This window comes from Aquarana catesbeiana, linkage group LG01, assembly GCF_042186555.1.
Source record: "Aquarana catesbeiana isolate 2022-GZ linkage group LG01, ASM4218655v1, whole genome shotgun sequence".
Taxonomy (NCBI): Eukaryota; Metazoa; Chordata; class Amphibia; order Anura; family Ranidae; genus Aquarana; species Aquarana catesbeiana.
Window position 1 is genome coordinate 322,217,898 of NC_133324.1, and position 542,013 is coordinate 322,759,910.

A 542,013-nucleotide genomic window follows, 5' to 3' on the forward strand; every position below is an offset into this window, starting at 1 on the left:
CTATGGACAATCTCAAGTTTCCAGGTAGAAAGAACAGTATATGTAATATAAAACTGCAGGCAGGGCACTGGACAAAGCATTAGGGACAAAAGGGATGTGAAATGATTTGATAAAGTAATGTAATCTGTAAGATTACAGTGTACTGTATGTGTTTTGTTTTCTACACTTTTTGAATTTGCCGCCGGGCTCCGTCCCATGCGTCATGATGCTCGCAGGGAACAGAGCCCGGCACACAGTACATAGAGCAGAGGACACAGCCCGCGGACACAGCGGAAGGACATCGCAGGATTCTGAGGACAAGGTAAGTAACTTTTCCAGGATCCTGCGATGCAATCCCGAGTGTGGCTTGGGGTTACCACCTTTGGTAATGAAAATTTACCCCAAGCCACACTCGAGAATACTGCTAGGGAGGTTATTAGAAGCTGATCTAGCTATTGCCTTCTGTTGAACCAGGGGGGGCTACACACAAATCAAAATTTGTCCGTCCCTGCTGAACCGGACAATTTTCAATCCGCGTGTACCCAGTTTAAGAGGCAAGGACAAATAGTGTGTTATTCTCAGCATTACTAAGTGAAAATAATGGGAATAAATATGAAACAAAAGAAAACTAAAGCAGCAAGCACATCTAAGAACTGGTAAGCTGCTATGTATAGCATTTTTTGGGTTAAGATATGTATTAACTGAACCTTATATCAAAAGTCAAGTTCTCATTATCCTTTAGACCCTCCACCCATGTAAAATAAATCCAGAATCAAATATTTAAAGGATCACACATCAGGAAAAATGTGAAAAATGTAGCCTACTGTCATGCAATCATACCTAGGTACCTAGTGATGTCATGGTAATTTCTTCAACAAGATCCCGAGGATCCCAGATCTTGCAAGAAGATTCCCCTGCACAGCGCTGTGACTTTTTTAAATGTTTCATTGAGTGTTTTCACAAGTCGGAGCTCCAAAAGGCATTTTGATGCATGGCTCACTTTAATAACAGAAAAATAGACAACTGCTTCTAACACATAGGTACTCTAACTAGCACCATGCTGTTTGGTTACTTCATAATTTAAATATCCAAGAATAGACAGATGATCTATTTTGCTGTTAATGTAGTAGTTAATTTTTTCCTTACAAAATATATGTTAGAAAATATCACTTGTATAGCGTATATTTGTTTTAAACAAAATATGATTGCATTGTTTTTGTAATTCTTTTACATTACATTTTACATTCATTTAACTGACTTAAGCCATTCCACCCATGCAAAATTGTCTTTACTTCAACAAGGATAAAAAACCCCTTCTTTTAACTATATTACCCCGGATAGCAAACTCCTTTCTAAATGCTTTTATACGTCATCTATTTTCCCAGTGCAGTGTGATTTGTTTCAGGAACGGAAGTTCAGGGCATGATTTGAATTACACTTGGATCTCTGCCGTCAGTGGTATTTTCAGGCCTTACCCTGCCACCTTCAGGATATTGAGAAAGGAAGTAAAGACATTTCATGTTGGCTGAGAGCAGAGGCCATCCTGCTGAGTTTTATTGTAGCTAGAAGTTCATGCCCCTGATTTATTAAGATTGCCAGTACAGCATTTCATTTATTTATTTAAAAAGAAGTTATTTGCTTCTTTAAAGAGACTGTGTCTCACACATACTTACATGTAATGATCTCAGGTCCCCGTCCCAGAACTATGCCGACACAAATTCACTGAACTGTAAAAGCAGGTGATTTTAATAAAACTTTTACAATGATCTCCTGAAATTGTAAACCTGGATATGTTTTGTTTTTTTTTAATCCTGAGAATTGTTTACATAAAATAAATATCAGTATCTCATAGCTATTCTTTATTCATCATTTAGTGCTGGTTCACACGGGAATTGCACAGGAATGCGTTTCTGTGATTCAGTCCAATGCAATTTTCAAAGGGCTAAAATTACAATGGATTGTATCAAAATTAGTGCATGCACTAAGTTTTATAAACTAACTTCAACCGGATCCCATGGCACTGTGGTACCATGCGATTTAGTTCAGGCAAATGCCCTGCATTTGCAATCTGTGTTTGCAGTGTCATTAGGAATCTGGAAACATGTGGTGCTGGAAACATGCAGATTTCCTTCACTGTGTTCCGATGTGACGGGGGAACTTAATAATAATTACCCATACTAACATTTTACTTTTAAGATAGATAACTATATTGATATATGTAGCAGTGATTCAAAATATGTCAAATATTATATATTCAAATGGTTGGGACCCTGCCTAAAGCTGGTGTATCCCTAGTCTTAATTTTGTGTTTTCAGCTAGACTGTAGCCAGCCTGAGCTTTGTTTAGGTTATGTAGATTATTTAGGTTTCTTGAGTTATGATTAAATTTATTATGCCCTGGCCAACTACTGAAGGGTTTATTTTTTTTATATTTATTTATTTCAGGTACTTATATAGCGCCATCAATTTACGCAGCGCTTTACATATACATTGTACATTCACATCAGTCCCTACCCTCAAGGAGCTTACAATCTAAGGTCCCTAACTCACATTCATACATACTAGGGACAATTTAGACAGGATCCCATTAACCTACCAGCATGTCTTTGGAAGGAAACCGGAGTACCCGGAGGAAACCCACGCAGGCACAGGGAGAACATGCAAACTCCAGGCAGGTAATGTCGTGGTTGGGATTCGAACCAGCGACCCTTCTTACTGCTAGGCGAAAGTGCTACCCAGTACACCACTGTGCCGCCCATATGTAAGTTATGTGGGCTGATAAAGAGGATAAATTCTTGAGTTGGCCTACTACTAGAGCCTTTGCATCCTAGGCTTTACTCGGAGAGGGTGTGAGTGCATAGGTCCCTCTTTCCCAGGCTTGCTGCCTGGGGAGGGGGTAACTGCTGAGAGGTCCATTGCCTCTCAGGCCCTCTGCCTGGGGCAGGTAGCTGAAGCTAAAGAAAAAATCTCTTCAGATAGTTATCAGATAGGTCCAAAATTGGCCTGTGAGAGAGGTCTGAGGAGTTGTAACCTGGTCTGTAGCAGAAGCCAAAGATACTTAAAAGTAGTTGCCCATCTGGTCCTAATGAGTTCTACATCAGGCTTTGGCAGAGGCATACAGACTTCTACATTAGTCTATCACAGGGGTATAAAGATACTAAAAGAGGAGCAAATGAAATGTTTGCTGCTGCTTTGGGGTTGCCTGTACCCCTCACCCTATCTCCCTGGACAACTAAGCTAATACATTTTGCAAAAGGGGACCTTGAAGTTAGTACAACTGTCGCTACAAGAGGGTCAGTGAGTTCTTAGTTGCACCTACAGGGCAGGTCACTAGTAGGAAAGCAGGAAAGCCCATTAGGACCAGCAGCTCCTTCGGAGTCATTGCTATACATATTAGACAACATTCACTTCTGCTTTGCCTCTTACAGTTATACTTATGTGATCAGTAAACAATACAGTAGATTCAACGAGTGATGTACTATATATCTATTTTTTACCTTAAAGAAGACCTAAAGTTAAAAATTCCACAGGTCCCTCCTTACTGGTGCCATAATAATGACACTGTGAGTCCCTAGTTACTTCTATCCTGAAGTAGGGTCCAAGAATAGCCTCTTCCCCACTGCCAGTTCAGCCTCTTGGCCAAGGGTGGTTTCTGTGTGAATCAGAGGTACCGATTGGCTGTTCAGTGCCAATTGAGATAAATCTACTAAAGAGTAATGTAACAATAAGTAAAATGAAACAAACCTGCGTTCACTTTAAATATCCAATAATGGGCAGGAGCAACTTCTTCCTATGATTGAATGTTTGTGCTCGATTACTTAATTGTGGTTAACCTCACTTTACAGTTGGTGCTGATTTTATGATAGAAAACAATGCATGTGTAACTGTTCACTTACAGTGTAGGTTTAAAGTGATCATGCAGGGGCAGAAATATGGAAGCTGCCATTGTTGAGTTTTGTTTTTAAAGGTGAAGACTTCAAGCCTGTCATCTGAATCCTGATTTTACTATCTCGTTTGTCACTTGAAACAAACATGCATGTATTCAAGTCTAGAAAGTATGAACGCCTATCCTGCATGCTTGTTCCAGGTAGTAAGGAAAGACAAATTGACAGCCATGGAGTGTGCACCTTTTACAACCAGCAGTGGAAATTAGCTATGGAAGATCCCATATATCTCCTCTCTCACAAATTCCCTTTAAAATATGCCTATTTATGCATTGCCTGATCTCTTATGGTTACATTCACTAAATTCTTGTTCCAATTTATTTTCCCACAGTTTGGCACACTATACAACATTTGTACCGAAAGCAGTTAGCCACAATTATTTGTCTCAAGAGACAAACACGCTAATATATTACAATACATTCTGCAAGGAATCCTATATTTTGCACTCAGATGCACCTGGACAGAATCAGAATGTCAGTGTGAATTATTTGAAAAGATTTGCAACGATGTGGAGAAGCTGACCATAGAACAAGAACATTTGGGAGTTATAATTTAGTACAGCTATTACATGAACACAATTTACTTGGGTAAGCAAAATGAATCTACGTTTTTGAAAATAACTATGAAACTCTATAGGTTTGGTTGTTCTCTTTATTACTTTATAAAGAGCTGACAATTTACTGTACAGTTCTTTTCTGTATAACTTCTAACTTTTTTTTCAAAGACAAGCCAACTTATCTGTAGATCCACAATTTTTCAAAAATTTTTATTTTTGAATGCTGCCTAAAAGAGATCATTCTGAAAAGCTACCAGGTTAGCAATCTTGCCTTGCAGCTTTGTGTCAAGGGATCAGTTACCACTAGGACCCCAGGAGCATGGAGTTTGTTTGTTATTCCCATGTTTGTGTAGATTTGCTCTACTTTCTCTCCAAAAAAATACTTTCAGGGCAGCAGTCACATGAAAAACTTGCCCTGGTTTCTCTAGGGACATGCACTCACGATTTCATGAGCCCTAGAAAGTGCTGTGTGTATTGGCACTATATAAATACAGGACATAAAAATAAATGACATAAACAATTAAGTATTCGTTTTCATATTTTTGACCTATAGGGGTTGATTTACTAAAACCGGAAAGTGCAAAATCTGGTGCAGTTCTGCATAGAAACCAATCAGCTTCCAGGTTTTTTGTCGAAGGCTAATTAAAGAAGATGAAGTTAAAAGCTGATTGGCTACTATGCACAGCTGTACCAGATTTTGCACGCTCTAGTTTTAGTAAATCAACCCCATAATGGCAATAAAACTTAGGAGATTATTCAATAAAATTCCTTATAAGCTGATTGCCATCTTGAAACGAACACAGGCTTGCTGGACCAGAATAGGCTTCCTAAATGCATCTAAACATTAAAAACCCACGCATTAATGCACACAGCTTATTCACTAAACTACTCAATCTCATTCCAAAAAGAACAGTCTCTATTCCTTTAGTAAATCAATCTTACTGTCCGCAGAGGTTGTAAAATTGTAATTTTTTTTTTCAAAGTATTTGCATCTTCCCAAAACAGGTCAATCTTCTTTTTCTGTGCTCATAATGTACCTATAATTTTTTACGCGTAATGTTTTTTATGCCCTATATTTAATCGAGAACTGATTCACACTTCTACACTTGTGTTTTCATGCAACTTAAAATGTACCCAAAGCACAGGGATAGTTTGGTGTATTTTCAATGGCTTTGCATATGCATTTTTATGCAGTACATTTTTTAAAACGTCTGTTTTCTGCCCTGTTGATGTGGTTTTATAAAACATATGACCCAAAGGGGTGAATAGTACTGTACATAAAATTAATGTAAATATACTATACATGTTTAACCACTATAGTTCCTCTTTTACCTCTACTAAACCAAAAATAAATATCACAGTGCATCTATGGGGCTATTGGTCTGCAAAACATTTTTTGTCTTTATTAGAAATAATAGCTATATGATTTTAGAGTGAAAAAAAAAAATCTTTGCTAGTTTTGCTGAGCAAGAGTTATTTTATTTTCTATGTATTTAAAAAAAAGCATATAAGGAAACATTAAGTATAATAAATGAAAAAAAAAAACACAACTTCTAGTGAGTTTTAACCAGAGGAAGAAACAAAAATGGTAATGTCATAGATACAATCAAATATTATGCTGCTACTCATTCTATTTATTAAAATACTAAAAATTTGTTCCTTGTACAAAGTCATTTACAGATGGAATGAAGATATGTTTTAAGATTGTAGGCATTTTTTTCTTAACACAGCACCGTAAAAAAAATGAAACAAAGAAATAAATTTTAGGGTGTACAATATATATATATATATATATATATATATATATATATATATATATACACACCTGATGTCTGCAGAAGGTCAATAATTAACATTATAAGCAGGTCTTTTTAAGTGGAGAGTCTGCTTGAGCCCAAAGATGCTGCATGTGCTGCTTATGTTGTTCTATACGCAAAGTACATATTTTGCCTAACTCCTGTACTTTAATGATGATGATGACAGTCATGATGATTATGATGATGATTATTATTATTACTGTCATTATTATTACATATGTTGCCGTTTCAAGAAGTGTATGCACACTTTCAGGCTATAATAAATGTGAATGAAAAAAAATGAATAATCACCTGTGTTACTTGTTCTGATGCATTATAGAACAGGTCTTTTTTAACAGGAAAATAAAACTGCAACAGACACAATTCAAGCCAGAGTGTGTATAATGTGGTTCTGCTGAGTTAAATGCACATAAAAACATGCTAAATATGCAACCATGCTTAAGGAAGGGCATCCCAAACTGTACTGATCAGAGCCAGATTTACTATTGGGTGCAGTGGACATGTGCCTATAGGCAGCAAAGGCAAGCATATGGCTTTTTATCTACATAATTATCTGTCACATTTTTTTTTTCATGATTACTAGAAATATGTTAATCTCATACAAGTCTTGCCATAATGTTAAGAACCAGACTAGGAACAGTAAAACAAAGAAATTTTATGCAACAGAATTGATCCTAACAGCAGAGTGTTGATTCGGGCACCAAAGGTTAAGTGCTTACAGGCTCCAATGATGGAAATCAAGCCTTGGAATGGAACTTGTATGCAGTTTCAAGCACACAACAGTGAATAGATAACTGCAGCATGAACACACAACATTGTTCACCCATAAAATTGCTCCTTTTACTTCCTTCCTCTATAGTGTGTACCTGTCTCAATTAAGAGCACCAAGTGTATTTTCTGTCTGTTATTTCATTCTTTTGCTATAAGCACAAGTCACTTCTGACAAGTTTTCCTGACACCAACAGAAATTAAGTGACAGGGGAGGGAAGGACAGGGGAGGGACCCTCAGCACACAGCCTGTGATTGACAGCCTTATCTCTGTTCCTGTGTGCTTTGTAAAGGGAGGGCTTCCCCTTCCATCTAATCAGCTCTCAGAGCTTCCTTACTGAGCTCTGCAGTGTGTTATTTCAGATCTCCGCTCAGTGTTTTCTGAAAGTTCAGACAAGCTTTATAAATTCTGGACTTTTAGTGGATGTAGAGAAGAGAATATTGCAAATAAACAGGTACAGCTTAGGTGGATTTGCTTTATCTCTGTGTATCACCTGAGGCCAGTCACTTCACTGTGTATATGTTAGTTTTCTGAAAGTTCAGACAAGCTTTATAAATTCTGGACTTTTAGTGGATGTAGAGAAGAGAATATTGCAAATAAAAGTTACAACTTAGGAGGATTTGCTTTATCTCTGTGTATCACCTGAGGCCAGTCACTTCACTGTGTATATGTTAGGGCTTATAATCAATTTAAGTTAAAAGTATGACAAGCTTTCATTAAACTATAATCCGGCCATGAAGATCCTTGTTCAGGCATCTTTTTTTTAAAGGGTGACACCTCTTTGCACCTGACGCTCGGTTGTCACCCAATTGTGCTTTTGCCATTTTAAGCTTCCAATGGAGGTTACAGGTAGCAGTTTCAACACACATTATGCAGGTATGGTTCACTGTCATTATCAGGAAACCCATCACGAGAAATGCCATGAAGATATCACTGGCAAACATGCATTTACTGTAGCCAGCATGTAACATTAGAATGAAGTAGAACTTTCAAACCCTAAACCAAACTTTATTCACTTCATTGCAAAAGTCAGTCAACAGTTGCCTATGCACTTTCTATTCAATTCTGTGCAAGGGACAAGAGCCAGACCACACAGTGAAGATTGATCTGCATTTAAGGTAAGTATGTTAAAAAATGCTAGGGAATGGGGCCCTTGAGAACGATAAAATGGACCTTAATAAAATAAATAAAGCTATCCTTAAGTTTCTCACAGTTTTTTTTTTTGTCAAGGTATATACTTAATTGCCTGTAATCCTTATTAGTATAACAAGTGAGGCTGTAAGAACACACATATTTGCATAGAGTTTACCTTATCTTGGCTCATAACAACTTTTTGGCACTTTCATTTCCAGAAAATGCTAGAATTGATGTGGGCTGCAGCTTGGAAGGGATTAAATGTTCCTCACGTTTGGGGGCCTGAAAGTACAAGAAGCACCCCTGTTCATTAGCATAGGCCCAGGGCAAACAAAGATGAACGTTAGGACTGAAAAAAAGGCTGACATATTTGCCAAAAACTGTCACTGTGCCCCAAGGGACAAGATGTCAGCAAAGGATTAAGTGAGTGGGACGAGTTATTAACACATAGAGGTGTTCAAAGGATTATAATTTTAATAACTCCACAGGAAACTTGTGTTTATCATGTTCTGCCAAGCATGCAAATGCTTGATACCTAGTTACCAGGTGTAACACAAGACAGGCAGTTATGTAGAAAAGCATTATTAAAATGTAAGAGCTCCCTGTACTTATAGGGACCCCAGAAATGTAATTTAGCACCCCTTACATGTTGGGGACTGTTTTAGAAACAAAACTGGTTGCATCCAGAGAAGCTTTACAAAAACACTGAAGCTCTTAAGTATTGATGGTCATATGGAAAAGTCTATTCTCCATATTCTATCTCAGCAGATTTAAACTTAAGCCTTTTTTCTTACCTACCTCTGAGACTTCATAGAACTTGTTAAGTGAAAAGGTTTTATTTTTCTATTGTGAACTGAACTAAGGAACAAGATGCCATTTTCATTAAAGAAACATTCATGAAATGTGGGCACCAAATAACTGGAGGGATGAAATTGAGCACACCTTCTGACCTTGACTGTTGTACAATGTGTGCCATGGGAATCACTTGGTTAATATCAAACAGCCACATCCAGAAACACTTCCAAGATCTCGGACTGCCATGGCCACCTCACGTCCCCCCTGTCCCTGATCTGCTTCCCACCCAAGTTACACATCAAACCACAGGCCATGGCATTTACTAGGTGTCTTACGTCTACCTCCCCAGAACAAACAGGCTCTGCAGAGCTGCTGATAGGTCTAACAACTGTCAACAGCTGCCTAATGGATACTCATGTCCAACAGAAGGGAGGGGGGCAGTGCGAGGGGAGCCCTGTTTTAATAAGCTAATAGGCCAGTAAAAGAGAACACACACAGAGGTAGTCTGGGGAGTCAGCTTTATTTTCACAGACAGGTTTTTTATGGGACCCAAGAGGGTTTCATTTGGGGTTAGGAGAGTGTGTGGACATTTGACTCTAGAAAGAAAACAAATTGTCACAAATTGTCAAGGAATTGCAGGGTCCTCTGGTCAAGGGGTAACATGCCAGGAGCAATTCTTTCCTTTATAAGGAGGTCCTTCCATTACTTACTTGGAATCTTTCATTATTGTGTCACGTACCATTAAAACTTCAATAACGTAATGTTACATCAGATAAAGTGCCTAATGCATTCTTTTGAAAAGTTTAATTTGTGTGGCATCCCCCCTTTGTGGGTATAATTAACTTTTTCCTGTCTTTCCAATTATTCTAGATGGACAAATTACCAATGTAATGGAACATAGATGTTTAGGAGTACTTGCTAGCTGTTTCAGCAAACAGTAATTTCAAGAAGAGTTCTGCAAACGGTTTTATTTAAAAAGACTAAATAGCAAGATATAATAATTTATGGCTAGTTACAAACAATCAGCAGTGTATGCTTGCTCCTTAGTTCTCAAACCATGAAACAAGAAACCTGGTTACTGCAGTATGTGAAGGAATAGTGAACTGTGCATTGTGTTTTTGGATGAGCCTGATAATATTACATTCATGTCAATTATGTAAAAAAGAGAACCATTCCCCTTTCCTAAGGCAATGTGCAAATGTTCTGTTTGCTGATATAAGAATGACAGACCTGATTTAATCGATAAAAAAAGTCTTGCTTAGGTGATGTTCTACATACATCCTTTAAGCTAAAGTGCTTCCTGGTGCTGTTTTTCGAATAATTCAATAAAAAGATTTCTTTCTATAATATCAATAGAGCTTACAAAGAATGCACAAGATACTCTACATAGATATATTAATTGCTGCATAAACATTATAGAAAACCGAATACACTGACTAACAATAAAACTCATGACTGTGATGGATCTGATAAGTGTAGCTCGAAAAACACTTTACATACTTTTACATACTTTTATCACACCATACTCCAAGGTGACCCACTGGGTTTAAGAATAGTACAAGAATCCCCATCGTGCCTTTAGACGTAGCGGTGATAATCCGCCTTCACAGCACTCACAGAGAGGAGCTGGCTGGTTGAACGTGTCAGGTGCCAAAAATATTTTCCGCATTTGTTTGGGCATCATCCATTTCTACGTACATCACTGGTCTATAAGCAGATATCAGAGTACAGCTGGAAAATAGGACAACAACTGAATGTTCCTTATACACACATATTTCAGGATATGTGAATCTGTTATGGAAATGAAAGGCTGTCAAAAAATACTAAACCCAACAACTGTGGATATCAGATGATCATGTAAGGGCTGTAAGTCACACTGTCTTCAGTACCTTAATGTACTCTCACAAGAGCAGATTATCTAGCAGACTAGATTGTTTTAGGTTCATTCTACAAATAACTGGCCATAAAAAGGGTTACATCAACATCTGCAGCTTAATAATATCAATCTTGATAATAAAAGGATATAATGGAAAAAGTGAACATACTATGATCACAATTACTAGTGCATGCCAGTACCATATGAGGGTTGACTTACTAAGGGCAAATAGACTGTGCACTTTGCAAGAGCAGTTGCTCCGGAACTTAGTAAATGAGGGGGAGCTCTGCTGACTTCCATCATCCAATCATGTGCAAGCAAAAATGCTGTTTTTTTTCCTTTGCATGTGATTAGATATTCTTTTAAATGTGAAGCTATACTTCATTTACTGAGCTTTGGAGCAACTGCACTTGCAAAATGCACAGTCTATTTGCCTTTAGAAAATCAACCCCACGGTGGTCTCCGTTTGCATTCTATACTTTTTCCCCTTTGTCTTTTTTCATATAATACACACATTTTTGGTGCTAGGACATGTTAATTTATAAAATTTGGATTTATATATTTAAAGTTATCAAATTGCAAACAAATATTGGTAACCAGTTGTTTTTTTCTGCAGCCAAATGCTTCTAATGCAACAGGACACTTAAAGAACATGTCATTATAAAAGAGAATTGCGTGTTGTTTCTTGCAACACTCCTGAGCCATGTTATTATATTCATATATCCACACACCCTATAACTTCTTACTGCCATATATAGTTATTGGTATTTAGATGCTATTACAACAGTACTACAGGGTCATTTGATGTAAGCCTTTTAACCATTGGCCAATCAATGAGATCAATGAATCTTTGCTCAGCCTCTGTGTGTTCAATATTTAATAATACTGTAATCTATACAGTGCTATAAGGCTTTTAATGTGCCTTAATATAAATCAGTTGTACTGGGGGCCCCATTGACCCTTATGTGCTACCTTTTCACAAAGCCTTTGAGCTGGGTAAAAAGTATGATTGATTTTCCCTGTGGAGGAAAAGGGTCGAGGGCAACATGAGAGAACGTACATGATCAGTGTTACAGTGAACAATTAATTAGCCAATTGGCTAGTGCTGCATAGGCAGCTATGTTAGTGGCTATCAGATTTGTCACAGCAAAGTTTTTTTTTAAAAAAAATACGTTTAAAAAATAACAGCAGAAATCAAAATAAATATTCCTATTGCAGATGTGTAATCTCTAAAAATATCTTAAGTTTAACACTGGGCATACAGTAAAAAACAAAAACAAAAAAAGTCTTTACCTCTCCACTAGCTTCTGGGAAAGCTATAGTTTTTATTTTTATTTGAAAATATTAAGACCCCCAATTTCATACCTGTAGCTAAAAGTATGGGCCAGGCTGCCTCCCCAGGGTACCTGTGGCAGAACCCACATCACTTCCTTGTAAAATGGATGCTGCCCTTTGGCTACCATTAAGAGGTCCTCACGGGGCTCTTTACTCTTACAGCACCATCATGATGACAATGTGAAGGGCAGCAGCATGGAACACGGCCAACAATCACTATTCTCCATTGCCGAAAAAGATACCAGGGGATGCAGTAAGTAAAAAGCCGCATTAGAAACCCTTTTAAATAAAAACTACAGAATGACTTGGGGCAGGTGGACTGGGAAACAGTTACATATATTTTCCACACCCAGACTTTAAAAATGAAGTACTATTTATGCCTTTGGGGGATAGTTTGAAGGACACAGAGACAGACACTCTTTCATTGGAAAATGGCAATTGATGGATTTTTGATACCTTTGTGAGTGCTATAATTTAAGTGAGCTAAAGCAGTTTTAATAAACATAATTAATTACACGGGATAACAAAGATTTTGGGTGCATCTTATACATTTTTGGAAGCTAATCATAAAAAATAACCTGTAATTTAGTTTATCATGTAAATAATCTTGAACTGTTGGGGCAGAGGGTGATGGATAGGAAGTAAATTTAGGTGTTATCTGTATGCAGGTGGTTTTAGTAACCCAAATGAGACAGTGGTAGCATAGACAGACAAAAGTAGAGGGATTGACACTATAATTGGCTAGTCAGGCAGAGAGGGATGGGCATGGAATAGAATAAGACATAAAGACTGGTCTAAAAGGCATGAAGAAAACCACATAGCTCCCAACTGTCCCTGGTTTCGAGGGACTGTCCATTATTTGGAACAAAGTCCATCTGTAACTCTTTCCCCCTCATTTTGGTCTGATCTATATAGTTGTATATAAAATGCACAATTTATCTTTCAAAAAGTGTTTCCCAGTGCTAAACCTTTCATTCAATTTCTAAATTGCTGAATTTGTACATTTCTAAAACAAATATAAAGGAATCGTAGTGGTAAAAAAGCACTTGTGGGTTTAACTAATCTTTTTTTTTTTTTTTTTTGTATATTTCTCCTTTAAGGGGGCTTACATAATTTTGCTAATAGGTGTACCCTGTTCTCATCTCAAAAGGTTGGTAGGTATGAAACCATAAGCTGATAGTATCCTGAATGGGAAGAAAGTAAAGAATATGCACTAGTACAATGTGGTTAACAATGTGAAATGTGAGAAATCAAAAAAATTGTGATTGGACTTAAGAAAATTAGAAAAGAAAGATAAGAACATTTACAAAGAGTTATATTTTAGTTAAAATCACATTTAAAAAATCTCCAAAAAGATTTATTATGATCCTAGAGACAAAAGACCCACATAAAGTTGTTTATACTACTCAATTAATGTATCAGCCCCAAAGGATTAACCAAGAGATTAGAGGTTGACACGTTTCACTTTAATTGCTTCCTCAGGACCTTGTATTCTTGGACATGGGGATGAGCAGTACATTGCTCTCAGAGTGTAGAAAATGGCTGAGGACAGTGGTGGATAACGACAACCCCCCAGGTGGTCAAAGGCCCAGCCACAGGATACAAATCTGAATATTTTATTAACTTTGCAACCACCCCTGAATAAACCAGACACAGATGTATATGGATAGACCTAGCAAGGGAAGATCGCCATCTCCAGTGTATTCCTATGGTGTAGTCCCATCTGGGATGTAGTATTCAACACCAACCAAACTTATATCATTGAATGTCCAACTTCTGTAAGTATTAGGTTATTCAAACATTGTTATCAATACTGTGCATAGGTACGAGGGATCCAGTGGACTCAACTTATGTAACAATAGAGCTGACATGATCTCTCAGAGGTTTCCTCCTGGGTCCTGGATGGTAAAATTCAGAGGTCTTTAGATAGCTTATACTCTGATATTCAATTTTTTTTTTTTTAGATAAGAGAAGAGTTGGGAGCTCAGAAAGTGGATTAGTTCAATAAATCCAAAGAAAGTTCTGTGGGATGAGATATCTGATTGCACTTTGACCCTTATGATACATGAAGTGAAGATCCATTATTAAATTAACTTACCTGTAAGTGTATGATAAAGAAATATAGAAAGCAGATTAAAAGAAGCACCAGTATATAGAAGGGGCAATATGTAGTATGTCAGACTTAAAAAAGACAACTACTTTGCTATAGACATGGCATTTGTACAAGTTAATACCATACAGAAGAAGAAAAAGGGCTAAGAAAGGATACGCTCAGTGTAGGTAGTATGGCTTCATATTTGAGGTTGGATACACACCAGAAGGGCATGTTTTAATGCGTGTTGCATTATGGATTTCATTAAAATTTAATTGAAGGTCAAAAAACAGGTCCACACCCCCAAGCTGCAGCAAATAAGCATTTTCTTTACAATGCACTGCTTTGCCCTATGCATTACACTATTGAAAATAAAGTATTTTTATTTGTACATTTATTTTGCTTATTCAGAAAATGCTGCAAAATGCATGAGAATGTGTTTGGTCTGAACAGAGACTCAAGGTTGAGTGGGAAAAAAAAGGTTGAACAGTTCCATCAGTGTACAGCTTATCATGCAGCTGGGGAGAATAGGGAGCCAAATGAAATCTGAGGGAAGTCAAAGGTTAGTTAATTAGATACCAATAAAACTAGATGTAGGTGAACTGACAAATGTGGTAGGACAGAAAATAAGCATACTACTAAAAAAAACCTATGTAGGATAAACAGGATGAAGTTAAGTCAGATGAGTTCCCTATGAACAGACAAAAATAAAGCAGTAGTTCCTTTTTTCCCAGGTTTTTACTATTCAATTTTTTTTCCAAATCCAACTTTTACCATTTTACCTTCCTTCTTCCCAAGTGGATCTCATTCATAGTATCGTTGGTGCCAAACCTGGATTCATACTGTTCCCTGTGCGGTGCAGAGTAGATGTAAATGTGCTCATAGAGTTTCTCTTTCAGAACACACCGGGGTTGATTTACTAAATGCAAATAGACAATGCCCTTCGCAAAGTGCAGTTGTACCCTGCAAGTGCAGTTACTTCAGAACTTAGTAAATGATGTAAAGCTTCACTTTGCAAAAAACATCCAATCACATGCAAGGAAAATAAAAAAACAGCACTTTTTCTTGTACATGATTGGATAATGGAAGTCAGCAGAGCTTCTGCTCATTTACTAAGCTCTGGAGCAACTGCCTTGCAGAGTGCAACTGCACTTTGCAAAGTGCACAGCCTATTTGCCTTTAGTAAATCAACCCAACTGAATCACAATGCATAGATGTAAACCAGCCACTTTGGAAATAATGGGATTTCTACTTGAAATGCATTTTCATGCAGTAAAATGCGTGGGTTTTGCTGTAGGAAAACGGGCAAGTGTGAACTGACCATTAAGATGGTTTGGCAACTGAGGAATTGAGTCAGAGCAACAGACTGAGCCCACTTACAGTGCCTTGAAAAAGTATTCACACCCCTTGAAATTTTCCACATTTTCTCATGTTACAACCAAAAACGTAAATTTATTTTATTGGGATTTTATGTGATAGACCAACACAAAGTGGCACATAATTGTGAAGTGGGAGGAAAATGATAAATGGTTTTCCAAATGTTTTACAAATAAATATGTGAAATATGTGGAGTACATTTGTATTCAGCCCCCCTGAGTCTATACTTTGTAGAACTACCTTTCACTGCAATTACAGCTGCAAGTCTTTTTGGGGATGTCTCTACCAGCTTTGCACATCTAGAGAGTGACATTTTTGCCCATTCTACTTGAGCAAAATATGAATATTTATTCGCTTTTCTAACACAGCTGGGTGAACTGCGAGCGCCAAGCATGGCGCTCGCTGTTTACCTTTTTTGACGCCTATTAGAGCCTATGGCTCTAATCAGGTGCTTCAAAAACACTCCCCGCCGCTGTAATTCAGGCGCCCGGCGCCCGAACAGGGGCCGGGCGCCTTAATAGGGGGTGGCAGCGACGGCCTGCAGTCCCTGCAGAGATTCTTGCAGCTCTGCAGGGACAGGCCCAGTGGTGGTTCTTACCATGCCAGCTGGAGCCAGGAACGGTTGTGGGCGATAATGGCTCAAACCTCCTGTCCGCCCTTAGACAGGGAAAGTTGACACATGTGCCATGCCTGGCACATGTCCTCAATTTGGTGGTGCAGCTTTCCTAAATACGTACCCAGGGTTGCAAGATGTGCTAAAGTTGGCCAGAAGAGTCTGTAGCCATTTCATGCGGTCATACACAGCCAGTGCTCGGTTGGCTGAAATTCAGGGAAATCCACCTGCACAGTAAATGTTGTTTTGAGTCTTTTGTTGGTCAAGAGAGGAGCGTTGGAGAAGTGATGCTTTTCAGAATTTTTTTAGTCCTCGCCGCCCAGGGCTGTCAGCTTCCACATCCCATCGGCAGTGTCTGCATCACATGGTGGACGATTACCTCAGGGCCAAAACAGAGATGGAGAGCTTTCCAGCTGATGATCCACTGACTTACTGGGTCATGAGAATACACCACTGGCCAGAATTTGCCCAGTATGCTATTGAGTTCTTGGGCTGCCCTGCATCCAGTGCGCTTTCAGAACAGGCATTCAGTGCTGCAGGAGGTTTCGTTACTGATCATAGAATGCGTCTGTCCAAAGACTCTGTGGACTGTTTGACTTTTATAAAAATGCATCATTCCTGGATTACCAGTTATGAAGCCCCCGAAGCCGATGTCACTGATTAAGTCTTTTTGGGATGTGGAATCTCTGCAGGACTTCGAGGCTGCCTAGCTTTGAGGGTGTTCAATCATTTCATCTGGAAGAATGTTTTTGGTATAGGTTTCATAGGCACAATTAACACCCAAAGGCCAATTTTTCAGCACCTGTTTGACAGGTGCATATCATTGCAATTTTTTTTGCCTTCATCAAGAGAACCTCTATAGGGTTACGGTGGGAAGGCGCCATTGCCACCCAAAGACCAATTTTTCTGCACCTGTTTGACAGGTGCAAATCATTGCAATTTTTTACAGCAAGGCCAATTCTTGCTTTAATCAAGAGTACCTCAATAGGGTGTCCGTGGGAAGGCGCCACCAACATGCAAAGACCAATTTTTACGCACACATTACTTCTATACAAAGTCAAAGTGACACCAGAATGTATCCAAAAAATCTCTAATCTTGGTCCAAGTGCACTACATTGTGGACTCATCGTACACACTGGCTCCCCAGCTGTTGCTCAGCAAAATAAAGGCAGCTTGCATGGAAAATGTTATTTTTTTTTTTGGCTTTATAAATGCAATTATTGCTGCAGAAGATTCTAGACATATACAGATACAGGTACAGATCTGCCACTTTACAGGTAGACTAAGGGGACCCCCCAGCCACTATATTGGAAGGACTTTTCCATTTTTAGGCTTTCACTTTAAAAATAAAAAATCACTGCTCATTTAAAAATGAAGTTTTTCACAATTTTTTTTTTTATTGATACATGTCCCCCAGGGCAGGACCCGGACCCCTATAACCATTGTATGCCCAATTACTTGCATATAAGCCTTCAAAATGGGAACTTTTGATTTTTGACATTTGGGTCCCATTGAATTTAATGGGGTTAGTTATTCGTGTCCGAACTTTCGCGGTGTTCGGACGTTCTGGTGCGAACAGAACAGGGGTCCATTTGGCCCATCCCTAGTTGTTATTACTGCAATGGAACTTCTCTTTGAATGTATTAAAGACCATATCATAAAATGTCAAGATGAAATTGAGCCAACTTCAGAGGGCAAGTGTACCTCATTATTTGCTCCCTTATCAGTACTAGGATCAGTAGTGGCTTCTTTGAGTGCGTAGTATCTTTGGATAGTAAGTTTCTGTATATACTTATTGAGATCTATAAACAGCTTAAATAAGTTTGGTGTACTGGAAGGAGCAAAATTCAGACCTTTCCTAAGGAGATCTAGTTCTGTATCTGAAAAGACAGAGCTGGAAAGATTGTAGATTTTAGTAGAGTGGGTGGTTTCTAGAGTCTGTCTCTTTATACAACTCTTTCCTCCTCCCATCCCTCGTCTTGTTTCTCCTCTCTTCCTTGTTTTCTTTATTAGTGGGGTGAGAGGCGGAGGGCTCAAACCTCAATGTCCATTGCAAGACCCCTCCGTCTTTGCAACCTTTTTCTCTAAAAAAGTAAGGGGAGGTGTAATATCAGATATAGCGTCACAATTGGTATCCAACTCTGAATTATCGAGAGCCGTAAAGGGATTAGTTGTCTGTATTGTACTAAGTGTCCCTAGATCAATGTCTAGGTTAGTGACTCCTTTTCAAATAGATGTATTAGAGGTATCAGCTATAGGAGAGGGTGGAGTATGTACAGGGCGATCTGATGGATCTGTACATGATCCCTTTGTAGACAATGGGCTTTCCACGTCTTTATTTCTACTTTTAGGGCCTTTCATTTGTGAGGGGTTTTCAGATCTGGATCCTTTTGATAGATTATTGTTATTACTGCTTTTATTGTTCTTATTATGTAATGACAAGGGTAAAGTGGTTTTATTATTCTTAGTGGAATATTGTTGATGAGAGTTGCTGTTACGCTCATATTGCCGCTTGTTATAGGATGGTTGTTGAGTGGCTCTAGAAGGTGTATGACCAGTGTGACAGTAGGAGATGCTGTCACGGTAAAATTGGTAGTTTGGGTGACACAGGGTGTGCACATTTGCTTGGTGCAAGACTGCAGAGCATAGATGTGGACTGGAGAAAACTCTTTTCACAACTTTCTCCAGGTTTTGGTATTCCGTCATGGGGCTCTGTAGATTCCACAGTGTCTTGGGTGGGACAAGATCTCCAACCCTGTGTCCAGATTTTGTAGATGACCAGCAGGGTATGTGCTCAGGTGAGCACAGTCATTATAATGAGTTTATGGGAATACCTCAGTTGGAGATTGCTCCACACCAAGAGACAGGAGGTTTCCAGGAGTCAGAGGGGCTGCAGGAGGCAGCCAGAACATGTGTGACTGCAAGAGGCAATGAAACGGCCTGAGGGCTAAGGCCAGAGCGGAGCTGTGGGCGCTAAAGTAAAGCCGTCCACACTGAAGGATCCAGTGGTCTGTATGACCAGGATAAAGTACTGCTACAGAGAGCCAGAGGGGCCAGCATTTTCCGTTGTGTGTATTTGCTGGAGAAGAACCCCTGCGTGGGAAACCCTTATGTTATGGACTTTTATTTGCCTTTTTAATAAAAATGGGCTACTATGCCCTAAAATTTAGTTCCTGACTGGTTTGAATCACTGGCAAAAGCATCTACTACGAGAGCTAAACAACCCCCAACTTTACACCAGCCACACCCCTTTTATTCTGGCCGCCTCTATTTCTTCCTTTATATTTGAAATTATTCTTGGGCCTATGTTTCTTTGATTGAATGTGTGCACTATAACTATCCTATTTGTGGATCGGGAATATGTTTGAAATTGTGTTGTGCTGGTATTATTGTTTGGGGTGTAATGTGTGTGCTTATTTGTACTGGAGTGGTTTTCGTGGCCTATCTTGTGCATAGAGTTATTGCCGGTTCTAACTTTTTTCCAGTTGAACTCCCGGTCATTAAGGTAGTCCAAATGGTCAAATTTGCCTGACTTCTTACTAACAAGATTTGCTTCATAGTCCATCGTTTGCTCGTTCACTTTCTGATCCCAACTATCAAATGTAGTAATATCTGTGAATATGGATAAATCTTCTTGTAAATTACCTATGTCTGCTCGAATGGCAGAGAGATTGCGCTCTCTTTGGGTAATGATATATTGTAACCACAATTGGTTACACTCGCGCAGACATTTGATCCAATTCTCTTCGAGATCTTTATTAAGAAATGAGCATAGCTTGGTAATTCTTAGACCTCTTGGTACTCTTTTAAATTCTAGATATTTTTGCAGTAGCAGGATATCCCACCACCACACCATCTCTTTTTCTAATAGTCCTTTAAATTTATAAAATTATGATACCATTCTGTCCTCTCTTTCTGAAGTCTGTATTCTAGTTTCAATCGCTATAACATTAGATTCAAAAGAACCTATACTGGTGGTGAAACCTTTTGCCAGTGAGGATCTTCTGAGATGTCTCTCTTCTATGGATATCACCATTGTCACTTATAAACAGCTAGGGTATGAACAATAGCTCTTCCGAAATCTACACACTCTGCAGTTGGAGTCCCCAACAACAATTCTTGATAGCAGCAAATACTCTTGCGAATGAGCATGATGTCCAGGTTATCTAATGTTCAAGGATAATTCCTCAGGCCTTGTTGCCCTCCAGAATAGGGGTATCCTAGCAATCAAGAGAGGGAATAGAGAAAAAGGGCACACCAGCCTTGTGCATTATCCTTTAGTAAATTTATTTGTAAAAACAGATTAAAAACTACTCACAAACATGTAAAGATAATTTGTTCTGTAAAAGCCTCCAAATTGTGGCAGTCAATCTAGGTACGACAGTTTCGAGATGTGAACGATAGGAATTCAGGACCACTGCTGGCACAGGAACACTTATCTAACAGTCTCTGCTTCTGATCTGGATGAAAATACAGTATTGCAGTAATGCAGCTCCTGTATGTGGATGTGTGGTGTCAGCTCCTTTCTCTCTCCACTTCCTCCACCTGGGGTTTTTCAAAGCCAGTCTTCAAGAGACAGGAAATGCTAATATATAATTATATATAACACTATGATATTAGCAGCTAACTCTAGAAGATAGCAAAACCCTACAGAGGTTTTTTTTCCTCATTTGGAATAGTGGACAGAAACAGGTACATCATTATTTTATAACCCTTGGCAGGGCTGGGACTAGGGTGAGGGGGATAGGGGGGGGGGCAGCTGCCCTGGCACATCCTTTTTAATTGGGTGGAAGGGCGTTGTGTGGCTGCCCTGCCTTTCTTTATATGTACACTACAACAGAGGAATCAGCTGCTGCTCTGTATCATGGAGCTCGCATTGGGCTCATTACCACCATGTTCAAGTCTGGTGTGAGTGCTGCCTGTGTACTATACTATGCTTGGCTCCAGCTCCACTCTGTGTCTCAGCTGTGACATGTGGAAACAAGAGCTGGGACTTGGAAGACCACCTTTACAAGTAGGGACTGTGTGTACAAGTGAAGAAGGGGGGTGTACGAGTAAAAACAAGGGGCTGTTTGTGTATAGATGTGTGTGGGGGAGCTGCATATATACAGGTATGGGGGCACTGTGTGTGTACAGGTGTGTAGGTGGGGGGGCTGCATGTGTATAGGTGTGTGTGTGGGAGCACTGTGTCTATACAGGTGTACAGGGGGGGCTGCATGTTTACAGGTGTGTAGGAGTGCTGCACATAAAAAAGGTGTGGGGTCTGAGTGTGTACAGGTGTGTGGTGCTGCAAGTGTACAGGTGTGGAGTGGGTTGCAGATATACATGGTGGGCTGCACCTATACAGGTGTTGGGGTGTGGTGTAGTTTTAGGTGTTGGGGGCTCAGTGTGTAAAGGTGTAGGGGTATATGTGTTGCACAGGTATGGGAAGGCTGCATGTATACAGGCAGGGCCGCTGATAGGGCAGTACAACCAGCCTTGTTGTACCGAGCCTGACCAGCAGGGGGGGCCCAGCAGCTTTGTAATTTCTAGCTAAAAAAACAAATTAGCTAAATAACTTTATTAACATGCACCTACAAGGTATTAGCAAGGTATATAGTACCTTCCTGGGCCCCATCAGGTTAACAGAGGCACCCAACAGCATGTTACACTGACAAAGCCTGACCATGAGCACACAATGAGATGCTACTTTACACGTGTGTTCGGGGGGAAGGATCTGTAAAAACACACAGCCAAGCCATTTTCACCACCCCAAAACCACTCCCCTTTGAGAATCTTTCATCCAAGCTTTGCAATCAGGTCCGCCTGTCAGTTTTTCATGCAAACCTAAATGAAAGCTCCATGTAGGTCTACAGGATTCCAGATATGAATTGACTTGTGTGCATTTAGATCCGCCTACCTCCATATCCATTCAGGTAAAAAAAAAAAATGGAAAAGAACATCCTTTTCTATTTTTTCAGACCTAAATGTGACAGATAAGAGGTAGCCTGATGTAAATGGACACAAGTTTGTGGTGTATGCAGACACAAACTGAACGGGCACAGATGTCAAAACACTGACATCTCTCCCATTAAGATCCAGTTATGATTGGTGGAGTGCTGTAAAGCTTCCCGGTGGTATAGCTAAGGTGGGTTCAGACTACGGTCCGAACACGCCTGAGCTCATCCCAGCTAATTAGTTGTTGTCAAAAAAGTTCTAAAATAAGACATCTCTGCTCAGAGGCATAACTAAAACCTTCAGGGCCCAGGCAGTCACGTGCGAAGCTAATGAGCTCACATTTCCTGCGGAGCACACATGAGAGGGGAGGGGGGAGAAGGGGGAGCAGATCAGCTATGTCCTCTCTTATCCTGTGCGAGAGAGGACGGACGGAGGGGAAGATAGAATTGTCAATGCCGGCTCTGTGCTGCTATTCCACAAGAGACGCGCTCTCCGCTCAGAGCCCTGTGAATTGCAACCCCACTAGGGCCCCCCTATGGTGACGGAATGCCAGGGCCCCATCACAAGTGCGACTGTTGTGACCCTGGTAATTCCACCACCAGCAACAGGTCTGAGTATACCAAGCACAATTTGCAAAAATCATTGCAATCAGTGGCGGAATTACCAGGGTCGCAACAGTCACGCTTGCGATGGGGCTCTGGCATTCCGTCACTGTAGGGGGGCCCCAGCGGGGTTGCTATTCGTACGGCTCTGAGCAGAGAATGTGTCTCTCATGGAACAGCAGCACAAGTCTGTTTACATGTGCTGATTAGCTGATCACATGGTAAAGGGCAGCTGTGATTGCACTGGATGCATGTTCCAGGGGACATGCGGGAAGCAGGGTTCTGGGAGGATGTCCATGGACACCCTCCCAAAATTGGAAGCTCGGGGCTCAGATGGAAGGGGGGCAGGGGGGCCATCACGGCTTCTTGCACCGGGCCCTGAAGGTTCTAGTTACGCCTCTGCCTGTTACTGTTTGTTGCATTATGTTCACCTAAATTCCTGTGAATTAGGTACACATGCACCCCATTTATTTCTTCCTTTTTGTATGTTAAATTGTAGGGGCTGCCTGCTACAGTCACATGATTCGTCGCATTGTGGTAATAAGAGAAAAACTGCTGGGAAATGCAGGTAGCCAATCACATATGAAAGAAATGACATTTCTAGGGGCAGTCACTTCACATACAATGCCAGGGTTACACAAGAATGCAACATATTAATTTTGGTATACTTTGGAATCATACCTGGCTGCAGGTTATTATGAAAAGGTTATACTTTATAGCTTTGGGTTTCCATTTCCCTCTTTTTGGAAATTAGCACATGCATATGTTTCATGTAGGGATGTAGGTGCCATATGACTTATCAGTTCAGTTATCAGATCATTCATTTTCATTCTTTTTTTTTTTCTTATGCCGTGTACACACGGGTGGACTTTTCGACCGGACTGGTCCGATGGGATGAATCCGTCGGACAATCCGACCATGTGTGGGCTTCATCGGTCCTGCAGCGGACTTTTTCGGTTGAAAATCAGACGGACTTTAGATTTGGAGCATGTTTCAAATCTTTCCGATGGACTCGAGTCCGGTTGAAAAATCCGCTCCTCTGTATGCTAGTCCGACGGACGAAAACTAACGCTAGGGCAGCTATTGGCTACTGGCTATAAACTTCCTTATTTTAGCTTGTCGTACGCCATCACGTACGAATCCGTCGGACTTTGGTGTGATCATGTGTAGGCAAGTCCGTTCGTTCGAAAGTCCGTCGGAAGTCTGTCGAAAGTTTGTCGGAAAGACCATCGGACCTTTGATGTCGAAAAGTCTGCCCGTGTGTACACGGCATTAGGAGCTCAAAATGGCTTGTTTGGCAACTTTATATATTTCTTCAAATTTCTAACTAAAGTAAAGTTACTCTTTAAGTTTATAACTGTTCTGTTTAACCAGTTAATAAAGTAAAAGCCTCTCCTCTCACAAAATGCTTGGATCTCAATTCCTATATACAGTATATATGCTGTGTTGTTTTTCTGTTAATTATCTCAACTTTACATGCTATAAAGAAGGGGATAATGGCATTGCTAGTTCTGTTCTTCTGTTAAAATAATCTAGCTGCTCACTTGTAATGTTTAATAACTATTTTTGGCAGTCTAGTGAAGAGGTAAAGGGATACCAATAAATCTTCAACATTATTGCGTTAAATATAATGCTGTGAAAATGTTTCACTTGTTTCTCCTTGAAGGCATCCCCACTTTTAATCACTATGTAGTAAATCAAGGTTGAAGTAAAGCAAGATTAAACAGTCTCTTTAAACAGAAAGAGGAGAAAGTTTGCTTATTGACTAAAATGAAGAAGATGATATAGAAAATATTTTTGAAGGAAGCAGAAAGAAATAAGCTTAGCTGGTACAAAGGGATAAAGAGTTATGGAACTTAATAAATTCAGTTACTTGTGAACACAGTCCTCTGCTTTTCTTTATGTAATATGATAAACATAAAGACATTTTTTCATTCTCTAAAATTTATAGACAGTAGTATACATAGCCAGGTAATTCTGACATGATAGAGTAAATCAACCCCACAGTGTTTCTCAGTCCCTCTCTGTTGCCACTCTTCTCCCTTTCTGTTGGTCCACCACAAGATCTTGTTCTTGGGACCCATCTATTTTCCATCTACACCCATGTTCTTGACCAGCTGATAAGCTCATCTGACTTTTGATTTCAGTTCCAACATCTATGCAGAAGATATGCATCTTTCATCTCCCAACATCTATGCAGAAGATATGCATCTTTCATCTCCCAACATCTATGCAGAAGATATGTATCTTTCATCTCCCAACATCTTTGTAGAACATGTGTATCTTTCATCTCCCAGTCTCACTTCCCTACTGTTTGGTGTTCCAGACTAGAAATCAGTTGAGTAATACAGAATTTGTTCTATCTGCAATTCTTGTGATTTAGGCCCCTTTAACGTGGGCGTTCCCATCACTGCATCTCTATGGAAAAATGGATGATCATCTATTTAGATCCGTTTACATTTGCTTCTGTCAACAGCCGTTTTTTGGAAGGGATCCAAGCCCTATCTTTCTTCTTTTACAAAAAACAACAGGTGAAAAACGTATGACAAACAAATAGTGAAACAAATGGAACACCCATTTGAAACTTCAAGCCCCCCTGCCCATTTAGGAATTGTGCAAAATGAGTTATTAACCCAATCAACATTTTGGGTTGTCCTCAGAACAGTATTAAAGGGGAAATATTCCAATAGGGACACAAATTCTGGTGAAAAGCAGTGATTCCCTCACTTTGAAGGGATTTCTTCTCACTTCCTGTTTTGGCTATGGGGAAAGAAGTGAAGAGAAATATCTCTAATGGAACACAAATTAAAAAAAATAAAACTGACAGGGGCTATAACTCTCCCTTACATGCTTTTGAAGCTTTTGTCAACCAATGGGCTAAAAAGGTATTATATTTGGTTTACACGTGTATTTTCTTCACTTAAAAAGAAAAAGTAGTTTGGAAATGGATTGCCCCAATTGTAAGATATTTGGAATCTCAGCCCTGTGTTTGGAGATGAACTATTGGTTCCATGCTGGGCCGCCGACAGGGGGGTACCACCAGACCTCCTGAAAAAGGCCTGGGCAGCAGGGGGAATGGTGCAGCAGGACAGTTACAGAAAGATGCACTGTGTCTGTGCCTCTCCCTCCAGCAGCTGAAAGCTGCTTTCTCCCCCTCTCCTTGCCGCCGGCTTTCAGCAGCTGAGGGAGAGACACAGACTAGGGATGCACCGTTATATCATCCGCCGAAAATTATCGGCCGAATTCAGGGTTAGAAAAAAAGTTGTCGATAATGGCTGCCGAGAAACACGCAAGATTTTACCACATTTGCTGTGTGCTTTTCATAGGTCACGTGACTCAAAAACCGCATCAAATACACAACGTGCATTTTTTATGCGTTTTTGCCACGTTTACAATGCATTTCATTGGGGAGGTGCGTTTTTGGTGCAGTTTTTTTTTTAACTGACCAAATATGCACCATAAATGCAGGAAGCAGGATTTCTAACACCGCACTGGAAGCGCAATGAACCAGTGTGAAGACACACATAGAATATAAAGCGATGCATTTTTCTTGCACTTTTTTTAACGCAAAAGAGCTTCAAACACTGCTCAGTGTGAAAGCAGCCTATCAGCCAAAAAGGTGCCGATAATGGGCAAAAATATATTCATATTCATTTAAATTCATCATCGTTTGGTGCACCAATAACACAGACACAGTGCATCGTTCTATAATTGTCCCACTACACCGATCCCCCACCCCCACCCCCCATGAGCTTTTAATTCCCCCTGTGTGTCCGCCCCTCCCCCCCCCCCATCAGCGCTGCTGGCTTCCCACTCCCGTCAACTGCTGCTGGTACACAGGGGGGCAAAGAATGGGGAAATGGTCTAACTGTAAAACTGCTTTCGTTTATGAATAGACAGGAGCCTCTGTGTCCTGTCCATTCACCTTCAGTGCAACTGAGGCTACAGAGAAAGTAATTTAAGAATCTGTGACCTCAATTCCTTTCTCTGTCTCAAATGAGAGATGACAGGGGTCTGTTTAGACCCCTGATAATTCACCCAAGCCCCCCTACCCCCCAACAGCATTGTGAAAAAAAAAATTATTTTTTTTAAAAGAATAATTTTTTTAAAAGAATAATTTTAAAAATGTAAAAAATAGCAAACTGTAAAAAAATGTTTTAATTAAAAAAAAATAAAATAATACAAATTTAAGGGCTCATTCACATGGCTTCTCTTGCCCATACAGTATGAATGAGTGGTTTGTTTGTGCGGTTGAAGCCACCTGTTACTGTTATGAGGATGCAGTGGCTGTATGAACACAGCCGCAGGTCCTAATTTGATAAGTGTGTAGGTGCGGGTGAGTGGCCTTGAATGCACACTATCTGTGTTTGGGGCCATACACCTGCATCCACACGCCTGTCAGATTAGGACCTATGGCTTTGTTCGAATAGCTGCTGCTTCCCCATAGGATAACATAGCCTGTCTGCACACAACAATAGCCACATTTAACCACTTCAATAGCGGGCACTTTTACCCCCTGCCTGCCCAGGCCAATTTTCAGCTTTCCGCTCTGTCACACATTGAATGACAATTGAGCAGTCACGCAACACTGTACTCATAAGAAAATTTTATAATTTTTTCACACAAATAGAGCTTTTTTTGTGGTATTTAATCATCACTGTTTTTTTTTATTTTTTGCTAAATAAAATTTTGCAAATAAATAACCTTTCTACATTTCATACATTTTTTTAACACACTGTGACCAGAGCAATACAGTGTTACCATAGTATCACTGTACTACTCTGGTGAAATTATCAGGATTTTTTTTTCCTTTTTTCTTCTTTTACACATTATGATAAATGATTCATTGGTAAAGAAACCGGTTTTACTGAATGAAACTGATTCGTTCAGTGTCTTTTGTTGTGATTAGCTGTGATTGGCCAAAGCTAATCACATGGTACAGATGGGTTGTGATTGCCCCTGTCTGTACCATATGACCACTGTGACCAATCACAGCTAGCAACATAATTGTATACAATGGATGGCATGAAAGGAAGGCATCCATTGTTTTCAATTGTGATGTGATCTGCTGTGATTGGTCACAGCAATCACATGATACTGGCAGAGGGCTGGAATAGTAATCAGTCATCGGCTGTGTCCAGGATGTAACACACATTCATTTTAGATCCTGAATCACTTTTTACAATTGAAAGTACCCAATTATGAGAGCTGACAGGCTGTTTTAGATCTAACATACAATCACAGACAACTTTATTAGGTACACCTTGCAAGTACTGGGTTGGACCCCCTTTTGCCTTCAGAACTACCTTAATTCTTGTGGCATAGATTCAACAAAGTGTTGGAAACATTCCTCAGAGATTTTGGTCCATATTGACATGATAGCTTTATGCAGTTGCTGCAGATTTATCAGCTGCACATCCATGATGCAAATCTCCCATTCCACCAAATCCCAAAGGTGCTCTATTGGATTAAGATCTGATGACTGTGGAGGTCATTGGAGTACAATGACCTTATTGTCATGTTCAAGAAACCAGTGGTGAGATGATTTGATCTTTGTGACATGGTACATTATCCTGCTGGAAGTTGCCATCAGAAGATGGGTACACTGTAGTCATAAAGGGATGGACATGGTCAGCAACAATACTCAGGTAGGCTGTGGCATTTAAACCATGCTCAATTGGTACTAAGGGGCCCAAAATGTGCCAAGAAAATATCCCCCACACCATTACACCACCACCACTCTGAACCGTTGATACAAGGCAGGATGGATCCATGCTTTCATGTTTTTTATGCCAAATTCTGACCCTACCATCTGAATGTAGCAGCTGAAATCAAGACTCATCAGACCAAGCAACGTTTTTCCAATCTTCTACTGTCCAATTTTGGTGAGTCTGTCCCAATTGTAACCTCAGTTTCCTCTTAGTGGCTCCCAGTGTGGTCTTCTGCTACTGTAGCCCATCTGCTTCAAGGTTCAATGTGTTGTGCATTCAGAGATGGTATTCTGGATACCTTGGTTGTAACGAGTGGGTATTTAACTTAATGTTGCCTTTCTATTATCTCGAACCAGCCTGCCCATTCTCCTCTAACATCAACAAGGCATTTTCATCCACACAACTGCTGGATATTTTCTCTTTTCAGACCATTCTCTGTAAACCCTAGAGATGGTTGTGTGTGAAAATTCCAGTAGATCAGCAGTTTTTGAAATACTCAGACCAGCCTGTCTGGCACCAACAACCACGTTCAAAGTAACTTAAATCTCCTTTCTGCCCCCATTCTGATGCTCAGTTTGAAGTTCAGCAAGTCATCTACGCTATGTCTAGATGCCTAAATGCATTGAGTTGCTGCCATGTGATTGGCTGATTAGCAATTTGTGTTACCAAGCAATTGAACAGGTGGACCTAATAAAGTGGCCGGTGAGTATATATTGGTAAGGGGGATAAGGGTGATGGTAGATTACCTAATGAGTACATGAGCTACTAAATGATCTTTTATTTTGTTTGTTCACACATTAATGTAGTAGTCTTTCTGATTTCATTACATTTTGAACAGCCAATATGATTGATATGCACTCCAATTGTCATGATCCATTGCTTGATCCTGAGGCAAATTATGTTTATTGCTCTCTTACTAAAATGTATGATGGGGCATCCTCCCACAGATTAGAACCTACGTGTATGGAGATGTCTTTGAGAATACGTTCATAACATATCGGTCGTTTGTTGACAAGACATAAAATTAAATTACCTGGTATCCTATACTGTTCATTAAAACAAATACATAGCAATATAGCAACAAGCTGCACTAGTTAATGGATATCCAAAGTGTGGCGAGATAACGTGATTGTATCACTCACCTTCTTGTGACAAAGGTGCCATCTCCTGTCACTACAGTAACTGATAGACACACTGGCGCCCGCTCATCTACACTTCATTTTTCTATGGAAACTGCAATTCCCTAGTAAAGGCATATCTCCTTTCCACACTGCTGTGAATTATTGGCTTGATAAGGGAAATATGGGAGGGGGATTCCTTTATGACTTTGGCTGAAAGCAGGGTTCAGAGTAATAGATAAGTTATCTATAAAATAGGGGGGGGTCATATCCTCTTATCTGCTCTCTTCCCTGTTTCATTCCACCTACATCCCATAACCACAGCCTACATAAACACATAAAAGTAAGAGTTTACTCAGAGTTTTATGGCGCTACACAGACAATTACTTTGGTGCCGGGACGGATAGGTGCGAAGGGACACAGGTCAGGGTGGGAAGGTGTGCGTTTAGTGTTTTATTATCCTGTTTTTGTAACACCTGGGGAGCGGGTGTGGGTGACTCCCTGGGGATAAAGGGCCTTTTCCTTCACACACTTCTGATAATGTTCAAGGAAACCTAGATGAACTTAACCCCTTACTATACTATTACATGTTTTGTCTGTCATTGATAGCGTTGACTTATAAAATATTGAATCCTAACTTCCCTAAGAAATATGGCAAAGCTACATTATATTGTTATTAAATCAAACAGAAATACTTTATGTATAGGACATTTTTCCAGCAGAAGCACTATAGCTTTCAGAAAGTTATCAGATCACAACGTTCTTCATATTATTGTACTCAGAATGCACACTTTTTTTACAGTATATACCAAGTACATGTCTTATCAAGCTTGGACAACTGTAGTAAAGGGTTACTTCCATGTGGTCTTGAATCAAGCTAAGCTAACCCATAAAAAGCATTGTTTTTTTATATCCTATGAAGTGTTAGGCCTCTTTCACACCAGCGCCTCCACTAAGCGTAATCCACTTGTTCAGCAGGAGATCCCCGCTGAGCATGCGGATGACAGGTCCGTGTCCGCTCCGCTATGCAGGGTGGACACAGTCCTGCTCTCCTCTATGAGGCAATCAGATGGAAACGGACCGCCTGTCCATTTCCACCTGATGCCATCCGATCCCCTGGACGGATGGGTAACAAGACCACCACCCATCTGGTTTTGGCGGACAGGATCAAATGGTGACAGATGTCAGTGGACATCCGCTGCTCCATAGAAGAATCTGGAGGGTCCAATCAGTTCCACCTGAAAAACTATACACTTGGGCTGAATGAGAAAAATCCTATAGATTCCTCTATCCATGCGAAACAGTGTAGATAGTGGAATATCCTTTGCTGACTACTGCATTCGGCACTTAAAACCAATGGCTGCATGAATAAATGAACAGAGGCACTCCCCCCCCTGACTCATTTGATTTTTCAATCAGTAATTGTCAAGTTGTGGTGCCGACAGGGCCACCCATGGCTTGAATTTTGAGTGATTTAGGAGAAATTGGCTGAAATTCGAGTGGTGAATGGCAGGCTCTAGTGCAAGACTCACCAGACATAAAGACCATTGGTGTGGGTGGTTAAGCCAAAATACAATCTAATACCGTACCCTAATTATTTTTGGTCATTTTGGGAAGCAAGTTAAAATATGTGTTTAAATTGCATACCATTCCACCTGCTTAAAGAATGGCCTAGGCTGGTTTACAAGCATTGTGCATCCACAATTGATCTTCCTGTTTTCGTACTTCGGTATGTTGCTGTTAGATTTGGATAAAGTTGGAAAGAGATAAAACCCCTTTCAAGTTTTTATTGCTGTCTGTGTTCAACTGGGGAGATTCATCCTACCTTTTTTTTATAGTGACTTTGTCACCAAAACCTAAACTGAGGAAAAATCCAAAATTTTGAGCTGGCACAGAACCAGAAGCAATGGGAATACTTGTTCTGGTGACAACAGTCTAAAGCCTCATACACATGATCGGATTTTCCGACGGGAATTGTGTGATGACAGGCTGTTGGCGGAAAATCCAAACATTTGTACGCTCCATCAGACAATGGTTGTCGGATTTTCCATGGACAAATGTTGGGTGGCAGGCTTTAAAATTTTCCGAGCGTATGTACACAAGTCCGTCAGACAAAAGTCCAAAGTACAAGCACGCATGCTCGGTAGCAAGGACGAGCCAGAAGTGGTCTGTATTGTAAACTAGCTTTCGTAATGGAGAATTAACATTCAGGACGTGGTAAATTATGAAATCTCAAAATGCAGCGCACATTCTCTTCTTTAATGGGATAATAATGAAGCTGCTTTGCTGGTAATACTGATGGAGTTATGGCAAACACATTTTCAAAGACTTTTTTTTCTAGTGATATCAAGAATAATATTATTATGCTTGTTATTTTTTTTTTTTTTGGTGCAAGTTACCACAACACCATTATCCCGTAGTTTTTAAGATACAACTATGTTGGTGTCCCTTGTTAATTTTACATTGTATTTTTTTAAATGTACCTGCCTACTCCCAAACTTTCATTTGAAGTAAAACACATAGCCAAATATTATTCTCCACAATTTTTTTATTGTGCCTTAAAAAAAGAAAACAAATAAAATTAGGCATGCTATCTGCCAATAGAACTTAACCAAAAAGTATATTCTGTGCATCTAAAAATATAGAAAATATAACAAAACAAATCATTATTATTCAACCAAAAAATAAAATAAAAGCCTCATGCATGTGTTTTGCTTCTTAATATAGGGGGTCATCAATGCCAAGAGTTGGTGAAAGCAGGGGTCTGTCATCCGGAGATAATTCCAAAAATCATCTGGATTTTTCTCCTGGAGCTCCCGCAGCAAAGGCATATGACATAATTAGTCACAATTAATAAAGCAACCAATTTTTGGTCCAAGAAATCCTCCTCCTTCTGTTCCTGGACTGGACTTGGGTCAAAGCAATAACTCCAAGGCCAATAATAAATAACACATTATCTCCTTCGATTCCGCAACATGGCTGGGTGACGAACGGCCATTCAGAAACAAACAGAAAAGCACGAAATGAAAAGCGTGAACCAAAAAGGGCAAACTGAAAAGCGCGAATCAACACTCACCAAACTTCTACTAACACGAAATTAGCAGAAGGAGCCCAAAGGGTGGCTCATGACAATTGAACTTCCTCTTTATCGGCTCATAGTACGTCTAGTACGTCACTACGTTCGTGTTTGTTGGATGACAATTGTGTACCGTTTGTATGAAAGACAAAATCCAGGCACACGCCCTTTGGATAAAAGTCCGGGGCTTTGAGGAAAATCCGATCGTGTGTACGAGGCTTAAGAGGGCACCTCCCTCACTTAAGAGGGAAACAAGGGGATACAGAAGCTAAAAAAAAAATTGCCAGGAGTTTAATTCTTAGTTTTGAATATATAAAGTAAGCACACCACATAGCCAAATTGCTTTAGCAATACGTTTGTATTGGGCAAGGCATATACAGTACATACAATTATACAACTGGTACAGATAACCAAGTATGTCATCTAACATTCTAAAATCAAGCATAATACAACAAAGATATTCGCTCCACGGTTGAATCATAGCAAAAAACGCATGCATATGGGTGCAATGAGCTATACTTAAAATGTATAAGAGCTGATGTTTAGAAATACATAGAGGAATTCAGTACCCTTGATAGTGTAATGAAAAGGAAAGCTGAGCCAGACCCTGGTGAAAAGAGAGAGGAGGGGGGAAACCAATGTTTCCAGTATGTTAAAACCCCCTTTCTCAAGAACCACCAACCTAATATACCACTGGAGCACATGTCCCTTATATTCGATGGCTGCTATTGTCAGCTTAATCCCCCAGCTGGCCGTATGTGAGATCACTTCCGGTTCCTCATGTGAGATAGGAACCTTAGATTGTAAGCTATTTAGATCAGGAACTGATGTGAATGTACATACAATATGTAAAGCACTGCGTAGAATTGTTGGCACCATATAAATACCTGTAATAATACATAAATAATTATAATTTGTTGTAAACATTTATTACAGTGCATTTAAAAAAAATAAAACAGTAAATTGCAGAAGGAAAATTTGTGGCTGCACATCATAAACATAAGCCATCTAGCTGTCAAGAAGTCCATAAAACGTAATTGTTAAATAGTTAAGAGATTTCCCTTCACTTCTTGTTCTCTAGACAGTATAGGAAGTGAGAAGGAATCTCTACAAAATGAGGAGATTCCACTGCTACTGGACGATTAAGGGGTCGTTTCATCAGTGAAGACGTAACTTCAATAATTTTGTATCCACATTCATCTGAAACAGCTGCAAAAAAAAACTGTAGACAGTTTTTTAGGCACCGTTTTATCACCTCCCCCTAAAAGCGCTTGTCAGGTTTGGTGAAAATTATTTATTTTGAAAAAAATCGCCTGCGTATCTAAATGGCTGAAATAACAGTCATATAAAATATAGCATATTTCCAAGCAGATGGACAAAAAGTGCCTGAAGGTGCTTGCACAGTCTAGTAATATAAAATAAAGTGGAGGCTCTTCATGCTTGGTTTATGTTTTTAGTCTTCAGAGGGAATTTCCCTACCTCGAAGGCAGCTGTTGTTCCTTGTTATTATGTACTGATGTCTTTCTAGGTTTGAGAAAACACTGGAATGGTCTTTGTTCTTCACATTACTTTTGTAGTTCACTTTCAGTGTTAAACACAACATAAAGAAACAATCCCGATTTATATCAGACAGCTGCTGTCTTAATCGGAATAGACAAATATCCCTGAATATGGGCAAAACAGTGTGGATTGATATGTATGATTTACATACACACATGTTCATTAGAGCATGTTTATTGTTCAGGCTTAGAATACCGGAATAGGAGTCTGTTGAGATTACAAGTAGATGGAATCAACACGTTGTACCATTTAGACAAAAGCAAAAAAGGCCAACAGACATCTGGCTATTATTTGATATCAATACGCTTTAAAAAATATGCTCCATCTCAGTTTTATCATATGCATGGGTAATGCATGCTCCATTATTCTTTGCTTAGCTTTTGCTTTGTTAAATGAGAAATAGGGGTTTAAACGCTAAGAAAGAACCTGTGTCAACAGGAGTTGGGCTTGTGACAATGGCATCAATTTCAGACACTTATGAGGCATTCATTGGCAGGGGCATATGACCTGCAATTGACCTACTTCAGACCTGCATTTGGTCTGCTTCAAGCATGTTTGGGAATGAAAAACCTGCTTGAAGTGAACAAAAGCCTGTCCACCTAGGCTCGAAAATTGCAGTAGTAAAGCCCAGAAAAGTAGCAACAGTCCAGGGTAAAATAGCTATTATGTGTGCAGTCAATTTTCACACACTCTTTCCAACAAGATCCCCCAGAAATGCTGGGTAGCCTGAACCAAACGAGATGATGCTCCAACATGATGCAAAAGTGTCTTCTTGCTGGATTTGGGCTACTCGGCATTCCTGAGAAACTCACTAGAAGGATGGTGACGTCACCCTTGGCTAGGCAGCATAGATGGAAGACAGGGGTAAGGTTTATTTAAATACCTTTTTCCCCTACAGTTTTTATTTCTTTAGTTAGTTGCAGTGTTTTTAGCCCTGCCATTCCACGTGCTTCCAGGTGGAGGAGGGTACTGAGGGCAGCATAACAATAGTTAATGTGAATAGTAAACCTTTGCGCTGCTTTTTTTTTTTTCACTGAAAACAAAAATGAATTCTCCTGATCAGCTACTCACACCTTATAACACTCCCATATGTGTTTTAACCTCCCTGGCGGTATGATTATTTCGGATTTTAGGTGCTGAAAGCGGTACCATTATTTTGCATGGAAATTTGGCGTTTTATATTGTAGGTCTGTAAATCTTAACAATAACACACTTAAATCTGTCCAAACCAGAGTCTAGTAGATATCCCGGGTATGATAAAGTTTGAAACACAAAAACATAAATTATATTATAATAAATAAAAATAATTAATTAAAAAAAATTTTAAAAAATAGTAATAAAATAAATTTCCCCACAATTCACTATCGCTCAATTCTGCAAGTGTTCTAATTTACTATCGCTGTTTTCTAGCTGGTCTAAAGCCACTTTTGACGTAAAGGGACACTTTTTGGTTGCTATGGACAATCTCCAGTTTCCAGGCAGAAAGAACAGTGTATATAATATAAAACTGCATGCAGGGCATGGGCCAGAGCACTGGGGACAAAAGGGATGTGAAATCATTTCATACAGTACTGTAATCTGTAAGATTACAGTACTGTATGTGTTATGATTTTGACAGTTTTTTGAATTTGCCGCCAGGCTCCGCCCCCCGTGCGTCGCGCCGCTCGCAGGGAATGGAGCCTGGCACGGAGAGGCTTCGGAGGAGGACGGAGCCCTCGGACACTGCGGGGGACATCGCAGGATCCCGGGGACAAGGTAAGTAACGCCGCCCCAGGATCCTGCAATGCGATCCCGAGTGTGGCTCGGGGTTACCGCTAATGGTACTGAATTTTAACCCCGAGCCACACTCGGGAATACCGCCAGGGAGGCTACAAACCCAAATAAAAAAGTAAAATGGGGTAGCGCCATACATTAAATGTCATTAGTGTCACAACAATCATAAGTAAAACATAAATCATGCATAACAAATCCCAAGTGCATCTGTCTTTATGCCTTTTTTTTTTTTTTTGTACCACACAATGCAGTAGATTTCTAAAACCAGTGCACTCAGAATCTCATGCAGCTGTGCATGATAGCCAATCAGTTTGTAACCTCAGTTTGTTCAATTAGGCCTCATTCACACGAGGCGGACTCCGTTACTACAGAGCCCGCCTCAGTCCGCCGGCTCAGCGGGAGATCTCTCAGTTGATCTCCGATGAGCCGACGGATGACAGGTCCCTCTCTGCTCACTGAGCGGGGAGGGGCTTGTCAGGCGCCGCTGCCGCCTATGGAGGGATCGGATGAAAACGGACAGCATGTCCGTTTTCGTCAGATCTCACCCGATCCGATCCGCCAGCGACAGATCTGGACGTAGGGCCATCCGTCTGCTTTTAGCGGATCAGACGGGGTCGGATGTCAGTGGACATGTCTCCGCTGACATCCGTCGCTCCATAGGCTAACATGGAGCCCCCGTTCAGGTCCGCCGTCAAAACTGACAGGCGGACCTGAACGGTCCGATCGTGTGAACGGGGCCTTAGGCTGGGTTCACACTAGTGCAAACTGGATGTGGGTTTCTCCGCACAGCAGGAGATTGTGACTGGCTTTCTATGGAGCCGGTTCTCATATCTCCGCAGCGGCTCTGGTGTGATTTGCACAGGAGCCCTGTGTGTCTTTTGGTCTGTTTCAGGCCTGAATTCAGCCAAACATTCATGCTGAAATTGGACCTGAAATGGTGAACGAGGACGCACCAGACTCCTACTGTGAGCTGCTGCATGCTCATATGTGAACTCAGCCTTAAGCTTTGGCAATAAAACCTGGAAGATGATTGGTTTCTATGCAGAAGTAAGCTTAATGTTGCACTCTCAAGTATTAGTAAATAAAGTCTAATGTGCTTTTATACTCTTATGCCCCGTACACCTGATCGGATTTTCCGACAACAAAACCATGGATTTTTGCTTGAAGGATGTTGGCTCAAACTTGTCTTGCATACACACGGTCACACAAATGTTGGCCAAAAAATTCCGAACGTGAGAACGTGGTGACGTACAACACGTATGACGAGCCAAGAAAAAGAAAGTTTGATAGCCAGTGTGGCTCCTTCTGCTTGATTCAGAGCATGCGTGAACTTGTGTACACACGATCGGACTTTCCAACAACAAGTTTTGTTGGCGGAAAATTTGAGAACCTGCTATCAAACATTTGTTGGTGGAAATTCCGACATTCCGAAATGTTCAATGAAGCATACACACGGTCGGACTTTCCGACAACAAGCTCACATCGAACATTTCCCGTTGGAAAATCCGACCGTGTGTACGCGGCATTACAAAGCGTGTTCACTCTTCCACTCCTCCACCTTCAGTGCTCCACCAACACCAGTTGTGTGCTCACCTGATATACACAATATATACAGTATTGTGACACCTGCCTTTACACACACATGAACTTTATTGGCATCCCACTCTTAGTCCGTAGGGTTCAATATTGGGTTGCCCCACCTGTTGCATCTATAACAGCTTCAACTTCTCTGGAAAGGCTGTTCACAAGGTTTAGGAGTGTATCTATGGGAATGTTTGACCATTCTTCCAGAAGCGCATTTGTGAGGTCGGGCACTGATGTTGGACAAGAAGGCCTGGCTTTCAGTCCCCGCTCTAATTCATCCCAATGGTGTTCTATCGGGTTGAGGTCAGGACTCTGTGCAGACCAGTCAAGTTCCTCCACCCCAAACTCGCTCATCCATGTCTTTATGGACCTTGTTTGTGCACTGGTGCGCAGTCGTGTTGGAACAGGAAGGGGCCATCCCCAAACTTTGGAGCATGAAATTGTTCAAAATGTCTTGGCATGCTGACACCTTAAGAGTTCCTTTTACTGGAACTAAGGGGCCAAGCCCAACCCCTGAAAAATAACCCCACACCATAATCCCCCTTCACCAAATGATTTGGACCAGTGCACAAAGCAAGCTCCACAAAGACATGGATGAGCGAGTTTGGGGTAATGGCAGAGCATGTGGTGTAGTTGTTGACTTTCTCTGTACCCTTATCTCATTTGTAACCTTCAGTTCTGAAACTTTTCAATGCTTAGGTGTGGAGGCTGCATTAGTTTTCTATTTTTGATCTAAGAACATTTGCTGCAAGTACATTAAAAAAATGTTGTTCTTGCAAGAAGTGCAGTGTCCCTGTCATTTCCTGTGTACTAAATAGAAATCTCCAACAAAGTTTTTAGCTTGTAGGTAGGGTGCAGCGGCAATAATTGAGAGAATCAGATGCAAGAAAAACTTGTATTGAAGTAATGCAGCAATATTTTACAACAAACCCAGTGGGAAAACTGCCCAGCCGGGTACGCTCACCATTCCCAGCAACGTGAAGCGAAAAAATTTCAGCCGAACTGACAGCATCTGTTAAGAAAATAGAATGCGATCTGGCCGTCTCATGCCCCAGCGGGAGGATGTTCAGAGGAGTTGGGACCCTGCGCTTTTTTCCTCCCTCAGAAAACTTTCCCTACTGCAATTACTATCCCTTACAGATGGGTACCTTTCCCTAAGCTATTCACTCTCATAAACCGTGCCAAACCTGGGAGCCAAGGCTTTAAATAGGCTCTGCCTGACCCAATATGACTGCCAGAGTCACATGGGGAGGCAGCATCCAATCGGATAGTTCTCCAGTGACCCAGGAAACCATAGAGGAACTATGTTCATCTTGACTTCCTCTCCAGCTGCAAGGCCACTGTGAGTGAGCGCCACCTGCAGAAGAGAAAGTAGACTGCACCTGCCTACCAGCTTTCCAAGCTATCATCTGGTAACCACACAACCCCAGCTCTCTAAAGTTGAAGGGAGGGGTGGTGTTTTTATTCAAGAACAGGAGAGCAGTCCACGGTGACAGCACTGCTCCTCCATAGATTTAGTATGGTGAGCAAATGTTGTCACCCTAGGACAAGAAGTGTGTTACTGGCAGGATGAGTATTTGAAAAAAAAAAAAAACCCGTAAAATACGAATGCAGCCTCCACATCAAAGGACTAGTAAGCTGCGATATATACAGTATTTTTTTTTTTTTTTTTTATGGTTTGGATATGATTTGAGTTCTTTCCTGGGAAATACCAAACAGCTGTGCTATTGGTTTGCTGCATGTCCTGTATAAGTGTAGGTATGTCATTGCCTGATTTAGTGTTTGTATTGCTGTCCCTACCTCTTAGCATTTAGTCCAGTCCTTCATATAGACAGATGCAAAAGCACACCTGCGTGTGAAGAAACAGTATTCTAGCATTGTAACCAAGGACTTCATGTTGACCTTTTTTATCTTTATGAGCTGTGAATTTATCTTCCTGCTCTTCTTTACAATGTGTGGGAGCGGGGATGTCAGGGAAGAGTTGAGAAGAAAAAAAAGATAAGATATTAATGAAATGATGAACTTACACACCTTAGACATTGATAAGTATTCCCCACCCTCTCACCCATCCCAAGAGCTGGCGCCCTTATGAGTAAAAACATACAATAGCAAACAGCGCAATATTTCCCTCTGACCTCATGGTGGAGCCCAGGCAGATTACACTGTGGATTTTCACAAGATCATAAATTAATTCTCTGGCCCAACATTTGCCTGCCAGGGATGGGAGCTAATAAATCTTTAACAGCAGAGGTGTTGTAAAGCCTCGTGCTACAAGTAGCTGACATTAGAGGGAAAGATTGGTGGAATCATTGATTCCAATTCATGGAGAACAGAGACTTAGAGAATATTATTTACAGCACTGCAGCACTCATGAATGCTGTGATCACTAATTGATAAAAAAATATGATTGTCTTTATACTTTTAGTTGACTTACTGTATATCCAAAAACATATTTTTATAACTTTATTGCTTTAGTAAGTATGCATCGTTTGTGGCCTGCAGAGCAATTATACTGTGGGCATAGGGCAAGAACCCATCAGCCCACAGTAATCCATTTCTAAAAGAGCTCCAGCTTAATACTTGGTCTCGCTAAATCTGGGATGCTTTTTTTTTTAACTGCAGGAATGTGATTTGATGCATAATCAGTTTTTAAACATCATTTCAAATGTGAATTCAGTGTGAACACTGTGTTTGTAGATGCCACAGAGATAATTACTGGTTCAGCACTATAAATAAATGTATGCAATGTTGTGCTGGTCTAGTCCCTGATCTGCCAGTGCGTTGCCTGTTACAGTTCAAGGTGGCAAACACATTTCAACCTGAATGTAAAATCTACTTTAAGTTCATTATGAGCATAAGCTACTGATTTGAAATTAAAGTGTTTGTAAAGGCACAAGGTTTTTTTACCGTCTAAAAAACCTTCTGTGTGCAGCTCCCCCCCAGCCCCCCTAATACTTACCTGAGCCCCCTCTCGATCCAGCGATGTCCACAAGAGCCTTGGCACTCCGGGGACTCACATTCCTGATTGGCTTTTGGCAGCAGCAGGAGCCAATGCTGCCAATCACAGCCAGTGAGCCAATCAGGAGGGGTTGGAGCCGATCCACGGCTCTGTGTGTGAATGGACAAACAGAGCCCCAGCTCGGGAGCTCACCTGCTTGGGTGCCCTCACAGCAAGCTGCTTGCTTTGGGGGCACCCGGCAGGAGGGAGGGGCCAGGAGCGTCGACATAGGACTCGAGAAGAGGAGGTTCCAGGCTGCTCTGTGCAAAACCATTGCATAGAGCAGGTAAGTATAACATGTTTGTTATTTGAAAAAAAGAAAAACAAGATAATATCGCTTTAATTGAATATCTTGGTTGTGTAGTCTTTGTGAAGCATAGCCATTTGTAATTTGAGTAAATAGTTGGATCAGGAGGACTAAGCTCAGCACGGACCATTCAGTAATTTTACAAGTCTGCATGAATATATTCCTAAAATGTTACAATCTACAGCACCATTATATGTCTGTAAAAACCTGTACCCATTTTCATAAAAAGCAGGTCTTTCAGTCTAGTGATTTTGCTTAGGCCCCATGAACACTGGACATGTAGCCCCAATGTATAGGGCTCTGGTGTTTAGCTGCAGGCAAAGGGCACAAGTGCACAATTCATCCACACTGCTGGTGGATGTTGCACGTAGTGGTACAAGTGTTTAGGGCAGTATGTGCCTTTGAATGAAAATGTAAGGTACCACTAGGTGCATCACCCAGCCCCATACAGCTGCAAGCTTCAGCAGCTTTCAGCCTCTCAGAATTTGACAGGCTGCTGGTAGAAGGGCTGAATAGTGCATGTGTACTCTCCACCTGCAGCTGAATGACAAAACCCCATCATGACATCATACACAGCTCTTTCTCTCACTCCCATGAGAGTTTGCCAGGAAGGGAGGGGGGAAGAGTCATAAGAGGGCCAATAAGAGCTGCAGAGCCGGAGGTGTGCCTCTGTGTATCTGTGTAAATCCCGGAAGTGAACAGGCACCAGCTTCAGCTGCCCACGGTTAAAATCATTGCAGCCAGACTCAGTGGAAGGAGATTTCGGCAGCATATTTGGCAAGTACAGTATATATAAAATAATATGAAAAGTGGTTGGATGGAAGCTTCAGAATGGCAAAGATGTTTTTACTACAAATGATGTGAGCAGACTTCAGTTCCTCTTTAATTCACTTGTAGTATTTACATATAATAGCCAGGTACAGGTTTCGGGGTATAGTAATACCTTCCCTCAGAACAACCTGCACAGAGCATGGGATATTCTGTGTGGTTCCCCTGTACACTTACAGAAAGTTAAGCCTGGTACACACTAGTACCAATACTAACCATGTGATGTTAGTACAGTGATCTCCCCTGCTGCGCTATTGTGTTCTGACAGGGATCCAGTGCTGTGCACATCTGCGCCTCTTCTCTCCCCTCATTTCCGGGTCTCGCTGGCTTTGCTGGGGCACCGGGAGCCACTGGCTCCCCGTGCTGTCAATCAAAGCCAGTGACAAGGGAGCATGGGGTGGGGCTGAGCCCTGGTGTCTTTGTCAATGGACGCAGCAGCAGGGCTCAGGAGCGAGCATGCACGAGTGCCCCCATAGTAAGCAGCTTCCTGTCGGGGTACCGGACAGAGAGGTGGGGCCAGGAGTGCCAGCGGAGGTTCACGGCTACTCTGTGCAATGGAATGTATAGACATGTTTGTTATTTTTTTTATAATTACCTTTACTAATGCTATTAGTTGACCAGGTTTATGACAAGTTTACTATCTGATCATTTTTCTTCATCTTGCCTAGTATTTTAACATGAGTGTTGTTTTTATCATAGCAACATTGAATTCTACCTTCTCTTCAAATCAAAATAATAAATAGTTTTTACTATAGAGGCAACAATGATCATTTGTATGGAAATTTCCATACAGGAAAGGCACAGAGCAAAGGTGTCTTGTTGCTTCATATCTACTTGTTTAGTAAATCATAAGTATATATATTATTACCACACCTTCAGAGAGAGCTGATTATAATCTAACATGTGGAAAGCCAGGAGAGATGGAGTCCGAAGAGAGGCTTGATTTCTTCTTGTTTTTCTAGGTGTAATGGTGAAACATTTGCCAAGGCAAAGTGATGGATGACGACAAACCTATATTATATTATTATATTACTATATTAGATATCCAACGTAAGCAAAATGTGCGTAATAATTAATATGTGTCACAATTATAAAATATGTAATTGTTACCTTCTGTTTACCTCCCCAGCCACTTGCGAAAAAAACCTTCACCTTGTGATATTTACAGACTCCTTGCTTGATCACACGTTAGGTACTATCTTCACCATCATTAGAGTATACCACCTCATTAAGTGCTCTCTGATGACATCCTGCACAATATATCAACCCCCTGGTACCACACCTGGGTCAAGAGGGCTGCATGTGGCCACTTGTCCCTAAGGCCTCAATAGCTAGATGTCAGTGTTTATGCAGGGCCAGTGGAAAAAAAAAAAAACATTTCACTGGATTCCACAATTTAAATGGTTTAGGTATTTTTTTTCCTTTAAAACTTGCTGTGCTATTCATTTCTTTTTCTATTTTTAAGTACATAATTTTTTTCTGGGCTTTTATGATTAAGCAGAAATACAAGCAAACAAAAAAGAAACAGCTCATTAGCAGATAAAATATAAACAACGCTGCAGTATTGTCTGAAATCCTCACCTTTAAAGGAGAAGTAGGGCCAAAGCACTTCATTCTGCACTCCTGTGACTCGCATTCTGCTGGCTGATATCACTCAGCCGGTCCAGACTCTGGAGAGATCCTAATTTTAATGCCGGGATCCACGCAGATGTCTGGACAGGCAGCTGGCTCAGCCTCTCAGTGTGCTATTGAGAGCCTGAGCCAGCCGCTTCCACCCCCTGCAAAGCCCAGTGATTGCGAGAGGGGCAGAGCAGAGAGCTGGTGACTGACAGTATTGAAGACCGAGAACCGAATGATCGCTTGGGTATTGGTCTTAGAGGCAGTGAGAGGACAGATCCTGCATCCACCTAGGTGAGTATAAATGTGTATTTTTTTAAATTCCCATACTTACTCTATTAATCTGAAGCTGTCATACATGGTACATTTTTCCACAACTAGATGGCTCCAGTCTTCCTGGTTAAATGACAGGCAGCATTATTCCACCCACTTCCTCTTAGCCTAGGCAAGTGAATTTCCTATGAGGCCACAAAACCACAGATATTATATTGAATATTAGCGTCGTCATAGGCGAAAAGGTGGCACCCTTTTAAATATTACTTTGCAACTCATATGATCTGAACGTTAAACTTCACTGAGAAGGGTTGGTTGGGACTGGAGCAGGGCATGTCACGTCTTCCGTTGCAAACTTTTCCTTGTCAGACCTCGACGAACAGCACTGTCTGAACACTTTGCCATTACAGCATGTTGTCAATCTCCTGTTCTCTGATAAGTAAACCAACCAAGGCTATGTTCTTTCTTTTTGAAGAAGTGGGAACAAGACTTAGGCAAGACCCCGACAAGTAAACAGAGAGACCATATTCTTTACTTTGCATGCTGCACTGACTAACTCCCAACTTTAGAACTTTAGAACTTTAGAATGAGGGACACTTTAGGGAAAGTGACATGTGGCTTTCAGCCCGCCATGGCAAAGATGTGGGTGTGGTGAAATTACGGTAGCCAGGAGGGAACAACTTTTCTCAGCACCATGGGCATTGCTTGGATTTAAAAAAATTAAGACATCTTTGGGTACCCCAGGGGGAAAAGGAATGCAGTGCACACATAACACAGTAGCAAATTCTGGGTGTGGCCAAATTGTTAACAGTTTTAAGGGGCATGGTTAAACAAAACCTAGGCTGCCTTGTACCTATATGCAGAAGAAAATGAACATCAGTGCACTGAGGTCAGTATCAGATAAAATACACTTTATTAAAACAAGCAGCACACTTATATTAAGGCTTACATCAATCAGCATGGATAGGGGACATCTGAGACCAAGCAGCTGCAGTCAGTGTTGAGCCGTGGACACCGCTGTGGAAGCAAAGACCAGGGATGACAGAGGACCAGCCAGCCAGGGATGTAGATGGTAGCTATGCCATTCTCAGTCACACACTTGGATGAAAGCTGTCAAACTGCTTGGATGATGTCGGTAGAACAGGCATGCGTGATGCATTTCCAGGAACTCCGCCCTCTTTTTCAAAGGCATGGACAAGGAAGAAAGGTGATAGGTTTATAAAGCCAAAATGGCAGGAGGGGGAGGAGAATGGGAGGCATAGGAACAGGAAAAAGCCAAGCCACTGCATTAAACCAAAGGGGTGGGGAGGGGAGAAGAATGGGAGGGGGGAGAGAGAGAAAAAAAAAAGGAACAGAGCCAAGCCGCTGCATCCTCAGCTTACAGACTGCCAGCAACATATGAAAAACAACAAAAGTATCAACAAATATTTGTTAGAAAAATAAATTTAAAAAATGCACAATTGTTCCACTGGGGACAAAGAGAAAGAAAAGAGAATATATAACAGGTAATAGCAAATGTAAAGGGAAAATAAACTAAATTACTGTACTATAAATACATGGATTGGATAGTACACCAAATAAAAAATATTTAAAAAAAAAAACTGGAATATATATATACATGCTGTGCAAAAGATACTACCATTAATGTTGCTAGAAGATAAAGAAATGTATATACAAAATATATATATATATATATATATATATATATATATATATATATATATATATACTGTATTTATCGGCGTATAACACACACTTTTTTCCCTTGGAAATAGGGGGCAAATCACGGGTGCGTGTTATATGCCGACAGCGTACCTCAGAGGGGAAGGAGGGGGACGAACAGTGCCGGAATTCATGAGCCGTCATCTCCTGTTTACTCGGCTCTAACTCGGCTCTCACTCAGCTCCCACGTCACACACTCCGCCACTGGCATTTACCAGTGTTCTGTCTATCACAGGAGCTGGTCCAATGCTGATGGCGGAGGTGGGACTGTGTGTGTGAGAGCCGACTGTGAGCCGAGTGAGAGCCGCGTAAACAGGAGATGACTGCTTGGTAATTTCCTGCACTGTCCAGGCTGCATCGATGGTGAGGCTGCAGATATTGGGGCTAAAAAGGGGCATTGATCAGGCTGCATTGATGAGATGTGCTGCAGATGGATGGGCATTGATCAGGCTGCATTGATGAGATGGGCTGCAGATGGGCATTGATCAGGCTGCATTGATAAGATGGGCTGCATATGGGTATTGATCAGGCTGCATTGATGAGATGGGCTGCACATGGGCATTGATCAGGCTGCATTGATGAGATGTGCTACAGATGGGCATTAATCAGGCTGCATTGATGAGATTTGCTGCAGATGGATTGGCATTAATCAGGCTGCATTGATGAGATTTGCTGCAGATGGATGGGCATTGATCAGGCTGCATCGATGAGATGTGCTGCAGATGGATGGGCATTGATCAGGCTGCATTGAGGCTGCAGATGGGCATTGTTCAGGCTGCATTAATGGGAGATGAGGAAGCTGCAGATGGGCACTAAACAGGCTGAATTGATGGGCATTGACCCTTATTTTGATTCAATGTTGTTAATTTAAAAAACACGTTTTTTTATAATATTAATCTGGGGTGATTTGCTTCCCTAGGTCAAGAAAAGCAGTGCCACATCCAATAATACATATGTATATAAGAAAAGAGATTCCCCTAGGTGGACTTTAATGGTACTGGCTAACAAATATTTGGGTAATAAGTATGTGTAGCAGAGTATAGAGAGTAAAAAGATTTTTTATTTCAACATACCATAGATTAAAAACATAATGTATCATACATACAACGAAGCATATTACAGAATCAATAAATTTTAGTGTTGTTATCAAACAATAGCTTATACGAGGGCTCTTTTTCATACCCAACGCGTTTCGGAATAAACAGTGTTGACTGCATCAACACACGCTGGATGCTGGGATGCATGGCTGGCATATTTGAAACTTGACACAAACAGGGGTTCCCTCTCCTTTTGCCTCAGTATATTGCTCTGGCCTGCACGCATCCGGGAGGGACGGGGGTAGGTGAGATACCATGCCCCACTAAATGGGACTACTACCAAGTAATTCCACTTAATGTTAACTATGATGTTCCAATGATAACAACTACACCAGCAATAATGCCCAATGCTTCTCCAATTTTGGAGTTTTAAAGTAATTCAACGAACCATATTATAAATGAATTGCTCTTTTCTGCTACATCCCTGAAGAAGGACAAAAACAGTTTATTCCGTTGGTAGTGAAAAAGAGTCCTCGTATAATCTATTGTTTGATAACAACACTAAAATTTATTGATTCTGTAATATGCTTCATTGTATGTATGATACATTATGTTTTTAATCTATGGTATGTTGAAATAAAAAATCTTTTTACTCTCTATACTCTGCTACACATACTTATTACCCAAATATTTGTTAGCAAGTGCCGTTAAAGTCCACCTAGGGGAATCTCTTTTCTTATATACATAGTTTTTTATAATATGGTATATAATAATAATATATAAATGCACATATATAGGAAAGAAAAATTGCATAAACCAGCAGAACTAGCAGAGACATTAAAAAATGAAATAAAATAAACAGGTATTTATGCAGAAAATTTATGCAGGAAATTTCATAATAAAAGACACTTAAAGTGATTATCAGAGATAACAAATATACAGTATCTCACAAAAGTGAGTACTCCCCTCACATTTTTGTAAATATTTTATTATATCTTTTCATGTGACAACACTGAAGAAATTATACTTTGCTACAATGTAAAGTAGTGAGTGTACAGCTTATATAACAGTGTAAATTTGCTGTCCCCTCAAAATAACTCAACACACAGCGATTCATTTCTAAACTGCTGGCAACAAAAGTGAGTACACCCCTGAGTGAAAATGTTCAAAATGGACTCAATTAGCCATTTTCCCTCCCCAGTGTCATGTGACTTGTTAGTGATACAAGTTGTTGGTGTTATCACTCTCACTCTCTCATACTGGTCACTGGAAGTTCAACATGGCACCTCATGGCAAAAGACTCTCTGAGGATCTGAAAAAAAGAATTGTTGCTCTACATAAAGATGGCCTAGGCTATAAGAAGATTGCCAAGGTCCTGAAACTGAGCTGCAGCACGGTGGCCAAGACCATATAGCGGTTTAACAGGAGTTCCACTCAGAACAGGCCTCGCCATGGTCGACCAAAGAAGTTGAGTGCATGTGCTCAGTGTCATATCCAGAGGTTGTCTTTGGGAAATAGACGTATGAGTGCTGCCAGCATTGCTGCAGAGGTTGAAGGGGTGAGGAGTCAGCCTGTCAATGCTCAGACCATACGCCACACACTGCATCAAATTGGTTTGCATGGCTGTTGACCCAAAAGGAAGCCTCTTCTAAAGATGATGCACAAGAAAGCCCACAAACAGTTTGCTGAAGACAAGCAGACTAAAGACATGGATTACTGGAACCATGTCCTGTGGTCTGATGAAACCAAAATAAACATATTTGGTTTAGATGGTGTCAAGCATGCGTGGCGGCAAGCAGGTGAGGAGTACAAAGACAAGTGTGTCTTGCCTACATTTAAGCATGGTGGTGGGAGTGTCTTGGTCTGGGGGTGCATGAGTGCTGCCGGCACTGTGGAGCTACAGTTCACTGAGGTAACCATGAATGCCGAAATGTACTGTGACATACTGAAGCAGAGCATGATACCCTCCCTTTGAAGACTGGGCCGCAGGGCAGGATTCCAACATAACAACCCCAAACACACCTCCAAGATGACCACTGCCTTGCTAAAGAAGCTGAGGGTAAAGGTGATGGACTGGCCAAGCATGTCTCCAGACCTAAACCCTATTGAGCATCTGTGAGGCATCCTCAAACGGAAGGTGGAGGAGCGCAAGGTCTCTAACATCCACTAGCTCTGTGATGTCATCATGGAGAAGTGGAAGAGGACTCCCGTGGCAACCTGTGAAGCTCTGGAACTCCATGCCCAAGAGGGTTAAGGCAGTGCTGGAAAATAATGGTGGCCACACAAAATATTGACTCTTTGGGCCCAATTTGGACATTTTCACTTAGAGATGTACTCACTTTTGTTGCCAGCGGTTTAGACATTAATGGCTGTGTGTTGAGTTATTTTGAGGGGCAGCAAATTTACACTGTTATACAAGCTGTATACTCACTACTTTACATTGTAGCTGAAGTAAATGGTGCAATGAATATTATTGTACCTATGTATTAACTTGTCTATTCCCGTAGTTAGCTAGTCTATTAAAACTCTGATCACATGTTACTGTTGATATCACAATGATATAAGGTTATCTATGAAACCAAGCACACGGCTTAATAACAAAGTCTTATTTATTTCCCAAGAAAATAGGAATATGCTAACACAAAATACTAAATAGATATTACAAACATATACCAACAAAACACATCATGTCAGAATATCAAAGATACTTATCACAAGGCTCTCCACGAGGCTTTGTATCTTCAGGCTCAAAATGGTGGAGAGCCATGTGGCAGCCATCCGGCTTGAACCAACAGCAAAAAAAGGGATGAATTCCTTCCTGTGTGCCCTTAAATACCCATTCATTCAGACCCATTCGTAACCACCCCCACTAGCCTCCTGTACAATGAGGTATTGCCAAGAGGTAGTCCTTTTAATATCCTCTCTGGGTGCCTGTAGATCATCAATCATCCTGGAAGCCATAGCTTTCTTTGAAGATTGCGTTTTAGTAACAGCCAGTCCGGAGCCAAGAGCTGAGAAACGACATTCCAGACTGCCCCCAGGAAAGCAAATGCTTGGTTGTATCAACCAGAAAGAAACTCTTTTCAAGTATCAGCCTGGCTGATCTTTGGGAAAAGGATATATGTAGCGGTTTTATGACAGATCCAATTCAAACTTTGGATAATACCAAGACACTGTTACCCATAAACGCAGTAACATTGACAGAGAAACTCCAGAAATATGACATTAGACCATGTTGCTATCCAACAGTAGCATAATAGCTGTGTGTTGAGTTCTTTTGAGGGGGCAGCAAATTTACACTGTTATACAAGCTGTACACTCACTACTTTACATGTATCAAAGTGTCATTTCTTCAGTGTTGTCACATGAAAAGATATAATAAATTATTTACAAAAATGTGAGGGGTGTACTCACTTTTGTGAGATACTGTGTATAAGGACAGAGAAGGAACAAGGTGATCACTGAAGAATAGTATGCACCTAAAGTTCCTCATTTATAGACCTCCTGGTAACAGAATATTGAGATAAATCCAAAAGGTTCTTCTGCGGTAGAGGATTTGAAACCTCTCCACCGTACAGTCACAGGGGGGAGTTCGCTCTACAGCCTAAACCCGGAGGCCACTGGTGGAGCAAATTATGAATATATATAAAATGACGGGGAACACTATGATCAGTGCTGCTTTCCTCAATGAGTCTCCTGTGTTTGCTGAAGCATACCCGGACTCTGTAAATTGTCCTGCCTATGTAGAACAGACCACAGGGACATGAGAGGCAGTAGACTACAAAATCAGTGGAACAGGTGAAGAAGGAACTGATAGAAAAAGTTTTACCCTTGTTATCAGTGAAACTCTTTTTGAGGTGGTTGACAAATTTACACATTTTGGGAAAAAACGGCCCCAACTTGGGGTCCTTCAAAAGTATTCCTCAATGTTGAGCAATGACCTTCTATATCTGTTTGAAATGGGAGTGAAACTGAGTTATGAATTTACCATCAGACGCGGAGGTAGTCTTTATTTTTTCCACCCTGGTATGAGTAGTCTCACGTTTTGATAGATTGTTCAACTAAGGTGGGGTCAAAACCTTTTTCCAGAAATCTTTCTTTGAGTATGTGCCCCTGGGAAAAATAATCACCTAAATTCTCCATTAAGGATGTTGTTGACCCACCTCAGGTGTGGCAACTACGGGAATGCAGGTAGGAGTTGCCCAAGATGGGTTTGAAATGTGTCTTGGAGATTGCCATTGGTATGGCCTAGTTTCGAGAAAGACCAATTATGCTGGATCACATACATGAGAGAAGGACAGGCCGATGGTAATGTGATTGCAATACTGGACAATGGGTTCAACCTAGGAGGGAGTGCTGTCCCAAATGATGATGATATTGTCAATGTATTATACATAAAGGACGATACGGGTGGCAAACAGATTGTTCCTCCAGATACGTGACTCCTCCCAACTATCAAGGGTGAGATTGGCGTAACAGAGAGCAAATGACGCTCCCATCACCGTGTCCCATATCTGAAGAAAAAAATCACCATGGAAAGAGAAATTTTGTTCCAAACAATAGTGAGTATCCTCCAAGATGAACAAGGCCTTTGCAGTACTCCTTGGTGAGGAACAAACTGAGGGCTGTGAGGCCAAGTTCATGCGCAATAGAAGTATATAAGGATTGGACATCGGGGACAACCAAATGTAAGAGGGTTCCCAACATTAATAATTACTGAAGATGTCCAATAACTGTAGAGTCCTTAACGTAAGAAGGCAATGACTGCACGATGGACTGTAAAACGCAATCAATGCATTGAGAGAGCCCACTGGTGACACTCTCCATACTAGCTACAACTGGCCTGCCAGGTGGATCGGTGGAACTTTTGTGCACTTTTGGTAGGTGGTAAAAATGGGGGTGCCTGAAAAATTCCCTATACATAAACATGTATTTGCCTTTATTAATAACTTTGTCTAGAAGGGCTGAATCTAGTAGGGATTTACTGTAAGCTCCATCTGAAAAACAGGTAATGGATCACATAAAAGCCTAAAGTAAGTGAAATAGTTAGTAAGTAACCAAAATTCTTCATCAAGGTAAGCTGATTTATCCTGAAGGGTGATACTGCCCCCTTTATCGGCCTGTCTATGATGAGTTCAGAGTACAGAGAGCTTTTTTCTGAGGCCCAGAAAAATTATGAGTAATGGCACTGGAGGAGTGTGCAGCCGAACATAATTTCCTTGTACCTATAAAATATGCCTTGACGGCTGTGCCACAAGCAAAGTCTTCTAGACACATAGATAAAAGCAAACATTTATTATATTGCAGCTTATTAATTCCTAGATGTGATGGCTGTATTAGTTTTCTTTTTTAGGCTTTCTTCTAGTTTCACTTGGTGATCCAGCCAGCAAGTCTGTTGTTTTTCAACACCACAAACTTTCCAGCAGAGTGTTTTAGTTTACATGGATGAAACAAACCAGTTAACACTGGCAGGGGTGATTAAAATGAACAACTTGTATTTATTCATGCAAAACCTTTATCCCAAAAACTGTTTCCTGTAACTGTTTATAACGTGTGAGCTAGAGTTTTGCTATAATTTGTTAGCGTAACTAAATCCACTAATACATTTGACACTACCCTCCCCCACAGACTGACAATGCTGCTGTCTGATGTGCCTCCTGTTCTCATTCACCCAGAGGTGAGTCTCACTAATACAGGAGGAAAGTTGACCTGTCATTAAGGGGGCACACGGGCGCCGCCCCCCCTATCCTTGTGTCCGGCCCCCATTCTACATACAGGAATTCCAGACCATAGATTCCAATGGTGGGGGTGTGTTTTTTTTCAAGCACCTGATTAGAGCCAGAGGCTCTAATAGGCTTTAAAAAAGAGTGGGCTTGGGGCGCAGAGCACTGCGCTCCGAGCCCACCTAGTTGTGTGACAACAGCCAATGAGTATTCGCTATTCTCACAGTAATCTTTCTTCCGGCCAATCAGGAAGTGGGTTATTTGACCCATTTCCCGATTGGCCAAAACGCCAGCTGATCCCATCGGATGCCTAGGAGGAGGGAGGAGGAGGAGCGAGGAGAGCGGAGAGCATGGATGGAGGAGAAGACCGACCAACCCACCAGCCGCCACTGGCTCTTGTCATGTGAATTAGCTGTTTTTCTGTACTCCTTAGGAATTCAGAGATTTGTAAATTAGAATATTCGGAAATTCATAAATTAGAAAACTCAGAAATTTGAAAATTCTAAAAATTCGAAGATTCAGAAATTCAGAAATTCAAAAATTCATGAATTTGTGCATTCAGAAATTCGTAAATCCGAAAATTCAAAATTAAGAAAAGAAAATCTAAAAATTAGAAAGAACGAAAATCCAAAAATTCGAAGTAATAACTAACTAACTAACTAATAATAACTAACCATTAAATTAAAGGTATTGGAATTTCCTTTCAAATTTGTCTGTTAACGAACAAATCGAATATGAATTTATCTGAAGTTACGAATTATCCGAAATAAAGAATGCTACATCTAAAGAAATGAAACAATACGTTTTTATTATTATTATTATTGTTATTTATTATTATTAATTTGTTACTTTCAATTCATTTAGATATGGCATTCATTATTACAGATAATTCATTACTCCGGATAAATTTGTATTTGTTACATTCACTAACAGCCCAATTTGAAAGGAAATTACAATACCTATAATTTAATAGTTAGTAATAGTTAAGTTATTATTAATTATTATTTCAGATTTTTGGGTTTTTGAATTTTCTGATTTTTGTTCTTATTTTCGGATTTTCGTTCTTTTGAATTTTTGGATTTTCATTCTTATTTTTGGATTTTTGAATTTCGAATTTTCGAATTTCCCATTTTTGAATTTTTGAATTTCCAAATTTTCGAATTTCCGAATTTCAGAAATTTCACATTTTCGAATTTCCGAATTTTAGAATTTCCGAATATTCGGAAAAATTCAGAAATTCAAAAATTCAGAAATCCAGATATTTCCGATTAACTTAAATTTGTCTAAATTCGTTAAAAAACTAATTTGGAACTAAACAAATTGCACATGTCTACTCCTGGACAGACGGCACTTCTGGAGATGAAGAGTTACAGTATCTCACAAAAGTGAGTACACCCCTCACATTTTTGTAAATATTTTAATATATCTTTTCATGTGATAACACTGAAGAAATTACACTTTGATACATGTAAAGTAGTGATAGTACAGCTTGTATAACAGTGTAAATTTGCTGTCCCCTCAAAAGAACTCAACACACAGCCATTAATGTCTAAACCGCTGGCAACAAAAGTGAGTACACCCCTAAGTGAAAATGTCCAAATTGGGCCCAAAGTGTCAATATTTTGTGTGGCCACCATTATTATCCAGCACTGCCTTAAGCCTCTTGGTACAAAAAAGCGCCACTGCCCCCATCGATAACTGACCATCGCAGTAAGTAGCATTGGGGGGCGACATAAGGTATAAACAGGGCCAAGGATAAATCCAAGGGAAAAAGACCAAGCTTACTTACCGACCAGCTCGCAGACAACCAAATCAACCTGTCTAAAAGTATGTGTTAAAAGCAGGGGTTTAGTCTGTACACATTTGCAAATGCATGCGTAAGCCACAGAGCCTCTCCACAGCACCCTGGTATCTGTGGTCCCTAACACTAACTTATAAGTGTCTCCACAGTGGAAGCACGTGCATTCTGATGGATAGGTGAGAGCAGGTGGACTGAAGGGGAGCCACCCCTTCTTAAAGCTACAGGAGCACACTGAGCACCCAGCATGTAGCTCAATGGCTGCGAAGGTGTCAATTCATTGCCTGACCAATATACAGTGATACAAAAAAAGCGCCATTACCCCATCTATAACTGGGCATCGCAGTAAGCAGCAGGTGGGGGGGACATAAGGTATAAACAGGGCCAAGGATAAATCCAAGGGTATAACTGTATATTGGTCAGGCAACGCACTGACACCTTCGGAGCCATTGAGCTACATGCTGGGTGCTCAGTGTGCTCCTGTACCTTTAAGAAGGGGTGGGTTTTCCCTTCAGTCCACCTGCCTTTTCCTATCCATCAGAATGCACGTTCTTCCACTGTGGAGACACTTATAAGTTAGTGTTAGGGACCACAGATGCCGTGGCGAGGCTTTGTGGCTTACGCATGCATTTGCAAATGAAAGAGAAATTATGTGTGTAATTTATGCTCCTAGAATGCCTGATGCTGCTCCCTGCATGTTGGGCCTCTGTATGTGGCCAGGCTGTGTAAAAATCTCACACGTGATATCGCCGTACTCAGGAGGAGTAGTAGAATGTATTTTGGGGTGTAATTTGTGGTATGCATATGCTGTGTGTGAGAAATAACCTGCTAATATGACAATTTTGTGGAAAAAAATCTTGATTTTGCAAACAATTGTGGGAAAAAATTACAACTTCAAAAAACTCACCATGCCTTTTACTAAACACCTTGGAATGTCTACTTTCCAAAAAGGGGTCATTTGGGGGATATTTGTACTTTCCTGGCTTGTTAGGGTCTCAAGAAATGAGATAGACCGTCAGTACTTCAGGTGTGATCAATTTTCAGAGATTGGCACCATAGCTTGTGGACGCTATAACTTTCACACAGACCAAATAATATACACCGATTTGGGTTATTTTTTACCAACTATATGTAGCAGTATACATTTTGGCCAAATGTATAAAGAAAAATTACTAATTTGCAAAATTTTATAACAGAAACAAAGAAAAATGCATTTTTTTTACAGAATTTTCGGTCTTTTTTCTTTTATAGCACAAAAAATAAAAACCCCAGCGGTGGGTCTGGAGCCAGAAGGAATCTCAGCCAAGAAAGTCTTTAACAGGAACACAGGAGAGCATGTCTAGAGATGTGACCAAGGCGAAAGCAGAGATCATTTGGGCTGCACGGCTTAAGTAGGCAGAACGGACGAGCAGGATATCATCAACAGGTGAGTCACTGTGGAGAGAAAGGAGCTGGCAATTAGCTGACAGCTGAGTGGCCAACTTTGAGAAGGAAGGGCTGAGCCCAGCCCTGACAAATAGGTGGTCATGAAATTAGATGTGTAATTTCTGCCCCTAGAATGCACAGAGGTGTTCCTTTGATTCTGGGCCCCTCTATGTGGCTAGGCTGTGAAAAAATCTCACACATGTGTTATCCCCATACTCTGGAGGAGTAGCAGAATGTGTTTTGAGGTGTAAGTCTAAGTATGCCTATGCTGTGTGTTAGAAATGTCTTATACATTGACAATTTTGTTTCATTTTCTTTCAGCATTTCACAAAAACTTGTGGCAAAAAAAATACATATTCTAAAAACTCATTATACCTCTTAGAAAATACCTTGGGGTATTTGCTTTGCTTTTTTAGCAGAATGTGTTTGGGGGTGTAATTGTAAGTATGCCTGTGCTGCGTTTGAGATATAACTTGTTAAAATTACAATTTTGTGAAAAGAAAAACAAACGTTATTTACTTTCATCATTTTCCAAAGAATTGTGGAAAATGTACAACTTCAAAAAACTCACTAGGCCTCTTACTAAATACCTTGGACTGTCTACTTTCCAAAAAGGGTTTGGGGGGTATTTCAACTGTCCTGGCATCTTAGGGCTTCAAAAATTTAGATAGGCAGTCAGTACATTTGATTAATGGATTGGATTGACTAATTTTCATATATACAGTATATCATAGTTTGTAGACTATAACTTTCACACAGACTAAATAACACACTGATTTGAGTTATTTATGACCAAAGAAATGTAGCAAAATAGTGTGCCAGGCTTCTAGTGTTGGGACAGTGGTGTATGCCCTTTATAAAAAATACTTTTAAACAAAGATACAAAGAAGCATCAGTGGTTACAAGAGTATGGGCTTATACAAGCTTTCATTTGTATGTCAGGCTGTACCCAGGCACAGGAAAATGCTGGGAAATGTATGCTCAGTAAGTAGAAAAAAAATACCTTCAACTCTGCTTAAACCCTAAGGCTGCTGTGACCTCAAATTTGCTTTACTGTAACAAAATAAATCCTGGAAAGTATGGTTTTATCAGGTTGTTGGGGTGCGCCAGTCAAGCTCCAGTGCCCTGGTCAAGCCTTGCTTATATTTTTACAGGGTCAGATACAGACAACAATACAGTCAGCCTCCATAGGGGTTTACTTAGAGGTATATGAAGCTGTACATCATGAATCCCAGGATAAAAATGAGAAGCACGTAGTCCACTGACTTTAAATACATTAAACCTTATACTTTAAATTTTTTAAACATCTTTAATACCAAATAGCACTGCATTGGGCAGAATAGTTTAAAGAACATGAATCTGTTTAACTGCTTTTCTTTTATTACTACTATTGTATTATTTAGCGTTAGGATGATACCTCCTGTACAAATGATACGTGCAGTTGACTAGAATTACATGACCGAATAAATCCTGCACTGAGCACACTTACATGAACATAAAATGACTTGTCTCTAATGGATTAAAATAGCATGATTTTTTTTTTTTTTTTTAATAATTCTATTTTCTATATGTATTTTGAAATATGGATTGGACTTTTAGCCTGTGCTGGAAAGCCTCTTGTATTAGGATTTTATTAGGGTGGAAAGACAACAAAACCATATGTGTAGGAGATAAAATCAGGACAAGGCAGACATCTAGTCCTCATATCTAAAGCTTCCAGTTAGGGGCCAGTCCCTCTGTCTCCTACTCTCCTTCTCCACTGTTTATGAGCTGATCAATGCTTCAGGCATGGAAGAAAGTGAACTGGAGAGGGGGGCGAGGCACACCAGACATCAGGATGTCAGGCACTAGAAGCTGCTAATCTGTGGTCAGGCAGGCACTCACTAGTAGGGTAACCATCTGATAGGATCAATAACAGCAGCTTAATATTTCAACACCACTATTAACCATGTCCTTCCAAAGGCCATTCTAAAGCTGCATGCAACTTCAGTTTGTTGTCTCTCCGACAACTCGAAGGGTTATAATCTTTAGGGCAACAAAAGACCTTCTAGGCCATTAAAGATTTGTATTTTAGTAGCAGAAACGGAAGGCACATAAATGCCACTAGTCGGATCATTTCTGTCTGCTAGTAAACCTCAGACTGTATTTTAGATTCATGTTTTATCCTCTTTTTTTTCTATTTAAAAAGCTCCATGTGTCTGTATTTTTACAGCGATCAGATAATGAGAAGCACTTCCTATCACATGCATTTATAAAGAGGGAAATGCAAAAGTAATGCATATGTCTTATAAGCCATACCTGGGGGGTTATTTTATAATTGTCATTTTTAGTAGCACCAATCAATAATTTGCTTTTATATATTTTAAAAACAGAAAATTGCTGTCAATTAAAAAATGAAAAAAATCATTCACTTCATGATCTCAACCATCGCTGTGTGCACCATTGTAACAGTATCCGACAGGCAGCTGGACAGAGACTAAAATTATTAAAGAAGACCATAAAGAGATATCGCTACCTTGCCCATGTAGGGCAAAGTGACAATGTCTCTAGAATGGGCATTCATGAACCCCTAATGCTTACCTTACTTGCACTGCCTTGCAGCTCCTTGCTCCTTCGCAACCCTGCCCTTTTGAAGTATGGAGTAGCATGACCTGCTCCCCAAAACTTTGGATCCAGACACTTATGTCACTGCTCCCCCAGGTTGCCAACACAGCTGAATTTAGTGCCAGCTTCAGAGTAGAAAAGAGCTGTGAGGGAACACAGGTAAGAACGGTGTACGTGGGTCGAAAGATGTTCGTTTCAGAAACACTGTTACTTTGCCCTGCATGTACAAGGTGGCAGTGTCTCTTTAGCTAGCGGCCGAATAGAGGGTTGATGCGCCCATGTAGCACCGTTGTCGAAGCACTTTGCAAGCGCTTTGGCAGCAGTGCCTATTTATTTCAATGGGCAGGAGCGGTGGAGGAGCGGTGTCCTTTTTTCCCACAAATAGAGCTTTCTTTTGGTGATATATGATCACCACTGCGTTTTTTTGTTTTTTGGACTGTAAAGAAAAAAAGGCTAACAATTTTGAAAAGAAAAACAATATTTTTTACTTTCTGCTATAAAACCCTACCCAATAAAAAAGAGAAAAAAATCAAATGTCTTCATCAATTTAGGCCAATATGTATTCTGCTATGTATTTTCGGTACAGAAAAATCCCAAAAAGTGTATATTGATTGGTTTGCGCAAAAGTTACAGCAGCTACAAACTATGTGACATTCAGACATTAATTGACACTTTTGACACTTTTTGGGGACCAGTGACACTAATACAGTGCACAGTGCTAAAAATATGCACTGTCACTGTACTAATGATACTGGCTGAGAAAGGGTTTAAACATCAGGGGCAATCAAATGGTTAACTGTGTGCCTAGCCAGTGTTTTACTATATATTTTTCGGTTTGCGCAAAAGTTATAGCCTCTACAAACTATGGCATATTTGTATTTATTTTTTTACTAGTAATGGTGGCGATCAGCGATTTATAGCGGGACTGTGACATTGCGGCAGACATTCAGACATTGACACTTTTGACACTTTTTAGGGACCAGTGACACTAATACAGTGATCAGTGCTAAAAAATATGCACTGTCACTGTACTAATGACAATGGCTGGGAAGGGGTTAAACATCAGGGGCAATCAAAGGGTTAACTGTGTACCTAGCCAGTGTTTTACTGTACTGTGGGAGGTGCTTTTACTAGGCGAAGGAATGGAATTTATTCCCTATTGTGCCTTTTCCTCATGATCCACGTGTGCCGGCATCGAGTTTGCAGTACCCGCCAATCGGCTCCCGATGTGTGTAATCGTCCCCTACCCATAAATGTCAAATCACGTATACATATATATATATGCACACACACACATATATATGTATATATATATATATATGTATATATATATATATATATATATATATATATATATATATATATATATATATATATATATATATGTGATCTGGCGCACAGGTGCCGCTCTGTAGCAGTAAAACTGGGGCAGACCTAAACTGGTTAAACAAACACTTCACTTTTGCTTACAATTATTGTTTTTCCACTTTCTGGTTCAGTGTGTGGCACTTGTGATGCAGTTGTTCATGGTAGCTAATCGGCTTCTAACTTCAGCTTGTTCAATTAAGCTTTGACAAAAAAGCTTGGAAGCTGATTGCTTTCTATGCAGAGCTGCACCAGATTTTGCACTCTTCAATTTTAGTAAATCAGCCCCATAATGATTTGTGATCGAGCTAGGTATGAGCAATTGCAAACAAGCAATCTAATTTTAAAAAATGTATCTAATCAATACAAACTGTTTTATTCCGTATTTTGTGATCGACTTCAAATATTGATCGAAAATACAAAAAACACAGTTTTTAAATTTAAATGATCTATCAAAACTGTTCATTTAACTCTGGGGTGTCCAAACTACGGCCCTCCAACTGTTGCTGATATGAACTACAAACAATTTTCTAATAATATAAGCGTATATTTGTTCAATTGATCAAAGCAACCAATAACATTCCTAATGGTTGATTGTCTTGGCAGAGTCCAAATTAATCGAGAGCTCACTAAATCAATAGAAAAGAGGGTCTCTTGCTTGTGATTTTTAAGAAGTTCAATCGCTTTAGTCATATTGAGCGAATATATTGATCAAATCAATATGTGAGTGGCTACCATTAGACTATTTTGTAGGTTCCTTATTTCTAAAACTGAAAGTAGAATTCCAGCATATCACTAATTATGTTTAAAATTTTCCCTCCCCCCTCCTGCTTCCTATCCTACCTAACCAGTGTAAAAAAGATGTGTAAACCTATCTATTTTAGTACATTCTGGTCCGGTCACGTGATCCACAGCTCCATCTCCCCTGTGTCAGTGAGCAGCAGCTGCAGGGGAGGGGAGTGAGCACCGATAACATCTGGGACATAGGAGCCTATAAGTGACATGATGGCTCCCTCCTCTCCCCTGCAGCTGCTGCTCACTGACACAGGGGATGACGCAACTGGAGCAGACTAAAAATAGGAAAGTATACCCATCTATTTTACACAGGTTAGGCAGGATAGGTAGCAGGAGGGGAGAGGGACCATTTTTAGGAATAGTTAAAATGTTACTACATTCGCTATATATGGTCTTCCACGGTGCACAGTACATGGAAATGCAATTATTTTAATAAATATGAACTGCTAAATACCTTTTCTCAGCAGTAATGCCCCGTACACACGAGCGGACATTCCGCCAGCAAAAGTCCGATGTGAGCTTTTGGTTGGAAATTGCGACCCTGTGTATGCTCCATCGGACTTTTGCTGGCGGAATTTCCGCCAGCAAAAGATTGAGGGCAGGTTCTCTATTTTTCCATCGGAAAAAGTTCCTATCGGAAATTTCGTTCGTCTGTATGCAATTCCGACGCGCAAAAAAACACGCATGCTCGGAAACAATTTGATGCATGCTCGGAAGCATTGAACTACATTGAACTACATTTTCTCGGCTCTCAGAGAACTTTTGTGTGACCGTGTGTATGCAAGCCAAGCTTGAGCGGAATTCCGTCAGAAAAACCATCCAAGATTTTTCCAACGGAAATTCCGTTCATGTGTACGGGGCATTAGAGCAGTTTTGTGACTTTTCAGTGTCTGGTTAAAGCTTATAGGAGTTTTCATTTTCCCCTGATTGTCCTACAAGACTGTAGGACTCCTGACCCTCTGTCTGGACAGTGCTGATTGGCCCTGTGCTGATCACATGCACCCTCCCAAGAAAAAAAAAAAAACTTTCTAGCAATACATACCAAACTGAGCATGTGCAGCTTGTCCCCTAATGCTCTGTTCTATCAGGAAATGGACTGGAGTCAGTAGAAGAAGGAGGAGGACCAGAGAGACAGGATTACACAGCCTTTATAAACAATGCAGAGGATTAACCCCTTAGGTTCCACAGTGAGTATAACAAGCATACTTTACTGCATATACAGACTTTTGTGGGTTTTATGATGGAATTCCACTTTAAACTTTATTTATTTACTTTTATATTTTACAAAGAATATATTTTGTTTTAAATATCTAGGGAGCGAAATATTCCACTTATAGTTGTATGTACCTTATGGGGCATGCTGTACTGTATCTACTGAACATGCTATAAGTCCATAGTGGTACAGGTAAATTATATTTATAGTGAAAGTTAGGAAGAACAGATACAGTTAAAGTGAGAAAGCTAGGTAGTCAGAACAGCGCTTACAAAATGAAGATATCAGGACTAAATCGCAGCGAAGTGATGTTATTATGATATCTTTATTCAGAAGAAAAGTAATGAGTTGTTCCTCAAGGAAAAGCAATAGCAGCAGGATATCCTCTATGAAAACCTTCTATATTTGTACAGTTTTCTGTGTGCCTCACATGATGGCCTGCTTGAGTCGGATATTCTCACGTCTCTGTGTCCTATCTATGTCTTCCCTTTCTGTGCCCTTCCTGACCTATATTGTTTTACTGACCTCTCCAGAATTGTTAAACTATTTATCATATTAAAGAAGGTGACATCAGGTAGGAAGTGCTTAGGTTATATCATTTATCTCATGTGGCCGTGTCATTTTATAGTTGCTCTCTACATGTGGCAAAAAAGTAAACCCTGGAATTAAAAAAAATAATAAAGACTAAAGCTGACCACACACTAGTAGAATTTGTCAATTATTTTTCATTGTAAGAACATTCTTTCAATTTGCTAATTGTTAGTGGCATAGCTCCCAACTGTCCCTGATTTCGAGGAACTGTCTCTGATTTCGAGGAACTGTCTCTGATTTGGAGCAATGTCCCTCTGTCCCTCATTCCTCCACATTTGTCCCTCATTTTGACCTGATCTATATAGTTGTATATAAAATGCACTTTTTATCTTTCAAAAAGTGTTTCCCAGTGCTAAACCTTTTATCCAATGTCTAAATTGCTGCATTTGTACATTTTAAAAGCCAATATAAAGCAATAGAACTTTTTTTTGGTTAATTCTCCTTTAAGGGGGTGTGGCAGGGGGGGCGTGTCCTATGCCTACATACATTTGTTAGTAGATGTCCCTCATTCCCATATCAAAATGTTGGGAGGTATGGTTAGTGGAGAAAAAACGATGTTCGTTTTCAACCACAGTAATGAGAAATTTAGGAGTATGATCAAAACATTTTCTCAAATAAATTTCTGACATGGTATGTAGTTTCCTTTAGAAAAGTCTATTTATTACAAACTCTAATGCTAAAAGTAAACGGAAGCACTTTCAAACCATATTTGTCAAGTCATCAAATGTTCTGATAACTTTTGCACGAATGTTTGTGAATATTCATACAAGCGTTCATTCGAAAATCTACTAGTGTACGGCGAGCGTATGTTGCAGTATGACAGGTACATGAGAAGCGCAGTAGCAGCGCAAAATACAAGGATGGTTTAGGACAAAAAATTGTGGTGAAGCATTCCTGCTACCTTCAGATCAGACCATCTGGTTTATATACCTCTCTATAGCCACTGATTTCACATATATGTACTGTATGTAAAAAATGATGGCGTCTTTATTCATTAAATTTAATCGCTCTGTCTGTGCATGTGTAACAGGATAGAAATTAGAGCATATAGCACAGTGGTCATCAACCCTGTCCTCAGGACCCATTAACAGGCCAGGTTTTCTGTATTACCTTGGGGAGGCGCAGACTAGAATACTGCAATCACTGAGCAGCAAATGATATCACATGTGATGTATTTCAGTTATCTTGCAAACCTGGCCTGTTAGTGGGCCCTGAGGACAGGGTTGATGACCACTGATATAGCAGGTAGTTCATTATAGCTCAAAAGTAAGCAGACACAGGTTATAAAGCATCTCAAGGTGTATTTTATCACACTCTGGCAAGGCTGTTGTTGGAGTAAAAATCAGCTTAGGAAATTCTTACATGGAAAAAGTAAGATACACAGTAGTGAAATTACTAAAAGCGGAGTTTCACTAATTTTCAAAAGTTATGCTTTTTGTAATGCCCACTCATAGTGCTTATACAATTGGATAGTAAAACTGTTTAATGTTATGTGAAAGTACCTAGGTGAGTGACGTAATTAGGCTGACCCACTGACTCCTGGGATATCTGCATCATCGATCCCAGGAGTCTCCAGGCAGCCTAAGCTTCTAAATATCGCATTATTCCCTGCTCAGAAATGACGCAATTGGGAGGAGTTAGGCACCATTTTCTAAGAAGAGCATTGTGGGAGTATCTACTGTTGATTGATCCCTGCAAAAGTAAAGCATAATGGGCTACTATGCATTGCATAGTAGCCCATTATGTGTCACTTACCTGAAACCGAAGCCTGCGATGTCATCACTGTCCCCACTAGCAGGGAGCATCCATCTTCACCCCCTCTTCCTTCCGGGGCCACGAACTCCGGCTCTGTGACTGGCCGGAGTCGTGTGATGCGCAGGAGCCGCCAGTCACGGCATGACTACTATTAGAAACGGCGCGATGTGCCCTTTCTAAAGTGCGCATGCGCCGTAGACATCGGAGCATGCGCCACAGTCATCAGTACACTGCTTTTTTGTAAATATCTCCTGAACCATGGAGGTTTAGGAGATATTTCCCGCACCTACAGGTAAGCCTTAATATAGGCTTACCTGTAGGTAAAAGTGGTTGTACAACCACTTTAACAGGTTACCAAAACAACAGGGCTGGAACTTCCACTGATGCTGCCATTGCTATGGCAACCTGTTATCAACAAAGTGCACCACACGGTGTCACTACTGCACAGGCGTGAGATTGGGAGGTACATGCCGGATAGCTGCATCTTACCCCTGAAATAGAGAGGATTGGGCCTCAGATACCCATATCTTCAATGGCCGCTGCCTGGAAGCTGGGAGGAGTTATTAAATCAAACATTTGGCAAGTAAAAAACATTTGGACAGGTATAGAAATATCCTAATTAGATCCTGCTGGGCTGGAGCTCGTCTTTAAAAAATAAAAATATATGCAGTACATCTCTGCAGTACATGCACATTTTCCCATGCTTCATCTTATCAAAGACCCTGCAAGTACAGGGAAAGACCTGTTGATATGCCACAAATGTATTCAGTTCCTAATTCCTGTTGTGGGCTGGTAACACATGCCTTTACTGAAATCATAACAAGTAGGTTTAACGCACATAGATGTTTTGAGGTTTAAAAATATGTCTAGCATTATACCCCAGTGTTTTTCCATGCCTGGAGGGCCACAGGTGGCATGTACAGCTGACCATAGAAAAAGAATGGCTGTACACAACTATACTCAATGCTTTTGTGTGTCAGTGTAAACACACGCATGCGCATATGACGTATTCCCCTGAAATTACTATATTCAGGAATATGTCATATACATGTGTTTACTCTGCCTAGCTAGCTTTTGATAAATTACTGAATCCCTCCCCCTCTCCTTATCTCCCCAACATAGGGTCTAAAGCTGACCATACATGTATAGATTCCTTTCATTCAGCCTGCAGACTAAATGAAAGATATCTAACAGGTTCCTTCATCCATGTATGTGTATGGACAAATCTCCTTCTGCCGGTCTTCTGCCGAAAACTCCAACCCGCCAAAATCTCCAACCACATCACATCTGGTGACTCTCCAGCAGCAATAATTGGACATTTCGACAAGTTGCCTGTCTGCACAGAACACAAGGCAGCGAATACACTATGGTACACGATATAATAAATGCACAGTGTTAGTCCGCCTGCTAGTAAACAACAACATGGCCGCCTCTAAGGCGGCGACACCTTTTTTCCTCCTTACACGGTGTTCTGTCAAAACAGCCAAGTCGTAGTGTACCGGAGTGTATATGCTGCCAGTGTTCTGTGAAAACAGCCAACTTGTCCAACTTTCCAATTATTGCTGCTAGAGAGTCACCAGAAGTGCCGTAGTTTTTGCCAGAACGCTGGTCATTGTATTCTGACAGCCAGCACTACCTGAACAGTGCCTGCATCTAATTGGATGTTTGTCTGACAATTTTCCACTCGTCTCCTTCAATATTTCAATTGAAGGATATTCGGTGCAGTGATACAGACAGGGTCACCCACTGTTCGAATTTCGGCCAGTTCATTAGGAACCAGCCAAAATTCACTCAGTGTATTGCCCGCTTAATTGTTCCAACACTTGGAACTTAGAGGGCCAATTAGACCCCTTGAGATAACACATAAAGTATGTACAAGATAGGGGACTGCTATGAATTTTTGTCCGAATCGACAGGTGTTTTCCACTTATTAAACAGATGTAACAAAATGCTTTCAATTTAACATACCCAACAGACAAAAAAAAAAAAAGTTCACGTACCATTTACAATGAAGGCTCCTAATTCTTAAAGTGATTCTAAAGTCAAACTGATTTTTACTTTAATGCTTTCCCTATATAAGGCAAAAAGTGCCACACTAAACATTCCCCCCCTCTATCCTTAAAAACTTACCTGCCTCCTCTCATGGCTCCAGCGATGTCTTGGCTACAGCTCCGTTACTTTCACTTCCTGATTTCACAGAAGACACTGAGGTCGGCTTACTGGTGCTGTGTTTGTCTATAGACACGCAAAGTGCAGCTCGGGAGTGTACCCGCATGGCTGTTCCCATAGCACACAGCTTGCTAAGTAGGCACCCAGAGGAGAAAGAAGTAGACATGGCCAGAGGGGGACTTCCAGAAGAGGAGGTGAGGGACCACTCTGTGCAATATCATTCTACAGACAAGGTAAATATACCCTCTTTCTTGTTTTAGTTAAAAGAAAATACCCTTTTATTTTATCACTTTAAGCTTTTTTTTACTTTCTCGTGTATTAGTGCAAAATAAGCTTACATATCCCAGTTTAGTTAAAGGCTTCTTATAGCGCTACAAAGCAGGCATGTGCATACCCCCTACTTATACTATAGTATTGTAAGGAGCTTGCCCACCCCCCTCTCATTCACCTCCTGATCTTATTTTCCAGTAGGCCTGACTATTATGGTGATGGACCAGTGGGAACATATGGGCAGCAGGTTCAAGTGAATTCAACACTACCAGGAAGTGTTAAAGTCTGCATGTTACAGCTCCCCATTATTTGAGGCATCCAAGACAGTGAAGAGGGTATCCAAAGTTACCAACATGCTACTGACAGGTTTATCTAAAAACGTTTTAGATTTTTTATGGCTATGGTATTGTAAAAAATGTTTTTGACGTATAGTATGCATACATATAATTCATGTTTACTCAATGTCAAAATATATATATATATATATATATATATATATATATACAGTATATACAGTGCTTTGAAAAGTATTCATACCCCTTGAAATTTTCCACATTTTGTCATGTTACAACCAAAAATGTACATGTATTTTATTAGGATATTATGTGATAGACACAAAGTGGCACATAATTGTGAAGTGGAAGGAAAATGATAAATGGTTTTCAACATTTTTTACAAATAAATATGTGAAAAGTATGGTGTGCATTTGTATTCAGCCCCCCCGAGTCAATACTTTGTAGAACCACCTTTCACTGCAATTACAGCTGCAAGTCTTTTTGGGGATGTCTCTACCAGCTTTGCACATCTAGAGAGTGACATTTTTACCCATTCTTCTTTGCAAAATAGCTCAAGCTCTGTCAGATTGAAGGAGAGCATCTGTGAACAGAAATGTTTAAGTCTAGCCACAGATTCTCAATTGGATTTAGTTCTGGACTTTGACTGGGCCATTCTTTTTTTTTCCTCACAGATGTGTTGGGCCATTCTAACACATGAATATGCTTTGATCTAAACCAGTGGTCTCCAAACTGTGACCCTTTGCTTGCCTTTATCCGGCCCTTGGAGTACTATTCCTCCCGCTGACATAAACAAGGGGGCATAATTCCTCCCACTGACACCAACAATGGGGTACTATTCCTCCCATGACACCAATAATGGAACACTATTCCTCCCACTGACACCAGTGATGGGGTACTATTCCTCCCACTAACACCAATGATGGGATACTATTCCTCTCACTGACATGAATGATGGTATACTATTCCTCCCACGGACACCAATGATTGGGTACTATTCCTCTCCAGGACACCAATGATGGGGTACTATTCCTCTCACTGACACCAATGATGGGGTACTATTCCTCTTACTGGCACCAATGATGGGGTACTATTTCTCTCACAGACTCCAACAATAGGACACTATTCCTCCCACTGACACCAGCGATGGAACACTATTCCTCCCACTGACACCAACAATGGGGCACTATTCCTGCCACTGACACCAATGATGGGGTACTATTCCTCTCACAGACACCAATGATGGCATACTATTTCTCTCACAGACACCAATGATGGGGCACTATTCCTCTCACGGATACCAATGATGGGGCACTATTCCTCTCAATGACATCAATATTGGGGCATTGTTACTGACGCCAGGACATTTTTTAGTCCCACTGGCCACAGTCCAGCCCCTCTAAAGTCTGAGGGATAATAAACTGGCCTTTTGTTTAGAAAGCTTGGAGACCCCTGATCTAAACCATTCTATTGTAGCTCTGGCTGTATGTTTAGGGTTGTTGTCCTGCTGGAAGGTGAACCTTCGCCCCAGTCTCAAGTCTTTTGCAGACTCTAAACAGGTTTTCTTCTAAGATTGCCCTGTATTTGGCTCTATCCATCTTCTCATCAACTCTGACCAGCTTCCCTGTCCCTGCTGTAGAAAAGCATCCCCACAACATGATGTCACCACTATGTTTCACCATGGAGATGGTGTGTTCAGGGCGATGTGCAGTGTTAGTTTTCCACCACACATTGCTTTTTGCTTTTAGGCCAAAAAATTCAACTTTGGTCTCGTCTGATCAGAGCACCTTCTTCCATGTGTTTGCTGTGTTCCCCACATGGCTTCTTGCAAACTAGAAACTGTACTTTTTATGGCTTTCTTTCAACAATGGCTTTCTTCTTGCCACTCTTCCATAAAGGCCAGATTTGTGGAATGCACTACTAATAGTTGTCCTGTGGACAGATTCTCTCACCTGAGGTGTGGATCTCTACAACTCCTCCAGAGTTACCATGGATCTCTCTCTGATTAATGCTCTCCTTGCCCGGCCTGTCAGTTTAGGTGGATGGCCATGTCTTGGTAGGTTTGAAGTTGTGCCATACAGTGCTCCGTGAGATGTTCAAAGCTTGGGATGTTTTTTTATAACCTAACCCTGCTGTAAACTCCTCCACAACTTTATCTCGGACCTGTCTTGGGTGTTCCTTTGCCTTCATGATGCTGTTTGTTCACTAAGGTTCTCTATCAAACCTCTGAGGGCTTCACAGAACAGCTGTATTTATACTGGGACTGTTACTTTTCGTGTTCGATTAATCGATTTTTTTTATCGATTAATCGACTAATTTCGATTAATTATAATGCACATACAGATCCAACTACTTTTAGCTGATCTCCTTGCATTGCAACTCTGCATTAGTCAGTGGTAAATGTGGTATACACTATATACAATCACCCGACACTAGTTAGTTTCCACAATCCATGACTTAACTTCATAGTTCACACAAATACAAAAAGACCACCAGCAAAAAGACCACCAGCAAAGAGACTGCCCAGTAAGGAGACTGCCTAGCAAAAATACCACCAGTAAAGAGAATGCCCAGTAAAGAGACTGCCCAGCAAAGAGACTGACCTGTAAAGAGACTGCCCAGCAAAAATACCATTACCAGTAAAGAGACTACCCAGCAAAGAGTGCCACTGGCCAGCAAAGAGATCACCCAAAACAGTCAGGAGACCACCCAGCCAAGTTCACTACAGCACAACCCCATTCAGTAGCATTTTTTTTACACACAGACCAGATTACATGACATGGGGCTAGGGAGGAGGGAGAGGAGGAGGACCACCTGGCAGGCTACCTACCACTATCTACGATCTGATACCATCTGAGTCCCACACACAGCACCAAACTGATCTCCCGGACAGCACTGAGGGGCGGGGCAGAGCCGCGGAGTACAGTTCACTCCGCTTTCCGCTCTCACAAGCTCCGTTTGATCCCTTGGGGCAGTGCGAAGCAGAAGACATAGGAGGTGGAGGAGGAGCCGGGACTATACAGATACAGGGGAGTGACGTCACCTGATCGCCGACGGAACTCCCTGAAGACCCAGGAGCCGGCGGAGAGGTGAGTACCGATCAAAAGAATTTTGATCGCTCAAAAAAATTAACGATTAATCGAGGAATTAATCGTTAATTTCCACAGCCCTAATTTATACTGAGATTAAATTACACACAGGTGGATTCTATTTACTAATTTTGTGACCTTTGAAGGCAATTGGTTCCACTAGATTTAAGTTAGAGGTATCAGAGTAAAGGGGGCTGAATACAAATGCATGCCACACTTTTCACATATTTATACTTATTGTAAAAAAAAAAATTTGAAAACCATTTATCATTTTCCTTCCACTTCACAATTATGTGCCCCTTTGTGTTGGTCTATCACATAAAATCCCAATATAATAGATTTACGAATTTGGTTGTAACATGACAAAATGTGGAAAATTTTAAGGGGTATGAATACTTTTTCAGGGCACCGTGTGTGTATGTGTGTGTGTGTGTGTGTGTGTGTGTGTGTGTGTGTGTATGTGTATATATATATATATATATATATATATATATATATATATATATAAACACAATTATGGTGCTTTTTACACTATGATAACTTTTTACATTTTTACTTTCAGTGTTATAACACAAATCTATCCAATTTTATACAGAATATTATTTAGGTCATTGGATACTTTTGGCTGATAGCAGTGAACAGGTTAAAGACACCCGGTGCTCTTCATCTGTGTAGTTAGAAGTGGTTGCAAGCTCCCTGCAATGTTCCTCCACCAATCCAGAAGCTCTTGCTCTTCCTGTTCTGATTAGTGAAAGCACTGGGGCATTCAGCCAGCAAACCAATATAGTCCCTAGCCTAAATTTATCCACAATGCGAGCGTCTCCGCTGCAACCCCCCAAAGACCCATAGAACAATAAGGAAAGCGATCCTTCACAAATTCAGAGAACAATAAAGGACTCTTTCAAGTGTCGGAGAATATTTTTAGCGGCCGCGCCCAGTCCTGTAACACCTAGAGTCTATTAAGAAGGCATAATACCAGGAAGCTGGTCCTAAAGTGTCCCTTCCTGTGTGGAGACAGGCCGAGAGCGTTGGAGTCAGCGCCTGGCCCGTGGAGGGGGGCGGAAGACAACTAAAGTGGCCTTTGGCCAGCCTGTGTTTTATTTGTGTAGAAAGGATGTGATATTGCCTGCGTTTAGCATGTCCAAATTTCCTGAAGCGCCTGTCAATTATTGAGAGGAGGGAGGCAGGCTTTGCTGCACTCCATCGCCTTAACTACATCTAAGCTGATAAAGCCAGAAAAGCTTTTAGAAAACTATGATAAAAATAACATCTTTTGTTCCTTTCAGCTTGTTATTTCATTTTTTTTTTTTGTTATAGAAGCTACGGGGTTACCGTGACCTTTTTAACAGATGTTACAATAGCGTGCAAGCTACTAAGATCACATATACATATATTTTTTTCCTAGCCTGACTAGTGTGGGCTAAGGAATGATGGAAAGCAACAGAAAGAGCATAAAAAATGACAAAAAAATGACATGACACACAGCTATCTTGTTACAAATTAGCAGTCATGGCAATTGCATTAGTACTTGTACTATTTCCTTACTTTACTTCTATCCATCCACTATGACAAAGGTTCTGCTTTGTTCTTCAGTCCAGTTTTGCTTAAGGAAATAAAGCCCACATGTGAATTGTATACATTCAAGGATTTTAGCAAAGGTAATTGTTCCTTTCCTTCTGTAGACATTGATGTCACCCAGCACACATAAAATAATAGATGTCTACATTTGGTGATAAACAGCTTGTCCAACCCCTGCTAGCCCTCTAATCTCTTTTTAAAGTGACCCTATGATTGCAGGGTCCCTTTTACCCAATAACTCACCTGTAAGGCAGGCCATAAATTATGCAATTTTCTTTCCTTCCACCATGGGTTGAGGGATAGAAAATTGCTCGATTCCCTCATCAACACAGTTAGTGTTGATGGGGGAATCCCTCCCGCAGCGCTATTGTTCCCCACTGGCAGAATACAATGATCACTGCTGCCAGCTATAGCCACCAGCCAGCGGCGTAACTAGAACCTTCAGGGCCCCGCTGCAAGAAACCATGATGGGCCCCCCTGTCCCCCTTCCATCTGAGCCCCGGGCTTCCAATTTTGGGAGGGTGTCCATGGACATCCTCCCAGAACCCTACTTCTCGCATGCCCCCTGGGACATGCATCCAGCACAATCACAGCGGCCCTTTACCATGTGATCAGCTAATCACATGTAAACAGACTTGCCGGTTATCCGCAGCCCTTTCCTCCCACGCTGTGTCTGTGTGAGGAAAGGACTGCCGTTAACTGTCAAGAATGTCAGTAAATTGTTTACACTGATAATCAGTGCCCCAATCATCAGTGCCATCTATCAGTGCTCATCAATGCCACCTATTAGTGCCCATCAATGCTGCCTATTAGTGCTCATCAATGCCGCCTATCAGTGCCCATCAATTTCACCTACAAGTGTTACCTATCAGTGCTCATTAATGCCGCCTATTACTGCCCATCAATTCTGCCTATCAGCACCACCTATAAATGCTCATTAATGCTGCCTAACAGAGTCCATCAGTGCCACCTATCAGTACTCTTCAATGCTGCCAATCAGTGCCATCTATCAGTGCTCATCAATACTGCCTGAGTTCTGCCTATCAGTGTTCCTCAGTACCCATCAGTGCCTCCTATCAGTGCTCATCAGTGCCTCCTATCAGTGCCCATAAATGCCTCCTATCATTGCCCATCAGTGCCTCCTATCAGTGTCCACCCGTGCCTCCTATCAGTGTCCATCAGTGCCTTCTATCAGTGCTCATCAGTGCCTTCTATCAGTGTCCATCAGTACCTTCTATCAGTGTCCATCAGTACCTTCTATCAGTGCTCATCAGTACCTTCTATCAGTGTCCATCAGTACCTTCTATCAGTGCTCATCAGTACCTTCTATCAGTGCTCATCAGTACCTTCTATCAGTGTCCATTAGTGCCTTCTATCAGTGTCCATCAGTACCTTCTATCAGTGTCCATCAGTGCCTTCTATCAGTGTCCATCAGTGCCTTTTATCAGTGTCCATCAGTACCTTCTATCAGTGCTCATCAGTACCTTCTATCAGTGTCCATCAGTACCTTCTATCAGTGTCCATCAGTACCTTCTATCAGTGTCCATCAGTACCTTCTATCAGTGCTCATCAGTACCTTCTATCCATGCTCATCAGTACCTTCTATCAGTGTCCATCAGTGCCTTCTATCAGTATCCATCAGTGCCTTCAATCAGTGCTCATCAGTACCTTCTATCAGTGTCCATCAGTACCTTCTATCAGTGCTCATCAGTACCTTCTATCAGTGTCCATCAGTACCTTCTATCAGTGCTCATCAGTACCCTCTATCAGTGTCCATCAGTGCCTTCTATCAGTGTCCATCAGTGCCTTCTATCAGTGTCCATCAGTACCTTCTATCATTGCGCATCAGTACCCTCTATCAGTGTCCATCAGTGCCTTCTATCAGTGTCCATCAGTACCTTCTATCAGAGTCCATCAGTACCTTCTATCAGTGTCCATCAGTACCTTCTATCAGTGTCCATCAGTACCTATTATCAGTGTCCATCAGTACCTTCTAACAGTGTCCATCAGTACCTTCTATCAGTGTCCATCAGTGCCTTCTATCAGTGCTCATCAGTACCTTCTATTGGTGCTCATCAGTACCTTCTATAAGTGCTCATCAGTACCTTCTATCAGTGCTCATCAGTACCTTCTATCAGTGTCCATCAGTGCCCTCTATCAGTGTCCATCAGTGCCTTCTATCAGTGCTCATCAGTACCTTCTATCAGTACTCATCAGTACCTTCTATAAGTGCTCATCAGTACCCTCTATCAGTGCTCATCATTGCCTTCTATCAGTGACCATCAGTGCCATCTGCCTTCTCAGGACAGCACTGCTCTAAGCGAAAAGTGTGTCTCTCATGGAACAGCAGCACAGAGCCGGCATTAAGAGTTCTATCTCCCCCTCCATCCGTGCTCTCTCGCATGGGATGAGAGAGAACACAGCTGATCTTCTCCCCCTTCTCCCCTTCTGAATCGGGGCGGGTGCCCCCATAGAAAGCTGCTGGCTGAGGGGGCACTCAATAGGAGGGAGGGGCCAGTAGCAGCAAAGAGGGACCCGAGAAGAGGAGGATCCGGCTGCTTTGTGCAAATCCACTGCAACAGCACAGGTAAGTATAATCTGTTTGTTATTATATTTTTATTTTTTTAAATAAGACTTTACAATCACTTTAATGTTTGCACACATTTGCAAATATATGCGTTAACTGCAGGGCCACTTTAGTGTACTGCAGTCCTCTATCAATTTGGAGCATCTTCAAAGTTGAAGCACATAGGAAAAAATGGATAGATTAAGAGCAGGTATTCCCGGAAGGAGCCCATCCCTCTTTACAGGTATAGGAATGCACTGGACATCAAGTAATAGCATAATGGCAGTGAAGGTATCAAGCGCACCCCCTCACCAATTCACCAACAGTGCAAACAAATGGCAACCACCCCAAAGTATAACTGGCCTTTACAGCAAGGAGCACATGGAAGGGCACATGCATGTCAAAAACAACAAAGAAAATTCCCAGCTTACTTAACAGCCAGCCTGCAACAAACTGACTTGCCCTGCCTAAGGCTGCATTCACACTACAGCGTTTTGAATCACGGGCAGATTTACCGCAGATCTGCCCGTGATTTGACAACGCCGAGGTGTGAATGACAAAACGCAGGACTCGCATTCAAGATGCCATTCATTTGAATGACACCTCAAATCGCAGTGTGGGTCTGCCGCGATTGTCGCGCAATAAAACATGCTGAAATCGCAGGACGCATGTCGCCCAAAAATAGTTCAGGAGCTACTTTGGGGCGACATGCGTCCAGTGATGCGGGATGCCACGATTGCAGCACGTTTTATCGCGCGACACTCGCGGCAGACCCGCACCACGATTTGACGTGTCATTCAAATGTATGGCATCTCAAATGCGAGTCCCACGTTTTGTCAGTCACACCTCGGCGCTGTCAAATCGTGGGCAGATCCACGGCAAATCTGCCCACGATTCAAAACGCTGTAGTGTGAATGCAGCCCAACAGTTCACGTTCAAACCAAGGGTTTAGCTTGCACACATTTGTAATATGCGTAAGCTGCAGAACCAGTCCACGGCACCCCAGTGTACTGCAGTCCTAACTATAAATTTTGAGAGTCTCCAAAGTTGCAGCACATAGAGTGTATAATAATGGATAGATTAAGAGAACATATGCCTTGAGGGAGCCCACCCTTCCTTAAAGGTATAGGGATGCACTGGACACGCAGCAAGAGCACAATGGCAACAAAGGCATCCAGTGTGTCCCCTCAAAATGGCAACCACCCCAACCTATAACTGGCCTTTACAGTAAGGAGCACATGGGTATACCTGCAAAAATGCCCCAGAACGCATTAAAAACGCGCATGCAGAAACGCATCCGGACTGCACTTCCGTGGTGTGAACCAGCCCTTAATGAACACATAGCTGCATTAAAGTGTGCCGTTCATATCTGCCTAAAGTTATGCTTTAAATACTTTCTTTTTAGAAAACAAGCATGCGAAAAGTTAGGCGAAAGTGAAGCCAGAAGACCCAATGTACATGATTGTTCCTTGACAGCCAGACTAGCAGATGAGCAATGGCGGCCAAGTTTTTTCTCTCAACATCTTTCAAAAAACTACACGCCTTTGGTCTCCGTGACTGTACACTTCGCTGGTTCTCTTCCTACTTATCCAACCGCTCCTTTAGCGTTTCTTATAACTCTACTTCCTCCTCTCCTCTTCCTTTCTCTGTTGGGGTCCCCCAGGGTTCTGTTCTTGGACCTCTCCTATTTTCAATCTACACCGCCTCCCTGGGTCAACTGATAGCCTCCCATGGCTTCCAATACCACCTCTACGCTGATGAAATCTATTACTCTACTCCTCAGCTCACTCCCTCTGTCTCCTCACGTATCACTAATTTCCTCTCAGATATATCAGTCTGGATGTCACACCACTTCCTCAAACTCAATCTATCCAAAACCGAACTTATAATTTTTCCTCCCCCATATGCCCCTCCCCCTGATCTCTCTGTCAAAATCGATGGCACAACTATAAGCCCATCCCCACATGCCAAGGTTCTAGGTGTAGTCCTAGACTCTGAACTCTCCTTCAAGGAACACATTCAATCACTGTCCAAATCCTGCCACCTCAACCTCAACAAAATCTCCAAAATACGCCGCCTTTCTAACCAATGACACAACAAAGCTCTTAATTCACTCGCTTGTCATCTCTCGCCTCGACTACTGCAACTCCCTTCTCATTGGCTTGCCTCTACATAGTCTATCACCTCTTCAATCTATCATGAATGCCGCTTCCAGACTCATCCACCTTACCAATCGCTCTGTGTCTGCCACTCCTCTCTGTCAATCCCTCCACTGGCTTCCGCTCGGCCAAAGAATTAAATTCAAAATTCTAACAACAACATACAAAGCCATCCACAATATCGCCCCCAGCTACATCAGTAGCTTAGTCTCTAAATACCAACCTACTCGTTCTCTTCGTTCCTCTCAAGACCTCCTGCTCTCTAACTCCCTCGTCACCTCCTCCCATGCTCGCCTCCAGGACTTTTCCAAAGCCTCTCCAATCCTATGGAATGCCTTACCCCAATCTGTCCCCTTATCTCCTCTATTAGCTTTTAGACGATCCCTGAAAACCCTTCTCTTCAGAGAAGCCTACCCTACGCACACCTAACAACTGTATTTTCATTTTTTCCATCAGCTCATCCCCCACAGTTATTACCTTTTGTTTCCACTTGACCCTCCCTTCTAGATTGTAAGCTCTAATGAGCAGGGTCCTCTGATCCCTCCTGTATGGATTTGTATTGTAAGTGTACTGTCTGCCCTCATGTTGTAAAGCGCTGCGCAAATTGTTGGCGCTATATAAATCCTGTATAATAATAATATAATAATAATAATAAAGAAGAGCTCTTGCTTATACTTTTTTTGTTGTTTCTGTTGGAATGGCAGAACTGTTAAAGTATTAACTAAACCCAAACTTACTCTGTAACTATAACACTTTAAAGCAGAATTCCAGATATGGATAATTTATACATAGTTCCATTGATCCAGCTTGGACCAGTGTAGCTATGTATATACCATACCTGGCCGAAGCTCCTGGAAGCTAGAAATCTCAAACGTAGACTCTGCTACCCCAATGATCTGCACTTGCTTTTGGGTCTCACACTGAATGGCTGCCCTGCTGCATTCTGAACACAGGAGATTGGCTGTTCGGCAAGGGCAACATACAGAGAATGCTTTCCATTTTCTGAATGAATGCAATGTGTACTCTGATTGGACAAGATGGAGAGGCAAAGTGGTGATATCACTGTAGGACAAATTCCTGGAGTAGCGGTGTCGACTTCAGTGATTTCCAGCTTCCAGAGCAATCAGTCAGCATGGTATATACAAAGTGATTGATTTACTAAAACTAGAGAGTTCAAAATCTGGTGCAGCTCTGAATAGAAACCAATCAGCTTCCAGTTTTTTTCATCAAAGCTTAATTGAACAAGCTTGAAGTTAGGAACTGATTGGCCACCATGTACAGCTGCACCAGATTTTGCACTCACCTGTTTTAGTAAATCAACCCCCCAGCTACATTGGTTTAAGCTAGACCAATGTAACGTTGTACAAAATATCTATACCAGGAATTCTTCTTTAACAATTTTTGCCAATTTATAAAGCTTACAAGGCTACTTTTGTGCATTTATTTCTGACCACATCACCCCTCCATCATTGCAGGCTAGCGGGCGTGCGCGCCTGCCACGTGCCACGGGGGGGTGCCCATGGGTCCCGTGGACTCAATGTCTACCCGTGATCATGGCACGGAGAGGCAGAACAGGGAGATGCCTATGTAATCAATTCGCTTTTTTATATATTTTTGGGGGATATTTATTACAGCAAAAAGTAAAAAATATTGTTTTTTTTTCAAACTTGTCCGTCTTTTTTTGTTTATAGCGCAAAAAAATAAAAACCGCAGAGGTGAACAAATACCACCAAAACAAAAATGCTCTAGTTGTGGGGAAAAAAGGACGTCAATTTTGTTTGGGTGCAACGTCGCACAACCGCACAATTGTCAGTTGAAGAGACGCAGTGCTGTATCGCAAAAAAATGCTCTGGTCATTAAGGGGGTAAATTCTTCCGGGGCTGAAGTGATTAAAGTAGATGTAAACTCTAAGTAAATTACATCTACAATATATTGCTCATGCACTACATATTGCAAACAATTGCCATTTTTGTAATAGAATACATGTTTTAGCCGTTTTTGTCCTATCTTTTGTTCTTTTTTTGTCCAATAAGTGCCGTTGATGACCTGCAGTTTCTTTGCAGCCACTTTGTGTCTACGTTCACACTGTAGCGATGGTTGCATAGAGTCATTTGTGTTGCACTGCTACTGGGAGTCGACATCAAAGGCTAATGCAATGCAGGTGTCAAGGCAGAAGCTCAAATGGGAGACAGGGACAGAGCGTTGTCACTCTCTTACAGGAAGTGGCAGAACAAGGACATTCACAGCAGAATCACAAGGTAATATTTTAATGACAGCTGCAAATCTAAAATGATTAAAAACGACTTTTGAAATGACAATAACATGTTAAAGATTATATGATATTTTAGTGATTGGATTTACAAACACTTTAATAATTGGTTCTGTGTGCCCACCCTGTTTTAAAGCCATAGGAAGTCCATACCTCCCAACTTTTTGAGATGGGAATGAGGGACACCTATCAGCAAAAGTATGTAGGCATAGGACACACCCCTTGCCTCTCCCCCTTAAAGGAGAATTGAATAAAAAAACAAGATTGGTTAAACCCACAAGTGCTTTTTTTACCACTACTATTCCTTTATATTGGCTTCTGAAATTTACAAATGCAGCAATTTAGAAATCAGATGAAAGGTTTAGTGCTGGAAAACAGTTTTTGATAGATAAAAAGTGCATTTTATATGTATTAAATAGATCAGACCAAAATGAGGGACAAATGAGAAGGAATGAGGGACAGAGGGACATTGCTCCAAATCAGGGACAGTCCCTCGAAATCAGGGAAAGTTGGAAGCTATGGAAGTCATAGGAAGTCATAGGAAGTCATGGTTAGACATGGTTAGCCATACTGTGCTTGTGCCATTGTGTCATTGACAGCTGTGACATGCTGAGGAGAAGGTGTGCCACGCACAGCAACTACTTCTTTTATAAGGGTGTGAGTGTTGGAGACAAGGAGACCCCATGTACTCTACAAACCTGATTTTTCTATAAGAACCGAATTTACAGTACTTCCTTTCAGTCATCTCATATAAAAGTTTGGAACAGGTTTTTGGATCGTGGAAGTAAAATCAGTTCTTAGTAAGAATATGTTTGCACAGCAGGCTATTTTTAACAAATGCACTTTTTTTCTCTGAAATTGCATTAGGGTTATGTATGTGTGTTATTCTTTAATGTGTTGTAAAGAATGTTTATCAGTACTTCAATAGACTGTTAAGCCTAGTACACAGGATCAAAAAATCATTTAAGAAAAAAAAAAAACAATTTTGAAGCGATCGTACGATAATCTGATCATTCGTACACAACTTTCGAGGATCAGATCATGACAGTTCATCTGAAATTATCCAAAGGGACAAACACAAACATTTTTCTCATACGATACCAAATTGTACGATTTTCATTTACTTAGTACTGTTTTCGTCCAAAAATACAATACAATATGTAGCACCCTGGTGTTTAGGCAGGGTTACTAATAAATTTCGTTTATCAGGTATTAATGACTGATTGATTCTCCTCTAGTTCTGGAATTGCTGCACCTTTTCTCTTCTGTCACTTGGCGGCACTGTGCTGGTGACAATAGAATGACAGGGGGCTTAGCAAAGCCAGAGTATGAATGGATGGGGTGTCTCAGCCAATTGGCAGGGGTTTCTTTAGTGCCTTGGCCTGCTGGGAGAGCCTATTTATTTGGGTGGAGTCAGGTGATCGGGGTTCTGTGCAAACTGGATGGCTGTCTGGGTGGATGTGTGTTATGACACCCTGGGTTGCTAGGCCAAGCCAAAGGCCTATCCCGGGACACCTTGCTGCTAGGCTGCCTGAGGCCTATCCATGAGCAAGAGAAGCAGCATAGGGTCGGGACTGCAGGATTGGAGTCCAACTGAGTTGTGAAGGTTCAGCTGGATAGGGAACAAGTTGGAAGTAGAGGGGAAGCTTTCGCCACTAAGGGACCATCCATCTTGTTACCGGAGACTACAGTAAGTAAGCTGTAGCCAGTACCCGAGCAGTCTTCTCACCAGACGGGGACGTTGAAGAAGTGGGAAGGTTTCAGCAGGTGCCAAGCCAGGGACCCAGCAGAACAGCCGGGGTGATGCTTGAGGAGCATCAAGTGCCAAGCTAGGGACCCAGCAGGATAGTGGGGGTGATGCTTGCGGAGTATACAGCGTGCTAGCTTTGGAAGAGCTCAGGAGATTCAGTGGCGATTGGATCTGGAAGTCTAGTGAAAGACTGGGAGCTCAGTGTGTAAAAGTCTACAGTGAGAGACTGTAGTGTAAGAGAAGAACTATTCTGTGTTGCTAATAGTTAAATACAACTACCGTTAGTGACTGTTACAAGATTTGTTGCCATAGGAGACAGCGGTCCTATCTATACAGAAGTGGTATCCGGCTGGAGACCTTCCCCTGTATAGCTGTCTAACTATAGAAGTCTCGGAGTCTGCCAATTATCATTGTATCTACTCAAGGGTGTCCTGGCCCTAACCCTCCCTCACCATTCTGTTAAGAGACAATAAATCTCTTTTGTATTCAAAAAGTGTCTGGCGCCGATCACTCCATCTCGCATCACACCCACCATGCCTTGTAACCCACTCTACAAAGACAGATGTCAGCTATCCCTTACTCTAGAGGTCACCATTAGGCCTTTGGAGATCCGAGACCTTGCTACAAATACAATACATCACTTCCAAAGTTGTATTTTGTCGTAGGAGAATTTTCATAAGTTGAGTAACCTCTTCATTTTTTATATGGAGACTAGCATGCAAAAAAAAAAAAAACGGACGATCATTCGTCCAATAATCTCATCGTGTGTACTAGGCTTTAGAGTGATGAAAATGATAGGTCACTAAATGCCAGCATTACAAAATCATGTCACCATAGCCATGTTCAGTTCTCAGCTCAGTGACCAGTGTGCAAAAGCATCCTTTACCTGATCATCTCTGTACAGCCAGCAGATAGACTATGGCTGTTTTGTCCATATAAAGCACAAAAACTAGCAGAAAAAAAAATGAGATTTTGGTCCATATTGACATGATAGCATCATGCAGTTGCTGCAGATTTGTCGGTTGCATGTTCATGAGGTGCTCTATTGGATTGAGATCTGGTGACTGTGGAGGCCATTGGAGTACAGTGACCTCAATGTCATGTTCAAGAAACCCGTCTGTGATGATTTGAGCTTTGTGACACGGTGCATTATCCTGCTGGAAGTAGCCATCAGAAGATGGGACACTGTAGTCATAAAGGGATGGACATGGTCAGTAACAATACTCAGGTAGGCTGTGGCATTTAAACAATGCTCAATTGGTACTAAGGGGTCCAAAGTGTGCCAAGAAAATATCCCCACACCATTACACCATCACCACCAGCCAGAACCGTTGATACAAGGCAGGATGGATCCATGCTTTCATGTAATTTACGTCAAATTCTGACCCTACCATCTGAATGTCTCAGCTGAAATCAAGACTCATCAGACCAGGCAACATTTTTCCAATCTTCTATTGTCCAATTTTGGTGACCCTGTGCAAATTGTAGCCTCAGTTTCCTGTTCTTAGCTGACAGGAGTGGCACCCGGTGTGGGTCTGCACTGTAGCCCATCTGCTTTAAGGTTTGATGTGCTGTGCATTCAGAGATGGTATTCTGCATACCTTGGTGGTAACGAGAGGTTATTTGAGTTACTGTTGCCTTTCTGTCATCTCAAACCAGTCTGCCAATTCTCTTCTGACCTCTGACATCAACATTTTAGTTCACACAACTGCTGCTCACTGGATATTTTCTCTTTTTCGAACCATTCCCTGTAAACCCTAGAGATGGTTGTGTGTGAAAATCCCAGTAGGTCAGCGGTTTTTGTAATACTCAGACCAGCCCGTCTGGCACCAACAACCATGTCACGTTCAAAGTCACTTAAATACCCCTTCTTCCCCATTCTGATGCTGAGTTTGAACTTCAGCAAGTCATCTTCACTACGTCTAGATGCCTAAATGCACAGAGTTTCTGCCGTGTGATTGGCTAATTAACAATTTGTGTTACCAAGCAATTGAACAGGTGTACCTAATAAAGTGGCCGGTGAGTGTATGTATAAAGGGCCTGCCAACCACTGGTGACCACATCTCTTACAGTATGATGTGCTATGAGATGCGGTTTGTTCCAAAACCTTGTGACCAAAAGTGGAATTTTTGCCTAGTCTACCAAATACAGAGGGGACAACTTTTCTTGTTACGCCCCAATAACCATGCATTTTCTATATTTCGTTTCTATTTCATTTGATGACGAAAAAGAAAAAAATAGCTAGATGCTGTTAGTAAGTTTCCCCCTACAAACACTGATGATTTCTACAGAACTTGGATTCTGGAGCCATTTCCAATTATTGACACAGTTTGTTTCTAAATTGAAAAAAAAATATTAGTAGGTTAATTAGCTTTCATCCTAATTGGCCTGTGTGCTTCTGTATGTATGTTTCTGTTTGATTGTGATATGGGGATAGACAGACTGTAGGGCTACTCACAGACTGTCCAAAAGGTATAAGATTAAGCTACGCTATCACGTCTATAGCACCCTTAAACCGGCCATAGATAGAGCGATTTTCTTTCCTGCAACCACAGGTTGTGTACGGGTTGTTTTCTCCCAGCTGGGGGCGGGGAAGCCGTCCCTGCCAGGAGAACACATTGACTACTGCTAGCAGCTATTATAGCCAATAGCAATAATCATATGTAAAATCGGACAGGCTGGTTGTACCCAAGTTGATTGATCGATCAACTTGGGTACATTCAGCCTGCCCATACATGGTTCGAATCTTGACCAGTCCCCGATAAACCGGCCAAGATTCTAACCATCCATGACCAGCTTTAGACAGCCCTGGTTGACCATTCTGCAAACTGGACTCTAACCATGCACGATCTGCAATCCATGAGTAGCTGTGCACAGATCATTACAAGCAGTCTATTAGTCCATGCCTGAGGGTGGTCACAATCAACCCCCCCTCTAAGGCATATGGGCAGCCTAAACTCCTTTAGGGCTCTTCCACATGGGTGGCAGTGCTTACTGCCCTCTGAAAAGTGATCCATGGTGGAGCGGGTATTCATGAGGCTATCCTACCGCCTCCTGACTGTCTGCTTTTTTTTATTTCCTTTTTTTTTTTTTTTTTTTTAAAAAGCTAAGTGGAATTTTATATTCAAATACTGCACCGCAACCACAAGTCAACCAGAGTGGTACAAAGGTACAAAGATGCTACAAAATAAACAAATTCTACAAGCTTATTGTATATTGTTTCTTAACCATTATTATACTATGTAGAAAAGATATGTGTGAAAAATGTTGAAGGATACTTTTAACTGCTTGCCGACCAGCCGCCGCAGTTATACTGCGGCAGGTTGGCTTGGCTGTGCAAATCGCCGTTGGTGTACGTCAGGCTTGTACATGGCAATCTGTGGCCAGCGGGGGGACCCATTGGCCAGCGGGGGAGCCAATCAGCGGGTCCGGCGGATTCGATGTCCGCCGGCCGTCTGCGATCGTTCCCCGCAGAGACAGAACAGGGATCTGCCATAGTAAACAAGGCAGATCTCCGTTCTGTCAGGGAATCACACACAGATCCTGTCATTCTGCTATGCAGGAAGACGGATTTGTGTGTTGTCCCAGGCAGCCCATCCCTCCACACAGTTAGAAATACACTGAGAGATCACAGTTAACCCCTTTATCGCCCCTGATGTTAACCCTTTCCCTGCCAGTGCCATTAGTACAATGACTGCATATTTTTAGCACTGATCACTGTAATGTGACTTTTTCCCAAAAAAGTGTCAAAAATGTCAGTTAGGTGTCCGATCTGTCCACAGTCCCGCTAAAAATCACTGATCACCGCCATTACTAGTAAAAAATAAATAAAAATGCCATAAATCTATCCCCTATCTTGTAGACGCTATAACTTTTGCGCAAGCCGATCAATACACGCTTATTGAGCTTTTTTTTTTTTTTTTACCGAAAATATGAAGCAGAATACAAATTGGCCTAAATTGATGAAGAAATTAGATTTAAAAAATATATATATATTGGGTATGTTTTACAGCAGAAAATAAAAAATATAGTTTATTTTAAAACTTAATAAACAAAAAAGTGCAGCGCTATATATAAATGTTACATAGGAAAACATATAATTGAGAACCCACCAAGTGACATCATATCAATCAATCAATGCATAAATAAAATCAATCAAGCAAAAAGACAAAAACTTTTGTTCACAAATGCATGTGAAAAAAAAATATAATATAAAACAATATATGTGATAGTCCAAAAACGTATTATAGTCCATCAACAGAGAAGGAAAAAACCCTCATCCAGGGGAGGTGTGATGAAAAATAGATGATCCACCAAGGAGTGTGTAAATAAGGTCTGCTTACCAAACAGCGATGACCGCTATTACAGCAGTCTCGCCCAGCATAGGGATTATGGTCTCCCAAAACCACAGGTGCAGAGCGGGACCAGTGACTTTAACACTCGACCATGACCGGAAATAGAAAGCAGAACACATCCATAGCGCAATAACGTATGATAAAAGATTTTTAATAGGATAAAATAGTTGCACTTACAATTTAGCAGAAACAATATGGCATAAGAGGTATCAAACACAGCAGCGGTGTCTCTGTGTGCCGCAGTTCACTTCCTGTGCTGCAAAGCCCGTCTAAGAACGCGATGACGTCACCGTCGTAGGCTCCTCCCTACGCGTTTCGTCACGAATGGACGTCGTCTGGGGATTGGCCCAATCCCCAGACGACGTCCATTCGTGACGAAACGCGTAGGGAGGAGCCTACGACGGTGACGTCATCGCGTTCTTAGACGGGCTTTGCAGCACAGGAAGTGAACCGCGGCACACAGAGACACCGCTGCTGTGTTTGATACCTCTTATGCCATATTGTTTCTGCTAAATTGTAAGTGCAACTATTTTATCCTATTAAAAATCTTTTATCATACGTTATTGCGCTATGGATGTGTTCTGCTTTCTATTTCCGGTCATGGTCGAGTGTTAAAGTCACTGGTCCCGCTCTGCACCTGTGGTTTTGGGAGACCATAATCCCTATGCTGGGCGAGACTGCTGTAATAGCGGTCATCGCTGTTTGGTAAGCAGACCTTATTTACACACTCCTTGGTGGATCATCTATTTTTCATCACACCTCCCCTGGATGAGGGTTTTTTCCTTCTCTGTTGATGGACTATAATACGTTTTTGGACTATCACATATATTGTTTTATATTATATTTTTTTTTCACATGCATTTGTGAACAAAAGTTTTTGTCTTTTTGCTTGATTGATTTTATTTATGCATTGATTGATTGATATGATGTCACTTGGTGGGTTCTCAATTATATGTTTTCCTATGTAACATTTATATATAGCGCTGCACTTTTTTGTTTATTATATTTTAGGAGTCAGATACGGGACTTTTGTAGGTGCTGGCAGCTTTTTTCTCTTTTTCACAACTGTCTGTTTATAATTTTAGATCTGAGCGCAGCTTTGACTCTATCTTGGGTTTTTATTTTATTTTAAAACTTGTTGGCTTTTTTTATAGCGCAAAAAAAAAAAAAAAACTCAGAGGTGATCAAATGCAACCAAAAGAAAGCTCTATTTGTGGGAAAAAAAAGGGTACAAAGTCGCTCGACCACGCAATTGTCAGCTAAAGTAACGCAGCGCCATATCACAAAAAAAAAACAGCCTGGTCATTAAGGGGGATATCCTTCTGGGGCTGAAGTAGTTAAAATAAGTAGTTAAAGTAGTTTCTATGGAGTTTGCTTTTTGTAAAAGTTCTCCTTGTGCCTTTTTCTAAAACTATGAACGGGAGCTATTATGTTTCCCCCTATAAATAAAAACGGCAAAGTGCTGTTCCTGAAAACCTTTGTTATCACATGCTGTACTTGACAAATGTGACATGAGAACCACATTTTTTTATTTCCTCTCTGGCTTCTGCTACCAGGTAAAAACATGTTAGCCTGCACCTTGGGAGAGAAGGAAAATGACCGCATAGCAAGCTATTGTTACTGCAGAGTGCGTGGGCCCTAGGAATAGCTCCACTGGGACACTCAAACTGAGGGAGAAGAAGTTTTGTGCGTCATCCAGACCAGATACACAAACCAAGCACAATTACCGTGACCTTTTCACTATTGTTATTCGAGGGACACTTGTGGAATTAATTGGAATTAATTTGAACAGCAGGCATTTATCCTCAGCCTCTTCTTGTTGTTTTAGTTGTAGAAGGAAAATATATATCTACATCACAAAAATGTGCAAAATAAAAAAACTGAAGCATGCAGATTAGCATGTACCATAAAACTCTGAATTTTATATAGAAATATTTTGTGTCCTCTACAATAATAGCTTAAAGTATGGGTTTAAAAAAAAAAAACTGAGCAATCACATGTCTGCTGATCACTCAGTTGTCTGTCAGTCACCGCTCTCCGCTCTGCTCCTTCAGTACTTACTGGAGCACTGAGCTAGGGACAGGCAGAGCCAGCTGTCAATCAGGCAGCTGGGTGAATCCCGACAATATTGACTAGATCCTTCCAGAGCCTGGAGCAGCTCTGCTCCATCAGCTTATATTGGGCAATTGCCCACTATAATCTGATTCTGGGTCACAGGGGAATGAAAGCAAAGCCAGCTATATAGATGGATCGAATCTCAGCTGGTTCTGCAGGGACCAGACCAAGCACCAGCCTGTCAGATTTCTTTTACATCTGATTACTGTCGGTGACTATAGCTACTAGTCATCATCATTGTGCTCTGCCAGCCAGGAAGGCTCCCCACCAGTAGAACACAATAGTGCTGCAGGAGGGGTTCCCCCATCAACACTGACTGACTGTGTTGATAGGGGAATCAAGTGATTTTCTTTCCTTCTACACATAGTGGATGGAAAGAAAATTGCATAATCTGTGAGCAGCTTTAGTGCACTCCTCTGACCAAAAAGAGAAGTACAGTATGGCCAAGAAAGTTTTGGCCATACTTCTCTTTTAAAGCTGGACTCCAGACACACTGCTTAATACACAGTGAAATGACATATATGGGAGCTGTTTTACCAGCCATATTTTGACCTAGCAGTCCTGAGATTTACACAGCCCTGACAGACAGCATAGACAAGTCAGTGATTTTACCTTCTCTGCTATAGTTAAAGCAGAATTAAGCTCTGCTGTATATATATATATATATATATATATATATATATATATATATATATATATATATATATATATATATTTTTTTTTTTTTTTTTTTTTTTTTTTTTTAATGGGCCCTCCGGAGGTTTATGCCAAAATGTGCTAGTATGCACCATATATTAGCACATTATTGCAGGCTTTTCTATCAAAGGATGCCATTGAGCGCTGCACTGCCAGTACTAAAGCTGGTCACAGGCACTTCTATCTTTTCCCAGTCTTCCCTTCGTGCTTGCTTTGTCTGGCAACCTGAATGGGTAGGCCATGCCTGCGCATGGGATTCACCTCATCACGGCACATGGTATTACCATAAATGTACACCGAGCTGCGCATGTGCAGCTCAGTGTACGTTACCACTCATAGGTATGGAGAAGCATTTGAGACAGAAGAGATGCCCAGCAGTCTCCAGCACTGTGCCGATACGTGAAACCGATAGCCCAGTTCTGAAGATTAACGTGATTGTAAAGTACTATATATATATATATATATATATATATATATATATAGCGCTCCTGGCTCCTCCTTTTCTCCATGTGCCACAATAGGAAACCACTTCCTATTGTGGCACACCTATGAACTCAATCCTAAGCCGTGCTGCCTGAGTCCATAGACACAGACAGCGTGGCTCGGCCCCACCTCCACTCCCTCATCACAGGATTTTACAGCAATGGGAGCCAATGCGCAGGAATTACTCATCCCAGCACACACACAGCTCAATTTACGTGCTGCAGAAGACTGCAAGCAGGCAGACAGATTTTTTTTTTTTTTCAGAAAATACACTACATATCTCTTCTGCGATAATAGTCTGCCTGCTTGCAATCTGTTGTAAAATGCCTTCAGTTCCACTTTAACCAATTAGATGATGCTATCATGCAGCTATAGGCATGCATCATGAAGCCATGGGCACCATTAACCTTTTTCCTTTAGATACAGTAGATGCCCAAACTGGTCACAGTTCCTGAACATGGGTCACCTTTGGACTTTTGGCTAACTCCAGGCCTAATGCCGCGCACACAGGACCGGACTTTCCGGCATACTTGGTCTGGTGGACAAGAGTCCGCCGGACAATCCGATCGTGTGTGGGCTCCAGCGGACTTTTTTTTCTCAAAAGTTTGACGGACTTAGATTTGAAACATGTTTCAAATCTGTCCGACGGACTCGAGTCCGGTCAAAAAGTCTGCTCGTCTGTATGCTAGTCTGACGGACAAAAAACGACGCTAGGGCAGCTATTGGCTACTGGCTATGAACTTCCTTATTTTAGTCCGGTCGTACGTCATCACGTACGAATCCATCGGACTTTGGTTGATCGTGTGTAGGCAAGTCCGTTCCTTTGGAGAGTCCGTCGAAAAGTCCGCCGGACAAAGTCTGCCGTAAAGTCCGGTCGTGTGTACGCGGCATATGGAACACCTGGGTGGATTCAGTGACTTTCCTGATTTGTCTTGTTATCTCTGCATTTTAGACTAGCATTTCTCAATTTTTTTTTTTAGTCATGGCACCTTTTTTTAAAGTATATTAAATCTCAAAGCATCCCAGGTGAATTGTTTTCTCGGGACCAATTGGGTGTAAATTTGGTGGTAAATAACGGATATCCCATGGGTTTTTGTTTTTTTTGTTTTTTGTTATATCAAAGGAAAACTGCCCAAATAGTAACGAAATATGAGTTGTTTTTTTTTTTTCATTTTTACTTGTATATTTTTATGCTATTACCTTGACCCACCACAATAACCTAAAATAGATTTTCCTACTCCTGATGTGCATGAGTATACCACATACTGTATGAGTGCAATATTTACTGTGTATCCATAGTAGGACCAAGAGACAATGTGCATGTTGCTATTTAGTGTCACTTGCACTGACACTGAAAACCAACACTATACAATTAACCTAGTTCAAGACCTGATCTAACTATTTTAACTTTATTTTTTTTCAACAGATCGGTCAACATGCTGGAGGTGCATAATTGAGCGTTCACAGCACAAACACATTACACATATGCTACCCCACAGAATATGCACCACCATGCAAGCAATAGCACCCCTTACTAACCCAGATTACGCCCCAGGGTGTGGAAGCACTTAGTTTGAGAAAGGCTGCTGTGGACATAACTGAAAAAAGTTGCCAGTTAAAAGGTGAAAAAAACAATGGTCAATTGTAAAGGCAATTTTTTTTTAAATTAAAATAAAAATATGTTATACTTACCTGCTCTGTGCAATGTATTGCACGGAGTGGTCCCTTACCTCCACTTCTGGGGTCCCCTGCCAGGACTGTCTGCTCCTTCTTCTTCTAGAACCGCCATAGCAAGATAGCAAGCCTGGTGCTAAGGGGGCAACCATGCAGATGCGGTCTCGAGCCTATGGCTTTTGCTTCAGCCTGTGTCTCCTGTGAGTTTTTTACCTTAGTGGAGAGTTTTTTACCTTAATGCAGAGAACGCATTAAAGTAAAAAAAGTTGTTAAGAGCCTTTTTTTAAAGGAAAGAAAAAAATATGGTAACCAATAGCGACTTCATGGTCTTTCATATTCTGGCTGCTCTGAACTGATAGTCTATAGTAGATGGCGCAAAGGATGAGTGATAGTTGAGTCCATGAGCCAAAGCAAGTGGAGTAGTAGAAGCAATAATAATCATGGGGTGCAAAGAAAGTAACACTCCGAAGGCAGATTCTAGAATATGAAGGAATCTCTGCAACAGTCAAAAACAGAGCGCCACTCTAATGCCGCGTACACACGATCGCACATTCCGACAACAAAATCCATGTTTTTTTTTCCGAAGGATGTTGGCTCAAACTTGTCTTGCAGACACACGGTCACATAAATCTTGTTGGAAATTCCGAACGTCAAGAACGCCGTGACGTACAACACGTACGATGAGCTGAGAAAAATAAAGTTCAATAGCCAGTGCGGCTCTTCTGCTTGATTCCGAGCATGCGTGGAATTTTGTGCGTCGGAATTGTGTACACACGATCGGAATTTCCGACAACAGATTTTGTTCTCAAATTTCCAGATCTCAAATTTTGTTTGTCGGAAATTCCGACGGAAAATGTCCGATGGAGCCTACATACGGTCAGAATTTCCGACAACAAGCTCCCATCGAACATTTCCCGTTGGAAAAACCGACCGTGTGTACGCGGCATTAGTGCAGCATGTCACATTACCAACAAGTTTATTGAACACAAATGGCAACTTACATTCAAATGAAAAGATAAGCGCTTGGCAGACTTGCTGAGGGTGCCACGGGAGGCACCAGGCTCCCGGGAACAGAGCGGTTTCTGGTGGTCCCTCACCTGAGTGAACTAACGGACTTTCAGGACTCCACACATCTTTATGTGCTGTGATAATCCCTGAATCCCAGCGGGTCTGACAAGCTCTTATCTTTTCCTTTGAATGTAAGTTGTCAGTTGGCTTGTTGGTTTATGTGGCATGCTGCACTTAAGGTGGCGCTCTGTGTTTGTTTTTGCTCTGAACTGATAAATGCTGAAATATGATTGGTTACTATGGGTTACTACACTTTGAACATAGATATTATTCTTTAAGCTGTCTTAAAAAAATGCATTTGTAAGCCTGTTAAGGAACAAGAGACTTTATACACTCTTCATAAATGAATGTCCTAAGTACAGCTACCTGAACTGCACTGTACTTCTGATATTATAGAAGAAATATGAGGATCTGAATGGCTGAGATGTGGGTTCCTATAGGTAATAGATTAGGTATATTGCAGAATTTTTAATGGCTTCATTCATTGTTGTAGTCAGTGGCAAAGAAGAGGTTAACAAGCTCTGCTCATTCCTCCTGAGTCCTTTGTGGGATACCACAGTGATCTAACAGACCCCACGACAAGCTGTCTCCTCGTTCTTCTCCCTTGTGACATACAGAAGCCAGCAGTAAGTAGAGGACATGATAGGGAATTAAGGAGCGCAATCCTACATTCATGAAAGACGCGTGTCTCCATCTTTCTACCTAACACTGTCAATAGCATCCCTCTACACACACACACACATGTGAACCACAGCCAGGCCGACGGCAGGAGCACAATTAGCATCCCTGTGGCGCCAATTGTGGGTCAATAGTGTATATATTATGGAAGAAGCCTGTGTCCCTGGGAAACCTTCGCACTCAATTAGGTTAAGTGGCGGATCTTTGTTGCGGTTTTGTTGTACGGTTGTCGCAATTAGAGCAAGTAACCCAGAATTCCCTAAGAGCCAAGCTTAACTGTGCTGCATCCTCTGCTGAGATCATTACACTTTAGTGTCCCAAGGGGCTGCCTGAAAGAGTTAAATGGTGAGCAATGAATGCTTTTCCCCCACTGGCACCCATAAGCATATTGCAGTCCCTCTCTACTGATTCATCTGTTGTCTTCCTTGCTAAATACGAAATGAGAAATTGAAATGTATTTCATTTTAACAATTATAAACACTTTGCAATATTTAAACAGCTTGCAACTTGCATGTGCTTGTGTAAGGTCTATACACCTAACCAGCAAAGGAACACGTGGGCTAAAAAAGATAGACAGTGTGCATTCAGATCCGCTCATATGCATCGGTATGCTTGTCAAACTGGCATGAGCAGCCGCTACATCCCCATAGACCGGAATTGGGTGCCTGCACACAGCACAAGCCATTTTATTTTTTACAGGTACCTACAGTGGGGACGGAAAGTATTCAGACCCCCTAAAATTTTTCACTCTTTGTTATATTGCAGCCATTTGCTAAAATCATTTAAGTTCAAGAAAAGCTGAAATATCACATGGTCCTAAGTATTCAGACCCTTTGCTGTGACACTCTTATATTTAACAACAAAACAAATGAGAATCATGAGGTCAAAGGAACTGCCTGAAGAGCTCAGAGACAGAATTGTGCCAAGGCACAGATCTGGCCAAGGTTACAAAAAAATTCTGCTGCACTTAAGGTTCCTAAGAGCACAGTGGCCTCCATAATCCTTAAATGGAAGACGTTTGGGACAACCAGAACCCTTCCTGGAGCTGTCCGTCCGGCCAGACTGAGCTATCGTGGGGACAAAAGCCTTGGTGAGAGAGGTAAAGAAGAACCCAAAGATCACTGTGGCTGAGCTCCAGAGATGCATTCGGGAGATGGGAGAAAGTTGTAGAAAGTCAACCATCACTGCAGCCCTCCACCAGTCGGGGCTTTATGGCAGAGTGGCCTGACGGAAGCCTCTCCTCAGTGCAAGACACATGAAAGCCCACATGGAGTTTGCTAAAAAAACACCTGAAGGACTCCAAGATGGTGAGAAATAAGATTCTCTGGTCTGATGAGACCAAGATAGAACTTTTTGGCCTTAATTCTAAGCGGTATGTGTGGAGAAAAGCAGGCACTGCTCATCACCTGTCCAATACAGTCCCAACAGTGAAGCATGGTGGTGGCAGCATCATGCTGTGGGGGTGTTTTTCAGCTGCAGGGACAGGACGACTGGTTGCAATTGAGGGAAAGATGAATGCAGCCAAGTATAGGGATATCCTGGACGAAAACCTTCTCCAGAGTGCTCAGCACCTCAGACTGGGCCGAAGGTTTACCTTCCAACAAGACAATGACCCTAAGCACACAGCTAAAATAATGAAGGAGTGGCTTCACACCAACTCTGTGACTGTTCCTGAATGGCCCAGCCAAAGCCCTGACTTAAACCCAATTGAGCATCTCTGGAGAGACCTAAAAATGGCTGTCCACCAACGTTTACCATCCAACCTGACAGAACTGGAGAGGATCTGCAAGGAGGAATGGCAGAGGATCCCCAAATCCAGGTGTGAAAAACTTGTTGCATCTTTACCAAAAAGACTCATGGCTACATTAGATCAAAAGGGTGCTTCTAATAAATACTGAGAAAAGGGTCTGAATACTTAGGACCATGTGATATTTCAGTTTTTCTTTTTTAATAAATCTGCAAAAATGTCAACAATTCTGTGTTTTTCTGTCAATGTGGGGTGCTGTGTGTACATTAATGAGGAAAAAAAATGAACTTAAATGATTTTAGCAAATGGCTGCAATATAACAAAGAGTGAAAAATTTAAGGGGGTCTGAATACTTTCCGTCCCCACTGTATATAGCACTGTACATTCACATCAGTCCCTGCCCTCAAGGAGCTTACAATCTAAGGTTCTTAACTGACATTCATATACTAGGGCCAATTTACCTACCAGCATGTCTTTGTAGTGTGGGAGGAAACTGGAGTACCCGAAGGAAACACGCGCAGGCACAGGGAGAACATATAAACTCCAGGCAGGGAATGCTGTGGTTGGGAATCAAACTGACAACCCTAGTGTTGCTAGGCAAAAGTGCTAACCACTTAACCACCATGCCGCCAACAGCCATAGAAACGCATCAGGCCTCAGCACCCATGTGAACAAGACATAACTTCAGTTTAAAGTAAAGACAAAAACATGTAACTAAATATTGATTTGAATGGAGAAGCTGTGTGAGCATGAAAAGATTATTGTCTGAATATCCTAAACTGAGACATCTTTTCTGGATGTGTCACTATAATGCCGCATACACACAAGCGGACTTTTCAGCATCAAAGGTCCGACAGTCTTTCCGACGGACTTTCAACGGAGTTACAACGGACTTTCAGACAACCAGACTTGCCCACACACGAACGGACTAAAGTCAGTTGGTTTGAACGTGCTGACATACGAAGGGACTGGAATAAGGAAGTTCGTAGTTCGTTTTTGTCCGTCGAACTAGCATACAGACAAACAGATTTTTCGACCGGACTCGAGTCCGTCCGAAAGATTTGAAACATGTTCCAAATCTAAAGTCCATCTGATTTTCGACAGAAAAAGTCCGCTGAAGGTCCGATGAAGCCCACACACGGTAGGATTGTCCGATGGATTTGTTCCATCGGACCAGTCCGGTCGAAAAGTCCGCCCGTGTGTACACGGCTTAAGTGTGCTTTAGGCCCTTTCACACTGATCTGGTATTCATACTATGTTTATCATTATCACCTTTTAGCAATCAATTTATACACTTCTTTGCCAAAGAATGGATATGTCATTCTGTGTCTCTTCCCCCCTTCTCGGTCCATCAGTGCACTGTATTTTAATAGTCTATTATATTTCTTTCATTGTTGTATATTGATATTTATTTATATATGCCTTCCATCAATGTAGGATTGCTTATTTCCATATAGATCTTTCTTTTAAAATATTTCTATGTATTTGGTTTCTAATTTCCTATCAGTATTGAGATCTGCTTCCCTTTTATATTTGTTTTGGTAAACTAATTTATCATAGTTACATAGTAGGTGAGGTTGAAAAAAGACACAAGTCCATCAAGTCCAACCTATGTGTGTGATTATGTGTCAGTATTACATTGTATATCCCTGTATGTTGCGGTCATTCAGGTGATTATCTAATAGTTTCTTGAAGCTATCAATGCTCCCCGCTGAGACCACCGCCTGTGGAAGGGAATTCCACATCCTTGCCGCTCTTACAGTAAAGAACCCTCTACGTAGTTTAAGGTTAAACCTCTCTTCTTCTAATTGTAATGAGTGGCCACAAGTCTTATTAAACACTCTTCTGCGAAAAAGTTTTATCCCTATTGTGGGGTCACCAGTACAGTATTTGTAAATTGAAATCATATCCCCTCTCAAGCGTCTCTTCTCCAGAGAGAATAAGTTCAGTGCTCGCAACCTTTCCTCATAACTAAGATCCTCCAGACCCTTTATTAGCTTTGTTGCCCTTCTTTGTATTCGCTCCATTTCCAGTACATCCTTCCTGAGGACTGGTGCCCAGAACTGGACAGCATACTCCAGGTGCGGCCGGACCAGAGCCTTATAGAGTGGGAGAATTATCGTTTTATCTCTGGCGTTGATCCCTCTTTTAATGCATGCCAATATTCTGTTTGCTTTGTTAGCAGCAGCTTGGCATTGCAGGCCATTGCTGAGCCTATCATCTACTAGGACCCCCAGGTCCTTTTCCATCCTAGATTCCCCCAGAGGTTCTCCCCCCAGTGTATAGATTGCATTCATATTTTTGCCACCCAAATGCATTATTTTACATTTTTCTACATTGAACCTCATTTGCCATGTAGTCGCCCACCCCATTAATTTGTTCAGGTCTTTTTGCAAGGTTTCCACATCCTGCAGATAAGTTATTGCCCTGCTTAGCTTAGTATTGTCTGCAAATACAGAGATTGAACTGTTTATTCAATCCTCCAGATCGTTTATAAACAAATTAAATAGGATTGGTCCCAGCACAGAACCCTGGGGAACCCCACTACCCACCCCTGACCATTCTGAGTACTCCCCATTTATCACCACCCTCTGAACTCGCCCTTGTAGCCAGTTTTCAATTCATGTACTCACCCTATGGTCCATGCCAACAAACCTTATTTTGTACAGTAAACGTTTATGGGGAACTGTGTCAAATGCTTTTGCAAAATCCAGATACACCACGTCTACGGGCCTTCCTTTATCTAGATGGCAACTCACCTCCTCACAGAAGGTTAATAGATTGGTTTGGCAAGAACGATTCTTCATGAATCCATGCTGATTACTGCTGATGATACCGTTCTTATTACTAAAATCTTGTATATAGTCCCTTATCATCCCCTCCAAGAGTTTACATACTATTGATGTTAGGCTAACTGGTCTGTAATTCCCAGGGATGCATTTTGGGCCCTTTTTAAATATTGGTGCTACATTGGCTTTTCTCCAATCAGCTGGTACCATTCCAGTCAGTAGACTATTTGTAAAAATTAGGAACAACAGTCTGGCAATCACTTGACTGAGTTCCCTAAGTACCCTCGGATGCAAGCCATCTGGTCCCGGTGATTAATTAATGTTAAGTTTCTCAAGTCTAATTTTAATTCTGTCCTCTGTTAACCATGGAGGTGCTTCCTGTGTTGTGTCATGAGGATAAACACTGCAGTTTTGGTTACTGAAGCCCCCCGATTCACTCGTGAAGACTGAGGAGAAGAATAAATTCAATACCTTCGCCATCTCCCCATCCTTTGTAACCAGATGTCCTTCCTCATTCTCTATGGGGCCAATATGGTCTGTCCTCCCTTTTTTACTGTTTACATACTTAAAGAATTTCTTGGGATTTTTTTTGCTCTCCTCCGCTATGTGTCTTTCATGTTCTATCTTAGCCGTCCTAATTGCACCCTTACATTTCTTGTTGCATTCTTTATAAAGTCTGAATGCTGAGAATGATCCCTCAACCTTGTATTTTTTGAAGGCCTTCTCCTTTGCTTTTATATGCATTTTTACATTGGAGTTAAGCCATCCAGGATTTTTGTTCGCTCTTTTAAATGTATTACCCAATGGGATACATTGGCTAATGCCCTTATTTAATATGCTCTTAAAGCAAACCCATCTCTCCTCCGTATTCTTTGTTCCTAATATTTTATCCCAATTTATGCCTTTTAGCAAGGTTTGTAGTTTAGGGAAGTTGGCTCTTTTGAAATTCAGTGTCTTTGTGTTCCCTTTATGTTTCCTATTTGTGTGATTTATACTGAAACTAATTGACCTGTGATCGCTGTTACCTAAATTGCCCCGTATTTCCACATCCGTGATCAGGTCTGTATTGTTGGTAATCAGTAGATCCAGTAATGTTTTATTTCTAGTTGGTGCCTCTACCATCTGACCCATAAAATTGTCCTGCAAGACATTAAGGAACTGGCGAGCCTTAAATGAATGCGCGGTTCCCTCCGCCCAGTCTATGTCTGGATAATTGAAATCCCCCATTATGATAACACTTACCACCCCTGCTGCTAATCCAATTTGTGATAGGAGATCTGTCTCCACTTCCTCCCTCAGGTTAGGGGGCCTATAGCATACTCCCAGTATTATTTTCCCCTTAGCTTCATCCCTTTGGAGCTCTACCCATAAGGATTCCACCTCCTTTCTAGCTCCCTCGGTGATGTCATCTCTCACATTCGCTTGTACATTATTCTTGATACATAGGCATACCCCTCCCCCTTTTTTACCCTCTCTATCCTTGCAGTATAGGGTATACCCTTGAATGTTTGCCAGCCAATCATGAGAGCTGTTGAACCAGGTCTCTGAAATTCCCACAAAATCCAAATCCTCCTCGTACAACAGTATCTCTAGTTCACCCATCTTGTCCGCCATGCTCCTGGCATTGGCACATGCCACATAGCTTAGACCGGTCGCATATTGTCCTCATATTGGGTGTTTCGAGATTGCAACTAGGACTTGCTACTATACTCACCTTGTGTTTTTGTGCTTTGGTTAACCTACCACTAATGCCCCCAATACTACCCTCTGGAATATCATCCGTGCTGGCTATCTCTGTCTCTGGACCCTCCCCCCCATCACCTAGTTTAAAAACCCCTCTAACTTTTTGGCCATCTTCATTCCCAGCAGATCTGCACCCTCCTCATTTAGGTGCAGTCCGTCCCTTCTATAGTACCGGTTACCGACTGAGAAGTTGGCCCAGTCCTCCAGGAACCCAAACCCTTCCTTACTACACCAGCTCTTCAGCCACTTGTTTACTTCCCTAATCTCCCTCTGCCTTTCTGGTGTGGCTCAATGTACCTTGGAGGTCCTGTTCCTCAATTTAGCTCCTAAGTCCCTAAAATCATTCTTTAGGACACTCCATCTGCCTCTGACTTTGTCATTGGTGCCAACGTGCACCATGACAGCCGGGTCTTCCCCAGCCCCTCCCAGTAATCTGTCCACAAGATCCGTGATGTGCCGAACCCGAGTGCCGGTAGACAACATACTGTTGGGCGCTTCAGGTCTTGGTTACAGATTGCCCTCTCTGTCCTTCTAAGAATTGAGTCCCCTACCACCAGAATCTGTCTTTCCTTTCCCTTTGCTGCCCCCCCACTCTCACTGGAGGAGTTCTTCCCCCGGCAGCTAGGAGAGTCCCTCAGCCCCAGCAGTGCTGGTCCCTGACTGGTTTCACCAATGTCACTCCATGGAGCGTACTTATGTACTCATCTGGCCCCCTCCCCTTGATGTGCTATACAGTGCTGGCCACATATCTCGGTAGTATTGCTTGATAAAGGAGTGCGGCTGCCACAACATCCGCAGCGCGCATGCTCAGAAACGTGTCACTCTCATTGCTCCACGGCACTAAGCTATCTGCGCACCAAGCCTCACTTTGGGATCGTTCACAATACGGCCGTGCTTTCCATCAGCGGTGGCCAGCGGGGATTCCTGTGCAATGCAGTACAGACATCCTAACCTGCAAAAACTCATTTCAGGGAGGTGACGCTTCCCGCCGGCACCAACCCCCCACCCCAAAAAAAAATTCAGCCTTACCAGTGCCAATTAAATGCAGCCTTACCATTGCCCATGAAATTCAGCCTTACCAGTGCCCATGAAATGCAGCCTTACCAGTGCCCATGAAATGCAGCCTTACCAGGGCCCATGAAATGCAGTCCGATCACACAGCTGCTGGGGCTGGGCTGCTGGTCCTGGGGTCTGGCTGCTGGGGCCTTGGGTCTGGCTGCTGGGGTCTGGCTGCTAGGGTTTGGCTGCTGGGGCCAAGGTTCTGGCTGCTGGAGCTGGTCTGCTGGTCCTGGGGTCTGGCTGCTGGGCCCTGGGGCCTGGCTGCTGGGGCCTGGGGTCTGGCTGCTCGGGCCAAAGGTCCAGCTGCTTGGGAGACAAAATCCTCCGCTAAGAATGTTAGGCTATTTTCACACTGAGGCACTTTACAGGTGCTATAGCGCTAAAAATACCGCCTGCAAAGGGCCTTTAAAGCACCTCTCCGGTCACTCCAGTGTGAAAGCCCGACGGCTTTCACACTGGAGCGGTGCCCTGGCAGGTCGTTAAAAAAAGTGCTGCAAGCAGCATCTTTGAAACACTTTTGGAACGGTGAATACATCGCTCCTAAAGCGCCCCTGCCCATTGAAATCAATTGATATTAGGGTGTTTAAATGGTGGACAGAGAAAGATCTGTATAGTATTGGTCATTTTTTTTCCCCATCGTGGCCCTTACACCCTATCCCATTGTTGCTCAGTCCTAGAGATGTCCCCATCGGAGAGGTTCCGTTTTTTTCAAATAGTTAACTTTTTGCATTCCATTTGACTCTCTGGGGATCCTCCCTCATTGACAGCTGATCAGTGAACAATGGTGCACTAGAGACCAGGGTACCAGAAGTGCCATTTCTATGGTGTACATGTTGCTGCTCACCCAGGCTCAGAAACAACTGTACATGCTGGCTTGAGAGAATTGTGAGGTAGAATTGGAATCTTGGTCATTTACACTTCAGGTCTCATATAAGGGTATTCTGAATGTCTCCTTGATAGAGGCCAGTCTTAAAGTTTTGACCAGATGGTAGTTGGTCCCCACTCTCCTGGTCAGAATGTATAATACGGCCCCCCCAGAGTGTTTTCGAGATTGCAAGTTGCAAGGTTCTATGCTTCATATATATAGTGGGAATATCCCAACCTTAGTAATTTCTGGAACAGAGTGTTTTTGATGCTTCGAAAACTGATGGGGTTGTCTATTGAACAACAGCCCAGTCTGGCGCTGCTTAATGACTTGCTGTCCGGGTGGCCCTGCCCACTGAAACGCCTGGTTTACTGTGTTCTGCTTGCAGCTAAGATCACTATAGCAGGAGCATGGAAGGCCCTCCTTAGTGTCCTTTATGCCGCGTACACACGATCGGAATTTCCGACAACAAAATCCTGGATTTTTCCGAAGGATGTTGGCTCAAACTTGTCTTGCATACACACAGTCACACAAATGTTGTCGGAAATTCCGAACGTCAAGAGCGCGGTGACGTACAAGACATACAAGACGTACGACGAGCCGAGTAACAGAAAGTTCAAAAGCCAGTGCGGCTCCTTCTGCTTGATTGTGAGCATGCGTGAGCTTTTGTGCGATGGACTTGTGTACACACGATCGGCTTTTAAATTTAAGAACCTGCTCTCAAACATTTGTGGCTGGAAATTCCGACAGCAAATGTTCAATGGAGCATACACACGGCATTAGACAGCTGAAATATAACATTTCATGGATTATGATTCATGAAAAGGTTGCTAGTATTGTTATTGACCAGCAGAACTTTTTTGAACGGACTTGGGAACCTTGGGCAATGTATCTACTAATACCCTTACACACAGGTGTGTGCAGCCTATTGCATTAGGGTGTGAACCCCTAAGCTCAAACACACATTGCTGTGTGTGTATGTATATGTATATATATTTATATATATGTATGTAGGTGTATATATATATATATATATATATATATATATATATATATATATACACACACACACACACACACACACACACACACAGTGTCTTTTGAAAAAGTATTCACACCCCTTTAAATTTTCCACATTTTGTCATGTTACAAATAAAAACGTAAATATATTTTATTGGGATTTTATGTGATAGACCAACACAAAGTAATACATAATTGTGAAGTGGAAGGAAAATGATAACATTTTTTACAAGTAAATATGTGAAAAGTGTGGGGTGCATTTGTATTCAGCCCCCCTGAGTCAATACTTTGTAGAACCACCTTTAGCTGCAAGTCTTTTTGGGTAGGTCTCTACCAGCTTTGCACATCTACAGAGTGACATTTTTGCCCATTCTTCATTGCAAAATATCTCAAGCTCTGTGAGATTGGATGGAGAGTGTCTGTAAACAGCAATTTTCAAGTCTTGCCACAGATTATGAATATGCTTTGATCTAAACCATTCCATTGTAGCTCTGGCTGTATGTTTAGGGTCATTATCCTGTTGGAAGGTGAACCTCCACCCCAGTCTCAAGTATTTTGCAGACTCTAACAGGTTTTCTTCTAAGATTGCCCGGTATTTGGCTCCAGACATCTTCCCATCAACTCTGACCAGCTTCCTTGTCCCCGCCGAAGAAAAGCATCCCTACAACATGATGCTGCCACCACCATGTTTCACGGTGGGGATGGTGTGTTCAAGGTGATGTGCAGTGTTAGTTTTCCACCACACACGGCATTTTGCTTTTAGGCCAAAAAGTTAAATTTTAGTCTGACCAGAGCACCTTCTTCCACATGTTTGCTGTGTCCCCCACATGGCTTCCCACAAACTGCAAACGGGACTTCTTATGGCTTTCTTTCAGCAATGGCTTTCTTCTTGCCAATCTTCCATAAAGCCCAGTTTGTGGAGTGCACGACTAATAGTTGTCCTGTGGACAGATTCTCCCACCTGAGCTGTGGATCTCTGCAGCTCCTCCAGAGTTACCATGGGCCTCTTGGCTGCTTCTCTGATTAATGCTCTCCTTGCCCAGCCTGTCAGTTTAGGTGGACGGCCATGTCTTTGTAGGTTTGTAGTTGTGCCATACTCTTTCCATTTTCAGATGATAGATTGAACAGTGCTCCATGAGATGTTCAAAGCTTGGGATATTTTTATATAAATTAACCCTACTTTAAACTTCTCCACAACTTTATCCCTGACCTGTCTGGTGTGTTCCTTGGCCTTCATGATGCCGTTTGTTCACTAAGGTTTTCTAACAAACCTCTGAGGGCTTCAGAGAACAGCTGTATGAATACTTTTTCAAGGCACTGTATATATATATATATATATAGAGAGAGAGAGAGAGAGCGAGAGAGAGATAGAGAGAGAGAGAGAGAGATCTACACACACACAGACACAAAACACTTTTATAAATAAAAGTAAACAAACATGGATGGTGTCAGTAGGGCAGTGGACAGTGTCAGTAGAGCAGTGGACGTGTCAGTAGGACAGTGGATGGTGTCAGTCAGTCGAACAGTGGACAGTGTCAGTAGTGCAGTGGACTTTGGGAAAATCTGCACTGCACAGGCTGATTAGGGTGTGCCCAGGCACACCCGACACACCCCCTGCGCACACCTATTCCCTTATCTCTGTTCGCCGGTGCGGGAAGGTCCCCAGGCTCCTCTCCTCTTTCTCCATCTCCCTCTCTAGCCTAGACCCCCTTTCATTTTCAGGCTACTCCCTTTCCCTTTGACCTCTTTTTTCCTTTCCTTGCTTTTTTTTCTCTTTTACTTTTTGTGACATTTACCTGTGATTATGGTTTGCAAGTTTTATAATTTCACTTTGGTGAAACTCATGGCGCATATTGAGTTTTTTTATGCAAAACAATATCTGCAAGTTGATATCTTTTTCAATATATTTCCTGGTGATGCAAGCTATTTTGCCATCACATTGTATACCCCTTTCTATTTCCGAAGTAAGGTGTCCAAATATGGATTCTTATCACGTGTTGGATGTTTTGTTTTTTTGCTCTGAATGCCTATGCTTTATGTCATGTTGTATGGCACTGTAATGTCACCTTGCTGATATTTCTGCTTTGACTTAAGATAAATAAAAAACCTTTTGAATATAAAAAGTTTGTGGCAAGTCCAATTTTTAGGAGTTTTTGGTGTGGTTTTTTTTAAGCAACACACATTAATGCAGAACATGTGTATCATGTGGTAATGCCAAAGCTTAAGGAAAAATTTATATGGGCCCTAAAATGGTAGCGGGGGTAATGTAAATAATTGTGTTAGGAAAGAAGACACCCCTTTTATTAGTGGTTTCATTAGGCAAGAGACTACCATGCCTTAAAGCCAGTCCTGACTTTATGTAAGCATTTGCAAAAGTATATAGGGGAGCACATGTTATTAAATAACATTTTAGTTGGAGGATTTGAAGGACATTCTTCTAAAAAAAATGGTGCATAAGTTTTGCTCTTGTGCTTCAAACAAAATGTCTACATGACATTGTCAGACTATGCTTGCAATATATGATATAGTTTTACATCTTCTCTTAGATACTGTGAAGGCAATCCAGTTCATATTCATTGATGTTAATTTACTTAAATGGAAGTCCATTGATTGCACAGTGATTTTCTCTTCTTTTCTATTGCCATCCTTCACAATTCTGTGTTCCCTGCTGCTGCTGAGAGGATAATGTTGTCTCCTGCAGGCTGGCAGCTTCCCCTATGTGTTCCCTAAATTGTCCTGACAGAATCCCTCAGAGCCTGCACACATAAGGGGTAATGTGACCCTACTGCCTGCCAGCTGACCCTGAGAATGTGGCTGCAGACCCGGCCCTTGGGTACACAAGTCCCCAATTAATCAGTGTCAGCATTAGCGCTAACCTGATTTCTGGGCATCAGCGACATGAGGTCAAAGCTAGAGGCAGCCAGTGTGTGGATAAAGAGAGATAGAACTGCGGAGCTGATAGAAAGCCATCCAGAGAGAAAGTAAAAGAAAGTGTGAGAAAATTATAGCATTTCATTAAACATGTGTGGTCACAAAGCAACTGGAAAACAATGTGTGGAGGCACTGTGTGAAAGAGCAGCTGCAGTATGGGCTTGGTACAGGCAACTAAATAGGGCACAAATACAAACCGAGAGCCAGGGAGATGGAAGAGTACTGACAAAAATATTCTGTCCAATGAGGATATAAAGAACATCCAAGAAAGGAAGTAAAGGCAAACTGAGCAGTATGTTTTCATAGTATATAATGCAATCCAAAAGTGATTAAAGAGCACTCTATTTATTAAGGCAAGCCTGTCCCTGTAGCAGAACTTTAAAACCAATGCATATCTGTAAAGGACATACCATTTTCCCTGCTGTTCACACTCCTCATCCTCAGTTTTATTGCTGAGAAATTTTCTGCTAAAGTCTGAACACAAATCGACACTTCCAGGAGTGTCAATCTCCTAGGTCCCCTGCAGCTCTCATTGGTTTTTCCCTCTGACCACCATCTCTTTCATGTACCTATTATTTTCAGTTGTGAAACTCTGTGTGGGATTTTAGAAACACTGAAGGAAAGTGACTACTGCCTAGTATCCACAGCACTGCAGTGGACACCTTTAACAGTTTGCCACAACTTGTTCTTTATGGCACCTCCTTATGCACAGTCCTTTGTGAGGATGTAATGACATAAGCAGTGTAAGCTATGTCTGTATGTCATATAGCACCTACTCATCAACAGCATGCTTTCCTGCCAGAGCAAGCTGCCTGAGTAAAAGATCACTTCCTTTTCCAGTCTTCGTTTGCCTTTCTTCTGCCTGCAACCATCTGCTAGAAACATGCTATGATAATGATGTCTTTGGCTTGTTCAAAAACAGAGGGTTACATTTGTCAGCTGGAGGGATCTGTTACAGTATATGTGGAACATGAAAAATATGGCTGTAGGGGGCATAGTATTTATGTCTGTGGGAAAGTGGGATGGAGACACACTATAATAATAACATAATATATATATATGAAGTGTGTCATTATATTTATGTATACTCGATGCAATGGAATATATAGCTCCTGGGTATATCATGGTATACACTAGATTGCCAAAACTATTGGGGTGCCTTCCTTTACACGCACATGAACTTTAATGACATCCTAGTCTTAGTCCGTAGGGTTCAATATTGAGTTGGCCCACCCTTTGCAGCTATACCAGCTTCAACTCTTCTGGGAAGGCTGTCCACAAGGTTTAGGAGTGTGCCTATGGGAATGTTTGACCATTCTTCCAGAAGTGCATTTGTGAGGTCAGGCACTGATGTTGGACAAGTAGGCCTGGCTCACATTCTCCGCTCTAAATTATCCCAAAGGTGTTCTGTCGGGTTGGGATCGGGACTCTGTGCAGGCCAGTCAAGTTCCTCTACCCCAAACTCACTCATCCATGTCTTTATGGACCTTGCTTTGTGCACTGGTGCGCAGTCATGCTGGAACATGAAGGGGGCCATCCCACAACTGTTCCTACAAAATTGGGAGCATGAAATTGTCCAAAATGTATTGGTATGCTGACGCCTTGAGTTCTCTTCACTGGAACTATGGGGCCAAGCCCAACCCCTGAAACAAAACCCCACACCATAATCCCCCATCCACCAAATGATTTGGAGGAGTGGCCCAATACTTTTGGCAATATAGTGTGGATGAGCAGTTTGGGGTGGCCTGAACAGAGTCCTGACCTCAAACCGATCGAACACCTTTGGGATGAATTTGAGCTGAAACTGCGAGCCAGGCCTTCTAGTCCAACATCAGTGCCTGACCTCACAAATGCGCTTCTAGAGGATTGGTCAAACATTCCCATAGATACACTCCTACACCTTGTGGACAGCCTTCCCAGAAGAGTTGAAGCTGTTATAGCTGCAAAGGGTAGGCCAACTTAATATTGAACCTTACGGACTAAGACTGGGATGCCATTAAAGATCATGTGCGTGCAAAGGCAGGTGTCCCAATACTTTTGGCAATATAGTGCATATAGTATGGTTTCTAAGGGCACAGAATATATCATCAAAGGTGGCAATATTTAACTAGTTGTTCTCAGATCTGTGAGTATAATATTTATCTAATCCCATCCCACTTCATAGAAGTAAAATCTGCTGTTACATAGAAACCTGCACTGACAGACATATATCCACCATTGAAGCATAACCAAGAAGCTTGCACTAAATGGCCATATTCTTCTATATCGGTTTCTTTTTTTACTCCATATTTAAACCATGAGATAATATACAGCAGACATTTGCAAATGCGCTGGGGTTATCGTGCAGTTTTCTTTACTAGAGCACATTCTTGGGATTATCAGTCCAGATTGAGTTTTTGAAAGGGCAAAGTTCCTTGGAGTAGAGTATTGGGATCCTAAGCACCAAGTTTCTGCTCCCCAGTTTTTCGGATTTGTAGCATTGGACAATATACAATTTCACAGAAGTGAAACCTGAGGTCCCACACTAATGACATACTGGGATCACAAATTAGGAAAGTTAGACACCGATGTTCTGAAACTTGGTCCGTGAGAGATTGGACCTTAGCTCTGTCCAATATTTTTAATCATGAAACCAAAATATTCACGTTAGCTTCTGCATTACAAAAAGTTTTATTATGAGGCAGTAACCTATTATTCTACAGGACTATGGTGGCAGAAGGTCCTGTACTTACTATGGCATTGACCTTGCTGTGAAAAAAACAGAACCTTGAAAATTACACTCAGGTTAAGAACTGTAATGTGCACTGTGCTTGCAATCAAAGTAGAGATAATATTGTTCTGTGGTGACTCGTGGTCACTGTCTGCAAAGTGAAGATCCGAAAAGATGTGTGGCGATTGTCATAAATGATGTATTATGCTCAGCAGATAGTTATTCTACAGTAGTGTTCTGTTATTTACCTATTCCTTTACAATTTCTTGGTACACTGCAACAAATCTAATAAAAAGCAAATGATTAAATTTCAGCTCAAACTTCCCCTTTACTCTACATAGGTCCTTATCACAGCCATTGGGGGGGGTGTTGCTTCAAATTCATCTATTTCCACCTTTCCCTTATTAGCTTAGACAGACAAGGCGAGAAAACAGCAGCATCATCGAAACCACATTTAAAACACAGCTCCCCCCCTCCACCAACAATGGAATCAATTCAGCCACTGCTACTACAGACTGCTTGGCTACTGTATCTTATTTCTACAGTAAGGGAGGGAGGTTAGAGGGAGACCATGGTGGGGGCTGTTCCCAAGACACTGTCACTGCCACATTGACTTTCTCTTTTCTGCTTCTATCCCCAGTTTGAAGAAATCCAGCTGTCATTGAGTTTTATTTTTCTTCTCTGAGATCAGGTGTATAGACACGGCTGATGAAGGCTTAATTCAGTTATTTAGTAACCTGTTTTTATATGTATTACAGTATTTTTAAATTTAATTACAATTTACCTAGAAAACATTGGAAACCAAATAGCATAATACTAGCATAGAAATAGAAATAGAAAAAAAAGAGTGCAAAAAAAGACCACATCTATTGAAGGATCTAAAACAACCATTCTCAGCCAGGGTTCTATGAAACCCTAGGGTTCCTTGAAGGGCTACTAAAGGTTCCTTGAGAAAAGAGCAGTTTCTGCCTTTTAGATAAGTAATCATTGACAACAACAATCTTTTTAGCTATCTGTAATTCTTCCCAATGATCATAAGTGTAAAGCCGGTCATAGACAGTTCGAATTTTGGGTACATTCAGTCTGCCCATACAGTTGTGTTCAAAATAATAGCAGCCCAACATCACTAACCAGATTAATCACTATTTCTGGTATAAATTATATTTCTTTAATCATATGATTTTTATTTAATTTTTTTCATTGTACAACAAAAACACATCACAAACAAAAAAAACAAAACAAAAAACAAAACAAAAACATATTTACGCTCACCAGACTTTTCAAACATTGCTCAGATCCCTCCATCACTTCAGAACCGCTAATCACCCTTCGTCTTGACAGAATTATCAGCATTATAACTTACCGGAGTATTCCGTTTAAATTATTATGATTTTATTTCAGGTACTTATATAGCGCTGTCAATTTACGCAGTGCTTTACATATACATTATACACTCACATCAGTCCCTACCCTCAAGGAGCTTACAATCTAAGGTATAACAATATATATTTACATATGCAATTATCCTCAACAAATATTCTATCTCGTTAATTTTTCTCATTATCATTAATATGCTCAACTGACTGCTCAGACATAAATTACAGTATCTCACAAAAGTGAGTACACCCCTCACATTTTTGTAAATATTTTTTTCTATCTTTTCATGTGACAACACTGAAGAAATTACACTTTGCTACAATGTAAAGTAGTGAGTGTACAGCTTGTATAACAGTGTAAATTTGCTGTCCCCTCAAAATAACTCAACACACAGCCATTAATGTCTAAACTTCTGGCAACAAAAGTGAGTACACCCCTAAGTGAAAATGTCCAAATTGGGCCCAATTAGCCATTTTCCCTCCCCTCTGTCATGTGACTCATTCGTGTTACAAGGTCTTGGGTGTGAATGGACAGGTGTGTTAAATTTGGTGTTATTGCTCTCACTCTCTCATACTGGTCACAGGAAGTTCAACATGGCACCTCATGGGCAAAGAACTCTCTGAGGATCTGAAAAAAAAAAAACGTTGCTCTACATAAAGATGGCCTAGGCTATAAGAAGATTGTCAAGACCCTGAAACTGAGCTGCAGCACAGTGGCCAAGATCATACAGCAGTTTAAAAGGACAGGTTCCACTCAGAACAGGCCTCGCCATGGTAGACCAAAGAAGTTGAGTGCACATGCTCAGCGTCATATCCAGCGCTTGTGTTTGGGAAATAGACGTATGAGTGCTGCCAGCATTGCTGCAAAGGTTAAAGGGGTGGGGTCAGCATGTCATTGCTCAGACCATACACTGCACACTGCATCAAATTGGTCTGCATAGCTGTCATCCCAGAAGAAAGTCTCTTCTAAAGATGATGCACAAAAAAGCCTGCAAAACAGTTTGCTGAAGACAAGCAGACTAAGGACATGGATTACTGGAACCATGTCCTGTGGTCTGATGAGACCAAGATAAACTTAATTGGTTCAGATGGTGTCAAGCGTGTGTGGCGGCAACCAGGTGAGGAGTACAAAGACATGTGTGTCTTGCCTACAACCAAGCATGGTGGTGGGAGTGTCATGGTCTGGGGCTACATTAGTGCTGCCGGCACTGGGGAGCTACAGTTCATTGAGGGAACCATGAATACCAACATGTACTGTGACATACTGAAGCAGAGCATGTTCCCCTCCCTTCGGAGACTGGGCCACAGGGCAGTGTTCCAACATGATAAGGACCCCAAACACACCTCCAAGACAACCACTGCCTTGCTAAAGAAGCTGAGGTTATTGGTGATGGACTGGCCAAGCATGTCTCTAGACCTAAACCCTATTGAGCATCTGTGGGGCATCCTCAAACGGAAGGTGGAGGAGTGCAAGGTCTCTAACATCCACCAGCTCCGTGATGTCGTCATGGAGGAGTGGAAGAGGACTCCAGTGGCAACCTGTGAAGCTCTGGTGAACTCCATGACCAAGAGGGTTAAGGCAGTGCTGGAAAATAGTGGTGATCACACAAAATATTGACACTTGGGCCCAATTTGGACATTTTCACTTAGGGGTGTACTCACTTTTGTTACCAGCGGTTTAGACATTAATGGCTGTGTGTTGAGTTATTTTGAGGGGACAGCAAATTTACACTGTTATACAAGCTGTACACTCACCACTTTACATTGTAGCAAAGTGTAATTTCTTCAGTGTTGTCACATGAAAAGATATAGTAAAATATCAACAAAAATGTGAGGGGTGTACTCACTTTTGTGAGATACTGTATATTTCTACATGGCGAATAATTTACTAGTAGGTGTAGTAGAGTAATAGAAAACCAAAAGACCCAACAGTCATGACATGCATGCTGCTGATTCTGTGTAATTTAATAATTAATTGAATTAATTGAATCATTAATTGAAAGGGGCGTGTTCAAAATAATAGCAGTGTAGAGTTCAATTAGTGAGGTCATTCAGTCTGTGAAAAAACAGGTGTCAAACAGGTGGCCCTTATTTAAGGATGAAGGAGGCAAATGTTGTACATACTGGGTATAGTGCATTTCTCTCTGAAAATCTGAGTAAGATGGGTCGTCCCAGACATTGTTCAGAAGGACAACGTACTTTGATTAAAAAGTTGATTGGAGACGGGAAAACATATAAACAAGTGCAGAAACTGATAGGCTACTCAGCTAAAATGATCTCAAATGTATTAAAATGGCAACCAAAACCAGAAAGACGTGGAAGAAAACGAAAAGCTACCATTCAAACAGATCAAACAATAGCTGATATGTGTAATAAGTCCGCGCTTTGGAGTAAAAGGGTTTGCAGCCTCCCCTAATTAGTTCCTAATGGGACTATTTAGATATTAAATATAGTAAATGGGGAGATGGCGCTACCCAATGTGTATCTGATAGTAGCTAACTAAACTGTGAAGTGACCGAGGATATTACTATCCCAGTGTGTCTACCAAACTATAAATAGTTCCATAAATGTGCATAGAGATAATAATACTAAGTAGTATATTGCTTGGCATACAGTGTCTAAACTGTGACAGTATGCCCCTCAAGGCAGGCACCCTTGGTGTGTGATAATATGTTCCATACAGGGGCAGGATCCCATTAAGAACAGGTATCACCAGCAGTGCAAACTCAATATATATATATATATATATACAGTACCAGGGCTAATGTTCAAGGTAGGGTGTTTGTGAAGTGACAGCAACACCTAAAACACCTATATAATAAAAACCTATATAATAAAAAAACTTATACCATACAAAAGCAACATGTGACCACACTATGAAAAAGGTATATCAGAACCGTATGTGCAAGGAACTCCTTAAGATCATATACCAGTATATATATATGTGTCAGGACTACATGTGCAAATTTATATATGTGACAGAACTCTGTGAAAAAAAACCAAATGATCAAAAGTAATAAGCTCAATGAAGGATCATAGTCTTTGTGCAGTCCAAGCATTAAAACAAATGATAAGTGAGTGTATCAATGGTGACTTCTGTGTTCATCAGAGAAAGATTGGTGACTCCAGGTGCTCCCCCCAATGTAATCCCCACTCACCAGAAGCAGTCACCCCTGCAGGGGTAGTGGGCATAGAGTGGGTGTCTGGAGTAGATGTTCCTTTGGGTGTCCTGGTTGCCTACGGTTGTCCGTGGGTGTATCCCAATAGCTCGATTTGGGGTTTCCAGCTGGCTTTTTTCAGAGATGGGCTCCTCCGTGCCTCATCACCATACCAATGTATTTTCCTCCATTTAAGAAAAGAAGAAACAGGGGACTTCCATAGTGAAGTAAGTTCGGGTTTATTTAAAGACGTTGCATACAGATGATAGCAGCTAACCCAGTAAAGCCCGGCTGTTCAAAAGCGAAACCAGGAAGCCAAAAGACGGCGTGCGTCCCAGCTTGCGTTCCAACCACGGCTTCCGGGTGTGACGTGTGAGCGTGACTCCGCCTTACGCGTTTCGTCATCAGACGTTATCAAAGGTCTTTGATAACGTCTGATGACGAAACGCGTAAGGCGGAGTCACGCTCACACGTCACACCCGGAAGCCGTGGTTGGAACGCAAGCTGGGACGCACGCCGTCTTTTGGCTTCCTGGTTTCGCTTTTGAACAGCCGGGCTTTACTGGGTTAGCTGCTATCATCTGTATGCAACGTCTTTAAATAAACCCGAATTTACTTCACTATGGAAGTCCCCTGTTTCTTCTTTTCTTAAATGGAGGAAAATACATTGGTATGGTGATGAGGCACGGAGGAGCCCATCTCTGAAAAAAGCCAGCTGGAAACCCCAAATCGAGATATTGGGATACACCCACGGACAACCGTAGGCAACCAGGACACCCAAAGGAACATCTACTCCAGACACCCACTCTATGCCCACTACCCCTGCAGGGGTGACTGCTTCTGGTGAGTGGGGATTACATTGGGGGGAGCACCTGGAGTCACCAATCTTTCTCTGATGAACACAGAAGTCACCATTGATACACTCACTTATCAATTGTTTTAATGCTTGGACTGCACAAAGACTATGATCCTTCATTGAGCTTATTACTTTTGATCATTTGTTTTTTTTTCACAGAGTTCTGTCACATATATAAATTTGCACATGTAGTCCTGACACATATATATATACTGGTATATGATCTTAAGGAGTTCCTTGCACATACGGTTCTGATATACCTTTTTCATAGTGTGGTCACATGTTGCTTTTGTATGGTATAAGTTTTTTTATTATATAGGTTTTTATTATATAGGTGTTTTAGGTGTTGCTGTCACTTCACAAACACCCTACCTTGAACATTAGCCCTGGTACTGTATATATATATATATTGAGTTTGCACTGCTGGTGATACCTGTTCTTAATGGGATCCTGCCCCTGTATGGAACATATTATCACACACCAAGGGTGCCTGCCTTGAGGGGCATACTGTCACAGTTTAGACACTGTATGCCAAGCAATATACTACTTAGTATTATTATCTCTATGCACATTTATGGAACTATTTATAGTTTGGTAGACACACTGGGATAGTAATATCCTCGGTCACTTCACAGTTTAGTTAGCTACTATCAGATACACATTGAGTAGCGCCATCTCCCCATTTACTATATTTAATATACAAAGAATAGCTGAAATGGCAAAGACTCAGCCAATAATCAGCCCCATGGTGATCAGAAAAAGTCTAAAGTTACCTGTGAGTACTGTAACAATTAGAAAACGTCTATGTGAAGCCAAGCTATCAGCAAGAAGCCCCCAGAAAGTCCCATTGTTGAAACGACATGTGCTGAAGAGGTTACAATTTGCCAAAGAACACATTGACTGGCCTAAAGAGAAATGGCACAACATTATGTGGACTGATGAAAGCAGATTGTTCTTTATGGGTCTAGGGGGCCGCAGACAGTTTCTCAGATGACCCCCAAACACTGAATTCAAGCCGCAGTACACTGTGATGACAGTGAAGCATGGTGGCGCAAGCCTCATGATAAGGGGATGTTTTTCATACTATGGTGTTGGGCCTATTTATCTCATACCAGGGATCATGGATCAGTTTGAATACATCAAAATAGTTGAAGAGGTCATGTTGCCTTATATGCTGAAGAGGAAATGCCCTTGAAATTGGTGTTTCAACAAGACAACAACCCCAAACACACCAGGAAGCGAGCAGCATCTTGGTTCCAGGCCAACAAGATTAACGTTATGGAGTGGCCAGCCCAGTCCCCGGACATTAATCCAATAGATAATTTGTGAGATGACATTAAAAAAAAGCTGTTTCTGAGGTAAAACCAAATAATGCAGAGCAGTTGTGGAATGTAGCGCAATCGTCCTGGGCTGGAATACCTGTTCACGGGTTCCAGAAGTTGGTTGACTCCATGCAACACAGATGTGAAGCAGTTCTCAGAAGCAGTGGTTATACAACTAAATATTAGTTCAGTGTTTTACAGGAAAGCTAAATCTTCAAGCATTTTTCAGTTTATACAGTAAAAAGAAAAATACAGACACTGCTATTTGTTTGTAAAAAGAAAAATACAGACACTGCTATTTTTTGGAGCCTAATATTCTTTTTTCTTCACTTTCTGTAAAGTAATAACAAATTTGAAACATTTTTCTTCATGTTTTGATTTGGAATAGACTGTGCAGTGTTCCCAATAAATTTGATTGTAGAGAACTAAAAGGTAATATTTTTTAACACAATTGTACATGATTGGAACCATCAATCAGACTGAATGTACCCTAGTTGATCAATTGATTCCCCATCAACACTATCTGTGGCCAGCTTAAGGAACATTCTTCCCAATGACCATCACAGTAAAGTATAGTGAGCTATAGATATGGAAATTATTACCAGAGGTTCCCTGAGACCGTGAAGTATTTCAAGGGTTCCTCCATTTTGAAAAGGTTGAGAAAAGCTGGCCTAAAATATGGACTGTCATTACCATTAAGATAAGATTCTGCACAGAAAATTAAACTATATGTTTGTAGAAAATTGTTCATCAATGATGACACATCTAAGATAATTTGCATTCTAGATACTTTTGCAAGTAAGGTCCAAAGTTCTTCTATCAAACCTTGCATGTTCTTTAAAATTTTACTAGGAATGTCTGCTGTTTCAGGATTATTTAACAAGCCCCACCTATTCTTTCTTTTTATTCTTGCTTTTTCGGTCGGGAAAAGTTCCTATCCGAAAATACGATCGTCTGTGGCAATTCCGAAAAATCCCTACGCATGCTTGGAACCAATATCACACAAAAATACAATATATTGTCATTGCCTACCTTTACACGCACATGAACTTGTGAACTAATGGCATCCCAGTCTTAGTCCGTAGGGTTCAATATTGAGTTGGCCCACCCTTTGCAGCTATAACAGCTTCAACTCTTCTGGGAAGGATGTCCACAAGGTTTAGGAGTGTGTCTATGGGAATGTTTGACCATTCTTCCAGAAGTGAATTTGTGAGGTCAGGCACTGATGTGGACAAGAAGGCCTGGCTCACAGTCTCCGCTCTAATTCATTCCTAAAGTGTTCTATCAGGTTGAGGTCAGGACTCTGTGCAGGCCAGTTAAGTTCCTCCACCCCAAACTCACTCATCTGTGTCTTTATGGACCTTACTTTGTGCACTGGTCCAAATCATTTGGTGGAGGGGGGATTATGCTGTAGGGTTGTTTTTCAGGAGTTGGGCTTGGCCCCTGAGTTCCAGTGAAGGGAACTCTTGAGGTGTCAGCATACCAAGACATTTTGGACAATTTCATGCTCCCAACTTTGTGGGAACAGTTTGGGGATGGCCCCTTCCTGTTCCAACATGACTGCGCATCAGTGCACAAAGCAAAGTGTGAGCCAGGCCTTCTCGTCCAACCTCAGTGCCTGACCTCACATATGCTTCTGGAAGAATGGTCAAACATTCCTAAACCTTGTGGACAGCCTTTCCAGAAGAGTTAAAGCTGTTGTAACTGCAAAGGGTGGGCCAACTCATTATTGAACCCTACGGACTGAGACTGGGATGCCATTAAAGTTTATGTGCGTGTAAAGGCAGGCGTCCCAATATTTTTGATAATATAGTCTATCTTCTCACCTTGTTTTCAGTGAGACATTCGCCAGCATAAAGCCCACTTTAAATGAGATTTAAATTCTAAATAGACTGGCTTCAGTTTTCTAAAGCATATCATATGTTTTATTATATTTTTTAAAAAAACATACTTGATTTTACCTTTTTTAGCCTGGGTTCACATTATAGCGATGCGGGAACCAGTGCGATTCCAGCGCCAGTTCCCGCAGGCAGTTCACACTGCCCTCTATGAACCGCTGCAGGTGTCAATACAATGTTAATGACACCGCCAGATCTGTTCACGGATCGCAGTGTAAACTGTGGCTTCGGAAAGGAATCAGATTGCATGGGTGTGAACACCCATGCTATCCGATTCTACTGCGGGGAAAAAAAAGTCCCTGCACCTTTTTTATGCGTATCCAATGCGAGTTCAGCCATACAACTGTATGGCTGAACTCGCATTGCACAGACATCGCATGTGAACAGCACAGCAGTGCGGATGCGAATCACATGCAATGTCTGTGTTCACTATAGTGTGAACCAAGGCTTAACCTTAGTTGCATTTCAGTACCGCTGACCTCCTGCAGCCTCTTTGCAGCGACATCCTGTCTACATACTCTCCAGTAATGGCTGCATGACATTTGTCAGGGCTGGGTTCCTGATGGTGACAACAGTGAACCATGCCTGAACCATGTGTTGAAAAGGCTCCTTGAAACCGATTTTAAAATTTTCATCTACTTTAAACAACACCAGGGCTAAGACTGTAAAAAAAAAAAAAAAAAAATCCATTCTCATTGTTTATATTTATTTAATGCTTACCAAAAATGTGCTAATAATTTAATTGTTTCTTCAATGCCTAATGCCTCAGAAAAGCCTTGCTTTTAAAGTAAAATGTCATGCCTGAACAACAATAGGGGTGTTAATAACTAAGATTATTTCTTTATATTTGAGATGTAATGCATTTTATATTGGAGATGAGTCACCTCCACTCTGGGACTTGTGAAGCATGTTAGTCTTTTCCTGGGCGCCATCCCATAGACTGATCATACAAAGCTGTCAATCATGGGCATGAAATATTCACACACCATTCCCAGGCAGAGAGATAAGGACAGAGAAGGGGAAGACACACACACACATTGGACAGAGACAGTGGTTATGTCTCCACCACTAAACGGGAGGAAGGAATAAGCTACTTGTTTTTCTTGAGCTAAAGCAATGGTCTGCAAGTGTCAGACAATAGGCTTCAGAGAGTCTAGAACACTTCTAAAGGCTCCAGTAAAAGATGACTACACAGTAATTTGCATAGCATATAAGGAGAAACAATCACAAAATGTCTTTTAACAAAGCTGGCTTAAGTTCAAGAGAATATATCTATATGGAGAGTGTGTATTTAATGGAATATGTTAAGTAAACGTGTGCTGATTCTTGTAGTGTTTAATGGTTTTATTATGTCCTATATCTGAGTTTACTACTAAAGCTATTGTGTTAGTTTCTTTTCAACAATGCTTTACAGTTTCAAGAAAAAGCATTGCATTATGTATCAAAGAGTAATTGCCCTGACCTATGTCTAGAAGATATATACTAGAACTTACGCTTACAAGGCTTTATAGCCGCTCATGTAAAAGTGCTTAAGGCTGGCCATACACTGATCAAAATTCAGTAATTATAGCCTGTTATTATACCTAGTCTATTGCACAGTGGTACCACATCCCAATATTGAAATATAACACACAAAAAAAGGACAGCCAAAGGGGATACAGGACTTTAAGGTACCAGATAGTAAAAGGAACTTTTTATTGATATTTTACCTTAAAAAGCTCTATAAGCTAAATACATATTAAAGAAACATACAAAAGTTTTCCATAAAAACATACATGGGTAGTGCTGTCCACATAATGGAAACCATATTCGTTTGAACCATCAAAGCATGTGACAGGACCTCAACGAGTTTTAACTTGTAAGACTTCCTCAGGGGGGGTTTCTTGTTCTCTATGATGATTTTCTGCAACAAATATACACATCAGTATATCTCATATCACAATAGTGTACAAAGCGTGTAAAAATTATCTTCAGAAAAGCATACAATCAAGCATAAATATCACTTACATCCAATATACAACATACATAACTTTGAATGTCTCCAAAGGAGTTCTCCTTCAAAAGGTCCACAATAAGCACAAGGGATAAAGACCTTCAGGGAAGATAGAGTGTATCTGATGGAGATTGAGAAGTTTGCAATAAAAGTGGGGCATAGGCAAAGATTAAACAAAAACAACAAAAAACATTGTATTAAAAAATATAGACGTATTACCTGAAAAACAGCTCCGGAGGCCATACAAAGAAAAAGTAGTGCCATATAAGGCTGCTTGATTAGGTATAGGTCCCCAGTCTAATAGATCCACAAACATAGATAACTTCCCTAAATCAATAAATGAAATATAAACTTAGAATGAAAAGCCCAATTCACATATTCCATACAAAATATATGCGATAAAGTAGAAAGCAAAAGCAGCCATATGGGACCCACCAGTCTTACCTAGCGTGTAAAGCATAGGGTATATTCAAGGATTCACCAAATCAGACCAACTTTGAAAGGCACCCCACACTGACCCAACAGCAATAAACAAAAAAAATCAGAATGATAGGGCAAGGATCCTTATAAATGTGGGCAGCTGAAGGTCACATGTGGGCCAATGTTCAAAGGTGAAAGGAGGGGGGGGGGTGGGCAAATTAAGCAATTGTAGATATCCACCTGGAGGTCCTAAAGAAAACATGTCTCCTCATCATCCCCCATGCACTATACTGACGTCACTTGTGGAAGTCTTGGGCGAGCATCTGTGGGGGATGATGAGGAGACATGTTCTCCTGTGTTCTCCAGTGTTTGATAACACCTAATTTATATTTGTTGCATATACTCATTTGCATAGTATAACCTAAAAAAAAAAAAAACTTCAAAATTGCAGCTTACCTTTTTTAGATGCTCTATTCTGGACCCTCCATCAAGGGAAAAAAAATAGGTAGTTCTCTGTTTATGAGGGGGCTGTGTTTGCCATAGATACTGCAGCCTTGTCTTTACTGTGCAGGCAGATCTTCATTATCAATTCTAATGATTTGAAAACAAATTTCAAACAAAGGGTTAAAGGTGTAGAGGCTTATTGCATTGTCTATAATTGAGGACAGACATGGGAAAGGTTCATGCTAACATTGTTCAAAAAACCTTGCAGTCAGCCATTACACATCCTCCCAAGAAGCAAGGTAGGAAATATGTTTTCATTTTTTTAGACATGCTATGTGAATAGAAACACATAGCAAATATATAATGGGATTTTCTCAAATTTGACTGAAAAAGTGTAAACACATTTAAAAACATGCTGCAAGTACAGAAAAATACCTGATGATCTGCTAGAAATCTAGTGTGCTCCTAACTGCCTGTTTGAGCTAACAACACTGCACCATTTTTTTGTAGTAAATGCCTACCTATGCTGTCAGCCATGCCTGCTAGACTAAAGAACTCCATGTATTCCCTCCCCTTCTCTTTCCCATGACACATGCATACGTTGATTTCTTTACCAGTAAAACAGTGCTGTTTCATGGACTTTCAAGGGCTTGCCCACACACTGAGTGTAGGGAAAGGGTTCTTGGGGGATGTAGTTCTAGAAGTATGCCTATGTCAACAGGAATTTACTTTCTAGAAGATGCCCCTGTAAGATCAATATAAAGCTAGTCATAGATGGTCAGACTATGGCCAGCCACGAGATGGCTGGAGGAATCCACCCCCCTAGGATACTGTATTCTGAGAGCGAGACCTGCTTCTATTAGAATACAGTGATCAGTGGCTGCAGCTCAATGATCAAATGATCTATCTCTGTAGAGCAGGGACCAAGGCCGGCACTGCAGCTAGGCAAACTAGGCAGCCGCCTAGGGAGCAGTCACAGCCACTGGTTCCCCTTGCTGTCCAGATTTTTCGCCACCGGCACAGAAGGGGCAGTCGGCCGCATTTGTGCTGACTTCAGCCCTGTCACAGTAATCTGTCCTCTTCCTCTCCTCACACAGCTTTACTTCCACTAGGGCCGCTGCCGCTGCTGTGCCAGTGTGCACTGGGAGTCTGGTGCTGTCCGCTTACTCTCCCACCCACGGGCTCTACTGTGACAGTGTCAGATCGCTTCACCACACCACAAGTGCTGCATGCTGCCCTGTGGCCACACTGACAGGCCTGACTGGCACCTGCCCACTGTGGAAGAGGTGCAGGAAATAAGAGCCGGATCGGGCTCAACTGAATCAACTCAGGGAGACCACATACAGGACACACACCAAGCGGGCACCTTAACCCGTAAACTGCTGGGGGGGGGCAGGGTTCCTGCACTACTGTCACTGCACTCTGAACTGATTTACTATCCCAAGGGCTTTCCATTCTAATGTCACCCTACAATAGGAGGAGCCCATAGACTGGAGGTAGCAGTCTTTCTATGGAGGCATCCCTAGACTAGAGATAGAAGTCTTTCTATAGAGGGGCCCCCAGCCCCTGAACTAGATGTGGAAGTCTCCTTTTGGAGGGGTCCCTGGACTGGAGGTAGCAGTCTCTCTATGGAGATCCTTCATAGAGAGACTGCTACCTTCAGTCCAGGGGCCCCTTCATAGAGAGATTACTAACTCCAGTCCAGGGGCCCCTCCATAGAGAGATTGCAACCTCCAGTCCTGGGGCCCCTCCATAGAGAGATTTCAACCTCCAGTCCAGGGGCCCCTCCATAGAGAGATTGCAACCTCCAGTCCTGGGGCCCCGCCATAGAGAGATTTCAACCTCCAGTCCAGGGGCCCCTACATAGAGAGATTCCCACATTAACCTCTAGCAACCAATCAGTGAACGGCAGTGATGTTCAGTAACCTCTAGCAACCAATGAGTGAGCGGTATTGATATGCTGTAACCTCTAGAAACCAATCAACAAGCAGAAATGATCTGCTGTAACCTCTAGCAAGTAGTCAGGGAGCAGTAATGATGCTGTATGAATGCTGTAAACTGTGACAACCAATCGCAATTGCTGCCTAATCTGCTGCAATAAAGTGATTTTGAGTCTAGCTGCTATTTATTGTATGTCCCAGAGCAGGTGAAGAGCGCAATTTCATATGAGGGGAGGTGGGGCAAGAAAATGGGACTATTGGAGCTTTATAAGTGGATCCTGGAGGCGGGCTCTGAATATTGTGGCACTACAGCACCAAACATTCTCAGTTCAAATATATTCAAAATTACAAAGATGATTTAAAAATAAATATATAAAAATATAAATATATGAGTTTGAATGTATTTGAACATGCTTGGAAGTTTTTGGGGTTTTTTTAGGGGGTGGGGTGCAAGTAGCTAGTCTTGCCTAGCGTGCAAAGTAGTCTAGCACCAGTCCTGGCAGGGATGGCCACACACTGATCAAAATTCAGTTGGTCCTTGCTGAACCGGCCATATTTTGATCAGTGTATAGCCAGCTTTAGCCTGGTGATGACATCACCATCAGTAATAAAAATCTATTACTTGCTGCAAGGTTAAAGAAAAAGCAATGCTGGGATATGCTGTAGAGGGGGAGAGGAAAGTTTTGGGGTAGACTTGGGTTATGCCTGGGCATACACTTTAAATCAAGGTCGCAACTCTCAGGTTACTGTGAATTTTGATCACTATATGTGTTATAAAACAAATGTAGTGATTTAAATGTCTATAAAGCCCAGCCCTAAGTTTAGAAGCAGATAAATGTTTTTATGTCTGGATGACGTTGATGCTATAGTAAGATGGAAAAAAAAACAATAAAATCAAACTCTTGTACAAGTCCACAAGTGGAATAACATGTTCATGCTGAGAAATAAAAGTACAGGTCCTTCAGGTAGAGTCGTGGAAGGGTGTGAGAGAAAAGCAGATGTGGAGTGCGTTGCAAAGCCCTCAGCCTGCTACTGATTACCTCCTTATGCAAAAGGTGTAAGGGAGTTAATGAGTCTCTGCACTTAATGATTCATGTGGACTTGTCAAGAAGAAACATGAAAGCAAAGTAACAGGAAAAAGGGGGAGAGGCAGCCACAGATCTCAAAAAGCTTTCATATAATGCTGCTTTTTATTTTCATTCGACTCAAAATGAACACATTCATATTCTGTTCAAGTATGTGTACTACTCTTAATAAATATTGACTTCCAGGTGATCGACAGCTTCATTACAAATGTCCTAGCACTCTTACATGATAATAAGATCTCTGGCACATTTGATGTCATGCCAGGTGTGGTTTTTGTCTCTGGTTATATAAAGGATGGGTCTCATTCACTTTAGTGAAGTCAAAACAAGAATTAGTTTATTACCCATGGCATTGGCAATATAGGAAGAAAAGTGAGAGGGATTAGAATATCCATAAAACATGGATGGTCTGAAACGAATCTCAGACGAATCTCTATCTTTTTTCTCTATGAAAGTCTCTTTCTGTACCTTCTGAACACAGACTGGCTGGCTATACTGGCTTGACACATTAGAGAGCTTTGGGTCTTTAAAGGAGAAGTATAGCCAAAGCTTTATCTCCTAGTTCATTCTGCATTCCTGTGATCCCTTTTCAGTAGTTTTTGAGGCATTTTTTTGTCTCCTATTACACATCCACTTTCTCTTCTCTTTCTAGTTACCTTGCTCTTTTCCTACCATGGGTCCTGCTAAAAATAAAAACCTTAGGAGTTAGGGGTCCCTTGTGTTGCTTAGTAAATTAGTAAAAAAAATGTCTGTTCCTCCTTATGTCCTGTCCTGTTCTTCTGATTTATTTCCAAACATAAGGCCTCTCTGAAATTATACCACTTCAGTGGTCAATCCCACTCTTGAAGATCCCATTATCTTTCCGGTGCAAGACATCAGGCATCATCATTCCAACATTCTAGTGCCTCACCTTCTAAACATCATGACAGACCTTTTAACTATTCATTTTGGGCTTATGGACAACACACTCAAGACATTATGTCCATGAACACACAAGCAGAAGGATTCTGACAGAGCCAAATGTTCCCGCATGTTTGCAATGTTTTTTTTTTACAAATCATCCACACTCCAAAGCTCTAACAGGAGGATTGTATTGAGGCTCCCAAAAGGATCCTCATGTATTAAGAGCGTCTTAATAATATTTTTCCATATTTCCATTAAAACATGGAATAAAAGGCTTACAAATGACAAAGGATTGGCACAAAGTCCAATCTGCACAATTGGCTCAAAGTATCTTTTTCTGAGAAAGTGTGATGCTCATTCTTTGGACCCACCTTCCTTTGAAGAGACTTATATAATAAAATGTGCTCACTGTGTCACCATAATCATAGTCATGTTGACATTTAAAGGATTGTCATGGACTTAAAAAGAATACACCTGTTCCATATTGCTTGAAGACTGTAGGTAGACTCTGCCTGGACTAGCATCTGAAATATGCATAAATAGGAAATCATTACAGCTCTAGAATAGCTTAAACTCAGGTAATTTTTAAAATTAAAAAATTAAAAATATCCAAATCCAAGTGATAAAAACTGTGCAAGACTTTATTTACTAATAACTTTTTTTGTGTGAATGCGTATGGGGAGGAGGTTTCTGGTTGCTTCTTTATTGTTAAACTTAGCTTCCAGATTCAGATAAGCCTCCCACCTGCAGACCATCACAACCTCTTGGGTCAAGGTTGTGGGGAAGAGTCCTTTGAAATTTTCCACACGGAGACAGGGCTTTTTGCCAGGGGTGTAACTCCTAGGAAGGTATACCCCCTATTTCCTAGCCTGCCAGGATAAAGGTCTGGTATGGATTTTGGGGGGAACCCATATTTTCTTTTTTTTTTTTTGTGCACAGTTTCTCCTAAAATTACTTCAAGAGCCAAAAGGTCTGGGGGGGTATTTTTTTGTGTGAGGTCCCCCTTGACATTCATATGAGACCCTACACAAGGATAAGGGACTGATATATATTTTTAGGGGGCATCCTACACCTTTTTTATGTGTGGTTGTCTCCCCTTAACATCTATATCAGACCCTCATCTAGGATAAGGATCAGCTATAGACAAAGGGAATATCAGGCCATTTGCTTACACACAAAAGTAAGCAGCTGAAGCTGTCATTTGCCAGAAATGTAAACTTCATTTAGTTTTGTTTTGCTATAGCACAAGGAATCTTGTTCTTTTAATGTTGACCATAAAGCATTAATAAAATAGTTGCTCTCTGCCAAATGGAATTTTAAAATATGTTTTGCTTTGATACATGTCCCCCGGGCAGTGCCCAGCCCCATGGCATTTGTTTGACAATCCTTTTACTATTAGCCTAGAAAATGGCCATGACTGTTTTTTTTACATTCAGCCCTTGTTGATTTTAATTGGGATTGGATTCTGCAACCGAACCTTAGTCATGTTCTGTGAACCTGCCTCAAACACCGCCCCAGGTACGTTGGGCTCATCCCTAGTTAAAATTAATTATGCATTTTCTGGACTCTTGTATGTAACCAAATAGCACCTGCCCAGTCAGGTCTTTTTTATTTATTTATTTTTTAAATAAATAAATGATTAAGTACGATATATGGCACTAATAGCAGCCCCAAATGCCAGTGTAGTTAATTTTGTAAACCACAACTTTTCAGCAATGCTGCCATTAAATTAGAATCTTAAGGCACATTCTGAAAAAGCAAAAAAACTGTGCAAAAAGTATTGATTATGGGCACTCAACCTATGGCACTCCAGTTGTTGCAGAACTACAAGTCCCAAAAGGCTGTCAGCAAGGCTGACAGTAAAAAGCATGACTCCCAAAAGCAGAGGCATGATGGGAATTGTAGTTTCACAACAGATGGAGGGCCACAGGTTAAACACCCATGGTATAGATGATTTGATCATCTTTTACAATAGCAACTACTCCACATTGAGTCACAGACAGATTAAGGCAGAATAGGATCCTAGTAAAGGTAACTGTTTTTGCCTTCCACGCTTTTGATTGACAATGATAAAAATCGTAGTAAGAATAGGGAAGCCACCCAATCTGCATGTCAGTACCGGTATAGCTCTATCAGGACTATATCATGAAGGTTATAGCTGTGCCCCCTGAACCTCCCCTGTGCCTTGATCCAGTTCTGATTGACCTCAAAGACCACAGTTTCCTTTTCTCCGAATTATCCCTTTGTCTGCTCATCACTTTGGATGTGCTAAATTATATTCCATTGGCCTAATCCAGCCTGCCTGAATTTGATCATAGGAAAATCAATAGCCAAAAATCCATGTTAAAGGGGTTGTAAACCCTCATGGTTTTTCCCCTTAAAGCATTCTATGCACCACATCCCAAACGTGCTCTATTGGATTGAGATCTAGTGACTGCGGAGGCCATTGGAGTACATAGAACTCATTGTCATGTTCAAGAATACAGTTTGAGATAATTTGAGCTTTGTGACACGGTGCATTATCCTGCTGGAAGTAGCCATCAGAAGATGGGTACACTGTAGTCGTAAAGGGATGGACATGGTCAGCAACAAAACTCAGGTAGGTCGTGGCATTTAAACAATGCTCAATTTATACTAAGGGGCCCAAAATGTGCCAAGAAAATATCCCCCACACCATTACACCATCACTAGCCTGAACCGTTGATACAAGGCAGGATGGATCCATGCTTTCATGTTGTTTACGCCAAATTCTGACCCTACCATCTGTCACCGCTGAAATCAAGACTCATCAGACCAGGCAACGTTTTTCCAATCTTCTATTTCCAATTTTGGTGAGTCTGTGCGAATTGTAGCCTTAGTTTTGTGTTCTTAGCTGACAGGAGTGGCACCCGGTGTGGTCTTCTGCTGCTGTAACCCATCTGCTTCAAGGTTCGATGTGTTGTACGGTCAGAGATGGTATTCTGCATACCTTGGTTGTAACGAGAGGTTATTTGAGTTACTGCTGCCTTTCTATCATCTCAAACCAGTCTACCCATTCTCCTCTGACATCAACAATGCATTTTCGTCCACACAACTGCCGCTCACTGTATATTTTCTCTTTTTCGGACCATTCTCTGTAAACCCCAGAGATGGTTGTGTGTGAAAATCCCTGTAGATCAACAGTTTTTTAAATACTTAGACCAGCTCATCTGGCACCAACAACCATGCCACGTTCAAAATCACCTAAATCCCCTTTCTTCCCCATTCTGATTGCTTGGTCTTCACCACATCTAGATGCCTAAATGCATTGAGTTGCTGCCATATGATTGGCTGATTAGCAATTTGTGTTACCAAGCAATTGAACAGGTGTGCCTAATAAAATGCCAGATGCCACTGAATGTGGGCATTTGCCCACTTAAGTTGGTTACGGCGACAAACTGCAGTCAGTTCGATGAGGACAACGATCATGCAGATGAGCTTCCCTGAGACGGTTTCTGACAGTTTGTGCAGAATTTCTCTGGTTATGCAAACCAATTGTTGCAGCAGCTGTCCGGGTGGCTGGTCTCAGACGAACTTGGAGGTGAAGATGCTGGATGTGGAGGTCCTGGGCTGGTGTGGTTACACGTCATCTGAGGTTGTGAGGCCGGTTGGATGTACTGCCAAATTGTCTGAAACACCTTTGGAGATGGCTTATGGTAGAGAAATGACAACAACAAAAAAAGAGAGGAAGCTGGTACATTTGTAGCATTGGGGACAATATCAGAGTCCTACTTGTGCCCAATAAGCAGCTATATGGATGAGCACACCAGGAGAGATGTGAATATAAATGCAAACAGTCAATAGCAACCATAAAAAAGTGCTAGTCGGGACAGTCTTGTGTGGACAAATAACCAGGCAAAAATCAATAAGATAAACCATATATTGATTTATTGATACCATATGATGAATTAAAAAACTGTTAAAAATCTCCTTGCATGAATAGATGACAATCAACTTGCTCACTGCTGTAGTGGTACCTTATGGCATCAGCCAGAGATGGACAGGTTTGTTGAAGAATTCCTGCAGTGGCGAAACCCTCATGCACCCCTACGAAATCCACAAAAACGGGGAGTGGGAGGGTGAACCCAACTCGTGTAGGGACCAGGAGACGATGTGGAGCCTCGACCGAGTCCCCAGTGGTGAACGCCAATGAACGGCAGCACGGCTAGCCAGTCGTAGGTGGAGGAGGGGCCGGGAGGCAACCGGAAAAACCTCCAATAGAAACCAGTGAGCGAAGGACTCCCAGGTGTGACGTCATTGATAAGGACGATGCTATAAAGCCCTGAAAGTTTTATATGGTTTTATATGGTTAATTGAGTTCTATAAAGTTATAAAGTTTCCATGAATGGAAACTAAAGTTGTACTGGTGACATATGCAGACAGCATTTAAATATAAAATTCAATGAGGACACAGACAGCAATAAAAGTTGACTAGGATTCTAACTCTTCCCTACTCTATCCAAAAAATGTTTTGGCTGGAATTGGGCTTTAAACTGGTGTACTTATTCTTGAAGATTTATATAAAAAGCTGGAAGGTCACAGCTAAACACTTTTATAGCTTCCATTATAAAAAACGAAATAGTGTAAAAATATAAATTTCAGAGTGTAAATAAAAAAGAGAAGTACTATGCTTATTTTTTTATATAGGAAAATTATTCACTATATGGTAATGTCCAGTAAAGGAATATTTGGGTAATGGTGTTTAGACATCGTATAAAAATAAAGTCACTTATTCCACCTATGCTTCTGTCAGTCCAACTACTCAGGCCACTAACGCTGGGGGTATTTGGTAAGTTGCATGGCTTAACTGAGCTTGTTTTCATTTCTAAAGTTAATCTTACCATTGCATGGAAAAGAGAGAAGTTTATTTACATAGAAACTTTTCAAGTTACATCATTCCATATGTGTCAGTTAACATTGTTCATGTGGCCAAATGACAGAACTATAGAACCCTTTTTAATATTACTAAAAAATTAGAAAAACTCAGATAAGCCCTTTGGAATAGGCCACTGAAATGTAATAGCATTTGTCAGGCAGTACATAGATTAGTTAGTATGTTTTGCTGTTTTACCAAAAAAGGTTGTTATTCATCAGTTACACAGTTGGAATGCAAATCAACCCAATAGAATATTTCCATTAGAAAGCTCTATTTGGTTTCACACATATTATAAGCTGAGCTTCTATATACTGTATACTGTATATCTCTGTAGATTTTGTATCTAAGATTACTGAAAATTGATTGATACATATGAAATATTGCATATAATTATTTAACTGTTTCCCGCACGGCCTATATACAAATGACGGCTGAGCAGGAACTCTCCCATTTAAGGTGGACATCATATAACGTCCTCCCAGTCACGCACCTCGTGCCCACCCTAGAGGCCATGCTGCTGTGCGATCTCTCACCTAACTACCATATTTGGTGAAGAAGAACAAATACTCCTTTGAATATCTTTGTAGCCTCATTTGAAATACCCTTTATGTATCTTCAGGGGTTGATTTACCATGCACATCTGCACTAGATTTTGTAAATCTGGTGCAGATGTGCATGGTAGCCAATCAGCTTCTAACTTGTTCAATTAACCACTTGCTGCCCTGCTCCTGCAGATATACTGTGGTGGGGCAGCACAGGGCAGGCTCAGTCACATATATATACATATATATATATATATATACTGTACATGACTGGTTAGGAGGTTTCCGGGTTAGGAGCATGCAGTGTGCCCACCCGAGTGCGCAGCGTGCTCCTTCTGTGGACACAGTGGATAACTGTTACCGGTATCGTATCTGGTAACCAGGTATCATGTGATTGCCATCTTTGGTCATAGCGATAACATGATAACAATGTAAACAACTTTCCATTCATGAACAGCTTGCAGAAGTATGGGATTTTTTTGTTATCCTATAATCATGCTAAGTAAGTATGATTATAGGATAAAAAAAAAATCCCATCGGACCGTATCGGACCGATGCTGCATCTGTCCCCCGCTGCCTCTGCACTGAGAACCGAGCCACCGAGCATCGCCAATGGCTCAGTTCTCTCACCCCCCTAAATGAAGAGCTGCTGACTGTCAGTCAGCAGCTCTCCTGCTTTGCTCCTCCATGCTCATTGGAGCGCTGAGCTGTGGAGGGGCAGGGAGCAGACGTCTCAGCCTCTCAGTGGCTCGTTGACAGGCTGAAATGCCTATCAGTCCAGGCACCTGGCGGATCCAGACTTCCGAAGTCGAGATGACGTGGTGCCTGGACTAATCTTGGTAACGTCAGCAGAGAGCGGACTTCAGACCGCTCTCTGCTGAAAACAGGTCACAGGAGTGCAAAACGGATTGCACTCCTGTGACCCATAAGAGAAGCCCAGCCGAATGAGCTCGAACTGGACTTCACCTTTAATGTTATGATCTGTGATTGGCCCAAAGCAATCAATTGGTACCCAGAAAAAAAAGTTTAAAATATTGAATTTTACCAGTCAGTATCCCTGATCACTGGCACACCAGTTATATGATGACACTGTACTGCACTGGTGACAGCATGCTTAAAAAAAAAAAACATTTTGGAAAAAAATGTATTTCATTTTGGCATTTTCCAAAAAACTTTGACAAAAGATTACAAATTCAAAAAACTGGCCATGCCTCTTACTAAATGCTTCCGACTATCTACTTTCGAAAAAGGGGTCATTTGGGAGGTATATGTACTGTCCTGGCATTTTGGGGGCCCAAGAAATGAGGTAGACTGTCAGTACATCAGGACTGATAAATTTTCAAATATATATACCATAGTTTGTAGACACTATAACTTTCACACCCACCATTTATACACTTATTGGAATTTTGTTTTACCAAAGACATGTGGCAGAATACATTTTGGCCTAAATTTATGAAGAAATTTGGTTTTATTAAATATGTTTCATAACAGAATTAGAAAATATATATTTTTTGTATTTTTTTGTTTAAATTGCAAGAAATAAAAAAACCTAGTGGTGATCAAATACCACCAATAGAAATGTAATTTACACACTGTGTTGCATAACCACGCAATTGCCAGTTAAAACAGTGCAGTGCTGAAAAGCAAAAAATGCTCCGGTCATAAAGGGGGTAAGAACTCAAGTGGTTAAGCTTTGGAACCTGGAAGCTGATTGCTTTCTACGCAGAGCTGCACCAGATTTTGCACTCTCCAATTTTAGTAAATCAACCCAGGGCCAGGACAAGGGATGGGCAGGAGGGGTGGCTACCCTGGGCACTGTGCTATCATGTGAGGTGGGGGGGGCACTGCAAGGAGATTGGGGGGAGGGGATTTGTGTTAGAAGGGGAGATTTGAGGGGCGGCAGGGGGTAAGAATTGTTCTAGGAGTGGGAATTTTGGGGGGATGTGTTGATTTGGGGGGATTTGTGTTGGGAGGGGGTATGATGGTGGTAGAAGCAGGGAATTGGAGGGTTTGTGCTATAAGAGGTGATAAGGTAGAGAGGGAGGGAAGTTTTTGTTTGTTTTATTGTGGGGAGGGGAGAGTTGTGCTAGTAGGGATTATTGAGGGTATTTGTGCTAGGAGGGGAAATTGGGGGGGGGATTTGTACTAGGAGGGGGGATTTGGAGTGCGGGAAAAGGATGTGTACTCTGAGGGGAAATTTGAGGGGTAGAGGATTATTGCAAGGAGGGGTGATTTTATTTTTGGGGGGGTGGCACCTGTGCTGGGGGGATTTGGGGGATGGGGAGCAAAGATTTGTTCTGGCAGTGTGGATTTTCGCAGGGGGGGGATTTGTACTAGGAGGAGGCGAAATTTATGCTTAGGGGGTAGGCATGCAGATTAGAGCTCAGTTTTTTTGGGGGGGAGGTCAAATTTTTGCTGAAATATAATGCTCATACATCTTGGGGGGGTGCAGTTTGGCATGTTCGCCCTGGGCTCTAGATGACCTTATCCCGGCACTGAACCAACTCCACTGTTTTTCTTAGGTATCAGAGTCATGTCTTCTAGAGCAGTGGTTCACAACCTCAATTCTCAAGTACCCCCGACAGGCCATGTTTGCAGGTTTTTCTTTATCTTGCACAAGTGCTTTAAATCATGTCAATGGCTTGGTATTTTGGACAGCTATTTTATCTAAAAGAAATTCCCAAAACATGGCCTGTTGAAGGTACTTGAGGACTGAGGTTGAGAACCACTGCTCTAGAGGAATTGTCAAACAACAATCAGAGTTTTGAATTGGTTTGTGTCCACAAGCAACATGACAAACTTTTTGGCAAGCTGAAAGTCTATGCTTGTTTCTTCTAATTCTCCTCTTTATGTGTTATGATTGTTTAATAATAGTTTGTAGAGGTGCCTACAGATCTGAGATGGCAAATATCTGATCTAGCTGTTTTCAGCTAGATCTAGATGACCACTGTTGTTTTCCTTTTGATAAGCCAGTGCTGAAGGTGTTTGCAATGCACTTCTGCACCCTCTTTGCAGACTAAACACACATTGCCTGAGATAACCAATATAGAGCATTTTTGTACATAGTTTAGGCGAGTTTAGGAGAATTTTATGTTTATTTCTGCCAGAAGGCTCCAATCAGAAATGCGAACCAGAAGTGTTTTTTTTCCTGCCTCTAAATGCTGAGCTCAAAATACGTCTGTAATCGTCCTAATGTGCATGGACACATAGGATAACATTGAGCTGCTTCTACAGGCAGAACACAAACCTCCTGTAGAAGCAACGATTTTTAAACCAGTGTGTATGGAGCATAATGCTTAGATTATTAAATATTATTATTAATCTAATATTCTATTAATCTGAATAGTAATCTGTATTGGATCACTTTTCAGAGGGTGTGGTGGTGGGGAAGCATTATATCGCCTCCTTACTGCCTGTTTTTACCCATAAAACCTGGACCTCTGTTCCATAACTGCCTGTGTTGCACATAGTTGTGGGACTATTGTGGTATGGATCCATTCACTTGAATGGGTCGCGTTTAGCAGGTGGTACTACCTGCTGAACACATCAGAGGGGATCATTTTTGCTGCACATGTGTGTACCCCCATATGGCTGCCTTTGATGCTTGAGGGTGCAGTTGGGGGGCTGTAAAATGCGACTCAACTGCCTGTTTATACCACCCCTCAACCACAAGTGTAAACTAGACCAAAATGTGGATGCCTGAAGAGAAACACAACTGGATAAAAATAGATCCCTAGACTTATCTATAAAACTTGAGGGTTTCATCATTTTAGGTATATGGAAACAGAAGATTACTAAACAAAACAATGTAAAATTGAGTACTGGAAAGTCCCCCATAAGTAAACAAGCTAGACATTCACACTGTGACAATTTTGACTTATCATTCCTCCAGCACTCAAGAATTTTTTATTTATTTATTTTTTTCTGCTAGACAAAAAAAAATTTGTGTTTGCATGGCAAATCTAAAAAAATTCAATACATGTACATTTTCCCACATTTTATCTCTTTATAAACACTACAAGTAGAGAAAAATACCTGTTGATTTTACCTAGGCTGAAATCCCTTTCATTCGGATTGCATGCCTTTAGAAGTATTGTGTAAAGCCGCGTACACACGAGCAGAATGTCCGACAGAAAAAGTCAGATGGAACCTTTTCATTGTCTATTCCGATCGTGTGTAGGCCTCATCGGACTTTTTTTTTTCGAAAATTCTGATGGACCTAGTAATGCAGCATGTTCTAAATATTGGTCATTATGGAATTTATTTGTATATTCAGAAGAAGGGAAGAGTTTGTTGGGGATACGGTAGGGGAATGTGCTCAATCTGTCTATGAAGTTCACAATAATATGGAGGTTCCTGTCCCCCCACTGGGAGAGAGGATTAGGGAGGGGTGGGTTAGAGAGGGGGTAGAAGGGTACTTTGTAGTTTTTTTTTTGGTTTTGGGGTGGGGGACACTTGGGGAAATATAAAATTAAAGGGAGGAATCTGCTCTATTATGCCGTTTAAGGTATGAAGATAAGGATAACAAAAGACAGAGAGCTTTTGGAAGTGAAGATATATGAGTGCATAAAGTTTAATATGCATATTTAGGAAGGCATGGGTAGAGAAATGTAACTACTATATTTAATGGGAGAACTGATAAGAAAGGAATTACCGTATTTATCGGCGTATAACACGCACCGTCGTATACCACGCACCCCAATTTAGGAGGGAATTTTAAGGAAAAAAAAACTTTTAGGAGGGAAGTTGAAGGGAAAAAAACTTACATTTAAATGCCCATCATTGCAGCCTTCTCAGTGCAGCCTTGCCCCAGTGCAGCCATGTCAGTGCAGCCTTGTCAGTGCAGCCATGTCAGTGCAGCCATGTCAGTGCAGCCTTGTCAGTGCAGCCTTCCCCAGTGCAGCCTTGTCAGTGCAGCCTTCCCCAGTGCAGCCTTCCCCAGTGCAGCCTTCCCCAGTGCAGCCTTCCCCAGTGCAGCCTTGTCAGTGCAGCCTTCCCCAGTGCAGCCTTGCCCCAGTGCAGCCTTCGATCAACGGTCCCTGCTCCCTGTGCTTCAAAATCGCCGACCGCGATTTGAAAATGGCGCCGCCGGCGCCGAAATACACAGAGCCGGTCCTCGGCTCTTTCCGGCGGCTCTCGTTTACTTTCGGCTCCACTCGTAGTCCCGAGCGGAGCTATCCGAGTAGGTTCGGATAGCTCCGCTCGGGACTACGAGTGGAGCCGAAAGTAAACGAGAGCCGCCGGAAAGAGCCGAGGACCGGCTCTGTGTATTTCGGCGCCGGCGGCGCCATTTTCAAATCGCGGTCGGCGATTTTGTAATTTTGACAGCTCAGGATCGCAGGGTATCGGCGTATAACACGCACCTGCGACTTTCCCCTGATTTTAAGGGGAAAAAAGTGCGTGTTATACGCCGATAAATACGGTATGTATTTATGTTATTGACAGTTTGTAATGTTCCTCCTTTGGGTATAAATAAAGAATATTTAAAAAAAAGAAATGCAACATGTTCTAAATATTTCCAACTGAACCAATGGAGAAAACTGATCGTCTGTATGCTGTTCCGACGGACCAAAAACGCCGCATGCTCTGAAGCAAGTACGAGCTGGAAGCTATTGGCTACTGGCTATTGAACTTCTTTTTTCTAGTCCCGTCGCACGTGCTGTATGTCACCGCGTTCGGGACGGTCGGACTTTGGTCGGACTTTGGTTTGACCGTGTGTAGGCAAGACCGCTTGAATGGAATTCCGTCAGAGTTCCGTCGGAGAAACCTTCGGAGTTTATTCCGACGGCAAAACCGATCGTGTGTACGCGGCATAACAGATGGTTCTTATGTCAGGAATGTTTGTACTGTCTTTTTGGAAATGCAAAAATAAAGATTTTACAAAAAAAGAAAGAAAAGGTAAATAATGCTGCTATCACATCTACCAACTGGTAAGCTACATTATATTACATTTTTGTTCTTGAATTTAGATATACTTTAACTTTTGAGGTTCTCTTTGAAAAAAGCCATTTCAACCATCCTGTCAACAAGTGTCCTGTAAATGTATACAATAAGTCAGACTTCAGGGAAGCCTAAACCAATATAGAGAAAAACAATCAATAGAGATATCCCCATCAAAGCTGGCCCTACACAAGGTTTGACAACCCCCATCTGCTGCAAGGACCTTCCACCATAGCAGAAAAAGAAGAAGAAGATCATGTCTCTGCACCAGCAGATTATATTCACTGGTAATATTTTGCTAACTGGCATCTCAGTTAAGCGTTTAGATTACTTATACAAGTATCTTAATTAACAAATGAAGACAACATTATAACCAGTGCCTTGTTACAGAAGCTAAATCCCTTTGAAAGTCAAAATACTAATAGATTTTTACAATGTATACGTAAATAGTTTCGATTCCCCCCAAGAAGCTTTCCCCAGAACAAATCTATCTCTGCTTTTCTATGTAAACTATGCAATACACAATCGTGAACACTTGCCGTTTAATTGATTTGATTAGAGTAATACATTTAGCAGATAAAATCTTATAATGACATTTACAAACATTTATTATTTATTACTAAGTGCTGATGGTAATTATATGCTATATATTAGATTGCGCATTAAATCTGTATAATAGGTGTTTAGCTTTGTCAAGGTTACTAACATCTGCTCGTGTTTCTTACTCTTTACTACTGTAGGTGTATACGCCAATGATCAATATGTATGTATGTATGTATGTAGCTATGTATGTGCCATGAACTTTTTCTGATTGCAAAAATCTAAAGGTAATCCCTCAGAATTAGTATTCCTCTTGTTATAAATGCTTTCCTTGGCAATGATAGCCATACCCGTCTCTTGGCCTTAGGGACACTTTACTATCCTGAGTCTTCTTACATCTTTTTGTACTGTGTAATCTGTGACCACACTGTTAGTGTTTCTTTTGGCAGGGTTACTACTTCACTTTCTTCTTTCCTCATTTGAAGCCAGCCACTCAGAGAATTACAGAGGTTGTGCATATTCACATCATCAGCTCTCTAAAAATGAGGATAGGATCAAATCAAAAAGGTTTAGAGAGCTGAACCATAGGCTACACAACACGGGAGGACTAAGAACTTTGGGCCTGGAGGGTAAGCACATGCTGCTAGCTGTTTCATGATTAGAAGTTCTGCAGACTGAATAAAAATGGCTATACACTAATGCCCCATACACACAGTCGGATTTTCCGACGGAAAATGTTTAATGGGAGCTTTTTGTCGGAAATTCCGACCCTATGTAGGCTCCATCGGACATTTTCCATCGGAATTTCCGTCACACAAAATTTGAGATCTGGATCTCAAATTTTTCCGACAACAAAATCCGTTGTTGGAAATTCCGATCGTGTGTACATAATCCTGACGCACAAAGTTCCACGCATGTTCGGAATCAAGCAGAAGAGCCGCACTGGCTATTGAACTTCATTTTTCTCGGCTCATTGTACGTGTTGTACGTCACCGCGTTCTTGATGTTCGGAATTTACGACAAGCTTTGTATGACCGTGTGTATGCAAGACAAGTTTGAGCCAACATCCGTCGGAAAAAATTCATGGATTTTGATGTCGGAATGTCCGATCAATGTGCGATCGTGTACACGGCATAATAGATTTAATTCATTCAGACAAAATAATTAAACATATTCCTATATCTAAGTTAAGTACTGTGGATGAATGAATCCTCCACCAAGGCTTTTGTATTATGACAGTTGATTGGCTGCAGTCACTGTTTGGCTGAGAATTATCCACCCAGCTCCTTCGATTTTTGGATCAAAGTATGTTGGGCGGAAGGTGTCGACAAGGCTACCCACTGCTCTAATTTCAGTCAGTTCATCAGAAAACAGCTCAAATTCAAGCAGTGTATGGCCAACTTCAGTATACTGTGCAAAGTGTGCCATGGTGCTGCACTGACTGGTAGGTATGGGGAAAGATGGTCGATCCTAAAGGAAATGACTTATTGTAACACATGTACATAAAGCTTCCTTTGTGGATCTCAGCATTTATTCCCATAACATCTCAGAGCTGCAGGTGAAGTTGATGCTGAAAACGTCCTATTGCCAGATGCTGAGATTGCAAGTCATTTGCTTCAGGTCTCACTCTGATTAAAGTGTTACTAAACCCACAACAGTAAAATCAGTCTGTATATGTAGTAAAGCATGCTTGTTATACTCACTGTGGAAACTAAGGGGTTAATCCTCTGCATTGTGTAGAAAGGCTGCCCGATCCTGTCTTCTCTGATTCTCCCCTTCTTCCCCTCTAACCAATCCATCTCCTGATCACTCTGTACAAGCTCAGTTTGGTGTGTACTGCTAGAGAGTTTTTTTTTTCTGGGGAAGGTGCATGTGATCAGCACAGGGCCAACCAGCACTGTCCAGGCAGAGAGTCAGGGGTCCTGCAGCCTCATAGGATAGTCAGAGTAGAATGAAAACTCCTCCTACAAGCTTTAACCCGACAACAATAGAAGTCATAAGACTGCTATATACTGCTGATGAGAAAAGGTATTCAGCAGTTTATATTTACTAAAATAATTGCATTTCCATGTTCTGTGTACTGTGGGAGACCAGATATAGTGAATGCAGGGTCCTGGGTTTAGTAACACTTCAAGGTCTAATTATTACAATATTTACACTTAGCTCTATCAGCTTAATAAATCATATTGGTACTGGCCTGGAGGACAAATGACCCCCCCCCCCCCAGTCCAGTCCCCTTCTACTGCACGAGTTCAATGTTAGGAGAAAAGCTAAAGTGTATCTGTTTTCAATTAAAATGATATAAGCAAGGTATATCCACAGGCACTTTTTGTCCTAGGGTGACAATGGTTCAGCAGCAGCATTGTCACCCTTTCCTGCACCCTCCCGAGTTGGACTCAAAGCAGGCATACCAATGCACAGTGCACTGTCACATTCTGTTGTAGACATCACAGTAAAACTGTGACATCCAGCTGCTGCCGCAGCATGCACATGTCCACAGGAAGTTCATACAAAGAGTCTACAGGATGTGCACAGTGTAGGCAAAGGAAATATCAACAAAGTAAGGTGAAAATAGTATTCTAAAAATTAATGCAATCTTATTTTACTTACAGTTTTCTACAAAGCAAAGAATTCTTTTGTGACCATTTAGTCTTACTTTACCATGTGATTAAGATATATTCACAAATCTAATATTACAAAGGAACCACTTTTTTTCTCTCACAACCCCCTCCTCAGTAGCACTTACTCACCTTTCCTTCATTTGTTGCTCTGTTCAGCGGCTGAAAGCAAGCTCCAAGTTCTTCTTGTCAAAGCTTACACAGGGCTGAGGATTATCTCCCTTCCCTCATAACTATGACACAAGGGGGAGATTTACTAAAACACATCAAATCTGATGAATCTGTGCATAGAAACCAATCAGCTTCTAATTTCAGGTTGTTCAATTAAAGTGGATGAAACAAATCTCTCTATATACATTTTATTTGTATATCTGCTGTCTTCAGCTTTATATACTGTTTACTAAGTGAACATCGTGTTTTCTTCCTGTTTCAGCTGTGGGTGTGGATTCTTGGCATACATTGTGTGACAGGTGATTGGAGGAAAGGCACACACCCCCATTCCACATAGGCTGAGGAAGGAAGTAATGTGCAGAGCTGTGCTGTGAATAGGTCCGCTCTCTGCTAATCTATTTATAGCACTCACCCTGACACAAATTTTCAGCTGCTTTTATCTCTCGTCTCGGAGAACTTGTCAGTAGATATCATGCTGACGGAGCAGCAGAAACACACAGAACTCAGGTCTTTGGGGAGAGATAAGTAAACACTACAGATAGATGTGCCCAGGTCAAATTTCATGAATCGGGTTTACATCTGTTTTGACAATAAAACCTAGAAGCTGATAGGTTACTATGCAGAGCTACACCAGATTCTGTGTGCACCAGTTTTAGTAAATACCCCCCCCCCCCATGTTTGCTTTATAACTTTATTGGGTGCTCCATGAGCATAATCTCGGTGCACCTAACTTTCAAATAATGACAACAGCTCCATTTTGGAGTTCTCCAACCTCAACCTGTATAGCACAATGTAGTATACATTTACTGATGAAAGGTACATGTATGGTATGTGTCCATGCACATCAGGTGGTCCGTTGTAGTGCATTTAATGCACATTCCTTAACAAGCTTTATGCCATGCATTAAGATGTTTTACACTAGGGCAGCTCATTTATTTACTGGAATGCAGTGGTGTGAATTGGTCATTCTTTGTATAGGCACTCCCTGATTCAGGGGTTAAGTCTCATGGATGACTGTGCTGTACATTTAAGAGTTACTTTTAATTTTATACATGTTATAGAATATAACAAGATTTTGTTACCATTAATCTATATTGCCCAAATATTCCACAAATATGGCTTATCCTTAAAATAACAGGAGAACTGAATAAGCATTAAATCCTGTAGTGCAGACCATTGTTTGTCTACTAAGTTTAAATGTCAATTAGGGTAGAACCCCAGGCAAACCTTTTATTTTAAATGTGCTATATACTTCCAATGCTATCGTATATCCACCCTTCCTTTCCCCTTGTCCATTCACAGAATGCCCTGTATTTTGTGGTCCAGTTTTAAATTACAAGACCGTTTGTAAATGGACAAGGGGAGAGGAGAGGTGGCTAAACAACAGTAACGTTTCTGTGTATGAGCCACAGCTGTCATAGTTGCAAGGCTGGAAACATAGCAAGAGTTATACCAGCATTGATGAAAGTGTAAATAGAAAAGAAAGATGATGAAGAAAAAATGGCCGCAGTCCTGGAGGGAGCATATACTTCATGAGAGTTAACTATTTGTTACACAGCGCATTAACAAAATGCCCGGAGTTATGATTTAGGTTAGTTGAACAGCTGGAGCCATTCAAGTGACAAATATACATGTAATGTATGGTACAAATGCTTTCCGTGGTTATAGACCAAAAATCCTTTAAAATAGCAAGGCTAATCTTACAAAGTACTGGCATCTTCTACAAATGAGATTTTTTAGTCTCACTGTAGTGCATTAAGCTGAATGCAGTCCTCCAGCTTTCCTAATTACATGATGTATGGCAACTGAAATGACAGATTCGTTTTTGTCAAAGGCAAACTCATCCTGTTGTTGATCGCAAATTCTTCCCATCGAAAAAGGTTAGAAGTTCACGTTGAACGCTTAGTGCTATAGACATGTGACCACATGAACATGGGGATATGCCACAGAGAAGCACATGGCAAAGATGTTGCATTAACTCAGCCCTGTATATAGCAACAACTCAGGACTTGTAATTATGGTATTGCACCTGAACAGTGTGTATGTTCTTCACCATCCCTGCCCTTAGCCTGCGCCTCCCAAAATACTCAATATTTGTGGCAATGTTGATAATTATATCATTAGTGCAATATCTTTCATCATCTATAATTATTTATTAGATTTATGACCCTCTTTTAACACACAGTGATTATATCTTAGGAATTGGGTCCAAAAAAGTAGCTTCCCAAGGTATTTGGAGACAGTAAGTCTTATGCTTCAACCACTGACAAGGTGGTGCTGAGGTCATGCAAAGTCCTCAACTCTGTTCCCAAACTTTCCATTAAAGGCAGGGAGGCAAAGATAGAAAACTATACATTAATATGGCAAGATTTACTTCCAAGGTATCAATCTCGAGCATTATGGTCAAGTTATGTACAATTTACCAGCTGAAGCAGAGGGTGTGTTCAGAATCCCCTGGATACAGTGACATATTTCAGTTGCAAAAACACATTTAAAAATGGGTTGATCAAGAAGAATTACTCTACTTGCCCTCTAGTTGCCATTTATTAAGGGAGAGTAAATTTAGTTCCAGTAGCCGTCCCTCATAATTAAGGTCCTTAACCCTTATTAACTTAACCACCCATCTTTGCACACTTTCTAATTCCAGATAGCATTCAAGGTGAGTCCTACTAGTGCTTTGCATATAGTAAAAAGCTCATCCATGTCTTTATGGACCTTGCTTTGTGCACTGGTGCGCAGTCATGTTGGAACAGGAAGGGGCCATCCCCAAACTGTTCCTACAAAGTTGGGAGCATGAAATTGTCCTAAATGTCTTGGTATGCTGACACCTCAAGAGTTTCCTTGACTGGAGCTAAGGGGCCAAGCCCAACCCCTGAAAAACAACCCCACACCATAATCCCCCCTCCAACAAATGATTTGGACCAGTGCACAAAGCAAGGTCCATAATGACCTGGATGAGCAAGTTTGAGGTGGAGTAGCTTGACTGGCCTGCACAAAGTCCTGACCTAAAGCGATAGAACACCTTTGGGGTGAATTAGAGCGGACACTGTGAGCCAGGCCTTCCCGTCCAACATCAGTGCCTGACCTCACAAATGCGCTTCTGGAAGAATGGTCAAACATTCCCATAGACACACTCCTAAACCTTGTGGACAGCCTTCCCAGAAGAGTTGAAACTGTAATAGCTGCAAAGGGTGGGCCAACTTAATATTGAACCCTACGGACTAAGATTGGGATGCCATTAAAGTTCATGTGTTTGCAAAGGCAGGCGTCCCAATACTTTTGACAATATAGTATATATATGTATATTCCTCTTCATATGATTGACAGTATTAACCGGTTCCCGACCGGCGCACGCTGATGTACGTCGGCAGAATGGCACGGCTGGGCAAATGGGCGTACCTGTACGTCCATTTGAATTGCCCGCCGGCGGCGCGCGTGCGCGCCGGCCGGGAGCTCCGTGAGTCGGGTCGCGGGTCCTGCGGACTCAATCGCTGCGGGGATACCCGCGATCGCCTCACGGAGAGGACGAACGGGGAGATGCCGTTGTAAACAGCATCTCCCCGTTCTGCCTAGTGACAAGTGTCACTCGATCTCTGCTCCCTGTCATCGGAGCAGAGATCAGTGACGTCACACATACAGCCCATCCCCCTACAGTTAGTAATCACTCCCTAGGACACACTTAACCCCTCCCCGCCCCCTAGTGGTTAACCCCTTCACTGCCAGTGCCATTTACACAGTAATCAGTGCATTTTTAATTGCACTGATCGCTGTATAAATGACAATGGTCCCAAAAATGTGTCAAAAATGTCCGACATGTCCGCCATAAAGTCGCAGTCACAATAAAAATCGCTGATCGCCGCCATTACTAGTAAAAAAAAATTATTAATAAAAATGCCATAAAACTATCCCCTATTTAGTAAACGCTATAACGTTTGCGCAAACCAATTATTAAAAGCTTATTGCGATTTTTTTTTTACCAAAAATATATAGAAGAATACGATCGGCCTAAACTGAGGAAAAAAAATGTTTTTTTAGATATTTTTGGGGGATATTTATTATAGCAAAATGTAAAAAATAATGCGTTTTTTTCAAAATTGTCGCTCTTATTTTGTTTATAGCGCAAAAAATAAAAATCGCAAAGGTGATCAAATACCACCAAAAGAAAGCTCTATTTGTGGGAAAAAAAGGACGTCAATTTTGTTTGGGAGCCACGTCGCGCGACCGCGCAATTGTCAGTTAAAACGACGCAGTGCCGAATCGCAAAAAACGCTCTGGTCAGGAAGGGGGTAAAATCTTCCGGGGCTGAAGTGGTTAAGCGAACACTATATCATTTTACTACACATTGCCTTTACCAAATCCTTATATACAAAAAAGTATATTCTCAGCCTAAAGTGACATTAAAGGTTAGTTTTTTTGAAAAAAAAAAATAACAAACATGTCATACTTACCTTCACTGTGCAGCTCGTTTTGCACAGAGTGGCCCCGAACATCCTCTTCTGGGGTCCCCTGGCGGCTCTCGCGGCTCCTCCCCGCCTCAGATAACCCCCTGGGAGAAGCACTCACCCGGGGGGTTACCTTGCGGGCGCGCTCCCGAGTCCAGCTTTCGCCGTCCATAGAGGCCGAATGCAGGACTCGACCCCGCCCCTCGGCGCCCGCGTCATTGGATTTGATTGACAGCAGTGGGAGCCAATGCCTGTGCTGCTATCAATCTATCCAATCAAGAGCTGAGAACTCAGAGCAGAGAGACAGCGCGTCCCCATGGGTCAAGTTCTAGGGCTCAGGTAAGTAAAACGGGAGGGCTGGGGGGCGGTCGCTGCCAGAAGTTTTTTCACCATAATGCACAGGATGCATTATGGTGAAAAAACACGAGGGTTTACAACCCTTTTAAGAATCTGCAGACTGACATTATGTGCTTTTATTTAGTTTATGATGTGCCAGGATACCAAGATCCTTCTCCATCATGGACACACACAGTTTAAACCCATTTTACGTTCCCCCCACAATAACAGGTAATTGTTGTGTTCATATTTTTAAATTCAACATTAGTCACATTGAACCTCATTTTTTTTGCAGCTGTGCACATCCAGTGTGTGAAAGTCAAATCTTAGGTTGTAGAAATTTCCACAAACAGAAAGTGAGTAATCCCAAAATAAAAAAACAAAATAAAAAAAGTAAAAAAAACACGTGTGGTAAATATAACGTAACTGTAATTAAATCATAACGCACTTGTAACTAAAAAACATTCATATTTGCTTGTAACTAAAAAAAAAAGAAGAATGCCATGGTAATGAAAATATTGCATGCATTACACTTCTGTGAATTAGGCCTATCAACTTCTAATCATTTGTCGTATATGGTTACTTACACATCTTATAGACAGTAGATCTATATGGTGATAATTACCTGTGGTCATCATAAGGCTAACATGAGTGGCATTGACTGACATATATTTGGATATCCAATGCTAGAACTCCAATAAGGTCGTCATGTTGGTGCAGAACTGGTCTTACAGAGAATGCTTGAAGCAGTGGCCTTTAAACTACAGCCTGAGGGCCAGATGCTGCACTTTTCTTGCCTATATCCAGCCCTAGTCTTCCCACTGACACCAACGATGAGGCAACTATCCTTCCACTGACACCAACAGTGGGGAATAATTTCTCCCACTTACACCAACAATAGGTTACTGTTCCTTCCACTGACACCAATAATGGGGCATACTTTCTCCCATTGACGAAAAGATTGGGCACTATAATTCCCTCTGATACCAATGATGGGGCACTATTCTTCCCACTGACATCAACGATGGGGCACTATTCCGTCCACTGACACCAAAGTTAGTCACTATTCCTCCTCCTACTGACTACAGTTGTTATATAATTTTTTTGCTCTCACTGACCATTGATTACTTTCATTGATGCTGGAGAATTTTCCTACTGACCACAGTCTGGCCCCCTAAAGTCTGAAGGACAGTGAGCTGGCCATTTGCATAGAATGTTTGGAGATTCCTGCTCTAAAGGATGTATGAAAACAGCATTATGGTGTCTACAAACCAATGCTGAATTCTCCATATAAATGTATGGGAAATACAAGAATGTACCTAATACAGATAAACCAGTAAGTCCAGCCCACACGCAAGTCTTGGTTGTTATAAGGATTCTAAGTATATCTAAGTGATTCTTCCACTAGGGTCACAGGCAACAATAAAATACAGCAAATGATTAAGCCCTTCCTTGCTCTATTTGTAATGGAACAAAAAAAACGTAGATGGACTTCTCCTTTAAAGCTTTTAGCTGAGTGTATTTCTGCAAGTTTTCTGGACTAAAGATTATGGCATCCTAAATATTGAGGAGCACTCTATTTTTAGGGTTCATATACCAATTAAAGAGAGGAAAATATAATATAGTTTTAAAAAACATATTACATGCTAACACCATAGGTCACTTTTTTTATCAAACATAACAGAGTTGCCCATGTACAATAAAAAAAAATATAGCTTGAGCTTTAAAAGGTACCAAATATTGTAGTAGCTCTTATGAGTCTATGGGCTATCAGGGAACCTTAAAAATTGTGTGTGTTCCCCATTGGGATTTTTTTATCATCTGTTGGTGTTTTCTATTTTTATAATGCTACACACATAAGGCTGGCATCACACAAAAGCCTTTAATGGTAGTAATTTTGTTAACTGATGCCATATAAATGCCCTTACTGGTGTAGTGCTCCCTTCTTATAGTCTTTAGGAAATAATCTCACCCATCAGATTAGAGGCTATGTGGTACCTAAATGTACATATAATTATTTTGTTTGAAGACTATATAAAATAAAGTAGTTGCATTGTCCTGACACCAGTAAACATGTTAGTTGCCCAAATCACTTACAGTACATGAAGTACACAAAAATATAATGAAGGTAGACATTTTGTGGCAGGAATGATGGGCAGTGATGGATACAGTGTACAGATTCCTGTGCTGAAAAATGTTCTGGGTTCAGATTTAGTGCCAAACATTGCTTCCTATATATGATCATGACTTCTTGCTCTAGCCTTTCTCAGCTCAGAACTAGGTGGAGACTTTTGTTATCACTGAATGTTCTTCCTGGGGTCATTTCCACATCTCTGTTCTTCTGTCTGCCATGTCCCATCACCATTCTATTCAAGTCAGCAGGATGCACTCTTATGCCAGTGGTGCCAATCCTAAAATTAGTTTAATTTAATCAATGCTGAGCATGTGTGACTCTTGATTCTCATGGTGTCTCTAATGAACCTTCTTCTCCTCTGGGTCCCATGTTCAGCTTAAAGCTGACCTTCACTCAGACGTGAAAGTACTGCTCATCCTCCTCACCACGCCTGCTACAACTTCCTCAGTTCTCGCCAAGGCGAAAATGACATCACTCTTCCCACCCCCCTTTCCGCCAACAGCGTCCTGGAATATGTTATACATCTCAGGAGACTGCATTTAACCGTGCAATTCCCTACCTGCGTAGTAGGGAAGCAGTTGTGTTTCCTCAAGAAGTCACTGCTGACTACCAAATCCAAGACAGCAGTGACAGGGACTCACAGGAGGTAGAAGAAACAAACAATGCTGGACTCCAGGAACTAATAAGTACAGTGTTTGTAGCTGCAGACTTTCAATTTACTTAATAAAGGTGAAGTTCCTCTTTTAAGTAAACCATTCAGGGATCGTTTAATTACCCCCCTCTTTAGTAGTAGATACTTTTCCTTCACTCTTCCACAGCTCTATTTGACCCTAGGAGCAGAAGGAAAAACCCAGTCCTTCCAGGTATGGAGGATCATGTGACTCCATGTGACAGCAGTGGACCAATCAGTGCTGTTACACAGGACATCCAAAGACCTGTGTAAGCTATAATTCCAAGGACTTCTAGCTTACACTGGGCTTTCCTTTCACTCCTGCTGACAGATGAGTCCAAAACTAGTAAAGTAAAGTAAGTGTTGTTTTGCTTTCAATGGGTAATACACATGTTCCCTTCAAGGTTACAAAATTCTCTGGAATAAATATTGGCCTTATGATCCCTTTCCTATTACTAACACTGCCAACATGCCCCCTTTTTACCGGCCAGGTGGGGACGCTTGTTTAGCTGTACAGGGTGCAGAGCAGTGTTTCCTTCCCCATAAGATTACAGTGACACAAGGCAGTGATATTCCTTTTTGAAATTAAATAATGAGCAGGAATAATGTGCAATGAGCAGGAATTTATTGTGGGGCCCCCAGAGATATGCGCAAATACCAACTAGGATATATGCACATCGGTATTTTTCACACTGTACTCAGCTGTTTTCTTTATCTTTTCTCTTTAGGGTTCTTCATAAATCCATTACATTTATATTTTTTTATCATTAGAAATATTTTGCCCATTATGTTTGTGAATACTTTCCCCCAGCTATCAACAGGCATTAATGTTTAATTAATGAACACAGTGATGTTTTATAAAAAGGGATATTGGAGAAACAGATGAGCAGTCTATATTGCTTTATATTGCTGTGACAAATTAGGTCTTCTTTACTTTCCCTATGAAAAAGAAAGTTCTGTGAAATCCTCAAAGTGAAACAATATGAGAGAGCCATTAAAATTGGGTGAATGGAGATGTGCTACACCGCACTCCTATCTGCATTTAAACCACAAGTGCTGTCATTTGTTTCTCAATAGCAACAGGTACATAAAAGCATCATATTTGCATTAAGTGTTTTGTCCTTGGTATAAAAAAAAAAATTATAAATGAGAGCTCTATAAAGCCATAAAGTGTGTATGTGTACTTTTGTTTGACAATGGACTTGTGTAGAAATGTTCTAAGATGCATAAAATGAAGTGTGCTTTGTTATAAAATGAGAGGGTATCGCCATCTGGTGGACAATTGTGGTATGACAGTTTGGTGTCCAGAGTTGTTCACTTTTTGGTTGATATATTAGAATGTCATTTAGAAGACAGTTTGTTCAATAAGCACTTAGGTGGACCAGCAAAAGCAACATTTTGATTATGTGAACATAATAGATAATTTTATAAATATGTGGTTTCTGGAATTTGCTATACCTTGACGTGGTTCTAAAGTTCAAAATTTTTCACCTTAATGCATTCCCTGCAGTAAGGTAACAAAAAGTGCCACTACTACTTTATCCAACAGGCTGGCTGTACAGAATTCAATTAAGAGATCAACTTCTGTACAACCAGCCTGCCCATAAATGGATCGAAATTCCGTCCGGTCTCTGCTGAACTGGCTACATTTTAATCCATCTATGGCTGGCTTAAGTTTGCAAAGGCATAAGGTGCACACAAAATGAACTTATTTTTGTGGCTATTGAGAAATAGATTTAAATATTTTTTTTTTGTACGCAAACCTCAGCTTTAAAAATAAAATCTGCAATGGCAGCTTCTATATTTCTGTGCTGACAAGTTCCCTTTAATATCCTTTATACTGTGTACAGCCATGCTTCCACCTTTCATTTCCACCAAAAGCAAACACATTACAAAGCGATTCCGAGCAAAAACCGAAATCATGTTACTAGCGCAGTCCAGCAAACACCACAACTGTGCTAAATTAAGTGTTTAATCTATTTCGCCCTAGAATGCCTCATAGGCTCCCTGGGAGGTATAGTATGTGGAGCCTGTGCTATGTAGTTTGCTCTATCATTAATTACATTCACATTCAGGTTTAAATCTGATTGGTGGTTGTAGAAACAATGTAGTTACTTCCGATTGGCTAATAGCAATGTGACAGTCTTCCACAGAACGAAATTTGACATTACATGTCAGCAATCAAGGGGCCTTTAATCAAATTTGCCTAACCTTTGCATCAGAAAATTGATTTGAGAGAATAAAATGGAAAAATTAGAAAATGTGGCACTGCTGTCACAATGAGCACAGACAAGTGACAGTGGAAATTAAAGGTCACAGCCCATGTGCAGGCTACCTGTTAACTACCTCTGGTCTAGTGATATAAAACGTTACAATACCTCATTGGGAGTGGTAACAAGCCTTATTTAAGATTAAACAAATTACCAATAAAAAAAAGACTTGTATATGCTCTTGGGCAATGCTCATTTTTATGTCTGTTTATGTTTATTTTATGTTGTCTGCATTGGAATTGACAATAGGTTAAGAAAATAAGCACAGCACACGTGTGCAGGAACACCCTTCAGTAATGTAACACAATGATACAGTGACATTCTCCCCTTACCCATACATTCATTTATTACCTGTATGGCAGGGATATGCAATTAGCGGACCTCCAGCTGTTGCAGAACTACAAGTCCCATGAGGCATAGCAAGACTCTGACAGCCACAAGCATGACACCCACAGGCAGAAGCATGATGGGAGTTGTAGTTTTGTAACAGCTGGAGGTCCGCTAATTGCATATCCCCGCGTGTATGGAATATGGAATGCTGGGTACACACAGGTCAAAATTAGTCCAGTTATGCAGGGACCAGCTGAATTTCAATCTGTGTGTGGCCCACCATGTTCAAAAGAAGTTGATAGGTAGATCAACTTCTGTAGAACAGGACTGCTGGAAAACCTTTGTTCGATCAGCTGGCTGCAGCACTGATCAGTGTATTCAGGCAGCAGAGGTATTTTGCTGTCATCATACAATAGTACAGCGGACGGGATTCCTTCATTCACCTAACTTCTGTGGATGGGGGAATCATTTTTTTTTATTATTCAGTCTGCGTGATAGATTCTGTTCACACATATGCAGGTGTGACGGTGCGAATGCACTTTTGAGTGTTTAGGTGCGTTGTGTTTGGGGGGGGGGTATCCCATTCATTTCAAAGCACTGCCCTATACACCCTGTTCCAAATTATTATGCAAATTCTATTTCAGTGTTACAAAGATTAAATATTTTGTTTTTCAGGTTAACTCATGGATGGCATTGTGTCTCAGGGCTCTTTTGATCACTGAAAAAAATCTCGGACACCTGTGATAATTAGATTGCCAGGTGAGCCCAATTAAAGGAAAAACTACTAAAGGAGGGTGTTCCACATTATTAAGCACCATTTTCGAGCAAAATGGGGAAGAAAAAGGATCTCTCTCCTGCCGAAAAGAGTGAAATAGTTCAATGCCTTGGACAAGGTATGAAAACATTAGATATTTCACGAAAACTTAAGCGTGATCATCGTACTATTAAGAGATTTGTGGCTGATTCACAGCACAGACGGGTTTTGTGCAGATAAAGACACATTGAGGAAGATTTCTGCCAGATCCATGCATCGGATCAAGAGAGTAGCTGCTAAAACACCATTACATAGCAGCAGACAGATACTTTTTTTTATGTAATCTTTATTTTAGATACTTTTTCATAGAATAACATTCAAATAAAATAAAATAAGAACGAAGCAAGACATAGAGAACTTAGATTCTGCATTACATAGCATTCTGCTCGTGTGTCTTCATATCTTACAAAATTAACAGGTCCAATTGGCCATCCAACATAGAGAGATTAGGAGATAGACGTATCAATTTTATAAATATGCAAACATATGAGTCATATCACTGTGGATTCGTAGCAAACAGATATTTGAAGCTGCTGGTGCCTCTGGAGTCCCACAGACATCAAGATGTAGAGTCCTCCAGAGTCTTGCAACTGTGCATAAACCTTCCATTCGGCCACCACTAACCAATGCTCACAAGCAGAAACAGCTGCATTGGGCAGAAAAATACATTAAGACTAATTTTCAAACAGTCCTGTTCACTGATGAGTGCTGTGCAACCCTGGATGGTCAAGATGGATGGAGTAGTGGGTGGTTGGTGGACAGCCACCCTGTTCCAACAAGGCTGTGACCTCAGCAAGGCGGTGGTGGAGTCATGTTTTGGGCCGGAATCATGAAAAGAGAGCTGGTTGGCCCCTTTAGGGTCCCCGAAGGTGTAAAGATGACCTCTGCAAAGTATGTGGAGTTCCTGACTGACCACTTCCTTCCCTGGTACAGAAGGAAGAACTATGCTTTCCGTAATAAAATCATCTTCATGCATGACAATGCACCATCTCATGCTGCAAAGAATACCCCATCAATGGCTGCTATGGGGATAAAAGTAGAGAAAGTCATGGTGTGGCCTCCATCCTCCCCTGACCTCCATCCTATTGAGAACCTTTGGAGCATCCTCAAGCAAAAGATCTATGAGGGTGGGAGGCAGTTTACATCCAAACAGCAGCTCTGGGAAGCTATTCTGACATCTTGCAAACAAATTCAAGCAGAAACTGTGCAAAAACTCACAAATCAGGGGTCCTATGTTAAAATGTAACGTGACCTGTTTAAAAAGTTAAAATGTTGTTCAAAGTTTGATTGAAATAGCTTTTGATTTCAGTAAATATGCTGCAAACACAACAAATGACAATTTTCAGTTCTTTACAACCTATAAAGTGTTTTGAAACTAATGCCCCGTACACACGGTCGGATTTTTCTTGTTGTCGGAAATTCCGACCGTGTGTAGGCTCCATCACACATTTTCCATCGGATTTTCTGACACACAAACTTTGAGAGCAGGCTATCAAATTTTCTGACCACAAAATCCGTTGTCAGAATTACTGAACGTGTGTACACAAATCCGACGCACAAAGTGCCACGCATGCTCAGAATAAATAAAGAGATGAAAGCTATTGGCCACTGCCCCGTTTATAGTCCTGACGTACGTGTTTTACGTCACCGCGTTCAGAATGATCGGATTTTCCGACAACTTTGTGTGACCGTGTGTATGCAAGACAAGTTTGAGCCAACATCCGTCTGAAAAAAATCCTAGGATTTTGTTGTCGGAATGTCCGATCAATGTCCGACCGTGTGTACGGGGCATTACTGTGCGTAATAATTTGGAACAGTGCATTGTAAGCTTTTTATTTTGAAAAAAAAACTGTTATCATTAGGAAGTTTGTTCAATAAAATTTGAATTGTACTCTTAATAGTTGATAACATGAGAATTATGCTGACTGTTGTTTACATCAATTATTTAGGTAAATGAGAAAAATATCATTGGCATAATAATTTGGAACAGGGTGTAAAGAACAATCACACCAAAAAGTGTGGGCACTCTTTTTAAAATCTCATTGCACAACAATGCATGGCAATAGGTTACCATGCATTGTGGCGCAATTTAGAGCACATACCTGCTCTGGCTGGGGCGTTAGGGGTGCCATTTGTTAGCACAGCGCACCTACCTGAACAAAGTGTGTTTTCGTGCATTGTGGAAACGCATGCAATATCGTATAGAGAGTATGAAGCTCTATGCCTAAAGATGGGCTTTTAAGAAAAAAATATATTTTCCAGCTTTCACTCTTGCACCTTTTTCAAAACTTGGTTTTCTTGCTTAACTTTTAAAAGTCATACTGTAGGGAAAGTATAATGTTTTTTGATCGGTTTCATTTCTTGTTAGACAGTCTCCAAACTGATAAAGTGTTTTTTAAACATTTGAAAAAAATGACAAGGGAGGATGGATCCATACTTTCATGTTTTTTATGCCAAATTCTGACCCTACCATCTGAATGTTGCAGCAGAAATTGAGACTCATTAGACCAGGCAACGTCTTTCCAATCTTCTCTTGTGCGATTTTGGTGAGCCTGTGCGAATTGTAGCCTCAATTTCCTGTTCTTAGCTGACAGGAGTGGCACCCGGTGTGGTCTTCTGCTGCTGTAGTCCATTTTCTTCAAGATTCAATGTGTTGTGCATTCAGAGATGTTATTCTGCATACCTTGGTTGTAACAAGTGGTTATTTGAGTTACTGTTGCCATTCTACCATCTCAAACCAGTCTGCCCATTCTCCTCTGACCTCTGACATCAACAAGGCATTTTTATCTACACAACTGCCGCTCACTGGATATTTTCTCTTTTTCGGACCATTCTTTGTAAATCCTAAAGATGGTTGTGCGTGAAAATCCCAGTAGATCAGCAGTTTTTTAAATACTCAGACCAGCCCATCTGGCACCAACAACCATGCCATGTTCAAAGTCAATTAAATCAGGTAAATTGAATAATATTGATTATCTTGTTACAATGTCATCTAAAAGTGGGTGGGATATATTAGGCGGGCAGAAAAAATGGTCAAGCATAGGAATTTGCATGACTTTGACAAGGGCCAAACTGTAATGGTTAGACGACTGGGTCAGAGCATCTCCAAAACTGCAGCTCATGTGGGATGTTCCTGGTCTGCAGTGGTCGGCACCTACCAAATGTGGTCCAAAGAAGGAAAACCTGTGAACTGGCGGCCAAGGCTCATTGATATGCTAAACCTGGTCCATGTAGTGGGATCCAATAGAAGAGTTACTGCACCTCAAATTGCTGAAAAGGTTAATACTGGTTCCAATAGAAAGGTGTCAGAAGATACAGTGCATCACAGTTTTTTGTGTATGGGGCCACGTAGCTGCAGACTGGTCAGGGTGCCCATGCTGACCCGTGCCCACAGCCAAAAGAGCCTACAGTGGCCACTTGAGCATCGGAACTGGACCATGGAGCAATGGAAGATGGTGGCCTGGTCTGATGAATTCAATATTGGTTTGGGGAACACAACAAGTTTGAGGTGTTGGCTTGGCCTCCAAACTCTCCTGATCCTAATTCAATCAAGCATCTGTGGGATGTGTTGGAAAAACAAGTCTGAGGCCTCATTTTGCAACGTATACCACAGTATACCTTCAGAGGTTTAGTGAAGTCCATGCCTCAACAGGTTAAGGTGGGTGGCCATAATATTATGGCTGATCAGTGTATAGATAGATAACATACAATAACTTACAAATCCTGCTAAATCTGAAAGATAAAACTCTATTGAGTTAATAAATAAAGCTTTGTGTGTGAATGAGGTTTTGGAGCTTGTTCACATAGGTACTGTGTAATGTACAGCGTAAATCATTGGTTTGTTTATGTGACTGGAGCCACCTGGAGCTGTGTGCAGGCAGCCTACTGGATGTTATGCTACAGGAATGCAGCTGCTGCATGAGCACAGCCACAGGTCCTAATTTGACAGTCATGTGGCTGCAGGTTTATGGCCTCCAACACAGACAGCGTTTCAGGAGCAAACTGTGTTCATTCAAGAAAGGAAAGGACTGATTAAAATCACATAATTATGGCCCCCCCCCCCCCACACACACACACACACACACACACACACACACACACACACACACACACTCCTCCCCAGGAGGGGGCAGCACACAGGGGGATCAGAGCAGTGGAAAGGGGGAGATGATCGAAGGGCTGGGGAAGGGGGTCCAAATACTGGGACTGATCCCTCTGTAGCAGTTGGAAACCAGTGGGAGGGATAAAAGGAGACACCAGCTGTGGACAGTGGGAGCCACAAGGGAATTGGTTTCAGCCATAAGGCAGTACAGCTGGTCTTCCTGCTCATCAGGTACCCAGGCCCCCTTGTTGAACTGATGGGGTCCTGGCCTCATACAAGAGGGCTGGCTGTACTGCCTTATGGGCAGCCCTGGTCCTCTTACACAGCTGCCTATCACTGAAACCTCAGATCCACTGATAAGAGTCATTGCTCTGGCTCAATCCCTTTTGTTTGAGCATTTCAGCTTCAGCTATTGATTGAAAAGGAGAATAAAGCTTTACCCACTGGCTCCAAAAGAGAGCCCAGTAATAAAATGTAATATAAGAGAAGAAATATTTTTACATTTGTAATTTTTTGAGTCCTGCCCATAACAACGAAAGATAACAATCCTCTTAGATTGTAAGCTCTAATGAGCAGGGCCCTCTGATTCCTCTTGTACTAAATTGTATTGTAACTGCAATGTCTTCCTCTGATTTGTAAAGCGCTGAGCAAACTGTTGACGCTAATAATAATAATAAGAAACAACAAACTAAGGCGGTCATAGACTTTCAGAAGTTCAGCAGGAACCGGCTGTGATTTGAACCATGTATGGGCAGGCTGAGTTTACCAAGTTGCTTGATCGATCAACTTGGGTACAACCAGCCTGCTGGATTTTACATGCGATCATCACTAGCGGCTGGTACAGCCGCTAACCATATTCACTGTCTTCTCTCAGCCAGGACGGCTTCCCCCACTGGAAGAATAAAAAAGGGAGGGATTTCCCTGTCAGCTGCTGCCACAACCGAGGTATCCATCTTTTGAGCCGGAGGTCCTGTTTATGATAATGGTGGTTTTTGTGGCGGATTCGCCACAAGATCACTGTTATCGGCAGCTCCCCCTCCTCCCACCACTGTCCTGCGCCCTACACCGCTTACCGGAGCCGTCTGCAGCGGCGGAGCGATTGGGACCTGTCCGTGGCTGGGTATGGAGACAAGTGAGGGGAAGATGGCCCCCACCCATCTCCATACTATAGCAGGGCGGAAGCGATGTCAAAACGTCACTTCTGCCCATACGTCTTAAAGAGCCATTTTTCTGTTGTCATTTTTTCAAATTTTTTTTTTTGCATTTAAGTCCAAGTATGAGATCTGAGGACTTTTTCACCCCAGATCTCATATTTAAGAGGACCTGTCATGCTTTTTTTCTATTACAAGGGATGGTTACATTCCTTGTAATAGGAATAAAAGTGACCCAATTTTTTTTTTTTATAAACAGTAAAAAAATAAATAAAATCAAGTCAAATAAATAAGAAAAATGTTTTTTTTTAAAGCGCCCGTCCTGATGAGCTCGAGCACAGAAGCGAATGCATACGTGAGTAGCGCCCTTCATATGAAAACAGTGGTCAAACCACACATGAGGTATCACCGCAATCGTTAAAGCGAGAGCAATAATTCTAGCCATAGACCTCCTCTGTGACTTAAACATGCAACCTGTAGAATTTTTTAAATGTCGCTTATGGAGATTTTTAAGGGTAAAAATTTGACGCCATTCCTCGAGTGGGCGCAATTTTGAAGCATGACATGTTGGGTATCAATTTACTCGGCGTAACATTATCTTTCACGATATAAAAAAAAAATGGGTTAACTTTACTGTTGTCTTATTTTTTTATTCAATAAAAGTGTTTTTTTCCAAAAAAAGTGTGCTTGTAAGACCGCTTCGCAAATACGGTGTGACAAAAAATATTGCAATGACCGCCATTTTATTCTGTAGGGTGTTAGAAAAAAAATGTATAATGTTTGGGGGTTCAAAGTAATTTTCTAGCAAAAAAACTTGTTTTTAACTTGTAAACACAGAGTCTGAAAAAGAGGCCTGGTCTTTAAGTGGTTAAAACCGTGCTATATATACAAATATATCACACGCAAACTGTAAAGAGAAATAAAGTCCAAAATATCAAAACAAATGGTATCAATTTTTTTAAGGTATTTTCAGTTAGTTTGTATAATAGAAGAGCTGCATTAATCAGTTGTTTTAGTTTTGAGCGGGTCGGTGGAAAGGACCACTTCCAGGTTAACATGATCATTTTTTTTGCATAACAGTACAGTATTCTCAACGGTTTTTAAGCATGGGAGCTAACCGGAAGGTCCTCTACCAACCCCAACAGACACACTTTAGGGCACACAACATTTGGGAGACCCAGGGTTAATTCAAGGAGGCTACATATTTGTGAACAAAACAGTTGTATCTGTGGGCCCAACCACAAAGCATGGTAGAAGTTTGCATTCTGGCCACACTTCTGAAAGTATGGGGGGGTCTGTCTAATTTTAAGCTTATACAAACGTTGGAGTGGATAGTATATCTGGGGGTACAGTTGTATAACTATAATTGTAGCATAGACTGTGCACTTTGCAAGGGCATTTGCTCCAGAGCTTAGTAAATGAGGTCACTAGAAGAAGAGAGGAAAGATCAGAGGAAAGATCCCTGGTGCCGCACATCCACGGAGTCCTATGGTGGTAAGAGAGAGACAACCTCAGCCTGGGCTCCTACCAGGCCATGCCCCCAACGTGTTTCACTCTGCCCCCCGAAGCTTAGCCATGGCTAAGCTCCGGGGGGCGGAGTGAAACACGTTGGGAGCATGCCTGGCAGAGGCCCAGGCTGAGGTTGTCTCTCTCTTACCACCATAGGACTCCATGGATGTGCGGCACCAGGGATCTTTCCTCTCTTCTTCTAGTGACTACAACAGCTGGGACAAGCTCCATCCCTTGCTGGCATGCCTGCAGTAGTTGCAGCATCACCCACAATACTCCCCATAGTGATCGAGCCTGAGTGGCACACTAAACATACCGTGGGACACAGTTAGTAAATGAAGTGAAGCTTCACTTTGAAAAGAATACCCAATCACATGCATGGAAAAAACTGTATTTTTGGTTGCACGGATGATGGAAGTCTGAGGAACTTCCCCTCATTTAGAAAGGTCAGGAACAAATGCCATTGCAAAGTGCACAGTCTACTCAAATAAATTTGCTTCCTCCACCATAAATTGGACAAGAACGTACCATCAACATATGACCCTTCAACTAAACAGAAATCAATCTTCAGTATAATATTAATAAAAACCAAAAGTAAGTACACTCACATGCAAATAAAACACACAGCGCTATCATAAAATCGTTTTTAGAATAAACTCTGTATTCCTAGTGCCACGGCTCAAACTCATCTCTCTCACGAGGCAAAACCTTGTATCCTCCAGTGTTTTCTCCCCACCTCGTAAAAAAACTGGAGAAGAAAAATACGTACAAAACCACTAAACACTAAATAAATGTACATTTGAAGTGCACTTTCAACACAGGTCAGCAGATTCCCATTAACTTCAATTTTGCAGTGTGGATCAGGCTGCGTTTGACCTTCTTTGCTTTGTGTTATGTTTCTATGGATGCACTAGGCCCATTAAGATGCGTTTGCATTGCCGACAAAACCAGTCAAAGGCTGCCTTTTTCTGTGTTTTGCGTTCAAACGCATGTGCTTGTGTAGTACTTTGTACAATTGCAATAGGTAGGATTTGACAACAACGGCCGTCAACACAAAGCCCTATGTCTGATTTTTAAAAAAAATGTATTTTCTTTATATTTCATGAATGCTGCAGCCCCTGTTGAGATACCTATAGGTAAATATTGACAATATAGGCAAAAAGGGGAGAAGGAAACAATGAAAGCTGTTCCTTTAACCACTTAAAGCTCTATTAAACCTGAAAGCAAACTATTATTATATTGCAGCTAATCAATTTATAGATGTGATGACTGCATTCATTTTCTTTTCCAAGCATTCTTTCTTCTATTTTCATCTGATCCAGCCAGCGAGTCTGTTGTTTTTCAATTGCTTAAGCTCTTCAGCAGAATGAATCGGTTTACATGGATGAGACAAACCATTTAACAGGGGTGCTTAAAATTATTACCTTTTATTTATTCATGTAAAACCTTTATCCCAAAGGGGGAAAAAAAAGTTTGCTGTAACTGATTATAATGTGTGAGCTGGAACTTAGCTTCCATTTGTTAGTAGTGCCCCCTGTGCTCCTTACAGGAGGTTTGTTGCTGGCCAGATCACCAGGTGAAAACAGAGGGAAATAAGAAAAGAGAACTGATGCAGCCGCCACATCTCATAATTGGTAAGCTGCAATAGAATACATTTTTGGTTTTGTCATAGCTCCCAACTGTCCCTGATTTTGAGGGACTGTTCCTGATTTGGAAGAAAGTCCCTCTGTCCCTCTTTCCTCCTCATTTGTCCCTCATTTTGGTCTGATCTATATAGTTGTGTATAAAATGCACTGTTTATCTTTCTAAAAGTGTTTCCCAGAGCTAAACCTTTCATCCTATTTCTAAATTGCTGCAATTGTAAATTATAAAAGCCAGTATAAAGAAATAGAAGTGGTGAAAAAATGCACTTGTGGGCTTAACCTCTTCCCGTTCGCGCTATAGCCGAAAGACGGCTACAGCGCAGACCTACTTTGCCGGTAGGGTGCGCGCGGCACACTCTGTGATCAGCGAGTCAATGAGACTCGGCTGATCACAGATCGGAGCAAGGGGTCGATCCCGACCCTTTACCACGTGATCAGCTGTCAGCCAATGACAGCTGATCATGTGATGTAAACAGAGCCGGTAATCGGCAATTTTTTCTCCTCGCGCTAGCAGCGTGAGGAGAAAAAAAAAGCCGATCGCCGGCGGCTGTGAGAGGGACATCGGTCCTGATCGTGGAGAGCCTCTGCAGAGGCTTCTGTGCCACCTACCAGTGCACATCCAGTGCCACCTACCAGTGCCCACAGTACCACCTATCAGTGCCCACAGTGTCACTTATCAGTGTCCACAGTGCCACCTATAAATGTCACCAATCAGTGCCTCATCACCAGTGCTGCCTATTAATACCACCTACCAGTGCCCATCAGTGCCACCTACCGGTGCCCATCAGTGCCACCTACCAGTGTCCATCAGTGCCACCTACCAGTGCCCATCAGTGCCACCTACCAGTGCCCACAGTACCACCTATCAGTGCCCACAGTGTCACTTATCAATGTCCACAGTGCCACCTATAAATGTCACCAATCAGTGCCTCATCACCAGTGCTGCCCATCAATACCACCTACCAGTGCCCATCAGTGCCACCTACCGGTGCCCATCAGTGCCACCTACCAGTGTCCATCAGTGCCACCTACCAGTGCCCATCAGTGCCACCTATCAGTGCCCATCAGTGACATCTATCTGTACCTATCAGTGCCACTCATTAGTGCCACCCATCAATGCCACCCATCAGGGCCCATCAGTGCCGTCTTATCAGTGCCCATCAATGCCGTCTCATCAGTGCCTATCAGTGTCGCCTTATCTGTGCCTATCAGTGCAGCCCATCAGTGCCCATCAGTGCAGCCTCATCAGCGAATATCAATGAAGGAGAAAAATTACCCCGTTTAATACATTTTATAACAAACTATGAAAAATGTTTTTTTTTTTTTTTTTTTTTTTGTTTTTTAATTTCTGTCTTTTTTTGTTCGTTTAGCAAAAAATAAAAACCCAAGTGGTGATTAAATACCACCAAAAGAAAGCTCCATTTGTGTGAAAAAAATGATAAAAATGTCATTTGAGTACAGTGTTGTATGACCACGCAATTGTCATTCAAAGTGTGACAGCGCTAAAAGCTAAAAATTGGTCTGGGCAGGAAGGGGGTTTAAGTGCCCAGTAAGCAAGTGGTTAACCAATCGTTTGTTTTTGTACAATTCTCCTTTAAGAGGGCGCGGCAGGGGGTGTGTCCTATGCTACACATTTTTGCTAATAGGTGTCCCTCATTCCTATCTCAAAAAGTTGGGAGGTATGGTTTTGGGTTTAGAGTGTTACTAAACCAAGAACCCTACATTCACAATATTTGATCTCCCACAGTACACAGAACATGGAAATGCAATAATTTTAGTAAATATAAACTGCTAACTACCATTTTTCATCAGCAGAGCGGTCTTGTGACTTCTATCAGTGTCTGGTAAAAGCTTGTAGGAGGAGTTTTCATTCTGCTCTGACTGTTGTGGGTTTATTAACACTTTTTTTTATGTAATCTTTTTTTGAAAATGTTTGCATTATACAACATACAAAAGACATAAAACAAAACACACAAAGAGGAGTAAAAACGTACAGTAAGAATCCTTGTTGGTGTTGTATGCATTACTCAATTTAACTGGTTAGAGAACAAAGGGGAGAGGTGAGAGAGGGGGCAATGGAACATCATGCGTCAACTATGTCATATGAACACTAACATCAATGAATCGCCCCTGTCGCCCCCTCTACATGATGCTAATGATGACTCAGACCCCCAAACATGGATAAGAAACTGGAAGTAACCAAAAATATTTAAAAAAAAATAAATAAAATTGAAAAATACCAAACAGAACAAAATAAACGAAACATATTAACCACTTACGGACCGCCCGCCGTTGTTATACGGCGGCTGTTTGAAGGAGGATATCGTTGTTATGGCAGAAGCGATCCGGTGCCCTCCGCCGCTCACCGGAGCCGTCGGCAGCGGCGGAGGCGATCGCGCCCTGTCGGTAGCTGGGTATGGAGACGAGTGAGGGGAAGATGGCCCCCACCCTCTCTTCATATAATTGCTGGGCGGAAGCAACGTCAAAACGTCACTTCCGCCCACAGCTCTTAACCCCCCTGGCGGTTTTCCCGGTGTGGCTCGGGGTTAAAATTCAGTCCCATTAGCGGTAACACCGAGCCACACTCGGGATCGCATTGCAGGATCCTGGTGCGGCGTTACTTACCTTGTCCCCGGGATCCTGCGATGTCCCCCGCTGTGTCTGCGGGCTCCGTCCTCTGCCCGAAGCCTCTCCGTGCCAGGCTCCGTTCCCTGCGAGCGTCGCGACGCACGGGGGCGGAGCCTGGCGGCAAATTCATAAAACTGTAAAACTGTACGTCAAAAATGGTTTTAGACCAGCTAGAAAACTGCGATAGTAAATTAGAACACTTGCAGAATTGAGCGATAGTGAATCGTGGGGAAATTTATTTTATTATTATTTTATTTTTATTTTTTTTTTTTAACAACAAGGTTGGTCTTTATTGAATAAGGCATCATTGTACAGTTAACATTCATAGTCAAGCTCTCGTGTATAATACAGAATGCAAGGAATAAAATACAAAAGAATCCTTTGTAGAGCAACGTGAATTGCTGGGTTAGATATAGGAAGGAAAACAGTACTAAACATTACAGATATCTCTGATATAGTCATCTATTAGCATATAATCTATGTTGCTAGGTCTAATCAGCTGCCTATTTGGTGGGGGGGGGCCGTACATTTTACAATGTTAATACCTTATAGTCTGTCTACATGTCCTACTAAAACACACCATGGGGCACTAGAACTGTTCGGTCCAGGGCAGCCATATTCGATCAAACTTCCGCGGACATCCTCTATTGATGTAGGTCATTTTATAAAGAGGCAGCACCGCATTAACAGCGGAGTCCCACGCCTCCACCTTGGGGGAGGATGGTGATGCCCATTTTTTTAGAATTTCCTTCTTGGCGTAAAACAGCAGTAAGGAGATTAGTATTTTTGTATACCTAGGTCTCTGGTCATCATCATGGATGCACAAGAGGGCCAGCTCGGGGGATGTCTGCAGCGTTAACTGTAGGCGGATATTAATGCTTTCAAAAACGTCTGCCCAGAACTTCACAATAAGAGGACATGTCCAGAACATATGTAAATATGTGCTGTCCGGAGATTGACATCTATTACAGTTTGGTGATCTATTGGGATAGATCTGGTGCAGTCTCTGTGGGGTGTAATATACCCGGTGTAGGAATTTGGTGTGTATCAACCTGTCTCTAGATGAAATTAATAACTTGGATCCCTCTTCAAAGCATTCTTCCCAAGTCTCCCTATCCAAACTGGGAATATCTGTCTGCCATTTGGTCCACAGTGAGTGCATCTTAGGTGAGTCAGTTTCAATCAGAGCGAGGTACAGAGTGGAAAGGGTCTTTCCAAGGGTTTCATGAGCCAATGTTTCCTCAATAGGGTCTGGTTTGAGATGTATAGGCGTGGGGAATTGGGCTCTAGCTGCATGCCGCAGCTGATAATATCTGAATATCATATTACCAGGGAGCCCAAATTTCACAACTAAGTCTTGAAATGAAAGCAATGTCCCTGAGTGTATAACATCACTGAGGACCTTAACTCCCATTCTGGCCCATAACTGTGGATCAGGTATGGATCTAAAGTGATGGAGGGATGGGTTCCCCCAAAGTGGTGTAAAGGGGGAGTATTGACATGGGCGCATAAACCTCCTTCTAGCCACTGCCCATACCTTCAGGGTCGTCCTGGTGGGTCCTGGGAGCAGAGGGTAGGCTGAGGAGCCTCTATAGGCTAGATTCCCTAGCTCCTTAAAGGAGCCTATGATAGCCGCCTCTAGACATGTGGCGGCGTTAGATCTGGATTGTTCAAACCACCATCGCATGGTAACTAGCACCGCTGCCCAGTAATATATCAAAAGGTTTGGTAATGCGAGGCCCCCGCAATGGACCGGGAGTTGTAGAGTTGACCTAGCTAATCTGGGGGAAGATCCCTTCCATAGGAATGACCCAATGTATCCATCCAGGTCTTTAAACAGTGAGTTGGGGAGCCACACTGGGCAGTTCCTAAATACATAATTAAATTTGGGCAGGTAAAGCATTTTAATTATATTGATGCGTCCTAGTAGATTGAGTGGTAATTCCCTCCATTTGATGCAGTGTTCCTTAAGTTTAGTGATAATGGGCTGGACGTTAAGGCGACGGAAGGCCTGGATATCCCTGGACACCACTATCCCCAGGTACTTAAATTCCTCCACCCACACTAATGGAGTCAATGGAATCTCGTCCCGGGCCTTAGGATCTACAGGGAAAATGACCGATTTGGACCAGTTTATTTGGATTCCGGAGAATCCCCCATATTTATTAAAAATCTCCAGTGCCGCCTGTAATGAGGGACCAGCGTCGTTGAGGTACAGCAGTGCATCATCTGCATATAGTGAGATTTTCTCCTCCAGAGGGCCTACCCTAAACCCCTTCACAGCCTCCGATTCGCGGATCAGTACAGCTAGCGGCTCGAGAGCCAGGGCAAAGAGGCTGGGTGATAGCGGGCATCCCTGCCTCGTGCCCCTCTGGAGGAGAAAATAGTCAGAGAGGGTGTCATTAACTCGAATCCTGGCCCTGGGGGAGTTATATAGTAGACCAATCCAGTTTAAAAATTTTGGGCCAAATCCAAATCTTTTTAATACCTCCCATAGAAAGCCCCACTCCACGGAGTCGAAGGCTTTCTCCGCGTCCAGGGAAGCAATGACTCTAGTGCCTACGTTGTCATGTGCTGTGTCAAGATTAACAAAAAGCCTTCGTATATTAATATCGGTGCCCTTCCCCGGCATGAACCCCGTCTGGTCTTGGTGAATTAGGTCTTCAATCACCGTGGCTAATCTAAGAGCCAGAATTTTGGCCAATAATTTAGCGTCCGCGTTAATGAGAGATATGGGCCTAAAGGAAGCGCATTCCTCAGGGTCCCTACCGGGTTTTGGCACCAATACCACTACTGCCTCCGACATAGACTCTGGAAGTGAACCCAGGTCATAAAACTTTGATAGGAGAGAGGTCAATCTGGGGGCCAGCAGCTCCTGCTGTTGTGAATAGAACTCTATGGGGATACCGTCTGGGCCAGGTGCTTTTCCTGCCTGCATGCAACTCATGGCCTTTTGAACCTCCTCTAGGGTTATGTCCTTATCAAGAGCTTCCCTCTGGTCTAAGTCCAATTCGGGCAGCGGTATGAGGTCCAAAAAATCAGAGAGGTCGGTTGTTGTATAATTTACCCTAGTGGCGTATAATTGCTGATAGAATTTTAAAAATCTATTACTAATTTCCCCAGGGGTGGTCAGTAAAGCGCCATCTGCGTCCCTCAGTCTACCCACATGTGTCGCTGCAAACTGTCCCTTTGCCAACCAGGCCAGAAGTCGGCCATTCTTGTCTCCATATTCAAAAACTCTTTGGGCACAGGCTAGCATGGACTTTTTAGTAAGGTCTACTCTCAGTAATGCCAACTCCCTGAGGGAGTGCTGCCAAGTTATATAATTAGCAGAGTTTGGGGTGGCAACATACGCTTGTTCCGTTTCTCGGGCCTGTGTTTCCAACTGCCCAAGAGACTGCACCATCATCCTTTTTTTATTTGCAATTTTCCTAATATATTGACCTCTCAACCACGCCTTAAATGTGTCCCACAGTATGAGTGGTCCAGATGAGTCAGCATTGGTCAACCAAAAGGTACACAGCTCCTCTGGTATCTCCTCCTGGATCTCTGGGTCCATTATCCAATATTTGGACAATCTCCACAATCTCAGGCCCCCAGGAGGGGCCGCCCGGACCGTGACTAATAGTGGAGCATGGTCCGAGATGCCCCGCGAGAGAATTTCCGCAGACACCGTCTCTCCAAGCATCTCTGTCGAGGCAAAGGCCATATCTATACGCGACAGCGTCCGGAAAGTGGTGGATAGACAAGTAAATTGAGTATCTGAGGGGTGGAAATGGCGCCAGAGATCCGTCATATGAAAAGAGGATGCCCAGTGGGACAGGCCTCCACCAGTGGAGGAAGATGGTCTGAGTCTATCCAAAGCATCTGACATTACCTGATTAAAGTCGCCCACCACCAGCACTCTACTAACATCATATTGGATAACAGTGTGCATCAGTGTGTGAAGCAGGGTAATATCAGCAGGAGGAGGCAGGTATACCCCTACTATTATGTATGGGGAACCAGCTATTAATGCATGTATGAGGACATACCTGCCCCCTGGATCAGTCTTAACATCCACCAATTGAAAGGATAGGGATCTGTGTATTAAGACACTCACCCCTCTGGCGTAGTTGGAATAAGAGGCGTGGTAATGGGCAGAGACCCAGGCTCTTTTTAACCCCATCACTCTGGCTCCTATCAAGTGGGTTTCCTGTAGGATACATATTTTGGGGCCATACTGCCTTATATACTTATGTACCAGAGACCTCTTAATTGCTGAGTTAAGGCCCCTAACATTCCAGGACAACACTGTAAAATCAGCCATATTTTTTGTGTACCCAGAAATGAAGGATATCTGAGTGTTGCGACCTGCAGGGCCCATCCGAGGGAGCGCAGCCGCCCATCCCCCACTCGAGCCCAGGGTACGCAGCACCACCAGGGGGCGGGGACTCCACCCCTCCGGACCACCACACAGGAAGTCCAACACTGAGAGCACCATGACCAACCAAGCACATCTGAAACCATATATTAAACATAACATATAACTTGATGATGACAACGGTCATCCAACCCCCCCCCCCCACCCCGTGTACCCTCCAACTTCAAGGGACACATATTCCCAAACAAACTATGAGTCCCAATATCAAGAATTTGGTATCGGGGAGCGTGTACCCGATTAGAGCATACCAAAAAAAATAGAAAAATGACAACAAAAACAATAAAAGAAAAAAGGAAAGAACGGGAAAAAGAAAAAAAGGGGGGATGTAAAATGAAAAATCCTCACTATAGTGAGTTGCTGGAGAGCTGACACATGCGATGAACACTGAATGTTCCAGAGCGGCATCAAAGTTATGGTGAGGCACATGTGTCGAGTTACTGTATGGGGTCTTCCTTTAAGGGGATATCTCAGGAGAAAGCATGGACACCATTAACAGCTTATGAGGGGCCTTAGAAATACAGGGTTCACTAGGCCTGAAGCTCTGTACTTGCACACAGAAGCATCAGATGGAACTACGACCGGATATCGTCAGTACCTCTTTGTGCAGGAGTTCCAACAATGCTTGTTGCAAAAAGGTAGTCAGCAGAAGGGGGAATAAACTGAATTGCAAAGGGAGATTCAGTCCCTCACACCCGAAGGTTTAGGGAGGCAGGGTTTCAAGCCAGGCATTAGCATCTTTGGGGCTGGTGAAGATCCGTATCGCCTCTCCATCCACTACACGGAGCTTAGCGGGAAATAGGATACTGTATCGGATCGCCTTGGCTCTGAGAGCTGCTTTCACCGCATCAAAGGAACGACGCTGCCTCTGTGTCTCCATCGTGTAATCCGGGAACAGCATTAACCTCACATTGCGGTAGGGGATGTCACCTGCTGCTCGTGCCGCTCTCAGAAGCTCATCTCTATCTCTGTAGTTAAGCAGACGTAGAATTAGCGTGCGTGGGGGTGTCCCTTCTGGTCCGGGTCTCGGCGGGACTCGGTGTGCTCGTTCCACCGTGAAGAACGGGGACAGGTGTGCTGCAGGGAGAACCGATCGCAGCAGATCTTCAGTGAAGGCAGTGGGATTGCGTCCCTCAGCCCCTTCAGGGAGCCCAACAATCCGAAGATTGTTTCTCCTGCTGCGATTTTCGGCGTCCTCTGCCCGATACTCCAGCGCCTTCACTTTGTTTTGCAGTGTTCTAATGGAGGCCGCATGGTCAGTCACTACGTCCTCCGTATCTCCGACCCTCCGCTCCACTTCTGTAATCCTAGTGCGGATTTTATCCAGATCTTGCCTCAGCAGCCCTACGTCCAGCTGTACCGCCTCTATTTTAGTTGTAAGGGTCGTCTGACATAGGGAAATAGCTGCCATCACCTCAGGGATGCCCGGTGGAGCATTCTCCTCGCACTCCGTCTGTGACGCCATGTTGTTAAGGCGCGCTGGTATAGGCCGCAGGTCTGGAGCCGGAGTCCTTTCCGCCGCTATGTCAAGAGGGAATTTAAGTTTTTTGCCCCGATTCGGGCCCCCGGGTGTTCTTGAAGGCATACAGAGGCTGTCAGGCCAATTACAGTGTGTCTATCTCAGTTACGGATCTATGGACGGATTTTTCTCCAGCAGAGCTCAGTGAGGCACGTCTGCTCAGTCCAGCATCCCGGCCACGCCCCTTATTTTTATTTTTTTAATTATTTATTTTTATTTATTATATTATAATTTATGTTTTTGTGTCTCAAACTTTATCATACCCGGGATATCTACTAGACTCTTGTTTGGACAGATTTAAGTGTGTTATTGTTAAGAATTACAGACCTACAATATAAAACGCCAAATTTCCATGCAAAATAATTGTACCGTTTTCAGCACCTAAAATCCGAAAGAATCATACCGCCAGGGAGGTTAAAGGGCCATTTTTTTTTTTTTAATTTTTAAATTACATTTTTTTTTTAAATTGCATTTTAGTGTAAATATGAGATCTGAGGTCTTTTTGACTCCAGATCTCATATTTAAGAGGTCCGTCATGCTTTATTCTATTACAAGGGATGTTTACATTCCTTGTAATAGGAATAAAAGTGACATTTTTTTTTTTTTTTAAACAATGTAAAAATAAAAAATAAACGGTAAAATAAATAATAATTCAAAAAATGTTTACACACGCCCCGTGCCGACGAGCTCGCGCGCAGAAGCGAGCGCATACGCGAGTAGCGCCCACATATGAAAATGGTGTTCAAACCACCCATGTGAGGTATTGCCACGATTGGTAGAGTGAGAGCAATAATTCTAGCAGTAGACTTCCTCTGTAACTTAAAACATGCAACCTGTAGAATTTTTTAAACGTCGCCTATGGAGATTTTTAAGGGTAAAAGTTTGTCACCATTCCACGAGCGGGCGCAATTTTGAAGCGTGACATGTTGGGTATCAATTTACTCTGCGTAACATTATCTTTCACAATATAGAAAAATATTGGGCTAACTTTACTGTTGTCTTATTTTTTTATTCAAAAAAGTGTATATTTTCCAAAAAAAGTGCGCTCGTAAGACCGCTGCGCAAATACAGTGTGACAGAAAGTATTGCAACAACCTCCATTTTATTCTCTAGGGTGTTAGAAAAAAAATTATAATGTTTGGGGTTTCTAAGTAAATTTCTAGCAAAAAAAAATGTTTTTAACTTGTAAACAACAAATCTCAGAAAGAGGCTCGGTCCTTAATTGGTTAAGGTGTCATTCCATGCTGGTCTGTTTCATTTAGGGATCGGGAGCCCCTACAATCCCAGCCCCATCAACAGGAGGGGCTGCCGCATGCGGGGACCCCTGAGAGCCCGGTATGACTTTACTTGTATAGTGCATCCAAGTGGCCCATATAGTATAAAACTTATCATAGCATTCTTTACATTTTGCCATCCATTCCTCTGCAGCCATGATGTTATTTACTAAAGTAATCGATTCAGTAGGTGTAGGAATTTGTGGTCTCTTCCAGTATATCGGAATTAACCTTCTGGCCACGTTGAGTAAATGAGGTAGTACGGACGTGCGATACTGGCTGAGAGGAATGGTAGGAACATGTAGCAAGGATTCCAACGGGGAGTCAGGGAGCTCAAGGTCTAGAATGGTCTTAATCTGGGCTCGTATATCTAACCAGAAGGGCCGTAACTTAAGGCACTCCCACCAAATGTGGAGGAATGAGCCTCTGAGGTCACATTCCCTCCAGCAAGCGTCAGATACAGATGGGTATATCCTGGCAAGCTTAGAGGGAACTCTATACCACCAGGTAAGTACTTTAAAACAATTTCCTGCATTTTCGTGTCCACCGAGCTGTGTGAGACGGAAAAGTTGGTCGAAACTGAGTTTCAGTAAAGAAATGCTGAAGGTCTCACTCCCACTCCCTTATGTATCCAGGCTTCCCTCCGCTCTCCAACGATGTAGTAACTCATATAGTATAGAAATAGTGTGTGGAATAGCAGAGGTAGACATACAGAGCCGTGCAAAGGGAGATGCCGTGGTAGGAGAATGGATATCGTGGGATAGGCTACAAAGTGTTGGAGCTGTCTATAGCGCCATTCCTCCATGGGGAAAGATCAATACTGTATTTTCAATGTGGCCAATAAACCCTGGTCTTGGATAAATCTGCCACATCTCAACTCTCCGTCGGCCGACCAAGCCCTGAAAAAGGAGGGTTGTTCCCTGTGAACCAGGGGAAACCCCCCCAAGGGAGCTAGAGGGGAAATCAAAGGGGCGAGCTGTGCCTTCCCATTCAAGGCATCCCAAGTTGCCAGGACATGGGTGGCCATGGGAGAGGCAAGTGTGGAAAGTACCCTGCAGTCCCACGCGATCCATGGGGCATGTGATAAATTGCAGCCTGCTAGGAATTTGTCAAGCTGGACCCAAGTTTAGAAGTTACATTATGGTACCAAGCCAAGATGCGTTGTAGTGCTATCGCTTCATAGTATTTGTGAATAACTGGGACACCCATACCCCCTTGTTTTTAGGGCATTGTATAGTGCGGAGAGCCAAACAAGGGCTTTTCCCATTCCAAATATATTGCAAAAACAGGCTGTTCATGGTTGAAAAGAAAGGTCTGGGCAATGAAACAGGCACCATTTGCAAGTAGAACAGAATACGAGGCAACACGTTCACTTTTAAAACACTGACTCGGCCCATCCAGGAGAAGGCAGTATGGTCCCAACTCTTTAGGTCCACTCTGATAGTAGAAAGCAATGGAGCATAATTGCAGGTGTATAACTGGGAGCAGCATGTGGGTAAGTAAACTCCCAAATATTTTAGCGAAGTCTGGCACCAGGTAAAGGAAAAGGCCTGCAGCTGTGTACGCAAACACGAGGGCACATTCGGGGAAAGGATCTCTGACTTATTATCATTTATTTTAAGATTGGACTGCAGGTTAAAGTCTTTCAGTTCGGCCATGATATTAGGGAGAGAGATCAGGGGATCTGAGACATAGAACAGGACATCATCTGCATAAGCAGATAACTTATGCTCCGTCGGCCCCACCGTAAAACCTTTAATGGCACTGTTAATGCGGATCTTATTAAAGCAAAAATGAAGGGGGGACAAAGGGCACTCCTGTCACGTCCCATTGCCGATAGGGAAGGAGTCTGATAGTAGCCCATTCACTTTTACTTTGGCTGGTTTATTAACACTTTACTACTGCTTTAAAGAATAAATGAGTTACACACTCTAAAATTTCACTAAGGATTAAAGTGATATTAACTGCTTTCCTCCCACCCATAGTTTTAATGTGGGTGAGCGGCACAGGCAGGCCAGCAACATACCTGTATGTTGCAGCCTGTCTTCTGGGTTCGAGGCGCTCATGCACGTGCCCCCTGCTGACCCATGCTGTGATTGGACACAGCACGAGTGTGGCAGCAGATTTCAGCCAATGATTTTGATTGAAAGTCAGCTGATTGGCTGTATCCAATCACAGACAGAGTTCTGTGTTTACAAAAACATAGAACTCTGTGTGCAAAGGAACAGCGATCTGGCTGTTTCTTCTCCCTGCTAAAAAACAGCCAGATCAGAAAGTAAAATCAGCACACATTGCACATTGTTAGGCACACAGTTAACTCCTTGATTGCTCCCTAGAAGTTATCTCCTTCCCAGCCAGTGTCATTAATACAGTGTCAGTTTACAATATTATCACTGATCATTATATTAGTGTTACTAGCGATATCAGTGTTAGTTAGTGACCCTCCCAGATATTGTCTGCTAGCGTCAACCACCCTATCACAGTCACACTATAAGCCCCTGATCACCACCATTACATTATAGTGTCTATAGCTGCGTAAATTCCAGTATATGTACCATAGTTTGTAGACGCTATAAGTCTCACACAAACCAATGAATATACACTTATTGATATTTTGTTTTTACCACTGACATGTAGCAAAATACATTTTGGCCTAAATTTATGAAGAAATTAATTTTTTTAAATTTTTTTTTTTATTGGATATGTTTTATAACAGAAAGTAGAAACTATTAAAGTCATTTTGTTTGCTTGTATAATAAAAAATAAAACACCCAAGGGTGATTGAATGCCACCAAAAGAAAGCTCTATTTGTGTGAAAAAAATTATATAAATTTCATTTGCATACAGTGTTGCAAGGTAGTACGGTGCTGAATAGCAAAAAATTTCCTGGTCATGAACAGGGTAAAGGCTTCCGGAGGTTAGGTGATTAAACCCTGAAAAGGGGATGCATGTAGCGCTGTAGACTTTAGTACTTGCCATTTCACCTATATGTATTTCTTTCCAAGATTGTGGTTCATTTGAAATTTCCTATATGAATATCCTCTGTTGTCAGGCTCCTGTTTTCTTCTGGCTCCATCCTCCTGTTTTCTTCTGGTTCCGTCCCTTACCACACATGTGTCAAACACAAGGCCCGTAGACCGAATATGGCCTGCCAGGCTTTTTCATATGGCTCTCACACCTCCCCTGCAGCTGCAGTACCCCCTCACCTCCGCCTTCACCTTCACCTTGTATCAGCAGTTGGCAGCAGAGAGGAGGACAGAATTCCTCTGCCAGATCCTGCACTTCCCTGTGCAGCTACAGAGACGCTTATATCTACTCCCACCCCATGTCAGCAGTCAGCAACAGAGAAGAGGTCAGAATTCCTCCTACAGATCCTGCGCCTCTTTGTGCAGCTGCAGCGCCCCCTCATTTCTGCCTCCCCTGATCTCCGCAGACTCTAGCACCTGACTCCAGCCCTCCTCTGCTCCTTCTCCAGACCCTGCAATTTCTGCTTACCAGCTCTGCCCCAGCTTCTTCCCAGCAGCAGCACAAGGTAAGGGGGGTGCACTGTGATGTAAGCGAGGGTGGGAGACCTTTTGACTTCTGATGGTGGGGGGGCTCTTCAAATCTGATGTAAGAGGGGGCAGGGTGCTCTGGACATCTGCTTATAATTGTTATGAGAATTAAACAATTCTATGAGAGTTGAAAAGGAGTGTCGCACACTACTGGTATCATCCACAAGAAAGTTTATTGGAGACTGCTCAGGCAGAACACCATGGTAGAACCACGTTCTGTCTGAGCAGTCTCCAATAAGGTTCCTTGTGGATGATACCAGCGGTGTGCGACCCTCCTTTTCAGACTTGCATCATCTGCTACAGGAATGTGAGTGGGCTCCATGCAGGTCTGCACCGTTTTAGATCATTACTAAAACCAGTAATAATCAAATACAAAGGCATTTTTTTATATAATATGGAATAGATACATTTATAGTCTTACAGATACAACCAGCCCTTTGAGGGCAACCATAATGCTGATACGGTCAGTGATGATATTGGGTTTGGCACCCCTGCCTTACAGGGTTTAATGGAGTCACCTTGCATGCATATTCCTGCTGGCCAGCTGACTCCTCTGCATATATTGCTTGTGTGTACAGCAGTGCAAACCCTCTAGCCTAGAAGGGAAAGCTACTCCCCTGCCCCACCCCCCTCCTGGCTCTGAATGAGTTATTGACAGCGGCTTGGCGCCTTCTCAGTCCTATCTCAACTAATTGTAGTGAAGTGTTCACAGAGTGCTCTCCCCTCCTCAAGTGTTTCTGCAGAGATTCAAAGCAAAAAATGTACTGGCCAATGTTTCATTGCCCAGATAGGATACATTTATTAGAAAAGAACATTGAATGCTACTTTAAGGGTGTACCCCATATTATTAAGTGTAAAGTGCACTGTCAAAACTAAATGTTCATAGACTTATATGCAAATACCAAATGTGTATAAACAATTGATAAAAAATGACAAAAAAAACTTGAAACAAACCAGTGAAACAGAGTCTGAAAAAGAAGAGTCCTGAAATGAAATAAAATTTTGAGTGCAAAAAACCTCTAATAGGTAAGTTCAAAGTTATGGTTATGTTAAGAACAACCTTATTAACAAAAAATTGTGTCTATAAAAATTAGTCCATCTGTGAATCAACTGCTAGATCCAATGAAAATGTCCATCTAAACCAATACAAGAGTAATCCAAAAATACTTCATCACCATACTAAGGAATAAATAGATGGCAGCTTACCAGATCCAAAGATCCTAAGAAGACAATTTGGGCAATATCTGCGGATGAGATTGGTAATGTAGCTGGGGGCAATGTCGTGGATGGCCTTATATGTTGTGGTTAGTATTATGAATTTTATACGGTGGGGTAGGGGAAGCCAGTGGAGAGATTGGCAGAGAGGGGCAGCAGTCACAGATCAGTTAGTAAGGTGTATTAGTCTGGCAGCAGCATTCATATTAGACTGAAGGGGGGGTAGCCTGTGTAAAGGTAGGCCAGTGAGGAGGGAGTTGCAGTAGTCGAGACAGGAAATAATCAAGGAGTGAATAAGTTGTTTTGTGGTGATCTCAAAGGTAAAGTCACGGGAAGGGGATCGGGGAGGAGGAAATATTACAAGCTCAGTTTTATAAAGATTGAGCTTGAGGAAGTGGTGTGACATCAATACTGATATGTTGCTTAGTAAGTTTGTGATGCGTGAGGAGATTGAGGTGCTGAGTTGAGGAGTCGAGAGATAGAACTGGGTGTCATCGGCATAGAGGTGGTACTTGAAGCCATGGGAGGTTAACAACTGGCCTAGGGAAGAGGTATAGAGAGAGAATAGGAGGGGCCCAAGGACAGAGCCTTGGTGTACCCCAACAGAAAGAGAATGAGGAGCGGAGGAGATGGGTAGGAGGAGAACCAGGAAAGAGCAGAGTCACGGAGGCCAAGGGAGTGGAGTTTATTGAGGAGGAGTGGGTGGTCAACTGTGTCAAAGGCATCAGAAAGGTCTAAAAGTATGAGTATTGAGTAATGGCCATTGGTTTTAGCAGTTAGAAGGTCGTTGGTGAGTTTTAGTAGGGCAATTTCAGTGGAATGTTGTGGGATGAAGCCGGACTGTAGGGGATCGAGAAGGTTGTTGTCAGTGAGGTAGCAACTCATACGGTTGTGGACAAGGTGTTCAAGAAGCTTAGAGGCAAATGGGAGCAGGGAAATGGGTCTTAAGTTATTGAAACAGGTGGGGTCCAGTGAGGGTTTTCTAAGTATGGGGGTAACCAGTGCATATTTGAGCGGAGAGGGAAAGGTGCCAGAAGAGAGGGAGAGGTTGAAGATGTGGGTTAGAGAGTTTAGGATAGAGCAGGAAGGTGGTCACAGTAGTTTCAAGGGGACAGGTGGTGGGCTGGGCTGTGGAAAGGAGTTTGGCAACTTCCTCAGAGCTAACAGGATTGAAGGAGGAAAGTGTTAAGTGTGGTGTTGGACTTGGTGTGTTGGTTGGTGGAGGAAGCTGGGTGCTGGATATCTCAAGACGAAATGTGTCAATTTTGTTTTTGAAGTGATTGGCAATTTCCTGGGCAGTAAGCAAGTTGGTGGGTGGAGGCAGTGGGGGGTGGAGTAAGGAATTAAGGGTAGAAAATAGTTGATGGGGCTTGGATGAGAGGGATTTGATGAGAGTGGTGTAGTAAATTTGCTTAGCGGAGTGGAGGCAGGAGTTGTATTTGAGAAGGGCAGATGTGTAGAGAATGAAGTCTTGTAGGGATTTCGTTTTACGCCACACTCGCTCAAGAGCACTACTGTGTTTCTTGAGACTTCTGGTGTCATCTGTTCGCCAGGGTTGTAGCAGGCGAGGGCTGTTCTGCGTGTAGCGATGGGGGCAAGTGTGTCCAGGGAGGATGACAATATGTTGTTGTAGACAGAAGTGGCCAGGTCTGGGCAGGACAGGGGTGTGATTTTATCATGAAGGCAATCAGTAGCAAAATGAAGAAGGGAAAGGTCGAGGTGGTGAAGGTTCCTGCAGGTGATTGTTTGCAGGTTGGTTGTGAGGTAGGAGACAGGGAGCGTGTGAAACTGATGAGGTTCTGATCGGAGAGAGGAAAGGGGGTGTTAGAGAAGTTGCAGGGAGTGCAGAGGTAGAATATGAGGTCAAGAGTGTTGCCATTGGAGTGAGTGGTGCTACCATCTCCCCTATCTAGTTTCCTTTGCAGATGTGCAATACCATAGCTGGCCTTAGTGTAGCAAAGCACTTGAGTCTACTTTGCTCAGTGTGTATTCTCTTCAATTTAAATACATTTTTTTATTTCCTGTTGTAAATGTTCAATGGAAATATAGTAGAGACTAGTGTATAACTGCATTTAATATTATTACTAGTTCTTTGAACAGCATCCCTTTTTATCTGAAATGAAAGCTGCCCGTTAAAAACCTTATACACTCACTCCTCTCCTGAACTGAAAACCATTTTATTTCCGGTTGTATATGCTCAGTGGAAATATGGTAGAGACTGGTGCATAATTGTATTTATTATTTCTAGCTCAGACCATCATATTTCCTGCTGTCAACTAAAATAATATATATATATATATATATATATATATATATATATATATATAAGATTGCAATCTTCACTTATTGGCTGAATGTTCAAGATGAATGGTAGAAAGGCTTTATAAGCATGGTTTATTCTGCTGCCAAACACAATTTAAGAATTGCTGTTAACTTTTGCAAAAAAGATACATTCAAAAAACTAAAGCAGCAACAAGAAAGATTGGTTTGAAAAATGTTTTCTGTGTATTTGGAGAACAACTTGTTACTTGCTTTTAAAGGACCATATCTAGTGCCACTCACTTTGATACGTATACCTCAGTACAGACTTTCTTTTAGGATAAATAACTTGGTGGGAAAAGTGAGTCCTCCAACAATGGCCCTATCACTTTAAGGCTTTTGGAATGTATGGTCAACAACTAGTCGACCATCAAGCAATGTGAAATCGGCCAAAATGGTCAGAGAGTTGATGTTGATGTTGCCCCATCAACATCAAAACGTAGCAGCCTCCATACTGCTTTAGGGAATTTGTGGAGTGCTCCTAAAGACCGGGTTAGGCATGTGTTCTGGGCTCTTCTCCAAGAAAATAACCAACTTCCCAGACAGAATCTGTCATCACTCACAGATAGCGATGGTGTTGAGCATTAGAGATGTGATCACCTAAAATGAAATGGACAATCTTGAGGAACCGCAGGTGCCAGCACTAAGGCTGTTATTTATTATTACATTTAAGAGTGTGTGCTTATCTTCTTTTCTGGTTATAACTTGCTATTGGAGTAAATTATTGTTGCATTAAATAGGTTTGGTCACCTGCCATGGAAAAAAGGAGAGATGTGGCTGGAGTGAGTGTGGAACAGGTGTTAGGTGCCTGTAAGATTTTATTCTTCCTTAAAGAGTAAGTTCTCCAAGCTGTACTAACAAAATGTATATTGTTATTATTATCTTGTTTTATTGGCCAAATGTTGAGGCCACTCTTATTGTCAATTGCATTCTTGCTTTAAAAAAAAAAAAAAAGACTAATGCCCCGTACACACGGTCGGACTTTGTTCGGACATTCCGACAACAAAATCCTAGGATTTTTTCCGACGGATGTTGGCTCAAACTTGTCTGGCATACACACGGTCACACAAAGTTGTCGGAAAATCAGATCGTTCTAAACGCGGTGACGTAAAACACGTACGTCGGGACTATAAACGGGGTAGTGGCCAATAGCTTTCATCTTTTTATTTATTCTGAGCATGCGTGGCACTTTGTCCGTCGGATTTGTGTACACACGATCGGAATTTCCGACAACGGATTTTGTTGTCAGAAAATTTTATATCCTGCTCTCAAACTTTGTGTGTCGGAAAATCCGATGGAAAATGTGTGATGGAGCCTACACACGGTCGGAATTTCCGACAGCAAGGTCCTATCACACATTTTTCTTCGGAAAATCCGACCGTGTGTACGGGGCATAAGTTCACCTTTTCCAGAAGACAACCCATGCAGTCAAGAGGCCCCGGTATGTATTAAAAAACTGTGCAACTTTGTAATATATTCAATAATATTATTGTCAAACCTTCTAATGATTTTTACACCTTATTAGCAAACCAAGGCATGTGCTTGTTAACTATGAGTTTTTCAGACAGGCTTTTGAGTGGTCTCAAATGGCCTACATGTTTGACAATAATATTACTGAACATTCTACTTGGGTACCTTGACGGCATGAGGTATTTTCTGGAAAAAGTGAACTTAGCCTGTATAGTATTAGTTAGGCCATTGTGTTTTCTGGTTTTGTGGGTTTACCGTTAGAACAGCAGGAAGTGGAGTTAAAGGAGTTCTATGGACACATCATACACTTTCATTTTATAACATTAGCATTGTAATAATAATTCAAACAATAGTTATATTTGATAATCCAATATAAGCTTACTTGAAAAAATCTCCCTTCATGTTGTGAGTTCTGCCCATCTGTTGGACATCTCTTCCCATGACCTCCTGGATTCCCTGCATGCTTTGCTGCTTCTCCTGTGTTGTTTACTTTCAATTTCCAAAGACTACATATCCCATGGTACCTTGTTGCCTGCAAGCTGTGATTCCTGTACTGACTTGACCTCCTGAAACTCCTCCTTCCAGCACCTGTGTAGTTGAGAAGGCAGGCTCTGTGAATTCTGTGACGCAGCAGGGCCTATTCACGGGGCATAGTGAATACGTGACACAGAATTCAAGGAGGTAAATATATGGGGATCTTCACAAAGTATGATTACAAACATCAAGATTGTTTTATGTGTAAATTAATATATGATTTTACATTTTGACCATACAGTAAATACGCATAAAAAAGAGAAGTGAACTAAGACTGAAAAAGTCTCCTTTGTAATAAAAGATATTTCCGATTTACAGCTAGATTTTAGTTACTAGATGGTACTTTGCAGAAACTTTCCTCACTATCTTGCAGATAAAGATAAAATGTATCTTTAGCCACTTTAATATTTTAGTTTTGGACAGAGTATGAAGTTTTATGCAATACTCATGTAAACATGTGTGTTAATGTACTCTATTAGCCATCGCTGCTTCTCAGGGCCAACATGTCAGCCCTAAATTAGTCAATTATGAGCAGAACAACCGCCCTTCAAGTCACTCTTGAGTTCAGAAACCACTGCCGAGGTCATTCTGCGCATGCACTGCCAACGCAAGAATGACTCAATCAAAGCTGGCATGTACACATCAATAGTGTGTAATCAGTGACAAAGGCAAAGCTAATGAAGTGACTAATAGTGTACATTTGCGGTGTATGGTGGCAGCCAATGGAGTTCATTTGCACTGTACAAATGTAAATGTTACCACAAAGTAGCATACAAGCACAGTTTTATGCAGGATCTTACTGCCAAGGCATGTCATGAAAATGTATTTTTTTTTATTTCATTAGCATATTAATATGGGGAGGGGATCAGTGAAGGCAGCATATAGGCAGATTTAACTTTGGCTGTAACAGCTTCCATACCAGACACGTTTACCCCCTCCTGCCCAGGCCAATTTTCAACTTTCAGCACTGTTGCGCAATGACATGTGCCAGTCATGCAACACTGTACCCATATGACATTTTTATAATTTTTTCACAAAAATAGAGCTTTATTTTGGTCCTGTCTGTACCATGTGATCACTGTGACCAATCACAATAGTACACATGAATGGCATGTAACAAAGCCAATCATTGTGCACAATTGCCATGTGATCTGCTGTGATTGGCCACAGAGATCACATGGTACCAGCAGTGGGCCGCTACAGTAAACTGTCATCGCCTTGCCTGGTGGACAGTGGGTGACAGCAGCTAACAGATTGCGCAGGAGCGCAGCCCAATCCTGGGAGGATGTCATATAAGGGGTTAAAGTACTCTTTTTTTTTTTTTTTTTTTTTTTTTATTTCTATGTCCTGTTTGAAAGATTTCTTTCATTTTCTGCCACAAAAATACAACAGGAAGTAAACTTTTTCCAAAGCGAGGGAAAATATCCTCTTAGACAGATGTCACTGAAACAGGTGCCCCCACTGGTACATTTCTATTCCTGTGGCAGACAATAGCAGCTATAAAAACTTGACAGGGGCTTTAACCATTCCCTTCTCCATTAAAAACTAGAAAAAGGTCACTATTAATATACTTTGATTCTTTTTTTACACAGCCAATTTTTTTAATATAGCTATATAAAATTTGAATTGTTCATTAATCTGTTATTTTTTAACATTTATGTTCTGATTGCAGAACCTGGAATCCACCCAGGACCAAGTCAAAAATATTTCCAGGTAAGTCATGTAATAACGCAAGACCCGCTTGTTGCTTCTGATCAACAGATGGCAATATATTTCAGGCAGCATGTATGTAAAATACACTATGACAGGTGGGTTTTAGCCTTCCTATAAGAAAATATTGTGTGCCCCTCCATTTTATTCTCCCTCCTACTTCTCTCTTCCTCTCTCTCTCTTTCTCTCTCTCTCCTGTCTCATTCCCCCTTGTTATTTTCCTCAACGAAGTGCATACAGTTTATAAATCAGGCATATGTTCTCTAATAAGCCTCCATGTAATAGACTCTGATAGTTTTTAATATTTCCCTTAACTGGACCCATATGGAAATAAAGCTAGAGGGCCTTATATACTTATATTTTATGTTTTAGACATATTTTACAAGTGCCTTGCATTGGATATGCCAGTTTAATAACCCTTTGCTGTGCTAACCTAACTAGAGTGAAAGGTATGGCGCGAAAGAAATATGTTTAAATGCAAATAATATAAGGACCATCATCACAATACAGAACAAACATTATACTAATAGGTAGAGCAAGTATAAATATAATAGATCTTCACTATCTGTTTATTACATTTATTTTGCCCTTTGTTCATTCTTAATAAATGACTGTGGTCAATATAAAGTAAATTACAGCATCCACATGTGTATATAATAAAAAGACAACTTATCTCCATGTATGGCTTTAATTACATATGTACAATACATGGCTGCTGCATTTGTTTTTTACATATGTATGTTGTGCTCATTGCACGGGAATGCACCGGGAATGAGAATGTCTCTGTTGCCCAATTTCTATCAGACAGATTCCCATTTCTGCTAGAAAATACAATTGGAAAAAATGAAATTTGATAGTGACTGGTGTTTAGGGTGAATAGATAGATAGATAGATAGATAGATAGATAGATAGATAGATAGATAGATAGATAGATAGATAGATAGATAGATATGTATATAAAAGGTTATTACACAAAAAGATACCATGCATTCAAAGTATGTAAAAAAAAAAATGTAAAAAATGTAGAAATATAAAACCCATGATAAATATTCTCAATTACCAGACACATTAATATCACAATACAAATACATATTAAGCATACATACTATATTGGACTCCTACTGTGTTATGCCTGTGTGGTTGGCAGGATAAAAAATATGTTCTGTCCAGATAACCAGTTCATGCAGTCACCGTAGGACCCAAGAGCTGAGAAATATACACAGGTTTCATAGCATCAAACAGCTTTCTAGTTATCAGTTTACTTGTTCAGTAAAGTTTATTTCATATGAAACACCAAAGTCTAACAGAAGGTGAAATGTGAAGTATTATGTTTGCTCCTAGCTTCCCCTAAGGGGGTTGGCCTTGAATTCCGGCAACAAGCAGCTCTGCGAAACATCAGCATTGACAGCTATCCTTACTTGAGCTGCACCTTCACAAATGCACATAACGATCCGTGTCCAGACAGACAGGTATGCAGTTCCTACTATTTGTTATACCAAGGCATTGACCACATTGACCAATGCTTACAGATGTGTTACTTAAAAATGTATCTAAGATGGTAGGTTTCCATTGACATATCATAGAGCTGTATGATCTAGTTCTTATATCCTAATTTAGTAGTTGAAGTAAAACTAAAGGCAAAATTTTTTTTTTTTGTTGTTTGCCATTGGGGGGGATTTCACCTCACTTCCTGTACCATAGCCAAGACAGGAAGTGAGAGGAAATCCCTCCAAAGTGAGAAGATCCCTAGTTGTCACCAGAACTAGTGTGCCTATTGTAAGATGTTCTGGGGACAACCCAAAACTTGGAATTTTCTTTTACTTTCACCTTTGGTGATAACGGTAAACAGGACAGTTAGAGAGTTTGAATCTCCTTAACAGGGATACAAAAAGATATAAATACAGAACTGGTGTTCTAATCCCTCTAAACTCTTTTTAAACTAAAAAAAAAGTTCGACTTTAGTTATATTTTAAGTATTGTGACAATGTGCAGTGCCATAACAAAATACTATGAAAACTGAACATCTGGTCTGCAGAGGAAGGGGGAAACCTGACAATTGTGGAGACCAATCGCCTCCTTTTCCCTCCTTTAATCCTGCCTTGAGTGACTATATCACATATTTAGGCTGGGTTCACACTAGTGCAAATTGGATGTGGGTTTCGGAGCGGATTGCACGGGGTACTGTGCATCTTTGGCTCTGTTTCAGGTCTGAATTCAGGCAAAAATGAAGGCCGGATTCGTCCCTGATACGGAGAACCTTAAGGTTTTCATTTATTAGGCACGGTAAGCTCGTGCCTATAGTTGGCATTCTAGGAGCAGTGTCTAAAATATCTGGCACCAAGTATCATTTTGCCAGCTGGGTCATGGCCCAGATCGCCAGCACCAAGTATCGTTTTGCCAGCTGGGTCATGGCCCAGATCACCGGCACCAAGTATCGTTTTGCCAGCTGGGTCATGGCCCAGATCGCCGGCACCAAGTATCGTTTTGCCAGCTGGGTCATGGCCCAGATCGCCGGCACCAAGTATAGTTTTGCCAGCTGGGTCATGGCTCGGATCGCCGGCACTAAGGCTCGATTCACACAGGGGCAACACGATTTCAGCGCGACTTTGCAAGGCGACTTCAACGCGGCTTCAACGCGACTTCAGCGCGACTTTAAGCAAATTACAACACGACTTCAAGTCGCCTCAAGGACAGGCGACTTTGGCTGTGGCCAATCACAGGATAATCAGCTCTCTGGGAGGGAGGGGTTTGCCTGGGCAAACTAAATTTTTTCCCTGTAAAGTCGCTTCAATGTAGATGGAGATCCGACTTGGAGGCGACTTCCATTGATTTCTATTGTACAGGTCGCCTTGAAGTTGGATCGAAGTAGTACAGGGAGTACGCTCTGAAGTCGGAGCGACTTCAGTAGTGTCAATTAAGACGCTCTGATTCCCTGCAATGTAAATCTCTTCTTGGGGCGACTTGGGGCGACTTGAGGGCTTACAAGTCGGATCCCAAGTCGTCCTAGTGTGAACCGAGCCTAAGTATCATTTTGCCAGCTGGGTCATGGCCCAGATCTCTGTCACAAAGTATCATTTTGCCAGCTGGGTCATGGGCTCTCACAGTAGCTGCAATGGTGTTTATACTGAAAGAAAGAAGCCTGCATTGTGCAAAAAAAAATTATTATTTAGTTATCCTAGGTGATGATAAAGTTATTTTTTAATCAATAGGCCCGGCGCAGAATTGCAGAAATTGCTCTGGTCTAGGAAGCAGTGGAGCTGAAGTGATTAAATTCTCTAGACAAATTTTTTACATTTTGAGTGGTCAGTTTTTGTTCTGTTTGTTGTGTCATGGTAACTAAAGGAGGAAAAAAAACAGAAAAAGTTTTGACTAGCACAATAGGGGCGTAGCTTGGGTGTGGCTTGTTTATAGATTGGGCTTAGTGTGCCAGATTGTTTGTGCCTATAGGCTCCCCAGATGCACATGACCAGCTTGAGGTGTAATCCCTCTTTTCTGGCCTTGTGAAAGGACCCGCCAAGGCACAAGCAGCCAAAAGGTTCTACTTTAGGGCTGGTTCACATTAGACCACGCAGTAAAATGCATTGTATTACCATGTGGGCAGTTGTCAGGAGGAGGTCCGTCAAGGAGCAGTGTGATGCTTATTTTAGCCCATCACATCTATTACTTTTTATTTTATTTCTTTGCTTTATTTGAAGTGTACCGTAGTAACACTTTAGCCATACTTCTGCACAGCAGTCCAGTGCATGGCACTGCTGTGTGGTGACTTGCAGTGTCATCCATTGCACTACAAAAAATGCAAGCATGCTGTATTTTTCTGCACTGCACATGTCACCAGCATTGTGGTGAGAATAAGGCACATAGAAAAAAAATTATTTGCATAAACAACACTAAAAAAACTTTTTCTTTTTTATTGAAAATAACATCATTAACCATTCTTCTGTATCAGAAACACCATTGTAGTGTACATAGTAAATAGGGCAAATTATACGCCTACTTTTTTTTATAAAGTTGGACTATAGTCGAAAAATTACACATATGATACAGTCAGTCAAAAGCATCAACATAGCAGTCTATGTTTGTCTCAGCCCCCCCGTTAAGCATATTCAAATTACCTATTGATCCTGGCAGTAAGTCTGTTATTTTTCAATTTCCAATACTTACTCTGGTCAGATTGTATTTTTTTTAAAGGGTAAATTCTATTCATAATTCTTCATAGAGTAATGACAGATTTTATTTATTTAGTTAAAACCTGCATCTAAATTGCCTAGCCCATCTATCACTACCCTTTCCACAGGTTGATAATGCTGATATCCATGGGTGGCTATGTTGCTCCTCCATAGATACAGAGGTGGAGTCAAAAATTCATAAAACAAGAATTTTGCCAAAAAATCCAATATTTTGTAGAGGTGTGGCATATTTCTGAAATACATTCAGTCAATCAGAAAAACAAAATGAACATCCCTTTAAGATGGAAGCGATGCCACATAATCAGCATGTCCTGCTTGTGACCCTAGTTACATGCATAATGACTTTAAACAGGTGTATGTAAGCCTTTTGCAAGCAAAAAAAAAAAATCAAAATTCATATACTTATATGACAAAAGACATGTGATCAGCAGGTTAAACAAGGACATAATAAACAGGTTGTTGTTGTTTTGTTTGTTTTTTTGTCCTTACCCTAAGTTTTAGTTATATAATGGTGTATTTTCTTGTTGTTGTTTAAGCTTTTTAGGCAACAGGAAAAAAAAAAAAAACACAAGATGCATTTTCCCAAAATAGGTTTGACACTTTTTAAAAAAAAGTTTTCTGGTGTCTGGTGTTTGTCTTGTTTTTTCTTGTTTTTCTCTGGTATTTTGTTTTTATGTAAGGCATTTTGGACAATAGCAAAAAGGTATTCTGAACAGCGACTTGAAAATTTGATAAGAGGCAGTAACAAAAGCATGCATTTCAGTATGTAAAAAAAATAAATAAATAACTTGCATAACAAAATATGTAAAAAAAAATGCAAAAAAATACAATGAAAACATAAAAATGTAAAATGTTACTTTTGGGGCATTTATTTTTTGTAATTTTTTAATCACATCATGTGTGACCAAGATCAGACAAAAATAAATACACCAAAAAAGCAACTTTTACAAAGATATTGTGCATTTTTTCCAGAAGTTTTTGGTATATTATACTGGTTCATGTTTTAAAAATGGTGCTATTCAGACATCTGTTTGGCTTTGTCTGAACAATTCCCTAACATATAAGCTAGTGAAAGAACTTATTTTTATTTCTTTTCACACATGCTGTACATTTTATATTTAAACAATGCTGCAGGTTTTTTTTATCTATTTTTAAATTATTTTTGGCTTACATTTTTAATTTTACATTCTTTATTCACTTTTTAAATACCCAATTATAAATCAGCAGATCACTTGAACACTTGCTGATTTATGTATGGCCTGGTGATATACAATGTACAAAACCCATGTGATTGTGATTTGCAAGCATGTGGGTTTTAGATATCAACAAGCCCTTCGTGAATCAGAATGTCCCCAAGGGACCTGATTCATAGATGGATTGTGTGTATACAATGTCATGTGATCACGAATGGCTATCAGAAGGTTTTTTTTTTCACTCACAAAACCCATTCATGAATCAGCAGGTCACTTGAGGATATACTGGTCCATGAATGGGTTTTGATAAATGGTGAGATATTGGGGTTGATTTACTAAAGGCAAATAGGCTGGGCACTTTGCAAAGTTCAGTTACACTCTGCAAGTGCAGTTGCTCCAGAGCCTAGTAAATAAAGTAAATCTTCACTTTGCACATGATTGGATCATGGAAGTTAGCAGAGCTTCCGCTCATTTAATAAGCTCTGGAGCAGCCTATTTGCCTTTAGTAAATCCACCCTATTGTGTGATGTCCCACTGTTTATCATAAGTCACCTCTCATAAAAAAAATGGCATATTGCAGCAAGGGGGTTGATACGCCATTATTATGTACACAATGAACAGTCGACTTACATAACTATGGCCTATCAGGCAGTGATCAGGAAATGATAGGCAGTACATCAAAGACACCTCTCCCTTTACTAGGACATATGCCACTGATTTCTCCATAGGTCAGAGCCCAAGGGGTGTGGTTAAAGATGGAGATGAGTGCTTAGGTGTTGACATTTGATATCAGTTATATCAGTAGCAATGCTTCTTAAGTCGACCATACACGGAGTGAATTTCTTTCCTGAAATCACAGGTTGCAAGAAAGAAATTTGCTTAGTTCCCCCATCAACACAGACAGAGGTTGATTTACTGAAGGAAATACACTGTGGACTTTACAAAGTGCAGTTGTACTCTGCAAGAGCAATTGCTCCAGAGGTTAGTAAGTGAGCAAAAGCTCTGCTGATTTCCATTGTCTAATCATGTTCAAGCAAAAGTGCATTTTTTTTTTCCTTGCATGTGATTGGGTATTCTTTGCAAAGCGAAGCTTTGCCTCATTTACTAAGCTCTGGAGCAACTGCACTTGCAGAGTGCAAGTGCACTTTGTAAAGTGCACAGTCTATTTGCCTTTAGAAAATCACCACCACATTTATGGAAGAGGAATCCCTCCCGCCGAGCCATTGTATTCTTCCGACGTTGGGAAGCCAACCCTGCCGGGAGAAGACAGTGATTGTTGCTAGCAGTAATACCAGGTGCTAGCAATAATAGCATGCAAAATCCAGTAGGCTGGTTGTACACAAGTTGATCGATCAACTTGATACATTCAACCTGCCCATACATGGTTGGAACCGTCTATGCCCAGCCTTAGCCTATTCAATCTGCCCACGTGGGGAAAAAGGGACAGTGAACTTCAAAGAGCTGATCGAGTGGATTATGAAGTTACCACTATAATAAATTAATGGAAAAAGGAAAGGTTCACTTTAATAAAGTGACATATAAAATGTATCAAGCATAATACATGATATAAAATTGCTTTATTATGGCCCTCAGATTTGGCCATTATTGAAAAGGTTATTCTGGTTTCCCACAAGAGTAGGGAATTGGGATAAGGGGGCATGTTAATTCATGCCTCAGGAGGTTCAGAGAGGAATGTGATAAGAGTGGGCGTTACATCTGTGACACAAGGCGCGTTCTTGCGCTTCTGGCTGTTTGCTTTTGGGCTGACAGTCAGCTTGTTTTACGAGCTGGGAATCCCCACTATTTGAGCTGCAATCAGAGCTGTCTGTGCACCCCTGCCTTGTAGAGTTCAGATCTTCACAGTTCCTCCTCTCTGTCTGCATATAGCTGGCCTCACTGCAATGTCAGGTTCACAGCCTTATTTTTTTTCCTCTAAGAACCATCCAGCCTTGTAGTTGTTAACCAGCTCCCGAATAGTCAACGTATTGCATTTCATGAATAAATGGCAGGGCTGGGAATATGTTGGCATCATTACTGAGATTCTACTTTGGTGAGTGTTTAGGGATTAGTATGCTTAGAAGAACATTTATTTACAACCCGTTTGAGTAAAATACTAGTATTGACAGCAAGAATAGAACCTAAGATGGATGTTGGAGACGAGAATGGTGTGAGTTGAACACCAGCAGTGCAGCAAGGAAGGATCCAGGAAGGGTCTGCACACATTTTGTGCCAAGACAGTTTACACACCTCACAGGTGCATTTTGGTACTGAACAGTGCATCTAAACAAGGCCCATGTGAGTTAGCCTGAACTCTACACAGAGGTGTGTGTATGCAATGACAAAACACCATATTTATTACACTTGGCTAATATACCTTAACTACATATGAAGGTGCACATTGTAGAAAACAAGAATGTAATGAGAATTCCATCCAATATGTTGAAAAGAATAACTGTTCTCTAGAGCTGGTAAGTGCTGACAGGGACGGACAATTCTACTCACTTTTCAGATGTTTCTATCCCATTGTGAAAAATGTTTCCAACAGGTGTGCAGACATTTACAATCTGCAAGCATGGAAATGTTGGCCCAGACTACAGCGGGCCTCAGCTATAAAAACTGAAGGAAAGGAAAATGGAGGTGTTGGTTACCGCTACAGTCACACTTGATTTTATTTTCTATCCTCCACTAAAAAAAGCAAGAGCTTGATTGTGATTGTTTGGCATGGACAATTCTTCCACTGCCACAGCTTCTCAGAAGCACTAGATTTTAGGGTTTGGTAAAGATGATAATTAAAAAAAAAAGAAAAAGCAAAACCAGATAAAGGATGCTCTTGGGGTAGATATCCCATTGTCCCCGGCCCATTTCCTTCTCCATGTTCCTACTCTTCCATTTAGCCACTATAGGAAAAGTGCCCTACCACATCTCCTGAATGCAGCCAAATGACTTATCCCAATATAATTGAAACAAGCTCAGGTGCCCACCAAGGAGGAATGGTACAAGAAAGTAGATGAGTTTAGGGAGGCTGAGGAGTGGGTGGTGACGTGTAGGGACTGACATGAGCATTTTTCTAGTATCTGGGCAACTTGGCAGGAGCACATAGCTGATCCTGCTCTGGTTTTGTCCAACCTAGATGTCACCTTGCTGGAGCTAGCGGAGCCCTCGCTGAGAGTGCCCGCCTGAATAGTGTTGCCATTACCTGAACCTAGTCCTTATATTTCAGTTTAATGTTTTTCATACCCTTTCAGATGTTCCGATCAATATGGGCGATTATGATCATGATATACTTCATAGGAGCATTTTCTTAGTCCTATCTCCTGTTGAAGGTTTTAGTGCTTATTCATGTTTTACCTTCTGCACTGGATTGAAACTTTGACCTACTGTTCTGCTGTGCCAAAGAGGTCTTCACTCTGTGACGGCCTGGGTCTGGTCCCCGGTGCAACATCCTTGGGTGGAGGTTTGATGGAGGCTCCTGAGGCCCCCTACCCCGGTGGTGGTGCCAAGGGGGCCACCCTACGGTCATCTTAACGTGAGGCTTCCAAGGACTGCTAAAGCAAACACTTTGGCCTTCAGATCAAGGTTCCTGCAGGGCTAGGTCAATGTTTCCCCCTTTTGAGAAACCCCTAGATTAAACTAGGGGCAAGCTTATCTTTGACAATGTTTATCTTTTCCTTTGTTCTCCCTTTCCTTGTTCAATGCTGGTGTACTTGCCTTTGCCTTAATATGCACAAATTCCTATACTTATGGCATTGTGTATTTTGGTGTGTTTTATAAGTTTTCTATGTTCTACAAATAAAGATTATATATAAAAAAAAAAAGAAAAAAAAAGAACCCATCAATTTTAATTCCTTTACCTACATTACATGTGCTTGCCTACCAGTTACTCATACATGTGGAAAAAGGTAAAACCCATTTCTTAGATCTCTGCAACATTAAACCAATAGCAAACAATAGCAAACATTAAACCAATAGTGTAATAATAGCTATCAGGGCAATCTGAGCTATGTACACATTAATGTTATTTTAAATTCAAGTTCTGTTACTGCTTGCATATATGATTATGCAGAAGACAATACGATGTCCTTTCTGCTGCGAGCCTCACAACAATGATATGTCTGATAAGCTATGGATGTAGCCTTAAGCACACGGGCCGAATGTCGGGTGGCATCGGCCGGTTCAATAGAAACTGGCCAACATTCAGCCTATGTGTACTGGAGTCAGTCAGAGGCTTCTGCCAATGGAGCATAACCGAAAAAGGTCTGTCGATCAGGTCCCGATCAGTACTCTCAGCCAATGCCTGAGAGCGCTGACCGGAGTGTTCTGCAAGGGGGGCCGTCTCCCTGTCAGAACACAATAGAACAGCAGGGCAGATCGCATTACTAACATTGCATGGTTAGTACAGCGGCTCCTCCGGAGCTGTCAGTTTTTTTTTTCTCGTTCAGCCCTGCTGGGTTGAACAGAAAAAAACTACTAGTGTGTACTAGGCTTTACCCTGAAAACAAATTATATTGACCGCTAAGCGTGGCAAACTATATATATACAAATAGATTTTGATGTGCTGTATGCAGCAAACAAAACCTTATTGGGCTGTTTGTCAAACAAAAATCATACTGTATATACAGTATCTCACAAAAGTGAGTACACCCTTCACATTTTTGTAAGTATTTTAATATATCTTTTCATGTGACAACACTGAAAAAAATGACACTTTGCTACAATGTAAAGTAGTCAGTGTAAAGCTTGTATAACAGTGTAAATTTGCTGTGCACTCAAAATAACTCAACACACAGCCATTAATGTCTAAACCGCTGGCAACAAAAGTGAGTACACCCCTAAGTGAAAATGTCCAAATTGGGCCCAATTAGCCATTCTCCCTCCCCGGTGTCATGTGACTCGTTACTGTTACGAAGCCTTAGGTGTGAATGGGGAGCAGGTGTGTTAAATTTGGTGTTATCGCTCTCACTCTCTCATACTGGTCAATGGAAGTTCAACAAGGCACCTCATGGCAAAGAACTCTCTGAGGATCTGAAAAAAAAAAGAATTGTTGCTCTACATAAAGATGGCCTAGGCTATAAAAAGATTGCCAAGACCCTGAAACTGAGCTGATGCATGATGGTCAAGACTATACAGCGGTTTAACAGGACAGGTTCCACTCAGAACAGGCCTCGTCATGGTCGACCAAAGAAGTCGAGTGCACGTGCTCAGCATCATATCCAGAGGTTGTCTTTGGGAAATAGATGTATGAGTGCTGCCAGTATTGCTGCAGAGGTTGAAAGGGGGGGGGGGGTCAGCCTGTCAGTGCTCAGTCCATACATCGCATACTGCATCAAATTGGTCTGCATGGTTGTCATCCCAGGAGGAAGCCTCTTGTAAAAATGATGCACAAGAAAGTCCACAAACAGTTTGCTGAAAACAAGCAGACTAAGGACATGGATTACTGGAACCAAGTCCTGTGGTCTGATGAGACCAAGATAAACTTATTTGGTTCAGATGGTGTCAAGCGTGTGGGACGGCAACCAGGTGAGGATTACAAAGACAAGTGTCTTGCCTACAGTCAAGCATGGTGGTGGGAGTGTCATGGTCTGGGGCTGCATGAGTGCTGCCGGCACTGGAGAGCTACAGTTCATTGAAGGAACCATGAATGTAAAAATGTACTGTAACATACTGAAGCAGAGCATGATCCCCTCCCTTTGGAGACTGGGCTGCAGGGCAGTATTCCAACATGATAACGACTCTGAACACACCTCCAAGACGACCACTGCCTTGCTAAAGAAGTGGAGGGTAAAGGTGATGGACTGGCCAAGCATGTCTCCAGATCTAAACCCTATTGAGCATCTGTGGGGCATCCTCAAATGGAAGATGGAGGAGCACAAGGTCTCTAAGATCCACCAGCTCCGTGATGTCGTCATGGAGGAGTGGTAGAGGACTCCCGTAGCAACCTGTGAAGCTCTGGTGAACTCTATGCCCAAGAGAATTAAGGCAGTGCTGGGAAATAATGGTGGCCACACAAAATATTGACACTTTGGGCTAGGGATGAGCCAAACACCCCCCCCCGGTTCGGTTCACGACAGAACATGCGAACGGACCAAAAATTTGTGCGAACACGCGAACCCCGTTATGGGACTCGAACGTGAAAAATCAAAAGTGCTAATTTTAAAGGCTAATATGCAAGTTATTGTCATAAAAAGTGTTTGGGGACCTGGGTCCTGCCCCAGGGGAGATCAATGCAAAAAAAAAGTTTTAAAAACTGCTGTTTTTTCGGGAGCAGTGATTTTAATAATGCTTAAAGTAAAACAATAAAAGTGTAATATTCCTTTAAATATCGTGCCTGGGGGGTGTCTATAGTATGCCTGTAAAGTGGCGCATTTTTCCTGTGTTTAGAACAGTCCCTGCACAAAATTACATTTCTAAAGGAAAAAAAAGTCACTTAAAACTGCTTGCGGCTGTAATGTAATGTTGCCCCCCCAGCCCATTACACGGCCCTTTGGGTCTGGTATGGATATTAAGGGGAAGGCCGCACCCAAATAAAAAAAAAGGCGTGGGGCCCCTAGGCCCTATATACTCTGAACAGCAGTATACAGGGGTCCCCGAGTTACAAACAAGATAGTGACTGTAGGTTTGATGTTAAGTTGAATCTGTTTGTAATTTGGAACAGGTACATTTTTTAAGTGTAGCTCCAGCCCAAAAATCTATTTTAAAGCTTTTTGGATAATATAGGGCAGGGTTATCACCTCTGTAACTTTTGTTTGCTGCCTGTGCCCTGTTCAGAAGATTTCATCTCATTTTCTGTCCCAATGACAATTGGATTTTGAAAAATTTGGGTTATTAGGGAAACAAGGATTGGTGATAAAGCATCAGTGGAGACCCCTTTTTCCCATATTAACTCTTACAGGAGAGAATTTGCCTTCCTAGGGGTAGATTTCCTCTCACTTCCTGTTGTCTCCCTCTGTTTGTAAGTAGGAGTTGTTTGTAAGTCGGATGTTTGAAAATAGGGGACTGCCTGTATATACTATATGGCCTGCCCTATACACTCTGTGGAAAATTGGGCCTTAGGTGTTGGTGGTACCAGAACACTGTAAGCCCTCATAGTTACTCTTGGTGGGCACTGGAATGGGCCCTGCTGTGAATTATTATATATCAAGAATTGTAATGACATGCCCCTGTTAAACAGGGGCAGAAAAATTGGGCCTTAGGCGGTGGTGGTGGTGCTGGTGGCACAACACTGTAAAGCCTCACAGATACTTTTGTTGAGCACAGGAACAGGCCCTGCTGTGAAATATTAGATCAAAAATTGTAATTATGTGCCCTTGTTAAACAGGGGCAGAAAAATTGGGCCTTAGTTAGTGATGGTGGTGCCACAACACTGCAACCCCTCATAGATACTCTTGTTGAGCGCAGGAACGAGCCCTGCTGTTAAATATTTGATCAAAAATTGTAATTACGTGCCCCTGTTAAACGGGGGCAGAAAAATTGGGCCTTAGGTAGTGGTGGTGGTGCCCTGAACCGAAAATATTCTTAGAAGCTATCATCATGAAAATTGAGGAGGAATAGGATAGTCACTCGGCATAATAGGATAGTCACTCAGCATATGCAGTCTTCAAGGGATCCCACATCCATAGAAAAATCAATCGGTTACATCAGCATCAGGTGCTTGGTAGCTGGTGATCCAAGACTGATTCATTTTTATGAATGTGAGCCGATCAACAGAGTCTGTGGACAGGTGCACTCTGTGATTACAAAGTCTCCAGCAGCACTGAATGTGCGTTCAGAAAGAACGCTGGATGCAGGACAGGCCAGTAGCTCAATTGCATATTGAGTAAGCTCTGGCCAGTGGTCCATCCTCAAGATCCAGTAACCCAGTGGATGTTCTGGTGGAAAGGTCTCCAAGTCTGATCTTGCCCCTAGATATTCCTGCACCATAGAATTCAGACGCTGGTGATGGTTGCTGAAACCGATCAGACCTGGGCGCTGAGGACTGAAGAATTGCCTGAAGGCATCGGTCAGCCGGCTACCTTCTCCACCGCTCTTTCTGTGACTGAACGAAGCCTCAGCAACACTTTGTCCAGCACCAGGAAATTGTAACCTCCCAGGTTCTGGAAGATGTTTCATCCTCTGCTCCCTCTGCGAAGGCTGGATAAGTTCTGCAACCTTACCCTTGTAACGTGGATCAAGAAGGGTTGCCAGCCAGTAATGATCCCTCTCCTTGATACCATGAATCCTAGGGTCCTTTCGCAGGCTTTGTAGGATCAGGGAGGCTATGCAGCGTAGTTTTGCAGAGGCATTCGATCCTGAGTCCTCTGGGTCACTAAGGATCACATGATCCTCAACCAACTCCTCCCAGCCACGTACAACTCCATGGGTTTCTGGGGACTGAAAATGATCCCTTGAAGACTGCTGCTGAGTCTTATCCTCCTCCTCCTCCTACTCTTCTTCCTGTGTGATCGGTGAGCCTGCAGGAATAATAGTATCTGGATAAAGGGGGCCTTGAGAGGTAAGGAAGTCCTCATCTTCCTCCCACTGTTCTGTCTCAAGTGCCCTGTCCATTATTCCACTAAGCGTGTGCTCCAACAGGAAGACAAGAGGGACAGTTTTACTGATGCATGTACTGTGCTCACCATCTTTGTGACCTCCTCAAATGGTGACAGGACAGTGCATGCATCCTTGATCAGTAGCCACTGGTGTGGCGAAAAAAAGCCAAGCTCCCTTGACCCTGTCCTGGTGCCATACTTACACAGGTACTCGTTGAAGACCATCTGCTGCGTGTGCAGCTGCTGCAGCATGGCCAACGTTGAGTTCCACCTGGTGGGCATGTCACAGATTAGGCGGTTCTTGGGCAGGTTAAATTCATTTTGGAGGTCAGCCAGCCAAGCACTGGCATTATATGACCGGCAGAAATGACCACAGACTTTCCTGGCCTGCCTCAGGAGATCCTGTAAGCCTGGGTACCTGCTCAAGAACTGCTGCACCACCAAATTCAGGACGTGAGCCAAACAGGGAACATGGGTCAAGTGTCCCTGTCGGAGGGCGGAGAGGAGGTTGGTGCCATATAAGCACCACTGGTTCAGAGGAGAAATCCGCAGAGGAAGAGGCCATAGAGGAAGAAGAAGAGGAGGGGGTGGAGGAGAGAGCTGTGGCAGAATCACCACTAGCATTTTGGAGGCGTGGTGGCGGAACAAGCTCCAACAATACTGAACCCTGTCCTGCATTCTTCCCAGCTGCCAGCAGAGTTACCCAGTGCGCCGTGAAAGAAAGGTAACGTCCTGTCCATGCCTGCTGGACCATGAGTCAGCAGTAATATGCACCTTACTGCTGACCGCCCTGTCCAACGAGGCCAAGACATTGCCTTCCACATGCTAGTAGAGAGCCGAAATGGTGTTTGGGAACCTGCCACTGAGGTACCGCACATTCCACAAATTCACAAAAAGGGGGCAGAGTCTACCAGCTGAAAAGGCAGCAGCTGCAGTGCTAGCAATTTGGCCAGGCTTGCGGATGGCTGGGACCGAATTTCTTTCGACGGTTTAGCAACTGGGGTAGGGAAATTTGCCTGCTAAATTCAGATGGAGGTGTACTGATAGCAGATTGGCTGAAAGTACTTGGCACACCTATTGCTATACCTTCATTCCTCAGTGCAGGTTTCTGAGAGGACTGGAGGTATAGTGGGGTTGGAGAACCCAGCTGATGAGGAGCAAGGAGAGGTCCGCCTTGTTCTTTGATGTGGGTCTTTTAAGTGCTGTTGCCAACGGACTGCATGGGAGATCGTCATATGTCTGGTCAAGCATGTGGTGCCCAAGCGGCTGCTGTTTTGGCCACGCTTGATACGCTTCAGATATATGTTGCAAACAGCAATGGTGCAATCTGCTGCACACATGTCAAAAAAGGCCCACACCAAAGAACTTTTCAAAATATGTGGGGAGTCAGCAGCGCCCTGCACCTGCTTAGCTCTGTGGTGTGATGCAATAAGGTAGCTGCCCCCTGGAGGGCAACCTACCTCGTTGGAGATGTGCCTCCTCCTCCTCTCTTCTATCAGGCACCCAATTTGAGTCAGTGACCTCATCATTCCCTCCCTCCTCGCCACTGGAGCAAACTTGGCAGTATGCTGCAGCTGGGGGAACATGACTGCCAGTTTCTTGACCTTCTTGGGCACACCCTCTCTCTAGGCTGACGTTACTCCCTTCCTCAACCTGGTTACTATCATCGGAGCCTTCAAATCGCTGCGCATCCTCCTGCAGCATGTACCCGACACTATGGTTGAATATTTTGGGGGACTCCTCCGTGCATGATGGTGGGGCTAGGGAAGTAGTGACCGTTGACATGGAGCCGATGGAATAGACCGCTTTGGCAGCTGCATTGGCTGGCAAACTACTCTGAGCCTGGGTGACAGAGGATGAGGAGGATGAGGATGGCTTTGTTATCCATTCCACCAACTCTTCTGCATGTTGTGGCTCAATAACAGGGCCATCTGCAGGAAAAAAAGGACAAGCGTGCCCCACGGCCACATGCTGAGGATGCACCGTGTCCACGACCAGCACTGTTGACTGTAGACACAGAGCCTGCTTGCCCTCTTTTAGTGGCCTGTGAGCGTCTGCCTCTCCTTGGTGGCCTTCCGGACATGCTGTAAATTTTGTTTAGCAAAAAAACACTACACTGTATTGTGTACTGTGTACACCACCAGGAAAGTAGTGGCAACTGCACCAGGGGTGCACAGTACTGTGTACACCAACAGAAGTTTAATAACAACTATGGGTGCACTGTATGTATTGTGTACACCACCAGGAAAATAGTAGCAACTGCACTAGGGGTGCACGGTACTGTGTACACAAACAGAAGTATAATAACAACTATGGGTACACTGTATGTATTGTGTACACCACCAGGAAAGTAGTAGCAACTGCACTAGGGATGCACGGTACTGTGTACACCAACAGAAGTTTAATAACTATGGGTGCACTGTATGTATTGTGTACACCACCAGGAAAGTAGTAGCAACTGCACTAAGGGTGCACGGTACTGTGTACACCAACAAAAGTGTAATAACAACTACGGGTGCACTGTATGTATTATGTACACCACCAGGAAGGCAGTAGCAACTGCACTAGGGGTGCACAGTACTATGTACACCAACAGAAGTTTAATAACAACTATGGCTGCACTGTATGAATTGTGTACACCACCAGGAAAGTAGTAGCAACTGCACTATGGGTGCACGGTACTGTGTACACCAACAGAAGTGTAATAACATTTATGGGTGTACTGTATTGACCACCAGAAAAGTATGAGTAACTGCACTATGCGTGCACAGCACTGTATACTGTGTACACCACCTGTACTGCCTGTATATTAGAAACAGTACACCAGGAACGGCCTGCAGTCAGATCTAGCTGAACTGGATACAGTGGATATATATATATATATATATATATACACACACACACGAGACTATTTGTATATATATATATATATATATATATATAAAATATATATAGGAGCTAACTGAATCACCTGCCTGCCTGAAGTATTTTAGAAACAGTACACCAGGAACGGCCTGCAGTGAGATATAGCTAAACTATATGCAGTGGATATGTGGATATACATAGATACGAGACTATCTGTGTGTATATATATATATATATATATTAAATACACTGCAGCTAACTGAATCACCTGCCTGCCTGAAGTATATGAGAAACAGTACACCAGGAACGGCCTGCAGTGAGATGTAGCTAAACTGTATGCAGTGGATATATATATATATATACGAGTATACGAGACTATCTGTATATATATATATATATATATATATATATATATATATATATATATATTTATTTATTTAATACACTGCAGCTAACTGAATCACCTGCCTGCCTGAAGTATATTAGAAACAGTACACCAGGAACGGACTGCAGTCAGATCTAGCTGAACTGGATACAGTGGATATATATATATATATATACACACATACACACACACAAGACTGCCTATATAATATATATATATATATATATATATATTAAATACACTGCAGCTAACTGAATAATCTGCCTGCCTGCCTAATCTAAATGACACTCTCTCTCCGTCCACGCCAACAACACACTACACGAGGTCGACGTGCAGGTGGCCTTATATGGTGTGGGGAGTGGACTTAGTCCTCCTGAACCGCATAGAACCAGTAAAGTTTTCTCACGTACCATCTCTCAGGCTGGTAACCAGTAATGATACTTTTAGCTATCTGTAAAGAAAGGTGGGGAGGCAATATCTCTGTTGACCACCAACTGGGGCATTCTTCCAAGTGATCCCTAATGTAAACAGTACACTGCCCCCCAAAATAAGAGTTACTATATCCCCTGATTACAGTGTAAGGAGGCCCTTCTCCCAGTAACCACCAAAGTAAGGGAACCTTCTCCACTGACCATCAGTATAAAGGGCCTTTGTCCACTTAACACCAATGTAATTGGGCCACTCCACTGACCACCAATGCAAACACTGTTATGTTCACTGACTGCATTTTCTTTATTAATTTTAGTTTCATATCATGATTTTATGTTAAAATAATTGGGTTGTAGATCTGCACCAAACGGAAAAAAAAAAATCTAAGGATGCTATATTCTTTTATTTATTACTATATTTGCAACCTACTGATGATGATGATGATAATGTAACGTGTTGTAGATATACATTTTAGAAGGGGGTCCCCTGTGACTTGAAAATTATTTCAAGGTTGAGAAATAAAAATGTAGAGCCTAGTTTAATAAGCTTTTGAAATGAAAACATTTACCTCTAGTGTCAGATTGTATATAGCTGAGGTAATGTCAGCTGGAGAGTACAGACCCGCAGCACCAGATTTTTTTTCTTATTTAGATTATGTATTCAATTCTATTCATAAGGTGATTTGCATGCGTAGAGCTGGCACTCATCGAGTTGGGTGCATCTCAGCACTTAGAGTCATAGCAGACTTTATTTCCTAAAAGCGGGTGACTTATCTGCACAGCTGGGTCTCCTGGGCACTCAGGGCACACTTTGCATACTTGCAAGGACACAACATTATTAATACACAGGGAAAAACATTAAAGCAATTAACAAGTGAAGCACCCTACTAAACAATGTAAAGCTAACCTCTAAATTTATATACTGAGGATGTCAGTTTACAATATTAACCTGGACAAACTCTCACTACCTATAGTATATCAATAATTAAAACAATGTTGAAATGATAAATTATAAAGAAGTTAGCAGTCAAAACTTTAGAATAAGTCACTGTTGTTAATACATATATATGTACAGTATCTCACAAAAGTGAGTAGACCCCTCACATTTTTGTAAATATTTTATTATATCTTTTCATGTGACAGCACTGAAGAAATGATACTTTACTACAATGTATAGTAGTGAGTGTACAGCTTGTATAACAGTGTAAAGTGTAAGGTCCATAAAGACATGGATGAGCAAGTTTGGGGTGGAGGAACTTGACTGGCCTGCACAGAGTCCTGACCTCAACCTGATATAACACCATTGGGATGAATTAGAGCAGAGACTGCGAGCCAGGCCTTCTCGTCCACATCGGTGTCTGACCTCACAAATGCGCTTCTGGAAGAATAGTCAAACATTCCCATAGACACACTCCTAAACCTTGTGGACAGCCTTCCCAGAAGAGTTGAAGCTCTTATAGCTGCAAGGGGTGGGACAACGCAATGTTGAACCCTACGGACTAAGACTGGGATGTCATTAAAGTTCATGTGCGTGTAAAGGCAGGCGTCCCAATACTTTTGACAATATAGTGTATAATGAAATACTTCAACTCAGCATAATGCAGAATCAGGGGGAGCCTTGGGCTTGTCACGTAGCCTGCCACCCGATGCAGCTTGTCACTTGCCACCATTGCCTGTCACCAGATGAAGCATGTCACTTGCCACCAGATGCAGCTTGTCAGTTGTCACCATTACCTACCATTAGATGCAGCATGTCACTTAGCAGCATAGGGTGTCAGCAGATGAAGTGTGTCACTTGCCACAATTGCCTGCCACCAGATGCAATGTGTTACTGGCCACCATAGACTGTCACCAGATGACGCGTATAACTTGCCACCATTGCCTGCCCCCCAGATGCAGCTTGTCACTTGCCACCATAGGCTGTCACCAGATGAAGCGTGTCACTTGCCACCATTGTCTGCATCCATATGCGGCGTGTCACTTGCCGCCATTGCCTGCCACCAGATGAAGCGTGTCACTTGCCATCAAGTACAGTTTGTCACTACCCACCATTGCCTGCCACCATATGCAGAGTGTCACTTGCCACCATTGCCTTTCACCATATGCAGCATGTCACTTGTCACCATTGCCTTCCACAAGAAGCGGCTTTCCACGGCAGCCACCAATACATGTAACTTAACACTTTTTAAGAGTTCAAGGCCAATGGTGAGAGATGATTCTGTCATTTCTCTGCTTGGTCACTGCATCTCCCTCAGTGCAGCCTGTGTGGCCTTGCTTCAAACAGGGCATGGACCGTTACAGGTCCATGGCCCAGGGGTTGGGGACTCCTGCACTACACCATTCTATGTAAAGCTCCTTTCTGTTCTGTGTAATAGGCAACAAGCTTAGTAGAAACCTATGAACTAGTGTAATATTTTTTTTTGTTTCGTGCACAGGCAGGAACTAAAACCATGAAGACTGCTGTGCATTGGATTCAATACCTCTCAGTCTTGTCAGTGACTGTTCTGCATCTCAATGATTGTTTGTCCCTTGCAAAATGAGAAGTCTAGTGTACAATCTGAGCATATGCACTTTAAGGGCAAAATCTGGTAACGATATGACAGCCCAACACTTGTCAATATACTGACACAGAATAACAACTCCACACAAAGGATCCAAGACAGGGATGCTCAGTCATGCATAATTTTTTTTTTTGTATACCTAATTCATGGAAATTCTACCATGTGTTTCATTTGTTGCAAGTAAAAATGTACAGGAGTCTGGGTGATTTAAAGGTGGCCATAATACATGAATGTCAGCAGCAGAGAAGAATGATTTTGATAGACTACAATTATCAAAGTTGATTGGTGACTCATTTGTTGTTCTATAGAGGGTCTAGTCATAAAGTCATACAATAGCCAGATATGTTAGTACATAATCATAGTATAACTATTTTTATTTTCTCCAGTGAACTGCATGCATGGCATCACTTTCTGGACATCCAGATCTTTTAGGTCTGCCTAACACTTAGAACCAGTTAGATAAACAGTCATGGTCCATCAGTCTGGTTTTACTGCATCATGTAATTGATCTTGTGAAGAGCACTGCACTTATAGCATGCAAATTGCTGAATCTGTCCCCAAGCAATCAGGTTTCAAAAGATCTCTGAACAGTTTCTAATCACCACTGCTGATAAAGCAAATGTGCCTCATAGACAACAGTGGGAAGATGGAATCACATACTAAAGTAAAAGCAGCGATCGGATGTACAAACGTATAGCACTGATTCACCAATCATAGGTAACAAAAACTGCACATAGAACCTGCAGCTTACAGTGAACTTTCCCACTGGCATAATGCATAAACCCCCTTAATCTCTACATTCTTGTACATATTTCTAGGACAGTGCTTAGGACAGAATCAATGATGTCCTCTCACCCATAAGAGGTCATGTTTTCTAGCTCTCTAGAAAGTCACAGGTGTAAAAATTTGGTGGACTCCTTTAAATTGTGATTGATTTATTAATAGCAGTGCAAGTGACTTGTAGCCATAACCTGTTATTGGTCCTTGAGGAAAGGTTTGAGAAACATTGTTCCGGGAGAATCAAGAGTACAAATACACAAGGTTAACCTTCAGCAATGTCTATAGGAATAAAGGCCCATAGGCCTGCTGAGATGGTATAAAAATAGAAGTTAAGATAAACCAACCATGTATACCCTGCATTAGACAGCTTAAACAAAATACATCTACTTTTCCCTAATTTTAATGTTAACATGTGCTTTGCCCTAAGTGAACCCACACTACATATTTTGTTATTGCTACACATTGAGGTGGAGCGTTATCATTTTCAAGTGCTAGTTTGCTCCCGGGTGTGATTCACACGATCCCCCATACCTAGAGGTACTGAGCATCTTGGTTCCTGTCTGATCAGAGCAGCAACAGGGCAAAGAAAAGGTATGTGAGTGCTGCTGAGAATGAGGGGGGTTAAAGCAAACCCGATTCTTTCTCTAAATGAGCACATGTTTGGTTTAAAGGATAACTATACAGACCCCCCCCCCCCCCCCCCAATATCTTATATTCACCATACTACTACCAAGCCCACATGGTGTGGCCCACGAGGAAATACACACCACCACTGCAAACTCTGCCATCTGGTCCTTCGTAGCCTCTCCATAGGATGTAGGGGCCAGCTGGGAAAGTTTGCAGCACAGTGAGACTCTAACAGGATCGTGGACAGATGAATATAAGACTTTTAGAGGGTGATTAATTGATAATTACTGTATACAAAACTATAGTTATCCATTTAGCTATATTCTTGCTATAAATATCCCTCGGCAATTCCAGAATGGAGGGATATTTATTCTGTTAAGTTAACATTCTTTAGTGAAGCCTTTCGGTTTTTTCATACATTTTATCATTCCTTTTATTGGACAGAACTACTTTCTTTTTATATGGAAACTTAAACAGGAGGGGGGTGACCAAAGTGTTTTCATGGGTAGACACTGATAACCCTATTTAGTATTCTTGGAAACTGTTTTCTAAATCATATATTTTAAGCAAGTAAAAGTGAATTGTGTATTCTTCTTAGTATAGATCAGGGGTCTCCAAACTGTGGCCAATGGGCCAGATGCGGCCCTTTGCTAACCTTTATCTGTCCCTCGGGGCACCATTCCTTCCTCTGGCACCAACAATGGGGCACTATTTCTTTCACTGATTCTAATGATGGTGTACTAGTACTCCCACTAATACCAATGATGGGGCACTACTCCTCCTATTGACCACAAACCCTGAGGCCATGTTTATTATCACTGATGTTGCACTCAGGACATTTTCTTGCCACAATCTGGACCCCTAAAGTCTTACGGACAGCAAACTGGCCCTTTAAAAAGTTTGGAGACCCCTGGTACAGACGCCTGTCTACAGCCATAAAACCAGTTCTTCCAACAATCTCTCTACTTTTTTTAATCATTCTGCTATTTCAGTGATTTTAAATAGGTTGCCATGGTGCCTGAAAGGCCTGCTTTAAAATTGGGTTAAACAAGGTAAGTCTTAAGGTTGGAATGATTTCTTTCACCAGGTAGAAAATAGTCACACTATATGAGACTAGTGGTTAAGCTTGCTTCAAGAATCTATTCTCTGTGCGTTCATGGGTTTACAACAGCTCATTAGCTGCAAGGATGTTTAATTGTAAAACCAGCACTGAGAATGCAATTGGTGAGTTGAAAGGTATTTTAATATACTTTCAACGTGTCAGACGTATGAAGTTTCCTTTATTGCGGAGTTGGTGACTTTGGAAGGAACAGTTAATGGTGCCCGCTTGCTACTTACATTAGCACCCTTGTGCCTGAGGGGTGAAGGCGCACACTTGTTTACATAAAAGTAATTTCAGGACTATTACAAACTAGGGCAATAAGCAGTCAGTGCTCTTGTTAACAAGGCGAGTGGGTTAATGACCCGTTTCATTGCTAACAACTTTTCCAAACACGTTCCCCAAGTCTCAGCCCTTTTAAGTAGCCTGAAGCATCAGCCAATAACACATTTCATTACACAGAGGGTGAACACTTTGTAGACAGGAGGCGTGTGGGAGACTCGGGTGGTATAAAAGTGCACCTGCTCAGGCTGCCCTTTAACCATTTGGATGCCGCTGTCCTTTCAGAAATGTATTTGCTATCACCATTCAAAGTAGAACAGATTGCTAATAGCAGATTCTTTTGACTGATCAAAGCTTCAGTGCCTGGAGGCCTGTAACATTGGACCCTGTTCAATATATCATACAAGTGAAACAACTCATGGCTACTGAACTATAAAAGAAAATAAACCTTTCCTTCTGCTATGGATTTTCTAGATAGCATCTTTGGTTTTAGTCTGAAGTTAAGTGCTATATACCTCATTATCACAGCATCAACTAAATTCACCCTGTCAGTTAAAATTTGTTCATATACTATCTTTTGACACTAAAATAATATGGAGATTATTAGATTTTGTTGCACTTAGATGTCACAAATATTTTATAATAAGAGATGGAAAACAAATCTGTAAGCCATGATTAAAGAGGAAGTAAATTTCCATCACTAAATTGTACCTATAGGTAAACCTATGATAAGGCTTACCTATATGTAGTGTAAATATCTCCGAAATGTGCACCGTAGGAGCTAGGAGATAAACGGGAAACTAAACATGACAGACACTGTCCTCTCTCATTGTTGAACTGTTGGATTTCCTTTTATGATCACATCTGAAATACTGGCCTGCTCTCTTCCCCTTAGATACCCTGGCTGGTGACATTAGAGGCCTCTTTAAGACCTCTTAGATAATCTTTTATGTGAAGGACCAGCTCCTTTACGTGCACCTGTTGGAATGCTTCTTTTTTTGACATCCTATTATTGAAGTAAGCTTTGCTACATACCTTTGCTACCTATATGACTGTATTTGGGGATTTGTTTGATTGCAGCCTCACAGTCCTTCTTTTTTCTAGGTATCTCACACCCTATATAGGAGTTGGGTGAAATCCAGTTCCCCCCTCCACATTGTGGGCTTCCATATTGTCATTCTGGGCAGTCCTACAAACTAATTTAAAGTGAGCATTTACATGAGTCTGGTTAAACATTATACGTTTGATCATTGCTAGCCTCTATATTGATTATTTTATCTCATTTGATAGATCTGTCTTCCTTGCTGAAGACTGGGCACACTTCTGTGTGGGGTAATCCCCGTCCCCCTGTGGGCGGAGGGACGTGGGCTCTGGCATTCCCATCTGGTGGATCTTTGGCAGCAGCAAAGTTTTTCTTTCTTGGATGTTATATGATGCGGTCTTGTGTCTAATATCCCTTGCGCATACGAGTCAGTAAAAAATACACACTGTAATTAGTATGTATTTTGTCTGTGAATAATATATCTAATTGTATTCCTTTTGTTGTAGATAACTACTTATGATAATCATTTACCCCTGAAGAAGAAAGTTCTAACATGCCTATTTCAAAATGCATTGGGTGAGCTCTGTCCCCATGATCCAGTGGTTGACAGATGGTCATCTCTTATATTCATCAACAATAATTTTTCTATAACCGCATCAATCTTTTTAACCTTTGTACAGCTATCATTTTAATGTGTAATAATAAAATTTACTGTGCATTTTATACATGTAGTTGTTTATGCCCTTAATCCCACTAAGAGGTTCTGTTGTTCTAGTGTTTTCCTAGTGACAATCAGACAGGGTCTACACTGGTGGAACTCAATGCTTTTCTCATAGTTTGGCCACAATAATATCCTAAAAATGTATATATTACCCAGATCACTGTACTTACTGTACCAAGGTTTGTACCTTACCGATTCCAAATCCAAGCCACTAGAGAGAGTTAACAATTTCTTTGGAGCCAAAAAAGTACGTAGACTAAATGCTACTTTTTTTTATCAAATGAAAATTCATTTCTAGTGTACTTGACTGGTGCAGAAACTACTTTTCCAAATGCTGTAATAAGCCTAAACAAACATACAATGACATACAGTTTCACTTTTCACCTTGATAAGGAGATTACACCCCTCCGACACTAAAATTATATCCACTAATTGGGACTACCTTCAAGGTTAACCACCAAACCGGCATCCCCTCATGTAATAACCCTAAACCCCTTTATAACTACTCCAGTTATAGGTAACACAAGATTTCCCACGTGACAATCAAGATTGGACCTTTTTCCCACTACCTACCCTGGCCCTACTACAACACTTTTAGAGGGATGAAAAACAATTCACAACATCCAAGAGATGCTTCTCCTCCATCCCCCCTGTGGGACGTTTTATATACCAGACATTATTCACAAACCAACTAAGATATCAATCCATCAACCAACCAACTGATCTCTTTCCAAGAAACCCAAACTAAGGAAGACTTAATGGCCTCCCTGAACACACCATGAAGCCCAGTTTGTTAAAACATGGTTCTACTGGGGGAATACACCTGCACTCCTGATTATCACCAGGCCCTTTCCCACACTTAAAATGTTGCAGAAAAAAGCCTTGCCCCCTCTCACCCCTAAACCCTTTCCTAAGTCTTCCAACCCCTATTCCTTTCCTACCTCCCATTTTGATGTTCTTGCTCAGATTGCACAATTCTGAGATCCACAAGTTTTCTATGTGCTGGGCGGTGTAGCGGCCATTCTAAGTCAGGGATATCTCTTTCAAGCCTCTATCTTATAAACAAAGTGGGACACTTTACATTGTCATATGAAGCCTCGAACTCTTCAGTAGCAGTAAACATTGGAACCCCCAGAAGGGATCACCCAGATTTAAACCCAGATTTTCCACAACATTGCAGTAGAAGTACAAACCTGGTGCCTATAAAGAAAACTCAGTTGCCGCGCATCTAATTTAGCTTTTAAGTAGATGTGAAAGCAATCACTAAAATCGCATATGTGCTAGGACTATACTAAAGTGTACAGTATGTAAAAAATGTTTAAAAATTATTGTTTTGAAAGGCATGTGGAACCCCAATAATTGCTGTCTGTGGTCCTGGTTGCCGTTGCTATTGTCATTGTCTCTGCTACAGAAAGTAATAGGAAATCCATAATTTTAGAGTTGTCACAGAAATAGGAGGTGAGGGAAAATCTGTATACAAAGATACAATGAACAAGTGTATACACTAGTAAAATTTCTTTAACATTTTTCTTTGTAAGAACGTTTGTTAGTTTTTCTAATCATTAGTGTGGTCAAATCAACATTTGTTTTCAACCGCAGTGATGATAACATTTGCAGAAGTAAGATTGAAACTTTATCGCAAATGTACAAATTTCTAAGAGAGTATGTGGTTACAAATACAAATTACAAATTACATTCAAATGTACTGAGAATTTTTGTATGGCATTTCCTAAAAATTTTGGCACGAATTTAATTCGAAAGTTTACTGGTGTATACCCAGCTTTACTCCAGGGATGGGGATCTGAAACACTAAAGGCTGGGACTAGAGCTTTTGAGGCAAGAAGAAAAAAAAAAGCATCCAATGCAAAGTATGATGCACAAATAATAGAGATTCAGATAAAAGAGTGGAATGAAATCCGCCAACAGTCTGGAGACAGTTACAGGAAAAAATAAGCATAACAAAAAAGACCGGGATGTTCAATAATTAGAAATTTACCACAACAGGCATTCACTTTGTATAGTAGATGGAAAAACCTTTAAAAAATTGAATGGTTGCAATGATTTTCTTTGTACATATCTATAAACTTGTGACCTTTACATCTGTTTTTTTTTTTCCATCTCTTTAAAGGCTTCTCAGTACAGCAGATAGAATTTTGTGGTAGGACAGTGCCCTCTGCTGGTAATGTTCTGGCATTATTGTAAAGAGTCAAATGCCTCAAGGGTGTCAGTGGGGCCCTTAAATATATATTTTCTTCCTCCAGTCATTGATGGACAGCTTCCACTCCCATTTTGGTAATCTTTACTTCTTTGTAGTCATTTCTCTGGAAATTCCAACATGTAATAATTGTTGTACCAACTGTATACACCTTGTCTTTCTAAAAATGAATTGTAGACCTATGCATTGCCTAAAGAAACGTTTTCCCAAAAAATAAAGGCAGCTTTTGCTGTATTGTGTTCCTGCATATGCTAGCTACCTGGCTGTTATGCTACCTTTCTGGGTTCAGCTGCTAAGAAAAAATGGATATAAGGATTTACTCTCACTTCCATTCAGTAAGAATATTCCAGATCACTAACTCCTGAGAGGAGCATTACAGACAGGTATTTAACAGATCAGAAAGGGCATTTGTGTCCCTCAACTGACTTCAAGAAAATGGTTTTGCTATTTTATCACCTTTCTAGGCACTTGTTTGGAGCAGGGACAGACCTCAAGCTAATCTGTAAAACAACAAAAAAAGAAGTAACAGAAATTTTTTTACTAAATACCGTATTTATCGGCATATAACATGCGCCGGCGTATAACACGCACCCCAAGTTTAGGAGGGAATTTTAAGGAAAAAAACTTTTAGGAGGGAAGTTTAAGGAAAAAAACTTACATTTAAAATGCCCATCAATGCAGCCTTATCAGTGTCCATCTGTAGCCTTGTCCATCATTGCAGCCTTGTCAGTGTAGCCTTGTCAGTGTCCATCTGCAGCCTTGTCCGTGTCAGTGTAGCCTTGTGAGTGTCCATCTGTAGTCTTGTCCATCATTGCAGCCTTGTGAGTGTCAATCTGCAGCCTTGCCCCTGTGTCACTTGCAGAGCAGCCGCTTAAAAATGGTGCCGCCGCTCTCGGCGGCTCTCAGGGGCTTTCCGCTGCTCTTAGCCATTCTCGGCGTGTCTCGGCGGCTTTCAGCCGCTCTCGGCCACTCTCGGTGGCTTTCGGCGGCTCACACGGGACTGCGAGAGCCGCCGAAAGCCGCCGAGAATGGCTGAAATCCGCTGAAAGCGGCCAAAAGCCACCAAAAGGCTCACAATCGGTGGGGGATCGGCATATAACATGCACCCACGATTTTTCCCTGATTTTAAGGGGAAAAAAGTGTGTGTTATACGCCGATAAATACAGGTACTTAGTGTAATTTTCCTTTCCTGGCCCATCCTCACATCAGCACACAACAGGTTAACACCTCCTCTGGAGCCCCACAGGACCACTTGTTCCTAGCTAAATAAAATACAGCCCCTCCCCCAACTAAAGTGTTCGATAACCTAGCCTGCAACAGTCCACTAGGGATGGAGTCCTGTGCTGACGTGAGGTTGGGCCAGGAAAGGAAAATTAAAAATATAAGTATTTGATAACAATTTTCCGTTTTCCTGCCCCACCTCAAATCAGCACACAACGGGATATACCATAGCTGAATAAATGAAGGGGAAAGAACAAATGAAAAGAGACACTAACAAAGAAAAGCTGCTAAAGCCAAAAATAATTGATCTCTCTTGTCCCAAATTTGCTGACCACACAACTAGTTTGTAATGTTGAAGGAAGGCCACACAAGAACTTTAAGGTGGCCATCTTACATATATCTTCCAAGCAAACCTGGCATAACTGCCCCAAAGGCTTCCACTCCTCTAGTCAAATAAGCTTGCAACTGTTTCAAAGCAGAAAGGCCTACTTCCTGCATGCCAATCCAATTACTCTGGTAACCCAACGGTGGATGACTCTTGAGAACCTGATGGCTAAATGAAAAGACTGAAAGACAAAAACAGAACATTCCATAGCTCAACTCACCAGCCAGTCTGCTGACAAACCGAATTAACCTGTCCAACAGTCTGCGTTAAAAACAGGGGTTTAGTTAGCACGCATTTGCAAAAGCATGCGTAAGCTTGCAAGGCCTCTTCACGGCACCCTGTGTATGCTTGCAGTCCTAAACGCTACTGAATTTATGAGCGTCTCCACAGTGGGAGCACATGCATTCTAATGCATAGATGAGGGGCAGGTGGGCCTGGAGGCAGCCCAATCACCCTTAAAGAAAAAGGAGAACACTGGGCACCCAGCACGTAGCACAGTGGCAGCGAAGGTGCCCATTGTGTCCCCGGACCATATTTACACCAGTAACAAACAAATGGCCCCTGCCCCCACCTATAACTGGCCTTCACAGCAACAAGCACATGGAAGGGCAAACACATGAAAGACAAAAACAGAACATTCCATAGTTCAACTCACTAACCAGTCTGCTGACAAAACAAATTAACCTGTCCAACAGTCTGCGTTAAAAACAGAGGTTTAGTTAGCACACATTTGCAAGCGCATGCGTAAGCTGAAAGGTCTCTTCACGGCACCCTGTGTATGAAATGAAAAGATTGTCCACGTTCCTCTTTTGGCACACTGTTAGTAACCTGACCATGTGTAAGGAACTGAAGTCTTCCTGCTGTGCACTCAGTGACTCTTGTGTGAAAACTCTGAGGGACTACTTCCCAGTTTTGCTGGATACCACTTTAAAATTGAACTTTGCAGATAGACATAGTATCCCTATTTCTGGTACAAAAAAGTAAAGACACCAAAGGGCCCTTGCAGGAAAGTGTTGCAATCTTGAACCTCCTTCTGTCTGAAGTAGTTGCCGTCAGAAGAACTAGTTTTACCGTGAGGTACTTCAATGAAATGAAACCATTGGAGCAAAGGGTGCTCTCAGATCCAAGCCTAATGAGGCGTACACACGGTCTGACTTTTCGACCGGACTGGTCTGACGGACGCTGACGGACCAAATCAGGCAGACAATCCGATCGGGTGTGGGCTTCACCGGACCTTCAGCTGACTTTTCCAGTCGCAAATCTGACGGACTTTAGATTTGGAACAGGCTTCAAATCTTTACGTCGTAACTCCGCCGGACCCAGAAATCCGCTCGTCTGTATGCTAGTCCGACGGACAAAAACCGACGCTAGGGCAGCTATTGGCTACTGGCTATAAACTTCCTTATTTTAGTCCGGTGTACGTCATCACGTACGAATCCGTCGGACTTTGGTGTGATCGTGTGTAGGTAAGTCCGTTCATTAGAAAGTCAGTCGGAAGTCCGTCAAAAGTCAGTCGAAAGTCCGCTGGAACGTTTGTCTGACCAGTCCGGTCGAAAAGTCCACCCGTTTGCACGCGGCATAAGTCCCACAGAGGGAACAAGGATCTCCTTCACGGTCATATATAGATTTTCACCTGCAAGAAGCATCTGGTCACTGGCTTTTCCACCCATCTGCAGCCTGTGAAAGATAACGTAGAGATCTGTACCTTACATGGAGTTGTATGCCAGACCAACCTCTAGCGCTGACTGTAAAATGTCCAAGATATTGGCTAGAGCAGGGAACACAGGAGAGAAAGCTTTTGCTGAGCAAGCAAAAAAAAAAACTTCTTTCATATCCTCTCATATGTAGCATTCATGGATGATCTTCTGGTCACTAAGGTCTGAACAACCTTGGATGAGAAGCCATGCACCTCTAGCCTAGCCTATTCCATAGCCAGGCTATTAAAAGTAGTCTCATTGGAATGGGGTGCTGGCCCTGACCTTGCCATAAAAGATTTAATTTGACCAGAAATGGGTTTGGTGGTGCTGATGACATCTGGGGGAGCAGTGAAAGCCAAGGCCTTCTCAGTAGGTGGAAAAGACCTGTATGACCATGGACTTGTTCTGTCCAAATTTTCAGAAGCACCTTTACATTCAAGGACATCGGAGAGGGAAAAAGGTTAAACAGAAAATTCATGGCACTGTGAATCTATCTTGTATGATGGAGTCTTTGCATTGGTATCCTGTTGCAAATATCAGAAGCTGCGTGTTCACTGGAGTCTCCCTGAGAACTACTGCTGGAAAGCCCTGTAGGGCCAATATTGGTTTGAGGCACTCGAAAAATATTCTGCCTAACCGAACCAATAGTTGATTTTGCTTTCCTGGCAATAAGACCAAACTCAACTGGCTGTAGGTGGTTCTCTGCCCAGTGAAAAGTTTCTTTGCAAGATGTAACAGGAAAAGGCTTTTGGTGTCCCCTTGTCAGGCAATGTAGGCTACTACTGTCTTGCTGTCAATCAACTTTACTCAGGCCCCCTTGAAGAAGATCCCGAAAGGCTTGCAATGCTAGAAAAGGCTTCCTTCTATTTAAGATAATTGGGGAACCTGCACTCCACTGCGCTCCAATGGTCTTGCACCTGTTTCTTCAGATTGTGGACTTCCCAGCCCCAGAGACTGGCATCTGGCTTCAGAATCATCCCATCTTCTGGGCTGAGAGGCATGCCCCGAAAGAAGCACAGTTGCAATGTCCAATATTCTTGCTGAATTTGTATAGGCACAAAGATTTTCCGATCCATAGACAGTCCAGCTCATAGACTAAAGTAGGCAAATTAAAATGCCCTCATGTGCCACCTGGCCCAAGGTACTACCACTGCCAACAAGATCTTCAAAAGATTCCTGGGGCTGTGCCAATTCTGTAAAAGGCAGACACCTGAACTGAAAGTGATACCTGGCCACTGCAACTCACATACCTCTGGTGCTCAGCATTAATTGGTACATGGAAGCATGAGTCAGCAGGTTGATAGACACTAACTGGTCCTCCTGCTGAACTATCTCTGTGACTGTCTGCAAGGACTCCAACTTGAACCTCTTGGTGTGCATGTACACATTCAATTCCTTTAAACTGAAATAGGCCAGAAGGCTCCTGCCTTAGGTACTAGAAAAACTGGGGAGAACAGCACCCAGATAATTCTATGCTTTCGGCATCACTGGCATGATGGCCTTGTAGCAGTACAAAATCTTATACCTAATCTTGCAAACATTTTCTCTTCTGAGATCTGTGGTCAACTTTGGAATTCTCCATTGTACTCCTACCTAACTGTCTTCTGGACCCACTGATCTTTGATGATTGTTATCCAAACGCTCAAGAAGGAGGCTACAATCATCAACTTCACTGAGGCCCCCTGGCCCCAACTGGAAGAGACTGGTTGGGCGCACCTTCAAAAGACTTTCCAGCAATCTTAGCAACTTGCTCTGGACTTCATGTAAAAAGTAACTTTGAGGCACCTCCACTGTGATCTGCAAAATCTGCAGCTTACCCTATAAGATTTGGCCTCCTGCACCCTTTTGAAGTTCAATAGGCTTGAGTGAAAGATGGCGGCCTCCTCTTACTAGTCTGTGACAGTCCAGACTTTTCCTTCTGTCATTCGCTTAATTGCGTTGTTCAGCGTTTAGCCAAACAATAACCTCCCATTAAAGGAAATGTTGAAGGCTTGTGTAGAAGTTCCACCTGCTCACCGGTGGCATAGCAACAACGCTCTCATGGCAGTGACTGAGTGCGCCAGCACTTGTACTAGGTCTATCAAAGCATCCACCAAAAGTCAGTTGCCAGGTTCAAATCCTCCAGAAACTGTGCCAAATCTTTCAGTTTCCAGTCTCAACAGTTTATACATCGAAGTTAATGCTATTGTGCTAACAATGTAACATATGTAACATATTCTACTTTTGTTGACTGCACTAGAATGCGCTGCATTGGTGTGAACTAGTTAATTGGAATCCAAGTTAAACACTGTCCATGCGTTCTTTATACAGAATAAAAATGAACTGGCCTGCATCTGGTGTGAACAAGTCCACTTTCTCATCCATAGGATCTCTAAAGGTAACTGAGTTATAAAAAGGCAAAAACACTTGATGCGTTAGAGGGCAGCATCCACCCCTGGAAGTGCAGTGCATAAACATACATCAGCCATCTTATTTGGATAAGGCTTAGAGAACCTGTTATGCTCTGTACATACGATAGGATTTTCCTACAACAAAATCCATGTTTTTTTTCCGACGGATGTTGGCTCAAACTTTTCTTGCATACACACGGTCACACAGATCTTGTTGGAAATTTCCGAAAGTCAAGAACGCGGTGACGTACAACACGTACGTTGAGCCGAGAAAAATGAAGTTCAATAGCCAATGCGGCTCTTCTGCTTGATTCCGAGAATGCATGGAACTTTGTGCGTCGGAATTTTGTACACACGAGTGGAATTTACGACAACGGATTTTGATGTCAGAAAATTTGAGATCCAGATCTCAAATTTTGTGTGAAGGAAATTCCGATGGAAAATGTCCAATGGAGCCTACACGCGGTCGGAATTTCCGACAACAAGCTCCCATCGAACATTTTCAGTTGGAAAATCCTATCATGTGTACAGGGCATTACTGTAAATAGGTCTTCAAGTGAGGTCTCTGCCATCCTTCATCAATGAGCTCTTTACGCTCTTTTTGGGTGTTGCTTGTGGTGTGGATATTTGCAGCACACTTTCTGCTATAGCCACCTTAATAGGGCTTAGAATTTTGCACAACCACATCCCTGTGAGGCAACCTGTGCAATTTCATTTCTCTGCCACTGCAGACTCCATGCAAGCCCAAAATGCACCCTGAGCTGGGGCGAGGCATTTCAAATCATGCTGGCATAAACACATGTGAGCCAGTGCCACATTGGGTGCTTGGGGAGCATGAAAGCTGCCCTGTGGAGGACTCCATGGGATGCGGATTGTCCTGGTAAGGATAACATGATCGTTGGCGGTTCTTATGTTTTTTTGGAGCGTTTGCGTTCAGGGTTTCTGCTCCTAAAATAATGCAATACACTTTAATTTGCATTCCTTGAGCATTCTTTTAAAAACCATGTCCCACGTTGCCTTCTCCTACCTTTGGTAGTCTTCTGTGCCACTAACAGGTGTGGTAAGTTCATATTTGAACAAAATATATAGAAAAAATCATAATACTTCTCACCAAAAAACAGTTACACTGTCTCTTTAAGCCCATCTGCCTTCAGCCGCTCACTGCAGTAACAGGTGAGCTCAGGCAGCACTTCCAGAGGCAAACACAGTCAGAGTCTGAGACAAAACCAGTCAGACAGTCTAACCCACTGAAGTATACAGCATAGCAGGGGAGCCAGGACAGCGCATCCAGAGGCAGACCGGAGACAGTCAGAATCTGAGGCACTTCCTTTACCTGGCAGGACTGCAGAGAGAGAGAAGCCCTTTCAACTGCAGACCTCCAAGATCTTTTATACTGTTGCATGGCCACTGGTGGTTACCATCACGTGCTGCCCATCTCCCCTCCCCATTTGACATCATTCACGGCAGCTCTCAGACTGACAATAAAGCAGGGAGAGCAATGCGGCGAGCTGCATATAAAAGACAGGAAAAAACTTCAAGGGAGATGCAATGATAACATTGCAGAGCTTTTATAATGTCACACATTTAAAATGTCAATGCTGTTTCATGGGCGGATCCAGAGTCTAGTCTCGGGAGGGGCACTGCCAGAAAATATATTTTTTTGGGGTACATCTATCGGGGAAATGGCTGGTGTTGGCGCTTCAATCATCACGGCACCATGGTTGTTATGGTGTCAGGATGATTGAAGCGCATTATTACTATTATTACATTGTTATAAAAAATTAAATTGTTTAACTCACCATAATGCAGAATCAGTGGGAGCCCCGAGTGTGTCACTTGCCACGTCACCTGTCACCAGATGAAGATTGTCACTCACCACCTGCTAAGGTGGTCTGTTGTGTCCCAGAGACAGGCAGCAGAGAGATGTTGTAATCCCCATTAGTATAGAATCCCCCCTCAGTGCAGAGCCCCCATTAGTATAGAATCCCCCCTCAGTACAGAGCCCTCCATTAGTATAGAATCCCCCCTCAGTGCAGAGCCCCCCATTAGTATAGAATCCCCCCTCAGTGCAGAGCCCCCCATTGGGGGGTCTGCTCTCTGCTGTATGTCATGTATAGGAGGCGCCGCTCCAGGCTGTGTGTGTCACACACTCACACCGGCCGGCCGGTCGGCTCAGCTGAGAGTGTGACTGACGCTGACCTGACTGACGTCACTCGTTGCTAACGCCAGAGCCACCTGGCGTCTAGCAACAAGTGCAGGGAAGAGGCTCCACCCACCTCCTTCCTTCAGTGTCAGTGACTGCCGCCACCCGTACCACACGCGAGTCTCTCTCTCTCTGCGCCGCTGCTGATCGGCACATGAGAGAGAGAGAGAGACTCGGGCCGGCAGCAGGATATACAATTTCAGAGTGTTAGTGTGCTATTATTTTGGGGGGGCAATTGCCCTGTTGCCCCCCCCCCCCCCTGGATCCGCCCCTGTGCTGTTTAAGCATCATTTTGCCCGGCACACAGTTTTTAGGAGGGTTTACCATGCAACATTCAGGGTCTTCCAACTCCATGAGAGGCTGGAGATAGAGGGGTAAGTTCAGAAGGGGGGGATATAATTGCAGCGACCAAAGTACTTACCAACTACAATCAACGGGTGGCCTGGAGCTGTCTTTTATTTAGCTAGGAACAGGTGGTCCTGTGGGGCTCCAGAGCAGGTGTTAACCCATTGTGTGCTGACAAGAGGTGGGCCAGGAAATTACATTTTTTGCAACTGGGAACAGAGGAAAAATTTGATTCTAGGTGGTATTAATGCTAAAACACCATGACATAACACAAAAAATGTATGCAGAGGACAAGATAAACCCTTACAAGAAATATTAAATTTTTTGCAACTGGGAACAGAGGAAAAAATTGGTTTTGGGCAGTATTAATGCCAAAGCACTGTGACACAACACAACAATTAATGCAGATAACATAAACCCTTCCAAGAAAGGTTACATTTTTTATAATTGGGAAACGGCTGTGGAAAAAAAATAGGTTTTGGCTGTTATCAGTGCCAAAACACCATAACTCAACACAAAAATGCATGCAGAGGTCAGGATGGACACTGCCAAGAAAGTTTTTTGCTACTGGGAACAACAGAGGAAAAATTAGATTTTGGGTGGTATAAATGCCAAAACAGGTGGCATAACGCAACAATTTATGCAGTGGAAAAGATAAACCCTTCCAAGAAATGATACATTTTTGCAACTGGGAACAACAGAGGAAAAATTAGGTTTTGGGTGCTATTAATGGCAAAACACGGTGACACAACACAAAAATTCAAGCAGAGGACAAAATAAACCCTTCCAAAAAATATTTTTTATAATCGGGAAACAGGTGTGAAAAAAAAATAGGTTCTGGGTGTTATTAGTGCCAAGACACTAACTCAACACAAAAATTCAAGCAGAGGACAGAATGGCAATAAATATTTCAGATTTTACAACTGGGAAACAGCGGTGGAATATTTAGGTTTTGGGTGTTATTAGTGCCAAAACACTAACTCAACACAAAACATCATGCCGAGGACAGGATGGACCCTGCCAAAAAATGTAACTTTTTTTGCATTTGGGAGACTATTAGCGCCAAAATGCAATGACACAGCAAAAACATTCATGCAGAGGACATGATGACCCCTGCCAAGAAATATTTCATTTTCATTTTTTTCAACTAGGAAACCACTGAGGAAAAATTAGGCTTTGGGGTTTTATTTGTACCAAAACACCATACCACAACACAGTTATTTATGCAGACAACAGTGTAGCCAGTTCCTTTGGCTAGGGGAGACATTGGGGTTGATTTAATACAACCAAAGAGCTCAAAATCTGGTGCAGCTCTGCATAGAAACCAATCAGATTCCAGGTTAATTTAAATTAGGCTTAACTGAACAAGCTGCAATTAGAAGCCAATTGGCTATCATGCACAGCTGCAGCAGATTTTGCACTCTGCAGTTTTAGTAAATCAACCCCATTGCCTTTTATTCTTTCCTCCCTCTACTAAGATACTGATCTTATGCTGCACCATTCTTCTCTGGCCAGCAGGGGGAGAGCTAAAGCCAAGCAAGCCCATAGACTTCTATGCAGAGAGTTGAGAATGCTGGGAGTTGTAGTTTAAAACAGCAGCCATATAATGGCTACACTATATTGTTTACAATACAGAACCCAGTATATATTGTGCAGTAGAAGGAGTGGAGAGGGTTTTTTTTTATTAAACTGCCAGGGAAAGTTCTTGGTCTTAGACCCGAGGAAGTCAAAGGGAGAGCACCTCTGTCTGCATTATAGCCTGCCAGCTGGAGACCATACCAGCAGAGATCTGAGCCTGAGTCTGGGAGGGAGGAAATCCCAGGGCAGTGCAGCACCTCCTACATCGCAGCACTTGCACCACTGCAGCAGGGAGACAGGAGCGTCCACTCACCCTCTGCTTCCCATCGTTTATTTATGGAGAGGCTGAGGGGGCCCCCCTCTACAGCTAGAGGTCACCCCTGTATCCCGGGAAATGTTCTGAGGGCTATTCGCCCATTGTTGATACTGCTAGCAGGGACTGAGCCGCTGAGAACAGGACACAAAGTGTACCTAGTCCGTACCATACCATACTGCACCTATTCCAAACTTAGACTGCACCAATACCAACCCTATACCACATTATACCTTTACCGCAAATGAACCACATTCTACCTTGTACCTGTGACGGGATTATACCGTAAATATACTGTACTTCAATTGCATGCAGGTTAACTGGGACTGTTGTTAAGTGCAAATATGCTCTTTATCGCCGCCATAAATTGCTGTGGCAGTAACATTCCAGCACTTGATAGATTAAACTTTATTACTGCTCGCTGTTGCACTTGGTGACCTTGCTATTCTTTTATGCTGATCTGGACACCAAATGCCATCTTATGCCTAGTTTATACTTATTCACCTTAACCCATTTTTTGCCTGCCTAGTTACCAACCCTATTGGGTGACAATATATTAACCACTTTAATACAGGGCACTTTCACTCCCTACCTACCCAGCACAATTTTCAGCTTTCAGTGCTCTCACACTTTGAACGAGAATTACTCAGTCATGCAACACTGTACACAAATGAAAATATTATATATTTTTTCACACAAATAGAGCTTTCTTTTGGTGGTATTTAATCAACACTGGGGTTTTTATTTTTTCGCTTTTTTTTTTTTTTTTTTTAATGCATTTTTCTTAGTTTCTGTTAAACCATTTTGCAAATAAAAAAATTCTCTCTCATTTACATATGGCAAACTAAAAAAATTATTGTATACTACACTTATATAAAATACCTGTAGTGCACTGTAGCATCTTCTAGAAAGTTATTTTGATTCATAGATAACGAGGAAGCTACTTATTAGGATGTTACCTATGGACACTTGCCCTATGCTATTCCTCAAGCTCAGATATATTTTCTTCTTGCTAGTCATCAAAATTTACTGCAGCTAAATTAGGCCCGAAACAAAAGGCGAATGGCACCTTAGATTATTTTACAAAGATATCTCGTGGTTATGATAATACAATGTAAACATCAGCAATCATGTTCATAAGATGTTCCAGATATTACACAGTATTATAACCAAATATGCACAACCTGATCAGGTGTTTATTATAACAATCTCTATGCTGATAGGTCTGAAACAGCACAAAACTTGATAAGCCATATCAGATACTACCCATGTCATTTGCAAAGTAAATATTTAAGTAAACGTAATAAAATGAAATGTGAAAAGTTAGGCAAAACAGAATCCTAGGTCACAAATCTATTTAACCCATTGGCTTATTGAAAGGTACAATGATTTTTGTACATTTGTCTTGAAACAAGCTAGTAGTAATATCAGAGAAATGTGCCAAAAAATATGTTTGAAAGATGTAAAGTGCTGGAGCTATATTTTAATCAATCATACTGGATGATATTGCTTTGTAAAGTACAGTGATTTCACCAATTTAGCCATTTCTGAGGGACCTGCTCTTAAATACACAGCAAAGCATAATGCTTCTCAAAGGTGCTCCTTAGAACTCGCTATGACATCATCTTCATGGCTGGATGTGGTACATCTTCATTGGTACAGATGTGGCATTTAATGACAATTGTAGGCAAACCTATAGTAAAAAGAATTTGAGGGTGTGGTTTCTGCTACTGGAATTGTGCTAGAAGGTGGGATGGGGGGGTGGGGTGACAGATCAGTGTTGCCAACCTACCAGATTGAAATTTACTGACACAACACCTACAATTTTCTGGCACAGCAAAGCTTTTACTGGCATTTCCAAAAGCTACAAAATTACAGTTTTAAGTGCAAATTTCAGTATTTAGGTTACAAACAAGTAGAATATGCAATTAGAAATGTGATTAAAGTTAGAAAGGGCAAAATATACATTTCTTATTTTATTTTCCATATAGTAAGTAGCTTGGGGACAGGACTCACGAGGGCAAGAAATTAGAATGGGCGGGCACACACACACATAAAATTAACTCTCACAGTGACACTGACAGCAGTCTGCAGCAGCACATAGGGTAATGATACCTCACCGACACATCCCCTCCTGAGTCACAGTGACAGTCTCTCTCCACGCCAGGTGGTTCCATCAGTCCAAACAGCACTGACAGTCCTGCTCCCGGCTTGCCTGGTTTCCATCACACAGGTCCACACACCAGGCTCTTGCCACTCCGCTCAGCTCCCTTGCACCATGACATCACATGACTCGCCCCCCCGCCGACGCTGCCCGAACACACTGTAGCAACCACTCAGATGGCCTCGGACGGTTCCGCCACAGAGCGCCAAAGACATATTTTTTACTGGCAACCTTTTCCTGTCACTGGTATTTACTGGCAGGAGAAACGTGCCAGTTTTTTACTGGCTGCCAGTAAAAATACTGACGGTTGGCCACACTGGGTCAGATATGTGCTGGGGGGAGGAGAACTTGTGTTAGAAGCTGGGGCGGACAAGGGGATTGTATATGTGCTGGGGGGGTGCGGGAGTAGACTTGTGCTAGAAGGTGGAGTGGGGGGGTCAGATATTTGATGTGGGGGTGCTTTGGGAGTGAAGAGAGCTTGTGCTAGAAAGTGGGGTGGAAAAAGGGGTCAGATATGTGCTGGTGGGGCATTTTGGGAGAGAGGAAAACTTGTGCTTGGAGCTGAGGTGGACAAATGGAGTTGTATATGTGCTGAGGGGGGTGCTGTGGGGGGGTGGACTTGTGCTAGAAAGTGGGGTCAGATATGTGCTGGGCGAGCTTTGAGAGGGGAGAGAATTTGTGCTGGAAGGTTGGGTGGGAGAGAGGGTTGAATATGTGCCAGCGGGATACTTTGGGAGGGAGGAGAACTTGTGCTAGCAGATGGGGTGGATGAGAGGGTCGTACATTTACAGGGCGCTCTGGGAGGGAAGTGGACTTGTACGAGAAGGTGGGGTGGGGGCAGATTTGTGCTGGGGGTGCTCTGGGAGGGGAGAGGACTTGTGCTAGAAGGTAGGATTGGGGATTTCAAATTCACCCCCTCCCCCTTCTAACACAAGTCCTCTGCCCTCTCAAAGCACCCTCCCCATCCCCCAGCACATATCTTCTTATAAAAAATGGTGAAAAAAACTGCGCTAAAAACCAAGTGCGAATCAGATATTGTGAAAAGCAGCAATCCTCACAAAAACATCAATTGTAAAAAAGGCATAAGAAAAATAAGAGGTTGCGCTAGTACTAATAAAGGATAATAAATAATTTACAATGAAGAAAAATTCATATAAAGGAGAGTACTAATAAAGGATAATAAATAATTTACAATGAAAAAAAATTCATATAGTGATCATGAATAAATCAATGTGCAAAACTTAGTGATATAGAAAAAAAATCCATACAATAAAACATCAGTTAAGTGTTGTGAAAAGTCCAAATCACCAACAATATGCAAAAAGGTCCAAGTGATATAAATGGAGGTCTGTGACAACAAGGGAGGGTCCACCACCAGAAATGGAAGGGGTTGCTCCTTACCAGAAGGCCATGACCCCCCACCACAGAGGATCACAGCAAGCAGGGATCTTTAAAAGCCAAAGATGGGAACTGTCAGCGGTGTCCACCAGAGGTCATCTCATCAACAGCAACTCCAACGACCCAGGGCATAGATACCATAGAATAGAAGGGGCTCACATAGTGTAAAACCACTTACATTTATTAAAAATAAAGTAAAATACAGATGTACACTTACAGAGTGTCGATAGATAAAACAGCCTTAAGTCCGGCTCCGTGGCCAATGTTTTGCACATTGATTTATTCATGATCACTATATGAATTTTTTTTCATTGTAAATTATTTATTATCCTTTATTAGTACTCTCCTTTATACATATCTTCTTATGCCTGGCCCCTCCAAATCACTCCTCCAAGTGTACAACCTTGTTACCTGTCCCCCTCCACCCCCTTCCCAGTCACTGTGTCCATCCTCCCATGTAAGTCTCAATCCATATTAAACTCACTGCAGACCTCAGATCATTAGTGCAGCTCATGCAGAGCAGTGTCCCTCCTCCCCAGCTCCTCAACCTGTCTGTGTACATGAGAATGTGGGAGCCAAGGAGGCTGCATCAGTCCACCCTGCAGTGTTTTGTACAGGCAGCTGATGGGGAGAGATGCTGGCTGCCCTTGAGGGGCAGATTGTGAAATGTGGAAGCCCGGGCACCTCACAAGAGATGTGGGACAAGTGTCCTGGGTGCCCACACTATCACACCACACACTGTAAGGTTACTTACTGAAGCTCCAGAATTCAGCACAGATGTGCTAGGATTCAAACAAAATCTAGAGACGGTCCTGGCGAATCCAGCATGGTTGGGAGATATGGAGAACAAGACAAAAAGGTACATTTTTCAGGGTACTGCCTAAGCAGAGTTAACCTTTCTAGATGTTACCTATAAAATAGAAAAGCTTATTTTTTTAAAATTTAGGTCCACTTTAAAACCAGGCAAATAATTATCAGCAATTGCTGCGCCCATGTATCTCTAAATACAGATTTCCTTTAAAGCTTAACTCCAGCTTTCGCTACACTTCACAAACTGGCCCAAATGAACGCTGTCCCTCACCAACCTGTGAGGCCGCTGGATATGCGGTATAAACTGCATACATACTGCTACATACAGCATACCATACTGTGTTCCGGATTCGAGCCGAGACTTCCTGTCTCATACCTGGAACACACTATCTGATCGTCACTCACTCAGAGAAACCAATGTATTCTAGCATTGAATACAAAGCTTCCTTTGATTGGCTGAAACAGAGAGGCGGGATGATGTCACAACCTCTTACTCAGACAATCATAAATGTTTCCATGTGGCTTCCTCTCTAAGTATTAGGGAAATCCTATTAGGTAAATAGGGCTATGGTAATGAACATAAAGGGGGGCAGAGTAAAACACCCCCCAATATATGCAACTCCCTGAAGAACAAGCGTGAATGTATTGGGGGGTGCTGTACTCTGCCCTCCACCTCCCCCCCCCCCTCGCTTTGTATTCATTACCATGGCCTTATATACCTAATATTTCCCTGATACTTATCATAAGAGGTTTCCACCTGGCACATGCTGCACTTTTCTTGGCAGTCCTTGTCCATGTTTAATGCGTTGTGGGGTGCTCCGCCCCTTTCTCTGAATGGCCTCTGTGGGATAATAGAACACAGCCCTTTGGGATATGCTACTGCTTTCCCTTTACCTGCATTTCATTATTACTATTGCATATTCTACAGTACCTGCATTCTTACTGTTGTAATTGTATTATAGATTGACATACCCGCCTCTTCAGGGGAAGAAGGAAAATGGTGTTTCCAAAACGCGTCAGCTTACATCTTTGGACCACCTTAACTGACCAGGCCGTACATGTTTGGTGCTCCAGATATCAGCAGGGTATTTTTACCTTGGATTGTGCAACATTATGCAATATGTTTTATACAATTTTGTATCTCATATGTCCATATTGACCTTTTTTTATGTTTATAATAAAGATTGGCATTTGCCTTTTATATATTTGTACTTTTTGTTTCTGCCCTTAAAGTAGGCAATTTTTTTTTTCACATTTTGGATGAGGGTTATAACCTCTGCCAGATTTTGTGTCCAATTGTGGAGATTTACTTTTCACTTTCTGTCCCATAGCCAAACACAAAGTGAGAAGAAATACCTGCAAATTAAGGTAATTCCTTGGGGACCCCAGGTCACCAAAACTAGTGTCCTTATTGGAAGTTTTCCCACCTATTTTTTTCTCAGGCCAACCCAAAATGTATGATTTTCTTTTACTTTCACTGATAATGGTAAACAGGTCAAATAGAGCGAATCTCCTTAATCGGGGTATAGACAGCAATAAAAAATTGACAGGTGTTCTAACCCCTCTCCCCAAAACTAAAACAAAATGTTTTGCCATTAGTTATACTTTAAAGTCCCACTGGGGTTTCTGTTCATTTGTTACCTTCAGATGATTGGACACAGGCAAAGCTTTTGGACATGCTCCCTGGGTGTACCCCTATAACCCTACCCTTACTACAAGATCTGTTTTTTTAGCAAACAATGCAGAGTAAAACAGGAACAGAGGGGAGGGTGTCCTGTGTCCTGTACTGTACTCCAAAATATAGAATTTACGAAAAAGTAAAAATAATTTTACTCTTATGCCCCGTACACACGGTCGGATTTTCCGATGGAAAATGTCCGATCGGAGCGTGTTGTCGGACATTCCGACCGTGTGTGGGCTCCATCGGACATTTACCATCGGATTTTCCGACACACAAAGTTTGAGAGCAGGCGATAAAATTTTCCGACAACAAAATCCGATCGTGTCAATTCCGACCGTGTGTGGCCAGTTCCGACGCACAAAATGCCACACATACTCAGAAGAAATTCCGAGATGGAACAGCTCGGTCTGGTAAAATTAGCGTTCGCAATGGATACAGCACTTTCGTCACGGTGCAATGTAAAAAATGGTTTAATACAGCGCACTCTCTTCTTCTTTATAATGTGAGAAGAATGTAGTAGTTTTGCTGCTTATATTCACACAGACTTCTCACAAACTTCTTTATTTATTATTTATTGGGATTCCCTCGATATATTTTGATTTGTCACATCTGACCAATTTTTTTTTGGTTTGTTTTTAATTTAAAATTTTTTTTTTTTCAAGGCTGTTTTTTTTTTTTTACAATTTTGTTTGCTTTTTACGAAATAAATTTTTTGGGTGTGTTTTGTGTGTCAAGTTACCACAACACCATTGATATCTTATATTATTGAATCTCAATGAGATTGTTTGGTGTTGGTGTCCCTTGTTAATTTCACATTGTATATTTGAAATGTACCTGCCTCCTCACCAACAAACTGTTTTTTTGGAAGGAAAACACACATAGGCGAGTATAATTGAACCAAAAATGCCTTTATTAAGGGCTCACAACCAAACAAAGAGGGAGGCAATGCTGTGAAACAGCAGAAATTGTTGAAGCCTTTGACCCCCAGGGCAGACATCAATTCTTTTACTGCAAAATTGGGGGCCTGAGGAGTCCTTATCTAAGGGAGTGCAGTCTGGTCCAGAAGTCCCAGAGATCATGAAAGCAGCAGATGACATCTGTGTCCCCAGGCAGGTCATACAAGAGACGGCATCTTTTGTCAGACCAGACTGAACCCAGGTCATCACTCTCTGGTCTTCCTTCCACGCTTCCTTCCACGCTGTGGCTCTGGTGGTGGAGTTGTGGCAGCAGGAGGAAGAGGAGGAGGATGATCCAACTCAATCACGTCGGTCTTGGGTGTGATTTCGCCACTCACCCCCTTAGTTAGGATTTTATAAATAAGTTGCTCACACATGAGACGTTGACCCTCCTGCATGCACTTCAGTTTGGTGGCAGCCATGCAGGCAAAGGCCTCTTCAGGAGTGGGTAAGGCTCTGAGGGACGCAGAAGCCTCCTGAATGAGCCTGAGCGCTGAATCCTGTATGTGAGTCGCCTTCCTCGCTCTTTTGTATGAAAGGCGGAGGGGAGGAACCTGCGATTCTGTCAGGCTGCGACTGGTCCCAGGCTTCTCCTGGCTGCAACTTAGCCCTGCCTCCTCCTGGCTGAGGTCTTCCTGTGTATGAAAAAGGGACATAGTTTTACCTTTTTATTCATCAATCACACACAATTGTCACCTCATGACTGTTGCAAATTGAGTGTTAAGAAATATAACTGATGATCATTCCGAGCCCAGCATTTTTCATTCTTGTTCCAATTATTTTTGCCCACTACTGTCTATTGATATGTAAAAAAAGCTTTATTAAATCAGCAGTGATCAATAATGACATCTAGTAAAGATCATTTATTTCTTGACCAGAAATCTGTAGAAGAATGCTATACCTGGCTCAAGCTGGGCTCCTCCACTTCTTCCTGGCTGGAAGTCCCAGGTTGGACATCGGAAGCCTCAGCTGGGGTAGAAGGAAGAGTGGAAGGAAGAGTTGAGAGGGATTCCCTGACTTCAGTCTGGTCTGACAGAAATCGCAGTCTCTCATAGTACCACAGCCTGGGGACATAAACGTCATCTGCTCCAGCTCCGGATCTCTGGGAATCCGTGACCTTCTTGCGCTCCCTAAGATAAGTGCTCCTCAGGCCACCAATTTTGGTTTTTAAATGGGGGATGGTTGCCGTGGGGACCACCGGCTTCACCAACTCCAGCAGTTTCTCCAGCGCTGCCTGCCTCTTTTGTTTATTGTTGTAATGGGGATGTCTCACCTGCCACAGACAGGGCAGCTCCCTGTACTTGTCTATGAACAGGGGGAGGAAGTTGTGGTCATTGAAGCCATCCATTTTATCAACCCTAATGTCAGGCAAAACTCTCCTAATCTTGTTACAATATAGGCCTCAATCTAGAAGCAGTATAGGCCCAAGTTTAGATCTTACCTTCGTTATCACGATCAGCGCCTCCTATACTCCTTCCTCCGCTCACAGATCGTATGTACTACTCACGCGTGTTACGCTTTATACACACTGCGCATGCGTGTAACTCTGCCCGCCCCTGACATTCTTTCTAGTCTATTCCCCGCCCCTTCTCGGCGCAGTGGGGGAAGGGCACATGGCGGAGACACAACAGGTGCGTGCTAATTATAGCAACGAGGAGAAGGAGGAGGAAAGCCCGGAAGTGGAAACGTCCCGATCCAGAAGGAGACGATTTAAGGCATCCAATATGTCATTTGGGGAGATGTTGGAGATGGTGGACATCCTGAAGAGGGCCGACTATGATGGAAAGTATGGGCCTTACCCCAACCCCAATGTCAGAAAGGCCAAGATCATGGCGAAAGTGGTCAAGAGTCTGCACCGGAATTTCGGGGTACATCGATCGAAAGATCAGCTCAGGAAGCGGTGGTCGGACCTCAGATTAAGAGAACATGAGCGGTACAGAAAGATCCGGAGAGTGCTTGTAGTTGTGTAGTTGTGTAGTTGTGCTGTGTTCCTATTCTTTTTGAGTTTATTACGTTCGTGCTGCTCCATGTGCTTTTCTTAACTGTTGTACAGTTTAAAATGGCAACTTTCATGTTCATTGGCACATTATTTTTTCGTATCAAACATTTTTCTTTTCGGCCTATAAAACACCATTGTTTTGGCCATATGCATTTGCCCACATTTTTTAGGGCCTACTTGTCTGAAAATAATTTGGTTGTGTAGATGGGTTTGTTACTAGAATGAAATGCAAACTAGATTCTGTGTAAGGAGAGGACACTCAGCAGCTGGTTACACATCTGGACGCTGGGGCACTAGTGTGGGACACCAGAACACCCTTTTTATTAGGGGGCCCACACAGGTGCTCCGGTGTATACTATAGGGGTGTCTCCATCTGTGAAGCTTGTACAAAACAGGTAAAGTATTGAAGCTTGACAAAGGACACTGAAAGTTCTACATCTTGGAACTCTGCCAAAACAGACAATTGTACCCCACTTCCAAGCAATGTTTCATATTTATCGTTCTGCCATCAAATATCTGTGTGCTAAGTATACCATTTTTTTTTTTACATAGGGGAGAAAAGACTCGGACGACACTCCTCATCCGAGGAGACCAAAGACCCCCCACCTCTGGAAGAAGGGGAAATACCCCAAAGACAAGAAGAGCAGGAGGATGAAGAAGACGTGGTGGAACTAGTCACCACAACAGGTGAGTGTCTGCGACCACAGGCTCAGGTAAAAGATGGATGCCGGCATATTTATAATACATGTTTTTTTTTTTATTTCTATCTATTTAGGTGATCGTGATGTTGTGGATCCAGGGCATTTCACCTCGGAAAGTGCCCAGATCCTGATCGGGGAGATCATGGGGTGTAATGTTGCATTGGAAAACATCAAGAAAAACATCAATGATGTTATTCAAAAAAATAAGAACATCATTGATGTTTTGGGGAGAGTTTAAAACCCCTCCAAAGCCCTTTCTTTTATGGTGTGCTACAAATTTAAACATTTTTGAAGAATTGTAGAAAAGCCAAATTTTGAGGTTGCACACAGTGTGTCAACATGTGCTATCTGCCATCACGGGAGATCAATGGACGTGTTTTGGGGGTGCAACCCCTTCCTCAATAATAAAGTAGCTGAGAGAAAGGGGTTGCTCCCCCAAAACACGTCCCTTGATCCCCCGTGATGGCAGCTAGCACATGTTGACATTCGTAAATTGGTGTGCATCTTCAAAATTTGGCTTTTCCTGGGGTGACTTCACCCCATTTGAACGCAATATCAAACACAGTTCCTAAATACTCATGTCTGATATTGCCTTAAAGTTCTACCTAATGTGAACTTTGTAAGGTCAAAATTTGTGTCTTTCTTGTTGGTTTGAAACATGCCTGTTTTATCTTAAATGGACATTTCGACTTTTTCTAATGCCACCCCAAAAATTGTTATACAACAAACATGTTGGTTTGTTTTACAAATCTTTTCTAAATGCACATGTGATTGTGCAGGTATTAAAAAGATTGTTAATCAAGAATGTGTGGATAATTGTCTCAACGCTACAACACTTTTGTGGTGCTCTAATTGCTACTTTCTGTGACAATGGGTGTTATTTCATAAGGGCAAATCCACTTTGCACTACAAGTGCAGTTTCAACTGCACTTGTAGTGCAAAGTGTCTTTGCCTTTAGTAAATAACACCCAACAGTGCTTTGTATAAGGTTACACAATCACGCCATTTTCAGGACTCACCACATTTCTGTCAGGGTCAGCTAAAACAAACACAAGCAGTAAATGTCACCAAAGATTTGCTTTTTTTTTTTTATTTGATAAAGGTTTCACACATTGTCTGGCATAGTGATGGCCCCCCTACCCGCAAAGAATTCAAGGTATCTTAGCCAGACATCACGGGCACTCAGGGAGGGCAAGCCAGGACGGCCACTTTCAAGTGCCGTCAAGGTTGGTTCATTTTGAATTCCGGCTTCAGGCCCAACTGAGCCAGCATAGTTGGCAGAATGTTGCTGTAAAAAGTTATGTAGAACACAGCACGCCAGGATAATGTGATTCAGTTTGTACTCCGCCATATGTATGGGTGTAAGAAATAGTCAGAACCGGCTGGCCATGATTCCAAATGTGTTTTCCACCACTCTTCTGGCTCTAGCCAGCCGGTAATTAAAAACCCTCTGGTCCGGGGTGAGGGTCCTCATAGGGAATGGCCACATAAGATGGTCCTCCAGCGCAAAAGCTTCATCCGCAATGAAGACAAATGGGAGTTCTTCCACATTGTCTTCTGGAGGTGGCAAGTCCAAGCTGCCATTCTGGAGATGCCTGTAAAACTCCGTCTGGGCGATGACTCCACCATCGGACATCCGGCCATTCTTCCCCACGTCCACATACAGGAACTCATAATTAGCCGACACCACCGCCAACATCACAATACTATTGAACCCCTTATAATTATAAAAGTACGACCCCAAGTTGGGTGGTGGGACGATGTGAACGTGTTTCCCATCAATTGCCGCTCCGCAGTTAGGAAAGTTCCACCGCTGGGCAAAGTGGGAGGCCACAGTCTGCCATTCCTGTGGCGTGGAAGGAAACTGTTGAGGAAAACAAAAAAAAAAATTGTCTTTTTGCACATTAAAACATGGAAAGCAGATTAGACACAAACATTCTTGGCCAACATCAAGATAACATTTATTAATGGGAATTTTTAAAGACCAAAGTATAAGGTACACCTATCATATTCCCCCCCCCCCCCCTCTCCTGGGCCATTTCTAACATTATAGGGGGGGAGCTCTTGGACAGGTAACCCTCTCCACTTCATTGAGAGATGAATGCCTAAATAATGGGTATTACTTTGAACAGCCCCTCCTTAGTTACACTATTGGCAGCCCACTGGACAGGTAAGAAGTGTCATAATACAAAGATATAAATACACACTGTACACATTTGAGCACATTTGGACATTCTGCTATTACCTATCAAGATAATAATAGTATACAAAAACTAGAAACAGTACCATTTGAAAGTATTTAGGCAGGCCCTTGCACTACATGCTTTGGGTAATTCATCTATAAATCTGACCACAAAAGAGATGGGTATAGTGTGTATGGGTTTGGCAAAGTCAGCAGATAGATGATTGAGGATAGATAGAGAATTGGTATCAGCTGACTTAGCAGTTGGGGGGAGGGAGGGTTCCAAATGATTTGTGGACCCCCCAAAAAAGCCTCTGGCACTCTGCATGATTTTAAATTACAAATCACATTTCAGCACATTTTAGGGGTGTTTGGGGTAAAGCACTACTATGGAGCTGATAAAATACATTGTTAAGTGACTACATGAGGTGAATATAGGGCAGGAGACCATGCTGGGGAGGTAAGTGAAGGCAAATATGTATGAAGGACAAAAAAAATAATTACATAAAACTCCAGCATGCATGAGGACAAAGGGGACATTCACAGCATATTCCAATCATGGTAATTAGGGAATGAGGAAAGAAATACAATATATTATCAAACATTAAATACAATAAAATGTGATATTAAAGGATAAAAATCTTACCTTAATATACTCCTTCTGCAGGACCTGTATTATGGCAGAACAGGTCTCCGGGATAATGATCCCTAGAGCCTGGGGGGGAGATGCCTGTCGAGAACTTCAAGTCCTGCAGGCTTCTCCCCGTCGCCAAGTACCGCAGGGTGGCGACCAGCCTCTGCTCCACAGTGATGGCTTGCCTCATGCAGGTATCCTGCCTGCTGATATAGGGGGTCAGCAAAGCCAACAAACGGTGAAATACGGGGTCCGTCATCCGAAATCATCAGGATTATTCTCACGGATCTCACAGAGCAAAGGCATATGACAGAACTGGTCACGCTGAAGCAACCAATTCTTGGTCCATGAACTCCTCCCCACCCTGTTCATGGACTGGACTTGTGTCAAGGTCAGGACCCCAACACCAAGCCCCCGCACAACACAAACTCTACGAGGAGTACGTATACGCAACATGACTAGAAAACGGTCAGCTGCTCAGAACGAAGTAACAGAACGCACTGAAGAACAGCAAGGCCTGTGAAGAGCGACCTGAAAAACAGTAACGAACGAACAAGAACACAATGACTAATAAAAGTCACGCGTAGCTTGCTTGCACGCACTGAAAAGCAGATACAAACCCACAAGCACAAACTGAACAGCAGAAAACGATCTGAAAACCACGAGTCTGAAAAAGCGCGAATCGTCTCTCACCAAACTTCTACACGAGATTAGCAAAAGGAGCCCAAAGGGTGCCACGCTTGGTTCTGAACTGGCCTTTTCTAGTCTCGTCGTAAGTGGTTTACGTCACCGTGTTCTTGGCGATCGGAAATTCCGAAAACTTTGTGCGACCTTGTGTACGCAAAACAAGTTTGATTCAACATCCGTCAGAAAAAATCCTAGGATCAATGTCCGATCAATGTGCGACCGTGTGTACGGGGCATTAATCGTAGAGTACAGAACATAGGCTTGATATTCATAGACTGACATTCCAAAGCAATGAATCAGAGGGGTGGGCCCCAGGGCAAAAAGAACTGTGCCAACTGGCCCAACAAAACAGACAAGGGTAAAGGACCCAAGTGCTGCTGAAAAAAACCTTGCAGTCAAAAGCTGCATCCGCACAGGCCTGGACATTGATCTGGTAGAATTTGGAGGTATGAACTAAAAACCATGATATAGCCTTATAAAGCTGAGCAACAGACACTTTAATTGAGCATGTAAAAGGTACTGGAGGTACCTTACACTTACAATTGCCTTATCTATCTAGCAATAGTGGACTTGGGAGCAGGGTGTCCCTTTCGATAGCCTGTTGGCAAGACAAAAGAGTCTATTTTCTGGTTAGAGGCTATGGCTTTTAAAAACTCTATTCTAATAAATTTGTCTATTTGTAGGGTGAATGGGTATTAGAAATGTATGGTCTTGCAGAAGTCTTCACGTAATAACACTCACATAAAGGGATAGTAACATATGGTAATATTTTGATTGCTTTGATATGAGGATATTGATTCATGGCATTCTTGTATTCTTGCTGTCTTCATGTTTTATTGTATGTCTTGTAATGCATGTATAAACTTTCAATAAAAACTATTTGATAAAAAGAAATACTCTGTTAGCTCTGATCATGTCCAGACAATAACTTTTTTTTCTGGGATGCTTAGAAGCAGGGCACAAGGAAGGGAAGGACAACGTATTCGATATAATGGAAGAAAGACATCACCGTATTCAGAAAGGGGGGTCTTGCAGATAAGACCACTTTGTCCTCAAAAAATCAGGAAGGGTTCCTTACAAGAGAGCTTTGCAGGAGAGATCAGCCACAGGGAATGCCATAAGGGGTTCAAAGGGAGCATTCCACAGGTACGAGAGAAGAAAACTGAGAACCCAAGGAACCCCAGGGTGCTGTAAAGGGGGTTTGATCAGTGTAACAACTTGAAGGAAGGTTTTAATAGAATGTACAGGGCCGAAACCTATCCCTTAAAGTGAAACTAAATCATATAAAATACCTTACAGCCAAGGGAGCTGCCATGTTAGCCTATGTTTATTCCCCAGTTGCCATGGTGTTGCACATGTAAACAGCTTTGACACCTGCCATTTGATGGCCTGACAGTTTGGTTGAGAGCTAACATAAGCACTCTAGCAACTGTAACACTTATCAACTAAGGCATGCCTTGGCCTGAAGTAACTGAATTGTCTTGTGGACATTTGCTGATAGCTGCAAGAAATCGGAGTCCTTCAGAAAAAGGTCATGTAGAAAGTCTGACTTAGATGCAGGGCAGGCATAGGTGCCAAGACCTTTGTCAACACCCTGGGAGCAGAAGATAAGCCACAGGGCAGTGTGACAAACTGGTAGTGGTAGCTTGCCAAAATGAAGCACAGAAAGCGCTGATGGGATGGGGAAATGGGAAAATGGGAACATGTAGATAAGCACATTGGAGGTCTATGGATGCCATGGGGCTGATTTAGAAAGCTTTTGCGCCATGACTTGCGGTGCACGCCGATGCGCAAATGACATTTTCGTATTTACAAAGCATTTGCGCCGGTAACACATCACGATCCCCCATTTACTATTCTCTTCCCGACGCACGGGAAGAGGTGATCTGTACACCACTATAGACCTGGTGCACGGTATCTTTAACTTCAAATTTAAACAAGCTGGAAGTGCCAATAATATGGGGGTGATGTGGGGAAGTGTAGTACTAACTGTCCAAGTCACAAATATGGGCCAAAATAGAATGAGAAATTGACTCTCTCTGAACAAGCCGGCAGCACCGGCAAATACATTTAAACTGCGGGAGGTGAATTCATACACTGCGCATGCTCAAACGGCATTTGCGCTTGTTCAAACACTTTGGTTCACTGTGCCGGCAAAATATTAGTAAATGTCAGGCAACATAAAAGCATTTGCATAGGTTGAACGGGCGCACCTCTAGACTTTTTTTTTTTTTTATTTAACGCTGGTTCACCTTGTGCGGCTCTAATGAAATGTCGGTCCGGCAATACACATAAAAGTTAATTGATAAAAACAGCATTAAGAAAACAAACAAAATTCAGAAAAAAAAATGCGTGGGGTTCCCCCGAAATTCAATACCAGTCCCTTCAGGTCTGGTATGGATATTAAGGGGAACCCCACGCCAAACAAAAAAAAAATGGCGTGGGGTCCCCCTAAAAATCCATACCAGGCCCTTCAGGTCTGGTATGGATTTTAAGGGGAACCCCGTGCCAAAATTTTAAAAAAATGGCGTGGGGTCCCCCTAAAAATCCATACCAGACCCTTATCCAAGTACGCAACCTGGCAGGCCACAGGACCTGGCGCCCCGCCCTCCTGAACCGTACCAGGCCACATGCCCTCAACATTGGGAGGGTGCTTTGGGGTAGCCCCCCAAAACACCTTGTCCCCATGTTGATGAGGACAAGGGCCTCATCCCCACAACCCTTGGCCGGTGGTTGTGGGGGTCTGCAGGGGGGTGGCTTATCGGAATCTGGAAGCCCCCTTTAACAAGGGGACCCCCAGATCCCGTCCCTTCCCCTGTGTGAAATGGTAAGGGGGTACAAAAGTACTCCTACCATTTCTCAAAAAAACTGTCAAAAATGTTAAAAATGACAAGAGACAGTTTTTGACAATTCCTTTATTTAAATGCTTCTTCTTTCTTCTGTGTTCTATCTTCCTTCGGTTTCTTCCTCCATCTTCTTCTTCTGGTTCTTCTCGTTCTTCCTCCAGTGTTCTCGTCCGGCATCTTCCTCCGCGGCGTCGGCGTCTTCTTCCCTTCTTCTTCTCGGGCCGCTCTGCATCCATGATGGCATGGAGGGAGGCTCCCACTGTGTGACGCTTCTCCTCTTCTGACGGTTCTTAAATAACAAGGGGCGGGGCCACCCGGTGACCCTGCCCCCCTCTGACACATGGGGACTTGACGGGGACTTCCCTGTGGCATTCCCCGTGACGTCAGAGGGGGGCAGGGTCACCCGTTACGTAACCCTGCCCCTTTCTGACATCACGGGGAATGCCACAGGGAAGTCCCCGTGCGTCAGAGGGGGGCAGGGTCACCGGGTGGCTCCGCCCCCGTTATCTAAGAACCGTCAGAAGAGGAGAAGCGTCACACAGCGGGAGCCACCCTCCATGCACTCATGGATGCGGAGCGGCCCGAGAAGAAGAAGATAAGAAGACGCCGCGGAGGAAGATGCTGGACGAGAACACCGGAGGAAGAAGAAGATGGAGGAAGAAACTGAAGGAAGATAGAAGATAGAAGAAAGAAGATAGGAGACAGAAGATAGGAAAAGCATTTAAATAAAGGAATTGTCAAAAACTGTCTTGTCATTTTTAACATTCTTGACAGTTTTTTTGTGAAATGGTAGGGGTACCCCCTTACCATTTCACACAGGAGGGAGGGCTGGGATCTGGGGGTCCCCTTGTTAAAGGGGGCTTCCAGATTCTGATAAGCCCCCCCGCCCGCAGACCCCCACAACCACCGACCAAGGGTCCTCATCAACATGGGGACAAGCTACCCCAAAGCACCCTCCCAATGTTGAGGGCATGTGGCCTGGTACGGTTCAGGGGGGGGTGCTCTCTCGTCCCCCCTTTTTTCCTGCAGCCTGCCAGGTTGCGTGCTCAGATAAGAGTCTGGTATGGAGTTTTGGTGGGACCCCACGCCATTTTTTTTTTAATTTTGGCAGGGGGTTCCCCTTAAAATCCATACCAGACCTGAAGGGTCTGGTATAGATTTTGAGGGGGACCACACACCATTTAAAAAAAAAAATTTGGCCGGGGTTCCCCTTAATAACCATACCAGATCTGAAGGGCCTGGTATGGAATTTAGGGGGACCCCCCACGTCATTTTTTAAAAAATTTTGGTTCAGGGTCCCCTTTGGGGAAATCCCATGTCGTTATTATCAATGAACTCTTATGTGTATTGTCGGACCGGCAATTCATTAATAGCCGCAAGTAGTTTTAAATGACTTTTTTTCCTTTCAAATGTCATTTTGCTGTCAGACTGTTCTAAACACGGGAAACATGCGCCCCTTTACAGGCATACTATAGACACCCCCCCAGGTACAAAATTTAAAGGAATATTACACTTTTATTGTTTCACTTTAAGCATTATTAAAATCACTGCTCCCGAAAAAACAGCCGTTTTTAAAACTTTTTTTTGCATTGATCCATGTCCCCTGGGGCAGGACCCAGGTTCCCAAACACTTTTTATGACAATAACTTGCATATAAGCCTTTAAAATTAGCACTTTTGATTATTCATGTTCGTGTCCCATAGACTTTAACGGTGTTCGCGTGTTCGACCAATTTTTTTGCCTGTTCGCAAGTTCAGGTGTGAACCGAACAGGGGGGTGTTCAGCTCATCCCTAATTGCCGGACCGACATTTAATTATAGCCGCGAGTAGTTTTAAATAACTTTTATTCCTTAAGGGCCAGTTCACACCACATGCAGTCCAGTGCGTTTTTTTTCTGCATCAAAAACGCACGGAAAGTAGGTTATATGGTTTTCAATGGAATAGTTTACACCAGTGCTTGCAGTTCCAGTGCGTTTCCAGTTCCCAAAAAAAAAGTAGAACATGCTGCATTTTTTTATGCACTGGACTGTACTGGAATGCTGTAAAATGCATAAAAAACGCACTGGAATGCACCTAAATGCACCAAAAATGCACTGCAACACACTTGTCCTTATTTAAGTTTAAGAAAAAGAGGGGGGGGGGGAAAGCTCTGAACTGCATTAAAAATGCACCAAAAACGCACTGGAACGCATAAAAAAATGTGCATGCAGAAAGGCACCTGGAACGCATCCGAACTGCGTTTCTATGGTGTGATCTGGCCCTTAGGGCACTGGAATGGCAAGCACTGGTATGAACTATGCCATTGCAAACCATATAACCAAATTTCCATGCAGTCCAGTGCATAAAATATAAAACTGGCCCTTAAGCAATTTGGCATATTTAAAGGCATTTCTCCTTGTTTCGTTTTTGGGGTTGTCCAATTGGTGACATTGATATATGTCCCTTAGGGTGGGACCTGGGCCCCATACTAATTTTAAGGCCAATAACTAGAAGATAAGCCAGCCAAGTGGGGACTAGTAAAATTGCCAAGTCAGTTCCCTTAGACTGCAACGGTATTTGTTATATAACTATTGCACATGTTAGGCTCTTTAGTTGCCCCCCTGGACTGGGGGGTGTATTGTCCCATCTGTAATTTTGGTGCATGCTGGATGATGTGCTTAATTTTGGACAGTGGGGTGGCTTATTTTGTGCTAGCTGCATTTGGGTTGTTCTGGGCATGCTCAGGGACTTTGTTTTTTTTTTTTTGGTGGTGCTTTTTGTGTGTGAACAGCACTTGGATGTTTCTGGGCATGCTCAGAGTGTGTTTTTTGGGTTAGTAATTTAAGGACATCCTTAACAGGTGTACCAACTTTGAGGTTCTCTCTACATTGGGTGAACTTGCATTTTGTGTGTTTCATGGACTGTCCATGTGTTTGCAATTGCCTCATTAGCACACAAACCTATGTTATATAAAGCTTGCAGATAGCAATCTTTACTTTGCCCTGAAAAGAGCCAAGATTTTGTGTGTATTTTCTATTTGTATTTTGTTTGTTATGTTGTTGCAAAACAGATGTGTTTTTTATGCAATTTATTTGTTACTTTGGTTTGTTGTTTTTTTTTGGGTGGTGGTTATTTTACCATGAAATCTTTTTTATGCTGGCAATTTTTGTTGTTTTTACGTTGTTCACTTTGATTTAACTGCCTGTGCTGCCTTATTTTTAAAATTCTTTCTCAAGATGTTGTGCCTAATGTTGTTTTAATCCTTAATAGATGTCCATTTGTGGGTGCACTCCTTTTAACTCCTGTTAATTTCCACAGCAAAAGGGTCAAACCCCAAACATTCTGTTAGTGTCTCAAATTAACATACATGTGTGTATTTTGCTTTCCTTGCTTCTTTTCCAAGTCCTGTTTTTTATGTGTGTTCTTTTCATGCAACGGATTTCCCAGCTGCAGCTTACCTAGGCTGATTGGCATGTCTTAGACAAATCCCTTTTTCATTTTTTTAAGTTACTTTCCTGGTGCCTTCATGGTAGCACATGCATGGATTGTGCGTATGCTGCTATGGATAGTGACCAGGAAAGTAACATTTCAGAATGGTAAGTATTCAATTTTCTTGAGCAGTGGTTTTCAGCCTCAGTCCTCAAGTACACCCACCAGGACATGTTTAGGAAATTTTATCTTATCTAAAATAGCTGTCCAAAATACAAAGCCATTGACTTTGATTTAAAGCACCTGTGCAAGATTAAGGAAAACCTGCAAACATGGCCTGTTGGGGGGTACTTGAGGACAGGTTTGAGAAGCACTGATTTAGAGCACTGAACTAAAATCAAGCTGAAGCCAATCCTATTCTAATTGTGGACATTTGAGGGAAATCAAGATTTTTATTTTTTTTTTAAAGGTTGGGCTTTGTGTCCCTTTTCTTAAAATTGGCTTCACTTCCTGTCACATAGCCAAACAGCAAGTGAGAGTAAAACCCTAATAATATTTTTCCCTTGGGGACACACAGGTCAATCTAGTGCCCCCATTATGCAAATTGCACTCTAGCACTTTGTTGTGTACACCCCAAATTATTAAGTATTTTGGGGTTTATTAACGGCAAATCCTTTCTGCAATACAAGTGTAGTTGATGAAAATCAGAGGGGTAGCACTGGTGATTTTTATCATGTAGAGGCAAAGATGCTGTTTTTTTTCTTTTCCTTGCATGTGCCCCTCGGATCTCCAGCAACTGCACTTCTAAGTGCACTTATAGTGCAAAGTGGATTTGCATAATAATTTGGGATGTACATGGCAAAATGCTAGAGTGCAATTTCCTGAATGGGGAAACTATTTGGATTGACCTGTGTGTCCCCAAGGACATACATTGGTAGGGTTTTACCCTCACTTCCTGTTTGGCTCTGTGACAGGAAGTGAATCATTTTGAATGAGAAATTGGCAAAATTTGGGAGGTGTCTTCACCCTATCAGGGGTGTAGCCATCCCCCAAAACTTATAATCCCTCTGCAGTCTATCCCCAAACAAATATACGAAAGGATTTTAATGAGTTTAACTTTGCAAAGACACATTCCTAAGTTCAATTGTGATGCATGTTAATGGCCCATTTAGACCTTTAATAGAAAGGCATCAGTTGCCTTTGACTCTAAACATTATTTTTGGCCAGTCTTAGAAATCTGCATCTGTTTTTCTATTAACCACTTGGTGTCTGTGCTATAGCCAAAGGATGGCCACAGCGTGGACCTGAATTTCTGGGAGGCTGTCATAGGACGGGCTCCCCGTATGCTCCCTGCCGCGCGCACGCGCACTGAGACTCGGGTGATCACAGATCGAAGTAAGGGCCGATCTGTTTATTTTTTCTCCTCACGCTGACAGCATGAGGATAAAAATAAAAGCTGATCACCGGCTTAGGTGCTAGGGGCATCTGTGCCCACCAGTACCACCTTCCAGTGCCACCTATCAATGCCCACCAGTGATCCCAAGCAGTGCTGCCTATCAGTGTAACCAATCACTGTACATCAATGAAGGAGAAAAATTACCTGTTTGCTAAATTTTATATCAAAATATACAAAATTATTTATAAAAATCTGTCTTTTCTTTTGTTTGAACAAAAGAAAAAAAACACACAGGTGATCAAATACCACCAAAAGAATGCTCTATTTGTGGGAACTTTAAAAAAAACAAAAAAAATTTGGCTAAGTATGACCGCGCAATTGCCATTCAAAATGGATCAGCGCTGAAAATTGGTCAGGACAGCAGGGGGGTTTAAGTGCCCAGTAAGCAAGTGGTTAATTTCCATGCCAAATATGGATTTCTGTAATAAAGATGTGTGCCTGCTGTGTATACGGCATGTGCATAAGCAAGTCGCACACATATGAACAGTAATCATTGTAAATCATGGGGTACAACTTGTGATGCAACTTTTCAGTCCCAAGTGGCCTTAGGCTCTCTTTCCACTACTGCGAGTTGTTGTGCGACTTGACACGTGAAGTCACAGGACAAGTCAAAACACATGTATTTCAATGTTCCCCCATTCTAATTGGTGCAACTCCCAAAAAAGTTCTTGCACTACTTTGTTCCAACTTCAGTGCGACTTTTTCTCAGATGTTTTGAATTAGTCGCATGACATGGCATTAAGGCTCGGTTTCCACTATTGCAAGCCCAAAGTTGCCTGTTTTTTGCCACGAGTTTCCCGCAACTTTTTGCCAAAACTTGAAGCAATGCCCGTGTATTTTTGAGGTCTATGAACCTCAAGTCACAGCAAAGTGGAACCAAAGTAGTGCAGGGACTACTTTGAGGTTGCTGTGACTTGAAGTCGCACACATATGAACGGTACTCATTGTAAATCATGGAAGAACTTGTGATGCAACTTTTCAGTCCCTAGTGGCATGACAAGTTGCAATAGTGGAAAACAAGCCGAAAAAGCACATTGTAAATCACGCAACTTTGGGGTTGAAATAGTGGAAAGAGAGCATTAGGCTAAAGCGGTAATAGGAAGATGCACTGTAAGAATTACTTCTAATTGTAGAAAATCAAACAGCCTCTTGCACTGAATCTAATTTATGGAAGATCTAACTGATTGGCCAATGTATGGTGACCTTTAAAGATATGAAAACTTGCATTTCTGGTGGTTAAGCCTCATACACACGATGGGACTTTGTACCCCGTGGACGGAGCCCGCTCTGCTCAGCGGGGGATCGCTCCGTCCGCACACTGTGCAGGGACAGACCTGTCAGAGTGCCGCTCTCCTCTATGGGGGGTCGGATAATGACGGACCGTAGTGTCCGTTGTCATCCGATCCGCAGATGGATGGAAAAATAGGTTTTTCCTCTGTAACACTGTTTAGGATTGGAGTGGGTCGGATGTCAGCGGACATGTCCCCACTGACATCCGACCCTCCATAGAGGTCTATGGAGTGTCCGTTCAGGTCCGAGGCGGACTTGAAAGGTCTGTCCGTGTGAGGGGAGCCTTAGGCCCCTTTCACACTGGGGCGGTGCGGGCGGCAGCGGTAAAACTGCGCTATTTTTTGCGCTACTTTACCGGTGGTATTCGGCCGCTAGCGGTTTTAACCCCCACTAGCGGCCGAAAAGTGGCATTTTGCCAGCAGTATAGCCACGCTGTCCCATTGATTTCAATGGGCAGGAGCAGTTTATACACCGCTCCAAAGATGCTGCTAGCGGGACTTTTTTTTAGACCCCTTTCACACTGGGGCATTTTTAGGCGCTACGGCACTAAAAATAGTGCCTGAAAAACCCCCTAAAAAAGCGGCTCCATTCACTTCAGCTTTCACACTGGAGCGGTGCGCTGGCAGGGCGTCACAAAAAGTCCTGCCAGCAGCTTCTTTGGAGCGGTGAACTCACTGCTCCTCTCCATTAAAATCAATGGGGCAGCGCTGTGATACCGCCGGCAAAATGCCGATCCAGAGGCGTTTTGCAGGCGATTTTAACCTCTGGCAGAAGAGCGCGGAGAAGAGCTGGAGACGGGAGAAGATCCAGAGAGCGCGGAAGAGACCCCCGAAGTCGGAAGAAGACACCCGGAGCTGCCTAATAAATTACTTTAAAAACCTGTCTAGTGTGTTTTTTTTCTTGACACTTTTTTTCCCCCAGGTGAAAGGGTAGGGGTACCATGTACCCCATACTCATTCACATAAGGTGGGGGGCCGGGATCTGGGGGCCCCTGGATTCCGATAAGCCCCCCACCCGCAGACCCCGACAACCAACGGCCAGGGTTGTCGGGAAGAGGCCCTTGTCCTCATCAACATGGGGACAAGGTGCTTTGGGGTGGGGGGGGCACAGCGCATGCGGCCTGGTACAGTTTAGGAGGGGGGGGCGCTCGCTCATCCCCACCCCCTTTCCTGACCGGCCGGGCTGCGTGCTCAGATAAGGGTCTGGTATGGATTTTGGGGGAACCCCCACACCATTTTTTCGGCGTAGGGCGTTCCCCTTAAAATCCATACCAGACCGAAGGGCCTGGCATGCACCCGCAGGGGGAACCCATGCCGGTTTTTCTCACGCTGCTTTAATAGGAAGATGTATTTTTCCTATTGCAGCGAGCGCGAGATGTACCTCCCCGAGAACCAGCGCGATCCTATCGCGCTGGAAACATTCTCGCGTGCAGGTACTCCTATGTGTGCACTGGTTCACACACTGGATTAAGGATCTATCCAGCACACCAATTAAGGTCTGAACCAGCGCAGTGCATTCATCTTAGTATATGACCCCCCATGAATTCTCTTGGCAATTACTAATCTTGTGAATTCCATGTGGAATTTTGTAATTTGAAGGACTTTGAGGAGGGATTTTGAATCCAGAATAGGGCAATTACCCACATTGGGCTTTGTTACTGTGAACAGGTTTGCATAGATACCTATGAAACGGTCTAGTGGCAGTATTGGCACAACGACTCCATGGGACCAGAGGTGGTTCATGGCAGTTTGTATATCTAGCTTGGGCAGTTTTTGGTTGATTTGAAAGATGAAAGTGGTGAGTAGTGTAGGCTGTATGTTCGGCGAACACCCGAATTGTCAGGGCGTTCGACCGTTTGTTCGCCGAACAAACCCACAATGCACTGCACAGTGCATTGGAAGCCCTGATTTGCTGGAGCAATGAGGGATTTGCCCAATCAGGGCACAGAACACTGCCAGAGCCATGATTGGAGAAAGTAATGATGACTGTACCTAATTATGGCATATAGACCCACTCCACACTATAAAAGATTCCCTCCCAGAGCAGCCATTTACAGTGTAATATTGTAGTGGAGATAGATAGAACAGGGCTCTGATCATTGCTACTATCGAGCTAAGGCTTGTACACACTAAGAAAATCACCCGATTTTCTTATAGTGTGTACCCCACTTTAGTGTGCTATTGTGATTCTATTGTGTGTACAGTATTAGTGTAGTGTGAATATAGTGATAGTGCAGCATGTGTCAGTGTAGAGTGTCGGGCAGTTTTACTGCAGTATAATAGTGCGCCAGGGAACCTTTACTGCAGTATATTAAAGTTCATCAGTGCACATTTACGGCAATATTTTGAAGTGCGGCAGTGCACGTTTACTGCAGTGTACTGAAGTGCCTCAGTACAGTTTTACTGCAGCACATTGAAGTGCATCAGTACACGTTTACTGCACATTGTGGAGCTGTTATCTCCCGGCCCACTTCCCACCGCTCATCTCTCTGAGTGTTTTTTTAGCACAAGCATGGCAAAAACACCAGCTATTTGGGTACCACATGCTTGACAAGGCATTTAACCTCCCACCACTCAGCCTGTTGGCAAGAGCACCTGAAAGCCACACAAAAGGGAAGCAATTCTCCTCCTCTTCACCTTTCAGGCTTACCACCCGCTATATATCTGAAGACCTCTCAGCAGCCTCCACTGACAAAGATGATGGTATAGCGAAGGGTGTCATAGGTCCTTGCAACACATCTGCCAGCAGCAAACTGTCAGGAGAATATGGCCCCCAGCCGTCAAAACCATGTTCCTGCGCGCATGCGCGGCGGAACGGCGCATTCGCGGGTTGGCAATCCGGCGCACGCGCAATAGCGCACGCCCTACATGATCCTTGGGCTGGCCTATAAAAGGGACTCTGGCACACAGATCAATTGCTGGTTTGTCTTCAGCTTCCTGTGATATCTCTGCTTCCTGTTATTGTTGCCTGAGTACCTGTTTTGACCCGGATTGACCTCGACTACTCTGCTTATCTCCTGAACCCGTCCCCTTGGCTTATTATACGAATTTCCGCTCTTCTCCAGTGTTTGACCCTCTGCCTGTGACCCGGATTTGCCTGCTGTCTCCTGCCCTTGAACCTCTGCCTGTATCCTGGACTTTCCTTGTGTCTCTCAGTTACATTACCTCAGCCTATTGAGAATATACTGATCCTGTGTGTGTTTGACCCTCAGCCTGGTTCTGGACTTTCTCTTGTACCCGCTCCAGCAAAATCATCCACCTGCCAGTCTCTGCACAGCCTACCTCCCTCTATCAAGGACTCCACGCTAGCAGCCTTCTGTTCCCTGAGGTAGGCTGTGTCTCTTCGTGCATCCACTCCCTGTCTCATCTCCAGGGGGCGGACTGTGCTTAGTCGCAAGGGTGAACCGCTCTCGGCATTTCGGCCTCGGTAAGTACTTTCCTGATAGTACAAACCAGCCATGTCTGAGGCCGACAGAGCGCGTTCACCCCTTGAGCTCCTCTGCCAGCAAGTGTCAGCACTTACGGATGCAGTTCAAAAATTGCAAGATGGTTACACTCAGATTTATGGTCGTCTCCAACAACTCGCGGGTCTGTCTGCAGCGCCCATCTCTACTCCTGTGACCGCCAGTGGGTCCTCCTCTCAAGTGGCATCTAACCCCACAGTGATCATGGCTACCCCGGAGCCCAGGGTCCCTATACCCGAGCGATTTTCAGGGGATCGCAAGAAGTTCCGAGCCTTCAAAAATGCCTTCCCTGTACTTGGCCTTACAGCCTACAACTTTCGCCTCTGAGGTGGTAAAAGTGGGCTTTGTCTTTTCTCTTTTAACTGATGAACCACAAGCTTGGGCCCACAGCCTAATGGAACAAAGGAGCCCGGTACTAAACACAATTGATTCTTTCTTCGAAAGTATGAGGCAGCTCTATGATGATCCCCAGCGCATGGCTACAGCCGAAGCCACTTTACACAATTTATCCCAGGGATGCAGGCCCGTAGAGGACTATACAGTCGAATTTCGGAAATGGTCGGCTGACACTGGTTGGAATGAGCCGGCCCCTAAGTATCAATTCCGCCAAGGATTATCTGAAGTCCTTAAAGACGAGCTGGCCAGGATGGAGACCCCTGCTACTTTAGAGGATCTGATCCAAACTGCCACCAAGCTGGATAGGCGCATGCAAGAGTGGCGCTTGGAACGCTTTCAGGTCTCTCGTCCCAGCTGGATGCTTCCGAAACCAACTCCCATCCACCCACCTTGTACTGCCTTCCCAGCTTCCTCCACCTCTGAGGTCGAGCCCATGCAATTGGGACTGGTCCGGGCTCCTCTCACCCCAGAAGAAAGACTGCGCAGGCGTCAGGCCAACCTGTGCCTCTACTGTGGAGGGTCTGGCCATTTTCTCCGCACCTGCCCTGTGAGACCTAGTAAGTCCTACTCACCAGTTATCATGAACTATCAAAATTCTGGTTTTTCACGGACTTACGTAAATCTCTTTGTTTCCCAACAGCTAACGGAAAAAGTAATCCACCTGCCGGCCATAATTGACTCTGGAGCATGCAACTGCTTCCTGGATGCTGTACTAGCTGCTAACCTGCATATCCCTCTACTAACCAAAAAACAAAGCTTCCGGGTACACTTGGCTGATGGGTCTCTTCCCCGTTTCGGACTTATCACCCAGGAAACAAGTCCTATTCTGATCACCACGGAATCCGGTCACCAAGAGTTCCTGCACTTTGACATCATTCCATCACCTATGTTCCCTATCATATTGGGACTTCCCTGGCTACAAGCACACGAACCCCAAATCAGTTGGAAAAAGAAGGAAGTCTCTTTTTCCTCTGAATATTGCATTCAACACTGTTTTCTCCCAGCTCCAGCCTCTTGTTCCACTGTTGTACCAGTACCCGACCATCTCCAGCATGTACCTTCGGCTTACCTTGAGTATAAGTACGTCTTTGATAAACAACAGGCTAACCATCTACCACCCCATCGGTCCTACGACTGCCCTCTCGATCTCTTACCTGGCTCTGAAGTTCCGTTTGGGCGCATCTTTCCGCTATCTGAAACCGAATTAAAGGCCCTATTCTCTTCTGCACCAATCTTACGGCATCCCGATCCTCTTCTACCCTTTGTACTAGAAGTTGACACTTCTGAAACAGCCACTGGAGCCATCCTCTCTGAGACAAGGTCCCAAAGCTCTTCTGCATACAGGCCCGGCTCAAAAAACAGTAAAGCAGATGCTCTCTCTCGAATGTTCCATGAGACCACCCAAGAAACTGAAACCAGCACCATTCTATCTCCTCAGAATTTTTGTATGATCACACAGACTGATCTGTTAACTACCATTAAAACTGCATCCAGTCACTTTTCTGACCCTGAAATAACTTTTTTGCAGAAACAAGATGACCTTCTTTGGGCACGGGGGAAGATCTTTGCCCCACCAGAATCAAGACCTCTTATTCTAAAGACATGCCACGACCATAAACTGGCAGGTCATTTTAGAACGTTAAAGACTGTCAAATTAGTATCCCGTTCTTTTTGGTGGCCGGGCTGGAGACAAGATTGTAAGGACTATGTGGCTTCCTGTATTCCATGTCAGCGCAGTAAAGGGTCAAACATGAAGTCTTGGGGCTTACTAAAACCATTGCCCATTCCTGAACGTCCATGGGCAGACATTTCCATGGATTTCATCATGGATTTACTGCTCTCAGGAGGGTTCACCTCTATTTTAGTCTTCATTGATCGTCTCTCCAAGATGGCACATTTCCTGCCCATGGTGGGCACTCCTTCTGCTTTAGCTACAGCTGATGTCTTCTTCAAAGAATTTGTTAGACTTCATGGCGTTCCCATCAGTATCACCTCAGACAGAGGGGCCCAGTTCACATCCAAATTCTGGAAGGAACTTTGTAAATCTTTGTAAATAAAAATCTGCCTCCCCTCTGCATAGCACCCACAGAGCAACGGCCAGACGGAGAGGACAAACCAAACTCTGGAGCAGTATCTCTGCTGCTTTTCTGCTGACTCCCAAGATGACTGGTCCTCTCTCCTACCATATGCCGAGTTTGCATACAATAATTCTATTCATTCTGCCACTAACCAAACACCTTTCTGGTCAAATTTTGGCTTTCATCCTTCTTTTCTCCCAAATTTTCTTCCAGAAATACCCGTCCCTGCGGTGCAGGACCGTGTAAGTTCCATTCAGCTGAATTTCTGGAGGATTCAGGAAGCCATGCAGAAAGCCCAAGATGATTACAGCAAGCATTACAACAAAGGAAGAAAGGAGAATCAAGCTTTCAAGGTGGGTGAAGAAGTGTGGCTGTCAGCAGTTAACCTTAGATTCCAATCCCAGCACGGAAATTAGGACCAAAATTCATAGGGCCTTTCAAGATCAAAAGGATGATCAATCCTGTGGCTTTTGAACTGGCTTTACCCAACTCATACAAAATACACCCAGTGTTTCATGCATCTCTTCTGAAACCTAGGATCCCTAGTCCTTTTCTGGGCAGAAAAGAACCACCTCCTCCACCGGTCCTAGTGGACGGTGAGGATGAATTTGAGGTGGAAAGTATTCTGAATTGCAGAAAGAGGGGAAGACAGCTCCAGTACCTAGTTCATTGCAAGGGGTATCCCCCTGAGAATAATTCCTGGGAACCTGCTAAAAATGTGCATGCCCCACGTTTGGTTTCATCAGGAACATCCTGAATAAATGTCCACTTTGGGTGTCCAGAGGCCACCCCTCGGGGGGAACACTGTCAGGAGAATATGAGCCGTCAAAACCGTGTTCCTGCGCGCATGTGCGGCAGAACAGCGCTCTGGCAATCCGGCGCATGTGCAATAGTGCACGCCCTACGTGATCCTTGGGCTGGCCTATAAAAGGGACTCTGGCACACAGATCAATTGCTGGTTTGTCTTCAGCTTCCTGTGATATCTCTGCTTCCTGTTATTGTTGCTTGATTACCTGTTTTGACCTGGATTGACCTTGACTACTCTGCTTATCTCCTGAACCCGACCCTTGGCTTATTATATGGATTTCCGCTCTCCTCCAGTGTTTGACCCTCTGCCTGTGACCCAGATTTGCCTGCTGTCTCCTGCCCTTGAACCTCTGTCTGTATCCTGGACTTTCCTTGTGTCTCTCAGTTACATTACCTCAGCCTATTGAGAATATACTGATCCTGTGTGTGTTTGACCCTCAGCCTGGTTCTGGACTTTCTCTTGTACCCGCTCCAGCAAAATCATCCACCTGCCAGTCTGCACAGCCTACCTCCCTCTACCAAGGACTCCACGCTAGCAGCCTTCTGTTCCCTGAGGTAGCCTGTGCTTCTTCGTGCATCCATTCCCTGTCTCATCTCCAGGGGGCGGACTGCGCTTAGTCGCAAGGGTGAACCGCTCTCGGCATTTCGGCCTCGGTAAGTACTTTCCTGATACAAACCACCAGTTGTAGACTATAGCAGGCAAATTTCTCTGCCCCAGCTGCTGCAGTAAAAAAAAAGATAGTCACTGCCACCCACATGCTGGGCATCTAAATTCAAGCTTGTCAAAGCTGCTGGCTTTACAACTCTTGCCTTTTCATTTAGAAGATTAAGCCCCCTTCCGTGAATTTGCAGAATGTGCTGTACCACAATGGCAGGTTCCAAGTCACTATTTCTTTGCACATAAGGCCATTTCAGCTCTGTACCATCACGTGGAAGGCAATGTTGTGGCATCTTTGGGCAAGGCAGTCAGCAGCAAGGACCACGTTACTGCTGACACGTGGACCAGCAAGCATGGTCAGGGACAGCATTTTGTTCAAAGCACACTGGGCAACTCTGCTTGCAACTCAGAAGGATGCAGGACAGAGCTCAGTGTTGCAGCTTCTTTTGCCACCACATCTCTATACAGCTGGTGGCGAGGATGAAAGATTTGTCAGCTGCCACGTGGTGCTTCAGCTGGTCTGTCTAAGGCACATGAGCCACACCGGAGCAGATATTCTTTGAGCTCTGCAGGGGCAGGCCCAGAGAACCCCCCCCAAATAACCCCATTTTGGAAAGTAGACACCCCAAGGTATTTTCTAAGAGGCATAGTATTTTGCAGCTCTCATTTGTTTTTGAAAATGAAGAAAGAAAAGAAGAAACTTTTTTTTTCAATTTTCAAAACTGTGACAAAAAGCGAGATCTGCAAAATACTCAACATGCCTCTCAGCAAATAGCTTGGGGTGTCTACTTTCCAAAATGGGGTCATTTGGGGGGGTGGGGGTTGTGCTATCTGGGCATTTCGTGGCCTCCGAAACTGTGATAGGCAGTGAGGAGTGAAATCAACGATTTACGCCCTTAGAAAGCCTCAAGTAATTTTCCCAAAACTTGTGGCAAAATATAAAATTTTCCATGGACTCAACATGCCTCTCAGCAAATAGCTTGAAGTGTCTTCTTTCCAAAATGGGGTCATTTGGGGGGGGTTGTGCTATCTTGACATTTCATGGCCTCCAAAACTGTGATAGGTAGTGAGGAAGTGAAATCACCATTTTACGCCCTTAGAAAGCCCAAAGGAGGCGATTTGTTTTCGGGGTCCTGTACACAACTAGGCTGCCATAAAGTCTCACACATGTGGTATCCCTGTACTCGGGAGAAGTACTGAGACCCTACAGATTAAAATGGTTGGGAAAAAAACACTTTTATAAAATTTAAATGCACTAAAGCACACTATATTGCCCAAATGTTTGATGAAATAAAAAAGATGACCTTATGCGGAGTACATGGATATCAAACACGACATGCTTTAAAATTGCGCACAAACATGCAGCGGCGACAAACTACATACATTTTTTTAAAAGCCTTTAAAATCCATTACAAGTTACCACTTTAGATTTAGAAGAAGTCTACTGCTAAAATTACTGCTCTCGATCTGACCTTCGTTGTCATACCTCACATGCATGGTGCAATTGCTGTTTCCATATGACACCAGACCGACGCTTGCGTTTGCATTTGTGCGTAAGCACAGTGGGACAGGGGTGCTTTTTTTTTTTATTGAATTATTTATTTTGCTTTTTTATTTTATTTTTAAACTGTTCCTTTGATTTCTTTCTTATCATTTTTGTTGTTATCTCAGGGAATGTAAATATCTCCTATGATAGCAATAGATAGTGACAGGTACTCTTTTTTGAAAAGATTGGGGTCTATTAGACCCTAGATCTCTCCTCTGCCCTCAAAAGCATCTGACCACACCAAGATTGGTGTGATAAAATGCTTTCCCAATGGTGCTGTTTATATCCGGCGAAACCTAAGTCATGAATTGCTCGTAGCTACCGGTTTCTTAGGCCATAGAGATGATTGGAGCCGTTGTGGTCTCCAATCAGCTCTATGGTCAGCTGGCGGAACCACAGGCCGCATTCTCCAGTTCTGTGTTGAGACAGGAGAGCGCGAGAAAACCATGGAAGACAGTGGGAGGGGGGGACGTGCCCTCCCACGGGGGGGGGGGACGACGACGTTCCCTCCCACTGCATGTAAAAGCAGTCTAGAGGCTAATTAGCCACTTGGATTGCCTTTACTTGAAAGCCGACCGCTGGCTGAAAAGAATGATACCAAGATGATACCTAAACCTGCAGGAATCATTCTGGTATAACCACTCAAAGTCCAGCAATATACCAGTACGTTGGTGGTCCTTGTTGGGCATATATTGTAATGTTCTTTTTTTATGCAGCCTGTGGGCTGAACCAAAAAAGAGAGATTGATCAGTGGGTATGCCCACCATTAGAATACCACCCTTCATCCAGCCACTTCTAATGATGTGCATACATGCACCATTATTTTTTTAATTGTGTTGGTGAAATCACCTCTTACAACGCTGATTTTCGTATCGTGAGAGCAAAAGCTGTTGCTGGCAAGAACCAGTGCTGCAGCTGAATGGTGTACCTGAAAAGCAAACAATGGTAACGATAAAACATTAACTCAATAAAACAACTTGATTTTTTAACGCAATCTGTGCCTAAAAAATATATGCCGAAGCATGGGGCAATTCGCCCCTAATGTTAAGAGCAAATCGCTCCTCCACCCCTGCCCCCGTGCTTCGGCATACATGCTCTCTTTTTAAACTGTGGTGAAATCACCTCCTACAACGCTGGAGTCACGGCTTTACGTATTGTGGGAGCAAACACTGTTGCTGTCAGAATAAATAAACCCGTGCTGCAGCTGAATAGGTGTACCTGCTAAGCAAATGATGGTTAACAATAAAACAAAGTAACATTACAGTATAACAGTAAGACATACCATACCTGCAAAGCAAATACAATAAAACATAGTAAAGATAAAACATTACAGTTCTAAAATACAGTAACAATAGAGAGAGGACAATAGAGTGTGGACATAAGAGAGAGAACAAGAGAGAGAGAAGAAAAATAAAACCACAACTATTTTTGGCTTTTTTATTTTTTGTGTGTATTTATTTTTTGTGCACTTTTATATAATCTGTAAACGTTCCAGATTAGGGTCTCTCAAAATGTGATGGCCATCTCATCTTTCGAGACCCTGTGTAAGTGTGCCCTAGGACTGTGCAATGCTGTACCCTATGCTAATACTTCACTAGTGTGTGGTAGTGTTCGAAACATTCACCAATGCAGTCAGAACAGGAGGGACAATAACAGCGGTGTCATGCCTTTATCTGCGTTTTCTGCAGACACGACTTCTCTGGGGATTTCTTTGGGTAGGGGTACCAGGGAGGACATACGGAAAATGCCTCTTATGCAGCCGGCTCACTGCATTTGGATTGGGAAGTTGGGCCACAGCACCATCTGGAAACAGAAGGGCTGTGATGATCCAGTTCATCCTGAAGCTTTGTATAGCACATAAGCATTCAGCAGAGCCAATTGGAATAAATATACAGACACTTTTTTATACCAGCGCCTGGCCTTACTGGCAATTAGGTACGGCGCCAACTGGTCATTGAGGTCCACCCCTCCCATGTTAAGGTTGTATTCATGGACACAGAGGGGTTTCTCCACAACACCAGTTACTGTTGGAATTTGGACCGGCGTGTCTGCGTGAACGGAGGACAGAACAAAAACATCCTTATTATCCCTCCACTTCACAGCAAGCAAATTATTACATCTCAAACAGGCTCTCTCCCCCAGCCTAAGACGGGAATCTACAAGGCGCTGGGGTAAGCCGCGGCGATTAGTTCGCACGGCGCCACATGCGCCAATTCCATGATCAAACAAGTGATTAAAAAGTGCCACGCTTGTGTAATAATTGTCCACATACAAGTGGTACCCCTTTCCGAACAAGGGTGACACCAAGTCCCACACAATCTTACCAGCGCTCCCTATGTAGTCTGGGCAGTTCTCCAGCTCTACGTAACTATTTCTTCCCTTTGTAAACCATAAAACTATATGTATAGCCTGTTGCCCTGTCACAGAGCTTATACATCTTGACCCTATATCTGGCACACTTGCTGGGAAGATACTGTCTGAATGACAAGCGGCCAGAAAATGTAATCAGGGACTTATCAACTCAGACAATTTGATCAGGAGCAAACAAGGCTGCAAACTGCAGGTTGAAGTGGTTTACGAGGGGCCAAATTTTGTAGAGCCAATCGTATTCAGGGTCACTCCGAGGACGACAGAGTTCATTGTCATTGAAATGCATGAACCGCAAGATCTGCTCGTATCGTGTCCTGGTCATGGAGGCAGAGAACATGGGCATATGGTGAATTGGTTCAGTGGACCAATATGACTCACTTTTTTTAGTTATGCCCATGAGGAGGGATAGGCCCAGGAAGGTCTTAAATTGGGAGACCATAATAGGTCTCCAATCTATGGCAAGGGTCAACTGGGAAATACCAGCAATGAATTGACCAGCATACAAATTGCTTTGGTCCACAATAGATCTAGAGATCTTCCGTTAAAAACAGCGAATAACAATCAAGCAACGTAAAATCAACTGTTTCCACCTGAACTCCGGGTTGGCCAGTGAATGGGGGAAGTACAGGTGCTGCAGAAGTGGTGGGCTTCCAATTCGGATTGGCAAATGCAGCAGAAAGGGCACTATGGGCCGACGGGCCTGTCTTTGTCTTCTTGGTGGCTGCAGGACACTAGTTGTGCTAGCCACCTCACCAGATTGAACTGCACTTATGGGACTCGCCATGTCACCAAGTGTTACTGCAGTTCTGGATGTATGACCAGGATGTACTAGGCTGCTAGAGTTTTTGCCAGTTCACCAGAAGGATGAGTGCCACTAGTATTGGCTCTCTGCTCCATACAAGAGCCCTGCGGTTCTTGCACCTCAACAACAGCAGAACAGGGTAGGGTACGCCTGACCTTGGCAGGGACTACTCCGTCAGAGCTATTTGTCAGGGTGCTGCTGTGTAAAGGTTCGCATTCTGAGCCTGAATCTGACAGATGGGCGAGTTCCTCTTCACTCTCATCTATCATGCTCAAAAACGTGTAGGCCTCTTCACTAGTGTACCTTCGATTGGACATTTTTGGCCTCTAAATTTACTGGTACAACTAGTGAGACTCAGGAAAAAAGAGCACCCGACTGTCAGCGACTGCTTCAAATGCTACCAAAAAAACTGTTATGCCCCGTACACACGGTCGGATTTTCCGACAGAAAATGTGTTGACCTTGTTGTCGGAAAATCCGACCGTGTAGAGGCTCCATCACACGTTTTCCATTGGATTTTCTGACACACAAAGTTTGAGAGCAGGCTATAAAATTTTCCGACAAGAAAATCCGTTGTCGGAATTTCCGATCGTGTATACACAAATCCGACGCACAAAGTGCCACGCATGCTCAGAATAAAAAGATGAAAGCTATTGGCTACTGCCCCGTTTATAGTCCCGACGTACGTGATTTACGTCACCGCATTCAGAATGATTGGATTTTCCGACAACTTTGTGTGACCGTGTGTATGCAAGACAAGTTTGAGCCAACATCCGTTGGAAAAAATCCTAGGATTTTGTTGTCGGAATGTCCGATCAATGTCCGACCGTGTGGATGGGGCATTAGCGTTCGCAGGGATCAGTCCGGACTCTGCGAATGCTGCAGTTATGTGTTTAGTAAGTTTGGAAAATTAGAATCGCGCTATCCATAAAATATTGACCAAAAATCAAACTGATCTCATAAATATATGATGATAGTGAAAAAATCATAAAATATTAATGAAAATCAAAAAGTCCCCAAGAACTAAAATGTGCATAAACACCTTGATCAGTGAAACCAAAAATTAATAAGTCCGTGAGTAATTAATTGAAGAGATAATATACATCAATGTAAACAGATTATAAGTCCATAAAAAATAGGTGAATGTGTGTACGCAGCATTAGAGTGAATCTCCCTAAGAGGGACACTGGACCACAAAAAAAAAACGAGAGTGGTTTTAACTTTATTACTTAACTGCTTAAATTTCTCCCAGGAAAAAAACTACAAGATAGTCAAGTCAGAAAATGTCAGCATTTTCTTTGCGACTAAACTTTCCAGGATTAAAAGACACTAGTGAGTTTCTGTGAAACAAGTGCATTTTTCGCACCCGCATATGAGGTGGTGTACCTTGGATAAAAAATGATTATGTTTAATGTCTAGTTGATATATAACTCACATGGGCAGCATTTGTCAAATACATGCCTAAACTCCTGATAAGAGTCTGTCCTTATAGAATGTGGCAGGTTATCCATATTCAATTCCACACAGTGCATTCAAAAATATATCAACAGCAAAGAACTATTCTCATTGCATATATATTTATGAATCTTGTGTTATTATACAGGATTTATATTGTGCCAACAGTTTGGGCAGCACTTTACAAAATAATGGAAGACAGAATGATTACAATATAATTTGATAAAAGGGGAGAGGAAGGCTTTTCTTTAGTTCAGTGGTGGGCATTTACCTGCTGCAAGAATTCCCGTTTCCGATTATGCAAATATGGTCATAGTTCTTAGGTAATCCAAAAACTTCACTTGTGACGGGGTAACATGCTGTAAACACAATACTGATTCCAGCATTGGTCAAATAGTTGGCTTGCACATGCAAGCTGGATTTGTGTTGTAAACTGAGTAATGGATACAGCGCTTGTAAATCTTACTGTATATCAACTTTTTTTTAGATTGTTCAACTGTATCTTAAGGATCATGAATTTTAACGTTTCATGAAATATTAATTCAATCAATATTGATTATGGGACAAAAATAACAATATAATATAACGCCTCATCTCATCAAAGTTATCAGAGCATGCTCCAGTAGTGACATTATCACACACCCCAGGGCCTTATAATGTTTCTGGGCAGACAAGGGCTTCTGAGGGCCCTCGCTGCCTTAAAAATAGATGCTGTCAAAAGTCACACACAATTAACGCTCTATGAATGTTTCCAGATCTATAATAATTGTTATGCAAGTCGGGAAAGAAGGAGCCTGGTAAGAGCCTGAGTGCAGCTGAACTGCTATTAATCACTTACCCTTCATCACATAATGAGCTTTTAGGTCCTCACAAAAGATTAAGTACACCAATGCAAACTTATGAGAGAACTACTATCTGCACCAGCTGGGTAAGATTCAAAGTAAACTTGCGTGCACTCGTTTGGTTGCATTTTTCACTGCTGGTTGCATTACCACCTGCACATGGAATGCAACAATTTACAGAACTGTTCCCTATAGGTAAGACTTGCTCTCCAATTACTGATGGGAAGTGTTTACTGCTGGATGAAAATGCACTGTCCATTTTAGCTGGTCTGTTTGCTGAACCCATAAGCCACAGATAAAAAAATAAATAGAAACACTTACACATTTATGGCAAAATTTTGCACTTTGGAGATTTCTTTACACTGAACCTCATAGCATGTTGTTCTGCACCAACCCAACACCAATGGTAGTTTAATGTGTGCCAATTACATTGAAATCAGAAAAATTAAACATCTGTGACTGTACCCCCCTAACAGCTCTGTTGGCTCTAGGAGATGTTCTGGAATTACCAGGAGTGATCTGGTGATGGTTGCACAGTTGTACAGTAACATCACTGTGTAATATTGTAAAACAGGAGGGGTAGTGGAAGACCAACAAGGTATTCATTGGGCATTCTTTTCCATTACCTCATGCTTTTGCAATTTATGTAAACTTGCCAGAAACGTGAACAATTCAAATGAAGCATACAATGAAAAATTACATAAATAGGTCTCCTTAAAGGGTTTGTAAACCCTTGTGTTTTGTCACCTTAATGCATCCTATGCATTAAGGTGAAAAAACTTCTGGCAGTGACCAGACCCCCAGCCCCCCCGTTTTACTTACCTGAGCCCCGTATTTGCCTTGGCGGAGACGCATTGTCCCGGCCCTTGATTAGCTAGATTGATAGCAGTGCAGCCATTGGCTCCCGCTGCTGTCAATCAAATCCAATGACAGGGGCACCAGAGACGAGCCTGGCATTCATGTCTATGGACGCAAATGCTGTACTCGGGAGGGCGCCTGCAAGGTAAACCCCCGGGAGAGCACTTCTCCTAGGGGGTTAATCTGATGCGGGGAGGAGCCACAAAAGCCGCCGGGGGACACCACAAGTCGAGGATTTGAGCCACTCTGTGCAAAACGAGCTGCACAGTGGAGGTAAGTATGACATTTTTTTTTTTTTTTAACAAGCCTTTACAATCACTTCAGGTCAAAAAAATACATAGATCCCAAGGTATGGCCCAGCTAAAGGTTAATGCAAATCTTGACTTTTTCAGAAAAAGTAAAGCTGAGTTCCACGCTTTCCACCTCTATGCTTCTATTTTGGTAAACAAGGTTCCTTATCACATTACAGGACTAATGGGTAAATAGGGCATTGCAAAGCTTCACAGAAAAAGTAGAAACCTGCAAATGAACTCAACTTCCTAATTCTCATGATCTACCAATTGTTTAGACATGTAAGGTTTCACTGCAGGTAATGCATTACGTATTATATATTTTTTCATTATGTGCTCAGCTTAAACTGCTAAGGTCTGTAACAAGTATACTTTAAAAGACAATTTCTACATGATCTTCTAGAAACAACATTCATCATTCATCATCATCCATAAAAAAACAAGTCTCGGGGCTGTTATCAATAAATCAATAATTTATTCATCTAAAAAAGTGTGTAAAAGTATAGACCTTTTTGTTCACAAGGTATATATGAAGCACATTTATACTGAAGAATCTTTAACTTTTAATTTCTTGTTTTTCATTTTCCTTTTATTATCAAAGTTTTAGTTTTTTTCTGAATGTGAGGTACCAGAGGTGGGATTAAAATTTCTTTTGGAACTCCAAAAAACTTTTTCTCCATTTTTATTTTTTTTCGTCTGTTGGGGTTTTAATTTCCCATTTTTTTTTCTTACGGCTATTTATAGATATTTGTAAATGTGTATATATATATATTTATATATATTTATATATACTTTATCTATAAAATGGAAAAAACACAGCCGGTAAATGCTTTAAAAAAATTAGGTTCATTGAGAAATGTACAACTTTTACAATTTTTAAAAAGACCAATATATATTTCTATATACAAATACATTATCTTTTAGCCTTTGTCACAGATCAGATTTCTCCCGTTTACAGGTGAAAATTTTACGTAAAGTTCTTTTTATCTGTTATTTAAAAGCACTACATGTACATGAAAATTAGACTGGATGTCGGTTGATGTTTCCCAAGAGACATCCCAAACTTTTCTTCTGTCATTTTTAAATAAAATAGCAATTTCTTGCTTTTCATCTCAGTAAATCTGCCCCGACAAAACCCCATTTTCTTTAAATAGTAAATGACTGTGCATAAATCACATACATACATGTGTGTGTGTATATATATATATATATATATATATATATATATATATATATATATATATATATATATATAATCTGTACAGGATAAACGGATTTGGAAAGAGCTGCCTGTATGTTTCATGCTTTGTATTGGACTGTTTGTGATCTCAGTCACATGAATAAAAGGACTGTGAAGAGCATATAAAAACCATTTCATTGTATCAGCTTCTCTTAGTATAAGCTCTGCAATAAGCTGCTGTCATTCCCAGTAAAGTAAAGAAGCTCAGCTGCTGTCAGATGGAACTAATGTTTTGATATGTTCATAAGGACACCAATGTATAAGTGCCAATTATTTCTTTCATGCCTTGTGTGCGGATTTGGGGATCATCTAAATGGGTGTATACAATTTATGCAGGATCCTGCTGGCAGCAAGATCCTGTTTAAACAGTTGTGTATACGCATGTAGCATTTGTGAAGCGTTTACATGTGTCTACTGTACACAGACCCTATTGATGGCACTCGGGCCGACATGTAAATATCAATATTTAGCCAGCAGCATCCACCGCAAATTACACCGAATGAGTCATTGATATGGCAGCTGTGCGTTCGCAGAATAATCCCGCACAATTCTTAATGACCGAAGGCCAAGCTCATTCTGTGCATGAGCCATCACTGCATGAATAACTCTGTTGGGGTGGATGTAAACATCAATAGTGTGTAATAAGCAATGGCAATGTCACTGGCTACACATTGATGATATTTACATGTCGAACTGGAGTAGGGGTCCATGTAAGCACATAAAGGTTAGCACTAACATTTACATGCACAAAGTGTAACATATGCTCCATATGCAGGACCATGAACGCAGATTTTTCTACTTTAGGTTACTTCAGAAAAAAACTGATATAAATGCTGGAGAGAAGAACCACTTATTGACTTATTAATCTTTTGAGAAATGCAGCAGCAAGATCTGGATCTAAGTCCCCCCACCTTGCTGCGGAAGGAATTTCAGTCTTACAACCTTCATGTAAAGCTGCAAAAAATGAGAAAGAACACCTTGTAAAAGTCAGAGGAGCTTAGAACTCCAGTGCAGAGATCTCACATGCAACATCCAAAGACGTGCAAAAGCCAGTGGGTGACCAAACCTACCAGCGACTACCCAGAAGTGAAAAGCTTTGAAAGGAATGAACTTTGGATTCTATTTGGTAGTAACTTATACTCATAAAAGGCTCTAAAGCAATCCAAAATTTGCCACATAATAAAATAGCATACTTTCCCTTTCAGATAATAACACAGTGAATACAGCTCTTCATTTAAATTTCTTTTCACCAGAAACTTGGAAAAAAAAAACTGAAGTTATCTTGTACCACCAATAAATAAAACTGGCAGCAACACAAATACTGGATGGAATGAAAAAAAAAACGTTGCCCATTGTAAACATATTAAGCACAGTGAGCAAAAAAGAAAAAACTGCTAGAAAACTCTGTTGCCTTAAGCCTTCCAAGCTGCCAGTAATGGCTGCGACATCTAAACTCCAGGACTAACACAAATGTGATAACATTGAGAGAGGTTCAAGCAGTTGATAAAATAATCTCTACATTATATTGTTAAAACTGGAAAGACTTGGATGAAGAAAGGCTCCCATTTTACTTTGCAACAGCAAGGCTAATTAGAGAATCAGAAAACCCAAGTTCACCATTGGCCAACTGTTTGTACAGCAGATTGTGCACTTTTAGCCCAATTTCCACTGTAATATAACTTTTAATGGAAACAATACTGATACAAGCTTATTATATATGACGAAAGATTTGGCACTAAAAATGACTGCTTGTACTGTCTGTCATATTGCTATCTATGAACTGCTCAGACAATATACACACAGCAAATCACAGTTGTAGGAGGAACAGAATCTGGAATCTGTTTTAAGTAACAGTTTTGTTTGGTTTTGTTTTTAGAAATCCCACAGACCTGCAGCTGAATTCTGCAGCAAAATTGTGCTTTAAGAAGCTGATACAATAACTGCACAGGCAGTACAAAGTGCTATATAATTCGTGTGCACCTGAAGATACAGATTTGATAAGACTATGCCCTGTGCTATACCTGTTCAAAAACATGTACATGCTGGGCATTCACTATAGCTAGATCACAGGAAAATGCATGGTTTTCCTAACAGATGTTTGTTTTCATTTTCTATGCCGCAGTAAAACACAGCACCTAGAATTTATTAGTTTTTGGGCAATTTTCCACAGAATTAGCTTCCGTGAATGCCCATGCACACTGCTAGCAGCACAAACAATAGTTTCAGTTGCATTTCTTCACTGATGTAGTACACCAACAGGTCCTACAGCAAGCACCGAGCACAGCAATCACAGGGCATTCCAACTGCTGGCTGGAGATCTTCAGATATCCTTCTGTGTAGTCAGGATGATTGTTCAGAGAATGTCCATTACCATGTTGTACATCTGTGTGAGCACCGTGAAGTGAACAGGTAGACATGACGTCCGGTCCTGAGTGGCCGGGTTACAGGTCAGCCATGATAGGGCGTTATACTGCTCAAGAACAAACCTAAGAGAGGTAGCAATTTAACAATTGTTATTCAGTCTGTCTTATTACCAAGAAAAGTTGCAAAAATTATACTAATACACATTCAAGATATTGTTCTTAGAATAGCCAGATTTCTAGAAAGCTACATAGAAATGATCACCACATTAGAAGCATACGTTTTAACAAACATTATAATTAAAAAAAGATCAGATGTGGAGTCTACCCTTTGAAAATGGATTTAGACTGTGGGGTCAATTCACTACCGTTTACCGCATGCGATAACGTAGTAACATATGACTCATTTACACAAATTATTGCATGCAGTAAATTAAGTCAATAGGTTTCTTCACAGTAAGAGCTGTGAAAATGTGGAATAGACTCCTTCCAGAGGTGGTTCTGGCCAGCTCAGTAGATTACTTTAAGAAAGGCCTGGATTCTTTCCTAAATGTACATAATATAACTGGGTACTAACATTTATAGGTAAAGTTGGTCCAGGGAAAATCCGATTGCCTCTCTGGGATCAGGAAGGATTTTTTTTTCTCCTGCTGTAGCAAATTGGCTCATGCTTTTCTGGGGTTTTTTTCGCCTTCCTCTGGATCAACTGTGGGTGCAGGATTGGGTATATGGGATTGTATGATATTTTGTATTTTATTTATTTTTTAATGATTGAACTAGATGGACTTGTGTCTTTTTTCAACCTAACTATGTAAGTCCAATTCATTAACAAAAAACAAAAAAAAAAAACAAAAAACGATTATGCGGTATTTAAGGAAAAAAAGAGTCCAATTCACAAATGGACCAGAGAGTAAAAGAGCATGCAATAATTACTACCAGGGTATTGGTATTGCTGGTGGTATCACATGCAGGCCCCCCCCCCCCAATCTATACCTTATCCACATGCCTTCAACATGGTGGGTGGGTGCTTTGGGGAAGGGGGGTTCTGCCTTCCCCTCACCCCAAATGACTTTGTCCCTATGTTGATGGGGACAAGGGCCTCATCCCCACAAATGTGGTCGGTGGTTGTGGGGTTCTGCGGGCAGGGGGCTTGGCCTATCGGAATCTGGAAGCCCCCTTCAACCAAACCCCCACCCATACGAATGAGCAAATGTACCCCTACCCATTTACCAAAAAGTTTTTTAGAAAATTAAAAAAAAACACAATGCACCTGATGTAAATCTACAATCAATCACACTGCCCATGCACCACCAACCCGAAAAAGAAAAAAACGCTCCGCTGTCTATGAAGGCTGGCCTTTTTCCGGGTCCAGTGGTGCGGCAGGGACACCATTTTTCTCATAAAGAAATGGTCAAAAATGGTCTGTGTTTTTATTACTTCTTGACACTTTTTTGGTGAAAGTGTAGTACCCCATGCTCACTCACATGGGGGAGAGCCAAGATCTGGGGGCTGCCAGACTCCGATAAGCCCCCTGCCCGCAGACCCCCACAACCGCCGGCCACGGTTGTGGGAATGGGGCCCTTGTCCCCGTCAACATGGGGACATGGTGCTTTGGGGTGGGGGGGGCAGACCCCCCCTTCCCCAAAGCACCCACCCCCTATGTTGAGGGCATGTGGCGCACCCCTTCCCTGACCTGCCAGGCTGCATGCTTGGATAAGGTATGGATTCTGAGGGGGACCCCTAACCGTTTTTTTATTTTTATTTATTTTGGCGTGGGGTACTCCATTCCAGACCTGAAGGGCCTGGTATGCATTGGGGTTGGGAACGACCCCACGCTGTTCATTTTCATTTTAATTTTTTTTTTTTTACATTCAGCTGTCAGCGGGGAACCAGCTGACAGCTGATCAGTCATCCGTTGTTAAGTATGAGGCGGTCGACTTTCCAGTACACTCCTTAGCAAACTAGCTCAATGCAGTAAATTATTGCATTAAATAATGCAGTAATTACCGCTAAATTGAGCAAATACCGCATTCGGTACTTAACGCAAAATTCTTAAATGAATTGAAGATTTGCACAATTGGTACCGCATGTAGTATTTTTCCGAATTTTATCAGCAGGCATTTAACTCTTAGTGAATTGACCCCTGTGTCTCTTAGCATACTTAGTATGTTAAATAGCAAGGTGGAGTGACTCAAAGCAATCAGAGATAATCTTATTGGTTTACATAGCTCCGTTTCATTGCATAAGCCCACCTCTAAATGTAGGCACCTTTACTAGTAAATTGAATATTATGATATTTAAGTGTAAAATCCTTTTTGGAGTACATCACAGCAAACAGGGAGTTTCATATTGAAGACAACTTGAGTTATGCTGTTGCGCTCAGGTGAATGGACATTGGCCCAAAAATGGCAGGAACTTCCCACTTTGGCATAACCTCCCAGATTAGTTAAGCCTTATTTTATAGCAAGCAATGAGGAACAGACAAAGGAACAGACAAAGTCCAAGAAATTAATTTTACAGGTAAGTCAAAATTCTATTTTTTTTTCTTTTTTTTGGCTTACCCGCAAAATCTATTTCTTGGACTACAGTACAGGACAGAGGCAGCCTCATAGACAAATAGGTTGTAGGGCAGGTACCTGTAGGTTATTGGACACTGGCAAAAGAAAAAAAAAACCTGTAAGGACCCCTATATAACCTCTGCTGCTCCTAGCAATCATCCATTCTGTCGCAAGCAATCAACAACCACAGAGGGGAGGGTGTCCTGTACCCCAAGAAATGGCTTATACAGGAAGTCAAGAATCCCATCTTCTTATTCATACAGTACAGGGAGATCCAGAGAAGACTAGGTCTTCCAAATGCACCACCAATGAGCGGATGGTAATACTATAATACCAGCCAACCAACATAACCTCACAAAAAAAACAAAATTAAAAAAAAAAACAAAAAAAAACAAAGCAGGGCCAGACAAACTCAAAAGCCTAAACATATGAACAGAAGCACTGAATAGCCTAGGATGCACTAATGGATCTAGCCGAATGGGCCTTCACCAGAAAGGGAGCAACTCTATCTTTGGCAATGTAGGCATGAATCACAACCTACAAAAGCAAAGGAAATTCCCAGCTCAACTCGCCAGCCAGTCTTTAACCAACCGAATTGTCCCGTCTAACAGTTTGCGTTAAAAACAGGGGGGTTAGATAGCACACATTTTCAAATATATACGTAAGCAGCAGAGCCGCTTCAAGGCATCCCAATATTATCACAACCTGATTCACCTACAACCCCAATTCCAAAAAAGTTGGGATGCTGTGTAAAAGCTACATGAAAATAGAATGCAATGATTTGCAAATCTCATAAAACATTTTTTTGTCACAATAGAAAACATATGAAATGTTTAGCAAACCAAGCAAGGCGCTAACAGATATGTGTTAGTGCCTTGCTTTTCATTGGTTTGCTTTTCAGAGGGGGTTTATTCACTTAAAGGGGCAGCTTTATATTGTTTAGCATATTGTCATTTTAGGTTGGCGCCAGGGCTTACTAATATTTCTCACACTATGTGCCATTTTAAGAAAAAATACGTTCATTTTGAAATAGATGGCAGCAACGTGTCTCATGCAGGGCCATGTTTACCATGATGTAGCATCCCCTCTTTTTTTAACATTTGCTATGTTTTGTATTGTCAATAAAATATGGGTTTATGAGAATTGCAAATCATTGCATTCTGTTTTTATCTAGAGTTTACACGACATCCAAACTTTTTTGTAATTGAGGTTCTAGAAATGGTGGAACGAGATGCAGGGAGCCCCCTGCGTGATCTCTCCAGGGGCACAACAACAGAATCTGATTATCTCTGCAAGGTAGACTCTCGAACCACATCCTGAAAGTGTTTCAGAGCAAGACAAAAGGATGAAGTACTATTAAGTAAAAGGACAATACCACCTTAGACAAAAAGGATACCCTAGTTCAAAGGAAAACCTTATTGTGAACTATCAGGAAAGGCTCCTTACAAGATAAGGCAGCCAAGCTCCTGGTGGAGGTGGTGGGGAAAACCACCTTGAAAGTAAGGTCAGACAAAGAGACATCCTTAATGTACTCAGAGAGAGGAGCCTGCAGCTTTAGAAGTATCCAATTTAAGTTCCACAGAGCTACTGGAGAACATATAGGGGGAATATGGGCTATCCCCTGCATGAAGGACTTCATCAAAGTGTGATGCCAAGGGTCATTGAAAGATAACACCCCAGGCCTTAATGTTGGCCCTTGATCATACTCTAGGCCAAGCAGTCACCCAGTCATGACTAAAAAAAAAAAAAAGCCAGAATCCATCACACGGAGTACTGGTAAGTATTAATCTTCCGCTGTTCACACCAGGTGAAATAAAACTTCTAGATGCAGTGATAACATTTTCAAGTAGTACATTTTCTGGCACTTAGAGTAAGAATGAAGCCTCTGTTCCTACCTCTTTGTCTGCTCCACTATCCTCTGTGTCAGAAATCACTGCCAGAGGTGTGTCGGAAACAGGGTTTTGTGGAGAGCGAGAGCCCGTTGCCTGGAAAAGATCCTAAATGTGTCCCACAAGGGTAGCCAAAGGTGCTGAAAAAAATCCTTTTTACCAAGTCATAAGGAGTGTGGGAAGCAGGAAGGAAGAGTCAAAGGAGGGACCCAACTGAGAACACTGTCCATGTCTGACAAGCCAGATGGCATCAGTAGAGCCCCTTTAGCACCACTGGGGGCTAGGGTAACTGGGAATCCCTTTTTTACTGGCCCCTGACCCCTTCTCTTCAGTCCTCCACCATAGGGCCACGGAAACTCCTGTAAAGGGTACTTACTATGACCTGTGTGGATGCAGAGGGTGTTAAAAAGTAAGGTCCCCCTGCATCCGTACACCTGAAGTGTATCCATGTAGCTTGCCTCCCTGTACAAGCACTCTCAGACACCTGAGGTGGACAGCAGACAGGAAGTCTCCTGTACAGCTGCAGAACACAGCACTGCATGCTGTATGCAGCTGATGTTATTACAGTAAGATACAATAGTCACAGTGGATGAACGATTTAGTAATGGAAATAGTTGTCCTACACCATTTAAAGTGACTAGAAAGCTTGAGTTTGGCTTTAAAACCAGAGGCATCTCAACCCCAGACTAGAGAAGATCCAAAATGCAGCCCACAACATGCTGTTAGAGATGAAACTTGCAAGTCTCAAACCAGGCAAAAAAACAAACAAAAATGAATAAATAAATTAAAAAAAAAAAACCCTTCCATGTACAATGTACCTTCCTGGAGGTCAACCATGTTGCTTTGAGGAGTGTAGGGATTAGAGTCTGAAACACCCCTATCTCTCAGGGCTTGGGCTTCAACAACCATAGCGTCAAAGCACAGGGAGGAAGATCGGACCTTAAGACAGCTAATCTGGCCCATGTGGAAGAGCCCCACTACTTGTCTGATTTATGATGTTTGGATACCATATTCTTCTTGGATATGTAGGTGCAATAAGAATCACCAGAATGCCCTCCACGGTTAACCTGCACAATAAGTGAGAAAGAAGCTGTGGAGCAGTGGTTCTCAACCTAGGGGTCGGGACCCCCTCGGGGGTCAAATGACGATTTGCCAGGGGTCACTGAATCCTGGGCTGTCCCAGCCTTCTTGCGGCCGCCCAGCAGGGCTGTTCCTGAAGCCCGCAGCTGCCCACTCAGCCTCTTTACAGCCACCCATTCAGTTCACAGCATGGCTGGGGGCAGAGACTAGAGGTCAACTGACTGGTGAGGAGTGGGAGGGGCTGGGGGGAGAACCTATCTCCTGATTTCGGCATAGGTGTCACTGCTACGAGACACCACAAAGTTGGAGAACCAGTGAGTAACACTACCTGCGACTATAGTTGCCATTAAAAGTCCCCACTACAGTTCTTAGATCAGCAGATGACCTTGATCAAGAGCACCTAAGATGACTGATCAAAACTCCCCCCAGAACTGCCACTCATCCCAACTCCCCGCCAGCACTGCCACTCATCCCACCACCAAGAAGAGAAGGAATAAAAAGAAGAGAAGGAATAAAAATAGAGAATACATGGAAGGGAGCAGAAAAGAGGAGGAGGAGCAAAGAAAAAGGGAGAGAAAGAACAAGAAAGATGGCTAGAGAGAGGGATGGGGGAAAAAACAGGAAATTAGGATAGAGAACAATAAAAGGGAAAGAAAGGAGAACAAAGAGAAACATCCTAAATGTACCATAAGGGGATTTAATACTGTACAAGTGAAAGGGACTCGGGGAGCACTAAATGTCCGTGGGTTAGGGGCACAAATGATTTGTCTTGCCTTGGGTGCTGACAACCCACACTACGAAAATCATTTTACTGTTAGGGGTCCCCACAAATTGGGAAATTTTATCAAGGGGTCATGGCACTAGAAAGGTTGAGAACCACTGCTGTGGAGGAAAGACATTGAACAGGGAAAACTGATCCCAAGGGCATCTATCACTAATACTTGCGGAAGCACATGTACCAATTTTGCACACCAGGAATGTGCACAGTGGAGAGGGTCAGAAATTTCCAGGATGTTCACAACTTCTGTTCCCCTGATGACCACATTCCTTAAACTAAGAGGTTCTTCAGAACATCCCCCCAGCCCCAAAGGTTGGCATCAGTCATCAAGACCTTAAAAATTAATTTAAAGGAAGAATTTTCTAATATCCAGAATCTGCATGGATATCCATAATTTCATAGCCGGCATGGGAGTCAGATACATTAGAAGGTCCAATAACGCCTTACCTTTGTCTCATCCTGGCAGGGTATTGAGTTAGGCTTTATGTACACAGGGACGTTTTTACAACCTCTCCTGAACGAATTAACTTGACAGATCCCATGTAACCCATGTTTAAAATGTTTTGCTGTGTTTACATGCTGCGTTTAGAAGTGTTAAAAAAAGCCGCATTTAGAAGTGCTTGGCACTTGAAATACCTCTAAACTCAGCTTCTGAACCCAGTTTTTGCGTTCCAAAAAAAGCCTCTAAACTCAACTGCCTAGAAACTACTGTAAACGACCCTGTGTACATGTAGTGATAAGATAACATAGAAGAGAGTACAGGAGCAGTTGAAAAAAATTCCCAACTGCTCCTAAACGTCCGTTTACCAGTAGCAGTGTACATGAGGCCTTAAAGAGCTCTGGAATGGAACTTGGTACTTGGGACTACATCAAACGCAGCTGCCATCTTCCCCATGGACTGTGGACTTTTCCTCCATACCTTATTGGACATTTACATATATATCATTGCATTCCTTCCCCACCCCTTTTTTCACTTATATGCCTCATTACCTATGGGATAAATTGTGTTCAGTTCTTTGCGCATATACTTGTCTTGTTACCGGCTTTTGACCTTTCATCTGTGCCTTCTTCTTAAAGCAGTTGTGAAGTCAGGATAATAACTTGCATCCCCTTTTTTTTAAATTCTAATCCTAAATACCTTATCTCACAGCACCTATATGCAGACACAGGACATTCCTCTGCTATGTTTTCCCGATGTAAGGAATGCAGAGGGAGGGGCTGAGATAACCCTCTGACATCAGCCAGCCAGCAGAGGAATGTCATGTGACCACTATGAGATAAGGAATTTAGGATTAGCATTTTAAAAAATGAACATCTACTACTTTAGATCCTGATAAAAGAGGGTGCAAGTTACTTTTTAATAATGATTGCAAGCCACAGAGAAGAGCAGTAGGAGGGGAGGGTCGAAGAGGAGGCACTGGAACACAGCCATCAGAACTGACAGGCAGGGAGGGCATAGAGACAGCGTGATGACGGAGGCAGGTAAACTTGCCACGGTGTCAGGGTTCAGCAGCCATGATAAACCGTGGTCAGTATACAGAGGGGGAAGCCAGAACCAGGCAGAATCAGCCAGGTATTTCAAGTGATACAAAGGGCCAAATTACACAGCACAAGCATGGTGCTGTTTAGCATGCTTTAAAGGAACAGGGTATCAATTTTTTTTTTTTTTTTTAGGGTTACAAATGCTTTAAGGGTAAAGCATGCTTTTATTCATGGTCACCTTCTGGAGGAAGGCATTCAAGAATGGTGCAAACAAGCATTTGCCCTTAAAAGGCAGCCTGTTTATTTGCTTCTTGCAGAGAGGTTCCACTGACCAACATTAGAATTCTTCTTGTGTGGAAAGACATGGTGCCCATTTGGGGAGGCCGCCTTACGGAGTCTTCAATTGCATCCACCTAGAAATTCAGGGCTCTCAGAAAACTTTGGTAGAAGTAGTGCTCACTGAGAGGACAACCAGATTCAAATGCAAGATCCATACACAGGTACCCAGACTCAGTGTGCCCTTTGGAATACAGAGTTGCCAGCTCCAGCTATTTGTTTTTTTTCTCTCAGAAAATTTTCCAGAAACTGCCAAATGGCAGGATCACTGTCTACCAATTCTCAGGAACAAAGCATATGTTTTGCCCACATTTTGAAGACTAGTAAACACCCAATACATCTACCACAAGCAGCAGAACCACCTGCTGCCACTGAGAAGAATGCTTTAAAGAGGGCTTTAACTTTTTATCTGTGGGGTCTTTAAAGACTGAGAACTCATGCACTGGAACTGTAAGGGTCTTACTAGAGTAGTAACAGCCAGAGAACCCCTTTTCTTTTAACAGAATTCTTCCTTGGGGTACTGTTGATCAAAACTCTGTAGGTGAAAACACCTTTTTCAGCATGAGTTCAATCGGCATTCACAAGTTCCTGCAAGTGGGTGTGCACTGGAAAAGACTTGGGATGTTTTGGCAGCCGCCAAAAGGGGACGTGGATTACAGCAGTGGTAATTTAAGGTTAGTGTGCACCACATCTGCCAAGATGCTCACCCTGGTCTCCTTTGTCTGAGACAGCCCTGGACCAAGAGATTGCTCCATAGAGGACTTGTCTACAGGGGATTAAAATCCTCGACAGCTTCCAACTCTTCCTCATTTTGAAGATGTTTCTCGGATGCCTATTCCTTCCACAAAAGGGATGGAAAAGGAGGAAAATGCCCATGCTTGTGTCCCAGAAATTGGACCCAAAAATAGCTGCAGAAAGTTACTCCTTTGAAGAAAAGGAACCAGAGAATTGCCCTGCTGAGATGGTAGAAATACCAGATAGGCGTAGGGATTCGGAGCGAATCTGACCTCTATGCCCTGTACACACGATAGGATTTTCCGATGGAAAATGTGTGATAGGACCTTGTTGTTGGAAATTCCGACCATGTGTAGGCTCCATCACACATTTTCCATAGGAATTTCCGACACACAAAGTTTGAGAGCTTGCTATAAAATTTTCCGACAACAAAATCCGTTGTCGGAAATTCTGATCGTGTGTACACAATTCCGATGCACAAAGTGCCACGCATGCTCAGAATCAAGCAGAAGAGCAGCACTGGCTATTGAATTTCGTTTTTCTCGTCTCGTCATACGTGTTGTACGTCACCGTGTTCTTGACGTTCGGAATTTCCTACCAACTTTGTGTGACCATGTGTATGCAAGACAAGTTTGAGCCAACATTCGTCGGAAAAAATCCATGGATTTTGTTGTCGGAATGTCCGAACCATGTCCGACAGTGTGTACAGGGCATCAGTGTCCCAGATACTTCCTGTGCTCTTGGCACTTATGTGCTTGTAAAGCTGCTGCACTGTGGCAGAATAGCTGAAACTGCGGAGTTGTTTTTGCAGGCTGCCACCGCAAACATACATGTTATGGTGGCAGGGAACTGACAAAATGGCACGTGCTATGCTACGGTGGTATATCGCTCTGCCTGCAAGAAAATAGTGTAACGAGCGCCAATGGAAAGGGAACACTGCAGTAGAAAACTGCCCTCTATTCTAACATGTACAGAGGCACTCTACTGCCCTGGACCTGTAGAGTACCTTGGATGCAAGGTCACCCAATACATAGTACCTAGGAGATGGCTCCCCACAGGGTCCATCACCGATCTCCAGAAACGCAGGCCATCCCTGCTTTTGCTTTTAGGAATCCAGCTACAGTACCTCTTGGCCTGCTGCCTGTAGCAATCGATCTGGATAGAGCCCTTCTCTAACCCAGCAGGGATGTTAAGAATAGGCAAGAAATTAGGGACTAAGCCCACAGAAAAAAAATCTCCAGAAAAACACCTGTAGGCACATCCACCTAAGGCAATGCATACCAACTTTTTGAGATGGGAACGAGGGACACCTATTAGCAAAAAAAAAAAAAAAAAAAAAAAAAAAAAAAAAAGAAGGATTAGGTAAACCCAAAAGTGCTTTTTTTACTACTACTATTCCTTTATATTGGCTTTTAACATTTGCAAATGCAGCAATTTAGAAATTGAATGAAAGGTTTAGCACTGGGAACCACCTTTTGAAAAATAAAAAGTGCATTTTATATAGAACTATATAGATTAGACCAAAATGAGGGACAAATGAGGAGGAGAGAGGGACTTTATTCCAAATCAGGGAGAGTTGGGAGCTATGCAATGGCTAAAAAACTAAGCCTTATCTGAGCTGGGAGGGATTACGTCTGGGCAGGGAATTCCTGTCTTTTTTTGGCCAGTGTCCATTCACCTGAAGATGGCAGCATAGCACAAATAGTCATGTAAACAAGTGTCCTATGATGTATGATTAAATAACATACTTTCTGAAGTCATAAGGAAAAATCAAATAAAATGTTACCTTAGAACATCTGATGTTGTTTTGGAATCCAAAGGATGAGGCACACGCTGTGAAGTGCGTGCAGGAATGAGGTCATCACTCTGAGACACAGAGATGTGATGATGTAGAGAGGCCTGTAAGAATCCGACACAGCTATTAGCAAGGGCCTAGGCTGATGTTCAGTTCATTGGAAAGGCAGCAGACAGACTTTTACCTTTAAAAATAAAGGGCACTGGTTTTGAGCCTGTGGACATGATGACCAGAACCACTCGGGCAGGTTTTCAGCTTTGGCTGTTGACACATAATAACCCAATGCCAACGGTTGTTGCTTCAATTCCTCTGGCGTCTCTCTGGAGAGAAGCCTTTCACCTTGGCTCTGAAAGGAAGAAAAAAAAGTACACTACAAGTGAGCAGACTCAACCTATAAAACCTTAACCAAGAACTAGCCAATCTGCACCTTTTTAACTTCCAGTGTAAACCTAATGCAGAATCTTCAGTTGGACTAAGGCCTTGCTTATATCCACGACACCCTCTGAAGAGTTATCTGTGGTTAGATTGCTCGTCAAAGACATTATATCGTCTTTTCACCGCCTGTTTTACCCCTAAACCCTGTACCAGTATGTCACAACTGCATGCATCAACAAACAGTGGGGATACTTTTTGCAATGCCACAAAGCATTGCAACCACAGCATATGTACACCCCCCCACCGATGCCTTTGCAGCTTAAAGGCAAGTGGCTAGGGACGGTAAAAACACATTTCTACTACCCCAAAACATTTCCCCTTAGGCATAAAGGCTAACACTAGTTTTAATTTTAGTTTTAATTTCTCTCACTTAGCATGGACAGGTGGATAAGTTAGACCAGAATGTTCTTTTATTCAGACACCAAAGGGTTAGTCATCAAAAACCAATGTATTGGAGCCACCTGGGATAACTTTCCTTTGAAAAATGTATCCTGCTTGGTCCTAAATTGTTGGTTTGTGATAAATGACTCTTTGATGTTTAAAGACTTCATTATATCGGATGGTGCTATTCATTTTTTGACTTCAGCACCCAGCAAAAAAATAAAGGGGCATTGACCAGTTTGGAGTGCAACTTACACACTCCTAAGTAAATGTTCATAATAAGAATTGCTGTTGCTGTTAAAACTCTTTTTTAAATTAACTTTCTAGCCCAGCCTCTCTCATACATTTAACACAGTGGAAAATTTACTTTGGTCTCAGGGAACCCCTGCTAATTATCGGAATTTTGACTTTCCTGTAAATTCTTAATACTGAAGTACGGTACAGGACACAAGCTACTGCTACTTTCAGGTGATTGGACACTAGCAGAAGTTTTGCTGGGTACATCCCCAAGCATACTCATATAACTTTTCCCCACTCCATGAGTGCTTTTTAGTAAGAAATGCAGAGTAGCAAAGGAACAGAGGAGAGGGTAGTCTGGGTCTTGTACGGGTCTCCAAGATACAGAATTTACAGGAATGTCAAAACTCCTATTATCTTAAAAAAAGTACAGTACAGGGCACAGGCTAGATATTAATTGACCCTGGGCATTCCCAAATAATGAATCAGAGGGCTGGGCAACAAGGCAAACAGAACAGTGCCAAAAGGTCCAAAAAAAAAACAAGGGACAAAGACCCCACTCAGTTGCAGGGTGCAGTTGAAAGAACCTTGTGGCTGAATGCTGTATTCGCAAAGGCCTCTAATACTTAGAGAAAGTATGGACCGAAGACGAGGTGGCTGGCCTAACAAAGCTAAACAACTGATAATTGATGTTGGAAAGCCCAGGAAATTCCTACTGTTCTGGTTGAGTGTGCACACATAATTACACAGTCAATAAGGACCAACTAAATGAATAAGGGTGCGGCTCAGTCCCCAAAAGTGAGATCTCCTAACCAAAGAAATTGCCCGTGGAACTTTTGAAAAGCTGCAAACACCAACAATTATACATAAAAATCAAGTTTTTATTCACATACAAAAGTTAAAACCATGGATAAAATTCCATGAAGCATAACAGGACATAGTAAATGATTACATAATACTATGTATACATATCAAGGTAACCAGTTGATATCCTGACACTTAACGCATTTCGTAAAAAAAGTTCACTTTTTTCAGGAGACAACAACGCTTCATAGAGTATCCAACAAAATAACAACTGTAAAAAACCTTAAAATCTCAAGTTCTTTTATGGTAAAAAGTAATGGAGTGTATTGGCGAGACAGAATGGGACTCGTTCTATCTGGGAGCTGTAAAGTGGGCAGGAAGCCACAACGCAAGGGCCACAAGTGGAGGAGAGAGCCAAAGTATCAACCATAGGATGGAAGACTAGAAGTGACCATGAATTCCCATAATGTAATCGCATCCAACCAGGGTGTGCACAGCCACTTATTTTCTTTTTGGCATCCTATGGTTGATACTTTGGCTCTCTCCTCCATTTGTGGCCCTTGTGTTGTAGCTTCCTGCCCACTTTACAGCTCCTAGACAGAACGAGTCCCATGCTGTCTACACTCCACTGCGCTTTACGAGGAAAGAACTTGAGATTTTGACGTTTTTTACAGTCATTTTGTTGGATACCCTATGAAGCGTCATTGTTCCTGAAGAAGTGAATTTTGTTACACGAAACGTGTCAAGATACTAACTGGTTACTTTGATATGTATACATGGTATTATGTAATAATTTACTATGTCCTGTTATGCTTCATGGAATTTTATGCATGGTTTTAACTTCTGTATGTGAATAAAAATTTAATTTTTTATAAAGAATTGTTGATGTTTGGTGCAGCTTTTCAAAAGTTTCACGGGCAATTTCTTTGGTTGAGAGATTGCACATATAAGTACTAATCTTTGAAAGCATAAGCACAGACAATTACTTGTCTTATTCACTCGGCAAAGCAGGGTGTCCTTTACAACACCCTGTCGAAAGCAAGGTGTCCTTTACAACACCCTGTCGTCAGCAATACAAAGAAAGCATGTTTTTCAGATAAAGGCTGTAGCTGTCAGATAGACCCTGACAGCTCTGCCCACATCAAGACAATGGAGAGCAATTTTGTTTTGAAGCAGGGCACAAAGAAAGAAGTTTAATGTCCTCATCAAGGTAGAAGGTTGATACCACCTTAAGCCAGCCATAAATGGATCAAAATTCGGCTGGTCTACTGATTGATTTTTGTACAACCGCCCTGTTGGATTTTCTCTGCACTGCTGGCTACTGCCTCTCTGCTGTCAGAATACAATAGGGTAGGGGTAGGACGGAGCTGTCAGCAGGGAAAAAGAGGAATATACACCACACCGCACGCCATACGAGCCGCTGCTAAACGAAATACACCTGTATTAGTTTGGTGCACTGTAGCACCTGCATACTGTGAGTACCCTCCTGGAGGAACTTCTTTTACTTTAAATAAATCCCTTACTATATTACACCATGGAGCTTTCTTTTTCTCTTTTATGAATGATGTTTTACCTGTGAGGATTGGATATACATCATTGCATCCTGAGTGAACCCAGGAGTGGCCCCAATGCGTGTTTTGACACTGTTTAACTACCGTGTCACACGAATAGAGGTGAGCGCAAGCACAAGTGGGGGATCACGGGAGAGCACACCCAGCTTGTTGTGATTTGGACACTTTTCAGGAGAAGCTTGATGAACACTTAATTCATGGACATTGTTTTCTTGCACTTCTTTGTTTCAGTTTGAATCTACTGATCGTATTTTGTTTGGACACTTGATTGTCACAGGATTTGCACTTATTAATTAGGTCTATATTCATGCATGATGCACTTTCAGCATTTTATATAAGGATTGCACTTTTATGTGGATGCACTTTGTGAATTTTATATATAAGGATTGCACATTATATATATATATATATTTTTACATGTATGTTTTTATTAGCATACTAATTATGGTTTAACATTTTTGCACAATTAGTTTATATTTTATACTCAGTTTATATATATTCATATTTTTTTTCAATTCACATTTTTAGCGCGAGCATAATTGATTTTATTTATATTCAAATACACGGAATGAAACGTGGTGAAGTGTTTGCTGCTTTAAATATAGTTGTTTTACTCCTTAGAGGCATTGGTCCACTTGTGGCTCGCAAGAACCCCACCTGTTTGTTAGAATACAATAGCTCAGTGGGGAGGATTTCCCCATCCGCACAGTCGATGTGGATAGGGGAATCATGTTTTCTTTGTCATTCAAACCGCTGGCTGAACAAAAAAAATGACTAATCTGTGGGCTGCCTAAGGTAGAAGGGAGGGTCTTGGACACAAGACCCACCTTATCTTTGTGAAAATCAGGAAATGCACTTTACAAAGAGAGACACTGAGGGCTCTTTCACACGGGGCGGATCAGTGATGATCCGCCCCGTGAACGCCCGCCGATTCCGTGAACGCCCGCCGAACCCCGCTGAGCAGGAAGATGACAGGTCCATCGCTGCACACTGTGCAGCGACGGACCTGTCAGAGCGCCGCTCTCCCCTATGGGGGATCGGGTGATGACGGACCGTAGTGTCCGTCGTCACCCGATCCGATAAGTAGGGTTTTCCTCCGTTACACTGGAAAAGTAGGGTTTTCCTCCGTTACACTTTTCGGATCGGAGCGGGTCGGATGTCAGCAGACATGTCACCGCTGACATCCGACGCTCCATAGGGATACATGTATGTCCGTTTTTCATCCGAAAACGGAAGGATGAAAAATGGACATACGGACTCCCCGTGTGAAAGAGCCCTAACTCAGAAACAAATCTGACAGATAAGCGCCACCAGGAAAGCCACTTTACAGGACAGATCAGCCAAGGGGAATTCCCTAATGGGTTCAAAGGGTGGCTTCTGCACAACAAAGAGAGAACCAAATTGAGATCCCAAAAAAGCACACGGTTTCTGAAAAGACACCGGCTACTGACATACAAGTTAATAAGCCTACATTAAAATAATTCTATCTACCCACAATCTATAAAATGCATTACACTACTTAATCCATGAGCAAAACCTTCAAATTTTATTTCCAATTCCTTTTATAATGGTGCAGAGCAGCTGGATACACAGTAGGCTTGGAATTATAGCAACAGCAGTAAAATTTGAGAGCTTGGCAAGGAATAAGCAGACCAATTCAGTGTTCTTAAAACCCAGACTCACCCGACTGTGTTGGAAATGTGATCCAGCACCAATTCCCGTGGGAGAACCTGGAGAGGAGTTGGGGGGAGAATGTAGATTCCCTTGAATCAGTATTCCTAGATCATTTTCCATATCAGGCATATCCGGAAAGGCCAGGTCAAACATGTCATCTGAACAGGAGAGAGGAAAAGGTAGTTCACAACTGAGCAGTACAATAATAAACTTTACTTGTCAATATACTGGATTACTACAGTCTCAGATGTAGAGTATTACCAAACAGCTTTAAAAAAAAAAAAAAAAAAAAAAAAAAAAAGCTACATCACGCATTACACTCAGTACCACCGCTTAAACATCTACATCAACATTAAGATAGAGACATTGAGAAATAGTCTACCAGACTGTACATAGGTTAATTAAGCAATTGGGGGTCAGTATATTCAGGGCCCATCCACACTACTGCACTGTGGTGACATTCATTGTAAATAGCATCTTAAATGCACCCGCTTTGCAGTGCCCCGAAATGCACGATTGTGCATTGCAGTGTATTAGCAAAACTTACTGTGGGAGTGATTTTGGTCCATTGTGGTGCATTAAACAGCTTATCCAAATGAATAAGGTGCTTGAATATAAACACAAGCCTGATCCACTTTCTTACCTGAGCCCGATCCAGTGATGTTCACGAGGGGCTTACAGCGCCAGCAGGGGACCCCAGAAGAAGAGGATCGGGGCTGCTCTGTGCAAAACCATTGCACAGAGCAGGTAAGTATAGGCATGTTTGTTATTTTTATTTTTTTTAAATCGAGGGTTTACAAACACTCGTGTGAAACAAAGTAAATCACATGCATACATCCATTGATAATGAATGCCAAGAGTGCATTTGAATGAGAACTCAAACGTCTACATGTGCATATATGAATTAATAAACCAAAATATGTGCTTTACAGAAAAAATTGTGGTACACAGATATAGAACAACTGTTCATGTAAAGTCCCGTGAAATTATAAAAAATAAATGTTAATAAAATTGGTGATAAACATCTAAACATAATTTATAACATAAAAAGTTCATAAGATGCCAGCTGAATGTCATCAGAAAGATGCTGGGTGAAGGTTATAGTTGAATCCACCACCAAAAACAGCAGAAATGGGCTCTTACCAAAGCTCCATGATCCCCCATAACAGAGGATCTAGGAGTGCATGTATAAAAATACTGGATGACTTCAGGAAAACCAGAAAACCTCAATACCGGGCGATCCCCTCCCGACCAATCAGATCACGGTGGAACTCTGCTTTGTGGGAAGGGGTTGATTCAGCAGCTGTCTCTAAGTACTGTATAAGCAGGCAATGCATCATAATGTCACTTGCCATAAACGACAGGAGGATCTACTCTCTAGTATTCATTCTTCTAAATCTTGGTCCAGGGCCAAATAGTTAGTGGATGGGTCTTTATCCCAAGGTTTTAACAGTCCTTGTTGATTATTTTAGCAGCCCCCAGCAAACTCACGGCTCTCCAAGACAGGTGTATTCACCAACTCCTCCTCACCTGTCTTGGAGAGCCATGAGTTTCTGCACGGGTGTTTAGATGTTTATCACCAATTTTATTAACATTTATTTTTTATAATTTCACAGGACTTTACATGAACAGTCGTTCTATATCTGTGTACCACAATTTTTTCTGTAAAGCACATATTTTGGTTTATTAATTTATATATGCACATGTAGACGTTTGAGCTCTCATTCAAATGCACTCTTGGCATTCATTATCAATGGATGTATGCATGTGATTTACTTTGAGTATTTATTTTGAATATTGATATCACATTTTGTCAGCGCGATTCTGTTTTTTTCTGATTGTTTTCCTTGTATTTATGTTTACATGAGAATTGCAGCTTTTTGGGGGCCGTGCTTTGAATATAGCCCCATTTAATATTTATCTTAGCGCAATTTTTTTCCTATTTTTCACTCGTGTGAAACAAGCCTAAAGGTTGGACTTTTAGGTTTCCTTGGAATTTTGTAGTGTTTGTGCCCAATGTGTTTATAATAATGCATTTTCTTTATAAATAGGGCATATACTTTTTTCCACCATGGGAAAAAAAAAAAGAAAGATTGCTATAATTATTTCCATGGTCAATATTAAGAAGGTACCGTTGCTGAAACCATCTTCATTCGGGAAATTAGCAGGAGCAACCTGGATAGTGGCTGAAGTAGGAAATACCAAGATATGGGTGCAAGAGGCATCTTGTGGCGTGCTGAGTTGAGAAGTCTGCAGATTTAAAGCAGTACTTCGACCAAACACAGATCCCATTGTAACTGCATCTGTGGAGGAAGGAATTAACAGGCTAACCATTAGGAAAATACTATTAACTATATCATACACAGAAACATTTAGAAGTAGTAGTTTTACTTTAAAAAAATCCATAAAGCAAAGTAGATTTACATAATAGAGCTGATTAATTTTCAGAATCACCTGGCATGACGTTAAAGGACCCCTGTGGTTCCATTGCTACAAGGCAGGCACTGAGAATTGATGGCGAGTCTGCAGCAGAAATGCCACACATTCTGCATGCTTCTTTTAGCTGACGGCTAATGTTCTGTAGAGAGCATTCTCCTAGTAAAATACTCCAATCTGTAAAAAAAAAAAAAAAAAATAAGACGTTAAAAAAAAAAAAAAAAAAAAAAAAGAAGGATATATCTATCTATCTATATATTTTTTTTTACAAGAAAAATGCATGTCTTTAAATTACATACCTTTTAGCTCACCATGGCCCAGTCGTCCAAGACGCCCAATCACCACCCTCCACGGCACCGATGTCATTTGCATTATACCCACACACCACTCCCATAGCTTCTGCAGTCCAATTTTCCGTGCTGAAACTCTGCTTCTTCTAAACCTGCAGAAATACCAAAGTTGACTGTTATACTGCTGGCAAACTACATGTATGGATTAGATACTCCTGGATTGGCACAGACACTGAAACAACGTATCTTTCAATTCAGATTTCAATTAAACCAGTCACCACTGAAGGGAGCTTATGCCATATACTTCTTAAACTGACGAGTCAGTTTTTCTGCCAGGGGGGTAGATGCTGGACCAAAGACTCAGTGTTTACACACTGAGTGTTGGCGTAGCAGCGCTTTCTTTGAGTATTTCGAAGTGTGCTGCATTTCCTCTCTTGACTGGCAGCATGACATGCTCTAATTAGTGTGAACCTGTAGTTTTCAGTACTCTTCCCCATTCCTTTCAGTCGATGAAAGCAAACATCTTGACACCCCCAACACTTCAGAGGGCCAACTAATCCTCACTCTCAACAGGGTAGGGCAAATAGGTGTAGCAGGCACTTTGGGGATTAAAGTACATATACATGGGGGAAAACACAGGTTCATTTTAAACTGCATCTTTAACTGGCAATGCAATTGCTGATTATCACGGCGTACAGTGAGGGAAAAAAGTATTTGATCTCCCGCTGATTTTGTATGTTTGCCCACTGACAAAGAAATGATTGGTGTATAATTTTAATGGTAGGTTTATTTTAATAGTGAGAGACAGAAGAACAAAAATATCCAGAAAAACACACTTCAAAAAAAGTTATAAATTGATTTGCATTTTAATGAGTGAAATAAGTATTTGATCCCCAATTAATTAGCAAGATTTCTGGCTCCCAGGTGTCTTCTATACAGGTAAGGAGCTGAGATTAGGAGCACTCTCTTAGAGGGAGTGCTCCTAATCTCAGCTTGTTCACAGAAGCAATCAATCAATCTGACTCCAATCTCTCCACCATGGCCAAGACCAAAGAGGATGTCAGGGACAAGATTGTAGACCTACACAAGGCTGGAATGGGCTACAAGACCATCGCCAAGCAGCTTGGTGAGAGGGTGACAACAGTTGGTTTGATTATTCGCAAATGGAAGCAACACACAATAACCGTCAATCTCCATCGGTCTGGAGCTCCATACAAGATCTCATCACGTGGAGTTTCAATGGTCATGAGAACGGTGAGGAATCAGCCCAGAACTAAACGGGATAATCTTGTCAATGATCTCAAGATAGCTGGGACCATAGTCACCAAGAAAACAATTGGTAACACACTAAGCCGTGAAAGACTGAAATCCTGCAGCGCCCGCAAGGTCCCCCTGCTCAACAAAGCACACGTACAGGCCAGTCTGAAGTTTTCTAATGAACATCTAAATGATTCAGAGGAGAACTTGGTGAAAGTGTTGTGGTCAGATGAGACCAAAATCGAGCTCTTTGGCCTCAACTCAACTCGCCGTGTTTGGGAGGAGGAGGAATGCTGCCTATGACCCCAAGAACACCATACCACTGTCAAACATGGAGGTGTTTTTCTGCTAAGGGGACAGGACAACTTCACCGTATCAAAGGGGCGTTGGATGGGAACCTCAGACAACTTCTGTCTAGGAGAGAAAAAGGTCTGCAGTCACCCCTCTCAAGTGATGTCCTGATGCTTTTTAGATGCCTGAATACAAGGTCCTGTACATACCTGGTTTGTCTGTCATCTGCCACGCTAACAGAGGGATGTTCCAACACCTGCTGGCTATCTGGCCCTTGGTTTATCTACGAGCTTGTTGAGCTTACTATCTGGTAAGCATGTATTCTTAAAGGTGGAGGATCACTGCAAGGGGTGTCGTTTTCACTTTCCATTTCCATACACTGATCCCTATGAAGAGCTAATAGGGGACTCTTCCCATCTTTTTAGAAGATTTCCTTTCTGGTCCTGGGACTTTTTGCTTATGTTTCAATATTTTGTGCCTTTGGCACTTTTTTGACTTTTATTACTTAATATTGATTGTCTACCATTGATTTGTGTGCTATTCAATATTTGTAGGATCCATATATAATTTCACATTTAATTTTGTGTCCTTTCACATACACTCTAAACACATGTCATGAGGGTTTAGCGCAGTTTTTTCTCTGTTTTTGACGTTGAATGGGGCCATGTACCGTCAAATCTTGGGTGAGAAATTCCTTCCCTCAGCCAGGGCATTGAAAATGGATCGTGGATGGGTATTCCCAAACGTCAGCCTCGAAACCTTAATGATTTTGAGAGGATCTGCAAAGAGGAGTGGGACAAAATCCCTCCTGAGAGGTGTGCAAACTTGGTGGCCAACTACAAGCATCGTCTGACCCCTGTGATTCCCAACAAGGGTTTTGCGAAGGGGTCAAATACTTATTTCCCGCATTAAAATGCAAATCAATTTATAACTTTTTTGAAATGCCTTTTTCTGGATATTTTTGTTGTAAAACCTACCATTAAAATCATAGACTGATTTTTTTTTTTTTTTTTGTCAGTGGGCAAAAGTACAAAATCAGCAAATATGTTTTTCCCTCACTGTACCTTACAGGGTTCTATTTACACAATTTTATAATTATTTAACCTGTAAATTCAAGAAATGGAAAAAACCCAAAGTAAAAATCTGCAGTTTCTTCAACTGGTATGTATTTAGATTAGTTTGGTCAAGAATTGCGATTTCCATACAAAAGACACCTAAATAAATGAATATCCTCACCTGTTGGGCACGTGGATGTTTACAATGCAGGTATCTAATAGTTCACCTTGTAAATCAGTACAGGAAGCCAGCAGCCAGCGCTGGTCATGGGACAGGCAATATCCCACAAATAGAACATTGTACTTCTGCCCAGCTTCACCAAATGTTTCTCCAAGTTCTGTCTGCTTGTCTTTAGTAGGGGCAAGCAGAAAAGGAGGTGAGTAAAGCTGTCCAGGAAAATGTTGCTGTAAAGAAAACCAAATATTATTTACTTTAACAAATCTACCTCAATGTCACTCACTGGATATCAAAGTTAAGTAAAAAAAATTTGATTTAATATATTTGTATATATATTTTTTTTATATTCATTTACAGAAATTACACTCTTTACTCTTTTCGCCGGACTTTTAAACATTTTACTTTTTTTTTCCGTTTCCACTCCTATACCATGATTATTAATATCTACTTAAAAAGTCTAAATTTACTTAGCCATTCATGTCCAAAATACCTCAGCGTTTTTCAGTATTGCATTCAGAGCAGCAGCTGGACCAAACCCAGTTAGTGGTTTGATGGGAATTTGTGTGGCTACTGGCCGTTTGCATTGGCAGTATACAGAAAATGCTAAAGATTTTAAGTGCTGGATGTAAGAAACTGTTTCATCATGCACAGTCTGCAGTAGATAGCGACATGGGACCACCTGAAAAAACAAAACCAAAAAAAAAAACAAACAAAAAAACATTAACACACACTATATATAGATCTATATAAAAACACAGTTTATTTAGTAAAAATTATCTATGTAACAATTTTACTAAAACTGTAATTGTCAAGGTATAAGAATGAGATATTTGCATTCTGTCCAACATTGTACTTTATACCCAAACCACAAAAGGGGACATAATTTCCATTTCCAAGCTCCTTGCTGACTGGTGCTTCCAACACCTCGGGTTATTGTTTTCCGGACAAAAACCACAGTATAGCCCCACCTTGGAACCTCCCTCTCCGTGCTCCATCCAAAGATGGGCTATACTTGTAGAAACTCTGGGTGAATTATAGGCTGGTACATTCAGATGGTTTGACACTGGAAAAGCTTTTGAGGACACACCTCATGGGCAATCCCCTATAACCCTATCCCACTCCGATTCCTCAGTTTTCTAGAAAAGCAATGCAGATTAACACAGGGATAGAGGACCTGTACTGTACTCCAAGATATGGAAATTAAAGGGAAGTTAAAATATCTAAATCGCACAGTACTGGACACAGGCTTGACATTCATAGACCCTTGGATGTCCCCAAGCAATGAAATAAGGAGGGCAACAAGACACACAGTTTACCTGGCAGAACTTTAAGAAGGTATGAAAACAGGACCAGGTGGCAGCCTTACAAAGCTGGCAACAGAGGCTTGATGTCAGAATCTGAAACTGATCTGGTGAAGTAAGCATGTATTCATGAAATTAAGTGCCTCCACCTTTAGGGTACAAGCTTGAGATAAGTTTTCTTACTCACCTAGTGATGATGGATTTTGAAGTAGAGTGTCCCTTGTGAGGACTTAACGGTAGGATGTAAAGGGAGTCCGTCTTCGTGATAAAGCTACAGTCTCTAAGTATGACTCTAATGGCTCTGACTACATCCAAAAAGTGAAAAGCAATCTCATTTGGGTGTTCTAGAGTAGGAGCACAATAAAAGAAGGAAGGCTGATACTACCTTAGGAACCTTAGCCTTAAGACAACTTTGTCCTTGTGAAGAATGAGGAATGACTCCTAACAAGAGAGCAGATAACTTCCACATGTCTGACAGATGTGATAGGTATCAAGAAAATCTCCCACAGGAGAGATCAACCTAATGAAATTCCCTGAAGGGTTCAAAGGGTGGTTTCTGCAAGGCAGAGAGAACCACACTGAGGTCCTAAGAAAGCATAGGGTGCTGTGAGGATGGTTTGATCCGATAAACACCTTGAATTAAAGGTCTTTACTGGGGAAAGCAAATCCAGAGGTTTTGGAAGAGAATAGAAAAAGCTGAAACATGTCCCTTAAAATGATTGTAAAGCTTTGCGTTGTTTTCATTAAAATAATAAATGTCATACTTATCTGCTTTTTGCAATGGTTTTGCACAGAGTGGCCCAGAACCTCCTCTTCTGGGGTTCCCTGCCGCGCTCTAGGCCCCTCCTCCTTTCCAAGTGCCCCCATAGCAAGGTGTGTGTTCTGGAGCCACTTGTGCGGGCTTGATCCCTAGTCGAGCTGTGTGCGTATATAAACGCACAGTGTGGCTCAGCCCCGCCCCTGCTCCTTCCTCACTGAATTTGACTGACAGCTGCCTGTCAGTCCCTATGTGAAGAGGGCGAGGGGAGAGAACATTGCAGCCAAGCACAGCAATCCAGGAGTGAGGTAAGCACAGCAAGTCCTAAAACACTTTTTACCTTAATGCAGGGAATGAATTAAGGTAAAAAACATTTTCATTTAAGAACCACTTTAGGCATATGAAGGACATGAAAGTACACGAGACAACATACATACTTGCAGGACGCAGGATGTGCGAAGCTGTTCTGGTAAGATCTCCAACATATCTGTAAAACATCGTATGAGACCAAGCAGCCAGAAATTCCCAGTGTTTGAATCTTCATCTACTGTATATGTAAAAGGATCCACCATATATATTACAACAGTGGGGTATGAAGTTAAGACTCCAGTTGGCTCAGCCACAGTTGGAATGCCAATCTTCTCCCTTTCTGCTGCACTGAAAACATAAATGAAAATAAATAAAATATATGTATACCTGCTCTTAAAGGACACACATGGCAGGGTTTAAGGCATACATGTGTAAAAGAAACCAACATGTCTAACTTAATTCATGACCAAAAAGCAAACTGGAATGTCTGTAGCCATGCCATGTACCAGGAGCCCCTAAAATCCATACTGTTCCTTTCAGAAATGACAACTTCAGCTTGACAAGCAGAACTCTGACACACCCTGTCCACTCCTGAGCATTAATCAGTGACTCGTCACTCAAGATCCCAGGTTTTCCAGTTAGCAGCGGCCACAACCCAATGGCAGGCTAAAAGAGGCCAGGGCTGTCTGCAGCTGTAAGCATGTACCCGCATGTATCCAAACATCCAGTGATTACCTGCAGAAAGGGAAAGATGTATGATCCTGGAAGTAGACAGACTGATTATATGTCCATAACTGCAAATAACTACCGAATGTGCGAATACATTCCTACAGACATGGAAAGCCCCAGCTCCTTTCAGACACTGAGTTGTATAGGCAGAGCAGCCAGTGCTTATAGGAACACCTAGGATCCCAGCCACAGATAGCCACAGGATACTTATTGCATCATGCAGATTAAACACATGTGAATGAGGCCTAAGTGAACAATCGTGAGAACAATAAAGCAGGAAAGAGTAGTACAGAGTTCATCTTTCCCAGCTGAATGTAGTTGAAGGAAATAAAATCAAGTAATTTATGGGCTGCTTTATACAGTAGACATTGCTGTGTTGGTGGTTGGGGGCGGTAGCAGTGGAGCCAACTATCGCTCACAAGGGGGAGGGGGAGAACCTCTGGGGGAATCCAGGATGGAAAAGGTTCTGGGGTACCTAGGCTTAGCAACAGCATGCAATGCAATTCTTTACTGTTAGGGCGGTATGGATATGGAACTCCTTTCCACAACTGGTGGTGTCAGCGGGGAGTGTCAATTTAAAAAAAAAACCTCTTAAGTTGGCATCTTAGCAAGAACAACACAGGGATATGGGAAATGGTACACACACACACACTTCAGAGCTTTTTTCTGTAAATGTTCCCCCCAAAATACCCTACATTGTCTGTAACTACAGAAGTTAGTGAGAGCCTTTATTTAAAGCATGTAATCAGGCAAACCAAGTGGTTCCTGAATCTTGTCGAAAAAATTAAAATAACAGTCCACCATGGAACATAGATCATAACACAACACTGTGGCTGTAAAAGCAGATTGAGCAATCTGTTCTGCTAAAAACTGTTACACTGACTTCCTGGTGTGTTGTAGGGTTATGGGCCAAGTTCCTTAAAGCGGGGGTCCACCTATCTATCGTTTTTTTTTTTTTTTTGAGTTCATTCACAAACTTTTCTTCTCAGCATTACATACTCACATATTGTGTGTAATATGTCCGCCTGTGTCAGATTTCGTCGGAAAGAATAACTTATATTATTCACTGCAGGCGGTTTCCATCTTCATTGTGGGCATTTGAAGCCCACAAGCATTTATTTCCTGGATGTGGTGAATGCTGTGCTCCCAGCATTCACCGCTCATTCCCGCACATGCTCAGTGGCATCCTGGGAAGCCTGAGACTAGATCCCAGGAGTCTGGGAGAGGCTAGAAACACGCCTACTCCCACAGGAGGAGAACCAGGAAGTGCAAAGAAGAATAGAAAAATAAAAAGGTAATTAAGACGATTTAAAATTTTTTAAACGGCGTGTCAGCATCTAGGCAAGGAAGAGAATACATACAGATATTGTTCAAAATTTGGGTGGAACCCCGCTTTAGTAAAACTATGAGTTTGAGTGCCCATGTGCAGAAAGGTAAAAATCTAAATACAGGACAATTTTTGCTGCACATTGCAAAGGGTATTACAATCACGTACTGTGTATTTTGCTTTGCAAACATCATTCTTCTATCTTAACTTATTGGGATTTTCCTTTACAGGTGATATCATTAGATAAATTCACAAGTTTTGGCTGAGCAATAAAAAAAAAAAAAAAAAAACAACCTATGGACAGAGATAGCCGTAGATATACATACTTTTCAGGGGTTTCTAGCTGTGTGGAAGGCTGACTGGATTCTCCCTCACTGCTGGCTTGGCTTCCTGATGACCGCTCCCCAGAACTGGAGGAATTCTGGTTTGGACAGTTGTTGAATGCAGAAGCTGCTGTGCTATTTCCTACTGGCACTGAAGAGGAAGATGCCTGCTGTGCAAGAGGTGTTGTTCCCGTACCATTAGCAGTAGAATTGTCAGGTGGATTAGAAGGGCATGGAGGTGCAGCTGGGCTCTGCGTTCCTTGTGAACTAGGAGACTGGTTTTTAGGAGGTAATAGTAGACTACTGTCCAGTTGTAGTGAGGACAGATAAGGAGCTATACAAATTACACAAAAGTGAAAGTTAGCAAGCTGAATATTTTTAAATACAGTGTACATATTTGTAATTCTGATTTTAATTATTTCTACTGTAATGCCAGAACAGCTCACCTAAATGCTGCCGACAGGTTTGAGCATACATCCGCAACTGAGCATGGTTGTCTATTTCCTCCAATGGTGCATCCTCAGTAGATGTTTCAGCTCCTGAACAACCAACCTTCATAATCCCATCACACAGCACCTTACAGATTGGCCTGTGCTGTCCCAGGCGGCACATCTTTGAGAAAATAAAATAGATTAATTTTCATGCGTTAGAAAATATTATTAAGGTAGAACTTAAGCAGATCTTCTCTTCACATTTACAGGATGTCAAGCAAGGACCCTTATTAGCTGTGTTTGACTAAAAAGGTCTGCACTTTTAGCTCCAGGGAAAATACAAGTACTGTATGCTTCTCTTTCCCGTAATATTTTTATTATGAGCGTGAAGAATATTATCTCAAGACAGGCAACTTTGCTACTTCTTACCTCATATACTGCACTTAAGTCACTTAAGAAAGTTTTTGCTCCATTTAGTAGAGCTGGATTTTCAGGACACAACACTAAGTAACCAACATCTCGTTGTCCACCATAGGGTTCTAGTAGCAGACGCTCCCAGAAAGGAAGAGAGAATGGGGCAATGGTCAGGAAGTCTTTGTCATAACCGACCAAAAGGTTGGGCACTGGCAGTGGCTCTGGAGATTCTTCAGATCCTATAAACACAGAAAATGACAATGAGGGCAAAAATAACATTGAAACGGACAAAAACAGAGCAACAAATTTAAAGTGGATTTTGCATGGTCTTAACAGTTGAGGGAAGTTCATTATTGACTTACTGCTTTTGTGAATCCCCTCACTTTAATGGACAAAAAAAGTGTTGAACCATTTTAAAATTTCTTTCTAACCAAGTAAAAGGCTGTATAGACCAACACAACAATGAACCCTGATCAGCAGCTCCAAAGTCAAAAACAAAATCCCTAAAGTAGCCTAAATCCGGGTACACACGGGCCAAATGTCGGGAGACACTTGGCGGTTCCAAAAAAAAGACTGTCCGACATTCGACCTGTGTGTATGACAGTTTGTCCGACAGAAGCCAGCTTCTGTCAGACATATATGCTGGAAAACCAACAGCCGACCAACTCCTGATCAGCGCTCTCAGCAAATGGCAGAGAGCTTTGATCGGAGTGTTCTGGCGGGAGGGTCATCCCCCTGTCAGAACACAATAGCTCAGCGGGGGGAGATCACTATATTAACTTTGCATAGTTAGTATAGCAGCTCTGACCGGAGCTGATAGTTTTTCCGCTGGGTTGAACAGAAAAGAGCTAATAGTGTGTACTAGGCTTTAGTCGAGAAAGAGTAGTTGAGCAATCAATAACTTTGATATAGATATATATATATATATATATATACTGTGAATATCATAAAGCATATTGCCCACAACTGAACCAAACTAAAACATTCAAAGGACAATATGGTCTTCTCTATTTTGAGGACATGTAGTTCTTTCGTTGAATAATTATGTCTGGAAGGCTGCTGGAAAAATCTGCAATTTTTACTTAATGGAGTGGGAAAAAAGAAGAAGCTCTGATTTTTTTTTTTTTTTGTTACCACCGTCTACTCCTTTCTATTCCTATCCTGGTGGGCCCAGACCACTTATTTCTGGTCTTGCCACAGTGATCAATAATTTCCCACTGGATACAGAGACACCATTAAAGCCTGATGGAATTTTTTTTCCCCATTCTTTTAAATACTAGACATTATTATTTGTACCATAGGATCCACGTCCAGCCATTTTGTGAAACTGTTGCCATGTAAGGGGGCCCTGCACATGCTGGATATTCTCCCACGTCCGTCCTGTTCTCTTCTTTTGGATAGCATCCTGTAGAACAGGTTGAAGTGATAGCAGCGTGCGTACTACATCCTGAGAGGGAAGCATGCTCACATCAAGCACTAAGAAAGAGGACAGAAAACAATATCAGCAAAATTTTTGTGGCTTTTATCCTAAACATAAGAGTCACATTAATTGATAACTCTTTTAAATAACATGACATGTTTAGTCAGGAACATACATAGGACACAGCTTTTCAAGGTAAAAGAACAGTACATTTTAGAAGATAAAGACACCGTAAATCTATTGTTTAAAGCAGTAGAGCGCTCTTAGATTAGCTTTTCTCGACCCAATAACGTTTGAATTTTTTTTTCCTCAGAGACAGAAGCTATGATAATTATTTAATATATTAGGTAATCCTTGGTTATTAATTGAATCAATGACATGAATTAAATCACCCATGCAAGATCAAAATTCCTGAAAGCATAACTGTTAGGGACTTCTCAATGACTGGATTTGAATGACAGTGGTATAGTTCACTGAATATTTACAATTAACCAATATTGTTTTGTTTTTGTAGCTAGGAGGCTAGCAAATAAGATTAAAGTGTTTGTTATCCCAACACTTCATATTCCGGATATGTGCTTGCTGTACCATGTACTTGTATGAGAAAGTATCCTGTTCTCTTTGTATTGCTTCCTTTTCGTGAAAAACCCTGGTGTTTCTTGCTGGTCCCCTTGTTTTCCTATTAAAAACTGACCACACTAAGCAGGAGAGCACACTGTGATCAGTGCTCTAGCTATTCTGAGAACTTAGTGTACTCTCCCTGTGGCTTCTCCTTCCCTAAGCTCTTATGCAGCTGAGAAAAGAGGGAATGTGATCACTTATAAAAAACAAAAGGGAAAAACGATTTATAATGCATTTTTTATAGCTATAGAAATATACAAAAAAGTTTTTCCTTTCATTTCTATTTTAAACTGAATGGATTGTAAAGTCACTTTAAAGTTTGTTTGATTAAATAACAAACATGATATACTTACCTGCTCTGTACAATGGAGCCCTAAGTGTTACTTAAAGTAACATTAAACCCACTTGTTAAAACTTGCTGACAGGCAGGGTATTTATGAAAGAGACCCTATTGGTCTCTTCTGCCATATTGCTTCTCCTTGCCTGTCAGCGGTAATGTACACTGAGCCGCACATATGCAGCTCATTGTACATTTACAGCCCCCAATCTATGCAGCAGTGATGTGACTCTGATATGCATGCGCAGGAGTTACCTGATCATGGCCTGGTCATTCAAGTAGCCAAAGAGACGAAACCAGAAGGAAGACTGGGCAAAGATGAAAGCACCAGTTTACTACTGCTTTAAAAGGGTAACTCCAATTTGTTGAGGAAAAAAAACCCAAAACATTCCTCTCTGGGTGATCTACGTCAGCCTTTCTTAACCGGGGTGCCACGGCATCCTGGTAGAGAAAGGCATTGAGACCAAGCTCCTGCTCCTCGGCCAAACTGTATATCGGCACACCAAGAGCTTGGTCAGACAGTGAATGCAACTAGCAGTACCAGCACAGTATAGGTACAGCACCACAATTTGTAATAAAGGCTGTGTACCTCACCGACTTTTTTAACCCCCCTAAATGCAGCATCACTACACTGCAACACACACAATTGCACCGCAGCCTCATTCACCTTTATTCTATCTATGGCCACAGCATGTGTACACCCAAGCTGCTGCCTCTGCATCTAAACGGAGAGCAGCTAGGGGTGGTGAAACAGGCTCAACTGTGTGGTTTTTAACGACCCCTCAACTTCACATGTGAACGAGCCTTGGTTTACATCTGTGAGGCTGAATGTAGGGCCACCCATTACTCTCAATGGACTTCCATATCTGCAGAAACACAGGGAAAATCCTTTTGTTAAAATCCTGCTGCACCAAAAACGCACTGTTTGCGTCAATGCATGGAAGTACCATAAAGAATTAAGGACACCCCTGAATTTCTGCTAAAGAGCACCGCATTAGTCAGTCTGTGAGGAACGCACGCAAGTTTGCATGCATTCTGACACACACAGTAATGTGAACCAAGTCTTAGAGTGCCCCGAGACTGAAAATACTTTTCAAGGGCGCCCTGATTGGAAAAAGGTTGGGAAATACTGATCTGTGTACATTGTAGAGGTTTTAACAAACTTTGTAGGAGAGTCATGTCCATTTCTGTTCTACTATGTCCTTGAAACACTGATTTCTGAATGGGAGTGACTGTGTTCAATCTAATCAGCTGATGCACTTGTAGTCTTCTAATGAGGATAGTTGCAGTGTCTGCATCCCTTTAGAATGATAATAAAGTATCATTATTTTCCCTAAAATAAAAGAAGAGGTTTATACACACCTGCTCTGTGCAAGGATACTGCACAGAGCAGCCCTTCATCTTCTCCTCTGGGATCCCCCGCCAGCACAGTTTGCTCCCCTTCTCCTGAGTGTGCGCCCACATAGTAAGCTGTGTGCGTCCATAAACACACACAGCGCAGCTTGGTCACGTCCTCCAGTCCCACCTCACTAGATTTGATTGAATAGCTCCTGGTGCTGTCAATCTATCCTGAGAGAGCAGGGAGAGAGTAACACTGATGCAGATGGGCACAGTGCTGGATCGAAGGAGGACTCAGATAAGTGTTTTTTTTTTTTTTGGGGGGGGGGGGGGAGAGATGACAAACAGCTAGTAAAAGATTTATTTTTTACCATAATGCAGGAAATGCATTCAAGTGATTGTAAAGTCTTGTTTTTTTTTCTTTTAAAAATAATAAACATGTTATAGTTACCTCCTATGTGCAGTGGCTTTGCACAGGGCAGCCTGGATCCTCTTTTTCTTGGGTCCCTCTTTGCTGCTCCTGGCTCCTCCCCTCCTGTTGAGTGCCCCCACAGCAAGCAGCTTGCTATGGGGTCACCCGAGCAGAGCTGCAGCTCTGTGTGTCCATTCAGACACGGAGCTGCAGTTCAGCCCCACCCCCTCTCTCTCCCAATTGGCTAACTGACAGCCGTGTAAGCCAATGTATCTCAGCCAACCAGGAGGGAGAGTCAGGGACGGCTGAGGGACTCATGGACATCACTGGACAGAGAGGGGGCTCAGGTAAGTATTAGGGGGTGCTGGGGAGGCTACTACACAAAAGAGACTTTTAATCTTAATGCATACAATGCATTAAGATAGAAATCCGTCTGCTTTTAGAACTCCTTTAAAGTGGAAGTCCATGCTAAAACTAAAATCCCTGCATCTATAACCAACATTCTAACACTAACCTATCTGGGCCCTGTAAAGAAAAAAATAGGTATACATTCCTTTTCTGCAGGCGATCCGAACCAATCTCCAGCGGCGGAAGCTCTGATCCCACACTGAGCTGTCAGCCGTGGCTTTGCTGTGTGGGCGGGTGCAGAGGACATGTCCCACAACGGAAGCCCCATATTAAGTCTATGGTTGATCGTCTGCAGAAAAGGTATGTATATTGATTTTTTTATTTACGGGGCTAGATAGGTTAGTGTTAGAACGTCGGTGGCTATAGTGGCAGGGATTTTAGTTTTAGCATGGACTTTCACTTTAAGGTAAAAAAAAAAAGCCTTTTGATTTTAGAAACCAATTTAACCCTTAGGGAGTATGTCACCAAAAATATAATTCCTATTGCAGAGAATGCCTAAAATTATACTTAGTGCAGACTTCTGGGAAAAATAAGTGAGCCAATCACACAAGCAGAAAGACATTTCTGGGGAAGTTCTGTACACTATGTACTGAAGGCCTCCAGGTTGCCATATTGCATTGAATTTTACAGAACATTACAGCTTCTCTGGATTGAAAAGGAAAGCTGATTTTTTAATAACAATTTGTTACATTTTTTACCCGAGATTTATGTCAAATGTATTGAAGCTATTGGATTAGCATTACAGCGAGGCAACTAGCATTTTCAAAAGTCAGCAATGAAAGCCACCATATTACTCAAAGGTGAGCAGGCATCATCTCACAATAATGACAAGCAACCTATAAATATGCATGATCAGCCTTGCCAGCCTAGCAAGTGTAAAGCGTTCTTAAACCCAAAACCTTGAATGTAACATAGCAGAGCTTACCAAACAGATGTGGTGGCTGCATTGGTTATCTTTTGTTTAAGGCTTTCCTCCCTGTTTTTTCACCTGGTGATCTGGACAGTAACACACCTCCTGTATTAGGATGTCTTTATTCTTTTTGAATAAAGGTTTTAAATAAATGAGTAAAAGCTGACCATTGTAAACACCGGTCAGTGGTAAATGCTTTGTCTAAAACACAACAGACTCACTGGCTCAATTACTGGGTGAAAAAAGAAAGCAAGACTAAAAAATAAAAAAAAAACTAATGCAGCCATCATTAGCTAAGAATTGGTAAGTTGCAATATAATAAATATTTGTTTTTCAAAGGCAGAGAGTGGGCACAGGTGGATATTGCTAGTGCTGCTTATCTTGGGAGGAGAACAGATGGGATCAAGAAAGTTTTCAAATAAGAATTTTCACTAGTTCAACAAATAACATCTATATAGGTGCAATATTTACTTGGAGTCATAGTTGGATGCATAGACACTTCTAAGGCTGCATTACGTTAAAATTCCAGTAAAGCTACAGTAAATTCATGCATCAAACAAAAGTACAGGAAACTGTAGCAGTTTTGATTATAATTTATAACAGGCAACACAGTCAGGGCCCATTCACACCACATGCAGCGTATGCTTTTTTCTGCATCAAAAATGCATGGAAAGTAGGTTAAATGGGTTCCAATGGCATAGTTCACACCAGTGCAGTGAGTTCCAGTACTTTTTCGTTCCAGAAAACAAAGCACAACATGCTCCTTTTTTCCTGCACAGAACTGTACTGAAACACGGTAAAAAAGCCTCAGAAACACACCAAACCCCAGTACAGTGGGAAAAAAAAAAACAGGAAAAAAGAAAATAAAAAGCACCTAGAATGCATTAAAAATGCACCAGAACGCATAAAAAAAGAATTAAAAATAAACATGCAGAAACTAATTCTGAGCGGATCTGGAGGACGTTTTTGTGGTGTGAACGGGTACTTAACAGATGTAATTAGTTTTGAAAAATTGTATTCTTGATGGCTAAATAATGGCTTTGGGTGACATGATGTGCACGCGACTTGCTCTCCTCCCTCCCATGTGACAGCACCAATACTGAGCGACTGCCTGCTCAGGCACTCTGTGCTCTCAACAGAAGGGCAGTAGTAGGGTTGTGTCAGCACTAAAGTGGATCTGTTACTTTTCCCTGTATAAACACAGCACTGATTCACATTAACCAAATAAAGTCCTGTTTTCCCAAAACTATTATTTGAGTACATTGTTTTACTCTCATTAAAGAAGTTTCACAAAACCACAATTCTCACCATTGATGTGTGGCCAAAGATGGAAGGTAGCACTTCTAACCAAAGATTCATCAACCCGTCCCCCAGTTGGATTGTCCACATATTGTCTTCCCTGTTCCAGTGCATTTAAACACTCTGGCCAGGCATCCGAGCTGTCTACTCTTACTTTGTCATAGTTGCAGGTGGTTCCATCAAGAAGATATTCTCCTTTGTTATATGATAGGTCCCATGTTCCTCCATTGTTTGTGAAAGGTTTAGTGCACTGACTCTGGAGAAGCAACAGCAGGCCAGATGGAGGTGGTTCCTGGCTCCTCCATGCTGCTTCCTTCATATCAAACCTTCTTTCCACTGCTTGCCCAATATAGGATGATCTGCCAAAAATGTCCATCTCATCCTCTATAAAGAGGCCAGAGTGGTAGCCAAGTCGACGGTTGACAATGGCACTAAATCCACAGGTGCAGCGATACTGGTCTTCATTCGAGGAGTCCGGAATGTAGGTACCTACATCAGATCCTTTGATGTTAAGATTACAGGCACATATGCAACAGCTATCAAAATTCCTATCCTTGAAGATGTTTAGAACTGAGTCAGACAGAAGCAAAGTAACATAAAGGCTGTGGGCCTCAGGAGCTGGATGACTGCTGGCTGGGTCAACAGAACTCAAGGGCCTGGTGGTGGATGGGGTGGAAGCTGGAGAACAGAGGTCTGTACTGTCATACTTTACAGAGCCTTGTCCACTGGCCCCTCCAGCTCCTTTTGGAGTTCTAGGAGTTCTAGGTGTACGGGGAGTAGGAACAGAAAAACGTGGAGTGGCTGGAGAAGGCAAAACGCCACCAGTTCCCCCATTGCTGGCAGGAGCTGCACTGCAAGGAGCAATTGGAGTGTTGGTTTGTGGAGTATTTAGTTGCAGGTAGTCAGGATCTGTTAGACTGCCCTCGCTTGGCACATTCCTATAAAGAGAAAGTGGATACAGTTGAGCAAACAAGGCAAAAAAGTTATGCAGAAAAATAAAATGGGCAGGTTAGGAGAATATGCAACCCCCCCTTTTATTCCTTTCTTCTTGCTGTCTTTCTTTGTCTAAATCGTAGGACATGCTACTTGCTGTGTGTCAGTTGTCAAAAAAACCTGCTTGTATTTTGGAGCGCTACTGAAGTGCTACCGACTTGTGTTCCTGGTTGGGTTTTCTTTCTTTTTATTTTCTTCTTTTGCATTTAAGTTTTACCTTGGAAAATACTTAGTACGCAAGCAAGACTCTGCTTAAGAGGTATTGTAATCTCGCGTCTACATGGCTTACTACTATGGCGAGCATTTATAGTAAGGGGGTTCCCCCCATGATGGGTTGATATTTATGGTCTTGTTGACACCCTTATTACATGCTGGGATAAGCTTTGTCTCCGATGCACCTCTGTTTGTTATCATTATTACCTTTTTGCAAGATTTTCTGTCTTGCTGAAGTACGCAATAAAAACATTAAACTTTAAGAATAAAATAAAAAAAGTTTACTAATAGATGAATACATTTTTTTACTTACATATAACCATCTCTGTTGAAAGGAGCAGCTGGCGGCAAAGGAAGGTGTTGCACTTTTGGGGGAGCAGCCCAGGAAGGACGATATATGCAAGCATCTGGGATTTTCAAGGAAAGCAGGCACTGGCTGGGTAAAGATTTTAGAGGCGCAAACATAGAAGAGCCCAAGAAAGCCTGATAGGAAGGGACTTTGTACACATAAGAATAGTCCTACAGTTTAAAAAAAAAAGAAAGAAAAAAATGTAAAAACACGACTGTCCTGTGTAACCACATAAAGACATATAGTTATGTATGTAAAAAAAATACAAATGCACAGACAAAAATAGCCCACTGTATGAGCAAAAAAGACACATGCCTTAATTTCTTCTGGCTTTGGGCTGCATAGGCCTTCCTCAACTTCCATCTTGAATTCTATGTGTTGCATGGTGACAAAATTGACCATTGGACTTTCCATCATGCCAAGAGCTGTTGTAGTGTCTGAACCTACACCATCCTTGTATACCATGATGGGGGAGAATGCAGGGTGCTGCTCCAGAGATGGTGGAGTAGGAAACATCCGCTGCAGGTCAGACGCTGCTGCAAGACACACAGCCAACATTGTGATTAATTATCTGTCTCAAACATAACAGGATTGAAAGCATGCATGCGCTGTACTTCTGCCTCTTAAAATGTGAAATTAGGAAATTGCAACTTAAATCATGTACTGTAAACACGTAAAGCTAAAAGAACAAGAAAAGCTTTACAATATAGTACCGTAAACAGCTGCATGTTCTTTTTGCAGCAATGTATTTAGCATAGCCTTTCTTGTTTTAAAGTATGCATAGTTTTTTTTTTTTTTTTTGTTTTTTTAGAGAGATTAGGAAAAAAGTTAGAACCCCTGTAAAGTTTTTTTTATGAATAATATGTTTTAATTAAAAGAAGAAACATGGAATATACAAAGGTTGCTCTAGAAAAAATCATAAGCAGAATAAACTGACAACAAAATATTTGATACAGAGCGATAAAGAGGTGGAAAAGCATCTCGGTATCTTGTGTTCCACTCTTCACAAGTAAACATATGGTAACATGGAGAAAAGAAGTTAGGAATATGTAATAAAAAAAGAACATACTACAATCCAATTTTGTGTATCAATATTAAAATGAATCCAAATTACTATATCAAATTGCTTGGGAGTGTGGCAGTGAGAAAAGTAGGCCTAGCAGGTATTATGTCGCTGATATCTGGAGAATAATAAATTCAGCAGGCCCGTGTGAGTGTCCATCTTTCTGCTGCCATAATATTATCCACTGTAGCTTTCCACTCAAGTAAAGAAGGGCACCTTTCCTGTTTTCACTAGTGAGGGATAAGACACTTTGCATTTAGAAAGTGTGCCATATGTGCATGAAATGGCCTGTATGTGCAACCTTGCCAAAAGGAAAGTGCTCAGGAACATAGCTAATTTTGTTGGGTTTAGAACCACCTGAATATGAACTTGTAACAAGATTTTAGGTGCTGATAGAAGACAGGGTCCAGTTGAAAATTTTTAGTTTTCAGTCACTGGGGAGTTTGCAGTGAAACTACCCTTTCAATTCCTTTAGAACAGTGGTTCTCAACTAGAGGTCGACCGATATGGGTTTTTCTCTGGCCGATGCCGATATTTAGAAATCGAGGTGGCCGATGGCCGATATATGATGCCGATTTTTTTGGGCTGATATATTAGGCCGATTTTTTTTTTTTTTTCTTTTTCTTTTTTTTTTTCCCTTCATCATCTCATAAAATCTAATAGTTAGACCCCTTTCACACTGGGGCGTTTTTCAGGCGCTTTTGGGCTAAAAATAGCGCCTGTAAAGTGCCTGTAAAACGGCTCCCCTGCAGTCTCAGTGTGATATCCCGAGTGCTTTCACACTGAGGCGATGCGATGGCAGGATGTTAAAAAAAAAGTCCTGCAAGCAGCATCTTTGGAGCGGTGTGTATTCCGCTCCTCCACATTGAAATGAATGCGCACCGCTGCCGAAGCGCCTGCAAAGCGTTTCGGCAGCAGCGCTTCATGGGCGCATTTAACCCCTTCCTCGGCCGCTAGCTGGGTTATAAGGGCCCCGATAGCAGCCAAATAGCGCCGCTAAAATGACGGTAAAGCGCAGCTAAAACTAACAGCGTTTTACCATCAACGCCTGCCCGCTTCAGTGTGAAAGCAGCCTGAAGTAATAAGTGATACAGAAAATTTTTTACATTTAAACATTTATTAAACAAAACAAACCTCCAATCAGTTCACTTGTATGTATAATTTAGATTAAAAAAAAAATAACTATATCTTAAATATTAAATACACAAAAACAGGTAATCAAAACTTTTGGACGAAAAAAAATGGGCTAACTTTACTGCTTATTTTTTTTTATTTTTTTTTATTAGTGTATTTTTTTTTTTTAAATTGCGTTTGAAAGACCGCTGCGCAAATACCGTGTGACATAAAATATTGCAACAACCGCTATTTTATTCCCTAGGGTCTCTGCTAAAAAAAAATATATATATAATGTTTGGGGGTTCTAAGTGATTTTCTAGCAGAAAATACAGGATTTGATTTAGTCTTAAAATGGTTAAACTGAGAACTCCTCCACATGGAGTTCAACTCATTGATAAAAGAACCTGAAGAGATACAATGTATCTTCTTATCAGACTTGGCAGGCTGCCCAGAGGAGGAGAGAATCCTCTCCACAGATAACTTCAGGAAACAAATATCAGCCGATATATCGGTTGACCTCTATTCTCAACCTCAGTCCTCAAGTACCCCCAATAGGCCATGTTTTGGGAATTTCTTTTAGATAAAATAGCTGTCCAAAATACCAAGCCATTGACTCTGATTTAAAGCACTTGTGCAAGATAATGGAAACCCTGCAAACATGGCCTGTTGGGGGTACTTGAGGACTGAGGTTGAGAACCACTGCTTTAGAAAGTAAGGATCTTGGGTGGGATGAAGATCTAGCAGCAATCTACACATCAAGAAGAAAATGTTTGAAGTGTCTGCACAATTTTTGTACATTTTTTTAAATACCATATATGGGTGTGTCAATGGGTCACAAGGGAGTAAATATTTATGGGAAAAATAGGAATCACAACTAACCTGTAAATTTCATATCACAGTACAGAGAGCAGCAAAGTATTCATAGACCCTGTGTTATAGGCTCATACCAACAGCTGATTATACACTAGCAAAGCTTTTGAGGACACACCTCCTGGGTGTTGCCCCTATAACCCTACCCCACTCTGTGAATCCTCAGTTTTGTATAAAACAATGCAGAATAACAGAAAAGAGAAAGTAGAAGGGAGGGTGGCCTTTGACCTGTACAGTAGGTGACCGCGATATTGTGTCAATCTCGCCGCACTTCTCGGCGAGATTTGACACCTACGAGCCCCGTCGCAGGGGCCAGCGCCGAGATGGCTCACTCATCGCGAAAGGAAAACTTTGTTTTCCTTCCGCGATGAGTGACAGGCAGTGCTGACAGCTGTCTGGTATGAATCCTGAGGCGGGAACACCGCGCCAAATTTTAAATGAAAAAACCGGCGTGGGTTCCCCCCTCGGAGGCATACCAGGCCCTTAGGTCTGGCATGGATTGTAAGGGGAATCCCCTATGCCGAAAAATCGGCGTGGGGGTCCCCCCCAAATCCATACCAGACCCTTATCCGAGCATGCAGCCCGGCCGGCCAGGAAAGGGGGTGGGGACGAGCGAGCGCCCCCCCCCCCCCTGAGCCGTACCAGGCCGCATGCCCTCAACATGGGGGGGTGGGTGCCTTGGGGGAGGGGGGCGCCCTGCGGCCCCCCCACCCCAAAGCACCTTGTCCCCATGTTGATGAGGACAAGGGCCTCTTCCCGACAACCCTGGCCGTTGGTTGTCGGGGTCTGCGGGCGGGGGGCTTATCGGAATCCGGGAGCCCCCCTTAATAAGGGGGCCCCCAGATCCCGGCCCCCCACCCTGTGTGAATGAGTTTGGGGTACATGGTACCCCTACCCATTCACCTAGGGAAAAGTGTCAATGTAAAAAAAAACACACTACACAGGTTTTAAGAATAATTTATTAGTCAGCTCCGGGGGTCTTCTTCCGACTTCGGGGGGTCCCCTTCCGACTTCTCCCGGTGTTCGGCCTCTTCTCCCGGGCCCCACCGCTATCTTCTTCCAGCTCTATTGCCAGCGAGGGGCCCGGTCTGCTGCCGCTGTCTTGTCGCCGCTGTCTTGTCGCCGCTGTCTCGCCGCTTCTTCTCTTCTTTTCTTCTTCCCCGATGTTGACACGACGCTCTCTCCGACTCGAATGCTGTGTGCGAGCTGCGGAGCCATTTATATAGGCGGTAACCCCGCCCCCTTACGACGTCATGGTCCCAGCATGCGCAGGGACTCTGGCGTCATAAGGGGGCGTGACCCCAGAGTCCCTGCGCATGCTGGGACCATGACGTCGTAAGGGGGCGGGATTACCGCCTATATAAATGGCTCCGCAGCTCGCACACAGCATTCGAGTCGGAGAGAGCGTCGTGTCAACATCGGGGAAGAAGAAAAGAAGAGAAGAAGCGGCGACAAGACAGCGGCGACAAGACAGCGGCAGCAGACCGGGCCCCTCGCTGGCAATAGAGCTGGAAGAAGATAGCGGTGGGGCCCAGGAGAAGAGGCCGAACACCGGGAGAAGAGGCCGAACACCGGGAGAAGTCGGAAGGGGACCCCCCGAAGTCGGAAGAAGACCCCCGGAGCTGACTAATAAATTATTCTTAAAACCTGTGTAGTGTGTTTTTTTTTACATTGACACTTTTCCCTAGGTGAATGGGTAGGGGTACCATGTACCCCAAACTCATTCACACAGGGTGGGGGGCCGGGATCTGGGGGCCCCCTTATTAAGGGGGGCTCCCGGATTCCGATAAGCCCCCCGCCCGCAGACCCCGACAACCAACGGCCAGGGTTGTCGGGAAGAGGCCCTTGTCCTCATCAACATGGGGACAAGGTGCTTTGGGGTGGGGGGGCCGCAGGGCGCCCCCCTCCCCCAAGGCACCCACCCCCCCATGTTGAGGGCATGCGGCCTGGTACGGCTCAGGAGGGGGGGGGCCGCTCGCTCGTCCCCACCCCCTTTCCTGGCCGGCCGGGCTGCATGCTCGGATAAGGGTCTGGTATGGATTTGGGGGGGACCCCCACGCCGATTTTTCGGCATAGGGGGTTCCCCTTACAATCCATGCCAGACCTAAGGGCCTGGTATGCCTCCGAGGGGGGAACCCACGCCGGTTTTTTCATTTAAAATTTGGCGCGGTGTTCCCGCCTCAGGATTCATACCAGACAGCTGTCAGCACTGCCTGTCACTCATCGCGGAAGGAAAACAAAGTTTTCCTTTCCCGATGAGCGAGCCAGCGCGACATTCACAGTACCCTGTCGCCGAGAACCAGCGCGATGGTATCGCGCTGGAAACACAATCTCGCGGTCAGGTACTGTACTTTACTACCAGTACTATGGTATTTATGCAACTTTGATAACAGGCCCAATGACAAGGGTCAACAGAGCCAACTTTAGTGTGTCACTGAAGATTGGACATCCACTTAGTAGAACTTTGAAAAAGTATGAACAGAGAACCAGGTGGCATCCTTGCACATCTGGGCTACAGAGCCCTGGTACTGAAATGCAAAGGAGTCGGAATGGGCCTGTAAAAGCACAAGAGATTTGTTCTTGAATGGTAAAGGTCAAGCAATCAGATTTCTTATCCATCTCATAATGGTGGACTTGGAAGCAGGGTGTCTCTGTAGACGCTAATAGTTCTATGTCCAGGCAATGAAAAAAAATTTGGAGCAGGGCAGTAGGATGGTAGAACTATGTCCTCATTGAGGAGGAAGATAGCACCTGGGCGCAAGACAAACTTCTCGGTATGAAGTATGAGGAACAGCTTCTTACAGGAGGAGGGGGCCACCAACTCAGAGACATGTCTGATGGACGTGAGAGCAACCAAAAGGGCTACTTTACAGGAGAGGTCATCTAAGAAAATATACCTGATAGGTTCAAAGGGTGATTTTGGAGGGCAGAGAGAGAACCAAGTTGAACACAGGGTGCTGCAATAAGGGCTAAATGTGAGATACACCTTGAAGAAAAGTTTTTGCAAGGGAGATTGAAGTTAGATGTTTTTGTAAGAGAATGGAGAAGGCCGAGATCTGTCCTTTAAGGGTGCTTAAGGCCAAGCTATGGTCAAGACCTAATTGCCGGAAGGCCAGAATGTGGGGCACAGAGTTATCTCTGGGACCGAAGTGTCTGTGTTCACACCAGGCTAATGAGGATTTCTAGGTACAATATAAGTTTTTCTTGAAAGTGGCATTTCTTGCTTTCTGCAAGGTAGGAATGACAGACTAAGGCTGGCCATACGTGGATCAAAACTGGGCCAGTTCAGCAGGAACTGATTACATTTCGATTGATGTATGGCCGTTTCCATTAATGAGAAGTCAAATGTGGGGATCAGCACAGTTTTTTTTTTTTTTCTTCAGCCAGCTAGGTGAATGAAAAAAACAGTGATGCATGGCCAGTTTAAGAGACCCTCGTATCTTTTAAGACCTGGGATTCAACCACTATGCCATTAAGACCATCTATCCTATCTTGCATCAGATGTGAAGCAGGATGGAATAGATAGCCTTGAGATAGCAGACATTGCCTGTTGGGAAGAAACCAGGGGTCATCTAATAAAAGTCTGAGTATTTCAATGTACCAGGCTCTTATGGGCCAGTTTGGTTCAATGAAAATTACCATTTTTCCATCTAGCTCAATTTTTTGGAGCAGACAAGGCAGATATCTCACTAGGGGAAAGGTGTAAAGAGGTGGTTTGTTGTTGAATCTGGTGGCTAAAATATCTATATCTGGAGCTCTGTTTTTCTGACACATCCGACTGAAGATGTCTGGGTGAAGGGCCTTGATCCAAGCAGTGGCAGCTGAAATGGTCTTCTTTCCCAAGAAGTGGACAGCAGAAATCGCTGGACAGTGAGTCTCCGTCCATCTGGCTTGCTTACTTCAAGGTTGCATCACTCCTAGTTACCCCCCCGTTGGCTGATGTAGGCCACAGCCATGGCTTTGATTGATTTCTGATAGGGTGTCCTTGCATTTTTTTGTGAAAAGGTAAACTTACACTTTAAATAAAACTTTATCTTGATATGTGCAACCTAATTTTCAAAGACCATACCAATCTTGAAAAATCTGCTACATATAGCAATTCAAAGCTGCTAAATAGGTTGCTTTAAAGTGGATGTAATCCCTCACGTATACCCAGAGAAGTGAACAGCCTCACATGATACACAGAGATGAAACAAATCTCCCTATATAAGTTTTACATGTATATCTACAGTCTTCATCTGTAAATATCCTTTAGAAAGTGCTCTTAGTGTTAGAGTTTTTCTCTTCCTGGTTAGCACTGGGAGTGGATTGTTGGCATACAGCCAAGACAGCCAATTGGAGGAAAGGCGTGCACACGCCCCCTCTCCTCATAGGCAAAGGAAGAAAGGAATGTGCAGAGCTCTGCTCTAAGGCTGGCCATACATTATTCAATTTCCTTTAGATTTACTTTCAATTATGTAGTGCAAGGGCCTGCCTGATTGCATACAAACTGAAAGTGTTTAGGTTTGACCTCATATTATATGGTTTTGGTAAATCTAAAGGAAAATTGTACAAGAAAATTGTATAGTGTATGGGCAGCTTTAGATGGCAGGCTGACTGCTAATCTATAGCAACCTCCGCTGACACACACCTCTATCTCCCGTCTTGGAGAACAGGAGAGATGTCATCAGGCTGATAACAGAGGAATTGAGCAGGAGACAGCTACGGGACATAGTGCTTTGGAGAGAAATAAGAAAACACTACAGATATGTACCCAGCTAAAATTTCATGAATCAGATTTACATCCACTTTAATAGTTGGAAATGCATCACAATTACTATCACACCAAAAATTTTCCTGCACTCTCCTAAACAGCAGATAAGGTACCAACTGTGCAACTGAGAAAAAATAGCTGCAGCGTGTCCATGCTGCACAGGAAAATCATCTCATTAACAAAGTTATCTAGTATACACGGGTATTTTTTTTCAGTTCAGCCAGTAGAATAAAAGAAAGACAGATTTCTCCATCCACAAAAATGAGATGGATAAAGGTATCCCCCCTGCTGGAACATTTTATTCTGGCACTATCAGAATACACTGCTCAGCAGCTGCAGCTGTTGAATGAAAAAGTTAGACCAACTTGTCTTTTTGACAGACGGTGATTTAACAATCAACTTTTGTCCAACAGGGATGGTCACACACTGATCTAAATCAGTCCAGGCCCTGCTGAACCTAAAGAAATTTTTATGAGTTTATGGCCAGCTCAAGCAACATTTACAGATCCAGAGAGATCATTAACATGGCTTACTTATCGTTAGGATTAGAAAACAGCAAATTAAGAGATAATTCCTTATATACCCTGAATCTCCTTGAACGAGCAACATACATTACACTCATATGGTAAAACTGAGATTTATTTATAATAATTTAATCAAGTCCCATTTAGAACAAGATACACGTTGACCAGTGCAATATAGAGATAGGTAAAGTTTGCGAAACACTTACTTGGTAGATATGGGACAGTTGCTCTTCCTTCGTCTCTTCGATCTCTTCGATCTTCTGTCCCTCCTAATGGCACCTTCACTGCTCGGGTCCCTGGTGAACCAGCCTTAAAGATAATTTACAATAATGTTGGCTAGATACACTTTAAACCTATATGGATTTCATACCAATTCATTATTATCAATATGCAATAATCACTAAGTATATATGCGATATAAAGATTTGGCAAAATAAAAATAAAAAAAATAAAACAAAAACATACCAGGTCCTCATCTTCAGAATTATCAAATATGTTGTCCAGATCATTAATGGAGGGAGCCAAGTCAGTAACCTGCGTGAGGCTAGCTGCTATCCCGCGGTCCTGCCGTGGGTCTACAGTTGAAGTAAAAACGGATAGTAAATATGTATTTTACTGCCACCTATATATCACCCATTTAACTAAACACAGAAAAATCTCTAATTACAGTGATTTATGCTGAAAGGTGTCTAAATCTTACACTTCCATTAACAAAATTTTGTCCTTTTCTGCCTGCAAGCTTTGTGACAGACAACATCTTTAGTAGTTGACCTGCAAATTATCTACACTTTGTTTATAGTAACAGATAGATATATATATATATATATATATATATATATATATATATATATATATATATATATATATAAGCAAAGACATGGACAAAAAATGCAAAATAAGTGCAACTTTCATTTGTTTCATGCATAATGTATTCCGTATAATTAATACTATTCAAAATATTTCCACTAAATAGATTTTTTCTAATTTATCTCGAGTACAAGGACCCAAAATATGTGTTGATTTTGATACACCGTATGGATGATAAAGTGCATATATTTTGGATTTCTAGATTTCAGGCATTTTCCAGTACAATGTTTGTAGTCCATCCATGTTACCCCAACAATTCATATTTCTGATATATGTCTGTTGTATCATGTACTTGTGTTAAAAAGTATCTTGTTCTCTTTGTATTGCTTCCCGTGTGTGAAATACCTGGTGATCCTGCCACCACCCCAATCCGCAAGCCTGGATTTCTACTTGGGATGTAGTACAAAGGTTATCAAACTAACAGTTAAATAAACTTTCACTATTCGATTATCTTGAATCAACAAGTCAAGTAGCCCAGTTGCATTTGAAGTACCAACCTGTCTTGGATGTGGGACTAAAAATGGACATGGCATCTTTCCCATCAGGCACTGGTACAGAATGTTCTGCTGGTGATGCATCCTTCTCAAATTCCTCCTCCCCCTGAAAGAATACAGATTTGGTTGAGAAAAAAATACTTTAAAGAGGAACTTCAGTCTCCTCACATAATGTGTAATAAATAAATCTTTGTCATCCTTAAGCTTCCCTCCAACCACTTTGCATATTATTTTATATATACTGTGATTCTGTACTTGCCAAATATGCTGCAGAAATCTCCCTCTACTGAGTCTGACTGCAACCATTTTAACTGTGGGCAGCTGAAGCTGCTGCCTGTTCACTTCCTTGATTTACAGTTACACAGACACACAGAGGCCCACCTCCAGCTCTGCAGCTCTCATTAGCCCTCTTATGAATCACCCCCTCCCTTCTGGCAAACTCTCACGAGAGTGAGAGAGAGAACTGTGCATGATGTCATAGGCCTAGCCTTTTTTTCCAGACAAGAAACAGGAAGTGGGCTGTATAAGGTATTTACTGGCAGAAAAAAAAATGTTTTACTATTCAAAGTTAAAACAACAAGGGCAGAAGATTTAATAGATGGAAAGATGAAATAATTACTGAAGTTCCACTTAAAGTATTTGTAGACTGTTTTTTTAAAATAACAAACAGGTTTATATTTACCTGCTCTGTTCAATGGAAATGTACAGAGTCACCCTGAACCTCCTCTATTCAGGTCCCCCACCAGCACGCCTCCTTTCTTGGTGTGCCACAACAGGAAGCCAGTTCCAATCATGGCACAGATGCGGGCTCGATCCAGAGCCACACTGCCTGTGTCCATAGACACAGACAATGTGGCTCTACCCCACCCCGCTCCCTCTTCACAGGATTTGACTGACAGCTGTTCTCAATCAAGCGAGTGAGATCAGGGAGAAAAGAGAGAGCAGCTACAAACAGGCAGCAGCGCTGGATCGAGTGAGGGCTCAGATAAGTATAAGGGGGGGGGGGGGCATACTACTACCTAAACATTTTTTGCCTCAATGTAAGGAGTGAATTAAGTTAAAAAAAAATGAACCACTTTAAATGTAGCAGGTTCTCCAGATGAAAAATAGGATTGTTCTACTAACCATAAAATCCTTTTCTTAGCGATCATAAAGGGACACAGAAAGTTTTTAACTATTGGATTATACAGCAACCTACAGGAAGACCAGCAAAACAAACAAAAATTTGTAGTTTAGCCCTGCATAACACTATTCCAACACCAGCATGCCTAAGTTTTGCAGCAGAGAAGTTTTAAGAGCATGTTCATAAACAGAGGGGTTAGACCTGTCTCTCTCAATGGACCCCAATAAAAGGATTATTACACTGAGTTAAAAAAATCATATTTTCATTTTTGTCCAGTGAGGGACACTGGAAAACTTTTACCTTCATGAGGTCGTAAAGCAATCCAGTTTAACTGAGGGGTGGGCAATAGCAAACAAATGGTTAACAGGCCCACAAAAGGCAGATAACTGTGGACTGCCTGCAGCTCAAATAGCCGCCTGAAGGACCCTGCATCTAAAACTGGCAGCAGATGAGGCCTGATCATCCACATGGTAGAAGATAGAAAATGTGATCAATAGACAAGGTTACATCATTCAAAATCTGAAAAACTGATGTTGAAAAGCCCAAGAGGCACTCACAGATCTAAACAGAGTATGCCAGGTTGTATCCAGCCATAAATTTCTAGGGTGAGACGGTCGTCATCTTTAATATTATGTTGGCATCGATTGGTACAAGTATATAATCGAGGAGGCCCACGCTTCGCATTATTTTGGTCTTCCTGAGAATGGTAGATTGGAAATGCTGGAACCTGATCCTTGCGACTATAAGCTTGGACAACAGTCTGTCTGAGCCTCTAGGAAATAGTGGGCTGAGAAGCTGTCGCACCTTTACGGGACCATCTGGAATATCAGAGAGGGTCAGTCTTTCTCAAGTAAGCAGTGGCTGAGAGACTCAACCACAGGCCTGAAACACATATAGGCAATGAGAGGAAATCTCATTCTAATGAACTGGAGCCTGACTGAGTGACAGAAGTTGATGCAGTGATTGAGGTGAAAGACGAATACTAGCTTAGGTACAAAGAAACTTCTGGGACTTAACACCACCTTGTCCCTGTGTTAGACCAGAACGGATTCTTTACAGGATAAGGCCACCAGCTTAGACACCTACCTCAGAAAAGGTGATGGATACAAGAAACACCACCTTATCGGTAAGAGTGGAAAGTTCAATATCTATGATGGGTTCAAAGGGCGGATTTTGAAGTGGCGAGAGAGCCAAATTCATATTTCACAGCGGAATAAACAGGAGGAACTACAGTGGCTTGCGAAAGTATTCGGCCCCCTTGAACTTTTCAACCTTTTGCCACATTTCAGGCTTCAAACAAAGATATAAAATTTTAATTTTTTGTGAAGAATCACCAACAAGTGGGACACAATTGTGAAGTGGAACGAAATCTATTGGATATTTTAAACGTTTTTAACAATTAAAAAACTGAAAAGTGGTGCGTGCAAAATTATTCGGGCCCTTTACTTTCAGTGCAGCAAACTCACTCCAGAAGTTCAGCGAGGATCTCTGAATGATCCAATGTTGTCCTAAATGACTGATGGTGATAAATAGAATCCACCTGTGTAATCAAGTCTCTGTATAAATGCACCTGCTCTGTGATAGTCTCAGGGTTCTGTTGAAAGCGCAGAGAGCATCATGAAGACCAAGGAACACATCAGGCAGGTCTGTATTACTGTTGTGGAGAAGTTTAAAGCCGGATTTGGATACAAAAAGATTTCCCAAGCTTTAAACATCCCAAGGAGCACTGTGCAAGCAATCATTTTGAAATGGAAGGAGTATCAGACCACTGCAAATCTACCAAGACCTGGCTGTCCCTCTAAACTTTCAGCTCAGACAAGGAGAAGACTGATCAGAGATGCAGCCAAGAGGCCCATGATCACTCTGGATGAACTACAGAGAACTACAGCTGAGGTGGGAGAGTCTGTCCATAGGACAACAATCAGTCGTACACTGCACAAATCTGGCCTTTATGGAAGAGTGGCAAGAAGAAAGCCATTTCTCAAAGATATCCATAAAAAGTCTCGTCTAAAGTTTGCCACAAGCCACCTGGGAGACACACCAAACATGTGGAAGGTGCTCTGGTCCGATGAAACCAAAATCGAACTTTTTGGCCACAATGCAAAACGATATGTTTGGCGTAAAAGCAACACAGCTCATCACACTCAACACACCATCCCCACTGTCAAACATGGTGGTGGCAGCATCATGGTTTGGGCCTGCTTTTCTTCAGCAGGGACAGGGAAGATGGTTAAAATTGAGGGGAAGATGGATGCAGACAAATACAGGACCATTCTGGATGAAAACCTGTTGGAGTCTGCAAAAGACCTGAAACTGGGACGGAGATTTATCTTCCAACAAGACAATGATCCCAAACATACAGCAAAATCTACAAAGGAATGGTTCACAAATAAACGTATCCAGGTGTTAGAATAGCCAAGTCAAAGTCCAGACCTGAATCCAATCGAGAATCTGTGGAAAGAGCTGAAAACTGCTGTTCACAAACGCTCTCCATCCAACCTCACTGAGCTTGAGCTGTTTTGCAAGGAAGAATGGGCAAGAATTTCAGTCTCTCGATGTGCAAAACTGATAGAGACATACCCCAAGCGACTTGCAGCTGTAATCGCAGCAAAAGGTGGCTCTAGAAAGTATTAATGCAAGGGGGCCGAATAATTTTGCACGCCCCACTTTTCATTTTTTTATTAGTTAAAAAAGTTTCAAAAATCCAAAAGATTTCGTTCCACTTCACAATTGTGTCCCACTTGTTGGTGATTCTTCACAAAAAATAAAAATTTTATATCTTTATGTTTGAAGCCTAAAATGTGGCAAAAGGTTGAAAAGTTCAAGGGGGCCGAATACTTTTGCAAGCCACTGTATATGAACAAACAACTTAATCATGGCATGGCAAGTCAATACTCTCTAGATCAAGATAACAAGAGCTGAGATATGGCCTTTAATAGTGAAAGAGGCCACAAGTTGGTCCAGATCCAGCTATAGGAGAGAGGATTTGTCACATGCCAATTGTCCATGCTTAGATGTAAACAGCAGAAAAGGCAAAACCTGAAGTTCTGCCCAGGAGATAATCTGCTCTCTCTTTTGCCACAGGGAGACCTCTAGTTCCTCTATGATGCTTGATGTATGCCACTGCCATAGCATCGTCTGACTGAATCCAGATTGGATGACCCTCCAGTCAAACAGTCCAGCACTGCAGGGACAGCCAAGTCATCCACAACTACAGGACATTGATTGGTTGCAGAGATTCCTTGGACATACAAGAATCTTGTACCATCACAGCTGTCCAGGACTCCTCCATAGCCCAACAGATTGGTATCCATCGTGAGGCTTTTCCATAAGACAGGAAGGAAGGACTAGGCAAACGCCAGAGCCGGATTCCTGAGCTACCAAGCCACGGACAACCTGAACCTTGGCGCCAGAAGAGTCTATCTCTCCAGGGGCTAGGCTAGACTGACTTGTCCCAGGATGACAGAATGTTGGGTTGTAGGGGTCTGTGGGGGAACTGGGCAAATGGGACTCTCGAATGAGGCTACCATAAGCCACGGGACTTTCATGCAAATACGAAGCGTCAGGTGATACGTGGACTGAAGACTTTAACTGTAGAAAAGCGGTGTTAGCAGCTTCCCTTGGGAAGACAAACTGGCTACAGCTGTGTGTAGGACTAGAACCAGATGCACCTATAATAGATACATGATAGCACGTAAGTTAGCAAAGGAATGTAGATCTTGTAATGGGAAAAGAGGACCCTTTCTGTACGTTCACCTTCACTTTCTTTTATTTTTATATAATTCTTTTTTCCCCTCTCTATCTCCCCCACTTCCCCTTTGCCCCCTCCCCCCCTTCTGTGCCTCGCTGACTGGGGTTCCGTACATACCTTATGTATGGCCGTCTGCTCTTGTCCTCTCCTCCCCCCCCCCCCCCTTTTATTTATTTATTGGGGGTTTTGTTGTTGTTTTTGGTTCTGTTTGGATTAGGTGGGTGCGGTTTGGCTGGTTTTATATATTGTATAGAATATAACCTATTAAAAAGGGAAAAGTGATCTAAGATAGAGGAGTAAGGATGGATATATACACTTTCTCAACTATTTTTTTTTTATAGAATTGTGTGGTTTGTTATAAATGAAAAAATTTAATAAAATTGAATTATATATTTAAAAAAAAACAAACAAAAAAAAAAAACCAGATACTCCAGGTTAAGAAATCAGTTCCAGTGCCAATTACTGAACATTTATGATCTATCTTTTGCAAGGTTTGAATAGTTAAATGTATTATATGTTACAACCACTTTAAGGCTACCTTATCCACCAGAACCTGTGCTGACTGTTCCCCAAGTAGGTGATTATCCAGGTTTCCTACAATGGAAATGCTCTGGGAGCACAGAAAAGCTAGCTTGTTGGTGAACATCCAAGGTGCAGATAAGAGGCCAGGTGGTAGTGCCACAAACTGAAAGTGCAGAGGACCCATAGCAAAGCACGGAAATCCCTGGAACGGTACATGCCCTGTTAGCACATGCCAGAAGTTCCCTGGTGGACAGAGGCAAGGGCAGACTTGGTAGATTCCACACACGTTCATAGCTTTTAGATCCAAGATGGGGCAGATGTCCCCTTAGGGTTTAGGAATCATGAGAGCAAGTTGGAGTGAAATCCCCAAACCAATCCTTCCAAAGTAACTGGGACAATGATCCCCTGATCGAGAAGGCCCGCTAGGGCTGCCTGGAGATCAGTTAATCTGTGTGGTGTCACGGGAAGATTGAATTTGTGGATGGGGGAATCTGTTTTTTTTTTCCATTCAACACAGCCTTCACTTTCTCCAGTCCAAAAAGAAGGGGAGGGAAGCCCTGTGGAACAACTCTATACTCTGCATTTTTTTTATATTCAAGCAGAATTATCTTTTATGTCAAGGGGTAGAGCTTTTTCCAAAATCTGGTACACCCCCCGATATATCTGGCTAAAGACATCCATAAAACATCTCTGCCTTCTGTCTAGTTGAGACTGGCGTTGGATGAGCAAACTAACAAGTACCTTATGTTTCCTAGAAGGGTCTCGCTCGGTTCCAATCTTGCATTTCTTGCTTGTAGTAGTGAAACTGTACTTAATGTCTCCATCTTCAAATGTATAAGGATCAGAGGAGTCACCAAAACCTTCACAGGGATGGAGAGTAAGCTGTTCCACATAGTTGCTCTCTGCTACAACCGGTCGCTTCTCATCCAAGACTTTGAAGCGCTTGTTGGGCTGAGACAGGAGCCTAAAAAATGAGGAAATTTGTGGTGAGAAAATATTGCAGAATTGTGATTGTGTTGTGTTTGGAAAGTACAACTAAAAACTGTCCATCTCCACAACATTTATTTTAACAAAATACGTTACTCTATGCTAGATCAGCAATAACCTCCAAATAACAATCGGTCTTGCACCACTGCTCACCTTTTAAGTGCAGTACTCTCAGATCCAACCTCTGGCTTGGTCTCGTACCATTCTCCCTGGATTTCTGGTGGACGAAAGTCTTGGCTGCCTACATTTGGAATCCTGTATCCCTGCCACTTGTTCTCTGCTTGATGGTTCTGAGGAAGCCCAGCACAGTACAAACTTGTTTCACTAATTTCTGCCATCATGGACATGCCAAGGCCAGCAGCCATTATCGTCCTATCATCAAGTGGTTGCATTTCCAAACCATTAGGATAAAGATTCGAGACTGCCACCTCTTGATCAGGCACTTCAACCTCCTGTTGTGGTGGCTGAGGGCTAAGCGTTGGGGGCATAGGGGAAGCAGGTGAATGTGGGGAATCTGTGGGATGGACTGGTAAAAGCTGTTCTATTTCCCCTGCAGGGGGCTCAGTTGAGAACTGCCTGTTTGTGGTTGTCGACCCATTTGCAGGCTCTGTTACTTGGCGCTGCTGCACAGTTTGTTCCTGCGCCAAACACTGCTCATTCTGCGAAAGAGGAGATGGGCGGTGGTGAAAAGGAGTAGTGGCTTTTTTCTGCAGCTTCTCTGCCTTCTCCTGGCGATCATTAGGTTTGTGCTTGGAAGATGCAGAAGGCTGAAGGGAAGCATTACTAGAGGAGGGAGTACCTCCCACGCATGCCTGGGAAACCGAAGGAGGACGACTTGCACTCTGTGCACCACGCTGCTTGGCCAGCTTGTGCCTGCAGGAAGAAAAGTCAAATTTACTCACTCAGCAGAAAACAGAAGTGACTTTTAGTATTTAAACAAAGAATGCATCTGGCAAACCCTATACAAGTAAACATTGCCAGGCCAAGTGTCGAGCAGTTACTTGGTGTATACAGGTAAGCACAAGCAAACCACTTTCCATTCTATTTAGCTATGTGCTTTTAATGGAGTCTCAATTCATTTAGTTTAGGTTTCATACTTATGTTATTATGGTCAGGAATAAAAAAAAATAAGGTTTTAACCACTTGCTGACCAGCCACCGCAGTTATACTGGGGCAGGTTGGCTAGGCTGCGTGAATCGCTGTAGCTGTACGTCGGTCCCTTTAACAGCTATAGTAGGCCTGCATCGCCTGAGCTGATGCGCATGGCCAGCGGCCACAATGTCCGCCGACCACCGCTCCTCAGAGAGCCAGAACGGGGATCTGTCAATGTAAACAAACAGATCCTCGTTCTAACAGGGGACTAAAGAGAGTAGTGATCAGGAACAGCGATCTCTGAACTCCCTGTCAGTACACTCCCCCCCACAGATAGAAAAACCACCCTAGGGAACACTTAATCCCTTGATCGCCCCCTAGTGTTAACCCCCTCCCTGCCAGTGCCATTTATACAGTGATCAGTGGCTATTTTTCGCTCTAATCACTGTAATAATGTCATTGGTCACAAAAAAAAAGTGTCAAAAGTATCCGATCTGTCCGCCGCAATGTCACAGTCCGGCTAAAAATCGCTGACCACCACCATTACTATTAAAAAAAAATTATAATAAAAATGCTGTAAATATATTTCCTATATTGTAGACGCTATAACTTTTGCGCAAGCCAATCAATATATGCTTATTAGAATATATATTGATGAAAAAAATGGGGATTAGAGATCACCAAGAAACCTTATAAAGGAACACCATGGGCTTAAAAAATCTATTTTATCGAATATGGTTAAAATGAATTAGTGCAAAAAAAACTACCACTGATGCAAACATTAAAAATGACAATGTTGTCAAACTCAGAGACCTGCCAGCAGCACACTTCATACAACCACCACATTCAGTCCACACTGCAATAAGTCTATGGGGATACATAGGCTCTTCCACAGTCAGTGGGATAAGAAAGGATGAGATTATTCAAATGGTAAAGCCACTCAGCCCACAGAGACCTGGTAATCTTCCAATCAAAAGGGTGCAGCAATCCACATAGAATGCCGCTGAGGCTAAATGTTCAATGAAACTGCAATGAGGTAAATACAGGCTGGATGGGGAGATAGGGGCGGGGTGGAAATGGGAGTAGCTGGTTGTATCTTGGATAGGGTCTATGGATAAAAAGCAGAACCAGTCACATAAGTTGGTATAAGTCAAATCCGAAGAAGTTTGCTGATAGGTGAACGAACTGGTCAGCGTGATGTCACCACGCAAATCTGGTGATCCTCCCTGACCCACCCCGCCCAACTATTGGGGAAGCAGGTTCGCTTTGCAGGACATCAATTTCTCCGGGCTATTGGACTATGAAATAGGAGCTGGCAAGCACGGACTGCACACAGCATGGGGATTTGCAACATGAGACGGTGAGCATACTGATGTACAGTGGCTATACGCTGCCCAGTGAATGGCTGTGAATCTCCTGTTGTAGGGTTGACTTATACCAACTTATGTGACTGGTTCTGCTGTTTATTTATAGAAGCTATGCAAAATACGGCCAGCTACTCCCATTTCCATCCCGCCCTTATCTCCCCATCCAGCCTGTATTACCCAAGAGTGGCCCAAGATTTAAATCAGACACATCCAGAGGTGAGGAAGGCTGTGCTTTCTTTTAAGATATAGTACACATTTCTGTATTTAAATAGATAAATAAAAAGATGAAAGACCTATTAGTAAAAAATACACAGATATCACTTTAAAAAATTATCAACAAAAAATAAAAAGATAAACTTTTTTTTTTTTTTGTATTTTTTTTGCTAGAAAATTAGTTAGAACCCCCAAACATATACTTTTTTAAAGCAGAGCTGTTGAGAAAAAAAATGGTGGGTTTTGCAATTTTTTATGTCACACTGTAATTTGCACATTGCAGATAAATACACCTTTTAAAATTTGAATGCAAAAAAACACAATACATAATCCAATTTTTTGGTAAAATATAAATGATGATGTTAAGCCGAGTAAATAGATACCAAACATGTCATGCTTTAAAATTGTGCAGGCCTGTGCAACGGCAAAAAATAACATAAAAATTCTACTATCCATAAGTAACGCTTTAAAAGCCTTTACCACATTAGATGTGCAGAGGAGGTCTAGTGCTAGAATACCTCACATGTGTGAGAAGTCAACATCTACATATCAATGCTCATTGGCTGAGCCAAATCAAAAACCTATCCCTATCATAGATAGGAGTATATGTGCTTTTTTTTTTTTTTTAAACAAATAGTAAACAGAATAGCCGGTTAGTCCAGCTAAAAGTAAACCTCCCTTCCCTCCCTCCCCCAGGGGGTGTCTGTTTTCAGCGTTGTATTTAGTAGGATACACAAAGAAATAACTCTGTCCATATTGAGAAAATACTATCTTTGCTCTCTGTCATTTTTTTGCTCTCTGACCTCAAACAGTATAATGGTCTATCACCCCTCCTCCTCCAGCATGTTGTCAGAGTCCACCCACCTAAACTATACCTTCCTGAACTTCTTGGGGGCCTCTCTTGCTTCATAAGTAATTTTATACATCAGCATTTATTATTTTTATCCACATCCCCAGGGTCAACAGTTCGTCATGTATCCAGCGTCTGGCAATAAGTTTCCTCACACCAAAGAATAGAATCCTAAGGAACAGTTTTGTATATGCATTCATTTCCTCTTGGTCAAAGATGCCAAGGAGGCATCATAAGGGGGAGCAGATATTAGAAAGATCAAACTGGTCTGAGATAAATGCAGTCACCTGTAACCATAGTGGTCCCACTTTTTCACATTCCCAGACCATATGTAGGAAGGTACCCTCTGCCCCCCTTGCATTTATGGCAGAGAGCAGAGTCTCTCCTTTGCATTCGGTAAAGTCTAGCTGGTGTATAGTACTGTTGGTGAAGGTAACGGAACTGAATCATTTTGTCTATAGAGGAGACGACAGACACCAAGTATGTGTCCAATACCTCCTGCCACAGTTCATCCGACAACTCCGGGACAATGGCCATCCACCGCGCCATAGACCTAGAAGTTGTGGTCACCACCCCCGGACCCACTGCCCCATAGTATCTAGAGATTCGCTTAGCTGGATAAATCGGAACCTTCTCCAAGTCCGTGTTCTGCACTACAATTTCACCCCCCCCCCCCCCCAAATTGTGCAATTTCTGCATGGCGCAACTGCATATATCGAAAGAACCAGGACCTGGGCACTCCAAATTTTTCTCTTAGTTGTGCAAAAGTACAAAGATGCTTATCCTGATATATGTGATGCAAATATTTTATGCCATATCTAGCCCAGCCAGGTGCTGTGCCCATCTGGTAATTTTAGAAATTCTGTAAGGGTTCTATTATACCACAGGGGGCTGTTTGGAGATAGCTACAAGGGATCGTCTTTTCTCCGTTTAGAGCATAGGTGAAACACTTTCCCCGGGAGTGCCATAACGGAACCCACCTCGCTCCCCGGGATCCCTTTCCTGTATAACATATTTTGTAACATTTCCTGAGAGGTGGCAACTGCTGCCTCCAAGAGGGTAGTGGCATTAGGCGTTAGCGGAAATAGTTGCCAGTGTAGAAAGGATAGCTGTGAAGCCATAAAGTAAGACCGTAGGTCAGGAAGGGCCATCGCCCCCATTGTAATTGGTAACTTTAAAACTGCCAAAGATACCCTGGGTGCCTTGGAACTCCACAGGAAACCCACAATAATGGAGTCTATGTGCTTAAAGACACGTAGTGTCACAAAAACCGGGGAATTCGAGAGAATGTATAGAAACTTAGGAAGAAAAATCATTTTAAACAGATTTATCCGTCCCATCAGGGTGATCAGTAAATTATGCCATTTCCGTAAGTTCTCTCGAAAATTTATTACAACCGGCGTTAAGTTCATCTCAAGAAATTTAGGGATGGGAAGCTGAACCTCATTCCCCAGATACCTAAAAGAAGTGGACAACGGGGTGGGGCAGTCCAACGGGACTACCACAGCCTTGTTAATAGGGAAGAGGGAGGATTTTTTCCAATTGATCCAGAATCCGGAGTAATCCCCAAACTCCTGAACCAATCGGAAGGCTTCTGAAAGCCAAGGTCCGGGATCCTGCAGATATAGCAACATGTCATCTGCATAGAGCGAAACTCGCTCCTCAAACTCCCCAAGTCGGATACCAGTTAAATGTGGAGTAGCTCTCAATTTTACAGCCAGGGGTTCTATTGCCAGGGCAAACAGGAGGGGTGAAAGCGGGCACCCCTGCCTGGTGCCCCTAAAAATAGGAAAGGGTTCCGAAATAATGCCATTGACCCTCAGTCTCACCACCGGGTCTGTGTACAAGAGCCGTACCCATGAAATGAAGACAGGGCCAAAACCATAAGGCTCCAGGAGGTGGAACAAATATGTCCACTCCACCGAATCAAAGGCCGTTTTTGTATCTAGGGAGGCCACTATTCTGGTCCTGGAGTTGTCATGAGCAGTCCAGAGATTCACAAAAAGTCTCCTGATGTTCATCTGCGCGCACCTTCCCTGGATGAAACCCGTTTGATCCACATCCACTAATTTCAGGATAACTGATTGTAGCCTACTCGCCAATAATTTGGCCAAGATTTTTGTGTTAACATTCAACAGCGAGATCGGACGATAGGAGTCACACTCTCGAGGGTCCTTCCCCCCTTTGGGGATCAGGACAACCAAGGCTTCCCTCATAGAAGGAGGTGGTCTACCATCCGACCTAGCTGCATTGAATACTGTAAGTAGGCGTGGGGCCATACCATACCAAAAAGTATCATACCATTCCGAGGGGAGGCCATCTAGACCAGGGGATTTCCTAGGCGGAAAGGAGGCAATTGCCTCCTCCACCGTAATGCCAGTTTCTAGAGAAGAACTGTCCTCCTCCGTCAACCTAGGCAAATCAATGTCTGTTATGTAAGTCACCAGTTTCTCCGTCCTCAGAGGAGCACAAGAGCTATATGATTCTTCATAGAATCGAGCAAATGTTTTCAGGATATCGGTTGAGTCTCAGATTTCAACTTTGGAGTTGTCATACACTGACTTAATGTAAACCGGAACATATTCTGGCCGCACCAAGTATGCCAGGAGCTTGCCATTCTTGTTGCCAAATTCAAAGATTCGTCTACGCTGTGCAAGGTTAGATTTTGTGGTAGATCAGTTAGAACTGTCTTGTACTCCCTGGTTCTGGCCCGTAAAGTCAGTAATCTCTCCCTAGTGGGGTCTCTAACATATTCTGCCTCTGCCAGTGTCACCTCCGTCTCTTTAAGTTGGACCGTAGAAGCCAACTGCTTCTTAAAGCCGTGTACTTCTGCTATAAACACCCCTCACAGCGTGGCCTTAAAGGCCTCCCCATTGGAGAAGTGAGGATGCAGAATTACCATTTTCTGCCCAGAAATGCTTGATAGCCTCTATACACTTAATCTTTATATATTCCTCCTGGAGCCAACTAGCCTCCATTCGCCATAATCGTAGACCAGGCTTTGGTCCCAAATTAAGTTCCAGTATCACGGGGGAACGATGAGATAGGGCTCTGGGCAAATAGGAAACTTCCTTGACCAACTCCATACCGTCTCCCTCAGTCAGGATAGTGTCTATCCTGGAGAGCGTCTTATGCGTTTCCGAATAACAGGAGTACTCCCTTATACCCGGATAATGAAAACGCCAGACTCTAAAACCATGAGAAGACAGCCATCCCGCAAGAAGGGTCGTCGTGCCAGATGCCGCTCCCAGTCTATCCAAAGCTGGATCTGATACAGAGTTAAAATCCCCCAATATGAATATCCTCCCCTCCGCCACCTCATAGGTAGTCTGTAGCATATCATCCAGATGAGCAAGCGAAAAGGGAGGAGGTACATACACATTTACAATCGTTAGAAATCTATTCATCACCTGCACCACCAATACCACAAACCTCCCCTTAGTGTCAGTCCGAACTGCATGTAATCGATATGGGCATAGCCTTGGTGACCTAGGTAGAGAAACCCTTCACGTACGAGGAGTAGGTGGCATGGTATGCCCCGGCAATAGGTGCCTACTTTAAGGAGAGAACCCTGGAGACGTGTCTCCTGAAGTAACATTATATGTGGTTTATGTTTTTTTACATAATCAAATATCAATGAGTGTTTGAATTTTGAGTTGAGACCCATTACATTCCAGGTCAAAACTTTAAGACAAATCTCCATGACAGATAATTTTGGTATAGGGGGTTCCCTCCCCCTCTTGTGAGGTAACCAGCCAAAGAAAAGGGCTCCAGTCTTCCCCCACCATCTGCAGAGCGCAATGACAGAATGCTGGGAGTGATCCCTTGCTAACACACCGAATTTTGATATTCCCTACCAAAAACAGACATAAAATCCCCAACATAAAGAAAACCCCTTCTTCCCCGACCCCCCCTCCCCGCACCCAGCCCCAACATGCCAGGCACTTTATTCCCATAACCCGAATTCAAACAGGCAGCAGAGATGCAACTAAACCTGTCATATAGGGCAGGTTACCCTAGAGCACTCATGCCTCTTCGTATCCAAAAACAAAAAAAATATACAGAGATACAAAAATAAAGAACTTTTTTGTAGTTCAAAAAAACATGGAAAAAAAAATGCAGCATTAAGAGCAGTCTGCAGAGTATGCACATCTCACTGGTACAGGTCAGCAGCAGTGACAATAGTACCATGGACCTCCCATGTCAGCACCCTCAGGCAAAGGTTGCCGTCCACACAAGAAAACTTAAACATATGTTCCAGGAACAGGTCTTCCCATGGTGAGATACCAACAGTGTCAGTTCTCTTTTTAAACAAAAAATTGAGAAAAAAAAAAACATACAGTCAGGTACAGGATTCGTTCCAAATGGGCAATAAAGATCAAAAAATGGAAAACAATGGGAGTCAATCAAAAAAAAGTCCCTGTCATTCCCATTATTATTCTCTCACCCATAACTTGCTCCACACTTTTTCATCAGGGAGGACAAGAAGAGGCTCTATCTCTCTGGCGACCACGGGTATCCAGCCACTTTGAGGCCTCAGTATGATTGGTGAAGAAATACGTTTTCCGATTTTCCACTACACGGAGCTTGATCGGATAACAGCATACTATAGGATCAGGTTGAGGTCCCTCAAGCTTTTCTTTACAGGCTGAAAGGAAGCCCTCTGTTTCTAGGTGACAGCAGAAAAATCGGGGTATATCGATATTCGATTGTCATCCGACATCAACTCAGGGCCTGTTCTGGCTCCTCGCAGGATGTTCTCCCGGTCCCAGGAGTGAAGCACTTTCGCTATCATAGATCTGGGGGAGCCCAACCTGGGATACGGTGTGCCCGTTCAATGGCAAACATTTTTGTGAAGGTATCACGTGCCATGTTATCTATCAGCCATTTCTCTAGAAGTTCTTCTGGGTGCCTCCCCTCCACTCCCTCCGGGAACCCCACCAGCCTGATATTGTTCCTTCTCATGCGGTCTTCCATGTCGGCCATCTTTAAAGTGTGTTCAGACAAAATCTTTTTAGTCACCAGTGCAGCAGTATCTAAGGGCCTGACAGTATCTTCCAGAGAGGCAACACGGCGGTCAGTGTCCTGTGCCTTCACCCTTAAGTTCTGCATGTCATGTTTCATGAAGGAGAACTCCATCCTAAACATCAATTATTTTATTCTGGCATCCCTGTATGGCCACCATGATCTGGGTCAGGGATGGCTAATCCTCCCCCTCCACCTCCCTGTTAGCACTGACCCAGTGATCTCTCAGTCTATCCAGCGATCTCCCCCTTCTCAGCACTGCTGCCCTCTGGGGCTTAGGACTCATCCTGTCCTGTGGGGGAGACGCCTGTAGCGGTGCCTCTACGGATCCCTGAAGCAGCGGCCATTCCTCCTCCCCCTGTGTTCCGACGCCATTTTGCGAGCCCCAAGTGAATTGTGCCAGCCGTTCTCCGGTCGTCTTCGGCCACGGAGGGCCATATTTAACCATCCCCGGAGGTGCCTGAGGGGTCCCTGCACTCCCCAGCAGTGCAGCTCAAAATTCGGGTGCCACTGTCCCAGGATCACTGCAGGATAGGCAGTCTGCAGATGGAGCTCTGGTCTCACACTCCTCACATGCCGCATGCTGGCTCCGCCCCTGCTTTTAAATTTTTTTATCACTTTTATTGCTGTCACAAGGAATGTAAACATCCTTGTGACGACAATAGGCATGTGACAGGTACTCTTTATGGAGAGAGCTGGAGTCTATAAAGACCCCAAATCCTTCCTCTGCCCTTCAAAGCATTCAAAACACCAAGATCTGTGTTTTTGAATGCTTTTGAGTTTTTAAAAATGGTGTCTTGGACATCCAGGTAAACTGGAAGAGATATCATGTTATCGCTTCCGGGTAACCAAAGCAGAGAGCCAATCAAAGCGAATACCAGCTTTGTTCGGCTGTCTGACCAGCCGACGCACGTGCCGCTTGGTCACTTTGTGTCTCCTGGTGGGATGGGAGAGCCTTGAACAAGCCGCACAAGGTGGCGGAGGGGAGCGTCCCCTCCTGCTGCTTGTAAAAGAAATCCAGTGGCTAGTTGGCCGCTAGGATTGCTTTTAAAAGAGAGCCGACCACCGACTTGGGTATTGGGGTGGTTTCTGCAGCTGCAGGCATCATGCCAGTCTAACCACTGGGTACGTCGCTGGTCAGCCAGTGGTTAAAATATGAAATGTGTTACACTTACCTGGTTTTGCACAGAGCAGCCCTGATCATTCCCTGGGGTCCCCCAATGTCCCCTCTTCGGCGAGAGCCCCCATAAGAAGCCACTTGCTATGGGGGCACTTGTTGCGGGCTCAATACCAAGCCATCCCTGTCTGCTTCTATAGACACAGACAGTACGGCTCGTCCCTGTCCCTTGGTGACAAAATTTGGACAGCACCAGGAGCCAATGGTTCTCCCTGTGAGGAGAGAGCGAGCCATTTCTCTCAGGCACAGCGCTGGATCGAGATCGGGCTCAGGTAAGTATAAGGGGGGTGAGGGGATGATTCTGTAGCACAGAAGGTTTTAGAACCACTTTCATTTTTACCTAGTAATAAGGACCCATTCACACCTTTGTGTGCATATACACATACTGCATTAAAGAAGAATTCCAGGCCTGGTATATTTTTACATAGTTACATTGGTCCAGCTTGGATCCATTTACTTATGCATATACCATACCTGGCCATTGCCCCTGGAAGCTGGAAATCACTGGAGGTACTACTCTCCAGTGATCTCCACTTGCTTCTTGGTCCCGTGCTGAAAAGTCAGCCTGAAGCTGGGGGTTGGGGGTGGTGGCAGTGTTGGAGAAAGCGTTGACTAGAGGAAGGCACACTGAGAGGTAAGTGTGCTATAATGTGCAAGTCCACATAGCATACCTGCACATTATGGTGAGAGTCCGCCCCGTACACAATTTAGTTCTACTTCAAGATAAAATAGAAATGCACTGCAATGCACATTATAGAAGGACAGCTAAAATGCGTGTTGTAACACACATTATCGCAAAAAATGGGTGTATTTGTATGTAAAAACATATTACCCGATGTACAGTAGTTTTTTCTTCCTGGTTAAGAAAAAAGAAAAGCTACACGACATTCCAGTGATCAAAAACAATCTTAGTAATATTTATGTAAGTGAAAAATATTTTTCAAGCCTATTTATACTGTTAACCAAACCATCTTGATATGATGGGGATTATTATGTATGTAATGTGTGATTCAAGTCAAAATGAAAATGTTATGATCCAATTATATTATCTCGACTTTTTAGGACACTTAGTACCTGCTAACTTGGGTGTACTGCCAGGATGTAAGGGCGTGTGTAATGAAATAAAATATAGATTACAGTTCATTTTAGAGCGGAAAATACATGTAGATATATAATATAAAGAAAGCTGAAATACTGAAGAAACACTCCAAAACATAGTAGCCCACAGGGTGCCTGAACATGAAGAATCATATAAACACAGTCCTTACCTTGAGCATAAACAGCTAACCCTCTGGGTAGGATCCACAAAATCCCAAGGTGTTCTATTCACTGATGCCTCTTCTTCCTGCTGGTTTGCACCAGATACCCTTTAGTAACAGGGGACAAAAGGGAGAAACTTTCAAACTTCTTGTGAACAAAAGCAATTGTAGGTTACAAATTACATTGCTTCCATTAAAAGCATCAGAACGTTGACTTTAATCTAAATTATATGTAATCGTATGCAGCTAGATTTTACAATACTACTCACTTGCAAGGTGGGAGAGTCCCCAAACATGTGCAAAATTTCTGTCTTTCTGCCTTATGCATCACCAATCATATTCAAAAATCAAAGATTACTGGCTGTGAAAAGTAACACCACTAAATCTCTTTCAGGCATTGTGTTTCTCAGAGAAATCAAGGGGCCTACAGTGGTAGCAGCTAGGAATAGATCCTTTGATAACAAATAGTTAAGTAGAAAGTGACCCTAGGTTATTGACAAGCAGAAGTGTTCTGGACTGGCACAATACAACAATGGATGAAAAGCTGAAGCTCTGAGAGGTAGCTGGTGTTGCCTGTAAAATCTCAAGGTTTATGTTTTCAATCATAATTAGTGTACACTTTTAAACATTTTCAAACTGAAAACAGGCATACCTTGATGGGTTTCTGTTCACAATGCATTCCCTCCATACTCTCTGTGTCATGTGACTTCGCAACTTTAAATAGCTCCTTCCAGCACGCTTTGGACTGTGCCTTGTATGGCTGGCAATGTCTGCTGTTGCCTGGCTGTTCCCATTTGCTGACAATGGCCTAAAATCTCCTGGAAAGAATGTGACATTTAAAGTTGCTATACATGATAGGAAAAAGATCAATGTTTTAGAACGTGCAAATCTGCCATTCCTTGTAAATGACTGTGCACCTTTTCCATTGTTTTCACAAAGAAAAATATCTTACATTCAAAAAAATGGCCAGCAGAGGGAGCCAAAGAATGTAAAAATGTACATTCCTAAAACTTACAGCAATAAAAATAAATGTAGTTTTCCCTCAACAATCACTGGTTTCTGAATGAACAAGGAAGTCATATATAGTTTTAAATTACAATTTAGTGCAGTTTTAAATATTCATGACTACGATCACAAAGGATGGTCCTAAATTGCATTTCCACACTACAAATTAGTTATGAGAGTGCAAGGTATACATGAAGGATTTGCTAAAGCGTTTCCTATACATTCACATCATGAACAGAGAAGGAAACACCCATTTATCAAAATCATGATTTTTTTTAAACCTGGCTAGAAATCCCAGATGTGAAGCTGAAAGAGAACAATCTGCTTAACATGCTGCTTAGCTTAAAGCGTATCGAAACCTAAAAACCTAAATATGCAATATATTGCAGCTTAACCAGTCCTTCGGTGTAGTGGCTGAACTTTCCTTTTAGGGTTGGTTTCTCTTTATTTTCACCCCGTGATCTTGCAAGTAGCACACTTCCTGTCTTAAGCTAGGCTCATACCTGTGCGTTTTTTTGTACGTTTCCAGAAGGGCAGGAACTCATGATAAAAAATTTTTTACAAGGTTTCCAATGAGTTCTGTTCACATCTATTCAGTTTCCCGCAATGCATTTTTGGAAGGAGTGCAGGGACTTTTTTTTGATGTTGGAAGGTGTTTTTTGGGGTCCATACCATTCAATGGAACTGCGTAGAAAACGCATGTACATGCATTTTAAGACTGTGTTTAAGAACCAGTCTCCCCCTACAAAAAAAACCTAAAAAAATTAATCTAAAATGCGCTGAAAAAATGTCACCCACGCTGGACTGGGGTGTGTGTGTGTGTGTGTGTGTGTGTGTGTGTGTGTGTGTGTGTGTGTGTGTGTGTGTGTGTGTGTGTGTGTGTGTGTGTGTGTGTGTGTGTGTGTGATTATACCTTTACAGAAGAGAACATTGCTTGTGCTTTCAGTTCAGCTCACAATAAGTAAAAGGAGGCTGCATTTCTGGCAAGAGCAACAGGTAATTTATCTACATACTGTAAATATTCTTAGCCTGAAAAATGAAAACTAATGCAATCTAAGGACTGAGAAGCTGCAAAATAATAGTTTTTTGTTCTCGAGTTTAAATAACTGGATTTCATCTTTATAAGCAATATGTGGGTTTCTGGATTATCAAAGTTGCACTTTTCACCCATTTTTATATACAAGGTCATGTAACATTTTTCACATTCTCATTCTTACCAGGTGCAGCCTGATCTGGTGAAGTGGGTGGAGTTAGGGGCATTCTGCATGGGCTGGGGTCTTTAGTAGCAGCTGTGTTTTGCTGTATACTTGTGGTATTCTGCACAGAGGCTCCAGTGCTAGGTGGAACAGGCAGATCACTGTGAGCTATAAGAACAAACGCTGATGGGTACACCATCCGAACACCACCTAACAAACGGGGAAACAAAAAAAAAAGTTAAATTTCATTGCTTGTTTACATTAGTTTGCCATTAGGAGTTAATTATTTTTAAGGCTGGATTCACACGTCTCAATTCTTGTGCACTGTGTTCTCACACATTAACATGTTGCATCAAGACAGCCCATTCATTTTGAATGGAATGGACCAAAAAATGAACATACAGCAATTTTTTAGATGCACTACACCTCAACACACAGTAGTGCATTACTGTGCATTATAAGGCTGGCCATACACTAGTCCTTTTATTTTTCTTTTAACTAGCGGGTTGAACAAAAGAAAATGACTTAATTCCCCCATCCATACACTCGATGTGGATGGGGAAAAATTCTCCCACTGCGCTACTGTATTCTGACAAAAGAGATGAGAAAGGAAGGTGGCCTGATGCAGGCGTCCTTTTAAAGCGTTAATTTCAAACAAATAGGCATGTACAGAAAATATCACATATTCATAGGTTACAAGAAAAATAGCACTAAAACAAATAGTACTGTATTACATGTAAAACAATGCCCATATAAGGGATAAAAGGTGAATAATCGGCTCATTCAGCTAACGCATTTCGAAGATAATCCTCTTCCTCAGAGCCTTAGAAGACCAGGTTTGGTCTGTATGTTAGAATAGTGGGGGGTCGGATGGATGATGCATCACAGGGAGAAAATTGACCAAACGGGAGGGTAATTTTTCACTATTGTGGTATTCTTTCTGCATCACCGCGCTCCTAACACCATACGAGTATGTATAGGGATCAGGTCATCCATTTGTCTTGCAATCCTTCCCAATGGGGTGTTGATGTTGTGATCTCTCAAACAAGCACTGATCCATGGCTGGATGTGCAGGTAGGGACAAGCTCTCTCACCAATAAACCTTTGGTGGGGCTATGCAGATTCCCCTGCGCCACTGTACAGCGTTGCTGCTCTCAGTATGTGTGTTTCGGGGGGGTGGAGAGATGTGGCTGTGTGCTCACACAGCCACATCTGTGATACATCATCCACCTGGCCCCCACTATTCTAACATAAGACCAGACCTGGTCTTCTAAGGCTCGGAGGAAGAGGAATAAGCCGAATAAGCCGATTATTCACCTTTTATCCCTTATATGGGCATCGTTTTACATGTAATACTATTTGTTTTGGTGCTATTTTTCTTGTAACCTAGCTACCTATGAATATGTGATATTTTCTGTACATACCTATTTTGTTGGAAATAAACGCTTTAAAAAGGGCTCGTGAATCAGGCCACGCGCCTTTCTCATCTCTTTTGCATATAGTATTTTGGACTTCCCCCAATCGGCCAAGGCAGCGGGGCATGCATGAACAACTATATATTAACACCATCACGAAAATACCACCAACTTCATTTTAGGTCCCCTGCACTAGCGCAGGAGACTATCTATTTTGTCTAATTGTATTCTGACAGCAGCGGGGCTGTTGAAAGAAAATTTTAAAAAAGGCTGCTTGTATACAAGTCAATCGATTGATGAACTTGTGTAGAGCCAACCTGCACATGCATGCTTTAAAATTCAACTGGTCCCTGCTGTATCAGCCCCGAATTTCAATCCATGTACAGTATAGCCAGGTTAAGTCAGAGCTGTGTGGTCAATGTGCATTAGAGTGTAATTCAAAATGAATGGCACCACAATGTGCTAGCGCACATAAGGTGCATTAACATGCAGTAAAGCACTATAATGCATTGATTCTTCTTTGCATGTTTTAACATGAACTTTAACATATCTTAAATTGCATACAAAAAAAAAAAATTATTACACACGTGATTTATACCAGAATTAAAACAATATAACAAAACCTTCAACTTTAGTATCTATAAATCTGTAGTCTCAACAATAGCTCCTTACCCACAATTACTTCCACTGCTGCAGGAAAGTCATCATCATAAAGCATTTCCTGATCTTCCTGTTCCTTTCTGGCAGACAACACAGTAGGGTAGAAAGGTCGCCATTCCTCCAGCAGTTTGCGGGTGGTGGGGTCAGAGGTTTTATAAGCATGCCCAGTTAGGGTACCACTCAACCCGTAAGGGCTCAGGATAACTGATAAAAACAAAAGATGATTTATTAAAGCCACCTTCTATGTATTCCGTAATTAAGTAGACACATATAGATTAGAGCTGGGCGATTTTCTCAAAAAAAAAAAAAATCTGCAATTTAAAAAAAAAAAACTCGATTCATGATTGGAATCAACTGTTTGTTTGTTTTTTGACACCGCGCCGGTCCTGAGAAGCTGCGGGCAGGAGTTTTTAGGCGAGGCCAGCGGCTTCGGCCTAGTCCACGCCGTCCAGTCTCGCGGACTAGGCCGAAGCCGCGGCCCCACCTAAAAACTCCTGCCCGCAGCTCCTCAGGACCGGCGGGCGCAGTGTCAGCACCGGTCCTGATGGAAAAAAAAAAATCTAAAAAAATCGATTTGCTGAAATTTTGAATCGATTTGACCTTTCAACTCTATTCAAGATTCAAATCGATTTTTTCCCCAGCCCTAACATAGATTCATAAAATTAGTAATACATTCAACCTTTTCTTGGCTGGACAGTGTTACCATTCCATTTAAGGAAACTGGAGCAAAGGTTATTTCTGTGTTACAGGTTTCCAAGACTCTGGTGGGAGATCCCTACTACCACCTGTACAAACATAAAAGGCTTCACCGGGTTATATACTGAGGAGCAGTGTTGTCCACCTTGAGACCCAAAAGAAGATCAAATTCTGGCACTTTGTTTTATATGGAGCTCTTCTTTAAAGTGGTTGTAAAGGCAGAAAGTTTATTATCCTAATGCATTCTATGCATTAAGATAAAAAGCCTTCTGTGTTTAGCAGCCCCCCTAATACTTACCTGAACCCATCTCTATCCACCGATGTCCACGAGTCGCTCAGCTGTCTGGGACTCTCCCTCCTGATTGGCTGAGACACCGCAGAAGTGCCATTGGCTCCCGCTGCTATCAAACTCAGCCAGTCAGGAGAGAGAGGGGGTGGGGCCGCAGCTCTGTGTCTGAATGGATACACAGAGCTGCAGCTCAGCTGCCCCCATAGCAAGCTGCTTGCTGAGGGAGCACACTCAAAAGGAAAGAGGGGCCAGGAGCTCTAACCAGAAAAAAAAAAAAAGAAAAACTAGACTTTACAATCATTTTAAGACTAGGCAGCTTTGTTTTCCATCCTATGCAACAATATACAAAGAGATGACTTTACAAAATAGTAATTTGGGTGAAAGTGACAACCTCAGCTGGGCTCACCTTGGCATGGTGTGTGGGACGTCTGAGCCAGGTGGAGATGATGTTGGTTGATGAGATACACTGGCTGGTGTTGAGCAATCTCCACACTTGTGCAAACACTGCTTTCTCCATGGAGAAAAAAGGTAAAGGAGCAGGAGAGGTTCTCGCTGAGGACAAAAAGGCAAGGCCCATAGTTATTGAAAAAATCACTACCGCTTAGTACCTGTCCTCAACTCATCCCTCTTAGGTGGTTTCTATTGTTTAATCACCCGAAGTAAAAATAAATGGCAGATAAGACAGCTGTCTGGAGAAATAATGATACCTTCCAACAACAGTCACACAGTCAGACTAATATTATATCTATGCAGAACACAATATCCACATATAAAGAAGTACAAGGCACAGTAGCCATGGACAGCTTTTCAATAGTACTATATTCACTGAACAGAGAAAAGGGAGGCTATGAATAATGCTGACACAGTAGTCTGTCCAGATACAGCGAGGTCTTATGTATTTTCACCAATGTATTGTTGAAGAATTTACACGAGGCTGAATTTCTCTCTATGAAATGAAATCCTGAAATGATGTTAAGCTTTAACAGCCTAAAGACAAAAGTGGGCTTGTCTGGTTACATGTTCTCAAAGGTGCTTCATGTAGCCCCGGGGAAATTTGCTATTCCAGCAAGGGCACGTGAACAGACATACTGTAGTTGGGGGTTAGATTGGCTGGAATAATCAGAATCACTCTCTGCATGCAGGGAGATAGATGGGAGGGGGATGCTGTCCTAATGACATCATGCCAGGAACTTGTCGACTTAAACCAGGTTGCCATAGCAACAGCTAATGTCTCCATGTCAGCCTATGCATAATTACAACACTGAGGAGGAAAACACATGTATGCGCACTGATACACACAAAGTAGCAGACTGCAAAATAAGAACATACTCCGATTCTTACACCAATCAGAGGACAGAAAAGAGAAAGGGAGGGAAATGTAGGTTTTCCTTAAAATTTATGGAGCTCCACACAACTCTGCATTGCACACGGGCAGGAAGACAAACGCTACAAGCGCCACTAAACACAACAGTGTCTTTATCACAGCAACTCTTATAAAAATTTCATACTAATATATGCAAGGGAAGGTGGTGCAACATTTATCACCATGTTTAGATGTGCTGACCCCTTCACAACCAAAACACTTCACACCAGTAACATTTAATCAACAAAATATTTGACATCTAAATGCTTGCTGGAGAAATAGAGCCTATCAGTGGACACTTAAATCTATATATTTTAATTTCATCTGATTCATGCATGCAGCAAGCAAGAAAAAAGCCAAATGTTTCCCAAAAATTAAAGCAGCTTTGGATATGTATTTTTCTTTACCAATATCTATCAAGACAGAACTGAACATTATGATGGCTTATTATCTCATTAAGCATGGCATTTATACTAAAATTTAGGGAGAAAGAACATGAAAAACTCAAGCATCAACAGCCACGACTGCTAGTGTGCTTCTCTGCAGAGCAGGCTGGGCGACAACAGAGTATACTGACAGAGGGTATATAACAGACATCTTCTACATGGGCAAGCTTACAGAACGTTCTCTTTGAAGCCTGGTATTTACCTTTTCGATAGGTTTTTTTCCTCCCTCTCACAAGGCTTCACAAACCATTTTCCAATTCGCACAAAACTTTTATCCAGCAAACACCTAGAAAGGAAAAAGTATAATAATGTCATATTTCCAAAGAACTTTTATCAGAGAAAAATGACTAGCTACAATGAATCCCATCGCAAAAGGCAAGCTCTAATTATAGAGTGCTTAGATTGCAGAGATAATTACTTCACTGAACTTTAACACTCCATGCACACTAGATTAAAAAAAAAAAAAAATGCTCCTAGCAGCCGTTTTTGAGCATTTTTTTTTTTTCTGCCTCTAGAAGCAAAATAGTGTTATCCTATGTGTCCATACACACTATTTTAATCTAGAAGCTTTTTTGAAGCTTCAGTATTTAGCCCTGGTTCATATCAGACCTGCTTTGAAATCAAGCTACTTCAGCTTCATTTTAAAGCCGCAGAACAGTGCGATTTGGACCTTCGATTTCATTGCGGCTTGCGACTTTTTAAACAGAAGTCTATGAAATCCCAAAAAAAGTAGTGCAGAAACGGTTTTTAAAGTTGCTGCGACTTGAGTCGCAACTTTTTCAATAGTTTTGTTGCTGGCAATGGGGTGTGGCTTGTCATTAGATTTAAAATTGTCAGATTGCATGACAAATCGCACCAGTGTGAACCAGGGCTTAGGAGCAGGAACATTTTTTTTTTGCGCTTGTGGGAGCGATTTGCCAGCAGAAAAAACGCTGAACACTCCTAAATTCTGTCGCCGGCATCCTTAACAACCAGTGAATAGCTGTGTCCTTAACAGATGGCACATCAGCTGTCAGAGGGGTTCCCTGCTGACAGCTGAATGTAAACAAAAGATGCCGGCAATTAAAACATGAGAAAAACAAACAGCTTAGGGGTCCATACCAGGCCAAAGAGCGAGCGCCCCAACCCCCCCCCCTCCACCTGAAACATACAAGGCCATATGCCCTCAACATGGGGGGCCCTCTTCCCCACAGCCCTGGCCAGTGGCGATCAGCGGCTCTCCCTGTTGGGGGGGGGGCTGCGCTGACAATCAGCACATTGATTATCAGTGCAGCCCTCCATCAGATGTGCCCATCAGCTGCCAGCTTGTGCCCCAGAAAGAAATCCTGCCAGTGCCTACAAGTGGCAATTGGTGCCCACAACAGTGCCAATCAGTGCCCCATCAGTAATGCCTGTCAGGGCCCTTCAGATGCCACTCATTTATGCCTTCAGTAGCTCATCAGTGCCGCCCATAAGTGCCATCCATGACGCCCATCAGTTTTCTGGGGGTTTTTTTCAAAATTGTCGGTCTTTTTTGTTTATAACGAAAAAAAATTAAAACCGCAGAGGTGATCAAATACCACCAAAAGAAAGCTCTATTTATCGGAAGAAAATGATAAAAATTTTGTTTGGGTACAGTGTTGCATGACCGCGCAATTGTCAAAGTGCGATAGCGCTGGAAGCTGAAAATTGTCCTGGGCAGGAAGGTGGTAAAGTGCCTGGTATTGAAATGGTTAATAAGGTGGCCCCCAGATCCCACCCCCCATGTGAATGAGTAGGGACCCCCACGCAGTTTTTATTTTTTAATGCTGGCATTCTTTTGTTTGCCATGAGTCATCGGTTGTTGAGGAGCGGGCGGCCACCCACATCCTTAACAACCCGCTATACACGCCAGTCAGCACAAAAACTGAAACTCTCCATCAAGAAACGCTGATATTCTTCGTTATTTATGCAGCGTTTTTCCGTCATTTTTTCAGCCTAAGGGCTTTTCATATCTATGCATTGCAGTAGCACACAGAATTGCACTATACAGATGTTAATGTGTTGGGGAGTCATTGAAAATTAATAGTTCCACAATGCACAAAGGTAATATACCTGTTATGCATTGCATAGCAACACACAGTAATGCACTACAGCATGTTGTAGTACACTACATTAACAAAAATTGTGCAGGCTCATTTCTAGTCAGTTGTGTGCTAGTAGTCCCTGTACATTAAAATGCGGCACATGTCCATTAACATCTGTGCGCTGAACACACTGCATCAGATTGCCTTGATGTAAATGAGACCTAAGACATGCGAAGAAAGACACTGAAGCACAAAGCAGGTGAAGTTACTAGAGCACGAGGTACAGACATACAACAGCCGTGTTTGAAAAGCGTGTCCTTGAAAAAAAAAAAAACTCGTTATATATTTTTCCTGATGTCTTTAGGGGACTTACAGGTAAATGATTACTGGGATTTTATAAGAAATTGTAATATTCACAATTCTTCATGTCTATGGAATTATAGAAAACATGAGCTCTATAAAGGGGGTCCTAGGGTTAGGCTCGAGAAAAACAAAACAACGAATGAGATGTGGGCCCCCTAATGGAGGACACTAGAATATGACGTTAGGAGTGACTCCTGTTGAGGTCACTAGAGTAAGATACAAGGGGTGACACAAGGTCATTTGAGTGTTTTAAGAGGGGTGATCCCTAAAAAAGTTACAGGTGTTTGATGTGAGATTTATCCCCAAATGAAATCACTAGTGGGTGATGTTGGGTGAATCCACTAGAGTGTCACTTGAGTGTGAGGTGACATCTAAAAGTCCCAAAACTTGATGTGTGTGAGATATGCAAATAGAAGCTACAGCTACCCAAACGTAAGCTGCAACTGAGTTGATTGTAATAAGGTAGATTGTAAGCCCACGTCAAACATCAGGCCATAAGAGCCTTGATCTATTTTGTGCATTTAAAGGAATTCTGTGCAGAGGCAATGCAGAAGCTGCCATTGAGGACTACCTTATGAAAATTCTGGTTGGTTGACTGTCGGCTTCAGTAATTACTTCGTTACTAACCATGAAAAGGATGCATCCACTAAAATCTATGTTAAATTAGAACACTTTTCCTGATCAATAACTCAATATTGGAGTCAATGGGTCAGCCAGAGAAATTGCATTTTCAGAAGCAATGTACACATATTTCTCTTATGACAGGTTATATTGAATTAGAAGGAAAGGCTTATATGTTCTGAGGCTCTGCCGGTTTAAAATTTTGATGTAATTTTTACAATAAAACAGCAGAAGACTGGCTTTGGCATTCTTCTGCATATTGCTGTGGAGGAAATGAGATCCAAAACACGTGTCCGCCACTTGCGCACTACCGGTATGCCTAGTGGAAGGGGCACCCTTATCTTTGCAGGATATGATGTGAGAAATGTACCCCCTTACTATGGTCGCTAGAATGTAAGACGTGGCCCATGGTGAAGATCACTAGGATATGAGATGTGGATTCCAGTGAAGTCAATGGATAAATGGGGCCTTATATCTCAGCAAGGTCACCTTCTACTAACTGACCAGAGTTTAAAAATGGCTGCTCATAGAATGTATGAGGGATCAAAAAGGTTAAAATTAGATGCTGCATGTCGATACAAAGGTCTGTTCGAACTAACACAACAATGCATTTATATGCTCATATAAACAATACTAAAGGAGAAAAAAAAAGAAGAAAGAAATCAAAGTGCACCTGGAAAGAACTATTAACGTGGCAACAGATCAAACATTGCAAACCTAAATAATTTACCCCTTATTTAAATCCATGGTGGTAATATAGTGCTATAGGCCACTGTGAGAGTATTAAGTAGCAGGTTGTGGCACAGAAAACCTTAAAAAAGATTTCCAGCTATGGTATATTTTTTAAAGACTGGACTAATATAAATATGTATATACCATACGCAGCTGATGTCACTGGAAGCTGAAAATCACTAAAGCAGTCACGGCTACTCCAGTGATCTTCACTTGCTTCTGGGCCCTGTGCTGAGCGGCCGGCTTGATGTATTCTGAACACGTGCATGTGTGCCATTCAGAGAATAATTTGCAAAGCATTCTCTGATTGAACAAGGTGGAGTGCATGGCATCCTTGCCCTTCCAATCACACAAAGCTTTGCAGTTATTCAGAAATTGCATAGTATTCTCTGAATGGCACGTGTGCTGAGCGGCCGACATCCTGTGTTCACAATGCACCAGGCCAGCCGCTCAGCATAGGATCCGGAAACAAATGAAGATCGCTGAAGTAGTGGTGTCTACTTCAGTGATTAGCAGATGGACCAACGTATTTATGTGAAAAAAATATACCATACCTGGAATTGATCTTTAACCACTTCCTGCCAAAAGGTACGTCATATGATGTTCTGGATTTTTGAGTGGGGATATCTGAATGATGCCTGTAGCTACAAGCATCATCTAGATATCATCTTTTTCAGCTGGCGATTCCCTACACTGTAAGAACAATCATAGCGGAAGCTCAGCCACTTGAAGAAGCACCGGAGGGCAGCGGAAGGGGGGAACCCCTCCTGCCGCCCTCTGGTGCTTCTACCGGCTTGCCCGTGCGAACCGGTAGAAGGAATCCACCGGCACTGGAAGTTGAGCATAGAGATTTCCAAGAGACAGATGGTCCCAGAGTACAATCTCTATGACCTTCGGAGACCGGGGCGCGACGTTATGTCCGGCCCGGTGGAAGCAAACATTGCCGGGGGACTCGGATGGAAAGGCCGAGATCGTTTATTTTTTCTTTTGATCTCAGTCTTACCTGCCTGAAGGAGAGATGTGGGGTCTAGAAGACCCCACATCTCTCCATAAAGGGGACCTGTCACGCACTATTCCCATTACAAGGGATGTTTACATTCCTTGTAATAGGAATAAAAGTGATCAAAAAAATTTTTAAACTGTAAAAAAAAAATTCTAATAAAATAAACAATATATATATATTTTTTTTTTAAAGCGTCCCCCACATGCTGGCATAAGTACATCGTGCCCACATATGTAAACGGTGTTCAAACCACACATGAGGGTGGGAGTAACAATTCTAGCCCAAGACCTCCTCTCTAACTCTAAACAGGTAACCTGTAAAAAAATGTAAAGCGTCGCCTATGGAGACTTTTAACTGCTTGCTGACCGCCTCACGCTGATATACGCTGACAGAAGGGCACGTACAGGCATATTAACGTACCTGTACGTTGCTCTTTAAGATGCGCCACCAGCTCCATGAGTGTGATCGCAGGTCCCGCGGACTCGATGTCAGTGGGGATACCCGCGTCTCATGGAGAGGAAGAACGGGGAAATGCTGATGTAAACAAGCATTTCCTCGTTCTGCCTGGTGACACTGACACTGATCACCGCTCCCTGTAATCAGGAGCGGTGGTCAGTGTGGTGTCACACATAGCCCATCCCCCCCACAGTTAGAACACATCCCTAGGACACACTTAACCCCTACAGCGCCCCCTCCTGGTTAACCCCTTCACTGCAAGTCACATTTACACAGTAATCAATGCATTTTTAATCGCACTGATCGCTGTATAAATGTGAATGGTCCCAAAGTATCGCCAAAAGTGTCCGATCTGTCCGCAATAATGTCGCAGTCATGATAAAAATCGCTGATCGCCGCCATTACTAGTAAAAAAAAAAATTATTAATAAAAATGCCATAAAACTATCCCCTATTTTGTAGACACTATAACTTTTGCGCAAACGTCAAACGCTTAATGCGATTTTTTTTTTTTACCAAAAATATGTAGAAGAATACTTGTCGGCCTAAACTGAGGAAAAAAAATATTTTTTTATATATTTTTTGGGGATGAGTAAAAAATAATGTTTTTTTTTTTTTTTTTAAATTGTCGGTCTTTTTTTGTTTATAGCGCAAAAAAAACAAAAAACCGCAGAGGTGACCAAATACCACCAAAAGAAAGCTCTATTTGTGGGGGAAAAAGGACGTCAGTTTTGTTTGGGAGCCACGTGGCACGACCGCGCAATTGTCAGTTAAAGCAACGCAGTGCCGAATCGCAAAAAGTGCTCTGGTCTTTTGCCAGCCAAATGGTCCAGGGCTGAAGTGGTTAAGTACCAAAATTTGGCACCATTCCACAAGTGTGAGCAATTTTAAAGTGTGAAATTTTAGGTATCTATTTACTCGGCGTAACATTATCTTTTACATTATACAAAAAAATTGGGCTAACTTTACTGTTTTTTTTTTTCACAGGATCAAATTCATGAAACTTATTTTTTTTTTTTCCACAAAAAAAAAACGCATTTGAAAAACGCTGCGCAAATACCGTGTGACATAAAAAGTTGTAACACCCGCCATTTTTTTCCCCTAGGGTCTCTGCAAAAAAAAAAAAAACATGTTTGGGGGTTCTGAGTAATTTTCGAGAAAAATAAATTATGATTTTTACATGTAGGAGCAAAGTGCCAGAATTGGCCCGGATGGCAAGTGGTTAAAGACCATTATGTCACAGATTTAAATTTACATAATAAACTTAACAGGAAAGTGATCTACTATACATTTTTTTTAATAGTATTTCTAATCTGTGAAGTTCCCACTGTTAACTTTGATTTTATACTTGTCTGGCAGTATCTACCCAGCTATTCATATGCTGTGTGATCACTGATCCCATATATTGCTATGTAAGCAAATATCTTACCTTTCCAGAAGATTGTGAATGGCCTTGAAGAGTAGAGTCCGACACTCATAGGAAAGCCCATTTTCCCACAGTCCCTCTTCCTGCACTGCAAAAGAAATGTAGACTAGCATCAATTCAAACATGAACTTCTTTATGAACTTGTTGGGCTTACTTATAACAACAGGACAAAGTGACATGTAGTGAAAACCAAAAGCATCTAAACAGAAATTAACTTCTTGGAACATCGCATTTTTATTGTAATAACACCAATTAAAATTCATGTCATCTGATATGGGAGGAGAGGGGGCAGGAGATGAAACATGTTACATGACACATTCCAAAGACAAACATATCCATTAACACCACACAATGCAGGCAGTAAAAAGAACAACCAATTAAAATCTATCCTGTGTTGGTCTAACTTCAGCCAGGTGAATTCTGGCTGATACCGGAGTTACTGCATTTAGTGTAATGGCTACGGTTTTACAGCAAAACTTGAATAATCAATAACCGCATTTTTAAGTGATTCTCTGTACATTACAATGAGACCAAAGAAAATACATTTCTTACAAATATCACTGCACATATCATGCCCATAGACAAACACAAAAGCAAAAGGTACCCATCAGCCTCTAGAGGCAGGCTTGTCTGTCAGGAGTGTGGAAAAGTAAGCCCAGCCAGACATAATCGAAATTTATACAAGGTACACACACACACAAACACACACACACACAAACACGAAGCATGAAAAAGATTAAAGTACTAACAAATTATGTTCTCGACAATTGCTTTAATTGGTTCATATTATATACATACAAATACACACACACACTTTTTTTGGTTTGTTTGCACAAATCACTGCTGACCCAAACCTCACACTGTACTGTTCCATTGAAAAACTGATAAACCTTTTCTTAGTCAAGTGTATTCTGCAGAGTGGGACCCTTCCTCGCTGTGTGAAAGCAGTGATGTGTCCAACATCCCCTCCACCCTACTGAGTCAGAGCCAGAGCTCCCCAATCAGAAGGGAGAATGCGATTTGCTGATTGTAGAGCTATAGGCAGGGGGGATGTTTGACCTCTGCAGTGATACTACTGCTTCCCCCAAATGGCAAGGGTCCCATTCTGCAGCATGCTAGCAAGGAGCAGGATTTTCTGCTGAGTTTGTGGATTTTTTAGAAAGAAAACAAAACCTTGCACACCTTTTGCTTTGATGCAACTGATGGAGGAAAATGTCATTAACAAGCTGAACTCACAGAGAGAACACAAGCATCATTCTGTCTGAAGATGACTGGCAGTGCTGAACTGAAGATAATATTGATTGCTATGGGTTAATGTACTGCACAACATTATTAAGTAAGACCTGTCTACTCCCTCTTTGGCCTTATTGGGCATCCCCAATGATGACCAGCGCTCTCATCACTCTAAGCTTCTTATAGCCTATACTATGCCAAAAAAGGGATTTTACTGAAATGGTCGTCTTCAGACCAACCTGCGGTATCCACTTGGGAGTCCATGGTAAACGCAGCCCTGCCCTCATATAAAATGACCTACTCAAATAGTGGTTGCCATTGGAAATCTGAAAAAGTGTGGTTCCCCCTGGACATTGACCTGAACTCCCACTGGTGAGGGGGTTGGGTCCGGATGTCAGATATACTCTATTTTATGCTACCACTGCATCCCCTTGGAGATACAATAACATGCAAGGTTTATTTGACATGTGAACGCTTATTTGTCTGCAGAATTCTAAGTAATGATTGCCGACTCTATATATTGCGGTTTTGCTGTACCAGGTATGATCATCTTGTTTATGATACTAAGCTGTTTCTTTACATAAGCTGTAAAAAGTAATCTTCTCAATAAAGCACATCTGTTTGTTTAAAAAAAAAAAGTAAGACCTGTCTTTTAGACTGCACATAAGCTGTAAATGTTTAGCTCAATGACACTCCCACAGCTTTCAATAATTTTAGCTGCAACTGTATGCAGCTTTTAGCCACCTGCAGACACAATGACAGTAGCCTAACCTGTCAACAATTACATGCCTATTAGCCCTGTGCAAAACTGCTCCCAGGGAAAGTAATTAATAAGGACGGTAAAAGAACAAGATTGCTTGTTTCTTACCAGAAGCGCTCCCTGCCTTTCCATACACAGGATCAAAACCGTTTGAGTGCTGCTAAATCCTGGTCCTTAAGGCCAGTTGGAGTGTGAGTGCAGATCTGGCCATTCATCTAGTACCTTTTACTGATATAGGGTACTCAAGAAAATACTTTACACTAAAAACACCATGCACATGTATTTACCAACAATAGCTCCTTTAGCTACAAATATATGGTATTGAAAAGCCAGACAAGAGAGTCATTCGGGAATACAAAAAAACAAAATCATACCCCCTTAGATGGCTGCAGCACTGATCCCAGCTGCAGATGTCCCCCCATCGGCTCTACACAAATACAGATCGCTCAGTTCTCAGTCTTCACTGAGCAGAGAGGCAGTTACTGTCAGTCACCAACTCTTCGCTCTGCCTGTCCAGTGCTCACTGGAGTTCTGCGCTGTGGAGGGGGTGGGAGTGGTGGGCTCAGGCTCTCAGCGGCTTGATGCGAGGCTGAGCCAGCTGCTGATCCAGGCATCTGGGTGGATCCGGACTGTAAAGTCAGGATCTCTTCAAAGCCTGGACTGGCTGAGTGACTTCAGCAGGTCATAGGAGTGAAGAACGAAGTGCACTCCTGTGATCCATAGAAGTAGGGCCAAAATAGTATTGGCCATACTTCTCCTTTAAATGTAGAAGTAGAAATAATGTTTTTAAAACATGTGCTGCCAACAGTATAAACCCCACTAGTTCCACTACAAAAGGCAGCTCAGATGTGCACATGTACATATTCCAAATATACAAATAATATAAGAGCAATGACCACCAAGGTATCAAGCAAGTAGTTACAAAGTAGTACAAATATCACATTGTAGGTTAACAGCAAATTGACAGTGTTCAAGCAACAGGAGAAGAGATGAAACTGCACTGTAGATAAATATACAACATAGCATTCAATGTGACAAACACTGTGTAGGACACAGAAAAAGGCGGGAGGGGGATTTGTTAACCGATGAATAGAAGGGAGGAGGGAGGGTGTCAGATCCCAGAGAACTTGGAAGGTGGTTAGCATATGCTGCAGTGAGTCAGTGCTGGCAGCTGGAGGGGGAGCTGTCTTGGAAGTCGAAGCTTCAGACCTGCAGTTGCAAAGGACATTCCTTCCCACTAACCATACCTTTGTTTCAGTAAACATTTGTTTTTTATTCCCTTAAAGCATTACCAAACCCAGGACACTGCATTCACTAAATCTGGTCTCCCACAGAACATGGAAATGCAATTATTTTAGTAAATATAAACTGCTAAATACCTTTTCTTATCAGCAGCACAAAGCAGTCTTGTAACTTCTATCAGTGTCTGGTAAAGCTTGTAGGAGGAGTTTTCATTCTACTCTGACTATCCCATGAGGCTGCAGGACCCCTGACCCTCTGTCTGAACAGTGTTGATTGCATGTGATCATCACAGGGCCACTCTCCCAAGCGGCAACACCCAAACTGAGCACGTGCAGAGTGACTCCAATGCTCTATTCTATCAGGATATGGATTGGGGTCAGTAAGAGAAGTTGAGGATAAGAGAAGACAGAATCAAATAGCCTTTTTTTACACAATGCAGAGTATTAACTCCTTAGGTTAATCTTAAAAAAATAAAAAGGTTGGCTTAAAAAAAAAGAAAAACGCCATTCCAATATGTATTCTCAACTTTTAAAAAAAAAAAGTACCTTTTATCGCAAAGGTTTTTGCAATAGAGATTGAGCAGTAGCAAAGGTTTTTTTATTCAGTTTTCTTGGGGATACCTTCTATTGCTCTCTCAATCCCCTTTTTTTCCTATTGATCTGTGATCTGTTAGAAGGTGACTATGCTCCCTCTCCATGGTCTCGCTGTATGTAGAACATAGCCTCTTGCTCACGCTTGATATGGACTATGAGATTTGTAGTGTGCATAGAGCAGTGCAGACTACAAATAATGAAACCGGCTTGCGCCAAACAAATTTTTCAGGGCCGTTGAGTAAAGAGTGTGTATAGATTATTTTTGGAGAATAAGGATAGTGGGTTGATTTACTAAAACTGGATAGTGCAAAATCTGGTGCAGCTCTTCATAGAAACAATCAGCTTCCATTTGTTTTTGTCAAAGCTTAAAGGATAAGTTCACCTTTTGTAACATGTTACACCTATAGTCAGGGTGTAACATGTTACAAATTCACCTGCCCCCGCACCTCCCTGATGTCACAGGTGGCGGGGGATCTTCTCCCCCTGCTTTCTGCCAGAATCTGCAGAAAACGCTGACGAGCAGGGCTCTGCCCGCCTGGCTGCGTCACTCATTCACAGAGTTCTACAAGATCTGGAAGCCTTTGCAGCTGTAGGCTTAAAGTTCTCAATGAACTACCATGGGGCTGTTGAATGCTGTGGTAGTTCATTGATGCTTCCTGTTAATGTGCAACTCCTTGGCCGTACAACAGCTTACACACACAGCCTGCAAGAGCCCTGCATGGCATCTACGATCTGCTGATTGGGGGTGCAATGCTTTCCAGGCTCACAATTAAAAAAAATAATAAATGCACTTTTTTTTACCTGCAAAAAGATGTGCATTTATTTTTATTTTTTTCAAAAGGTGAACTTATCCTTTAACTGAACAAGCTGAAGTTAGAAGCTGATTTGCTACCATGCACAGCTGCACCAGATATTGCACTCTCCAGTTTCAGTAAATCATCCCCATTGTGTCATGTTAAAAGTGAACAAAAATAGTTCATGATTAAATTATTATTTGTGTCAGAAACTGTTTTGATAAACTATCTTATGTTTGGCCATAAAAGTAAACAAAAATGGTAACATAGAATATTCATTTTGTAGGATTGCTGTGCGGGAAAAGTTCAATTATCCACACTACTATGCAGTTATCTGGAGCTGAATAGAATGTCCATACACTCCAAAGTTGCATTCTAAAACGTTGAGCAGAATTGGTGCTGCTACCCACAGTTAGGGCTCATGCACACTGCAGCTCAAAGGGGCTCAAAGAAGCGGCTCCCACAGACCTTTGAGCTCTTATTTTTTCTGCCTTGAAACTCCCCCTCCATGTTTGCTAATGTGTCCATGCACACTAGGGCTTTTTCAGGCATATGCTCCTACAGGCAGAAAAAAATCCCACCATACTCAAGTTTTTGAGAGGAGCTAGTGCCCCAAAGAGCTCAAAAAACACAAAAACGTCTGTTCCAGCTTTATGTTTTGTTTATACAGCAGTTAAGAAAATACTATCTAGGAGGGTTTGTGAAAAAAAAAACGCTTATGCTAAAAAAGCTTGAAATAACTTGGTAACGTGAGAGAGCACAAAAAAAAAAAAAAAAAAAAAAAAAAAGGAACAAGCTTCTTCAAGCTTTTATTGGCAGAAATAAAAGCTCAAACGCCTGTAAAATGCAGCTTTTTTTTTGAGCTGCAGTGTGCATGAGCCCTAACCCTCAACTTTTATTACAATTGCTCTTTAGAGTTATTATAATTGCTCTTTTAGGGTTAAAAATGTAATATACTGTAGCTTACAAGAATTTAGATGTAATGGTTGCTTTCTACTTTATTTTACCCTGGTAAATTATGTAATTGCAGCTACATGGGCGACTAGCGCCGGCAAATAACAGCGGTAGGGATCTGCTGATTCTTGCTACTGTTTCAGCCACCTGTGAGTGGATAGCTGCAGCCTCCAAGCCCTGTACACATCAATGACAGGTCAGCTGCAGCTATCCATGGCTGTCCGCCCAGCCAATTACCTGCCAGGCGATCACTACTGGAAGCACACAAAGTGCATCATTGAAATTTACAGGGCTCAGCAGCTGTAGCTAGCCACTCACAGGTAGCTGAAAGCGCTATAGGAATTACCAGATTCCTTCCAATGTCAACCACACAGGCACTAGTCACTCACGCAAATGTAGCCTCAGATTTAGTGCTTGTGTTAAACAGCTTTTGTTAGCTTCAAATGGGTTTTGCAATACAATTCAAGTCTATTGAAATGCAAAACACACTTGAAGGAAGCCAAGTGCAGGTAAGGAGGTCAAGCGCAGGTCAAATGCACCTTTCAAAAAATTCTGAATACTCTGGTGCCATCCATCCATGGAAAAAGCCCTTCACTGTTCCAGGGTGACAACACTCCCCCCACCGCACTGTATCGGTGGCACTAGAGTCATCACCTTAAGACAGGAGGAACATTAGAATTACAGAACACCTCCCCCTCCCATCATATCGGGGTGTTCTCTAGTCCACAGAGAGAACTGGACAGAACTGATAACTGCTTGAGATAAAAGTGCAGAGTTCACCTGACACAGGATGGCACTGGATTTCTGACAGGACAACGGGTTTTACTTGAACTGTGTAGGGTGTCACTGCTGACCTTTCCTTTTGAGAAGATTAGATCCCTAGCTGTAGTCATGCTGATGTTTTGGTATCAGTGCTTTCGAAATCACTGACCTAAGATGAGTACAGGAGTTCAGGATTTCCGATACTCATTTTCAGCAACACTGTTCTGGTTATACAACTCAAGTACTAAAACCAGACAACTAGCATTTTCAGAAGGATGCCAGCAATAGCTGCTCCATGAGGCTTTTCTGACAGGTTTACTTTAAACCACACAGAAATCATCCAATTTATTTTATACTTTCATGTGCACTATTTTATCCATGTATTTATTGGTGTCAGTCAATCAAAGGCACATCCAAGGGAGTGATATATCATTGATGAAAAGAAAATAAAAGTCGACAATTCAATTTGTAAATTGACAGCAGTGTCCAACTTCTAAAATGATATCCGCACCACAGTGGAATTTAAAACAATGGATGATATAAACAAATGTTTATATAGTAAATAAAAATTACGGCTCCATGCACATTAGCATTAGCTCCAAAAATGCTAGAAAAAAATAATAATAGAGTTTTTTGCCAGCTTTTAGTAGCTTTTAGAAGCGTTAGTGTTTTAATAATGTTTTTAGGGTGCATAGAGAAGGAAAAAGAAAGCTGTTGGTAGCATTTTTTCTGCCAGGAAAACGCTCCCAAAAACTCTACAAAATCAATATTTTTATTGCTCCAAATGCTGAAGCTCAAAAACTGCTAATAGTCTAAAGTAGACACATAGGATAACAGTATTAAGCTTCTAAGAGCAGAACAAAATGCTAATATCTCTAAAAAAGACTCCTAGAGATGCAGTGAATGCAACTTTCACCAAACATTCATCACAGGTACATTTTCCTGTTGCATGCGTTTTACATCAAAGAGATTGACTCACCTGCAGTGAATGTCACATTCGCGGCTTTATAAATATGCCCCTCCCATGAAAATCTGACAAATTATTTGGTTAAAATGCTTCTCTCTCTTCAAGTCCAGGAAAAAAAAATAATTACAACAAATTGTTGTACTAAATCTGGCCATGGATGAAAATTCTTTTCAGAAGGGACCGGCCAAACTTGAATCCCTGTGTGGTCAAACATGTTCAACAGAAGTCGACTGTTAACAGGAATGTTTGGAATCTTTTCTCAATCATTTTTGATCAGCAAAAAAAAACAATCAAAGTCATCTATCGCTACCTTTACACTGGCAAACACTGTCATTGAAGATTACTGAGGGAAACCTATACTATACCTAAGCTTGGAGGCTACCATTGCTGACCACTCTTGAAAATAATAGTTTCCTTGCTGTCATGCTGATCCCATGACTTTGTACTCAAGTTCCCAGCTGCTATAGTCGCAAGTTTTCTCATATCTTCTCACCTGATGGCCTTCTCATGGAACTGAAGCTTGTCAGCCCCTTGTGATAGCAATAAAGTTTAAAAAAATATATAAAAAAAACACAAGTATAATAACCCCATTCCTAAAACAAACAAACAAAAAAAAAAAAAACGAAATATTGTTAAAAGCCCCCACACCCTCCATATGTACGCATCGAGTGCATGAAAATGATGATTGCAGGACATATATTGGGTATCATCAAGCACACAGGAGAGCAGCAAGGATGCATCATTCACGCTCACCTCTAAATTTAATAAATTGTAAAGGTTTTTAAAGTGTCACCTATGAACAATTTTGGGTACGATATGTTTTGCTGAAGGCTCTCGCAACTAACTGCAGTCACCGGCATGCATTTGCAATGCGATTACCTGTCAGTGATCAGCCCTGGACACAGACTGTCTGCGATTACCTGCGAGTGGCTGAAATTAGCTGCGGTAGCCAGCAGCCTCCCGTTGCTTTGAATGGACCTGTGTCTCACAGCTAAACGCTGGGACCGCCGCTGATTCTCTCGCTTCTACATTCTATCAAGCAGAAATGCAGGTGTGAATGTTGCCTAACCCAAAACCAAAAAATATTATATTCTGTAGCCTACAAGTCCTTGGTGTTGTGGCTGCATTTTCTCTTTCTCCAGCTTCCTTTGCATTATTTTTACTTGGTAATCTTGCAAACAACACATGTCCTGTCCCTGGGTGGCTATATAGCTCTATGGAGGGAGCTATGGTTGTCACCTTGTGTTTCTGATATGGACTACAAACACATCCATCTGCATTACAGGAAGGGCAGGGCAATTGGAGTTTACAGCAGATAGCTAGGAAGTAAGATAATTTTCTGTGCAGCTCACAGGAAGTGACAAGGACACTGCATTTTTGTCAAGATCAACAGGTATTTTCTAAAAATGTTCCTAACTTGCAAAAAAAAGCAGCCATCACATCTAAGGTCAGTATGCTGCAATATATTGCATTTTGCATTGGGTTCAGCTATCTTTTAAAAAAAACAAAAAAACACTTTACTTGAGGTCGACTGGATGCCAAATATAAATAGTATTTCTCCACTGGTTCCTTAGACTGGTAAGCCAGTTCTATCATCAAAGAGCCCACAAAAAGGTTGACCCTATAAGGGGTCACAGACATATGGGTTTCTTTGTTATATATCATGAAATAAAAAAGGGCTGGTATCCACTGTCCTATCTAACACAAATCAAAGGTTGTGACATTTGTGTAACTAAAAGCTATGGATAAACTAGTACCACAAACAGAGTTCATTCCCAGAGAGCTTAAAAAGCACCGCTTATACAGACATTGAGCATTCTTTTTTGTTTTTTTTCAGCCTATAAAAGCACCTCCATGTAAGCCTAGGTGTCATGCACGCATAGGTGTTTACAGACATATTAGATAAAGGAGCGTTTACAGGCTGAAAAAAAAAAAAAAAAAAAAAAAAAACCCACAAAAAAGGGTCATTCTTGAGAGGAGCGGTTCAGAAAAAAAAAAAAGCGCAAACACATTGAAGCGAAAAATTATTCTGGCCCAATAGAATGCATTTACATTTGAACACTATACGCGCAAAAACACGCCTATACGTGTGCATGATACACAGCTTTTAGTGCTTTTTTTTATGGTTCATTTTCCCACCAGCAGTACAGGGGATTTTTCAGATACTCTGTGTGCATGGCCATAAGCTCAACATGACATTTTGTTTGCATGTTTTCAGATGCCCAAGCTTGCATGTAAAGTCACCATTAGAACATTCAGCAGACGCAAGTAACAAAACAGTTAAAATTGCGAAGGCAGCGCTCCTCTCCTCTACAGTACTCTGTTTTATGTGTCTCTCTCCAACCAATTGGCAAAAAGCTGCAGCAGCACATGTTACATCCACAACAGAGCAAGGAGCTGCTAATGGGGGACTTGGATCTATGCCTGGTCTCATCACTCACAGACACAAGGGGGAGGGAAGTGCAGGGTGAAAGAAATGACGAGAGCAGAGTACAAAAGACACACTGCTAGCAAGAATAAGGGGAAATAAGGAGGAAACGATAAGGCGTACAAAGGAATGTGAACAAGATACAGACTGAGCCGGGCTATTTACAGGTGAAGGTGTGAGACACGGCAGGAATGACAACTGTTCACTGCCATTTTCACCACTTAAATGCAAGGTTTTTGTTCAGAACTGGGAATATACAATCTCCATTTCATACCATGCTTTACCACATGCTATATTTCAAAAGAATACGATTTCTGAAAGTTTAGTAAATCGTAGCCAGTTTACCCATTTTCATGGAATACAGATAGCTGGTATAAACATGCAAATATTAAAGTTCTTAAAAGGATAAGTTCTCCTTTAACAAAAAAAAAAAAAAAAAATATATATATATATATATATACATACACACGTTTTTTTCAGGTAAAAAAAAGTGCATTTGTTATTTTTTTTCTACAGGAGCCTGCAAAGTTTTGCATGCACATCAGTGGATCACGGGTGCAAAATCAGACTCCTGCAGACATTTCCTCTAGGTTTCTTCCTGTACTTTTGTATGGACTTTCTGTTTAAAAGCTGGAGGAAGTGTCAGTGGACTACAAGGGCAATTATAAGCGCTAAATACGGATGTAACATATTCAGAAGGTAAACTTCGTTTAACTAGCCATAAATGAGCTGTTCATCAAGCCATCACTGACCTTTGCCAGCAATCATTGTTTTTCATACAATACAGTTTTCCTTTTTTGTATCCCAGTGCTGCAAATTTACTCCAGTGTTTTCAGACATAGGGGTTAATTTACTTAAACTGGAGAGTGCAAAATCTGGTGCAGCTGAGCATGGTAGCCAATCAGCTTCTAACTTCAGCTTGTTCAATTAAGCTTTGGCAGAATAAAAAATCCTGGAAGCTGATTGGTTTGAGCTGCACCAGGTTTTGGACTATTCGGTTTTAGTAAATCAACCCCACAGTCTACATGCAATTACTCTAGCTTTAGCTGCAAAACATTGTTTTGGACGCCTTCCTGATAGTGACAATGGTGGACCATAATGTTTTGGACGCCTTCCTGATAGTGACAATGGTGGACCATAAGTGTGCAATGGGTGTTAGCACAGTGATGGGGTGGGAAGGAAGAAGCACAACTGGGAGACAGATGTCACCCCATAACATGGAGTGCCTGAAAAAGGCAAGCATTGAAGGATTAACAGGTATTCTTTTAATGAAATCTACAGATTTAGGCTACTTTCACACAGACGCTTTACAGGCATTTTAGCGCTAAAAATAGCGCCTGTAACGCGCCTCTCCTATCACTCCAGTGTGAATGCCCGAGTGCTTTCACACTGGCAGCGGTGCGCTTGCAAATGAAATGAATGGGCACCACTGCTGAAGTGCGGTAGCAGCTTTTAGCCCCTTTTTCGGCTGTTAGTGGGGGTTAAAAGCACCCAAAAAGCGCTGCTAAAACAATGGTAAAGCGCCGCTACAACTAGCCACTCTTTACTGCCGATGTTCTCATCACCCCAGTGTGAATGTGCCCCTAAAGATGAATTATAGAAATGAAGATAGGGGAATGTACTGACAAAGTCAAGAGAAGAACCCAGGCAGGGCTGACAGTGCTACTTGGGACTGAGTGCAGCCATCTACATTTGTCAGGATCATCAAGCTTTTTGCAGTACTTCCTTTTTGCCACATAGGTTTCATCACAAACATGTGAATGGGTTTTAACCAGCATTAAGGATGGGCTTGGGCATGTTAGCAGACTCCACGTGCCGAGTCCGCCAGAAAGTCGGCACGGCGCTAATCACAGGCAGTGAGACATTTCCCGATCTCTGCAGCCGCACATTGGGAAAATGTCTCACTGCCTGTGATTAGCGCAGCGCTGTGCCGACTTCCTGGCGGGCTCTGCACGTGGGCTGTGCGAACACGCCGGAGCTCATCCTTAACCAGCATTATCTCCTAGATTGAAAGCTCTAACGAGCAGGGCCCTCTGATTCCTCCTGTATTGAATTGTATTGTACTGTCTGCCCTAATGTTGTAAAGCGCTGCGTAAACTGTCGGCGCTATATAAATCCTGTATAATAATAATAATAATAATAATAATTATTCCATGCACTTCTGAGGGTTTTTTTAAATGCAGGAATCTAATTTAAGGGGGTTAGCACCATTATCCATGAGGGCTCGCTGCCCCCATTATATATCCCAAAACAGTCTATGATTAAAAGAGAAAATCCTCACATCAGACAACTTTAAAGGACCCTTGCACTCCATGCTGTTCCCTTGAAGCATGGGTGCTCAACCTGTGGCCCTCCAGCTGTTGCGTAACTACAACGCCCATTATGCTGTTGCCTTTGGGAGGCATGCTTGTAACTGTCAGTGGCTTGCAATGCCTCATGGGACTTGTAGTTCTGCAACAGCTGGAGGGCCACAGGTTGAGCATCCATGCCTTAAAGCATGTTATACAGCACAGTGCTTGTGCTGTGTAATTTGGCCCCCCATATTACCTGAAATACCTGTCTGAACCTGGCTGATCCTGGCTGGGCCTGCCCCCCCCCCCCCCCCTGTAAATGGACCACGTTTATCATGGCTGCAGAGCCCTGACACCGTGGTCAGTTTACATGCCTCCATCATCGGCTGTCTCTCCTTGCTCCCTCTCTCCCCCCTCCTTCTTCCCTGCCAGCTGTGTCATGGGAGATCGCTTCCCTCCTGCTGCAAAAATTGTTTTCTTGCTATAATCCCCGTTGCATGTTATTTATCAAAATATGCCGCTTCATACCTAAATTTCAGAGCACTGCTCGGCCCTCACATAACCACCCGTAACTCTCCTCCCGGCTGTCAGACTGTATTCTCAGCCCCACATGCTATAGCTGTCGGATCAGGAAAGACAGCAGCAGGTGGTCACGGCCGAGGGGCGTGCTCTGAAACTAGGTATGAAGCTGCATTTTATATATATATATTTATAAAAAAAAACATGCACTGGGGCACATACTGTAATATAACACAGAGGATTGTAAGAAGGAGGAAAGTGACTTTACACCCCTCTTTAACTCATTTTGCAACAGGTTAAAATGCTATGCTGTGTTAAGGTGTCATGTCACATTCGGCTACCCATCACATTTTGCTACCCGTTGGAGTGTGCATGCGCGCCACCGCCATATGCGTTCCAACACTGTTGTAAGACCACTTTGCCACAGGGCGCCTCGCGGGCACGGCCTCACTTCGCTCGGCATGATTATAATCTAACTCTATGTCCACTTGGATGGTGGGGCTTGAACCTGGACTCAGGTTTTTCTGCGCAAGCGCAGATCGCCACAGTGTTGGAACGCATATGGCGGTGTCGCACATGCGCAGTCCAGCGGGTAGCCAGATGTGATGAGTCACCATATGTGATGCTACACCGGCAGCCCATTTATTTTAAAAGGGCTGCCAATGCACCAGAATGGACAAAAAGAAAAACAGGCATGCAGTACCTTTTCAAATAAATGCATGGCAATGCAGTGCACTGGTTCACCATATTGCGTTAAGTGGCATTCCAAAATAATGGCACAGCAACGTGATAAAGCATGTAATGCACACACATTGGAGAAGTGTAATTGGCCCTTAAGCAAAAGAGTGGGGAAATATTATATAGGTCAGGTTTTTATTGTCTGTTCCTGCTAGGGAAATACACGTCAATATTTGTCCAGTTGACCACTGTCACCAAGCAAGAAAGCAGGGCAGGATCCAACATTTTAATTTCAGGGTTGTCACCAGAACAAGAAGAGAGGTGAAATCTTCCAATAGATAAAAATGTGTTGGTGACAACCAAGATGGGAATTTCTCTGCTGCCTAGCCAGAATAAGGATGGTTTTCCCCCTTCCCCACTCTATCCAAAGCTTAAAAAAAAAAACTTATCCAGACCAGTTATTGGAACGGAATCTCAGACAAATCAAACAGGTTTCTTATGTATGATTTTCTGAAAGAAAACTATATTGAGTTAGAATTTTATTGGTTCAAGATACATTTTCCATCCTGCTGCTTGAAATGTTTTTTGTTACAAAGGTCAAACACCCAACATCAATCTGACACCACTAACCGTTATAAAATTGAACAAAGGTTCAAAAGCCAAACATTTTTGAAAGAAATTCTACTGGTGTATGATCTGCTTAAACCATATCAGCAAGTGTGATCTGTGCTTGATAGCTTCTGCCTCTTAATGGTACCACATAAATTGCAATCTGATTGTATAATTTCCTTAGATCTACAAAAACAACAATATAGTGCAAGTGCCCAATTGCATAAAAATTGATTGATTTAGGAAGGCCCTTATATTCCATAGATTTTGGAAATCTAAAGTGGACTGTACAGAGATTGTATGGTCAGATTGTAACGTGTACTGTGACTCTTAGAGGAGGAGCTAATTTCACTATGACCAATGGATAGTAAAAACTGCTGGAGTAAGGAGGAGCATTGTTAAGACGCTGGGACAAGAATTAAAGTGTAACTAAACATAAAAAAAAAAAAAAAAGGGAACCCTTCCTAATAATTACTGTTTTTGTGCCCCTTGTTTATGGCTAAAATCTTTTATTATAAACTGCCTGTATAACCTGCCAGTCACCTATAGTTCCTTGTTGGTGGTGGCAACGATCACAGAGTCTCTTCACTGTTGCCACCACATTGCGCCTGTTCCTCTTCTTCTGTGTAGGTAAGCCGTGTGTACACACAGATTACTGTGGAGGAAATCTAACTAATCTCACTGTGGCCACCGATTGCCAGCAAGGCTAAACTGAAGCAGGTCGAATGTCCTGTGACGTCACCTCAGCCTTTTCAGGTCCTGCCCCCAGGGCATGTAAAGCGGTCTGGAACTGTCAGATAAGAATCTGGCCTGTCCAAGGCATTGGTGGGAGGATCAGATCCTTGACGGACAACTCTACTCTGCTTTGCACGGAATGGGGGGAGAGGCTTGAAAAAATTGAGCCAAGGTCAGAGGACACGTGACCTACACGGTTTCATGTGTAATGTGACCCCCTTTATACAAAAAGCTAAAAAGGCATTTATTATTCAGTTCCTAAAATGCCTCCAATGTAAATCAATGGCTGCTGGTGTGCCCCAAAATTCAGGTCTGGCAGTAATATAAGCGCTAAGGGAATCGCTTTAAGATTTCTTAGGCAAACGCTTCTTCAGCATTGTAGCAAACCGAAATTGGTGCATGCAATGCCAGAATATACACACGATGAAAAAAAACGCATTCAGAGCGACTGTTCGATAATCTAATAGTACACAGCTTTTAAAACAGTTCAGACAAAAGTTTCCGAAGAAACATGAATGAAATTTTTTTTTCGTTTGTTAACTGGATGAACGATTTTCGTGTAATTTATTACACTTTTCGTATCAAAAAAAAAAAAAAATGACGCATGATCAAAAATGAAAGAATGTCCCGGAAGAGAAAAAAGGGCAATGAAAACAATTATTGTGTAAAATGAAAAATGTTCTTTAACATGAAAAAGAAAATCATAGTTTGCATATGAATTGACCTAAGATTTGAGACTCCTTTTTTGTGAATAATATTTTTTTATACAAGACTAGCATGCATAAAAAAGCTCATTGTGTGTGCTTAAGAAATTGACGTTTATATGCTGCACTTGCTAAAAACTGCCAGCAGAGCACGCCAAATAATTCATCACCAAAAATAGTTACCTGCTTTCTAAGCTTTAACTCATCACAATGCAATAATGACTGCGAAACATATACTCCTATACAATCCACTGAGACAAAGGAATGCTGCAGCAAGTACTTTATCGTGGGTAAAGGTCACAACCTCTCAGGTTTTTATTGGCAAGTCTATCCAAAGCATATATTTACTTTTCACTTCCTTTAGTTTTGCTGCAAACAGAAGAAGTGGCGGAGGCTTCTCTTAAACCCCTAAGAGCCCATTCACACAGGGACGACTTGTCAGGCGACCTAGTCGCCTCCCGTTCTGTGCTATGGAACCGTTCTAAGGGGAGCGACGCAAGTCGCTCCGACTTAGAAAAAGGTTCCTGTACGACTTCGGGGGCGACTTGCATAGACTTCTATACAGAAGTCGTTTTGCAAGTCGCCTGGGCAGTCGTGTGCAGGTCGCCTCGGTGAGGCGACCTGCAAGTCGTGTTGCCCCTGTGTGAATGGGGTCTAATGAGAGCAAAGATGGCAAAATGCAACAAAAAAAAAAAAAAAAAGAAATTCAGAATGAGGGGAAGTTTTGAAACCCTATCCTGTTACACGGAGAGGGGATTAAAAAAACCAAAACATTAAAACACTGAAGTACAGCAGTAATGTCTTCTTAAAATTCCCATTCCTCAGTGGTTGCAGCTGTACAAATCATTTCAATATGACCCTGTGTGTATCCAGATTTACCAATGTATAGCATGGACACCACAACATTTTAGAATTCATGGCTCCATATTTGCGAACCATCAATTCATCAAGGTTTGGAGCACTGAGAAAGGGTAGTCATTTTTGCCATGGTAAAGGGTCAAAAAGAGAAACCTTCCACTAACAAATGCTTAAACACATTCCTTTTTATTCCCACAGTCTATTATCTATTAGAAACCAGAGGCTTACAGCTCACAAAGTCAAATACACAGGTGAGTTGGAAGGGAAGTAATGTAAAGATTTAGGAGACTTTTAAAGCAGTTTTTGTTACATTTCTTCAGTTGCATCCTGGCCTAGGCCACACTGATCTGATACATCCCAGAAGTCTTTTTTCTTTCTTCTGGGAGGAGGGGCTATCTCAGCTAAGCATACCTCCCTGCTTGCATGCCTGACCTAAAGCAGCCCATGAATGAATCTTTTCGTTCAAGCAGGGGGTTGAGCTGCTACAGCGCTGGATCAAGTGAGCACTCAGGTAAGTATTTAGGGAAGTGAAGGGACAATACTGATACTGGGACATTTTCCACCTTAATGCAGGGAATGCATTAAGGTAAAGAATGTCCTGGTTTTAGCACCAATTTAGGTTCTGCTTTAACACACTAATCCCTGAGTAAGGCCTCACGAACATGGATGTATAAGCAGCGTCCGTGTGCTAAAATGTAAAATCCCTGAGCCCAGAGAGCCATACATGCCACGTACAGCCACCAATACTAGAGATTGGCTTACGCAGCTGTGCTCGGATAAATGTGGATTGCTTCTGCATTTATCCATGCACGAGCACACAACCTTTCTTCCCAAATTCATACCTTTCACATTTGGGGAGAATGGACGTAGAAGCACGCGCGGGTAAACGCTGTGTACTGCTGTTCATTTCTATTGGTGACTGTACATGGAATCCATTCTGGTAATTATAGGTCCACATGCAGCAACTTTGCAACTGCTTAGATTGGATGGGGCAGGGGAAATTAATCTTCCTTTTCGTTGGTGTCCATGACAGTGTTGGCAATAATCCTCCGTTGTCTGTGAAAGTGTCAGCAAAAAAACAACCTCTACCCCCCATTGAGAAAAGTTTTCATAGTTGCAAGTAACACAATCTGTGAATGGGAGAGAGAATTCTGTGATTGTTTTACTCTCCCATTCAGAGATTGTGTTATACATTATGAAACAACTTTTCTCAATGGGAGGGGGAGGAAGAAGGGTGCAAGTCCTCATCCAAAAGTAATCACAGAAGATTTGGAGCCATTAACACCCCCCCACAGAACTGGAAGGTTAGTGGCAGGAAGAGGACAAGGCATCCCTGCACAGATTTCTACAGGATCCAGTTGCCTGCATTACACGGGACACACTTTGTTACAGGTAAGGTAGGCCATTAAAGCTATAAGTTTTTTTTTTTTGTTTTTATCCTAAATTTCAGCTATAATCAATACATACAACATGATGTAATACATGATGTAGAGGTTGGGAAAAAAGGTAAACAAGTTTAACAGGCAGGTGGCATATACTGTGGATATAAGTCATATAAGTGGTTGTAAAGGCACCAGGTTTTTACCTTCATGCATTCTATGCATGAAGGTAAAAAACAGTCTGTGTGCAGCAGCACCCCGAGCCCCCCTAATATTTACCTAAGCCCATCTCGATGCGATGCCCATGACAGCCTTGCATCTCTAGGGAGCCATTGGCTCCCACTGCTGTCAAACACAGCCAGTGAGCCATTCCATGGCTCCGTGTATGAATGGAGCAGCGACTCGGCTGGGGGGCACCCAGCAAGAGGGAGGAGCCAGTAGCGCCAGAATGGGACCCGAAAAGAGGAGAGTCCAGGCTGCTCTGTGCAAAACCACTGCACAGAGCAGGTAAGTATGATTTGTTTGTTTGTTATACTTTTTTTTTTATTGTTATAAAAAACAATGGCTTTAATATCACTTTAATATCTTCAAGAGAATATTTTTTTTGTGTAAAAGTTTTTACAGTTGTGGCATTAGATGACTATCCGTGAAAGGCTTAAAGGACAAAATGGTTTCCATAGCCATTTGAAAAAAAAAAAAAAAGGAAATCTAAAGCTTGCATAAAATAATCTTAGGCTTATTTATTTTTTTCAATTCTATCAAAAGATAAATTCCAGTGACAAATATTTACACAAAATATATATTTTTTCCCACGGTTGTTATCTTGTGCGACAGTCCCCATGTAGTCCCAGGTTCAGCCATCCTGGCAATAATCTTATTCTTTGGCTGCAGAGGAGCATGGGTGTTCTTATACACACACCGCCTGCTCGCTTGAGCTGGTCTGGTTTTAATTCAGCCAGCTTTGCATATAATTTATTACTTTGTCGTACACCTCCCTCCCTTGAGATGTCTGCATTTTTCTGTCACTTCCCCCATCTCTCCCTTTCATTCCTTTGATCTTTCCCTGTCCTTGCTTTTTTTTTTTTTTTCATTTTCTACAACAGCTTACCCTGCTTCTATTTACAGCTTTCAGCCTTTGTTAACCTTGTTCTCCATCCCCTCTTTGCTATGCACGCCCATTTTATATATGCACTTAAATAACTCTGAAATCACTTTACAAAATTAAATAAAACACAACTTAGGATACCACCAAAGACCAAGACCTGCACAAAGAAGCAGATTCATCACAAGCCGAATAGTAAAAAATAAAATGAAATACAATTACATCAGATAAAAATCACTGAACAAAAGACTGGAATGTAAATGGTCTGCCTACAGTGTTTACATCTAATGAAAAATGTTCCAGTGTATTCAATCACGGTTTCAAATAACCTCATCCTCAGTATGCACGTAAATTTCCTGTGCCTCAAATCATCATTTCATTAGTATCTGCCACCATCACAGGGGTGTATTATGTTTTCAGCAGAGCAGTTTAGCGAGCACTGTTTTTTTGTATGTAAACACAGCCTTTCCAGAAGTAAACAGTAGTGGTTCAGAAAAGCATTATACACTATATAAGCTATAGTGATTTTGGGTCAGTTGTATTTTTTATATTTATACATTATATGCTTTGTATGATTTATGTACACTATACAGGGTGTCAAATGTCACTGTGGGATTTCTAAAAGAGAAAGACCATATTCTACTGTTCCCTATCTGACTTCCGCTCTCAAATTTAAACACTGGGGGGCGTGGTCCGGGCATGGCCATGTAAGGAAGTGTGTCTGCGGAGCTCCCGGCCCTTCTTAGCCTAAACCAGCCTAATTCAGCCTATATCCTCCGGAATTTCCCGACATACTCTGCTGGGAATCAGAAGGAAAAGAGTAAGAAGACATCCTCAAGCCGCAAACGAGTGGAGAAATCCAGCGATATTTCTCACACAGGGGGCCTCTCCGGCTACCAAGATGGCGGATCCCGCGCTGCTCAGCCACCACGAAGGCCTGCCATCTCAGGACCCCTCTACTTCCCCAGCAGCCTCGATTGCCTCGGAGGCGAGCTTTGACACCCCGGCAGTGTTCCGCTTGGAACCCCAGGGTTCACAACACACACTGCTCACCCTAAGAGCCGACGCTGAATTGAGGGCGCTACTGCAGGCCTTGCCCACAAGGTCAGACATTGATGCCCTCGTTGACAGGCTAGAGGCATCCCACCGCAAAGAATTAACATCGGTTCGGAGAGATGTGAAAAGGCTCTCGAATCGGATAAGGCAGATGAGTTCTTGATGGCAGCGCTGGAGAGATGGATGCTAGAGGTGGAGACCCAACAGACATCTCAGACAGTTTACGATACTCACCCAGCAACTCCAGCTTGAAGAAATCAAGGACTGCAGCCAGAGAAACAATCTACGGCTAAGAGGCCTACGGGGAGGTACAGGGACTGAAGACTTGGGGGTATCCACCCTGGCCATCTTCCGTGACATATCGGGGGATGTCTTCCCTCCCAATCTGCCTTTTGACTGGATCTACAGGGTTCTGGGCCCCGATCCCCAGACAGGCCGCGAGCATCATTACTCCCACAAAGAGCTCATCCTACGGAAGGCCTGGGAGAAGAGAGACATAGAATTTGACGGCGCCTCCCTCTGGATCCTGCCTGATCTGTCCAGAGCGACCCTGCAGCGGCTAGCACTGCTGAAGCCAATGCTGGAGGTGGCTCGGCAGTCAGGAATTACCTACAGGTGGGGTTTCCCCATCTCTGTTACCTTCAAGAAAGCCCAACGGTTCTTCACTCTCCGTACCCCTGAAGAGCTCCTCGCCTTGCTTGCCTTCATGGAGGTCGACCCCATAGAGATTCCTGACTGGCTCCAGTTGTTCCAACGCTTTACCCCCCGTCCTGCCATGTCGGCATTGAGAAGAGCCCATTTGCCCAGACCGCAGAGGAGCCAGCGCCGATCCCACATCGCCTCATCCGAGGAGGCACGGAGATCTAACTGCTGCTGACGGTATAGTGAGCTGCTGTATTTATGTTTCTTCTGTTGCCCTTTGATAGCCCATCTCCCTTGCCGCCGGCTGGGCTGCTGGTTTTCTACTCAGACCCCACAGTTTGCAGTGCTAAGTGGAGGCCCAGTGAGGGAGATTTACCCGTTCCCAAGCTGAGCTTCTTTTCCCCAGGTTCCACTATGTTAAGAAATTTCCCCGAAACAATCATGGGAGTGATTCCCTCCCCTCCGTGTAGTCCAGATGCCTCTATTTGAGCTGCTGCGCTATTGGCCCTGACATCGCCCTGGAGGAGACCGACTATCCATGAGGTGCACCTGACATGCTTGCAAGCTCTGCATCTCTCCAGGATGTTTGGGCCCTTTTCCTGTACAGGAAAGGTCTTTGTGCCTTAATATTTTGAGGATATTTATCTAATCCATATATGATGTACTCTAGCATGCTTTGTGGTTCACAATCTTTCTGCACAAAAAAAAAAAAAAAAAGTTTTCAGAAGCCCAGAGAGATGTCTCTCATAAGTGATTAAGACTGAAAGTTACGTGCCTACTGTGTCAGTGTCTGTTGCTGAGGGCTGTGCGCTGTGGGTCAGCAGGTGCCATTATCCTCACTTGGTAAAGGTTTTTAAGCCTTAAATTTTCTTTTTCTATTTAACTCTAGTGCCTGACGGCACTACGTGCCCATGTATACACCTTGACATCTGTGCACATGCCCACTGGTTCCCCCTCGGTGCTTCAGTCTGGAAGAGATCAGTACAGTACTGGCATTTGCAGATCTGCCCAAACTACTGGCATATTATGCATATCCCTAGTTTGAATATGAGGAGGCCACGGGGTCTCCTCACCCTCTTCTCTGCCCCCGTGCGTTCCCGTGATTCTGCCATCCAGGAGTGTGGGCGGAGACCTTCTCCATCGGGGGAAAGACTGTGCATAATGGAGATTCACAGACATACCCCATTTCTCGCTGAATGCCGAGGGGCATTTATTATTATCCATATGCAGTCTGAGGGGATGACTGTAATATGCATGGAGATATGGGTCATTGTCTGGGATGACGGCAGCATTGCACCGCAGCTGATGCCATTTAAATGGTTTTATTTTTTTGTTGTTCCCTTAAAAAGTATCTATACCACTGGAGTTTCAATAATTTTTTGCTTAGTACTCTTCTTTTCTGGAGTAGATGTTTGTTTTAGGTTTCCAAGCTGGGGGTGCTGGATGGGGCCGAGACGGCTCCTCTCGGTCTGGTCTAACCTCTTCCCCCATTAGGCTGAAGCACCACCCCCGGTGATGCTTTTCTGCAAAATCTTTTTGCATTCATTAGTTGGAGGGACAGTAATACACTGTCCATTATCACACATCCTGTCCTGTTCTTGCTTTTTTTCTTGTTCCTTTATCTTCTATACTTCTCCCCCCGCCCCTTTTTTTTTGTAGACCCAGAGACGATGGATCCTATCACTATTTTCTCGCCCTTAAAAGAGCCCACGGCGTTTATACAGGAAACTCACTTCAGAACAGGTAACCCTCCATGCCTGAGAAATCGATACTAGCCTTTGTCTTATGCTACCAACGTATCAGCTAAATCTAAAGGAGTTTCTATACTCATTTCAGGCAAGGTACCTTGGACATGCCATGAAACTTTGATGGACACTGAAGGCCGTTGTGTGTATCAAGGGATCTATTGGTGGCACACAGGTGACATGGGCCACTCTATATGCTCCTAATGATCGTCAGGATGCCTTTCTTCACCGTGTGCTTGGAATTTGCAGAGGGTCAGTTGATTGCAGGAGGCAATTTTAACATACCCCTGTCCCCCCTATGTTCATCCGGTCTTTCCTCGGTCTGCCCCGGCATTCATAATCCAGGACCTACACAGCGCCCAACTGATAGACGTTTGGAGACTACATCACTCTGGAGAAAGGGACTATACCTTTTATTCCTCCCCTCAAGTGTACTCGAGAATTGATTATTTTCTTGTCCCCCCATAGTCAATTGGAGGCAGTGAATGATCCTGTGATAGGAGCGTGGTCTGACCATGTGTGATATTGCCTATTACTAAGTGATACCCCCTCTCAACAATCTCGACCACCAGAACTTGGTTTTAGAAGCTGAACGAAAGTCTATGACAGACATCTGCAGTTCTGACCGATGTTACGAAAGAGCTGAAGCACCATTTCCAAACAAATGACAGTTCAGAATGTGACCCAGGTATCCTCTGGAAGGCCATAAGACAGTTATAAGAGGGGTGTTGATTAACCACGGTGCGCGCATCAAATGGGAAAGAGAACAACTGCTTATGCTTCTTCATAAAATATATGAAGTTGAATCGCGGCATAAATTAACACCCATAGCCTCACTGAAAACAGAACTGTTGTCTCTTGGAAGGCAAACAGTGGATTTACTACATTATAGAGCTAAAGTGGCACTTCAATTCTGCTGGACGCTTACTTACAAATCCGGCAATAAGTGTGGGAAACCATTAGCTAAAGCGGTCAGAAATCACAGACTTAATACATATGTGCCCCAAATCGTAGCTCCCTCGGGCCAAAAAAAGGTCATTTCCACCCAGACTGCGCAGGAATTCAGGGACTATTACTCCCCCACTATACAATCTCCTGGTGCGGTCAACCAATCAAGCAGCAATAGAGGATTACATTGCCTCATCCCAACTTCCCCAACTCCCTGCAGAGATAGGTGTGGAGCTGGATGCCCCTATCACCCTAGGAGAACTACAACGAGCGGTAGGTGGGAAGAAACCTGGAAAAGCTCAGGGTCCTGATGGTTTCACCCTACAGTATTACCAATCTCTTCTGCCACTTCTAGGCCCTTATATGGTGAAGCTGTTCAAGGCCCTTAGTGAGGGAGTGCATTTCCCTAGAGACGCCCTGAAGGCCCAAATATCCCTTATACCTAAAGAAGGCAAAGACCCATCCACATGCAGTAGCTATAGACCCATCTCCCTTCTGAATATAGATCTCAAGCTTTTTTACAAATATTCTGGCTAACAGATTAGCTCAACACATGCAGGACATAGTTCATCTAGACCAGGTGGGCTTTATCCCCTCACAGGAGGCTAGAGATAATACCAAAGTGCTCAACCTGATTCATGTTGCTTCTGTGACTAAGACGCCATGCATCTTTCTCAGCCCGGATGCCGAGAAAGCTTTTGACTGCGTAAATTGGGAGTTCATGTCTTCTGTCCTTAAGCACATTGGTCTGGGACACAAAATGCTGCAATGGATTTCAAATATTTACTCCACACCAACGGCTCAGGTTAAAGCTAATGGTGTTCATTCGGATCCCTTCCCCATCATAAATGGCACCAGAAAGGGGTGTGCGCTCTCCCCTCTTCTTTTTGCCCTACAATTAGAACCCTTTCTTTGTACCATACGCTCAAACCCAGTCTTATCAGGAATAACTTTAGGCAACTCCCAATACAAGATATCGGCCTATGCTGATGACCTCCTGTTTTCATTAACCAACCTTGTAGTGTCCCTTCCAAAATCTCCTCAGAAAGTTTGATAGATATGGAACACTGTTTAAATCTAAAAATGAATTTCGATAAAACCGCAGTGATGGGGATTAACGTAGCCCCAACTAGACTAAGCTCCTTACTAACCCAGTTCACGCCCTCAAATATTTAGGTACCCTTTTTCCTACCCTTTACACGCACCTTTGAACTTAACCACTTTAGCCCCGGAGCATTATGCTGCATAAGGACCAGTGGACTTTTTCCAATTTGGCACTGCGTCGCTTTAACTGCTAATTGCGCGGTCATGCAATGCTGTACCCAAATGAGATTTGCGTCCTTTTCTTCCCACAAATAGAGCTTTTTTTTGATGGTATTTGATCACCTCTGCCGTTTTTATTTTTTGTGCTATAAACAGAAAAAGACCGAAAATTTTGAAAAAAAATGATATTTTCTACTTTTTGTTATTAAAAAAATCCAATAAACTCAATTTTAGTCATACATTTAGGCCAAAATGTATTCGGCCACATGTCTTTGGTAAAAAAAAATGTCAATAAGCGTATATTTATTGGTTTGCGCAAAAGTTATAGCGTCTACAAACTAGGGTACATTTTCTGGAATTTACACAGCTTTTAGTTTATGACTGCCTATGTCATTTCTTGAGGTGCTAAAACGGCAGGGCAGTACAAACCCCCCCCCCCCAAATGACCCCATTTTGGAAAGTAGACACCCCAAGGAAATTGCTGAGAGGCATGTTGAACCCATTGAATATTTTTTTTTTGTCCCAAGTGATTGAATAATGACAAAAAAAAAAAAAAAATTACAAAAAGTTGTCACTAAATGATATATTGCTCACACAGGCCATGGGCATATGTGGAATTGCACCCCAAAATACATTCAGCTGCTTCTCCTGAGTAAGGGGATACCACATGTGTGGGACTTTTTGGGAGCCTAGCCACGTACGGGGCCCCGAAAACCAATCACCGCCTTCAGGATTTCTAAGGGCGTAAATTTTTGATTTCACTCTTCACTGCCTATCACAGTTTCGGAGGCCATGGAATGCCCAGATGGCACAAAAAGTAGACACCCCAAGCTATCTGCTGAGAGGCATGTTGAGTCCATGGAATATTTTATATTTTGACACAAGTTGCGGGAAAGTGACACTTTTTTTTTTTTTTTTTTTGCACAAAGTTGTCACTAAATGATATATTGCTCACACAGGCCATGGGCATATGTGGAATTGCACCCCAAAATACATTTAGCTGCTTCTCCTGAGTATGGGGATGCCACATGTGTGGGACTTTTTGGGAGCCTAGCTGCGTACGGGCCCCCGAAAACCAATCACCGCCTTCAGGATTTCTAAGGGTGTAAATTTTTGATTTCACTCTTCACTGCCTATCCCAGTTTCGGAGGCCATGGAATGCCCAGGTGGCACAAACCCCCCCCCAAATGACCCCATTTTGGAAAGTAGACACCCCAAGCTATTTGCAGAGAGACATGGTGAGTATTTTGCAGCTGTCATTTGTTTTTGAAAATGAAGAAAGACAAGAAAAAACATTTTTTTTTTCAAAACTTTGTGACAAAAAGTGAGGTCTGCAAAAAAAAAATAAAAAAAAAAAATGTGTCTCTTTCGCGCAACTTGTGTCACAATATAAAATATTCCATGGACTCGACATGCCTCTCAGCAAATAGCTTGGGGTGTCTACTTTCCGAAATGGGGTCATTTGGGGGGGTTTTGAACTGTCCTGGCATTTTATGCACAACATTTAGAAGCTTATGTCACACATCACCCACTCTTCTAACCACTTGAAGACAAAGCCCTTTCTGACACTTTTTGTTTACATGAAAACATTATTTTTTTTTGCAAGAAAATTACTTTGAACCCCCAAACATTATATATTTTTTTAAAGCAAATGCCCTACAGATTAAAATGGTGGGTGTTTCATTTTTTTTTTTTTTTCACACAGTATTTGCGCAGCGATTTTTCAAACGCATTTTTTGGGGAAAAAACACACTTTTTAAAATTTTAATGCACTAAAACAGACTATATTGCCCAAATGTTTGATGAAATAAAAAAGATGATCTTAGGCCGAGTACATGGATACCAAACATGACATGATTTACAATTGCGCACAAACGTGCAGTGGCAACAAAATTAATACATTTTTAAAAGCCTTTAAAAGCCTTTACAGGTTACCACTTTAGATTTACAGAGGAGGTCTACTGCTAAAATTACTGCCCTCGATCTGACCTTTGAGGTGATACCTCACATGCATGGTGCAATTGCTGTTTACGATTGACAACAGACCGACGCTTGCGTTCGCCTCAGCGCGAGAGCAGGGGGCAACAGGAGTGCTTTTTTTTTTTTTTTTTATTATTTTTTTGCTTTTTTATCTTATTTTTAAACTGTTCCTTTCATTTTTTTTTTTTTTTAATCATTTTTATTGTTATCTCAGGGAATGTAAATATCCCCTATGATAGCAATAGGTAGTGACAGGTACTCTTTTTTTGAAAAAATTGGGGTCTCCTCTGCCCTCAAAGCATCTGACCACACCAAGATCGGTGTGATAAAATGCTTTCCCAATTTTCCAATGGCGCTGTTTACATCCGGCGAAATCTAAGTCATGAAATGCTCGTAGCGTCCAGTTTCTTAGGCCATAGAGATGTTTGGAGCCACTCTGGTCTCTGATCAGCTCTATGGTCAGCTGGCTGAATCACCGGCTGCATTCTCAGGTTCCCTGTTGAGACAGGAGAGCCAGAGAAAAACACGGAAGACGGTGGGGGGGGGGGGGGGGGGGGCATTCCCTCCCACGGCTTGTAAAAGCAGTCTAGAGGCTAATTAGCCACTAGGATTGCTTTTACATGAAAGCCGACCGCTGGCTGAAAAGAATGATACCAAGATGATACCTAAACCTGCAGGCATCATTCTGGTATAACCACTCAAAGTCGTGAATGGCGTACCTGAAGACAAAAAAATGGTTAACAATAAAACACAGTAAACGGTAAAGTATAAAAAATTGCATACCTGAAAAGCAAACATGATAAAAAATAATAACAATAAAACATTGCAGAATAGAATACAGTAAAAAGAGCAGAACAATAGAGAGAGAATAGAGAGAGAACAATAAAACGACAACTATTTTTTTTTTTATTTTATATATATATTTTTTTTTTACACTTTTTTTTGTAACTAACTTTTATAACTGTAACCGGTTCCAGGTTCGGGTCTCTCAAAATGCGATGGCATCTTGGGAGACCCTGTGAAAGTGTGTCCTAGTCTGTGCAATGCTGTACCCTACGCTAATACTCAACTAGTGAATGGTAGCGTTCAAAACATTCACCAATGCAAAGACCAGGATTGTCAGGACAGGAGGGACAATAATAGCGGATGTCATGCCTATATCCGCGCTTGCTGCAGACACGACATCTTTTTTGGGGGTTCGTTGGGTAGGGGTACTCGGGAGGACATAAAGAAAATGCCTCTCATGCAGCCGACTGCATTTGGTTGGGGATGTGAATGGGGGAAGTACGGGCGCTGCAGAAGTGGTGGGTTCCCAATTAGGATTGGCGAATGCAGCAGGAAGGGCATTATGGGCGCGATGGGCCTGTGTTTGTCTTCTTGGTGGCAGCAGGACAATACTTGTGCTTGCCACCTCACCAGCTTGAACTGCACTTATGGGACTCGCCACGTCACCAAGTGTTACTGCAGTGCTGGTTTGACTACGACCGGGGTGTACTAGGCCACTGGTGCTTGCCAGTTCACCAAAACGCTACCAAAAAAACTGTTAGCGATCGCAGGGATCAGGCCTGACTCTGCGAATGCTGCAGTTATGTGTTTAGTGTTTTGTAAGTGACAGTGATCGATCGATACTGCACTTGAGTGGGCTGGGCGGAGGGGCAAAACGCAGGTGCTAGCAGGTATCTGGGCTGATCCCACTAACACTGCGTTTTTGGGAACCCTAAACTGCTGGGGACGCTAGTATAGATCTGATCGGATCAGATATTGATCCGATCAGATACTATACCACTAAGGGAGGTGTACGGTGCGTGCATGGGTGTTAGCGGTACTGGCGCTAACCTGGCGCTGCCTGGGGCTGGTGTTTGTCAGTTCACCAAAATGCTACCAAAAAAAACGGTTAGCGATCGCAGGGATCAGGCCTGACTCTGCGAACGCTGCAGTTATGCGTTTAGTGTTTTGTAAGTGACAGTGATCGATCGATACTGCACTTGAGTGGGCTGGGCGGAGGGACAAAACACAGGTGCTAGCAGGTATCTGGGCTGATCCCGCTAACACTGCGTTTTTGGGAACCCTAAACTGCTGGGGACGCTAGTATAGATCTGATCAGATCAGATATTGATCCGTTCAAATACTATACCACTAAGGGAGGCGTATGCTGCGTGCGTGGGTGTTAGCGGTACTGGCGCTAATCTGACGCTGCCTGGGGCGACGCATATCACCGCCGGGCGATCAGGGGGCTAAACCTTTATTCGGTAATAAACGGCGGGTGCCCTGACACTATAAAAAATAAACAAACTAACCAGCGTCACCCGTAACGGTTATACGGTGATCAGTGGTGAAAGGGTTAACTAGGGGGCAATCAAGGGGTTAAAACATTTATTAGGTAGTATATGGGGGTCCCTGTCGCTATAAAACGCTGATGGCGAACCTAAATATTTACATCCCTAATAAGCGTCACCAGCGACACTAATACAGCGATCAGAAAAATGATCGCTTAGCGACACTGGCGACGGGGGGTGATCAAGGGGTTAAAACTTTATTAGGGGGGGGTTAGGGGGGTATCCTAGACCTAAAAGGGGGCTAACAGTAACTGCCCTACCACACTAACTGTCACAAACTGACACCATGCAGTAATCAGAAAAAAAAAAAACTGCTTGGTGTCAGTGTGACGGGGGGGGGGGGGGTGATCGGGGGGTAAAGGGGGGTGTTTTGTGTGCCTGGCATGTTCTACTGTATGTGTGTGTGTTTGTGCACTCACATTGAAGTCTTCTCTCCTCGGCGCCGGAACGGAAAATACCGAGCCGAGGAGAGATGACATCATTTCCTTTGCTACTGTTTAGCATACAGCAGCAAAGGAATGATTTGATTGGCCGGCGGCGATCGCGAGGGGGGGGCCACGAACGGATGGTCTCCCCCTCATCTCGGATCCCCGCTGGTCAGAAGCGGACCGCCTCGGGAACCGGGGGGGGGGGGTGGGTGTCTGCCCGTGCCATTCTGCCGACGTAAATCGGCGTGAGGCGGTCCTTAAGTGGTTAATTTTCCCCCTCTGCTGACCAAGACCCATTTGCTGCTAGAGGAGTGGAACAAAGGATTACACTCTTGGTTCGGCAGGTGTAACCTCCTTAAGATGTGTGTACTCCCAAAGTTTCTATTCTTATTTCAAGCACTGCCGGTCAAGATCACACCCCGATACTTCAGACGTTACCTTACACTGTCTAAACACTATGGGAGGTTTAGCTCTGCCAGACTTACGAAAATACTATTTGGCGGTCCACCTTGGGAGAATTATTGACTGGAATCGACACGGTAAGACCAAACTTTGGATGCAACTAGAACAAGCCCAGACAAATGGGCACCACTCTCTGTGTAGGCTCGACGACTATATTGACAACTTCCCTTTTCACTAGAGACTACATCTATTTGTACGAAAATGCAAGAATCTAATTATAAGATTTTGATCAGGTGGTATTATACGCCTCAGTTATTACACAAGTACTTCCCAACCACCACTGACAACTGCTGGAGATGCCAGGTGGACAGAGGAACGCTACTCCAAATCTTATGGTCCTGCCCTCTGCTGAAACATTTCTGGACGACAGTTACTCAGTAATATACGGATCATAGGATTCCTGACGTTCCAGCTTTCTTTCTACTCCACACTACCATGATACCCTCTCCTTCTATCTACTCCCATGTCTTATCCTTCAATTATTTAGCTACTGTTTCTCTTTTCTTTCTACTTTCTTTGGAACCATTGTGTTTCCCCCTTTCCCTTTTTTGTATTTTTCCGATTTTACACTGTTCGGGGATCAGGCAGTTCAACGGGGTTTTTATTTATGGGGACACTTGACATTTCTCATTCAATAACTTATGATACCAGCGTTGTGTGTCAAACAACGTTGTTGAAAGTGCTATTACGGGTATCATTGCTATTACAGATATGTGTTTCAAATGCTGGACATATAGCCTGCTGTTATTGAATTACCATTAACGTTTTCTGTTATGGTTATCATTGAGCTGTACCTTCCCTGAAATTCTTCTAAAAACAATAAAACTTTATATTTGAAAAAAAAAAAAATAATAAACTTACTCTATACACAATCATGAAATGACAAGGTTCCTCCTCTAAAGCTGGCCATACATGGATTGAAAATCATTTGAAAAAGCATTCGATAAGCCAGATCGTTTGACTTTAGAAACATTTGTAGGCAAGTTCTCGAAATGCAAAGTTTTATGCCAAAAGAAAGAGCCATGTCAAAATTTTGCTGTGTAATCGAACGATTTTCTAAATATTAGTAGAGAAATCGATCATAAATAGTTTAAAAAAAAAAAAAAAACTGCACAGCTCATGTGCATTGGTTGACAAAAAATTTACCATTTATGTCGTTAACGATCGACAATATGTGGAAAACAATTCGATACAATGATGGCATTAACACACAGTAGTTCGACTTTATCAAAAACAAAAGTTTTTTCGAACGATTTCCTATTAATTAATGGCCTACGTAACTCATTCAGCTCTGTGATTAGTTTAAGCTTCAGCTAATCAACCCTATAAAAACAAGACTTTCAGCAAAGCAGATGAGATATACCTGGTGAATAGAAGAAAAAAGCCCAATGCTACTGTCTGTAAATGTTAGAACTGAAATATCAATATTTGATATTTACCAGGCTAAAAAATGTGAAAAGAGAAAACTTTAAAACGTGAAGAAATATACATATAAAAACATTCCATTTAGGGACCATTCACAATGGCGTATTTCTGCGCCCAGGAAATACAGGTGTGTGCATACCTGGAAAACAGCCTGTACAATCAATAATAAGCTGGCAGGTGCTGTGGCTCTGTGAATGTAATTGCACATTCGAGCCGTTACATGCATACAAAGAAGGAGCAGCGCCTCTGGACACCCTGTAATCTGCTGCCCTGTTATCGGAGTTGAGACCAGGCCACACAAGACCTTCCAGCTGTGTTCCCCCTCCTGCGATGCTCCTACTTGTGCAGCCAGAACCTGTACTCCTGTGACTGCTGCCCTGTCAATACAGTTCTGTGTGATTCCTGTTCTTCAACCTGCGTGGATTCAGAGTTGAGACCAGACCACACAACACATTTCTCCTGTGTTTCCCTTGTGGCAATGTGCTATCTGAATGGAACCGGCCAGGCCAAAAAAGTATGTCCTGCTGTGGTTCCCCCTCGTGTGACCTAGAAGCCTCCAGTACCATCCTTGCTGTGCCCAGGATCACTGCCCAGTGACCTTGAATTCAATCCTTGCTGGCCCCTACAGTGCCCAGATTTCTGACATGTATCCCCCTGCACTTATCCACTTCATGTTCCATATCTATCGCCTTTAACTCAACTGGATCAACCCTAGCTGCACCTCATACTAGTATCACTGTAGCTCTGCCATTTGTCAATGCCATTCCACAGTGCTTATTTGGGCCTCTGGGCTTGCTACTGTGTTACCACCTTGGACCTAATTTAGTAACTTTATGTATAACTCTATGGATGACCATTGTTGTGCCCTGTTACCAACCATTACTGGCCTTCCTGGACCCATGATTGCTGCCCTGTGGAATTACCACTTTACCAAGACACCTGACTGTAAAACTACCCAAATAAAAAGAACCCCATAGCAAAGGGACCCAAAACTACTTGGTCTCCTCATGTATTCTGTTCAATCCACTTCTCCAGCATGAAAAAAAAAAAGTTGGGCCTCTCCGTAAAGTAAATGCTCGTTAAGTCTAATGGTAGAGGAATGAACTGTAAGACTTGCCTCATTCCCTTGCAAGCTTCCACTACACTGTGTGACCAGTCCCCAAAACCTATTTGGGTGATCAGTCCCCCAAAGCCTCTTCTCTTCAGTGCTCTGTCCAGCAGTCACATGTTGATGTCATCACATACAATGAAGGACCAGCATTCCTGCAACGCTTGGAAGGACCGAAAACACCCACCAACAACCCTGAGCATAGGAGAGGAGAGCTCTGGAGGCTGCAGATATGAGGAATAAGGTAAGTATTACAGCATATTTTCTCTAAGGGATTTTTAAATGTTTTTATTAATTCCAGAGTTCAGCTTTAAATACACAATGCCACTAATCAACGTTATATACCATTGCCAGAAATATAATAATCATATAGTGCAAATGCTCACATACACACGTACACTCTCTGTTTCTACCATCCTATGTACTAGACTGCAGCTACAAAAAGATTGCTAGCTTTTATTACTGTATACATTTCACTTTGTAAAATTCTGAAGGCTTCAATAATTTCTACATATTAATTGAAAAATACGTATTTGTTTTCAGTTATGTCCTCAGAGAGAAGGAGGAGGGTGTGGATGTTTCAGAGGTTTCCAAAACCTGCCAAGACTGTGGCATGTTCCAAGCACAACATTCGTTCTTTCAGCCAGGTTTCACAGGAATCCAACAACTGGCTATTTTCCGGAGCACTGTTAAACCTCCGTAGGGATCAGAATTTCAGAGATACTTTGGCCATTTACTGTAACATGCTTCTCGGGAAAAATTCTCTCTCTAGGTCATTCAAAGGAAGTTTCTATTCTTGAAGAATCTATATTACACAAACAGTTCTCATTTACCAAGGGCACATAAAAAGCTGTGCTGTATTTTTCCTGAGTGTACATTTGAGTTATTTTCGTAAATTTACTTTTTATAGACCTTTTCTTTTCCTGGCTTTTCTATATTTCCACAATTGTATTTTTAAAGTGAAACTAAAGTCTTGTGGGGGTTTTTTGGTAAAAATAACAAACATGTTATACTTACCTGCTCTGTGCAGTGGATTTGCACAGCACAGCCTGGATCCTCCTCTTCTCCTCTGTGCTCCTGGCCCCTCCCTCCTGTTTAGTATCCCCACAGCAAGCAGCTTGCTATGGGGGCACCCGAGCTCAGTCACAGCTCCCTGTGTCCACTCAGACACGGAGCCGCATCCCGGGTCCCTTTCCTCATTGGCTGATTGACTTTGATTGACAGCAGTGGTAGCCAATGATGCCGCGCTGCTGTTTCAGCCAATGAGGGGAGTCCCAGGCAGCCAAGACATGCCTACAACATCGCTGGATCTAGATGAGGCTCAGGTAAGTATTAGGGGGCTGAGGGGAGAGCTGCACACAGAAGGCTTTTTATCTTAACACATAGAATTCATTACGATAAAAAAAACCTAACTTTACAAATCATTTTAAGGCCCCTTTCACACTTGTGCAACTTCAAAGTCGTGCGATTTTACCGCAATTTTGTGGCCACGATTTGGGAGCAGTACTACTTTGTACGACTTTGCCACAACTTTGGCATTAACCATTCTCAGCTTGTGCTTACAAAGTTGTACTGAAATCGTGTCTATATTATTCAGGTACAATTTGCATGCTACTTGAGGGTTTAACATTGAGGTCTATGGACATCAACTCGCATGGAAGTTGGACCAAAGTAGTGCAGGGACTACTTTTGAAGTCGGCACGACTTAAAGTCGGCACGACTTAAAGTCGTGCCAATATGAATGGTAGTCATTGAAAACCATGGAGAATGACTTGTCATATGATTTTGCAGTACAAAATCATGGGACAAGTCGTATAAGTGTGAAAGGGGCCTAATAGAGACTTGTACATTCTGCCTCCCTCCAAAGGCTATATGACGTGTCAGCAATAAAGGAGGTGTGTCAATTAATCTTAATTAGTATATTTTCAAAGCAGCAAAAAACAACCAAAAAAAAAAAAAAAGAAGAAGTCTCACCGACAAAGAAATAAAAGTAATATTTTAAAAGAAAGCTGCTAAATGCCATAAAAATACAGCCTCTAATAACACCTCAGAATTAAGGTGGAACTTCATCCAAAAACTTTCTAAGGCTCGGTTCACACGGGGGCGACTTGTCAGGCGACCTAGCCGCCTGACAAGTTGCCTCCCATTCTGTACAATGGAACCGTTCTAATCGGAGCGACGCAAGTCGCTCCGACTTAGAAGAAAGGTTCCTGTACTACTTTGGGGGCGACTTGCATAGACTTCTATACAGAAGTCGTCTTGCAAGTCGCCCCGGCAGTCGTGTGCAGGTCGCCTCGGTGAGGCGACCTGCAAGTCGTGCCGCCTCTGGTGTGAACCGAGGCTAACGCTAAATCTAATATCGGCCACATTTTAACCACTTGCCGACCGCCTAACGACGATATACGTCGGCAGAATGGCACGGGCAGGCAAAATCACGTACCTGGTACGTGATTGCCTTCCCGCGGGCGGGGGGTCCTATCGGACCCCCCCGGTGCCCGAGGCGGTCGGCTTTGGTCTGGCAGCGATCAGAGATGAGGGGGAGGCCATCCATTCGTGGCCCCCCCCCCTCGCGATCGCTCCCAGCCAATGAGAATTGTCCCCTGCCTCTGTGTAGTACACAGAGGCAGAGGATGTGATGTCATCTCTCCTCGGCTCGGCAGTTTCCGTTCCGGCGCCGAGGAGAGAAGACTGAAATGTGAGTTGCACAACACTACACCTCACAGTAGAACATGCCAGGCATACTTTACACCCCCAATCACCCCTCCCCCCCCCCCCCCCTCCCGTCACACTGACACCAAGAAGTTTTTTGTTTTTTTTTCTGATTACTGCATGGTGTCAGTTTGTGACAGTTCGTGTGTTAGGGCAGTGAGTATTAGCCCCCTTTAGGTCTAGGATACCCCCCTAACCCCCCCTAATAAAGTTTTAACCCCTTGATCACCCCCCGTCACCAGTGTCGCTAAGCGATCATTTTTCTGATCGCTCTATTAGTGTCGCTGGTGACGCTAGTTAGTGAGGTAAATATTTAGGTTCGCCGTCAGCGTTTTATAGTGACAGGGACCCCCATATTTTATCTAATAAATGTTTTAACCCCTTGATTGCCCCCTAGTTAACCCTTTCACCACTGATCACCGTATAACCGTTACAGGTGACACTTGTTAGTTCGTTTATTTTTTATAGTGTCAGGGCACCCGCCGTTTATTACCGAATAAAGGTTTAGCCCCCTGATCGCCCGGCGGTGATATGCGTCGCCCCAGGCAGCGTCAGATTAGCGCCAGTACCGCTAACACCCACGCACGCAGCATACGCCTCCCTTAGTGGTATAGTATCTGAACGGATCAATATCTGATCCGATCAGATCTATACTAGCGTCCTCAGCAGTTTAGGGTTCCCAAAAACGCAGTGTTAGCGGGATCAGCCCAGATACCTGCTAGCACCTGCGTTTTGCCCCTCCGCCCAGCCCAGCCCACCCAAGTGCAGTATCAATCGATCACTGTCACTTACAAAACACTAAACGCATAACTGCAGCGTTCGCAGAGTCAGGCCTGATTTTGGTAGCGTTTTGGTCAACTGGCAAGCACCAGCGGCCTAGTAGTGGCACTCCGGGTACTCCGGTTTCCTCCCACACTCCAAAGACATGCTGGTAGGTTAATTGGATCCTGTCTAAATTGGCCCTAGTATAGGTATGAATGTGAGTTAGGGACCTTAGATTGTAAGCTCCTTGAGAGTATAGGGACTGATGTGAATGTATAATATATATATGTAAAAGCGCTGCGTAAATTGACGGCGCTATATAAGTACCTGAAATAAATAAATAATAAAAATAGTACACCCCGGTCTTAGTCAAACCAGCACTGCAGTAACACTTGGTGACGTGGCGAGTGCCATAAGTACAGTTCAAGCTGGTGAGGTGGCAAGCACAAGTAGTGTCCCGCTGCCACCAAGAAGAAGACAAACACAGGCCGGCCGTGCCCATAATGCCCTTCCTGCTGCATTCACCAATCCTAATTGGAAACCCACCGCTTCTGCAGTGCCCGTACTTCCCCCATTCACATCCCCAACCAAATGCAGTCGGCTGCATGAGAGGCATTTTCTTTATGTCCTCCCAAAAAACCCCTACCCAACGAACCCCCCCAAAAAAGATGTTGTGTCTGCAGCAAGCGCGGATATAGGCGTGACACCCGCTATTATTGTCCCTCCTGTCCTGACAATCCTGGTCTTTGCATTGGTGAATATTTTGAACCATACACTAGTTGAGTATTAGCGTAGGGTACAGCATTGCACAGACTAGGCACACTTTTACAGGGTCTCCCAAGATGCCATGGCATTTTGAGAGACCCGAACCTGGAACCGGTTACAGTTATAAAAGTTACAGTTACAAAAAAAAGTGTAAAAAAAAAAAACACAAACAAAAATATAAAATAAAAAAAAATAGTTGTCGTTTTATTGTTCTCTCTCTCTCTATTCTCTCTCTATTGTTCTGCTCTTTTTTACTGTATTCTATTCTGCAATGTTTTATTGTTATTATGTTTTATCATGTTTGCTTTTCAGGTATGCAATTTTTTATACTTTACCGTTTACTGTGCTTTATTGTTAACCATTTTTTTGTCTTCAGGTACGCAATTCACGACTTTGAGTGGTTATACCAGAATGATGCCTGCAGGTTTAGGTATCATCTTGGTATCATTCTTTTCAGCCAGTGGTCGGCTTTCGTGTAAAAGCAATCCTAGTGGCTAATTAGCCTCTAGACTGCTTTTACAAGCCGTGGGAGGGAATGCCCCCCCCCACCCCACCGTCTTCCGTGTTTTTCTGTGGCTCTCCTGTCTCAACAGGGAACCTGAGAATGCAGCCGGTGATTCAGCCAGCTGACCATAGAGCTGATCAGAGACCAGAGTGGCTCCAAACATCTCTATGGCCTAAGAAACCGGAAGCTACGAGCATTTTATGACTTAGATTTCGCCGGATGTAAACAGCGCCATTGGGGAAGCATTTTATCACACCGATCTTGGTGTGGTCAGATGCTTTGAGGGCAGAGGAGAGATCTAGGGTCTAATAGACCCCAATTTTTTCAAAACAGAGTACCTGTCACTACCTATTGCTATCATAGGGGATATTTACATTCCCTGAGATAACAATAAAAATAATTAAAAAAAAAAAAAAAAAAAAAAAATGAAAGGAACAGTTAAAAAATAAGATAAAAAAGCAAAAAAATAATAAAGAAAAAAAAAAAAAAAAAAAGCACCCCTGTTCCCCCTGCTCTTGCGCTAAGGCGAACACAAGCGTCGGTCTGGCGTCAAATGTAAACAGCAATTGCACCATGCATGTGAGGTATCACCGCGAAGGTCAGATCGAGGGCAGTAATTTTAGCAGTAGACCTCCTCTGTAAATCTAAAGTGGTAACCTGTAAAGGCTTTTAAAAATGTATTAATTTTGTTGCCACTGCACGTTTGTGCGCAATTTTAAAGCATGTCATGTTTGGTATCCATGTACTCGGCCTAAGATCATCTTTTTTATTTCATCAAACATTTGGGCAATATAGTGTGTTTTAGTGCATTAAAATTTAAAAAAGTGTGTTTTTTCCCCAAAAAATGCGCTTGAAAAATCGATGCGCAAATACTGTGTGAAAAAAAAAAAAATTAAACACCCACCATTTTAATCTGTAGGGCATTTGCTTTAAAAAAATATATAATGTGTGGGGGTTCAAAGTAATTTTCTTGCAAAAAAAAATAATTTTTTCATGTAATCAAAAAGTGTCAGAAAGGGCTTTGTATTCAAGTGGTTAGAAGAGTGGGTGATGTGTGACATAAGCTTCTAAATGTTGTGCATAAAATACCAGGACAGTTCAAAACCCCCCAAATGACCCCATTTTGGAAAGTAGACACCCCAAGCTATTTGCTGAGAGGCATGTCGAGTCCATGGAATATTTTATATTGTGACACAAGTTGCGGGAAAGAGACAATTTTTTTTTTTTTTTTTTTTGCACAAAGTTGTCACTAAATGATATATTGCTCAAACATGCCATGGGAATATGTGAAATTACACCCCAAAATACATCCTGTTGCTTCTCCTGAGTACGGGGATACCACATGTGTGAGACTTTTTGGGAGCCTACCCGCGTACGGGACCCCGAAAACCAAGCACCGCCTTCAGGCTTTCTAAGGGCGTAAATTTTTGATTTCACTCTTCACTGCCTATCACAATTTCGGAGGCCATGGAATGCCCAGGTGGCAAACCCCCCAACAAAAGACCCCATTTTGGAAAGTAGACACCCCAAGCTATTTGCTGAGAGGTATAGTGAGTATTTTGCAGACCTCACTTTTTGTCACAAAGTTTTGAAAATTGAAAAAAGAAAAAAATAAATTTTTCTTGTCTTTCTTCATTTTCAAAAACAAATGAGAGCTTCAAAATACTCACCATGCCTCTCAGCAAATAGCTTGCGGTGTCTACTTTCCAAAAGGGGTCATTTGGGGGGGGGGGTTTTGTGCCACCTGGGCATTCCATGGCCTCCGAAACTGTGATAGGCAGTGAAGAGTGAAATCAAAAATTTACATCCTTAGAAATCCTGAAGGCAGTGATTGGTTTTCAGGGCCCCGTACGCGGCTAGGCTCCTAAAAAGTCCCACACATGTGGTATCCCCATACTCAGGAGAAGCAGCTAAATGTATTTTGGGGTGCAATTCCACATATGCCCATGGCCTGTGTGAGCAATATATCATTTAGTGACAACATTGTGCAAAAAAAAAAAAATGTGTCACTTTCCCGCAACTTGTGTCAAAATATAAAATATTCCATGGACTCAACATGCCTCTCAGCAAATAGCTTGGGGTGTCTACTTTCCAAAATGGGGTCATTTGGGGGGGGGGGGGGGGGGTTATGCCATCTGGGCATTTTATGGCCTTCAAAACTGTGATAGGTAGTGAGGAGTAAAATCAAAAATTTACCCCCTTAGAAATCCTGAAGGCAGTGATTGGTTTTCGGGGCCCCGTACGCGGCTAGGCTCCCAAAAAGTCCCACACATGTGGTATCCCCATACTCAGGAGAAGCATCTGAATATATTTTGGGGTGCAATTCCACATAGGCCCATGGCCTGTGTGAGCAATATATCATTTAGTGACAACTTTATGTAATTTTTTTTTTTTTGTCATTATTCAATCACTTGGGACAAAAAAAATGAATATTCAATGGGCTCAACATGCCTCTCAGCAATTTCCTTGGGGTGTCTACTTTCCAAAATGGGGTCATTTGGGGGTGTTTTGTACTGCCCTGCCATTTTAGCACCTCAAGAAATGACATAGGCAGTCATAAATTAAAGGCTGTGTAAATTCCAGAAAATGTACCCTAGTTTGTAGGCACTATAACTTTTGCGCAAACCAATAAATATACACTTATTGACATTTTTTTTACCAAAGACATGTGGCTGAATACATTTTGGCCTAAATGTATGACTAAAATTGAGTTTATTGGATTTTTTTATAACAAAAAGTAGAAAATATCATTTTTTTTCAAAATTTTCGGTCTTTTTCCGTGTATAGCGCAAAAAAATAAAAACGGCAAAGGTGATCAAATACCATCAAAAGAAAGCTCTATTTGTGGGAAGAAAAGGACGCAAATTTCGTTTGGGTACAGCATTGCATGACCGCGCAATTAGCAGTTAAAGCGACGCAGTGCCAAATTGTAAAAAGTGCTCTGGTCAGGAAGGGAGTAAATCCTTCCGGGGCTGAAGTGGTTAAACAAATCTAACCATGTAAAGAGAAAAAAAAAAAATATTGCTATACACACACACACACACCTTTTCTAAAGCCAATTCAGGTCCAGTGGCTGCTGTGTGTAGGAGATAACTGACAATGGCTGGGAAAGGCCTGGGAAGTCATCTATAGAGTTATACATAAAGTTACTATGGGGCTTCCATAGTAGGCTGCCTCTCCTGCACACTCCCACAACACTTACATACTGTGGCCAAAATATATATAACAGACTAGGCCCGCCCATAGATGGATTAAAATTTGGCGGTTTCAGCAGGAACCAGCTGAATTTCGATCCATCTACGGGCAGACTGGTTGTACTGAAGTTGATCACTGCCAGGGGCCATAGCTGCCAGAAGTGATTATCGTATTCCGACGACCTAGAAACTTCCCACTGTCAGAATATAATAGTGCAGCAGGAGTGATTGGGAATCAAGCTATTTCCTTTCCTTCAACCCATTATGGTTGAATGGGAAAAAAGTATAATCTATGGCTTGTTTAATACCTCAAGATTTTGTTTTTGTCTTTCGGGAAGTATGTTAAAGGATGTGTTTTAAATGCATACCAACAGAGGCTGGTTTACAAGATCAATGCATTCACAATTTTGTATTTTATCATGCTGTCAGCAAACAGGGTTGTATGGGACTGGGTTCATAAGTGTCAAGTTTATACTTAGTAGAGATTAGAAGTGATCCACCAGTGGGAAACTGTGGGAATAGAATTTTCAACATTCAAAGCAGAAACATTAAAGGATAAGTTCACCTTTCTAAAAAAAATAAAAATAAAGCAAGCATTTTTTTTTTTTTTTTTAGAGCCTGTAAAGCATTGCACCCCCGATCAGGTTCCAGCAGACTTTCAGTGTATGTTTGTTCGTTCCTCGTACCGGTAGGCAGTTACACAATGACAGGAACCATCAATAAACTACCTAGAGCACTCACAAGCGCCCTGGTAGTGAATTGAGAACTACAAGCTATCAGTTGCAAAGACTGTCGGTACTTGTAGTTCACTCATTCATAGATATCTATGAATGAATGTCTATGCTGTGTGGGCGCAGCCGCGTTCTTTTCAAACTATGACACCGGGTGCAGGGAAAAGATCCCAGGCCCGCTGCCACAATGTGGGGGGAGGGGAGGAAATTGGTGAGAGGTTGCAGGAGTGGGAACACGTTCCTCCCTAAAAACGGATGGAACATGTAACATGTTCCCAAAGGTGAACTTGGAGGCGGCCATAGGTGGTTCGAATCTCAGACGGTTCAGCTAGCAATATCCACTGTGTTCTCCTGGCGGGTTTTAAATAAGCCCTTTAACCGAAAATTGTGCTACACTGCACCACTGTACCCTGGAAAAAAACATCTGCATACTACAGAATCCCATTATACATATTTCACGACTTGTAGGATAGCATTCCAAGGACTGAATCTGTTTAGAAGGCAAACACGTTCCTTACACTTTCATATATCAATATAAGTGGTTCAGTTAATTTATTTAAGTTTATTTTTGTCGGGGTGCCCTCCGAGTCATATTATACACCATTGTAAAGATGTTAGAAAGCATTATTACTGATTTTTAACTTTACCATGTAGGTAACGAACAGGCTATTATAAATTGTGCTAAGTGGGAAGATCTCAGTGCTATATTATATATTATATTATAATACAGGCAGTCCCCGAGTTACGAACGACTCCTACTTACGAACGGCCTCAAATGCCGGCCACTTGTGCTCCACGCTGGTCCTGGATACCTCCGGACACATCCCATACTGCAGTACTACATGTACTGCATGGCCAGAAGAGCCCCAGATAACCTAACAAGCGCCCAGATCATCCCACATCCATGCACAGGCGGAAGTTCCACTTACGAATGCAGCGTTCAGACCGGAAGTCACACTTACAAATGCAGCGTTCAGACCGGAAGTTCCACTTACGAATGCAGCGTTCAGACCGGAAGTTACACTTACAAATGCAGCGTTCAGACCGGAAGTTCCACTTACGAATGCAGCGTTCAGACCGGAAGTTACACTTACAAATGCAGTGTTCAGACCGGAAGTTACACTTACAAATGCAGTGTTCAGACCGGAAGTTACACTTACAAATGCAGCGTTCAGACCGGAAGTTACACTTACAAATGCAGTGTTCAGACCGGAAGTTACACTTACAAATGCAGTGTTCAGACCGGAAGTTACACTTACAAATGCAGCGTTCAGACCGGAAGTTACACTTACAAATGCAGTGTTCAGACCGGAAGTTACACTTACAAATGCAGTGTTCAGACCGGAAGTTACACTTACAAATGCAGCGTTCAGACCGGAAGTTACACTTACAAATGCAGCGTTCAGACCGGAAGTTACACTTACAAATGCAGTGTTCAGACCGGAAGTTACACTTACAAATGCAGTGTTCAGACCGGAAGTTACACTTACAAATGCAGTGTTCAGACCGGAAGTTACACTTACAAATGCAGCGTTCAGACCGGAAGTTACACTTACAAATGCAGCGTTCAGACCGGAAGTTACACTTACAAATGCAGCGTTCAGACCGGAAGTTACACTTACAAATGCAGCGTTCAGACCGGAAGTTACACTTACAAATGCAGCGTTCAGACCGGAAGTTACACTTACAAATGCAGCGTTCAGACCGGAAGTTACACTTACAAATGCAGCGTTCAGACCGGAAGTTACACTTACAAATGCAGCGTTCAGACCGGAAGTTACACTTACAAATGCAGCGTTCAGACCGGAAGTTACACTTACAAATGCAGCGTTCAGACCGGAAGTTACACTTACAAATGCAGCGTTCAGACCGGAAGTTACACTTACAAATGCAGCGTTCAGACCGGAAGTTACACTTACAAATGCAGCGTTCAGACCGGAAGTTACACTTACAAATGCAGCGTTCAGACCGGAAGTTACACTTACAAATGCAGCGTTCAGACCGGAAGTTACACTTACAAATGCAGTGTTCAGACCGGAAGTTACACTTACAAATGCAGTGTTCAGACCGGAAGTTACACTTACAAATGCAGCGTTCAGACCGGAAGTTACACTTACAGATGCAGTGTTCAGACCGGAAGTTACACTTACAAATGCAGTGTTGTGACTTACAAACAACTTTGACTTACAAACAAACCTACAGTACCTATTGTGTTCATAACTCGGGGACTTCCTGTACGCACTCACCGGCCACTTTATAAGGTACACTAGTTCAATGGCTTGGTAACACAAACTGCTAATCAGCCAATTACATGGCAGCAACTCAATGCATTTAGGCTTCTGGACATGGTGAAGACAACTTGCTGAAGTTCAAACCGAGCATCAAAATGGGGAAGGAAGGGGATTTAAAGGACTTTGAACGTGGTATCATTAATGGTGCCAAACAGGCTGGTCTGAATATTTAAAACTGCTGATCTATTGATTTTCTGATTGATTTTCACGCACAACCATCTCTAGGGCTTACAGAGAACTGTCCAAAAAAGAGAAAATATCCAGTAAACAGTGGTTGTGTGGACGAAAATGCCTTGTTGATGACAGAGATAAGAGGAGAATGGGCAGACTGGTTCGAAATGATAGAAAGGCAACAGTAATGCAAATAACCACTCGTTACAACCAAGTAGAGCTGCACGATTAATCTTTAAGAATCAAAATCGCAATCTTTTTCCCTTCCCGATCTTCAAAACAGCATGTCACGATTCTTTCTAACAAGTGCAGAGAGTTCTCTCAGCTGAAAAAAAAAAAAAAACAGGCAGCCTGCCATGTTTTATTACAAAACGTAAATGAGGGAAGTTTAACCATTTAAAGACCAAACCTTTTCTGACATTTGTTGCTTACAAGTAAAAATCATTATTTTCTGCTAGAAAATTACTTGGAACACTCAAACATGATATATTTTTTTTCTAGCAGAGACCTTAGAGAATAAAATGGTGCAATATTTTGTCACACCGTATTTGCGCAGCGGTTTTTCAAAACTTAAAAAAATACACTTTAATGAATTAAAAAAAAAAACTAAAACAGTAAAGTTAGCCCAATTTTTTTTTTGTATAATGTGAAAGAAGATGTTACACCGCGAGAATTGTGATCTTTATTTTAAGCAAAAAAAAAAAAAAAATTATGATTCTCATTTTAGCCAGAATCGGGCAGCTCTACAAGCAAGGTATGCAGAATGCCATCTTTGAACACACAACACATGGAACTTCGAAGCAGATGGGCTACAGCAGCAGAATACCACACCGGGTGCCACTCCTGACAGGTAACAACGTTTTTTGGCACACTTTGGGCCCCTTAGTACCAATTGAGCATTGTTTAAACGCCATGGCCTACCTGAGTTTTGTTGCTGACCATGTCCATCCCTTTATGACTACAGTGTACCCATCTTCTGATGACTACTTCCAGCAGGATAATGTACCATGTCACAAAACTCAAATCATCTCAAGCTAGTTTCTTGAACATGACAATGAGGTCACTGTACTCCAATAGCGTCCACAGTCACCAGCTCTCAATCCAATAGAGCACCTTTGGGATGTGGTGGAACAGGAGATTCACATCAGACATGCAGCCGACAAATCGGCAGCAACTGATGTTATCATGTCAATATGGACCAAAATCTCTGAGGAATGTTTCCAACACCTTGTTGAATCTATGCCATTTAGAATTAAGGCAGTTCTGAAGGCAAAAGTTCAATCCGGTACTAGTGAGGTGTACCCAATAAAGTGGCCGATGAGTGTATATTATACTGTATATAGTCCCAGTGCTATATTATAAGAAACAGTGCGAACCCCAGCATTCTTGCAAACACATGTCCAAGTAGATCATCAAATGAAAAGCTAAAAGGCAAATGAAAGGCTTAGACTGTAAACCTGAAGACTGTGCTTGGAATGCCAGAAATACTGGCTCAATCGCTGTGAAGAAAAGCAGTAGGCACCACTGTTTTGGCTACATCCTAAACTGGCCATAAATTGGTACATTTTAAAATAACATTAATTCCCAAAATTGCTTGTGCAGAAGTTATACTGATATTTTTAAATGCACCTTGGCAGCTATTAGCTAAGCGAACAGGGTAGTGCTATCTTCCGAGTTTTCTGTTGCTAATGCTATACCATGTTAAGATGGCAAATCCTGGTCATTTTAGATTTAGTAACCAACAGTAATCAACAATAAATTATTAGAGGAAGTGGCATGCCTTGGCAGTTGCAGCAGTCACAGCATAGTGTTTTTTCATGCCTATGATTTTCATACCTTGAAACCAGAGAGATACTCAGTATAATCAGAATATTTTTTTTTTTAGCATAGAACATGTGGTAAGACATGCTCTTAGTCCAGCAAATACAGGTGTAGTAGTTTCACATCGCTCTAACATAACATATCCAAGTACCAAACCACAACTCTTGAACACAAAAGAGTAAACTACTCAGATTCCTAAGGCCCCATTCACACCTGAGCGTTTTGTAGCTTGAAGCCTGAAGCTAGAAAATGCTGGAGGGGGAAAAAAAAAAATCAACTATTCTCTATGGAGGTGGTTCACATCTCCACTCAAAACGCCTGAAGCCAGAAGCTCCAAAACCCCTGAAGTTCAAACAAGTTCTGGAACGTTTTTTTAGGCAGATTTGGGCTTTTTTCTATTTTTTACATTGGTGACCTTTTGACCTGTACAAAATCGTGGCAAAAATCGCGTGACAAAAATTGTGCGACTTTCTCCCTTAAAACGCTACGCTCAGGTGTGAATGGGGCTTAAGCCCTGGTTCACATTGGTACGATTTGACATGCGACTTGACATGTCAAATCGGTGGCAATGGCACCATCCTAATCGATGTGACGCTGCATTTGCGGCGCCGCACCGATTTCAAAAAGTAGTTTCTGTACTACTTTTTGCGATTTCGGGCTTCGATTTACATTGACATCTGCTCAGTGTGAACCTGGGCTTACAGACAAAAGAAGAGACTTGTAGTGCACCAACTAGAAGTCATTAGCACAACACTTGCTGCACACATGTCCCAGGCTACAAATGAGGCAACCCACCACGCATTCCCAAATATCTAACATACTAAACTCTTTTTTTTTTTTTTTTTTTTTCCAGAATGTTAAAGCAGCAGAGTGATAAATTTTCAGAACCAAACCTTTTTTTTTATATTTCAACAGTATTTTAGAATTTCCAGAAAACAACATGGAATTAGAAGGGTACAGTCAAAAAGGAATGTTTTAAATCAGTGGTTCTCAACTTCTGTCCTCAGGGCCCACCAACAGGCCAGGTTTGCAAGATAACTGAAATACATCACAGGTGATATCATTTGCCGCTCAGTGATTGCAGTATTCTAGTCTGCATCTCCCCAAGGTAATACTTAAAATCTGGCCTGTTAGTGGGTCCTGAGGACAGAAGTTGAGAACCACAGTTTTAAAGCAAACCTGCCATGATGAAAAATAATGAAACTGCCACTGTCGATTTCTTTCTGAGGTTTCAGTTGCCCATTTGGCATTCTGACCCACTAATTACAGTATTTCTGGGCTACTAACCTGGAACAAGTACAAATTCAGAAAAATGCCCAATTCTTATCTGCATGCTTGTTCCAGGTAACTCAATTTATTAAAGTATGACGGTCAGCATGACAGCCAAGCAACCAACATTTCCAGAAGCACAGGACAGACACAATGTGCTCCATGTTTATCTCATAACAGGTTTCCTTTAAGACAGTTTAACTATGCATTCTGCTTATATGCAAATGAGCTGTTTTTCTATAGTGTATGACAGTGGATGTGGTATACCCTGATCAGCCTTAACATTATATGACAACCCACCATAACCCGTTGAGGTGTGAACTTCAATAGACCTCTGAAAGTATGCTATGGTAACTGGCACGAAGCTGTCTGTAGCAGACCCTTTAAGTCCTGCAATTTGCGAGGTGGGGCGTCCATGGATTGGATCTGTTTTTTCCAACAAATCCCACAGATGCTCGATTGGAATGAGATCTGGAATATTTGGAGGCCAAGTCAACATCTTGAACTCATTCTGTTCCTCAAACCATTCTTGAATTCAGAGTAGTCCACCTTCTTCCATTTCTCCACGGTCCAGTTCTGATGCTCACGTGCCTATTGTAGGAGGTTTTGGCTGTGAACATGGGTCAGCACTGGCACCCTGACCGATCTGCGGCTATGCGGTCCCATACACGAGAAACTGTGATGCACTGCGTGTTCTGACACCTTTCTGAGAACTAGCATTAACTTTTTCAGCAATTTAGAGCTGCGGTAGCTCTTCTATTGGACTGGATTACATGGGCCAGCCTTCACGCCCCACGTGCATCAATGAGCCTTGGCTGTCCATGACCTAGTCACTAGTTCACCAATTTCCCATCCTTGGACCACTTTTGGTAGGTCCTGACCACTGCAGACTGGGAACATCCCACAAGAGCTGCAGTTTTGGAGATGCTCTGACCCAGTCGTCTAGGCATTACAGTTAGGCTCTCTCAAAGTCACTCAAATCCTTATGCTTGCCCATTTTTTCTGCTTTCAACACATTAACTTAACTGCTCAATATATCCCCCCAATTTCAGATGCCATTATAACGAGATAATGAACGTTATTTATTTTACCTGTCAGTGGTCATAATGTTATGGGCCGATTGATGTATCTCTGCAATACATGCACATTTCCCAATGTTATCTTGCTTAAGAACAAAAAAAAAAAATCTGCAAGTAGAGAATAATACTTTTTGGTTCTTCCCGAAATACAAAAAGGCACCTAACTTCTTGTAGTGCGCTGAAAATGCTATCTCTGCTGCACGACCTCTCAAGCGGGGTTCTCAAGCATCACTTTAATAGGACTTTGCAATTCTCACTGAGTTATATAGTCTAAACCAGGGGTCTCCAAACTTTTTACTTTGAGGGCCACATTTTACTTTTTTCATATATTCGCGGGGCGAAAAAAAAAATATTTATAAATTAATCTGCACCAGCAGCTTAGAATAGAATTTGACAGGCTGCCGGCAGTAAAGCTGTATCCTCCGATCAAACCTAAATGCTGTTACATCATGCACGGGGATAAACTTCCAGTGTGCACAAGGCCTTACATCTGTGTTAGCGTGACACACCTCCCCCATACATTTGGTCCCCATCAGAGTCTCCCAACACATTTGTGTCCCCATCAGACTCTCTGCTGCACATTTGTGTCCCCCTTCTATATTTGTGTCCCCATCAGAGACCCCCCAACACATTTTTGTCATCAGAGACCCCCTGCACATTAATGTCCCCATCAGAGACCCCCCACACACACATTGATGTCCCCATCAGAGACCCCCACACACATTAATGTCCCCATCAGAGACCCCTGCACATTAATGTCCCCATCAGACACCCCCCCCCCCCCCCAACACACACATTAATGTCCCCATCAGGGACACCCCCCCCCCAAGACACACATTAATGTCCCCATCAGAGACCCCCCACACACACACGCGCGCGCGCCCCCTGGTTGGCCCGGGAAAGCGAGGCCGTCATATGACGCCCGCCCACAACGAGAGCTGCGCCGCCTGGCCGTCAATTGACAGCCGTCGGTCAGCAAGCAGTTAATCACATGAAAAATCTGACAGGCTGGTGGTACCCAAGTTGATTGGTCAACATGGTTCGAATCTCGGCCAGCCTTTGCTGAACCGGCTGAGGCTTGAACCATCTATGGCTGGTTTAACCTCCCTGGCGGTATGATTATTTTGGATTTTAGGTGCTGAAAGCGGTACAATTATTTTGCATGGAAATTTGGCGTTTTATATTGTAGGCTTATGAGTCTTAACAATAACACACTTAAATCTGTCCAAACAAGAGTCTAGTAGATATCCCGGGTATGATAAAGTTTGAAACACAAAAACATAAATTATAATATAATAAATAAATATAAATAATAAAAAAAAATAATATAATAATAATAAAATTAATTTCTCCATAAATCACTATCGCTCAATTCTGCAAGTGTTCTAATTTACTATCGCTGTTTTCTAGCTGGTCTAAAACCACTTTTGACGTAAAGGGACACTTTTTGGTTGCTATGGACAATCTCCAGTTTCCAGGCAGAAAGAACAGTATATATAACATAAAACTGCATGCAGGGCATTGGACAAAGCACTGGGGACAAAAGGGATGTGAAATAATTTTATACAGTACTGTAATCTGTAAGATTACAGTACTGTATGTGTTATGATTTTTACAATTTTTTGAATTTGGCGCCAGGCTCCGCCCCCGTGACGCTCGCAGGGAACGGAGCCTGGCACGGAGAGGCTTCGGAGGAGACAGAGCCCACGAACACTGCGGGGGACATCGCAGGATCCTGGGGACAAGGTAAGTAATGTGGCACCAGCATTCTGCAATGTAATCCCGAGTGTGGCTCGGGGTTACCGCTAATGGGACTGAATTTTAACCCCGAGCCACACTCGGGAAAACCGTCAGGGAGGCTACAGGTCATTTGGAGTTAGCAGGTACCACACTAAGGCTGGGTTCACACTGGTGCGACACGACAGCCGTCCTACTTTGGATCCGACTTTGCCCTGCGACATGAAGCCGGCATGTGTCCGACTTTCAATGAACGGGGATCCGACTTGGATCCCCGCCAATGCCGGCACTGTGTTTGGTATGAATCTTTAGGGGGAAACTCCGCGCCAAATTTTAAATAAAAAACCGGCATGGGTTCCCCCTCCAGGGGCATACCAGGCCCTTGGGTCTGGTATGGACCTTGAGGGGAACCCCCTACGCCGAAAAAACGGCGTGGGGGGTCGCCCCCAATCCATACCAGACCCTTATCCGAGCACGCAGCCCGGCCGGACAGGAATGGGGGTGGGGACGAGCGAGCGCCCCCCCCCCTCCTGAACCGTACCAGGCCGCATGCCCTCAACATGGGGGGTGGTGCCTTGGGGGAGGGGGGCGCGCTGCGGCCCCCCCACCCCAAAGCACCTTGTCCCCATGTCGATGAGGACAAGGGCCTCTTCCCGACAACCCTGGCCGTTGGTTGTCGGGGTCTGCGGGCGGGGGGCTTATCGGAATCCGGGAGCCCCCTTTAATAAGGGAGCCCCCAGATCCCGGCCCCCCACCCTATGTGAATGAGTATGGGGTACAGCGTACCCCTACCCATTCACCTAGGAAAAAAGTGTCAATTTAAAAAAAAACACTACACAGATTTTTAAAGCATTTTATTAGACAGCTCCGGGGGTCTTCTTCCGACTTCGGGGGTCTCTCCGGTTCTTCTCCACGCTCTCCGGATCTTCTGCCGGGCTCCTCCGCTCTCTTCTGCTCTTTTGCCGCTCTTTTGCTAAAGCGGAGGAGCCCGGTCTTCGATCTTCAATCTTCTGCCTTCTGCCTTCTGCCTTCTGCCTTCTGCCCTCTTCTCCTGATGTTGACACGACGCTCTCTGGGGCTAGAATGCTCTCTGTGCGCTCTGCTCTGACTTATATAGGCGGTGACCCCGCCCCCTTATGCCGTCACAGTCCCTGGGCATGCTGGGACTGTGACGTTTTAGGGGGCGTGGTCATCACCCGATGACCACGCCCCCTAAAACGTCACAGTCCCAGCATGCCCAGGGACTGTGACGGCATAAGGGGGCGGGGTCACCGCCTATATAAGTCAGAGCAGAGCGCACAGAGAGCATTCTAGCCCCAGAGAGCGTTGTGTCAACATCAGGAGAAGAGGGCAGAAGGCAGAAGGCAGAAGGCAGAAGGCAGAAGATTGAAGACCGGGCTCCTCCGCTTTAGCAAAAGAGCGGCAAAAGAGCAGAAGAGAGCGGAGGAGCCCGGCAGAAGATCCGGAGAGCGTGGAGAAGAACCGGAGAGACCCCCGAAGTCGGAAGAAGACCCCCGGAGCTGTCTAATAAAATGCTTTAAAAATCTGTGTAGTGTTTTTTTTTTAAATTGACACTTTTTTCCTAGGTGAATGGGTAGGGGTACGCTGTACCCCATACTCATTCACATAGGGTGGGGGGCCGGGATCTGGGGGCTCCCTTATTAAAGGGGGCTCCCGGATTCCGATAAGCCCCCGCCCGCAGACCCCGACAACCAACGGCCAGGGTTGTCGGGAAGAGGCCCTTGTCCTCATCAACATGGGGACAAGGTGCTTTGGGGTGGGGGGCCGCAGCGCGCCCCCTCCCCCAAAGCACCAACCCCCCATGTTGAGGGCATGCGGCCTGGTACGGTTCAGGAGGGGGGGGGCGCTCGCTCGTCCCCACCCCCATTCCTGTCCGGCCGGGCTGCTTGCTCGGATAAGGGTCTGGTATGGATTGGGGGGGACCCCCACGCCGCTTTTATCGGCGTAGGGGGTTCCCCTCAAGATCCATACCAGACCCAAGGGCCTGGTATGCTCTTGGAGGGGGAACCCATGCCGGTTTTTTATTTAAAATTTGGCGCGGAGTTCCCCCTCAAGAACATCTGAGCACAAGTCGCGTGCCAAAGTCGGATCATGCAAGACGGCAATCCGACTTTGATCCGACTTCAATGATAGTCAATAGGCTGAAGTAGGATCAAAGTCGGACCAAAGTAGTACAGGGAGCATTTCTAAAGTCGGAACGACTTGTGTCGGACCAGTTAGGACGGCTCCCATAGGGAAACATTAAATTTCACACGTCATGCGACATGAGCTCCCAATGTCGGAGCGTTTGTCGGACCAGTGTGAACCCAGCCTAAAACTTGTGTCTGTTCACACTATGGAAGAGAAGTGACCTCTATCTCCATCTTTTAAAAAAATTTCTCCATGTATATGACAGTTCGAGCCCTTGGGACTCTATAAAACAGTGTTTCTGGTTTTCGCAGAAAGAATTGCTGGGTTTTTTTTTTTTTTTTAAAGTTGTGCTGTGCTTAATTTATATGGTCAATTTAGATGCAAATAGTGCTTAGCATAGCTCTTCTGTAACCTAATTTGCACTGTACTGTTATGGTAGTGATTATCTAAGCCACAGACAGTAAGGGGTTTACAAGTACAACAACCAATAGTACATTACTTCAGATTGCTTGAGGTACAAGTCTGAGACAATTCAAACCGTGCATTCAGTGCACTCAGCAAATGTCAAAATAAAAAAGAGTGAACATAGAAGTGTGTGATGTATGGATTTAATTTAATTTAATAAGCATGGCTCAACTACTATCTGTGAATGTACTGTATGCTTATGCAGCAATTCCCATTTGCAAATCTGAGAACAAAATGTTGCAATTATACAGCTTTTTAATGCTCCAAAAAAATGTGAACAAAAAAAATGTATGTGGCTTACAATTAAAATTCTGGGTGGCCAGTATGAAACCTCACCTGTTCCTACGATGTCACCACACTAAGGTCACTATTATTGTTGGTGGTACAGTGTAATACAACAGATGTACTCTCAGAACACACAAGTTAACAGAAGGTGCAATAGGTGAAGGAAAGGTGTCACTCGTATCCTTTGGAATACGAATGGGTTGAAAGCTGGCAACATATTTTCTGCAGGTCACAGGTTGCAACATGCAAGTTCAGACTAAGAGCCCTTTCACACTGGGGCGGGCAGGCGTCGGCAGTAAAGCGCCACAATTTTTAGTGGCGCTTTGCCATCGTCGTTTTTGCAATGCTTTTCAGCCACTAGCGGGGAGGTTTTAAACCCCTGCTAACGGCCGAAAAAGGGTTAAAAGCACCCGCAAAGCGGCGCTGCCCATTAATTTCAAAGATGCTGCTTGCAGGACTTTTTTTTAGCGTCCTGCCAGCGCACCGCTCCGGTGTGAAAGTACTCTGGCTTTCACACTGGAGTGACAGGAGAGGTGCTTTGTAGGTGCTATTTTTTAGCGCTATAGCGCCTGTAAAGCGACACAGTGTGAAAGTGGCCTTAATTTTCCCTCTTATCCCACAATTGCAAGAAAAGCTTCACAACTATTGTAAATTTATTGCAGCAGGTATAATAGGAGCAAGTTTAATTGCTCAGAACATAGATTTCAAGGCCTAGCTGCAAGTGGGGGCAACTATAACGGATGAGTATTTATTCATAAATATGTATTGCAAGACGCTTCCGACAGCTGCATACAGCTATAAAAAAATCATAAAGATGTGCTCCACAACAGCTGCTGCAGCATCCAATGTCAGGTACTAAATTGTACTGAGAATCTTTGTTTTTCATTGTGGGAAGAACAGCATGGTCCCAAACACCAGACAAGAGAGATACTACATGTAACAATCACAATTAGTCTTCAACAATAAAACAAACAAAACTGATGACGAGTTAGGGAAACTTTATTTTCCGTTAACCAGCTAGAATTTTCAAATCGCATTGGTCCATTGGGCTGAAGGAAACTATCGTTTTTAAAAAAAATAAAAATATATATCCAGGTGCGTTCGCTTTGACAAAGGAGTTTAAAATGTTTAATTCTGTTTTGCAGAATGCCGCCACAACAATCTTTTTGCTTTCCTCCTTAGAATAACTGGTATCAAGAGGATACTGGGCAGGGCACTGCAAGACTGACGATGTAATATGAAGCTTGCCTCGAAGCTAGATACAGCCACTCAAAAATAGCTCACTGGGGTTTTACTAAATTTGGCAAGACGACAAGAGAGTAACAAAGATCAGTGTATTCCCCCACTGCAGGTCTACTCCCTGAAGGGCAGACAGGTGTGTACTGAGCTACATATATTTTAAGCAGCTTCACTTTTAATAGTGATTCCACAGGACCATTTACAATATTCCTGCCAAGATTTGGACATAGATGGTAAAGTAAAAATTTTTTTTAAAAAGGCCTGAAAAAACAAATATACAATAAGAAAACCATACAAATGGCATCCACATAGGGTCCATCAGATAATACTCAGACTCTGCTAAGCCCCTGATAATTGCTGTACTGATAGATGGCCTGTATATGGCTAGCAGAAGCAAAACATGGCAAAGGAAGCAATACAGAAAATTTTACCACTAATTCATTTCAACAGTCACAAAAGCAATGCTCTTATTTCACTCCTAAACAAGGATGCTTATAACACACAGACAGAATACAAAAAATACACCATTTAAATAAATAAAATCATAGATTGCCCTAGTTTGCCTGCATAGGAATGTACAAAACATCTATGCATCCCCATGGAAAACACGGCTCTCACATGGGTGTATGCTGTAATACACCCATGTGAAAAATCAGGACAATTAAAATGTATTGGCCTCACGGATGTCTTTTAACCACTTCAGCCCCGGAAGGTTTTACCCCCTTCCTGACCAGAGCACTTTTTACAATTCGGCACTGCGTCGCTTTAACTGCTAATTGCGCGGTCATGCAATGCTGTACCCAAACGAAATTTGCGTCCTTTTCTTCCCACAAATAGAGCTTTCTTTTGATAGTATTTGATCACCTCTGCCGTTTTTATTTTTTGCGCTATACACGGAAAAAGACCGAAAATTTTGAAAAAAAATGATATTTTCTACTTTTTGTTCTAAAAAAAATCCAATAAACTCAATTTTAGTCATACATTTAGGCCAAAATGTATTCGGCCACATGTCTTTGGTAAAAAAAATGTCAATAAGTGTATATTTATTGGTTTGCGCAAAAGTTATAGCGTCTACAAACTAGGGTACATTTTCTGGAATTTACACAGCCTTTAATTTATGACTGCCTATGTCGTTTCTTGAGGTGCTAAAATGGCAGGGCAGTACAAAACCCCCACAAATGACCCCATTTTGGAAAGTAGACACCCCAAGGAATTTGCTGAGAGGCATGTTGAGCCCATTGAATATTCATTTTTTTTGTCCCAAGTGATTGAACAATGACAAAAAAAAAAAAAAAAAAAAAAATTACAAAAAGTTGTCACTAAATGATATATTGCTCACACAGGCCATGGGCATATGTGGAATTGCACCCCAAAATACATTTAGCTGCTTCTCCTGAGTATGGGGATACCACATGTGTGAGACTTTTTGGGAGCCTAGCCGCGTACGGGGCCCCGAAAACCAATCACTGCCTTCAGGATTTCTAAGGGCGTACATTTTTGATTTTACTCCTCACTACCTATCACAGTTTTGAAGGCCATAAAATGCCCAGATGACATAAAACCCCCCCAAATGACCCCATTTTGGAAAGTAGACACCCCAAGCTATTTGCTTTGAGGCATGTTGAGTCCATGGAATGTTTTATATTTTGACACAAGTTGCGGGAAAGTGACAAATTTTTTTTTTTTTTTTTTTTTTTTTGCACAAAGTTGTCACTAAATGATATATTGCTCACACAGGCCATGGGCATATGTGGAATTGCACCCCAAAATACATTTAGCTGCTTCTCCTGAGTATGGGGATACCACATGTGTGGGACTTTTTGGGAGCCTAGCCGCGTACGGGACCCCGAAAACCAATCACTGCCTTCAGGATTTCTAAGGGCGTACATTTTTGATTTTACTCCTCACTGCCTATCACAGTTTCGGAGGCCATGGAATGCCCAGGTGGCACAAACCCCCCCCAAATGACCCCATTTTGGAAAGTAGACACCCCAAGCTATTTGCTGAGAGGCATGGTGAGTATTTTGCAGCTCTCATTTGTTTTTGAAAATAAAGAAAGACGAGAAAAAAAATTTTTTTTTTTCTTTTTTCAATTTTCAAAACTTTGTGACAAAAAGTGAGGTCTGCAAAATACTCACTATACCTCTCATCAAATAGCTTGGGGTGTCTACTTTCCAAAATGGGGTCATTTGGGGGGTTTTTTTGCCACCTGGGCATTCCATGGCCTCCGAAACTGTGATAGGCAGTGAAGAGTGAAATCAAAAATTTACGGCCTTAGAAAGCCTGAAGGCGGTGCTTGGTTTTCGGGGTCCCGTACGCGGCTAGGCTCCCAAAAAGTCCCACACATGTGGTATCCCCGTACTCAGGAGAAGCAGCAGAATGTATTTTGGGGTGTAATTTCACATATTCCCATGGCATGTTTGAGCAATATATCATTTAGTGACAACTTTGCGCAAAAAAAAATAAAAAAAATAAAAAATTGTCTCTTTCCCGCAACTTGTGTCACAATATAAATTATTCCATGGACTCAACATGACTCTCAGCAAATAGCTTGGGGTGTCTACTTTCCAAAATGGGGTCATTTGGGGGGGTTTTGAACTGTCCTGGCATTTTATGCACAACATCTAGAAGCTTATGTCACACATCACCCACTCTTCTAACCACTTGAAGACAAAGCCCTTTCTGACACTTATTGTTTACATAAAAAAATAATTTTTTTTTGCAAGAAAATTACTTTGAACCCCCAAACATTATATATTTTTTTTAAAGCAAATGCCCTACAGATTAAAATGGTGGGTGTTTCATTTTTTTTTTTCACACAGTATTTGCGCAGCGATTTTTCAAACGCATTTTTTGGGGAAAAAACACACTTTTTTACATTTTAATGCACTAAAACACACTATATTGCCCAAATGTTTGATGAAATAAAAAAGATGATCTTAGGCCGAGTACATGGATACCAAACATGACATGCTTTAAAATTGCGCACAAACGTGCAGTGGCGACAAACTAAATACATTTTTAAAAGCCTTTAAAAGCCTTTACAGGTTACCACTTTAGATTTACAGAGGAGGTCTACTGCTAAACTTACTGCCCTCGATCTGACCTTCGCGGCGATACCTCACATGCATGGTGCAATTGCTGTTTACATTTGACGCCAGACCGACGCTTGCGTTCGCCTTAGCGCGAGAGCAGGGGGGACAGGGGTGCTTTTTTTTTTTTTTTTTTTTTTTTTTTCTTTATTATTATTATTTTTTTATCTTATTTTTAAACTGTTCCTTTCATTTTTTTTTTTTTTTTAATCATTTTTATTGTTATCTCAGGGAATGTAAATATCCCCTATCATAGCAATAGGTAGTGACAGGTACTCTTTTTTGCAAAAATTGGGGTCTATTAGACCCTAGATTTCTCCTCTGCCCTCAAAGCATCTGACCACACCAAGATCGGTGTGATAAAATGCTTTCCCAATTTCCCAATGGCGCTGTTTACATCCGGCGAAATCTAAGTCATAAAATGCTCGTAGCTTCCGGTTTCTTAGGCCATAGAGATGTTTGGAGCCACTCTGGTCTCTGATCAGCTCTATGGTCAGCTGGCTGAATCACCGGCTGCATTTTCAGGTTCCCTGTTGAGACAGGAGAGCCAGAGAAAAACACGGAAGACGTTGGGGGGGGGAGGGGCATTCCCTCCCACTGCTTGTAAAAGCAGTCTAGAGGCTAATTAGCTGCTAGGATTGCTTTTACATGAAAGCCGACCGCTGGCTGAAAAGAATGATACCAAGATGATACCTAAACCTGCAGGCATCATTCTGGTATAACCACTCAAAGTCGTGAATGGCGTACCTGAAGACAAAAAAATGGTTAACAATAAAGCACAGTAAACGGTAAGGTATAAAAAATTGCATACCTGAAAAGCAAACATGATAAAACATAATAACAATAAAACATTGCAGAATAGAATACAGTAAAAAAGAACAGAACAATAGAGAGAGAGAATAGAGAGAGAAAGAACAATAAAACGACAACTATTTTTTTTTTATTTTATATTTTTGTATGTGTTTTTTTTTTTTTGTACACTTTTTTTTGTAACTAACTTTTATAACTGTAACCGGTTCCAGGTTCGGGTCTCTCAGAATGCGATGGCATTTTGGGAGACCCTGTGAAAGTGTGCCTAGTCTGTGGAATGCTGTACCCTACGCTAATACTCAACTAGTGAATGGTAGCGTTCAAAACATTCACCAATGCAAAGACCAGGATTGTCAGGACAGGAGGGACAATAATAGCGGGTGTCACGCCTATATCCGCGCTTGCTGCAGACACGACATCTTTTTTGGGGGTTCGTTGGGTAGGGGTACTCGGGAGGACATAAAGAAAATGCCTCTCATGCAGCCGACTGCATTTGGTTGGGGATGTGAATGGGGGAAGTACGGGCGCCGCAGAAGCGGTGGGTTCCCAATTAGGATTGGCGAATGCAGCAGGAAGGGCATTATGGGCACGACGGGCCTGTGTTTGTCTTCTTGGTGGCAGCGGGACACTACTTGTGCTTGCCACCTCACCAGCTTGAACTGCACTTATGGGACTCGCCACGTCACCAAGTGTTACTGCAGTGCTGGTTTGACTACGACCGGGGTGTACTAGGCCGCTGGTGCTTGCCAGTTCACCAAAACGCTACCAAAAAAACTGTTAGCGATCGCAGGGATCAGGCCTGACTCTGCGAACGCTGCAGTTATGCATTTAGTGTTTTGTAAGTGACAGTGATCGATCGATACTGCACTTGGGTGGGCTGGGCTGGGCCGGGCGGAGGGGCAAAACGCAGGTGCTAGCAGGTATCTGGGCTGATCCCGCTAACACTGCGTTTGTGGGAACCCTAAATTGCTGGGGACGCTAGTATAGATCTGATCAGATCAGATATTGATCCGATCAGATACTATACCACTAAGGGAGGTGTACGGTGCGTGCGTGGGTGTTAGCGGTACTGGCGCTAATCTGACGCTGCCTGGGGCTGGTGCTTGCCAGTTCACCAAAACGCTACCAAAAAAACTGTTAGCGATCGCAGGGATCAGGCCTGACTATGCGAACGCTGCAGTTATGCGTTTAGTGTTTTGTAAGTGACAGTGATCGATCGATACTGCACTTGGGTGGGCCGGGCAGAGGGGCAAAACGCAGGTGCTAGCGGGTATCTGGGCTGATCCCGCTAACACTGCGTTTTCGGGAACCCTAAACTGCTGGGGACGCTAGTATAGATCTGATCGGATCAGATATTGATCCGTACAGATACTATACCACTAAGGGAGGCGTATGCTGCGTGCGTGGGTGTTAGCGGTACTGGCGCTAATCTGACGCTGCCTGGGGCGACGCATATCACCGCCGGGCGATCAGGGGGCTAAATCTTTATTCGGTAATAAACGGCGGGTGCCCTGACACTATAAAAAATAAACAAACTAACCAGTGTCACTCGTAACAGTTATACGGTGATCAGTGGTGAAAGGGTTAACTAGGGGGCAATCAAGGGGTTAAAACATTTATTAGATAGTATATGGGGGTCCCTGTCGCTATAAAACTCTGACGGCGAACCTAAATATTTACGTCTCTAACTAGCGTCACCAGCGACACTAATACAGCGATCAGAAAAATGATCGCTTAGTGACACTGGTGACAGGGGGTGATCAAGGGGTTAAAACTTTATTAGGGGGGGTTAGGGGGGTACCCTAGACCTACAGGGGGCCTAACACTCACTGCCCTGACACTGTAACTGTCACAAACTGACACTATGCAGTAATCAGAAAAAAAAAAAAAAAAAAAAAAAAAAAAAAAATACTGCTAATGTCAGTTTGTGACGGGGGGGGGGGGTGATTGGGGGGGGATCGGGGGTGTAAAGTATGCCTGGCATGTTCTACTGTGTGTGTTTGTGTTGTGTGCACTTACATGTCTTCTCTCCTCGGCGCTGGGACGGAAACTGCCAGACCGAGGAGAGATGACATCACATCCTCTGCCTGTGTGAAACTATACACAGGCAGAGGAGGATTCCCATTGGCTGGGAGCGATCGCGAGGGGGGGGCCACGATCGGATGGTCTCCCCCTCGCCTCCCGACGCTCCCAGTCAGATGCCGACCGCCGATGGCACCGGGGGGGGGGTCCGATCGGACCCCCCGCCCGCGGGAGGCAGATCACGTACAGGTACGTGATTCTGCCTGCCCGTGCCATTCTGCCGACGTATATATACGTTAGGCGGTCGGCAAGTGGTTAAACATTGCATTTAGGCCTTTGTCACACTTCTGCATTGGACTAAACAGTGTTTTACCTCACTCTACCACAACACACCACACAGTGATTTTGCATTTGCTTCAGGTCCAGTGTTTTCTGGGACATGGCATGTTAGAAGCCCATTGAAAATGAATGGGCGTTCTTACTTTAACAGTGTTAACGTGCTGCAGGAAACTAATGTGTGACGGGGCCTTCAAATTGACCTACAGGGGTTGATTTACTAATATCTGGTGCAACTGTGCATAGAAACCAATCAGCTTCCAGGTTTTTATGTTTATTGTTTACAAAGCAAAAAATGAAAAAATAATAATACAGCAGCATAAGGCACTAGTGATCAAATACATGGTCACATCAACAGTGTAACAAGTACAGAACTGCACAGATTATTATACGATTGCATATAATAAAAAGGAAAACAGTAGGCAATAAAACATAGCTAAAATCTGCAAATATCTCATAAAAAAATGCAAGGTGGACGTAGCCAAACTATCTGCGGTGTGGGACACAACATGTAATTGGCACAGGAATCACAGCGCAGTCCTGTGCGAATTACATGCAGTTTCTCTGGGGTACGATTTGAGGCATGGATATGTATAGAGAGAGAGACCTTGGGTAACCTGAAATCATAAAGTGATAAGTTCTGTATCATTGCTCAAATTGAGCTTCCAGGTTTTTTTGTCAAAGCTTAAACAAGCTGAAGTTAGAAGCCTAATTGGCTACCATGCACAGCAGCAGATTTCTCACTCTCCCTTTTTAGGCTCTGTTCACACCCGAGCACTGCACAACTGCGTTATTCGGGACACATTTAGGGGGCCATTATCTTAATGGCAACCCAAATGCCCTGCAATTTTGCAGCAATTGCTGAGTGACAAAACGAGCTAAAATCTCAGCAAAAATCATAAGTCCAAACCCTCCTGGCTCTGTGCCAAGATTTTGTATGAGCTTCTTTAGAGCGGAAGGAGGCCCAGGTATGAACGGAGCCTTAGTAAATTAACCCCATAATATTCGTATAAGAAGTTCTTCAAATAAGCCCAATGGTAATCATACAAAATAATAAAACGTAGCCTCTTGACTAGGGTCTAGGACTTCGTCACATGACAGACATTGGAGCCCAGAAAACAAATTGGGGGTGTGGGGTAAGAATTTCAGACGCATTTCAGATGCACCAATATGCTTAGAAAATACTAGTTCACTGGCTGTTATGCTGTCTTGTCTATATTCCCCTTGCACACGTTCCTGGGAACAAGGCTCATCGATAGTGGGTGCTGAAACGACTACCAGCTGATTACTGGAAACATCACAGGTAAATGCACATATTCGCCAGCACACCGCTGAGCCTCGCAGGACCCCTTCATCAGGCATTGATCACATGCCTGAAAAAGGGGTCCTGCAAGTCTCTGAAACGTTGCAATTGCTCTTGTAATTTGCTCTTTCTGCAATAAAAACCTTTGAATGACATTTGAGGATCCTTGGTGTGCTGGCAAATATGTGTATTTATATGGCTGTTATGCTGTTCCCCTGGTTTTAATACCCCACGACAATTAAAGTGATAGTAAAGGCCAATGACAAATATTCCTGAAAAATTCTTGTGGTGCACTGTGTTTGTCTTTGTTCTGTTGTCACATGTAGGCAGCCCATTCAGAATGAATGAGCAGGTGCACCAAGCACTGATCAAATGCTGGTATTCCAACATGACCGTTAGACCAGCTTCTGTTGGACAGCAGTACCCATGGAACGGAAGTTTTACCCTGCTTTACTTTGTACAGCTCTGTGAAATGGTTTTACATTCCTCGAATCAACAAAAAAAGAATATACCTTATATCCGATCTGTTTAAAACTTAAGTTGTAAGATGTGTACTCTAAAATGCACATACAAAAGACACGGGGATACATTTCAGCAAAAAAGGCAATGTGGTGTAAGTAAAATACAGATGAGGGATAAAAAGTGGGCAGGAATGGACTGACAGGCGTCAGAACAGCTGCTCTACAGAAGGGTCATGCTTTGTCTTTTTAGGGAATTCCTCTCTGGCTTGATCCCATGAAGCCCGCCTACCCCACATAAATTCCAGCCTATTTCTGTCACTTCCCTGATATGCAGACATGAACACATCACTTAACGCCTTCACTGCTACAAGAATCTTAAAGTCATCCCAAGACTTTCCATGCTGTACATTCAAATTACCTCATGTAAGCATAGTAACAATAAAATGGTTGTTTTATAATAATACAAATCTAACAAGATTTTTTTTAAAACTAAAGCCTGCAGCAAAACTAAATAGACTATTGGTCCAGGTAAGTTCATCTTTCAAAATAAATAAACTGCCTATACAGGTAAGGAACACCTTTAGAGGAAAACCAGATGTGCAGCTTTGATTAAAGTTGAAAAATACCCCTATACTGCAGGTGTAGGTCATTTTACTTACCTCTCAAAGCCTGGTCAAAAAACTCTCAGAGATGGTGTCTTACAGTCAAGCCTTGTTGCTAAGAGCTTGTTAAGGCGATGCCTGGCAATACTTCTCGCATCCCACTAATCTACTTTTTAAATCCCTACGCATCTGTGCTCCCTCTTCCTTGTCACAGTAGCTTTTTATTATGGTGGAGATAACCATATCCTTGGATGCCAGTCTTTTCCGGAAATTCTCCCACCAAGGCATGTACATTAGATAAGATTCCATTCAATTTCTACAGGAGGTCCGCCAATTGTTGAGGCCAGCATGCAATGGCTATCCCATAGAACAGAACCAGGAATCTACTAGACCTAGATGGATCATCGGGGAAAATTTCCATATATGAACTGTGCTGCACGCACTGGCTCTCCACAGCAAAGATCTCTCAGGATTGTTAAGGGGTGAGTGGTAGACCTAAAACGTACAATTATCCCTTAAAAGGAAAGCATTTACGCTCACCTCCATGATGCACACGGGTCTGATGCTGCAGTTGTCAAGTGCTGGCTCTACGCCCGAGAACTGAGCAATCAAAGACAGCTGATCGTTCAGCTCTCAGTCTGCTCAGAGCAGAGAGCAGTGACTGTCAGATAACGCTCTTTGCTAAACCCGTCCAAACAGTGCAGGGCTCCCAATGTTGGTAATTGAGCATGCGCAGATAAAATACAGGCAATACAAAAAGACTATGAATTAGCCAGCACAACATTGCCACTCTGAACAGAAGTAAAGTAAAAAAGAAAAGTCTAATATATATTTTATTATATCTTTTCATGTGACAACACTGAAGAAATGACACTTTGCTACAATGTAAAGTAGTGAGTGTATGGCTTGTATAACAGTGTAAATTTGCTGTCCTCTCAAAATAACGCAACACACAGCCATTAATGTCTAATCCCCGGGCAACAAAAGTGAGTACACCCCTAAGTGAAAATGTCCGAATTGGGAAAATTAGCTATTTTCCCTCCCCGGTGTCATGTGACTCGTTACAAGGTCTCAGGTATGAATGGGGAGCAGGTGTGTTAAATTTGGTGTTATCGCTCTCACTCATACTGGTCACTGGAAGTTCAACATGGCACCTCATGGCAAAGAACTCTCTGAGGATCTGAAAAAAAGAATTATTGCTCTACAAAAACATAGCCTAGGCTATAAGATTGCCAAAACCCTGAAACTGAGCTGCAGCACAGTGGACAAGACTATACTGCAGTTTAATAGGACAGGATCCACTCAGAACAGGTCTTGCCATGGTCAAAAAAAGAAGCTGAGTGCACGTGCTCAGCGTCATATGCAGAGGTTGTCTTTGGGAAATACATGTATGAGTGCTGCCAGCATTGCTACAGAGGTTGAAGGGGTGGGGGGTGGGGGTCAGCCTGTCAGTGCTCAGACCATACGCCGCACACTGCATCAAATTGGTCTGCATGGCTTTCGTCCCAGAAGGAAGCCTCTTCTAAAGATGATGCACAAGAAAGCCCGCAAACAGTTTGCTGAAGACAAGCAGACTAAGGACATGGATTACTGGAACCATGTCCTGTGGTCTGATGAGACCAAGATAAATTTATTTGGTTCAGATGGTGTCAAGCGTGTGTGTCGGCAAACAGGTGAGGAGTACAAAGACAAGTGTGTCTTGCCTACAGTCAAGCATGGTGGTGGGGTTGTCATGGTCTGTGGCTGCATGAATGCTGCCGGTACTGGGACGCTTCACAGCTCATTGAGAGAACCATGAAAGCCAACATGTACTGTGACATACTAAAGCAGAGCACGATCCCCCCCCCTTTCGGAGACTGGGCCGCACGGCAGTATTCCAAGACGATAACAACCCCATAGACACCTCTGTGGGGCATCCTCGGTGGAGGAGTGCAAGGTCTCCAACATCCACCAGCTCCATGATGTCTTCATGGAGGAGTGGAAGAGGACTCCAGTGGCAACCTGTAAAGCTCTGGTGAAATCCATGTCCAAGAGGGTTAAGGCAGTGATGGAAAATAATGGTGGCCACACAAAATATTGACACTTTGGGCCCAATTTGGACATTTTCACTTAGGGGTGTACTCACTTTTGTTGCCAGTGGTTTAGACATTAATGGTTGTGTGTTGAGTTATTTTGAGGGGACAGCTAATTTACACTGTTATACAAGCTGTACACTCACTAATTTACATTGTAGCAAAGTGTCATTTCTTCAGTTTTGTCACATGAAAATATATAATAAAATATTTACAAACATGTGTGTGTGGGGGTATCGCCACCTTTGCACTTTAGATTAAAAAAAAAAAAAAAAAAAATCATAATTCCTTTCTAACAGCCTCCCTGTGCTCCTTCTTTCCTCACTGTCTATTTATTTTCAATTGTCCACCACCCGCAGTTGCAAGCGTACAGATTTGTACACATGAAAACTCCGTACAAAGCCCCAGAAGCTGTGTAGAAGTATAATCTATGCAATAGTTCCCAGTCATTGGTTAGCGCAGTCAAGTGACAGTACTGGCCAATGAGGGCCCTTTCTTCTGTCCTGGAAGATGAGACTGTCGCATGACCTCGCTGACCAATGACTGGGAGTTACTGCAGAGTATGCTTTAATAAATAACATTAATTATCTTGTTACAATGGCATTTGAAAGTCAGTGGGAAAGATTAGGCAGCAAGTGAACTTGTTATCTATGAAGTTTACGTGCTGAAAACAGAAAAATGGGCAATGTAGTTTATTGCATATGGGGCTGCGTAACCACAGACCAGTCAGGGTGCCCATGCTGACCCATGTTCACAGCCAAAATCCTGAGTGAGTATCAGAATTGGACCACAAAGCAATGGAAGAAAAAGGCCTGGCCTGACGAATCATGCTTTATTTTACATCGTGCGGGTGGCTGGGTGTGTGCGCGGCGCGCATTGCTTGCCTGGGGTATTTCAATTACCTACGAGCGCCCTGTGCTTCAGGTTTACTTGTTGTATTTACTTACAGCTTGCCAAACACTATTAGATTTTTTCATTTAGCTGGGAAAAAACAAATCAATACCTCCATCTATGCATTACAGTAGAGATGGATGAACCTCTCACAAAATTCCTTACTGGATGCAGGTGATGTTTGGCCAAAACATTTTCAACCATTTTCTTAAATTTTTCAATTCAATTCAGTTGAACTGGTCGCACTTGAAAGGTGTTTTTAAAGCACACCAAGATTAAAGATTGTATATGGCTCTTCTATTTAGACATGGGTTTGCTTATCATGGGGTTCTGTTTTAAAGCATAAGTTCAGCTTCAGGAACATATTACATGTTCCATTTTTAGGGTGGAACATGTAACATGTTCCCGCAGCCATTTGGTGATCTGTGTGACAGCAGTATAGGGAGAAGTTCCCCATACCGGCTGTCACTTATTGAAAAGCACGTGGCCGTACAGGGCTCCGCCCACATGGTCGTGTTATTTATTCAGAGTTCTGTGAATGCATGAACTACAAGTACCAACATCCTTTGTGGCTGTCAGCCTGTAGTTCTCAATGAACTACCACGGCGCTATTGAGCGCTCTGGTAGTTCATGGATTCTTCCGGCAGTGTGAAACTGCCTGCCCGCACGATGTACCGGCAGACAGATTACATGGCATTTATTCTGTTTAAGATGTGAACTTATCCTTTAAACTGGAGAAATATAAAACACACACACACTGTATCTCCCGATCTTTGCATGTAAATGTGAAGTATTCCACTCTTTGCTTATACGTGCTAAATGATGTAATGGCAGTTTCATAAAACCTGTAACAAAAGCAAGAGCTACCAGGTAGCCAAGGGCTACAACCTGTGCCAATATCAGAGCTGACTGAAGTCTTGGAGTTCATCTGCTGTTAAAGGATGCATTTGTTCAAAGGGTCTGCTAAATTCCGATAGCTACAAGGGTGAACTGATTAACATCTACAAAAATTCCTCAACTTCTGCACCCAAATAAAGTCTATATCACAAGATATTAAACTAATCAAATTATTCAGAATTATCACATTAAAATATTTGGTGTAATGATACAATTATTAGATTAGAATTCATTACTTGCTTAAAAGCACATGGAATGGTTTTGTAAATTCCTCTGGTCAACATTTTGAAAACATTTCATTGCTAACTCCTTATCTGAACAGGCTTAAAACATGTCCATTAATGGACAAGAAGACTCAAACAAACTTTCATAACTGAGCCTATTCATTTGATTCAAATAGCACACAGATTACCCCTCTTCAGCTGTGCTCCAGGAATATGTCACTGTCACTCATAGCCCTCTAGGTTCTGATGGCTGTGTGATTCCAGAGACACCAGCTGACAACTATCCATTTATGGTTAGACAGGGCACCACGACAAGACACTCCTACATGTACAGTAATTCAGGGCGGGTAGTATGGGCTGTCCCTGACAGTGCCATATTTGGGAAGGCAGGTGGGGGACTCCCAATGTATTCCTAAACTAGGGAAGGGAGCTACAAGAGAAAAAAAAAAGGGAGAGGGGCTACGAAGGAATATAAAAAGGGCTTGCTCAGTCAGAGAAGAGTGGCATTTGCAGCTTACAACACCTGTCCTTCCAGTTAACACGCAAGATCCCTGCTACGTTCAACCATGTGTGACGACGAAGAGACCACTGCTTTGGTCTGTGACAACGGCTCAGGCTTGGTAAAGGCTGGATTTGCAGGAGATGATGCACCAAGAGCTGTATTCCCATCCATTGTGGGTCGCCCTCGCCACCAAGGTGTCATGGTTGGCATGGGACAGAAAGACTCCTATGTTGGTGATGAGGCCCAGAGCAAGAGAGGCATTCTCACCCTGAAGTATCCCATCGAGCACGGCATCATCACTAACTGGGATGACATGGAGAAAATCTGGCATCATACATTTTACAATGAGCTTCGTGTGGCTCCAGAAGAGCACCCCACTTTGCTTACTGAAGCACCACTAAACCCAAAAGCCAACAGAGAAAAGATGACACAAATCATGTTTGAGACCTTCAACGTTCCTGCCATGTATGTTGCTATCCAGGCTGTCCTGTCTCTGTATGCCTCTGGTCGTACAACTGGTATTGTGCTGGACTCTGGAGATGGTGTCACACACAATGTCCCCATCTATGAAGGCTATGCCCTGCCCCATGCCATTATGCGTCTCGATCTGGCTGGCCGCGATCTCACAGACTATCTTATGAAGATCCTCACAGAGCGTGGGTATTCCTTTGTGACAACAGCCGAAAGAGAAATTGTTCGCGACATCAAAGAGAAGCTGTGCTATGTAGCTCTGGACTTTGAAAATGAAATGGCCACAGCTGCCTCATCCTCTTCACTAGAAAAGAGCTACGAGCTGCCTGACGGTCAAGTCATTACCATTGGTAACGAACGTTTCCGATGCCCCGAGACCCTGTTCCAGCCATCTTTCATTGGTATGGAATCTGCAGGTATTCATGAGACAACCTACAACAGCATCATGAAGTGTGACATTGACATTCGTAAAGATCTCTACGCCAACAATGTCCTGTCAGGTGGAACCACCATGTACCCAGGTATTGCTGATCGCATGCAGAAGGAAATCACTGCCCTTGCTCCAAGCACAATGAAGATCAAAATTATTGCCCCACCTGAGCGCAAATACTCTGTCTGGATTGGAGGTTCCATCCTGGCTTCTCTGTCTACTTTCCAGCAGATGTGGATCAGCAAGCAAGAGTATGATGAGGCTGGACCTTCCATTGTCCACCGCAAGTGCTTCTAAATGTAATTATACGGTGCAGTATTCTTTATTTTTAAGGCTATGCCTTAAAAAACAGAGACATTACATAACTTGGGGACTTCTTTCTAAAGGAGAACTAAGTCAGGTGTATTTTACCTCACTCATTGTTCTTTTCAAATATATACACGTATTCATTACAAAGGTGATAAAACAATTCGCATGTAAATGTTTATAAGATTTGGGTGTAATACTCATTCCAAAAATTGATGTTAAACTGCTGCTATGATGCCAAATTAAAAACATCTCAACAACCCATTTTTGTTTTATGACTTTTTTTTTTTTTTTTAACAAGCATGCAAGTAGCCAGTCTCCAGAAATGAAAGCATATGAGTTATACATTACACGTTACAGTCAAAGGTTTGCAGTGTCTGTGTTCTTCCTTTGTGTAAATTGCTTCTTTTTATTACATAGTAAATAAAATGTTTTTTGATGTTCTCTGTATGCATTTACAGATATATTCACCCTAAAATGCAGCAAGCCCAAGAACCTACTTTCTACCATCCTACACATTTATAAAACATCTCTAGCTTGTTTATAGAGGTTTGTGTCACAGGGAAAAAAAGAAATTGTAATTGCAGTATTATGTTGCAAGGACCCACCCTTCAAAACAGAAGCTAGGTTTTTTTATGTTATAATGCATCAATAAGGGATACATTTAGGAAAACAAAACACATTAATTATTCCAAAGGGTAAAAAAAGCAGGGTGTGCATTGTACTGGCACAGAGGTGTCCTAAAGCTCAAGCAAATTGTGTAAAAAAAAAAATTTTTTTTAAATCTGGTGTTCTGTCAACTACATTCAAAAGGGGTCACTAAAGCAATCTCACATACATTAAAACGAATGAACCTTTAATTTTCTAAAATCTCTGGGGTTTTTTGTGGTAAGAAAAAAATGTACATGCAAAGTGTTTCCCCTGATCCTGGAGTTTGAAGTAACACGTCTACGGTATGATGTTTATTTTCTTTGTAAAAGAACACAAAAATGTCAATTGTGCCATCTCTACTTTGCTATAGCACTTCTCTAAATGACAACTATAGGATTACACCCTTGTGGGAATACGTTTTCCTCCTGCAGCCTCAAATGTGTCACAGCTGCTGCTTCAACTGTCCACTTGGCCATTCACTTTAGCATGTTCAAACCCACAAGTAGACAGACACTGCTGATTCCCAAGCTTCCAACTCAGAGAAACACACATTAATATCCTCCAGAGATCATATAAAGGGCTCTCAACTACACAGCATGTTGGTGTGATTCATGATGGAATGCTTTATTATACCATCTGTATATACAATACATAAGAAAGGGGGGGGGGGGGGACGACACAACCACTGTCAACTTATAAAAGACTTAAATCGGCAGCACAGTGCATTTATTAATAGTTTTTCATACATTTATTTCCTCAAGTCATTTGCAGGCAAAGCCAAAAAATACAATAAATACAGAGAACTATAAAAGTTTAAAGTGACAATAAATAAGACAAAAGAATTTGGAGATTTGGAGGCGGCTGAAATAGAAATGATATTCAAGAATGCATTCTTAACTCAAAAAAGTACCTTCTTTCTTTTAAACCAGTATCATGTCATTTTAACCACTTGAAGGTTTACTACTGCAGGGCGGCCGTTGTGTGCAGAACTACGTATACACACACACACACGATCCTGTACTTCCAGGTAGGCGCACGAATGTGCGCCGCAGGCGCCTCGCTCCCGCTGTAATTATACACTAAGCTGAGTGTCCGACGGCACTCAACGATCATGCTGCAGAGAGGCAGAAGCGCAGTCTGCCTATGTAAACAAAGAAGATTGCCGTTCTGACAGGAGGGAAGGCATGGATCCTGTGTCTCTGCAAAATATGTAGCAGAATACATATTGGCCTTAATTAATGAAGAAATTTGTATTTTAATTTTTTTTTATTGGATATGTTTTATAGCAGAAATTAAAAAATATTGTTTTTTTTTCCCCAAAACGGTAGGTCTTTGTTGTTTATAGCGCAAAAAATAATAAAAACCGCAGAGGTCATCAAATACCACCCAAAAGAAAGCGCTATTTGTGGGAAAAAAGGACATAAATGTTATTTGAGTACAGCGTCGTGCAACCGCGTAATTGTCAGTTAACGCCGTATCTCAAAAAATGGCCTGGTCATGAAGTGGGGTAAATCTTCCCAAGCTGAATGTTCTCTAAAAATAAAGTTTAACAAGTCACTCTGTAAAGGCCCGTACACAGGATGAGAATATTGGACGGGGAAAAAAAAAAAAAAAAAACTCCTGCATTAGGAGCGTCCGTCCAATAATCTGATTGTTCGTACACAGCTCTCGAGAGCCGATCACAACAGTTCATGTGAAAATATCCGAAGGGACAAGCACGAAAATTTTTCTCATGAGATAACAGAACGAATGATTTTCGTGTAATTAGTATGGTATTTGTAAAAAAAAAAAAAAAAAAATCATGTGAACAAGACCACACATGCTCGGAAACGAAAAAATACATTACATCACTGGATTTTGTATTGTATTTGTATCACTGAAGCTGTATTATCTCCTACAAGAATTTTTGTAACCTATTCCTTTTCAATATGAGACTAGCATGCAAAAAAAAAAAAGACAATCATTCATCTGATATACTCATTGTGTGTATGAGGCTTAAGGAACACTGTATCAAGTCAGTGCTTTAACTCATGGTGCAACAGATAAGAATATCACAATCACTCTCAGCCAATAGCAGAGCACGCTGATCGGACTGTTCTAGTGAAAAGGGGGAGGGAGGGGGGGGGGGCAGTCCCCCTGTCAGAACACAACATTGCTGGACTAACCTCTCATGGTAAGTGTGTACCCTGCTTTAGTGCTAGTTCACACCAGATGCAGTTTTGTGCCCTTTTTTTTCTGTACTAAAAATGCATGCAGTGTTTTCCATGTATTCCAATGGCTCTAGTTCACACCAGTACAGTCAGTTTCCGGTGCAGAAAAAAAAATAGAGCGTGCTGCATTTTTTCTGCACAGAACTGTACCGGAACCTAGCAAATTGTATCAAAAATGCGCTGGAACTGCGTGGGGTGTGAACTGTAAGCAAAAACTGATCCGGAACGTGTCCGGAGTGCATTTTTGTGGTGTGAACTGGCCCCAAAAATGCATGCAGTGTTTTCATTGTATTCCAATGGCTCTAGCTCACACCAGTGCAGTCAGTTCTGGTCAGTTTCCGGTGCAGAAACTGACTGGAACAGACTGCTAGAGTCATTGGAATACATGGAAAACACTGTGTATGCATTTTTAGTGCAGAAAAAAAGCACACGGAACTGCATCTGGTGTGAACTGGCCCTTATTCTCGTGTCCGATTTATTTGAAAACGTTTATTTAAAAACGCTCAGCTGAAAACAATGTGCAAAGTATCATTCCCCACATATACATTTTTTCAACATTCAGCTAATTGGCTGTGGACAGGCTGCTATGGGTTATTTGCTCTTTACATCAAATCAAGATAAAAACTACACAGAAAAAAGTTAAAAATCGTCTGCATTACAGTTTCTATTGGCAGTGCCAACTGGATCTAAAATTATCACAGGTTTACTTTAAAGCTGAACTTGCTGAACTTGCTGGAAATCATTATAAGGCCTCATACACACTGCACGTTAAAATAATGTTATAAAAATGGCAGCAGCTTTACAGTGAGTTTTTCAACGTTTTTGCAACAGCGGTTTTTAGCATTTTTTAAATATATATTTTTTTCAAATGGATCAAAAACATTAAAACGCTGGTGAGCCACGTTTTTGAGCGTTTATCAGCTTTCTTTGACATTAGAGTGTTTTTACAGCTGAAAAACTCCTCTCAGAACCCACTAATTTTTTTTGCATGGACACATAGGATAACATGCTGGGGAGTTGACTGTAGAAAAAAAAACGTCTGAAGCCAAAAACAGCTGCTGTAAAAACGTCCAGTGTGCATGAGGCCTAATAAGTACTGTTACTACAGTAATTGCTACTAGCTTCTGGGTCCCGTGCTGACTGACCTGCTGTTTACTGAACAAAAGGAGGTCACTCGCTTGACACAGAACACTGCATTTACTCAATGAATGCTACGTGTCGGATGCGGTGGAAATTGTGACATTACCACCCTGCCTCTCCACATCAACCAATCAGAGAATAGGGACTATATCAAGCTAGAGACCTCCTATGCTCAAATGCAGCAGAGCACTTTCTCAGCATGGGAAGCTAGTGGAAATAACTGTAGTAGTGGTGACTAACCTCAGCTTTAAAAAAAGTTGTCCTTATTAACTCCCAGAAACTCAGAATGATTTGCAATATGTGCCCTCCTTACTGTATAATAACTGAAAGTCTGAAGTTTATTCTTAAATTATGACATGGTCAAGTTACAGTAAAGATTTAAATACTGCTTGGGCCGCACTCACACCCGTTCTCAGAATGCCAAAGTGTGACTGGGACCTTAAGAAAGTTGTTTATACAGTATATTCAATTGATCATATGGCCTGTCTATGTGGAAGAACTGGCTCTCCTTCCAAGCTAAGATCTCTACATCTCTGTTTTCATACCATATTAAAAGCAGGTCAGCAAATGTAGTCCTTATCAAATTTAACTCCTAACTCCATGTTATAGTGAACGTTTAAGTTGTTTGTTTGGACAAAACTTTCGGTCAATGGCTTAGCAGAGCTCAGCCTGACTCGATTTTGTTTCCAAAGCAGAACTGGAAGTCCCCATCTCACTACCTGAAGTTCTACTACAGTGTGTAGTTGTTTTAAACAAACTTTATTGAGATGTCACACAGACATCTCACAAAGTTCAATTGCCAGCCATGCAGTATGAGGTAGTGGATTGCCTCGCACTGTACTGGAAAAAAAGACTGCATGCAGTACTTTTTTTTTTAGTGTACACTGCCCACACACCACCGCAATACAGTGTTGTGAGCCTTGTCATGTGGTGGGACTGCTCTGGAATAGCCGCCCAACACAGTCCCGCTGCATCTGGTGTAAATGGGCCATTAAATGTTTTTATATGTAAAATGTGACGGGGTGAAATTTTAAAGCTGAACTATACAACATTAGTTTTGCTTCCCTCCATATACCATGTATAATCGCCAATCTCAGATTATAGGGTAACATTATTTAACAGCAATGGCCTCTCTAAGGATCTTGCAGACAAAGTTGTACTGCACGTGTGGCCATTCTGCAATAGACCCTAAGGCCTCATTTAAACGTGTACTTTTCTAAATGCAGGCAAGGTTTTCTGGGATGTTTTAAACAGCTTTTATCCCTCCCTTGCTAGAAACTTAATTAAAACCCCCAAACATTGTATATTTTCTTAAAATAGAGGCTCTGGAGAATAAAATGGTGGCTGCTGCAATTTTTTACGTTGTGGGATATTTGCGCAGCCAATTAGCAAACATTTTCAGAGAAAAAAAAAACAAAAAAAAAAACAGTTTAATCCTTTCACTGCCAAGTCCGTACGGACCTAAAAAGTGCCCGCAGGTGGCCAGGTCCGGACCTCATATCTCCCTCTCCTATAAGCTTATGGTCACTTCAATGACCATAAGCTTATATCAGAATTGTTCAGCCGACTCTGCTAAACAATTCTATAACTGATTGGGGGGGTTGTTATACATGTGTTTACCAAATCCCCCCCCCCCCCAGTACAATGGATATAGGCAGCATCGCTCCTAAATCCACTGTTTTTCCCTTGGATTTATCCTTGGCCTTGTTTGTACCTGTTGGTAGCCTTCTAATGCTTCTTACTGCGATAGCCAGCTATAGATGGGAGCAAGTGGCGTCTTTTTTGTATCCCTGTCGTGTTTTTTGGTCAGGCAACGCACTGGCACCTTTGCAGCCATTGTGCTATATGCTGGGTGTTCAGTGTGCCCCCGTACCTTTAAGAAGGGGTGGCTCCCCCTCAGTCCACCTGCTCTCCACCTATCCATCAGAATGCACGTGCCTCCATTGTGGGGACACTTATAAGTTAGTGTTAGGGACCACAGATACCAGGATGCCTTGATGAGGCTCTGTGGCCTACGCATACATTTGCAAATGTGTGCAGACTAAACCCCTGCTTCTAATGCATACTGTTAGACAGGTTATTTGGTTGTCTGCGGGCTGGTCGGTAAGCTAAGCTTGGTTTTTCCCTTGGATTTATCCTTGGCCTTGTTTGTACCAGCTGATCACTGTAACCGCGGGTGTTACAATGTATCAGACTGTCATTTTATGAATGAATAGAATCTCTATACAGATTCCATTCATTCATGTAAAGTGCTACAGGGAAAGGGACTATCTTCAGTCTCCTCTGATATCTCACCAAAGACCCGCCAAAAAAAATGTTTTAAAATAACTGTTAAAAAAAAAAGGAAGGACGCACAAACATAGTAGAAATACGGGTATATTCAATTTTCACCATTTTGCAAAAAGGCGCAATTTAAAATGTACAAATATTTGTTATTTATTAATGCCTTACAGGTTAAGCTTTAATATTTAGTAAGGATTTAGAAGAAATTTTGTAAAATTAGCTGTGGTTTTATCTGCTACTAATGGTTTTAGTGTATTTTTTGATAAACATTTGCACAAATACCGCGGGGTCTAAAAAATCAGTAGCACCTTCTTTTTATTCTAGAGGTCATATGCTTTCAGAAAATATATGGTTTTGGGGGTCTTTCACAAATTCTGAAAGCTGTAAGGGAAAAATGAAAACCTTCAGATTTTTAAGGAAATTTGGATATTTACATTTTTGCGTACGTTCGATTTTCAACATTTTGCAAAAAGGCGCAATGTAAAAATTAAAAATATTTGTCATTAACTCAATACAGATTAAGCTTTTATATTTAGTAGGAATTTTGTAAAATATGCTGTGTATTTATCTGCTAATCATGATTTTAGTGGATTTTTTGTAAAAATATTGTTTTTATAAACATTTGCGCAAATATCGTGGGACCTTAGAAATCAAGAGCACCTTCTTTTTATTCTACTGGTCATGTGCTTTCAGAAAATATATGGTTTGGGGGGTCTTTTACAAACTCTGAAAGCTAGAAGTGAAAAATAAAAAAGCAAAGGAAAAATTGCAAAAATGGTCTGGTCACCTGAGGGTAAAAATGGAGCACAGGGCCTGGCAGCGAAAGGGTTAATGAATTTTAGTGCACGCAAACACAATACCCATTTTTTGTTTTTGTTTTGGTAAAAATATAAAATATGACTTTGCATGGAGTAAATAGAGACCAAACATGTCAAGATTTAAATATACGCATGCCTGTGCCATGGTGACAAACTACGGTACCTAAAATTGTCTATAGGTTTATCCATTTGGAGTTAAATGTGAGCTATAGCACTAGCATTATTGCTCTCACTTCATTTGCAGTGACACCTCATGTGTGGTGCAATCACCACTTACATATGCGAGCTTTTTTTTTTAACACTTTTTTCATTAAAGTTTATTGCTATCACAAGGGGTGAACAAGCTCTCACCTTAATTTATTTTGCTTGTGTATCGGCTATAGCCAAGTGGCCACATAGGTTATTAAACAAATTTAATTATGTCCCCTAATGGGAACATGTACCTTGTAACTATGCAATGGTTAATACATGTTACGCCAACTTAAATAATAATATATTATATATATATATATATACATACATACATACATATACATATGAACAAGCCCCTTTTAATAGTTTTGGGCAGTGACAGGTTCTCTTTATGGAGACATCAGGGGTCTATTGGACCCCTGATGCCTGTCCTGCCCTCCCAAGGCAGCTGATCACACACGTTTAATTGTCTGCTTCTCTGGCAGTAGTGGCCAGGGAAAGACAGCTCAGAAACTAGAAGTGACAAATTTCTTGTTGCCGCTTGCTTCATTCGTTACAAAGAAGATTGGGGAATGAATGTTCCTTCTCGGTGGGCTGCAGACGAGACTGCTCACAGCAGTCCTGGGATCCTCTGTGAAACAGGAGAGCCTGGTAATTGTAGCGTGCAGCAGTGGGAGAGGGATGGCTTCACAGCGATAAAAAAGTAATCACTTTTACAGGAAAGCTAAAAAACTATACCAGTATCATCATGGCTTTAGCTGCAGCCATGATCCTGGTATAACTGCCTGCTGACCAGGACATTTATATACATAGGCTGGGCAGCAAGCGTTTAAACCAGGTTTAACCACGTTTTTAAATGCATGTAAACATGACCATATTCTATTTCGATTCTAGATGCACACAATTCTACTTTCTCTAAACACAGCTAAATCAATTACACATAAAACACAGGTAAATGCATAGTATGAATGACGCCATTAAAAAAATCATTACCAGCATTTATAGAAATGTCCCCTAATTGCTCATAAACGCAGGTTTGAAAGTGCCATTGTGAATTAGAGCCAACAGAGAAGCAGCCAATTTGGAGGTATAGAACCAGTCCAGAGCCTGAAAGTAGACAACCCCTCCATTAAAAGGGGAACTGACCATAAATGCATAGGCTCCAATCCCTGGCTGAAGTTGCACTAAGTGACCTTCCCTTTTTAGAAAAAAAATATTTCCTAATAAGCAATTAACAATGTAGCTACACGCAGATGAAAGGGCTAGTGGGATTTACACCTGTGCAGTAATGCATGACTTACAGTGTGGTGCGTAGCAGTTCCACTCATACTGAATGGCACCCCAACACATCCAGCTAGTGGATGGCACCCCATGTGCATTTTAACACACCATAGGATACAGATGTGAACCATCTGTGCTGCAGGCCCATTACCATGTGCATTTTGGTACGTGAGCAGCCTATTAAAAAATAATTGGCCTCTCTGCAAAGCACATTATCACTTACATGATAACACACACTGCACAAGTCTGAGTTGGCCCTCAAACATTTGATGTCTGACGATCATGAGCACCTATGCATTTCCATGTGCATAAAGCTGTTGACATGTCTATGGACCTGTGTTATTTGACACTAAGGCCTCATGCACATTGGACTTTAAAATAACATTTGTAAAAACACCAGCAGCTTTGCAGTGAGTTTATCAAAGTTTCTTAATGTTTTTGCAATAGCGTTTCTTAGCGTTTTTTTATTTCCTTTCAAAGGACCAAAAACTTTAAAAAACGATGTTGAGCCGCCTTTTTTGAGTGTCTATCAGCGGTTTTTGCCATTAGAGCGTTTTTACGGCTTAAAAACTCCTCTCAGAACCCACTAGATTTGGGTTTTTTTAAAGCCAAAAAACACCCCAGCCAAAAACTGCTGATAACAGCCTATGTGTGCATGAACACATAGGATAACATGATGGAGAATTTATTAACTGTAGAAAAAAAACACCTGAAGCCAAAAACAGCTGCTATAAAAATGTCCAAACACGTCCAGTGTGCATAAAGCCTGCACTCTCAGAAGGTGGAAGACCAAATGTGTGTGAGAACAAGCAGGTAACAACCTGGCATTAACTCTCGGACCTCAGGTATGACTGTTTACCATACATTGAGCTTTTTCACACATTAAAAAAAAAAAATAGAGCTACACAGATACTGCAAGAACACAAAGAGCATGGTAATAGCTAAACACTCATTTGTTATTTTAAAACAAGATGGTGAAGAGCTAAGTGACATCTCAAAGAAAGGATGCTTCATACAATTTTTCCACATTGTTTGTCCTCTAAATTGCCTCTGATTCTCAAGCACCAAGTGCATTACGCTGAGCTGTGATATATACATTTGACCTTCCCTCAAGTACCTTTGGGACATAAGTATTCATAGCAATGTTACTTCCAAGATACAGTCAGTTAAGATTCTGAGGAAAAAATTCTGCTCATAGAAAAAGGCAGGAGCCTGAATTTTTTTTATTTTTAATCAAAAGTGCGACTAAAAGTGTTAAAAAAGCAAACAAAATGCTAAGAGACATGCTAAAAAAAAATACATTAGGAAATGGTAGGAAGGTAGGAAATGGTAGAATAATGGTTAGCTTTGTATTGCCATCAGTGTCCCTGTTATGTTATGTACATAGAGCCTTCTATGGGAAAATGTCCACATAGAAAGACATTATTTTTGGATTAAAAAAAAACAAAAACATTTGGTACATTTTCCTATGTTATGTCCCACTGCAGGTATAGAAAATGCCTGTTGTTCCTGCTAGAAAACCAGTCAGTTTCTAACTTCTGCACTTTCTAACACCTCCTCTCCTTTTCCATAAAGCTTTCTTATTGACATTTTCTGCACTCCCTCCTCTCTCTCACAAGCTGTATGCCATTTGTCCACCTTGCCTGCTACACCATCCTGTGAAAAGTTTCCCAGAAGGCACATCAGCAGAAGCTTATGGTGCATCTAAACTCAAAAGTAAAACTAAAAAGGCAAAACTTTTTTTTTTTTTTTTTTGGGTAGTGTAACACAGTTAGAATTGCTACTAATGTTTTTTGTTTGGCATCTTTTTAGGGAGATTTTACTTTACTTCCTTTCTGACAGCCAAAACAGGAAGCGAGAGGATCCAAATACGGCTGCTCCCTTTAGAAGATTTGCCCGCTATTCCAGATGTGGTGACAGCCCAAAAGTTTGGATTTTCTTTCACTTTCAGAAATCACAGTAAACAGGACAAACAGAACAGGACATGCAGATAGGGTAATTCTCCCTACTAGGGCCACAAACAGCAATAACAGGCAGGAATACTGATGTTCAAACAAAATACCCCCTGGAGTCCATCTGCCCTTAGTTCAGGCATGGGCTGAGCTGAGAACCCTCCTGGGATGTATTACATCATTTGCCTAGGCATGGAAACCAGAAAGTAATTGAAGAAATGAAAATAAAAATACAAAGCTTAAAACAAATAAATAGGATATACTTTCCTATCCATTTACTAATACTAGCAGCAAAAAACACTAGCCTACCAGGTTTTGCTTTTTCCACAAACAGGCTATTTTTATTTATTTTTGTACACGAGACATCTAGTGCTATAAAAAAAAAATCAAATGCTGAAGAAAAGATGCAATCGAAATAAAAGGGCAACCGTCACTGTCTTTCAATGAAATTACAATGATTTAAGAACAAAGGTGTTTCTATCAGCACTGAATATAAAATCACACAAAATCTTCCTTCCTGTCCAACAACTAAATCTCCTACACAGACACCACAAATCTGAATATTTTATAAATACTATCAGGCTAAGGGGGAGTTTATGTATTATTAAAGGCAGACTGGAGAAGTAGGAATGTCACGAGTACCACCGCTAAGAACAGGTGCCTCATAAATAATGCACATGGCTGGAATGGCTTGATGCCGGCAGTTCAATTATATATGATGGGCTGAAGCACTGACAGAGGCACATGTGCGTGCATACATGCTCGCTACTAGTGTTTGCATCATCATTCTGCCGCAAGTCAACCTATGCAACACAAACTACTTTCACTACTTACCACCCTGTCAGGATTTTTCTCAAAATGCCTCTAACAAACAAGTATACATTTGCTAGTTGAATTTAAAACATAATCTGTACCAGTAACACTTTCATTTGTAGAATACTCAAGTGTTCTTCTGCAGCTACATGTCTGAGCCTAAGGGTCCTTTCACAAGGGACAGATCCGTGATAATCCGCCCCGTGAACATCCGCTTGCTCAGCGGGGATCATTCCGTTGATCCCCGCTGAGCCGGCGGATGATGGGGCGAGTCCCTGCACACTGTGCAGGGACCGCCCTGTCAGATCTCCGCTCTCCCCTATGGGGGATCGGATGAACACGGACCATCTGTCCGCGTTCATCCAATCCGCTCTGCAGACGGATAGAAAAATAGGATTTTCCTCCGTCTGCAGAATTGGACCATAGCGGGGACGGATGATATCGGGTGTCAGCGGATGATAGGGATGCATGTATGTCCGTATTTCATCCGAAAATGGATGGATGAAATACGGACATGCTGTCCACCTGTGTGAAAGGGGCCTAAATCAAACAATTTGGGGGAGATTTACTAGAACTGGTGCACACAGAACCTGGTCGCTTCTCAGTCCTTAAATGTGGTGACTGCATTAATCGCTTTTTTTTTTTTTTCTTTATTTTCAGCTGGTGATCTATCCAGGAACACACACTGGGGGTTAGCACCAACCTCCAGTGTGTGTTCCTGGATAGATCACCAGCTGAAAATAAAGAAAAAAAAAAAAAAGCGATTAATGCAGTCACCACATTTAAGGACTGAGAAGCGAGGAATATCGCCATTGTCTGGACTGATGGATCAGATATGAAAAGGGGAAGAACAAATCTGTGTACAATATGTGACAAAGAAAGAGCAATGGTTTAATATATAACATTACCCGAGCAGCTTATGCATCTTAAGGGCTGATTCCCCTGTAGAGATTCCATTGGTGAAGAGCTGATTCTCGATGACATCTGTACCTGTTCCAGCCATCTTGCCGACCATCCCAGGATACTACAAGCTGTTCCTGTCCATACCTGTTCCAGCCTCTTTCCGACCATTCCAGGATACTGCAAGCCGTTCCTGTCCATGCCTGTTTGATCTGGTGTCGCTGACATCCAGATCCACTGGTTCCGGTAAGAGTACCCATTTATTATTTCTCTTCTGTGATACCTGCTGTCAAACATCATACCCGGTGTTCCCGATTGCTCATATGAAGATGTTTTCAACTTGAAGCACACCTCCTATCCTTCGTGGTTTATACGCCACCCTTCTTTTTAGTGACCTCTGCACAGACTCTTGTGTTTTAATCACTCATTGGGACTTGGTTGCCTAGAGATCACATTTTGTATATGTGTACATTCACGTCTCTTTTACCTTGATTTGCTTAGATGCTCTACACCGTTTTGTACTAGCGCTACATTTCCACCCACATCCTTGTCATGCATTTTAGTTACATTCGTATGTAGCCGCTTTACCATTATTCTTAATATTCACTTTTTTTTTGGAATAGCGCAATATTTTTTTTTTATTATATAGCCAGAAAGATTCTGGGGTGAAGGGACAACTCCCCCGGGAACAACTGCTGGTGACTTACGTAGTCCGCCTGCCAATTCTCTATTCCCGGAATGAAGACTGCCGATAGACAAAGAACATTCCTTTCCGCCCAAGCTAGACTATGGTCCCCCACTCTCTGAGCTGTGTGACCCTTAGTGCCCCCTTGGTGATTTGATATAGGCCACAGCTGTGGTATTGTCGGATTGGATGCTGACAGGAGAATCCCGTAACCTGAATGTTCAGGGCTTCAGAGCCAGACGCGCTGCCCGAATCTCTAGGATGTTGATGGGCAAGGCCTTTTCGGTTCTGGACCACTGTCCCTTGACAGTTGTCTATTCCAGTACTGCTCGCCAACCTCAAAAGGTTGGCATCTGTCGTTACCACTTTCCAGTAACTGGTATGAAGTTTTTTCCTTCTGCAGATTCCTGGATACCGAGCACCAACTGAGGTTCTGGAACACCTTTGGGGACAGCCGCATTGGCAAATCTAGAGCTTGAACAGTTTTGTTCCAAGCAGACAGGATACTGTTTTGCAACAGTCCCAAATGGAACTGGGCATAGGGAACCACTTCGAATGAAGCCACTATCTTTCCTAACAACCTCATGCAAAGGCGAATGGAGGAATCTTTTTTCGACCTGACCATCTGCACCAGCTCTCTTATGGCGTTGATCTTGCCTGAGGCAAGAACGCCTTCTTTTGGGCTGTGTCTATGATCAGACCCAGGTACTCCAGCCTTTCTAGCGGTTTTTAAGGAAGAATTCTCTAATTTGAGAATTTAACCCAGATTTTTCAGGTATTTGGTTGTAATGCGCACGCTTTTCTCCAAACGAGCCACCAACTGGTTTATTAGCAATAGATCGTCTATGTATGCCAAGACTGTTAAACCCTGTGCCCTCAACCTGGCTAGAGGTGGGGCCAGAACTTTTGTAAACACCCGGGGTGCTGTAGCTAGCCTGAAGGGCAAGGCTACAAATTGAAAGTGCTGCTGTTCTGCTTTAAACCGCAGAAACTTTTGATGAGCGGGAAATATGGGGACATGCAGATATGCATCCCTGATGTCGATAGACGCCAAGAAGTTCTCCTCCTTATAGGATAGAAACTACTGACCTGATCGACTCCATGCGAAAGGAGCGGATTTTCAGAAACCGATTTAGATTCTTTAGATCTAGAATGGGTCTGACATCCCCATTTGGTTTTGGTACCGTAAAGAGGTTTGATTAAAACCCCAAACCTTGCTCTTCTGTGGGGATCTGTATAATCACCCCCTGAGCCAGTAATCGGTCTAATGCCCGAAACAGATTGCTTTTCCCCGGATCTTTGGGAACATTTGATCTCAGAAAACGAGATGGTGGAAATTACCGAAATTCTAGTTTGTATCCTAGAGACACCGTGGAGATGACCCATCTGTCCTGATTTCCTCTTGCCAGACTTCTGAGTATTGCAGAAGTACTTCCCCCCCACTCTGTTCTGCAGATTTCCGGCCCCAGGTCTTCTGTGCCTGGGCCTGACCCTGAAGGTGGAGGCCATCGCCACTACCTAGAGGCGGATGCCCCTGGCGCAGGGGAAAGAATCCATTTAAATGAAGGACATTTATATTTTCTTTTGACTGGCAAAAGAGTACTCTTCCCACTAGAAATATTTTGGATGTATTTGTCCAAATCATCCCAAAATAGTCGATCCCCATGAAAAGGGAAACTAGTCAGAAGCCTTTTGCAAGGTGCTTCGGCTGACCAATCTTTTAACCACAGGGTCCTACGCATGTGTACTAACACAAGCGCAAGGCGTTACGCCTGGTGAATAGAGTCTTCCATGGCGTCTATGGCAAAACATAGTGCCCTTGGTAGTTCGGCCAAATCGCGGGCCTATTGTGCAGGGACCTCCTTAAGGGCCTGTCTAAACTGGTCCTTTAGGGACTGACAGATGCATATTGCAGCGACTGCAGGCTGAGTAACGGCCCCTACCAAAGAAAAAAAAAAAAGGATTTTAACAGGAATTCCAACCTTTTATCTGTTGGATCTTTAAGCATTTGTGCATTGTCTACTGGCAAGTTAGACTATTATTTACACTGGAAATCGCAGTGGTCCACTGCTGGTACATTCCTTTTTTTTTTTTTTGGTGAATTTCTCCTCCATGGGATAGAGTGCTGTGAATCTCTCTGTAGGGAGAAAATGCTTATCCGGGTGATCCCATTCAGCATAAATAAGCTTTTCAAGTAATGCCTGTACAGGAAACGCATGAGAAGGCTGTGAAGACTTTAAGGAACCTAAAGGAGAAACAGAAGTTTCAGCTGACTCCATTAGGGGTAGCTTGAAAGAGGCACGAACCATCTCCGTAAGACATTGTACTAGCAATCTCTCAGATTGCGAGGCTGAAAAAGGTTCATCTACCGTTGTTTCCTCCGCAGAGGAGTAATCGATTTGCCTTTCCTCCTGATCGCCTGAGGGTAACACCTCATCCTCTACCCACTGTTCCCTTGGTAAGGGGTCTGATGTGGGGGAGGGGATCTAACACACTTCCTATCCTTTTGGATAGGAATGCGATTAAAGTCACTAATCTTCCTTCTAGGCCCTGCAGGGAGGAGAAAAACGCATCTCCAGTCACGTATACAGGAACTGAAATGTGAGAAGCAGCTGCACCACCAATTGTATCTCAGGAAAGGATGACAGTGTGGAGTGGTGTCTTTTTTGGGAGCCATAGTGCTGAGCACAAAAAGCAGAGGCACTAAGTAAAATGAACAACTCGCTAAGCAAATAGTCTAGCAAAAGAAAATGTCGCTAAAAAAAGTTCAGCTTTAGTGCTGTGTGTAAATGTTATTTCCTGTACTGGAAATGCCTGTGCAACCTTACGTGCCCCCAGCGCTCCTGTGTCCTGAGTGTCAGGCTCCAGCTGTATAGCTGTGAAGCGTCTGTCTCTGTTGTCCCCAGCGCCTGTGCTGTGTGCTCCTCGTGGACTTATGTCCCGCACACGGCGCCGTGCCTAAGCCACGCCCACTCTGTAAACCCGTCCCCCTCTCTGGTTAATACAAGCCATAGGGGGAAAAAAAACAAACATGCCGTGTTCTGGATGAGGAATCCCCCCAGGCTTGCTGAGACCACACACGTGCTGGGACTCTGAGCTGACTGAGAAGCAATGTACTAAGGGGTATGCATTTTTACTCCTCTAGTGGAGACTTTAGGCATGGCAACATTTTACTTTATGGAAGAAAAAAAACATAGGTTGACTTTTTACAGTTCCTAGGCTTCTTCCCTTACCTTATCCTCGCTGCAGGATACTGCTGTAACAGACAGATCCAAACTTCACCCATCACGGCGGCCTCCGTTAGCAAACCTTCAAGGACCGGGTCACTTTATAGGGGTTCCACTCCCTTGGACCTGTCTTAGCACCCCGCCAGGAAAAACTTTAGGTAATGTAGATATGACCAAAAAGTCCTGGAACCCAGGGTCCAGCCCTGCAAGAGAGGCGTTACAGGCAAAACCTTGTGCTTCGTATACAAAGGCCCGGGTACCATCCACCTTGGCCTCAGTGGCACTTTCGATGGATCCGGTCTATGGAGGCTGTTTAAATCCAGTAAGGATCCCTCCAGTGGATCTCTTCAGAGCACATCTTCAATCGTGACCAACACCTTAGACACTGGTGAGAAAACTGAGGGGTTATATAGGGAGTGAACTTCCTGTATTGGGTATACCAGTGTCCATCACCTGAAGGTGCCTATATACCCACATAGTAATTACTATGGTGCTCTGTGTCCCATGATGTGCGATTAAGAAAGGATTTTTTATAAAAGTAAATGCTGTAAACTACTTTAGTAGTGAGAAATTAACATCCTGCCCTCTTACGCCTCAGATCAGCCCCAATTCCTGCAACTTTACACCACATATATCACTGTCCCCCCTGCAAATCTGTTTCACCACTGTACCCCCCTGCTCATCTGCCCCGCCCCCCCCACTGTACTACCCTGCACATCTGCCCCACCACTGTACCTTCCTGCACATCTGCTCCATCGCCGTATCATCTTGCTCTTCTGTCTCACTTCTGAAACATATTCTCATCTCTCCTAACACTGAACTTATCTGCTCATCTGCCCCACCACTGTACCTCCTGCACATCTGTCCCACCACTGTACCCCCTGCTTTTCTGCCCCACCACTGTAACCCCCTGCTCATGTGTTTCATCTGGCCCAACACTGAACCCCCCCTGCTCATCTTCCCCATCATTGTACCCCCTGCTTTTCTGTCCCACAGCTGAACCCCCTTCTTCCCATCCCTCCCACCACTGTACCTAATGCACATCTGCCCCACCACTGTAACCCCCCAGCTCATCTGCTCCACCTCCGTATCCCCATGCTCTTCTGTCTCACTACTGAATCACCTTCTTATATGCCCTAACACTGAACCCATCTGCTCATCTGCCCCACCACTGTAACCCGCTTTCTCATCTGCCCCACCAATATACCTCCTGCACATCCGTCTCACCTCTGTACCCCCCTGCTCTTCTGCCCCACCTCACCTGTCCCACCAATACACCTCCTTTCACATCTGACCCACTACTCTGCGCCCTGCTTTTCTGTCCCACCACTGAACCCCCTTCTCATCTGCCCCAACACTAAACCCCCCTGCTCATCTGGCCCAACACTGAAGCAAGCAAAAAGTGTCAGAAAAAAGTTTAGTCTTTAAGTGGTTAAACTGACCTCATTTAAAGACAAAAAGGTAATTCCTTTGATCTGATTCTAAAAGAACAAAATGTTACAATGTTTCTCTGAGCAATATTGTGATCAACTTGGCAGGCTGCCTATTTTGTTTTTTTGTTTATTGACAGCTGTCAGCTTGAGCAGAGAACCCTCTGCACTGAATCAAGGAAATGCTGTGTTAAGATCGCGAGGGGGGGTTGAATCGCGATCTCGATTCTTTAACGATTAATCGTGCAGCTCTACTTTAACACTGAGGTGCTTTACAGGCGTTTTAGCTCTAAAAATAGCACCTGCTAAGCACCTGTAAAGCGCCACTCTAGTGTGAAAGCCCGAGTGCTTTCACACTGGAGCGGTGCACTTGTGGGATGTTAAAAAAAAAAAGTCCTACAAGCAGCATCTTTGGGGCGGTTTAGGAGCAGTGTATACACCGCTCCTAAAACGCCCCTGCCCACTGAAATGAACGGGCTGCACTGCCAAAGCGCCTGCAAAGCGATTCGGCACTACACGGCCCTATTAACCCCTTCTTCAGCCACTAGCGGCCGAAAAGCGCCGCTAAAACGACCCTATGCTGGAAGAATTATTCCTCTAGTGGGAATTTAAAAGGTAAAACTACTCTATAAGTAAAGGTGTAAGGTATGAGTATAAGATATTTATTTAAAAGGTGATGGTAGAAAGAAACAATCTTCATATACACAGGTGAAAATATACGATCAACAAGTGAATATAAGGATGCACAAAATCTGGTCAGAGAGAAACATGGAATACATAAGGTACAATCATAGTTCTGTTGTATGTAGTTATACAAACAAACAAGTAACCAACGTTTCCAGTTTAGAATAGATAATACTCTTCTTTAGGGGTATAAGATTGTGACCATGACAGAAGATAAGACTATAAATTAAAGAGACAGTTGTAAACATAAAATGTAATGACAGAATAAAACATCATGCATATTTGTGTTATATAAAAAAATTGGATTTACACTGACCAAGAGGTATTGCTTGAGGACAAAGATATTTCTGCATCCACTTAAAAGAAAAGGGAAATAGTGTGCTACTTTCATGCGTGATGTCAGCTCTGGGATGTTCGGGCAGGGGATGACCAGCTGAAGCCCACGGGGAAATTCTCCCACAAGGAGCAGCAAGACCCCAATCAAAATGGTCCCAGTCCAGAAGGCGAGAAGTAGCCCCTTGTGGGAGAATTTCCCAGTGGGCTTCAGCTGGTCATCCCCTGCCTGGACATCACGCAGGACAGTAGCACGCTATTTCCCTTTTCTTTTAAATGAATGCAGAAATATCTTTGTCCTCAAGCAATACCTCTTGGTCAGTGTAAATATATTTTTTTATATAACACAAATATGCATAATGTTTTATTTTGTCATTACATTTTATGTTTACAACTGTCTCTTTAATTTATAGGCTTATCTTCCCTCATGGTAACAATCTTATACCCCTGAAGAAGACGATTATCTATTCTAAGCTTAAAACGTTGGGTCTTTGTTGTTTGTATAGCCACATACAACAGAACTATGATTGTACCTTATGTATTGCATGTTTCTCTCCGACCAGATTGTGTGCATCCTTATATTCACTTGTTGATCGTGCATTCTCACCTGTGTATATGAAGAATTGTTTCTTTCTACCATCACCTTTAAATAAATATCTTATAACTCATACCTTACGCCTTTACTTATAGAGTAGTTTTACCTTTTAAAGTCCCACTAGAGGAATTATTCTTCCAGTATAAACATTAATCGGGATGTGGGTAAACTTTACTCTATGTGGCCAAACCAGCACAATCCCCCTATATGTACTATAACGACCCTAAATCGCCGGCTAAAACGGCACTTTACCACCGATGCCCTCCCCACCCCAGTGTGAAAGTAGCCTTAGGGCAGCATGCACCCAGGGATGAATGCTCTGAATGCAGTCTGGTGCTGAGCATTTGTCAATGTGATGAAGAGACTCACTAACCAACAGGGAGGCTCAGGATGCAGGGGAGGGGGCAAACTCAACTCTTTAAAATTTCTGCATACATTGGAATGCACATTTTAGGCCTGAAAATTAGTTAGCGCCCTCCTAAAATGTTATATATTTTCTATAGGTGGAGACCCTGAAGAATAAAATAGTGCTAGTTGCAATTTTTTTATCACAATATTAGTGCAGCTCTTAATCAATCCCATATTTTCAGTAAAAATAAAATAAAATAAAATTTTAGTGCACACAGACACAATATATTACTCAATTTTTGCTAAAGTACAAAAAGAGGGTTGTGTCAGGTGAATCAATACCAAACGTGTCAAGCCTTAAAACTGCACATGCCCACTGAAACAGCGACAAAGTACAGTACCACATTTTTGGGGTTTTTAAATGATCTTCCAAGGACTTCACTGAAGCCAATTAAAAATCATGCTTGATTAGCTTCTTTCCCGGCCATAGCAGCAAGAGAATGACAGCATTTAGGTCCGGTTCACACCATATGCAGTCCAGTGCAGGGTTTTTTTCTGCATCAGAAACACATGGATAGTACGTTATATGGTTTCCAATGGCATAGTTAACACCAGTGCAGTCAGTTCCAGTGTGTTCCAGTTCCAGAAAAAAAGTAGAACATGCTGCATTTTTTGACTGCGCAAAAAATAAGTGTGTTTTTCTTTACAGGAAGCTTTACAGAGTATATGCTGTAAATTTGCAACTGCTATCATTTTCTTCTATGGGTCCTCTGCTTTCAGAAAGTATAAAATGTATTGGAGCTTTAAGCTCATTTTTATGTAAAAGGCCTCATGCACACTGGGCATTTAGCACCAGTGCATGAGGCTCCAGCGTTTAGCTGTGGGCAGGGAGCACAGGTGCACCATCTAGCACTGCTGCAGATGGTGCACCTGCTCACAGGCCTGGACAGTACAACTAGCAGTAATTACATTTAGGGTAGTGTGCACCCAGGGACCAATGCTCGGAATGAAAACTGTCTGCGTTCTGAGAATTTGTCCCTGGGTCCATACTGTAGTAAACAAAATATCACAAGGTACATTATCCAGCCACAGCAGCTGTAAGCCTCTCACAGCATTTGACAGGCTGCTGGAAGTGAGGCTGGATGGTGTGATAAGGCCATAAAGGTGCAATTTATTTTATGCAAAAATGTCTCCAGCAGCAAAAAAGGTTAAAATGAAGCACTAGGCAAATACAAATTAACACAGCTCTGTAATCATTAAGGGCCCATTCACACCATATGCACTGGGATGCATTTGTCAATGCATTCCCAACAGATGGGCATGATTCCCAATGAGTGCAGTTCACACCAGGGTGCTGAATATCTTTTCTTTGAGCTGAAAAAAGTTCAACATGCTGTATATTTCTGAAGGGCAACGCATATCAAAGCAACTGCAAGGCAAAACATCTAGATTGTTCTAGGTTTGGCTGTTCGGATGAGAAATACACCACATGCTGGCAATAGAGGTCTGTCACCAGGCTGTGCAAAAAAAAAAAAAAAAAAGGAGAGCAACAAAGACTGGTTGGAAACAGATAAAGTGGTAAATCTAGTGCAAGATTATCCAGCGCTTTATAATACAAGTTATTAGCAGTACAAGGATAAGCAGCAACCTTTCGTGCATGTTGAGCTGCAGGAGCTTCCTTTTATGAGAATAGTCACACTACCATAGAAATAAGTCAGTGGCAACAAGATCTTTAAGTGGCAATGTATGGAAATCAGCAGTAGCAGCCTGACACTGATTGGCTGTGCAAGGTATTTAGCAGCTGCAGCCAGACACTCCACTGAAGCAATAATCAAACACTAGCATAGGCACAAGTATTTTGTCACTGAAAAGAGAAAGGATCTTTTATTTAAAAAAAATTAAAAAAAAGTAAGGGCTCGTTCACATGGACGGACAGCACGCTTTGTTGCCTACCCTTGAATGCCCCCCCAATCCCAATAGGGATTTTACATTGAATTACGTCACCAACTGCCGTTTCGGTATGCAGCATGCCGGTGCGACATGCACACACTGACTTCAATGGGTAGGATATGCCAAGTTAAAATGATTAGACTGTGAGGCATCAAGGCCATTGCAAAGAAAAAAAGACTAGACAGGCTGCCGTGTCTGCTTGTAGGGAAAAAGACTAGACAGGCTGCCGTGTCTGCTTGTAGGGTGCAGATGGGTGGTGGCTAACACAAGTGGATCAGTATAATAATGGACTTTGAACATGTGATGTAATGGATAAACCAGAAACCTGTACTTTAAGCCCCGGTTCACACGGGGCGGCACGACTTGCACGTCGTCTCACCGAGGCGACCTGCACACGACTGCCACGGCGACTTGCAAAACGACTTCTGTAGAAGTCTATGCAAGTCGCCCCCAAAGTAGTACAGGAACCTTTTTCTAAGTCTAAGACTTGCGTCGCTCCTATTAGAACGATTCCATTGTACAGAACGGGAGGCGACTTGTCAGGCAGCTAGGTCACCTGACAAGTCGCCCCTGTGTGAACCGGCACTAAGGGTACCTGGCTGGAAAGGAGCACCGGACAATCCAATGATTGGATTTAGTTGTTCTATATGCTGGTCAAGACCAGACTGAAAAAAATAAAGCATGAATAACAGTTAGAAATACGTCTATCTTTTAGAGCTTTCATCAGTCATGCCATAAAAAACAGACACGGGTCTGCTTGGGAGAGACCAAGGCTCATCTGTGTACCACGTCCTTTTGGGCCAGTTTGATATAAGAATCGTCACTGGGACCCTTTCCTGCTCTATCTTGAGCAGCATTCGATGAAGGATCTTCATTGGAGGGGAAGCATAAACCAGCTTGAAACAAATCCAAGAAACCATCAGAACATCTACTGCAAAGGCTGAAGGATCCCTGGTCTTGACTACAAATTTGTTCAACTTATCATTGAACCTAGAAACCAGGATATTCACATCTAGGTTTTCCTCATCTTTGACAGAGATTTTAAAAGATCTCTGGATGTACAGCCTACTCTCCCTAGTCTAGACATTGATGGCTTAGGAACTCCAACTACTAATTTTTCACTGCAGGGATGTGGACATGCGAGAGATGGAATGTAAGTTTCTGCCAAGGCGTGTTTTAGACTTGTTTCACCAAGAGCAGCACGATTTCTGTTGCCCCTTTGACGGTTTGTGTAGGTAACTGCAGTGGTACTGCTTGACTGTATCCTGGCTGGGTGACCTTAAAAAAGAGGTATAATTTGATGGCTCTCAGTTCCAGAATGTTACAAAGTTACATAATTCGTAAGTCAAGTAGAGATACCAATCCATCCAGTTCAACCCGTGAAAGTGTGCTGATGGAAGGTTTTGACTCCTGTTGGGACCATGAATGCTGGACAGTCAGGGTGTAAACTCTGCCCCAGCCTATTAGGTTGGCATTCCTTATGACCACCTTCCAGGACATGTGAAGGAAAGACTTCCCCCAACTTCCCGCAGGACTGAAGATCCACCATGTCTGGGAGAGCTTTCTCTGGCTGGAAAGGAGCACCGGACAATCCAATGATTGGATTTAGTTGTTCTATATCATATGTATGCTGGATAAAAGAGGTCTACAGTGAAACAGGGCAAAGCAAACTGCTTCAAAGATGACTATCATCGAGTTCAGAATCCTTATGCAGAAGTGAACTGAGGGGTGCCATTCTGACCTTAAGGTCCACAGGTAGAATCCTAAGGAAGTAACTTCATCCTAAAGAAGGAAGATTCTTGCTTGGCCTGTGTCCATGATTATACCCAAGTATTCCAGAAGATGTGGAGGCCAGAGAGCAGAATTTGGAAAGTTGATTACCCATCCAAAGGTTTGAAGCAACTGAATCGTCCTTTGAATGTTGGCAGACAAGGTTGTGGCAGAGTCTTTTAGCACCCAGTCAGCCAGGTAACCTGTGACATGAACACCCTGGGTTCATGGAAGTGCCAGAAGTGGGGCAAGGACTTTTGTAAACACTTTGTCTCTCACAGCAAAAACGCAAAAAGCTGTGACGTGAAGGGAAGATAGAAATGTGCAAATGAGCATCTTGTATGTCTATTGATGCCAGATATTCCCCTCTGTATTAGAGAAAAAATGACAAATCTTGTTAATTTAATCTGGAATTTTGGTACTTTTTAAATTATCTCTGTATTGTGCTTCCTGTAGAGGGTGGAGCCAGTATCTCTCATGTAGCCACCGTGGAAGATGCTTTAGAAAAAAAATCAGTATAGAGATTTTAGGTACAGTATGAGGTGGACGCACCCATTTCGTTTTAGGACTGTGAACAAGTTTGAGAAGAAACCTTGAAAACATTCTTCTGAGAGAACTGCTAAAACCACTATTTGTGCCTGAAGTTGGTGCAAGGTGGTCATTAAACAGTCTTCTTTTGGTCTGAAGCTGGCAGACCTGAAGGCAAAAAAGCAAGGAGGGGGAATAGAAAATCCATTTTGTACCCCTGAAAAGACAGATTGGACCCAGAGGTTTGGGAACTGGTGTTAACATATAGGGAAACCTTATCCTACCTAATCCACAAAGCTGGGCCTCTTACAAGGTCCAGGCTTCACCTGTCATGGTGCGCATAACTCAAAGGGTCTGGGAACCATAAATGGACCACAATCTTGAACCTGTATAGCATCCTGTGGCTAACTATACACATTTTGCACTTCATGCCAAGCTTAGTGCCTACTGGAGGATCCAGTAGTCCAAGCAAGCATTGTGGGGCCCAGAGAAATAAGCAGATAGATCTCGATAGAGTCAAAGAAATGAAACTGAATAGTTTACTAAGAAAAATACCTCCCCAGAGGAGAACAGGTCCACAACTAAGGACACAAGCAAAAAATTAAGTCTCAAGGCGTGGACGGAGGTTATAAGAGTATGATTTAGGAGTACCTCTAGCAAAGTTTTTTGCCAGTGTCCAAGCATCTGTAGGTAGCCTGCACATAGCACATGGTTTAAGAATACAAGTCCCGAGTCCTGTAAAGTGCAATTAAAAGGACTAATTTTTTTTTTTTTTTTTTTTATCTTTGTCATTTGAGGAATACTGCAAAGTGGAAATAGTTGTATTATTGCTATTATGGTTATCTTCTTTTAGTCATGTGTGAGCAGTCTTAAGCTAGCTGTAGAAAGATTATCTTTAAATTTCAAGCATCTTGCTATTTTCAGATCTATACTTGAAGTACTAGAAGGCAAAAAAGAGCACATTTGCGAATAGGGATACTCCTCACAAGCAGGACCCGACCCCTCTTTCTCCTCTCCCCACTGATCGCTTACTATTGTACTCTGCTATACAGTTGCATTCCAATACTTGAATACTCTGCTGCATGCCTCTATGCCTGTGATTAAAGTGCTGTGCTGTACAGCTTAGTGTTCCTGGGTTCAACGCTCTTCACACCTATCCCCAATTCGGCTGCTCTTTCTCCAGATAACACATTGCTCCCACAACCAATTTTCCTATACACCTTTTCACTACCCAGCTTCTGCTACCCTCACCAGTTCACAAGTTACTCTCCTCTTACTCCCCCATTTGTCAGACTAACCTTCTTCAGGCTTGGTTCACACCTAATGCCAATGCGGCTCACAGCAGGGGTCCTGTGCATTCTGGTCCACTGTTTAAGATCCAATTTCAGCCCGAATTTTGGGCTGAAAAGGACCAAAAGACACACAGGGCTCCTGTACAAATTCACACCGGAGCTGCATCGGATATGTGAACCAGCAAAACAGAGAGCCGGTCACAACCTCCTGCTATTGGGGATCCCGCATCCAATTCGCAATAGTGTGAACCCGGCCTCATACTGACTTCATTGCATAGCATCTCTGCTAATAGCTGTATCTGAACTCCTTTTCTTAATGTACTCTCCCAATTTCCCCCTCTTCTCTGAGTGTACTCCCTCCCTTGTCATTGCAAGTACATGTCTCGGACATCTCCTCTCCCTTGATATATTCAGCCAACATCTTCCCTCTCCTACACCACCGATTTAGATGTCCACATTTCCATGAAACTTAATAATAATAATAATGCCCCTAGTATGTGTTCAGTTTTCCCAATATTTTCCAACTCTGATATTTGCTTGCAGCATCTCTCTTCCTCACTCTTCTCACATGAATGGACACACATTTGCCCATCCTCGAATAAAATAGATATCTCAAACAAAACCCAACGTTATATAATAATAAACATTTCAGGAAAGAGTAACTAAAAATGATCATCAGCGCGAGATGCCAACAAGAAAGAAAACAAGGCTTATTTACTTACAGGATAGCTCATGATGTATCACATCAACAAGATTTGGCTCATCTCCCCACCAGAAGACCCACAGCTCTTTGCAGTCTTTGCATTCAGGCCTGACATCACGTCTCCACACACACAGCAGGTTGGCCTGCAAGCACCGGATAAAACTCAGAAGAATGGGGTCGTCTTGGGCTGGAGCAGAGATGATCGGGCTGCAGTCGCCATGACCCTGGAAATTGTAGCGACGCCATTTGATACCAGTTAATTCAGCCTATAAGAGAGAAGCATAATTAAATGTAAAGACTTCATAAGCTTCCATACAAAAATAGAAAATCATATATATTACATGTATGTATATATATGTTATATGTGTAATCATATAACTTGGTACAAAAAAAAGAGGTCATCATCCTGCATTTGATTCATTGTCCCGGGTATTAAAATTGACATGCTAGTCTTCAATAATCTGAAAACCACACAAGATAAAGAACCAGAAAAACAGATTTCTACACATAAACAAATAAACTGACAGCACAAGCAAATAATACATGATGTTGATGAGGTTACTAGAAATATTTTACCACACATTAACAAAACATTTGGTCTTGACCTAGCCATTGCATGCATTACATCACAATGCATGGTAACTTATTACCAAGCGTTGTGGGGTGGCATAATAAAAAATAAAAATAAAATAAAATGGAACTTTGGTGTGATTTAGATGAATGGGCTGATGCATGACATCTTATGAATTCTTTATTTATAGGTTATTGAATGTAGACATAGATGGGAAACAGGTCATAATGCAAGATGCATAATGAATTTCCATCAAAACATCTGGAAAACCATGACTTATCATTTCCAAGTAAGTAATTGTACTGTTGGTTTTGAATAGAAAACAATTAGGTATGCATCACATAGGGATTAAAAGCCAGAAAGTAGAGAAGTCAAAAAGTATAAACCAAATAAGCCGGTAACCAGTGAAAGAAATGGAAGGATACGTTTCAGCTCTCTGCAGTTAGGAATGATAGTAGATGTGTGAAATATGCCAAGTGAACCTGTCATGCATAATGAAAGACTGTAGATTAGGGGCTCCTTTACACTATGTGCAGTGACTGGATAAACGCAGGTCAACCCTAAAGCACATAGAAAATAACTGTTTTCTATGTGCTTCATTCACACTGAAAAGCTGATGTGATCTGCAGTGTGTTGTAGTGCAAAAAAATGCCAAAACATCTGCATTTTCCTGCACCGCATTTCACAGTATAGCAGCTCGATACACCATGCTGCTGTGCAATGACATGAATGTGACCATTCAAATAACTTGAAGAAAAAAAAAAAAAAAAAAAAAAGATAAAAACATGACCCTGCTTTTACAGCGCAAGTTAGTATAAACCTAGCCTAAAACACCTTTTACCTCATCTGTTTCAATTCATCAGTTGTCAAGTTGTACTCTAACATACTTAATTCAGCACCACTGAGCCAAAGATTCGCTCAACTTTTGCTTTATATGTACTAGGACAGAATTCAACCTTTAGATCATGGCTTCATTTACAGTTAATCCAATTTTGTTGGTTTGATGCACAATTGGGCAAGATATGACATAGATGAACATCTGACACCAACTTATTTGCTGCCTAAAGTCATTTAACACAAAATGGTCATGAAAGAAAAAGGGAAGCAACTATTGTCCTTCTTTCTGAAAATGCCAGTTACCTGGTTGGCATAATGACCCTCTTGCTTGAACCCAGTGAATTTCAGACCCAAAAGAAGTATGCAGATACTTGTCCTGGGTAAGTGACTGAAAGCACTGAAGTCTGAGGATTAGCATACCAATCAGGAAACTAGCATTTTCTGAGGAACTTTATAATGGCAGCACCCAGATATCTTCTGTGAAAGGTTTATCTAAAAGGGAAATCGGCACAGTGCACATACAATAGTTTGTCATTGAAATCAACACCCCACTTTCATTTATCGTGCTAGAAAAGCTTTTTAGATTTTCTTCTGATCTGCATATTTGTTCCAGATCAGTGACTCAAATTATCCAAGACACTGTGGTCAGGAAAAGAGCCAGTAAACTAGAATTTTCAGGACGATGTCAGAATTAATGATGTGATATTACCCCTTCATTCCAGATTTATGAAGCGCTGTCTGTACAAAATGTGAAAAACTATGTTAAGTTAATATATAAATAAAAAGAATATTTGAATCCCATCAGATGCTGAGGGATGTCCATGTAGATGAATGATCAGCACCTAGGGCTCTTTCATACAGGCCACCCTTTAAAAAGCAATTCGAAGTAAACTGCTCTGCAGAGGGAGATATAGCAGCAGCCGGCTGGCGTTCACGAGGTGCTACCGCTGACTCTTAACGCCTGTTTCTTTGCTTTTTTTAATGTTACCAAACAATGATTTTACATTATGGGACTGAGCCACAACTGCAAGCTGAGCAAACTCAGCAGCTTGAGCTTATATTTCCACAAAGCAAAGCATCACAACTGTGGCATGTGTACAGCACTTTCCAGTTGTAATGTTAGAATTCCAGTGTACAGCCAGAGGGCAATAAAACTATGGCTCAGTAGCCTATTTTTACCTCCCCTGTATGTCTGCATGTATGAAAGTTTTTTTAAAAATCCCATCCCCCCTTTAAAAGTAATCAATAAGTTTATTAACTTTAAAAAAGTAAAATAAGCATTTTTTTCATATAAATTTCCAATACTTAAGACTTTTTTTTTTTTTACAAATAAATCTTAAAGCTGAAGTTTAGGTATGCATAATTACATTGGTTTATCTTGGACCAATGAAGGTATGCATGCATCATACCTGACTGATTCCCAGGGAAGGTGGAAATCACTATAGAAGGCACCTCTACTACAATGATCGCCGCTAGATTCCAGATCACGCAATGCAAATGCTGTTCAGTGAACACACGAGTTGCTTGCTCAGCATGAGTGGCATTCAAAGAACATTTTCTCAATTCATTCAAATCGTTCTCTGGTTGGACGAAGTGAAGAGGCAACGTCGGAACGTCAAGATCTTCGCCTTATTCAAATCAGAGAATACTTTGCATTCACTAAGAAAATGCAAAATGTTCTCTGAAAGTGGTTGAAGTTTTTTTTTTACCTGTGAGTATGCAGCGTTCCCCCCCCCCCATACTTACCTGAGCTCAATCTCAATCCAGGGATGTGCACAAGAGACTCTCTCAGCTCTCTCCCTCCTCAATGGCTCAGACACAGAATCACAGGTAACGAGGAGGGAGCGGGGCTAAGCAGCGCTCTGTGTGTCGGCCTCTTTCACATAAGCGGCTGCCTGTCAGTTTTTCAGGTGGACCCAATTGGACCCTCTATTGTACTCTATGGAGCTGCGGGTGTAAACAGACACATGTTTGTTTACACCCATCGACACCTAATCCGATCCGATCCACTAAAAACAGATCAGTTTCCCTTCCGTCTAGAGCAGTGGTCATCAACCCTGTCCTCAGGGCCCACTAACAGGCCAGGTTTGCAAGATAACTGAAATACATCACAGGTGATATAATTTGCTGCTCAGTGATTGCAGTATTCTAGTCTGCATCTCCCCAAGGTAATACATAAAACCTGGCCTGTTAGTGGGCCCTGAGGACAAGGTTGATGACCACTGGTCTAGAGGGCTGGACTGGATGGCAGTCAGGTGTAAACGGACAGGTGGTCCGTTTACACCTGACTGTCAATAGAAGAGAGTGGGTTGTGTCTGTTCTACATTTTGTTATTGTTATTTGTTATTTTGTTTTTAAATCTAAATGTTCGCAATCACTTTAACCAATAAGGCAACTTGTTAGCACAGGACCCAGTACCTACTACAGTTATTTCCAGCTTCCACCGTGATTGGCAGGTATTCTGCATTTATTACTTACATTATCTAATCTAGATCAATGTAACTATGCAAAAATATGCATACCTAAACTTCAGCTTAAAAGTATTACTAAAAGGTAAAAAAAAATGAAAATGAAAATTACAAACATGTTATACTCACATGCTCTGTGCAATGGTACTGCACAGAGTGGCCCCCAATTCTCATCTTCTTAGTTCTCCCTGCTGGCGATATTGGCTCTTTTTCGTGTGTCCCCATAACAAACGGCTTGCTATGGGGGGCAAACGGTACCTGCTTGCTCCCAAGCTGTGTGTCTATGGAAATGTGCTCCATAGACACACACAGCGGAGCTTACCCCTGCCCCCTACTTCCTCCTCACTGCTTTTGACAGACAGCAGCAGGAGGAGTCAATGGCTCCTGCTGTTTGAGTCCCTATGTGAAGAGGAAGAGAGCAGAGATAAGATGAAGCCATGTACAGCTCTGGATCTCTTCTCCCATCTCTTCCCCCTCACAAAGGGAAAGGGAGGGCAGAGCATATAATTTTTTTTTTTTTTTTTTAACTTAATGCAAGGAATGTATTAGATAAAAATATTTTTAGCTTTAGTATCACTTTAAATACAGTGTGTGATGATGCACTCATTTATGGGAGTGTGTGATCTGATATCCTTCAGTACTATTTGCAACACAAGCCATTTACAAATATACCTAGTGAGGCCCTACTGTCTCATGGTTTCTACCTTCTGGCTACAACTAGTAAATATGAAAAAGTGATTTAAACAAGACAGTTCCGATTGTGATGAACAAAGGAAGAAGAAACAAAAATCATAAAAGAAACCAGCCAAAAAAAAACAATATTATATTATATTATATACACACACACAATTTTTATTTTACACTGCAACAACATTGGTATCTTGCCTGGTTCAAACTGACAGGATAGAGATAGACATCGACATTTTGATAAAGTTAAAACAAATGATTACACAAATCTGCAAAGCAACATAAAATCCTTCCTTCTACAGAAAATTTTGTGGACTTCCTTGGAACAAGATATATACTATACATATATATGAGAACAAAACTGTAAAATAGGACAGAATGAGACCATGAGCTGGGAAAGCCCAAGAGAGAAGAGTTAATTGGAAGTGCAGATTTGAAAGAATGCAGTTCAGCAGCTTGCTTGGGGCAAGGAAGTTTCTGCATTCCTTAAAGGGACATTCATCCAATATGGACATACTTGAATTTCAAATATATGTTTAAAAACTTCCTTGGCAATAAAAACAGCAAAGCCCACACCCAAAAATGTAGTCACCTCAAGGAGCTCAAATGCAAACCAACATCCTCGTCCCTTGCACTGCCAGATCTATAAAGCAAAAAGCACTGTTTTGATCAGAAATCAATTTGGGAGCACTTCTGGTCTGATATATATGTATTTTTGCATGTATTAAGTTCTCCTTATTTTCCCTTTTTTCTTATTAAATAATTTTTCAATACTGTAATTGTATCATTAGGCTACAGTGCCATCCACAGCACCATTTACAGGCTAAATGAAGATTTATGGTTTCAATGTAGCATTCAGCTTGCATATTTGTCACTGTGTAGCTAATTGGTTCCAAATAGTCAGTAGGTATAAAATATAAATATATTGATTTGGAGAGAGGAAGTCCTTCGCACATTCAAATAGTAGCTTTATTATAACAGTAAAGTTGAAGGGCAACTACTAGGGGTGCAACGATCCGTGATCCGAACGGTTCAACCTGTTCGGATCGGCACACATGCGCTCCGTGGAGAGTGCTGCTGCCTCGGCCTTACGAAAGGACGCGGCTTCGGCCTAGCTCCGGTGTTCTGCCGAGAAAGTTCCGCTCGGCGGATAAGGACCCCTGCGCAGTAGGATCCGGCGGAAATAGCCGAAGATAAATAGGGGAAAATCAGCTGTACACGGCGCCTGTAAGAGGGCCCCTCGCGGGCTCGCTTCGCTCGCCATGCTTCGGGCACGGCCTCGCTTCGCTCGGCTCTTTTTTATTCCCCCTCTAGGTCCACTTGGATGGTGGTGAAGGAACCTGGACCCAGGGCGCAGGCGCCATGTACAGCTGATTGTAGATTTTATCGTTCGGCTATCTCCGGCGGCTGCTAGTAATTCGTACTGCACAGGCGCTGCGCCTGCGCAGTACAGGGGGGAACTTATCCGCCGAGGGAACTTTCTCGGCACGACACCGGAGCGGCGACCATCTTGGTACACCCGGCGGCGGCGGTGCACGCTGAAGCCATCACCCCTCAACTTGTGGATCTGATCTGTCCAGCTTGGTGGCTTCTATTCTGTAAGGTAAGACTAAACAACACTAGTCTTCCTTCCTAATTCCTATACTCATACTGTATAAAAAGTGGGGGAGCCTGTGGATATTATTACAGTGGGGCAGATTGTGGATATTATTACAGTGGGGCAGATTGTGGATATTATTACAGTGGGGCAGATTGTGGATACTATTACAGTGGGGCAGATTGTGGATACTATTACAGTGGGGCAGATTGTGGATACTATTACAGTGGGGCAGATTGTGGATACTATTACAGTGGGGCAGATTATTACAGTGGGGGAGATTGTGGATATTATTACAGTGGGGGAGACTGTGGATATAATTACATTGGGAGAGACTGTGGATATTATTACAGTGGGGGAGACTGTGGATATTATTACAGTGGGGGAGACTGTGGATATTATTACAGTGGGGGAGACTGTGGATATTATTACAGTGGGGGAGACTGTGGATATTATTACAGTGGGGGAGACTGTGGATATTATTACAGTGGGGGAGACTGTGGATATTATTACAGTGGGGGAGACTGTGGATATTATTACAGTGGGGGAGACTTTGGATATTATTACAGTGGGGGAGATTGTGGATATTACCGGGGGGGGGGGGGTGAGATGACGTGGATATTAGTGGGGGAGATTTTTTTTTGTTGATCCAAAAATGATCTCAACCGTGACTCCTGATCCGAGGAACGATCCGAACCATGAGTTTTTTGATCCGTTGCACCCCTAGCAACTACCAGACTTGCAAGTAGAAAGTATCAAAGAACAAGGCAGCTTTATTGTGTGTTAGGCATTTCATGCCACCTTGATGGGACTACACCCCACTGAAACATTGGACATGATTATTAAATCACCCTTTACAGTATACATACAAACTGTATGACGTTAAATAAACACACTTTAAGCTACAAGCACATGGGCACATTTGCCCCTGCAGTTTACAGATCCTGCATATTTCTGGTGTCCAGGATGCACTAAAGTGGCATACAGCCGCCTATAGCCCGTAAATGTGGGAAGGTGGCTGTAAACAGCTATACTATTTGCATAAAGTGTTGCACGGACCCAGCCATAATGCACCAAACACACACTAAGCGCATTCAGTGCATGAGCGCTTCTTTACGCAAATAGCTACGTACAGCCGCCTTCATCCATTCAGGTCACCCATTCATTCCATAAGAGTGCAGCAAATTGTAAGTTATTTTTCGGAGTATGTTATAGGCCCCCCCAAAGTATGAGGAAGATTGAAATGGCTGGGAAGCAGGGCAATATTAATATTGGCGATTTTAGTTATCCTGATATTGATTGGGCACATGAAATTGCCCAGTCAACAAAAGCTTGACATTTCTTAAAGCCGTATCAAACCCAAAAAAAATGTTTTAGGTTTTTTTCTTACCTAGTGATCCTCCCAGTAAGTCTGTTATTTTTCAACTCCCTTTTACCACTGTCAGGAATGGTTACAATGGTTAGCTTTCATTCATTTATGTAAAACCTTTATCACAAAAGGAAAAAAACGGTTTACTGTAACCGCTTGTAAAGTGTTAGCTGCAGTTTAACTTCAATTGGTTAGTCAAGTTCATCTAAATCTGCTAGTGCATCTAACGCACTCCTCTCTAGACTGCTGTTCAAAAGGTGTCTATGTTGCTTTGCCATCCAAAGTGAGAACACCCTGAAGCAGGGCATTCATGAACAATCTCCATACTTTCAACCAGTGGGTTGAAAAGGGAAAAAAAATGCATCCACACAAGCGATGTGGATCCCAGCTGCACTATTGTATTCTGACAGCGGGGACTCTTCCCCCTCCCCGCCCATTGGCTGCAAGTACTGATTGAATACTGGTCCCAGAAGTTTGCTTTGCCATTTAGGGCACGCAGAGCAACTCGCGTAACCGCCTGTGAAGCCGCAAGCTGTCACAGCTAGGTGCCCACATTTGCAATGCCGGCACCGCAAAAAGGAGAGGGAGAGAAGCGAGGCTTTGGGTGGCCACATCGCTAGGCCTTATGCAAACAGGGCGTTTTTACAGCTGCTTTTAGCAGCGTCAGACATTTTTTTTTTCACAGCTTAAAAACGCCTCTCCATGTTATTCTATGTGTCCATGCACACACAGGCTTTTAGGAGCTGTAAGTGGCACAGGCGTTTTCAAGCTGTAAAAAAAAAAAAAAAAAAAAACCCAGAGCCAGCAAGTTCTGAGGACCGGTGTTACAGCTGTAAAAACGTGATGCTGTTAAAAGCTGCTAAACGCTGGATACAGCCACGTTAAGCCTCGTCAAGCGTTTTTGTTTTGACTCGTAAAAATCAATGGTTCCCTATGAGAGCCCATTATTTTGAATAGAAGTCGCACCATGATGATCCGACTTGCGGTGCGCTGAGGATCTTGAAGGGGAAAATAAACAAACTGGTGTGGGGTTCTTACAACCCCACCCCTCCCCCAAAGCATACCAGACCTTTATCCGAGCACGCAGCCCAGCAGATCAGGAAAGGGACGACTACTACAACGAGCAAGCGATGGGAGAACATCGGAGGAAGAACAGAGGGAGAAGTCAGCGGGATAAGACAGCGGAGAGAGGAGAACCAGAAAGAGGGAGAAGACAGCGGAGAGAGGAGAACCAGCAGCGGAAGAGGTCATCAGTGGAGGGAGAAGAACCGGAGGATGAAGAAATCGCCGGAGGATGAAGAAATCAGAAGGAGAAGAGACGCCGGAGCTGCTTTAATGAAATTACTCTGTCAAAGACCTGTGAACTGTTTTTATTTTTTACACTTTTTTGGGGGTGAATGGGTAGGGGTACAACGTACCCCATACTCATTCACATAGGGTGAGGGGCCAAGATCTGGGCCCCCCCCTTGTTAAAGGGGGCTTCCAGATTCTGATAAGCCCCCCTCTCGCAGACCTCGACAACCACTGGCAGGGTTGTCGGGAAGAGGCTCTTGTCCTCATCAACATGGGCCCCCCCCCGCCTCAAAGCACCCCCCCATGTTGAGGGCATGTGGCCTGGTATGGTCCAGGAAGGGGGGGGGGTCACTCGCTCATCCATCCCCCCTTTTCTGACCTAAAGAGCTGCATGCTCGGATAAGTGTCTGGTATGGATTTTGGGGAGACCCCACGCCAATATTTTTACATTTTTTTTCATTTTGACGAGGGTTCCCCTTCAAGATCCTCAGTGCACAAGCCGCACCGCAAGTCGGATCCTAATGATCTGACTTCTGGTGAAACTTCTATTCAAATCAATGGGCTTTCATAGGTAACCATTGATTTTGAATAGAGGCAGAGAAACGCTGCTAAAAGCTAGCGTGGCTAAACCTGCATTAAAGCCAATGCAAAAAGCTACTAAAAGCACATTTTTACAGCCGCTTTTTCCTGGTGTTGGAAAAGCAACTCATTTTTACAGCCACTTTTTCCTGGTGTTGGAAAAGCAACTCGTTTTTTCTAACGCCCTGTGTGCATAAGGCCTAATAAACAGAAAAACAAGTGCAACTCCGCTTTAAGATAGGAAGTATATTACTGGCCATATCACCAGATAAAATAACGGCGAAAAAGGCTTAAAAAAGAAAACTAATGAAGCCACCTCATTTAAGGATTGGTAAGCTACAGGAAGGGGGGGGTTTGCCCTCAGCTTGTTTGCGTGGACTGCTGCACCTGAGGTAGTGAATACGGTATTACAACAATACTAAAGAAAGATTAAAAGTGCGCTGTCCCCACAACATGACATAAAAATCATATATGAAATATGTGCAAAATGTCTAAAACAATACTCACTGGTCTATTATAGTAATAAACAATTGAAAAAATCTGTGATGATAAACATATCAAGGAATCATAAATAAAGTGCAAAGTGCTGGATACTGAAAGGCAGCAACATAAAGTGCCCAGTGCAAAAACAACAAGTGACACTCTCTAATTGAGATAATATATAAAAAAAAAAAAAAAATCAAACTGTGAAAAATTATGTGAAAACATGGTCAAAGTCCAAACCTAGTCCTATTCCATGCAAAAAGGAAAAAAGGGAAGAAGTGCTCCGTGCTGAATATGATTGTGTCCACAAAGAGACTCAACACTCCTTCACCTGAGTGCTTGTATATACAGACAAGCTGCTTACCAGAACCACTGATCCACAAGGGATCACAACACGCTTGAAGGTGTATTCCCAAAGGCCACTACAGCTCACTCCCGACCGATTCCACACGACATCAGGTGGGTAACCACGCAGCTCCGTTTAGAATAGGTATGTAAAGCAAGGAGGAGAGATCATAATGCAAACCGCTTATCCGTTTTTATGAATAAAAAAAAAGTATTGCACTTACAAGGAGTAAAATCATAGGCATGTAAACATCCACAGTGCACGGCCGCAACTCCACTTGTTCGGCTCGTGCTTGCTGATGACACCACTAGCTCCGCTTGATACGTTTCCTCTAAACAGGCGTCATCTGGGATTGGAGCCTCCTATTGGAGTGTTGAGTCTCTCTTTGTGGACAATCATATTCAGCATGAAGCACTTTCTTTTTTTCCCATTTTGCATTGACTATGCTTGGACTTTGACCATGTTTTCACATAATTTTTCACAGTTTGATTTTTTGTTTATATATATATATCATTAGAGACATTAGAGAGTGTCACTTGTTTTTGCACTGGGCACTTTATATTGTTGCCTTGCAGTATCCAGCACTTTGCACTTTATTTATGTTTATGATCAAAGATTTTTAAAATAGTTTAATACTATAAGGCCTGGTTCACACTGCTGCGATCTCAGACATTGCATGTAAGTCACACGGCACTGCTGTGCGATTCGAATTCAGCCATACAGATTCAGAAGTCATGCAGGACCATTTTTTTGGTTCGCACCAGAATCGGATCACATGGGTGTTCACACCCATGCGATCCGATTCCTGTACAAATTGACAGTCCGCACTGCGATATGCGAATGGATTTGGGGGTGTCATTAACTTTGTATTGGCAGCGGTTCGCATAGGGCAGTGTGAACAAGAGGTCGACCGATATATAATCGGCCGATATTTGGACTTTAAGGGTCAGTTCACACTAGGACGACTTGTCAGGCAACCTAGCCGCCTGACAAGTAGCGTCCCGTTCTGTACAATGGAACCGTTCTAAATCGGAGCGACTGACTTAGAAAAAGGTTCCTGTACTACTTTGGGGGCGACTTGAGGCGACTTGCATAGACTTCTATATAGAAGTCGTTTTGCAAGTCGCCGCCCCTGTCGTGTCCAGGTCGCCTGAGGCAGTCGCGCTGCAAGTCGCGCTGCCTCAGTGTGAACCGGGGCTAAGAAATCGGCATCGACCGATTATGTAAATTAGGACGATTAACACTGACCGCACTGTGCCTGTTCCTCCTCCCTTCCCCACACATCATTGGCAGAGCAGCGTAACGCTTGCCAGAGCCACTAAGTGTGTGAAACTGATATGTAACTGAATGCAGCTGTCAAAATTGAGTGTTGCTGTCAGGGGTGGGTGGGACCCAGCAGCAATCAAACACCAGCCAATGGGATGGGTTCTAGGTGGGCCGCTACGTGTATGTGGCCCCACCCCCTTTCTTAAGCAGCCCAATCATTGGCTGGTGTTTAATAGCTGCTGGGTCCCACCCATCCCCGACATCACCGCTGAATTTTGACAGCTGGTCTCTCTCTGCATTCAGTTACATATGTCAGTTTCACACACAGTTACACTAAATGGGCTCAGTGTGAAACCTGCCAATGCCAATCAGTGCCACCTGTCAGTGCCAGCCAATGTTTCTAATCAGTGCCACCTACCACTGCCAATCAGTGCCAGTGCTTCCAATCAGTGTACTGTACTGAGTACATAAAGTGTGTGGTAGAGCTGTATGCAATGCGGGAACCCGTACTGGATTTGCACAGGTTCTCGCATTGCAGCAGTGTGAACCGAGCCTAAGAGATCAAGGTGTAATATTTTAGAAGTTTTGCACATATTTCATATATGATTTTTATGTCAAACTGAATTGTTTTGGGGGCCGCGCACTTTTAATCTTTATTTAGGACTGGTAAGCTGCAATGTATTACATTTTTCCTTTTGGGTTTAATACTGCTTTAACCGATTGCCGCCCGCCGGCTGTCATATGACGGCCAGGCGGTGCGGCTCTCGTACTGGGAGGGCGTCATATGACGCCCTCGCCTTCCCTGCCCACCAGGGGGCGCGCACGCCTGCTGGCGGCAATCGCGCATGCCAGCCGTGCCACTGGGCACCCGATGCGCGTGCCCGGCGGCTGCGATGTTCGCCGGGCACCCGCGATTGCCGGGTAACACGGCAGGACCGTGGATCTGTGTGTGTAAACACACAGATCCACGTCCTGTCAGAGAGGAGGGGAGACCGATGTGTGTTCTCAGTATAGAGCAACACCGATAGGTCTCCTCCCTTTGTGAGTCCCTTCCCTAGCAACATGATTAACTCCTTGATCACCCCAAGTGTTAACCCCTTCCCTGCCAGTCACATTTATACAGTAATCAGTGCATTTATATAGCACGGATCACCGTATAAATGTGAATGGTCCCAAAAATGTGTCAAAAGTGTCCGATATGTCCGCCGCAATATCGCAGTCACTATAAAAATCGCAGATCGCCGCCATTACTAGTAAAAGAAAAAAAAATAACAAAAATGCTATAAATCTATCCCCTATTTTGTAGACGCTATAACTTTTGCGCAAACCAATCAATATACGCTTATTGCGATTTTTTTTACCAAAAATATGTAGAAGAATACATACATACATACATACCTAAACTGAGGAAAAAATTTGTTTAAAAAAAAAAAAAAAAAGGATATTTATATTATAGCAAAAAGTAAAAACTATTGTGTTTTTTTCAAAATTGTCGCTCTTCTTTTGTTTATAGCGCAAAAAATAAAAACCGCAGAGGTGATCAAATACCACTAAAAGAAAGCTCTATTTGTGGGGAAAAAACAATAAAAATTTCATTTGGATAGAGTGTTGACAGCGTTGAAAGCGGAAAAATGGCCTGGTTAGGAAGGGGGTGAAAGTGCACTGTATTGAGATGGTTAAAGTGATTGTAAAGGTAATAGGATTTTTTCGTCATACTTTCCTGTACATCATGGGACACAGAGTCAGGCTTATATTCATTACCTGCTGGGTTATATTTCATCTCCAGGTGAATGGACACTGGTAGACTAAAGGTCTTTAGACAGGAAGTGATCCCCTATATAACCCCTCCCATAAGGAAGCACTTCAGTTTTGTAGCAAGCACAGAATCCTCAAAAAAAGAGGGGAGGGATCACTGTGTCCCATGATGTACTCAAAAGAAAAGGATTTTACAGGTAAGTATGATGAAAAAAATCCTATTTTCTTTTTCATACATCATGGGACACAGGGTCAGGCTAATAATCATTACCTGCTGGGACGTCCCAGAGCAAAAGCCTTGAGGGGAAGGAGACACCCTGCCAAACAATAGCAATCAGAACTTATATGGCAGCCCGCAGTATACTGTGGCCGAAAGCCAAATCCTCGGCTGCTCGCACATTCACTTGATAAAATTTTGTGAACGAATGCACTGAAGACCAAGATGCAACCTTACAAATCTGAGTCACAGATACCTGATGGCAGGAGCGCAGGAGGTTCTTACACCCCTGGTAAAATGAGCTCTCTCGCTTAAGGGAGGAGCTTTACGTTTCAGACCATAGGCCTAAAATGACCAATTGACGGACTCAATTGGCAAGGAAGCTTTGGAAGCTGCCTGCTCTTTCTTGGGTCCTTTTGATAAAACAAAAAAGGAGTCTGATCCTCGGATCTCCGCAGATCTATACAAATAAACCTTGACTACCCGGACAACATCCATGGAGTGCAGTCTCTCTTCCGCCTAACGAGGCTGAGGGAAAAAAGAAGTCAAAATAATGTCCTGATTTTCCAGTACGGTTCCCTGCATGAAAGGGCTGCCAACTCCGACACCCTTCTAGCCGAGGCGATAGCCATCAGGAAGGCTAGCTTACGTGACAGCAAGTCTAATGGAATTTCCTTGATCGGTTCTAATGGTTGTTTCTGTAACACAGACAGCACCAAGTTCAAGTCCCAAGGACACATGGGTGACCTAATGGGGGGAAGCAAGCGAGTTGCCCCCTGCATAAAGGTTCGGATCAGTGAATGGGAGGCTAAAGGCCTTTGGAAGAACACTGATAGAGCCGAAACTTGACCTCTGATTGTACTCAAAGCCAATTTGATATCCACAGCTGACTGTAGAAAAGAGAGAATTCGCCCAATCACGTATTTCCGAGGATGCCATTTTTTGGCTTCACACCAAGCAATATAAAAGTCTTCCAGACCCTATGATAGATCTTCCTAGTGACAGCTTTTCTAGCATTCACTAGGGTAGACACCACTGGTCCCGAGATGCCACGGTCCTTTAACAAACTGGCTTCAATAGCCATGCCGCCAAATTTAGAGACTGTAAATTGGGGTGGAATATAGGACCTTGAGACAATAGATCGGGGCGACGTGGAATCGTCCATGGCCCGCCTATTGTCAGTCTCACAATCTCCGGGAACCAGGGCTTTCTGGGCCAGGCTGGTGCCAACCGGGAATGACTGGAACCCCCTCTCCAAAGTGATCAGAAGGAAAGCATAAACCAGGGAGTACTGGCTCCATAGAACTACCAGAGCATCTGTTCCGATTGCCAGAGGATCTCGTCTGTAGCTTGTTGTTGAACCTGGATGCCAGTAGGTCGACCTCTGGCCATTCAACGTTGGAAAATTTCCTGGAACACCCCTGGGTGTAGGGACCATTCCCTCGGATCTGCTGGTGGCTGAGATAATCTGCCTTCCAGTTCTCTACTCCCGGGATATGGACTGCCGATAGAAACGGCAACTGTCCCTTTGCCCAGGCTACTATGTGGTTCACCTCCTTCCAAGCTGAACGACTCCTGGTACTGCCTTGGTGGGTTATATAGGCCACTGCAGTGGCATTGTCGGACTGAACCCTGATAGGGCAGTCCTGAAACTCCACCGTCCATGACTGTGGGGCCAGTTGTACTGCCCGTAATTCCAGGACGTTGGGCAGGATCCGTTCTGTCCTTGACCATTTCCCTTGAGCTGTGAGCCCCTCTAGGGTCGCCCCACAGCCTGAGAGACTGCCATCTCTAGTCAGTACTCTCCAAGTTACCGGGAGGAAGGATCTTCCCTTTCACAGGCTCTGATCCTGGAACCACCAGTTTAGGCTTAAGCGTGCCCGAGGAGATAAGAACATTGGATAATTCAGGGCTTGTCCTCTCCTGTTCCAAGCCAACAAGATGTCTTGTTGTAGAGGCCTGGAATGGAACTGGGCATAGGACACCACTTTGAAGGAGGATACCATCCTCCCTAGAAGACTCGTACAGAGCCGAATGGAGGGTTGTCTGGTGCCCCTTATCTGACGCACCTGATTCTTCAGGGCACAGATCCTTGTGGGCGGCAAGAATAATCTTGCTTGGACCGTATCTAGGATCAGACCTAAATACTTTAGACCTTGAGCTGGTTTCAAGGCTGACCTTTTGGTATTTCTGATCCAGCCTAAGCTTTTCAAATACTGCACTGTGCATGTTATGCTCTGTTCTAGAGCCTGTAATGAGTGATCTCTGAGCAGGAGGTCATCCAGATACCCAAGCACCAGGATCCCTTGGGCCCTTAAAAGACCCAGTACTGGTGCTAGGACCTTTGTGAACACCCGGGGAGCTGTAGCAAGCCTGAAGGGTAGAGCCACAAACTGAAAATGACTTTCCTCTACTGCAAATCGCAGGAACCTCTAAAGAGGCTGAAAGATAGGTACATGTAAATACGCGTCTTTTATATTGAGGCTAAAAAGTCTTCCATCTGGAGTGAGGCTAAAATTGAGCGGACAACCTCCATACAAAAAGGACTGAATTAGTAGATACTGGTTTAGGATCTTAGGTATAAAAATGGGCCTTGTGACCCAGTTTGGTTTTTAAACCGTAAAACAGGTTTGCTCTTTCGGATACAGGAACCTGTACAATCACTCTTTCATGCACTAAATGATGTACTGCCTGAAGCAGCAAGTCCCTTTTTGGAGGATCCGAGGGACCGGTGGATCGTAAAAACCTCTGCAGGCTTGCCCCTGGCCCTAGCGCCCTGTTGTCGGCGGAACTGCCTTGACGCTGAGACATTTGAGGAAGCAGTCCCTGAAGTTTTAAACAAGGAACACCTGGTGCTTTTCTTCACAGGAAGTAGATAACTCTTCCCTCCAGAAATCTTTTGGATATATTTGTCCAAATGATCACCAAATAAACGTTCCCCATGAAAAGGGAAACATGCCAATAAATTTTCACAAGGAAGCTCGGCTGACCAGTTCTTAAGCCAAAAAAGTCTGCGTATATGTACAGACAAGAGAGCCAAACAGGAAACCTGCTGTATTGAATCCTTTTAAAGGCGTCAACAGCAAAACACAGCGCTCAAGGAATATCTGTCTTACTTTCAAGCAGATCATCCTCCTTGTTAGGCCTATCAGGCCGTTTGACCTGATCCTTTACGGACTGGCAGATACCAATTGCTGCAACAGCTGGCTGAATAGCTGAACTGGCCAAAGAAAAGAAAGCCTTTAATAATGACTCCAATTTCTTGTTAATAGGGTTTTTCAAGCCATGTGCATTATCTACCGGACAAGTTAAGTTCTTGTTTAAGGAAGAGACTGCTGAATCTACGGCTGGCATGCTCCCTTTTTTAATGAACTTTTCATTCATGGGCTATAAAAAGGGTAAACCCTTTTAAGAGGAACAAAAACCTGTCAGGATGTTCCCAATCAGCATACACTGCCTGTTCCAGCAGAGGGTGTAGGGGGAAAGCCTGTGCGGCCTGAAGAGGCCTCAGGGATCCCAAGAGGACCAGGGGGGCTCAGTCACCTCTGCAATAGGCAACTTAAAGGCAGAACGAACCAATTCAGTCAGAGTCAGGATGAAAAGCCTCTGCGACTGAGAGGCAGACATCAACTGGGTATCCTTTTATCCAGATTGCTCGGAAGCAGACTTATCTGCCAGGCCCTCCACAGAATCCTGAGCTTTTTAGCTCTTCCCCATTCTCAACCCATTCCTGCTCCAAACTAGGAGGCTCCAGGGAGGGGGATCTGTCACACTTCTTCCCACCCTGCGGGATGGAAGCAATCATGCCGGCAATCCTGTGCTCTAACCGGGCTAGGGCTGAGGACAGTTCATCCTTAGTGATAAAGGGTGAAGCAGCAGCGTTGACCATAGGCACAATACTATATAGGCGCAGCGGCTCAGATTGCCCGGGAGCCACTGATCCTTCAGGGGATACAACACTAGGGATATGACTAGGTTCATCAGAAACTGCTGACGAAATAGGTGTGCCCTTCCCTGTAGTGTTAGTCCCACTCCTTTTTTGAGGACATTTACTAGCCACAAAAAGAGAGTACTTGGGTGTAGTATTAAAACACTTCAACCCAATGTTCACCCTTCACGGTGGCTTCCTGTCACTTGAGGACCTTCAAGGACTGGGTACCCTTTTCATATTTAGGGTCCACTCCCTTGGACTTCTACAGCACCCTGCAAGAATGCCTTAGCGCTTTGGCGTCCAGTATTCCACTTCGCAGGGTCCAGCGCTCGGAGGCCGCATTACAGGCAAAACCTTGCAGGATCTTGAGTCTTCTTTGCGAGGCTCGGGTAATATTTATCTAAGCATATAAAGCCTGTGTCAAATGGATCCAATCGATCAATCCCTTAATTCAATTAAAAACCGTTTGTAGGACTAGAGACCTGGAGCTCAGAGAGCACAAACAAACTGTGCCCTCCACCTTGCAGACCTGTAAAATCCTTTTCTTTGAGTACATCATGGGACACAGAGATCCCTCCCCTCTTTTTTGAGGATTCAGTGCTTGCTACAAAACTGAAATGCTTCCTGTATGGGAGGGGTTATATAGGGGATCACTTCCTGTCTAAAGGACCTTTGGTCTACCAGTGTCCTGGAGATGAAGTATAACCCAGCAGGTAATGAATATTAGCCTGACTCTGTGTTCCATGATGTATGAAAAAGAAAACTTTTTTTAAAAATATTAAACATGTTATACTTATCTGCTTTGTGTAATGATTTTGCACAGAGCAGCCCTGATCCTCCTCTTCTGGAATCCCCCCGCAAGCGATCCTGGCCCCTCCCACAGCTGAGTGCCCCATAGCAAGCCGTTTGCTATGGGGACACTCATGCAGGCTTGCTCCCAAGCTGCTCTCTGTGTGTCCACTGACACACATAGTGCAGTTCAACCCAGCCCCCCGATCTCTCCTCACTAGCTGTGATTGACAGCAGCAGGAACCAATGGCTCCGGCTGGTGTCTCTGAACCAGTGAAAAAAAGAGAAAAGAGCAGCAATACTGCACTCATGTACAGCGCTGGATCGACATGGGGCTCAGGTAAGTACATGGGGGTGCTGGGGGAGTTGCGAACAGAAGGTTTTTTTACCTTAATGCATAAAATACATTAGAGTAAAAAAACCCTCTGCCTTTAGAAACACTTATTGGAGGAGAAGTTAACCACTAGCTGCCTGCCCGCCCACTGTCATATGACGGCGGGACGAAGCAGCTGTTCTGGGCAGACGTCATATGACGTGATCGCCCTCCCGAGCCACTAGGGGGCGCGCGTGCCCGCCGCGTCGCTCGGGGCCCGATGCGCGTGCCCGGCGGCCGCGATGTCCGCCGGGCACCCGCGATTGCTGGGTAACAGAGCAGGACTGTGGATCTGTGTGTGTAAACACACAGATCCACGTCCTGTCAGAGGAGAGGAGACCGATGGTGTGTCCCTGTACATAGGGACACCGATCGGTCACATCCCCCAGTCAGTCCCCTACCCACACAGTTAGAATCACTCCCCTAGGACACACATTAACCCCTCGATTACCCCCTAGTGTTAACCCCTTCACTGCTAGTCACATTTACACAGTAATCAATGCATTTTTATAGCACAGATCGCTGTATAAATGTGAACGGTCCCAAAAATGTGTCAAAAGTGTCCGATATGTCCGCCGCAATATCGCAGTCACAATAAAAATCGCAAATCTTCGCCTTTACTAGTAAAAAATAAATAAATAAAAATGCTATAAATCTATCCCCTATTTTGTAGACGCTATAACTTTTGCGCAAACAATATACACTTATTGCGATTTTTTTTTTACCAAAAATATGTAGAAATATACATATCGGCCTAAACTGAGGAAAAAATTTGTTTAAAAAAAAAAATTGGATATTTATTATAGCAAAAAGTAAAAAATATTGTGTTTTTTCAAACTTGTCCCTGTTCTTTTGTTTATAGCGCAATAAATAAAAACCACAGAGGTGATCAAATACCACCAAAAGAAAGCTCTATTTGTGGGGGAAAAAATGATAAAAATTTTATTAGGGTGTAGTGTTGCATGACTGCGCAATTGTCATTCAAAGTGTGACAGCGCTGAAAGCTGAAAAATGGCCTGGGCAGGAAGGGGGTGAAAGTGCCCTGTATTGAGGTGGTTAATGGAACAGATGGTGGAAGCCTGCCCCAACAATGAAAAATGCTCTGCTGGAGCTATTCGTTTCAAATATGAAGCCTATTACAGATATGCAAGTTAAAAACAATTTGGGTATTCGTGATCAGGGTTACATCGGTTACAGCTAACTTCAATTAGGCTGCCATCCTTACTGCACGACACTAAGGCCTTATGCACACTGGACGGATGTTTTACAGCTGCTGTTTTTGGCTTCAGATTTTTTTTCTGCAGCCAATAGCCTCCCCAAGCATGTTATCCTATGTGTCCATGCACACATAGGCCGTTGTCAGCATTTTTTTGGCAGGGGCATTTTCTGTCTGGAAAAAAACCCCCAGAACTAGTGGATTTTAAGTGGAGTTTTTCCAGCTGTGAAAACACTCTAACTCTGATAAAAGCTTAAAAATGCAGAAAAATGCAGCCATTTGGCATTTATAAGTATTTTTGAGCCATAAGCTTTTGTAGGAGTATAATTTTGCTTAAAAAAAAAAAAACAAAAAACACTACAGCTTAAAAATGCTGAAAAACGCTACTGCAAAAACGTTGCAAAACTCATTCTACAGCTAACGCTACTGGGGTTTTTATAACGTACAGTGTGCATGAGGCCTAAATGGGACCAAATATTTGCAACAAAAAAAACAAACACACAAGGCAAGTGGGAGTGTTTTAAAGAGGAAGAGGAATTAAACAAGTGCATTAGTCATCGTATGCCAAGAAGTCCTTAAAGAGAATAGATGATTAACTTGCAATAAAGCAAAATACTGAGCGCACAATCAAATATTCATGTTCCCTGACTGGGAAGAGTGAACAATACACAATAATGAAATATACGTGTTCCCTATATAGGAATAATGAACAATAGACAATAAAGATAAAGTCCACACACTCAAAAAAAATAATTGAATAAAAATAAGAGTCCAAATGCAAAAAAATAATCCTCAGAGTCTTCTGCACAAAAAACACACAACACACCACTAGTGCATAAATGTTGAAAATGCAAGTGCTCTCCTCCACCTCAATATCCTAGCCACTCACCTCACGTTCTGATCCGTTTCACCAGAAGGTCAGAAAAGGTAGGTTACCTCTCAGGGATATCAACTAATCAGCTGGTCATGGAGCTCCTATTCCGTCCGTGCTGCTTCCGGCTGCTTAGATGGATACCAGCCAGTACAGATTCCCTCAATGGGGTCCGGTGCACATATGAACAGAAAAGGCAAAATCTAGTGCTCTCTGTATATTAGAACGGTTTATTTCCTCATAAAAACATTAAAACTTTACAAACGCAGCACTTGAGCAGTGCGGGCTCAGGATGCATAGAAAACGACAAGATGCTCGCGGGACGACGTTGCCACTGCGACTTCTTCCCCCTATACGCGTTACGTCAAATGGGCTACTACACCACCGTGACTTCTTCAGTAAGGGTTCTTGTGCGTTTTTGTGCAGAAGACTTAGGATTATTTTTGTGCATTTTGACTCTTATTTTTATTCAATTATTTTTTTTGAGTGTGTGGACTTTCTTTATTGTCTATTGTTCATTATTCCCATATAGGGAACACGTAGATTTCATTTTTGTGTATTGTTCACTATTCCCAGTCAGGGAACAGGAATATTTGATTGTGCACTCAGTATCTTGCTTTATTTGCAAGTTAATCGTCTATTCTCTTTAACCTCCCTGGCGGTATGATTATTTCGGATTTTAGGTGCTGAAAGCAGTACAATTATTTTGCATGGAAATTTGGCGTTTTATATTGTAGGTCTGTAATTCTTAGGGGGCACTGGACAACATAACCTATTACGAAACGTGTAGGGCGGAGCAACGTGCTTGCGTCACCTCGCATTGTCGTGGATGTTCCAGTAGGACGGGTTTGTCTTGTGTGTTCACGGCCGGAGCACCAGACATTTTAAGGCATTACATTTACCATTCTTATGTGAGTGCAATATATTCTTATCTTTTATACAATAAATCAAAGGTTTTACACTATTGGAGCTTTTCTTATTTTTCATGCCACTTATGCTACGTATGAGTTGGGGAGATACGAGGGAATCAAAGGTCCATCAGCCCTATGTGATATCTGTGGATGTTCAATGACCACCTGTGCACTCTGGATCTGAATTTATCTGTTTAGCTCTGGAGGGCTATCTCTGTACAAGCTTCCCTGGACCCTCTGTAGTGGGGGGTCATGGGGCTCTGGTAAGCGGTTAATTTTCATCACTGGTGGTGGTTTTAGCACAGTATGATTCACACGATGGACTTTTTTTCAACATACAGTTTTTATTTGATCACTGGTGCTGAATAAATATATATATATATATATATATATATATATATATATATATATATATATATATATATAAAAAAAATTTTGGACACTATATATTTATTCGTTTAATTTTTCAAATTTTGTTCTCAATGATTATTTTGGTTTTTTTTTTTATGTTTTACCACATCTCTTTGTGGTAACTCTTTCATGTCATTTATATTTCACGCATAGTATCATTGACTGATTCCATTATTTAGTTAATGTTGGAGCGCGATTCCATTATTTTCTTTTTATATACACTGTTTTTGTTGTGCAGAGGAATCGCTGCTTGTATAGATTGTTCACAAATTTGCATTCATTGTGTTTTTTCACATAATACCTTGACCTAAGTAAAAAAAAAAAAACTCGATTTGAATCGCGAATCGAGTTTTAAGAAAATCTCAGATTTTTTTTTTTTTCAGAAAATCTCCCAGCCCTACTACATAGTGATTAAGGTTATTATCCTTTGTGCATTTTCTGTGTGCAGAAGCCAGGTGGGGGGGGTATTTTTCATTTTTTTTGGTTTGTTGTGGGATTTTGTTATATCACCTACTACTCATATCACTACATAGTAATTAAGGTTATTAATATTTGCGCAGATAGAAATTTGTTTTATTTTTTTAGTTTTCCAAGAAGTGCAAGGGAGCAATCAGGGCAGCTAAAATAAAATACGATAAATATTTGATGCGTTACCAAAAGGTACCTCTGTGGTTGACTGAAACCAGGTACAAGAGAGACCAGAGAAACTTACTGTGAACAGGACCAGATAGCTTGCTCCCGCGAGTCCTTAGGGAACTTAGCGCAATTATAGCCATCTCACTATTTCTGAATTTTAAGACACCTTACTGACTGGAATGGTACCAACTGACTGGTGTATAGGAAATGTGGTAGCAATTTACAAAGAAAGGTCAAGATGTAAACCAGGAAACTACAGACCAGTCAGTATAGTATGTAAGATATTTGAGGGGACGGTAAGGGACTCTATACAGAAATTTGTCAGACATAAAAGTTACATATGGCTCGGTTCACACTGCAATGCGATTTCCATGCAATTTTCAGAGCTACCTGTTTGCGACTTTGATGCAACTTCAATATGACTTTACTCACAGAAGTGTGATTTTAGCCCCATAGACTTCTATGTTAACTCACAGAAGTCGCATCAGGATTAGATAAAAAGTGATCCCTATGAGACTTTGATGAGATCAGGGTTTTTTTTTTTTTTTAACCTTTTAAGGACCGAGCCTCTTTTTGACACTTGTTGTTTACAAGTTAAAATCTTTTTTTTTTTTTGCTAGAAAATTACTTAGAACCCCCAAACATTATATTTTTTTTTTCAGACACCCTAGAGAATAAAATGGCAGTCGTTTATGTCACACCGCATTAGTGCAGCGGTCTTACAAGCACTTTTTTTTTTTTTTTTTTTTAAATACACTTTTTTGACTTAAAAAAAAAACAGTAAAGTTAGCCCAATTTTTTTTTATGTTGTGAAAGACAATGTTACGCCAAGTAAATTGATACCCAACATATCATGCTTCAAAATTGCGCCTGCTCATGGAATGGCGATAAACTTTGATCCTTAAAAATCTCCATAGGCGACGTTTACATTTTTTTACAAGTTACATGTTTGGAGTTACAGAGGAGGTCTAGTGCTAGAATTATTGCTCTCGCTCCAACGATCGCGGCGATACCTCACATTTGTAGTTTGAACACCGTTTTCATATGCAGGCGCGACTTACATATGTGTTCGCCTCGCCACGCGAGCTCATCGGGACGGGGCGCTTTAAATTTTTTTTATTATTATTTTACTTTTTTTTTTTTTTTTTTTTTTTTTAACACTGTCCTTTTTAAAAAAAATAAATAAATTTGGGTCACTTTTATTCCTATTACAAGGAATGTAAACACCCCTTGTAATTAAATAAAAGCATGACAGGACCTCTTAAATGTGAGATCTGGGGTCAGAAAGACCTCAGATCTAACATTTACACTAAAATGCAATAAAAAAAATTAAAATCAAATGTAATTTTTTTATTTTTTTTTGCAAAAAATAAAACAAAAAAAAATTCCCCTTTAAGACCATTGGGCGGAAGTGACGTTTGACGTTGCTTCCGCTATTCAACGTTATGGAGCAGAGCGGGTGTCATCTTTCCCTCACTACAGGCTCCAGGCCTGTCAGGGGGAAAGATGTGATGGTCTCTGCCGCTACCAACGGCTCCGGTAAGCAGCAGAGATGACCGGAACGCGGCGGGGGGGGGGCTCCTCTCCTGCCCCTGATAAAAGTGATCTTGTGGTGAATCCACCGGATAGACCACTTTTATCTGAAAGCCAGACACTCGCCATTGCTGAAAATACTGGGGTTATGGCAGCTATCTGCTGCCATAACAACGGTATTTAACGCCAAAGTACCAACCTACAATGACGGCGATTTGCGCTAAGTGGTTAACCTTCCCCTTCCTTTCCAGGTCATCCTTGCTGCCTAAAAACCTTCCTCCCAAGCACATACCATCCACACCTAATCATAGTGGAAATGTACATTCCCGCTATTTTTTCCGACCAGCAACCGTACAGAAAAAGTGCGCATGTTTTGGAAACGCCCTGCAAACGCACATCCCACTTGCAAAGCCATAATGTTATGCTAACCGCGATTGGGGTGTCATTGTCACTAGGCTGCATTCACATCTGTGCGTTTCTGAATGCGTGACAACATGCACAGAAAACACTGCATGTTGCTGCATATTCAAAAACATGCAGATGTAAATGAACCCAATTGTTAAAGAGGAGGTCCAGCCCCCCCACGAAAAATTTAAAGTCAGCAGCTACAAATACTGCAGCTGCTGACTTTTAATATATGGGCACTTACTTGTCCAGGGAGCCCACGATGTCGGCACTGCAGCCAATCCTCTGATCGGCTGTCGGGTGCAGCCGTCGCCATTCCTAGTAAGGGAACCCAGCAGTGAAGCCTTTCGGCTTCACAGCCAGTTCCCTGCTGCGATTTCAAATTGGTCTGGCTGTGGAGGAAGGAGGAGGGGGCCGAACTGTTCCCCCTGGGAGGAGACAGATAAGCGGAAGTTGCACTTTTGAGTGGAACTCTGCTTTAATGACACTGTAAATGTGGTTAGCAGACGCATTTTGCCACATCTTTGTTGCGTGCCAAAACACGTACTGAAAAAAACAACGCTCCCTGACTGAGCTACATCGGCAACAACGCTGTTATGCGTAGGGCAACCCATTCACATAAATGGACTACCCTATGCGTGCCGTGCCGCAGGAACATGCATTTATGCTACGCTCAGCTGTGAATTGAATGTGCTTGGGAGGAGAGTTTTTAGGCAGCAAAGATGACCTGGGAGGAGAGGTGAGGGTTAAACAAAAAAATCTCATCAAAGTCTCATAGGAATCTCTTAGCTAATGCTGATGCGACTTGTGTAAGTTAACACAGAAGTCTATGGGGCTAAAATCGCACTGGAGGTGCACCAAAGTACTGCAGGATCCTTTGCCAAAATCACATTCTGCTGAGTTGCATTGATTAGGACAGGCACCATTGAAAAATTGATTTCCCTTGTCACGCGATTCTGTGCGACTCAAGTCAAATCAGCAGGCACACCAGTGTGAACTGGCATGCATTTATGAAAGACCGTTCTTGTCAGACCAACCTGTTATTGTTCTACAAGGTAGTAAAATTGGATGAAATTTGGTGGGGGTCGTTGTTTGGTAGATTTTGATGAGGTCTTTAGATACTGTACCTCAAATATTTAATCTATAAAATAAGGTCTGTTAGAGTTGATGAAATTGTATAAAGAATGGTATAAAGTTGTGAGTGGTGTGCCACAAAGTTCTGTCTTGGGGCCAATTCTGTTCAAGGGCATGCGTGCGTGTTGGTTAGCAACATGGCAAATTATATTCAGTATTGAGAAATATAAAATTATGCACTTGGGTGCCAAAACTATTCATGCTAAATACACGAGGATAGGCTCCCCAGGGGAATCTGTGATAGAAAAGGATCTGGGGGTGCTTGTAGTTCACAGACTTGCAGGCAATGCCAAGTTACAACTAACAAAGCTAGCAAAATACTGGCATGCATTAAAAAGAGGGGATACATTCCACAGAAAAATCATTCTACCCCTTTTCAAAACACTGGTTCAGACCTCATCTTGGATATGCAGTTCAGTTTTGGTCACCAATCCTCAGGAAAGAGGTTGAATTAGAAAGAGTCCAGCGACTGGAAACAAAATGAATAAGGGGGATGAAGGGCCTTAGCTATGGGTCAATTACATAGATTACAGTTTTTCATGCTGGAGAAGAGGCGCTTGAGGGAGGATAGGCTTACCTTGTACAAATATATCATAGGTGGCTTCAGTAAGTGTAATAAACTACCAATTACTCTAAGGTGTCTCAAGAGGACACACAGCCATAATCTGAGGTTAGAGGAAATGATCGTTAAAGTAGAACTAAAAGGAAAAATTTTATTTTCTGTGTGCCCATTATGGGAATATTAGTCCTGTTTAGCACTATAACCAAAAGTGAAAGCAAGAGAAAATCCCAAATTTGGGTCCCCAGAACAAAAAGGCCTTATGCACACTGGACATTTTTAACGCTGCTAAGGGCATCTGGTGGGGGTTTTTTTCTGCCTCTAAATTGCCAAGCATGTTTGTGTATGTGTCCATGCATACATAGACATTTAGATGAGTTTAGAGGCAGAAAAGAAAGCCCACTGCCAGTGTGTCCAGGAGCAGCAGCGTTTTGGCAGAAAAATCTCTTGAAGGCCTAAATGTGTCTAATGTGTCTGTGCGTTAGGCCCCTTTCACACTTGTGCGATTTGGGACTGCAAAGTCGCATGACAAGTCGTACCCCGTGATTTCAAAGGAGTACCATTCATATCTGTGCCACTTCAAAGTAGTCCCTGTACTACTTTGGACTGACTTTGATGCGAGTTGAGGTCCATAGATCTCAAGTTTACATAGGCATTACCTGAAATCGCTGCAAAAATGCGGCAGCAAAAATCGCAGTAAAATCATGCAACTTTGCATATTACTGCAAGTCACAGTAGTATGAAAGGGGCCTTAAAAGGGTTGTAGACCCCTTTATTATTTTTTTAAATAACAACAAACATATCATACTTACCTCCACTGTGCGGTTTGCTTTGCACAGAGTGGCCCCGATCCTCGACTTCTGGGGTCCCCCAATGGCGCTCCCGGCTCCTCCCCGCATTGGAAAACCCCCTAGGAGAAGCGCTCTCCCTGGGGGTTACTGTGCAGGAGCGCTACTGAGTCCGCATATGCATTAAGGTGAAAAAACGCAAGGGTTTACAACTCCTTTAACACTAGGCACGTTTAGCACTTTAGCGTTAATTTCAATGGCCAAAATAAATTATTATTCTGGCCAATGAAATTAAATAATGCTCAAGCGCTTGGTGCACCTAAAACGCGTTACACACGTTTACAAGCATCAAGAGTTTTTTTCTGCCAAAACGCTGCTGCCAGGACAAGCGTCTAGGAGAGATGGACAAACGTTCAGTGTGCATGAGGCCAAATAGTGGGCATATCTTCCAATGGGGACACCAGTTCTGTGACATCCAAGGATTCCCTCAATTTACAGATTTTCTCACTTCCTGTTTTGGCTATTGGACAAGTGAAGGGAAATCTCCCAATGGGATGGCAAAAATAAAAACTCGCAAGTCGCATCTGAAATCTCACTAGTGTGGATGAAGCCCAAGGTGTCTCGCTCAGGAAGCAGAATATTCAGAACTATGGAATATGTTAGAAAATAAAAAACACACACATATGTTGAACTTGATGTCTTGTTTCAACCTTTTAAACTATGAAATACTCTGAAAATCCTCACAAGGACTTTTAAGATTGCGCATATTCTCCAGAATCTTATGCTCTTCTGATGGTCCTGAGAGATATTTTGATTTTGCACTTTACAACAGAGTCTTTGTGCGCAAAGAAGGTTAAGGCTCAGTTCTCACTTATGCAATGCGGGAAATGCAGTGAAACCTGTTTCCTGCATCGCAATTGCACAATGTCCATGCCATCTGCAGCGTTGTCAAAGTTATCTGAAGGACACCCCAAAACAGAATGCAAAACGCAGTGCGATTGCGAGAAACGCATCGCATGGGTGTTCATGCAATTAAGGTGCGGGGGGGGGGGGGTGGTGGTCCTGCACCATTTTGGTTCAATTGCGATGCTATTTCTGCCATACAAACTGTATGGCTGAAATTGCACTACTGCAGACATTGCATATGATGTGCACAGGAATGCAGTGAAAATCACATGTGATGTCTGAAATCGCAACAGTGTGAACCTAGCCTAAAATTGCAAGTTATGCATGGCAGTTTTGATATCTACTGCTCTAGTGAATTGGGTCATTTAAGCCTCACGGTCCTCACAAAAGTTCTGTTCAACACAGTGCTAGGGACCCAAAGCCCAGTGAAGAATCGGCTCGGGTGAGGACAGCACTGGATCCCTGTACAGGTAAGTGTCCTTATATTAAAAGTCAGCAGCTACAGTATGTGTGGCTGCTGACTTATTTTTTTTTTTGGGGGGGGGGGGGGGGGGGGGGGAGAGAGAGACTGAAGCCCCTCTTTAAAGCCGAGCTCCACCCAAAAGTGAAACTTCCGCTGATTTGTCTCCCCCCCACCCCCCCCCCCCCCCCTCAGCTGCCACATTTGACACCTTTCAGGGGGGAGGGCAGATACCTGTCTTTGACAGGTATCCTGTTCCCACTTCCGGGAGTCCAGGCCGCGGCCCATGATGTCACCACTCGGCTCCCTCCTCCTCCCCATGCGCCGCCGGGCCAGAGAGGAGCGGAGCCTCGCACATGCGCAGTAGGGTTCCCAGCGTGAAGCCATAAGGCTTCACTGCCAGGTTCCCTTACCCACAATGATGGCAGCATGCACCCGACAGCTGATAAAAACATCGCTGGATTCCAGGACAGGTAAGTGTTCTATTATTAAAAGCCAGCAGCTGCAGTATATGTAGCTGCCGACTTTTAATTTTTGCAGCAGTGGGCGGAACACTGCTTTAATGAATGATTAAAGAATTATTTAATTTTGGATAGAGTATGGGAGGGTTAGAATAAATACACACATCCATTTGCATCCCATTGGGGAGATTTACTTTCACTTCCTGTCATAGCCACAACATCCATTGAGGGAATTCCTGGTTATCACTACAGTCCCTAGAACTAGTCCTCAATGGAAGATTTTCCATTTATGTTTTGGTGGCAACCCAAAATTTCGAATTTTCTTTCATGTTCACGTTCATTGATAATGGTAAATAGTAAAAAGTTTTTGGACCCCTTCAACCTCTATTCCATCTAATCACTCCCAAAGATGCTCAATTGGCTCTTCTTCACTTACTAATTCCAGATCTTTATTTACGGCAACAGAAACTGGCCGCATACCTATTTCTGGCTGCAAAGCAAATGATAGCCAGGGTCTGGAAAAAACCTACAGTCCCACTGCAGTATTATTATTATTCAGGATTTATATAGCACCAACAGTTTGCGCAGCGCTTTACAACATGGGGGCAGACAGTACAGTTATAATACAATTCAATACAGGAGGGATCAGAGGGCCCTGCTCACTAGAGCTTACAATCTAGAAGAATGTTAATTAATGAAAACATGTCTAGCATCTTTAATTCTCAGCCCTAATTTTTCAAAATCTGGGAACTGTGGTTTGATTAGGCTTTACCATCCTTGAACATGGAGAGCCTGAGCACTCTGTAAATTACTTGCCAGTTCTCTTGACCAAAGTCTGTGGGAGCTGGGCTCTACTGTCTTCCCCCCCCACCCCAAATTCCATTCTCTGGTTTTATCCATTTTCCCTCTTTTGGTCCTCTCCTTTAACATTTTTGGGCCTCTTACATGTCCTTGGCTGATAGCTTTTGGATATCCACATTATTTCCATTTAGAAGTTCGCCTTGAGACAGTTTGCAGTTACCTTGTTCTATATCAAAGCAATAAAAGGAATCACGATCATACCAATTCTCTTCAAAAACTCTGAGGAACATTCCAGGCACATTTTCAAAACCTTTAGCATAAGAAACCTAAATGAAAGCCACTGTATATGCTTATGTCACAGTCTGGGGTTGAACAATCAGGAGATACACAAGCTGAGTAAATATTACTACTTGTATATTTTTAGGCCTTGTGAACACCGGATGTTTTGTAAACTTTCCTAGAGGCATCCCGCCCTGTGTTTGGGCATTAATTAATTTCATTGGCCAGAATCATTTATTCTGGCAATTGAAATGAACCAACGCTCAAGCGCTTAACATGTCTAGAGTTAACGTGCGTTTAAACGCATTTACACACATTTACAAACTTTTATTTCAGCCAAAACTCTGCTGCTTCTGGGCGCACTGGCAGTGGGTTTATCTTCCTGCCTCTAAATTCTGCTAAAAACCTATGTGAGCATGGACACATAGGCCAACATGCAGGGGAGTTTAGAGGCAGGGAAAAAATAAATAGATAAAAGCGGCAGATGCCGCTAGGAGCAGCTGTAAAAACATCCAGTGTGCACAAGGCCTAATGCCGTGTACACACGACCTGACTTTTCGACCGGACTGGTCCAACAGAAGTATCCCGTCGGACAATCCGACCGCGTATGGGTTTCATCGGACCTTCAGCTGACTTTTTCTGTCGAAAATCAGACGGACTTTAGATTTGGAACATGTTTCAAATCTGTCCGACGGACTCGAGTCCAGTCAAAAATCCGTTCGTCTGTATGCTAGTCCGACGGACAAAAAAGGACGCAAGGGCAGCTATTGGCTACTGGCTATCAACTTCCTTATTCTAGTCTCTTCGTACTTCATCACATTCAAACCAACGGACTTTAGAACAGACTTTAGTCCATTGTGTGTGGGCAAGTCCGGTTGTCAGAAAGTCCGTCGGACCTTTGATGCTGAAAAGTCCGCTCGTGTGTACGCGGCATTAGACTCCATTCACACCTGAGAGATCGGCAGCGACAGCTGCTGCGGCTCGTTTATCTTTAGCTTATTTTGATTTTTATTGGAGCGGCACCATTCATTTAAAATGGGCCTCCCTCTGCTCCAAAAAAGCTTATGTATCAAATCTTGGCACACAGCCAGGAATGTTTGCGTTTTTTGCCGTGATTGTAGAGCATTTTGTCCCTCGATAATAACGGTAAAATTGTATGTTTGGGGTGCCACTAAGAAATAATGGCTTTGCAAATGCGTTCCGTGTTTTGCCACAATTCTGGAATCGTGGCGATTTTGCCCGCAATCTGGATCGCTCAAGTGTGAACAGAGCCTAAGGTGCAAGCTCTGGGCTGTTTATCCTCATATTTGCTTCAATACCTGGAGAGTCACTGACCCAGAAATGTATGCCACTACTAAATTCAGAACTGACCCCATTGCAAGTGTGGGGTCAGTGGCTGAAAAAAGAAGTATTCCCCAGGGCAACCATACACAAGCACACGCATTGCATGGAAGGCAATCAGTCTTTGCAGTTTCACTTTTTTATTATTCCTAATAACTGGTCCAGGACTTGCACTTGCATGGACTGTAAATGCAATACCTTTGTATTTGTCCTGGAAGAGTGTACATTTCCCAAGAGAATTCAATTTCATGCAAAATTCTAACACTGATTTTTTTAAAACAATTTAAAAACTACCCATATATATTTTGTAATGAAATCAATGGAAAACTCATTTGTAAACACAATTTAAGATAACTGCTGTCTGAAGAGAGAGTACACAAAGTTAAGAGTGATTTTCTGTCCATTATACAAAAGCATTGTGGTGCAGCATAGAAAAATCTGAGCTGCACAGGTCAAACTGCTAGAAAAACCACAGGGGACTGGTCTTATCACATGCTTCCTGAATAAGCAACACTGATGGACATGTGTACTACACTGACTCACACACCCTGTGAGCGGCTTGTGGCATCTCTGCGGTGTCAGCATTATCCTAAATAAAAACGATGAGGTCTAACCGAAAAACAAAAAAGCATCAGGCTGGTTCCAAATAAAATAGTGTCAAGGTCAAAGTTCTATTAGTTGGAGAAAGAATAATGCTGGCTTACAAAAAATTACTTTTTTTTTAATATGTAAGATTTTTGTTCTTAACATAAATTGTTTTCTAAAACATCAACAAAGTTATACTGCTGCCTTCAGGAGCTTGGCATACTACCAAATAATACACAAAGCTAGCGCCCTTCATATCCTGACAAACTGTTAAACCAATGAGCTTCTAACCTCAGCTTGTTCAATTAAGCTTTGGTAATAAAACCTGGAAGCTCATTGGTTTCTATGCAGAAATGAGCCTGATTTTGCACTTTCCAGCTTTAGTAAATAAAGCCTGTTGTGTACTTAAAAGTGGGGTATGCCTGTATATTGCTTGCTCACAAAGCTAATGCATAAGGCTAATTAATAACAGAGAGCCAGGACCTGTGTCCCTTTATGGAACACAGGTCATCCATTAAAGTACCTAGGATTTGTACATAACTAGAGGCTGGGCAAAAGCCACTGAAAAATCCAAAATAAGTGGATTTCATACAAAATTTGAATGGAAAAATCTATGAATGAAAGGCAGGAAAAATTCTTACTGCAAGAAGAAAAAAAAAAAATATCTTACGGACTATGGAAATCAAGAGGATAATAAAGTCCACAAAAAAAAAAAAACACAGGTCCATCATAATACAGGTAAAGACAATCCCAACATTTGCAAAAACCAGAAAATTAGACCAAGTAACAACATGGCCAACAGTAGAAAATTAAAATATGTCCAATAGTGTGAACTAAAAATGGACAACTGCAGAACAGGCCTGAGCCAAGTATGCCCCAACCCTTGACTTCAGAAAGAGGAAATGTATATATACAGAAACCTCAAAAGATCTGTCAATGAGCTACAAAAGCCTAGTACACAAACTCAGAAAATCGTACAAAAAGTACCGTTTTCAAAGCGATCGTACAATAATCTGATCATTAGGACGCAGCTTTCAAAAGCCGATTGCGACCGTTCATCTGAAATTATATGGAGGGTACCAGATCATACAATTATTTTCGTTTCATCAGCAGGATTTTCATCCGAAAAAATAAATAAATAAATAAATAAATTGCAAGAGCAAGACTCTGCATGCTCGGAGACAAAAGAATACATTACAATACAACACTTTACATCATTTCCGAAGTTGTATTCGGTTATACGAGAATTTTAGTAAGCTGAGTAACCAAATTTTTGATCTGAGAATAGCATGCAAAAAAAAAAAAAAAATATTTTCATTATGTGTATAAGGCTTAAAGCTCTACAGGATATTCTAAACCTTTGTCTACAGGGAGGGGAGAAACCCATACAAGTAGGATGCTATCAAAGAAAGAATAGTTGACCCTTTAACCTATCATATAAAAAGGGTAGAGAAAATCAAAAAACCCTCTTTCACTTGAGAAGCATGTTCCCATTCTAAGAACAAAAGAAGTTCCCAAACCTAAAAAGGAGAAGGACTTACTGCTATATGGGTGGCACAGTGGTGTAGTGGGTAGCACTCTTGCCTAGCAGTAAAAAGAGTTGCTGGTTCGAATCCCAACCATGACACTACCTGCCTGGAGTTTGCATGTTCTCCCTGTGCCTGTGTGGGTTTGCTCCTACACTCCAAAGACATTCTGGTAGGTTAATTGGCTTCTGTTTAAATTGGCCCTAGTATATGAATGTGAGTTAGGGACGATAGATTGTAAGCTCCTTGAGAGCAGGGACCAATGTGTGAATGTACTATGTATATGTTACATAAATTGACAGCGCTATATAAGTACCTTAAATAATAACGTAAACTGTCGGCGCTATATAAATCCTGAAGAATAATAATAATAATATATAAAGTATAGAGAAGGTCACATGAAGGAACAACTGAGAAAACAAATTCTCCAACAGTGCAAAAAAAAAAATTGTAAGGATACTTCCAATGGACAATGGAATCCATTAGGGAAAAAATGACAATCCCTGAAAAGTATTTTGGAATAAAAGAAATAACCAGAATACTACAAGGCGGCTGAAAATTAAAAGATAGTGAACTTCTCTAGTAGGATCACAAGGAACTGGATACTGATATTCCTCAAAGTGTGCAAGTCTACTATGTAACTGACTCTTTCATGCCCAAGCCTATTTCTGACATTTGTTGCTTACAAGTTAAACACTGTATTTTTTGCTAGAAAATACCGTAACTTAGAACCCCCAAACATTACATTATATATATATATTTTTTAGCAGAGAATCTAGAGAATAAAATGGCTATCGTTGCAAAATTTTATGTGACACTGTATTTGTAAAGCGGCCTTTCAAAAGCAATTTTTTGGGAAAAGAGACACTTTCATGAATTAAAAAAAAAAAAAAAACTAAACATTAAAAAGGTAGCCTTTTTTTTTTTGATAATGTGAAAGATGATGTTACGCCAAATAAATGGATATGCAACATGTCATGCTTTGAAATTTTTTGCTCTCGCTCTGACGATCGCGGCAATACCTCACATGTGTCATTTGAACACCATTTACATATGCGGGCACAACTTACTTGTGCGTTTTCTTTTCTAGCTCGCAGGGACGCTGTAAAAAAAAAAAAAAAAATTCTTATTTATTTTTATTTAAAAAAAAAAAAATGTGATCACTTTTATTGCTGTCACAAGGAATGTAAGCATCCCTTGTGACAGTAATAGGTGGTGACAGGTACTCTTTATGGAGGGATCGGGGGGGTCCAAAAGACTCCAAATCCCTCCTTTGCACTTCAAAGTATTCAGATCACAAAAAATGGCGATTCTGAAAACTGTGATTTTTTATTTTTTTTTTACTGGAACTGACGGTGTGACGTCGGTGTGACGTTGCTTCCGTGTTTACACATAGGAGACTGGAACGAAGTAGTTTCCGGCTTCCTTCCAGTCTCGCTCTAGCCGGCGGAAGTGCTGGATCCTGGATCGGGTCTCCCGGTGGGACGGGAGGCCTGGGAAGAGCGGCGGAAGCCGGGGACGTCGCCTCTCGCGCCTTCGGGATAACAGCAGAGTGGCTTTTAGCTGCATCTGTTATCCCTGAAGAGCCGACCACCCGCTCTAAAAAAACGGTAGGGGGGTGATGCCTGCAGCTGCATGCATCACCCCGGTATAACGCCTTAAAGCCGAGTTTGCATATATGCGCACTGTCGGCGCTATGGGGTTAAAGTGGTTGTAGAGGCAGAAGGTGTGCAGCAGGCCCCCTCAGGCCCCCCTAATAATTACCTGAGGTCCAGGATGTAGTAGAGTACTGTTCCTTGCAATCTAGAGTCTTATTCATCACTGAATATGTATTAAACACTGTGTGATACTTTTTCAAAACCCCCTCACACATCTTCACTTCGTAGAACAGCTACAAAGTCTCTGAACACAGTGAATGACACTGGCATTCTAAGACCAGCGGTCTCTCTTTCAGGTTCTTGCAGCCAGCCCTGTGATGATGGGAGAAAGTGGATGAAGAGTATGTAGGTGCACACCTTAAAGTGGTTGTAAACCTCATCAAATATGAACAAAGCATACCCCCTCTATAATGGATACTTGATCCAATCCAGTGCACTAAGCTTCATTTCTGTCTGCTGCTTTGTTCCTCTGCTATCAGCATGAGTCACTTCTGACAAGTTTTCCTGACACCAAGTGAAAAAAAGGTGACAAGTTTGCAAGAGCTCCAGCTGATTGACAGCCTCAGCTCTGCTCCTGTATGCTGTGTGAAGTGGGGCGTGTCCCTTCACCCCAATCAGCTCTCAGAGCTCTCCTCACTGCGCTCTGAATTGTGTAATTTCAGGTCTCCACCTCCTGTTTTCTGACAGCTCAGACAAACTTTATAAATTATGGATTTTAAATGGCTGTAGAGAAGAAAATTCTGCAGATAAACAGGTCCAAATAATGTAGGAGGATTTGTTTCCTCTCCGTGTAGATTATATGACAGCTGACATCCATCTGTATAGAGTGGGTTGCAAGGCATAGTGGGTTTAATGTAAGGTAGATTCATCGGCGCCAGACACTTCTTGAATGTAAAGAGATTTCTTTTCTCTTGAACAGAACAGTCGGGAGAGACAACACACCTGCATGTGTAGGAACGATGTCTCCTATGGCAATGATCTTAAAACAGTTCCTAACACAAATTGTAACAAACTCTTTTACTTTTATACAGTCACGTACAGTCACGTACAGCCACTGAGCTCCCATTCTCTCTCACTAGACTTGTTGATTCACTGCCACTGAATCCCGTGAACTCTTCTCGGACTAATCTTCTTACTTTAGTATCTTCCTCAAGTGTCACCCCCGCTTCCCTGCTGGGTTCCTGGCTTGGCACTCCAGATACTCCTTAAGCGTCACCCCACTGGCTGGGTCCCTGGCTTGGCACCTGGTGAAGTTTCCCGATTCACCGTCCCCGGTTGGTGAGAATACTGCTCTGGTACTTGCTTCAGCTACTCACTGTGGTCCCTGGTAATAAGGTGGTTAGTCCCTTAGTGGCGACAGATTCCCCTCCACCACCGACCACGAAAGTTTCTGCGGCTGGCAGAACCGTCACTTCTGGTTGGACTGAAAGCAGCAACCCCAACCCTACGCTGCTCTTTTGCTTCTGGACAGGCCCTCAGACATCTTAGCAGCCAGATGTGCCTGGGATAGGCCCAAACTCCGGCCTAGCAGCCCAGGAAGCCAACACATGTCCATCCAGACAGCTGTCCAGGTGGCACAGAACCCCGTTCACCTGACCTCACCCAAATAAATAGGCTTTCCCAGCAGGCCAAGGGACTCAAGAAAATCCCTGCCCATTGGCTGAGATACCCCATCTATTCCTAATTTGTCCTTGCAATGCCCTTGTCTTATCTAATGCCACCAGATACCCGGAAGAAGAGAGAAGTGCAACAATTCCAGACTTAGGGTGAAATCAAGTGATTGCTCACAATTGGCCAAGGCAATGACATATGGTAGGTAAATTTAGGAGCAACCCTGCCTAGACATCAGGGTGCCACACACACACACACATATATATATATATATATATATATATATATATATATATATATATATATATATATATATATATATATATATATATATATATATATATACACACACACACACACACTATATTATCAGAGAGTATTGGGATATCTGCCCTTACACGCAGATTACTATTATACAGGATTTATATAGCGTCAACAGTTTACACAGCGCTTTACAATATAATAGAGAGACAATACAGATATAATACAATAAGATACAGGAGGATTAAGAGGGCCCTGCTCAGAAGAGCTTACAATCTAATAGATTAAGTTTAATTGCATCCCAGTAAAGCAAGGTATTTAAAAATCTAGGCAAATTTAGCCATGAGTATAAATAAATGTATTCAGATTTTGCCCATTTTCTTCCTTGACCACGATATTTTAGCATTCTGTCCCCCACTTTCAAACTTCAATACCTCCCAAACAATATCTGTTTTTCCATTACAAATAACAACCACACCTGCAGTTCATGCCTCCAAACCTTTAGCTGTTACTGTAGCCCAATGCTCATTACTTTCAATTATGTTGCGGTCACCTGCTTGCCCTATGAATCGAACGTTACTATAGGCAAATACACTATATTGTCAAAAGTATTGTGACGCCTGCCTTTGAGGTCAGGACTCTGTGCAGGCCAGTTAAGTTCCTCCACCCCAAACTTGCTCATCCATGTCTTTATGGACCTTGCTTGTGCACAGTCATGTTGTAACAGGAAGGGGTCATTCCCAAACTGTTCCCACAAAGTTAGGAGCATGAAATTGTCCAAACTGTCTTGGTATGCCGACTCCTTAGGAGTTCCCTTCACTAGAACTAAGGGGCAAGCCCAAACCAAGAAAAATAACCCCACACCATAATTTGGTGGAGGGGAGATTATTTGGACCAGTGCACAAAGCAAGGTCCATAAAGACACGGATGAGCGAGTTTGGGGTCAAGAAACATGACTGGGCTGCACAGAGTCCTGTCCTCAACCTGATAGAACACCTTTGGGATGAATTAGAGTGGAGACTGCAAGCCAGGCCTTCTCGTCTACATCAGTGCCTGACCTCACAAATGTGCTTCTGGAAGAATGGTCAAACCATTCCCATAGACACCTTCCTAAACCTTGTGGACAGCCTTCCCAGAAGAGTTGAAGATATAGCTGCAAAGGGTGGGCCAACTCAATATTGAATCCTACAGACTTAGACTGGGATGCCGTTAAAGTTCATGTGTGTGTAAAAGGCAGATGTTCCAATACTTTTGGTAATATAGTGTAAATATATGTACACACACAGCCGGTAAAATAAGTATTGAACATGTTCAACCTTTTTCTAGGTAAATATATATTTCTAAAGGTGCTATTGACATGAAATTTTCACCACGTGTTGGCAACAACCCATGCAATCCATACATACAAAGAAACCAAAACAAATAAGTTCAGAAATTAAGTTATGTCTAATAAAATGGAATGACACAGGGAAAAAGTATTGAACAAGCTAACTGAAATGTAATACTTGGTACAAAATCCTTCGTTGGTAATGACAGCTTCAAGATGCCTCCTGTATGCAGAAACTAGTTGCATGCATTGCTCAGGTGTGATTTTGGCCCATGCCCTCCACACAAAGAGAGTCTTCAAATCTTGAAGGTTCTGTGGGACTCTTCTATGAACTCTGATCTTTAGTTCTTTCTATTGATTTTCTATTGGATTCAGGTCAGGTAATTGGCTGGGCCATTCTAGCGGCTTTATTTTCTCTTTGAAACCAATTGAGAGTTTCCTTGGTTTTGTGCTTGGGATCATTGCCTTGCTGAAATGTCCACCCTCGTTTCATCCTCATCATCCTGGTAGAAGGCAGCAGATTTTTTATCAAGAATGTCTTGGTATATTTTTCCATTCGTCCTTCCCTCAATGACATGAAGTTTGCCAGTAGTTAATGGTGAAAAACAGCCCCACACCATGATGATCCCACCTCCAATCTTCACTGTTGGTATGATGTTTTTAAGGTGATGTGCAGTGCCATTTGACCTCCAAAGAGTTCAATATTGGTCTCATCCGACCAGACTATATCCTGGTATTTCACAGGCTTGTCTAAGGCCTCATGCACACTGGACGTTAAAATATTATAAAAAGGCCAGTAACTTTGCAGTGAGTTTTTCAACATTTAAATGTTTTTGCAATAGCGCTTTTCCACGTTAGCGAATTTTTTATTTTAATGGATCAAAAACATTAAAAAAAAAAAAAAAAAAAAACGCTGGTGAGCAGTGTTTTTGAGCGGTTATTGACCGAAAAGAACTGAAAAACTCCTCTCAGAACCCACTGGTTTTGGGTTTTATTTAAAGCCAAGAAAACACTCCAGCCAAAAACTGCTGATAACAGCCTATGTGTGCATGGACACATAAATGACTGTAGAAAAAAAGGTCTGAAGCCAAAAACAGCTGCTGTAAAAATGTCCAAAATGTTCAGTGTGCATGAGGCCTAAATGTTGTGCAGTAAACTTTAAATGAACTTCAACATGCTTTTTCTTCAGCAATGGAGTCTTGCGTGATGAGCGTGCGTACAGGCCATGGTGTTTGAGTGCATTACTTATTGTTTTCTTTGAAACAATGCTACCTGCTACTTCCAGGTTTTCTGAAGCTTTCCAGAATTGGTCCTTGGCTCTTGGACAACTCTTCTGATAATTCTTTCCCCTCCTCAGAAATCTAGCAAGGAGCACCTGGTCGTGGCCAGTTTATAATGAAATGATGTTCTTTCCACTTCCGGATTATGGTCCAACAGTGCTCACTGGAACATTCAAGTTTAGAAATCCTTCTGTAACCAATGCCATCAGTATGTTTTGCAACAATAAGGTTGTGAAGATCTTGAGAGAGCTCTTTGCTTTTACCCATCATGAGATGTTTCTTGTGTGACACCTTGGTAATGAGACACCTTTGGCCATCAGTTGAGACTGAACCAGCTGATATTAATTTGCACTGACTAGGGGCAGAATTGCTTTCTATTACTGATAGATTTCAGCTGGTGCTTGGCTTTCCATGTTTTTTTTGTGCCTCCCTTTCTTCATGTGTTCAATACTTTTTCCCCGTGTCATTCCATTTTATTACATTTTACTTAAAGTAGAAATATATATTTTGGATAACTGTGTCCCATTGCAGAGATTTCACTTCACTTCCTGTCTCATAGCCAAACAGGAAGTGAGAAGAAATCCCTGCAAATTAAGGGAATTTCTTGGGGACCCCCCAGGCCTTCAGAACTAGTGTCCCTTTTGGAAGATTTCCCCTGTTACCTTTCTGGGGACAACCCAAAATGTGGGGTTTTCTTTTACTTTCACTTTCAAATATAATAGTAAACAGGACAAATAGAAAGTGTGAATCTTCCTAATGGGGGCACAGAAAGCAATAAAATCCCTCTCCACCGTGTCCAAAACTAAAAAAAACTTTTTGCCTTAAGTTATACTTTAATTTCTTAACTTATTTGGTTTGGTTTGGTTTGGTTTCTTTTTATGTATGGATTTCATGGGTTGTTACCAACACGTGGTGAAAATTTCATGTCAATACAGCACCTTTAGCAATATATTTATTTACCTAGAAGAATTGTGATGTGCTCAATACTTATTTTGCCCGCTGTGTGTGTATATATCTATATAAATAAATATAAAAATCAACAAAGGATTGAAAATCCTTGCCATTAATACATGCATAACATGCATGCTAAAAGACACTACTCTAAACACACAGGACAAAAAGAAAATATATTTAATCTGCTATGGAAACATAGTGCTGGTTGCTATGACAATAAAGTACATCTATTACACAATTTGACAGTTCATATGTTGACAACATCATATGATATTAGTTTAGGAAACAGAAATCAAACATCTTATTAACTGGAATGTGGCAAAAGTAATATAACAAGTAAGGAAAGATAACTGCTGTTTCATTAGTTGGAACACAAACTCTGAATGGAGAGATGGGACAGCCAAAACAGAGAAACCAGTATGCTAAGGGCCTCATGTACACTGCTGATGGTAAACGGACGTTTAGGAGCAGTTGGGCGTTTTATTCAGCTGCCCCTGAACTCTCCTCTGTTATCTTATCATCACATGTACACAGTGGTTATACATATATATATTATATATTAGTATATTATATTGGTTTTATAGTGGTTTCTAGGCAGTTGAGTTTGGAAGCATTTTTGGGAAAGCAAAAAAAATGCGACGGATGTTCAGAGGCATTTGAAAAGCCTGTAACAGCTTATAAACGCGGTAACTCGCGTTTAGCCACGTTTCGTTTACAGGCGTTTTTAGTTGAGATAAATTTTTTTGACCTTTTGAACAAAAAAAAACGCTCCTAAACGCAAACGCAGACTAAACGCTACATGTAGACGCGGGAAAACAAACGTTTTTAAACGTCGTTTACTATCTGTCAACTTAAATTGTTCAGGGGATGTTGTAAAGCGTCCCATGTACATGAAGCCTAAGGGGATGCAGACAAACCCAGGTATTTACACATGGAAATATAACCTTCTTTAGGCTGGGTTCACCCTTGTGTTGTGTGTGCAAAAAAACAAGTGTTGTGCTTGTGGTGCCATTTATTGTTAATGGCACCCTAAACACTGCAAGAAAAAAAACAAAACATCGTAAACCAGAAGATAACAGTTCAAAGCTCAAAAAGATACTCTAGCACCTTTGTCAAGTTTATCTCATGCAGGACAAGAATGGGCTGTCATATACACTAAGTTCAAAAACACACAAAAACATGCGTATGCGTGACACGCTACATAGTGTGAATGGGCACTTACTGTCAGGCTGTTTGTGTGTCTGATTTCTGTATCTTTTCTGACTTTCCAGAGAAAGCATTAGAAAAAGAATGCGTCACACAAAAGGGATTTACAGTAAAAAAGAAATCAACATCAGTGTCACAGGGTAACAAACAGCATTGACTAAAAAGACAAGGAGCTAAAATGTCTGGCTTTGATAGGAGTAAAAAATTGTGATGGCCTCACTAAGGGTTTGTTCATACAGGCTTCAGCTTGTATAAGAACAGTGTATAAAGCAAGCTTTTGCATAGCTTCACGCAGCTTGGTTAAAGCATGTAACGTAAATTACTATTCCAGTATGGAGAGGTAAATACAGATCTTAACAGCAATGCTGACTGTCACTTTAACCCTTATACTGCCTCAACCATTTTTGCATTGTTTGCACACATCCTAAAATGCACATTTTAATCCCCATAATCGGCAACCCTGCTTTCAGCCCCGGACTCCAGGACTCTAGGTTCCAGTACTTTAAATTGGACATATGATCCCAGGCCCATCATTTCATTGCCAATAGATGACCAGACAACAAATCATGGATGACTCGGCTCTTGCGGGTCTATCTTTCTAGCAAAAATGACAATTGGCTCGCTACCTTCTCCAGAGGCACCTTACTACCTTTGAACTAAAACAGTCTTCGCTGCATTATGCGGTCTCTCAGACCTACCAATTGTTGATTTCTGTCACCAGACTTTAGACATCCTTATATCACCAGGTGGGAACGAGAGTAAGGGCCCTTTCACACACGATAGCACCCGGGCATAGGCGGTAAAGCTACGCTAGTTTTAGCGGTGCTTTACCATAGTTTTTGCAGCGCGTTTCGGGCGCTAGTGGGGCGCTTTTAACCCCTGCTAGCGGCCGAATAAAAGGTTAAAAGTGCCGCTGCCCATTGTGCGTTAGGAGCGGTGTGTTCACTGCTCCTAAAGCACTGCAAAGAAGCTGCTTGCAAGACTTTTTTTGACGTCCTGCCAGAGCAGTGACCCAGTGTTAAAGCACTCGGGCTTACACACTGGGATTGCAAATGAGGCTTTTTTCAGGCGCTATTTTTAGCGCTAAAGCGCCTGAAAAACGCCTCCAGTGTAAAAGGGATCTTAGAGGTACAATATTTACAGAGAAACAAGTGGAAAGAATTCTTCTATTTTCTTCCAAAACCTCTATTTGAGCTAAACACCAGGAGGCTGGTTTTAAAGGTGTTGACCAGGTGGTATTATAACGCCGGTGAAGATTCATAGGATGTTCCCTCAATCTTCGGATCTTTGTTGGAGATGTGGGGAGGAGAGCGGTTCTCTTCTTCACATCTTTTGGTCTTGCCACCTCCTGCAGTCCTACTGAACAGAGGTCCACCGCATAACCCAAAAATTCACTGATCGGAAGTTACTGAAGGATCCTGCGATTTTCCTTTTGCATCACCACAGAATTCCAAGTAAGGTTTACAGGCGATCCATTTCACCTCCACTTCACCTCTCCTGCTTACAGCGGCAAAGAGCTGCATCCCACTTTTTTGGAAGCGGACACGGCCACGTCAGTTGCCGTCTGGTTGAAAAAAAAGTAGCCGAAATCAAAGTGATGGAAGAATTGGTGGCTACAGAGAAACGCTTCGTGAGAAAATTCTCAAAAAATGATTTTACTGGCACGTATTTGTCTATTCTGAGGAGTACACGGAGCTTGTGACTTAAATCCCTTGTATTGGAGACCAGGCCTGGAAGGAGTGCTTTTCTGGCTAAATGGCCCCCTTGCTCACCCCCCCCCCCTTTTTTTTCCTCCTCTTCTTTCCCCCTCTTCTTTCCCCTTCTTTTCTTTTCATACTGTTCTTCTCTTGCTGCTTTATTTTCTTGTTAAACGGTGTCCACCATGTAAAATGCCAAGCGGGATACAGACACTTCCTAGATCCTGATGCTCGGAGTATTGTCTACATTTACATGCTCACCTTTATATACGCAATAGCTTTTGTTGTGCAGACTTATTTTTGGAAGAATTTAATTTCCTACACACAAATGTTGTGGCTTCTGTATTTACCGTGTATTATCTTTAAATAAAGTATGGGGGGAAAAAAAATGCACATTTTAGGCCTGAAGATTAGTTAAAACCCCTGCCTACTAACATAAAATGGTGGCAGTTGCAATTTTTATGTCACATAATATTAGCATAGCGGTTTATCAAATTCAACTTTTCAGTAAAAAGTACACTAAAGTTCATTTAATGTACACAACACAATAGATTACCCACTTTTATGGTAAACTATAAAAGATGAGGTTATGATGAGCGCACAGAAGCCAAACAGATCCTTAAAATTGTATGCACCCATATAACAACAAAACTTCCGTCCACAAAATGTTTCAATGCTTTGAAAGTCTTTACAGGTCATCTGTAAGGCTTCATGTACACAGGAGGTTTTTTTAAATCCTCTCCTTAACGACTGAACTTGACAGATAGTAACGACATTCAAAAACGTCCGTTGTGCCATGTTTACATGCCGTGTTTAGAAACGTTTTTTACATTAAAAAATAATAGTCAAAAATGTTTCTCCATTAAAAACACCTGTAAAAGAAGCGTGGGCAAACACAAGTTACCACGTTTACAAGCTGTTATAGGCATTTGGCATGTCAAATGCCTCTGAACATCCATCTTGAACGCATTTTTTTCTTTCAAAAAATGCTTCTAAACTTGCCTAGAAATGACTCTGTGTACAAGTACTAAGATAAGATAACATACAGGAGAGTTCAGGGGCAGCTGAAAAAAGAAAACGCCCAATTGCTCCTAAATGTCAGTTTACCAGCAGCAGTGTACAGGAGGCCTGAGGCTCCATTCACACCTAGGTGTTTTTGGGCGTTTTTCTGCTCTAAGCCCCAGCTCTAAATACGCCAACAAGACAAGTTTTTTCATTTCAATGGCCCCTGTTCACATCTGAGCATTCTGTCGCCTGAAGCAAAACGCCCGTCGCTCAAAAAAGTAATCTTTTTTGGCAGATTACTGGCGTTTTACTGCTTTTACATTGGTGACCTTTTTACCTTGAAAGTGCCTGTACAAAAACACTGCAAAACTCCGCAAAAACGCCTGAAAAAACAACTGTAAAATAGCAACGCCTAGATAATAACAGAGCCTAAATGATGGCATTAGATTTACGGCTTTCACACTGGTGTGCACAGCGATATGTATGTATGTATGTGTAGCACAATCAATGTTTTTGTATTTAGGTGCCCACTTATGTTCGTAGGCAGGGGCTTTAGGTGCTTAAGTAACTATTTTTTTTACACTTCTTTTCATTTACATTTTATTGCCATCATTGGGGGCCCAACAAGCAGTGCCATTCAGGGGGTCCATGGAAGTCGACCTTAGGCTTGTGAAAGGTACACATTTATGGCTGCTAGTGTATGTGTAAAACCCCCTGCTGCTGCAGACATAAGTACTACAATACAGTTAAATTGTGCAGCTGGCAGGTCTCAGTACTAAAGCTTGTTGAGAGCCTGCTGAAACCTACTGGATTGTTTAAAGTGACAGTTTGTACTCCAATAAGGTTATGGGGGCCTAGTTACATCTCTGCAGTACATTAACACCAGGGTGGATAAACATCAATGATTTTTTTTTTTTTTAATTTGATTTTTTCCCAAATTTATTTTAATAAAATGTTTTTGCAGTAAAAATCTATCTAAAGATAGTTTTCTAGTTAGGATACATTAATAATTTTGTTTATTCAGCATGAAATGGAGTTTAATTATGTAGCATGAGGCTGTATATTCTGCAATATTTACATTTTTGGTAAACTCATTCAATGAATCCAAGCTCCGCAAGCCGAGATTACATGCAGTGCATTGATGCATTCACACAATTTCACAGTAACCATGAGATAAAACAAAGTTATGGAATATTCCTTTATCCCGTTTTGCAAATCTATGTACACAACAAACTATATGATTGAATTGGTTCTGATATTGCTGATCAAGCCTTTTTACTAGCGATTTAAGTCGTGATTTAAATCGACTTGATTTACATAGTTACATAGTAGGTGAGGTTGAGAAAGGTCCATCAAGTCCAACCTAGTGTATGTGTGCAATATCGATGAAACTATCGATGCTCCACCGCTGAGACCACCGCCTGTAGAAGGGAATTCCACATCCTTGCCGCTCTTACAGTAAAGAACCCTCTACGTAGTTTAAGGTTAAACCTCTTTTCTTCTAATTTTAATGAGTGGCCACGTGTCTTGTTAAACTCCCTTCCACAAAAAAGTTTTATCCCTATTGCGGTATTTATAAATTGAAAATCACATCCCCTCTCAAGCATCTCTTCTCCAGAGAGAATAAGTTCAGTGCTCGCAACCTTTCCTCATATCTGATGTCCTCCAGACCCTTTATTAGCTTTGTTGCCTTTCATTGTACTCGCTCCATTTCCAGTACATCCTTCCTGAGGACTGGTGCCCAGAACTGGACAGCATACTCTAGGTGTGGCCGGACCAGAGTCTTGTGGAGCAGGAGAATTATCGTTCTATCTCTGGAGTTGATCCCCTTTTTAATGCATGTCAGTATTCTGTTTCCTTTGTTAGCAGCAGCTTGGCATTGCATGCCATTGCTGAGCCTATCATCTACTAGGACCCCCAGGTCCTTTTCCATCCTAGATTCCCCCAGAGGTTCTCCACCCAGTGTATAGATTGCATTCATATTTTTACCACCCAAATGCATTATTTTACATTGAACCTCATTTGCCATGTAGTTGCCCACCCCATTAATTTGTTCAGATCTTTTCGCAAGGTTTCCACATCCTGTGGATAATTTATTGCCCTGCTTAGCTTAGTATCATCCGCAAATACAAAGATTGATTCCTCCAGGTCGTTTATGAACAATATAAATAGGATTGGTCCCAGCACAGAACCCTGGGGAACCCCACTACCCACCCCTGACCATTCCGAGTACTCCCCATTTATCACCACTCTCTGAACTCGCCCTTGTAGCCAGTTTTCAATCCATGTACTCACCCTATGGTCCATGCCAACGGACCTTATTTTGTACAGTAAACGTTTATGGGGAACTGTGTCAAATGCTTTTGCAAAATCCTGATACACTACATCTACTGGCCTTCCTTTATCTAGATGGCAACTCACCTCCTCATAGAAGGTTTATAGATGGGTTTGGCAAGAACGATTCTTCATGAATCCATGCTGATTACTGCTAATGATACCGTTGTCATTACTAAAATCTTGTATATAGTCCCTTATCATCCCCTCCAAGAGCTTGCATACAACTGATGTTAGGCTAACTGGTCTGTAATTCCCAGGGATGTATTTTGGGTCCTTTTTAAATATTGGTGCTACATTGGCTTTTCTCCAATCAGCTGGCACCATTCCAGTCAGTAGACTGTCAGTAAAAATTAGGAACAATGGTCTGGCAATTACTCGATTGAGTTCCCTAAGTACCCTGCAAGCTGTCACAGCCGGGTGCCCACACTAGTGATGCCGGGGAGAGGCGAGGGATAGAACGGAGGCTTCGGCCGGCCGCATTGCTGGATTGTGGGACAGGTGAGTGTTTTTAATTAAAATCAGCAGCTACACTTTTTGTAGCTGCTGACTTAATAAACACAAAAAGGGCTGAGGCTGGGTTCACACCATACTACACGACAGTAGTACGACTGCTGTCAAGCAGTGTTCTTTACCTTTTTCTCAGGACCTTCAGCTTTTATAAAAAAGTACTGGGGTTGATTTACTAAAACTGGGGAGAGATTAATCTGGTGCAGCTGTGCATAGAAAGCAATTAGCTTCCAGGTTTGTTTTTATCAAAGGTTAAGGCTGGGTTCACACTGGTCCGACAAACGCTCCGACATTGGGAGCTCATGTCGCATGACGTGTGAAATTTAATGTTTCCCTATGGGAGCCGTCCTAACTGGTCCGACACAAGTCGTTCCGACTTTAGAAATGCTCCCTGTACTACTTTGGTCCGACTTTGATCCTACTTCAGCCTATTGACTATCATTGAAGTCGGATCAAAGTCGGATTGCCGTCTCGCATGATCCGACTTCGGCACGCGACTTGTGCTCAGATCATCTTGAGGGGGAACTCCGCGCCAAATTTTAGATAAAAATCCGGCATGGGTTCCCCCTCCAAGAGCATACCAGGCCCTTGGGTCTGGTATGGAACTTGAGGGGAACCCCCTACGCCGAAAAAGCGGCGTGGGGGGTCCCCCCAATCCATACCAGACCCTTATCCGAGCACGCAGCCCGGCCGGACAGGAATGGGGGTGGGGACGAGCGAGCGCCCCCCCCCCTCCTGAACCGTACCAGGCCGCATGCCCTCAACATGGGGGGTTGTTGCCTTGGGGGAGGGGGGCGCGCTGCGGCCCCCCCACCCCAAAGCACCTTGTCCCCATGTTGATGAGGACAAGGGCCTCTTCCTGACAACCCTGGCCGTTGGTTGTCGGGGTCTGCGGGCGGGGGGCTTATCGGAATCCGGGAGCCCCCTTTAATAAGGGAGCCCCCAGATCCCGGCCCCCCACCCTATGTGAATGAGTATGGGGTACAGCGTACCCCTACCCATTCACCTAGGAAAAAAGTGTCAATTTAAAAAAAAACACTACACAGATTTTTAAAGCATTTTATTAGACAGCTCCGGGGGTCTTCTTCCGACTTTGGGGGTCTCTCCGGTTCTTCTCCACGCTCTCCGGATCTTCTGCCGGGCTCCTCCGCTCTCTTCGCTTTAGCAAAAGAGCGGCAAAAGAGCAGAAGAGAGCGGAGGAGCCCGGCAGAAGATCCGGAGAGCGTGGAGAAGAACCGGAGAGACCCCCGAAGTCGGAAGAAGACCCCCGGAGCTGTCTAATAAAATGCTTTAAAAATCTGTGTAGTGTTTTTTTTTAAATTGACACTTTTTTCCTAGGTGAATGGGTAGGGGTACGCTGTACCCCATACTCATTCACATAGGGTGGGGGGCCGGGATCTGGGGGCTCCCTTATTAAAGGGGGCTCCCGGATTCCGATAAGCCCCCCGCCCGCAGACCCCGACAACCAACGGCCAGGGTTGTCGGGAAGAGGCCCTTGTCCTCATCAACATGGGGACAAGGTGCTTTGGGGTGGGGGGGCCGCAGCGCGCCCCCCTCCCCCAAGGCAACAACCCCCCATGTTGAGGGCATGCGGACTGGTACGGTTCAGGAGGGGGGGGGGGCGCTCGCTCGTCCCCACCCCCATTCCTGTCCGGCCGGGCTGCGTGCTCGGATAAGGGTCTGGTATGGATTGGGGGCGACCCCCCACGCCGTTTTTTCGGCGTAGGGGGTTCCCCTCAAGGTCCATACCAGACCCAAGGGCCTGGTATGCCTCTGGAGGGGGAACCCATGCCGGTTTTTTATTTAAAATTTGGCGCGGAGTTCCCCCCTAAAGATTCATACCAAACACAGTGCCGGCATTGGCGGGGATCCAAGTCGGATCCCCGTTCATTGAAAGTCGGACACATGCCGGCTTCATGTCGCAGGGCAAAGTCGGATCCAAAGTAGGACGGCTGTCGTGTCGCACCAGTGTGAACCCAGCCTGGGTTCACACTGGTGCGACACGACAGCCGTCCTACTTTGGATCCGACTTTGCCCTGCGACATGAAGCCGGCATGTGTCCGACTTTCAATGAACGGGGATCCGACTTGGATCCCCGCCAATGCCGGCACTGTGTTTGGTATGAATCTTTAGGGGGGAACTCCGCGCCAAATTTTAAATAAAAAACAGGCATGGGTTCCCCCTCCAGAGGCATACCAGGCCCTTTGGTCTGGTATGGACCTTGAGGGGAACCCCCTACGCCGAAAAAACGGCGTGGGGGGTCGCCCCCAATCCATACCAGACCCTTATCCGAGCACGCAGCCCGGCCGGACAGGAATGGGGGTGGGGACGAGCGAGCGCCCCCCCCCTCCTGAACCGTACCAGGCCGCATGCCCTCAACATGGGGGGTGGTGCCTTGGGGGAGGGGGGCGCGCTGCGGCCCCCCCCACCCCAAAGCACCTTGTCCCCATGTCGATGAGGACAAGGGCCTCTTCCCGACAACCCTGGCCGTTGGTTGTCGGGGTCTGCGGGCGGGGGGCTTATCGGAATCCGGGAGCCCCCTTTAATAAGGGAGCCCCCAGATCCCGGCCCCCCACCCTATGTGAATGAGTATGGGGTACAGCGTACCCCTACCCATTCACCTAGGAAAAAAGTGTCAATTTAAAAAAAAAACACTACACAGATTTTTAAAGCATTTTATTAGACAGCTCCGGGGGTCTTCTTCCGACTTCGGGGGTCTCTCCGGTTCTTCTCCACGCTCTCCGGATCTTCTGCCGGGCTCCTCCGCTCTCTTCTGCTCTTTTGCCGCTCTTTTGCTAAAGCGGAGGAGCCCGGTCTTCGGTCTTCAATCTTCTGCCTTCTGCCTTCTGCCTTCTGCCCTCTTCTCCTGATGTTGACACGACGCTCTCTGGGGCTAGAATGCTCTCTGTGCGCTCTGCTCTGACTTATATAGGCGGTGACCCCGCCCCCTTATGCCGTCACAGTCCCTGGGCATGCTGGGACTGTGACGTTTTAGGGGGCGTGGTCATCGGGTGATGACCACGCCCCCTAAAACGTCACAGTCCCAGCATGCCCAGGGACTGTGACGGCATAAGGGGGCGGGGTCACCGCCTATATAAGTCAGAGCAGAGCGCACAGAGAGCATTCTAGCCCCAGAGAGCGTCGTGTCAACATCAGGAGAAGAGGGCAGAAGGCAGAAGGCAGAAGGCAGAAGATTGAAGACCGGGCTCCTCCGCTTTAGCAAAAGAGCGGCAAAAGAGCAGAAGAGAGCGGAGGAGCCCGGCAGAAGATCCGGAGAGCGTGGAGAAGAACCGGAGAGACCCCCGAAGTCGGAAGAAGACCCCCGGAGCTGTCTAATAAAATGCTTTAAAAATCTGTGTAGTGTTTTTTTTTAAATTGACACTTTTTTCCTAGGTGAATGGGTAGGGGTACGCTGTACCCCATACTCATTCACATAGGGTGGGGGGCCGGGATCTGGGGGCTCCCTTATTAAAGGGGGCTCCCGGATTCCGATAAGCCCCCGCCCGCAGACCCCGACAACCAACGGCCAGGGTTGTCGGGAAGAGGCCCTTGTCCTCATCAACATGGGGACAAGGTGCTTTGGGGTGGGGGGCCGCAGCGCGCCCCCTCCCCCAAAGCACCAACCCCCCATGTTGAGGGCATGCGGCCTGGTACGGTTCAGGAGGGGGGGGGGCGCTCGCTCGTCCCCACCCCCATTCCTGTCCGGCCGGGCTGCTTGCTCGGATAAGGGTCTGGTATGGATTGGGGGGGACCCCCACGCCGCTTTTATCGGCGTAGGGGGTTCCCCTCAAGATCCATACCAGACCCAAGGGCCTGGCATGCTCTTGGAGGGGGAACCCATGCCGGTTTTTTATTTAAAATTTGGCGCGGAGTTCCCCCTCAAGAACATCTGAGCACAAGTCGCGTGCCAAAGTCGGATCATGCAAGACGGCAATCCGACTTTGATCCGACTTCAATGATAGTCAATAGGCTGAAGTAGGATCAAAGTCGGACCAAAGTAGTACAGGGAGCATTTCTAAAGTCGGAACGACTTGTGTCGGACCAGTTAGGACGGCTCCCATAGGGAAACATTAAATTTCACACGTCATGCGACATGAGCTCCCAATGTCGGAGCGTTTGTCGGACCAGTGTGAACCCAGCCTAAGGCTGGGTTCACACTATACTACACGACAGTAGTACGACTTTCATCCTACTTTGCTCTGCAACATCAATCCTACATTGGTCCTACATTGATCCTACATCCATCCGACTTTCATGAACAGGATACTACTTTGATCCGACTTTTCAGATAGTACACTTGTCCTTTGACCAATCAAAACTAACACACAATGGGAGGGGCTACAGCAGGGGGCAGGAAATAACACAATGTCGGATGCCAAAGTCGGATGGTTAGGACAAGGATCCGACTTTGATCCTACTTCAATGATAGTCAATGGGCTGAAGTAGGATCAAAGTCGGACCAAAGTAGTACAGGGAGCATTTCTAAGGCTGGGTTCACACTGGTGCGACACGACAGCCGTCCTACTTTGGATCCGACTTTGCCCTGCGACATGAAGCCGGCATGTGTCCGACTTTCAATGAACGGGGATCCGACTTGGATCCCCGCCAATGCCGGCACTGTGTTTGGTATGAATCTTTAGGGGGGAACTCCGCGCCAAATTTTAAATAAAAAACCGGCATGGGTTCCCCCTCCAGAGGCATACCAGGCCCTTGGGTCTGGTATGGACCTTGAGGGGAACCCCCTACGCCGAAAAAACGGCGTGGGGGGTCGCCCCCAATCCATACCAGACCCTTATCCGAGCACGCAGCCCGGCCGGACAGGAATGGGGGTGGGGACGAGCGAGCGCCCCCCCCCCCTCCCGAACCGTACCAGGCCGCATGCCCTCAACATGGGGGGTGGTGCCTTGGGGGAGGGGGGCGCGCTGCGGCCCCCCCACCCCAAAGCACCTTGTCCCCATGTCGATGAGGACAAGGGCCTCTTCCCGACAACCCTGGCCGTTGGTTGTCGGGGTCTGCGGGCGGGGGGCTTATCGGAATCCGGGAGCCCCCTTTAATAAGGGAGCCCCCAGATCCCGGCCCCCCACCCTATGTGAATGAGTATGGGGTACAGCGTACCCCTACCCATTCACCTAGGAAAAAAGTGTCAATTTAAAAAAAAAACACTACACAGATTTTTAAAGCATTTTATTAGACAGCTCCGGGGGTCTTCTTCCGACTTCGGGGGTCTCTCCGGTTCTTCTCCACGCTCTCCGGATCTTCTGCCGGGCTCCTCCGCTCTCTTCTGCTCTTTTGCCGCTCTTTTGCTAAAGCGGAGGAGCCCGGTCTTCAATCTTCTGCCTTCTGCCTTCTGCCTTCTGCCCTCTTCTCCTGATGTTGACACGACGCTCTCTGGGGCTAGAATGCTCTCTGTGCGCTCTGCTCTGACTTATATAGGCGGTGACCCCGCCCCCTTATGCCGTCACAGTCCCTGGGCATGCTGGGACTGTGACGTTTTAGGGGGCGTGGTCATCACCCGATGACCACGCCCCCTTATGCCGTCATAGTCCCAGCATGCCCAGGGACTGTGACGGCATAAGGGGGCGGGGTCACCGCCTATATAAGTCAGAGCAGAGCGCACAGAGAGCATTCTAGCCCCAGAGAGCGTCGTGTCAACATCAGGAGAAGAGGGCAGAAGGCAGAAGGCAGAAGATTGAAGACCAGGCTCCTCCGCTTTAGCAAAAGAGCGGCAAAAGAGCAGAAGAGAGCGGAGGAGCCCGGCAGAAGATCCGGAGAGCGTGGAGAAGAACCGGAGAGACCCCCGAAGTCGGAAGAAGACCCCCGGAGCTGTCTAATAAAATGTTTTAAAAATCTGTGTAGTGTTTTTTTTTAAATTGACACTTTTTTCCTAGGTGAATGGGTAGGGGTACGCTGTACCCCATACTCATTCACATAGGGTGGGGGGCCGGGATCTGGGGGCTCCCTTATTAAAGGGGGCTCCCGGATTCCGATAAGCCCCCCGCCCGCAGACCCCGACAACCAACGGCCAGGGTTGTCGGGAAGAGGCCCTTGTCCTCATCAACATGGGAACAAGGTGCTTTGGGGTGGGGGGGCCGCAGCGCGCCCCCCTCCCCCAAGGCAACAACCCCCCATGTTGAGGGCATGCGGCCTGGTACGGTTCAGGAGGGGGGGGGGGGGCGCTCGCTCGTCCCCACCCCCATTCCTGTCCGGCCGGGCTGCGTGCTCGGATAAGGGTCTGGTATGGATTGGGGGGACCCCCCACGCCGCTTTTTCGGCGTAGGGGGTTCCCCTCAAGTTCCATACCAGACCCAAGGGCCTGGTATGCTCTTGGAGGGGGAACCCATGCCGGATTTTTATCTAAAATTTGGCGCGGAGTTCCCCCTCAAGATGATCTGAGCACAAGTCGCGTGCCGAAGTCGGATCATGCGAGACGGCAATCCGACTTTGATCCGACTTCAATGATAGTCAATAGGCTGAAGTAGGATCAAAGTCGGACCAAAGTAGTACAGGGAGCATTTCTAAAGTCGGAACGACTTGTGTCGGACCAGTTAGGACGGCTCCCATAGGGAAACATTAAATTTCACACGTCATGCGACATGAGCTCCCAATGTCGGAGCGTTTGTCGGACCAGTGTGAACCCAGCCTAAAGTCAGAACGACTTGTGTCGGACCAGTTAGGACAGCTCCCATAGAGAAACATTGATTTTCACACGTCATGCGACATGAGCTCCCAATGTCGGAGCGTTTGTCGGACCAGTGTGAATGTCGGACCAATGGCATCCGACATTGTGTTATTTCCTGCCCCCTGCTGTAGCCCCTCCCATTGTGTGTTAGTTTTGATTGGTCAAAGGACAAGTGTACTATCTGAAAAGTCGGATCAAAGTAGTATCCTGTTCATGAAAGTCGGATGGATGTAGGACCAATGTAGGACTAATGTAGAACTGATGTCGCAGAACAAAGTAGGATGAAAGTCGTACTACTGTCGTGTAGTATAGTGTGAACCCAGCCCCAATGTCGGAGCGTTTGTCGGACCAGTGTGAACCCAGCCTAAGGCTGGGTTCACACTGGTCCGACAAACGCTCCGATATTGGGAGCTCATGTCGCATGACGTGTGAAAATCAATGTTTCTCTAAGGGAGCCGTCCTAACTGGTCCAACACAAGTCGGTCCGACTTTAGAAATGCTCCCTGTACTACTTTGGTCCTACTTTGATCCTACTTCAGCCCATTGACTATCATTGAAGTAGGATCAAAGTCGGATCCTTGTCCTAACCATCCGACTTTGGCATCCGACATTGTGTTATTTCCTGCCCCCTGCTGTAGCCCCTCCCATTGTGTGTTAGTTTTGATTGGTCAAAGGACAAGTGTACTATCTGAAAAGTTGGATCAAAGTAGTATTCTGTTCATGAAAGTCGGATGGATGTAGGACCAATGTAGGACTGATGTTGCAGAGCAAAGTAGGATGAAAGTCGTACTACTGTCGTGTAGTATAGTGTGAACCCAGACTTAACCTTTGATAAAAACAAACCTGGAAGCTAATTGCTTTCTATGCACAGCTGCACCAGATTAATCTCTCCCCAGTTTTAGTAAATCAACCCCAGTACTCTTATAAAAGCTGAAGGTCCTGAGAAAAAGGTAAAGAACACTGCTTGACAGCAAAGATGGGGTAAACTTATAGCATTCCAAATTATTCTTAAAAATCACAGCTACCTATACAAAAATGGTGTACAGAAATAAAACAAAATTCTTTAGGCGGACTGTATACATTGCAAGAATTTAACAAACGTTCTGGCAGTTTCAGATTCACACTCTTCTGAAGAAATTGCTGATTATTTCATGTGCTTTCTTAGAATGTGAGGATCAGTGTCTGAATCTCTTTAGAGAAAATGGTCATTAGAAGGTGTGGCTGGTTTATTAAAAAGAGGTTGAGAATGTTCACACAATAAATTATGTGAATATTCACTTCAGATAGCCAATCATCCACATAAGGAATAAATAAACAGAAGTTTGCTTTTTATATGATTGGATAATTGAATATTTTAAGTGAATATTAAGTGAATATTCTTATGTGAACAATCTCAACTATGATAAATGATCCTACCTCACAGTGACACTTTTACGGGGAATGCCTGAACTGTATCAATGCAGAAACCAAGATTCCAGGTGCATTTTGTTTGTCTACGGTGTGAGGCTGGATTCACACCTATGCAGTTTTAGTGCTTTTTGCATTTTGCAGATTTGCACTACAGTCCATTTAACATGGATTCCTATGGAACATGTTCTGTAGTGCAAATCTGCAAAATGCAAAAAGCACAAAAAATGCATAGGTGTGAATCCAGCCTAAAGGATGCCTTCAGGTGTCATTTGTTAATATTGAATTACAAAATGGCTTGTTGTGTAATTATATATATTTATTCATTTTTATTTTTTTTTTTGCAAAATGTGTGTACCCCTTTAAAATATAAAAGTATGAATTGTGAAGATATTTATTTTTTATAGGCATTGCATTGTTTAGGAGAAGTAAAAAAGCAACAAGTAAAACACTAAAATCAGTGAATATGACAACAATGACATATGTACAAGCTCACTAATCCTACAAACATCTGCTCCACAGATAATGCAGAAGTTGCGAGGCAAATGAATATCGCATAAATACTTAAGTGAAAAAAAACAGAATGTTCACTTCTTTTTGTAATCCTTTACCAATATATCTCATCAAAGCACATCACGATTCCCATGCAACCCACTAACAATTTTCAGAATAGTATTATTTTTAATACAGACTACATATATACACACACACACTTTGACTTCATTAATAAAATATATGGATGCTTATACAGTTGTATATTGGTGCACCTGTCCCATGTTGTTAAGCTTTTTATCAACTAATACGCAAGGATAATATAGTATTGAAAAAAAAAAAAACTCCAGGTACAAACTTTTAAATAAGCTGCTGGGTTACAATAGTTAAATCTAAGGAGGTGTAAGCTGCTTCCTTGGTCGCTGCCTGTTATTTACAATTTACACTTTCATTGAGCACCAACGATATAGTTTTTGCTATGCTTCCAACGCTCAAAAAAGAACCTTGCAGCTCTCCTTCCCAGCAGCTGTCCCCTTATTTCTTGCCCAATCACAGAATGCTTTGTGTTTTGTGAATGGGTTCACAGAATACAAAAGGGGCGATTTACTAAAACCAGAGAGTGCAAAATCTGGTGCAGCTGTACATGGTAGCCAGCTTCTAACTTCACCTTGTTCAATTAAACATTGCCAAAAACAATTCTGGAATCTGATTGGTTTCTTTGCAGAGCTACACCAGATTTTGCTCTCTACAGTTGTAGTGAATCAACCCCAAAGTGTTCTGTGAATAAACAGGGGAGACAAGGGGCAGACAAAACGACTTGTGCGCAGGAGAGCAGCAAAAGTCTGCTAACAGAAGGCCCAAAGTATAGTGAGAGCTCAAGGAAAGTGTAAATTGAAAATAACAAGCAACCCAGGAGGCGGCATACATCTCCTTGGGTTTAACTATCTGTAACCCAGCATATTCTTTTTGTTCCCAAATTTCTTCTTTAAAAAAAGCAATGATTTGCTCTTATAATCCTCTTAATTTTTAGGGGTGGGGTACGTAATGAAATGAGACGTGAATACCTTCTGTTCTAAAGCGACATTACCATGCTATGCACTAATGCAGTTGGAGGGCTTTTTGATTCCTTTAGTCCCACCTCACCAAAACCTGTACCATTATACTGCCTTTTTAAACAAGACATTGATTTTATTTATGTGAGAATTTGCCAAATTAGCTCAATTCATTTAGATACACATGATAGGTCTTATCAGCTAGAAATGAACAGTTTACTGGAGGAGTACATCATTTCACAAAAGACAATTTCTCTGTAGGCAGAATAGTGAAGTGAAGCAAGAGCGGCAATCCTCTGGGAAAACTCTAAAGATTGATAGCATTAAGAATGAAAAATCGGAGTGACAGTAACTGGGACAGTCACAATAAAACACTTGCTCGACCATGTGTGTTGTGGAATGCAGCATCAAACAGTGTCAATGTATGTATACATCAAAAGGGATCTTTGTTGACACAGATCTGAAAGTGATCTTTCTTTACCCAAAAATCATTCAGGTAATAGATAAAGCCAAGTACACACCAAAAGAACACAATGACTACAAATTAAAAGCATACTTCCAACTGTAACAAGTTACCAAAAAACTAGGCAAGGAAGACCAGTTACAATAAGCCCCACATAAAAAGGCTCTGTTAGAGTGTAGTATGCTGTCAATCCATATTTGATGTTTTTTCATAAGCTCTGTCATTCAATTCTCTGAATCTGCATCATCTGTTTACATGCTGCCTTATGCATTACCTTTCCGCACATTGACATACCCCGCATTTTACCTACTCTGCGACAACCCACAATAAACGGGACAAAAAAAGTCTGTTTAGATTAGATTCTCTCTTCAAGCTGAGAGTTTTTCTGGTATGTTTTCAGACAGTAGTAACAGGCTTGCAGAGGCAATTGTCAAAGATCTTACTGGAAGCAAAACCCTTTCCTGTAGATTGCAGGTGTCAAAGAAATGAAACCAGAGAAGTGAAAGCAATCAGTGGGGGGAATTTTAAAAAGGGCCTATTCACACTCATCTGTTATCATGCAGCAAAAAGTATTACAAGCAGAAATCCTATTGTTTACTATATGGCTGGTTCAAACCTATGCGCTGCAGTTCTGTGTGTAAGGTAAAACTGAAGTAACTTTGCATAGTAACCAATCAGCTTCTATGTTCAGCTTGTTCAGTTAAAGTGTGTCGTTATCCTAAATATTTTTTTTTCCATGTGTGTGTAAACATTTTTATACTTCTTCCATCTGAATTACCTGGTTGAACCCGCCAGTCATTCTTTATTCCTTGTTCTAAACTGACCACACAGAAGCTGATCTGTGTTAGTGTGGTCAGTTTTCATCCTTTGGCTGGCCTTTCAGAGGTACAGAAGACACTGTACAGACACAGCATGTACGTATTGGGTGGTTTGTACAGCCAGCACACCCCCTGGTCAATCTCACTACCTGCCTTGTGAACACACCGCTTGCTCAAGCACTGCTTGCATCTTGCCTCAGGCTGAACAGAATACAGGCAAATTCAAATATTGTTTTTTGTCGCTATGGCCCTAAAAATGGCCTGCGCCAAATTCAAAAATCTCTATCACCTGTTTTAGTAACTTTACCAACATGTGCAACAGATTCAGATAGTTAATAATGCCACTTTTACAAAGTGGTACTATTAATGCTCCAAATTCAAAAATAATTAACTCAAGTTTGTAGATAAAACTGGGAGGTAATTAAGACCTACTCTTAATTGGCATACAGAGAAGGCAGAGTGCCGGTTCCGTCTACAGTGTAGCAGAGTGGCATAGTCACGGCTGCTACTCCTTCCGTGTCTCACTGCTGCTTCACAGCCTCCTAACAACCAATGACGCTGCAGTGGGTGGAGTCTGATGGGGAAACTGAGACACTAGTTCCCCATTAGGTTCACATTCACCTTTTAATGAACAGCAGGCAGTGGATGGATTCTTTAGCCAATAGCAGGCTCTCTATTGGCTAAGGATCTGCCCACTGCCTGCTGTTAATCACAAGGGGAGTGGAGCTGATGGGCAACTGGTGTCTATAAATCCTTGTCAGGCTCTGCCCCCCCAGGCACAGAACTCCCCCACTGCTGCACAGTCTGTGTGACAGTTGGTGGTGAGGGAGCACCTCTGTACAGAGGTTGGAGTGTTGCATGGACACTCTCAATACGTGCCCCAGATTCACGTACCTGTGTACAATATGAACATATGAATCTGTCACCTACACCAATATTTGTCTTGTGGAAGTGCACTGGAGTTCGTAAAAAGTGTCTCTTTATGGATTCCAGGGACTATATGCTGCACAGTGTCCTGTAATCCCCCCCCCCAAATCAGGAAGAGGAGATGCATGTTCGCATGACAGAACTTTTAACCTTGTAAAAAAGGTAGGAAAGATTATTTCTTGAAGTGGAACTAAACCCCAAAACAGTTACATTCAAAGCTTTCCATGAAGGAGAACTATGGCAGTTGCCTTTTCTCTCAACCAAATTGCCAAGCCATCAAATGACTGGTGTCATAACTCATCACATGTGCAGCACCATGGCAACTGCAGATCAAACAGAAGCTAAGATGGCAGCTTCCTTGACTGTAAAAGACAGAAAGGTTTAGTTCGGCTTTAAACTAAGAAAAAGCAGCTATGTTACTGGCATCATTATACTAATTATTAACTGTATTAGAATGTGTCTGTAACATTGTATATTCACAGTCACTTTATGGCCTCATGCACACTGCAGCTCAAAAAAGATGATATTACAGGCATTTGAGATTTTTTTTTTTTCTCCACCTCTAAACTCCCCTCTACTATGTTACCCTAAGTGTCCATGCACACTATAGGCAGTTTCAGGGGTTTAGTGGCAGAAAAAAACCCTCCAACGTTATATTCTGAAGAGTAACTTCTGAGCTTAAAAAAAAAACACCTGAACACACATAAACACAGCCTTTAGGAGCGTTCGCTGATTATAGTGAAAAATGAGCAGAGGAGAAGGTTTTGAAATAAAAAACACTTATCAAAGCAGACTCCCAAAAACTCTCAAACACTTGTGCAATCAATGTGAGCATTTTTATGCTGCTTTTTCTGTAAGAGGTTGTGGCATTTTTTCAGCCACCTAGTGTGCATGGACCCTAAAGTGTAAACTTTTTTACCTTTAAGTTGAACTTTGGGCCAAAAATAAATAAGGATGAACAGGCAGGAATTTTATGTTACTTACCTGCCTGTTAGCCCTTGTGCACACGCAGCTCACTGTACAAATTTGGTAATGTCGAATCTGAATGAACGCGACATCATCACCGCCCGGCCAATGACGGCAGCTGATGATCGAGACCCGGAGGCTGGCCATCCAAAGATGTCAGCGGCCGGGAGCTTGAGGATGCCACATCGCTGGAGCCAAGGTGAGTATTGTTCCATTTTAAAGTGGAATTTTGAGCCAAAAATAGGAGGTCAAACATACAGGAATTTTAATGCAGAAGATACAGTACATGCTTTGTCTTCTGCATTAAAGTTACTTACCTGGCTGTTTGCCCCTGTACAGTGACCATACAAATTCGGCAATGCCGAAACTGACTGAACTCCCGCACATGCGCAGAAGTGATGTTATCCCCATTTGGCCATTGAGACACATTGCTAGAACAGAGGTGAGTATAGTTCTGCTTTAATACATTTCCTGGACTGCTCAGTATGGTTACCCTCCCCATCCCTAAAAATGTACCTGCCTCCTCTCACAATCCAGATCTGTCCTGTCTGCAGCCCTGCTCTCCCCTCTTCATGGTCTCACAGTAAACACAGGCAGCAGTGGGAGCCATTGGCTCCTGCTGCTGTCAGTCAAATCTGGAGAGTATCGATCGAGGGGGGGAGAATTGTGCTGTGGTGTGTCTATGGACGCAAACAGCCTAGCTTGAGAGTGCACCCACATGTGTGCCCCCATAACACATGCCTTGCTGTGGGGACACACGGAAGAACAGAGATTGCTAGTGGGGGACCCCAGAAGAGGAGGTTAAAGTCATATTAAAGTCTTTTTTTTTTTTTTGTATAAAAACAACAAACATGTTATACGTACCTGCTCTGTGTAGTGGTTCTGCACAGAGCAGCCTGGATCCTCCTTTTTTCGGGTCTCTCATCGGCGCTCCTGGCCCTTCCCTCCTGCCGAGTTCCCCCACAGCAAGCAGTGGCTCGGCCCTGACCCCTATTTCCTCATTGGCTCACTGACTTTGACTGACAGCAGTGGGAGCCAATCAGGAGGGAGAGTCCTGGACAGCTGGGGCTCTCATGCAACATCGCTGGATCAAGATGGGGTTCAGGTAAGTATTAAGGGGGCTGATGCACGCTAAAGGGTTTTTTTTTTTTTTTTTTTTTTTTTTTTTTTATCTTAATGTATTGTTCTGCCTTTAAAACCACTTTAGAGGCCACTCTGTACAACAGCACTGCACAGAGCAAGTAGGTAGAACATGTTTATTATTTACAGTTTTACATAAAGCTTAAAAGGGGTTGTAAAGTCAGAAGGTTTTTTATCCTAATGCATTTTATGCATTAAGAAAAAAAGACCTATGTGCAGCAGCCGTCCCAGCACCCCCTAATATTTACCTGAGCCCCATCTGTGACTCGGCTGTCTGGGACTCTCCCTCCTGATTGGCTGAGGATACAGCAGCCGCACCATTGGCTCCCACTGCTGTCAAAGTCAGTGAGCCAATCAGGGGAAAGAGGGAGTGGGGCCGAACCGGGGCTCTGTGTCTGAAAGTGACTCAGCTCAGGTGTCCCCATAACAAGCACTCAACAGGAGGGAGCGGCTAGGAGAGCCAAAGAGGGACCCGAGAAGAGGAGGACCTGGGCTGCCCTGTGCAAAATTATGACACAGAGCAGGCAAGTATAACATGTTTGTTATTATGTTAAAAAAAAAAAAAAAAATAGACTTTACAATCATTTTAACACTTTGAAATTGAAAGCTAAATGCTGAGTGGTTGCCATGCACAGCTTGCTCCTGTCTTAGTGAGAAAAAAAACAAACACACAACCACTGTGAAACAAAGCAACACACAAAACCACAATGTAGATAATGAGTGAATTAGAGATAAAAGGTGTGTGTATATAGCCCTATGGAGTGTGATGATGCAGGCCAGGTCACTATCAGAGGTGGGGACATAAAGGACAGGAGAAGTAGAAAGTGAAAGATGAATGGAAGGGTAGACGTCGGGGAATTTGAAAACTGGGTAGTGACACAGCACCATGTAGAGATGTCAGAGCGGAATCCACCAATCACAGGAGGGTGATAGCAGAGGGGGCCAGCCCTGGACCTACATGACACCACACCGAGCCTGTGCTCCGATCATAAACACATGTTGTAAATAGAGAGGAAAGAGCAAAGTGACAGTCCCCTGGGGGAGGAGGGGGACAGTACACAGAGGGACCGATCAGACAAGACAAACACACACAGAGGGACCGATCAGACAAGACATACAGTAGTGACAGATCTCTCACACACACACAGCCATTGTGGCCTCCTTACCAGAGAGAAGAGGTTGGAGTGGCAATCCTCCAGGCTCGCCCCGTTGGCTGCCCAGTTCGCCGCTGCAGTCATGATCCTCCGGGAGCCTGGCTAGCAGAGCTGGGCATGTCTGAGACCTAAAACTCTGGATCCGATCGGAAATTGGGGTGTGGGGAGGGGGGGTGCAGTGTTGCTGGGCAGGCCTAGGCCTGATCCTCCGGGTCTTAGGGAGACCGACAAAAGCCTCTGTGGGAGGGGGGAGGGGAAGGGACAGGAGCAGTCTTGAGGAAATCACATGGATGTCGCAATGTCCTGTAGCGATCGGCGGACAATTGTCATCGGCCAGACGATGTGCCTATGATCGGGCGCGGAGAAATGAGTCACCCGTGTGGGGGAGGGGCAGGCGGTCGTGGGATAAGAGAGAGAGGGGCAGGGAGGAAGAGGTGGGGAGGAGAGAAGGAAGCGCCGCGGCCTCCCCCTGCTTGTCAGGGAATGTAATGTCAGGAGGAGTCCAGGTACCTTCTCACACACAGGGGGCCAGGCGGGAGATACACTCTCTCACACACACACTGGCCGCTGAGGGGAGACCGCCCCGTGTCACAGGAGGAGGCCTCGGGGGCTTCACGGGGCTCCAATCCCCCCTCTCTCCACAGGACCCTCCCGACGTGCCGGAAGCTGTGCTCGGCCCGACTCCCCCCTAAGTCGTTGAACAGTTCGGGGTCCCTGGCCTCTCCCGCCGCTCGTATCTCTCTCACACACTGACCGGAGCTTCGCCTCTCTGACAGCAGCAATGGCGTCCGGCCGCGACAACACGGAGCGCGATTGGCCGGCGCGCTGCACGTGACGGGGCGGCGAAGCGCCGGAGGAGGAGGAGAGAGAGAGGGGGGAGCAGAGAGGCGAGCTCGCGCCGCTCTGTCTCGCGCAGCCCGCTCGCCTGCGTGTCCCTTGCGGCGCCGGCAGGGGGCGATGCGTGCATGGGAATCCTTTACACTGTTGCCATCCTCCGCTATACACGGCGGCTATTGTTGTGGAATCGTTCACGTTATTAATTGTTTCATTAAAATTCGGCGGACGGCGTGAGCCGTGCTATGGGGCTGATGGCTGCTATGCTCGATCGTAGCGTGCTGAGCGCCTGAGTGCTCCCCGATCGGCTCTTTGTACCATTAGAGATCATTGTGTAGAGCTATGTGAGCGATCAGTGCTGGTGGATAGGAACTCAACAATGCATGGGAGGGAGAGGAGCTCCGATCAGCAGTGGGGAGAGAGAGAGAGAGTCAGCCTGTGTGCTGTCACCCTGCTGTGTGTGTGTGTGACTAATGGATGTGCCCTACATTTCTATCATCACCTCTATTATACACAGCCAGCCCAGTCTGCCATGACTCCTGCATGATAGTGCTGCTGTCACATCAATGATGTCATCGCCTATTATTAGAAACTTTCTTCTTCATACTAATGCTGGGGGGGGGGGGGGGGGGTCGGCTTTATTACACAAGTTTATATAGATCCAATAACCATACAGGTCATGGGGAGAAGGCACTACAGCAATCACAATCACTCATTCCAATCAACCTTCCTGGAACACAAGAGATTTTCATCTTTCATCACCTGTCCTAAAAATTGGACGACTAGTCCTCATTTCACAACCGTGGGTGGAGCCATGCAAATCACTGCTTGACACCCATACCTCCCAACTTTTTATTTATTCATTACAGCTACTTTTATATCGCCATCAATTTACGCAGCGCTTTACCTATATATAGAGAGTAAAATACAGTGCCTTGCAAAAGTAGCCCCCTTGGCTTTTTACATATTTTGTTACATTACAGCCTTTAATTGCATTCATTTTTTGTTTACAAACGTTTTTTATTATAGAAAAGGTCAAGACATAGAAAAATTACAGTGGTAGAATGTGTACAAGTGAGAGGTACATTATACAAAAGAATTGGCTATACAAATGAATAAGTATTTTATTTTTATATGATTGCATTAATTTAATATGATATATTATAGATATCTAATATTAATTTAAATACAGACATTTCAATGTTTGTTTGTTTTTTTTTTTGTTTTTTTTAAATCTGAATTATATGTGATGGATCAGAACACAATAGTCTAAGTTGGTGAAGTAAAATTAGAAAAATAAAAAAACATAAAACTATTTTTCAGAAATAAAAAACTGATAATTGGAATGTGCGTATGTATTTACCCTCTTTTGTTATGAAGCCCATAAAAAAGCTCTGGTGCAACCAATTACCTTCAGAAATCACATAATTAGTGAAATGATGTCCACCTATGTGCAATCTAAGTGTCACATAATCTGTCATTACATATACACACCGTTTTGAAAGGCCCCAGAGGCTACAACACCTAAGCAAGAGGCAGCACTAACCAAACACTGCCATGAAGACCAAGGAACTCTCCAAACAAGTAAGGGACAATGTTGAGAAGTACAAGTCAGGATTAGGTTATTAAAAAAAAAAGAAAAAATATCCAAATCTTTGATGATCCCTAGGAGCACCATCAAATCTATCTTAACCAAATGGAAAGAACATGGCACAACAGCAAACCTGCCAAGAGATGGACCTACACCAAAATTCACGGACCAGGCAAGGAGGGCATTAATCCGAGAAGCAGCACAGAGACCCAAGGTAACCCTGGAGGAGCTGCAGAGTTCCACAGCAGAGACTGGAGTATCTGTACATAGGACGACAATAATCCGTACGCTCCATAGAGTTAAGCTTTATGGCAGAGTGGCCAGAAGAAAGACATTACTTTCAGCAAAAAACAAAATGGCATGCTTTGAGTTTGTGAAAAGGCATGTGGGAGACTCCCAAAATATATGGAGGAAGGTGCTCTGGTCTGATGAGACTAAAATGGAACTTTTTGGCCATCAAAGAAAACGCTATGTCTGGTGCAAACCCAACACATCACATCACATCACATCACCCAAAGAACACCATCCCCACAGTGAAACATGGGGGTGACAGCATCATGCTGTGGGTATGTTTTTCAGCAGTCGGGACTGGGAAACTGGTCAGAGCTGAGGGAAAGATGGATGGTGTTAAATACAGGATATTCTTGAGCAAAACCTGTACCACTCTGTGTGTGATTTGAGGCTAGGATGGAGGTTCACCTTCCAGCAGGACAATGACCCCAAACACACTGCTAAAGCAACACTTGAGTGGTTTAAGAAGAAACGTGTAAATGTGTTGGAATGGCCTAGTCAAAGCCCAGACCTCAATCCAATAGAAAATCTGTGGTCAGACTTAAAGATTGCTGTTCACAAGCGCAAACCATCCAACTTGGAAGAGCTGGAGCAGTTTTGCAAGGAGGAATGGGCAAAAATCCCAGTGGTAAGATGTGGCAAGTTCATAGAGACTTATCCAAAGTGACTTGGAGCTGTGATAGCCGCAAAAGGTGGCTCTACAAAGTATTGACTTTTTAGGGGGGTGAATAGTTATGCACATTGACTTTTTCTGTCCTATTTGTTGTTTGATTCGCAATAAAAAAATAAATAAAAAAAATTCAAAGTTGTGGGCATGTTCTGTAAATTAAATGATGCAAATCCTCAGAAAAATCATGTTAGTTCCAGGTTGTGAGGCAGCAAAACACAAAAAATGCCAAGGGGGTGAATACTTTTCAAGGCATTGTAAATATTGAACATGTCACCATTTTTGTAGGTAAATATATTTCTAAAGGTGCTATTGACATGTAATGTTTACCATGTCAAGAACAACCTATGCAATCCATACGTACAGTGGCGGAATTACCAGAGTCGCACTTGTGACTGAGTCCTGTCATTCTGCCACTGTGGGAGGGGCCCCAAGACGGTAAGCAGGACAGCATGGATGCTCAGTGAAGTGCCTGCCCTGGGCGCTCTTCATCTGTGAAGTGAGGAGGGGGGAGCGAGGGACACACAGGGAGCTTCTGCCACTTCTCCTTTTTGAAAGGAGAGACTGGTTTTTCTCCCTCATATGCGACTTTACTCACACAACAACTCCCCCCCCCCCCCTCCGCTCTCAGCATGTTCTCCCCCCCATGTCACTTCACCTTCTTCCTCTGTCTCACTTAATCTGCTCATCATGCAGTGATCCTCTTCAACTTTTTTCCTGTTAACTTTATCCTTTTTTCTCCTATCTGCTCTACCACCCATAAATCTGCACTACACATGCCCCTGCAGAATCCCCCTCAGCTCTGGTCATTCCACACTCCCATATGTCTGACACCCTTTCCATCCCAGTGTATTCCTCTACTACCTGTCCTATAATGCAGCCTTAGCACTTTCTCTGTTTTCCATTTATTTATTTTGGGTACTTATACTTCATGTACTCTTACTACCTAGACCCCCACCTATTCACTCCTTTCTTATTGCTAAGGCCCCTTTTTCACAGGTTGGGCTCTGCCAGGAGTTTGCCTGCTCAGTAAAGAATCTGTCCACTGATTGCCACTGAGCAGACGGATGGCTGGTCCATGTTCACTCCACTTATGCAGAGCAGATACAGACATAGCCTGTTCTCCTCTATTAGTGGGTGGATGTAAGCGGACCACCTGTCTGTTTACACCCAACTGCCATCCAGTCCGATCCACCAGACAGATGGGGGTCCAATTGAGTCTGCCTGAAAAACTGGTACGTTGACCCAATCAGTCCACTCATGTGAAAGGGGCCTAATAGTGGACTCACATCAGTGAGCTGCAGTTTGGCCACAGTGTGATTGTATGAGCAGTTTACATGCAGTTTATGGTACGCTACTAACGAATTCTTTTAGGACATGCATTTTCATGAAAGTACATTGAATTCCTGCATGCTACATATTTGATGTGCTTTCAAAAAACACACTGCCTAATAGAATTCAAGGGGAGCGCACCTAAAACCACGTGTAAAACACACATACAATCACACTGCGGCCAAATTGCAAGCACCCTGATGTGAGCCCACTATGAGGCTAGTTTTGTACCTTTCGCATGACAGGAATGTGGACAAAATTGTGGCTTTCCTGACAAACACAAACACACTGTCCTTTAACCACTTCCCACCTGCTATATGCAGAATGACGGCCAGGAAGTGGTTCTGTTATGCTGACTGGGCGTCATATGATGTCCAGCAGGATAACATGCCAGCGAACGCCGATCGCGAGTGCGACGTGTCAGCCTGACACCCCACATCTCCGATCGTGATAGGAAGCCTCTGTCAAAGGTTTCTTACCATGTGATCAGCTGTGACCGATCACAGAGTGAACCAGGAAGTGCCGGTAAACGGCATTCCTCGGTTCGCGCTAACAGGGAGAGCCGATCGGTGGCTCTCCCTGTTAGATGGGGGGGTCTGTGCTGATAATCAGCACAGCCCCCTAAAATGTACAAATAAGCTACCAATCAGTGCCCAGCATTCCCCCAATAAAAAAACCTTCAAGTGACCACCACAGTGCCAATCAGTGCCCACCACAGTGCCAATCAGTGCCCAGCAGTAACACCTGTCAGTAACACATCAGTACCTCATCATCAATGCTGCCGATCAGTGCCGCCTGTCAGTGCCCATCACAGCCACCTGTCAGTGCCCATGAGTGCCGCCTGTCAGTGCCCATCAGTGCCGCCAATTGGTGCCCATCAGTGCTGCATATCAGTGCCGTCTATCAGTGCCCATCAATTCTACATATCAGTGCCACCTCATCAGTGCCCGTCAGTGTGGGGAAAACAAATTTTTATGACAGAAACTAAGAAAAACTTTTTTTTTTTTCAAAAATGTTGGTCTTTTTTAGTTTGTTTTTCAAAAGATAAAAACCCCAGAAGTGATCAAATACCACCAAAAGAAAGCTCTGTTTGTGGGAAGAATGATAAAAATTTGTTTGGGTACAGTGTTACATGACCGCGCAATTGTCATTCAAAGTGTGACAGCGCTGAAAGCTGAAAATTGTCCTGGGCAGGAAGGGGCCAAAGTGCCTGGTATTGAAGTGGTTAATAGACATACAGTAGTGCCATTAAATGTTAATGGCACCCCCATACATCTGCTAACACATACATTTTCACAAACAACATGGTGCCACATGGTGTTCCTATCTCAAAAGTCAGCTATCATGGTCCTTTTAGAGCCCTGATGTTTCACCAAAGCCAAACAGCTGTTATGCATGTAAAAAAAAAGTCAATAAATAAATTCTAAAAACTGTTTAAAAAATGTAAAAAAATAATTAGGGTTTGCTTTGGTCTCTGAAGAGCAATTAGCATTCAGATTGCTCTTCATAGATCATTTGACAGGCAGTAAGGAGGTGTCATATTGCCTCTGCACGGACTGCTTTAACCCCTTCAACTCTGCACTAGCATGCCATAACATGTAGTTGTGGGGCGCTTGCAGAGAGCACCATTCACTTGAATGGGTCAAGTTCAGCAGGGGGTATAATGCCATGCCACTGGGATTAGTGGGAAATGCCCCAGGCTCAGAGGGAAGGGCCCCGGGACCGATGGAGGGGGGGGGGGGGTCAAGGGGGCCCTTTGTGCTTTCTTGCACCAGGGCCCTGAAGGTTTAGTTACGCCTCTGCATACATACAAAGAAACCAAAACAAATAAGTTCAGAAATTAAAGTAGAACTATAGGCATAAAAATGTCTTTCATTTTGGATAGAGTAAGTGAGGGTTATAATCGCTATCAAATTTGTTTTTGCCATCTGTGTGCCATTGTGGAGATTTCCCTTCACTTCCTGTCCCGCAGCCAAACAGGAAGTGGAAGGAAATCCCTGCAAATTAAGAGAATTTCATGGGGACCCACAGCTCACAAGAACTAGTGTCCCCATTGGAGGATTTACCCTCCATTACTTTTCTGGGGACAACTCAAAATTGGGGCTTTTCTTTTATTTTCACTTTCAGTGATGATGGTAAATAAGACAAATAGAGAGGGTGTATATCATTAACGGGGACACAGACAACTATAAAAACTGACAGGGGTTCTAATCCACCTCCACCCTATCCAAAATGGAAAAAAAGTTTAGTTATACTTTAAGTTATGTGTAATAAAATGGAATGACAAAGGGAAAAAGTACTGGCCTTTTGGCTAAGATCAAGTGTAGTATCTGTTCTTATCAGTTGTTAGGGAAAGAACCCTGCTTCCCTTCGCCAGTTTGGGGATTCATTTAGTATTTCCCTGATGTAATTAGGTGGGAAGGCCTTGTGCACAAGGCTTGTCCCCTTGTAGGCAAGGCTCTCACTAAGCTCTCTAAGTTCTGATACCTTCCTGGTAGGTATGGAGAGGCACTGGTCTAGTGGAAGGCTGGGTTGTGAAAGAAGCCCGTGGGGTATGTGCCCCTGGGGTGGCAGCCGAAGGGTGCTGTAAATCTCACAGGTGGGGACGCACATCTGGAGTTTCTTTGGCACCAAGGTCACTGCACTATATATACACTTTTTCACACCCGTCTCTAGGGCTGGGCCTTCTGGCTAGGACCAGAGAACATTTTTATTCTTGGCCGAATGGCCTGCCGTAGTATGGTACTAAGCACTTCTCCATTTCCCTTTCACCACTTTTATTTGTGTGTGTGTGTGTGTTTGTCACGTGCACGTTCCCACTCCGATTAGTAGGGTGTTGGTCCTCAGGCCTTCCCTGAAGTCTTGGAAGGGGGGGGGGGGGTATGTGCCCATCTTATCCTCCTTCTCTCATAGGGTCTCCCTTTGGGAGAGCCGCACCTAGTACTTGGGGTTGGTCTGTTTTGGCATACCTCCCAGAGAATGGGGTCCACCTGGTTTCAGCCAGGTGGGCCAGTGAGTACCTCAGTCCTTGTCAGGAGCTTTGTGCCCCAGGGGATCAGGGTAGGGGTCCTTCCTCTTCGGAGGAGGACCATGTGTACACCCTGTGCAGGTTCTTTTTTTTTTTTTGTGTGCACTTTTTTTTTTTTTGCACTGGGTTTTAAGTTCGAGTGTGTTTCACGACACCAGCAGGACTTCAAAAGGAAAAAGTATTGAAGACGCTAACTGAAATGTATTTAGTACTTCATGCAAAATACTTTGTTGGTAATGAGAGGTTGGAGAAACTAGTCGCATGCATTGCTCAGGGGTGATTTTGGCCCATGCCCTCTACACAAACAGTCTTCAAATCTTGAAGGTTCCATGGGCCTCTACTGTGAACTCTGATCTTTAGTTCTTTCCATTGATTTTCTATTGGATTCAGGTCAGGTGGTTGGCTGGGCCATTCTAGCGGCTTTATTTTCTTTCTTTCTTTGAAACCAATTGAGCGTTTACTTGACTTTGTGTTTTTGGATCAGTCTTGCTGAAATGTCCACCCTTGTTTCATCTTCATCATCCTGGTAGATGGCAGCAGATTTTTATCAAGAATGTCTTGGTACATTTTTTCCATTCATGTTCCTTTCAATTACATGAAGTTTGCCAGTACCGTATGCTGAAAAACAGCTTCACATCCTGATGTTCCCACCTCCAAACTTCACTGTTGGTATGGGGGTGTTTTTGGAGTGATGTGCTCTTTGACCTCCAAACATGGTATGCATTATGGCATCCAAAGAGTTAAATTATGGTTGCATCTGACCAGACTATATTCTCCCAGTAATTCTCAGGCTTGTCTAAATGTTGTGCAGCAAATTTTAAATAAGCTTTAACATGCTTTTTCTTCAGCATTGGAGTCTTGCATGTTGAGCGTGCATACAGGCCATGGTGGTTGAGTGTATAATTGTTTTGTTTGAAACCTTTGTACCTGCTAATTCCAGGTCTTTCTGAAGCTCTCCACAAGTGATCCTTGGCTCTTGGACAACTCTTCTGATAATTCTTTTCACTTTTCTGTCAGAAATCTTGCGAGGAACACCTGGTCATGGCTGGTTTATGGTGAAATGATGTTCTTTCCACTTCCAGATTATGGCTCCAACAGTGCTCACTGGAACATTCAGATGTTTGGAAATCCTTCTGTAACCAATGTCATCAGTATGTTTTGCAACAATAAGGTTGCAAAGGTCTTGAGAGAGTTATTTGCTTTTACCCATCATGAGATGTTTCTTGTGTGACATCCTGGCAATGAGACCTCTTTTTATAGACCATCAGTTGAGACTGAACCAGCTGATCTTAATTTGCACTGACAAGGGGAAGGTTTGCTTTCTAATTAATGCTAGATTTCAGCTGGTGTCTTGGCTTTCCATGCTGTTTTTGCACCTCCCTTTCTGCATGTGTTCAATACCTTTTCCCTGGTGCATTCTATTTTATTACACATAACTTACTGTCTGAACTTATTTGTTTTGGTTTCTTTGTATGTATGGATTAAATGGATTGTTACTGACATGGTGAAAATTTCATGTCAATAGCACCTTTAGAAATATATTTGCCTAGAAAAATGGTGACGTGTTCATACTTATTTTATCTGCTGTATATATTGTTCATTCACATCAGTTCCTGCCCTCAAAGAGCTTACAATCTAAGGTCCCTAACTCACATTCATACTAGGGCTATACACATACTAGGGCCAATATAGACAGGATCCAGTTAACCTGCCAGCATGTCTTTGGAGTGTGGGAGGAAACCAGATTACCTGGAAGAAACCCACGCAGGAACAGGGAGAACATGCAAATTTCAGGCAGGTAGTGTCATGGTTGGGAATCAAACCAACAACCCTAGTGTAGCCAGAAGTGCTGCTCCCTTTTTTTTTAAACAAAGAGGGACACCTCTTGGGGTGGCCATACGTAGATCAAAATTTCAAAAATTCCAATCCATGTATGGGCAAGCTGGTTGTACAGAAGTCAATCTACTGATAAACTTTTGTACAACCAACCTGTCGGGTTTCTCCTTGAATGACCAGTATGTTCCGACTGTGGCTACCCTCAGAATACAATAGCACAGTGGGAGTGATTCCCCCATCAACCTCAAATGTGTGGATGGGGGTATCAGGTCATTTTTTAATTTTATTTTTTTAAACCCAGGAAAGGGCTCAAAAACAAAACAAAGTGTATATGAAAAACCACACAAAAAAGCCCACTTGGAGTGTGTCTCAAGTTCACCTCCCAAAGAAGTAGGATTCTTCCCTGACCCCCCCGGGGTGCAAGGCTCCTGACACGGGCAGGGCACACTCATGGTCCCCCTAGCAAAAAGGCCTGGGGGACCCCTCTCCTCGTGATCAGCCAAAGCCGACCACTGAGTACTAGGTGAGGGGCTCTCCCGAAGAGACCCCCCCCCCCATTCAAGGGTGGAGGGAACCTGATGGCCACACGTCTTCTTATCACAAGAACTTTAAATTTGTTGTTCTGCAAGATGGACAATGTTTTGTTTGATTTTGTACAAAAATGTGGCGGAAGTGTTTTTTCGTAAATATTGGGGAAATTTTAATGGAAGAAGTTTTTGTTTATGCATATTGTATATACTATGCAGACAAAGCAGAAGCAGGCTGGAGCTGGAACATGTTGCATGTCCCATCCTAATTAAGGGTGGAACATGTAACATGTTCCAGAGGTTAACTTAGTCTTTATAGCGAAACAAAGCCTCCTCTCCTTTTTCAGCCAAGGAAACTGCCATCTTAGCTTCTGTAGTTGTCATGGTGCTGCACATGTGATCAGTTATGATACCGGCCATTGATGACTTTGGTCAAGAGCTAACAAAGGCACACTAGTAACTGTAACATACCTTGAATGTAACTGTTTTGGGAAACAATTAAATCAGTGGGTTCCACTTTAACTGAAAAAGCTGAAGATAGAAGTTGTTTGATCGCCATGCAGAGCTGTTCCAGATTCTGTCTGCTCCATTTAAAAAAATCAACTATGATTTGGAATGCGATTTGACATGTTAAATTGCATGCCAAATCGACGGCTATTGCTGGCAATGGCACAGTCTGAATCGGTGCAACACCAACTTTGCATCGTCCCACTGATTCCAAAAAGTAGTTTCTGTACTACTTTTGGCGACTTCGGGGGAGATTTCAATAGACATCTGTGCACAGATGTCTCTGAAATCGCCCCCGAAGTCGGACTGACATGCAGGAATGAAATTGTGCGAGTTCAGCTGATTTCAATCCTGCAGCAGTGTGAGCCTAGGCTTAAAGGTTAAGTGTGTTTTTTGTTTTTTTGCATAGTTACAACTTGGACAAAGAAACATATGTATGTGCCACAACTACAGTGATCACTGTTACCTTCTGGGAGCTGGACCGAGTGGCTGCCCTGCTGCAGTGTGAACACTGCGAGTTAATAACGCAGCACAGGCGCCATTCAGAGAACGTTTTGCATTTTCTCAATGAATTAAAAAGATTATCCTTTTGGACCAGATGTAGATCATAATGCCACCACCCAGCCCCACCATCTCATCCAACCAGAGGGTGCTTTGCATTCATTGACAGTCTCCATCTAGGGCTCATTACATGCCAGTGGCCACAATTAACTGAGGGAGCTCCCAGACTCTCATTACTTTCAACGGGGCTGCCACCTGCAGCTAATAGCTAGGAGGCCATTCTTGGTCTCGCTCATGTAGTCAGTAAGGGCCCCATTCATAAGTGTGAACAGGGCCTTAGGCCCTGTACACACTACTAGTTTTTTTTTCTTCAACCCAGCAGGGCTGAATGGAAAAAAAAAATACTGACAGCACAGGGAGAGCCAGTGTAGTAACTATGCAATGTTAGTACAGCAATCTCCCCTGCTATTCTATTTTTTTCTGACAAGGGGGATAGCCCCACAAACCCCCCCCCCCCCCCCCAGGACATGCCAGTCAGCGCTCTCAGCCATTAGCCGAAAGCGCTGATTGGGAGCCAATCGGCAGACCTTTTTTCGGTCATGCCCCTTCAACAGAAGCCAGTTGATTGGCCAACTTCTGTCAGACTGGCTGCCGTAGACACGGGTCAAATGTCAGCCCATTTCTATTAAGCCTGTTGTTGCTGCCGGACATTCGGCCCATGTGAATTAGGCTTAAGTCTTCCCCTAGCTACCTACTTCTATTAATACCCTATCTGTTTAGGTCCCTCACTGGATCTTTTAGGTGTGGCCTCAGACATCTGTTCTTGCAATAACAAAACCTTCCAAAAGCGACTCCTTCCCTGAATCATACACTGACTCTAGTTTGTACCATGTGGCTTCGTCTATTACCCTGGGAATGTCAGCTCATATGCATAGTCCACAAGTAGACACCTTGTCTCTGCCCAGTGAAGGAAAATTGTCAGAGGATATATCTTTTCATAAATGGGAAGTTGACAGTGTGATCCATGCCATTCTCCAGACACTCCTAAAGGAACAGCCTATCGCCTCAGGGGGGAAAAGAAAAAAAGATTGCCAAAAGGCAGATTTTTTTTTTTTTTGCAGAAATAAGTGTTGGGGGATTTTGAATATGACCCCAGTCGGGCTACTGGCCTGCGGCTTATGGTCTTGTTTTGCTTAGCTCCTACAATCTTGTAGAGAACTGATAAACAAGAAAGTGTGGATGTGTGCAAGGTATAGTTTATGTGGGAACAAACAGGAGAGACTATGGGAAGGCTCTGGGTTATCTTGTTCCAAGTGAGCTTGTTATGGCTATGCAATGAGACTATGTTCTGAATTTCACATTTGGATGTCTACACAAGTGGGTTAGTATTATTGAATTGTATATCCTATGTTAATCAGCCTCTTTGTATTGAAGGTTAAAATGGTTAAAATATATTTCATTTTATATTTCATATAAACAATTTATCACTTTCCCTTTGCTGTTTCATTCACACAGTACACTATATTGTCAAAAGTATGGTGACGCCTGCCTTTACACGCACATGAACGTTAATGGCATCCCAGTCTTAGTCCGTACGGTTCAATAGTGAGTTAGCACACCCTTACAGCTATAACAGCTTCAACTCTTCTGGAAAGGCTGTCCACAAAGTTTAGGAGTGTCTATGGGAATGTTTGACCATTCTTCCAGAAGCGCATTTGTGAGGTCTGGCACTGATGTTGGACAAGAAGACCTGGCTTGCAGCTTCCGCTCTATATCATCCCAAAGCTGTTCTACTGGGTTGAGGTCAGGACTCTGTTCAGGCCAGTCAAGTTCCTCCACCCCATACTGGCAGACCCACGCATCTCCTGAGTGCTTTTCCATGTGGGTGATTGCTGCTACAGGAACAGATGCGTTCCTGCAGCAGCAATTACCTGCACAGGTGTGAACCTAGCCTAATTGTCTTTATGGACCTTGCTTTGTCCACTGGTACACAGTCACATTAAAACAGGAAGGGGCCATCCACAAACTGTTCCCACAAAGTTGGGAGCAAGAAATTGTCCAAAATGTCTTAGTATGCTGACGCCTTAAGAGTTCCCTTCGCTGGAACTAAGGGGCCAAGCCCAACCCCTGAAAAACAACCCCACACCATAATCCCCCCTCCAGCAAATGATTTGGACCAGTGCACAAAGCAAGGTCCTAAAGGTGCCCGTGTGTACGGCAGCCAGTCCGGCTTCTGTCGAAGGGGCATGACTAAAATGGTCTGCTGATCGGCATCCACTGAGGAGCACTAGGCTTAAGGGTGTGTCTATTCGTATCCTCCCGAAGAGGAAGGACCCTTCCCTGAACCCCTGGGTACAAGACGCCTGATGGGGGTAAAACGCACCCAGGTCCACCTAGCCCTAAAGCCCAGCACACTCCGTTCCTCATGGTCAGCTGAAGCTGACCAATAAGTACTAGGTGAGGGGCTCTCCCAAAATGAGACCCTCCCAAGGCAGGGTAGGAAGATACCTGATGGCCACACATCCCTCTCCTAGACTTCAGCGATTTATATTTTTACCACCCTAGACAGCAGTCTGGGTTCTTTTACAACACAAACATTCTTCTAAAGTTGTAAAGGGGTGGAGGATGGGTGTCTTCCCACATTTGTTCTAGGAGACACATTAAGATTTCTCTTGACTAAAATGTTGGAGTGTGGATCAAACTTCAAAGTGTTCTCTTGTGCTTCCCTTTAGAGGAAATCTGCTATTTGGGGGCCACCTTGGATACCTGTTATCAAGCAAGCAATAGAAGCAAAGGGCATGCATCTCCCTCAAATGCTAACACCAATACATTTTTAATGGAAGGATTTGCTCTCATTTTACCCCAACAGCTATTTGTATGTTTTTCAGGAGACTTTAAAACCCTTTCACTCTTGCTCAAGACTTAAAGAAGAACTGCAGTCTGCTCACATAATTTGTAATAAAAACATCTTTGCCATTCTGGAGTTACCCTCCAACCACTTTGCATATTATTTTATATATACTATGATTCTGTAATTGCCAAATATGCTGCAGAAATCTCCCTCCACTGAGTCTGGCTGCATCCATTTTAACTGTGGCCAGCTGAAGCTGCTGCCTATTCAATTCTTCCTTGATTTACTCAGACCCACAGAGGCACACCTCCAGCTCTGCAGCTCTCATTGGCCTTCTTATGACTCATCCCCCCTCCCTTCCTGGCAAACTCTGTCACGAGAGAACTGTGTATGGTGTCATAGACCTAGGCTTTTTTCCAGACAAGAAACAGGAAGTGGGCTGTATAAGATATTTACTGGCAGAAAAAAAAATGTTTTACTATCCAAAGTTAAAACAAGGGTAGAAGATTTAATAGATGGAAAGATGAAAAATGACCAAAATTCCACTTTAGGCTGGCCATACACTAGTAGATTTTTAAACAGTTGTACAAAAATATCAGTAAGTTTGATGACTAGATAAATGTTGTTTGAAAGTACTCCTTTTGGAGTGAATGGACATTCCGGATGAAAACCACATACACTGTTAGAAATTTGTTCATTTGAAAAAAAAAAATACATCCTGCTTGTTTAAAATTTTTTGTCAGTTTGACTAACAATTAGAAAATCAAACAAATGTTCTTAAACCAATACATTTTAAAGGAAACTCTATGGCTAGCTCTAGACCTTATTCACACTGTCTAGCGTTTATATGCATTTAGATCAGGAGTCTCCAAACTTTCTAAAGAAGGGTAGTTTACTGTCAATACTGCTATACATTCTTTATAAACCAGTTTACTGTCCTTCAAACTTCCGGGGGGCCAGACAGTGGCCATTGTGAGTAGAAAAGGTCCTGGCATTAGTGGGAATTAAACAATGCCCTATCTCTGGTGTCAGTAGGAAGAATAGAGCCCCAGCATTGGTGTCACTGGGAGGAAAAGCGCTCCATTGTTGGTGACATTGAAAGGAATTCTGCCCCTTCATTGGGGTTGGAGGGAATTATGTCCTGATGTTGGTATCAGTGGATGAAAATAGTGCCCCAAGGGCTGGATAAAAGCAAGCAAAGGGCCAGAGTTTGGAGGCGACTGGTTTAGAGGATATATCTAAATGCACATAAATGTATGTAATGATATTTCTGCCTCTAGTCCATTCTTCTTGAGCTTCTAAGACTTATAAAGTCACTGACAAGCATACCACAGCATGACGTTTCATCTTTCCCTGTGGACAACAGGGTGGGAGAAAATGGATGTTTACCAACTCCTTGTTATAGTGTTTTTTACTTTCCACCTCACTATTTCCCCTTATAGAGCTTTAGCGCTCCTTGAGGAATTACAGGAACTCAATCTTCAGGGAGCTGTGGTTCTCTTGCTTCCTTTAGCTTAGTTTCCTATTCATACCTGTTCATGATATTTATTCAAGACAGGTCTGTCTGTTTCATTGTGGATCCTAAGGTGGTCACTACCTTTGTCAGTCTTCAAAAGTTTTGGAAAGAATCCATCCTATCAGTGATGGCCTCCTTAAAACAGGGAATTCCTGGCATCTGCAGGCATCCCAGATGTCTATCTCAATGTTCCCATTTCCTCTGTGAGTCAGCATTTCCTGCACTTTGCAATAAAAAATCAACACTTACAGTTCATGGCCCTACCCTTCTGATCACAGCTCCCAAGTTATTTACAAAGATTTTAGTCCCAGTCCTGTCGCTTATATTGATGATCTTATCATGGAAGATCCAGGACTCTTAGGCTGGGTTCATACGGGTTTCCCCGCATCCAATTAGCATAGCAGGAGAATGTCACCGGCTCTCTATGGAGCCGGTTCAAATGTCTTTGGGGCGGCTGCGGGGAGCACTGCGGATCGTGCCTTTGCCTCCGTTTCAGGGCCGAATTCAGGCAAAGATTATGCCCTGATTCGTCCCTGAAATGGAGAACAGGGACGGACAGCGTTGCTTTGCGATCCGCGGCCGGTTTAGGTGTGAACCGAGCCTTAAATCAGCTTGCAGACTATGCTGCAATCCATATAGAAAATAAAATGGTTTGTAAAGTACTAAATCTTCTTAATGCCCAATAAAGACTGACCTGGGCATGATTCTTTATAATTTAATAGAGGGGGTCTTTTTTTGCCCTCAGAGACGGCAATTTGTTAAGACAGCATTTGTCTCTTCATTTGGGCATGCAAGTCCTGGCGCTTATGATTTTGTCTTTAGTGGTGATTCCATTTTTTCAATTTCACAGCTGTAGTACTAGCCCCCGCAGGAGCCGCTGGTGAATGTTGGCTATTTCCCACCCTGCACAGCCAGGCACATATATTCCTCAATCACTCCTGAGACAAGAAGCAGTCCTTGCAGCTTTGTTTTCTTTTTTTATTTAGGGGATTTGAACTTGGATGAGGCAACTACAGTATACACACTCCTTTTCTTCTACCTCCAGCACAGACTTGCTTGTAGAACTACAACTCCCAAGACCAGCTAGCACTGATGGGATGGTCTGACACTGACTCAGTCAGATCCAAAGCAAATGCCCTTCACAGGCAGGGACTGCAGCCCCTTTTGGTGTAGCAAATATAGAGGTCTTTGGTGCTAGCTGTCCTCTCCTGTGTCTACTGCTCCCAGTACCACCTCTGCAGGCACTGCCAGCCCACCTGGCTGCAGCTGCCCATTTCACTAGCCCTCCTGGCTACTTCTCCACAGTCCTCCCAGACTGACTCTGCATCCATCCCAGACTGCTTGCACTCAGCAGGCATGCCTCTCTGGCCTCTGACTGCAACACTCCCTAGCCCACGTGGCTGTCTTCCTCCCTGGAGATGTGTCTGGCACTGCTCTCCTGCAGTCCTCTCCTTGCTTCTGTGCCTCCTTGTCGGGATACCCCTAATGTGTCATGAGAAGGGTACCTTCCGCACCCAAGCCCAGGTCTGAGTCCCCCCCCTCCCCCTCCCCGACCAGGGGGCTACTCTCAAAGGCCTCCGACAGCCTAACACTCCATCTCTGTTTTCCACCCGAACTCCACACACCCCAGCAGGGCTGACCCAGAATATTTGAGGGGGCCTGCCAGCCCTTCTGTTGGGGATTGGTCAGGGCCCTCAGAATACTCCAGCTAGCTCCTCCTAACTGCTTCTGGTACTGTCTCCAAGTTTCCAGCAAGCAGGGGAGAATTACCAGAGAAGTTGCTGCTGAGTCATCCAGCCTGCGTGAGTCACTTACCCAACCCAGAAAAATAACAAACAGGCTTGGCTGTCAGCCAAGCCAGAAAATGTACCTACACTAACACAAAAACATCCCACTATAGCAACGCTAGGGGGTGCTACACACTGCATTCAAGAGAGCCATTCTGTACAGATGGAGCATATGTCTCTTTCATAAACACAGTCCATCAGCCAAAAGTCCAAAGTACGAACACGCATGCTCGGAAGCAGAAGCGGTCGGTCTTGTAAACCAGCGTTTGTAATCGAGAATTAACATTCGTGACATGGCAAATTATGAAATCTCCAAATGCAGCGCACAATTCTCTTCTTCTTTAATGGGATAATAATGAAGCTGCTTTGCTGGTGATACTGATGGAGTTATGGCAAACGAATTTTCAAAGGCTTTTTTTCTAGTGATATCAAGAATAATATTATTATGTTTTTTTTGCTTTTTGTTTTTTTTTTTTATTTGTGCAAGTTACCACAACACCATTATCCCGTAGTTTTTGGCCCCTTTCACACTGGGGTGGTAGGGGGCGTCGGCGGTAAAACAGCGCTATTTTTAGCGCTGTTTTAACACGGTATTCGGCCGCTAGCGGTGCGGTTTTAACCCCCCGCTGGCGGCCGAAAAAGGGTTAAAACCACTCGTACAGCGCGGCTATAGCTGCGGTATTGCCGCGGTATAGCCGCGCTGTCCCATTGATTTCAATGGGCAGGAGCGGTGAATACACCGCTCCTTCACCGCTCCAAAGATGCGGCTCGCAGGACTTTTTTTACCGTCCTGCCAGCGCACTGCTTCAGTGTGAAAGCCCTCGGGCTTTCACACTGAACAAACAGCGGAGGCTGTTTAGGGGCGGTTTGCAGGCGGTATTTTTAGCGCAATAACACCTGCAAACCGCCCCAGTGTGAAAGGGGCCTTAAAGATCAAAGATACAACTATGTTGGTGCCCCTTGTCAATTTTACGTTGTATTTTTTAAAATGTAACTGCCTACTCCCAAACTGTCATTTGAAGTAAAACACATAGCCAAGTATTATTCTCCACATTTTTTTTATTGTGCATTTAAAAAAAAAATAAAAAATTGGACATGCTATCTGCCACTAGAACTTAACCAAAAAGTGCATTCTATACATCCAATCATTATTCAACCAAAAAAATAATGTCAAAGCAATAACTCCAAGGCCAATAATAAATAACACGTTATCTCCACGCGGTTCCTGTGAGGGCTGTGTTTTTAGAAAAGGTGCAGGGACCTTTTCCCTGCGTTTTCAGGAGGCACAGTAGCTTGTTCAAATGAATGGGCTGCCGTACATACACAAAATGTGTCTTGCAGCGCTGCACAAGTGGGAACCTAGCCTAAAAGACAATTGAACTCTGCTGGGGCCCTCCACCTGATTCTAATGAAATAAGGCACTTTTCTAGGCTCTGCTGTAAGGGGAGACTCTGCTGGATTTTGGTGTAAGGAAGCACTCTGCCAGGTCCTGATGTATGGGAGACTCCGCTGGATTTTGATGTAAGGGGGCTCTCTGCCAGGCCCTGGTGTAAGGGGAACTCTGCTGGATTCTGATGTAAGGGGGCTCTCAGAGAGAGATTCTGATGTAAGGGGCACTCTGCTGTAAGGTTGGACCCTGATGTAAGGGGGCACTCTGCTGGACCCTGATGTAAGGTGGGGGCTCTGATGCATTTCCCCATAATACAAGACACCTTGTATAGGGAAACATGTCAGGTGGCGCTAGCGGAGTGACGTCAGCGCACACGGACAGGTTGAGAGCCTTTGTGGCCGTGCTTATTGGAGATGTTTGCGCGAACATTTTTTATACCTTGTAAGTGCAATACTTAATACATCTTTAAGCTACAGTGTAGCGCTATGAGTTATCTTCCTTGCTTTTGAAATATGTGTACACCGGAGTTGGTTGGTGGAGTCCCAACTGTTTACCACACTTTCACGGTGGGGATACCATGGCAAGTGGTGACTTATGTGGCTGCTGAGTCAAGACAGTGAGAGTGTTGGTCCTCTAAAGCGGAATACACTAAAGCACCGATGATCTCCTTGTGTGAGATCATATCAGTCTAGTAAGCAATCTTTTTGCCCTAAGGAACACAGTTGAGACACGGAAGCACTTTTTATAATTTTGAGCACAGAGAATTTTTTTCAAGCACCTGGATGGACTTTCTTGAATGATGAATTTTTTGAAAATATGAATTGATATACAGTTTATTTTTATTCACTTATTTATGATTTTTTTTTTTTTTTTTGCAATTTTACTTTGATTTGGGACATTTGATATTTACAGTGCCTTGAAAAAGTATTTATATCCCTTTAAATTTTACACATTTTGTCGTGTTACAACCAAAAGCATAAATGTATTTTATTGGAATTTTATGCGATAGACCAACACAAGGTGGCACATAATTGTAAAATGGAAGGAAAATGATAAATGGTTTTCAACATCTTCTACAAATACATATCTGAAAAGTGTTGCATGCATTTGTATTCAGCCCCCCTGAGTCAGTACTTTGTAGAATCACCTTTTGCTCCAATTACAGCTGCAAGTCTTTTTGGGGATGTCTCTACCAGCTTTGCACATCTAGAGAGTCCACTGTTCATGGTGTGATTTTTACATATTGTGCTCTTCACTATGGGAGACGGATCACTATATCTTTTGATTACATAGCCCCTTTTTTAAGGTTCGCTATGTTCACTTCCTTTTAGCGCCACACTTTTTATTAACCCTGCTTTAAACTTCTCCACAACTTTATCCCTGACTTGTCTGATGTGTTCCTTGGCCTTCATGATGCTATATGTTCACTAATGTTCTCCAACAAACCTCTGAGGGCTTCACAGAACAGCTGTATTTATACTGAGACTAAATTGCACACAGGTGGACTCTATTTTCTAATTGGGTGACTTCTAAAAGCAATTTGTTCCACTAGATTTTAGTTAGGGGTATCAGAGTAAAGGAGGCTGAATACAAATGCATGCCACACTTTTCAGATATTTATTTTTAAACAGTTTTGAAAAACATTTATCATTTTCCTTCCACTTCACAATTATGTGGCACCTTGCGTTGGTCTATCACATAAAATCTCAACAAGATACATTTACGTTTTTGGTTTTAACATGAACAAATTTGGAAAATGTCAAGGGGTATGAATACTTTTTCAAGGCACTGTTAGTTCTAGTGTATATGAATTGTTAATTATTCAGCACTTTATCACTGTATATTGTTATTTAGCGCATGATCTGAGACATTTTTTGATATTTGTATAATTTAAATGGTAATCACTTACTGGCTGTAATATGTGATAAATAAAAGCGCTGTCTCTTTAAGTAAGTTAAAGTTGTGGTGCAGTAATTATTATTCTGTTGGTACAGGGACTGTGGTAAATGTGTGCATTGTATACAGCAGGATCAGATTCTGTTCAATTCCCCTTTAAGACCCCCCATTGGCCAGCCACAGAACTTTTCTGTTCTGTTCGTGCTCCACCTCTTTCATAATCCTAGTCTTGCTGCCATTTTGTCATGCTGTCTTGACTTTTTAATTGTAAAGCCAGGCAGATTACCTGTTATGAGTATTGGTAATGTTTACATTGTTTTATACTGTTTAAAGGCTAAGTTTGCCTTTAGGAACATATTATATGTCCTCTACCATGCTGACCCCCTGTAAACTGCCATACTGACTAATGTACATTCCCCTGCTTACCGCCTGTCCTCTGCCCTACTGAGCTCTGCTGACCCCTATCCTCTGTCCTACTGACTTTTATGTCGCGTACACACGAGCGGACTTCTTGTCGGACTGTACTCCGAAGGAATTTTCGACAGAGTTCCGATGAAACGGACTTGCCTACACGCGATCCCACCAAAGTCCCATCGTTTCGAACGTGATGACGTACGACCTGGACTAGAAAAGGTAGTTCAATAGCCAGTAGCCAATAGCTGCCCTTGCGCCGTTTTCGGTCCATCGGACTAGCATACAGACGAACGTTTTTTTCGATAGGAATCGAGTCCGTCGGAAAGATTTGAAACATGTTCTATTTCTCAGGTCCGTCAGATTTTTCGACAGAAAAGGTCCTATGAAGCCCACACACGATCGGAATGTCCGACGGATTTGTTCCGTCGGACCTTTTCTGACGGAAAGTCCGGTCGTGTGTACGCAGCATTACACTTACCTGCTGAGCTCCCATACTCTGCCCTGTAGCCCCACACCCTGCTGACCTCCCATCCTCTGCACCTCTGACATTTTTTTACAGCACCCCCACATCAGACTGGCTAGATCCAGCCCTGGGGGGGGGGGGGGGTTCTCCACACACACACACACACACACACACACAGAGTCTGCATGGGAGAGGACACAGACAAGATCCAGCATGTAGTCTTCAGCCACTACACAGAGCTACTGCAGCTTCTGCTGCCAGAGGAGGTAGAAGTGAGAGAGGAAGAAGGAGAAGGATACTATCCATCACCATCCAAATGTAGAACTATTGGAGCATGGGGTTCGCCCTGAAGACAACAGGACTGGTCTGTGCCCTGGAAGAACTTGTACCTACATGAAGGTTTCTATAAAGGACTTATCTTTGCCTGAACTATACCTTTTCAGGTATGCCAGGGCAGCACTTAAACCTGTATTTAAAAGTGGGGAACCCTGTTCTTGTATATTGGACTTAGAAATGTTCATTTTGCACCTTTCTTGAGTGGAGTGTTGAGACATTGTCTTTACCTGGTCTACGGTTGCTGGGGGGGGTGTATTGCAGGTGACCGATGCACGTGGTCCACCGGGTGGGTCGTGGCACATTAGGGTTTGGGGACATCTGTGTGGAGTGGTGTGAAGACACGGGTGGTTACCTAGAGTGATGGAAGTTTAACAGGCAGCCTGTCAATAGCATGTGCCTGTTGTGGGTGGAGCAGCCTCTGATAGTGAGGGGAGATGTCCACCATTGGTCTGTCTCCCAGAGTGACAGGGGCATATCTGCATTGTAAAGGCTCCAGTTCTTTTCAGAGGTGCGGAGGTTCAGGAGTTGAGTTCGTTGCGTGTGTGGGGCCTGCCCAGAGTGCGTGATGGGGCCCGCTCTTCTGCTGGGGAGTGATGGTGGAGGGCGCCGGATGGGTGGATGTTAACAGCTTGCTGTGTCCCTCCTGGGTGCTCATTGCAGGGAGGCTTAATTTGCTTTGGATTTTCCCCCACTACAATTTCTGTGAAAACTTGATCAAGCTCATCTTTTTGAATTGTAGAAAACTGTTTACTAATAGTAGTAATGTTGACTGACAAGTCACTTGACTCAACATTAGAAACTGCACCAAAATCCTTTACATCTTAGTGCTCTGAAGATTGCTCTTTTTACTCTGAATTTTTGAGTAGAATGACATCACCATAAAGGATGGAAAGGGCTGCAAGGGCTGGGACAGTGATAATAATGGGGGATTTTAACTACCCAGAAATTAACTGGAGTAATGGCACTGCTGGGACAGTTAAAGGGCAAAAATTTATAAACCTATTACAAGACAATTTCATGGTCCAGTTTATTGAGGCCCCAACTAGGAATGACGCTTGGCTGGACCTGGTAATCTCAAACCATGCAGAACTTATTACCAATATTCATATAAAAGAGCATCTTTGTAGCTGTGACCATAACATTACTTAATTTATTGTTGGCTGTAAGCAACAAACTCATACGGGTAAGATAAAAACACTTAACTTTAAGAGAGCAAATTTTCCAAGGATGAGGGGTGCTCTCCAGGACTTAGACTGGGAGGGAATATTGGCATCAATGGACACAGAACAGAGATGGGAATTCTTCAAAAAGACTGTATGTGAACTCACTGAAAAGTATATTCCCATGGGCAATAAAATTTTTAAAAGGCTAAAAATAAAACCTCTGTGGCTCACAGCCAAAGTTAACCCATTCAGATCCACGCTATAGCCGAATGACGGCTACAGCACGGATCTACTTTGCCGGGAGGCCATCAATAGATGTCCTCCCCTTTGCACGTTCCCCGCGCCCCCTCTGCAGGGTGCGCGCTGTGATCACCCAATCAATGAGACTCGGGTGATCACAGATCGGAGTAAGGGGTCGATCCCAGCCCCTTACTACGCAATCAGCTGTCGGCCAATGACAGCTGATCACATGATGTAAACAGAAGATCAGTAGTAATTTTTTTCTTCTCACGCTGATAGCTTCTGTTGAAGGGCCATCGGTCCCGAAGAGGAAGAGGCAAAGCCGCCTCATCTCTGCCCACCAGTGCCGCCTGCCAGTACCACGAATCAGTGCCCACCAGTACATAAAAGTACCAGCAATCAGTGCCACCTATGAATGCCCACGAGTGCCACCTATGAATGCCCACCAGTGGTGCCAATCAGTGCCACCTAGCAGTGCTGCCTATCAGTGTCACCAGTGCCAATCAGTGCCCATCACTACCACCCATCAGTGCCCATCACTGCTGCCCATCAGTGCCAGCTATCAGTGCCACCTATTAGTGCCCTTCAGTGCCGCCCATCAGTGCCACCCATCAGTGTCACCTCTGTGCCCACCAATGCCACCCATAGGTGCCCACCAGTGCCACCTCATCAGTGCCCACTAGTGCTGCCTATTAGTGCCCATCAGTGCCACCTTATCAGTGCCCATCAGTGCCAACTTATCAGTGCCAAATGATCCACAATGTCTCAAAAGTGATATGGTCCAGAAATATTTAGACAGAATAAAGGTGGATAAAGCACCTGGACCAGATGGCATCCACCCGAAGATCCTAAAAGAATTGAGCTGTCATTTGAAGGCCATTGTTTCTAATATTTAGGGACTTGTTAATGACTGGAATGGTACCACTGGATTGGCGCAGGGCCAATGTGGTGCCTATATTTAAAAAGGGATTAAAGTCTTTGCCAAGTAACTATAGACCTGTTAGTTTAACTTCTATATTTATAGGTATAGGGAAGATGCTGGGGAGTTTAATAAAAGACCACATAGATGAGTTCTTGCTGGAAAAAAATATTTTAAGCAACAGACAGCATGGATTCATGAGAGACAGAAGTTGTCAGACAAACCTTATTTCTTTTTATGAGGAGGTAAGTAAAACCTTGGACAGAGCGGTGGACGTGGTATACTTGGATTTTGCAAAAGCATTTGACAGTTCCCCACACACGTCTAATGTGTAAAGTAAAGTCTACAGGCTTGGAAAGATCATTTTATAAATGGATGGAAAACTGGCTAAAATACATAATTCAGAGAGCAGTGGTTAATGATTCTTACTCTGCATGGTTTAAGGTTATCAGTGGTGTGCCCCAAGGTTCAGTGCTGGGACCCTTACTTTTTAATATCTTTATAAATTATGTAGGGTGTGGGATTAAAAGTACCATTTCTGTCTTTGCAGATGACACTAAGCTATGCTGTGGAATAACGTCCATACAGGATGTCTTTAATTTACAAGCAAATGAGGTTTAATGTTGATAAATGTAAAGTTATGCACTTGGGGGGCTAAGAATATGCATGCATCATACATACTAGGGGGAGTACAACTGGGGGGGATCCGTAGTGGTGAAGGATCCTGGGGGTTTTAGTAAATCATAAGCTCAAAAAGTGCATGCAATGCCAAGCTGCGGTTTCCAAAGCGAGCAAAGTCCTTTCTTGTATTTGAGAGAGGTATGGACTGTAGAGAGAAAGATATATCATTATGCCCCTGTACAATTCATTAGTAAGACCTCATCTGAAATATGCAGTTCAGCTTTGGGCACCAGAACTCAAAAAGGATAGTCAGGGAACTGGAGAAAGTGCAGAGAAGGGCAACCAAACTGATAAGAAGCATGGAGGAGCTCAGCTATAAGGAAAGATTAGAGGAATTGAATTTATTCCCTCTTGAGATGAGGAGATTAAGGGGGGATATGATCAACATGTACAAATACATAAGGGGTCCATATAGTGAGCTTGGTGTTGAGTTATTCACTTTTAGGTCATCACAGAGGACAAGGGGGCACTGTTTACGTCTAGAGGAAAAAAGATTTCATCTCCAAATATGGAAAGGTTTCTTCACAGTAAGAGCTGTTTAAATGTGGAATAGACTCCCTCCAGAGGTGGTTCTGGCTAGCTCAGTAGATTGCTTTAAAAAAGGACTGGATTCTTTCCTAAATGTACATAATATAACTGGGTACTAACATTTATAAGTAAAGTTGATCCAGGGAAAATCTGATTGCCTCTCGGGGATCAATAAGGAATTTTTTCCCCTGCTATAGCAAATTGGATCATGCTTTGCTGGGGTTTTTCAACTTCCTCTGTATCAACTGTGAGTATAGGATTGTGTATATGGGATTGTATTTTTTTTGGTTAAACTGGATGGACTTGTGTCTTTTTTCAACCTGACTATGTAACTATGGATATCATACGTAGCATAGCTTTCTCACAGCCTAGTGCATGGACCACTCTGCAGTTTACGGTGGTAAGTTAATGCCTAGACGATTGACCACTTATGCCCCGTACACACGGTCGGACATTAATCGGACATTCCGACAACAAAATCCATGGATTTTTTCCAACGGATGTTGGCTCAAACTTGTCTTACATACACACGGTCACACAAAGTTGTCGGAAAATCCGATCATTCTGAACGTGGTGACGTAAAACAGGTACGTCGGGACTATAAACGGGGCAGTAGCCAATAGCTTTCGTCTCTTAATTTATTCTGAGCATGCGTGGCACTTTGTGCGTCGGATTTGTGTACACGCGATCGGAATTTCCGACAACGGATTTTGTTGTCGGAAAATTTTATAGCAAGCTCTCAAACTTTGCGTGTCGGAAATTCCGATGGAAAATGTGTGATGGAGCCCACACACGGTCGGAATTTCCGACAACAAGGTCCTATCACACATTTTCCTTCAGAAAATCCGACCGTGTGTACAGGGCATTAAAGTCTATGGGTGACCTAAAGACTCTGTATGCAGCTTCTTTTTTTTTTTTTTAAGAACCTAATCAAAAAGCTGCAACAAATAAGCACCCATGTGATATTGACCTAAGGGTTCGTGTAAATGGGGAAATGCAGTGTACTTTCAAGTACTTTGAAGATCAGTTTTAGATCCTTCTGAGTTCTTTATGGAGGTTCTCCTGTTTCCGAAACTCCTCCTAACATATATCAAGCTTCTTTCGGATGCCTTTACATTCCCATCCGCTTAATGGGGAGAAAAGCAGTCCTGTGGTCTGTGTATACAAATCCTAGAAGTGATTAGGCCCCCCTTTTAAACTACTACACTTTGTCTATGCATGGGAATCTTTGCTTACTGTTGCAATCCTGTTAATGCACAAATATACCCTAGGCTAAATATAATTTAAACATTTTAATTCTAATTTTGCCAGACTGTGGGGAAGGAAAGTATTGAGACCCCCTTAAATTTTTCACTCTTTGTTATATTGCAGCCATTTGCTAAAATCATTTAAGTTCAGTTTTTTCCTCATTAATGTACACACAGCACCCCATATTGACAGAAAAACACAGAATTGTTGACATTTTTGCAGATTTATTAAAAAAGAAAAACTGAAATATCACATGGTCCTAAGTATTCAGACCCTTTGCTGTGACACTCATATACTCATATACAGTAGGGACGGAAAGTATTCAGACCCCCTTAAATTTTTCACTCTTTGTTATATTGCAGTCATTGGCTAAAATCATTTAAGTTCATTTTTCCTCATTAATGTAAACACAGCACCCCATATTGACAGAAAAACACAGAATTGTTGACATTTTTGCAGATTTATTAAAAAATAAAAACTGAAATATCACATGGTCCTAAGTATTTAGACCCTTTGCTGTGACACTCATATATTTAACTCAGGTGTTGTCCATTTCTTCTGATCATCCTTGAAATGGTTCTACACCTTCATTTGAGTCCAGCTGTGTTTGATTATACTGATTGGACTTGATTAAGAAAGCCACACACCTGTCTATATAAGACCTTACAGCTCACAGTGCATGTCAGAGCAAATGAGAACCATGAGGTCAAAGGAACTGCCTGAAGAGCTCAGAGACAGAATTGTGACAAAGCACAGATCTGGCCAAGGTTACAAAAAAATTTCTGCTGCACTTAAGGTTCCTAAGAGCACAGTGGCCGCCATAATCCTTAAATGGAAGACGTTTGGGATGACCAGAACCCTTCCTAGAGCTGGCCGTCCGGCCAAACTGAGCTATCGGGGGAGAAGAACCTTGGTGAGAGAGGTAAAGAAGAACCCAAAGATCACTGTGGCTGAGCTGCAGAGATACAGTCGGGAGATGGGAGAAAGTTGTAGAGAGTCAACCATCACTGCAGCCCTCCACCAGTCGGGGCTGTATGGCAGAGTGGCCCGACGGAAGCCTCTCCTCAGTGCAAGACACATGAAAGCCCGCATGGAGTTTGCTAAAAAACACCTGAAGGACTCCAAGATGGTGAGAAATAAGATTCTTTGGTCTGATGAGACCAAGATAGAACTTTTTGGCCTTAATTCTACGCGGTATGTGTGGAGAAAACCAGGCACTGCTCATCACCTGTCCAATACAGTCCCAACAGTGAAGCATGGTGGTGGCAGCATCATGCTGTGGGGGCGTTTTTCAGCTGCAGGGACAGGATTACTGGTTGCAAATGAGGGAAAGATTAACACGGCCAAGTACAGGGATATCTTGGACGAAAACCTTCTCCAGAGTGCTCAGGACCTCAGACTGGGCCGAAGGTTCACCTTCCAACAGGACAATGACCCTAAGCACACAGCTAAAATAACGAAGGAGTGGCTTCGCAACAACTCCGTGACTGTTCTTGAATGGCCCAGCCAGAGCCCTGACTTAAACCCAATTAAGCATCTCTGGAGAGACCTAAAAATGGCTGTCCACCAATGTTTACCATCCAACCTGACAGAACTGGAGAGGATCTGCAAGGAGGAATGGCAGAGGATCCCCAAATCCAGGTGTGAAAAACTTGTTGCATTTTTCCTAAAAAGACTTGTGGCCGTATTAGATCAAAAGGGTGTTTCTACTAAATACTGAGCAAAGGGTCTGAATACTTAGGACCATGATATTTCAGTTTTTCCTTTTTAATAAATCTTCAAAAATGTCAACAATTCTGTGTTTTTCTGTCAATGTAGGGTGCTGTGTGTACATTAATGAGGAAAAAAAATGAACTTAAATTGTTTCAGCAAATGGCTGCAATATAACAAAGAGTGAAAAAAGGGGGTCTGAATACTTTCTGTCCCCATTGTATATTAGGCAAATGTTGTAAGCATGTTATTACCAGAGTACCTTTGACCAAAAATCAATAGATAACTTTTTTGGTGCCATCTTTGAACATGAAACATATCCTTCCTATGTCAGAGGAAATGTAAGAAGTGTTAGAAACATAAACTAAAACTGGTGCTGTCTAGGGATAATATTTATTATCATCTGTTTCAGGCTGCCTAATCCTGCAGGCGTCAGGGAAAAGCAGGCTCAGCAGGTTAGTCCAGATTTCGTTTGCTTTGCTAGAGATTCCAGCTCTCCCTTCAGGATCCTTAAAGTATGACTGAAGGCAATGCACAGGGATAAAGGACTCCCCAATGGAGTATACATTTGTATTTAATTTTTTTTTAATTTTTCATGTTAACTCGTGAAGAAGTTCTCTGTTACTGATTCCATTAAGGGGCATTCTCACAAGATTAGAAATACACATCTCCCAGCAGCCCCTTAGAGTTAACATTAATAGTAAAATAAATAAGTACAAATTTATACACCATTGGCGCATCCCTGGTGTCCTATTCCCCCCCCCCCACCACCACCACCACTACCATTGCCATTGGATCTATGTGAACCCCACATGATAGGAGCTATGTTTTTATTAACCTTAATACAATTGATAAATTGTAAGAGTGGGTTTTAGGCTGAGAGGCAGTGAAAATATTATACAGTATATTGGGTGAAAATGTTTTTGGGATAGTTTTTAATTTTTGTTGAATATTAATAATTTTAAGTAAATGCTACTTGCAGTTTGTGATTTGTGTATCCTAAAAGTGTTAGTGTGTTCTACTGTGGTATTAAGAGATGTAGTACAAAATGCACATCATGGGCAACCTTACGTGGTTTAACTTGGATAAGAGCACCTGTCAGGTGGTAATTGTTGTTTATATCCCTGTTATGGAGACTCAGCCTATTTGTCTTGGTAACTGTCGACACCAAAAAGGAAAGAAAATCATAAATTTTGACTGTTCACCAGAACATACATTAGATGTCTTGATGAATATTGCTTTTTTGCCCTTTATAATCACCAGTAGCGCAACTTTTTTTTCACATTTTTTGTTAATAGTGTTCCAAAGTATTTCAAAATTTTGTTTGCTTTTAACCTCTTGAAACGGACAGCACGCAAATATGTGGCCTCTTGGCGGGTGGGCCTTGGCACAGAACGGCCGCATATTTGAGTGCAATATTGAAAAACAAGGTGTGCTGAGAGCGCGTGCCCTGTGCGCTCCCGACACAGTTACTGGCGGCTGCTGGAAATCTGCTTGCGATCAGGAGCTTTTTGATCATGTGACTGCCGTGATGGCCAATCACGGCGGTCACATGATCTTAAGCTCCGCCCCGCCTCCCAGCATCTGAATGGAAACCATAGTCACTCTTAGAAATTTGTTCATTCAAGAATATTTTTTCATCACTGCAGTCAAAAATGAACAATTTTACCCTCAAATGAACGTTCCTGAAATGGACAGTTTAGAACAAAATTATTCTAGTTTTTGGCCAGCTTTAAGAGCACCCACCATCCTCCCAAGGATAGAGAAATGTTAACAGAATTACTTATTTCTTTACAAGACAGAGACCAGGGATGCCACTACATTTGGGAGAAGCGACGTGCTGACGTCACCACCATCCATCGCTGATCCCGGAAGCAACAGGCAGCAGCTGTGAGCCGGCCGGCTTGTGTTTTTAATACGTGATTGGAAACGACTAAATTGTAAGTGTGTTTCTTAATTTTTTATTAAACTGGTTAACTGTGTTACGCTATGGAGCTTTCTCTTTTATTTATATCCATGGGGACTGAGCGCTTATGCACCTTCTAGAGGACCCCCTGAATGGTGACCCTTTGAGATTCATTCTCAGTAGAGACCCTGTGGCTGGGGGACACAGCCACATGCCTACAAGATCTCCTTAAACAAGAGATCAATCCATCTGGTAAGGGGCAGCTGTTTTTGAGGTGGAGGAACTTTTTCTGGTATCACGCTCCTCAGGGTGACAATACTGCATGCCCCACATCGTTCTGATGACTGGTGTATTTCTTCCTTTTCTGAAAGACTTTTCCAGCAAGGAACTCTCTGTATGGACTTTGCTTACTCCATCTAGCTTTGAATTTAATTTCTTATGCGCAATTTTTTTGTTTAATTTGTGGGAGTTATGTTTGAATTTTTGTCAACATTTTAATTTTTTCTTCACTGTTTATTTATCACATACGGGTGCACTAGTTGTGGTAGTTTAAGAGATTTACTTTTGCACTCATATACTAGTAGCAGCGCAGCCTTTTTTTTGTATACAGCGTTAATAAGTGGGGGTTGTCTCACATTTATGGTTGCAGCAGCTTTTATCAACTTTTGTTCATATTATACACATTTATCTTTATTGATCTAATTTAGGGATAGCGCAGTATTTTTTTGGTTTGAATTTATGCCACTACATATGACACTTGCTTCTTCACAGACACATATTTGAAGGTAATGACACCACTGGTTCAATAGAGAGACAAAATAGGACTGGCAGCTGAGACATCTTAGTCTCACGAAAAGCAACATGGTCATAAGCATTAATCTCAGGAAAGAAGGGAGAAACAGACACAGTATCTTGGAAGAAATAGGTGGTTCGGAGTCATCTTAGGAGGCAGGCAATAACAAAACATTTTATGGAACACACTCATAAAGCAGAACTTCTGGAGCCTAGTTAAAAAGGGTAGGACAAAATGGTCAATGACCCACTTGGTAGAATGCTTTGGGTTTATCAAGAGGATGGACAAAACCACTTGCCTGGAAAAGGCAGACTATGTATTCTGTGTTGTAAATTAGGTTGGCAACTGAGCAGCAGCTAGTAGAGGTAAAAGAGACTTAGGATGAATGCTGCTGTGGATCCCAAAGCTCATAAGAATGTACTCCTGCACAATGCAGGAATGAATTATTGTGGAATATAGGATCCTATGCTTTCCTAGGATCTCACAGGAAGGAAGACCAAGTAATCTTACTCTTTCCTAGATAAGCAGCAGCTTACCATGGGCAACTGAACAGTAGCTGGACACTAAAGTGCCAGATTTACCATATAAATTGTCGTGATTTTTAGTATAGAATAGAGTGAAGTAGACTGCTTTTCATGGTAGAAATTAGTGCCTGGAGACTTGATATACACTATATTGTCAAAGTATTGGGACACCTGCCTTTACACGGACATAAACTTTAATGGCTCCCCAGTCTTAATCCGCAAGGTTCAAAATTGAGTTGGCCCACCCTTTGCAGCTATAACAGCTTCAACTCTACTGGGAAGGCTGCCCACAAGGTTTAGGAGTGTGTCTATGGGAATGTTTGACCATTCTTCCAGAAGTGCATTTGTGAGGTCAGGCACTGATGTTGGTCAAGAAGGCCTGGCTTGCAGTCTCCACTCTAATTCATTCCAAAGATGTTCTATCGGGTTGAGGTCAGGACTCTGTGCAGGCCAGTCAAGTTCTTCTACCCCAAACTTGCTCATCTATATCTTTATGGACCTTGCTTTGTGCACTGGTGCAAACCATTTGGTGGAGGGGGGATTATGGTGTGGGGTTGTTTTTTAGGGGTTGGGCTTGGCCCCTTAGGTCCAGTGAAGGGAACTCCTAAGGCGTCAGCATACCAAGACATTCTGGGCCATTTCATGCTCCCAACTTTGTGAGAACAGTTTGGGGACAGCTCCTTCCTGTTCCAACATGACTACGCACCAGTGCACAAAGCAGGGTTCATAAAGACACTTAGGCTAGATTCACATCTGTGCAGGTAATTGCCCCTGCAGGACCACACCTGTTCCTGTAGCAGCAATCGCTCACAGAGAAAAGCGCTCAGGAGATGTGTGGGTCTGCCATTAATCCTAATGGTACACCCATGCACTGGAGACTGCAGTGCTGCTTCCTGCACTGGGAACCGCACTGCACTTGTGGTTCCTGTGCGGGCCGTGTTTTCAGAAAAGGTGCAGGGACCTTTTCCCTGCATTTCAGGAGGCACAACAGCTCATTCAAATGAATGGGCTGCCGTGCCCACACAAAATGTGGTTCGCAATGCTGCACAACTATGAACCTAGCCTAAAGGACAATTGAACTCTGATGTACAGTGGGGATGGAAAGTATTCAGACCCCCTTAAATTTTTCACTCTTTGTTATATTGCAGCCATTTGCTAAAATCATTTAAGTTCATTTTTTTTTCTCATTAATGTACACACAGCACCCCATATTGACAGAAAAGCACAGAATTGTTGACATTTTTGCAGATTTATTACAAAAGAAAAACTGAAATATCACATGGTCCTAAGTATTCAGACCCTTTTCTCAGTATTTAGTAGAAGCACCCTTTTGATCTAATACAGCCATGAATCTTTTTGGGAAAGATGCAACAAGTTTTTCACACCTGGATTTGGGGATCCTCTGCCATTCCTCCTTGCAGATCCTCCCCAGTTCTGTCAGGTTGGATGGTAAACGTTGGTGGACAGCCATTTTTAGGTCTCTCCAGAGATGCTCAATTGGGTTTAAGTCAGGGCTCTGGCTGGGCCATTCAAGAACAGTCACGGAGTTGTTGTGAAGCCACTCCTTCGTTATTTTAGCTGTGTGCTTAGGGTCATTGTCTTGTTGGAAGGTAAACCTTCGGCCCAGTTTGAGGTCCTGAGCACTCTGGAGATGGTTCTCGTCCAGGATATCCCTGTACTTGGCCGCATTCATCTTTCCCTCGATTGCAACCAGTCGTCCTGTCCCAGCTGAAAAACACCCCCACAGCATTATGCTGCCACCACCATGCTTCACTGTTGGGGACTGTATTGGACAGGTGATGAGCAGTGCCTGGTTTTCTCCACACATACAGCTTAGAATGAAGGCCAAAAAGTTCTATCTTGGTCTCATCAGACCAAAGAATTTTATTTCTCACCATCTTGGAGTCCTTCAGGTGTTTTTTTTTAGCAAACTCCATGCGGGCTTTCATGTGTCTTGCACTGAGGAAAGGCTTCTGTCGGGCCACTCTGCTATAAAGCCCTGACTGGTGGAGGGCTGCAGTGATGGTTGACTTTCTACAACTTTCTCCCATCTGCCGACTGCATCTCTGGAGCTCAGCCACAGTGATCTTTGGGTTCTTCTTTACCTCTCTCACCAAGGTTCTTCTCCCCAAATAGCTCAGTTTGGCCGGATGGCCAGCTCTAGGAAGGGTTCTGGTCGTCCCAAACGTCTTCCATTTAAGGATTATGCTCATTTGCTCTGACATGCACTGTGAGCTGTAAGGTCTTTCCTAATCAAGTCCAATCAGTAAAATCAAACACAGCTGGACTCAAATGAAGGTGTAGAACCATCTCAAGGATGATAAGAAGAAATGGACAGCACCTGAGTTAAATATATGAGTGTCACAGCAAAGGGTCTGAATACTTAGGCCCATGTGATATTTCAGTTTTTCTTTTTTAATAAATCTGCAAGAATGTCAACAATTTTGTGTTTTTCTGTCAATATGGGGTGGTTTGTGTACATTAATGAGGAAAAAAAATGAACTTAAATGATTTTAGCAAATGGCTGCAATATAACAAAGAGTGAACAATTTAAGGGGGTCTGAATACTTTACGTCCCCACTGTAAGAGGCCCTCCACCTGATTCTGATGTAAAAGGGCACTCTTCTAGGCTCTGATGTAAGGGGAGCTTTACTGGATTTTGTTGTAAGGAAGCACTCTGCCAGGCCCTAATGTAAGGGGGACTCCGCTGGATTCTGATGTAAGGGGGCACTCTGCCAGGTTCCAGTGAAGGGAACTCTTAAAGCATCAGCATACAAAACATTGTGGACAATTTAATGTGCCCAACATTGTGGATACAGTTTGGGGATGGCCCCTTCCTGTTCCAACATGTTTGTGCACCAGGGCACAAAACAAGGTCCATAAAGACATGGATGAGCAAGTTTGCGGTGGAGGAACTTAGCTGGCCTGCACAGTCCTGACCTCAACCCGACTGAACACATTTGGGATGAATTAGAGCAGAAACTGCGAGCCAGGCCTTCTCGTCCAACATCAGTGCCTGGCCTCACAAATGCGCTTCTGAAAGACTAGTCAAACATTCCCATAGACACACTCCTAACCTTGTGGACAGCCTTCCCAGAAGAGTTGAAGCTGTTATAGCTGAAAAGGGTGGGCCAACTCAATATTGAACCCTACACACTAAGACTGGGATACCACATTAAAGTACATATGTGTGTAAAGGCAGCTGTCCCAATACATATGACAATTTACTAACATTAGATTCAGAGGGGGTTGGAAGGTTCAAGCAACATAATTGAAAGTAATGAGCATTGGGCTACAGTAACAGCTAATGGTTTGGAGGCATGAACTGCAGGTGTGGTTGTTATTTGTAATGGAAAAACAGATATTGTTTGGGAGGTATTGAAGTTTGAAAGTGGGGAACAGAATGCTGAAATATAGTGGCCAAGGAAGAGAATTAGCAAAATCTGACTGCATTTATACTTGTGCCTAAATTTGCCTAGATTTCCAAATACCTTACTTTAGTAGATAGTGTATTACAACATCTTAGGGGCTTCTCTGAAGAGTTTGCTCATAGAAATAGGATTTATCATATTCCAGCATAAAGATCCGAGATTCTACTTGGGCAGTACCTAAAGGAAGTGAAATGAAATCTTCAGACAAAGCAAGTTTGGTCCAGAATTTAATTAAAACCTTCACTATATCAAAATGTCCCTTGATGTACATATGAATGAACCAAATAAATACACTTTGACGCTGAACAATCCCATAACTACAGAAAATACTATCAGGAAACACAATTAGTTCATTAGGATCAACTTTGCCTCAAGAACACCACCCACAGGAGTAGAATAGGTGAACACTGACAGCTATTCTTCATTACTATTATTCTGCTTCCTTGGGCATTCAACCCATTTGACTTGGCTGGGAACTAATAAGGAGAAACTCACACTGAAATACAATATACTGTATGTGCAATAGAACAGTTTTAAACAGTTGTTGCTCAACCTTTTTTCAGTCAAGGCACCCTTTAAAATTCTAGATAATCAAGAGGCACCCTCCAAAATTGAGGCGCCCCATTCTAAAGTGTAAAAACTATTCTGATAGTTTTACATAATGCAGCAACATCAATACATGTAGGACACCCAACGTTAGAGGTGATTTATTCTTCCAAAGCAAATACACTTTTCCAAACTGGTACTGACTAGTATTCCAATGTTTCCTACTCACTCAGTTTTTCTCCATCACTTAGCTAATGAGACCCCAAAGCTGATGGAGAGGAGCAGGGGAGGGTCAAATAAGTATGATATGCAGGCAACTGACACCCCCCTTATCAACTGATGATGTCATTGGTCCAGGGGCAGATCCAGAGTCTAGTCTCGGGACGGGCACTGCCAGAAAATACATTTTTTTGCGGGCAATTTATCGGGGAAATGGCTGGTGTTGGCGCTTCAATCACCCTGGAACCATGGTTGTTATGTTTTCAGGATGATTGAAGCGCATTATTTCTATTATTACATTGTTATATAATATGAAATAGTTCAACTACCCATAATGCAGAATCAGTGGGAGCCCTGGGCATGTCACTTGCCACCTTCGCCTGCCACCAGATGCGGATTGTCACCTGCCAGAAGTTGTGGATTGTCACTTGCCACGTCACCTGCCACAAGTTGCGGTTTGTCACTTGCCATGTTGCCTGTCACCAGGTGCAGATTGTCACTTGCCACGTCACATGCCACATGTTGCCAACTGTCATTTGCCACGTCGCCTGTCACCAGATGCAGATTGTCACTTGCCACGTCACCTGCCAAATGTTGCGGATTGTCACTTGCCATGTCACCTGCCACAAATTGCAGATTGTTCCTCGCCACGTCACCTGCCATACGTTGTGGATTGTCCCTTACCACGTCACCTGCCACTCGTTGTGGATTGTCACTTGCCACGTCACCTGCCCCACATTGCGGATTGTAACTTGCCACGTCACCTGCTACACATTACGGATTGTCACTTGCCAGGTCACCTGCCAGAAGTTGTGGATTGTCACTTGCCACGTCACCTGCCACAAGTTGCGGATTGTCACTTGCCACGTCGCCTGTCACCAGATGCAGATTGTCACTTGCCACGTCACCTGCCACAAGTTGCAGATTGTCACTGGCCACACAATGCAAATTGTGACTTGCTACGTTACCTGCCACAAGTTGCGGATTATCACTTGCCACGTCGCTTGTCACCAGATGCAGATTGTCACTTGCCACGTCACATGCCACACGTTGCAGATTATCACTTGCCACGTCACCTGCCACAGGTTGCCGATTGTCCCTTGCCATGTCACTTGCCACACGTTACGGATTGTCACTTGCCACGTCACCTGCCACACGTTGCAGATTGTCACTTGCCACGTCGCCTGTCACTAGATGCAGATTGTCACTTGCCACGTCACCTGCCACAAGTTGCAGATTGTCACTTGCCACATTACCTGCCACACATTGCGGATTGTGACTTGCCTGCTACAATTGTCACTTGCTGTCTCACTTTCATGATAAGGTGGGGATTGTCACTTGCTGTGTCCCAGAGTGAAGTCAGGCAGCAGAGAGATTATGTAATCTCTCTGCTGCCCACAGCTGCCTGCACAGTGAGGGCAGAACTGTAGGGATGCAGGGTGGGCGCTGGGCGGTGAGAGATGATGTCATCTCTCTGCTCCCCTGGCCGCCGGCCCGCTGATTGGCCAACCCACCGAGCCGCCCAGCTGCCCGCCCGCCGAGCCGCCTGCACATTTACCTGCAACTAATTTCTTGGGGGGAGGGGGGGAATGACCCGTTGCGCCCCCCCCTGGATCCGCCCCCTGCATTGGTCGTAGGAGGTTGGCAGCTAGAAGGTTGTAGTGGTGTACAATAAAATCCTGTGGCTTTGTGTAATTAAAAGACAGGTTTCATCCACCCACTGGCTTGTATACAATTTTGGGGCAATTTAGAGGCATTTTGTCAAGGCACCCCTGAAAAAAACTCAAGGCACCCTGGTTGAAAAAGGCTGCAATAGAACTTTTATTGTGATTAGTAGAAAGCAAGCAGCAGAACGGGTCATTTTGAAAAAACAACTGAAACACAAAACAGCCAACAGTGGCTCCGTTGCATCTCAATGGAGTGGAGCCATTCGAATAGAGGAAGTATGACAATGGCTGGTGGATCAACAGCTGAAAATAAAGTGAAAAAAAGAAAACTAATGCAGCCACCACATTTAAGGAATGGTAAATCATACTTTATATATTTGCTTTTGGGTTTAGACAGTGACAGCTTGTGCTGTACATCTTTTTTTGGGGGGGGGCGGGTGTAAAACAAGACATGCTCTGCAGCCCGAGCCCACCCTTTTTTTAATCCAATTAGAGCCTCAGGCTCTAGTCACGTGCTTCTAAAAAGAAAAAAAAGAAAATGGGTGGGCTGCCACTGGGTTTAGATACCATTTAAAGCCTATGAATAAGAGCATCATCTATCAAGCAATGGTTATATTAAAATAATTTTACATCCAGGAATGGAAATGTAGATGGTGAGCTCTTTCTCTGGTACAGTTGCAAAGAACATATAATCCATTTAGCTATTTTTCACTTTTCCGAGGGCCCTTGTGTCATTTTGATAGCTGGGACTCATTTTGTATCACAGGAGCAGCTGTTGCTGCTACTGTGTATATTAACATTTGCAGAACAAGTAAGAACTACAATGCAGCAATTGTATTGTTGCTACACTGTAGTAGTTCATTCATAGTAGATCAAAGAAATGCATATGATGTCAGTTAAAAGCAACCTTGCAAGTTGAAGGGAAAAAAAAGGTCAAGTGACCTGCTTTAGGAACAGCCCCTTGTCACACTTAAAGATACTGGAACAGCAAGCAATTTCAATGTCCATGACTGTGAATATCCACTTTAAGATAAGGCCTTTTTCTGACACTTTTGTTTACATGTAAAAATCTGTATTTTTTGCTAGAAAATTACTTAGAACCCCTAACTCCACCCCATTAAAGCAGAGGCCTTAGAGAATAAATTGTTGGGTGTTGCAATTTTTTTATGTCACACGATATTTGCACAGTGATTTTTCAAACACGATTTTTGGTAAAAAATACACTAATTTGAATCTGAATGCACCAAAACACAATATAATACCCAATTGTTTGGTAAAATATAAAAGATGATGTTACGCCAAGTAAATAGATACCAAACATGTCACACTTTAAAATCGTGCACACCACTGCAATAGCAACAACCGTTGTAAATTTTACAATCCATAGGTGATGCTTTAAAAGCCTTTACAGGTTACCACTTTAGATTTACACAGGAGGTCTGGTGCTAGAATTCTGCCCATGACCTGACATTCATGGTGATGCCTCACATGTGTGGGACGATCGCTGTTTGTGTGTGTGTGGGACAGACATGTGCGTTCGCCTTTGTGCACAAGCATTTATTTATTTTATCTTTAAATTGTTGCTTTTTATTTTTTAATTTTTTTTTATCACTTTTATTGTTATCACAGGGAATATAAATATACCCCTGCAGCTGTAGGCATCATCCTGACATAACCACTTTAAGTCCAATGACATACCCGTACGTGGCTGGTTGTCAAGTGGATATAGCCTAATAGTGTGCACATGATCACTGTGATCTGCTATCAAAGTAATCACAGGATCAGGAGTCCATCCTACAGGCTCATGATTGTTACTTTCTTAACCTGGAGCTTTTGGTTCACAAAAACAGCAATGCATATACTGTGTGTATATATATACATACATATACACACACACACACGGCAGCATAGAATAAGGTCCACTTTATCTCATCACACAAATGCATATGGGTGGTGGGAAGGGGATAAAGTACTTGAGGGCTACCTAGCAACTTTTAAAACAACAAACACTGGGTCAGGAGTATGTATCATACAGCACAGTATAAAGATTGCAGTGTTTAAGACAATGTGACCCTATATTGCTGATCAATTGAAGAGAAAAAAAAATGCCCTGGCCTGGGTCAGCAGGGAAAAAAATACAAATGCTCCAATGTTGGTGGTCAGTTGAAGAAAAAACATCCGGCGTCATTGGTCACAGGGCCGGCATAACCATTAGGCAAAACAGGCAGCCACCTAGAGCGGTAGGATAGGAGGGGCGATAAAATCCTTGCTGACAAAGTGACTCTGCAACGCTCCCTGCTATTACATCCCTGCCGCATAGAGCAGATTGGCGCTCTATTGCGGTAGGCGGGGTCACAAGCAAGAGGATGAGACGGGCGGGATAAGGATAAACAAGCGTGGGCGGAGTCTGTGTGGATAGCTGCGAAACAAGCGTCTTCTCCCCCAGACAATCTGATTTGTAGTGTGGAGATGGAGAGTATACCGTCACAGTAACACAGTGAAAGCAGGGAAAGCTTACCCAGGAGTCGGGCTGTGTTCTGTCTCCACTGTTCTCCTAACCCCCGCCCTCACTCTGCTGCTTCTCAGATCCGATACTCCGGCTCCCATTTGTGCCCACCCAACCCCGCGCACACTCCATCCGCATGCATGCCATGCACTTGCTCTGTGCTGCGAGAGGAGTTTTGTGAACAGCTGAGCTTCACTTTTCAAACAATAGCTGCTACAGCCCTGAGGGACACCAGACTGAATGGGGGAGACATACAGTAATTGGTGAGTGTGACTTCCATCCCCAGAACTACCCCCCTCTCTGTTCCCACCACTTTACACCTCTCTTCTTCCTCCTCTCCCTCATTTTCTCCCCTCTCCCTCATTCTCTCCCCCACTAGGCTAGGGCCTAGCCTGTCCATATACCACCTTGGCTATATACTACCCTGTGACCCTGGCCTGTCCATATACCACCCTGTGACCCTGGCCTGTCTATATACCACCCTGTGACCCTGTCCATATACCACCCTGTGACCCTGGCCTGTCCATTTACCACCCTGGCCTAGCTATATACCATCCTGTGACCCTGGCTATATACCATCCTGTGACCCTGGCTATATACCACCCTGTGACCCTGGCTATATACCACCCTGGCCTGTCCATATACTACCCTGGCCTGTCCATATACTACCCTGGCCTGTCCCTATACCACCCTGGCCTGTCCATATACTACCCTGGCCTGTCTATACACCTGTGGACCAAGGCTGGTGTGAGGAAGCGAGCTGGTGTTGCCACTGTTTGTCTTCAGACCGGGTCCAAGGGCGCAGGTGGGGGCCTGCGGACTACGGCTGAATAAATAGTGGCAAGGCGCCGCAAGAATCTCCACCCGCCACCCCCACCGTATACATGGGCATGGGATAGTGGGTGGAGTCAGGGGAGGAGCCAAGGGGAGGGGGTGGCAAAATGTGGTTTCGCCTAGGGTGTCAAAAATCCTTGGTCAGTAGGAGAAAAATTAAATACTCCTCTAATGGTGGTCAGTAGGTGGCAATTGCCTGGCGATATTGGTCAGAGGGAAGAAAAATGCACAGTGTTCTTGGTTAGTGAGGGAAAATGTCCCAAGGTTGGGGGAGAAAAAACTACCCTGGCATCAGTTGGAGGAAAAAATCAACCCCCTCAGTGGCTTGGCATCATGTTGGACTCTGATGTAACATGGTAAGAAACGAGGATTCGTATTTAAGCCGAAATATTAGGAAAAATGTCACCATAGCATTGATTTCTCTGCCTACAAAGGGCAGTGGGCACCAGTGGGTTAGGTTTCATTGAAGTCACAATTATGAAGGGTAGGGTCTCTTAGTTTTTCTCTTTGCTGAGGCACAAGAAAAGGACAATTACAAAAAAAATTGATATTTCTAAATCTACTCAGCAGTGGGCACCACGGCAAAGCAACCAGACAATTTACTGAGACAAAAACAAGTTTTCCAAAATTGGGAAAAGAAGAGACCTTCAACCTTTAAGTGTGAATAAAAATTTGCCAGCTGTGTCATTTTGCTGCTTTGCAAATCTATTCTGGAGTAGATGAGTCTCTGATGCCTCCACTTAATTGGATTAATCTTGCTCCTGTCCATAGTCAGGATATTAGATGGCCCCAGGAGAGAAATCTGTTTTTCCACCTAATAGCAGATGTTGATGGCTACATTTAGAAACAACCCCAAACCCCAATATAATTCATACCAATGGTTCAAGTACAGGACTGTGTTTGTATTTTCAGACCTGATTAGACCTTTTGTGTCGGGATGAGCTTCCTGAAGCCTTGAAAATCCATAAAGATTGTCTTCAATTCCCTTTACCTGAGGACCAGCCATAAATAATTCCTATTTTTTTTAAAAGACATCCTTTTCTGCGTGCCCCAGGCCACTTTACTGTTTTATGCTTTGATTGCTAACAGCAGCAGTTGTCCATCTTTGGAGGTTTGTGATTCGAGTCCACCATGTTGGATAGCTCTTTACATCCTCCAAGATCAGTGACTTGGTGTTGGTGCTCACATTCCAAAGCTAATATGTTGTTCACTGCAGACAACCAACTGCAAAATTAATAATTTCCTGTGCCCTGTCCAAAGACAGGATGAAGAACATTCATTCAGTGTTGCGCCTTCCTCCAAAGACAGAAGGAAACCATGTGTAATTCACACTTTTGTAAAGTATCCTATATGGGAAGGTCCAATCTGTCTATAGCAAATACAGAAAAAAAATAGTATAAGCTTCGGATAGGTGGGAGTAATGTCCATCATTTGTGGTCCTCCTGCAACATGATTGGAAATGTATTCTCAGGTTATTAGAAGAATGATAATAGGGCAAGATTTAGCATTAGGAATATAAGGTCTATTCCTATAGGTGGCAGAGGTAAGGAGGTGGCATTTTGCTGCCACAGACTTGTTTCCCATTATCAGTAGAACTACAGTCATCTCATTTAAGCTTACACACAATATTCTAAGCTAGGTTGGGAGCAAAAAAAAAAATGTTTTATGTTAAAGAGGTGATCCTTTTAGATAGGTGTTGCTTTGGGTCCCTAAAGGTATCATGCCTACAAGTAGGGATGAGCTTCGAGTTCGAGTCGAACTCATGTTCGACTCGAACATTGGCTGTTCGCAAGTTCACCGAACAGCGAACAATTTGGGGTGTTCGCGGCAAATTCGAATGCCGCGGAACACCCTTTAAAAGTCTATGGGAGAAATCAAAAGTGCTAATTTTAAAGGCTAATATGCAAGTTATTGTCATAAAAAGTGTTTGGGGACCTGGGTCCTGCCCCAGGGGACATGGATCAATGCAAAAAAAAGTTTTAAAAACGGCCGTTTTTTCAGGAGCAGTGATTTTAATAATACTTAAAGTCAATCAATAAAAGTGTAATATCCCTTTAAATTTCGTACCTGGGGGGTGTCTATAGTGTGCCTGTAAAGGGGCGCATGTTTCCTGTGTTTAGAACAGTCTGACAGCAAAATGACATTTTGAAGGAAAAAACTCATTTAAAACTACCCGCGGCTATTGCATTGCCGACAATACACATAGAAGTTCATTGATAAAAACGGCATGGGAATTCCCCAAAGGGGAACCCCGAACCAAAATTAAAAAAAAAAAATGACGTGGGGGTCCCCCTAAATTCCATACCAGGCCCTTCAGGTCTGGTATGGATATTAAGGGGAACCCCGGCCAAAATTTAAAAAAAAAAATGACGTGGGGTTCCCCCTAAATTCCATACCAGACCCTTCAGGTCTGGTATGGATTTTAAGGGGAACCCCGCGCCAAAAAAAAAAAAAAAAAAAAACGGCGTGGGGTCCCCCCAAAAATCCATACCAGACCCTTATCCGAGCACGCAACCTGGCAGGCCGCAGGAAAAGAGGGGGGGACAAGAGTGCGGCCCCCCCTCCCTCCTGAACCGTACCAGGCCACATGCCCTCAACATTGGGAGGGTGCTTTGGGGTAGCCCCCCAAAACACCTTGTCCCCATGTTGATGAGGACAAGGGCCTCATCCCCACAACCCTGGCCGGTGGTTGTGGGGGTCTGCGGGCGGGGGGCTTATCGGAATCTGGAAGCCCCCTTTAACAAGGTGACCCCCAGATCCCGGCCCCCCCCCTGTGTGAAATGGTAAGGGGGTACATAAGTACCCCTACCATTTCACGAAAAAAGTGTCAAAAATGTTAAAAATGACAAGAGACAGTTTTTGACAATTCCTTTATTTAAATGCTTCTTCTTTCTTCTATCTTGCTTCATCTTCTGGTTCTTCTGGCTCTTCTGGTTCTTCTGGTTCTTCCTCCGGCGTTCTCGTCCAGCATCTCCTCCGCGGCGTCTTCTGTCTTCTTCTCCTCGGGCCGCTCCGCACCCATGGCATGGGGGGGAGGCTCCCGCTCTTCTCTTCTTCTCTTCTTCTTTTCTTCTTTTCTTCTTTTCTTCTCTTCTTCTCTTCTTCTTCATTTTCTTCTCCGGGCCGCTCCGCAATCCATGCTGACATGGAGGGAGGCTCCCGCTGTGTGACGGCGCTCCTCGTCTGACAGTTCTTAAATAACGGGGGGGCGGGGCCACCCGGTGACCCCGCCCCCCTCTGACGCACGGTGAATTGACGGGACTTCCCTGTGACGTCACGGGGAATGCCACAGGGAAGTCCCGTCAATTCACCGTGCGTCAGAGGGGGGCGGGGTCACCGGGTGGCCCCGCCCCCCCCCGTTATTTAAGAACTGTCAGACGAGGAGCGCCGTCACACAGCGGGAGCCTCCCTCCATGTCAGCATGGATTGCGGAGCGGCCCGGAGAAGAAAATGAAGAAGAAGAGAAGAAGAGAAGAAAAGAAGAAAAGAAGAAAAGAAGAAAAGAAGAAGAGAAGAAGAGCGGGAGCCTCCCCCCCATGCCATGGGTGCGGAGCGGCCCGAGGAGAAGAAGACAGAAGACGCCGCGGAGGAGATGCTGGACGAGAACGCCGGAGGAAGAACCAGAAGAACCAGAAGAGCCAGAAGAACCAGAAGATGAAGCAAGATAGAAGAAAGAAGAAGCATTTAAATAAAGGAATTGTCAAAAACTGTCTCTTGTCATTTTTAACATTTTTGACACTTTTTTCGTGAAATGGTAGGGGTACTTATGTACCCCCTTACCATTTCACACAGGGGGGGGGCCGGGATCTGGGGGTCACCTTGTTAAAGGGGGCTTCCAGATTCCGATAAGCCCCCCGCCCGCAGACCCCCACAACCACCGGCCAGGGTTGTGGGGATGAGGCCCTTGTCCTCATCAACATGGGGACAAGGTGTTTTGGGGGGCTACCCCAAAGCACCCTCCCAATGTTGAGGGCATGTGGCCTGGTACGGTTCAGGAGGGAGGGGGGGCCGCACTCTTGTCCCCCCCTCTTTTCCTGCGGCCTGCCAGGTTGCGTGCTCGGATAAGGGTCTGGTATGGATTTTTGGGGGGACCCCACGCCGTTTTTTTTTTTTTTTTTTGGCGCGGGGTTCCCCTTAAAATCCATACCAGACCTGAAGGGTCTGGTATGGAATTTAGGGGGAACCCCACGTCATTTTTTTTTTTTAAATTTTGGCCGGGGTTCCCCTTAATATCCATACCAGACCTGAAGGGCCTGGTATGGAATTTAGGGGGACCCCCACGTCATTTTTTTTTTTAATTTTGGTTCGGGGTTCCCCTTTGGGGAATTCCCATGCCGTTTTTATCAATGAACTTCTATGTGTATTGTCGGCAATGCAATAGCCGCGGGTAGTTTTAAATGAGTTTTTTCCTTCAAAATGTCATTTTGCTGTCAGACTGTTCTAAACACAGGAAACATGCGCCCCTTTACAGGCATACTATAGACACCCCCCAGGTACGAAATTTAAAGGGATATTACACTTTTATTGTTTGACTTTAAGCATTATTAAAATCACTGCTCCTGAAAAAACGGCCGTTTTTAAAACTTTTTTTTGCATTGATCCATGTCCCCTGGGGCAGGACCCAGGTCCCCAAACACTTTTTATGACAATAACTTGCATATAAGCCTTGAAAATTAGCACTTTTGATTATTCATGTTCGTGTCCCATAGACTTTAACGGTGTTCGCATGTTCGAACGAACTTTTTTCCTGTTCGCATGTTCTGGTGCGAACCGAACAGGGGGGTGTTCGGCTCATCCCTACCTACAAGCTACAGTGACTGAAAATCTGGACCTGGCTTTAACATCGGAGTTTACAAGATTTTGTATGACATCATTTAACCACCCCCCCTTACCAAACTCACATCTGATCTGATGCAGCATGCTTTGCATTTTCTCTGTATGGTAGAAAATATCTGGGAGAGGAGAATTGAAACATTCCCAGCAATATAATAACAAAATAACGTGCCTACATGAAGAGTTGGTTATGAGGAGTTATCATGGGGCCCTGAATCACACCCAAAAAACCTCCACATCTCTACCCTTTATTAAAGTAGAATTGAGGGCAAAACTTTCTATTTTCATTTTGGATAGAGTGAGGAAAGGTTTTAACCCCATCAGGTTTTTTTTACGCCATCTGTATCCTATTGGGGATATTTCCCTTAATTTCCTGTCTCATAGCCAAACAGAAAGTGTAAGATAATCCCACTAAAGTGAGGAAAATCCCTGGTAGTCCTCATGGTCACTAGAAGATTTCCCTCTACTCCTGTTCTGTGACCATTCAGAATTTGGGATTTTCTTTCACTTTCACTTTGGGTGATTCTCCCTAATAAGCAGTGGCGGCCCATCCGTAGGGGGCACACCCGCGTCGCCCCCATTTTCCATGCATCCAGCCCCCTAATCTACATGCGGAGCGCCGGACCTATGGATTTCAATAGGGCTCTAATTGGCTTCAAAAAAGGGTGGGGTCGGGGCACAGCCCACCTCCTGGCCAATCAGGAAGCAGCTCCTGAGTACCTATTGGCCGGGAGTCCGAAGACCCGATTGGCCAGGAGGAGAAGACCCGATTGGCCAGGGGGAGAAGACGGAGGGAGGACACGGAGGGGGAAAGCTGCCGTTGGCGGGCACCATCCTACAGTGCAGAATGTGGAGTCACCAAGCCCAGCCCAGCACCCGGCTCTGGGGATGATTAGCTAAATGGGAGAAGGAGGAGAACCCAGAGCCTGCAGGCAGTGTCATCCGGAGATAGAAGCACAGGGTAAGTTAGACGGTGACTGGGGGGAGGGGGGTGGGTATGGGGCGCGGTGGCAGGCTGTACCCCCCCCCCCCCCCGACCGATGGAGCACCAGCCGCCACTGCTAATGAAGACACCGAGAGCAAAAAAAAAGCTGGCAGGTGTTCTTTTCTATCTAAAACAAAAAATATACTTCAAAGTCAATGTGAATGATCACATTTAGGCATGGGGGATTTACTAAAACTGTAGCATGCAAAATCTGGTGGAGCTGTGCATAGAAACCAATCAGATTCTAGATTTTATTGTCAAAGTTTAACTGAACAAGCTGAAGCTAGAAGCTGATTGGCCACCATGCACAGCTGCACCAGATTCTGAGTGCTCCATTTTTTGTAAATATCTCCCTTAGTTTGCTAAAGCACTGTGCACCATAAACTATTGCCATGTGTGTTATATTTTAGAAAATACTGTCTTCTCTTTACCCCCTTTGCCCCCAGCCCTGACATGCCCTTAATAAGGACTGTACAACTGGGGGGCAGGAAGGACAGGACCTCAGTGGTTGGCTGTCACAATGTTCAGATGATTGGGAGCCAGTCCTGGCAGCTCCCAATCATTAATGGGGCTGAGAGCTATCTTTGATGGCTTAGTCACTGTGCTGGGAGCACACAACAAGCACGCACTCGGCACAGAAAGTTCTGCTGCCCATGGACACATATGTGCAGCGCATGGGCAATAAAGCTGCACATGAGTTACGTGAACAGCAAGAGGTTAATCACTTGCGGACCAGGAAAAGCAAAAGCCCCAGAAGTACTGGTGCACCGTTGCCTACTTCCGGGTTGAGGGTACATGTATACTCACCCCCCTGCTGAGTTTGTACATGGGAGTCTGTCAGCAGATACCAGCCAATGATTTATGGCCGGGACCTGCTGATCGACTGTGTTCCATCACAGCTCAGAGCCCTGTGTTGACAATCAACACAGGGCTCTGTACAGAGGGAACAATCTCCCTGTTTCTTCTCCCTGCAAAGCAGGGAGAAGAAACAATGAGATCTTTCGCAAAAAAGCAGCATACATTACACATTGTTAGGCACACATTTAATCCTTTGATCGCCGTAGATGTTAACCCCTTCCACTGCCAGTGTCATTAGTACAGTGACAGTGTATAGTATTATCACTAAACACTGTATTAGTGTAACTGGTAATGTCAGTGGCAATTAGTCAGTTCCCCCCAGCATCAGTTTGTTTCAGATTGCTCGCTGCACTATCATAGTCCAATTACCATACCATTACCATTACCATTACCAATACCATAGTCCAAGTTGATTACAGATCAATGCCATTAGTAGTATAAAAAAAAATTCCAATATACAATTGTGCTCATAAGTTTGCATACCTTGGCAGAATTTATGATTTCTTGGCCATTTTTCAGAGAATATGAATAATAACACAAAAACATTACTTTCACTCATGGTCAGTGTTTGGCTGAAGCAACTTATCAATCAACTGTGTTTACTCTTTTTAAACCATAATGGCAACAGAAAGTACCCAAATAACCCTACTCAAAAGTTTACATACCCTGGTGATTTTGGCCTGATAATGCACACACGTTGACACAAAGGGGTTTGAATGGCTATTAAAGTGGTTGTAAACCCATACAGACCATTTTTTGCTACAGGTAAGCCTATAATAAGGCTTACATGTAGCTACCCAGGATATCTCCTAAACCTGCACGGTTTAGGGCCCTTTCACACCGAATGCAGTTGGATGCTGTCGGCTGCAGTTGGATGCATTTTGAACTGCACTCCAACTGCATAGACAGCCTAAAATCAAGGTAATCCTATGGATGTAGTTCACATCATTGCAGTGCAGTTCAGCGCAGTAAACAAAAAACATGCTGCATTTTTCTGCATTGCAAATGCAGGTAATGCACTACAAACGTGTTTGCACCACACCATGCCTTTTTGAGTGAAGAAAGCCAAGACCAAAAACGTATAGAAAAATGCATTGCAAACGCAGAACAAACACATGCAAAATGCATTTAAGCGTTCATAAAGTGCACCTCCAATGCATGTAAAAATGCAGTCAAAAACGTGCAGTTTCTGGTATGAATGGGCTCTAAAGCCAAGCCCAAAAAACGTATAGAAAAGTGCACTGCAAACACACTCAAGCACGCTTCAAATGCATGTAAACATGCAGTTGAAAACACGGTTATGTGCAGTTTCTGGTGTGAATGGGCCCCTTAAAGTAGCACAGTGCTAAGGCTACTTTCACACTGATCTGCTGCAGAAACGAATATGCATTTTTGCCACGATTTTTCTGCGTTTGCGGTGCGGTATTTAAAGGATGCGTGGCTCAAAATCCGCACCAAAAAATGCATTGCAGGTGTGTCTTTACAGCGTTTTTCGTTGCTTTCAATGGGAAGGTGCGTTTTTTTTTTTTTTTTTAACTCACCAAACATGCTTCAAAAATGCGGCAAGCAGAATTTTTTACACCGTAATGGAAGTGCAACAGACTATTGTAAACACATAAATACATAGAATTTAAAGAGAAGCATTTTGCTTGAGCTTTTCAGGCGCTTTTTCTTTTTTTAAAAAAACTCAGTGTGAAAGCAGCCTAAACAGCAAAAAAATGGGGGTAAAATCTTCCGGGGCTGAGGTGGTTAACAGTCCAGCCTGCAGCTGTCAATGCATTATGGCAGGTATGTGCAATGTAGATGTGTGCCCAGTGCTCAGACTGATGGAGCAGCTGGAAGGCATGCTATGTGTAATGTAGTGGGTGGGCTGGCCAATGTCCCTGCTTTGTACTGATAGGCTCCATAGACAGATGTCTGCTCGCTTCTCTCTATGTATGTCTGGATGAGATGCAGTTTCCCTGCCTGCCACTGAGGCCAGCTCTGCTTGCTTTGGTTGGCAGCTTGCTGTTCCCAAGCTGCTTGTGAACTTCCGACCCCAGTGCAAGTCTCATTACTAAAAGCAGCAGGATTCAAATGCCCCCCTCCTTACCTGACCTACTTTCCATGGCCCGCCCTAAGATGCCAACACCTCTCCACACACAGCAGAAGATGTGCCAGGGTAGCTGGGCTCCTCAGTCACAGCCCTCAGCACACTCCTCACAGCCCTTAACATACTCCTCACAGCCCTCAGCACACTCCTCACAGCCCTTAACATACTCCTCACAGCCCTCAGCACACTCCTCACAGCCCTCAGCACACTCCCTACAGCCCTCAGCACACTCCTCACAGCCCTCAGCACACTCCCTACAGCCCTCAGCAGACTCCTCACAGCCCTCAGCAGACTCCTTACAGCCCTCAACACACTCCCTACAGCCCTCAGCACACTCCTCACAGCCCTCAGCACACTCCCCACAGCCCTCAGCACACTCCTCACAGCCCTCAGCACACTCCCTACAGCCCTCAGCACACTCCTCACAGCCCTCAGCACACTCTTCACAGCCCTCAACACACTCCCTACAGCCCTCAGCACACTCCACAGCCCTCAGCACACTCCTCACAGCCCTCAACACACTCCTCACAGCCCTCAGCACACTCCTCACAGCCCTCAGCAGACTCCTCACAGCCCTCAACACACTCCTCACAGCCCTCAGCAGACTCCTCACAGCCCTCAGCAGACTCCTCACAGCCCTCAACACACTCCCTACAGCCCTCAGCACACTCCTCACAGCCCTCAGCACACTCTTCACAGCCCTCAGCACACTCCCCACAGCCCTCAGCACACTCCCCACAGCCCTCAGCACACTCCTTACAGCCCTCAGCACACTCCTTACAGCCCTCAGCACACTCCTCACAGCCCTCAGCACACTCCTCACAGCCCTCAACACACTCCCTACAGCCCTCAGCACACTCCCTACAGCCCTCAGCACACTCCCTACAGCCCTCAGCACACTCCTCACAGCCCTCAACACACTCCTCACAGCCCTCAGCAGACTCCTCACAGCCCTCAGCAGACTCCTCACAGCCCTCAACACACTCCTCACAGCCCTCAGCAGACTCCTCACAGCCCTCAGCACACTCCTCACAGCCCTCAGCACACTCCTCACAGCCCTCAACACACTCCTCACAGCCCTCAGCAGACTCCTCACAGCCCTCAGCAGACTCCTCACAGCCCTCAGCAGACTCCTCACAGCCCTCAACACACTCCTCACAGCCCTCAGCAGACTCCTCACAGCCCTCAGCAGACTCCTCACAGCCCTCAGCACACGCCTCACAGCCCTCAGCACACGCCCCACAGCCCTCAGCACACTCCCCACAGCCCTCAGCACACTCCCCACAGCCCTCAGCACACTCCCCACAGCCCTCAACACACTCCCCACAGCCCTCAGCACACTCCTCACAGCCCTCAACACACTCCTCACAGCCCTCAGCAGACTCCTCACAGCCCTCAGCAGACTCCTCACAGCCCTCAACACACTCCTCACAGCCCTCAACACACTCCTCACAGCCCTCAGCAGACTCCTCACAGCCCTCAGCAGACTCCTCACAGCCCTCAGCACACGCCTCACAGCCCTCAGCACACTCCTCACAGCCCTCAGCACACTCCTCACAACCCTCAGCACACTCCTCACAACCCTCAGCACACTCCTCACAGCCCTCAACACACTCCCTACAGCCCTCAGCACATTCCCTACAGCCCTCAGCAGACTCCTCACAGCCCTCAGCAGACTCCTCACAGCCCTCAGCAGACTCCTCACAGCCCTCAGCAGACTCCTCACAGCCCTCAGCAGACTCCTCACAGCCCTCAGCAGACTCCTCACAGCCCTCAGCAGACTCCTCACAGCCCTCAGCACACGCCTCACAGCCCTCAGCACACGCCTCACAGCCCTCAGCACACGCCTCACAGCCCTCAACACACTCCCCACAGCCCTCAACACACTCCCCACAGCCCTCAGCACACTCCCCACAGCCCTCAGCACACTCCCCACAGCCCTCAGCACACTCCCCACAGCCCTCAGCACACTCCCCACAGCCCTCAGCACACTCCTCACAGCCCTCAGCAGACTCCTCACAGCCCTCAGCAGACTCCTCACAGCCCTCAACACACTCCTCACAGCCCTCAGCACACGCCTCACAGCCCTCAGCACACGCCTCACAGTCCTCAGCACACTCCTCACAGCCCTCAGCACATTCCTCTTCCCGCTCTGCACCGCAGCTCTCTATTTACAGTCAGGGTCATTTCTAAGGAGGGAATGAGAAATGGACCAACAACCTGGTGTGCCACATGCCTGCAATGGCAGAATCTTCATTCAGTGCTACACACTTCTTCTTGTCATGCCAGAGAGATTTTTAAATACTATTTTATTAGTATCATTTTTTTTTTTCTTTTACTAAAACAGAGCTCTCTTTTGGTGGTATTTGATCACCACAGTTTTTTTTGTTTTGTTTTGTTTTTAACACTCTTTATTACGTATTTTCTTACATTTAATATACAAAAATTGCAATATCTCAGTTTAAAGAAAAGGTAAAAGTAAAAAGCCCAAAAGTTTTGGGGGAAAAAGATTAAAATTTTCTAATTTTGGTTACTCTGCTACATGTCTTTAGTAAAATTAAAAAAAAAAAATCCCAATAAGCGTTTATTAAAGAGGTTGTAAACCATGGAAAAAACAAAACAAAACAAAAAAAACCCTGCAAGACATAATAGACATAAGGTATAATAAGCTAGTATGCATCGCATAGCTCATTATAAAATACTTACCTCAGAACGATGCCCTGAATCGGTGTCTGCACTCCAACTACAGGGCCGACATCTTCCACCGGAGTTACTTCCGGGTTCGCGGCTCCGGCGCTCTGATTGGCCAGAGCTGCGGTGACGTCACTCCCGTGCATGCCGGTCACGGCACAGCTACTGAAGAAACGGCACCAGAGGCATGTTTCTTCAGTGCGCATGCGCCGATGATGTTGGCAGCAGCGCATATACTGAATATCTCCTAAATAGGGATGAGCGTGAACACCACCAAACCCCCCCCTGTTCGGTTTGCAGCAGAACATGCGAACAGGCAAAAAATGTGTGCGAACACCGTTAAAGTCTATGGGACGCGAACATGAAAAATAAAAAATGCTAATTTTAAAGGCTTATATGCAAGTTATTGCCATAAAAAAATTTTGGGGAAGCGGGTCCTGCCCCAGGGGACATGTATCAATGCAAAAAAAAGTTTTAAAAACGGCCGTTTTTTCAGGAGCAGTGATTTTAATAATGCCTAAAGTGAAACAATAATAATGAAATATTCCTTTATATATCGTGCCTGGGGGTGTCTTTAGTATGCCTGTAAAGTAGCGCATCTTTCCCATGTTTATAATACTACCACAGCAAAATGACATTTCTAAAGGAAAAAATGTAATTTAAAACTGCTCGCAGCGGTAATGTATTGTCAGATCCAGGCAATATAGATAAAAATACCAAAAAAAAGGTAAAGTATTGATATTAAGGGGAACCCCACACCAAATTTTTTTTTTATTGGCATGGGGGGTCCCTCAGGCACTATATACTCTGAACAGTAGTTTATATACTATACGACCTGCCCTATATACTCTGCAGAAAAACTGGGACTTGAGTGTTGGTGGTACCAGAACACTCTAACCCCTCACAGTTACTCTTGTTGGGGCAGGAACTGTTATGAAATATTATATCAAAAATTGAAATTACATGCCCCTGTTAAACAGGGGCAGAAAAATTGGGCCTTTGGTTTTGGTGGCGCCAGCACACTGTAACCCCTCACAGTTACTCTTGTTGGGCGCAGGAATGGGCCCTGCTTAACTATTATTTCAAAAATAGTACTTACATGCCCGTTAAACAGGGGCATAAAAATTGGGCCTTTGGTTTTGGTGGAGCCAGAACACTGTAAGCCCTCACAGTTACTCTTGTTGGGCGCAGGAACGGGCCCTGCTGTGAAATATTATATCATAAATTGTAATTACATGCCCCTGTTAAACAGAGGCAGAAAAATTGGGCATTTGGTTTTGGTGGCGCCAGAACACTGTAAGCCCTCACAGTTACTCATGTTGGGTGCAGGAACGGGTCCTGCTGTGAAATATTAGATCAAAAATTACAATTACATGACCCTGGTAAACAGGGGCAGAAAAATTGGGCCTTGGGTGGTGGTGACACAACACTGTAACCCCTCACAGATACTCTTGTTGGGCGCTGGAACGGGCCCTGCTGTAAAATATTAGATCAAAAATTGTAATTACATGCCCCTGTTAAACAGGGGCAGAAAGATTGATCCTTGGGTGGTGGTGCCCTAAACCAAAAATATTGTTTGAAGCTAGCATTATCAAGATTGAGGAGGAATAGGATAGTCAGCATAGGCAGTCTTCAAGGGATCCCAGATCCATAGCCAATTCAATCAGTTACACCAGCATCAGGTGCTTGATAGCTGCTGATCCAAGACTGATTCATTTTTATGAATGTGAGCCTAACAACTGAGTCTGTGGACAGGCGCACCCTTTGATCCACTACAAACCCTCCAGCAGCACTGAATGTGCGTTCAGAAAGAACGCTGGATGCAGGACAGGCCAGTAGCTCAATTGCATATTGAGCAAGTTCTGGCTAGTGGTCCATCCTCAAGACCCAGTAACCCAGTGGATGCTCTGTTGGAAAGGTCTCCAAGTCTGCTCTTGAGAGGAAAGGAAGTCCTCTTCTTCCTCAAGTGCCCTGTCCATGATTCCACAACGTGTGTGCTCCAGCAGGAAGACTAGAGGGACAGTGTCGCTGATGCATGCATTGTTGCTGCTCACCATCCACGTGGCCTCCTCATATGGTGACAGGACAGTGCATACATCCTTGATCAGTAGCCACCACTGGCATGGTGAAAAGAATCCAAGCTCCCCTGACCCTGTCCTGGTGCAATATTCGTACAGATACTCATTGATGGCCCTCAACCACCTCTGAGCCTGCCCCTGAAGAGCTGACAGAATCTCTGCCCTGGTGTGACTCCTGTCCCCTAGGCAGACCAACTCAAGCACCACATGTCATCTTTTAGCCTGTCTGCTTGCGTAACCCCTTGAACTCTTATAGAGCACCTTCAGAGGACAAATCTGCAGAAGAGGCCATAGAGGAAGAAGAAGAGGAGGGGGTGGAGGAGAGAGCTGTGGAAAAATCACCACTAGCATTTTGGAGGCGTGGTGGTGGAACAAACTCCAACAACACTGAACCCTGTCCTGCATCCTTCCCAACTGCCAGCAGAGTTACCCAGTGCGCCGTGAATGAAAGGTAATGTCCCTGCCCATGCCTGCTGGACCATGAGTCAGTGGTAATATGAACCTTACTGCTGACTTCCCTGTCCAACGAGGCCAAAAACATTGCCTTCCACATGCCGATAGAGAGCCGGAATTGTCTTCCGTGAAAAGAAAGTGCGTTTTGGAACCTGCCACTGAGGTACAGCACATTCCACAAATTCACGAAAGGCAGCAGTTGCAGTGCTAGCAATAGGATTTAGACGCTGAGCATGTGGATGGCTGGGACCAAATTTCATTTTACGGTTTAGCAACTAGGGTAGAGAAATTTGCCTGCTAAAATCAATTGATGGTGTACTGCTAGCAGACTGGCTGCAAGTACTTGGGACACCTATTGCTATACCTTCATTCCTCTCAGTGCAGGTTTTTGAGAGGACTGGAGGTATAGTAGGGTTGGAGATCACAGATGAGGAGCAAAGAGAAGTCCACCTTTTTATTTGATGTGGGTCTTGAAAGTGCTGTTGCAGGTCGTCATATGTCTGGTCAAGCATGTGGTGCCCAAGCGGCTGTTGTTCTGGCCACACTTGATCCGCTTCAGACATAGGTTGCAAACAGCAACAGTGTGATCTGCTGCACACATGTCGAAAAAGGCCCACACCAAGGAACTTTTAAAAGTCAGTCTGGAGTCAGCAGCGCCCTGCACCTGCGGAGCTCTGCAGTGTGATGCAATAGGGTGGCTGCCCTTAAGCTGCCCCCTAGAGGACATCCTGCCTCGTTGGAGTTGTACCTCCTCCTCCTCACTTCCCTCCTCCTCTTTTCTCAGGCACCCAAGTACAGTCAGTGACCTCATCATCCCCTCCCTCCTCATCACTGGAACAAACTTGGCAGTATGCTGCAGCTGGGGGAACATGACTGCCAATTTCTTGTCCTTCTGTGGCATCCCCTCTCTCTAGGCTCACGTTACTCCCTTCCTCAACCTGGGAATCAACATCAGAACCTTCAAATCGCTGTGCATCCTCCAGCAGCATGTACCCGACACTGTGGTCGAATAATTCTGGGGACTCCTCCATGTATGATGGTGGGTCTACGGAAGGAGTGACTGTGGACAAGGAGCCATTGGAATAGGTTGCTTTGGGAGCTGCGTTGGAAGGCAGACTACTCTGAGCCCAGGTGACAGATGATGATGAGGAGGATGAGGCCGACTTTGTTATCCACTCCACAAACTTCTGCATGTTGTGGCTCAATAACACGGCCAGCAGCAGAAAAAAAGGACAAGCGTGCCTCACGGCCACCTGCAGAGGATACACCATGTCCACAACCACCACTGTTGACTATAGACACAGAGGCTGCTTGCCCTCTTTTAGTGGCCTGTGAGTGTCTGCCTCCCCTTGGTGGCCTTCCAGACATTATGTATTTT

At 42.8% G+C, this 542,013-nt stretch overlaps 2 protein-coding genes across 2 annotated transcripts; one reads left to right on the forward strand and one right to left on the reverse strand.

The window, feature by feature from the left end:
• Positions 1 to 251,191: 251,191 nt before the first annotated feature.
• On the reverse strand, positions 251,192 to 486,789 carry MED13L (mediator complex subunit 13L). Its single transcript, XM_073630346.1, has 31 exons — positions 485,976 to 486,789; positions 423,658 to 423,904; positions 330,263 to 330,347; positions 323,817 to 323,900; positions 322,212 to 322,357; positions 320,833 to 321,024; positions 318,767 to 318,955; positions 317,197 to 317,362; positions 316,554 to 316,652; positions 305,715 to 306,434; positions 305,316 to 305,538; positions 299,182 to 299,284; positions 298,283 to 298,392; positions 298,024 to 298,126; positions 289,807 to 290,027; positions 289,456 to 289,661; positions 287,946 to 288,874; positions 282,488 to 282,667; positions 281,207 to 281,430; positions 280,793 to 280,958; positions 280,350 to 280,680; positions 278,096 to 278,315; positions 276,091 to 276,279; positions 275,604 to 275,827; positions 272,829 to 272,971; positions 272,548 to 272,706; positions 272,226 to 272,396; positions 270,103 to 270,251; positions 265,176 to 265,337; positions 264,983 to 265,095; positions 251,192 to 254,464 (listed from the first exon to the last, which is right to left on the reverse strand). Exons 1-31 carry the CDS (start codon positions 486,045 to 486,047, stop codon positions 254,332 to 254,334), a joined length of 6,459 nt encoding a protein of 2,152 aa, XP_073486447.1. The 5' UTR covers positions 486,048 to 486,789; the 3' UTR covers positions 251,192 to 254,331.
• LOC141144548 (actin, alpha cardiac muscle 1) lies at positions 396,619 to 398,115 on the forward strand. The gene has a single exon (XM_073630333.1). The coding sequence runs from the start codon at positions 396,711 to 396,713 to the stop codon at positions 397,842 to 397,844; it is 1,134 nt and encodes a 377-aa protein (XP_073486434.1). The 5' UTR covers positions 396,619 to 396,710; the 3' UTR covers positions 397,845 to 398,115.
• Positions 486,790 to 542,013: the final 55,224 nt, after the last annotated feature.

Coding starts and splice junctions, on each gene's coding strand:
- LOC141144548 (XM_073630333.1), top strand. CDS start 396,711: ATGTGTGACGACGAAGAGACCACTGCTTTGGTCTGTGACAACGGCTCA.
- MED13L (XM_073630346.1), bottom strand. CDS start 486,047: ATGACTGCAGCGGCGAACTGGGCAGCCAACGGGGCGAGCCTGGAGGAT. Junction 290,028..298,023: donor AACTGTCCCATATCTACCAA/GTAAGTGTTTCG, acceptor TGTGTCTTGCAG/CAGCGTCTGACCTGCAGCGG. Junction 289,662..289,806: donor CAAAGCCAGAAGAAATTAAG/GCATGTGTCTTT, acceptor TTTAAACTGTAG/GACTATTCTTATGTGTACAA.